The sequence below is a fragment of the Chionomys nivalis genome, chromosome 2 (genome assembly GCF_950005125.1).
Source record: "Chionomys nivalis chromosome 2, mChiNiv1.1, whole genome shotgun sequence".
Classification (NCBI taxonomy): Eukaryota; Metazoa; Chordata; class Mammalia; order Rodentia; family Cricetidae; genus Chionomys; species Chionomys nivalis.
In genome coordinates this window covers 17,123,573-17,666,170 of record NC_080087.1, presented here as the reverse complement: position 1 = coordinate 17,666,170, position 542,598 = coordinate 17,123,573, and the positions used below count along the sequence as shown (strand labels likewise).

At 42.7% G+C, this 542,598-nt stretch overlaps 3 protein-coding genes and 1 pseudogene across 28 annotated transcripts in view; 2 read left to right on the top strand and 2 right to left on the bottom strand.

Moving 5' to 3' along the window:
- The first annotated feature begins 35,008 nt into the window (after positions 1-35,008).
- On the top strand, positions 35,009-108,450 carry Ccdc170 (coiled-coil domain containing 170). Its single transcript, XM_057754114.1, has 11 exons — positions 35,009-35,086; positions 52,425-52,553; positions 53,883-54,139; positions 57,362-57,506; positions 60,381-60,566; positions 72,815-73,132; positions 82,843-83,043; positions 91,398-91,571; positions 94,556-94,798; positions 104,679-104,915; positions 106,969-108,450. The coding sequence occupies exons 1-11, from the start codon at positions 35,009-35,011 to the stop codon at positions 107,167-107,169; spliced, it is 2,169 nt and encodes a 722-aa protein (XP_057610097.1). The 3' UTR covers positions 107,170-108,450.
- A 13,249-nt stretch (positions 108,451-121,699) lies between these two features.
- Positions 121,700-123,042, bottom strand: LOC130863774 (pecanex-like protein 4; annotated as a pseudogene).
- A 46,151-nt stretch (positions 123,043-169,193) lies between these two features.
- Positions 169,194-522,443, top strand: Esr1 (estrogen receptor 1). Of its 2 annotated transcripts, none has more exons than XM_057762857.1 (9): positions 169,194-169,310; positions 269,315-269,852; positions 300,712-300,902; positions 329,575-329,691; positions 382,371-382,706; positions 454,018-454,156; positions 483,591-483,724; positions 514,823-515,006; positions 518,061-522,443. In XM_057762857.1, exons 2-9 carry the CDS (start codon positions 269,386-269,388, stop codon positions 518,293-518,295), a joined length of 1,803 nt encoding a protein of 600 aa, XP_057618840.1. In that variant the 5' UTR covers positions 169,194-169,310; positions 269,315-269,385; the 3' UTR covers positions 518,296-522,443. The 2 variants fall into 2 exon arrangements, with proteins under 2 accessions (XP_057618840.1, XP_057618839.1); XM_057762856.1 differs by lacking the exon at positions 169,194-169,310 and adding an exon at positions 267,238-267,382.
- A 17,813-nt stretch (positions 522,444-540,256) lies between these two features.
- Syne1 (spectrin repeat containing nuclear envelope protein 1) overlaps positions 540,257-542,598 on the bottom strand; it is a 471,855-nt gene continuing 469,513 nt past the window's right edge. For 23 of the 25 annotated variants that reach the window (XM_057763198.1, XM_057763205.1, XM_057763207.1 and 20 more), the window contains one exon: positions 540,257-541,193. In XM_057763198.1, the coding sequence (XP_057619181.1) occupies positions 540,953-541,193 (241 nt within the window). In that variant the 3' untranslated portion in view covers positions 540,257-540,952. The remainder of the gene's footprint in view (positions 541,194-542,598) is intronic. The other 2 variants (XM_057763214.1, XM_057763215.1) reach the window with 1 other exon arrangement.

Below are 542,598 nucleotides of genomic sequence, written 5' to 3'. Positions count from 1 at the left end.
GCGTCCATTACTTTTGCTCTGTGGTTTATGAAGAACACACATTGTAATGTTTGAGAAAGTGGTTCAGCCCCACCCCCTGCAAGGGAGAGCCAGAGAAGAAAGGGCCGTCCTAGAGAGTAAGTTCAAGATGGAGTTCTTATGAATGCGTAGTAGGAAACGGTACCTTCCTGTTGGTTGGTTTTTCATTGAGACAGGTTCATTCTGTGTAGCCTAGGGTGCCCTTGAACTCTCTGTGATCCTCCTGCCTCAGCCTCCCAAGTAGTGGTGAGATTACAGACATGAACTAATGATCCCCCCTTCCAGTTTTTTTAGTACTTACTATATTGCCAAAGTTGGCCTAGAACTCCTTTTGTTTGTTTGGGCTAGTGTCTCTCTGTAGCCCTGGCTGTCCTAAACACTGAGCCAGGCTGGCCTTGCTCAGCCATCTACCTGCCTCTGTCTCCTGGCTGGAATTAAAGGCACGCGCCTCCATAAATGGCTAGTCTAGAACTCTTACCTCTAGTGCAGGTCAGTCTCAAACTTATCGTCTGGCCTCAGCCTTCCAAGTGCTAAGATTGCAGGTATGTTTGATACGCCCGCTTACCAGTTGATTTTTAAAACAGCTTTATTGACATAATTAGAAACGATTTAGTTGAAGTGCACAGTATTTTAGTACACATAAGCTTGCGCAGTCACCTTTACAACGGACCAGAACATTTGTCACCCCTAAAGTCGATCCAGCACCGTGGAGAACACTAAATTCTGTGTATTTGTTTACATACACTGGGCATTTAATATAAATAGAATAATAAGATGTGCGGCCCTTTGTGATTGCCTTCTTTTAAAGGATCTTTAGCAGTCGCATTTCCTGAGTACTCCCCTTGTGACAGCCAAGCACTACTCCAGTGTGCAGGTACACCACATTTGACCTGCCATCAGCGTTCTTTCTCTGTTTTCTCCTTTGTTTATTTCAATATGTTTGTTTTCAGAGAGGGTCTCACATTGCCCAAGCTGGCATTGAACTTGCTATGCAGCCTAGGATGCAAACTAGTGATCTCTGAGCCTCCACCTTCTAAGTGCTGGGATTATGGTGATGGGCTGGCCCAGAGTTTCCATTTGCTCACTCAGGATGCTGTTGCTATGGCTACTGATGGACGGATACTGGAGTTTCCTGTTTTCTAGGTAGATATTGAGGAGTGATAGTGGGTCGGTCATGTAGTGGCTTGAACTTTCTCAAATGTCACCACTTCATAGTTCCTTCAGCAGTGCATCAGGCTCCAGTGGCCCACACCCTTGTTAGCATCCAGCACGGTTGATGGTTTTGATTATATCCATGGTGCTGGGCATTGAGCGAATGATGAGCTTACTGACCATTTCTATATTTCTTTGGGTCATAAGTTTGAGGTGAGCTGGGACTATAGATACTAGAGTTCCAGACCAGCTGAGGTTACACAGTGAGGTCCCGTCTCAACAACAAAAAATTGGAACAGGAAATTATCTTACCAAATAAAAGATTGGTAAATATTTTCCTGCCATTCTTTAGGTTTTTACTTGTTTTAAATTTTTTTTTTTAAACAGTGTTAATATGACTCAGGTTGGCTTGGCACTGGCCATGTAACTCAGGTTATGATCTGTAGGTAGAGTTTTTCTTTGGGACTGCAGGCTCCCAGATAACCACATAGAGACTTAACTATTAATTATAAATGCTCAGCCAATAGCTTAGGCTTATTATTAACTAGCTCTTACAGCTTAGATTAACCTTTATTTCTTACCTATGCATTACCGTGTGGTGAAACTTTTTTCAGGTCAGCGTGTTCTGCTTCCTCTGTGTCTGACAGCTGGCCACTCTACTCCCCTTCTTCCCCATGCTCTTCTTGTCCACAAGTCCCACCTAATCTCTGCCTGCTCAGCTATTGGCCATTCGGCCCTGTATTAGACCAATGAGAGCAACAAACAGTCACAGTATACAAAAAGACTAAGCCAGAGCAGGCCCTCTTCTGCTTTCATAGGATGTGGAAGGAGTCTGTTAATGGCTCCAACCATGATAATTTTGAGTCTGTCTTATTTTGCTCAGTGTGATGATCTTCACACCCATTTTCCATTTTTCCCTCTGTGGTTGACTAAAACTCCATTGTATGTTAGCCATGTTTTCCTTATCCATTCCCCTGTTGTGGGTAAGTGTAAGTTGGCTATTCTGAATGTTGAACATTTCCCCCACATATTTTTAGCCCTCAACTCTTTTTTGTCTTCTTTGAGACAGAGTCTTACCATGTAGCTCTGATTGTCCTAGAACAGCCTGTAGATCAGGCTGGCCTCAAATTCTCCTGCCTCTGTCTTCTTAGTTCCAAGACTAAAGGTGTGCATAACCATGCTCAGCAGCCCTAATAGCATCCTACTGGCCATTAATTCAGCACCCAAATTTTGAAAGAGACACATTTAAATCATGATACCATTTCCTATTAATTGTGTGGCCCAAATCATAATCTCAAGAAATACTGTGAAGTAAGATGTTCTTTCTGGTTTGTTTGGGCTACATTAATCTCAAGAGCAAATTATATTAGAGAAACTATAAACACAGAAACACATACTAGCATTCTGGTATCCACTTATGGGCATTAGAATATTGCATCAATGCTGATATTTTTTTCTTCCTTAGTAACCTATAGTCGAAGAACCTCTGTGGTTCTGCAACCCCAGCCCATGCTAAGCAGTCCCATCAGAGACCAATCTATTCTCTTTTCCTTCTGCTTTTGCTTTTTGAGGCATCCCATTTCCCTGCTCAGTTTCTTGAGTATTTCTTCACTCCATCTCTAGACTGTCCACAAAATAAACAAAGGAACCAGTTCATCCTGAAGATACTTCTCACAGGTGGATTGCAGGAGTTGCCCACCTCCTGGGACAGCCAAGGCCTGCATCTTTGGTGACTTCAGTTCTGCTGGAATTTAATACAAAATTTAGGCACAAGGGGGAGATCTGTTAGCGCAGTGGAGTGGCTGGATTGTGCACAGAAATTTCAGCGAGAAAGGCTAGCAAAACTGGCTGCAAGCATTCTTACGTTTTCAACTTTAAAATGACTACAGTGGAGCTAGCCATCTGCCATGGTGATCAGGGCAAACATAGTATAGAGGTGCATGTCCTCATCCATTTTGGGGATTTAATTCCTGCATAGATTTCTTGCAACAACATATTATAATGATTTGTCATTAGACAGACTGGAAACTAAAATTCAGGAAGATGAAAAATATCAGAAAACAGTCACATTGTAGAAAAATCTTTCTATGAAAAAGAAATAGCTTCTCATTCTTACAGCCTTTGCTTGAATGTTACACATAGTAAATTAAAGGAAAAGAATGCCATAAACGTCCCCTAATGTATTAATTGTAGATGTAGCAAGTGATTTTTTTTAAATTGAGTGGACTTGTTGGCATACAAAGAATTCTAAGATAGCCCAGAATGGAGTATAACAAAGCTTTATTTATTTGGGGATAAATTCACAGAAAGAGTAGCGATTCACAGTCCTCTGTGTGCACTGGAACTGAATCCAGCAGTCAAGAGGCCTGCACACACTTTTCATCTTCATTTATAGTACAAGAGACCATGCCCACAGTGGGCTGATATCTTAAAGGCTGTTGGCTGAAGGAATTTCCACAGTCCCGCCCCTTTTGTCTAAGAGAGTTCTAAGCCTAATACAAAACTATATACAATAAGAACAAATACCAAGTGTATTGTCCAGGGAAAAGAAGAGGCAAAAACATGTAAAAATTAGAATTATAACCAGTATGAACAGTATCAAACAGATAACATATGCTAAATGTTTCAATAGTTATCCTATCCTAAGGAGTCTAAGTCTTATATTAAAAATGACTTGGCTAAATCATGAGAGGAAAGTAACTATGACTATCTAGTCAACCCTATCAAAGACCTGAGAAGGGAATAATATTACTTGAGTAAACAGGAAGTGCAATCAAGCAACTTCCAAAAGGTGCAAGAAATGACAAAGATAACTGGCTACCTGGGCAATCACCCAAAATCTCATTTGCAATGTTGGGGCAATCAACTTTGGCTGAGGTCTAGAGTAACTGATAGACCATTTTCAGAGGCAGGAAATTTGAAAAACCATCTGACCCTGTCTTGACAAGGGTTGCAGTCTTTTTGTTGTATCCTGCTGTCCAGTCTGGACACTGTGCATTTTGTCAGTGGTCGAGGCAGAGGCAGTTCTTTGCCCAAAGGTCAGTTTTGTCAAGAAAACAAATTCCAAGTGGAGTGTCTTCAGTGCCCAACATTCTCTCCAGAATAGATCAGTGCTGCCAGGAGCAATTGCAATTGTGTCTACATCAACAGAATCCTAAGTTATTTAAATACCATATTGTACAGTTCTTTGAAGTGTTTGAAGATTACCTATCTATGTGGAATACAATCTCTCTGCATCTAAAGAACCTGAGTAGTCTAACTAAGGCTTCATATTAAGAAATTAAACAATCTTTAAATAACTGTGCAGCAAATGAGGACAATGACCTCAAATATAAACAATATATAAGAACCTTGGTCAGAGGTAGAAATGTATAGTGCAATATGATAAATATATACAAAATATCTTAAGCAGAGGTAGAAACATATAGCATGCAATATGACAAAAATAACTTGGCATAGGTGCACAAATAATATAAACAGAAATAGGAGCATATTCAGTATAACAAATATAATTTGAATTTGTATCAATATATAAGAATCTATACTAATGTAAATTGTCTATAAACAATAGCTCATAAATAATCTCACTACTACTATTATTATTAGTGTGCTAAAGCTCACACTAATCTGCCTGTTATCCCATCCCATCCATTCCCCTTTATTTGTTTTTTTAAGAGAGATCCCTGAGTCGACTTTATTTCTACTCCCCACCCTATACCAGTTATAACCAACCCCTAATAGCTGTTCCTAACCCCGAGGACAAACATTGTTGGAAGAGAGGACATCGTTTTCTAGAATTACTTCTAGTTGTCATGGGGGCAATGCTATTTCTATGGGATCCTCTAAAAACTAAAATAATGGTTAAGTTTCAGGATTACTGTCTGGTATAATTGCAGATAGTCTCTGAGAAGTTGGTAGGGTTTTTCTGTTTACCATTTTGTAATTTGAGACTGCTCACCTATTTCCCATCTGCACAGACCTGAATAATCTTAAAGAAACTATATTAATTACAACATTGTTTGGCCAATGACTCAGGCATATTTCTTGCTAGCTCTTACATCTTAAATTAGCTCATTTCTATTAATCTGTATATTACCATGAGTCTGTGATTTACTGGAAAGATTCAGGGTGTCTTTCTCCTTAGGCAGCTACATGGCATCTCTCTGACTCTGCCTACTCTCTCTATATCTCTGTTTGGATTTCCCACCTGGTTTTACTCTCCTAAGCCATTGGCACAAACAGCTTCTTTATTGACCAATGGTAATAAAACATATTCACAGCATACAGAGGGAAATCCTACATCACCTATTTTAAGGAATAACTTTCTGGACTATCTTCATGTATAAAGACACAAATTGAGCTAGACAGTGGTGGCGCATGCCTTTAATCCCAGCGCTTAGGAGGCAGAGTCAGGTGGATCCTGAGTCTGAGGCCAGCCTGGTCTCCATAGGAAGTTTCAGGACAGCCAGGGCCACACAGAGAAATCCTGTCTTGAAAAACCACACACACACACACACACACACACACACACACACACACACACACACGACACATCTGAGTGGTGGTGGCGCACACCTTTAATCCCAGTACTCAGGAGGCAGAGGCAGGTGGATCTATGTGAGCTCGAGGCCAGCATGGTCTACAGAGCTTGTTCCAGGACAGGATCCATAGGTGCACAGAGAAACCCTGTCTCAAAAAACAAAGCAAACAAAAGAAGACAGAAACTGGGCTTGGTGCATCTCTAATTCAGGGGCTCTTACACTAGTGTTGAAGAGGGGAACATTCAAGTGCAATGGTTTATAAGCTGCGGGGGGGGGTCTATACTTTTAATATCCTCTAATTAAGCTGTAGTGTTGCAGATCTCAGCACAAGCAGTCACGTGTCACATCAGATGCCAGTTCCTTCAGCCGTCCTTCAGTGCTGATTCTTCACCGTGTCTCAGTCAGGACCGTAGGTCCATACTTAAATTGATTTAAAGCCTTTAAACATTTATTTGGAGAAGTCCAAATTACTGTACAAAAGCAGCTAAAAATCTCATTTTCCCCCTTTTTCTCTTCATACTTCCTTTCTTTCCTTTCATGAAGTTGTTGAAAAGAACAGCTGGGTTTGTTTTGATTTCTATTTCTTTATCTGTTTGGTGCTAGTGCTAGACTCCAGGGTCTTTTTGCTCACACAAAGCACACACTGTGCCATTGAGTCACATCCCTAGCCCTTCCCACCTCACACATTGAGGGGACAGATTATAGCGTGTTTTTCTTTTTATCTTGAATCTCAATAGAGATGCTTTCCTTAATGTTCTTAAATGAATCTTTAAAATAAATGTTTGCTTTTTTTTTTTTTTTTTTGAGATTGGATTTCTCTCTGTAGTTCCAACTGTCCTGGAACTCTCTCTGTAGACCAGACTGGCCTCAAACATAGAGATTCACCTGTCTCTGTCTCTCAAGTGCTGGTGTTAAAGGTATGTACCACCACTACTCAGCAAATGAAAGATTCTTATGTATGCATATAGACTAAGCCATTAGTTTTTGTTTATTTGTTTGTTTGTTTGAGATAGGGTCATCCTATGTAACCCTTTGTGGCTTGTAACTGTCTATGTAGCTCAGGATGTCCTTAAGATTATAGTAATCCTCCTGTCTCTGTCTCCCAAGTACTGAGATTACAAGTGTGTATGCCACTAACCCTGGCATAAAGTTTTTTGTTGTTTTTTCATAAAAAACAAGAAAGCCAGGCATGGTGGTCCATTTCTGTGACCTCATCATGTGGGAGACTGAAGCACTAGAATGACCATGAGTTCAAGATCAGCCTGGACAATACAGCAAGATCTTGTCTCGAAAAGAAAACCAAAGTTGAAGCGGAATCCCAAGTAGGGGTGTGTCCCTACAAGTAAGCATCCGGGAAGGGCAGTCAGGACCATCAGTAGTTGGAAGCTGGTCTGTTGGTAGTTGGAACATGGTGAGTTCCAAGCCAGCCTGGGCTCTATGAGACACTGTCTCACAAATGATATAAGTCAGTAAAAAAATAAAAGAACATGAAAAAGGCAAGCAAAGTATGGAAAAACCCCAAATGGAATGGTTTTCCTATTTAGAACCTAGAACCAAAATTCACAAAAGAGTATTTCATTCATTTTTTTGGCTTTCCTGATTGGAGGCACATAAAATACATCAAACACATAAAATGTGTGGATACCATGAATGAAGCTCTGCATTGCAGGCAGAGTATTAAACACCTTACTCATAACGTGGCACAATATGCTAATACAGATACCTACAGACACTGCAGGCAAATATACTTATTATAGATGGCTCTCACAGACATCAAATGGCAAGAGTGTTTGTTGTTGCTTTGAAGCCCCGTCTTACACTGTAGCTCAGGGTGGCCTAGGACTCATTGTATAGCATAGGCTGATCTCAAACTTGTAACAGTCCTCCTGCGTCAGCCTCTAGGGGGCTGGGATGATGACCATGAGTCATCCCGCCCAACTGAACACAGGATTTTAAGTTACAGGCACAAGGTTATCTATTTAGTCAGTGAATCAAAATTTAAACTCCAGTCTGCTGGAATTCAAAACTCTGTTTATAAAAAAAAAAAAAAACTCTGTTTATATTTTTCTAAGTTACTTCATTTTAGCATAATTTATAGCCATGTGATTATTTTCTTTCTTTTTTTATTTTTTTATTTTTTTTTTAAATATTTATTTATTTATTTTTATTATGTATACAATATTCTTTCTATGTGTATGCCTGAAGGCCAGAAGAGGGCACCAGACCTCATTACAGATGGTTGTGAGCCACCATGTGGTTGCTGGGAATTGAACTCAGGACCTTTGGAAGAGCAGGCAATGCTCTTAACCGCTGAGCCATCTCTCCAGCCCTTATTTTTTTTTATTAATATTTCCACCTGCTCCCCGTTTCCCATTTCCCTCCCCTCCTCCCAAATATTACCCCCTCCCCCCACTCCCCTCCCCCTATCCCCACTCCTCTTCTCCACCCCCCACACCATTCCCCCTCCCTTTCGATACTGAAGAACAGTCCAAATTCTCTGCCCTGCGGGAAGACGAAGGTCTTCTATCTACGTCCAGGAAGGTGAGCGTCTAAACAGGCTAAGCTCCCACAAAGCCAGTTCATGTATTAGGATCCAAACCTAGTGCCATTGTCCTTGGCTTCTCATCAGCCTTCATTGTCCGCCATGCTCAGAGAGTCCAGTTTCAACCCATGCTTATTCAGTCCCAGACAAGCTGGCCTTGGTGGGCTCCCAATAAATCAGATCCACTGTCACAGTGGGTGGGTGCATCCCTCGTGGTCCTGATTTCCTTGCTCATGTTCTCCCTCCTTCTGCTCCTCATTTGGACCTTAAGAGCTCAGACCGTTGCTCCAAATTGAGTCTCTGTCTCTACCTCGATCCATCGCCAGATGAAGGTTCTAAGGTGATATGTAAGACATTCATCAGTATAGGATAGGGTCATTTCAGGTTCCCTCTCCTCAGTTGCCCAAGGTACCAGCTGGGGACATCTCCCTGGACACCTGCGAACCCCTCTAGAGTCAAGTTTTTTGAGACAGGGTTTTTCTGTGGTTTTGGAGCCTGTCCTGGAACTAGCTCTTGTAGACCAGGCTGGTCTCGAACTCACAGAGATCCGCCTGCCTCTGCCTCCCGAGTGCTGGGATTAAAGGCATGCGCCACCACCGCCCGGCCCATGTGATTATTTTCAATGAGTAAATACACTAACAGCAGCAACAGGAGGCAGGGTTCTGAACATAAGCTGCACTATGAATTTCAAATACATCACAGGGGGCTGGAGAGATGGCTCAGCAGTCAAGAGCACCAGCTGCTCTTCCAGAGGACCCAGGTTTAATTCCCAGCACCCACATGGCAGCTCACAACTATCAGAGACTCCAGTTCCAAGGGATCTGATACCTTCACACCAATGCATATAAAATAAAGTTAAATAAAAAAAAGTTCAAATACATTTCAGCCTCCCAAGTTCCGCAATGAAGATCCATGGTGGACAGATGGAGGCTTTTTTTTGGTAATGTTGCAGTTAGCATCACTTGGCACATTCAAATTCCTGGATTTTTACAATGAGCTGAAGACCACATGAGATGCAACCCTACTGTAAGATCTTCAGTGTAGAGAGCCCCAACATGAACAACTCCCACGATGAGAAGACTTGGCTCATAGTGCAGGCCACAAGCAGCTGGAAGCTAGTGGGGCAGAAAAAGGAAATTATCTGGGGGGACAGATGGAAGCATTTGACAAAGATGAACTGGCACACTCTTCTAACCAAAGGGATGCTAATAAAACTCGTTTTGCTTTCTTGGTGAGACCCAAATTTTGCTCGTAAAACGATCCCAGTTCTCGCTTGGTCTTTGACAACATTCCCGACAAATTAGTTAAAATTAAATGAGGTCCATTTTTATGTTCGTCTCTGAAGGAGACTTCCATGTTTCCATTTCCTTTGATTCTTTTGACTTGAGCTGCTGAAGCCCTAGTAACCGTGGAAAATGCACCTGGCCATTATCAAAATGGGTACTGACTCGGGGTTGAGAACTTGGGCAAAAATGCCAGTCCTATCCCAATATTAATTAACATTGCCCTTTCAGATAGCGTATCCGGCTTCAGTGCTCAGTTATTTTTATACTTAAGGTCTTTTGTCCATAAGCACTAAAGTCACTTTTAGCTCTGGCAATAATTTTAGTGTCCAGATGTTTGTGTGTGTATGTGGTTGGGATGGTTTTCCTTTGCTTGGGTCTTTCTTTTTGTCATGCAGCAAACAGGCCAATCCTGGTAACTTTTTCTGCTTGAAAGTTGGTACTTAATAAAAGAAATTCCACACCCTCTTCCCCACTTAGTGTCATTTTTCTTCATGGAAAACACCTGTGAGATATATGGTGATTGGTGATGTCGACATGTTAGAAATTGTGGACGTGTCTGTGGGCGATTATCTTGATTAAGCTAATTAAGGTGGGAAGGGGCCTCTCTACCACTCTAGAGGCTGTGGCACCAGGAGAATGGAGCCAAAACACGAGACAATGTATAGTTTGAGACTTTAGAAGAGTCATGTGAGCAAAGTGTGCAATCACAAGGACACGTGGCAGACAAGCTACACGTGACAGAGGTGTTCGTGTACAAATAGCCAGCTGTAATGAATAATCTGACGTAAACTCACTCCTATCTGAGATACCTGGGAGGGGCCCGAAAGCACAGTGTGATTCGCTGCTCCACACTCCTCGCGCCTTGAGTCCTCTGCCATGATGAACCGTAAGAGACCGGTGAGCTATCAGAACCCCTCGGCTCAAGCTGCTCTCCTCAGAGAAAGTTCACTGAGACACAGCCATCCTGAGCAGGTGAGAGGGACCTGGGGTACTGCACAATGTGGTTTTTAGAAGCTTAGCAATTTGGCAGATTTAAAATGGTCCTGTAAGGTAAATCATGAGTGGGGTGTGGTGTGCACAGCTTTAGTCCAGCAAATGGGAGGATCTTGGTTAAGTTCAAGGCAAGCTCAGTCAACAGATTGAGTTCCCAGACTGCCAGGATGACACAGTGAAAACCCTGTCTGAAGTAAACAAACAAATTAAGAAAGGATAAACCATGAGGGAATGATTAGAAAGAGATTTCTCTTTCCGTTCTCAGAAGGTTTCCATGTATGATATCACGTTGCTTTTCCTCTATTTTACAAACACACTCAGAATAAAAGCTTGCTTTTAACATCACATTTTAAATTAACATACTATAAATTTAGGGTTAGAGTACAGTTCTGTGAATTTCAAATACAGACATGCAAATAGCACTGAAATTAAGGCGCAAAACAATTCCACTCCTTTAGGCCTGCTGTGCACTAACTTACAATGCCCAGCTCCTACCTTCCCTCTTATTCTTGGGTCTCAGATTTATCCTTGGAAGTGTTCTCCTGTAGCTGTTTGTTTGTTTTGTTTTTTGAGACAGATCTCATTATGTAGTCCCGGCTGGCCTAGAACTCTATGTAGACCAGGGTGGCTTTGAACTCACAGGCTGTTCTCCTGCTTCCGTCTCCCAAGCCCTGGAATTACAGCACCATGACATCATGCCCAGTATGACTTTGTTCTTCTTCTTCTCCTTCTTCTCTCTCTCTCTCTCTCTCTCTCTCTCTCTCTCTCTCTCTCTCTCTCTCTCTCTCGGAAGGCCTGCCACTCAGCTCCCAAATAAATACACAGAGACTTATTCTTTCTTACGAATGTCCAGACTTAGCTTGGCTTGTTTCTAGCCAACTTTTCTAACTTAAATTATCCTTTTTCTCTTTAACTACATTTTGCATCTGGGATTTTTATCTTTCTCTATTCTATATATTTTTCTTTCCTTCTCACTCCATGACTGACTGTGTGGCTGGGTGACAGGCCCCTGGTGTTCTCTTCTCTTTCTTTTCTTGCTCCTTCCTGTTCTGGAGCCTAGATTTCTGCTCTTCTTTGTTCTCTCTCATGCATAGCTACCGACTGTTCGGCTCTTTATTAGGCCAATCAGGTGTTTTAGACAGGCAAAGTAACACAGCTTTGCAGAGTTAAACAAATTCAACATAAAAGAATGTAACACATCTTTGCATCATTAAATAAATGTTCCACAGTGTAAAGAAATGTAACACATCTTCAACTAATATTCCACAATAGGTCACATAGATGGGACCCAACAGTACAGGCCTTTGAATGGCTTCTTTCGCTTAGCATAAAATCTTTGGGAATGACCCATGGGTATCATGATTGACAAGGCTCAGGGAAGGGCAATGAAGCTGTGGTAAGGAACTGTGGGCTCTCTTATAGGGCTGGGATGTTTCTGAGACAGAAGGAATCAGGTGCTGTAAGTTCGCTAGGAAATCCATCCATTTATCCTTTTATGTTGTTGTTTATGGAGCAACAAACAGGTGCCAGCTAAGCATGGGTGTAGTGGGTGAAAAGCAGAGTGATGGACCCCTCACCCCATCCTCTGAGCTAGAGCTGTCGCTCATTAGAAAGGTGTCTGCCCAGAATTTGCAAGGCCCTGAGTTCAGTGTCTAGCACTGGGGAAAATAAATTGTCTTCAAGGCTTTTTTTTTTATTTTTTAAAAATTTTATTATGTACATTAGTGTTTTGCCCTGGGTTTCAGGTCCCCTGGAATTGGAGTTACAGATAGTTGTGAACTGCCGTGTGGGTGCTGGGAACTGAACCCAGGTCCTCTGGAAGAGCAGTCAGTGTTTTCAACCACTGAGCCATCTCTCCAATCTCTCTTCAAGGATCTTGAAAGGAAGAAAACATGCAAATCTCCCAGGCTTAAATGCCAAGAAAGTTGTGCACTGGGCAGTCAGGCAGACAGAAAGGGGCTTTCTTAGAAAGAGTGGTTGGGGGGTAACCAAGTAGGTCAAATTGGACCACAGATAAGAAAAAAATATACAAGTAAGCCACATAGCCATGAGGGATCAGATCAGGCTTGGGGAACTGGCCACCATGTTTCAGGTGGTTACACTGTGGCAGTGGGAGTCAATGCTGGTGCACCTGTGGGGATGCAGTCAGGCCATGGGAGGTCTTGGTTACTACTGAAAGGTCTTTAGATCTTCCTCACAGCGTAAGAGTATCCATTGGAGAGATCTGTAGGGAAAAAGTGAGTAGGTAAGGTCTGTGTCTGATGAAGGCCTTTCCGGCTGCCTGGCCGGAGAACAGCTCATTAGAGGATGTAAATAAGATGGGTTGGAAGTGTGGGGGAAACCTAGGCAAAGGCAATAATGTAACATTGGTGTGTTGTAAGGAGGCCGCTAGTTAGTTCCAGGACTGCTTAGCCCTGAAATAATCACACAGAAACTGCATTATTTAAATCACTGCTTGGCCCATTAGCTCTAGCTTCTTATTGGCTAACTCTTTTTTTTCTTTTCTTTATTTATTTATTAAAGATTTCTGTCTCCTCACCGCCACCGCCTCCCATTTCCCTCCCCCTCCCCCAGTCAACTCCCCCTCCCTCAGCAGCCCGAAGAGCAGTCAGGGTTCCCTGCCCTGTGGGAAGTCCAACCCATTTCTATTAATCTGTGTATTGCCATGTGGCAGTGGCTTACCAGGTAAAGTTCTGGCATCTGTCTTCAGTGGGGCTACATGGCTTCTCTCTGACTCTGCCTCCTTTCTCCCAGCATTCTGTTTAGTTTTCCCCACCTAGCTAAGTTCTCCCCTATCAACAGGCCAAACAGTTTCTTTATTCACTAATGGTATTCATAGCATACAGAGGGAAATCCCACATCAGGTGTGAACGAGGCAATGGTAGGGAAAAATACAGCAAAAATACACACACACGTGTGCAGATGCACACACACACACACACACACACACACACAATGTTTCTGAGGGACCAGAAGCCGAGTTGAAGCCACATCCTTAAGTCCCTCTCCAGAAGGCAGCACCAGCATAACCTGTTTTGTATGTTTGATTTCCTGTAAAACTTCATCAGGATAAAGTGTTGCCAAGGGAGAGCCAAACACTTTCTGTGTGATGAATGAAGTCTTAGTCTCCCCCACAGGCAGAATCTACTCTGACCTCACAGCAAACGGAGAGAGGGCAATGTGGTTAGTATGTAGACTTGTCATTTATGAGTATAACTTCACTTAGAATTTTAGCTGTACTCATTGTTCAAATGTTTTGTTTTTACTTTTAGAAATGAAAGTGAATTCACAGCAATCTCCTTTCATAAGTACATAGCATCCCCCCCCAAAAATTGAACATTATTTCATTTAAAGTATTCCCTTTTATCCCTGGAGCACTCCCTCCAAGATCCCCCAGTATTACAGGCACCGAAAGCCCATTAAGATGTTGCCTCCCAGCCAAAAGGATGGAATCTACCTCTAGGTGGAGATCTGCCATTGTCTACTCCTTTAAGACTTAATCCAAGCCGGGCGTCTTTAATCCCAGCACTCGGGAGGCAGAGGTAGGCGGGTCTCTGTGAGTTCGAGACCAGCCTGGTCTACAAGAGCTAGTTCTAGGACAGGCTCCAAAATCACAGAGAAACCCTGTCTCGAAAAACCAAAAAAAAAAAAAAAAAAAAAAAAAAAAAAAAAAAAAAAAAAAAAGACTTAATCCAGGTGGGCAGGTCAATCTCCTAGCCCAAGAGACCACTCCTAGGAAGCTGAGTTCATCTAACACTATGCTAAAGAGATGGAGGAATATTTATCCCTTTAATGAGATAGTGTACTTTTCTCTCCCAGAATTCCTGGCTCCTATGTGGTCTCTTATGAAACCACAGCCGTTCAGCCTCCCAGTCAGCCCGTTTTTTCTGAATGAGTCAGGAAAGCATATGGATTTTCCTTTTCTTCTTTCTCTTATCTAAGCATGCTTTATTTAACAGTTGTGGCTTCCTCATGCTTTCTCTAAAGCTCATCCCCTTTTGCTATGTGGCTTACTCCACTGTTGAATATGCCAGCTCAACTCAACTGCATGAATTTCTCTCTACTGCTTCTCCCTCTTCCTCTTTGGGTGGGGTGGGGTTGCTAAGATTTATAGCTTGCTTGCCCTGAGCTTTGCTTTTAAATTGTAATAAAATTTTCTTTAAGTTTTTTTCTAATTTTTTTTCAGGTGAGTCTAAGGGTCCTCAAAGGGGACCTCAAATCCCCTGGTAATGTGAAGCACCCCAATGGGTCTAAAAATTTTCTGGGAATGGGGTGTTTGAAATTCATTCTAAATGCACTACAGCAATACTTACTTGTGATAATATTTAGCTTATAAAGTAGGTACAGTATGAGATTAGTAATAATGTGTGATAATAAAACTAACACCCCTGTTAATTCCTCCCTTAAGAGAATTAAGGCAAATGCCATTTCTTTCAGACTGGCTTGACAAGGGCATCTGCAATGCCAGAAAGTGCAGCTGCAGATAGTGGGGACAAATATACAGAAATACTTTTTTTTTTTTTTTTTTTTTTTTTTTTTTACAAGACAGGGCTTCTCTATATAGCTCCAGGTGATCTCCAACTCACAGGGATCCGCCTGCCTCTGCCTCCCTAATGTTGGAACTAAAGGTGTGCACCACAACCACTGCCCAGCTCAGAAGTACTCTTTTTTTTAAGGATGATTTTTTTAAAAAAATTATTTTATGTATGTAAGTTTCCTGCAAGTATCAGTGTACCATGTGTGTGCAGTACCTGCAGAGGCCAGAAGAGGGCATCAGATACCCCGGAACTAGAGTTATAGAAAGTTGTGAGCTGTCATGTGGGTACTGGAAACTGAGTCCAGGTCCACTGAAGAGCAGCCAGTGCTCTTAACCACTGAGCCATTCCTTCAACCTTAGTATATCTCTTTTCTTTCTTTTTCTTTTCCTCCTTTCTCCCTCCCTTTCTTCTTTCCTTTTCCCCCTCTTTTTCAAGGTACCCTTCCTTCCTTCCTTCCTTCCTTCCTTCCTTCCTTCCTTCCTTCCTTCCTTCCTTCCTTCCTTCCTCCGTCCCTCCCTCCGTTCCTGCCTCCCTCCCTCCTTTCCTTTCCTTTCCTTCTTTCTTTGGTGTGTGTGTGTGTATGTTTGTGTGTGTGCATGCAGGCAGGCATGCAGAGGTCAGAGGACAATCTGTGGGTGTCATGTCTCTCCTTTCACCGTGTGAGTTCCAATGAGTGAACTCAGATTCAGCGGCATACACCTTTACCTGCTTAGCCATCTCATGTCCTCCCCCCCCACCCCGTTTTCTTTGTCTTAAATGACAGGACACCTTATCGTTAAGACTGTGCTAGCTTCTATAACAGCCACAACTCAGCAGCTTGATAGAATAGGAATTATTCTTACGAAGTCCACTTGTCTGGGATACGTGTGGATGCATCTAGCTCTGGGGAGTCAAGAGGGAGACTCTGGGGTCCTAGGGAAATCATGGTCTATGAAAACGAGGGAAAAGAGAGGCCGCAAGCACAGGGGAGTCTTTTCCTGGGCTGAACTCGGAAGTCATATATTTCACTTTTGCATTTCACTTTTGCCTACGTCCCAGAGGTCAGATTTCAGGGTCACACCTAACTATGTTTTTTTTTTTTTTGATTTTCGAGACAGGGTTTCTCTGTAGCTTTTGGTGCCTGTCCTGGAACTAGCTCTTGTAGACCAGGCTGTCCTCGAACTCACAGAGATCCGCCTGCCTCTGCCTCCCAAGTGCTGGGATTAAAGGCGTGCGCCACCACCGCCCGGCCTAACTATGTTTTGTGACCAGTGAAACAGTTGGCGACCCTTTGACTGTGGTAGAAAAATAGAAATATAAATTGATGCTTTTGCCTTGGGGCGAGCTAAAGCTGTTTTTTGTGTTTTGTGACTGAGAGTGAATACTTAGGTGCATAGGGGCTGATTCAGAGATCTGTGTGTTCATGGGAGGTCCAAACGCCTGTCTTGAGGCTCCAGAATATCAGCGAGGGGAGCACTTCTCTCTGTCTTTGACAGGCTGAGTAATATCCACTTTCCTGGGAAGTCATTTTCTAGCCTGTCATCAAACTATTACTGGTAACATAAAAATCAAAATGGCTCCAGAATGGGCAAAAAGAGCAAAACTCTCTTTCGAGTCAGTGGTTTAACCAACAGGACAAAATCGCCACACAGAGATTATGTTGGGAAATGAATTCGCCAGAGGCAACAATTTTCCAGACTCCGAAAATACCTCGGAAAGTTTGAGAAATACCAGCTTGGCCAGTTTGCCTCTTGACCTGGACATTCCAATGCGCTTGCAAAATTTATAACCACCCTGATTTGTGCTGAGCTTGTCTCCATCCACCTTCTGTCTCTCAAAGAATTCTAAACATCGCCTCCCATTTCTCCGAGTTCCCTTCCCTGTGAGAGAAGCAAGGTCTGGCTCGAGCTGAGCTCTCCAGCTGCAAATCCCTTCTGCATGCCCCATCCCCAAAAATCTGTCTTCGATTTTTTTTTAAAGAAAACTTCCTTGAGTGTACCCCTTACTCCACATCCTCTCCAGCAAGGGGTACACTCATCCATTGCTGGTGGGAATGCAAACTTGTGCAACCACTATGGAAAGCAGTGTGGCGGTTTCTCAGGAAATTTGGGATCAACCTACCCCTGGACCCAGCAATGCCACTCTTGGGAATATACCCAAGAAATGCCCTATCATACTACAAAAGTATATGCTCAACTGTGTTCATAGCAGCATTGTTTGTAATAGCCAGAACCTGGAAACAACCTAGATGCCCTTCAATGGAAGAATGGATGAAGAAAGTATGGAATATATACATATTAGAGTACTACTCAGCAGTAAAAAACAATGACTTCTTGAATTTTGCATGCAAATGGACAGAAATAGAAAACACTATCCTGAGTGAGGTGAGCCAGACCCACTCAGAGGAACATGGGATGTACTCACTCATAATGCGTTTCTAGCCATAAATAAAGGACATTGAGCCTATATTTCGTGACCCTAGAGAAGCTAAATAAGAAGGTGAACCCAAAGAAAAACATATAGTTATCCTCCTGGATATTAACCTTCATCAGACAATGAAAGGAGACAGAGACAGAGACCCACATTGGAGCACCGTACTGAAATCCCAAGGCCCAAATGAGGAGCAGAAGGAGAGAGAGCACGAGCAAGTAACTCAGGACCGCGAGGGGTGCACCCACACACTGAGACAATGGGGATGTTCTATCGGGAACTCACCAAGGCCAGCTGGCCTGGGTCTGAAAAAGCATGGGATAAAACCGGACTCGCTGAACATAGCGGACAATGAGGGCTGCTGAGAAGTCAAGAACAATGGCACTGGGCTTTGATCCTACTGCACGTACTGGCTTTGTGGGAGCCTAGGCTGTTTGGATGCTCACCTTACTAGACCTGGAAGGAGGTGGGAGGTCCTTGGACTTCCCACAAGGCAGGGAACCATGACTGCTCTTCGGGCTGCTGAGGGAGGGGGAGTTGATTGGGGGAGGGGGAGGGAAATGGGAGGAGGAGGCAGAAATCTTTAATAAATAAATAAATAAATGGAAAAAAGAGAAAACTTCCTTGATTGTATTTTTCCATCACTTTATTACTTTGAATTATGCTTTATTATTTATCAGGTTTACAATAAACGTATTGAGATTTTGGAATCTCACTGTTTCTCATCGATCTGAACCCAGAGGGTAGCCCTAAATCCTTCCCACTGCCTGATCAATACGCATATTGAGCAGACTGATTTATCAAATGAAAGAGAAGAAGCTGGTGTTCTGAACTGATTGCTTTGTCTGGGATGAAGCTTCTAGAGCTTTGTGAAGAAACTCGGGGAAGGCTCAAGGGTTTGCCTATTTTTAAAATGATTATATGATTGCCAAGATACTTCCTGTATCTTGCTTCCTTCATCTTCCTTGCTTCCTTTTCTTTCTCGTTTAAAGAGTTTTATTGGTCAAGTAGGCTCATGACTGGTAATGCAAATTTATAAATAGATTTAATTGAGATCAACCTATGAATCAGTAGAAGAGAACCTTTGGTGGTAATGTAAAGTCAGCCCAGGCAGCTGGACCGGAATCAGTGCGAGTGGGGAAGCTCTCCCTCTTGATTTTAAGAAACAAGAACTACCTTTTGTTTGAAAGTTGGCACAGTTTTAAAAGCCATCCGGAACATGTCTAAAACGGGATCAGGAATATCCCACCCCCCTCTCCACCCTGCTCAGAGACACGAGACTTTCCAAAATGATAAGGGCATTTGAAAGATTCAGAGATAGCTGGGGCTTCGGCTTGATTTTAGCTGAAGGGTTGATTAGTTGTCATGCTTTGAGGAACTTTCTCTTTGCCCTGGGAGAGCTTTGTGGAGTCAGGAAGGGTCCTGGCGAAGAGGGCGGCCCAGCGAGTAGAGATGCTTTGCTGCTCAGGTGTGGTGATGGATTTGATCCTGGGGACTCACATAAAGGTGAACGGAGAGAACTGGCTTCAGAGAGTTGTTCTCTGATCCCACGCATGCACACCACACCCCACAATGACAATATTATTAATAACAATCCAATGTTAATGGTTTTTCATTGCTGTCTCAGCACACTGTTCTTAGACAGATTACCTCCAGAAACTTCTTACAAATGGACCAGGATCCTAGGGAAGACAAGTTCATGGGTACAGTGTGACATACACTTAGCCAGCCACCCACAACACACATGTGAACAAACCAGGGCTCCCATGGATGGGGCTCCATGCCACTGTAATAATAACAACAACAATAATAGTTGTTGTAGGAGGGCCGCTTGGTAGTTATGACCGCTCGGCAGCTCAGACCCGAAATAACAACACAGAAACTGTATTATTTAAATCACTGCTTGGCCGATCACCTAAGCATATTGCTAGCTAGCTCTTATATCTAGAATTAACCCATTTCCAGTATTTTATATTTTACCATGACATTTGTGGCCTACCACCATGGTTATTACAAATCTGTCTCTGGCAGCGTCTCCATGGCTTCTCCCTGACTCTGCCCTTCTTTCTCCCAGCATTCAGTTTAGTTTTCCCCGTCTAGTTCTGCTCTACCGTATCAGGCCAAGCCAGTTTCTTTATTAACCAATGGTATTCACAGCGTACAGAGGGGAATCTCACATCAAATAATGATAATAAATGTTGACAGGCTTGATCTAGAGCAGGCCTGCTGCAGATAACAGCTGCTGTGTGTTTGTGGGTGCTATGGCCATGTCGTGCCCAGATGGCAACATTTGTGGGTGCTCCTCTCATTCTCCGGCTCTTATTGCGTTCTTTCTGCCCCCTCTTCCAGATGTCCCCCTGGATGGAATGGAGCAAATGCTTAGGGCCGAGCACTCAACAGTCAACTGCCCGGCCCTGAATTAACTGCTGCCCACTGTAAAAGCTTCCCTGACCTAAGGTCGAGGGCAGCACTAAGCTACGGTGTGGGTGCAGGCACAGCCGAGCATCGTTGAGAGTGAAGTTCTTAGATCCCTCCAGCTCTAGCAGGTTCTGCTTGGTGCTGTGTTGAGTGGAGGCTTGATCTTTCAAAACTAAATGCCTACTTATTATTTTAGGTGATAAACAAAGCTACCAAAGGGATGAGGCATTAGTGATTGAGGTCTATAGCTTTCCCGTCTCCTGTTCTCATTGCGGAACTACTTATCCCATGTTGACCATACTCTTTAAGTATGATGAGAGAGTTAGTTGGATTAATGTTTTCCTTTGGCCCAGGAAATACTAGGGTTTTATAAGGCATTTTGCATCTCTCTGCTATAGTTTAAGAATAGGAGGCCTAAAAAAATCAGAAATGCCTCCTACTGTTAAGGTCCTGAATTGTTTTGAGGCATGGCCTCATGTAGCCCAGGCTAGCCTTAGATTTCCTATGTAGCCATGGGTGGCCTTGATCTTCCTGAGTCTGCCTCCCAAATGCTGGTGTCACATGCGTGCGTCTCCATGACCAGCCTGATGTCTGATCTTAAAAGTGAGGTGTTTTCAACTCCTTTCTAAAATTTCTTGTTTTCCCAAAGCAAAGCAGATGTTATAAAAATTTATTCTTGTACATTTAGTTAGAATAATTTAAGCTTGTGGTCTTTCAAAGTTGTTAGTCTGGCAGAATAAAAACATTTACTCTGTTTTTCTGGTCCTTATTGGCAGAATTCTCTATTCTGTTTTAGGGCAATAATGCTAACATCTAATACTTATTAACTTTGTCCCAAATTCTGCATGGTAGATACCTTGCACATGTTAAACAATATCATCTTTGTATCAACCTCACAGAATAGGTGTCCTTAGTACCTCTATATCACATATAACAAGATAGGCTCAAGGAGATTAAAGAATTTGCCCATGATAATAAGATTGGAAATAGCAATATCAGAATTTGAACCCAGACAGCCTGACTCAAGGATATGCCCACCCTGGTGATCTTAGGACCTCCAGGCCTAGGGATAAGTCCAAAGACTTTCCATACTTTTTAAATGATAAAATATCCTTTACTTTATGGGCATTTTTCCTATATGTGAAAAGATCTTGATCTCATTAATAATCTGATTTCAGTGAAGGACTGGTTGCCAACTTAGTTAAAGCCAAGACAATGCTTTATTCTACATCATTTTCTTTGAGCCATCTATTATTTTTAGCCGTCAAGAGAAAGATCTAGGCTCTTGTCTGAGAAAAAATTCTGCCAACTCCATAGGCCGGTTTTGGTTTCTGAGTGACATATCTATTGAGGACTTTTGCTCCTGGCTGTCCTCCTCTACCACCATCCTTGGTGACATCAGCATCCCACTGGGTGACCTGTCTAACATCTGGGCCATTTCGTTCTCTGATTACCTGCTTTGGGAGCAATGATTTTGTCCCCCATTTTTAACTGAGTTACCCGTTTCCATGGTTACAGCCTAGCCCAGGAGCTGCACCCTCTCTGGCTTCAAACATCTCACTCTACGCAACACCCACTGTCTTCCCAATTATTTACTAGAATAGCCCACTGCTGCGGGGTGCTGACCTCCTCCCATCCTTCATTCATCGATGCTATGCCCTCGTTATTACTCTTTAACTATCGCATGCCTTCATTTCTTTTCCACCTCCACTTCCTTTATGATCCCCTCATATTCTATATCCGTTATTATGACGACTCCCTTGCATGTACAGAACTTCTCTGTTCTCCTCTCGATCTTACTGGCCTGCTGTAACCTTGACTTTGGTTGCAGGCAAATGTGTTCCATTTTCCCACAAAATTGGAATGGAGGAGAAAAATAATATAATACAATAGAGATCACTGGTTTCATTTTAAAACCTTGGCCATAAACCTTAGGTGTTCCCTCAATGCACCTAGGAAATCCTGCTATTTCTTTCTACAGTGTTTTCCAAATGCTAGCCTTTCCTCTGTCACCTAGAGGCTCTTCCTGACGGCTGAAAATAATAGATGCATCGATGAAAATGGTGTAGAATAAAGCATTCTCTTGGCTTTAACTAAGTTGGCAACCAGTCCTTCACTGAAATCAGATTATTAATGAGATCAAGATCTTTTCACATATAGGAAAAATGCCCATAAAGTAAAAGATATCTGTTCATTTAAAAAATATGGAAACTCCTTGAATTTATCCCTAGCCTTTGAAGTTCTCAGATCGCCAGGGTGGACATCCTTGAGTCAGGCTGTCAGGAGATAGCCATTTAGGCTACATCTTCACTATTGCTAGGAGTATCAGCTGGGGGCATCCTTGGATATTCGTGGAAGATTCCCTTGTGCCAGATTTTTACCTGACCCCCAGATGCTGCTCACCTTTTCAGAGCTCTCCTTCTTTGTACTCTGCCCCTCCCCCGTGACCTAATTGTTCATGTTACCATCCTCACCTGCCCTCAGTCCACTCACGAAATCTCTTCTATTTCTCCTTCCCAGGGAGATCTGGGTGCCCCCCCCCACAAACCCACTTTGTTACCCAGTCTCTCTGGGTCTGTGGATTGTAGCATAGTTATCCTTTATTTTACAGCTAATATTGACTTATGAGTGAGTGCATACCATGTTTATTTTTCTCTGTATGGGTTATGTCACTCGAATGAGTTTTTTTCTAGTTTTATCCATTTGTCTTCAAATTTCCTGATAACCTTGTTTTTAACAGCTAAGTAATATTCCATTGTAAATGTACCACGTTTTCTTTATCCATCCCTTAGTTAAGGGACATCTAGTTTTTTTTCCAGGTCTCCCTAGCCAGTGCTGTGGTTGCAGATGTGTGCTGCTGTGCCCAGCTTTTTTACATTGGTGTTAGGGAACTGAACTCGGGTCCCCAACCTTACACAGCATACACACTCTACCCATGCAGCAATGTCCAGTCCCTGACCTTTGAATGTTATCCCACTGAATAGAGTATCCCAATACACGACCTTGGATAGATACAAATGTAGGCGTAGGAACTTGGTTGGGGAAACATTTAAATCAAACATACTTTAATAAATAGCTGCTATGAATATACTTGAGCAAGTGTCCTTGTGGTAGGATTGAGCATCCTTTGGGTAGATGCCCAAAAGTGGTATAGCTGGGTCTTGTGGTAGATTGATTCCCAGTTTTCTGAGAAAGTGCCACACTGATTTTCAAAGCGGCTGTACAAGTTTGGACTCCATCGGCAATGGAGGAGTGTTCCTCTTGCTCCACATCCTTTCTAGCATGTGTTTTTGGTCATAGTCATTCTGACTAGTGTAAGACAGACTCTCAGGATCATTTTGATTTGCATTTCCCTGATTGTTAAGGATATTGAACAACTCCTTCAGTATTTCTTGGTTATTTGAGATTCATCTATTCAGAATTCTCTGTTTAGGTATGTATCCTTTTTTTTTTTTTTTTTTTAAATTTGGACTATTTGGTTTGTTGATGGTTAGTTTCTTGGGTTCTTTATATATTTTGGAACTCAGCCCTCTATCAGATGTGGGCTTGGTAAAGATCTTTTCCCATTCTGTAGGCTGCCACTTTGTCCTATTGATGGTGTCCTTTGCACAGGCCCTGATCTTAACCATAACAGTGAGACCTTCCCAAAGGCTATACCTTTTTATAATTTATTTTTGTGTGTATGTGTGTGTGTGTGTGTATTTAGAGGGCATGCATTTGCCTGTGTGTGCATGTGTAGAGGTCAGAGGTAGATGCTGCGTGTCTTTCTTTTTTTTTTTAAATATTTATTTATTTATTTGTTTGTTTATTTATTTATTTATTTATTATGTATACAATTTCTGTCTGTGTGTATGCCTGAAGGCCAGAAGAGGGCACCCGACCTCATTAAAGATGGTTGTGAGCCACCATGTGGTTGCTGGGAATTGAACTCAGGACCTTTGGAAGAGCAGGCAATGCTCTTAACCTCTGAGCCATCTCTCCAGCCCCGCTGCGTGTCTTTCTATATTACATTCTAACTAATTTTTTGAGATAGGGCCTCTTATTGAAACTGTAGCTCACATAGTTTGGCTAGGTTGCTGTAACATGCTTTCTATATATATAAAATCCCAGCATTCGGGAGGCAGAGGCAGGTGGATCTCTGTGAGTTCAAGGCCAGCCTGGTCTACAAGAGTTAGTTCCAGGACAGGCCTCAAAACTACAGAGAAACCCTCTTTCAAAAAACCAAAAATAAATAAATAAATAAAATAAATAAATAAAAAAAAATCTTATCTCAGATAGCATTTACTTAACATGGGTGTGGGTACTCCAGGATTATTAGGGTACTTCAAGATGGGGTTAAACACTACTGGATTTCTGCTTTAAGCAGAATGTGCCCAAGACTTCCCATTCTATACCACAAAATGCTAGTTTTTCTTTTCCTCTCCACACCTCAGGCTCAGTTTGCCCCTGTGGCGGTTTGAATAGGAATGGCCCCACAGACTTGTACTTGAATGCTTGGCCCACGGGGAGTGCACTATTAGGAGGTGTGGTCTTGTTGGAGGAAGTGTGTCTCTGTGGAGGTCACAAGCTCACTAAGCCAGTGTGGCATACAGTCTCTTCCCGCTGCTTGTGGATCAAGATGCAGAACTCTCAGCTACCTCTCAAGCCCTATGTCTGCCTGCATGCTGCCATGTTTCCCTCCACAATGATACTGGACCAAATCTCTGGAACTGTAAACCAGCCCCAATTCAATGTTTTCATTTATAAGATTTGCCGTGGTCATGGTGTCTCCTCATAGCAATAGAAACCCAAGACAGTCACTTGTAACATAAAGGGCAAGGCCTGCTTGTTTGGGTTTCTATCTGACCTGGTACCCCACTTTCTCACCCTTTACCCCACAACTGTTTAGCCCCAAAGAAAATCACACATAGGTCTCCATAAATTATGAGCTGATTGGCCCATTAGCTCTAGCCTCTCACTGGCTAACTCTCACATCTTGATTAACCCATTTTTTTGATCTATGTTAGCCATGTGGCTCAGTACCTTTTTTCAGTGGGGCAGATCACATCCTGCTGCTTCGGTGGTATGGGCAAGAGTGGGAGGAATCAACTTCCTCCTTCCCAGAATTCTCCTGTTCTCATTACATCATTTCTACTTCCTGTCTGGTTTTCCCGCCTATATTTCCTACCTGGCCAATCAGTGTTTATTTATAACACGATTGACAGAATACAAACAATTCTCCCGTACCAGTCACTAACTGAGCTTCTTCTTGTCTTCCTTCCTTTGCTTTGTCCTCTTGCTGTCTGACTGGCTCCCACTATGATCTCTTGAGCCCAGTGAGGTCAGAAATAGGTGGTCACACACATGGGTCTCCGGTCTCCTCATCATTCTGCTACCCTCTATTGAATCTTCACCTCTCATGTTCCCTGTGGCAGTCTTCTCCCGGGGCCTCCTGGCCACGCCCCTCTTTCTACATCCAGCTCACTGCTGTCCTTCTGCCTTCTTGAAGTTTAGTGTTCATATTTGCTCTTCCCCGGCTTGCTACCTTTAGAACCCCAGGTCCACACTGTCCAAATTCAGCTTGAACCTTAATTAGGAGCATCTCTCTTTTATAAACACAGTCATGTGATGTGCACAAGTGTGTGCAGCTGGCAGCTCATGCCTCTGTTGTCACTGTAAAGAAGACGTAAGTGTCCACGGGGGAATTTTGGACCCCAGTGAATTACTTACCCATGGTCTGCTCCTACCCTCAGTGTTTTGGAAGAAGACAGGATGGGAGCAGACCTTACTTATTTTATTTCTTTCTTTTGCTAAAGCTACCATCTTAATGGTATGCTCCAAAGCCCAGTCCAAAGTGCTATCACGCCAGAGGCCCAGTACTCTCCAGTGCAGCCCCTCTGTAACCCAGGCCTCTGAACCCACCTGCCCAACTGCCTAGACATCGCTAGATTCCAGCATCAGATGTAGGTACCAAGAGTCACTGGGTTCATGTTTTAACACGGAAGAAAGAGCACAGGCAATACTTTCCTGTGTCCATTACTGTAAGAGTACTTATGCCTTGACAAGGGGACAAATCTTTTCATAGTGAGCCTTGAGAACTGTGAAAACTGAGCTCTCTTGTTTTCATGAAAAAAAAAAAAAAAACCCTGAGGTCAACCAGAGTGACCAGAAATAGACTTTAACAATGAAATTCTGTAATAGCATATGGAGAGGGGCTTTTCCCAGGCTGGTTTTCCCAGATACCTCACGTTTTCATCTGCTTTGCAGTTCCTTGGACAGTGCCAGTTCATAGAAAGGTAAATAAATCCACAGCAGTTCCATTGCCATGTAAAAACTCACTGGAAGATGTGTTTCCTATGAATTCTACTATAAATAGGAGATTCCAAAAGCATAGTTTCCACTGAGGAAATTTAAAAATTAATGTGTCTTCAAGTGAGAGTACTGACATGAGCTTAGATAGGATATATGGCTATATTACTATAATGCTTATATTGAATATTAGATATAGATATATTGATATATGGCTATATTTCTGTAACACTAAGAAATATGGCTATATTACTGTAACGCTACAAGCCACTGTCAAGCACGGCATGGTACCCTATACATGTGTCAATTAAGACAGTGCAGGTTGTTTTCACAGTACTATTTACAGTATTTAAATTATAAAATCAACCTATGTATCCAACAACAGAGGACTGGATAAGGTGTGTGTACACACACACACACACACACACAGTAGTCATTCAGTCACAAAGGAAAATGCTGGAAAATGGCTGCAACTAAAGATAATCCCATCAAGAGAACTAAGCCAGCCTCAGGAGGACAAATTTTCTCCCATTTGTGGTTCCAAGATTTTGTGTGCATGTATGTATATGTAAATTATGTATATTCAAGGCAGAGAAGTAGAAAGAAAACTCTCAGTGGGGCAGAGGGGACTCACGAGGTCACAGAAAGGCAGTGGGTATAATGGGAGAGGAACTATGCCCAGCCTACAATATATCCTTGTACAAAACCTCAGAAAGATAACAATAATAACCACTGCCAAGGCCAAGAAACCCCGAGAGACAGCAATGGATACATCTAGAATGACTGGATGAAATCTAAGAAAAGCTGCTTCAGTCCCAATTTCATGTGTGTTTCCAACAGTACACGTGTCCCCAGGGCTTTCAAAGCATGTGGCCCTGGGGTTCGCTTTCAGTCTCTCTAACTAAGGCAAGATCCCCCACCAAACTTAGCTTTCGGGTCTGGGATATCTTCAGTCTTCCATTTGGCAGCTGCGTGTCCTTGGCTTTTCTTTCATTGCCCTGTGACTGTTTGCTTATTTGGAAAACGGATTATTCTAATATCCACTCTCAAATCTCGGGGGAACACTTGGAGCTGTTGGTGAAAGGCCACCTGCAACTCTGTTGCAAGAAGCCACGAGGTTACCGGCACAGTGTTGCTACATCTGTGTTTCGAGGCGGGGTTGTTGAGAAGGTGGAACAAAGAGCGGTTACTCACCAGGACAGACCACTTTACAGAACCAGGGACAGAGTGAACGCGCCACTCTTTAAAAAACAAAGCAAAGCAAAAAACCAGCTAAGAAGGTTGGTTGGACATGCGGCTCAGTTGTTTGAATGCTTGCCGAACACCCATGAGGCCCTGGGTTCAGTCTCCAGCACTGCCTAAGAACCTGGAATTAATTGCGCGGTGGTAATGTGTCCCCCTTCTCCCCCTTTGTCTCTGTCCCTGTCTTTAGTAGGTAGGAGGATGGATCCCTAAGGGATAATTGCCTTGTGGTCTGCAGGTCTGGAGCAGGCTTTGGCCTCCGGCTAGTGCAGGCAACAGGCGCCGCCTCCTATTCTGTTTACTTGTTGCTCCAGGAGACGCACCAGTGTCCCTGACTCCGCGCTCAGAACAACACTCCCGGCTTCTTGGGTCTCAGCAGCATCTCGAGGGGCCAGCCAAGATGAGCCAGAGCGGCACCTCGGGCTCCCGGAGCTTGGAGCGCCCCCGCGACGATGCCTCACTGCCCGAGGTAGAGTCCCCGCAGCTGTTTCATGGGAGGGGCTCGGGAGTCTCCTGTTTGCATGGTGTCCTGGGTGAGATTGGAGCAGCTCAATTCCCACTGGGGCAGTGGTCAGGAATAGCAAGTCTTGAAGTGGTGCCACGCGGCCTCCTTGACCACAGAAACTGGCCGAGTTCCACCCAGTGGCTTTTCCCAGCAGTTCTTCCCCAACCCTATCCCCAGGGAACAAAGGGTTTGCTTCACAGAACTGCTTTTTCAATTTGGAGCAGCGTCTTCTACCCTGAAGGTAGTGGGATTACCACTGGGCCCCTCAAGGCCTCCAGCCTGTAGGCTGCTAACAGGTCCCCAATGTTTCCTTGGAGCTATTTATTCATTCTGTTACTCCTAGGATTCTTGGCATTGGGGACTTACAGGTGTAACACTTGTATACAGGAATGGGAAAGCTCTGGACGAGCCTGGGGTCCTCCTCGAGGAGTGTGCGTGCGTGTGTGCGTGTGTGTGCGTGTGTGTGTGTGTGTGTGTGCGTGCGTGCGTGTGTGTGTGTGTGCGTGCACTGCTTTCAGAGTAAATCTCTAACCCAGGAAGTGTCCTCGAGGATTCCAACCATGTACACTCTCTGGGCAAAATTAGGTTAAGAACATGGGTTGGATTCTCCAGCATGCAATCACAGCTCAGATATTTACCACACTTGACCATCACCCCAATTTTAGGCTTCTCCAATTCTTCACATATTTCGGGGGACCAATATCACGGTTTGCAAGTACACCTAACTCTTCTTCTGACAATTTCATATTTGGTACTGTATTTTATCTTTGTGGTGTCTGTTCTCTGTGAATTAAGATGGTTGAATCATATATAAAAAGTGATACTTTTGTTATTAATATATTTTTAGTAAGTCCATTCAATGTAAATTACAGACCCTACCTCCAAATATAGTCTTGTAAAGATAAAGGAACTCGCCAAAGTTCAATGGTCAAGTTCAGAATATTTAGAATGTATGTTATTTGCTAAATTGGAAATTATCCCAAATATAAAATACTTTACTCCCCCTACACGCAGATTGTGTTTAGTATCTTTAAATTTGAACTAGCTCCTCAGCTTTCTGTAACTGTGGCTTCCCTGAGCTGATTATTGATAGACTACTAGGAGATATTGTCTGTTGGTGCATAACTTTAGGAGCTGTGTAATATGAGCATGGCAGGCATTGTTGATGTTCCCAATAATGGGGAATATATCTGCCAGATGCTTCCATTGTAAAATTCCCTCTGTGATAAGTAAACAGTTATAAGGGTTGGGAAGATGGCTCAGTGGTCTAGACCATGTGTTCACCTTATGTTGACATTCTGGCTCACAACTATCTGTTACTCTAGTTCCAGGGGCCCCACCACACTCTTCTGGCCCCCACGGGTACCAGGAATACATATGGTGCTCATACACATATACTTGGCAATACATTCATACACATAAAAACATTTGTTTGATAACCATCATAATTGTATGATTATTTTTTTAGGATAAGCCCCTACCTATGTAAAGGAGAATTTCTACTACACCTGAGGTTTGAGTTGGTTTGGAAGAAATAGACTTTATTGAGAAGGGTGGAAGCAGAAAAGCCAGTATGTATTCCATTAGAAGCTGAGTTTATAAAATATTTCACCTGAGATAATCTTAGGTAGATAATGAAGGGGTTTCAAGTTATATAGTAGGGTTGCTCAGGTGATAAAGAATGCAACAGAGACTTGACTGTCTCCTGAAAGCTTTTGTCATTTCCTGCTGTGCTGCACTGAAGCATGGATTAGAATGCAAAGCATGGGTAGGAGGCCCCTCTCTGATAGTGTAAGTGTCTAAGGGATGAGTCACCCTTGGAATAAAAGGCTTGGAATAAAAGCGGGCTTCAAACAATCCGAATTATTCTACGTCTCCAGACTATTTTGGTTAAAAATTCTTTCGGATTTTAGAACTTGAATGTTCTCACCAGAAATATGATGCATTTGTTACCTTTTATTTTTGCTGTGATAAAATCTCATGGCCAGAAATGACTTATGGAAGAAGGAGTTGATTTGGACTTGCAGCTCCGGCGGGAGAATCCATATCATGCGGGAAGCATGGCAGCAGGTGGCTGGAGCCAGGAGCTGAGAGATCGCATCAGAAAGCAGAGAGAGCAAGCTGGAAGTGTGGCTGTGCTGTAAATTTTCAAAGCCCGCCCCAGTGACATGCTTCTTCCAGAAAGGCTCCACCTCCCAAAGGTTGCATAGTCTCCCAAACAGTGCCATCAACAGGGACAGAGTGTCCAAATATGGAAGTCTATAGCATGGCGGTGGGAGGTGGGAGGGCAGTTCTCATCCAAACCACCATCACCACGCATGGATCATAATAGCACGTAGTGTCTTCTGAGGATTTCATAGTTAGTGTATGAAGGGCACTTCACAGACTGTCTGCTATGATACTAATTAAAGTCAGCCACTGGTGTCGTCCCCCGTCCCCCCCCCCCCCCCCCCCGCTAAAACTGTCACTGATATTTCAACCCGTACCTCTTGAAAAAGAAATGAGTTCTTTTTTTTTTTTTTTTTTTTTTAGTTGCAGGAATTCTCTGTGTATTTGCTACTGTTCAGACACCAGGAGTCTGGTGGGACTGACTATTGGGGATCCTAGAGCCTGGGCAGGTCCTTCATGGGACTCTATCCCTGATGCTGCAGGACGTTGCAGATTCCCAGAGAGTCCTCTAGGGGGCAGCATGCTTTCTGGTGGGGCAGCCATTTCCACAGTGCTAGAGTCTTGGAGCTTTGTGTGTGTGTGTGTCTATGGCTAAAGTTAGCTAGTGGACTTGGTGGGGACAGAAAGAAATATGTTGTGACCCTTATTTGTTTTTTGTTGGAGGTGAAGACACCTATTTTTTTTATTTTATTTTTTTAAATTTCTTTATTAAAGATTTCTGCCGTCTCCCCGCCACCGCCTCCCATTTCCCTCCCCCTCCCCCATTAAGTCCCCCTCCCTCATCATCCCTAAGAGTAATCCGGGTTCCCTGCCCTGTGGGAAGTCCAAGGACCACCCACCTCCATCCAGGTCTAGTAAGGTGAGCATCCAAACTGCCTAGGCTCCCACAAAGCCAGTACGTGCAGTAGGATCAAAAACCCATTGCCATTGTTCTTGACTTCTCAGTAGTCCTCATTGTCCATTATGTTCAGCAAGTCCGGTTTTATCCCATGCTTTTTCAGACCCAGGCCAGCTGGCCTTGGTGAGTTCCTGATAGAACATCTCCGTTGTCTCAGTGTGTGGGTGCACCCCTCGCGGTCCTAAGAAATGAGTGCTTGCTTTTTCTGGAGAGTTAGTGTTCATGGTCAGGAGGCAGATTAGAGGCTAAAATTTTCTCAGTTGAATTTCCCAAAATTAAATCACTCACCAGAAGAGCTTCAGGAAGCTAGAAAACATGAGAGCGGTGGGCAGTGTTAGAACCTGACTGGGCTTCTCAGGCAGGGAGGAGGGTGCCATGCTCTGGAGAATTTGTAAACAGCATGGTAGAACCGTGAGAGGCCATGAGACCCAGTGCACTTGCAACAATAGCCTTGTGTGAAAATGTTACCCAAGGATGGGGCATGTCAACAACCATCAAAAGCTAGAAATTGGGGATTTAGTGAAAAGCGTTTTGATTTCTTGTCGGAGCCAGTAATGTAGCATTCAGACTATTTTGCAACACTGATGTTTTTAAGAGGCTCTGAATAAAAGCTATGATGCCAACATGAACTGCTTTTGGGAAACGGAACAAGTCTCTTTCCTCTGTGTATAGCAGGGGCTGAAGACATGGCTCAACCTACGCTGGTTGTTGATACAGAGGATCCTGGCACATAACGAACCAAACAACCGAATATGTTAAGGCCAAAAGACATCACTTGAGTCGATGATAAAGATTGATATATTAAGATGATAAACAATTTCATTCATCAGGAAATTGTAACGGTTCTAAATGCGTATGCAGGAAGTCATATAGCCCCCATATTCAAGAAGAAAACCTGGTAGGTCTGTTAGGATGAACAGACAAACCCATATGAGATAGCACATGTCCTTTCTTTTGAAATTGAACATTTATTGTGTGTGTGTATGTGTGTGTGTTTGTGAGTGTGTATGTGTATGAGTGTATGTGTGAGTGAGAGTGTGTTATGTGTGTGAGTGTGTGCATGCATGTATGTGAGTGTGTTTGTGTGAGTGCGCGCACGTGTGTGTGTGTGTGTGTGTGTGTGTGTGTGGAAGCCAGAGGGTTACTTGTTAGAAAGAACCAGCTCTCTCTTCATCATGGGTGTACATGGGTGTCTGAGGGATTGGAATCAGGTCCTTAGGCTCCCCGAGGCATCTTACTGGCTCTTGAACACTTTCAACACACACTTTTAATTTAGTAGGAGAGGTATTCAGAGGCTAACGTGCAGATTTAGTTAAGTTATCGTGCGAATAAACGTGTAAAGTAGTGGGGGACTGGGAGAGGAATCGGAGAGGAGGGAAAAGGAGAAGGGTTTGATGGAAATACTTTATGCACATATATAAAGTTCTCAACAAACAAACAAAAACAAAGCCCCAAAGGATAGTTTGAGTCTCTTCACTCATGTGAGTTGCTGTCAATCTTGACAGTGTGCTCCTTTCTAAACTGTGTTATTTCTTCACTTTAAATAAAGTTTTGTTGCTACTTTGCAATCCCTACAAGATAAAGTTACCAAGATGTTTTTCCCCCTTGCCCAAAGTGGTGTGTGTGTGTGTGTGTGTGTGTGTGTGAGAGAGAGAGAGAGAGAGAGAGAGAGAGAGAGAGAGAGAGATTCCTTAGACTGTGAAATAATTAGACCTAAGCCTAGAAGTACTTGGTAGGGACTGAATGAGATGAGGATTATGGATGGAGGAAAACTATCCAATCCTTTGAGAACATGAGATAGCCCAGCTTTAAAGGAATTTTACAAAGTCCTGGCCTGTGCCCTTTCGAGGTGTTAAGGCCCCAAGGGAAGACGGCGGTGTGGGCGCTGCCCTGGTCAGAAAAGGTTATTATGGCGGTGTGGGCGCTGCCCTGGTCAGGAAAGGTTATTGCTGTAAAGACTGGGGAAACCAGAGCAAGGTCTGCAGAGCAGTGACTGTACCAGCCTGCGCAGGCTCTTAGTTCTCATAAACCTGCAGGAGCTCTTCACAGGGAGGCTGGGGCGGAAGTCTTTGATCAGAAAGTCTTTGTTCAGGTTTTACCGCCTTCCCATAATGCTAAGTCATTTCAGAATAAAATGCCTAAGAGATAAAGGAATAAATGATGACGCGTTGGTTCATTTACACATTTGACTTTGAGATTTTTATTATAACTTAGTTCATCTTCCCTTGGCAGTTATTCTCCAACCATCTGGCTTCAGTATGTAGTGCGAGATAATACCTTCAAAGAATGGTATGATGTTTTAAACACCAAAGAGAGAATCGTATACACACACACACACACACACACACACACACATACACACACATATAGTACTTTAAAGTACATTATTACTTAGTTTCAGTAAATAGAATGTGGAGGCATTTTGAACAGTAGTGAATGCTTCTTGGTTTGTCCTTGAATTAAGTTGACGAATTTATAAGGACTTACTTTTTTCCATGTTCAAGGACAGCTTAAGTTTTAAAAAACTGTACAAGGGAGCAGCCCTGGCCACACAAGGAATTGGTTGTGCTGGGTTCTTTTGCTCAAGGTTTCATTCTTTCTTTGTTTTGATTCTAGTTTATTTATTTTGGTCTTTGAGGCTGGTGTGTTGGCAGCTTTGCTGACAGAGGAGGGGAGTTCAAGGCTTTGCTGACAGGGGAGGGGAGTTCGCAGGCTTTGCCGAAGTGGAGCAGGCTCTGCTCTCTCTCAGATACTGTTATGCCAGCCTCGCTGGTGGCTACAGTTTCGGTATCGAGATATATATGGCTTGAAAACTAAAAGTTGCTTATAAAATTATTAAATGGGCTAAGTAAATATCCAAATAAATATCTCTTTAGGGCATTACAGAGGGTATTAGTTCATAAAACAAATACCCACTTTACATTTCTGAGTAACCCCAATGATTTCCTTTTCATTGAATTTTCCTTTATGTTTTTCTTCTCAAACTGTCCCCATGGACAGTCATTTTCAGAAACGTGGGATTTTGGCAGAGGAAGGTGAACATATTGTGACTTTAGCATCAGTGACAAAGGCAAGAGCTTTAAGACCCGAGGACAATTGGGATATTTTTATAAATCTCTCGGATTTGGGGTCAAAGATGCAGACAGTAGAGTTTCTGATAGGAAGTCTTGATGTTGAAACCCAAATGTTTGGATTAGCAGAAATGAGAACTTAGGAAGTGGGAAGCACCAGGGTTTTACTAGTGAGTTGTTGGAACAGTCAGTCACAGGGCCAGTCTACACAGTGAAGGCCGGGAGTCCCTTTCTGCTGCAACTGTAGGGCCTGTTGTAAGTCCCAGTCTCATAAAAATCAAATATGAGTAAGAGAAGGGTTAGTAAATGCTAAGCAATGAAGCACAGCATTTCAGAGAGTGATAAAGGCTTTGAGGAGAAGGTCAGATAGCGTCAAAAGCTGGAGATGCACAGGGTGGAGGGCTAGACCCTCTTGGCTAGGTAAGGAGGGGTGGCTCCAAGGAGACCATGGCAATGGGGCTGAGTCCTGGGTAACCTGGAAGGAGTGTGCTGAGAAACAGCAGGACTGTTGATGGGAAAAAAATAGATATATTTATTCAAGGGTGGTTTGAGCCAGACATTCTGAATTTCCAGCCAGAAATCCAAGAATTTGGGAGGTTGAGGCAGGAGGATTACTATGATTGGAGGCCGGCTTAGTTTTCTTGGCGAGACTCCGTCTTTAAAAAACAGCAACAACCACAAAACACATACACACACAAATCCTGCAAATAAAAACAAACAACAGATTGTTTTCAGAAGTTTCTTCTGGCATAGGAAGGTCAACATATTGAAGGTAACCGAAAGTAACCTCAGTGTCAATGCCAATGGTTAACAACAACGAAAGCAAGAGTGGCTGTTAACTGGTGTTTCTCAGCTTGTGGATGTGCGATGTCTCTCCGTGACTGACAGGTCCATGAGGTGTTATGTTTTTCTCAGTGTAGCACTTGAGTGAGTAGTCCATGGCAGTTTACCCCATTACTGATGATAAGACAGACAAAGACAGTCTGCGTCCACAGCAGTTTACCCCATTACTGATGGTAAGACAGACAAAGACAGTCTGCGTCCACGGCATTTTACCCCATTACTGATGATAAGACAGACAAAGACAGTCTGTGAAACAGCTACTTGGCAACCATATGTGATGCATTCACGGTTGCTCTGAGGGAACATTACTGGGAAATTGGTGAATAATTCTGCAGCCTTGTTAAATGTCTTGAATTTGTCAATTACACGAAGAGGAATGTTCTTGTTTTAGGGAGATATGTCGAAGGACTTGGGGGTAATGGACCAACGTGTGTGCAAATTGTTCAAAAGTGATTCAGCAATCAGAAAACAATTCACACAGGAAGAGTAAATCAAACACAACCAAATGTTCTCATAATTGTTGACCGAGTCTAAAATATTCTTGAGTCCGTTGGGTTATTCTTGCAAGTTTTCTTCATAATGAAGTAAAAAAAAGCAAAACCAAAACCAGAAAATTACAACAAAACCTCACAATACATGCCAGTCAGCAAATGAAGTTACAGAGGAGAAAGTACTGTTTCTGGCAATGGAGTTTATAGTTTAGTGAAGTAATGAATAATTAGTAACAAGTGACGTATACCCAAGGGCCATGGCAAGCATGGCGAGTGCCAATGCACCAATTCGTGTAAGGATCCGGGGAATAATCACGGTGAAGCAAACTCAATGATGTGGGGCTTTCATAGACTAGAGTGTGGGGTGCGGGTAACGAGAAGCCTGAGATAGCTGAGTTCTGTCTTTGTCATGTGAGAACACGGGGTAGGGGGTCTTAAGAGCTATGCAAAGAGTTCTCACTGAGAAAACCTTGGTGTCAGGCTTCCCAGCTTTCTGAACTGTGAACAAGAAATGTTTGTCCAGGCTCTGGTGTTCTGTTATAATAAGACTGAGCTGACTGACAGACGGCCTTTGCTGAAGTTAGAATCTTCACTCATGGACTTGGGTCTTATACCCAGCAGATCCGGTTCAGGGCAGAAAGGCCTTCGGTGACATTATGGACAGTATCTTTAACTGAGGAATTGTTTCTCATAGGAGGGCTTTTTGTAGCCTTTGACCATGAAACATGAAATCGGGTCTTGGAGAAGTCGGTTTCTTAGAGGAATGGATTCTTGGGGCTCTCCCTTGCAGAACTGCATGCAAGGGCTGCTCTGACCCTTTTTGTGCACCTGAGTTCTCTTAGGTGTCCAGGAGATGATGGGTAAGTCCATGGCAAGGGCTGACAAAGAGAATGGATGAGTACAGTGAGCAGACACTTTAGGGATGATGTCACTTAGGAGGGGAGAATGAAACTTTCACTCACAACTCCATTCATTATCAGGAGACATTATCGGAGTGGAAATATGCATCCTTCCCTGAACAAGGAAACCCACCGCTTGGTTTCCTCTGTCTCCATGATGGTGATGGCGAGATTATCATGAATATGTTGGCGTGGGGCTGAGGATTAGGGGACCCTCTTCATGACTCAGTGACTCCAACTCTTTTCTCTTGGCCCTAATGGGCATCAGTGTTGTTTGAGTTCTTTTTTTTTTTTTTTTTTTTTTGGTTTTGGTTTTTCGAGACAGGGTTTCTCTGTGGCTTTGGAGCCTGTCCTGAAACTAGCTCTGTAGACCAGGCTGGTCTCGAACTCACAGAGATCCGCCTGCCTCTGCCTCCCGAGTGCTGGGATTAAAGGCGTGCGCCACCACGCCCGGCCCTTGTTTGAGTTCTTGGCTCTGCCTGGGCTTCCAAGGATTCAGCCAGCAACCTGGTCCACACATCCATTCTGTGGCCCTTGGAGTCTTTTCTTCCTCATTCCTTTAGGTTCTTTCTTTCTTTCTTTCTTTCTTTCTTTCTTTCTTTCTTTCTTTCTTTCTTTCTTTCTTTCTTTCTGTCTGTCTGTCTGTCTGCCTGCCTGCCTTTCTTTCTTTCTTTCTTTCTTTCTTTCTTTCTTTCTTTCTTTCTTTCTTTCTTTCTTTTTTTGGTGGGGGAGGAAAATAGAAAGCCACAGGAGAGTTTCCACCTAGCTGGTTGTCAACAGGGCTTTCTCCTGTCTCTATGCACTGAAGTGGGAGTGTCCCCAATATGTGGTCATTATCAGTCCCACCAGAGGCACCTAATGCCTCCTATGGAGAGAGATCCAGTTTAAATGCAAATACCCCACTAGGTCCTGGAGTCACTTAATTTTCCTGTGACTTCTTTAAGTCCAGTTTGAGAAATGATCTCATGAATATTGACTGAATTTTCCTTAGCTTTCTAGAAGTGTATATTTTAACAAAATATACACTAAGTTGACCAGATTAAAAATGTACATTTCTGAACGTGCAGAAGAAAAGAATTCATCTTTAAACAGTACCTGGAAAGAGATTTATGAATTAAAGTTAGATGAATTCCTTGTCCTCAACATTACATGTAAGATGCAAGCTGTTATTACAATAGACTATCACACAGCAATAGGGGTTAGGTCAAAATTCAATTTATGGGGAGATTATTTTTAACTTTTGACCAGACTGACACAGGATAGTAATATAACAATTAAGAATATGGGCTTTGGAGTCAAGCAATCTTTGTTTGCACTTGGAAGGGTCATTCATTCATTCATCCCACACCCATTTGCTGATGGCTAGTAACTGGAAAAACGGCAGTGAGCAAAACCAACATTCTCTTGCCTTAGTCTCTCAGGGGAAATGGATGTTGTATAAATAGTCCATTCCGATAAATGATAGCCACCTTGGTCACGACATAGAGGATAAAAGTTGGTACCACGTGAGGGATGACATGAGAACTTAATTTACACAGAAGGGTCAGAGGAAGCTGATTTCATGGCTGACAGGCCATGGTGGCTGGAGCAGAATGGGCGTGGAGGAGTTGGGATTGAGGGAGGGAAGGAGTGGACTCCTTGTCCTCTTAGGAGCAGAATGGACGTGGAGGAGTTGGGATTGAGGGAGGAAGGAGTGGACTCCTTGTCCTCTTAGGAGCAGAATGGACGTGGAGGAGTTGGGATTGAGGGAGGAAGGAGTGGACTCCTTGTCCTCTTAGGAGCAGAATGGACGTGGAGGAGTTGGGATTGAGGGAGGGAAGGAGTGGACTCCTTGTCCTCTTAGGAGCAGAATGGACGTGGAGGAGTTGGGATTGAGGGAGGAAGGAGTGGACTCCTCGTCCTCTTAGGAGCAGAATGGACGTGGAGGAGTTGGGATTGAGGGAGGAAGGAGTGGACTCCTTGTCCTCTTAGGGCCCTGCTTCCTTTGCACACAATGTGGCTAGCACCATCAGCATCACAAGGTCACTCCGGGATTAAATAATGCTGCATTGATTTATGCTTAGTACTGGCTTGGCTTCAGTATTTAACTCTTGGTAGCTATACAGACTAACCGTACTTCCTCTGAGAATTCAGGAGATAGTGTAGACAAAAGTAGTGTGGGTCAGGATTGGATCCTCTGAAGGGAATCTGCGTACAGAAGCATACAGCAGATGACTTAGAGAAGACTCAAGAAGAAAACATATTTTAAAAATACTATCTTAATTTATATTTTTGTGTATTTTGGTGATATACCAGATATGTACAGTAGTTTGCTTTATATAAACATAGTACTGGCAAGATACAAACGAAATTACTCGTAGAACCCAGGGTAAAGTCATGGGTTTAAGATGAGCAGTGGGGTTGGAGACAGGCTCTGCAGTGTACTCCCTCTGGGCCCTTGGGCAAGACCAAGCTGCTCAAGTCTTGTGACTTTACTGTAAGGGCTGGATGTGGCCAAGTTCATATAGTGATGGTTTGTGTTTATATGTTCCCAGTCCTTGAGAAAGGATCACTGAGTGTTGTTTCTTCAAGGGACAAAGACTTGAATACAGACATCTTTTCAACATGTGTGTGTACGATGCTTGTGTGCATGTGCGTGTGTAGATGTGCTGACGTCACAGAATCTGTGTAGAGGTCAGAGGACAGTCTTGGGTGTTGCCATTCCCTTTACACTTTGAGACAAAGTCAGCCTCTCTGTTGTTTTATAGTTGTGTGAGCCAAGCTAGCTGGCTGTGGGGTTCCTTTCCCTGCCTCCCATTTTCCTGCAGGAATGCAGGAACTACAGACACTTGCCCCTGGACTCAGCTTTGTGTGGGTTCTGCAGGGTTGAACTCAGTTCCATGTGTTAGCGTAGCTGCAATTTTACCCACTGAGATCTTCCCCTAGCCCTGAAAAATGATATTTTGGAAGGGCTGCAGAAATTATAAAAAGCTGCTGATTGAATAGTGACCCTGCATTAGGGACACCACGAGAACACACCCCACAGAATCAACTGCCTGGGACTCATGGGGGCCCATAGACATCAGAGAGCCCGTAGGGGTCTGACCTAGGTCCTCTGCATGTGTGTTATGGCTGAGTAGTTTGGTGTTCTTTTGGGATTCCTAACCCTGGAAGCAGGAGCTCTCTCTGACTCTCTTGCCTCCTTGTGGAACTCTCTTCCCTCTACTGGGTTGCCTCGTCCCGCCTTGATGTGATGGTATGTGCTTGGTCTTATTATAGCTTTGTTATGCTTGCCGTGTTTGGTTGATGTCCCTGAGAGGCCAGCTCTTTTTTTGAGGGGAGACAGAGGAGGGGTGGATGGGGAGAGGGGTAGAGGTAAGATGGAGTGGAGAGACTTGCGGGAGGGGAGGGAAGGAAAACTTCAGTCCGGATGTACTTTATGAGAGAATTAAAAAAAAATATGTAGTGACCCTTCATATGATGAATCTCAGTTTATTGGTGAAGTGTAAGTCAGTGTCGCTTTTATGTGAGACAGGCACTCAAATCCTTAAAATGTTTATTAGTTTTAACACAGCCATGTTGGAAGAGGCGGACTGGTAGAGGTTGCTGTCTCCTTGTGGTGTGGCAGCTTATCACAGTAAGCTCTGCGAAATGGAGCTCCCTCCCTCCAGCAGAGCTTCCTGCTCTCTCTCTGCCTTTATTTGGAGAATGCACCTGGGCCTGGAGGACTGACCTTATCTGAAAGCTGTCTCTAAACCAGACACCTGACTCATCTTTAGCTTGACCCTCGGCACAGATCCCTGCTGAGAAGACCTGTGCTAGGGACTCCATAGAACCCTACTGCCACATACTGAACCTTGTGATAAGAGCGTGCTACTCAATACAAATCAGGGTCTGTCACTGGTTCCCCAATATATTTCTACACTCTACAATAAAATTGAGGACTATCTCAATTTGTGCTCACAGGCTGCCAAAGCTGTCTGTCACCATCTGCCTCTTTCCCTTCTCAACCTGGTGGCCAAGGGCCCAGAGGGAAAGGGGACCCCCACAGCCATTTCTTTTTTTTTTTTTTTTTTTTTTTTTTTTTTTTTTGGTTTTTCGAGACAGGGTTTCTCTGTGGTTTTGGAGCCTGTCCTGGAACTAGCTCTTGTAGACCAGGCTGGTCTCGAACTCACAGAGATCCGCCTGCCTCTGCCTCCCGAGTGCTGGGATTAAAGGCGTGCGCCACCACCGCCCGGCTAGCCATTTCTTTTTCAGTAATCATTCCTAAGAATAAATTAAAATACATCTTTATGATGGAGTATTATGTAGGTGGTTAGAACTGCTAGGATTGTGGGGACCCTTGGAGATGGGCTAAATGCATTTTCCAGTAGAAGATGGGCATAAACATTTTGTGGGTCCTGGAGGAGAATTTTATGGCACAGACAGATGCATTTTTGGCGTCTGTTTGACAAGGGTGGACTTGAACTTGTGATGATTTATCCTGAATATCATCTTGATTGGACTCTGAGACGCCTCTGTATCACTAAAGCACAGTTGGCAGGTCTTTCACGGAGGACCAACTAAGGGGGAGAAAACCCGTCTTGAATGACTGCGGCACCATCCTAGAGGTGTGGGGCGGGCTTTATAGAGTAAACATGAACAGAGAGAAAGCTTGCTAGCGTAGGCATTCTTTATTGTTCCACTTCCTAGCTGCCATGCCGTGAGTTGCTCTTCTCCACCACCCCCCTCCACAGTGGACTAAGGCTGGGCTAGACATTGCGTGCTAGAGCGGAAATGAGGGAAGTGTGGATTCTGGTCAAATGAGATGTGCTGTGTATAGCTTGGGGAGATTATTCCTTACCTCGTTTACCTGGGAGGGTTTTGTAGGATGTTCGTGTTAATGTCCACCTTGCCAGGATCTAGAATCACCTAGGGAACAGGTCCCCAGGAATACCTGTGGGAGTTATCTAGTTAGGTTGGCCTCTGGACAAGCCTGTGGGGGATTATTGTGATTAACTGATGTGAGAAGAATCATTTTAATTGTAGGTAGGATCATTCCCTGGCCAGGAGATCGTAGAAAATATGAAATGGGAAATGTAAGTTGAGCAAGTATGTAAGCATGCATTCATCCCGTCTTCTTCCTATGGATGCAGTGTGAACAGCAGCTTCAAGTTCCCGCTGCCTTACCCCCATCCCTACCCATGACTGTACTTGGAACAGTGAGTTAAAATAAACCTTCTTCTTCATCATCTTCTTCCTCTTCCTCCTCTTCTTCTTTTTCTTCTTCATTTATTTATACTTTATGTGCACAAGTGTTTGCCCGTATGCATGTATGCGCACCACATGCATACCTGGGGTCTCCAGAGGAAAGTGTCAGATTCCCTGTAGCTGGAGTAACAGATGGTCAAGGGCTGACATGAGGGTGATTAGAGCCCAACCAGGGACCTCTGCAAGAATAGCAACAACCTGACTGCTGAATATCACTCTGTCCTGCCCTTCTTTTTAAAAGTTGCTTTTGTCAGGGAATTTTATCATTATAGCAACAAGGAAAGAAAAAAGACACCAAGGAAGTGATCAGGGCTTCCCAGCAAGATCAGCACAAAGGGAGATGGAAGGAAGGGAGTACAGGAATTCTTCCTACTGTGTCAATCTTTGCTTATTTCTGGATAAGGTTTTGGCAGAGCCACTCCAGTCCTGGTGTTGAACTGCTTCAACTCAGGTGTCTGAGAATTGATACTAATCCATGCAGGCTTCCATACTTGCCTAACAGAACACACCTTGCTATCTGTCATTGGGTCTCTACTGCTGGGAACAGATGCCATGGTGACAGCAACTCTTATAAAGGAAAATGTTTAATTGGGACTGGCTTACAGTTTTAGAGGTTTTAGTTCATTATCATCATGATAGGAAACATGGTGGCATGCAGGCAGGCAGGTGTGGTGCTGGAGAAGGAGCTGAGAGTCAACAGCTTAATCAGCAGGCAACCGGAAGAGGACTGGAAGTAGCTTGAGCACAGGAGACTTCAAAACCCACCCCATAGTGACACACTTCCTCCAGCAAGGTCACATCCACTCCAACAAAGTCACACCTCCTAATAGTGCCACTTCCTATGAGGGTATGGGAGCCAATTGCATTCAAACAACCACATTATCTAAATAGGAACCTGGGTCAGGTGGTGAAGTGCACACACCAAATGACTTGAATCTTGGAAACTAGGGGCTGGGGCTATATCTTGGGTGATAGCATACCTCCCTCACAACTGGCCTGAACTCACTGTGTAGACCAGGCTGTCCTCAAACTCACAGAGACCCACCTAGCTTTGTCTTCTGAGTGCTGGGATTAATATGCCCAGTTTACTCAGTTTTCTTATACCACTCTGAACCACGCCCCCCAGTGGGCTGGGCCTTCTTCCATCTATTAACAGTGAAGACAGTTCCTCACAGACATGGCCGTAGGCTACCTGTTCTGGGCATGCCCTCTTTGCAGATGATTCTACATTAGTGGACAATGAAAACTAAGGAGACTAGCCTCTGCTGCCTTCTTTGACTCCACAGCTGCCTTTACTCTTCTCCCTGGAGTCTGTAGGGAGAATAGGAGAAGTGAGGTAGTTTTAGTTTAAGGTAGGCCCACCTTTCAGAAGCACATGGTTCCTTCCTAAACTGAAGTCTATCACCTTGGTCCCAAAGAGCGTGGTCAGGACACTTGTTACTCTCATGCTACGTGAGGACAGCTGCTACGTATAGCAGTAGAAAGGGTTTGAGATCCACTTTGAATTGGACTTATTCTGGAATAAACTATAAAAATATCATTTTAAACAATTTATTGTGAATCTTGTTTCTTTGCAGAAATCATTTAAATTTTTGTTACTTGTGTTGTGATTTTCCTTCTATTACTTTCTGTAGGGCTGGATTTGTGGCTACGTATTGTTTAAATTTGTTCTTATCCTGGAATGTCTTGTTTTCTCCATTGATAGTGAACGATAGCTTGGCTGGGTATAGTAGTTTGGGTTTGCATCCATGGTCTCTTAGTTTCTGCAGTACATCTATCCAGGACCTTCTGGCTTTCATGGTTTCCATAGAGAAGTCAGGTGTAAGTCTGATCGGTTTACCTTTAAAAGTAACTTGCCCTTTTTCCTTTGCAGCTCTTAATATTCTTTCTTTAATCTGTATATTTTGTGTTTTGATTATAATATGGTGAGGGGATGTTTTTCTTTGATCCAGTCTGTTTGGTGTTCTGTATGCTTCTTGAATATTCAAAGGAATATCTTTCTTTATGTTGGGAAAGTTTTCTTCTATAATTTTGTTAAAAATATTTTCTGGACCTTTGAGTTGTGATTCTTCTCCTTCTTGTATCCCTATTATTCTTGGGTTTGGTCTTTTTATTGTGTCCCATATTTCCTGAATGTAGACCAGGCTGGTCTCGAACTCACAGAGATCCGCCTGCCTCTGCCTCCAGAGTGCTGGGATTAAAGGCGTGAGCCACCACCGCTGGCCAGTTTGTGTCTGTAACCTCACTGCTGGGGAAGCAGGGACAGAAACTCTGGAGGACACTGCCTAGCCAGCCAGCCAGATCAGGGAGCTTCTGGTTCAGTGAAAGACCCTGTCTCAAAATGCATGGTGGCGAATGATTATGAAAGACACATGACATAGACCCTTGGTCTCCACAAGCACCTACACATATATGTAAATACATACACACACACGCATGCATGCATATAAACATGTGTACCTGTATATACAAAAGCAAGCATGCACATGCATACACATACATACACACAGGAGGAACAAGACCTAAAGCCCTAAACAAGCAGAGATCATGAAGCATGTAACTTCTGCAGTCTCTAAACTCCTCAGCAGGCTTTCAGTTATCTCTTAAGATTTTCAGTATGGAAGTCCATCACTATAAAAATAGTTAAATCTGTATACAAAGTGTACGTGTTTATGGGCATCTTGCAGTTTATGGGCATCTTTGGCAGACAAGAGACAGAAGTTAATTGCTTTCCTTTAGGGACTGTGGACATTGCCAAAGTTGCTACTGCTCCCTTTGAGAATCATTTCTACTCTCTTTTTTTTTAAAATATTTATTTATTTACTTATTATGTATACAATATTTTGTCTGTGTGTATGCCTGCAGGCCGGAAGAGGGCACCAGATCCCATTACAGATGGTTGTGAGCCACCATGTGGTTGCTGGGAATTGAACTCAGGACCTTTGGAAGAGCAGGCAATGCTCTTAACCTCTGAGCCATCTCTCCAGCCCCTCATTTCTACTCTTGAGCCTCTTCAGCAGTAATGAATACACAGATTTTTTTTTCCTGGTGGGTGTCTTTCAGACCACTCAGAGTACTTTGCATGCACATTTGTACCTAGAGAAGTTATTATTTTGTTTAGCATGTACTCTTAAAACTAAACAGTGGATTTGGGCAGATGGTTCAGCTGTTAGGGTACTGTCTACCCTTCCAGAGATCCTGAGTTGGATTGCCAGCACCACCGTGGTAGCTCATAACCTTTGCAACCTCAGTTCCAGGGGAGCCAGCATTCCCCTCTGACCTCCAGGGGCCACATGTGGTGCAGAGACATGCATTCAGGCAAAACACCCATCCATAAAGTAAAAACAAATACACCTTAAAGACATGAATGGTGTGATACTACTAGCTTTGTTCTCTAAGTCGCTTTATTTACAGAACTATGCTTGTGAGATCTCCTTATGGTCATCACATAGATTTAGTTTGGTTCTTTTTTTCCCCCCTTTTAAAAATTTTGTGTTAGGCTGAGGCATCATGGTCTCTTCCCAGGCAGTTTGGTGTGTTCACTGGTGTCCTCCATTCAGCTAGCCTTTGGGCAGTCATGTTGGTGAGACTCTAAGGAGGAGCTTCTGGTTGCTAGGAGACATAATCTCACAGCACAGTCCTTGCTCTTCAGGTTCTTAATGCTCTTTCTGCCCCGTCTTCTGCATGTTCCCTGAGCTTTAGGTACAGGACTGAATTGTAGATGTAGCCTTTGGGACTGGGCTCTACAGCTCTGCATTTTGTTTTTTTTTTTTTTTGTTTGTTTGTTTTTTTTGGTTTTTTGAGACAGGGTTTCTCTGTGGTTTTGGAGCCTGTCCTGGAACTAGCTCTTGTAGACCAGGCTGGTCTCGAACTCACAGAGATCCGCCTGCCTCTGCCTCCCGAGTGCTGGGATTAAAGGCGTGCGCCACCACCGCCCGGCAACAGCTCTGCATTTTGATTGGTTGTGGCTTTCTGTAGTGGTCTCCATCTGTTGCAAGGAGAAGCTTCCTTGATGAGATAAAGACATTGTGGGTCTAAGGATAAATGTTTATAGATTGTTGTCAGGGTTAGTTTGGTTCTTTTAACTGCTTTCTAAGTTCTCATCTTATGGATAGACAAAAGCTTGCTATTTCCTGTTGTAATAAGTATTATGAACCATAAGCCTCACATAGAACTGGACAGACTATGGGGCAGAGTATACGCCAAAGTGACTACCACCTTTTATACACCAATTCACAAAGTATACATTGAACGTATATGGCACATGAAAGCAACCATTGTTATAAATTGTGTTTTTTCTTCTCTCTCTTCCTTGTTCCCCTCTTCCTCCTTCCTTCCCCCCTCCATCTTCGTACTATTGGGTTGTTTTTTTTTTTTTTTAAACCTGTCAATATAATTTTCTTTTGGATCCCTACTTTCCTCAGTTTTTAAATTTTTTTTTTGTTTCTTTTTTCAAGACAGGGTTTCTCTGTGGCTTTGGAACATGTCCTGGAACTAGCTCTTGTAGACCAGGCTGGTCTCGAACTCACAGAGATCCACCTGCCTCTGCCTCCCGAATGCTGGGATTAAAGGTGTGCGCCTCCACCGCCCGGCTACTTTGCTCAGTTTTAAGTAGTGACTTAGGGACAGCCCTAGTAGTAGGGCCATTGTAAAGAGCTCTAGAATAGCGTATTCTTTGCAATGGCTATATTGAATTAGGATATATATATTATATAATATATATTCAATAATGGAAGAGTGTGGTAATTCAGTTGAACATTATGGATGCCGGAGCAGAGGGAGAATGGCTTTGAGACCCACCCATGAGAACAGAATGAACTTAAGAGCTTTTGTGTGTCCCATACTGGCAGTGGTTTTCTTCCTTCTCTTTCTTTTCCTCCCCCTCCTCCTCCTCCCCCTCCTCCTCCTCCCCCTCCTCCTCCTCCCCCTCCTCCTCCTCATCCCCCTCTTCCTCCTCCCACTCTTCCTCCTCCCCCTCCTCCTCCTCCTCCCCCTCTTCCTCCTCCCCCTCCTCCTCCTCCCCCTCTTCCTCCTCCTCCCCCTCCTCCTCCTCCTCCCCCTCTTCCTCCTCCCCCTCCTCCTCCTCCGCTTCCTCCTCCTCCTCCTTTTTATTTTTGTCCATGGGATAATAAGACAGCTAGGCACTGTAGTAGCAAGACTGGCTTGAGACACTGTCCCCAGGTCAGATAACTGGGCACATTGTTTATTAAATTATGAGTGAGCTTCTCTTTGCTTTCTGGCCCTGAACTTCGAAACTCTCCTTTATTCTGAAAAGACTACAAGCCACTGAAAGGCAATTTCATTCATTATTATAATAGTATCAGTAGCAGAATCCAATCATATGTAGTTGGCTCTCTAAAATTAATATAAAATTGCTTCATGGGCTAGCTGGGTACCTAATGGCTTCAATTGTCCACGTGGGAGGACAGATGGATGAGGCCTTAATTTTGCCAGTGTGGATAGAGTGAAAAAAAATGAAGTGAAGATTGTTTAATACTTACAGTTAAAGTTGAGGGATTTAAAAAAAGCTACAGGAGGACTTGATTTAAAAAAAAAAAAAAACCCTCCTGGAATATCAACTTCCACCTGTGTTCCAGTCTGTGCTACCACAGTCTCCTCTTGGGCATTGTGGTCTTCATAGATAAACAGCAGGCATAGTCTATTTTAGCTATGCTTGTCCCTTTTTAAAAAACCTCAATAGGGGATGGAGGATGAGGTGAAAACAAGGTCCTCTAAATCAATGTGATCGAAGTTCATTTGAACTCCCAAAGACAGAAGCAGCATGCACCGGGCATACACAGGTCTGCACCAGGTCCTTTGGGTAGATATTATGACTTCCGGTTTAGTGATGTTTTTTATGGGATTCCTGAGTGTGTGAACTAGTGGGTCTTCGATTCTTGTGCCGTCTTTTGCACTCCTTTCCTTCTGTTTGTCTTGTGCAATGCCAATGTGTTAGTTTTTTTTATCTTATTATGTTTAATTTTGCTATATTTTATTACTATCCTTTAGAAGCCGGTTTGTTTTCCAGGAGGAGACAGAGAGGGAATGGATCCAGGCAGGAGGGGAGTTGCAGAGGAGTGGGAGGAGTAGAGAGAGGGAAGAGAACTGTAATCAGGTTATAGCATGTGAGAAAAATAGATTTTCAATCAAAAGGAAAAAACTTACACAGAGGACGTGAATTCTGCTGAGGAAAGTAATGTACAGTCCTTGCGAAGGACCTGGAAAATATGGGAAAACGAAAGAACCACCGTATTTCTTGCCAGCATTTTAAAACTTATATTTAGTTATACAAATGATATAAAACTAAGCCGTTGCACTGTTACTCCATGTTCAACACTGGTTCCCCTGCTGGAGGTCATTATTGCCATCAGGCATGTGTGTTTTGCTGCTCCGCTCACCTTGATTTGTTCAGGTGTACCTATAGGAGACACACATGGTGGTATTTTTTCCTTTTTCTTTTGGTTTATGAACACCACATCAGATTGTAGCTCTATACGTTGTTGGCTTTGTTCAGTGATGTCTCTTGGAAACAATATAATGCTCTGATGTAGATCTGTCTCCTATTTGCTGTGTTGTGAGGTTCTGCAGCTCAGGAGACCTTTGTTTGATAACTGTCACGTGAACAGGAGTCACGTGAACAGGAGTTCACATTGCTCTAATAGCCTCTTCCCTTTTGCTGTTATTAGAAATCACAGAATAGTAATAATTATCTTTATGCATGTCTCTGCATACATGCATAAATGGTTTTCAAGGGGAAGTAGCTGGAAAGTTGAGATGTGGGTGTTTGTTTGCTTTGGTAGTGCAAGAGATTGACACAAGGCTTTGCACAAGTTTGGTAAGCTCACCACATGGAGCGCTTCTTACCCAGAGCCCTGCTTTAACCAGAATACATCCTTGTCCAGCCATGAACATCTGAAGGTGTTAATCCTTTTGATACAGACCTGCTTTAGGCCAGGAGCTGCTAAGATGAAGGGCTATTTCTGAACTGTTCCATAGGGCTCTTCATATTATATCCTGTGGGCACATTGCATTTTTACTGGGAGACATAAGACTATGAAATAATTGCATCACTACCTAAGTGATGTGTGCTTTGTTGTTGAAAGAGATCATAGCCATTGGGGAACTTATTTTCCTAATAAAACTTTTATTAAATGGTGGGCTGTGTACACTAAGGTTGAAACCTCTCCTGAGGACAGTTCAGGCTCTCATGGCCTCATGTGGGAAGTGCAGCCGTGGTGGCGAGGGTCAGTGGGCCCTTCTGAATCCCGAATGAGGATGGTAGGAGTGACCCTGGCACTAAGAGCTTCCACTCAACCTCTTCTGCTCTCTCCCCAGGAGGACTTAGCCACCTTGACTGTGTTGCGACTCCAAACACTGGCTGTCACTAAGGGTCCTGGAGGCTTTCTTTGACATCTTGTGGATTGCCACACCCAGGCCATGGCAATGTTTGTTGTTCGTTCAGGGCTGCTTAGTGACTTGTATGTGTGTGTGTGTCTGTGTGCGTGTGCTCGTGAATGTGTCAAGCGTGGGCGGTTGGCCACTGTGTAGTCTCTGGCAGTCATTAGTGGTTTTACTCACATGTCCTCTGAGGCACGAGGGTATTCCATGCAATTTTCCTTTCCATGACCTCTTCCATGCTCCTTCAAAAATGAGTGGTTTCCTTACATGTCTTCCACGAAGACCACAGGACCTGGAGAATTCAGAGGTGGGTATAGACATATGTCTGTTTTAGTCATTTTTTCTCATGGCTGTGGTAAGCAATGGAAGGAAGGAAGAGTTTACTCTGGCTTAGAGGTTGAGGGTGCAGTACATCATGACCAGGATGGCAGAGTGGCAAGTGTGTGGGGCACCTGTCACTCTGCACTCTCAGTCAGGAAGCCTAGAGTGATGCTTGCTCATTTTTATTAAGTTTATGACCCCCAGCTCATGGGATGGTACCGTTTACCACCCCACGTCAGCTCTCATCTAGGTTCTGCTACAGCCCGTGCTCTCTGCAGTCATTCCATGGTCATGGTGTCCTGTGGCAGTCCATGCTCCCTACAGTCATTCCATGGTCATGGTGTCCTGTGGCAATCCGTGCTCCCTACAGTCATTCCATGGTCATGGTGTCCTGTGGCAATCCGTGCTCCCTACAGTCATTCCATGGTCATCGTGTCCTGTGGCAGTCCGTGCTGCCTACAGTCATTCCATAGCCATCGTGTCCTATGGCAGTCCTTGCTGCCTACAGTCATTCCATGGTCATGGTGTCCTGTGGCAGTCCGTGCTCCCTACAGTCATTTCATGGTCATCGTGTCCTGTGTAGAAAGCAGATCAAGTGATCTTCAGCTAAGCTTGTCAACCAACCCAGTCTAAACACTCCCTCACACACATCCCCTGGGTTTATTTTTCTGGTTATTTTTTTAAATATTTTTTTAAATATTTACTTATTTATTATGTATACAATGTTCTGTCTGTGTGTATGCCTGCAGGCCAGAAGAGGGCACCAGACCTCATTACAGATGGTTGTGAGCCACCATGGGTTGCTGGGAATTGAACTCGGGACCTTTGGAAGAGCAGGCAATGCTCTTAACTGCTGAGCCATCTCTCCAGCCCTTTTTCTGGTTATTTTTACCTCCTGTGAAAGGGCCGGAGAGATGGCTCAGTGGTTAAGGGCATACACTACTCTTCTAGAGGACCCCAGTTCAGTTCCTAATTCCTGCATCAGGGGGGCGCACCACTATCTACTCTATATAGCTCTAGCTCCAGGGGATCTTATATCCTCTTCTGCACACACACACACACACACACACATACACACACACACACCACATCACACAACACACACACACCACCCTGTTGAGGTAGCATCATTAACCACAGCAACATTCAAACTAAGGAACCATATATGTATACGTAGACACGAAGAGCAGAAAGGACTGGAGGTGGCAGATTGGGACCTGCCCTGCTGAATCTGCTGCTCAGCTGTGTTTACTTGGTTCACGTTTTTCTTTTTTAAACATTAAAGTCCCTTGTCAAGCTGCAAAAACTGGGAAAGCTTTCCTTTAAAAAGTCAAATACATGGCTTGTCTTGCGAAATTGGAATGAGGGGCTGGAGAGATGGCTCAGTTGTTGTACTTCCAGAGGACCTGGGTTTGATTACCACAAGGCAGCTCACAACCACCTATAGCTCCAGCACCCTCTCTGGCCTCTTCAGGAATTAGACACACACGTGGGGCACAGGTATGCATGCAGGCAAAACAACCAGAAACATAAAATAAAGTGAAATCTAAAACAAATAAGCAAAAACAAAAAGCAAGATTTGGCCAGGCAGGGACCCTTAGTTTTGCATCAGCAGCTGTCAGTGAAGCCAAGAACTGTTGCCTTCGGGAAGGACCCCGACTTCTGAAGTCTCCACCATCCCACCCTTCACCTCATGCATTCATTTAAGTCACTTTCGTGACCTGAGGGAGGTGGTGATATTGAGAAAAATGGCAAAACAAACCATGAGCAAGACGGCAACCTTTTACGTGTGAGCTGTGTGATCCCTTGGCAAAGACATGAGATCAGAAAGCAGCCGATCGATCCCCTTCATATTTAGAGACCAGTGAAGGTTGCTCCACAGGCTATAGCAGCTAGAAAGAGCCTCTTTTAAGAACTCGTTGCTGCCTCTTTTTTTTGTTTGGGGCCGATGTGAGCTATTGTTTAAGTAGAAGGTAACTTAAAAATATTATTTTATTTTTTTGTGCATGTGTGTGAATGATTTGTGTGTTCATTCACGGCCAGGGTCTCTTAGCATGGTTCTCCTGTGGAGGTCAGAGGAAAGCCTCGGATGCTGGTCCTCACCTTCCACCTGGTTTGAGACAGGATCTCTTTGTAGTTCAGTGCTGTGTACTCCAGGCGGGGGCTGGCCTGTGAGCTACAGGGATTCCTCTGTCTCTGCCCTGCCTCTCCCTGGAGAATTGCTGGCACAGATAGATTCCTGGCTTTTATATGGGTCCTAGGGATTTGAACTCAAGTCCTCACATTTGCATGGCAAGTGATTTATCCACCGAGCTATCTTCCTATGAGCCATCTTCCTAGCTAGGAAAATACTTTAAACTAGCAAACACCAATTTTTTCTTTCTTGCTTGGTCTTCTTCTTCTTCTTCTTCTTCTTCTTCTTCTTCTTCTTCTTCTTCTTCTTCTTCTTCTTCTTCATCTTCATCTTCATTTTCTTCTTCATTCTTTTCCTTCTTCCTTCTCCTCTTCTTCTTGTTCTGTTGTTTTGTTTTGTGCTTTATGAGATAGGGTCTCATGTAGCCAATGCTGGCCTTGAAGTTGCTAAGTGGTCAATGTTAATCTTAAAGTCCTGATCCTATTGCTTCCAACCCCCAAGTGCTACCATGCCTGTTTTGTTTTTTTTTAACCGTCCCCTCTTTTTGCCTTCCTTCCTTCTTTCCTTCCTTCCCTCCCTCCCTCCCTTCCTCTCTCCCTCCCTCTTTTCTTTCTTTCATTGAAGCTCCATCCAACCCAAAGCATCAGTCATCTACTCCTGAGCAGCCACATTATTTTTCTCATATAATAAGATCTATTTTTCTTGTAAGATATAGGGTTTTTCTATGTTGTACGGGTTGGCCTCTTCACACTCTCAATCCTCCAGTCTCAGCTTCTTGAGTGCTACGGTTATAGGTGTTGGCCATGGCATCCAAATGCCTCATGTCTCTACCATGGTCTCAGGAGTGTGTGAATCATTATGTCTTGGGCTGCCTCTTTCTTTTCAACTTTAAGAACTAGCCACAGCACATTCTTGGTAGCATTTTCTATGCATTTGAAATACAAAGAAAATTTCCCTCTGAGATGTCTTTGTGCAACCTCAGAGGACAGACTGTCTAACACTTCTTTTAATGCTTTGTCTTTTGGGGAACCTGTACCAGGAAACTGCCAGTCAACCCACGGAATTTCCAGTCATCCGGGAACAGCTGAACCACTACCGGACTATGGCTGAAAACATTCAAAGCGAACTTGCAGCGACTTTGGTCAAATTTGAATGTGCTCAGTCTGAGGTGAGACATTGCACACATCTCATCGCCCAGAAGGGCATCCTTTTAGCCTTTCACACACTGAAACAGGTGGCTGAGGATTAGAAACAGGATAGTGAGCAAGGGATTCTGCCTATTGACAAAGTTTAGACTTACTTTCTCATGTGCTTAGCACCTCCGACTCCATGCTGGCTTTTAGATTTCGGTGAAGTCTGTATAACCTGGGGACACCCGAGGACGATGGGTTAAAGTTGCATGGGCCTTGGGGGACTTGAAGTCGGCTTCAGAATGTCTTCCCTTAACATGGATTGCTTGTACTTCAAAGCTCATAGAAGGAATTCTGAATTCTCTTCATGTGAGAGCTCTGATCGTCTGGGCAAATTCCAAGAATGGCTAGTGTAGCAGAGTTTCAAAGCCTCTCTGGACTCATTCTGCTCCGGGAGCAGTGGTGGTGGGGGGGTCCAGCCTGTGACGACGTAACTAACAGGGTCACTGAGGGTGCCAGGGACCAGAGGAGAGATGAACTTGTACCATGTGTGTGAAGCTGCTTGCACGCACACTCCCAGTTCCAAAGAACCACATGTGTGTGAAGATGGTCCCACACAAGAGACCAGACATTCTCCGTCAGTAGGATGCAAACACCTTCCAGCATTTTGATGCTTCAGAACCCACAGAGGTCCAAAAGTTCCCTTTGTGTAATTTCTCTTTGTTGCTATACTTCCCCCAGGAATCTGAATATTATTATTATTATTATTATTATTATTATTATTATTATTTTACCACCTACAATTGTGGTCTAGAAGGCAAACAGGAGAAGTGCAGTGGTATCCCGGACATCTGAATTTACTTGAGAAAATAGTTGGGGCCGTGAAATCACAGGGTGACTTAGAGGTTCCCCGAGTCATTGTAAATCAGCACTGCATGCAGCAACGCTGACAGAGAAAATGGGATCCCACTCTGAAATATTTTATTGCTTTCTGTAATATCGACCACAAATGTTTCCTGAGTAGCATGAAATTGGCTCAAGACATTGCTCAGTTTTTTTTTTGGTCTGTGTGCTGGGTATTCAAAGTCTCTCACACTCCACACCATTACTCTTCTATGAGGCTATCATACCAGCCTTCAACTGATTTTTGAAAAAGAGAAGACCATCACTATTAGTCAGGAATTTATTCAGTCGTGATCTCCAATTTGGTTACACAGATCCAAATTCAAGAAAGAGAAAATGAAATTGGACTGGTCATGAATAAAAGATGAAAATTTCAATTACCATTTTGGCTCCTTTGGTAGGCAGTTCACTGGCACATTGTTAAACCCCTTTGCCCTCTTCCCCCACTTTCTCTTTACGTTTAGCTTCGAGAGCTCCGCTCCAAGATGCTTTCCAAAGAAGTTTGCTGTCAAGAGCTGAAGGCTGAAATGGAGAACTACAAAGAAAACAGTGCCAGAAAATCGTCTCTCCTCGTCTCTCTGAGAGGCAGGGTGCAGGAGCTCCAAGAGGAATCGGCAGCACTCTCCACTTCTAGACTCAGAACCGAGATGTCCGCACACACCACGATGAAGGAGAACCAGGAACTCATGAAGACAGTCCTAGAACTGGATGAAAAGCTACAGTAAGAAAGTTAGAAATGACTCCCCGCTTGTTCGCGGCCAGACTGGCTTTAGATCTCAGCCTAGGTCTTGAGTGGACTTTGAATGTTATGCATTGTTTTTCCTTGAAACTCAAATTGAAAAAAAAAAAATCAGACCTCAAATATCTTTGTAGTCTTGGAAACTTTGCTAGAGTTCATATGTCGTCAAGTATTTCAGCAAACACAGCTTGTCTTATGCGTGTTTGAACCCGTTTAATAAGAACTGCAAACGCTTATCATATGAATAGCTGCAAGAGTTTCTTTAAACAGAGCTTAACTCTAGAGTGACAGGGAGCCCACAGGAGTGTATTTAGTGGATAGCTAAAAAGTGCAAGGAAGCCTGACTGCTCTAGACAGTCTTCATTCGATTTGATTGGCATTTTATGCAAGGAACTCACAAAACTCAGGTGTTTCACTCTTGGTTCAGCCAAGAGGTCACTATTAAAATGAAATTGAGAACTGCTTGCTCCTAAAATATATTTTAAAATTCTATGTATAATTTTATTTTTTTAAAGACAAGAGTCTTTCCGTGTAATCCTGGCTATTCTAGAATGGTAGACCAGGCTAGCCTCAAACTCAGAGATCTGCCTACCTTTACTTCCCAAGTGTTGGGATTATGTTCTTATGTTTTGGGGACTTGGTGTTCTATGTAGTCTTGAACTTAAGATTGTTCTGCCTCTGTCCCCTGAACGCTAGGGTTACACTCATGGCATACCATGATCAGTTTTAAACATCATTATTAATAAAGTAGCTGATACTATTTTCATGTATTCCATCTTAAAAAAATGAACCAGTGCCTCTAGCCCCTGTCCTCTTCCACCTATAACAAGACTTCTTTTTTGTTTGTTTGCTTGATTTTAAGACAGGGTCTCCCTGAATAGCCTGGGTGTTGAGTTCATTCCTTTTCCTCCTGAGAGCTTAGATTACAGGAGTTCTTTAAGGATTTTTTGTGAACCCAGGATTTAGTACATAGGTATATTCATTAATTATCTACTAGAAAAATGAATAAAATAAATGTCATACTTATTGTAAAACCACCCTTTCAATACAAAAAAAATCTCAAGAAGAAATTAAAATTACTTAAAACCTGTTTTTATAGAAAATTTTACTAACATTTTGAATAGACTTTCAGATGATTTTGCCCCAATTGCACTATGTAATATAGTACTTTTACTGACTAATAACATTATTGATGTTTTAAGAAGTCATTTAGTTTATCACCTTAATGGCCTTTTATATTCCATTTCTAAAGTAGCTTAATTGGGAGCTGAAGAGATGGCTCAGCAATGAAGAACACCTCCAGCTCTTTCAGGGGAGCAGGTTTGGCGGCTCACAACCATCTGCTCCAGTAATAGAAGATCCAGCGCCTTCTTCAGGCCTGGCTACCAGGCAGGCACACATGTTGTACACATACATACAAGTAGGCAAACACTCACGCACATAAAATAAATAAACAAGTCTTAAAAAGATTAGCTTACTCAAAACCGGTTCCCTGGCTCTTTCCTATAAATACTTAGTTTCAGTAAAAAGTTTACTACTAAACAATCTGAACGGTGGATGACATTTTAACTGTATTTTATAAATAATGGCTGCCTGAAAATCTGAGAGGAAAACAGTCCCACTGGTCAGCCTTACAGACCAGATATGGTAACATACACTTTTAATCTCTGTAGCCATAAGGACACACACCTTTATTCCCAGTAGCCACAATGAGACACACTTTTAATCTTGGTAGCCATAATGTTACACATCTTTAATCCCAGTGGCCACACTACTTGCTATAGAAACTGGGCAGTGTATGCCTTTAAAGATGGTGGTGTACATCTTTAATCCCAGCCCTAGAGAGGAATGTAAGATGGGGGAAGACAGCTCTCAGATGCAGTCTCCTTCTGAGATTCCAGGAGGCAGGATCGCTATTTCGACTGAGGTCAAGGTAAGAGCCAGAGGCAGGCTGTTTTGCTTTCCGGATCTTCAGGTTGAACTCCAATTTCTGACCCTGAGTTTTTACTAATTGTGCTTCCGAACAGGACATCTGCAGACACTCACATTTTTACAGTTATGTGTTTATTTCCTTAGGGTAGCTTCTTGGAACTTTGCTGGATCAGTTGGGAAGCAAATAGCTATGAACATAGTTTCGGAGCCTTTGCAGCAGAGCTGTGATGTTGAAATCTTGTGGGTAACGTGTGGGGTCACGTAGGCAGATCTATCAGCGCCACGGCAGGCACTGTGCTTTTCATGCACGCAGAAACTATAGATAGATCAACACTAGTCATTTATTAATGCACTTTCCTAAATGGAAATATGATATGCTTTTGAGTATATGCAATTACATGCTTTGTTAATCTTTGAATAGAGTCAAAATTTTTGCGGTAAACACTTAACGTGGGAAAAAGAAAGCAATAATCATGATTATTGTCTAGAATACTGAAAAATGATATCAAATTACTGAGATGATTCTAATTTGCCTTAAGATTATGTCTGTTTCTTGGTGATCTTTCTCTCTCTCTGAGCATTTAAAGCATTGGGAGCACATTGCTATTTCAACAAACCTTTCGGACACCAAGTATCTGACATTTCCTTGGCCTGTCAATTTCCATATGTTGCTAATATGCTAAAGATTCTCTCTGTGTGGCTGTTAATATTGCTTTTTTGTTGGTGCTTGAATATTTTTTTCCACAGGTGGAGTATCTCCTGCTTCAGATACATGTATGTATGTATGTGTACATGTCTATCAGCTATACTTGAAGATGAACATTATAGATCACCCCATAATGTCTAAAAAGAAAATGAAACGCGGTCTTTTAGCATCCATACAGTGCCATTCTCCCTTGGAGGCCCTAGCAGAGGCCTCAGGTTTGCGGTTTGTGGATTGTGACCACACACGTGGCAGAGAGTCCATGTGTGACTACTGCTTGCCTTCTTGTCGGCAGATGAGTTGCAAACAGGAGGCAAAGACTCTTCCCCTCCTCTTACGAGGTCCAGACACCGAGACAATCGTTATCTCTGCAGACTGTAGATGTGCTGAAGTTGTTTCGGTATTTCTCATTTCTTGGCAGCACTTAGCTTCCCGTCAGTTGCACTGGGACACTTTGACAGATTGAAAGTGGTGGTTATTCCCCATGGAGAGCTTTAGTTCTGAGTTGGTTTGATGAATGTTATCTGCTATAATGTTAAATCTTGATTTATTTGTTATTTTCCTGATAGAAAGTGTTTAAAGGAAAATGAGGAGTCTAAGAAACAAGGCTCAGAGACTCTCCAGAGACATAAGGAATTTCGGAGTGAACTTTGTGACTGCTTGAGTCTAGACAAGAAACATGACGAAGTATCCGATGAAGATTTAATCTTAAAGGTATTTGCATGCAGGTTAAAGGTGTTATACACACAGGGTCATGTAAGTGGAGTTTCCTGTGCCTTAGTCACTCTCAAACAGTCACTTGGAGGCTTAATATTACAAATATTTAATACTTAATTACAAATGCTGGCCAATAGCTCAGGCTTATTACTAACTCTTACATTTTAAGTTAACACATATTCCTTATTTATACTCTGCCACATGGTGCAAGAGCAGTCCACACACTTAACCACTGAGCAATCTCTCTAGCCCTGTATGATATTTTCAATAGAAATTTTTTTTAGGATCTGTAGGCCTCACTAAACCCCAAGTGAGGAGGTCCTATGCTTTAAAACAGAGTACCTCAGTTGGAGCTGTTGGACAGGAAATCTTGTATCTACTAAGTATTTCTATGAGAAGAAGAAGAAGAGCCATACTATCAAAGCCATTCTTTTACTTTCCCATGCTTGTATAAACACATGGTAAAAATAAGGAGCAATTAAAAATAAGATTTTAGATTTAATTATGTGTATGTTTGTATACAGTCAAATTTGTCTATCTGGGAGGAAACCTCAGGTCAAAAAAAGGAACTACTTCAGACATCAAGAGGTGAATAGGGAGAGTGAGGGCTGCATTCCAGGCACTAGAAAGGGTTTGGTCAGCAAGAGACATAACGACAACAATATTACAAGTATATGAGACACTTGTCTTGAGCTGTGTTCTTTACAACTCCAAAACCTGGACAATGAAACACTCCTCAGAACAACGGCTGAATGTGTTTGAGATGGCATGTCTCAGGAGACTTCTAGGTGTCACATGAAGAGACAGTCTGCGCAACAATGACATTAAGAAACATCTCCACCTATAGAAGGAAGTAAACTACAGGATATGACAACGGTGCCGAAGATACTTTAGCCATGTTGAGAATGAATGATGGCAGATGCCTGAAGATAGCACTGCTTGGGGGAGTGCACAGGATAAGGCGGAGAGGAAGACCCCCCAAACTCTGGAAGCATAAAGGAAGACTGTAGAACCTTGGGTATGACAATAATACAAGCAATTAGGACTACCCAGGATAGGGACAACTGGAGAACCACTATAAACGGGCTGCTCATGCATGCTTAAGTATTGCCAGGGCATAAGTGATATTGATGATGATGATGAATTGTGTATGCACCTGTGTGTGGTGTGTGCACATGCCCACGGAGACCAGAAGAAGGCGTCAGATGCCCTGCAGCTGGAGTTGTAGGTTCTTGTGTGATGTGGGAGTGTCATATATCAATTTGTTGATTTCATTGGTTAATTAATAAAGAAACTGCTTGGCCTGATAGGTTAGAACATAGGTGGGTGGAGTAAACAGAACAGAATGCTGGGAAGAGAGGAAGTTAGGCAGATGCCATGCCTCTCCTCTCCAGGACAGACGTGATGAAGCTCCAGCCCAAGATGGACGTAGGCTAGAATCTTCCTGGTAAGACACTACCTCGTGGTGCTACACATATTATTAGAAATGGGTTAGTCAAGATGTGAGAGTTAGCCAGTAAGAGGCTAGAGCTAATGGGCCAAGCAGTGTTTAAATGAATACAATTTGTGTGTTGTTATTTAGGGGCATAAGCTAGCCAGGTGGCTTGGAGCCGGGCGGCAGAACGCAGCCCACAGCTCCTTCAACAGTTGTGAACTGCTTGATTTGGGTTCTTGGAACTGAGCTTGGGTCCTCTGGAAGACTGGTATATATGTTTAGCTACTAATCCATTTCTTCAGCATCTCCCATATTTAGACAGGGTCTCACTATGTCACTCTGGTTGGCCTGGATTTCTCTGTGGAAGCAAGACAGCCTTGAACTCAAAGAGAAGATCTACCCTCCTCTGCCTCCTGTGTTCTGGGATTTAAGATGTGTGTCATGGTGCCTAGCCAGGAAGCATTCTTAATAACTTCTTTAATATTCGCACACTCATTTCACCATTGTTTAATGAACCAATATTACATGCTGGACACTGTTCTCCGGATGCGCCAGTGAACAGCACAAGACTAATTCTAAACTCTTGAGGAAACACCCAGCTTTCATTGTTATGGGGTTGCCAGAGGTGTGGGAAGCTGGCTTAGACAGACAGGGGCGCTACCCCAGAGGCAGGGACATAGCCGGATGCTGGGAAGTGAGCCACGGGAATGTGAGGAAGTGTTTAAGAGCAAGGAATAGAATCGAATTGTGAAATGGTACCCGGCCCAGGGGCTGAGAGGTGTGCCCCTTCCATAGGTGGGCAAACAGGAATGCTGACCATGCCATCTGGGGGTTCAAGTCCTCTCACAGGCATTGTCGTAGCCCTACAGAGTGGGCTTCTCTATCACCTAGCAAGGCTTACAAATGCTTTCAGTGTACAGTTTTCAATATACAGGCTGGAAAGCAAAAACCCCATGAACGCCAACCCCCATGGCAACCATTTTTAGCATGCTCCATGGGATGCTTAGGATTACTTAGAGTAATATTTCTAAACACAACTGTTCTGTTTTCTCTGCAATGCGCCCTCCCATGCCAGCACCTTGCACACTGTAGGTGCAAATGGATGTGGGCTGAGGACAGCTTTCTGGGCCAGTGACCTTTGCCATCCTTTTAGGCTGTCCTTTCCCCCTGCATACCTCAGTCGGTACTCCCCTCCTGCCATCCTTGCCTGTGTCCGTCTTTGAATGATTTTGACTTGACCACCAGGTTTGTGAATAGTGGCGTTTGGAGACTGCCTTTGAAACTGTGACTGTTTGTACCTGTTGTTTTTATTGTTTTGTTTTTATTGTTTATTGTTTGTAACCACATTAGGTTATAGATTGTGAGCTCCTTGGAGAAGGCGGCTGGGATGGTCTGTCGTTTCCTTGTTAGCAGAGCTGTAATTTCTTTCTCTTCAGCTTAGAGAGCTGAGCAAGGAGAACACATTCCTGAAAGGACAAATCATGACTCTTGAAGAGACTATAAATGTCCATGAGATGGAGGCAAAAGCTAACAGAGAGACGATCATGAGGCTGGCGGCAGAAGTCAGCAGGGAGCAGAAAAGAGCTGCCTCCTGGGCCGTGGAGAAAGACAAGCTGAATCAGGTACAGGGAGCTGGAGGTGCCTCTGTGCTGTGCTCACAGAGCAGAAATGGGGGAGCAGATGTCCCCGAGGGCCCTGAAATTATGGACTACTCTTTCAAAGGGCTGCTCTCAGCAGGAGGGGTGGGGGTGGTGTGGGGTAAGTGATCCAAGTAGGACTTTTGATATTTGGTAGATACTTTTTATACATACTAGTTATGTATTTCTACTTGCAAAAAAGAAATACAACATGCTTAAGGAATTTGTAGGCAGGATGGCTTACTTTGATTAGATAATAATGATGATTTTCATATTCAAGTCTTATATTTTGAACAAGTAGGTAATAATTTTAAAAGATGAAAAATTTTAATTGTACAAAAGATATTAAATGACAGTACCTCCTTCTCCCTCTTCTTAGGCACCCAGTTCTCCAGGGTGCCTTTTTTTATTTAATTGTGTATGTGACTGCATTTGTACAGGTGGAGGTCAGAGGTTGATGATGGGGTTAGCAAGAGTTCACCAACTGGCCAAATTGGGTGGCCAGAAGGCTCCCAGAGCCCTGTCTTTACCTTTGTTCTCTGTTTCCCTCCTCCTTCTTCTCCCTCTTTCTCTCTCACCCCCTCCTCCCCCCTCCACACTTGACTCTTTGCACAGATGTTGGGGATCCAAATGTAAATTCTCTTGTTTATGCAGAAACAATCTGAGCAATCCTTGCCTTTTTAAAAAAAAAAAACATATTAAAAATATATCCTACTGGAACTATTCATATTCATATATACATGAATATGCCTTCTATGAATCATATAGGTATGTTTACTTTTAAATAAAAGGACCATACTCTACACACTGGTCTCAGCAAGGCCATTATGAAGAAGTGCATCAGTTGTGTTTCTGTTGCTGTGATAGAATGCTCTAACAAAGGCAGTTTGGGGGAGAAAGGCTTCATTTTGACTTACTGGTCCAGAGGCGATACGACCACAATGGTAGAGAAAGCTTGGCAGCAGGAGGGAGGGGGTGCCTGATGGTCAGGAAGAAGACTAATCATAGTTCATCCACACACAGGAAGCAGAAAGAGAAGAAACAGGAAGTAGGGTCAGCTATAAAACCTCAAATCCCACCTCTAGTGACTTCTCCAGGAGGGCTCTACCTCCTTCAGGTTCCAGAATCTCCTGATAAACAGCACCACCAACTGGGGACCAAGTGTTCAAACACATGAACCTATGAGGGGCATTTCTCATTTAAACCACAATAATCCCACGTAATTTTTCATGTGTCATCTGTCATATAGAACAAAATCCTAGAAGACTTGATGGATCCAAGTATATGGATGCAGTAATTCTGAGAGATACCAACCAAAGTGAATGGCTTTTAATTCTCTCTCTGTCTCTCTCTCTCTGTCTCTCTCTGTCTCTCTCTCTGTCTCTGTCTCTCTGTCTCTGTCTCTGTCTCTCTCTCTCTCTCTCTCTCTCTCTCTCTCCACAATGAATAGCCTGATCTTTTCCAACTAGCCAGAGCTTGTTTGAGCATGAGAGTAAACACCATATGTTTGAGACTGTATAACCTTTTAAATATGTTTAAAGTTGTATGATGAAGACACTCACTATTGGATTAATAATAAACATTCACTTTCAAAAACTAAAGTGAGCCAGTGCCGTCAGCTAGGGAAAGTGCTGTGGCTCTTGTCACAGACTGGGACTTTCTGATTAGATAGTGATTAGTGTCCCAGAGAGGCTCCATGAGGAAGGAAGGCTCGGTGGTCTCCAGGCTGAGAATGATGTGGACTTGGTGAGTGAAGGAGGCATCTTCCACCTTCCTTATCTGCAACGACGTCAGTGGGTCTGACAGGGGCCCACACTAACGATGGTGATTGCTTATTATTTCCAGTTTTCTTCATGAGCAAATCCTCTTACTGCTGGCTTTCATCCACCAGTACTTCAGCACTGGGGCAAAGCAAAGACTGTCATTGTCATCAGCTTTTTGTTTTGAACAGTTTGTGCTGCTAGAGGAAACTGCCCCAGGCTTGGCTGGGGGTCCAGTGCAGTGAGAACATGTGAGTCTAGATGGGCAAGGCCTTGGGTTGGATTTCCAGGGCCACAAAAATAGACAAAAATGAAACAAACAAACAAACAAATCCACAGAGGGTATGGCTTAAACAACAGTAAGTTGGAAATGCAAGGTCAGGTGCTGGCATGGCTGAGTTCTGCTGAGGTCTTCTATGTTTATAAATGGAGGATTTTCTTTCTGTGCCTCATATGGCAGAGAAAGAAGGAAGAGGAGGAGGAAGGGGATGGGGCAAGGTGGAGGGAAGAAAAGAGGGAAAGAAATAAGGCGACAAGGAGTAGGGAGGGAGAAAGATGTATAGATAGATAGATGGGTGGGTAGATAGATGATAGATAAATAGATGGGTAGATAGATAGGTAGGTAGATAGATGGGTAGATAGATAGATAGATAGATAGATAGATAGATGATAGATAGATAGATGATAGATAGATAGATAGATAGATAGGTAGATAAGATATCAGTCTAGCATTTGCCATGTGGCTCCAGGTTGGCCTCAATTGCATAGCTATCCTCATGCCTTAGCTTTCTAAAGGCTGGGATTACAGGCATATGCCACTATACCTGGCTCCCATCTCTTTAGTGGGATGATACATTTTTTCCCCTTCTGCAGTTACCTGAGATATCTGTGGAATAACAGTTATGACATCATTCCCTGATTTTTTTTGTTTATAGTACTGGGAATTGTACTGAGAGCCTCATGTATGTTAGACAACTGGTCTACCATGAAGCTGTATTCCTATCTTTATTTGTCAGGATGCTAACACCCATCAAATCTTGTCTTGATTAAATGTCCCCTAAGAGGTGGCAAAGTGATAATTTATACATTTACAAGTCTTTCCATATCAGCTACTAGCTCTCTCTTTCTTTCCCTCCCTGTCCCCTTCCCTCCCTCTCTCCCTCTCTCTCTTGCTCTCTTGTTTTCTTAAGTGATCCATAACTCAGAACAAAGCTATGAATGCATGAATGTTCAGCTGCTATAATTTTATAAAAATCTTTTTTTTTCATTTTTATACATTAATTTTTATTGTTTTGTTGTCTCACAGTCATTTTTTTCTTAATATTCCAAATTCTATGAATTTGTGTATCTGAAGCTCCTTCGAGATGGCCTTTGTGCTCCTGTACCATGTTTAATATGTCCTTACTTTCAGGGCAAAGGCAATATCCTAGGCTTATTTGAAATTTTCAGGTTGCCAGTCTAAACCTCTCAATTCCCTAGAGAACTGAAGTTCTCCTTGTCAAGGAACAGTGCTTAGAGACTACTGTGGGACAGTGGTCTTGAACCCTGTAAAGATTTGTCACTTGTATTGGTTTAATAAAATCCTGATTGGCCAGTAGCCAGGCAGGAAGTATAGGCGGGCAACCAGAATAGGAGAATTCTGAGAAGAGGAAAGGCTCAGTCTGCAGTTGTCACCCAGACATAGAGGAAGCAAGATAAGAATGCCTCACTGATAAAAGGTACCAAGCCATGTGGCTAACACAGACAAGAATTATGGGTTAATGTTAGACATAAGAATTAATCAATAAGAAGCCTGACCTAATAGGCCAACCAGTTTATAATTAATGTAGGCCTCTGTGTGTTTCTTTGGAACTTAGTGGCTGTGGGACCAGGTGGGACAGAAACCTCTGTCAACAAGAGACCATACTTTATCCTACAATGGAGCAGATGTGTGCTCACTTCCTATACATTTACCATATCACAGTGGCAGTGCTGATTGCTCATTGAGATTGTGTGATTTGTCCAAGTACAGTGCTCTGCCTCTATCAGTCATGCCCTTTGCATGACAGCCACAGCATCACCCTGTGCGTAAGTGTGTTGACAGGGATGTGTTGACAGGGATCATTTAGTAGCAGAAGAACAATAATAAGCAGCCAGGCCATCCAATTTTCTTAGTGTTAGCTTTTAAAAAGAGTCTCTGGACATTAGCAGGAAATGAGTGAGGAAGCGTGTCATAATACTACCTGAAACAGGAAACCAGAACCCGACTCTTACATAAGTGTCTTTTCTTGGGATTGACTCTGGAAACTTGTGCACTTTGGCTCCGGGTTCTCGCCAACCTCATAAAAATGGCCAAATAAAAATATGGGCAATAAAAACATGAGGTCTTTAATAAAGTGCTCATTCATAGAACTATTACTCTGATGATTTACTATCAAGAAATACTGTCCAGTGCCTTTCCTGACACATTAACGACCTCAGAAAGTCTCCAGACTGCTTTCCAGAGCTCTGGTTTTGAGGTAGGAAACATTTTCATTAGGCAAGTCCAGATGTATGGGAGAGGCTGAAGTAGCCACACAGCTGGTGTGTCGTGTCTACAAAATTTGGCTTTGTTGCATTGCTTAAAGACTGTATTAAAAGCCAAGTGTGATGGTGCACACTTTTAATCTCAGCATTTAGGAGGCAGAGGCAGGAGGATCTGTGAGTTAGCGACCAGAATGATCTGCATAGTAAGATCCTCTTTCTAAGGGGAAAAAAATCCAAGTGATTTGTCATGTGTGGTAAAGATATTATTTGGAAATCTTTAGCAGTTATTTTGTGTGTTTTGGTACTAGGAACGGAAGTGAAGATACTATGCCTGTTAAGCACATGTACCCCTCAGCTGTACCACAGATGTTGCAGTGTGTTTTGAAATCTGTCAAAGCTTGCTACTTTTATGCGTATTATCTTAAAAGAATCCAACTTTGTTAAAAGTAGTCACTTTATCCACACACGTCATACACACTTTTCTTAGAACCTAGAAGTTAAATAAATGCCCTGCACTACAAATAGCCTCTTTCATATTTTCTTGAGTAGAATGAGGAAACTAGGGACTGGTACTGTTTTGGAACCCAGACATGCCTAGGTTTGAAATGATGACCCTTCTGTATTATCTTTCTCATTATGCTACATTGAATAGTGTGGAGAACAGAGCCTGACATGGTGGGCAGAGGAGTTAAGAAGCAGTTATTAGTAGCTGTAGTCATTGTCTGCGTCTCAGGATTTGGTTCTCCTATTAGACAAGCCTCAGGGGACACCTAGGAGGGATCCCCTATTAGACAAGCCTCAGGGGACACCTGGGATTGTATAGCATATGGCAATTTTATGAGAGACTGTGTTGATTAGGTTAATTGAGATTGGAAAACCCACCCTAGAAATGGGTGGCACCATTCCCTAGGCTTGGGTCCTGGGCTAGAGAAGGAGCGAGCTAGCTGAGCACATTGAGTTTGCTATGGGAACAGCTCTGTGCTTCCACTGTGTTGATTTCCCCAAAATGGTGAACCACACCCTTAAACCGTCAGGGAAAAAATAAACCTCTGCTCTCTTGAGTTGCTTTTGTCAGGTTTGTTTATTTTCTAGACAGCGGTCTTTATGTAGCTCTGGCTGTCCTTTAACTCACTCTGTAGACTAGGTTGGCCTTGAGCTCACAGAGATCCACCTGCCTCTGCCTCCCGAGTGCTGGGTTTAAAAGTGTGTGCCACCGCTACCCCGCTATTGCTGGTTCTGGCTCCAGAATCACTTTCCTATGAAGTCCCTCCCAGGCATGCAACTTTTCCTTTGAACCTCTCATTTCTTTTAAAAATTATCTGTGAAATGGGGAGAATTACTTATGGCTGTGTCTTATATGTATTTTTAGTATTAGGTTATAGTTAATATTCCCTTGATATCTGTGGGGCTCCAATCCAGGATGCCCCATGGATTGCAAAAACCTGTGGATGTTCGAGTTATTCCATAAAACACTATAGTTTAGTGTGCATATTGTCTCATGGATTTTAGATGATCTCTAAATTACTTCTAATACTTAATATAAGCAAAATGGCACATGAACTATAATTTGGCAAAATTTGTGCGGGAAAGGTTTGCACTTCATTTCCTTCCTGTTTATTTTCGGCTGTTGTTGGCCGGCTCCTGTGTGTGGAGGCCACAGCTACAGAGAGCACACGGTAAGATTCATGCAGTACTCAGGGTGACTCCAGAACATGATTTATTTTTACTTTTCTCTCCTCATGACTAGAGATTTATCTAGAGATTAAAATAAATATGAGAGCGTTTTTAGAGAAGAGGCAGGCGGAAGAGTTCCCGGAATCAAGAAATGATCAGACACAGATCACTGAGGAAACTAAAGCTGTCTGATACCACACGCCACATTGGAAGAAACTTTCAAGTAATTCCTATCTAGACCCCAGCTGTCATAGGAAATATGAATTATTGTTAGTTACTTATTTTGAGATAAGGTCTGACTATGTAGCTAGTTGGGGGCTGTGTAGACCAGCCTAGGCTTAAACTCACAGAGATCAACTTACCTCTGCCTCCCCGGCACTGGGGTTAAAGGCGAGTGCCATGCCTGGCATATTTTATTCTTCTAATTCATTACCTATTTTTTGATAGTTCTGGGCCTTGACCCCAGGGTCTTGTATATTCTAGGCAAGAGCTTTAAAGACTTTAACATTTAATCTTTAACATTTCCCATACGACCTGGTGTCTGGCTCTTCCTCAAGCTTCCTCAGAACTGGAAAGTCTCTGATGTTCCTGCAGTTCCAGGTGGGGCAGCTTCCCAGCAAAAGAGGTTGAGATCAGACAGAGTTTCTCCAATTTATGCCCTAATCCTGGTAGTGTCTTATTTCACAGAGTAAACTGAAATAGCACTTCTTCCTCCTTTCCTTTCCTTTCCTTTCCTTTCCTTTCCTTTCCTTTCCTTTCCTTTCCTTTCCTTTCCTTTCCTTTCCTTTCCTTTCCTTTCCTCTCCTCTCCTCTCCTCTCCTCTCCTCTCCTCTCCTCTCCTCTCCTCTCCTCTCCTCTCCTCTCCTCTCCTCTCCTCTCCTCTCCTCTCCTCCCCTCCCCTCCCCTCGCCTCCCCTCCCCTCCCCTCCCCTCCCCTCCCCTCTCCTCTTCTCTCCTCTCCTCCTCTCTCCTCTCCTCCTCTCTCCTCCCCTCTCCTCTCCTCCCCTCCCCTCCCCTTTCCTCCCCTCTCCTCTCCTCTCCTCTCCTCCCCTCCCCTCCCCTCTCCTCGTCTCCCCTCTCCTCGTCTCCCCTCTTCTCTCCTTTTCCTATATCCTCCTCCCCCTATTTCGCTCCCTGACTCTCCCCCCCCCCCGCCTCTTCCTCTTCTCTCCTCCCCTCCCTTTCCCCTTCCCCCTTCCTTCCTCTCCTTTCCCCTATCCTTCCTTTCCTTTTTTGCTTCTTCACAGCTCTCAGATTGAACCTATGGCTCATTCATACAAGGCACATGACCCTCAGACATACTTTCTTTACTTAGAAAAAAAAAATTCTTGGAGACCAGATCTTGTTAAATTGCCCAGACTGGATATGAATGCATTCCATAGCCCAGGCAAGCCTTGACCCTTCTCAGCCTCCCAAGTAGCTAGGATTTCCTGCCTGTGCTATCAGGCCTAGTTGAAATCCCTTTTATTTATGGCCACATGGTAAATGTTTTGAAGCCATGTCTAGGTCTCTTCCTTTGGCTAAGCAGCCCAAGGGTTTTCCCAATGTTCTTCACTCGGACCCTCTTAGTGTTTTCTAAGAGGCTAAGGAGTTCTTCTCTCCAGATGAGGAATTAGCATGAAAACAGACAGGAATGTAACACCTGCTGAGGAGGTCAAAGTTACAGGTGTTTCTGGGGCTCCAAAGTAGAATCAACAACCTAGCCAAGGAATGAAGTATGGAACAGCAGAGGATTGTTGATTGTACTCCCTGCCGTGAAACAGGAAGAATTCAATCCTCTTACTTTTCCTATCCTCCTCTTTTTACTTCTTAGCTTTTATTATGTGATTGTATTGACATGGTCACGGTTTACATTAGCTTTTGTTATATGAGTGTATTGACATTGTCACGGTTTGCATTCTGACTTTTTATTAAAATTTATCAGATGGCTTATCTTTAGGGTCATTCTAAAAATTTAAAATCAGAATAGCATTCAAAGATTACATGATACAATGTTTTTTATTATTTATTTTTTTATTTTTTTATTGTGGTTCTAATCTTAGCCATGTTAGAACCCCTGTTTTCCTGCTGAAAAGGGCCAGCAGGAACTGTCCGTGGTCCTCCAGGCTCAGGCTGACCAGCCCAGGGCAGTTTTTGCAGCTCTATAGTGCAGCCCAGGAACACAGTGGCTTCTGGGGCAGAGAAATTAAGTCTCAGCCAGTGCTGAGCTTGCTAATAATTTGCTAATACTAATAATTTGCCAAGACTTCCAAACTTCAGCTACCGTTGCCCTTTTCAGTATACACAAAGCCATTGGGGCAGCTCGGATTTGGGAAAGGTCGACTCACCTGCAGGAAAACGTGGTTCTGTAGCTTCTGCCTCACTGAGCATCTGTTAGAGTAAACAAAACAATCCTCCTAAACTATACTTATATACTTCGGAGGGGTTGATGGCATGTGGCGACATGCTCTTCTATGGAGGATCAAGTTAAAGTTAAAGGTTAGCCTGGTCTACATTGTAAGTTCTAGACCAGCTGGAGCTACAAAGAAAGATTCTGTCTCAACGAGGCAAAAAACAAGAAAAACAAAGACACAAGAGTAAGCCCTTCTTACAAAGATTTGTTGAAACCAGGATTGCCAGTGTACACCCTCGTGCCTGGCTTCCTAGAGATTTTAAGGTGATTTCTTCACGTTCAAGATATTTAATTTTAATTTTATTAAAATAAAAGAAGTAACACTCTCAAAAAAAATCTATAGTTAGTGCTGTGTCAGCAGACAGTTCTCTGCATTGTTCTGTAAGGTATACTGTCACTCGGTGATACATAACTGTAATCTAATTGAATAATTTTGAATATTTGTCATTTCCATACTTAATAATTTAGCGTATACTTATATTTTTTTGGGAACAGAATTGTAGTTTTAAAAGATGTTTGCATATTTCATTTTGTTATGTATTATTATATGAAAAATTTATACCCAAGTTGTCCCTGTTTACACAAGTGTGCCTGTGTGGCGGGAATTGCAGGATTTATTTATTTATTTATTTATTTTTATTTATCTATTTATTATGTATACAATGGTCTGCCTGCATGTATACCTACAGACAGAAGTTGGCACCAGATCTTATTACCGGTGGTTGTGAGCCACATATGGTTGCTGGGAATTAAACTCAGGACCTCTGGAAGAGCAATCAATGCTCTTAACCACTGAGCCATCTCTCCAGCCCCCAGGATTTATTTGTTAATCTTAACTGTGGTTGGCAGAATTAAACAACTGACTTTTTAAATTTATATAATTAGTTTAGAATTGGGAGGATTAAGGTTCAGCCAGAAGTTCCCACCTCAACAAGCACTAGTTATTGCAAAAAATAATTTGATCTCATGCATTATAGAAATCCATATTGTAGCTAGCAAGTTCATGATAGGAATCAGTTGTGCCTGTATGTCATGCATGAATGTGTATGTGTGTACCAGTTCTTTTCTTTTGAACCACCAACCAGGTCCCAAATCATGATATGGAGACTTATTAGTTATGAATGCTTGGCCTTAGTTTATGCTTGTTTCTTGCTAGCTTTCTTTCTTTAACTTAAATGAACCTGTTTCTCTTTATCTACCTTTAGTCTCGGACTCTTTACTTTTTCTTTCTTTAGGTCCTACTCTGAACTGCTGGCTGGCAGCTGCCTGCAGCTCCTTCTCTTTCTCCCTCAATCTTTTTCATCCTTCCTTTCTAGATTCCTCTTCTTATTTATATTCTCTGCCCACCACCCCATTCAGCTTTTTAATTAGGCCAATCAGGTGCCTTAGGCAGGCAAGGTGAACCAGCAACACATGTTTTCATCATTAACAAAGGCAGCAGAAGCAAATGTAACCCATCTTTATACAGTTAAAGTAATATTCCATAGAATGAACTAATATAATCCATCTTTATACAGTTAAAGTAATATTCTATAGTATAAACTAAGGTAACACATCTTTATACAGTTAAAGTAATATTCTATAGTATAAACTAAGGTAACACATCTTTGCCTAGTTAAAATAATATTCCACAACATATGTTTGTGTGTGTATATGTCTTGCATGAATTTGTATGTGTTTGTGTGTGTGTATGTCTTACATGAATATATATGTATTTGTGTGTGCATGTATATCATGCATGATTGTGTATGTGTTTGTGTGCCTGTGGAGGCTGGTGATTGATGGAGACTCTCTCCCTCTTCTGCTCAGTACCTTATTTTGGAGTCGGGACTTCTCTGTGAACCTGCAGCTCACTGATGAGGTCACACTGGTTGCCCTGCCAATTCTGGCGATCTATATATTTTTCCCCATCCAGCAGACTTCTTTGCTTATTCATGTGGGGTCTGGCAACTCAGACTCAAGGTTCTTATGCTTTTGAGACTGGCACTCTACCCGCTGAGCCCTCTCTACACAAGCTATTGAAAGACTTTTTTTCCCCTTCAGATAAATTTCTGCCTTTCATTGAACACTTTCTGTTATTTGCATATGATTTTGTTAAATGCAATGGTGAAGTCATTATTATTCATTTGCTGACTTTAGCCTACTGAGCTTAAAGATTTTATTATTATTATATTATTTATTATTCTTGTTATTGTTATTACTGTTTTGATATTTTTTGAAATAGGATCCCTGCATGTAGTCCCATCCTGGAACTTGCTAATGTAGGTCAGGCTGGCCTTGAACTTACAGAGATCCACATGCTTCTGCTTCCCAAATGCTGGCATTAAAAGCATATAGTACCACACCCAGTAAGATCTGTTAATTATTACAAAATGTTTTAAGCGTTGCCTTCTGCCTAGGGCCAGCCCTTACTTGCAGATGCATTCTCAGTGGAGGTCACTAGTGAGCTTTCTGGGAAAGAAGCTGTTTTTTTCTTCTCCCATGTCAGTGTGGTCTGGCAGCTGCCACCAGGTCATGCCTAGCCATGGTCATGTCACCTCATGCCTCATGCTTCAGGGCATCCTTGAGGTAGCCATGCAACCAGCCTCCAGTCCGGCGACCTGCTCCTGGGGACTGGGAAGGTAATTGATTTGCAGTCCCGAGGACACCTATTTCCAGTAGAACAGAGTGGCTGAATCCCAGAGTGATTAATTAGAGTGCCGGGGAGCGGCTGTCCCCAAGGTCTGCTGCTGGCTCCCGCTCTTTTATTTCATAGGGAAACAGCATAGAGTGCACGGGGACGAATATTTACAGAAAAAATTACAACCAAATTACTCTTGTGATTTTAATTAAACATTATGACGGGTGCTTGGATTTACAAAGAGGCAATGCTTGGTTTTAGGGCAGTGGTTCTCAACCTTACTGATGCTGGAACCCTGTAGTATAGTTTCTCCTGTTGTGGTGACCCCCAACCATAAAATTATTTTGTTGCTACTTCATAACTGTAATTTTGCTACTGTTGTGAATTGTAGCGTAAATATCTGATATGTAGAATATCGGATAAGCAACCACTAAAGGCGTCAGGTGACCCACAGATTGAGAACCACTGTTTTAGGGTATGACTAAGTTGGTAGTAGATAGTAGGTTAGAGACATTTTTAAAAGCTGAAGTATTTTAATTAAGTTTGGTGCTCTTTTGGTGTTAGATGAGATTTGATTAATCTACTTCAAATTGTAAGTTCACCATACTCTAGCGTTTGAGGTCAGAAGAGGGTGTCAGAGCCCCTGGAACTGGAGTTCTAGATGGTTCTGAGACACTGCGTGGGTGTTGGGAATCAAACTGGGGACCCCTGTGTTGTAATAAGAGCCGCAGGACTGCATCCCGCCACCCGGCTAGCTTTACCCGAAATAATTACACGGAAACTGTATTCTTTTGAACACTTCCTGGCCCATTAGTTCTAACCTCTTATTGGCTAGCTCTTACATATTGATCTAACCCATTTCTAATATTCTGTGTAGCCCCACGAGCTGGCTTACCAGGAAAGATCTTAACCTGCGTCTGTCTGGAGTGGGAGAATCATGGCGACTGCCTGACTCGGCTTCTTTCTCCCAGCATTCTGTTCTGTCTCCTCCGCCTATCTAAATTCTACCCTATCAGAGGCCAAGCAGTTTCTTTATTAATTAACCAGTGAAAGCAACAGATCGAAAGATGGCCCTCCTCCATCACCTCTGAAAGGGCAGCTAGTGCTTTTAACCATGGGGTGATCTCTGCAGCCCAAACAACTTATTTAATAACTTCATGAAGACATGGAGAGACCTTGGAACTCGAACTGCAATAGTCCTTGGAGCCACAGGCACGGAGGTAAATGTAGACCTCATGAAATGCAGATGTACCCTTTACTGTTTGCATTCTGTAATCTTTCAGGACTTGCTCAGCGCCTTGGATGCCAAAACAGCCCTAGAGAGGGAAGCTAAGCTCTTCCAAGAAAGGCTGCTTGCTGCGCAGCGAGCCTGGGAGGCGTCAAAGCAAGAGCTGAACCAGCTGAGGAAAAACTGCCAGCAGCTGGACCTGAGTTTGAAGGCCAGCAGGGATGCAGCCGCAGGCTCGCAAAGCCAGATCTCCTCCTTCAGGGAGAAACTCGCAAAGGTCCTTGGCAGCGGATTGGATATGGCTGGGTCCGCAGAGGACGCCATATTGGAGAGGATTCGAGAGCTGCACATCCAGGAAGAGAGCAAGAAAAGGGTGAGTAGGCCATGGCCCCTTACAACTTCCTCAGCAGTCATTCAGCACACAGCAGCCATGTCTTGGAATTAGTTAATTTACAATGGGGCATGTTTGTGCCACGTTTAGATGTTCATGGGATGACCCGAGTCGCTGATGGAGTTGGAGCTGGCCATGCGGAACTCTGTTTCTCCTGCATTTAGTCATGGGGCTTGAGCTCTGGCAAGACCCTGAGATCATGGTTTCTGATATTTTCAATGACTTCTTCTGTTTCTTTTTTTCTTCCTTCTCCATTCCCTGCCTCCATGTGCCTCTGTGTGTTGTGTATGTGTCTGTCTGTGTGTGGTCTGTATGTACCTAGTTGCATGTGTCTGTGTGTGGTGTTTGTGTATCTGTTTGCATGTGTCTCTGTGTTGGCCGAGACTGCTCGTTCGTTTCCCTGACTGCTCAGACCCAAATTATATTATATTAATTATATTAATTATAACACTGTTTGGCCGAGATTCAGCTATGTTTCTAGCCAACTCTTATATTTTGAATTAACCTATTTCTATTAATCTATGTATCAGTACAAAGCTGTGGCTTCTTGGTAAGGATCCAGCATCTGTCTCCTTCGGCAACTACATGGCATCTCCCTGACTCCACCTATTCTCTCTATATCTCTGTTCAGATTTCCTGCCTGGCTTTACTCTGCTAACAAAGCTGAAACAGCTTTATTCATTAACTAATGATAATAAAACATATTCATACCACACAGAAGGGGATCCCACATCACCTCTCTTTTTCTGTCGAAATAAAAGGATTTTTTTAAACTTTAATATAGTAAAATTACGTATAACAACAGGTTCAAGCAAGAATTACAGCTCTATTTAGTCTATTTGTATCTGGCAAAACTAAAGAAAATATACTATCATTTATTTTATCTTTGTGAGTCTAAAGTTTCATATCTAATTTATCTTTTATTATAACTAAGGAAAACTATAGCTATCTGCCTTTAACTCTTCAAAGACCCCAGAAGGATATACTATTACCTAAGTAAACAGGAAGTGCATTGTAAGCAACTTCTAAAACTCTAGAAATGACAGAGACATCTTGTTGCCTGGGCTGTCATCCAAAGTTCTTCTGTACCGTTGGGGCATCCATCTTTATTCTACAGGCCCATAGTATCGAGCAGACTTTTCCATGAAGCAGGAAATCTGAAGATCTGTTCTGCCTTGTAATGGAAAAGTTCATCAGTTGCTTTCTTCTGTGTCCTGCAGAATGTCTGGCAGATTCTTTCATGAAGCAGGAACCCTGAAAGACTGTCCTCACATTTAAGCAAGTTCAGCAGTCATTTTTCTGTGGGTCCTGTATGTCCAGTTCATACAGCATACAGCAATTTGGGCAAGAGCAGTTTCTTGCCCAAATGGCTAGCAAACTCCTTAAGGAGCCTCATTGATGCCCATTATCCTCTTGAAGTAATCAGCGCTGCCAAAATCAGACATATCTCATTATTGAGATAAGCCTAAGTTCTTAAAAACCCTTCAAATGCCATAATCTATAGGTCTTTGGAGTGCTGAAGATTGTCTATCTAGCTGAAATATATCTCTGTACATCTAGAAAACCTAAATACCATTACTATAAGTTTGGTTATTGTAGATGATATCTATTAACCTGTATTTCTTAATTATATATTACATTTTAATGAGCTGTATAAACATAATACCTTAAACAAGGTAGAAATATACATATACACAGTGTAGCAAATTGGCTTAAATTTGTATAAATAGTTCAAAGCCCATACCAATGCAAGGCATTCATTTCTTACCATCTTCCTCCTCCCCTTCTTAGAAAGTTTAGGAATTTGTACATAGTTTTCTCCAAACTGCTTCCTGCTGTTTGTTGGGTGAAGTATTTTTACGGGCTCATGAGGACCTTTTAGGGGGTCTTGTTCTATCAAACCACATCAGTCTGGAAGGAAACCATAGGTTCTCATCTTCTGTGAAAACAAAAACAGAACCTCTTTTTCAAAGCAACATATCCTTAGACCCAAATCTTAAAGTCAAGATGCTTTTATGTTGGTTTAGCTTAGCCACCCTAGAAAGTCCTGTCCCTGCCTTTCAAGGCTAGAATTACAGGAGAGCCACCAGACCCACAGCCCTTGACCTTTACTCTTGGTTCTTGAGTCCCACATTTGGCCCTCTTGCTTACACAGTGAGCACTTCACCCATGGGGTTATCTCCCCAGGCCCAGTGGATTGTTTGTTTGTTTGTTTATTTATTTATTTATTTATTTATTTATTTATTTATTTATTTATTTATTTATTTTTCAGTACTGAAGATGGAACCCAGACTCTCACACTTGGAAGGCAGCTCTGTCAGTGGCCTGCCATGCTGACTTTTTAGATTCTACTTTCTCATCTTATTAGCAACTAGTACAAAGTTCACAGTCCCTGTTCAAAAGTGTAAAACTCTTTGGGTTCACCAAGTCTTGTCGGTTTTGGGGAGTGAGTGGTGTTTTTGAGGTACAGTTTCATTATATAACTCAGTTGGCTTCCAACCCACAGGAAACCCCCCACTTCCTTTATAAGGCCTCCTGAGGGCAAGAATTGCAGGCCTGTTCCACCGCACTCGCCAGTGTGTTTTCAAATTTAGGGTATTCATGGGCTTGTAAACTAAATATATAACAAAGCCATTTATCAACCATGCACAGTTTTCCACAACTGGTCTAGACTGTACCCCATTGCCAGCCATACTCACTGTGCTCCAGTGGAGCCTGTGAGCCACTCCAGAGGGGGTGAATGGAGATTAAATAGCCTGAGTCATTGAGGGTTTGCTGTCCCGCAGGGTCAGGTCACGCCAAGACTTGCTAGGAAATAAATTACCAGGATTTGCCTCCTAAGATTATTGTTTACTAGTGGCAGTCAATGGAACAGTTGTTATAGGTTCATTAACATGTTGTTAATGAACAAAAATCAAAACAACAAATGTTAACTGTTACTGCTGCGTCTCCTCCCCTTCATCCTTGCTTCTGTCTTCTTGATTTTTAATTTTTTAAAAATTTTTGAGTGAATGTGGTATATAAATATGTGTGTGTGTGTGTGTGTGTGTGTTTGCGTGTTTATTTGTAGAGGCTAGAAGTCGACCTTGGGTCAATATTGCTCCTCAGGTACCACTCTTTTTTTTTTTCTCTTGAAACAGAGTTTTTCACTGGCCTGAAAACCACTAGTAGGTTCTGTTGCCTGACCAGGAGCCTTGGAGATCTGCTTGTCTCCACCTTACCAGGCCCTGCTTTTGTTATGTAGGTTCTGCTGACTGAATTCAGGTCCTGGTCCTTTCAATGCAAGTGATTTACCAGCTGAACCCTCTTGCCAGCCCCACAATGACTTTTTTTTTTATAAAGTTAGTTTAGAAATGCACTTGTAAATATAAAAATAAATAAATAATCATCAACCTAAAATCCGTGCTTGCTCTACAAGTAATTCTCATGGCCTTCTTAGCCCAGTGCACAGCGTTTTTATAGTTGGACTGCACCCTGTAGCATATACATATCGCTGAGGGTAAGAGCACCTTTTCCTGTGACTCAGTTTATACATTGGAAGTCAACTGAGACAGATCATTTCCAAAGCTGGGAGGAGCTTCAGGAAGATGTCTTGAGTGGTAATGCATTGGTGGCTAATGTTCTCCCCACACATTTTCCTTCCTATTTTAATTCCGGCGTGTAAAGCATGGCATAAAGTTGCCAGCATGATGTGTATGTTTATTTTCTGAAGCAAAGTGGTGTAAATTGGTTAAGCTGGGCTATGCTTCCCCCACTCCCCATACAAATGAGAATGATTCAGCCTTTTTAGTGTCTTTCTCGACCTCCCCTACCCTGTAATTTTTCTCAATAGCTGAGCTTCCCATTTCAAAGCCCCAAATCAAGCATGTGGCTGGTCTCTTGTGTGACTCATCTTCAAGTAAACTCGGGAGAAAATGGATTTTGCACATTGTCTTGGAAATGTTTTCGAAGAATGGACGCTTTACAAATCGCCAACTCTGTTTGTGGAGGGCTGCTTCTCTGCCAGCTGCCATGGCCACAGGCAGCCAGCTGTGGAGTCCCCCACATGAAGGCCCTGCAGGCTTGGCCCGGCACACTGCCCACTTCGCGTGCATTCTTACATTGCTTTTCTTGTTTACTCCGTGGCTATTCATTCTCCCTCTTCTAGAATTGAATTCTCAGTGGAACTGAGGTCACCGCCCCCACTTCTTCACTAAGTCATTTCTGCTTCTCCCTTGAATGTGGGCTTCTGGTAAATTTAATTTTCTCTTTAAAAAGCTATACCATATCTTAGAGCAGGGATTCTTAACGGTGGAACTGTTGATATTTAGACTGCATAGTCTTTTTTTTTTTTGAGGGTCTTATGAAGCCAGACTATTCTTGAACTCATGATCTTTTTGTCTCTGCCTCTTGGGTGTGCACCCTCACACCTAGCTCTGTATAGGATAATGTATATGCATTTGTATATATATATGTGTGTATGTATGTGCTGTGTATTTGTGTTTGTATATATAGGTGTATGTGTATATATATGCATGTATATATGTGTGAGTGTATATCTGTGTTTATGTATGTATATGTGTGTGTATGTGGCAGGTGGTGGTAGTGTCCTGTGTGTTGTAGGGTGTTAGCAGTGTCCTAGCCTCTGCCTGTTAGATCCCAGGGCAACCCTCAGTCCCAATTTGAGACAACCATTGGGTCTCCAGACAGAATCAAATGTTTCCCTGACAAGGACAAAGTCATTCCTGTTTGAAACCTTCTGCCTCAGAGGAGGAAGGTCCTACTGCTGAGTCCCCAGGAATCCAAAAGAACCTTCTGAATGTTATTTAGTCTAGAATTTCAGAAAATATAATAGATGCTCAAACATGCAACATTTTTGGATTTTACATTTTGTGGCAAAGTTGTCCACCGTTTGAGGTATTTCCTAACTTACTCATCTGGATGAGAATTGATTATGTGTAGAGATGATGCGACCTGATCAAGTTCTTCCCATTTCCTGAATCACATACAGAGTCACAAAGCTCATCCACCTTGGAGTAGATATTCCTTCTGTAGGCTTTGCTTACTGCCTCAACTGAAAGTCTCATGGTCTGGAGGCTCCGCGGGTGCTGTGGACATAGCTTGGTGCCCCCGAAGACCCGAGGGAAGTTCCACAGCTCTAGTCCTCCAAATCTCACAGCCCCCGATCACTTTCCTGCCACTCACTGGAGCAGACATTTCCCAAGATGCACTGGCAGACTTCCACTGCCCTGCCACTGTCAGAAATGACTCTTTAAGGTCATGTCTGGGTGTGATAGAGTCTGAACAGCCAGAGGTGTAGAGCCTCCATCCTCCCTTGTTGTCATTGGTCCCTAGCTCTGCACTAACAAAGCGCCCCTAACTGAGTGGCATCAGCACAGCTTCCTAGCTCACAGTTCTGGTAGTTAGAATTCTGCCGTCAAGGTGTAGTTAGGGCTGGTTCCTGTGTTCATACAGCTCACCTGGCTTCTGATGGTGGAAGGCCCTCCCTGGCTGGTGCATGGGTTTGTCCCACATTTTCTGCAGTATCTGCCTTTTATACATGTCTGATTTTGCATCCAAGTTTCTTTTATAAACTTTTATAAAGACACTAGATAAACTAACCAGATTTTATCCCAACAACCCAATGGTAACACTATCTGCAAAGAGCTTATTTCTAAATAAGCCCCATTCTGAGGGCCTTAGTAACATCAACTTACCTTTTCTGCGGATACCAAGTTAGCCCACAACAGAAGTCAGCCTGGACAAAGAGGGGAGGGCGCAGTGTTAGACAGTGGGCATTGTTAGCCCTGTGCATGGATGGGGACGGACGTGGAGGAAGGAGAATGTGGCTGATGTTAAGCCTTGGTGTTAAGCTGCCTGATAACTTACTTTATATACTTCCAAAATGAAAGATATTATTTGAATAAGAGAAAAAAGTTGTTTATGTCCCAGACGTTAGGTGCCCCAAGAGGCTTTTTCTGGTCACAGAGCTCTGGTGTTGTTTGGTAGAGACTCAGAGCAAAAGGCCTCGCTGGGGAGATCAACAAATCTCCTCGGGAGGTTTGCTAGCTCTAAGCACATTATGGCTTTACTTCTCAAGTCTCTCTTGTTTCTTTTTGGAGGGTAGCCTGCTGAAGTACCTCTTTAATTAACCAAGTTTAGGCATGTGCTTTTTTGTGGTGCTCATATCCCATAGCCCCTGCATCCTCAGCAGAGAAGCCTTCAGTACATTCAGACAACCCTAAGGAAGAATGGAAGGAAGAAAAGTCCGTTGGTTCTCTAGACTTCTTGGTGTAAAAAGCGGCAGGCTTACAGTTTGGGTGGGAACACCCAGAGACTGGTATATGGTGTTCTCAAGAATGGAGTCAGATGGTGCTGTTAGTTTATGTGAGTAAGTTTATGTAAATTTAGTTCTGAAAACATCAACAACACAACAACAACAACAACAACACCTGTGTTCCCTGGCAGCTAGCGGAGCTTCTGAGGCTCAGCTTTGTGATGGGGGCAGATTGGGAAGAACCACAGCTCTTTGTGATGGGGGTAGACTGGGAAGGACCACAGCTCTTTATGATGGGGGTAGACTGGGAAGAACCACAGCTCTTTGCTACACTCTGAACCCCAGACTCTTATGTAACACTGGTCCATTGTGTACAGTTCAGCCATCCACTTGTTAGTAGTCTGCAAAGTGACGTGCGTTGGACTTTCGAGGCTCTTTGGAGCATCCTTGGGTCTACACAGGTGGTGTGCAGGCAGGGTTCTCTTGTCTTGACTCAAATACTTTTGACCCTCACTTGTCTCCTAGATTTTTAGTTTACAAAAGACTATAGCTAAAAAAAATAGTTTGGGTAATATAACGTATGACGTTTCTTTTATTGTTTTGAGACAGGATCTCATGTAGCTCAGGTTGGCCTTGGACTTGCTTTGTAGCCAAGGATGACCAATTTCAACCTCCCCCCCGACCCAGTGCTAGGATTATAGGCAAGGCCACCACATCTGGCCAGCAGAGGGAAATTTCTGAAGGTTTAAAAACTCTTTAAGGAAAGAAAATCAGGTTGGTTGAACTCATACACTGGAGGGGGAATAATGATGGCACACAGTGACAGCCGCTTGGTACTGAACTCCTAGCACGTCTACTGACGATAGTTCTTAGAGCTGACGAGATGAACTGAGGCTTCTCAGAATCTTCTGCTCTGTAGTAATATGAAATATTTCCCTGGTGGGGGGAGATAATCCCTCAAATATGGTTCTGAGCGTTTTACCATCCGATACTGATGTGTGAAATACCCTCTGAAGAGTAGGATGAATTGTATCGTAGGCATGGTACTCTGAGGGCCATACAAGCATAGAAGACATTTTAGTTTGTCCGTCTAGCCTCCTCCAGATGTCTCTCACCAGTCCACTCTGGGACATGGAGTTGACTAGCATCTGTCGTCCATTGAGCTGGATCCACTACCTGTTTGCTGTCTGGTATCAGCAAATCAAAGACAGCTTCAGCCATCAGAGGAAACAAGCTGGGCTGGGAGTGGGGACATGGAGGCATGTCTCATGTAGACCAGGCTGGCCCGGAACTCCTGACAATCTTGCTTCCAAGTGCTGAGAACTTTTATGTTTTTAATGGTGAATTGTTTCAGAGATTGAACCCAACCTCATAAAGGCTAGGTGCATACTGCTGAGCTCCTTGATGACTTCTTTTCAAAAAAACTTTTTAAAGTTATTTTATTATTTAAATGTATGAGTGTTTTGCTGCATGTATGTATATGTACCTTGGCGGTCAGAAGAGGTCATTGTATACCCTGGGAATGCAGTTACAGGCAATAGTGAGCCACCATATTGGTTCTGGGAATTGAACCCTGGTCCTCTACAAGAGCAGCAAGTGCTCTTAATGACTGAGCCATCGATCAAGTTCCTCATGATGAATTCTTAATGCAGATTTTGAAATGCTACTAATTTTGAATTACAGAAAATGACAGAAAATGATGCTTGAACTCTTCCTAGGTAAAAACAAGGACAGAAAGTTGTGTACATGGCACAACCTGGACTATATTCTAAGAATACAAAACAAATACATTATTTAAAATAAATAAATAGTTGAATAAATAATTGTTGGAGGATCATGGGAGATTTTTTCCAATTTATATTTTAATGACTATTTTACAGTATACATATAGTTATATATTGTATTGTATTATATTACTTAGGGATGGATGGAAACTCAAGTAAATGTGGACTTTCTTTTCTAATTTATGCTTATTGGTTCTTCACTGAGGGTAAGCCAGATCAAATCTTAGGTATAATAGAGTTTCAAAAACAACGATGGCAGCTTCAGTGTCCCGCATTGAACATGTTTATATAAACGACTAAGAAAAAAGCAAAGCCTGAGTTCTCTTCTTGATTTAAACTCTAAAATTGCTAAGACAATGGAGGTGACCAGTACTGTGGACCAGCACTGGAGTTCTGTGTAAACATCTATTACTCTTTGCCATTCCGCCTCCCCAAACAAAACATATTAATCACCAGCTTTTTAACCCAATTTTATTGAGCTCAGTATTTTCCAAAAAACTGAATTCAGTAAAGTCAAGGTGGGTGGTCTGGAAGTGTACTTTGAGTCTGAGATTAAACTTTTGCTCTTTGTTTTTGGGGACAGGATGATCAAGACAAAGACAAGGCCATGATGGGGACACCCACTGAAACAGCTTACCTGAGTTAATGGGAGCTCACCAACCCCAGCCAGACAGGGAAGGAAATAGCATAGGTCCAAACTAGTCCCTCTGAATGTGGGTGACATTGTATGGCTGGGGCAGACTGAGGGGCCCCTGGCAGTGTCACAAGGATTTATTCCTACTGCTTGTACTGACATTTTTGAAACCTCTTCTCTTTGGAGGGATACCTTGCTCAGCCCAGATATAGTAGGGACGGCCTTGATCCTTCCACAAAGCAATGTGCCTTCCCCTCTCTGAGGAGTGGATGGGGATAGAGTGGGGGAGTAGGTGAAGGGAATGGGAGAAGTGGAGGGAATGAGAACTGGGATTGGTATGTAAAAATTTCAATTATTAATTTATAAAAAGGGCAAAGGTGAGGGATTCCTGGGAAGGATGCAAATGCTGGGAGAATTTTTGGTGTCACCAGATTAAAAAGAATTTGACCTTTCAGATGCTAAAATGATAATATTCGTATATAATTGCACCACTGAAGTCTAGGGCATATATAACCATTTTCAGTCAAAGGCTAAATAAAGGAAAAAGTCTGTCTGCATTGGAATTCTCAGTGCACCTTCAGGCTGCATCTCATGACAAATTCACTGCACAATCTTTAATCAATTAAATATGGTGAGAATCTCTCTGGGGAAATGGCATCTTTGTGGCTCTTGAATTTACTTTTTATCTGAATCTTTTCCCTTCCCTCTTAGCTTCGAAATATCTAAATTAATAACAAAATTTTGAGGTGAGCAAGAATTATCTGCAAATATGTGTTGACTAAACTTGTTGAAGGAATTATAGGGAAATGAACAACCTCCACCATTATCGGTTTTATAAATGCAAGTTCATTTCAAACAGAGGAAAGCAGCTACAAATGACCTACTTTAAATTGAACTTTTACAAGGAATCTGCAAGTGGGTGTCACAGAGTGCTTATGCTTCTCTGGCGGAGTGGAGGATCTGAACACTTTGTTGCATCCAAACAAGGCTTAGCCTTCTTCTCTGTCTTTGTTTCCAGGTGGTCTCCCAGCTTGAAGCCCAGATATCAGAGCTTGGTGCACAGTTGGGAAACGAAGCTGAGCTTCACCGGAAAGCCCTACAGAGGGCCCAGGAGGCAGAAAGCAAGGTGGAGGCGCTTCAGGGTCAGCTGAGTCACCTGGAGGGAGAGCTGCTTTCTGGAGACGTCTTGAGAGACAGCTTGAATCTTGAGAAACAAAAAGTAATAATGGGGACGGCACATCTGTGGTGCGGGTGTCTGCTGTGGGCTAACCCTGTACCTGAGAACATTCTGAACACTGCAGTGTTTAGACTGATTATGTCTTGAGTTACAAGCAAATTTCCAAGGAATAATAAGCCTCTTCCTATTGTTTAGGGTTCCCTTGATAGTCAGTCCTGTTAAAGTCAGTACGAATGTATGGTATGACCACCCTTTATGAGGTTGGGAGGTTTGGGGTAGCTGAAGTATGGGTGATTTATAGTTTCTTTCTTTCTTTTTTTTTTTTTTTGGTTTTTCGAGACAGGGTTTCTCTGTAGGGAGCCTGTCCTGGAACTAGCTCTTGTAGACCAGGCTGGCCTCGAACTCACAACGATCCGCCTGTCTCTGCCTCCCGAGTGCTGGGATTAAAGGCGTGCGCCACCACCGCCCGGCCCTATAGTTTCTATTATTAAAGGCTTAGCACTTAATAGAGGAGGCGGGCCTTAAGATGCCCTGCTGTACCCTAGACTATATACATTATAGTTGTCAAAGTGTATTAATAAAGTACTGTAGACATTTCTGGGAAGTGAGTTGATTTTTACAAGAGAGGAGATAGTTCAAATGATCTTTGAAGGATAAGTAGGGTGATCGTGGGGGAAGGGGCTGGTGCTGTAGACAGCAACAGTTTAAACAAAGGCATGAAGTCTTGTAAATGCTACGCTCAGAGAAAGCAGAGTGAGTGACTGTATTTGGTAGAATGCGGCATTCTTAGTGGGGCCACGACAAAGAAGGGAATGGGAAATGAAGATCTTTTAGACCTAAAGTTCCTTTTCCTCTGTAGAATATAAAGCATCATTAATGGCCGTGAAGCTCAGACCTACATGTGTTCTTGTCAGTGGTAGACCGCATGTATGAGAGTGGTCCTGTATGACCATGGCTGGGCCGTTTTGTAGAGGTATGTAGTGGGAGCTGCAGGCTGTGTTCCTGCCGCCCCAGCTCCTGGTAGCCTGGCTAGCTCATGCCCCAAAATAACGACACACAAACTGTATTCTTTTAAACACTGCTTGGCCCATTAGCTCTAGCCCTTACTGGCTAATTCTCATATCCCGATCAACCCATCTCTAATAATCTGTGTAGCACCAGTCTTACCGGGAAAGATTCAGCATGTCTGACCTGGCGGCTTGCTTCATTGTGTCTGCCCGGGAGAGGGGAGCATGGCGTCTGAGCTCACTTCCTCTTCCTCCCAGCATTCTGTTCTGTTTACTCCACCCACCTATGTTCTAACCTATGAGGGCCAAGCAGTTTCTTTATTTTTTTAACCAATGACCTTCCTCCATCATTTCCCCTTTTTCTGTTTAAACAAAAAAAAAAAAAAGGGAAGGCTTTAACTTCAACACAGCAAAATTACATATAACAGTTATCAAGTAAAAATTACAATATTTACATCTATTTTATCTTTATCATAACTAAGGAAAACTATAACCATAACTAACTATTCTTTAACTACATCAAAGACTCCAGAAAGATACAATATTACCTAAGCAAACAAGAAATAAGCAATTTTCAAACTCTAGAAATGACAGAGACATCTCGCTGTCTGGACAGTCACCCAAAGTTCCTCTGTACCGTTGGGGCATCCATCTTCGGCCTACAGGCCCATGGTATCCAGCAGACATTTCCATGAAGCAGGAAATTTCAAAGTCAGTTCAGTCACTATCTGCTGTTTCCTGCAGAATGTCTCGCAGACTCTTTCATGAATCAGGAACCCCGAAAGATCATCTCACCTTTAGGCAAGTTCAGTAGTCCTCTCTCTGCGGGTTTTCTGTGTCCAGTTTATGCAATAGTCCAGGCAAGAGCAGTTTCTTGCCCAAATGGCTATCAAACTCCATAACGATCCTCTTCGATGCCCATCTTCCTCTTTAAGTAGATTGGTGCTGCCAGGAGCAGACATGTCTCATTGTCATGAAAAACCCTAAGTTATTAAAACATTAATGCCATATTCTGTAGTCTTTGAAAGATATGAAAAATGTCTATCTAAAATATATCTATGTGCATCTAGAAAATCTAACTAACATGACTACAAACTTGACTATTATGATTATCTATTAACAACCTATATACATTACATTTTTAAATGAACTTCACAATCACAATACCCTAATCAATATCAGAAATATATATACATATAACAAAATTGACCTTAAATTTAAATCACTAAAGCAAAATCCATATCAATGCAAATTATTCATCCCTATATCATACGCTAAAGCAAAATCCATATCAATGCAAACTATTCATATCTATATCATATCCCCCTTTAAATGTAAAAGAACATTTATAAACAATATTTGGGAATATGGACGTAGTTATTTCTCTCCAAACTGCTTCCTGCTGAATGGGGGTGCTGTTAATCAGATATTTCAGGGAATAACCTATGTGCTTGGTTCATCTCAGTCGTCAATTGAGTGAAGTAAGTTTTTGAAGGTGCTCACAGCAACCTTTCAGGAGGGCGTGGTCTATCATACCATATTGGGATAAAAGCAATCCACAGGGTCTCATCCTCTGTGAAAACAAAAGAAGAAACTCTTTCCCAAAGTATCATATCCTTAGATCCTAATTCTGAAGTCAAGGTATTTTCAAAATATCTATGTTGGATTAGTTCAGCAGCATTTATAAACAAATATCTTTTAGCAGCTGTTGCTCCTTCCTCAGCATTCAAACAATTCAAAGAGAGCATAATAGCATACAGTATCAAAATTCTCTGTGTATTTTCCATCTTTGTGCACTTTATTTTAACCTCTATTTTGTTTATTTTTACTTTATTTTTTTGCTTTTTGAGACATGTTCTCTGTATCTTTGACCTGGAATAACTCTGTAGACCAGACTGTCCTTGAACTGTGAGAGATCCGTCTGTCTCTGCCTCCCAGGCATTGGGATTAAAGGCGTGTGCTACCACACCTTGAAGTCACAGAGATCAATCTCCCTCTGCCTCCAAAGTGTTGGGATTAAAGATGTGTACCACCACACCCAACTACTCTCTTTCTTCCTTTTTTTTTGTTTTTTACTTTAAGAACTTTAACTTTTAGCCTGCATATATTTTTAACACACTGTAAATCATTTAAACGTTTTCTTTGACTTTGAATCTTTCTTATACTGTATATGTCTCTTTTTTGACCACATGAACCTTTAAATTATTGAGCAATATGGGTAGGATTAAAGCTGTGGCTTTGGCGGCTGGATCCAGCCCATTCCTTAGCTTTCCAGCCTCATGGAGGAGATACTGGCTGTAGCCATTTTTATTGCCACAACTCTGTGGTGTTTCAAGGTCCTTGCCAGCAAACAAGCTACAACACTCAAATGCTCTCTCTGTAGCTGACCTCCTGCCTCAAAGAGTCAGAGTTTGCCCTGGCAGGATGGCCCATAAACCTGGCATTTTAAAACAGCATAACTTTTTTTCTGCTATGGCTGAAAAACGAAAAGCATGCCTTCAGCTTTTCACCAACACCGTTTTAAGTGTTTCATGGCAGGACCTCTTAAAAGAGCTGCAAGGTTTGCGCTAAAGCTGAGTCAGGAAGCCTCTCTTAGATGAGAGCGCTTGCTTGCCTCTAGCAAGCAGAGCAGACCCAAGAAATTGCTGCTAACAAGAAAACAAGCTTTACTCTCTTCTTTCCCAAGCTTTCTCAGGCCTTCTGTGGATTCAGTTGTCCACATGTTGGGGGCCATTCTGTAGTGGGAGCTGCGGGCTGTGTTCCTGCCACCCCAGCTCCTGGTAGCCTGGCTAGCTCATGCCCCAAAATAACGACACACAAACTGTATTCTTTTAAACACTGCTTGGCCCATTAGCTCTAGCCCTTACTGGCTACTTCTCATATCCCGATCAACCCATCTCTAATAATCTATGTAGCACCAGTCTTACCAGGAAAGATTCAGCATGTCTGACCTGGCGGCTTGCTTCATTGCATCTGCCCCGGAGAGGAGAGGAAATGGCATCTGAGCTCACTTCCTCTTCCTCCCAGCATTCTGTTCTGTTTACTCCACCCACCTATGTTCTAACCTATGAGGGCCAAGCAGTTTCTTTATTTTTTTAACCAATGACCTTCCTCCATCAGAGGTAGAGCTGTGCTTACCATGCACAAAACCCTGGGTCGCATACTCAACCCAGCTCAGAAGTTCAAAATGATAAACTCATCGGTGGTGATGTGCCTGTCCGTGATGTCCCCACGCTGATCTGATGCTGCAGGACCTGGATCCCCCATTAAGCAACAGGCGCCTGGTGGAGCTGTGATCTCACAATGGAACCACTCAGAAAGGAGGGAACCAGTAGGGTAGCGGGAGACAAGCAGGGCCATGAGAGAATAGTCCACCCCAGGGACCTGGGCATGGGGAGGACAGCGTGACTTGGAGGTAGTTTTACAGAATGGTGAGGAAGTGAGCTCTCTTGCCTCGTGCCGAGTGTGGCTGGAAGGGAAGGGGTGCAGAGTCGTGAAAAGCAGGGTCGAAGAAAGGCTTTGTGGGTAATAGTGTGGAGGTGAGACCTCATGAGCTACAAGGGTCCATGAGACAGAGGGCAGGAACAGAAAAGGAGGCACGTAGGATCAAGACTAAAGGGACAGAATTTGTCATGAGAGACAGTCTTTGGCTGAGAAAAGTCTATTCTGGAAACTCGCTCTTTATCATTTTTCAGAACTTAAAAGAAACTGAGGATATGCGATGGCTACATTAGGGGTCAGATACGCAGAGATGCCTGTGAGGTGTCTGTGGAAGCCAGCACACACGAGATGGGTGGATTAGAGACTGGTCCACCTGCTGCTCTGATGGAGATGGATGTGGGTTGTGTCAGGAACTAGGAGGCAAGAATGACAGTTTCTTATTTCCATACATGGCGACATGATCCTCCTCCTTCTTTTCTTTTTCCTCTTCCTCTTCTTCATCTCCTTTCCCTTCTCATTCCTCCTCTTCTTCTGGCAAGGATTGGGTCTCACTCTAAACCTCTTTCCAAACAAGTGTTATCGTTAGTCTTCATTAAAATTCTGCCAAAATAGTTCTCAGTTATGAAAGCAGATTGCACAAGCTAATTATGTCCACAGTGAGTTTTCCACAGATGGAAGTAGTAGTAAAATGGTCACGTAAAACTGAAAGTTGCGGAGAGGTTAAGTGCTAGATATAATCTAGATAGTACAATATAGAGTGGAATGCCTGGTCTCTAACTCACACTAACCTGTGATTTGAAGGAATAAAATACACAAAATCCCTTTTTTCCCCTATAAAGCTGAAGATTTTTAAGCCAGTTGGGCATGCCTGTATTACTAGGGTGCTGAGGCACAGGACCATGAGATTGAGATAGCCTGGGCTACATAGTAAGTTCAAAGCCAGCCTGGGGTACACGGTGATAGCATACCTCAAAAACAAAAAACAGAAAAAAACAAAAACAAAAACAAAATATAGGAAAAAGGAATAAAACAACTTGCCATCAACCACAATCTTAAAAAAAGAAAGATTTATTTTAGTTTTTAATTATGTGTATCTGTGTGGATCTGAGTGTAGGTTTGTGCACATGAGTGTAGGTGCCCAAGGAGGCCAGAAGAGGGCACTGGATTCCCTGGAGCTGGAGTTAGAAGCAATGGTTACTTGAAGGGTACTGGGAAACAGACTTGGATGCCCTGCAAGGACCGTGCATGCTATCAACTGCTGAGCCGTTCCCCCAGCTCCTTAACTGTAATTATACAGGACAGCTAAAGGCCTTGAGAGAGGCGCTTCCTCTGCTGGGCCTTGGTTGGGCCCCATCTGAATCCATTCTTGCCTGTTGTAGAGCCTGGCATGCAGACTAATTGGGCCACACAATTTTTTAAATTTTCTAAAAATTTAGATATTAAGCCTCTTTGAATGTGTAATTGGTAAAGATCTTTTCCCTTTCTGTAGCCTGCCAATTCGTTCAAATGCCCTTGTCCTTTGTCATAGAGAAACTTTTGAGTTTCATGGGATCCCATTTATTAATTGTTCTTAGTGCCTGTGCTGTTGGTGTTTTGCCCAGAAAGTCTTTTCCTGTGCTAAGGAGTTCATTACAGTTCCTCACTTTCTTTTCTCTCAGATTCAGTGCTTCTGGCGATATGTTGCGGTCTTTTATCTATTTGAAGTTGAGTTTTATGCAGGGTGATAAGTATCGACCTGCATTCTTCTACATGCAACTATCAGTTTGACCAGAATCAGTTGGTATAGATGCTGTCTTTTATCCAGTGTGTATTTCTGGAGTCTTTGTCAAAAATTAGGTGTTCATAGGTATGTGATCTTATTTCTGGGCCTTCAATTCAATTCCATTGATCAACATATCTATTTTTATGTCAATACCATGTAGTTTTTATGCCTACAGCTCGGTAGTACTACTTGAGATCAGGGATGATGACGACTTCAACAGTTCTTTTGTCATTCAGGATTGTTTTTAGTTATTTTGGTTTCTTTGTGTGTCCGTATTGAAAACCATCCTTTCAATTTCTGCGAGGAATCGTGTTAGAATTCCGATGGGGATTGCATTGCATCTGTAGATTGCTTTTGGTAGGATGGCCATTTTCATATATTAATCCTACCAATCTATGCGGGTAAGTCTGCTTCCTCCACTTACAATACAAGCAATAGCAGCTAGTTCAAGCACATAGCAGAGATGAAAGAAAATCCCAAAGGGGAAGCACCAGAGCGGGAGGAACTGGCGGCATGAGGACTCGGATATGAAGCTGTCCGTGGGGTCAAAGCGTGGTGAATGATGCTACAGTGATAGTTACTGTAGATTATAACGACGATAATTAAATTGTATTTATCTGTATGCTACTTAACAAAATGGGAAAATAGACGCTTGCAGATAATTCCATCCTGATGAGTAAAATATAGATAGTTCAGACCGTAAGCTGATCCACTTGGACGGCTGGAAATTATACTCTTTTCAGGATTTAATTGCCTGCAAATGCCAGATGCTGAGAAGTTACCGCCACGAGAAGGCCTTATCGGAGACAGAAGCCCAGTCCCGCAGTTAGCACAGAGCAAGTTCCCTGATGGATTGATCCACTCACCTAGCACACACACAGCATTCTGTCCGAATACACCCAGAGAAACAACAACAGCCAAATGAAGGAAGTCTGCATTGTGCAAGTTTAGTTGGCTAAACTATGAACCGTGTGGGCTGGAGAGATTCTAGGGTTAAAAGCTCTTGCTGCTCTTGTACAGGCCCCAGGCAGCAGCCACCCACGTGGTGACTCACAGATGAATGTCTGTAGTTCCAGTCTAGTGGATCTGATGCACTCTTTTAGCCACCCATGGCATTGCCTGCGTGTGGTGCACGTGTGCATACATGAGCGCAGAAAAACATAAAAATAAGTTAAATATTTAAAAGAATGCAAACTATGCCATCTTTCATACCAGTTATGCTTTAGAGCGTTGGTCACCTAATCGTGTTATATTAAACACTTTAAAGAGCATTTTCTAAAGCCCCCTCCCCATATGTGTGCATGCGTGCGTGTGTATGTGTGTGAATACGTGTATGAGTATGTAAGTGTGTGGGTATGAGTGTGTGTATGAGTATGTATGAGTGTGTAAGCGTGTATATGAGTGTGTATATGAGTGTGTGTATGAGTGTATCAGTTTGTGTGTATGACTCTGTGTGTGTGTGTGTGTATGTGTGTGAGTAGGCCAAAGGTTGAAAACACACGTCTTCCTCAGTTGCACTTCACCTTATTTTGTGAGCTACAGTCTCTCGCTGAACCTGAAACCTACTAATTTGGCTACACTGACTGGCCAGTGAACCCCCAAGGCCTCCTCTTGTCTCTGTCTACTTCATACCAGTTTTACAGGCATATTCAGGGCCTGAATTTTTAAAAAAATATATGTTTTGCAGTTCTGTCGCCATGGTTGGACTGCAAGCCCTTTACCAACTGAGGCATCTTTCCAGTCCCATTAAAGCTTTTTAACTAACCCCCCCGCCACACATACACTATTGTTCAACTTTAGGATATATGTGGAGAACTTTGGTTTTGGGGTGGTCACTGAGTGCTGGGACAACTTGGGAGGGCCAACGTTGCAGGGGCTTTTTGTCAAGACAAACAGTAAGAAACCAGGGTGGAATTAGGAACGCAGCCCATTTGTTGTGTGGCAGGACTTAGAAGTGTGTTTGATATTAAGCTGACATCAAGGTTCCTAGCCAGGACAGTGCAGAGAGTTTGCACAGGAAGCTGACAGGGAATTGGTAAGGTGGTTCAAACATTCATTTCCAAATCTTGGGGTCAGAATTTTGGCTCTGGGATGACACTAAAGAGACACCCACGGTGAGAGAAAGGACTCAGTGAGCCCGCACCCTAACCCACACTTCCCACTTTCATTCTTGTTTCTGGGTCTAGTATCTGAAGTTTCTGGATCAGCTTTCAGAGAAAATGAAATTGGGCCAGATAGTGGCTGACCTTGGCTTTGACATGCGTCTGGATGTGGTTTTAGCTCGTGCAGAGCAGCTAGTCTGCCTCGAAAGTAATGCTGTCATTGAAAACAGGACCATCGCTCACAACTTACGGAGAAAGGTAGGCAACATTGCGCTTCATAGTACCGAGAAAAGAAACTTCTGGAAAACCTAAGTGTTAAAGTGATTTTATTACACTGTGATCAGCAGTGTATTTAAAAAGCATATTATTAAAAAGTATGTATTTAGAAGTCGAGTTTTAATTCGAAGTTTTGAAAACCTGATTCATAGATCTATCACCCGGCTCTCGTGAGCCTTGGAATTGCCCGTCTTCATGGTGGTCTTTATATCCATGGCTCAAAACAGCAACTAGAACTGTTTGTCTGTGTGCCATGCTGAAGGTTGGAGGAGGGGAGAAGAGGGAAGCCAAAATGGCTTATAAAGAAGATTCTGGAAGATGCTAGCTGAACAACCTGGCTGCAAGAGAGACTTGCAGACAGAGCCGCCAAATCTCCTAGTTTCCTCTGAGCAAGGAGGGAAGCTGGGGGCAGTGAGCAGTTCTGCCCATGCCAGCTCTATTGAGCTAGACAGTAAGCGAGAAGGGCTCGCTTTTCTCCAATTGAAGACAGAGTTGGGAATGGTTTACAGCAAATGAGAGAATGCATGAGTGAAAGGGATAAAGCATAATTACCAGTTGTATAATTATCAGCACCAGAGAAAGAAGAAAGGACACACAGATGTGTCCTTATAATACCTTTCAGGATAAATGTTTCGTGTAGCGGCTATACAGTGAGTTACATCTGGATCCTTGGATTCTGCCAGACTGTGAAATCTTGGAATAATCACATACCTCTCTGTTTCTTCATATTAAGACAGGAATGGCATATACCTCATAGGAATGTTAATTTTAATAAGAGAAATTTTGAATTCCTGTCTCATAGAATAAATTTGGTTCTCAGTCCCTGCCCCAGTTCACCCTAGTTCTGGAGAAATCACATATATATATAACCTGATAACCATCAGGGATGTCAAATGTACCAAAATTCTTTCTTCACTTCTCAGAGAATTGATTTCCTCTCTTAATGCCCAATGCTATTTGTAGTGGGAGCTGTGGGCTGTGTTCCTGCCGCCCCAGCTCCTGGTTGCTTGGCTAGCTTATGCCCTGAAATAACAACACACAAACTGTATTCTTTTACACTGCTTGGCCCATTAGCTCTAGCCCTTACTGGCTACTTCTCATATCCCGATCAACCCATCTCTAATAATCTGTGTAGCACCAGTCTTACCGGGAAAGATTCAGCATGTCTGACCTGGCGGCTGGCTGCATCACGTCTGCTCTGGAGCACAGTGGCATGGCGTCTGGCTCTGTGAGGAGCTGCCCTGCATCTGAGCTCACTTCCTCTTCCTCCCAGCATTCTATTCTGTTTACTCCACCCACCTAAAGGCTGGCCAATCAAATGGGCCAAGGCAGTTTCTTTATTAGCCAATGACCTTCTTCCATCAGCTATTCCTTCTTAAGAATTATACCATCATTGAAATGACTAGTGTATTGAATTGATTAGTGGACTTTGGCATCAGGGTGCAATTTGACCCGATGAAGCTCAAGAAAGGGAGTTGGGGGCAGCCCAGATGATTCACTGGGTGGAAATGCTTGCTGCCAAACAATCTGAGTTTGATCCCTCAGATAGGAAGAGAGGATGGATTCCCACATGCTTCTCTACAGCCTCCTCACCCTGCACACAAGATGTGGCATGCCTGTGCTCTCCTACCATATACACACAATAAAGAAAAGTGTGTTAGAAAAATTGGATAGGCCCAACGCCGTTAGAATGTAGTCAATGCTTATTGGATTCCGTGGGAATGAAATAGGAGTGATGATGATGATGATGATGATGATAAAATAATAGTGACAGAGAGCTTGAGGCTGGGAAAGGTGGGTGGTGGGTCATGGGGGGAGCAGGACAGACGTTGAGTGAGGTGGTTGGACTGAGGTTTCCATAAGATCAAAATGCATTGTATACATATATGAAATTTTCAAAGAATAAATAAAGCCATTATTCAAAATCTTAAAAGGGATTAGATTGGAGAAATATCGGGCAGGATTGTTAAGGGGTGACCCAGGTGTGGACACAGCTGTCACTGATAAGAAATGCAAAGTAGTTTAAGTTCTTCCACCTCTTAACACTTAGGGGATAATGAGGGCTCACATGACAGTCTTTAACTGGGGGTGGGGGGTGAAGAGGGGGGTGGAGGGGTGGGGGTGGGCGCATAGGTATTCAACAGTTCTTGATTCCTCCTCCTGGGGTTTGTGACCAGTGACAGAACTGCCTGGATTTACTGTCTGCCCAGTGAAGTGGCAGGCAGAGCCCAGGAGACTCTCTCCGCTGGTGGTCATTTTCTACAACCCACTAATTCCCTTCATCAGTCTGATTGCCAACAGGCAGCGGTGTTCAAGAGCTGCCTCCTGGCCTGGGTGGAGGAGCTCACAGCCTAACACAAAGAGTTCAAAGAAGCGAAATCTTCATGAAGTCTGTTTCTGAGATTTGGAAGTTTGTAAACAATTTCCTTAAAAGTCTCCTGGGCACATCTTCTGTAAGAATGTATCAACCCTCCTTGTAGGAGCTACTCAGCCTGGTGCTGAGGGGCTCAGATCATCTAGGGAAGTTTTCAGTATGATGCCGGACCTCTTGTTCCACTAAACACTGGTGCAGCAATCGTGGCCACTGAGCCTTGGAGAGGATTTTGTCTGTCTTATTACATCCTACTTATTCTGCCCTTGATAAGCCTATTTTATTAGTCTTAGAAGTAATTTTACATTTTTATTATGAGGCACAGAATATTGGACGAAGCAGCTGTGGAGAGCTGACTTTTGTCACATTTTCTGGGGCTCCTTTGTCCCGTACTTTGTAGCTACAGAATTAATTCTTGGAAAAAATATGAATAAAAAAATTCAATCAGGGAAAGGAACCCGGTGACCTTTTTTTGATGCTTTGCAAATGAGTCTCATTGACATGCAGATAAAAATCGACATTATCTGAGTAATTCATTTATATTTACTGAGTGTTCAATTATTTTGTCAAAAAAAATCCGTTTGTATCAAACCAGCTAAAGACTCAGAAAGAAAGACTGGAGAGCAAAGAAGTGCATATGAACCTCCTTCGGCAGAAAATTGCCCAGCTGCAGCAGGAGAAGCAGGCACGCACAGCCTTGGCCGAGGAGAGGGATGAGGCCCAGCTCTCCCTCAGGAAGCTGGAAAAGAAGGTGGAGAGGCTGCAGAGGGAGCTGAGCGCGTGTCAGGAATGCAACACCCAGCTCAAAGCCAAATTGGCCGACACCAGTGAACTCAAGGCAAGTGCGTGGCTCCTTTTTCTGTCCCTTTCTGTCAATGCACCTCGAAGTATACGCTAAGGAATGGCATCCTTGAATCAGGCATGGCGGTGCGTGGTTGCAATACCAGCACCTGAAAGGTAGAAGCAGGTAGACCAGAACTCCAAAGTCTCTCTTGGTTATATAGAGAATTGAAGGCCAGCTTGGGTTATGGAAGACCTCAAATAAAAGAGAGCAAAAAGGTGGGGCTGGTGAGATGTGTTCAGTGTTCAGCCTCCTCCTGTTAGTAGTCTGATAAACGTATGTATGAGATTCCTGGGGAAATTCCCATTTCTTTGGGGTCTGCTATGTCAATAGTCAGAAAGACTGAGAAACAAGTGTCTAAGTAGAGTGCCTGCCTTTCCAGTAGGCCAGCTACAGAAGTCTTGGTGAGATAAGAGTTTGTTTTTGAGGAGATGAGGAAATAGAGGCTCTCTTTACTGAGGGCCAGAGTATTGTCTTAGGGTTGCTATTGCTGTGATGAGACCCCATGACCAAAAGCAAGCTGGGGAGGGAAGGGTTTATTTGGCTTACATTTCCATCACAGCCCATCATTAAAGGAAGTCAGGGCAGAAACCTGGAGGCAGGAGCTGATGCAGAGGCCATGGAGATGCGCTGCTTACTGACTTGCTCCACATGGTTTGCTCAGTCTGTTTCCTTATGGCACCCAAGACCACCAGCCCAGGGATGGTCCCATCCACAGTGAGCTGGGCCCTTCTCCACCAATCACTAATTAAGAAAATCTCCCACAGGCTTGCCTACAGTCAGATTATGAAAGTATTTTCTAAATTGAGGTTTTATCCTTTCTGATGACTTTAGCTTGTCTCAAGTTGACATAAAACTAGCTGGTACAAAAATGTGGAAAAGGCTCACAGACAGGGGCGATGGACAGGTACTGTTGCAGGTCATATCTGACAAAGTTCAGTTCTGGAATTTTGCTTAGCAATTTCCCTCTTGTCCAGAGGAAGTTTATTTTATTTATTTATTTGGCTTCTACGTACGACTTCATTTTATTAGAAGACATCTACCCATATTAGCTAGAACAATCTGTCTTGAAATATTTTGAGTCTCAATTTTAATTGTAGCATATTGCTGGGCAGTGGTGGCGTACACCTTTAATCCCAGCGCTCGGGAAGCAGAGGCATGAGTATCTCTGTGAGTTCAAGGCCAGCCTGGTCTAGAGAGAGAGTTCTAGGACAGCCAGGACTGTTATACAGAGGAAACCCTGTCTTGAAAAAAGAAAAAAAATTATGGCATCTCAGAGGCTGAGGCAGGAGGATTGTGCATTTGAGGACATCATTGACTGTATAGTGGGAGTCTGTGTAGGCAAAGCAAAGTGAAACAGAAACAAAATAATCTACCTATTTTTAATCTCACTTTCAAACATCGACCAGGAAATATCTAGAACACTATCTTACCAAATATCTGGACGTTGTGGCCCCATCAAATTATATTAACCATTGTAATTCCTTTTGATGGGTGACTAGTAATCCATTGCATGGATGTGCCACCTTCTGTTCGTCCCTTTAGCGTTTACTGGACACCCACGATCATTCCACTTTGGGGCTGTTACAAATGAAGCTGCTCTGCACACTGTGCTCCAGTTCTCATGTACAGCCCCATATCCATTGCACACTGAAGCCGAAGACCTTGACTCCAGGTTATCTGAATATCTCCTTGAAAGATCCATGCATTAGGTTTTTTTGAGCTCTAGACCAAGAAAAAGCAAACCCTTTCCAGACCAACTGTTAAATTTTAAACCACTGAAAATTATCTTGGCATGAAAACCTAAGAATTATGGAAATAATTTTGAAAGAGAACGATTTTGGCGTAGATCTCCCTTCTTGTGTTAAATTTAGAATAATTTTATGATATCGCTTACTTAAGACTACATAAATTGGTCAATTGCATTACATTTTTATCACTATGAAACCAAAGGATAAAGACGCAAACTAAGAAATTAATGATATTATTTCAGTGTAACTGGTGCTGCTATTCAACTAAAAATCACCATTAATAAGAATGTGCGGTGCCGCCTGCAACTTTTGAGTGTGCCCTGACTTTGGGTTCTCCCTGCATGAGGGAGTGTGTTCTACCACGTGCTTCATTTACTAGGGCGAACCCCCTATATGCATGGTGATATAGTTTGACTTTAAGTTTGCATGAATGTATATATGACTTATGTATGTATTTGTATTATTCTTTTCTTATTAACCTGGGGTTATTAAAATAGTGTTACAATTTGGCACAAATATCACTTCATAAGCAGATGCAGGCACTGAAATCTTGTGGAAAACTTTTAGAGGCTGTAGAAGAGGTTTTGTGTAACCTCTCTATAGCCAGATGCTTCGCACCCTGCCTTCCATGTTTGGACCTCAGGAAATTCCTCAGCACTGTGTGTGTGTGTGTGTGTGCGTGTGTGTGTATGTGTGCGTGTGTGTGCACATGTGTGTGTGTGTAAGGGAGCGGGCATGCCCCATTCAGAAGGCCCTCTCAGTGGCCCTCAGAAGCCTGGCTTGTTCTGATTTCACCTGGAGCATTCTAGCCAATGTCTTCATTCTCTTTCATCCCCAGTCCCAGGGAGTTGCTGGGGCTCTGGCTTCATGCCAGTCGCTAGCCAGGAGGACGGCATGAAGCCCGTCTGCTGGCTATTCTCTGGGAAGGATATAACAGCTCTATGTCTCCATTGGCCGGAACTTAGTCTCCTGACCTTGGTTAAATGAGGTCATTCTGAGGAGTAGGTCTTAATTCTGGTCAGAGAGAAAGAACAGACCAAACTGTCTGGTGGAGAGCCTTAGTTGTGGCCTCTAGCATGTGACCAAACCCTTGTAAGAGCCGTGACTCAAAATCAGCTCCCAAACCCAGGGGCGAGCCATTGGTTTCTGCTTTGTGGTCTCCCAGAAAGCATCAGAGCAGACTACAACCACCAGCCATAGGAAAAATTTTCTTCTCTTTCTGACTTTCTCCATATATCCCTCATACGGAAGCTACTACCCATGGTTCTTCCCCATGGACATGGTTCCCACCTTGCCAGTGTAGCCCTTACTACACTGTTTCCTCTTCCTGGAGACAGCTGTTTGACAGTGCCTCCCCCATCTCCTGAATTGCTTTTCTCACTGTGCACAGTAAACAAGGCCTGTTGAAGGCAGACTGTTTGCTTTTTGAATTGAGGGTAACTTTGCTGCCAGCTCCCCAAGTGTGGGCTGCTAGGGAGGAGGAGGAGGGAGGAGAGATGGCACAGCTGGATCTCTCCCTCCCTCACAGAGCTGTGTCTCTGTGGACACAGCATCTGTTTTGGCCACCAGGACACCTTAGAACAGCAGCTCTCAACCTGTGGGTCATGACCCCCAAGGGGTCAAATGCTAAGACGATAGGAAAACACAGATATTTCCACTCTGATTTTTAACAGTAGTAAAATTACAGTTAGAATTAGCAATGAAAGTAACTTCATGGTTGGGGGGATCAGCACAACACAAGGGACTGTATTAAGGGGCCACAGCATTAGGGAGGTTGAGAACATCACATCCCCAGTTCATGGAGGGACTCATGCTCTCTGCTTGATGCCTGCCAGAGGTTTGCAGTGTCTTTACAACTGCACTAGGGACTTAGAGCCTAGGGTCAGCCAACACCTAGGAGTTCTGATTTATTCACCTTTCCTGCCCGGGCCTCTGACACTTACGTAGAAGAGAGAATCACCCACCAGATTACACAGTTCTTTCCTGGGAAGCAGACAGCACACGGTGTTTACCACGAGTGGCACCCTGGGAACCTTTCCCTTCCTAGCTGGACTCCTGATGATACATCAATCTTTTTTTATGACCGGTTCTGTTCTGCTGGAGGAAAATTAGAGGCCAGTTGCTTGCTGAGCTCTGGGCTGCTCTGAGAAGATCCCTCAGGGGGATTAAGAAACCAACTTAGTCCCACCCCACTCCCAGGAATCTGTTGATTTGATTTTAGAGTCTCCGTCATTCTTGCTGGCTCCCAGTTCTGTCCTGGTGACCTGACTTGATGCTCCCTTCCTTAGAACCCCAGCAGTCGTCAGTGTAAGGAGAGGTGGTGTCCCCAGTGAATGTGTGTGGCTGACAAGGACACAGCCGTCTCAAAGACCCTAATGCCTCAGCCTGTGGGAGTGGTAAGGCCTTCCCTGGTGGGGCTCAGAGAGACGGGAAAGTCTCTCTGTGGTCAGTGCGAATGCTGACAGGGTGCGGAAAATGTCCACTGTAGCTTTTTCCTTTGGAGGTTCTCCTTAGAGACTGCTCCTCCTGAGATTGGGAACCAGGCCTCCCTGTTCAGTGGTACATGAGAACTCGGCTCCTTGTTTACCTGTGTGTAATAACCCACCTCTGGGTTCAGTTGGATGCAGTAACCTCACTTCTCTGCAACTTTAGGTAACATGCTGAGTGTCTGAATGCTGTGGCTTCTCCATTGGAGAATTTCTTTTTTCTTTTTCTTTTTTTTTTTTAAATTGAAAAAAAATTTTTTTTTTGCCTCCTCCCCGCCTCCCATTTCTCTCGCCCTCCTCCCGCCCCTCTCCCCCTCCCCCCACTCCTCTTCTCCTCCCTCTCCAGTCCCAAGAGTAGTCAGGGTTCCCTGCCCTGTGGAAAGTCCAAGGTCCTCCCCCCTCCATCCAGGTCTAGGAAGGTGAACATCCAAACTGTCTAGGCTCCCACAAAGGAGAGTTTTAACCTAGATGCACACTCTTGTGTCTGTCATTTCTTCACTCCCTGGCTTTCCCATTAGGGGTTCTGGGACCTGAGCTAGGCAAGGACATGGGTGCTCTGGGCTGTGCAAAGCCTCTGATTGTTCAGAGTCCTCTCCTCTTTCTTCTCATTAGGACTGCCTACAGTCACTTCTGGTTTCTACACTGTGACCTGTCACCTTTGGTAGGCATTTCACCATGTTTCCTCAGTATGGACAGAAAGCTGAATGTATCCATTCCAGTAATGCAAGGCTTCATACTCAAAATCCCAACCCCAGCGGCTTTGTGGTTGAGCATAGCTTTTCTCTGCAGTAGTGATGTGGCGTGAATGTTAAGAATCTCTGTTTAAATGGGTAATGCTTTCTTTCTTTCTTTCTTTCTTTCTTTCTTTCTTTCTTTCTTCCTTTCTTTCGTTTGTTTTGTTTTTCAAGGTAGGGTTTTTCTGTGTAGCCTTGGCTGTTCTGGACTCTGTAGACCAGGCTGGTTTCAAACTCACAGAGATCTGCCTGCCTTTGCCTCCTGAGTTGCTGGGATTAAAGGCATGCACCACAACCTGGTAATTTGGTAGGTTTTAATCCATGTAATTTACTCAACTGGAAAATTGTTTGATAGTCTATACAATATATTATTTGAAGTAGTATTTTTAGGTCCTTTGATGGAGGAAGGTCATTGGCTAATAAAGAAACTGCTTTGGCCCATTTGATAGGCCAGCCTTTAGGTGGGTGGAGTAAACAGAACAGAATGCTGGGAGGAAGAGGAAGTGAGCTCAGACGCCATGCTCCCCTCTCCCGGGAAGATGCAGAGCAGCTCCTCTCAGAGGCAGACGCAATGCAGCCAGCCACCAGGTCAGACATGCTGAATCTTTCCCGGTAAGACTGGTGCTACACAGATTATTAGAGATGGGTTGATCGGGATATGAGAATTAGCCAGTAAGGGCTAGAGCTAATGGGCCAAGCAGTGTTTAAAAGAATACAGTTTGTGTGTTGTTATTTCGGGGCATAAGCTAGCCAGGCTACCAGGAGCTGGGGCGGCTGGAACACAGCCTGTAGCTCCCACTACAGTCCTTTATAAATAAACATATATTTGTTTTATTTTTGGTGGGATCTTTGATCAATATAATTCCTTTCAGTCTTTTGGCGTTGAAATTGATTTGGGATGTGTGAGTGTGTGTGTGCATGTATGTGTGCATGTGTGTGTATCTGGTGACATGAGAGGTTGGGCCTAGAGCCTCATGCATGTTAACCAAGTACTCTAGCCCTGAGATATATTCAAAGTTCTTTTAAATCCTTTTTGTCTTGGGACAGGGTCTTGCTAAATTATCTACGCTGGCCTTAAACTCAATCCATAGGCCAGACAGGCCTCAAAATTGGCAATTCTCCTGCCTCAGTTTCTCAAATGAATGGCATTACAGATCTATATCTCTAGGACCAGTGAAAAAATTCAAATCTATAGAACAAGGATAGTATAATGGATATTCTTTTCCTGTTCATATAATTTGGTAACATTTGTTTAATTGCTATATTTTGCAAAAGAGAATGAAAGAAATTTAATTTCTGAATCATGGGAAGGAACATTGCATACATCTTGACATACCACCCCTTAATACTTCCCCAAGTTTCTTTTAAGAACAAAGACTTTCTCACTACAGTGGACTCAGCATACTCAGGAATTACCGTTGAGACACAATTTGGACACACTGGATTGGGCAGAAAATCACTTTCCCAACGACAACGTGGGATCCCTGAGTGATCACCAAAGTCAAGTCCTGTGACCTGTGCATTCCCCATCTTGAGTATATGCTCTGCCATTCTACTCACCCATTTCTCTACACTGCCCCCCACCCCCAAGTGGCTGGCATTTTATTTCCTGTCTATTCCAAGAGCCACAGAAGGTGTTCTTTTGCAAGTTCACAGCTGCTGTCAGAGTCCCGCGAGAGTTCGTATCACCCACAGAGCCACTGCAGTGGCTAGGAAGTCAAGCATGTCTGCCATTAATGCAGCTACAAGCCAGGCGGTTTTTAAACAACAGAAATATAGCTTTCAGATTTCTAGAGGCTGGGAGGCCCAAGGGCAATGTTTATCTTGTTTCCTGGTTCATATAAGACTCCTCTTAGCTATGTCCTCATATGGTGTAAGGGGCAGAAAGCTTCACTTGTTTTCCAGGGCCTACAGTGCCTGGTTTCTGTTTGTTATAAAGATCATCTCAGTCACTGTTCTGCTGTCTCAAGAGGCACCACAACCAAGGCAACGCTTATAAAAGGAAGCATTTAATGGGGGGCTGGCTTATAGTTTCAGAGATTTAGTCCATTATCATCATGGTGGGGAGCGTGGTGCCATGCAGACAGACAGGTGTTAGAACTGTTTCTGAGACCTCTGCATCCTGATCTGGAGGCAGAGAGAGAGAGAGAGAGAGAGAGAGAGACAGACAGACAGACAGACAGACAGACAGACAGACAGATAGATATTATGATCGAACCTGGGGGGTTTGGCTTGGGCTTTTGAAACCTCAAAGCCTACCCTCAGTGACACATTTTCTTCAGTAAAGCCACACCTCCTAATCCTTCCAATTCTATCAAAGAGTTCTACTTCCTGGTGACTAAGCATTCAGATACATGAGCCTATGGGGGCCGTCCTTATTCAGACTACCACAGGTGTCTATTTCCCCTGAAATGTACCTTATCACTTCTCAAAGTTCCCATTCCTTCATAATATGTGCTTTGGGGTTAGTTAGGAATTTTAGACGGCACAGGCATTCAAACCACAGCTAAAGCAATCTGGCGTAGTAGGAAGCTGTGACAGTGGCTTTTAGTTTGTGAGTTTGTCAGCAGGCATTTGGTGTGGACTTCCTTAATCTAGACTAATAGCATAGGGGACGTTTGTCTTGCTAGACACTCACGTTGTCACATTTCCTCCAAATCATGTCTTGCAATAGTTTCTAACCCTCTTCTTGTTTTCTAATGAGATCCTGTGAAACATAGATCAGATTACCCCATACCCGCCATCAGCCACTTAGTGAGAGTGGAGAGGCACGGAGGGCCAGCAGCAGGTGAAGATGCTAGCTTCCACATTTACTATTGTCCTTCTCTTTTCTTTCTGACCTGTGGCTCAGTTCAGTCTTTCTCTATGAGTCACCTCTTCACCCATGTGTCAGGGTTCTTGTCCCTGTGACCAGATGCCTAAAGCAATCAATGTGACGATGGGGAGACGTATTTCGGCTCACAGTTTAGAGGTTTAGCTCATAGCTTCTTAGTTCTGTGCATGTCTGTAGAGCGTCGAGCTGCTGGGAGCTCCCAGAGGAGCCTGCAAAGGAGGGACTTCTCTACCTGGGGTGGATACTGAGGGGACTGTGAAAAGGGAACTGGGGGAGAAGTCGGACGATGAAAAGCATGTGACCAATTTCCTGTATCACTTAAAGCCTTCTGGAACCTTCCAGAGGAGGGCCACCGTCTCAGAATATGCATTTCTGTGTTTTCTAAAAGTATGTTTACAGACAATGTTTAACTTCAGAATATGTTTAGCATACACAAAGAAACTCTGCACCCCTAAATCGTAGCTCCCGTTCTCCTTTCCCGCTACTCTCAGACCTTCTCTGCCTTCGTTCTTCCTCTGGCTCTTCCTGATGGAGAGAATTGTGTGGTTCTTGGCACTGGCTTCATTCTCCTGTCACAATGCTTTTGGGGTTCATCCGTGCTATAGCATGTTGTGGTACTCCATTCTTGTTTGCTGCTCTGTGACACATCTCAATGTGTGCCTCTGCTACCCTTTTCCTGTCCATCAGTTGACGGACATTTGGGTGGTCCCCACTTTTGGTGCTTATGAATAATACCTCTGTGAGCTTGTATACAACTTTTTGAGTGGGCATATGGTTTTACTTCTGTCTGGCTTATAACTAGGGGTGAAATTGGTGGATCATATTGTTGGCATTTTCAAAACTACCTTCCCTATTACTTATACCATCTTATATTCCATTTAGTAGTATATGAGTGTTCTAACTCCCCTAGTTCCCTGCTAACTTTTGTAATTGTCGTCTTAATTTTAGCCAAGTTACTGGACATTGTCTTGTAGCTTGTTTGTACTTATTTATTTGGATTCTTTTTTTTTTTTTTTTTTTTTTTGAGGTAAGCTCTTATGTAGTCTAGACTGATCTAGACTCACTGTGTGGGCAAGGCTGGCCCTGAACACCTGATCTTACTGCCTCCACTTCTCAAGCGCCGGAATTGAAAGTGTATACCACTGTCTTAGTTTCCTGTCTGTCACAGTGATGAAATACTCCAACTAAAAGCAGCTTAGAGCACGAAGGGTTAATTTTATCTTATAGTTCCAGGTTGCAATTCATCTTTGCAAGAGCCCCACTTCTCTGTTCAATCTGTGATAACAATGCGGAGCTTCGGAGATGATGAGGTTTTTCCAGAAGACAGCACAGACCACCTGATCCCAGCTTTTCCTCATGTCTGTCTGTCCATCTGTCTTTTCTTCATTCCCTCACTGCCCCTGTTGGGTCTGTCCTTGGACCTGTGCTTGACCCAGGGCTTGGCTTCTTTGAATTCCTTTGTAAGGAGCCACAGTGGCTCACAAACTCACAGTGCAAGCAACTCCCATTTCAGGAGCCTCAGTCAGGGCGTTAAGGCCCTGGGGCGAGTCTTGAGTAGGGGACTATCACTGCCCTTTGTCTGCACAGGATTCGGTGACATCCTTTGCCTCATGTTCATTGGTGGTGTCTAGAGACTCTGCTGAATAACTGCAGATGGAAATTTCCCTCACAGCCTTGAGGGAGGCTTGCTGACAGACTCCCTCATGACACCATTAGAAGAGCAGGCATTTGGCCACTGCGAGGCACAGGGACTCACTGGTTAGCATAGAAAGTCTGCTTGCTCACAGGTTTTATTTTAGCGATCTCACTCCAGAACCATGCTGTCTGCAATTTTATTGGGTTGATTTCCCAAATAAGGGTACTCTGCTTTATTGTTTAGTAAGCTGCAGGGACTGAGGTCACACTTGTCCACTTTATGCTGTTCTGCAAGGTCTCTGTAGCTGCTTGGGATGAAGTCCGTTCGTTATTCATAAAAAAAAGTTAAGCGAGTTTCATTGACTTCTGAGTTATCTTTGTATCCAGATCTCCTAAAGAAGAACAAGGGAAATGATGCCGATTCTCTTGACTCCTTAGATTAAAGTTTTGGAACAGACCAAAGCCATCGAAGACTTAATTAAATCCCGAGACGATCTGGAGAAGCTGAAGGAGAAAGCAGAGAAAAATCTCATGTCGGTCAAGTCTGAGCTGGATGCTACAGAGGAGGAAGCGAAAGAGCACAGAGAAAGGGCCAGGGCCATGATAGAGGTGGCCGTCATTGAACTGAAGACCCTGAAGAAGTCTCTGGGAGAAACTGAGAGGAGAGAACAGCAGGTAGATAAAAACCAGCTGGTGGGATCCTCTCCAGGCCATGACAGGATACTTTAAAGCGGCAGGAGAAGTCACACACTTAGCAATGTGGACGGCTTTGGGAATGGGTGTGCCACCTACCCAGGGCCATGCTCAGCTCCCATGTGACAATCTAATTTCAGTATATATGCTGCCAGGAAGAGCATATTCATACATTTCTCCCAACACAATTTGTAAAGATTTCTATATCATTTCAACAGATCCACCCACTCGGCAGCATCTGTTTTGGCATGCCCATAATCATTATGAGCTTCTTGGCCTAAAAGGCAATTCCTACTTGCATGACATAGACCATAAGAGAGAAAAAAGGAACAAATGTGCTTATCAAAGCAACAGAAAGCCAGTGCAAGGCCAGCTTCTGGTGACTGGGAGATGTTTTAAATTGCGTTTGATAATTGCCTCTGGAGATTCCTCAGCTCACATGGGTTAATAATGCTAAGCAGGGCTAGGAAGTCAGAGAGAAGCGTTATCTTCCACAGAGAGCACTTGTAGGAAACGGTCTCCAGTCTCAGACAGTGGCACCCAGACTTCGTGGTTGACCAAGCACAGATGTAGGCCATAAAAAAGTCCACATCAGCTGGTTGGCTACGAGGAGGAGCATTTTATCTCCCGAGCACATCAGGTCAGACATAAAGAACTCTGTCCCGGGCAGTCTGACCCTTCTGCCTTTGACGAGCATGTCACTTTCTGAAGCTGAAAAGGGCAGAGAATGGACTCTGTTCCTAGGGTTTTTTTTTTCTTCCTTTCTCCCTGCTCTGCTTTGGCCCCTGTGTCAGGCAGAGCTGGGAAGAGCCTGACTACACGAGCAAGTGTTCTCAGGAAGGAAACATCTCAGGAATTGTGAGTTTTGGCCACATTCAAAAGGGTGGGAAAGCTGGAGAGAAACTTTTGCATTGGAGAGGCAAGGCTGGTGCCTTGTTCTATTTAGGTGCCTCAACAAAGCATGGGAAGCGAGCAGCTCATACGCAGGGCAGTTATTTCTCTTAGGTCTAACTAAGGCTGGAGAGTCACGGTCAGGGCACCGGCAGAGTGGGTACCAGGTTGATAAATGGTGTCTTCATGAACCCTCAAATGGGAAACAGTCTCTGGGGCTTCCTGGATAAGGGCACCAATTCTCTCTTGGAAACTCCACCACGGTGATCTTATCTAAGTTTAATTAACTCACAAGGCCCCACTTTCCGGAGCCATCCCACTGAGATTATGCTTCAATATACACTTAGTGGGTGGGGTGTGAAAATAAACAAAGCCTTCGTCTCCCACGCTGGACCATCCTCAGGAAGGAAGTTGGGGATAAATGTTCGGATGGTGTTCTGATGACACTCCATCAGCAGGTTGGATCCCGTCCTTTCTGAAATGGAAGCTATTTAGTGAGGGCTTGTCTCGATGATACCCCTCTTTTGCCTGTGTTGGTGTAGGGCCACAGAAACCACCCTAGAAGGATGTGAAGAGAGGTGATGCCCACTCTAACCGTTGCCTGTGGACCCTAGTAATCTGAGATCAGCCAGTGTTAGAACCACACATCGAGGAAGCAGTCTTTGCGAGGTAGTTTAAGAAGGACTGAGAAGCCCCGCTGCATACATCAGCTCATTCCTTCTCTTTGAATTTCCAAAGTTCATTGCCCAGTTAACATCCCAATGCAGAAATGTTTATCACCCACCAACAGGCTCACGCCAACATAGGTATAGCGCTGTGTATGTGGTTATCGGTTTACTCATCCCGGATGTCAGAGCAGACTCAGGGATTGTTGTTTCCAGGGGTTCTTGACTCAGCAGCAGATACACACATGACCATTTGACTCACAGGGGCTTATGAACTTGCTGAAGTCTGGGGAGCCCGCAGGGATTTTTAGAAGCCATTTAGCAGGCAAGCCTGCTTATTCCTCGTTTAGGTCAGAGGGTAATTGTCCTAGCTCATGCAAACCTGGGTTTTCCTCTTTTGCTGCTGTTGTTGCATTTGGCCTGGCAACGGGGATGTGTTTTCCCTTCCCAGCTAATGTCTCTCTGCTTGATGTTTGCAGCTGGTGGACTTCAGGGAGGAGGTTTCCCAGATGCTGGGCTTAAACTTGACCTCTCTCGCACTCCCCGACTATGAGATCATCAAATGTCTGGAGAGACTGGTCCATTCACACCGCCATCACTTTGTTCCCTGTGCCTGCCACACAGACCCGACGGCCGAGCATGACTGCTGCTCGCAGTGCCACTTAGCCCTTCGACACTGATCCCCTGCCTCAGAGACGGGGCGCACGTCTCAAGTTGTGGAATGGAAAGCTTCCTCATATTTTTTGAAATTTGGCCAGTGTATGACAATTATATACTTTGATGACATAGTGAGAATATATCAATATATCATGGGCTGAAAATGGTCTCCAAAGGTGCCGTACCCAGGGCCAGGGAGATGGCTCAGCAGGTGAAGGCAGTTGCTACCAAGCCTGACAACCTGAGTTCAATCCCTGGAACCCACATGGTTGAAGGAGACAGTTGCCTTCTGCAAGTTGTGCTCTGCCCCATACGCATGCTCTGTTATACAAGTGCACACACATATGCACACATGTACACACACATGCACACACACTCACACACAAAAAAACCAAAAGTTAAAAAGTCCCAGTCTTGGATTAATATTCAGCACTAAAACCACCTATTACTTCATTAGCTAGTTCATCGAGACCCACGGGAATACCCGAGATTCTTGCCTCGACTGGGACATACCAGCAGAGTGTAGAAGGGTCGACCTTCTGGCCTAGAACATCACTGATGGCTTTGCCTCTTAAGGTAACCATGTGCAGAAGTCTTCTGAGAAATAGCCTTTCAAATTATTTTATTTTTATGTCTGTGTTCGTGTGTGTGTGTGTGTGTGTGTGTGTGTGCAGCTGCCAGCAGAGACCATAAGGGGGAGTCAACTAGAATGAAACCCTATCTCAAACCAAGCTAACAAGCAGCCAGCTGGCTGAGTATCCAACTATCCAGTCCTCCTGCAACTCCAAACAAAACAAATGTCCATATTAGGTTGGCTTTAGCTCAAGCAGTCACCTCCTCATGCCAGACTTTTATCTGCCTAAAGTGATAAATGTGTTATTTTCTTTTGATTGGTCACTAGTTACATGTCGGGGGTCATAGATCACACTAGAAATAACCCATATTGATTACAACTGTACTTTATCATGTGAAATTGCATTTCATTTATCCAAATGTTACGGCGCAAGTGTGTAAATAACAAATTCTTGATACATGTATTAATAATTCAATGTATTTGAACATACACCCTAGGGACGTTCAGTGGAAGGGATACGTGGGATAAGCATAAATAAATTCTGGCCCTGCAGATAGTTCATGGACGCAGTAACTGTTTTTTGGACAAGCTGAATATATGTTAGTTAAGGCATTTCCTTTGTGTTAAAATGCCCATTGTTTGCTTGCCTTCCCTGGGTGCCTTCATTCCAGAGTTGGCTTCCCATTTTCATGATGTTTTGTTTCTCTATAATGTCCATGTATATTTTATATTGTCCAATAAAACACATTAGATTAATGTGATTTTTAGATAAGCTCTTAAAATATTTAATACTAATTCGTCTAACAAGTGCACTCCTGGGGAAGTGCTATTGAGGTTGTTGTTCTGGTCGCTGAGACATCTAAATGTTTTCAGAAAATATCTCACAAAAAAACCTGTTAGCTTGGATCCATCTAAATTTCCAGTCTACTCTTCTAGAAGAACAGTGGCCAGTCATCTCGATCAGGTGGCGATGGGCTGGGGGGCTGTTGAGGAAATCCGTGATGCTGATGCTATGAACACAGCATGCGGAAGAAGCTTCTAAGTTTTATTGGGGTAATATTTTATGGTGACTAACCTTTAACTCAGAAGGCTTCTTCCAGTTTGTATAGTAGGGTTTAACCTTATAATGGGGCAACAATGTCCATACTCAATTCCAGAGACTAGCAAATAGAAAGCCCAGTGTTAGAAATGGGTTACCTCTTCAGAAGATACTGGCCATTGGGGTCTGATGGACCCCAAAATATTACAGGCTATCACCAATACTTTTGGTTACTCTCCAGAACTTAATGGTAAGATCCTATTGATGAAGACACCGCATACTTGAGTCATAGTATACAGAGACATCAAGCTGGTACTCAGCTTGATCCTTCATCCCTACTGACTAGCTCTCATAGTACTGGAAGATGCCACAAACACTAATCTGTAATCTTATTCAACTGTGAACCCTGTGAGCCACAATAATGGTCAGTCTGGCAAGACACGGCCACTGGTGCGATAGTGACAAGAAAGTCATGGAAGCAACCAAGCACTTTCTGATTGGATTTCCTCTTGGCAAAATTTATTTATTAAAAAAAAATCACTGTATTACCCCTTTTTTGGTCTAAAATAAAAAGGTTATAAGTAATTTAAGAAAAACTTATCAATTTAATAACTATATACAATATATACAGGCAATAAGTACGTGAACAACGTCCAATCCATTTGCATATGACAAATTCAGAGAAAATACTTGCCTCTGTGCAAGATGAAAACTGTATGTGGTACTGATATCAGGGACTATGGGCTGAGTCCTAGGGGAGGAGCTGTTACTATTGCCTGGTAAATGAACATGATTTATTATTATAGATTAGTGTGTCTCTCAACTGTTAACCGGAAGGCTTCTTTTTGCAGTAGATGGTGATTAAGAGAGAGACCCCGAACTGGTTCAATGCAGAGAGCAAGAGACTGTGGATTGATTGCTTAGGCCTTAATGGTGCATCAGTACCACACCCCCTTTGCCCAAGGCTCAGGGATCATTGATAGATCATAGATTCTCAGAGCTAGAATCAGTGGACATAACAGGGCAGTTACACATACCAGTTCACAGAAGTTGAGACAGCATGCATAAAATCCTACACAAGCCCAAACTAGACAGAAGCCCCACAGAGAAAGGGGAGCGGAGCCGTGATGTCTGACCCCTTGCTAAGGAGCTATTGACAATTGATATCCATTGAAAGAGAAGAATCCCCTTTCTTGGAGTTCAGTCCCCAGTAGGTTGACCATACTCAGTGGAAGGCCAGATATTCATGACTATATATTCATGCGACCCGCACTAGTCAGAACATTAAAATCTGTACCCACCTTCCCTTAGCCCAGCCCTTCACTCATATCTCGATTGGCCATTCTTTACACCTGAGATTCCCTGCTTCTCCACTTCCTCCTTCTCGCCTTGTCAATCTTCACTCCGGCTGGAGCCAGCCTACATCTTGGGTTCATTTCATCAGTCATTGTCTCTCTCACCGTTGACTTCTTCTTCCCTTGTTCTTCCGTCCTCCACTTTGAGTTAATCCCAGCTACCAGTGTTTCCGCTGATTTATCTGCCCCACTGAATGAGGCTGGAGAAAATCACATAAAATCGCAGCTAAGTGGCATCCCAAATCCACAGACAGCCCTCAATCTCTGCAGAGCCCTCGGTGCCAACTGGTCACCCTACACTGTTTTCCCAGTGGGATGTCACTGCCATTTTCTGAAATAACTATTGAAAATATTCGCTTTCTCACCGCCTTTATCCCATCTCTCCCTTCTTCATTCTCGGGGGTAATATCCTCTGATTTCACTCAGAAAATGGAAGCCATTACAGGAACCACCCTGGCTACCACATCCTAGTAACACTTTCTGTGTGTACACGGACACACATCTTCTTCCCTCTTTAGCTTAATTCCACTGCCTACCAGGGCACTCACATCCTTAGACACCCATCCCACAAGCTGGTTGATTCTCTTTCAAATGATTCCATCCTCACCTCCGTTCATAGCTTATTCCCATCATATTTAAGCATATTCAGCTCTCTCCCCTCTTAAAACACATTGCCCCTTTCCCTTGGAGCCCTTTCTCCCTTCTCCTGTATATTTGAGCCCCTTGAAGGTGTCATCTATGCTTTACCTTTTCTGGCTTCAACTCATCTCATCCCTCATGACCCTGCCACCTGACACTGGCTCCACCCACCCAGCACCCGCATCCCGGCTGGCAAATCTTTGTTGCTTCTAAACTGCTTAGCTCACTTGAACTTTGTAAAACATTTTCTACCATTTGCCTTCTCCTCCTCCTTCAGCTTCCATGCTGGGATCGTTGGTCCATTTTTGCCCACCTCTGTGTGCCTGAGCCAGGTCACTTGAAGGTTATAAGAACCAAAACCAGGATGAGACATTCAGGTAAGGCAGAGTGGATATGAGTGCCAGTGGGAAGCTGGACCTCGTGTCAGAGATTTGTGGAGAATATTCAGATGCTCTGAAAACCTAGCGGCAGTAGTCTGCCCTAAGATTAGAGGGCTCCTTGAAGGGCCCCGATTCTTCCTTGTCTCAAATCAGTCCCAAAGTTCCAGGTTTTCTTTGATCCTGTCATGATGGTTCAACTCCTCCAGTTCTGGTCCTGCCGCTTCAGCCAGTATCCACCATTGTCTCTCCGTTTCTGCCATCACCTCAGGCTCCCGTAACCTTAGGCTTCCGCTCTCATGGCCTACCCTCTTGTTTTTATGTTTTCTAGTGCATTCTGGATATACCGTGCCTTGCTGCTTCTGTTCCCACATTCAATGGGTCTTTCTTTCCTTCTCTGTGTCTCTTCTCGAGACCCAGGTTGGATAGTCTGTCAGCCATGACAAACCTGTAGATAGACTGTCCTTAGACAAGGTACCTTTTTCTGGTCCAGTCCGCAATGGTGAGAGAGTAGAGGCTTATGCCTATCTCTTGGTTGGGAATGTTCCCCAAAAGTATGTTCTCTGCCTTCCTTTTTTACACTCTGATGCATTAGCCTCTTGATGTTATATAAATGGTTTCTTTGTGCCTTGTCTCCATCTGCAAAAGGGATATTTTATCTACTTCTTATTAGGTTGAACTGTGCCCTGCCAAAAGATGCTAAAGTACTAACCACAAAATGTCTGTATATGTGGCATTATTTGGAGATAGGTATTTATAGATAAATACATGTCAATGCCATTTGTGTGAGCCCCGATTAAAGATAAAAAGACAGATGCCTTTCTAGGAAAACATGGGCATAAATGATACGGGGAGAGTGTCACACGAAGATGGAGTTAGACATGAGAGTGTTGGCTCTGCAGGTAAATGAAGCCTGGCTGTCCGTGAGCTAGGCAAGTGTTTGCACGTTGAGCTACAGCTCTGGCCCTGATGGTCTCTATCTGCCCAGAACTGCTGGGTCCCGACAACCTGTGACTAAGTTCAAAGACTTGCATCTTGCCTCTCTCCTTCACAGACCCTTCACAAGGCTAGCTGTCATCTAGTGACTGGGTGATGTAGGGACACATAGACTTGGCATTTGTTCCTGAGACAGGATGCTCTGGAAGGTCCTCTCAGCTTTATACCCTTCCTTCCTCAGAAGATTGAGTGATTGTTTGCTTTCATTGCCAGCTCGACACAACCAAAATTCCTCTGTGCGACAGTCACAGTTGAGGAATCCCCTAGGCATGATCAGGGTCTTTGGTTGAGGATTGTTTGGACTGCCAACTGATGTGGGAAAAATCCAGCGCACTGTGGGTGGCATCCTTCCCTAGGAAGGGTGTCCTGAACTATATGAGAGCAGCAAGTAAGCAAGTGAGCAAAGCCTACAGGCATTAATATTTTTCTCTGCTCTTGACTGTGGATACAATGTCAACGGCTTTAAAAACCATCCTCTGTGACTTCCCCACTGCAAGAGACTGTATCCAGAACTGTAAGATAAATAAACCCTCTCTTCCCTAAGTTGTTTGTTGCCGATACATTTTGTCATAGCATCGAAACGGAACTAGATGCTAATGGCTCTGCTGCAATCATACCTTCACACCGCAGTATCACCATGCCCTAGCCAGCCTTCCCTTCCCACCTTCTCACAAGTTCCGTTTCTCTGTATGCCACTGGCCAACCCTCTGCCTCATAGTCTTTTCAGGAAATGACACTCAAGATAGGAGTCACACCCTCTGTGAAGCTAGGCCTGAGTCACTAAACCATCTTGGTATCTTATCATGTGGTATTATTAACCATCCAACCAGAAAGTCAGTGGTCCATCATCACATGCTCTGTGATTTGGATCTACCCTTCCCAGAGTCTTGTTGCTAATTCCAGATACCACCCACTGCATCTGCAGGTGTCCGAGTCAGGAAGTGCCTGCTGAATACCCTCCCTCTAGGGGACCACAGATCTAGTGGACACACGCTATAATTCCTGCTAATGGCGCCACAGAAAACCAAATATGCATAGCGTATGTCCAGCATCAGTAAGTAGCTGTGGTAGCAGAGGTGTGACCACTGCCAACACCCAGTTCTCACACTTAAGCATATGACGGGCTAAACTGAAGCGGCATCTGGAGGGTTCTGAGAGAAGATTCCAGGAAATACAGTATTCTACTTGTCAATGTCAAAGGTACAGGAAGGCATCCTAGAAGATTGCTTCTCCAACGTTTCAACATACTCTCTTGTGAAATTCATTTTATCACTCATCCACATGATCACATCCATATCTGCCTGAAATAAAAGATGGACAGGAAGCTGTGATGATCCCACTGTGCAGTGCTGTGCTGCCCTGTGAGATTTTATTCCACTAAGAAATAGCTGTTTTGACTCTCTGTTTCATGACCTCTAATTGCATGGGAGCTGGCGGGTTTGAAAAACACTTTATGGTAAGAGAAAAACGGATGCTGGTTGCCAATCACAACATCCCCAGTCCCGTGCTATTCCTTCCTCCATTCATGAATTAACAAAGAGGATTCAAGGTCATTTGCAGAGGGATTCAGCATTGCAATATAGTTCGCAGTGCCCCGAGGGGCAGGACGGTGGCTCACTCTCAGATCAGCATCTTCTCATTGGTAAGCAAGAACACCATGGTGGCTTTGTGTTGTAAGAACTCTACTGGGATGGCTTGGCAGGAGAACAGAAGAAAAGGCCAGCTGCCGCTTATGGCTTTTAGTAGAGAGTGGACCAAGCCCACATAGTGGTCTTGATACCAAGTGCATTGTGGGCTACCTGCTGGATGCCTAAAATAAAATAAAAAATGTTTGGCTTTCATCAAGTTTCCGACTTTACATGTAGATATAAACCTAACAATTAATCCCTAGAGTGTGCTGGTGTCTATTGAATGGGAAGTGTCTGGCTGGCTTCCTGCCCAATGTTAGGAGGTAATTGTTAATTTTACTGTTAAGGTTTACAAAGATTCAATCCTCTAATGTAGAGCTTTTGGGTCAAAGCTCATATATTTGCTAATGCTCAAGCCTTTCAACAAGAATGGTTCTCTAATATGCTGTGGCTTTGAAGGTGGTTTGTTTTAAAAAAGAGAAGCCAACCAAAGAGAAGGGCAAACAAACACTCAGCGCATGCCTATTCTATGCCAAGCGGCATCTCCAGGCACACTAACTCATATAAATGTTCACCAAGAGTTTTGGAGGTAAGGTTATGAGTGTCATTTTTACAAAGGAGGTAAAAGGGTAAAGTGATTAGCAGGGACTCACCCAAGTCTTTAAAGCAGGGAGTGATAAAATGTGGATTTATACCAGTCCTAGCTGGGTCACATCGAACACTTTGTGAATATAAGTGGGAAAAAAAAGCCAGACATGAAAATCTCAAAACAGACTTGATTAGCAAGACTACATAATTTTTATGTTCTGGGGAAAATATGTTCTAATGGATACTCAAGCTACTCATTTTGTTCTTTCTAGAACCTTGACATCTTAAGTGCGGTGGAGAATTGGAAAGATAATTTGCAGGCATTATTTTAGCCTTTCATTTTTCAGGCTTCTCCCCTGCTTGTGACAATGTTTAAAGCAACTAGAGGAATTTGCATGCGCTGCGAACTGAATGTCAGTACCTCCTGAAAATGCATATGACGGAGTCCTAAGCTCTACCGTGATGATACTTGCCAGTGGAGTCTTTGGGTAGTCATTTCTCTAGATGAGGGCATGAGGGTAGAGCTCCCCCCTCATGATGGGATTAGTGTCATGGGAAGAAGGAAGGAAGGAAGAAGAATCATCATCACCACCATATCATCATCACCATCACCACCACCATCATCACCATCATCATCACCATCACCACCACCATCATCACCACCATCATCACCATCAGTAGTAGCTGGGCCTTGCTCTCTGCCTACCATGTGAAGGCATAATGAGGTGACATAGGATGAAGGGCAGGAGAGAGCTCTCACCAGAACCACACCACAGAGATATCCTTCTAGACTTGTGGCCTCCACCATAGTGAGAAGTAAACCGGCGTTCTTTAAGCTCTATTGCACTTAGTCATGGCTGTCTGAGTTGACGAAGGTATCAACACAAGACCTTCAGGCATTCACTCTGTAATGGGGCACAATGGCCTGTCACACACACGGTATTCCAGTTCTGTACAGCTGTTGCAATGTGAAGAATCCTATGCCTGTACAATATGTGAAAAATTCTACAAAGAATTTATGCTTCTCTTAATTCAATATTTATTCTTACATTTTTCTTCTTTGATAAAAATACACAACAACGCTAATCAAAATAAAAGCACGAGCCAGTGGGGTTTCTCACCCATGTAATTTGTTCTTATTACCCTCGGCACAGGGGTTGCCCTCAGAGCAACAACAATACGATCTATAATTTATGACTTTGGAAGACTTTGCTTCATACTTTTGAGAATCAAAATTTTGTTTTAACTTAGGTCAAGTTTATTTAGAAATAATTCTTGGATTTTTTTGTAAGTTCATATTTAGCCTATACAGCCCTGCTGAAGTCCTCAGAAGGTGGCAAAGACAACCTTTGGGGTTGATAAAATCGTGTATGCTCCTCTCTCAGAGGATGGGATAAATCGCAGGGAAAAAGCCAAGACTCCAGACAAGTTCTGAAACCCACTCACTTATAATCTTAAGAATCAGAGTTATTGTTTATTTATATACCAGGGTCTACGTTGAGCACTTTGTAAACTTTATCAAAATTAATCTTCTCCTAGGCTGCTGGGTAGTCAGTAGGCATTCTGATCAGCTTTAACGTCAAAGGAGGTATCTAAGATGGGAGAAATGACGGGTGCCAGATCCCACACTGGGTGATTTTACTCTGAAGGCATTCACTTTTGTGCGTTGCACCTTGTTTGGGGAAGATCCTCACTTCTAGGTGTGTGTGTGTGTATGGTGTGTGTGTGTGTATGTAAGTGTGTGTATGTGTGTGTATGGTGTGTGTGTGTGTGAGAGTGTGTGTATGATGTATATGTGTATGGTGTGTGTGAGAGTGTGTGTATGATGTATATGTGTATGGTGTGTGTGTGTGAGTGTGTGTTGGTATGTGTGTATGGTGTGTGTGTGTGTGTGAGAGAGAGAGAGTGAGTATGTGTATGGTGTTTGTGTGAGAGTGAGTGTATGGTGTGTGTGTGTGTGTGAGTGTATGTGTGTGTGTGTATGATGTGTGTATGGTATGTGTGTGTATGGTGTGTGTGTGAGAGAGTGTGTGTGTGTATGAGTGTGTGTGTGAGTGTGTGTGCATGCATGTCTGCACGGTTAGTGCTGGAATCTTCCCTATATGAGAATGTATACTGAGTCTGTGCAGAGATCTCGTCAGCGTCACAAAGGAGAAGAAGGCTCTCTTTCGGGCAGGGAGTCTTGCTCTTTCTGGAGCCCTGTACTGGGTACGAGGCCTCTTGACTTGATCTGGGTGGTAAATACTTCCTTTGAAAGCCACACCTCACCATAGTAGTGAGATGTTCGATTTGCTATCACTCTGACAGAATCCTGGAGAAAACCAGCGTAAAGGAGAAAACTTTTATGTGGTTCATGGTTTTAGAGGTTCTGGCCCATGGTCAGTTGGATCCATATTTTCCAGGATATAGCACAAGGGCTTGGAGAGAGAAAATTCTTCACACCGTGGTGAGCAGGAGCCAGAGTAACAGATAGGAAATGGTCAGGACAAGAAGCCTTTCGAAGGCATGCCCCAGGGATCCACTTTCCCTAATCAGACCTGGCCCATTCCACAGTCTCACAGCCTCCTAGTTTCTCCCAGTTTTGACTCCATTTAGTGGGTTCACCCACTGACGAAGGCAGAGGTCACAGGATTCAAACACTTCCCCAAAGCTTCCTCTGAAAACTGCTTTTACTGGGGATCAAGGCTTCAGAACACAAGACTTTTGGGAAGGCGATTGCTTCACAGAAGGGAAGGTGTGGAGATACAGTAGAAAACAGCCGTTCACATTACATTCACAGTCGGGAAGGAGGGAGCGATGGATCCTGGTATTCAACTCATTTTCTCTTATATTCAGCCTGGGAACATTGCCCATGGATGGTGCCACCCACATTCAGGATGGGTTTTCTCTCTTCTGTTAAGTCTTTCTGGAAACATCCTTATAGACACCCTTACAAATGTGTTTCCATGGTGATCCTGAATCCAGTCTAAGTGACAATTGAGATTGTGACAGTTGGTGTGGGTATCAAGTGAAATATCAGATATGTTTAGTACCTGGCATATTGTTATTGTCAGAGATTTTTAGGTATTATTTTTAGGACATCCAGATGCACAATCATCATGGTTTGTATTTAATGACCTTACTTCTAGACTAAGTCACTGTGCACCGACTTTTCCACTCTTTGGGTTGGACTATTAGGTAGATACTTGTTGTATGGTTTTTTCTTGGGGAGATATGAATGAAATTCTACTCACCTTACACAGGGCACTGATGACAGACCAAAGCAATCAGTCCACCCAAGTCTAGCTTAGTGAACCTTAAGGGTTTGTTAAGTGTTATGAGTATTTACAAGATTTATGTATTAAAGGAATGTGGGTGAAGGGCCGCTTGCCGGATCATGGGGGGCTCAAAGGCAGCTGAAGCATGGAAAAGTCCATCCCAGCATGGGTGATACCTCACAAAAGCTGCATCTCATAGAGCTTTTTGTATCTTTTACTGGAGCTTGTGAGAGTCTTTTCCTTAGCAGATTTAAACCTTGGAGTCTGTAAATTTTAGGAACTCCCTGAACTTGTGTCTGTAAATTTTAGGAACTTCCTGAGCTTGTGTCTGTAAATTTCAGGAACTTCCTGAGCTTGTGTCTGTAAATTTTAGGAACTTCCTGAGCTTGTGTCTGTAAATTTTAGGAACTTCCTGAGCTTGTGTCTGTAAATTTTAGGAATTTCCTGAGCTTGTGTCTGTAAATTTTAAGAACTTCCTGAATGTGTGTCTGTAAATTTTAGGAATTTCCTGAGCTTGTGTCTGTAAATTTTAGGAACTTCCTGAGCTTCTGTCTGTAAATTTTAGGAACTTCTTAAGGCTTCTGAGGTTTGTTCTTTATTTCCTGAGTCTTACTGAGCTTACACCCAGAAGGGAGTGTTTCAATTGGGGGAAATATCATGGCTCACAAGGACTTTGTGGTATTGATGCCCAGGGTAGTCCTACACCACCCTACGCTAACTTTTAGTCACTTGACTGGCTTTAGGCCATGGGACACTGGCAAGTTTGCTGTGAGCAGACTTGATTGTCATTGTGTATTGGATTTCACCCTCTTTGAACCTAGATGTCATACAAGGAAAACAAAACAAGCTAGTCTTTTTCTTTTTGAAAAAATCTTGTACCCTAAGATCATTTGCACAGTGAGGCACAGCCTTGCTAATATTATAGTTGAACTCAATCATGAGTCCATTTTTCCAGTCAAATGCAACCACAAGGGCATTCTGGTTATGACCAGAGCTGCTAAATTAACCCACAGACTTATGAGAATAAGTTGCTATGGTTTCAAGTCCCTGACTTTGGAGAGTGGTTTTCTATGTAGCAATTGATGACTGAAACACACTCTGTAATGACATAATATGGTGGGACCTCACCTTGCAGCACAACTGTGCTAATCAGAGTGAGCAAGCAGCTCTGTCCTCTCTGAAAATGGGCAGTTGGAGGTTGGGGGCTTGGAGAAGTAATTTTAGAGAGCCTACAATTGCACTTCTTTTGGCCCAGAAATCTATCAGAAGGCACCTGGGTGATTTCCTGAAGAGAAAGCCAGCACTGTGAATGTTGACTTGTGGAAAAAATAAAAGAAAAGATGACACCAAACAAACACACAAATACAGGAACACCAACTACCTCCCCAATAACCAATAGTTGCTATTTGACAGCAAACTAGTGTTCATAATAGAAAAACAGGACAATTTATACTTTTAGAAACCAGTGTTTTATTTGGAAAATGTCAGTTGTGAATTGTACCCTGATGGTGTTTTTCTAAAATGTGTGGTTGGGAAGGCAAGTTGAGGAGAGCTTTGGGTTATTTTAAGAGAACTTGAGCAGCTGACTAAGCATTCTGGGATACAATGTGTCTGAAGGGATTTAGGCATTCTGCTTTGTGGCTCCGAAGATCTGAAGTGCGACCTGTGACATACTCTTATTGGATGGATAACTTCGGTACATGTGCTGATACCACTGTATCCTCTGACTCAGTTTCCCTTTTCTGAATGGCTTTTCGTTTACTGTGTTTGGACGAAGGTATGGCATTGGAAAGTATCATAATTCTTCATGGGGAAAACACATTTGATTGATGCTGAGAGGACAGGAATACAAAAGGAAATACAATTCAAAGAAATAAGTTTTAATAAATCTACTTTTTAAGAATAGTTCTAGAATTACTAAAAAATGTCAAGTGAGCCATACAGAGATTCTCACATACTTAGGTATATCTACTTCTGCTGATCCTGTGACCGTATATCTCACAGAAGTAATGAGAGAAAAGAACTTGATTTGGTCACAGTTCTGGTCATAATAGACTGATTTGAAAAAGAATAAACAGAAACGTATTAGCTATCAGGATCAAGTTTGGAGAAAGACTGTTAAAACATTGGTTCTTTTAAAAACTCACAATTTTATGTAAAGGAGAGACTGTAAGGAAGTTTCTTTCTGAGTTCAAAATATGCTTGTGGGGAGCCTGGAGTGATGGTTGGGTGGGCACATTGCTTGTGCAAGAATGAGGGCCTGAATTCTGGTCTCCTTTACCAGTGTAAAAGCTGGGCATGGCTATTTCATGCCTGTAACCCCAGCCCTTGAGGAGAGGGCAGAGATAAGAGAATCCCTGGGGTTTGCTGGCTGCAGTGGTGATGAAGCCTGGAGCTCTAGATACAGTGAAAGACCATGTCTCAAAAAAGGAGACATGAAGCCTCACTTGGCTTCTACATGTGTACTCATACATTCACACACATGTGTCAGCATTTGAATACACATAAACTGCCATGCCACACAATGCAAAAATTATATCTGTAAAATTTACCATAAAATACATACATTCTAATTGATTAATCAAGGTAATCTGAGTAGAGGCAATCTTCAGGCAAGGGGACTTGTTAGTACGTATCTGCTGTTTGCCCTTTCTTAGGTGCACTGAGGTTATTTGTGTTAGTCTCCCCTGGTGGCCTGGGGGCTTCTGAGATAATGTCTTCTTGACATGTTCATCTTCGAAGCACAAAGGACGAGACATGGCAGACCCTTAGTAAAGTGGTTCTTTACAAGTCAATAATGAGCTTGTCTCTTGCTCCCTGCAGGAGATTGAAATCTGCTGGGTTCTAGAATTCCCCACAGATTAAACAAAAAGCAAAACCAAATAAAAACCACATTTGTGGACTCTTCAGTCCACAGGAAACATCGTATCATTTTTATATAAACCTTCATCCCTCCTACCTACATACCTTACATGTTAAGTCATCTCTAGCGTACCTGGAAGACCAACACCATGCAAATAGTCACTAAATTGTATCATTTAGGAGAAATACTAAGAAGAAACAGTGTATAATGTTACAGATGTGGTTTGGTTTTGGTAAGATCAAACCTAGAGCTCTGCACATTGTGAGCAAGTGCTAGATCACAGAAATGAAGCCTTTGCTCTTTGCAGATAGGGCATCACTATAAAGCTCAGGCAAACTTTTTTAAATTAATTTTTATTGCAATAAATTTTGATCATGTTTTCTCCTCCCCCAACTCCTCCCAGATCCTTTCCTCCTCCCTACCCACCCAACTTTATGTTCCTTCTCTCTGTTTCCAAAACAAAAAGAAAACAAAAGACAGAAATCAAAATTAACAAAACCCAACAAGACAAAAAAAAAATACTAAAACAACAACAACAGAAACACCTCCCTACCCCCACCCCCTCAAACCCCCAAACATGTGTTTTTTGTTGGTCAACTGTTCTTGGCATGGTGCCTGTACTGGTTGAGTGTGGTTGAAATACCTGGTGACATTCTATTAAGTAAAACTTATTTTCTCTTTCTCAGCAGGAAACTGCAAATGGCTTTTTGCTTAGGGTAGGACTTTGTGTCCACTTGCCCTTCTCAGCAAATGACACAATCATTTGAGCAAAGTCGCAGCCTACAGAGTGGGAAACTCTTATAAGAGTTCATTCTACCCCATTCGGGATGGGCAGGGTCAATGTAACAATGAGAACACATGCTGTGGAGGATTCAGGGAAAGAGGAATATTCTGCTAGATGGAGTGTAAATTGATGCAGCCACTATGGAAACCAGTGTGACCTTGTGCTCTTTGTATGACCCAGGCTGGCCTTGAACCTGTGTTCCTCTTGCTGCCATCTCTAAAGTGCTAACACTACAGGTTTGCCAAACCTCAAAATGCAATTGTTTGAGTATTTCCTTTTAAAAAGTAAAACACAGACTAAAAGATTATTTATTTTTAAAAAGTGCTTTTTATTATGTTTAGATTCTTCAGTAAGACTTAATTACTTCTTTATAACATGAATATTTATAGAGTTCATTCCTAAAAGATTAATCATCAACGTAACTTAAATGCCTCAATAGTTTGGTCTTAATTTCTAATACACTGATTCACCATTTGCTAACACCAAGCAGAGCTCTCTTTCCAGGTACACGTCAAAACAAAGTGAGTTATTAAGTATTTGGTAAGTTTTTGCCAGCGTGCAAGATCCATAGAAACAAAGGAAAACAACAGGAAGTATTTTCATGAGAGGGGTGATTTCATAAGCATCCTGAGTTTGGGAAATTGCAGTCCCTCTGATGGTGTTTACAATTAATGACTACAAATAGTGAATCAGTGCCCCCAGGCAGCCATACAGCATGGTTATTCTGTTTGGGAGCAGACCATGTTCTAAGACCACATAACAATCCAGCAAGAACAGAATGAAACACACACACACACACACACATTATATTTGGCCAGTAATCATAAATTTGATGGTCTCAGCACCAGCACAACTTGTAAATTCGTACTCATCTTCCTCTATTAAATATCACTGATTATCATCCTTTTGTACCACCACTGATTGGCTCTTGGCATACGCACCTGTGAACCAGGTGACAGACTGTTGGTGTCCAGCCCTGGCAAAATACCACTTGCCAGGGTAGGGGTGTAGGGATTAGAAATATAAGTAAAGAGGACGAAGACACAAAAACAATACAACAGAAAACCATAGAATACCACTAGGAGGGAGTTTTAGTCAATAGTCAAATTGCCTGTGTTTAGTTTTCCATGCGCTTTTATACCCCAACACAAAACGGGGAGGAAGGCAACAAAAGACTTCTTTGACATGATACAAAGGACAACTCAGTTAATTGCTTCAACACTTTGAGACATCAAGTCATTAGCATTCTGTTGTTTAGGCAGTGAACCTACCCTAGACCAAATATCCTGAAGGCAGCCATTCCCCCAGGTAACTTCATATTACAAAAGAAGGAGCAGATGTACACTTGCGTAACCTGACCATCTGTCAGGATGGAATGTATCTACTTGTATGAACCATCTTAATGTCAAAAGAACCAAGTAACTATGTCCTGAGACAGGATGTGTGACTACACTGGTTGTCAACAACTTTGAGCAACTTCCAAACTCTCTGACCATCAGACAAGGTAGAAATAGGCCCACATTTTTGGGCCTCCACAACAGACTCAGTGAACACCATTGGTCTGCATGAAAGAAATGCTGCCAAGTTATATCTCAGGATACCTAGGTGGTACAAAAGTGTTCCATGTAAGGCCCATGGCATCAGGAAAAGGACAATTTGATTAAAATATGTGTAAGGAGAGCTTCAATAGCAAAATTTGAGTTGAGGGTCTCCAAGAATAGTGAAAAGCACTCCAGCAGGAAGTCCTGTTTGTAACCATTAAGTACAAGGACATAGGGACTACTCATACATCCCATACAGGAGTGTCCCAAACTCCCATCTTTTTCAGTCAGCAGAGTCTGGAGTCAGCAGAGGCGAGAGGCAATATGAGTGCATCACGGGACCATATTTCTCTCAGTGAATTCCACTGGGTACTCCATCTGATGCTGGCTGCACCATTACCCAGGCGTCTTCAGACCCACTCCAGTCCCCATGACTAACATCAACTGCCTGAGTGTTTTCTATCTGTGGTTATTTGAATTCGTGGTTGCCAAAATCTACTGATACAGCGGGCTAAATGCATATGATGCCTTCTAATTTAAAAATATTCTAAAGTTTCCATGTTTTGGAATTGCTAGGGAGGGGAATCCTGAAATATCATTGGTAAACATCTGTGGCTCTAACATCTTGGGGATGTATCAGATAGCAGTTAGAAGTTGGCTTTGAAATCTGTGTGGTCTCATTTTGAGGTCTAAATTAGACCAAAAGTAATGCCTGTCTCATGGGGTACTCATGAGGATGAAAAAAGAACACAGGCACATAGTGCCTTGGAGGAGGAGTTCACCCATTGTTTGTCTCTATAATCTCAACAAACTCAATATGATTCACAAACAATAGAAATGTGTTTGCAGGAGCCAATGCCAGCTTTCCCTGGAGGAGACGAACTTACACCTTGAATCCGGACTCCCAGCTAGAAATTGTCTGACTGTATGTATGGTCTATGTGAATGTAAGTTTTTCTTGTGGGGCAGGCATATCTGACCATGCTCATGATAAACACAGCTCATGGTAAGCACAGGACCAAGACTAGGGGCTGGCTTTAGTTCCAGGAGGTCATCTGTGCAAGGGATCCTCTTGTCCTCACAGATCCTAACTAAGCAAGAGGCCCTAGGAACCTTAGTCACCAGCTCCTGCCATTATTATCACCCATGGTCCTTTTATTTTCTGTCTATAGTCATAGAGTTACCAACAGTAAGAACACATTGTTGCTTTTGTTTTTGTTAAATACTGGCCACAGTTTGCTTCACAATCTGATGTGGAAGAGTCTGCTGAAGAGACAAGATGTTGATCGTGTGGGTTATTGGTGCTTTAGGAAGATGCCTAAACACGGATTGCTGAGAATTGCTATGCAGTCCACAGTATAAAAACCTCACTGGAATACTCTAGAGGCAGATGGACACATACACAAGTTACATCGGTGCCTGTAAAAGAGTATCTAGAAACTCAGTAAGACTCCTTAACTAAAAAGCTGGCATAAGGCCTGGGGGAGAAGACTCTTGCTCAGTATTCACAGTAGTCGGAAACTGGAGCCGACTTCGATGTCCTTCAACAGTCTTAACAAAAGGGAAGCCATGGCAGTTTCAGGAAAATGGATGCACCGGGAAATCATGTTAAGTGAAATAAGTCAGACAGAAAGAAAAGTATCACATGTTTTCTCCTATATGTGGAACTTAGCTTAGATTATCTATGGGTATGTTTGTGCATCTAAAGGGAGAGCACAAGAGGGAGGAGGTAGAAATCTTATGGGGAATGGGAAAAGAGAAGGCGATGGATAATGTGGTAAGAAAGCGGAAGATGGGGGAGAGATATCTCAGAGGGAGCAGCAAGCAGGTGAGGGCAGTCTGAGAGAGAAAGAATCACACAGTTATAATGATAGGAAACGAAACACACTACACTGCTTGCTAACCTAAGATATCAATAAAAAATAAGCCCCTCGTTCCAGGCATGATTTCCACAGAATGTTGGACCTGAGTGTGAGTCTCCAGGGTAGACACAGGGGCCTTGTTCTGAGTGGACATGCAGTTCCCACCTCCTCCCCACCAGCCCACTGCCTCTGTAAACACACCGTGGAAACACAGGGAGTTTTCCTATCTGATGCTCAGCCCGGGTCCCAGTGAGTCATAAACTAGGGTGAGATGCTAGTACCATGGGGTGACCATCAAGAACAGCAGCAGTGGAGTGGAGCCAGCCCTAGTCTACAAGACGAGCTGTGTGGAGCTGGAGAAGTGATCTATTCCTTTGGAGGGGTTCAGAGGATCGTGAGTAGATCCCAGACACTGGACAGATGCAATTTGATTTTGCTTTGATTCGATTGTGAAGGTGCCCTGGTTTTCCTCTTGAAGTAAGGTAGTATTTTACTGGAGTCCACAGTTGAGAGACTTTGAATTTTAAAAGACCTCAGATTTTTAAAAGAGATTGGCCTTTTTAAAGGGACTAAAATTTTAGTGTGTTTGAATTTGTAAAGACTGTGGGAGTTTTATTTATGTTTTTAATGTGAGACTTTGGGGATGAATAAGAAAGGAAGGGCTGTGGCTTAGTAGTGATGTATTGACAAGGGGTCCATTGTCCTGGCTGGTTTTGTGTGTCAACTCGACACAAGGTAGAGTCATCAGAGAGGAAGGAGCCTCATTGAGGAAAGACCTCCTTGAGATCCAGCTGTAAGGTGTTTTCTCAATTAGTGATCAATAGGGGAGGACCCAGTCCATGGTACATGGTGCTATTCCTGGGATGGTGGCCCCGGGTTCTATAAGAAGTTGGGCTGAGTAAGCCTTCAGAAGCAAGTCAGTAAGCAGACCCCATCAAAGGCCTCTGCATCAGCTCCTGCCTTTAGAATCCTGCCCTGTTTGAGTTGCTGTACTGACTTCCTTCAGTTATGAACAGCCATGTCCCAGTGTAAGCCAAATAAACCCTCTCTGCCCCAACTTCCTGTTTGATCATGGTGTTTTGTCATAGCAACAGAAACCCTGACTAAGACAATACTCCCTATCTACTTCCTGTGTCCGCTGTGAGGACAAACTGAAGGAAATACAACATGGAACATGAAAGACTTCTTAGAGGTCTTGAGAGAGACCAGAGCAGTTCTAAACTCTTCTCACATCTGCAGAAGACCGCTTGTGTTTTAGACATGATGTTCCTCTCCCCGACACCAATAGGTTTATAGATTCGATGTAATGCAATACAAGTTTGGTTGATAAATTCAATGTAATACAGTCCATGTTATACTATGGATTTCATGATCCCTAGCAGACCAATTCTTAATTATTTTTTTTATGAGAATAGAAGAAACTAAGTGTGCATAACATTTCTAAATAAGAAGAAAAAAAAATAGAGAGGCCCATCTCTGTTACATATTACAATTTGTTCGGAACCTGTCTTCAGATACACACACAAACAACCTGACTGATATAATGGGTTTGAGAACTCATAGACATGAAAACAGTTTCTCTCTTAACAGAGGTATGTGCTAAAGTGTCAGAGCAACAAGAGATTACTCCAGAAATGTAAGCGAATTAAAGTGATTAGCTTTATGGAGAAACACAAAATTGAAAATTGGGTTTCTATTTCTATCACAATCAAAATTCAACTTCCTACCTTAGCACTTCTCAGGTTGGAGAGATGGCTCACCCGCTCAAGACGCTTGCTACAAAAGTCTGGAGAGCTGAGTTCATTCCCTGGAACTCACATAGTGGATAAAGAGAGCCAGCTCCCACAAGTTGTCCTCCAACCTTCATATGTGTTCCATGACACTTACACACATCATCACCCCCATAGTGCACATGCCCATGTACACACACACACACACACACACACACACACACACACACACACACACACTAATGTCCATCCAGACTTTCTGTATGGGGAAAGACAAAATTGAAAATCAGACTTGGAGGCTGGAGAGGTGGCTCAGAGGTTAAGAGCATTGCCTGCTCTTCCAAAGGTCCTGAGTTCAATTCCCAGCAACCACATGGTGGCTCACAACCATCTATAATGGGGTCTGGTGCCCTCTGCTGGCCTGCAGGCACATATGCATACAGAATATTGTATACATAATAAATAAATAAATAAATAAATAAATAAAAAATATCAGACTTATCTATTTCCCTCCCTCCCAGCCTCCCTTCCTCCCTCCCACCTTCCATCCCTCCCTACCTGCTTTCCTCCCTCTTTTCCTCCCTTCTTTCCTCCCTCCCTCCACCCCTCCCATTCATACAGAAATGAATGAGTTTGAGAGCCCATAAAAGGACTGGTCGACACATTGAAGTCTTACATACAAGAGGTGCCACAGCAGCTGCTATATGCCAACATTTTCCTGTGCAGAATCTGCCTGGAAAAATCATTTTCATTTAATGTTATGTCTTATTTTCTACTACTTTGTTTTCATTAAAATTTCTTAAAATTAAGTTTTTATTATGTGCAGATTAGACTTGATTGTTTCAATACAGCTCAATTTTTTCAAATCTATTCCTTCAAAGCGATGTTTGAATTGTTTTCCCCCACTGAACTGAAACAACAATCTTTTTCATGTTGCTGGCTATTAAATGTTTGGGCTTCTCTAAAACTTGTGATTTGCCTTGATGAACTGTATCCATCTGAGTTTTACAGTAGTAGTTAATGTAACTAACAATGGGGCTCTCCTTACTTCTCTTTAGATACAGACTGTTTTATATGATTGCTCTTTTAAAAGGTCTCTAAATTGAGACCTATGTTTGGGATTATGATTGCATTTGTCCTATTAAGTTTCTGAATCTATAACATTCTGTATTCTCATAGATGTCTCGGTGTTTGCTCCCTGTTCTTGCTGTGTAGATATCTAGATTGTTCATATGCTTTAGTTTCCGTGAGGGGCTAGGTTTTGATTGTATTATTCTGAAGTGTATAGAAGATAGAAAAGCACATTTTTATTTGTAATTTCTTAAAACTATTGAAGATTTATTTATTTTATGAATGTTTTGCCTGCATGTATGTATGTGTACCTTGTACATACCTAGTACCTTCAGAGTTCAGAAGTGGTAGGGCATCAGATCCTCTAAACTGGAGTTAAGGATGATTGTGAGCTACCACGTGGGTGTTGGGAACCAAACCCAGGTCCTCTCTAAGAACAACAATTGCTCTTAGCTGCTGAGAAAGCTCTTCAGCCCTTATGAATGATTTCTGGGCTGTTTTAAGATTTGAGACGCAGCCTAATCTGTGGTTGGGGACCTTATTGGAACTTCTACTTCTCAAACAAAACAAAAACAAACACAAAACAAAAAAATAAAAGCCTGGTGGTGGTTGCGGCACATGCCTTTAAACCTTGCACTCAGGAGGCAGAGGCAGAGGCAGGCAGATCTCTGGGTTCAAGGCAGGCTTTAAGAGCTTCGTTACCTGCCACTTCTCAGCACCTGAGGAACACCTTTCTAAATACAGCTTTGGTTTACGTTAGTCCTGTAAATGCCTATGTGTCTTTCTCTGTGTATGCTACACAAATCCAGGCGTCCACGGAGGCCAGAACATTGTAGGCCCTGGAGATGGAGTTACTAAGACTCAGTTGACCTGGGTGCTGGGAACTTAACTGGTTCTCTAAAAGAGGGACACTTTCTCTTAATCACTAAGCCATCTCTCTAGCGCCTAAATCCTGACTTGTTTTCCAGGTCTCGGCTCAGCTGAGAAGTTTAGTAGTCCCAACTACACATTTTCACTAGTGGCTGTTGGCGGCTCTTGCCCATGGCTGTATTTGAGAGAAATTATCAATGGCTTTTGAGAGAGAAGTTCTGTGCTTCCTTTGAGTAAATAAAATATATTTGAAAGCAGAAATGACTCTCTCTTCCAAAAATGTTTTCAGTCCTTAAGGAAACTGAAAGTTTTATTTTCCTCGGCAATATATGGTTAGTGGATTTTCTTCTACAATCCTCTAAAGTCCTAAGTGGTCAGATAAATGTATGCATAGCTCTATTTTTCCTATAACCTGCTTGATTAGGAACTATATTCTCTAATTAATAATAAAAGAAAGTAAGTTTTAATTTTCTACTTTATTAAATCTACCTTAGACAATCTATTATTGCAGTTGCTATAAATGAATTAGATGAGGTTAAAATCATATGTGGTAGAACTCATGTCTTACTCATGGATGCCCAGCCATGTATGTGCTGTGTTCATAGACAGAAACGGTTAACGTTTCCACGTGCTTGATGCTTGGTCAGTGGGTTTTCAGAGATCCTTTCAGATAAAGAGAAATTTTAGTTTCTAGAAAACAGAATTTAATAATATTCCCAGACTAGATCTTATACACAGGGAAGATATTTTTGTTTCTATTTCTCTTAATTATCTTTGTATCTTCAGGTAATGTTCTCTTATATCTTTTCCCCCAAAACTCAGATTTTAGATTTATAACTGTGAATACATTTGTTGTGTGATACCTTGAAACCGTTCTGAAAATCCACAGTCAATTCTAGGTGAGTGTTAAAAGTTAAGATTCACAGCACACCCGAGAAAGGGAAATTAGTTAAACTGGGCAGCTTCAAAAAGGATTAACTTTTAAACATAGAAATTTAGCTATTATAAATTATAATATATCAAATTTCAATCTGCAGTGAATGTAAATATCTTGGGTGACAACTGTGTTGCATCCTCCTGTAAGCAAGGCTGGTCCGGCTGGGGAAATTCCTCCTAAACTTTCTGGTTGGATGATGGCGCTGCTCCACCGTCAGTGTCAGGCTCCGATTGCTGAGCCATCTCTCCAGCCCCTACTCTATCCAGCGTCAATGTGCAGAAAGGAAGATGTGGCAGATAATTCATGGCAGCAGGTGGAGCCTCTTACATCTTGGTGGACCAAGCAAGTGTAATCCTGTGCTAACATGGTGTACTTGAGTTTAACACAGTATGATGTTTTCCTTTCTTAACTAAATATTTTGCGTTGTAACATGGAGGGCTGGCTTGCTTGTTGTTGGGGTTTTTGTCCCACCCAGTACCCCACAACTGTTTAGCCCCAAAGAAGATCACACATAGGGCCCATTAGCTCTAGCCTCTCACTGGCTCACACATCTTGATAAACCCATTTTTCTGATCTATGTTAGCCATGCGGCTCAGTACCTTTTTCAGTGGGGCAGATCACATCCTGCTGCTTCCATGGTCTGGGCAAGAGTGGGAGGAATCAACTTCCTCCTTCCCAGAATTCTCCTGTTCTCCTTGCATCATTTCTACTTCCTGTTTGGTTTTCCCACCTATACTTTCTGCCTGGTCAATCAGCATTTATTTAAAACATAATTGACAGAATACAGACAATTCTCCTGCACCATTGCATAATTATCTAAATCACTGACCAACTTTAAAACTATTTCTTTGTGCCTGTGCATGTAGGCATGGTGCATGCGTGTAGGACAAACGACAACTTTGGGGAGTCAGTTCTTCCTTCCACCACGTGGACCTGGGGGGGTAGAACTCAGGGCCTCAGGCTCGGTGGCAAGGGTGTTGACCAGAGAGTCACCTTGTGGGTCTGCTCAGCAATGTTTTGTGTGAAAATTCTTCTACCCTTAGTTTAAGGCTTATGCAATTTCCCCTCCAAATCTGCCACAGAAGCGAAGGAACTGGCAAACATTCACCTACGAGGAATGTAAGTGTTATAGACACGCTAATACACGCCTGGCTTCAGAAGTTGTTCACTTAGTTTAAAGATGAATCAGGTACAATTTCTGATTTAAATAAAAGGTTAAATAAAGAGAGTTTATTTTTCACATTAAAACTTACTATCTTTCATCTGGGAGGTTCTTGGCCAAGAGTTTGTGATGACTAAAGAAAAATTCACTCTTTTATCTTAAGCTTTTGGTTTTAAAGATATTTTCCCATTTTAGAGAAATACAAACATGCTCCAAAAGACACTGGAATTTTTTCACGATTCCCCCATATATATTTATATGCTACATCTTCCTCCCAATTAGATTTTTTTGTACAATTAAAAAATTTAGTGTGTGTGTGTGTGTGTGTGTAGATCAGAGGACACTGTCCAGATACTGTTTTTTTCCTTCTACTGTGTTGGCCCCAGGGATCGAACTCATGTCTTCAGGTTTGGTGGCAGTCACCTTTACCCATTGCGTCCTCTCACTGCTCTCTTCCCACTAGTTAGAGTTTAATCATGTAAGAAAGATAAGCATTTCTCCACAGCATCTGAACACAAGTGAAGCCTACGCTGCAGAGTCTCCAGGGAAGAATGTGCTCAGAGCATATCCGTTGGTGGTCCTGATCCCAGTGTGATGGGGAAGGCTAAGCTAGCTAGCTTCTGCCAACTAAGTTGGCTTAAGTTTGGTTATGTTTTTAGTGTCTCTGACTATTTCCTCTCAAGTAGAAGAAATGGCTCACAGAAATACTCCAGGATTCTGAAATCCGTTTTACTTCCTATGTTTCTGAGAGCTAAGCTTAAGGTGTATTTGATAGATTATTATTCATACATAACATATTCAGGAACTGTTGTTTACAAATTTTGCTCAAATGATGTGGTGGTTTGAAAAAAAAAAAAACGGCCCTCAAAAGGAGTGGCACTATTAGGAAGTGTGGCTTTGTTGGAGTAGATGTGGTCTTGTTGGAGAAAATGTGTCCCTGTGGGAGTGGACTTTGTGGTCTCATATATGTTCAAGCCACGCCTAGTATCTTTGACTACTTCCTGTTGCTTGCATATCAAAATGTAGGACTCTTAACTCTTCTCCCACAGCACATCTGCCATATGCTGCCATGTCCCGCCATGATGATAATGGACTGAACCTCTGAAACTTTAAGCCACCCCAGTTAAATGTTTTCCTTTATGAGAGTTACCAGGGTCATGGTGTCTCTTCACAGCAATAGAAACCCTAACTAAGAAAAATTGATATCCACTAATACTCAGTCTCTGATAAAACATTGATAGCTAATATGTACCAAACACTATTCTGAGGACTGTTCATGCCATTGAGACAACAAAGCTTGGTTTCTCCATCTCTGTAATTCACTATAAGATATATATTAATAATCACTAAATGCTTTTAACATTATTACTTAAAATAAAAGTGCGTGCCGTGCGTTAAGCACCTACTGTGTGCAAGGCCCCATTCTAAGTGCGTTTAGTTATGATCTCGTTTTCCTTCTAGTACAGTTCTAAAGGGAGCGTTTTCTTGCTTTGTAGATGAGTGAACAGGCTTAAAGGACATATGCGTCTCCCCAGGATGGCAGAGCTGGCAGGTTGGCTGTATTAGTCACTACCTCATTGCATGGCACAGTGCCTGGCAGAATCAGTTTACAGGTGGAAGGAGTTGTTCTGGCTCATGGTTTCAGAGGCCACACTGCTGCATAGCGAGGAAGGCACAGTGGAGCTCATGATGGCAGGAATCCATGGTAGAAGCACCTCATACCTTCAAAAGTCTGTTCCCTAGGTCAGTCACTGTAACCACTGTCTCACCATTTTCATAGCCACAGCCTGTGAGGGACATTACACATTCAAACTACAATAGTAGTCAAGCCCGCACCTAAATCTAGGTTTTATCTTATATCTTTTTGTATTAGGTTTGTAACACAGGGCCCCCTCCAATACTAAGAAAGTTCCCTACAACATGACTATATCCTCAGTCCTTCTTTTTTTTTAACCTTTTATTAAGGTTAATAATAACATATAGCTCTTGCTATGTTCCCCAGGCTGACCTCAAACTCACTAAGTGTATCTTAGGGTATTCCTCCCTCAGATTCTTAAGTAACTGGGATTACAGTCTAGTGGCAGAAGACCTGACTTAAAATCATGTTTTAAATGTGAAATCATATGTGTGCATAAAAAGAAAGCAAAGGTTTCTTTATAGGTGGTTGGTTCAGGGTATGGTAGATATGTTGGAAGAGTTTTCTGTCCTGCCCGGTCACACAGCCATTCAGTCCCAAAGAAACACTCAGAGGTCTACATTAATCATAAACTGGTTGACCTCTTAGCTCAGACTTCTAATTAATACTTACATCCCATATTAACACATAATTCTTGTCTGTGTCAGCCATGTGGCTTGATACCTTTTATCAGTGAGGCATTCTCATCTTACTTCCTCTGTGTCTGGGTGACACCTGCAGACTGAGCCTTTCCTTTTCTCAGAATTCTTGCTTTGGTTGCCCTGCCTATACTTCCTGCCTGGCTACTGGCCAATCAGCATTTTATTAAATCAACACAACTGACAAATCTTTACAGGATACAAGACCATTGTCCCATAGCAGTAGATAGAAGTACATGGGAGCTGGCCCCAGCTATGGTAAGAGAACATTGAATGTGTGTGTGTGTGTGTGTGTTTGTGTGTGTGTGTGTGTGTAATTAATCCAGTGTTGGGATTTTCCTCCTGAGAATCTACTAGCATTGCTGGCATCCCTTTTTGGGTCTAAAGTTTCCCCTAATAAGTTCTTCTCCTAGGAAAGCCATTCCTTACTGGGTTCTCCAGTCTTTCAAGGGTCCCACTTTTCCTATTGAGTTTCTCCTGGTTCACATATGCACTGGTATTCATGTTTGTCTCTAAAACACCATGAGCAGGGCCCTAAAGGAAGCTATGTTCCCAGCTGAGGTAACATCTGGGGGCTTGCTTTTGATGGAAACAATTAACAGGGCAAAGATTTTTTTCTGCCTGTGTTCCAACCTCTTCAAGGGAACAATATGAAAACATCTTTGGCCAAAGTTCAGCCTGTATTTTAAAGCCAAATCTAGAAATGAGTATTTAAAGACAAGAGCCAATATTTTAGTAACTGGCACAAATGTGACCAGAAGAATAAGCCTGTATATTTGTTTCACAAAGATTAAAAAAACACATTTTCATAATAATCATCATTTATTATTGTATTTTTAATGTGCTAGAGTGTTAATGTTATGTATAATATTTCATTCAATTTTTACAATCATTTTATAAGGTAGATATTATTAACTATGTGGTGGCTAATCTTGAGTGTCATCTTGACAACATCTGGAATTAACTAAAATCCAAGCTGCTGAGCACTCCAGTGAGGATTTTTTTTTTAACTTTAATTCCTAAGACAGGGTTTCTCTGTGTAGTACTGCTTGTCTTGGAACTCACTAGTGGATCAGGTTAGCTTTGAACTCAAAAGATCTGCCTGACTCTGCCTCCTGAATGCTGGGATTAAAGGCATGCATCACCACCACCGCTGTGACGAATTTTTCTAATCACTTATTTTGAATAAGAAAACGCAGCCCGGTGCAGGAAGGAAGGCCCAGCCTACTGTGGGCAGCACTATTCCCTGGACAGGCAGTCCTTCGCAATATAAGAACACCAGCTAAGCAAAGTCTGTGAGTAAGCTGGCAAGCAGCGTTCCTGCTCCTGACTGTGACCTACGAGTGTAAGATGAAATGAATGCCTTTCCACCCTGAAATTACTTTGGTAAGAGTGTGTTATTGCAGCAACAGAAAGGGAACTAGGATACTATTTTCAAGAATGCATCTAGACCTCAAGAAGAAAAGTCCCATGAACTTCCTTCCTGGGATTTGCAGCTGAGCACTGTTGGAATTTACAGCCCTCACCCTTGCCCCCACCCTCCGCATTTTTTTTTTAACATTTTTTTTCTTTATTTGAAATTAGATTTTGTCTTCTCACATAAAATATATCCTGATTATGGTTTCTCTCTACTCCTCCCAGTTCCTCCCTACCTCCTCTCCCATCTGGATCTACCCCTTTCTGTCTCTCATTAGAAAACAAACAGGCTTCTAAGGGATAATAATACAATAAAATAAGATACAATAAAATAAGATAAAACAAACATCAGAATAGGGCAAAACAAACAAACAACAGAAGGAAAAAACCCAAGCAAAGGCACAAGAGGCATATAGACACAGTGACACATTTGTTTGCACAATCAGGAATCCTATAAAAACATAAAACTGAAAGCCATAATACACACACACACGACCTGTAGGGTAAAAAAAAGAGAAAAAAATAAAAAATAAGTAAAAATATGGGAACATAGCATTAAAACAATTTAATGCTATGACATGACATTATGGCATGACATTACGAGACAAGGAACCCCAAAGATGCCACTGAGTCCAAAGATGCCATGCTTTCCATTGGCCATCTGCTTGCAGCCCTTTTTGGCTTGTGGATGAGTGAGTACATGTGGAAAGTGGGAACTGTACAACAGAATATCCAGATGTGAGGTAACCGGAAGGGAAAATCCAGCCTTCAAGGAAATTATCTTGGTGAGGGCCATTTTCAGTAAGAAGAATATTTTTTCTTAATTATCATCATGTTTCCCTAAGGGCTTAGCCGTGTCCCATGGGTATAGCTCTTATTTTAGTGCCTAAGATTATAGAATGCCACAAAACGTATTTTTCAAGCATAAGCAGCTGTTTGTAATGTTATGGGCAGGGATGAGCACCAAGTGCTGAGCCATGTTGGTCAGTGGCTCTGGAGGAGGGGTAAGGATCTTCCCTGCCATCTATGTACTGTCTTTCTGCAATCTGCTTCTTAACTCTTGTACAGAAGGAGATGGAAGGGGCCAAAGTGGCTAGGGTGACGCAAGGTCATGACCCCTCAGTTACCCGTGAAGGGTTATCTCAATACTTCAGGACATGCTCACAGAAGTCAGGCTCAGCATTCCTTTCACCCCCTTTTCTGTGAAAATAAAGTTCTGGGGCAGGTGTGTTAGCTATGGTCTCATCACTCTGACAAAGTACCTAACAAAAGCAACACAATGAAAAGAAGGATTTGGCTTATGGTTTGGGGATACAGTTCCTCACAGGATAGAAGGCATAATGATGGGGCCTGTTCATGTCGCATGTGATGTCAGGAAGCAGAACTGACCATGGTGTGCACTGCTCAGCTGGCTTTCTCTTTGTTATTTAGTTGGGGACATCAGTCCCTGGAATGGTTCTGCCATGGTCAGGGTGGGTCTTTTCCTCATCAGTTAAACGTCTCTAGAAATATTAGTCTTTCTGGAGAAGTTTGTCTCCTAAGTTATCCTACATCTTGTCAAATGGACAACACACTCACCCTCAGTTCTGGAAATAATCATGACAGTTATCAAGAACGATCATGTCATTTCATTTCATCTTCATACCAACATTTAGAGCCACCACATTTTAAAGGGGGAGGGCAGAGATTAAAGTCTTGTCTGCTGGGACCAGGATTTATCCCTAATGCTTGAACTGGCATCTAGGAGCACCTTCTCTTTGGAAGGATACAACTTGCTCAACCTAGATATAGCGGGGAGGGCCTTAGTCTCACTTTGAAGTGATGTGTCAGACTTTGTTGACTCCTCAGAGGAAGCCTTACCCTTTCTGAGGAGTGGATGGGGTGGAGTTATGGGGAAAGGATAGGATGAGAGGAGGGGAGGGAGTGGGAATAGCGTTAGCTATATAAAATGAGAAAATATTACATTAAAAAATTCTTAGTAAAAAAGAAAAAAAAACTGAACCAAAAAACCAAGAGTCTTGTCTGAAGGGATGAGCCAGGAAGTAGAAGAATAAGCCTTCAGTTGCAGTTTTGCCTGGGTGTTAAGACAAACTTGAGCTCTGTGTTCTTTGGATGGTATTTCAGCTGCCAAACTCCCTCAGCCCCTGCCTTCAGATCTGTGTGCATTGAGAGGGGGTAACTAGGAAAGAATACAGGTAAAGGAGCACAGCAGTCTTGCAGGGCAGAGTTCACTGATGTGCTGGAGATGCTGAACCCCTTTCTAAGGGGGTGGACAGTGAGCCCTGGATGCCAAAGATGGAGAGAAACGTTCATAGGCATAGTGCTTCACAGGTTCTGCTAAAATAAGTCACAGAGGATAGTTTCAAAGGTCTATAGCATGTATTTAGAAAATGAGGAATTTTGTTTATAAGAAAAAAAATGTGGAAAGTTCCCAAGCTTCTCTAAAAAGCTCCTGTTAAATTTTTGTGTGGCTAATAAATTAAGTCGTTATTTATTCTGTGTAATGGAATGCATGCCTGGGTAGTGACTCAAGAGACTCAGTTGGAGAAAAGGCCAGGCCCCAGGTTCAGAGTAACAGGGAATGGCATCTTCTGAAGTCACAGGGTCCCTGTTTTCTCACCTACTAACCAGGGAGCTTGGTCTGGTTCATCCCTCAGTCTGTGTTCTCATCAGCATCTTTCCGCTGCTAAAGCCTTGGTTTCCCTTCTGGTTATCATTCAGTTCCAAGTGGTATCAAAAGCAGAGGATTTTATCCAATGCCTGTTATAGAAGGTGTCTGAGGTTGTGTTGAGAGGAGGTGGTTTAGAAATGAATAATTAGTGGAATGAGAATCTAGTGTTAGCTGAGCATTTTTTTTAAAAAAAAAAAACAAGTGTATTTACTGTTATGGTTTAAGTAAAACACTGTGGATTGCTGAATGGTGGCAGTGGGCAGTAGGCATGAGACCATGGTGGGCCATGAAGCCAGCTGGGCCCAGGCAGGGATCCCCCAAATGGCCCACAGGCCATGAGGGCCAGTGAGTCCTAGGCAGGGAGCTACGTGGTGGGTGAGAGACCTAGTCAGATAGGCATGCCATGAAGAGTGAGGTTGGATATTTATTTAGTGGGTTATGGAGGGGAAAGGGAGAAGAACAGAGAGGTGGTGGTGGGGAGAAGAGTAGCCATGGCAGCAGCTACCTCTTTGGGAGAGAGACAGAAAAGGAAAGAGAGACTGCAAGCAGAAGGAAGATCTGCCTGCCTTTGTGGTGGACAGGGAGGGGCAGGGGGGATGGAGTGGGCAGGGCTTGTCTCTTAAAGGAACAGGACAAACCATTACATTCCCATCTCTTCTTTATAATAAAAAGGCAGGAGGTTAGGCACTACAGGTTAAAGGAATTGGGATGCGGATTCTAAAGACTGCTTCTTGCTTATTTGTGGGTGTTATCTTGAGGGGGGAGCCTGAGAAAGCTGGGTGCTGGTCACATCCTGGTGTAACTGGTCTCTTTGCTCCTGTCTGGTGTTTGTGGTATGGAAATGTCTGATGTCTCTTATACCTATTTAAGGTATTGGCAGAACAGAGGACAAAGTTAAGTTTAGGAGGAAAAAATTTTTAGGACCAGGGAATTGAGAGGTGTGTATCTGGCCTGTTTAAGGTGGATCCTTCAATTCTGCTCCCTGGAACTCACAAGAATTCTTTGGGTTTGTGAAAACATAAATTTTAAACAGTAGCATATTTATATCAGAATAACAGTGGCAGATATTTTTGCACAATGAAAAGTATTTTTAAGGCTATGGAAGGCAGTGTGAGAGAGAATTTTGATAGCATACACTTGTCCTCACATCTTTATAACTTGCAGGTACATGCCTTAATAACTTGTATTTGTATTTTGCTGAAATTTGTTAAACAACAAAACTTCCCAGTTATCAAACTGCATCAGAGATCTTTGAGAAGGATAAAATTTTACTTGAGTTATTGATTAAAAAAACAAGAAAGAACTTACTTGGTTGGCACCTAGAGCTACTCCTCAGGGTCCTCCATGGTCACTGAAGGTGATATTTGCCTTTTTCTGTTTAGTGCAGGGTCTGCCAGACTCCAGAAGATCCTGTGGGCTAAGAACTCTGTAGGAAGACAAGCCTACCTTGACCTGAGCAGCTAGGCTGTTGATTCCAGCGATTCTGTTCACTGTCTGGAGATCTTCAGTTTAGATGAAAGGCAGTTTTGCCCAGCGCTTGGCAGTTGAAATAAATTGCAGATGGATGATGTTTTGTGCCCATTTGTCTTTTGTCTTCTTTGGAGGAAATAGAGTGCTATTGCTAGGAGCCAACCTGTCTCTTTTTGTTATGAAAAGTTTTTAATAATTAAATATTTAAATGCCATATTTTCCAAATCTCTGATCAGTTGAAGGCTATTTATTAGGTATAACTACAGTATAGAATCTGCGTGGAGAGCTGGGTTTGAGGTTGACTGTACTGACTTTCAACTTAACAGGTAAGATTTACACTCAGAAAAAGACAGACAGAAGAAAAAAATGCTTGCAATACAAGGTTAACGGCAGAACAAACAACAGTAGAGAACAGCTTAATATATTTTAAATCAGGGTTGGATTAATATACCACATTTTTGTAAGAGACTTAAAAGTACATACCAATTTAAAACATGAAAATTATTGCTTTGTAGTCTAGAATGAGATACAATGAATGATTATAACGTTTAACAGTAAACATAGGTGCATTTAAGTTACATGTATGCATACATACACACATACACAGTGAACAGAAATTGGGCAAAGTGGATGCTCTTGGTGGGCCCTACCAAAGGCATGCCACTGCACAAAACACACAGGTAACAGAGTCAACACCAGGGAACCAGGCAGAGAATACCTCAGTAAAGATGGCAGGACTTGGTCACCTGACCTCAGTTAAGATGGCAGTAAGGTCACCTGACCTCAGTCAAAATAGCAATGGTCACATGTTGCCGAGCCGCCATGCCACAAACCGCAGTGGGGAGCAAAGGCTGGAATTAAAAACAGCTGCCTCATGAATCTGACCAATTTTGTCAGCAGCGGTAGCGGTGGCAGGAACAGTTTGAGGAAAAGTGGAGCTGGTGGGCACTGGTGGAGCATGGTTTGCGGGTTTATACCATAGCTGAAAACGTGAAAACCTGCAAAAAACACCACAGGTCCTACAGAAGAGCATCCTCTGTCTACAGGTGGGGTGTGAACTGGCGGCGAACACCACAGGGACTGTAGAAGAGAGTCCTCTCTCTACAGGCAGGGGGTCAAAGCCTGAAGGGCTCTGGTCCAGGTGACTCGGAAGCCAGAGAGGCTGCTTCGAGCTGTCTCTCACGGTGGGGACCACTTATGAGTGGTCCAAAAGAAAACAAAACAAAAAAAAAAAAAAAAAAAAGAAAGAAAAAGAAAGAAATAAAAATCCGAGGGACCCTGGGCCCCCAAACTGAATGCACCACATGGTGTGTGCAGTGCTAGTGCGGGAGGACCAACCCCGGGTTGTCAGGTCGTGTTTTTAGCTGTGGAAAGCAGTGAAAGGCTCAACCGTAGCTGTGAAGGCTGTGGTTGGGAGCTGGAAGGGGGAAAACTCACCACTAAAGCTGCTGGTGTGCATTGAGGTCGGCGTTCAGGCAGATAGAACATGTGGTTGTTGTGGAAAAAAATACCTGCTTCCGGATCCCAACCCCAGGAGAAGGTCAAGGGCAAGAGAGCCTCCCGAGTCTCAGGCACCAATTTTATTGTCTCTCACCACCATGTGGCTCCCTGCCCGTCCTTCATGGCTTATGGGCCACTTGGGGAGCAGTGCTGTACTCAGGGGCTCCCTGCCTGGGACTGGCTGCCTTTGTGGCCTGTTGTGGTCTCGGGTCCACTGCACCCCTCAAGGAACCGTAGCACTTTACCTTAACCATAACACTGACCTCATCACCTTTATTCCAAAATCCTCCTGCAGACACCAGCATTTTTTCAATGTATTTAGTAAGAACTCAACTTGTATTGATTAAATTCCATTTTCTTAAAACATTTGGTATCTTTTTTTCAACATTCTGAAGTATCTACCATCTGTCTGTCTATCTACCTACCTTTCTGTCTGTCTTCTCTCTCTCTCTCTCTCTCTCTCTCTCTCTCTCTCTCTCTGTATGTGTGTGTGTGCCTGCATGGAAGTATGCACACACGCACGTGTGTATGTGTGTGTGTGTGTGCCTGACTGTGAACAGGTGGAGGTCAGCAGAGGGTGTCCGGTTCCTGAAAGCTGGAGTTAAGGTGTATGTTATGTGGATGCTTGTTATGTGGATGCTGGAATCTGAATTCCAAAATTTATGATCGTACAACAAGGCTCTTAAGAGCTGAGTCATTTCTCCAGCCCCTGGTTTCAACTTTTCAAAATGTTATTAAGACTTATTTTTTGTTTGTGGTTCTGACCACAACTGGGCGATGGCTTTGTGCTTGGCCTGAGGTCCAGGGTGGTACAGTTATTCCTGCCAACAGATAGGGAGCACCTCATTCCTTTTGACCTTCACTGCCCGTAATAACTGAAGCATCTGTGCAGTTTATTTGGATCATTAAGTAGCCCTTGACATGGGGATGACGTCTGTCCTCTTGCTCTGTTCTGTTCATATCCTGCTGGAGTTCTTGCTGCATTCTTGGAACTATGCTTGGCTAGTCGTGACCGCAGAAGCACGACTTCATATCCAGAAAGATGGCAATGTTGCTGTTTACCCATAGATCAATCAGGGACCAACATAGAACTCAAGTTCTTAAAGCAGCGCTTAAAGCTGAGCTTAGAACAAACACCCTGAAACAGGACTATGGGCGACAGACAGCGAGTGGACTGAATTTGAAGGGAAACTACCATTACATAATTTTTATTTACGCTCTGTTTGATATAGGCTTCTTTTTGTGGTGAGTGCTTTTGTGTCCTTTCACCTGAGACCCCATTTTTGAAGGATACCATTCTATGTGAGTTATTGGATGCTCTTCAGCAGCTGCCCCTCCCCCATTACACCTTTTATTGTTGTGCTGGTTACATCACATGCTTGCTGAGTGAGTCAAGTTAGCATGATTGGAACCAAAACAAGCAAAACCAATGGCAACGTGCGAGAGAGTGATGTAGAAGTCAGGAAATAGAGATCCTATGGAGATCGCCCTATTTGGATTGTGGGACAAGCTGGAAATTCACGTTTCCACCACAGAAGTGAGCATAGGTGAAGGTGGTCCTGCTGTAAGAGCTAGAAAGCAGAACATCACCACGGCATGTTTTGAATATGAAATGTGCACGCGAGGCATCACCATGTCATGCTTTGGATGGGAAATGTTCTCCACTGGCACACGTGTTTGAGCTCTTAGTCCTCAGTTGTGGAGGCCTACACGTGTGAGCCCATTTCCACCTTATCTCAAGGTCAGAGAGTTTTAGCTCATTCAAAGTTGTTGACCAGAAGGGTAGCTACACATTCTGACCTAGGATGTGGCTACTTGGTTCTTTTGACATTAAGATGGCCCATACAGGTAGATTCTCTCCACTATGACCGACGTTCAGAAAATTGTAGCATACTTCTGCTTCTTTTCCAATAGGAGGTTTGACCTTGGGAATGGCTACCTTTAGGGTACTTGGTTTAGGGTGGGTTCACTGCCTAAACAACAGTATGCTTTTTTATGAATTAATTGCTTCACAGCTCAAAGCATTGAAGCATGAAACTGTTCTAGCTGTCCTTTGTATCATGTTAAAGCACCTTTTGTCCTCTTCCTCCTGTTGTACTGGGGTATAAAAGTGTATGGAAAATTAAATACAGTGGGATTTCAGGATTCACTGGAACTCCCTCCTGGTACTATCCCAATGTTTTCTGTGTTATTATTTTCACTCACGTCCTCGAACCCTTTACCAGCTCCTCTAATCCCCATGCCCCTATCCTGGTAAGTGGTATTTTTGTTGAAGCTGGTTTCTGACATTTAGCTGGTGGGAAGACAATGGAACTCTGAAGATGTGGCTGTGTTGGTGTAAGTAGGTCACTGGAGGCTGGCCTGCAGATTTTATAGGATGACTCTGCCTCTTGCTTCAACTCTGTTTCCTGCTTCCTAGTAAGGAAGCTGCCTGTTGCCATGCCTTCCTTCCTAATGTGATGGACTGTATTCCTTCAAAGTGTGAGCCAAAGCAAGCTCTCCTCCCTTGGGTTACATCAGCCTGTTATTTCATCACAGCAACAAGAACACACAAAACAAAAACAAACAACCTCCCAACGCACCACACTTTTCAAGTAACTTAAATTCCAGCCCTTAAGTAGCTCTGATACTGACATAATTCCTAAATTATTATCTCTAATAATGTCCTCAGTAGCTTATAGAAAAATGGCCATGGGAGACATAACTCTTAAAATTATACCAGTTCTGATAAGGATGAAACCTCAGATAACATGAAGACAAGTTTGCATTTGGGAGAGAGACTTCCCAGCACAGATCTCTCTCTGATGGAATGACCTGCCAAAGGCTTGGTTCGGCAGCCCATCTGATAAAGGTCACTGGACACCCGACAAGCTGATACATTCAGCACCTGCCTGACCAAAAACATTTCCTCTTTTCCTCAACCCAAAGGGCATCCTCCTCTCAGAGTTTAAACACCAATAAACTAAATCACCACAATCACTGTTTTATCTCCTCCCTGTCCCACTAGACAGCAATCTGCGTGGTTATGAACGTGGAAAGAGGCTATGTGGCTGCTGTTTGCTGCTCTTGATACTTAAAAAAAAAAACAAAAAAACAAAAACCCAAACTCTCTCACTTCTAAACTGGTAAGGCCGCGGGAGAGAAGGGACCCAAAGAGTCTTTGAAATGGACTTTGAAGAAAAGAGGGAGAATACATAATCCTTTCATCAGTGTGACAAGTTAGGGTTTTTCAGTAATAAGTATTTTCCAAATTACTGCCTGTGACTATTAAGGGGGTAGGAAAAGTGCCAGGCACACTTCCAGAGACTTGTATATCTCAAAATATATTATTATTATTACTACTATTATTATTATTATTATTATTGTTATTATTATTGGACTGAAATAGCACGTGTGGCACTCAAACCAAATTTTGTGAGCATCTCAAGTTCTGCTTGCATGCATGCGTGGTGTTGGTTTAGAAGTGATAGGATTTATGTTCTTGGTTACAGTCGTCTCTGGCTCATGCCCTTTCATGCTACAGGCTGCTCTAATTTTCCTGGCCTGGAGCCTCCTCCACTAAACAAGAAAAGAAGATGGCAAGGAACAGAGAAAGAGCAGGGTCAGAGGGAACTGGACCCGGACCTGATCTTCATCCAGTCGTCTGATTTTTTAAGTGGTTTGTTGTTTTGGACGTGTCTGTCACGACCTGTAAATCATGGCTAATTTCATCATTAAACAGGCCTCGGAGATTTCGTTTTAAAGAGATACTACAGAATTCTGCTCTCCCAAGTCAGAAGCATAGAAGTCCGGCAGTGGGGGTAGCCAGGCCTGAGTCAGAGAAGAACTCTGGATGCTGGGTTGAGCAGGTTTGGATGGTTTTGGTTAGACACCCTTCGCTCTTGACTACCCTCCCTCTCCACCCACCCTCTTTCCTGAAACTTTTGAAGGTTAGTGGGAGTAAATGTTGATAGCTGATAATCGGTGTAGAATTTAGCAGATTTTTGAACTAGAGCTCCCACCCCACTCCCCAGTCTTTTTTGCTGATGGGGGGTGGGGATAGGAACCTGCCCGCTCTGCCAAGGAGTTTTGCTGCCTACTCTCCAATCACAAGTTCCTTCCCTTTGCCACGCCAAGACTTAAAAAGAGGCTTCAAGTACTTATAAAAAAGTGGTTTCTAAATCATCTCAAGGCCACTAACACATAATGTTTGGTCACACTTTTTTGAAGTGCAATGGCATATTAAGAATTGATTTCACTTTTTCCCCTGTATTCTCTTTTAGGGATATAAGACATTATCTCAAATTATTACCTCAGAGACAGACATGAGAATTTTGTGCTATTCTATTTCATAAATCACTTTAAGTATTATATTTCATTTCATTTTACCTCAATCTCTTGGATAGTTATTTTCTTCATATTTCCTTGTATCATTTAAAAATTACTTTTATCTTGGCCAGGGTCTAAAGAATTGCATTAAAAGACTAAGGAATTATTGGGGAAAAAAACCCATTAGTACAATGAGCATGACCAAAAGAAATTGGCTAATTTCACCCATCTTCTTTTGGGCTCTTAAAAGAAAATGGTTGAAATGTATCTGCTATAAGCTACTGGCATTCTGAAACGGATGTAAGGTTGGTGCACACACACAAAAAAGAGAAGCCTCATTGAAAAAAATTCAAATCTTTGATTTGGAAATAACTTTTAAAATCTCAGCAAGTTCCACGTTGAGAGAGGCTAACAGATACTGGCTGGCCTTCTTTTCCACCACGAGAAGCAAGGAAACGAGGTGGGTGCAGAGGGAGAGAAATGCCCTGTTCAGTCTCTCTCACGCTCCTGGCTTTTTAAAGTCTTAAGAGTGTTTTATGTTAAGAATTCCAGCTATTTCTGTGGGGAAACCTGCATGTTCCCGATTTATGGTGTAAGAGATACCAAGGAAGTCAGCTTTTGGCTACTCCAGCAGCCTCCTCTGACCTTAAGGGACCAGAGCAGTCCTCTCGTAGATGTAGCCCCTGTAGCCCCTGAGCCCCTGTTTTTTATTAAACTGGAACACTTCCACTGAGAGACAGACTTCACCCGGCTGCTGACTCCTACCTACCGTGTTTGGGCTTTCTCTTCCTCCAGGAGTCACATGGCCGGCCAAGTTGTTTGCAAACTGAATGAGCGCATGCGTGGACTGACGCAGTAGCCCCTGAAGCTCTTAGCGTCACCACCTTCATCACTGTACCTCAACCCAGAAGAGTTAAAGGACATAAAGGTTCTCACTTGCTCACGTGGGTAGATGGAGGCTCTCAGGGAAGTTGGGTGGGAGGAACCAGAAGGTGAGGGGAAAAGGAGCAAGGGGTCAGAGAAGGAAGGGAAGTGAGATACGACAGAGGAGGTGAAACGCTATTGCGAGTCAAGGAGAACCAGAAAGTACAGTAGCAAAGAGAGCTGGTGTCCTCAGCCTCCCTCACCTTTTATGAGCTGTGGCATGGGTACAAAAAGTGAGACTGACTGATTCATAGACTTGCTTCTTGTCCTAAGACATGCTAGCTAGTCAGGACCTTCCTCCTATATGTTTTGTTGACTCATCTGCCCTGATACCTTATGCATAACATCTGTTACTGCCACAAGGGGGTTCTATATGTTTCTGTAGAAAGCAATTCTTTTTGATTTATTTATTTTATTTTATGTGTGTGAATGTTTTTCTGTATGTATGTATTTATATATGTATGTATGTATGTATGTATGTATGTATGTATGTATATGTACTATGAGCAGGCTTGGAAGCGGAGTTATGAGTTATAGTTGCCTGTGAACCACCGTGTGAGTGCTGGGACTTGAACCTGGGTCCTCTGCAAGAACAACATGTACTCTAAGTGCCAAGCTGTTTCTCCATTTCCCAGTAAGCAATTCCTTACACAGCATCACAGTGGCATCACAATTCCATCAACATTGCTTCTTAGCTTCCTTTCCACCAGCAAGTTCAGTTTTGTGAAGGACTGTAGTGTTTTTTTTTTTTTCATTATGACCTCAGCACTTCATATAGCGACTGTTGCCCTAATAAATAACTATTCACTGGAGACATATAGTTGGGGAAATTTCTCGTTCTCTGAGCTGTGGGGTCCTCAGCTATGCTGTGAGGGAGCACTCTAGTTGGTAACTAAGACATCGTCTTACACTGTCATCTAAGGCTGCAAATATCGGGCTTCCTGTCCAGTACTGGGAACAGTTCAACTGAAGACAAGAATGCTACCCCAAGGACACTGAAGATCTCGTGAGTCAACTGTGATCACCTGGGCTACTGTTCATAGAGGACCTTGAATGTGGTCTGGGAGAATGTAAAGGTACCATTCCTACTGTAGGACCCAGCCACGACAAGCTCAATAGAGGCTTGCCTCCCAATAGTTTACCCTAAGACAATACCTGGTTCCAAGAAAGACCACAAACTGAGACCTCTCGGGCACTGCCCAAGAACAGACCATCCAAACGAAATTCCTAACATTCCGAACATTATAGACCCGATCACCTGCTAGGATACACCCGTCACTTTTCACCAGGACACACCAAGACAAATGTCAGCCAATCAGGGGTCCTGAACCTTAGAAACCCCTCACTCCTACCTTTGCTATGATAAAAACCCAACCCCAACTTAGCTCAGGGCTCTCTGATCATGCCAATACATTGGACACACAGAGTCCAAACCTGCAAACTTGTATAAGAATAAGGCTCTTTGATTCCGCATACAGAACACTCAGTCTCCTAATTGGTTTTGGGGGACTCTGTGATCTGGGCATAACAAATACTGAGCAGGGAGACAAAGACAGCCACTCCTCTTAATTCAGGAAGACTTGTCCACAGATCTACTCCAGTAAGCCAAGGCAAGTTCATCTAGGAGTGACTTCAAAAGTAAGCCCATTTCTCAAGAGTGATCTAAGGGAGTGTGTAGGCAGAGACTGCTTGTTCATTCCCTGGCTGCCCAGACCCAAAATATAATCAGACAGAAACTGTAAATTAATTACAACACTGCTTGGCCTACTAGCTCAGGCTTCTTATTAACTAACTCTTACATCTCAAACTAACCGATTACTGTTAATCTGTGTATCAGCATGAGGCTATGGCTTACTGGTAAGTATCCAGCATCTGCCTCCTTTGGCAGCTACATGGTATCTCCTTGATTCTGCCTTCTTTTCTCCTCTATCTTTGCTTGGAATTCCCTCTTTGCTCTATTCTGCCCTGTCATAGGCCCAAACAGCTTCTTTATTCATTAACCAAAAAAAGCAATACATACACAGAAGGACTTCCCACACTATTTCCCCTTTTCTATCCAAATAAAAAGGAAAGTTTTAACTTTAGCATAGTGAAATTACATATACAAAACAGTTATCAAGCAAGAATTATAGTTACAATATTTAGTCCATTTACATTTGACAAATTAAGGAAAATACTCTATCATCTATCCTATCTTTGTGAGTCTAAAGTTTTATATCTAATTTATCTTTTATAACAACTAAGGGAAACTATAACTATCAGTTCTTTAACTCCAATCAAAGGCCCCAGAAGAATATAATATTACCTAAGTTAACAGGAAGTGCATTATAAGCAACTTCTAAAACTCTAGAATTGACAGAGACCTCTTGCTGCCTGGACAGTCACCCAAAGGTCTTCTGTAATGTTGTAATGTTGGGGCATCCATTTTCATCCTATAGGTCCATAGTATCTGGCAGATTTTTTTCATGAAACAGGAAATTTGAATGACAGTTCCACCTATATTGGCAGTTTGTCAGTCACTTTCAGGACTGTCTCACCTTTAGGCAAGTTCAGCAGTCATTTCTCTGTGGGTCCTGCATATCCAGTTCATCAAGCAGTCCAGGCAAGAACAGTTTCTGCCCAAATGGCTAAACAACTCCATTAGGAGCCTCTTCAATGTCCATCTTTCTCTTGAAGTAGATTGGTGCTACCAGGAGCAAATGTGTCTCATTGTCATGAAAAGTCCTAACTTCTTAAAACATTTTAAATGCTATATTCTGTTAGTCTTTGAAAGGCTTGAAGAATACCTATCCATCTGAAATATATCTCTGTACATCTAGAAAACCTAACTAATGTGACTAAAGCTTGATTATTATAGATGACTATCTATTAACCTGTATTTCTTAATTATACATTACATTTTTAAATGAGCTGCCAGTAAGGAATTTATAGCTTTTTATCCTCTGTGGAAACAAAAGCAAAACCTCTTGAAGTCAAGATACCTTTATGTTGCTTTAGCTTAGCATTCCATACAATGAAATGTGTCTCTGTACTTAGATCATTACAGTCAAAAAATTAAAGAAAACACAATAATATACATAATCAGACTCTCTCTGCATATTTTCCATCTTTATGTGGTTTATTATTTTTTACTCTATTACTTTTTAATATTTATTTTTTAGCTTTACTCCTTTAATCTACGACTGTCTCTTTAAAGACTTTGTTTTATTTTTTAAAACTATCTTTTTTTTATAACTGTCTATACTCTTTTTCTTCTCTCTCCCAAGCCTATATACATTTTTAAATACACTGTGACCCATTCAGAGGTTTATTTTTGTCTAAATCTGTCTTTATTGTATATCTGTCATCATTTTCTGACCAGGAGCACTTTTAAAATGGTAAGCAGTGGTCACAGCAGCTCTGGATGCTAGCTCTGCCTCTCTCAGCCTTTCAATATGGCAGAAGTATGTTTACTGCCAGCTCTGGGGCCTCCAGGAGAGAGCTGTGCTCACCACCTCAACTCTGGTAAGCAGTTGACCCATGCTGCCACCAAGTACTAGCAACACTTCCCACAAACCCTATTCAAGTGCTCAGTCTCCCCAAAGAGCCAGAGCTATTCCTGCAACTAGCACAAACCAGGGAGCCTTCTTAAAGGAGCCACGCAGTTTTTGTTGCTACCTCTGAGTCAGGAAGCCTTCTCTCTCTCTCTGTCTCTCTGTCTCTGTCTCTCTCTCTCTCTTCCTCTCTCTCTTCCTCTCTCGCCTTTAGCAAACAGAACCCACGCAGGACAATGCTGCTACCAAGAAGCCATGCTTAACTCTGTTTGTATGTGTGTGTGTGCGTGTCTAGAATTCCTTTCTAAGCTCTCTCAGGTTTTATGTGGATATAGTTGGCCTATGTTGGTGCTAGTTTTGCCTTTGTCTGTATGCATATATTCTCCTATCTGTAGTTTTGTACAGCAGATAAATGTTATCAAATAAGTTCTTGAGCAAAAAGCTAAGGGGATCAATAGATAAATCCCTCTGGAGGGATGATGAGGTTTGACTGTGGAAGAAAGATATATTCATAATGAAAAGGTGGCAGAGACAATAGAATATGGGATGAGATGGGTGATTTCTGCTGACCACAGCTATCTTAAATTACCTTATCTTAATAACTGTACAATATGTATGTGTGCATAGGTGTGCATGTGTATCTCCAAATCTTGCGTTATCCACTGTAAATGTAGTCAATTCTTCTCTACCAACAGTACAAGAGAATGCAAGGGTGGAACTAAGGTGTAGAATGGATCTCAGGAACGGTACAGTAGAGGAAGCAGCATGGTGAAAGGGCTGGGGCTTTCTGCAGGGGCGGAAAGAGATTTTAGAACTGGGAATTCTCAGAACAGTCATGGAAACTGAAGCTGACACTCTCACTTCTGGTGCTTCCTGCTCTGTCTTCTCTGGATGTGGCTTCCTAGGGCTAGCTGAAGATCAGGAGTGGCCACCATTGTCTGAGTACTCCCTCCCTCCTCTGTTGAGCCTTGAGTGTTTGCAATCACTTCCTGCTCACTCTACTTACCCAGCAACCCCCAAGGGGGCTGTTCTTAGTCTCCTAGCTGGGAAATGAGGCATGGGGTGGTTGAATTACAGTCGGTAGAAATATTAGAAAACAATCCAAGGGCTGACTCTGTGGAATATTGTTTCAAGCCTTGGATCCACGGTTAGGGCTGTGGGTAATGTGCTAGAATGTATCCTAAGATGTTTTCTAAGTGTCTGGGGACTTCCAAAGGATCCTGGTCTCCCTCCTTCTCCCCCATCATCTCGCCCTAAGCCCCCTTATTACCACCAGAGGACATGTGAAGTAGAAAGTAAAATATCTATGTCATGATTCTGAAATAATTAGGTTAATATGTGGTGTCTTAACGATATAAAATGAGGGCTGGAGAGATGGCTCAGTGGTTAAGAGCACTAACTACTCTTCCAGAAGTCCGGAGTTCAATTCCCAGCAACCACATGGTGGCTCACAACAATCTGTAATGAGATCTGGCGCCCTCTTCTGGCCATCAGCCATACATGCAGGCAGAACACTATGCATAATTAACGATGTAAAAGTCTATTTTGGGATTTAAAAAAAAATTCTTAGTATACTACCACTGTTTTCCACTTATTAAAACAAACCAAGATGTTACCTGACATAGTCCGTTACTTTGTAGTATGATTTTTGCCATTCAGCACTAAGAAGAATTTGGGACCCATAAACTAAGCCAGGTTATAGTGAAAGAAAATTAGCAAAATTCAAATCGCCTTCAGTTATCTAGGCACTAAATTTTAAGGATGCTCTGTCAGATTACCACCGGGAGATTCTTATGTGGACCAGGTGGGGGCAGCAGAGAGCCAACTGAGGTTTACGGAATGGAAGGCCGGCTTCTGTCCTTGGAGCCCCAGGTGCCTGGGGAGAAGCGATAACTTAGGAAGCCAGAGCCAAGGTTTCAGTTCTAACTGAGAAAGGAGTGAAGAAAGAGAAACACTATGGAGATCTGAATGCATCAGGAGCAGGGCTTGAAGGAGTACACAGATGTATGGCACACAAAGAGCATGGTGCTAAAAGCGGAGGCGGAAAAAGAGAGAAGAGATACTAGCCAGCGTGCTTCACTAATGTTCCTTTTGGACCTCCCCTACATGGTGGGTCAGGGCTCGGCTCAGTCCTGCTGGTCTTCCAAGGGCAGTGGCTGCAAATGAACCGAGAGCAGAGAAAGCTCATCTTTCTTTCGCTGCGGCACTTGCTCCCAAATTACAGACACAGACAGAGAACTCTTGGACCACTTGGCCATGATTAGCATCAGGGCCTGGTGGTGTAGTCCATCTTCTGGAAGATTTTTTTTTCCCTCAAGCATTAAAGACAGACAGTTCTGAGCTCCGGTTTTCTTGCTCGTCTACCGTCTTCAACACGGTGCGCTCCCTGTGTGGTCTCGTCGTAATTATTTTCAAACCGTGCTAATTAGCCGAGCCAACAGGCAGGCAGCCTTCTCTCCCCTGCCTTGGCACCCTCACACATTGAATTTAGCACCCCTTATGGGAAGGCATTCTGGAGAGCCCCCGTTTGTCCCCCTCCCCAACTTTCCATCTCCACACACGAAAATCTGCCTGGCTAGGGAGACTGCGGTCAGATAAAGCTCATCTTCAAATCCTAGCAGATGGCGCTTTACCTCAAGATGCACGGACACCCCCAAATCCGAGGAGAGGAAAGAGGCTTTTGGACAGTTCCCTGGAGCTAATTGAAACTGTTTTTGAATTGTGTAGACAGGCTGGAGAGTTGTCTCTCCAGGTAGAAAGAGACAATACAGGAAAGAATTTTGCAAAAGAAGAATAGTTCGGGTTAGGCTTCAGGGCATCCAACTATAAACACTGATTGTATGGGGAAAAAAAAAAAACTAGAGGGAGAGGTTTGGTTTCCAGGATACCAGGAGGCCAACTGGTCTCTAGTCTTCCCTGAATCCAAAACCGTTTAACTACTACTTCCTTAACAGAGTGATTAGCCTCTTCCTGCCTTGATTTCCCTTTCTGGAAAGTGGGAATTAAAGCTCTTTCTACTAAGGTCTCAAGACTGTTTCCTACGAAAGAATGACAGATAATGAACACACATGAATGGGTCTCTGGTTGGAGAGGGTTAGCGGAGTCAATGCCAGCAGGAAGTGCGTGTTACCAGCAGGGGCCATGTTGTTCGGGCAGCACAGGGTGTGCGGCGCTTCTGTAGAGACAGCCACTAGTCAGGTTGACTGTTTCACTTTGCTCAGCTGTGTTGTTTGTAAACCTTCGGAGTGATTACACAGTGTTTGTTCTCTATTGTTTGAAGTACCCTTTAAAAGCTCAATATAGAACTCTGGTCCCCGCTGGTTCTGTTCTTTTTGACTTGGCAAAGGTTCATTGCTTTTTTATTTTTCTTTTGGCCTGTACCTCTTAGTGGCTTGAAATGAACGTGGCTTTCTTTTTTGTTTATTTACCTCTTCATCCAATAATAGACTCGTGCTGTGAACCTGGTATAATTTCTGCAACACAATTTTCAGAGGGAGGAGGAGGGTTTGGGATGAATAAGGAATGTTGTATCATCCCAGCTTTATTTTCTCGAGTGCCTGATTCTTAGGAGTTAGTTGTTTTTAAAAGTCACACATTCTCATGAGTGGTAGCACTGAATAGGTTAAAAAAAAACATCATGAAAAATAAACAAGAACAAATGTAATCAATGAGGTGGGAGGAAAGTGTGTGGAAATGGTCATAGCAGGAGTCAGTAATGTCAAGGTCTGGCCTGCTTATGTATTAATGGGGAATAGGTTTTTTTTTTTGTTTTGTTTTGTTTTGTTTTGTTTTTAGGAATGGTAAGAAAAGATGAGTCCAGGGTTGGAGAGATGGGCTCAGTGGTTAGGAGCACTGGCTGCTCTTCCAGAGGCCTTGAGTTTGATTCCCGGCACATACATGGAGCCTCACAGTTATCTGTAACTTCAGTTCCAGGAGATCAACACCCCTTCTGGTTGCCTTGGATATCATGCATTAATGTGGTACACAGGCATCCATGTAGGCAGAACACTCGTACACATAAAATAAGTAGTAATACAAAGTTAAAATGCTAGGCTTCTTGAGCCTCCTTATTCTTCAGGGAAAGGTGAGTGTGCTATCTGCCCATTCCGCAGCCCCACAACGCAGGGCAATCAGCCCCACAGCCCCACTGCCGTACAATCAGACGCGATAGGGAGTCAAGTCAAAGCAGGAACTCGGTTTATTACTGTGAGTGTCAGCTTATATATGTTAAGTGACATCGCGTGATGTGTTGGTACCTCCAGCCAATGAGAGACTGCCAAGCCCTCCCTCTGGCTGGAGGAGCATCTACCTAGATTTTCCTGTCTCATCTGCATTGGGTAGCTTCGAGACTCCTTCAAACACAAGCCAGGCTTTTCTCTGTCCTACAAGTCTTGAGGTATAGGCCCTGAGATCATTTTGGCCCAACATCTCCCCACTTTGTTTTATATCCCAGTCGCCAAGTCAGAATAGCTCACCAGGGAGAGAGTACGGGTCAGGGCCACCCCTATGCGGAGTTTTGGCCTGGATACCTTCAAATTGAGATTTCATCTGTGGGGTGAGATATATTGAGCCTATCATAAAATACTTGAAGGGCCATGAGTTGTACCTGTTGTATCTGTTTTTGGAATGCTTGTTTCAGTCTTTGGAGAACGCATGGGCCAAAAAGACAGATCAATAAACAAATAGCCATCGGCCCAATTAGGGAAGAGATGAGTGTGGTAAGCCATGGGGACCAAGTAAACCAGGTCTCATAGAGGGTTCTTAACTGGTCTAGGGTTCTTGTACCTATCCCAGAATGGTCCGCATAGAAGCAACATTCTTCCCCAAGTGCCCTGCAAATTCCTCCCTGTTCATAAACAGCAAGTCCAAGTCTCTCCTATTTTGTAAGGTTACCCTTGCTAAGGAATCCAAAGACTCTTGTAAATAACATAGCGCAGCCCCTGTCTTTTCTAATTACGTCCAGCCCAGTCTGCTCACATCTCCAGGAAGAACAATGGTAATCAGGAGTGTCCCCCACCCATCCACCCACCCGGCCTGCAGTTTCTAATAGCACAGGCAGTCCGATTGCTTCCTGGGCATACGTAAAAGGGTGTCTGCAGGAGGGCATGTCTCCTAAGGACATGAGAACACCAGGCTCATTAGAGTAAGATGCCTGGGATAGGGTGCACCCCCAGAGACTCCGCATTCAGGTCTCCCTTCAATCCCTGGAATCCAGTCTCCCATGTCCCAGCTCCCACATGCCAAATCACAGAGGTCAAGCATCAGGTCAGGCCACCACATTCAGGGTGTTGTCATCTGAGGAGTCTGGTTAGGATCCCTCCAGTGCAAGCACTGGACAAAATCCATGTCACCTACTGTGGTTGGTGGGGGCCTGGACCTTGATCCCCATGAGCAGATTTAACATGATTACCACTGGGAGGGTCATCTGAAATGGATAAACAGGCAACACTCTCCTCAAGGGTTAATCTCCCTTGGACAGTGCTTATTCTTCTTTTCTTGTGTTTGAATTTAAGGGTTGTTCACCATAATCTCTTTCTCTCTTTATTGGTCATCTTGGTCTTCCCCATTGTCCTGAGGGGAGGGGAGAAATTTTAAGTTATGAGCTGGTAACCATATAGGCATTTCCCCTCTGTTTGGGAAGACACATCCATATCCTCGGCTTTGCGTCAACAGGGATCTGGGCCCCTCCATTGATTAGTGAGAGGATCCTGCCATCTAACCTTTAGGCAGGGCCTCGTTGGTAGGGATCTACAATGTTTCTGGAATCTAGTTTGTTCATCTGATTTTTGAAAATTTAAAATATTGATGGTTAATAACACCTTTTGCAGTTGTAGATGGGGGTAGATGGCACCCCTTTTTTGTTTTATAGGTATAGGGTAAGTGTTGGCAGTAGGTTCATCACATAAGAGCTGTCTGAATAGAAGTTGCAGGGTTCTGGGACCACTTGTAGGGCAGTATATATGGCCATCATTTCCTTATATTGAGCAGATCCTCCACAAGGGAGAATTTTGGTAATCTTTATCTTGGTTCCCTCTGTAGGGAAAACTACAAAGGCAGCTCATTCGTCCTGCCGTCTGTGCAAACAGTGAGTGCTTGGGGCAGGGACCTAGAGGAAAAAAACTAAGGGGACTCTCCAGTGTAGTTCTTGATACCTTCACTAAGTGGGACTCCCTAAAGTGGGTGTCCAGGGTCCTCAGAAATCCCTCCAGGGTGAGGCTCAATCATGAACAATGTCTGGCTGCCCTTTCTAAATCCTTAATTTTGAATGGAATTATTAATGTAGAGGGATCTTTTCCATGATGTTGGAGGGACGTGTCCCTGATTTTTAGGATCATGTCAACTATTTGATTGACTAGAGAGCACACTCTGGGAGTGCCCCCAGGATGCTGTGTACCCATTCTAGTGGTTGTGACAGCTGAACAATGACAGCCAGCATAGCATAGTCTTTTTCCCTAATTATATCCAGCCTTGGCCGGGCGATGGTGGCGCACACCTTTAATCCCAGCACTCGGGAGGCAGAGGCAGGCGGACCTCTGTGAGTTCGAGACCAGCCTGGTCTACAGAGCTAGTTCCAGGACAGGCTCCAAAGCCACAGAGAAACCCTGTCTCGAAAAACAAAAACAACAACAACAACAAAAAACCCAAAACAAAACAAAACAAAAAAATCCAGCCTTGGATTGGAGTGTTAGGATTATATCTCGACAAAGACATTTGATGGAGCTCATTGATGAATTCAGTGAGTGCCTGATGGACTTCAGGGGACAAGAGAGATATAAGGTTGCTTCCCTTTTAGGAGATCATATAACGCATCTAGTCTCCCAGTCTCTACAGGCAACCAGGGCCTTACCCAGTTCATTTCTCCTAGTATCTTTTGTAACCCCGATAAAGTGAGAGGCTCAGGCAAGATTAATTGGGGGTCATTTACTTTGGCCTGAGTGAGTGTTTGCCCTGGGACCAGTGATCCCACTTTCCAATGCCAGTTACTAGGCTTCCTGAGCCTCCTTATTTCCCAGGGAAAGGTGAGTGTGTATCTGCCCATTCTGCAGACCCACAATGCAGAACAATCAGCCCCACAGCCCCACAATGCAGGACAATCAGACGTGATAGGGAGTCAAGTCAAAGCAGGAACTTGGTTTATTGCTGTGAGCATCAACTTATATAGGTTAAGTGACAACATGTGATGTGGGGGTACCTCCAGCCAATGAGAGACAGCCAAGCCCTCCCTCTGACTGGAGGGACATCTACCTAGATTTTCCTGTCTCATCCGCATTGGGTAGCTTCGAGACTCCCTTAAACTCGAGCCAAGCTTTTCTCTGTCCTATAAGCCTCGGGGTATAGGTCCTGAGATAATTTTGGTCCAACATTAAAAAAAGAGGAGTTCAATCAAATTGCATTTGTCTCCCTGTGCATGTTAGAATCACATGGAGATTAAAACAAATATTGATACCCATGTCTCTCCTTACAGACCAGAACAACTCAGGGCATGGATTAGGTAGACACATCTGTAAATCTCCTTCAGGCTACAGAAAGGCTCGAGAACTACTAGAAACAGGTATTTTTTACGGATCTGCAACCACTCATGAGGACAGCTTCAGGGCACACCTGTGAGTGATTTTTGTCTATTAGGTCAGCCTATGAGCATGTGTGTGAGGGATCACACCCTGATTAGAATAATTGAGGTGAGAAGAGCCACCCTAAGGGAGAGTGGTAGCCTTCCCTGAGCCTGCATCCTGGAAGGGATAAAGAAGAGGAAGCTTCCTGAGCCTGAGTACTCATCATCTTTTCCTCATGGCCTCAGAAGCAATGTCACCCACTGTACCGTGACATCCTGCTGCATGAGGACTTCCCCTTAGTGATGACTTCCCCTCTGTGAGGACTTCTCTACCACGATGACTTTCCCTCCATGATGACTTCCCCTCTGTGAGGACTTCTCTACCACGATGACTTTCCCTCCATGAAGACTTTCCTTTCATGTTTACTTTCATTCCATGCAGACTTCTATAGTAAGAGGCTGCTTGTTTGTTCTTGGCTGCCCAGACCCAAATCAATCACAGAAACTATATTTAAATCACTGCTTGGCCAATCACTCAAGCGTATTGCTTGCTAGCTCTTACATCTAGAATGAACCCATTTCCATTATTTTATGTTTTACCATGAGGCTCATGGCCTACTGTCAAGGTTCCAGCTGGTAGCTTTTATCTTTCTCCTCTGGCAGCTCCATGGTGTCTCCCTGACTCTGCCTTCTTTCTCCCAGCATTCAGTTTAGTTTTCCCTGCCTAGCTCTGTTCTGCCCTGCTATAGGCCCAGAGCAGCTTCTTTATTAACCAACGGTAATCACAACATACAGAGGGGAATCCTACATCATACTTCTCCTCTTGATGACTTCCCATCATGAGGATTTCCCTTCCATGAGGATGTCCAACCTGAGCCTAAGTATATTATTTCTTCATTAAATTGTTTTTGTAAAGGTATTTTATTATAACAACAGAAGATTAACTAAGACTACGTCCTTATAAGTAATTGGGCAGACTTCCATCAGTGGATTTTATCTAACTCTTTATAGGTCTCCTCTTTTGGCTTTGCTTTTGTGCTACCCGACTATACCTGTCTTTAAAATCAAAGCTTTTAGGGGTTAGAGAGGTGGCTTAGTAGTTAAGAGCACTGGCTACTCATGCAGAGGTTCTAGGTTTGGTTTCCAGCACCACACAACAGCTCACAACTGCCTGTTACTCCCTTTTATGGCCTCTACCAGCACCAAGCATACATGTGATGCACAAGAATACATATATATATATACAGATAAAACACACATAAAATACAAATACAAATAACATATTTCTTCAGTTGAATTTCTTTATCATTCAAGATAGTATGAAAATGCCCAGGAATGCTGAAAAAAGAAAAATAAGAGGGTCTATGATTGCTTTTACTAAAATTCTAGTAGAAGTTTTTCAATGGTTCTAGTCACTTGTGAACAGGTACTTTTTCTGGAAGACACATTTGTATTTCATCTAACAGGCTTAGCCTTTAGCCTCCAAGTGAGTTGTCCTTCTCCATGTGATCCACACGGTCACAAGTCCAAAATACGCATCCTAAGTGTGACCCACTTTTTTCTTTTTGACAAGGTCCTTATTAAACTTGTGTGTTAGCATTCAGGCATTACACTGGCCAGCCCTTATGGTTTTCAATTGCAGTCACTAAGGGCACTCCTCAGGCTTCTACACTGGCCAGACCTAAGGGTCCTGACAGAATATGTCGTCAAGTTGCTGCTGCTACACAGAGCCCTCTTTGTGGGCATGTGCAATACCTCCTTATAAAAAAAAAAAAGCAGCCTCTTCCCGTGTCTTTCTGTCTCTCTTTTTTGCCTGTCCCATCCCAGAGGCCTCTTCTGTCACCCTCTCCCTTCCATTCCCTCCTCCTCCAATAAACCTCCCACATGAGCTCTGTTGTATAACTTTCTTACTCGCCCTGCGTGGCCAAACAACATTGTGAACCTCCTGTACCCACCTACCTATTCAGTGTATACTACCAGTGTGTGTGCAACCACAACCAGCCGACGAGGCCCTTATGGAGAAAATTCAGGTTGGCTTGGGAAGAAGTGGATGGACCGAGAGACCGCCTAATGCAATTTGTATCTGCTCGCCTGATACTTTGGTCATGAATTCGGAATACAGCTGTTAGCACTTGAGAGAATGGGACTCTGGAAAAACAAATGTCTTGTGGGTAGAAGAGGTGGTGGAGGCACAGAGATCAAACCTGGGCAAGGGCAGATGGTGGGGCAAGCACCACAGCCTGAAGCCAGCGAGGGTCGGGGGAGTCAGGGCCAAACAAGTAGAAGAGATGTGGAGGTCCTGTGTCACCAAGCAGGAGTTGCTGTCCCTGGAGTTTGATGTACCATCTGCATACTTATGGGATCCCAAAGTTTTATTTAATTCCTATCCTTTCTGTTGCTCTTTAATTAACAACATATCTCCATTTGGTTTTCTAGTTGGTTTCTCAAATTTGGCATGTCTAAAATTAAATTCTGGAAACTTCTTTTCCTCTTAACCAGTATATTTTGGGGAGTTTCCTATCTCTGTTGGTGCTTTGTACATTCAGGATTTCTGGAGGTCAGAACACAAAACACTGGAGTCATTCTGACCCCTCTTCTTTTGATCAGGTATCCAATCTGTGCACAATCATGTTGTCTCTGCCTTTCAAGTGTGCCCAGCATCTAAGAAGTGTCCACCCTCTACCACCCCCAACTCGTACCTAAACACTTTTGCTTCGCATCTGGTGCTGTGGGCAAATGTTAGGGTCCTTCTTGAGTTCATGTGTCAAAAACCCAACATTTAGGATGATGATATCAGGTGGTGTTCAGACTTGGGGCCTTTGGGAGGAGATTGACAAGATGGATTCTTCATAAGAAGATACTTGAGCACTTGTTTCTGACCCATGCTCCCCTATATGTGAGAATCTAGACAGAAGATGAAGGCCCCTGTCATATACCAAATTTGCTGACATCTTGATCTGGGACTTCCAGCCTCTAGAACTATGGGAAATACCTTTGTTTGAAGTCACAATAGTATTTCTGATCCAGCTGCCTGAGTGCCCTGAGATACCCTAGTTCTTACAATATTCTCACTTGCTCTCACCTTTCCCATTGTCCCACTCACCCAGTCTACCCTAACCAATGATCGTGTGCTTTCAAACATAGGGTGGATCACCTCTGCTCACAAGCTTCCATTGGTTTGCATTGATTCAGGACAAAATTCACTCATTCTGCTTAGGATGACCTGTGAGTCCTCCCCTGACCTGATGGGCCTGCTCCCCCTCTTCCGCTGCCATAGTCTTCCCTTTGCCAAGGACAGGCCAGTCACATCAGCCTTCTCTCTGTCCCAGCTGGAACTCTGTTGTCTCCACCTTTGCTCCTACTCGGTGTCATTATATCCAGAACGATCCTCTTCCCAAATGGCTACTTGCTCTTCACTCTCAATACCGTCTGCTCCAGTCACCCCACCACATTATTTTCTCCTGCCATCCTCCCTGCTCCATTCCTTGCATCTTTTGCTCTCGTTACCATCAGCACTTTGCCATGACTATTTATTTTATTTATTTGTTGGCGGAGGGGCCAATGTTGGTTTCCGGCCACCTGACTAGTTTAGACCTGAAATAATCACACAGAAACTGTATTCATTAAATCATTACTTGGCCCATCAGCTCTAGCTTTTTATTGGTTCTTACATCTTAATTTAACCCATTTCTAGTAATCTGTGCATCACCATGAGGTCATGGCCTACCAGCAAAGTTTCAACAAATCTATCTCTGGTGGCTCCATGGAATCTCTCTGACTCTGCCTTCCTCCTCCCATGCTCTAGGCCAAGCCAGTTCTTTATTCATTAACAAATAAAAGCAACACATAGACAGAAGGACCTCCCATACCATTTCCCTTTTTTTGTTTAAACAAAAAGAAAGGCTTTAACTTTAACATAGTAAAATTACATATAACAAAATCATATCAAGCAAGAATTACAGTTACAATATTTATATCTACTTTATCTTTTATCATAACTAATGAAAACTACAACTATAACTAACCATTCTTCAACTCCATCAAAGACTCTAGAAGGATATAATATTACCTAAGTAAACATGAAGTACATTGTACGCAACTTCCAAAACTCTAGAAATGACAGAGACATCTCACTGCCTGGACAGTCACACAAAGTTCTTTTGTACCATTGGGGCATTCATCTTCAGCCCACAGACTCATAGCATTTAGCAGCCTTTTCAACAAAGCAGGAAATTTCAAAGACAGTTCCACCTATACTAGCAGTTTGTCTGTCATTTTCTTCTGTGTCCTGCAGAATGTCTAGCAGACATAAACTCCTGAGCATGACTGGATGGAGGTGGCTTCAAAACAGCTAAGAGGATCCTGGGCAGAACCCCTTTACTTTTGATGGGAAGGCCTGACTGGGTTGCTGAAGATTTTCTGACTTCTTGGGTGTAAGGCCATTGCCAGGGCTCTAACTGTTGACCTTGTCAGCTAGAAGCTTTGAGAAACACCCATGACTGTGGAAACTGGAGACTGTTCCTGGACTATTTCACAATACTTTTCTCCAGGAAAAAGAAAAAAAAGATCATATTCTCCTGGCCTCCAGTGTTACATAATCTAACCTTTCCCCTGCTGGCTCAAGTGTATGTCAATTCTGTCCTTTTTCTTTTCCCTGAGAAAAGAGTTCACACACCCTGAGTGCCAGGCTGCTTTCTCCACTCCTGTGCTTGAGGACTGGCCACGCTGATCATTGGGTGGTGCCCACAGCTGGTCATCTCTTCCTTTCTGCTTCTTTCTTAGCGTATGGACTCCACTGGGACACCTATTAATCATCTCAATGCATAGAAAGCTGGGTTCCAGCTGTAGTTATTGCAGCAGCTTTGGAGGACCTGTTCACCACAGTCGCTGGTGCCATTTGAAGCCTGAGATCTGCTGCCTAAGTGATGCCTCCTGAGGATAGAGCCTTGCAGAAGTCACCAGAAAGGACGGAGTCTGGAGTCACAAATAGAGAGGTACACCCATCACACACTAGTCCTTCATAGGGAAACCATCTGGAGACTTCAGGCCTCTGTCCTACTATGTGCTTTGGACATCCCGTTGACTGTTCTCACTCTCAGGTAACTCTCTCTAGAGCCCGTTTGTGTCTTCTTCCTTCTACTTCCTTGGTGTTTCTAGGTAAGAAAAGTAGACAACGCCATTGATTCATCAAGTAGGGGCTGGAGTCATTCCATGCTGAGGCTTCCTCCCACGTACCTGTTCCTCAGACATGATGTTTCGTGGTGCAACGGAGAGGGTCAAATTGGGTCTGCATGCGGTGCTTGTTCTGCACCTCAGGGTTTATCATTGCACCATTTGCCAATTCCAAATAGACCTAAAGTTTTGAAAATGAGGACTCTCTTTGGATTGCTACAAGTGAAAATTTTCAAAAGCGAATTCATGATTTCAGTCATGGAATCTCTTCATAGCAACAGGAAGAAAGTCTGCAAGAAAGTCTTAGAAGAAAGATGAGAATTCTAAGACCTCATTGAATTGGCCAAAGGCAACAGTTGGGAAAAGTAAAATATAAGCAGTTTTTGCAAATTGTGAATAAACAACATACATGATAAAATCTTGAATGACAGGCTCATTCATTTCATTCTTAATTTTGTGTAGCTTCAGTGAAGAGCTGAGGAAGGCTCCAGACTCTTCCTTTAGAAAAAAATATGTATTTATGTACCCCAAATCTAGGTATAACTTTAGGAGTTCCAGGCGCCCTGGAACTACTCATGTGGGTATTTGTCTTGGAGGGCAGAGAGAGCAAACCAGTAGAGTCCAGAGCGGCTCTATGAAACAGAGGTAGCATTATGTAGTAATAAGACAAAGTGTGCTTGAGAGGAAAAGGATGTTAGACCCATTCATGCACAAAGTTAGAACCTTATTATCATACATTTTATGACTATCTTCCACTTAAGAGTATTGAGTAATCTAAATTCTTGTTCTCTATTTTCTAATTTTACTTACTATTATGAAGCAGCTGTCATGTTCTAGGTCTGGTGTAACTATAATTTTTGTGTGTTTATATGTTGGATCCGTTTCTGTGAATGTATGTGTGCCATGTGAACACTCTCCGTCTTATTTTTGTGATAGGGTCTGTCTGAATTACTTTCCTATTGCTATGAAGAGACACTGTGGCCAAGGCAACTTAAAAAAAAGAAAGCATTTAATTGGGCCTTGCTTACAGTCTCAGAAGGTGAGTCCATAGCCATTGTGTGGGAGAGCATGGCAGCAGGCAGGCAGGCAGGCATAGTGCTGCAGCAGTAGCCGAGAGCTTCCATCAGATCCACAGACACGAGGCCGAGAGCTAAGACTAGCCTGGCACAGGTTTTGCAATCTCAAAGAGACCACACCAATTTCAAGGCCATACTTTCTGATCCTTCCCGAAAAGTTCCACCAACTAGGAACCCAGCATTCAAATATGTGATCTTATGGGGACCATCATCCAGACCACCACAGGGTCTCTGGCTGAACCTGGAGATCAGTGGTGCATCTCGGCTGGCCAGTGGACTGCAGTGGTCCACCTGTGACTGCTTCCTCCTTCCCTGTACCGGGATTACAAGTGCTTGCTGGCATGCTTGACTTTTTCCATGAGTGCTAAGGATGTGAACCTGGGTCCTCAGGCTGTGCAGTGAGCACTTTGTCAGTGAGGCCCCCTCCTCAGCTCCTCTCTAGCTAATGTTGTTCTCTCAGGAGTCACCAGAGCTGGTGGGTCAAGGGTGTCTATGCTGATGCCAATTAAAGTACCAACATGGACAGGACTATCCTGCTGCTAAGCAAGTGGGGGCAGGGTGGGCCTCCCACAGAGTGAACACCAGTGCCTTTCTTGATCCTTATTCTAAGCAGTAGCAAGGTTTCCCTTTACTCTCTATGGTAGATAGATAATTTTCTTCTGGAAAACAGCTTCCATTTCCCCTGGCATTTGGGCAACTGAGCTTAGTTCTACTTAAAAATTCTGTGCTGCATTTAAAATTATTTCTTTATGACCATTGCTCCTTGATAATTTCTTTTTCTCACCAGTAGTAGACCAAGTAGTTGATGAAAGCAAATTGTTGGAAGATCCACCCTTCTCTTTTTCTTCTTCTTTTAAATAAACAATTTTAATATTTGAAATTTTTATAATTATTTTAGTCATATTTACTCCTCCCAGATCTACTCCCCATCTCCTAATTCCCTAATTTTATGTCCTTTAAAAATGTAGTAACTCATTGACTGCATATACTTCTAGATATGGGGCCATCCAATGGAGTATGGTCTACCTACTAGGAGTCATATTCTTAGAGAAATCTGACCCTCTTCCCCTAGAAACCCTTAACTGTCCCATAGCTTCCCAGTGAGAGGTGGAAGTCACACAATCCACTTCCCACTCCACGCTAGAACATTGGCTGGCTTGGTCTTGTGTAGGCAACCCCAGACCATGAGTTCAAGTACATAGTGGTCCTGTTATGCTCACAAGACATTTTTAGTTTTGGTCTCCCTTGACCTTTGGCTCTTATAATCTTTTCTGCCTTCCTCTTCTGTGATGGTCCCTAAGCTCAGGAAAGACAGTGAGATAGAGATGCTCCATTTGTGGAAGAGCACTCCAAAGACGCCAGTTCTCAGCGCGATGACCTGCTGTGTGTTTCTGGGTTAGCTGTCAGGCACTGCACAGAGAGATTTCTCTGATGAAGATAAAGAGATGCACTGCCGGGCGGTGGTGGCGCACGCCTTTAATCCCAGCACTTGGGAGGCAGAGGCAGGCGGATCTCTGTGAGTTCGAGACCAGCCTGGTCTACAGAGCTAGTTCCAGGACAGGCTCCAAAACCACAGAGAAACCCTGTCTCGAAAAACCAAAAAAAAAAAAAAAAAAAAAAAAAAGAGATGCACTAATCCACAGGTAGAGAGATGCTAATTTAGAGGGCACTGTCGACACTGTGTTTACTATCTAAAATACTATTAGGAGGTTCAGGTCTGGGGCCTGTGAGCTTCCGAGCCATGGATTCTTGGCCAGATTTATAGCACCAGGCATGTGTTTCTGTCACCCTTCTCGGACTTGTAGCTGTGAAGGGCAGACTTCCACAGAGAAGTCTGTAACGCCTGTGTTTGTGTCTGGAGACTGGAAAGGGTGGGGCTTAGAGGGGAGGATTTGGGGAGGTCAGGGGAGGTCTAAGAGCTATTTAAGAAAACCTTTAATTTCATTTATTCATTTAATATATGCATATGTTTGCATGTGTGGACGTCAGAGGACAACCTGTTGGAGTTTGTTCTCTCCTTCCACCGTGGGACCTGGGGATTGAATTCAGGTCATCGGTCTTGGTAGCAAACACCTTTATCTACCGAGCCATCTCACTGATCCCCTAGAACTATTTTTGTGTAAGTGTATACTGTTTTTATTGCAAATCATCATAGATGTGATTTTATAAGTATGAAAGCCCAATTATTCTAAGAGAAAACTTTGCATAGTAATTTCCTGATATGCATCTTGATACATATTTTTTTCTGTGTTAAAAATCTATTGATGGTGTAAGGTTGACCTGAATTTGATATTTTCCAAAGTATTTTCTTTGTGTTTGTTTTTTGAAGATAGCCTCCCCCCACTTCCACGTTTCTTTCTCTTGAAAAATAATGTCTTCCCAGTTAGAAGTTCCCGTTAGCGTGTCAATGTTGGTAAAAGGGCAGTAAGAAGCCTCCTTGGGTGTTGGCCATGCCATAGCTCTATTGCCAGCTCCTACCTGTCCCTACACATTGAAAGCCCAGTTACTGGGTCTTGTGTCACCTCTGAGCAGCATCTGAGATTCCAGAAGAAGACACTGTTAACCTCCTGACGATGAGAGAGACCTATGTGGGTGTGGCCAACACAGTGATGCGGCTGTGGGTCCAGAGCCCATGGCCACTCATCTCCACTGGCTGGTTTTTCTCTGTCCTCGGATAACTTCATCCATTAGGAATCTTCCTTCATCTTCTACTCTACCCCGAGGTGCCCTTGCTGAGGCTCAGTTCCCTGTTGAAGCCTGAAAAGACATAGCCCTGTGAGCTCTGTGAAGTTGGCTGTGATATTAGTTAGTTTTCTTGTTGCTGTGACTGGATATATAAGGGAACAATTTAAGGTAGAAAGAGTTCTGTTGACTTTTGGTTTGAATGGATCTAGTCCACCAGGAGGAGAAAGGCATGGTGAGGTTCATGACCACAGTACCAGGAGGCTAGAATTCCTCACACACTGGAGTTAAAGAAACAACTCAGAGTTGGGACTCAGCTATATTGCATAGGCCTCTCTCCCAGCTTCCTACTTCCTACAACTACTCCCTACCTTTAAAAGGTCGATACCCCCTCCCCTTTGAGCAGCATCACTGGCTGAGGACCACACATGAGCTTGGGGGTGGCTAGGGGATGCTGCACTTTCAAGTCACAGCATGCAGGATCAGCTCTGGTCTCTCAGGTCCACTGGTTTTCCCAGATACCTAGTAATAGTCCAATTAGCAATAAGAGGTGGGGCTGGGAAGTCATCAGCATTTCACTTGGTTGTCCAGGCAACAGGAGCCACAGGCAGGACAATTTCTTTAGCGAACTGGCAGGGTGAGTGGTCAGGTACTCCTTGCTATCTCCAGGTAGGAGATCTCAATTTGAGCTTCTCTTCAGGAGGAGAACCAGACATTCAGGGCTACTCTTCCACTGTGGTAGAATTGAGAGAGTTTTTGAGCATTTCTTAGTGGAAGCATCTTTGCTACTAAGGACAAATGGAGAATTGGGGCAATTACCTATATCTTTGAGTCCCAAACTCTGCTATCCTCTGGAGTGTTGGACAAAAAGCACATACTCCAAATAACCTGATTTTTAAAGTTTAGCCCGAATCATCTGTATCATAGCAAGATCTTACTTGAATGACCCAGACAGACTATACCAATTTTCCGCATTCTTTTGCTGTGGAAACTGAGCTGTTAGTGACCACTTTTGAAATAGGGGAATGGGTCAAACACACAGACACACACACACACACACTCTCTCTCTCTCACTCACACACACACACACACATACAGAACAAAACAAAAAAAAAATCGAGGTTGTAACCTAGAAAAATTTCTAGAATTTCATTGTTTGGTATTTCTTAATAAAGTGTGTGCCAGGAGGTGGGGATGTGGATGTTGTCCCCACCTCTCTCTATTAATAGGATGTAGTAGGTGACACGCTTCCAACGAGAGGGTAGGTTTTATTGTTCATGTGGAAGAATGCACGTGTGGAAATCAGGAAGATGTGCCACTTCTCTCTGATTGGTACTGAAGAGATTTAATTTGTCCTGTGTTTGTTTCAATTATGTTGCATTCTGCTTCTGCGGTTAAATTGTTCTTTTCTTATTTGTTGTTCATTATCAAGTCAGTCTAATAGTGTTGAATACAGCATAATTAGACTTTTTTTTCCCCTCGAAGGAGAGGTTTTTTTTTTTCCTCATGGAAGACACAGAATATTTTAAGACAATGTTTTAGTCTTGGCAGATATTTTTATCCGTAGTGAACTCATGAGGAAGCTAAGCCACTCACTAACAACTCCTTTGTCACCGGATGGAGCTGATCTTGCTTATTCTTGAGACCTCACCGTCTTCCCATGACACATCTATGTTTGTGGCATGTGTGTGATTCTGTGGGTTGGCTTCAGGGGTTGCCGCAGAGGGCTATGGCATGGAGGCTTGATGTGGACCCTGAATCTGAACACATTCTAGCTGGAATGAGCACAACATCTCGGCATCCATGGTCTCCTTGTCAGTCAGTAGCTCCTGCCTCTGTGCGTGTTGAAAGTGCTGAGAGCACCTTAGATAGCTGCTTTACATGAGATGACATTTGCTGTGATTTTCATTCCTTTCCTCTCAAGAAAGCATAGTCTATAAGCCAAGGGCCGTTATCACTGTCTAAGGACAAACAGCCTCTCATACATTTTATATACATTTTTTATATTACAAATTTGTATTCTTAGAGAAAAAAACTTAGAGGACTGAGGAGATGGCTCAGTGGATAAAGGACCTGGGTTCGAGTCTCCAGCACCCATATAAAGATACATGGCTGCATGCGCCTGTAACCCAGATGGCGCTCTCTCTCTCCCTCCCCTACCTCTTGTGTGTGTGTGTGTGTGTGTGTGTGTGTGTACGTGGATTCCCGGAGCTCACTGGCCAGCTAGCACAGTCAGCTTCTGGTTCAGTGAGGGGCCTGTCTCAAGGAAGTGAGGTGGAGAACCACGGCAGAAGACACATGTCTTGCTTTGGCCTCTGCATGCGTGGTCACAGGCACATGCCCACATATTTCCGTGTACCTGTATACTCATACCCCCCCCCCCCCGAAAGGAAATGGTCTACACTTGGTCTGAATCCAGTGAGTGTTCTATTTTGAGAATTCCTGCCCTGGGTAATTTTCTTCTCTGTATTGATGTGTGCAACTGAGTCTAACAGGTAGCTAAATGCTGTTTGAATGCACGATTCGTCCCTCCCGGCAAATCAAAAAATGGAGGAATTCAATTCATTTGAGGGAGAAAAAGCATTTGGCTTTTTTTAAAACGCTTGAACTATTCAAAACGTTTTATTGAATCACTTTTCCTTTCACCAGAAATCATAATAAAAACAATAAAGCTAAGGTTGCCCCTGCCATGCTTAGGTTATGTGATTATTCCTTGTATAAATGAAGCTTATTAAGCTTGATGTTCATTAACTTGAAACCAAACATTCTATATAACAACTAAAAGACGTCCTATTCCATGTGATCTGGGGGAGTTAAATTCAGACACATTTGTGCATTTGGGTTATGTTAGGGCTAAACTCACTACGAATGAAAAGCTGAAGACAATTAAGACAATTTATTCTAAACATGTTTAAATCATTACTTAGGAGACATTTGACTTCATTTCTCCTCAAAGCCGATTCTGAGATTCTTCTCTTACCCAGCATGCACCAGTGTGCACGCACAGGAAGGCTTGAGGCAATGGCCATAGAGGTCCTTTCTGGTCTTTCGCCTGCCGCCATTCTTATTTCTGGAAAATCATCCTTTCTCAGACTTACAGCGTGGAAAAATTTTAATACAGTAAAGCAACACAGCCCGTCGTTCAAAGCATATGTTACATAAAATATAGTAGATTTTATTATCTGTTAAAAAAAACGAAAACGTTTTTAAAAAGGGGATCTGAATGCAGTGATAATGTGTTTGCTTAGCTCATCAAAGTTTTCGGCTCTTCCCCTAGCACTGGGAAGAAAAAATAAATTTAAAATATTTTTAATCTCATATTTTTACTTCAACCTGCTTGTCTTTGAGCTTAAAAGAAAGAAAGGCAAACAAACAAAATCACGAGTGTTTAAAAGCCAACCATATTGACTTACACTAGTTGTTTTAGTACTTAGAAGGCTGAGGCAGGAGGATTACTAAGAGTTTAAGGCCAGTCTGGACTACAAAGTGAGAGCTTGTCCCAATAAAACAAAACAAAACAAACAGGATTAAAGCCCTAAAGCAAACAAAATATAGCCAAGCCCCATAAACTAGTAAATCACCACAGGAAATGCCGAGCAGTTTCCAGAAGGCTCACATACCTGAAGGGCTTTGGAGTCCTGAGCAGGTCTCCAAAATCAGGAAGCTAATTTATCAGTGACAGGACTTGCTGAGCAGCTCCTTGCATCAAGGAGTGAAAGAGAGAAGGTTTGGGAAGCGCTCACCAAAGAAACACCCTCATGCCAACTTCTTAGCTAATTTTGGGTGAGGAAAATTTATGCGTTCAGAGGACACTTTCTTATTTTATTTTTCCAAGTCAAAATGCCCGTCTAGACTCTGAGCTTTATTGCAAGTAAAGAGAAAACGGGCTGGATCACCTTAAAAAAAAAGTCTCAGCTAGTTGACCAGAGGCTTGTCCCTCTGCAAACATCTCTCTGTAGGCAAACGCTGAGAAAGCTGGAATCGGGCCTGGCAGGACAGAGGAAGGCCACCCCCTCCCCTATTATCCGGAGCAGAGTTTCCAATCACAGTCAAGCGGTGGTGCTAATTCCTTGCTTCTGAGACTTCATTTCCTAATTTCATGGTCATAACAGCCTCGGGAACGGCTTCTACCAAAACTGAAAACACAAGGCTCCATGCTCAGCAGCTCTGTGACGCCAGGAGAGGCCAATGTCCCCTCCTCTGCCATTCCCTAGCACAAGAAGGCAGTCTCGGGGGGACATTCTTCTCAAGCAGGTACTTCTATCTCTTCTCCATTTCTTTACAGTTTTTCCCCTTTCTTTCTTTTGGCTTTACTGTGCTATTACGTGCAAGCAGGCTGGAGTCTCAAGAGCTCGCCTCCCCTGTGAAAATTTGTCCGTTTTCTTTCTTTCATTGCTCCAGGGATATTTTACAAAGTTTCTGGCAAACATTACCATGATGTTAGCGTGTTAAACCTGACCTTGGTGCCATGGAAATACACTCTGGGAGCCCCGTTCAGCTGAGTCAGAGGGCGACGTGGTTATCTTTTCTTAGTACAGCTCTGACAGGCTGCCTGCCTTCCCCAGATCACGTTTATTTATTGGTCCCAGGTCTGGCTATTGGAGATTCTGTGTGGTGGGGACATGCGCGAGCTTAAAAAGTTCCTGCTTAGACTGGCGTTGTACTTGCCTCAACGCGACCTTGTTGCTTACTCTTTGGTGCCGAGACTTACGAGAGCTTGATCTCAGTAAGCGCCCGGAATAAGCTGTCGTTTGTTTTTCCGAAGGTAGTTGGTATTTCTGCAAAGCGATGCAATCTAGTAATTCATCTTGTCTTGAAGCTGCCCGGTGACTGTGGGAGAGTTCTGAGCCCCATAGCTCAGACCTGAAACTAGCCATGGGTGACTGGTTTTCTTTCTTCCTTTCTTTTGAGGCAGGGTGATGTGGCTGTTAAGGATGGTGCCACACAGTGTGTGCCACTCGCTAACGACGGGGTAGTGACAAAAGGCAGAGAAGGATACTTTCGTTTTGGCCACAGGGAAGCCGCCCGTTTCCTGTAGTGGAAAGTCTCGAGCTTGAAGAAGGAGTTGCCAGTGTTTGTTCTCTCTGACTTGCCTACAAAAGCCTAGATGGTTAGCTGGCCCAGGTCTGGAAAAGCATGGGATAAAACCGGACTTGCTGAACATAATGGACAATGAGGACTACTGAGAACTCAAGAACAATGGCAATGGGTTTTTGATCCTACTGCACGTACTGGCTTTGTGGGAGCCTAGGCAGTTTGGATGCTCACCTTACTAGACCTGGATGGAGTTGGGTGGTCCTTGGACTTCCCACAGGGCAGGGAACCCTGATTGCTCTTTGGGCTGATGAGGGAGGGAGACTTGATCGGGGGAGGGGGAGGGAAATGGGAGGCGGTGGCGGGGAAGAGGCAGAAATCTTTAAGAAATAAAAATAAATAAAAAAACAAAAAACAAAAACTTTTTTACTTAATATAAGGGTTGGGTTTTATTAAGATGTTTGATTGTGGCATGAAGTACCACTCACGGGTGCCAAATGTTTTAAAATTAGCTTCTCGGGCCAAATCTAGGAGATTTATAGAGCACCTCCACCCACAAGGCTGCTGGGAAATGTATTGAGTTTTAAATTTGAAACAATAATGTATGCTGAGGGTGGAAAGTGAAAGTGTTTGAATTTATTTTTTAAAAAGTCAATAGGGCGGGGACCTCTGTGATCTGAGGTTCAGCCCCTATTTCTTTTCTTTAAAATTCTTTTCTCTTCCCCCCAACCTAATAAAAAGACAAACGTTTTGCTCTTGTCTTGCTAATACTCCAAGAAGGCCCCACTCTTGGCCTTGCGTAGATATAAGACTGTAGCAATTGGGTCCAATCTTGTAGTGATTGGTAGATTTTTGTCACAGAAGTTAGAAATAAAACTGACGCAGGTGTCAGAGACAGGCCAGGCAGGAAGAAAGGGAAAATAGTGCCAGTGATTATCAGGGTTTGTGAGTGCATGGGCTGTGTTGCTTTGACACTTGCGGGTAGTTGTTCAGTTTTGTTGCTCATGACAGCAAAGGAAGAGAATAAAGCCCTAAAGAATAAATTTGCTGCAACAGCAAAGTCAGACAGCTACCTTTTCTTTCAATGATCATGGGCTTTCGTTCAGTTTAGGGCTCAGAACCACCTGCCATCCAGTTACCCATCCGCCTTCCTCCAAATGTAACCCCCCCGCCCCTCCCCAATCCCTATAGACATTACACCGGGTACCTGCTGAGTCCACTTGCTCAGAGTGATTGCTTGACCTGAGGCCATGGTTGAGTTTCAGTTTGCTCCATGGGTACAGGGGAGGCTGTAAGGGAAAACAGGCAAGAGAGTGACCAGCTTGGATAAGACCATCATGTCTTTGGTAAAACGCATAGGAGATGTAGTCCTTCCCATCTACCTCTGCCTGGGCTCACTGGCTGGTTACTGAGACAGAGATACCACCTAAGAGACTCCCTATGAGTCCCTGTGAGACACAGAGACTAACCGTGTGTGTGTGTGTGTGTGTGTGTGTGTGTGTGTGTGTGGTATGATGTGTGCGGGGTGGGGGTGGGGCTTCTGTGGTCCATAGTACACATGTGGCGGTCAGAGGACATCTTTGTGGAGTCACCTCTCTCCTTCTATCTTTCCATGGGTTCTGGGAATTGAACTCGGGTTGCCAGGCTTGCACAGGGAATACTTCACTCAACCGTACCCGCCCCTCCCCCATGCTCTTTGTAAAGGAAAGCCTCTACAGGTAGCTTTTGCTAAAGATGGTGATGATGACGGTGATTTTGCCTCTTAAAGCGACATCCTAGTAATCTTTTTTTTTTCTAGATCATCTCCTGAGACCACAGCAGTGAAACTGCATGGTCCCAAGAACTGCACGACTTTCTAGGAGTCTACTATTTTTGTTTTCCTCTGAAAGTCCGTGACTTTTAGAGATCCAAGGAGCTTGAGCTCTCCACCCATCCCTAGATATATTCTGCTACCAAGCGTATTCCGCTGTCTAGGTTTTCCACCTCAGTTAACCTTTTGGTGAGGATTCACAGGTCCAGGGAAAGTGACCAAGTCCCTGCTTTAACTCCTCCTACTTCCTAGCTGTGCCATCCAGGGCTAAGTTCCTCACCCTTGGCCTCCAATCTCTGCCAGGGAGGAGCAGTACCAGGTGTCGCTACCAGGTGTCACTCCATGGGCTCAGTGAGCTTGAAGCACACATGGAACTACTTGCAGCCTTCACGTTTTAGGAACTCAATATAATGCTTGTAATAGTATCAGAATTCAGAGATCAGAGACAGCAAGGTTATGAGTTCAAGGTCAGCCTAGGTTACCCAGTAGTAAGTCACTGTGCTACTCAACTATCCCCACCCAAAGGAAAGAAAGAAACTCCATACGGAGAAGCCTTTTCATTCTAAGTGTGCTGCTCAGTAAACGTCGTTTGAATCAGTGGATAGAACCTACGGGCGGCTTCCTAGATGTGAGACACTGATGTCCATCCAATTGCAACACTGAATTTGTTCTAAAAACATAAAAGGGAGTCATTCCTGCCAACTGAGCATTGATCCCTGCTTTGTGATCCGTGTGGAAAGAGAAGATGGAATGCCCCCAAGGCCCAGCTCTTCATATCACTATCGCCCCTTCTTTATATCTCTAAGTAGGGTCACCCCTTTGTGAGGAATAAAATCTTGCTGAGACGAGCCTTTCTGAAACTATGCGATGCATGCTCATTTTTGCCTTGACATTGCAAGGTCAGGTGGAAGGGTGGGATGCGTAGCTCAGAAGAGCAACTGCTTCTTTAGCACACATGAGATTCTGGGTTACTTCCTGGCGTCATTACTCCCAAAGAGAAGGGCAAATGCTCCTACTCTATGCACACACGGTTTGGATGCTAAATTTCTAATTCAGGATGAGGACCTAAGAAAGGCTCTCCAGTACTGGTCCATATGTTTAGTCTTTACGAGCTTGTATTAGTGACCATATTACAGAATTACTTTAATTCTCGAAGGTTAGGGAGCTCTCTTGTTTTGCTTCACATCGTTGATCCCTCAGTGCTGGAATGTGCAATGCTTTTCCTTGTTGTCACATTTAACTCTCACACCAACCCAGCCCCCCAGCAATAATATGACTCCCATTATACAAAGGAGGAAATTAAGGCTTCGTACAAATAAATGATAGGTCCCACACAGTTTCCAAGGTGGCAGCCTAGTCTTAGGAGACAAAAGTTCATCTAGTTTTCAAGTCCATGCTATCATCAGTATTTGATAGAGCATATTTGTTTCTGAAGCATTTTGCTGTTATGAACCTTGTCCTGGAGCAGCAAACTGAGCTCCTATCTCAGGAGATAGTATACCACCCCAAGGCCCAGTCTGTCTGCAGTGACGACACCCGACTTACAGAAGTTTCATGGCTCCTGATGCAAATTCAAGGTGATAACAAGTATGCACATTCACCTTCATCAATGCAGACTGCTACGTGACATGCACAAATAATTGCTTAGCTGTATTGTGAAATCTTGCGAGGAAAGAGAGCGAGGTTCGAGGTTCAGTGTGGTGCTAGGGAGTGCGGTGTGAGGTGGTCTCCCCGGTGCCTGGGAAGAGCTCAGGGTGTGCAGCCGGAAGTGTGAATGGAGGGAAGCCTTGGACGTGCAATAAAGCTCCCCTGTGAGGTGGAGTGGCAATGAGGTATTGGAAGAAGTCAATCGTCTTCTTCCTGAGGTTCCAGTGTGACTTGGGGGATGTTCTCTGGTGGGAGATGACAGGGGGCTAGGTGAAGCCCTGGCTCATTGGCTATACCCTGTCACTCCATTTTCTCAACTACAGCCTCTAGGGGTGTGATCTGGCTCTAGACTCTCACTTAACGTCAGCACTTCTCAGTTCTTTGAGGGGGGGTTCTCCTTGCTGAGAACAGACATTAATGGGGCACAGTCTTCACCTGCCCTCCTTTGCTGCCTTAAAGACAATCACACGACCTTTTGGTCACTGTTCATCGAAAGCACATGAGGCAAATGGAGAGGAGATAGCAGTGCTCAGACCTCAAACTGTGTAAGGTTAGTCAGCTTGCTAAGTGGCTGGTGGCCCTGGTTGCTGCCCTTCTCTGGAGTGTTGACATGCCACGTTTTTGTTGTTGTTGTTAAGATTTCTTATTCCTTAGTTCTTGTCAAACCATTTGCTTGTTTGGGGGCTATCATTGGAATTCTCTAAATGGACCGATTAGGGTTAGGGTTAGGGGTGACCCCCTTCTCCATGTGCTTCAGAAGAGCCACCCTGGTCCTTCTGCACATGGGACGTACGTGTTGAGACCCTTCCTCCCTCTGTGCTCACCAAAAGAGTCTCATTGGGGTATTTTCTTTGAGAAATGTGATAAATATTCTTAAGAACTTGACAAGGAACTTTAAGACCCTCTGTAGGATGATATTCATCTTTTGAACTCCGATTTTTATTTACTACAATCAATAATTCATTAGGATTTGGTTTATTAAAACATCACAAAGAGAGGGAACCTAGTAAAGCTGGTCATATCATGTATACAAGAATCTAATTTTGCATCTTTTTGTGTAAAGTTATGTCACATCTGTAAATTCTTCCCCAATAAGTGATTTTTGGAAATCCCATTTGCATGGGATCTTTTAGTGGAAAAAGTTGTAGTTCAATTTGACTTGCTTATTAAATTCTTAATTTTGCCTGGGAATGAGCAATAACCATAAAGCCCTCCTGTGGCTCATTAAACTCTGTGCTAAAGAATCTGCTGCAGACCCGACGGGGAGGGCCCCAGGCGCCAACATGGGGCTTCTGCTCAGGGCTGCATTGCTGTACCCTGGGAAGGACCTGGTACCCATCCGTGTTGGGATGCAGTTGCTGTGTTTGATTGAATGCAATGCATTTTTTGTTCTCTCGAAGATTTTTAAAAATCAGATGTGAAAGTTTAGGCACATACCATGATGCATGATTGTTCCAGACTGACTATGACATGTGCTTAATTAATTGAGTAGGAAGTGAGATATCTTTGATAGGGATAAGCTCCGTGGTATGGAAGCACCCAGAAGAGAAGTTAATTCTTATTGGCACAGAGGAGTTTGGGACAGGAAGTGACACTTGGCCCTCACCCAGAAAAAAGGGCAATGGTGCCCTGGGAAGATGTCAGGGGGTGGAAGACTCTAATCCAAGGTATGGAACAATCACTTAGGGGAATAAGGAGTTGGTCTTAGAGGAAGATAGGTAAAAAGTATGCAAGGGGGAGTTAGCAAGAATTTAGGACTGTGGAGTTAAATGCCATTTTAAGGACCTCGGATTTCATAATGTAGGCATTAAAGATTTTTGTGCGAGGTTGTAATGAAATGATGCCTTCACTTTGGAAGTCCTGTGCAGATTGAAGTTTTTAGTTGAAGAGTGAGCACATCAATTTGAAGGTGATTGGAACAGCTCAAGAGAGGTGAACTATTAATTTAAAGTGGACGACTTCAATTGGGCAATTTAACAGATCTTTTAAGGACTCAATTTTCAAATTACAATTGTTGATGGAGGTAAAAAAAAGCTTTCAAAATGGTTAATAGAGAAGTGGGATGGGTATCAAAAGACGTCACTACAAAGTGGTCCTGCTGATGCAAGCCTTCATCCGCAGCTACTCAGAAGACTGAGGCAGGAGGATCACTCGTGGAAGATCTCAGTGGGTCATAGAATGAGTTCAACACCATCTGTGAAATTCGATAATACCATTCTCAAAATGATAAGTTAGGAAAGGATGGGGAGGGTAGGTCCGTAGTAGAGGGCTTGCGTAGAACATGCAAGGTCCTGTGTTCAGTTTCCAGTAACAGATAGCCAGACACACATGCACACTGAGTACTCTGTTATCTTCATAATGGCAAGATGAATCTAACCACAGAGCTTTTATAAGACCGTGTTCAGGGATCACTAGGGACTAAATAGCACAGTTCATATGTGGGATAGTTTTATGGCAAAATAATCTCATTTTGGATAGGCTACAGATTCATAGCCTAATAGCTCCTTTTTGTATAAGATGGAGGCTGCTGCAATTATTATAATTTATTCATACTTGTCAAACATATATTCTACATTGAGTACTTGAGCAGCTCTCTGACGTTGGAGGCCTAATTCCCTAGAAAATGATGGAAGGCACGGTGTAAGGGATGATTCCCATGTGGGTACCAAATTACGCTTCTGTCTTCAGCAACTTCCATTTGGAACAGCAAGTTAAGCCATTAGCATATGCACAGTTAAGCCCATAGGTGCCTGTCTGGGAGCGAAATATGGCAGATGCTATCGGAGGCTCTGTTTGGAAAAGGAGCCTGTTAAACCTCTTGTCACTGTTGACAATTTCAGACTGCTGGAGTTTGGAGCCAAGGGCAGTGATTGGGGGGCCAAAGAAGAGGAGTGGAAGGAGACTGTCTTTTTCCCCTTCCTCTTCTTTGCTGTCTTTTAAAGGAGGGGGGTATTGTAAAGGTTAGGGCGGTGGTTATGTAAGAAAACAAGGCAAGGGTTTATTAGGGACAGGAGTCAGCAGGAAACACTAAGCACATTCAGTACCAGTTAGAATGAACCTTGAGGGTTGCTGAGACGTGCTGGGAGTGTCCGTGGTAGCTGATGCCTGACTCTCCTGCTTTGAGCAGGGACGGACATACAGGGAAGCGGTGACACGGTGTCACTCTTCGGGACCAACACTGCTCATGTTGCTTTGGTGTCCTGCCCTCCAGCCCACTGAACTTCACAAATCAAAGGAAGAGCTGCTTCAAATCTAGTTAGCAATAATAACAAGAAAAGATTCATAGAAAAACGTTTTCTAGGAAAGGAAAAAAAAACCAGAAACCAAAAGTCAGCTTACTGTAGCACTCATGTTGCATAAGCAGGATTCAAGTGCTGGGTTATTAATCACCCAGAACAGTTCACAAATTATTGTGTCCAGATGAGACAGGCCCTGGGTCTCCTGTCTCACCATCTGGACCCTGTCCATCTCACTCCTCCCTCAGCACTTGGAGTAGAAGGGACATTTAAATGTGCCAATTTTCTCCTTGTGGGAAGCCTTGTCGTATGTTGAGCAAGGAGAAGGATTTGCATTATTACACAGAAGAAGGCTGGGGGCTCTCCAAGGCCTTAATTTGTTGGTAGGAAATCCTAGCATCTACCACCACTTCTATTTGGAACTTGAGTACCGCGGGCAGGTTTGTAGATATATAAAAGTATGGTTATTAGGCTGCACTTGACTTCTTCATCCAGTTCCTCAGCTCAAAATTTATTGTCTGCTTTTTTTTCCCTTTTTATTTATCAAACCTATCCTCAGAGGAGAGGTATTTTCTGTAGCCACAAGAAAACATCTGTGAGCTCAAACCTTAGAGGCAAAGAGCCAGTGAGAACATTTGGCGTGTGAAGCTCAGGTTACAGGAGAAGAGAATTAATCAAGGAAACTCTTAAAACTACGAAGAAGGCAAATCAAAAATGTCTCTTATCGCTGGCAGGCTGAAGTCCTGAGTTCATAGTAATTAAGAGATGTCAGAATCCACAATGAATCAAGTAGGAGTGTCGTATTCTGGTAACTTTGGAAGCTGGTGTCAGTCCTGACTTCTGGGATTTATGGTAGATTATATAATGGAATCCCGAGTTCTGAGACATCAAAGGAAAATCCTGGCTCTTTCGCCACTCACTCTCTTAGGTCAAGCCTATCCAGCAGCGAGCCAAGTGGAGGGTTGAGTAGTTATCTGAAGTAGGCGGTAGAGACAGCCAAACCAGATAATGCATAACCAGAAAGTCACTGTGGAGGGGAAGCGTGGAGTGAAATAGGATAAAGAGCAAGGGTATTCCAGGAAACTTGGTCAATGTCCACAGTCCAGCTCCTCTGGGCGACAGCCAGTGCCTTCACGTAGTTGTTCAGAACCAGTCTAAAACACCAGGGCAGCATTTAAAAGTTTATTACTAAGGTGGTTGCACGCTTGTGTCTAATCCGAAGTATCGCTGGTGAATGCATCTCACTCTCTCAGACGCTGGGTGGAAGTGGTGGAGGAAGCCCGCGCCATCTGATTTAACATGGCGGAAAGGTTTCTTGCAGAAAGTTGAGTATCATCTTGGATTAGCCTTTCTCCCATTCACAGTGCATGTGCTTTTCCCATGGAAAACACTGCTGCTTTCTAGCACTTGGGGTTCATTATGTTTCATGCAACACCACAGGAGCAACACAACACCCGTAAAATCTAGTGACCCTACAACAGCAAGACTTGAACAAGCAGATATGGATGAAGACGAAGAAAATGACTGAAAAATAACTTCAGGAGAAGGTTGGAGGCCCTCAAAGAGGAAATGCGAAATCCCCTCCAAAAAATTGAGGTAAAGGTAAACAAAAAATTGGAAGACATCAACAAATCCCTTAAAGAAACCAAGAAAAAGCAATCAAACACATGAAAGAAACTATTCAAGACTTGAAAACTGAAATAGAGACAATAAAGAAAACACAAGCCGAGAAAATGATAGAAACAGAAATCATGAGAAAATGATCAGGAACCACAAAGGCAAGCATAAACAGCAGAATACATGAAATGGAAGAGAGAATCTAAGTGCTCAAGATACAACAGAGGAAATAGACTCATTGGTCAAAGAAAACATTAAATCTAACAAAAGCTTAACACAAAATATCCAGGAAATATGGGACACCATGAAAAGACAAAACCTAAGAATAATAGGGATAGAAGAAGGAGTTCATCATGTTTATATGTCTGCATCATTTTAATTTCAATAGAACACAAGAAAGAAGTGTACAAGCCCACAGAACAAGGCTTCGATTACGTTAGTACACACACACACACACACACACACACACACACACACACACACATGGTAGAATCAGTGTGGTGTTTGCTTCATCTGTTTGATACAGAAACCACAAACTACCTAATTTGAGCAGGTGTTTCTCATCCTGAAATACAGTCATTGATCCACCGTTGTTCTGTGTAATTCTGTCAGTGTGGACCGGCTGCTTCCGAAGACTCATTCACTAGTAGACGGTCTATTTAGTCTCTTAATTTGGAGAAAAGTTTATGAATAAGGTCCACTGTTTCTTGTGATTAGGAAATAAAGATATCCTAACCTTTGAGATGGACCAAATATTAGGGAGGTGAACAAGTTTTCCCACTCTTCTGTATCTTGTACATTTTACCCATAACCCAACACTTTAAAAACGTGAACTTGGCACCATTCTTTTTTTTTTTTTTTTTTTCAGACGCTCAGGATCATAATTGAAATGGTCCATGGATGTGGTCATAATATATTGTATGAATGTATGAAACTGTCAAGAAATAAAAAGACGGAAATGTTTTGAAATTGGAAGTGGCTTCATAACCTTGTGGTCACGATGTACTAACATCCACAGAATTGTTAAATGAGCAAATTGTATGCCAAGTGAATTACTAACCAATAAGGATTTCATTTAAAAATGGCCAGGGAAATATTTCTGAAGTACTCCTAAAGAGTCTGTTGAAATCTCTTGTAATAAAGTAACAATGCAAGAACAACTTTATAACCAAGATAAGAAAGCTGTGAGGGTGGTGAGCTAAACTGTATCCTGGGTGGTATCGCAGTACCCACCCTTAGCTCTGCGCAGTGAACACACTTCTACCCTATTGTCATGTCTGTGTGGCAAACGGATAGTGCACAGCTGGAGAGGTGCGTTCTGGACCCAATGTTTGCTTTCAAATACTCTGGGCAATGGGTTTTGGTTCTAATGGTAAAAATAGAAGTCATCCCAGGGGTCTGAGTTCAGACAGTCAGTCCTGGCCTGTGCAAGGATGAATCAATGTTACTAACTATGTCAGCGGCCAAGAACGCATGTCCTACTTAGTTTTTGTCTTTACGTGTGTTTGTGTGTGCTTGTATGTTCACATGTGTGTGGACTCACTGTGTATGCAGGGATATAAATCTGGTTTTTACACTTGTGTGTCAAATATTTTCTCCACTGAGCCCTCTCCTCCAGCCCACTGCTTTGTGTGCATTCATGTTGTGTATGTGTGTGTGTGTGCACATGTTCCTGCATACTCATTCATGTGCAAGTATTCAGGTGCAAGTGCACGTGTGCACATGCATGTGGGCACCTGTGGACAAAGTCAGCTGTTGTTCCTCAGGGGATGTTGGTTTTTTGAGTCAGGATCTCTCATTGAGCTGGAACGTACCTAAGGGATCCACTGTCTCGATCTCTCCAGTTCTGTGATTACCAACATGTGCCACCATGCCTGGCTTATTTTACATGGGTTCTGGGGCATAGAACTCAGGACCCAATACTTAAAAGTCAAGTATTTTACTGGCTGGATGATCAGTTTAGCCCTTTTCTTAATTTTGTGCGTGCATGTAGTCAAGGAGTTGGATGTGAGTTGATATTTGGAACTTTGAGACACATTTGTTTTTAATCAGCTTGTTTCATTGAAATGGGGGTCCCAAACCGGCATTCACAAAGGGAACCCTTTGAAATTACCCGAATCTCTTCTGCCTTCCTGTTAACAGACACAAGGAAGAGGACGCCCGGAGAGGCACAAGCATAAGCATCTTTTAATATAATTTGTGCCTTAGCATTCGGTCTCAGCTTGGCTCTCCCAGAAAGGATGCAAATAGTGATCTCAGTGGAACTGCCAGGAGATAGGTGTGGACGTGCTAGTTTTCTTCCTTGATACATACAGCCTAATCCAGACATGAGTTTGGGGAATGAGTTGTCAATGCTTACTGCCTAGATAGCATTCCGCAGTGATTTGAGTTGAAGAACCACTGACTCTGTGTGGCTGAGCCTTCTTCCCTTTCCTTCTCTTTTGTCTTCTCTCCCCCTCCTCCTTCCTTCCCCTTTTCTTCACTCCTGATCTCCTCTCTGCCTTTTCCTTTCCCTCTTCTTCTCCCCTCCCATCTCCTCCTTTCTTCCCCCTCCCCCTCTCCTTTACTCTGTTACCTTCCCCCTCTGTCTAGCCTCTCTTCTTCCCTCCCCTCCTTTCCTTTTCTCTCCCCTCTCTCCCCACTTCCCTTTTCTTCCTTCCCCTCTACACTTCCTTTCTAAACAGGCATGGAACCCAGGGTCTGGCACCCTCAGGGAGGTTGCTCTACCACTACTGAGCTACAAGCTATGTCCCTCTCCAGCCCTGACTTTACCTGCTATCAGGGAGAGTCACCATGAGGACTGCTTGCCCCAAATACAGATGTTTTGAAACCTTTTAAATTGTATTTTTTTTTCTCTCTCAAAGCTTTACAATAGCTGCCAGCCAGTGAAAACCTTTCTTTCTTTGAAGTCCCTGCCCTCTTCCATTGCTAATTGAGCAACCCTGGTAAGAAGGGCGGGTGTGTGAATTTTTTAACCCTAAAGTGGAGGACAGACTTTTACTCCCAGTTGCTACCTCACCACAGCCTCTCAATAACTGAGAACCTGCTGCACTGGACTTAATTCTTAATTTTAATTAATTCTTTATTTAATTTTTATCGAGTGAGAGCTTGATACAAGAATGTATGCTGTGTAGGTTGACCAGCAGCCATTCCGCGTGTATTGTGGATACCAGTCACAGCATTTTTCACTTAAAAATTAAGACCGAAAATGTCTTAGGAATTTCCAAATCCATCTCTCCCTTCCTCACAGAGCAGTTTTGAAGCGGCTCACAAACCTCTTGGAAGGCCATGCCTCTATTACAACAAAAGTCCACATTGTCACCACCGGCAGCTGTGTTTATTTGCAGTTTCTGAATCCAGTAGCAGGCATGCAACATGAAACAGTAAAAGCCCCTCTGGTTTGCAAATATCATGTTAACCTTCACAGCGCTCAAACGCTCGGGAAATCTGAGTCAACGGAATAGTATGTAGGTTTATTTTTATATAACCTGCCTGAACTGTGAGGGAGGCGTGGGGCGTGGACCTAGGCTTGCCTGCCAATCTGAGCTACCAGTGAACTAAAGCTGGTCTCACTGAGGGCCGGACTGGCCGGCTTTGCTCAGCACGCAAACTTCCTACTTGTGGAACCGGGAAGCTCGGGATGTGGAGGTGGGGAGGCTCTTCAGGAAAGCTTCTGTTGAGACCGCATCTGCCCAGCTGTGTAGGAAATGAAAGGTTCTAGCAAAGCCTTTGCTTAGTGACTAATCAGAATGTTAAATAATTTTCTGCCGAGTCTGGGCTTAGTCACTGTCCTCAGAAGCGCTGTGGGACTGGTCAGGCAAGTCTTCAGAAGGTATAGATGATCAACTGTCCTCGGGCACCTGAAACCCTCTGAGCCTCTGGCTGCAAAGACATGACTGGCTCCAGGCTGTTTAGGAGTGCCCCCCTCCCGCCCTCAGCAACTCTGGTTTATTAACTTAAGCGGTTACAGTTCTAATCCCTCCATTAGAAGTCTGGGCAGCAGTGAATCTGCCCTCATGAGAATCTTAGTAGAGCTGTGGGGAGGATGGCTGCTTCTTATTTCCAGGAAGACAGTGCCTGTAGCTATTTGCCAGCTCAGGGCGGGCAGCTAGTTTGATTCTTCTTTTGGATAGCGAGCAGAGAGACGATGAAGAGAAAGGAAAGGGGGAGGGTTTGACAAATAAATACGTCCTTTATCTTGATGCGGATGTGTCCGGTAGGATATGCATCGACGCATGCCAACCTGGGGATACGGCGCCACAGTTTTCAGTATACGTTACTTCTCTCTCTCCTTCTCTCTCTGTATGCGTGTGTATGAGATGCACATGTCTGTATGGATATGTATGTGTATGTTAGTACCCATGCTCATGTGTGCATTTGCATGTGGAGGCCAGAGGTCAAGGTCAGACAGCTTCCTTTATTTTTCTCCACCTTAGGTTTGACATGGAGTCTCTCACTGAATATGGACACTACTGACTTGGCTAGGATGGCGGCCACTGAGCGCCAGGGCTCAGCTCACCCCTGCCTCTTGGTGCTGGAATTCCAGACACGTACCTGTGCTCACAACCTTTGTGGGTGCTGGAGATTGGGATTCGTTGTCCTCAGGCTTGGATGACGAGCACCTTACCCGTGGGGCCATTTCCCAGCCCTGTACTTGCGTGTGTCTGTGCACATGACAGTCTCTGACTTGTCTCCTGTTCTTCTTCTACTCCTGAGGTCCTGGATTAAAACTTGATTAATTCCAGAACGTGGTGCTATTGCTAGGATTTTGGTAGAAGCCTGGAAAACAACAACAAACCCAAAACAACAACAACAACAACAACAACAAAACCCCCCAAAAAGCAACCACGACCACCACCACCACCACAACAACAATTAACCAAACACCAAGGCTCAAGATACTATTGAGCTCATTTGGCTGAGTAACTGTGCCATTTTGGTTTTATGTTTGCTGGGGCTAAAAAATAACTCAGAGCTTCTTTCTCTAGTTCCCAAGTTTTTTTTAAAACTCAGTTAATATTAAATGTTCCTCTAAACTCGTAACTCTAAAGGGCCGAAAAAATAGCACTAAGACTATGTCAATAAATTAATGCCGAGCCGACACGTGGGACGGCCTCCTTTCCCTTCTTTAAAGCAGTTTTTCCTACAGATAGAAGACAGCTCTTTCAAGTCCACTTTCTTTGCAGCCTGTTTTGAACCTTACTAGATTAATGGAGTTGTCAAGTCACTAGCGTCATCCTCAGCCTTTCATCCTGGGAGGAATATCTGAGGAAAGGGTTCTGAAGAAGGGGGGCTTCCTTCATCTCTCTCATGGCTTCAGACATGTCTTCATCCCCTGTCTCTGGAGGCCAGTGGCGAGGCAGAGCAGAGAGTCAGGGCATAGAGGGCGGAACCCAGCAGAAACACTCGTCTGGTCTGCGGCATGAAGGGAGCAGAGGAAGAGGTACAGGGAGACAACGGGGGACAAAGTTTATCCTTCCCAGGCATGCATCCGGTTTCCTCCAAATGGGCTCTACCACCTGATTCTGCCCCCTCCCAACAATGCCATCAAATTGTGCAGCTGGCAATGAATTGGTCCATTAAGGAAGGCGGAGCCACTTCTAACTAGTACCACAGCTGGGGACCAAGCCTTTACCCCATGAGCTCCGGAGGGGTACTTCATATCCAAGCCATAATAGTATTCATCCATCACAGGATTTTCTAGTGCATTGTCTTTTACAAAGAGCAGCTCGTATGGTCATGCACAGTTCTAAGATCAATGGCAGGGTACCCCTGATTGCTAGTGTAGTAAACCAGGCTTCAGACGGATCGTGTCATTTCCTGCAGATGCCTCCTCGGGAAGTCCATGACAAGATGAACTTGGGAAGATCCCTTGGGATCTTGGCCATTGCAAATTGGGGTTTGGGTTATGAGTGCAGGCAAAAATTTTAGTTGACTGAGAGATAAGAACACTGTGAAAAAGAAGGACCTTGTCCCTGGAAGAACTTATCATCAGTCTGGAAGGAGGAGCTCAGGCTTCACTGCGAATTAGCATTCTTTTCTCTCTGGTGTGGGACAGAATTCTGTGATGGCCTGTCTCCTGTTTAGGGCGTGTCCACTTAGTCTCTGAGTCTGAGTCTTTCTTCCTGAGGCTTTATCCCCCTTATCATCACAATCACAAGTACAGTTTCCTGTCTGCAGGAGATACCTAATAGAGTTGACATACACTCTTCTGTCTCCTATCTATCTATCTATCTATCTATCTATCTATCTATCTATCTATCTATCTATCTATCATCATCTATCTATCTTCAATCATATATCTATTGTCTACCAGTTTTGCTTAGCAAAAAGACCATTACCCAGTGTCTTCATTCATTAAACTCAATCCCATGTTGGCTTCTCTCCTGTTGGTGAAGTTGTGTCATGGGATTTCATCTCAAACCTGAGAGGCAAAGGGACCCTTTGGCCAGCAAACTCTGGTCACACAGCTCGGTTTTGCTTTCCTACTGAGTTCTGACATGGACTACTGGAACATGTTATTTGGGGACTTCTGGAAACATGAATTAAAGCTGGCGATGACTCAGATGCACAAAGGCTACAGAGGGAAGGAGAATCCACAAAATTGAAAAAAAATCACACACGAGCAGTCGAGAACCGACTGCAGTGTAACAATGTGTGTTCCTTTCCGCTAATAAGCCAGTCACCATTATGTCTCTTCATTCTCTGTTTGGGACAAATTACTTAGTGAGTTTATTTCTGTTCTCACTGGTACCTGTTTGCCGTGGTTTTCCCCAGGCTCTTATCTCGTCTCTGAGTGAATTGAATCCCAAAGAATGTATTCTAGTGTCGCTCCTGGTAGCCCTGCCTTTATGTGGGATGGCAAGAGTAAGGAGGCTTCTTTTGTTAATTTGTTACTAACAGGAAGTCAAAGAGCACTTTGGTGATGGTCGATTGAGCCTCTAAGATTGACTTTGGTTTATGTAATTTATTCTCGCCCAGGCAACAGCACGGCACAGTTAAGTAGACTGCTTTTCTACTCACATTGTTGACTTGACATGTAGTCATAAATAAGACCAGAATGTTCTGTCTAGTCTGGAGCTCTATGTGTACAAATGGAGATCTTAGTCATCTGTCACTTTGGGTGCCATGGTGCCGGAGAAGGACTCTATTCTGTTAAGAACATGCGTGGATCTATCTAAGTCTCTTGTCTTCTTACCACAGCCTTCCACCATTGTCTTTTATTTAAACTACATTGTGGTCCTGTCCATCAAAGTGTAAGTGGTATTTTGCTCCTAGCTGACAGTTGCAAGTCTCTACAGAAGTGTTCTGATATACCCCATCCATGCATACAGAACACACGTCTTCAAATCACTTCAGCAACAGGAGAGATGGTCTACTGTGCTTAAAGAAATGGGCCCATGATTCTGATGGTCATTCTTTAATTTCACTGGTCAGTGGGAAGATGCGGCAAGAACCCCCTCACCCCCCACCCTTTGTTTTTTGAATCAACCAAGAAGCAAGCTCTTTCTGAGGGAAAAGCAGGAGAGGATGTAATCCAGGGAGCTGCTGTTTACCTTGCTGGCATCTTGTCCTTCCAGGTAGATTTGCAGGGATAAGAGCCAGAGTTTACAGGTTGTCCTTCTGTGCCCAACAGGAGGCAGGGTCCCTTCCACAGGCGTGTTTACCTTCCCATACTGCTGCTTTGTCTGTGCTGTGAGAGCCCTTCCCATCCAGGAGGAGCCACAGAGGGAGATGATGGAGCTTCCAGTAGGGAGCCCTCACCCACACTGTAGGAATCTGTGTCACTGGACAACCGAGAAACGATGAGAAAAACCGTCGCGGGTTTAGACCACAGTAAGACTGTGTGAAGCCTCTCTGAGAGCTGCCCTGAGGTTCAGCTTCCAAATGTGATGCTTTGTGTTGTGCTAGGCTGGAGTCATGGCAGCCTGGGGAGCGCTAGACTTTCACCGGTCTGCAGAGCCTTGTGAGGCACAGTACAAACGATCCAGAGACGCTGTGATTCTCTCGGGCTGAGGAGCACCGGAAGAAGGCAGTGCCTCTGAACAGTTTTCATTTCCCCAGGAAATCATTGCCTTGCTCAGACTTCTTTTTAGAAATGATCATTGCAGGGCTGGAGAGATGGCTCAGAGGTTAAGAGCACTGACTGTTCTTCCAGAGGTCCTGAGTTCAATTCCCAGCAACCACATGGTGGCTCACAGCCATCTACAATGAGATCTGGCGCCCTCTTCTGGCATGCAAGCATACATGGGAGGAATGTTGTATACATAATAAATAAATCTTTAAAAAAAAAAAAAAAAAAAGAAATGATCATTGCACTTTTCCTACCGTAGGATGCTGGCTCCACGGAGCCACTTTAGCGAAGAGAATAGAACTTATCTACGTTCTCTTCAGCCACGAATAATCACTGACACTTTCATATATTTTATTTTAGTTCTCTCTTCATAATATGTATATAGGTATATATTTGCATATGAATACTGAATGTAGTAACAACGTTTTTATGTTTAGACAACATGTTAATAAGCTTATGAAAATCCAAGATATAACATGATTTCAATTTTTACATATGGTAGAAAAAACATATAGATACCCAATACATATCTGTAAAATGTATAAATGTAGACACAGGGCCATATTTTGCACATTAAAATTATATTGTATTTTGTAAATTTACCTAACATTAGAATTTGTTTAGTTGTTTATGTATTTTGATAAGTTTAACTGTCTACATCTCTGTTTTTTTCTTAAAAATAATCCCTAAAAACAAAAATATAATATCAAAAGAAAAACTCTTTTCCCACTTTCTTTTAAAAAGAAAATTATTATGTGGCAGAAACTCACTAAAAAAAATTCAAGTGGGGTTTGAGAGATGACTCAGAGGTCCAGACTATATGCTGCTCTTCCGGGGTCCTGTTTCGCTTCCCAGCATCCACCAGGATTTGCTCGCAGCTGCCTATAACCTTAGCGCCAAAGGATCTGACGCCATCTTCTGGCCTCCAGAGGCACTGCACTCACGTGTACAAACCCACACACATACAAATAATTAAAACCTTTTTTTTTTGAGACAGGGTTTGCTCTGCGTAGTCCTGGCTGTCCTGGCACTTGTTCTGTAAACAAGGCTGGCCTCAAACTCACAGAGATCTTCCTTTCTCTGCCTCCCGAGTGCTGGGATAAAAGGCATAAAAATATCCAAGCAAAAATTGTCCGTAATTCCACTTAGAAATAAAATCTCTACTTTATTTAACTGAGTCACTTGTGTGTAAAGTTAGCCAATTACAGTATTATAGTGTGCAGAATTTCATTTTCGACATTTTGTTTGTTCCTGTATTGTGCATGTTTTCTGTTAGGCTGCAGTCCTATTTGTATTTTCTTACCCTTCTATTTTAAATCTATATTTTGGCAATTGCATACATGTATACAATGTATCTTGACCACCCTGCTCTCAAGTTTCCTTGGAGCCCCCCAGCAGGTGACCATTCCACCTTCATGTCCTCTTCTTCCTTTTTAGTGCAACCCATGGAATTTAGTTAGTGCTGCCCACATGAGCATGGGTGTTGAGCTATCCTCTGGAGTGTGGGCACTCTACAGTGGTGGCACCCCTCAATAAAATGATTCCCCCTTCTCCGGCTGGCACCACTGGCCTACAGCCCCTCAGCTAAGGGTGGAGTCTCCTGACCCTCCCACTCATGCTGGATGCTAACTGGCTTGATCTGTACAGGTCTTGTGCAGGTAGCCACAGCTGTCGTGAAGTGATAAGTGCAGTAGCTAGGTCATGTCCAGAAGACAGCATTCACATCAGTCCCCATGCTTCATCTTTCGCACACCCCAGTTCCCTGAGCCCATCCTGTGAGGGCTCAGCACTCGTGGTCACTTATTCTCAGCACTTTGGCCAGTGATGGGTCCCTGCGTAGGCTGCTGCCCACTGCAGAAGAGACTTCTTTGACTAAGGCTGAAAGCATCGTTGCTCTATGGGCATAAAGACAAATGTTTAGAAGGCAGTTTGCTTGGTCCCATGGTTTCCCCTTCTCTTTAAAAACCAGGCTGCCACAGCAAATAACCGCAAACACTTATTCTTGGCTATTGGGGGTTTGGGTTTCACGACGAATTCTCAGATGTAGTACTGATGGTTCAAAGTATGTGTGTATTTTTAAAATTTAATGGCTTTTTCCATTTTATTTTCTAAAAATGTTATAGTGAATCCACTAGGAATGGCTGAGAGAATCATTTTCTTTATATGTCCACTAGCATTTTCCTCAGCCAAAGCAAACAAACAAAATACAAAGCCCAGAATGCTTCTCTTCCTACTTTCTAACTTTTCAATACTGTGATGGGTGTTATTAATCCACTTTCATATTTTTTTATTAATGGAGCTGACTATCTTTGTTGTTCTTCTGGACTTTATGACTGTCAATTATTTATATGTGTCCTTGACCCTTTCTTTCCAGTATAGTTGCCTTATTTTTTCCTAATTTATGGATGTAATTTGCATATATATACATATGCATATTAAAAGCTATCAGACAAACTTGTATTTATCAACTGAAGCATTCTGTCTGTCTTAAATTGTATTTGAGTTTCATTTATGAAATTTATTTTTAAACATTTTATTCATGTGTATGTGTTTATGTCATCTGCCTCCTTTCCTTCATAATGTCTTAAAATACGTATAAACTCTGAGGAGAAAAGAGCTAATTAATATACATGCATTGTCTCACAAAGTTTTTGTGATGAGAACACAAAATTGTATTTCGCAGTACTAACTGTGAATGCAGTATAGTGTTATTGGTTTTTTTTTTTTTGCTTGGTATGTAAGGATACAAGATAACAAACTAGGCAATGCCTTGTAGTAATCACATGCTGTATTTTATTTAAGATTTCTTTTAATTATGCGGTGTATGTGGGGGGGGGGAGAAAGAGAGAGAGTGCGTGAGAGAGTCTGTGTGTCTATGTCTGTTTGGATATGTACACAAGAGTACAGTTTTCCATGGAGACCAGAAGGGGGCATCAGGTTCCCTGAATCTAGAACTACAGGCAGTTGTGAGCTGCCCAACATGGAAACTGGGATCTGGACTCAGATCCTCTGGAAGTGCAGTCTATGCTTTTAACTGCTGATCCATCTCCCTAGCCCAAAAGTTGTGTTATTAACTTCAGTCATTATTCTGTGACCTGGGTCTCCTGAGCTTGCTTTCCCTAAATGAAGGTCTGTGTCCTTTACCAGCGTTCTCTATACCTCCTCACCCTCTCACTTCTTCACCTGATGACGAGACTGTTTATTATAATTTTCATGTTTGGAAATGGACCCACAGCTTCGTGGATGCCAGGGAAATGCTGTAATGCTAAGTGATAACCCCAGTGCAAATGCTCTTTTATGAAATGCAATCTGTCTTTGTACCTGTGGATTCTGTGTTCTTGTCCCACTTTGAGAAGTCTTCCCATCCTGTTACTATAAAAATTTTCCTAAAGTTTCTAGTTTATCTCTTACTATTCTTACCATTTTATTTTTACATAAATAAAAAATACATAAAGATGGATTTTTTTAAATTTAAAAGTGGAAGGTTTAACTGTCTTTTCTTCTATATGGATGGATGATATAAACATTACACATGGAACAAGCCATCTTCACTCCAAAGAATTAACTCATGTGGGTATTTGTTCTCAGTACTTTTCTCTAACGATGCATCTATTTTTCTCTTGTCAGGCTTAGGAGATACTGCTTTTGTTATGAGGAATTTTAATGACTATTTTGTTTTGTTTTTTATTTTGCACATGGGAATTGAAATTGAACCCAGGACCTCACGAATGCCTTGTGAGCACACTACCACTGAGCTAAGCCACCTACCTATCCAGCCCATACCTGTCAAATCTGATACCAACATTTGTAATAATTATCAATGCTTTTGGTTCAGACTATTTGGTTTATGACTGTAATAAACATAAATATATGTCCCAACCATCAGTGATTTGGTGGCTTTCTGTTGTCTTCTTATCTATTAAAGACTTAGTTTATTTTTATGTTGTTTAGATTTTGTGTTAGGCTATTCTATACAATCATTGTACAAATTATATTTAAATAATTTAATCATATATTATTTATTATATAATATATTATAAACTTAATATATTAAATAATTTAATGATTTAAATTAATTTAAATAACTATACAGATATCTTTTACGCTGTTTACTTTTAGAGTAAGAATATGTCAGTAAGAGGGTTCACACTGGGAGGGAATGCATTAAGCTACCTACATGCGCTGACATTGGTGATGTCATTTAAATAAGTTATTTTCACTTCTTTTCTGTCTTGATGCTTCTAGCCTTTCCAGGTTGATTATATATTCATTTTGTAGTGGTAAGAAGTCACTAATCTTTGCCTTTCTAAACTGGTGGGAACAATCAGGTCTTAGAAAATCACATACATAGTAGCGAGGATGGTCAGTGTTGTTATCAGCTTGACAGAATCTAGAATCACCTGCAGACTGCCTCTGGGTACACCAAGGGGTTATCTTTATTGTGTTAACGGAGATGAGAAGTTCTGCCTCCTATGGATGGTTCTGTTCTCTGGTGGGGACCCTGGACTGAAAACACAGGAAGAAAAGGAACTGGGTTCCATATGGTCATCTGATGGCTATGCAGTCACTGCTCTGCTTCGACTGTGAATGTCATGTGATCAGCTCGCCCAAGCTCCTGTTGCCTTTGCCTCCCCACCATGATGAACTGCACCCTTGAACTCTTAGCCAGGTTAAACCACCTCCCTTAAGTTACTTTAGTGTTTTTTTTTTTGTTCCAGCAACAGGAAATCGCTAAGAGATCGTATTACAAGATAGTTCACTGTCATCTCACTGGGTCAGTGACTCTCAAGGAAGGCAGGAGCTGAGAGTAGGAAGGGGACCATGTTGTTGGGTGTCCTAGCTAGGGCTAGCATTGCTGTGATGAAACACCACGACCAAACCGTTTCCAGGGGAGGAAAGGGTTTAAACTGGCTTCCGTTTCCACATCACTGTTCATCACTGAAGGGAGTTAGCACAGGAGCTCAACCAAGGCAGGAACCAGGAGGCAGGAGCTGATGCAGAGGCCACAGTGGAGTGCTGCTTACTGGTTTGCTTCCCCTGGCTAGCTCAGCCTGCCTTCTTAAAGAACCCAGAGCCACCATCCCAGGGATGACCCCACCCACAATGGACTGGTCCTTCCCCTACCAATCACTAGTTGAGAAAAAGCCCTATAAGCTTGCCAGTAGCCTGATGTGATGGAGGCATTTTGTTAATTGAGGCTTCCTCCTCTCAGATGACTTTAGCTTGTGTCCAGTTGTCATAAAACTACCCAGCACATTGAGTGTATACACATCATGACAGCATTTCCTTCAGATCCTCCTAGCCGTCACTAAGTTGGCATCCCATAGCATGCAGTGAACACTCGAATAAATGAATGAATTGAGGGATAAGTGTCATAAAACGTTATAACACAATGTTGTAAATTGTGTATTTGGAAAACAAACTCAAGGTCTGGTTTTCTTTTTTCTTTCCTTTTCCTTTTTCCTTTTCCCTTTTCTTTCCTTTCCTTTCCTTTCCTTTCCTTTCCTTTCCTTTCCTTTCCTTTCCGTTCCTTTCCTTTCCTTTCCGTTCCTCTTCCTCCTCCTCTTCTTCTGCAACAAGAAAGGGGAAAATAAAATTTGATGGAAGTGTCTTATATGTTGTTGGGATTATACAAGAAATATATTCCTTCTCTTCTGTGATGGAGTAATGGTAAACGATTCTGAGGCAGCCAGTTTTCTCCAGCAAATTCTACCTGGAGGCAGAGCATGAGATTTGCTTATGGATGCAGACAGTGAGAGATAGTGTTCTCCATTACAACCAAGGGTTGTAATAGCGATCGTGTGTTACAACCAAGAGCCGCAGCGTATTTATTGTCTTAGTTGTTGAGTAGCTAGCTCTGAAACTAAAGAGCCTCCTGAGTACTGCGAATTAGTTGACAGTGGATTCTTTTTGGAAGCAGGACTGAAGCCTTGGGCTTTTCATTCTGAAAGTATGGATGGAAATTCCTGCCTTTTTTACTTACCCATAACACATTGTATTAGTGAGAAAAATTATGCAAGGGCTGGGGGAAACATTGCAACTGTCTCTGCCAATGGGCTGAAAGGAGAGACGATGAGGTGGTTTTACTATGCAGCTGACTGAGGCACAGGTTATGGTGCCCCAGCGAGTCCTGCTTGCTTGCTGACAGTTCGTAATGTATGTTTAAATCACGTGGTTTTATTGGGCCTGACAAATATATTTCAGTTGGTTTCATTTTCAGCAGCGGAGAAAGGAGGGGATGGGGAAGGCCCAGGTGGAAGGTCCAAACTTTCTTCTCCCTCTGTCAGACACGTGTTCTTCATGAGTGTTCCTCTTTTCTAACTTATCTTAGTTTACTCGCCTCTCTTATGGCAGCCTGCCTTTTCTTTGCAAGTTTTAGGATCAGAGAAACGGCCGGAATCAGCAATGAGTGGGGAGAGACGAGAGGAGTCCCCTTGCTGATCCCTCATTTCCACTCTCTCACTTCTGTTCATCTAGGTCCGCTTCCCCTCCAGTCTTATACAGGAGCCAATCGATAGTCTTATTTATTTGTACAAAAAAATTATGGGAGCTCTTGTTGCATCAAGGACATATGTTGCTAGCTGAGCTCCTTCAGTGAACGGTGCAGACGCAGGTCTTAATAGTAGAGGCAGGAAGAGGACCAACCATGCCCTTAACAGGCAAATGGGGATAGCTGAAGCTGGTCGAGAGGGTCAAAGTAGACCTGTGTTAGGCAGGTTGTCCATCCATGTGGTGTGGAGGGAGCAGATGATAAGATGGTCGAGGTAAGCCTCCCAGAGAAGGGAGACATGAAGGAGGGAGTGAGGCAGGAGACATTTCTAGGCAAAAGAAGAAACAGCGCTAAATCCTAAAGCAGGGACCTTTGGGTGGGATGGGAGAATCATGGGAGGGTAGGGTGCTTGGGGGCTAGTCTGGGATAAAGATTGTAGAGGGTAAGAAGTAGGGAAATGTATGAATAGCTTTTAAAAAAAAGACTAATTAAAGAGTAATATTTTGAATAAATCTAAATGACAGCTTTCTTAATTTTTTTTTATATCTTCTATGTAGTCAGTTTCATGCGAAAGTTTGATTGGCCAGTAGATAGCCACAGGATCTCTAGGAATATTTTCTTCCCAAATCTCTCTCCTTTCATTCACCAGCAGAGAAGAATTACCAAGGAGCCCTAGAAGTTTTCTTCAAATTTCTCCCAGTGTTACTGAGATAGAAAGGGGTTTAAGACACCACTATGGTTATATATTTCTCTTTAATGTTGAAAGGGACAGAAGTGTTCGGCTCAGGACAGACGGCTGTTTGGGAATGAGAGTCTACGAGTTACACGATTAGACAGCACTCAGAGAGAATGCAAGGTCAAAACTCAGTGGCCAATGATAACAGAGGAAAGGGCAGATGGTTCTGAAACATTAGGATTTGGGCAATCTGCTGGTATTTGTGTATTCACTGACTTTTAGGCCGGGCCATGGGCACTGGGTAGGTGCTGTTGCTAATATCCTTCTTCTTACTGTGTGTCTTCATCCCCACATATTCCTGGCAATATTCTGAGCAGTTTAACTCCCTCAGAGCATGTATACCTGCTCATGCAGACTTCGTTTTTTCAAGGAAAGTGAAATGAGGTTCAGAAAGACTAAATCTGAAGTTCAGGATGGAGTACGGGCCTGGTGAATGCCCCTAGGAGTCCCCCGCTTTGCGTGTGCACTTGGTTCTTCCCTGATTAAGTTTAATTGCGTGTTGAGAGATTTATCTCTGGAAACAGTATATATATATAGCTCCGAAAATGCTTGCAGATCTTCACTGTTACGCCCGCCACTTTTCAGGTTTTAACTGAAAGCATCTAGCTTGGTTTCCCCTCTACCCATCTCTTCCTTGGATGTCAGCCCACAGCCTGAGCATGCTTTCCCTGATGTGGGTTTTCTGTTTCCCTGAAGACCCCTCCCTTTCCATTTCCATCCAGCTGCACAGGGGCCTCTGTACTTCAAAGGCTTGATTTCCTTTCTCTTCTCCTCTCCCCACCTCCTCCTCACAGCTGCCAGGACTTTCGACTTGCCCGCCTCATTCTTTTTTATCTCAAACCCTGGTAACAGTGTCTTCAAGTTTCCTTCTGAATCCATTTTAAAAATTATTTTATCAACGGGACTAAGAGGCCACAAAAGGGAACCCCAGTTCCCCATAACCCACATACCTTCCTGATCACGGGTGAGCTGGACTTGACCTTATCAGTTGCAACCTTGTCAGGTGCTCCCCATCCCCTGAAGAGCCCTGTGACCTTATCTGTGATCTTTACTTACAAAGATCAGGCTCCACCCCTCCCATCCCAGGTGTGACTGTTGTAAAGGCAACAATGTGTGATTTTGTTTGATTATTCTATTTCTACTGTGACTTTTTCTTTGAGAGGCCCAAGCTCTCAGATGTATCTTGTTCTTCCCGCCTGAGTATCTCTCCCTATTGTAGGCTTGGTGCTCACATTTATAGAATATATCTTTATTAAACCCAACTTTGCCCCATTTTTTAAAAGTGTTTTTAGAAAGTAGCATTTTCCAAATGAGCTCCACCAGAGCTCCAATACTTGTTCTTGGAGCGGAAGTCTTTAGACTTTGCTTCTTTGCCCTCGAAAGGCAAGACTTTTTTTTGGGCTTAAGTGAAGGTTTCAGATGGCTCTTGGCTATGTCCCCTACCACAGCGATTAACTTTATGTTTGTGAATCTTCCTAGTTTGTTGTTTTGATGTTCTCATGTAGTAATTTTTAGTTTGGTTGTAAAAAAAAGAGATAACTCTAGACTGCAATTAAATTTTGGGCTTAAAAAAAAGTTAAAAAAAACAAAAAGCAAAACAAAACAAAACAAAAAAAAAACCAAAACAAAAACAACAACAAAAAAAATCCTACTAGTACCAGATTTTAAAACCTGAAATAACAGCACTCGGGAGGCAGAGGCAGGCGGATCTCTGTGAGTTCGAGACCAGCCTGATCTACAGAGCTAGTTCCAGGACAGGCTCCAAAAGCCACAGAGAAACCCTGTCTCGAAAAACCAAAAAAAAAAAAAAAAAAAAAAAAAACAAAACTTGAAATAAAATTGAAAGTCATTGTTGTTTTCCCTAGAACTCTAGCAATTGAATTTTGGTCACTTTTTAAAAATTGAAGTGGCAAATATATGATTTTAAAAAGTGTTGGACATCTCCATGGGAACTGGAAATTCTATAACACATTTTGTGGAATAGTTCCTTTCCCAATTAAGTAGCTATCATTCTGTACCTCAATATCCTATTTTTACTTGTATTTAACTTTAATTATTGTAAGAGTCATAAAATTATTTCCCATTCATAAAAAAGTGTTGGAAACATCATGTCTCTCCTTAAAATATTTACAATGCTGATTAGGATATGGAGGCCTCTGGGAGGCTTATAAGAAGGCAACCCAAGTAACTTACTTGTTCCAACTTTCCACAAATGTTTTTATCATGCAAACTCTAAAAAACTTAGTCTAAGAGTTTTTAAATATTCTCTGGGAGCTATGGGAAGGTGCAGTGTGAAGAGGCACCAGTGGGTAAACGGGAAAACAACATTCTCGAGCATGACATCATTTTGAAAGATAAAATTTTGAAATTTTTTGTCACTTTAAAAAGTATTTAATTGAACCATTTGTCAAGGGTCATACTTTGTGTTGGGTGCTGGCAATAGGAAGATAACATCTAACCACACGCACGCACACATACACACATACCCTACTTAAATGGGCTCACATTAAAATGAGAGGTACTAACAATCAGTTTATCAGAATGAAATAAGCACCACATTTATGGCATCAATTATGTGCTCTGAAACAAAGTAACAAGAATTTCCCTGTGCTCCGGTAGACGTTTGAGGCAGATCTTCAAAGGGAGACAGATGTTTATAGGGAGGACCTGGGAAGTGTGCTGGAGGTGACCCATAAAGGAGGAGGCAACAAGAAATGTGTGCAGGTATCAGGACGGCACTTGGCACATTTGGGTACCCAACAGTGGTTCCCGAAGGCTGGAGTTCAGTGTTTCATGGAGAGATTGAGAGCACTGAAGCAGACCACTCAGGGCCTTGCCAGGGTCGGCGGGCTACCAAGACTCCAAATAATACAAGTCAGACGTGTTTTGAATGGGCACTTGGGCGTGGTGCAGAACTTGGTGGATCATGGGTGGTGCAAGATTGCCTAGGAGATAGAAGGGGACCATACGTGGTACATCCGCTTGTGTTTAATGTTGTGAGCAAAAGGTTGAAACAAATGAGGAGGAGAGAACTGCTTGGTCTTTGGAAATTTGGAGAGCAGAATGGTAACAGCGATGTTAAGGGCTTTCTCCATTTGCTTATCTCCTATGAGTGGAGTGTTGGGCCCTAGGGCAGGGTGCCTGGCTTGGGGGATTAAGACCCGTGTGAGCTGCTGGAGAGGTTCAAGTCCTCCTTTGCTAGCACTCAGTATAGCTGCCTCTGCTGTGTACAGCCACGGGCTTTTGGTATAACCATCTAAAGCAGTGCTTCTTAACCTTCCTGACGCTCCAGCTCTTTAACACAGTTGCTCATGTTGTGGTAACTCCTAACCCTAACCCTAACACCCCCCCCCCCCCCGCCACAGTAAAATTTTTCATTGCTACTTCATAACTATAATTTTGCTACTGTTATGAATCAAAATGTCGATATCTGATCTGTAGGATATCTTCTTATATGTGACCCTGTGAAAGGGGGGTCATTCAACCCCCAAAGAAGTAGTTACCCACAGGTTGAGACCTACTGAACTAAAGCAACCATTCCTTTTCAAAAGCCATTCATCCATTTAACGAGTATTTATTAAGACTTTAGTAAATACTTAATTTGCTTAATAATTAAGTAAATGCGTGTGGTTCACAAGGAGTCTAGTATACATGCCAAGGAGGTCTTGTTTGTTGTTCTCTGTCTTGGGAGTGAGTTTTTAGACATGTGAATTCGTCAAGTGTGCTTGCCTTTCTTTTTTCTTTCTTTCTTTTTTTTTTTTTTTTTTTTTTTTTTTTTTTTTGGTTTTTCGAGACAGGGTTTCTCTGTGGCTTTGGAGCCTGTCCTGGAACTAGCTCTTGTAGACCAGGCTGGTCTCGAACTCACAGAGATCCGCCTGCCTCTGCCTCCCGAGTGCTGGGATTAAAGGCGTGCGCCACCACCGCCCGGCCTGTGCTTGCCTTTCTAACAGCTGAGCTGTCCCTTTCCCAAGCAATCCCCAGTTTAGGCAGAGTGGTAAGCACCTCCCAGAAAACAGATGTGGTCAATGAATGCATCATGTCAGATGTGGAGAGCCCACCCTGCCCAGCCTCCCTTGCCTCAGGACTTGGCAGTGAGGCTTGTACCAGTCCCTCAGACAGAGGAGCATTTCTTAGGACAACAATTGCTACAAAAGAAGGACACCGAAACCAACACTGAAGGAAGGTTCCTACCTCCTCATCCCGGAGACGTACACAGACCAATGTGATTGGGCAACCATGGGTCATCATGGAATGCTGGCCATATGAAGGACAGACGCTCTCCAATCCCCATTGCTCAGGTCTATTGGAGACTCTATAGAGTTATGAAGGATGAAACCCATCTTGTGTCTTTCTCCAGCTCCTCTTTGCCCAAAGGAATAGTTGCATGTATTCTTGGCCAAGAGAATTCCACCCTGAAGACAGGTCTGTGAAAGGCAGAGAAGTCTTATTGTTTGCCAATGGATTTTAGCATGGTCTCATCTTGTTCTGGATCCCTGCTCTGACTCAGCTTTTGATAGAAGCTCATGGTTATTGAAGGTGAATACCTGTCACAAATCTGTGGCTCTGTTTCCATGATTTATCTTCTAGGAGCCTCAGAAAGCCTACAAAATAAACTACTACTTGGTCACCTGAAGAGCTAAGTTTCTAAAGCCCATATGGTCAACAAACAGAAAGTAGGGAGCACCCTTGCTGCCAACCTGTGTATTTTGTGTCGTATTTCAGATTTGGGGTATTCAAAAACTTTTATTTTGCGTATGATCCCATACTTTTCTATGATAGACTTTAAAAATTCTCCCCCCTTTTCTCTTGTCTCTGATTAAGGAATTTCAGACTTTTCTGTGACATCCATTAAATCCATCTCCCTCTCCCAGAGTCTACTCTTAGCCAGTTTTGTTGATTGGAGCTTAGCTTTTGTGTTTGCTAAGCCATGGTTGGAGTGTTCTGTGATTGTGTAGGGGTTGTAAGTTAATTAATTGTGCCCCACTAGTACTATAAAACTCCAAGAACATAAAACTTACTTAAAAGAGTCTTGAGTCTCTTAATTTGGTTTGGTTTGTTTGTTTAAAGCTAAATTCTTTGATTTGGGACTAGAGCGTTTGTGGGTAAGCTCTCTGGCTCTTGGGAATTGTTAAAGCTATCAAGATTGTTGCTTGTCATGCTTTTCTAATTAATAAGGAAAAAGCCATATAAATCTCTAAGATCTTAGTCTATACTTACACTTGGCTTGGGAGCATGCAAATCCTTATTCAGTGACCACATGGCTCCCAAGCAAATCCTGTTTGTAAGTGAAACTGATTTTTTTATTTGCTACAAACAAGTAATTCCACAGAGCTGAAAGAAAGATCTATATTCTGAATTTTGTCCCCTCAGAGAGAATCTTCTCACAGAAGAGATGGTCGTGAGAAGTGAGATAGCAAGTATTTAGTACAGATGCTATGGAAATTGAAAAATGTCGAGATTAATTACAGGCCAAACATTATTACAGAATTCAAGGCAAGGAAGTGAATTTGAACTGAGTCATGTGAGGAAGGCGTTATGAAAACAAATGACAGCACCACAACAAGCCAAACAACACCCCCAAACCTGCAAATAAATAAAACCACAGCCCAGGCTCTTGTTGGATGAGCTGATTCGGGCAGAAATAAAAGAAAGGAAGTCATAAAATCAAAGGTGAAACTGGAAGTGTTTCTATGAGACTGACTCGCAGCCAACTCCCTGATTCTTTAGCTCTTATGATCTTTCCATCCCCTCTTCTGCAATGTTCTCTGGGCCTTAGGTGCAGGACTTGTTTGTTGATGTATCCATTGGGATTGGGTTCCAGAGCTACATTTTGGTTGGTTATTGTTTTCTATAATGGTCTCCAACTGTTGCAAGAGGAGTTTCCTTAATGAGAGGTGTGGACTGCAGTTACCAGTGTGTATATGGACAAATATTTATATATTTTATGTATATGAGTGCTCTCTCTGTCTGTATGCCTGCATGACAGAAGGTGGCATTGGATCCCTTTATAGATGATCATGAGCCACCCTATGGTTCCTGGGAATTCAACTCAGGACCTCTAGAAAAGGAGCCAGTGCTCTTAACTGCTGAACCATTTCTCCAGCCCCACCAAATATTTAGAATGTAGTTAGAAATATTATTTGTGATGGCTATTCTTGGTTGACATCTGCATCTGGAATTAGCTAAAACATAGGCATCTGGGTACATCTCTGAGAGATTTTTTTTCTTTTTTTCTTTCTCCCCCCAACATAATATTTTATTGATTATTTGAGAATGTCACATAGTGTACCTCATCACAGTCACTTCCCAGTCCTCTCAGGTCCACCCCACCCTTGTGGCCTCCCTAATAAAAAAGAAGAAAGAAAGAAAAACCAGCACAAGTCCAATTGTGTTTCCCATATACTCACTGAAGCCTGTCACACTCCCAGATGCCATTCCCTTAGAAAAAAGGGAGTCCTTGCACTTCTTGTGTTGGGGAAACCCAATGCAATAGCAACAGCCTGTAATATTTTGGGAGTCTCTTGGTCAGCCTTGACCAACAACTCAAAAGAGAGCTTCATAGGCCTGATGTTGGAAGTTTTATTAAGTCATTTTCGGCTCTTATAGGGAGTATGTCAGCCCAGATAAAAAAGCTTAATTTAAACCATGTATGTATATTTATACACAGAATTACATGTAAGGTTTCTTTTTGGTAGATAGCTAATACTATGATACCTTATTAATTTTTCAGACATCCTTTATTGCTCTCTATTCCCCTACACTAAACAATGACCCCTCTTTACTTTCTTGGTTTTCCTAGTTACTTCAGGCTATATATTTATATCTGAATATTTGGAGCAAGGAACCTCCAATGAAAGAGAATATATGACCTTTGTCTTTCTATATTTGGGTTATCTCACTCAATATAAATTTTTTCTAGTTCTATTCATTTACCTTCAAAGTTCATGATTTCATTTTTCTCTACAGCATTTTTTGAACAGCATTTCATAGCACATATGTGCCTTATTTTATCCATCCTAAATGATGGACACTTAGGTTATTTTCATTTCCTGGCTCTTGTTGTCTTTATTCTTTCTTGTCAAATGGCTTTAGGTTTGCCTTGTTCCTGTTTTTCTAAGAACTTGAGATGCATCATTAAGTTATTTATTTGCGAACACTGCTTGTTTTAATCTATTATAATTGTGTGTATCAGTGCCTCACTTCTGACGCTCATGAGAACTGTGGGTTTGTGAAGTGGGTCAGGGCACCAGTCCACTTTTTGCCAGGCTGTCTGAATTACTTCATAGATGAGGTTTCTTTCTGTGTTCCCTTCCCCACCACGAGCAGCCAAGGATCTAGCTCTGCTCTGCCTGCTCCTTTCCCTATGTTGCCTTCTTCTTTGTCTACACTTTGCAGCTGTCCCCCTGGCCCTTTTGTGATTTCAGGTGCACTTCCATGGAACGGAGTCTCTCCTTTGTTACCTGGTTCTACTTACTGGTGCCAGATAGAAGGAGCTACTGATCTGTCATCTTAGGCTGCAAGCAACTGCTTACAGAATTAAAAAATATTTTTTTGTTTGTTTGTATTAAAATAGGGTCTCGACCCCCCAGGGCATGAAAGCAGGAGCATTGACCCCACCCCTTGCTCATCACTGCAGTGTGGGGGAGACTAGCCAGGGCAATGCTGGAAAGCTCACCCTGGTGCTGATGGCAGGGGAGAGCTGGTGGACTGACTAATCCTGCAGCTACCCAGTCCCACCCCAATATCTGCCCCATCTATAGTCTGCTATAGCACGTGAAGGGGCCGGTCCTGCAGACCCAAGGCTGCAGGATCTCCCTGACATGGTACAACATCAGGAGGATATCCAAGAGGATCCCAGGGAGGGCCCAGCATTAACAGTGTAGCAGAAACCAGAGGCTCCAGACCAGACCAATGGCTCTCTGCACTGAACACTTGCAAGTACAGATGTATGGACAAAAGGGTTTACACTGTGACCCATTGTGTCACACTGCAGCTTCCATGATAAGAACTGATTTTCCCGTTTTTCCCTTTTTTCTTTTTTCTCTCAATTTTATTTTATTTTATTTTTTTGGGGGGTGGGAGGTTGCAAGGGCCAGTGGTGGTTACAAAGCAATGTAAAAATGAATGGGATAGAGATGCATGATGTGAAAAACACAAAAATGACTACAAAGAAACTTAAATAAAAAGAGGGTCTCAGCGTGTAATCTTCACTGGCCTGGAATTTACCATGTACTCTAGGCTGGCCTTGAACTCACAGAGCTCTGGCTGTCTTAGCCTCTCAACTGCTGGGTAATGTGCTGTCACATCTGTCTTGTTTTGAGACAGGGTCTCATGTAGCCCGAGCAGACCCCAAACTCACTATGTAGCCAGGGTTGGTCTTGAATGAGAGTTTCCTTCCTCTACCTTCCAAATCCTGAGATGACAGACATGTGCCGTCATACCCAACTCTATAGACTTCTGTAGTTACTTTCTATCAGATTGTGGGAGTTCACCCCAACTAGTTAGTTAAAATTTGTTTTAAATAATGAATTGGCATAAAATCAATTACTTAGCATATTATTATTTATGTTAACATGAATGTATCATTTTAATGTATCCATTGAGATGATCCTATGAATGTTATCCCTTAGAAAGTATGATGAATTACAACAATTGATTTGCAAATACATTTTTCATCTCCAACCTTAATCGAATCTGCTTGTGATGTATTAGTTTTTGTCAAGGAAAAGTTAACAAACCAGACTCAGGGAAGCAGGCCACGATAGCAGCCGTGGCAGGGGAAGGAAGTGATCTGTGTTGTACTTCACCATGTTCTGGGCATACTGTCTTATTTAAATCTCTCAGTGAGCCTTTGAAGTAAGTCCTAGGAGCCTGTTTGCATACGGGTAACTGAGGCTCAAAGAAGTTAAGTAATTTACCCAAGATTCTAGAATTCTTCATGGTGACGTTGGAAATGGTAAAGCCTGTTTCTAGTTAGAGAGAATGCAGAGAGCTAGGGGTTATTCTTCTTGTAACAGCGTTCCTTTGATTTAGCTGGAGCCCCTACTTGGAATTTTGCCTGGGGTCTGATAACTCGTTTCTTCTTGGTTCCTATTGTTAGGTTCTGCCTCTGCTTTGGGTATTGTTCCTAGGCTTCTGTTCTATTAGGCAAACCACTTTGAATATCTGGGGCCCTAGGGATCAGGTTCATGCTTGGCTGTTGTCTTCCTTCTAGGCCCAAACACGCGTGCAACCCTCTTGGTTTCCATCTTTGGACCCAGGTCTCTCCCTACCCTTACACCCGGATGCTGGCCATTGTCCTGTTCTTCTTCTACATCCTGCCTGGTTTCTCATCCTTTGCCTTGAATCCCGCTTGCCTGTTACTCTTGATAAGCTTCCCCCCCTCCCACCTCTGCTGTGTCCTTCTTTGATCCCATGCTCTCTGAACATCTGGTTTGCTCCAGCACCAGCCAGCCCATGGCCAATGCCATCTCCTGCCCTCACTTGCCTCATATGACTTCACCACCATCCTCTCCTCTTCAGGTCTAATGATGGCTTTAGTGTGGGAAACGCCAGCAGATCAGGCTGTGTGTTAGTGGCTGATTTTTTTCCGGTGTGCAGTTGCGTGTAGTCCCATAGATAACGAGGAAGCAACGCCTCCTGCTAAATGTCTTGACATCACTATGAGGAACTAAGCAGCCTGGGCTTCTTTCTATGATATGCTGATGTTGCCAGATTCAAGCACAGCCCTGGAGATGTTCCTAGTGGTCTCCCTGGAGAAATTTCCACCCTCATTTCTCCTCTTATCTGCGAGGCCACTTTCACACAAGTTTTAGTCGGTCATTAAATTAAATAGGTACAATTTTCTCTGTCTAGCCAAACTACAGTTAGCAGGGTCTCTGCAAAATATTCATCAAATGAAGATATTTCACTTGTCTCTTTTCTCCGAAATTGCCGTTGTCACCCAAGGGTGAAAGGCACACTTATTCTTTGTAGCCTTACTGTTTTGCTCCAGAGAACTCAATTAGCACACACAAATGTGGGTATAGATAAGATTCCCTCTGCTTTGTCTTGTTATTAAATTTAGGAAGGATTGGGCTTGGCTGACTGGGCAGCCAGAGCAGCGTGGTAATGGGACAGCTGTTTAGAGGCCTCATGGTGGCAAAGAGGGTAGAGGTGGTGCCACAGCCTGCTGCTTCGTGCTAGGCCAATGCCCAGCTTGAATACCATCCCTCTAAATCCTCAGACAGATTATACTAACCTAGTGCTGAGCCACGGCTTACCCATGATAAGCGACGGATCAGATTTTAGCTCAGTCGCATGGAATAACAGCCATGTGACCAGGGTGAGATTTGAGTTGCACAGTCTTTGGCTGCTAACCGCCTTCAGAATCCTCACGTTCCTCTCATGGGGGAAGCAAAATAAGACCTTTGCATTTCCACGCGCACACAGGAAGCAAGTACAAGCAGGAGGTTAATCTACACTCACTCGTACCTTGAGAGAGTGGGTCAGATTCCACAGCAGGCCAACACACCATTATCCTCTCAGTCCCAAAGAAAAATCACTAGCCTTCGTGACATGGGTGCTCTGTAAAGTGGCAGACATGAACAAGTCTGGGTGTGTGGATCACGTCTTCAGTCAGGAAGTGCTAGAATTACCCTTGTTAGCCTGCTCCCCATGTCACCTTCATAAACACCCTGTTTACTCTGAAAGTCTTCCTATAATTTTTTTTTTTCTGAGAAACAAGCCCTGCAAAGGTAGCTTTCTTCAAGTAACAGTTGGTGACTTTTTATAATAGAGTTTTAGAAAGCCGTGCTTCTTTCTTTTTCTAGGATAACGGTTTGATTTCAATTATACAATTACCACTATAAATAGTTAGCTTGAGTTCACAGGGTGCACATCTCATCAGGCAGTTAATTTACATTGCAACTAAACGTATGAGTCACTCAACTGAAATGAGAAAGTAAGTGGCAGCTTGTTGTCACAGACTGCCTGGGATCCACTTTGCCAGAAAAATGGAAAGTGATTTGGCAACCTCGCCTGTGTAATTCCAAAGAACTATAGACTTAGCTTTATTTGCTAATTAGAGTTATTCTGTGTATGAGAAAGGAACACTATGTCTGTGATTAAAAACAGAAAGGACTTTTTGCTTTTAGGATTTGTGCCTTGGTAAACAGGGTTCCCTTGGTGTGTGTGTGTGTGTACATGTGTTTGTACAAATGTATCTATTTCATGATTTTTAATGCTTAGTGTTTCTATGATAATTCATTTTAGTAGAGTTTTTCAGTTCACCTATAGTATTTTAAGAAACAGATTGGGCCTGGAGAGCTAGGCCAGTGGTAAAGAGAACATAGTGCTCTTGGAAAGGACCTGAATTCAATTCTCAGCACCCATGTTAAGCAGAGTTACCACCTGTAACTTTGGAAGCCTCTGGCCTTCATGAACACCTGAAAGCATGTGTGTGTACACACACATATGCACATACACACACACACACAGTGAAATAGAAATAAATCATAAAAACGGAAAACCTTTGGGTACAGCGTTTTAGTCAAGAATGAACTGTGCCAGCATAAGAGCTTTTAGTTCCTCCCAGAGACTCCTGGGAGGTACTTTGGAGCAGAAGTTCTTTTGCAGGCTGTTTGGTGGATGCAGCTGGTATCAGGACCCATGAAGGGTAGGACAAACCATGGTACTGAACTGATGGAAGGGTTATCTTCTGAACATGAGGTGAGCTAAAGGTTTTGGCTTTGAGAGTCTAACTTACCCAGACACTTCTCCTAGGGTCACCTGGACACACACCTTGTCCCAGCCCCCTCCCACCACTGCTGCTGTGTTTTCGCTTCTGTCAGCTTGAAATTCTGGACCCGTGGAAATCCCTGATAGCATTGAAAGCTGAGATCAGTTATTCCACACTAGCTGTGCACGGCCAACTCCTGGTATCCTTCCATATATTCCTCATTTTAGTCAACCCGTTTATAACACATTTCAGTGTTGAGCAAGCTGAGGTACTGAGGGCTAGCTTGTCTAACTGCACACAGTGTGAGTTAGGGAAGCCAGGAGTTGACTTTAGCCAGTGCCATGCCTCTTTCCTGTACTCAACTGGTTGTTACTTTTACGATGGACAGACATGTGCAGTCTCTGTCACTTGGGACTACATATGTGTGGGGCTTGTAACTGTTAATTTCCATCATCATCATCATCATCATCATCATCATCATCATCATCATCATCATTCTCTACATGGTAGACACATTTCAAATCTAAATCAATAGATCTAATTCTCCCAACGTTCTTATTAGATTAATATTGTTCCCATGTTATTTACTTGTAAAGATCTTGCACATAAGAAAGTGATGGAATGGGACCTTGAGTCTTCTCATTTTGGTTCCTGAATCCCTCACCTTTAGTACCATAAACTACCCTGTAACATGAAGTCCTGCTTGTTGGGGTTTCTTTCCTGCCCAGTTCCCATAGCCATTTAGCCCCAAAGAATCCCACAGAGGCCCATTAGCTCTGGCTTCTTATTAGCTCTTATCACTTATATTAACCCATTATTTTTATCTATGTTAGCCACATGGCTTGGTACCTTTCTCAGTGGGGTAGGTCACATCTTGCCCGAACTCTATAGCATCACAAGGTCCCTGCCAGCGAGCAAGCCACAACAGCATGCTCACAAACCACATTCAAATGCACCATAGTAGGACCGCCTGCTTGAAAGAGTCAGAATTTGCCCTGGTAGGACCGCCCAGAAAGCCGGCATTTTAAAATGGCATAGCTTTTTTTCTGCTATGACTGAAAACTGAAAAGCATGTGGTCAGCTTTTTATCAACACTATTTAAGTGTTTCTTGGCAAGATCTCTTAAAAGAGCTGCAAGGCTTTACAGCTAAAACTGAGTCAGGAAGCCTCTCTTAGATGAGAGTGCTTGCCTCTAGCAAGCAGAGCAGACCTGAGAAACTGCTGCTACCAAGAAGCCATGCTTTACTCTATTCTTTTCTGTCTAGAATTACTTCCCAAGCTCTCTCAGGTTTTATGTGGATGCAGTTGTCCACGTGGGCGCTATTCCGTAACATGAGGTCCTGCTTGTTGGGGATTCTTTCCAGCCCAGTTCCCACAGCCATTTAGCTCCAAAGAAAATCACACAGACGTCTACATTAGATATAAACTGATTGGCCCTTTAGCTCAGGCTTCTTATTAGCTCTTATCACTTATATTAATCCATTATTCTTATCTATGTTAGCCACATGGCTTGGTACCTTTCTCAGTGGGGTAGGTCACATCTTGCTTCTTCCATGATCTATGTCGGACTGGGGAAAAAACTTCTTTCTTTCCAGAATACTCCTGTTCTTATTGCCTCGCCTCTACTTCCTATCTGGTAGTCCTGCCTATACTTCTTGCCTGGCTATTGGCCAATCAGCATTTATTTAAAACATCATTGACAGAATGCAGAATTGTCCCCCACCACTACCCACTTGCCAGACCCTGGGGGTGCGCACTTTAATTCCAGTGCTCGGGAAGAAAAAGAAAGTGGATCTCTGTGAGTCTGAGGTCAGACTGGTTACAGAGTGAGCTCCAAGACAGCCAAGGCTACACAGAGACAGCCTGTTTCAAGAACCAAAAGCAATAAAAAGCCCCAAATAACAGCAACACAAACAAAACCAAAGCAAAAACGATAACAATAGAAAAACTCCACCAAAACTCAAAACCAAACCCCAACATTTACACACTCAATTTACTAATGGAGAAATGAGCTGAGAACCAGGCTCAGTAGTAAAACAGTTTCCTAGCCGGGGCAAAGCTTTGCATCCTACCCTTAGCACTAAAAAAAAAAAAAAAAAAAAAAAAAACAGATGAAGGATGATATGATATATTTTGTATGTTTCAAGTATTATAAGATTCCTTCTTCCACTTACTAGCCTCTCTGGGTGCTCAGATCAGGTTCACATCTCTCTCAAGAGAAGGTCTGTGATCCTCTGTCCCCCATCAGACACTTTTCTTGCTTACTTAGTTATTTTCTTTTTTTTTTTTTTTGGTTTTTTGAGACAGGGTTTCTCTGTGGTTTTGGAGCCTGTCCTGGAACTAGCTCTTGTAGACCAGGCTGGTCTCGAACTCACAGAGATCCGCCTGCCTCTGCCTCCCGAGTGCTGGGATTAAAGGCGTGCGCCACCACAGCCTGGCCTTAGTTATTTTCTTCATGACTTCCATTGACTATGTATTCATTTGGGGTAATAGGACTGTATTCTACCCTTTTTAAAACAATGAGACAATTCAGCCAATTTCTAGCTTTGTGTGAAGCTCTTAAATCAGATTCGTTTGCTTGTAATAATATCTCAACTCATGTCAGGACAGAAGTAGGAGTGTTGATTCTTTCTGCCCCATACTGGGTATTAAACCTAGGGCATCATGTATATTGGGCAAGTGTTCTATACCAAGAAATACCACCACCATCAGCCATGAGAGTATTAATTTGCCATAATATTGAGAGGCTAGTTCCAAATGTAGGGTTGCTTTAAGGAGGATAAAATGGTGTCTCAACAATGAAACTTCTCCCTGGGTGTCTTTGGACAGCCACTGGCTTGTGAGAAAATGAGAAGGCTTTCTTAATATGAATGAGGTACAGAGAAATAAATGGACATAACTCAGTCTCCAGTTGTATCATCTTTGCCATGTGCCAAGGCCAGCTGGCAGCTTCGAGCTGAGGGTCAGAGCGAAACATTTTCTTGAACTGTCTTTGGAGATCCTGCCCCCAGGTCACCTCGGCTGTTCTACCAAGATTAATTTATATTAGTTTTCAAAGGACCTGGCTGTCTCCTACTTGACAAGACTCCACTGAGAGATGGCTTGCAGCTACTCTGGGTGGGGAACCACCTCTTTGTCCCTGGCTTGCATGGAGAGAAGACCACTGCCACCCAATGGAAAGGTTAAAGTTCACTGGCTGCATTTTTGGCAGCTTGCTTCTTGCTACATATAGGCAAAGACAAACTCCAAACAATTAAAAAACAAACATATCAAATGAAAGACCATCTAGGACCTAATGGGTTATTAGATGATGATTTAACAAAAAAATTAAAAATAAAATATTTCATAGACAACTGTGAACAGACAGAGTAAATTCTTTTTGGCTATGTCTTCATTAGAACAAGATTCTGTCCTCACAGCATCGTTATTTGGGGATGGGGGATGGCTAATAAGAGCAATAGAAAACCAACAGGTTATTTTTTCACACTTCTGGACCAGGTTTCTCAGCATAATGCATTGTTGTGGCCCTCTGGGTCTGCGATTCTCTCTTGCCAAGCCTGTCTCATCAGTTGCCTGTTGTCCTGCAGATTTTTGAGACATCGGAATCCTAGCAACAGATCTCTCATTTAAGTGGGATGGCCTGATCACCAGTCTCCCACAGCTTGGTAAAACTTTTGTTCTTGTCAACCACAGAATATTTCTGGAGAATTTTTTTTGTAGTGCCTGTTTTTCCTTCAATTTAGTAGAAAAATGTACCTTGATTTCTGAATCTGAAATCAGATGTTCAAACAGAATTTCTTCTCCTTGGAAGGTAAGATTGAAAGTCTCTTCTCTTTGTGTGTGTGTGGGGGTCCTGTGACTGGTTATTCCAGGCTTTTGTTTGTTTTGTTGATTTATATTAAGCTGTCAATAAGAGAAGATTAAATTACTTGTAGTGAATAAGAATTCACTAATTATGCATATTTTTTCATAAATGATTTTTGTAAATGCATAATATGTTTACATCATTTTTCCTTCTTGCTAGCCTGTCTTGTGACTTTTTCTTCCTCTCAAATACATGGCCCCTTTATTAAAAAATTGTTATTTTTGCATATACTCATGTATGTGTGCATTAAATAAATAAATATATAAACACAACTTGCTGAGTTTGTTTAGTGTTACTTGTATGTATAGTTTTAGGGTTGATCACTTTGTATAAGATAACCGACTAGGGGCTCAATCCCTGGGGAAGAATGACTCTCCAGCCATTCACTGCCTGGCATTCTGCCTTAAGGACTTCCCTTGTTGTCTTTCCTCAGGTCTTCTTTAGGCAGCCGTACTATTGAGAATTCATGGTACAGCTTTCCTGTTGTCTGTAGACTGCACAACCTCACAGCAGCTGTACTGCTCCTCTGCTTGCACGGCCTTTCCACCCCCACCTCTGCATGATGATGATGTTTCCTGAACTTGTGGTGTATGGGTTGTTGTAGATATATCAGTTGGGGGTAGGCACCCCATTTTCTGCACTTTGACCAGGTTTGACTTTCTTTAATGGTTTGTCCTGCATTTTTTTCATTCATTGCCTCATAAATCTTATATATTTGCTTCTTTTATTCATAAAGGAAGATAGAGTTTTGTGTGTGTGTGTGTGTGTGTGTGTGTGTGTACACATGCATGCGGGTCCCCTCTAAGTCCATAAGAGAACATTGGATCTGCTGGCGCTGGAGCTATAAGTGTTTGTAAGTCATGCTGTGTGAATACTGGGAACCAAACTCAGTTCCTTTGCAAGAGCATCAAGGACTTGTAACCACTGATCCATTTCTCCAGCCCGACTTTTTTCCCCTTCGTAACAGGCAGTAAAATAAAAACTGAGACTGCATAATAGACAGAAGACTATAACTTTTAAGATAATTTCCCCCCAATTCTAAAAGCAACAACAACAACAACAGCAGTTCTATGTTCCAGGACCAGTTCTAAGGGCTCTCTCTGTGAACTAACTCCAATGTTCTGGGGTAGTAACAGTTCTTGTCCCTTTCTTACAGTAGGAAGGAGGCCCAGTGATGGAGCTGGGGAGAGACCGTGACATGCATAGCACTGTGTCAAGAAGCAGCATGGGCAGTCGGTTCCTGTAGCCTGGCTTCTGGTTCCTTTCCCCTCAGTTTGCACTCCATCAGCTTAATAACATAAAAAGGAGAGGGGGAAGTAACTTTTCCATGTTTCTACCATCCAAAGATGTTTGTGAAGGGGCAACATTTGAGACTTCACTAAACGCGCTTTCCAAGATTTCACGTGTGTGCAAACACAAAACGACTAGTTGTTTCTCTGCACTGCTTGGTAGCATCCTCTCCCTCCCACCGTGACGCTTTCTAGGATCACAGCTCCCTTCATCCTTCATCTTCATCGGCTCAATGTTCCGCTGCATGGAAGTACATAATTCCCAAGATCAAATTCTGGTTAAAAATAAATGCACGCGGTATTGGCAAATCTGCAGGAAATGACTGCATATTATTTTTAGGTGTGCATTTGGTTATCTCCTTACAGGAGATTCTGAGAATCCTGTCAGGGTGATGGAGGTTAGGCAAAGGAGAGGCTCATTTTTCATCTCTTTCCTGATCTCCTCAACTGCCCTCCAGAAAGACTGTCTCAAATTTCACTACCAACAGCAGTTAAGAAGGTGCCCATTTTCTGGGATACCGATACTTTGGGGTTATTATTATTCTCCCCACTCTATTTATTAAACAAAAACCAGAGAAAAATGTCAATATGCAATTTCTTGCTTTACAAGTTCAAAATTTAGTTATTCCTTGAATAGATATATACATTTAAGTTAAAATTTGAAAGGACTGAATACTACACCCGTCAGTACCCTTTTCAGGGACAGCCACTTTGAACGTATTCTTGAGTAACTTCCATAACTGGGTAATGTAGACACAAAGACATGTGTGTGTGTGCATGCACATGAAAAAATATGTGTGCAGTTTTTTATTTTTTGAAATTTTCATATGTGTAAGGAATGTATCTTGGTTATATCTACCCCCCAGTCCCTCCCTCCAGCTTCCCTTGGACCTCTTCCACACATCTCCCTCCTAGTTTTTTTCTTTTTTCAAACAACTCACTATGTGTAACTAGTGATACCTAGATGCACATGGGTGTGGGGTCCTCTCTTGGGACATGGGCAACACCAAAGAAAAACGACTCTCCTATCCTCAGCCATCAAATGTCAACAGTTCCTCAGCTAGAGGTGGGCCATCAGGAGCCCTTCCCCATTCATGCCGGAATGTTTAGCTAGCTTGATCCCTTACAGGTAACCACAGCAACTGTGAGTTTATGTGTGTGAGAGCATGGTGTGCCCAGAGCTTACGTGTGCGAGAGCATGGCATGTTCAGTGTTTACGTGTGTGAGAACAAGGCGTGTCTATAGCACTCCTCCCGTCCTCTAGCTCCCGCATCTGCCCACATCCTTTTCTGCAGTGTTCCCTGGGCCTGGGATGTGTGTGTGTAATAGAAATGTCCCGTCTATGACTGAGCACTCATGGCTGTTTATTCTCGGCACTTTAATAAGCTATTTTTATTAGATCCTTGATAATTTTATGTACTGCGTTTGGATGATATTCACCCAAACTCCTCCCACATCTTCCCTCACCTCTCTATCCCCCTTTTGTATCCTTTCTTTCTATCTCTTTTTTTAAAAAATTAACCTTTTGACCTCTCTCTGTGCTGTCTGTATAAATCGTTGTGTGGGGTCATTCACTGCAGGGTGGTCAACTACCAGACGCTACACAGTTAGAGAAAATTGACATTTATCTCATCAAAAGTCATCCACTGTCCATAAGGCTATAGTTTGGGATGGGGGCTCCTGAGACCATCTGCCTTCCATGCTAGAATGTTGACTGACTTCATCTTATACAGGTCTTGTGAAAGCCACCCCAATTTCTATGAGTGCATGCATGCAAATGTCTGGTCATGCTCAGAAGACACTGTTTTACTCCAGCCTTCCCTGACCTCTGACTCTTCCAATCTTTACCTGCCTTCCTCTGCAATGGCTCCTGTAGAGTTGGTTCCTGTGGAGCTCTCCTCCGGGAGAAAGTGTGATGCAGACACCTGGTCTGTGGTTGGGTCTTTTCATACACAAACTGAAACAAACCGTGTGTGTCGTTTTGCTCTTGCAGTCTCCATTTAGCCCTAAATCCTGGCAATTGCTCTATGCTTGTATACAAAGAATTATCTTATTAGTTTAAATATTGACTTAAAATTCTATTACAAAGGAATGGCTGCAGATATTAAGATGTTTATTGGTTATGGGCATTTTGTTCTTTATAACTACCTACTGGTATTCTTTGATTTTTTTTTGCATTGTGGTTTTAGTTATTTTATTACTCATGTGATGTGCCAGTCTTTGTCATAAAAATATTACAATGCTCAGGGCATGTTGTGGAAGGGAGGGTGGATAGACGGTCAGAACTGGAGGATGGGAAGGCCCGCTATGCATTGCTCTTTTGGGTCTGTCCATTGTAGCTGTGAAGGTACAATGACTTCCTAAAAAACAAATAAAAATAAACAAACAGACGACATGAAAGTAGGCAGGGAACTCACTGGGAAGAAGGGGCCAGCACGAGGGGACGAGAGCAGGGAGTAGGGGTCCAATAGACATGATGTATAGCATACACCTAGGAGACTTGCTAAAACTCAAAGATGATAGAATGCTCTCTAATATTGGAAATAGAGGTGACATTAAGAGAGACAATAATGCGGGGCCCTAGCTTATAGAGCTATGAGGACCAAATGAGCTGAGGGAGGTGGGTGCGTGGTGGTGATTTTCCCATGTAAGCCCCAAACAATTGTACCAGTCTTGACGTGGCATCTTGTGGAGGTGTTGAGGTCAATCAGATATGGCTTATTATTATTATGCTTGGGATAAAGGCATGAAGTTCTGCTGTGCGTTTGATCAGCCCAGACAGCCTCCTTCCCAGGGGTCTTTTACTAGTAGTCAGAATGTTTTGTTTCTCTTCTGTGTAGATCTCCCTCTCTCTCTCCTTCCTTCCCCACTTTCCCTCTTCCACCTCTCCTTCTTTCCTTCTTCCCCTCCCTCCCCCCTTCCCTTCATTAACACAAAGAGATCCTCAGTCTATTCGTGGGTGTGTTTTGCCAGCCAGTGTGAGACTGCCTGCCACGTCGTCGTTGCTGTAACCTCTTCAAAGTGCACCGTATGCTGTAAGCCGAGAATTTGTTTTCCCCTAAACCACTCTCAAATGACAAGGGTGCCCTTGCAGGCTGTGACATCAAACACTAGAAATCCCCATTTCCAAAATATAGCCACACCATAGATCAAGGCAAATGGTTGAATTTCATCTTTTTGCTTCACCCTTCCCAGGCCGGGCTCCTTTTGCCTATCATCTGTTATGCGTGTGCCGTACCCAGTTTTCTCTTCGAGTTTCTCATTTTTCCATTGTTTATGTAGTATTTATCAAGAACCTGCCATGTGAGATACCAGCGCTGGGTGTTTGGATGCTGTCTTTTCTTTAATTGGAGACTCAACTGATCACTTTAGATTCTTGCAACAATGTTACTAGAGCTCTCATATGCGCAGAACACAAGTGTTCTCTGAGGTTCTTTTCATTTCCTTCCTCTGCTGAACTGACTTGTGTATTTGAGCAGTGTCCTGGGTTGTTGGTCCCTGAAGAAATCCCTTAACTAACAAGATGCTTCGTACCTCCCAGAGGTTCTCAGCGCACTCTCTCCTACTCCCTGGGAATATTCTTTCACATTGTTTTGAAGCTTCATTAGTGATTTGGAAAAATTTATTTATTCATTTTCATTTCTTTTTAAAGTTGCATGTGCATACATTTATGTGTGACCACATGTGTGTGGGTGCCCACAGTGGTCAGAGTTTGTCAGATACCCTAGATCTGGAGTCAAAGGAGATGGATGCTGGAGTCATAGCATGGATGCTGGCGACTAAGTTCAGGTCCTCTACAAGAACAGAACGTGCTCTCCACTGGCCCCTCTCCCCAGCTCTGCTTCAGCTGTTAAAATTTTGTATGTATGAATGTGTGGTGTGTGCGCATGCTCAGGTGTAAGAATGTGCTGTGTTTGTGTGTCTCTCTCTGTGTGTGTGCACGCTCAGGTGTATGAATGTGTGGTGTGTGTGTTCGCATGCGTGCGTGTGCACATGTTTGTATGGAGACCAGAAACTGATGTTGGTCACACTCCCTCCTACATTCTCCACTTTATTTTTGACACTTTATTTCTCTTTGAGCCAGCGTTTCACTGCTTGGCCAGACTGGCTAGCCAGTGAGCTTGGGGAATCTGGCTGTCTCTCCCTGTCCCTCTGCTCTGGTTACAGAGGCACAGGACCACAGTGTTTGCGTGAGTGCTAGCAATCTGACCTCGGGACTTCAAGTGTGTGTGAGATGTTTTCTGAAGGAAGCATCTTCTTGGCCTCTCCTTGGTTGTTTCTGGTAACTCTATTTCCTATCACTTTTAAACCAAGCAGATGATGAGGACTTGTTTCTGACCTGCAGTTGTCTGTGCATGCACGTTTGCGCAATCACCATGCCCAACTTTCTGCTTAATTCACAGAAAATATAACATTTCTACTTAGATAGATTTTTAGCATTGGCCCTCATCTCCTTGAACTCCAGAATTTTAATGAAAGCAACGTCAAGGCTGTTGCCCTCTCCAAAGACCACCCACGCTTCAGAGGCGGCCTCCCATGGTCCAGCTCTCTGTGGCCACCTGTGACATCCCTGTGGCAGCTGTCAGCATAGATAGGACTGCAGCTGGTGGCCTGTCAACCTCCCAGCAGGCAGGATCCTCTAGAGGGAGGGCCCCACTTGGCTTCTGACCTGTGTCTCAGGCTTGGCATTTTCCCAGTGATTCACACAAGGTCCCTTCCCGCCCTCTGCCTCACACCATCCTCGAATGCTAATTCTCACCACCTCTCTGCCTGTCTGGTCCTTCTCCTGCTTTTTTTGTCCTTTCTTTCTTTCCTCCTCCTTTTCCTTTACAGGGCGTAATAGACACTGCTTGTCCTAAAGACTTTTCCTTTTTTAAAATAGAGCTTACCAAGTCCCCTCTGGACTCCTCTGCTTTTCTCTGGGCATAGCATTTGCCATTTTGTTTAATGTCTCTCTCACTGCCGTCTGGCATAGTAGTAGAGTATTATTATTGATTTGTAGCATGGGAAATAATAGTGTGTTTATTAATATGACTTCAAGAGTGGTTTAATTTCTATCAAATTGTCTAATAGTTAAGGATTATTGAATTTTTTTTTTTTTTGAAACAGGGTTTCTCCGTAGCTTTGGAGCCTGTCCTGGAACCAGGTCTTGTAGACTAGGCTGGCCTCAAACTCACAGAGATTCTCCTGCCTCTGCCTTCTGAGTGCTGGGATTAAAGATGTGTGCCACCACAGCATGATTGAATTATTGATATTCCCTCTTTTTTAATATTTATTTATTATGTATACAATATTCTGTGTACATGTATGCCTGCAGGCCAGAAGAGGGCAACAGACCTCCTAACAGATGGTTGTGGGCCACCATGTGGTTGCTGGGAATTGAACTCAGGACCTTTGGAAGAGCAGGCAATGCTCTTAACCACTGAGCAATCTCTCCAGCCCCGATATTCCCTCTTTTAAGTACTATTTTCTAGGTTTACTGAGGTATAATTAGTAAATAAAATTGTGAATATTTGAAGCGATAGTTTACTATTTTTAAAAATTAAGTTAAAAATAAAAATAAATCCTATCTACCTTTAATGTATGTATTAAGATGCTAAAGGATGCATATAGATAGTAAATCCATTGCCATAATGAAGTTATTTCATATTAATCATCTCATAGAGCCTATTTTGTGTGTCATTAATGTTATCTACTCATATGCAATTCAATACAATGCAATTTAAAGTCAAATGACTAAAATGTTAACACTATCTGAGAAAGCTTTTAAAACTATTGATTTCTATTTTATGTATTATGGGCATGTAGCCTCATGTATGCCTGTGCATCACATGTGTGCAGTAAGACTGGAGGCCAGAAGAGGGCACTAGATTCCTTGGAACTAGAGTTACAGACAGTTGTGAGCTGCCATGTGGATGCTGGGAATGGAACTTGGGTCCTCTGCAAAAGCAGCTGGTACTCTGAATTGTTGAGCCATCTCTCCAGTCCCAACAGTGCAATTTTATTACCCATAGTCCTCCTCTGTATTCTAGGTGCCAAGACGTCTTCATCCTCCATGTTTGCTACTCAATATTCTTTGATGACATGCCTCTCCACTTCCCTGATCTTCTCCTGCCTCGAACATCACTCTATTCTCTCTCCCTCCCTCTCTCTTTAACTAAACTTTGTATTTTACACATAATTGCAATAATCCATACTTTCCTTCTTGAGCCTGGATTATCTCATTCAGCACAAGGGACTTCAGGTTTGCCAGGCCATTTTGTCTCTGCAGTCTTCCGTGGCTGGGCACTCAGGTTACCTTCATCATTAGACTTTTGTGTGCATGGGATGAAGCCTCTCCTTAACACAATGGTTCCTTTCTGTAGAAACCCAGAAGAAAGACAGAGGAGGAATATGGTAGATATATTGTTATCGAGTAGTTCCATGTAATGAAAGCTTCCCTCAAAGTTGACATGAGACTGGCTTTGAATTCCTGACCCCTCCTACCTCCATCCTCCAAGTGCAGAGACTATAGGCACGTGCCACTATGTCTTCTTTTCATTTAAGACCATTTAGTGTGTATGTGTGTGTTTTTGTGAGCATGTAATGTGTGTGTGTGTATAGGTCAGACATTGACACCAGGTACTTTTTTTTTTTTTTGTAGATCTCCACCTTACTTATTTATTATTTGTTTGTTTGTTGTTTGTTTTGAGGCAAGGTCCCATACTGTATGTGGAGTCCACACCAATTCAGCTTGGCTAGCTGCCAGTGAGCTCCCCCTCTTCTGTCTCCCCCTCCCTGGGCCTGGGATAGCAGGTGTAGGCTACTTCATCTGGCTTTTTGTTTGGATGCTGCTGATCCAAACTCAGTCCTCATGGTTGTACCACAAGCACTTTATAGGCTGAGCCATCTCCATCTCCTTGACCTCTGGCTTTCATTTATAATGATTTGAGTGACTCCTGTGCTGGTTTCCTTGTGGGCTGAGTCAGTCATCATACCTACAAGGAGCATAGAGGATTCCCAGATCTTGACATCTCCAGCTTGTTATGTTCATGTCTTATACCCTTCCCTTCCCTTCCCTTCCCTTCCCTTCCCTTCCCTTCCCTTCCCTTCCCTTCCCTTCCCTTCCCTTCCCTTCCCTTCCCTTCCCTTCCCTTCCCTTCCCTTCCCTTCCCTTCCCTTCCCTTCCCTTCCCTTCCCTTCCCTTCCCTTCCCTTCCCTCCCTCCCTCCCTCCCTCCCTCCCTCCCTCCCTCCCTCCCTCCCTCCCTTTTTCCTCCCTCCCTTCTTCCCTTTCTTGATCTCCTGGAACTTGCTTTGTAAACTAGGCTTTGAACTCACAGACATCCACCTGCCTCTGCCTCCTGAGTGCTGGGATTAAAGGCGTGCTCCACCACCTCCGGTTTGTACCTTCCGTTTCTTAACTGTGTGGTCTTCAAAAAAGTTGCTTAACCTCTCTCTACCTCAGCTTCCCCTTTGTAACATGGGTCTGACAATTATGAGGCCTACGCAGCATCTAGTGTGTACATCGAATTCAGTATATTAAAATCGTGATCAGGATAGCTAGACCCATGTCGGGTAAATGTATGTTTCGTTTACTGATGGTAGTTTCTTCTAGAACAGAGCACTGCTTATAGAGGTGTTCAATAGTATTGTGTCAACGAATGAAGGAAGAAATGAATGATCTAGATGTGCCAGATACAAAGAAATATGTGATTTCTCTGCTAGACCTCATCAACTGGAAACAGAAGACAAGGATAATACACTAATTAAATTGTTCTTAACGTGTGGGGGAGATGGTTCATCAGAAAATGCTCACCACGCCAGCATGAGGGCCTGATCATGGAGCTCCAGCATCATGTGAAAATCTAGGCGTGCGGTTGGTGCAAGTCTGTAGGCCCAGTGTGGGGAAATGGAGACGGGTGAACCCTTAGAGTGTTCAGTACAGCTAGCCTTGACAAACTGGGGCACTTCAGGTTCAGCGGGAGATCTTGTGGTGGTTTGAATGAGAAATGTCCCTCAGTTCATAGGCACATGTGTTTGAACACCGAGTCCCTTGTTGGTGGTAGTGTTTGGGGAGGTTATGGAACCTTTAGTATATGGAGAAAACATAACTGGATGTGGTCTTTGAGAGTTCATAGCCCAGCCCCCGCTTCCAGTCATCTCTCTGTTTCCCACTTGAGGATGGAGATGTGATCTCTCTGCTTCCTGCTCTGGTCCCATGATGCCACACTCTCCCTAGAGGGTGGACTCCAACCCTCAGAAACTGTAAGCCAGAATAAAAACTTTCATCTAGAGGTTGCTTTTGCCATGACATTTTATCACAACAACTAGATTTTTTTTTTTTTTTTTGGTTTTTCAAGACCGGGTTTCTCTGTGGTTTTGGAGCCTGTCCTGGAACTAGCTCTGTAGACCAGGCTGGTCTCGAACTCACAGAGATCCGCCTGCCTCTGCCTCCCAAGTGCTGGGATTAAAGGCGTGCGCCACCACCGCCTGGCATCACAACAACTAGAAACAACTAATACAGATCCCGTTTCAAAAAGTATTCGGTGGGAAGCAGTAGAGGAAGGCACCCAGCTTTCACCTCTGACCTCTGCACACACTGCACATAGGAACGTGTATACATGCGTCTCACACACAAATTTTAAAAAGTGGAAGGGAGGGTTAGAGGATAATGGACGAGAGCGGCTGAGCCTCTAAGCCAAATGTGTGTAAGCTCGCGTGTAGCTGGTCCACGTGAGTTTATTTCTTTCCCCTTAGGTTTTCCAGATAGGCTGGTAGCTCTTCCCTAAATCCACTAAATAATCAAGGAGTTTTCGGCTAATGGCTTCCATTTTCCAGTTTAGGGGTGTTCACTGTTGCTGCTCCCTTTCTATCGCAATACTTTGCTTTTTTTCAGAGGTCCTCCTTGTGGTAACCCAGACAAATTCCTGCGTGAATCCTACCAGCCTCTACGTTACTCTTAACTGCCAAAAATTTGCAGACCTAAAAGGCATCAATCCCTCTTGTGTTACCAACTGGTTTTATATAGCCCCAGAGAAATGTTGCTCAATTCAAGGGACAATGTATCAGATCAGTTACCAGGGGACGATAGGCCTTGGGGGGTATATCTCAGTGCTTGTCCTGGCTTCGGACACCACACACACATGCACACGCATGTGCACACCCACCCACATGCATACACGCATGCACACTCACATGCATTCACACATACACACACCTTCTCTTATGTTTTGTCATTTAAAAATAAAAGAAATTTTTAAATCAAACAAATACTGGGTTAATTTAGATGTTCATTTTATTTCTAAATTTGTGTTTTGCTTATAATTTTAGGCATAGCTAATCAAGGGAATAATTACAACATCCCTGTAACAATAATTAATTTTTTTCCCATATGGGGTTTCAGTAATTTTCTTTAAAGGGTTGTTTTTATTTTGTATTCGTATCAGTTCATGTATTTTAGTGCAAATCCCTGTGTATCCAAACACAAGGTGCAGATGCCCATGAGGGCTGGCTCAATGCTATTGTGATGAAGACTTTATCTGATGTGGTAAAGAAAACAGACGCGTGTATCCATAGACAGGTCGTTCCTACTGAGTCTATCCATAAGCCTGCAGCAGGCAGCTCACTCTTACTAAGCCTGGTTATAAGTCTTCAGTGAAGAAAGGTATACACTAGGGTGACCATATGAACTTCACTTAACTTAGACTAAAAAATATCATACGGGGGATATGGGTCAGTTATTAAAAACACATTCTGCTCTTCCAGAGGAATCAAGTTTGGTTCCCAGCACCAATGTTGGGCGGCTCACAACCCATGCAACACTAGCTTCAGGGATCTGACAACCTCTGAATCACATGCATATCACACACACACACACACACACACACCTTAAAAGTACTATGAGAGAGAACAATATGTTGTAATTCTCACTTTAAAACCTGGGACTTAGGTAAGGGAGGGGAGAGCAGGCTTAAGACCACGGATTATCATTGTACAAGTTTCTCATTGTCTCAGAGGTCTCATCGACAAGACAGAGCTAATACTGTGTTGCTGTGTAGTCAGGGTTAGTCAGTTAGAGGAGCAGTGCTGAGAGAGAATGAATACGTATTACGGAAAGGGATTTACTAGGTTGGCTACGGAGGAGGTGCTGGCTAGTCTGCCGGTATCTGTGTGCACGCCAGAGGCTGGGGACCCATTACCTACCCAGTTCACCAACTGGGTGCCTCAACAGAACCAAATTTGGTGCGGGAGGCCTGGAGGTCTCCTGAAGAGAGGCTGGTCTTCAGTTGTGTTGGGAGACTGAAGGAGCTGGGTACAAAAGTTAGCAAGGCACGGTGGCAGCGGCATTGTACTCAACAACAAGGAGCAAAGTAGAGCAGGCACAACGGCTCCCACCCCAGCTTCTTAGAGCTGAGGCACTGTAGGTGCCTTACGCTCTGGGGAGGGCTCCTCTGCTCGGTTATTCCTTCCTAGCAACGTCCTTACAGACCCACCCAGAGGCATGTCAACTGATTCCGGATCCGATCAGGTTGGCAATCAATACTAAATGTAAAAGAATGTGCATAATCTGCCGTGGTAATGTCAGATATTGAGAAAGGGCTAAAGAGAGACTTTGTCGTTGATTTTCTAGTACAAACCGTGACTTCTTAGGCTAGTGACACCAGTTTTGTACTCCTCTGGTTATTTACGTGGTCGTCTCTTCTTCCCTGAATGGCTTTGATGTGGGAGCAAATCAAAGGTGTTTTCCTTTCAGTCACTCAGTGGCGGATGGATGGAAAGAGTGAGAGGCAGTTGTTCTGTACCCCGAAGGTTGTCAGACGGGGTGTGCACAGGGAAGGCCAGCAGAGTCAGTGTGCATGCACAGATAGCTTCTGGGTGGCAGCCAGGGTTTTCAGTGAATGAATCACTGCCTAGGCAAATGGGTTGTGGGAAGCAAACCCAGAACACTTTTTTTTTTTTTTTTTAAACTACAGGATTGTCTCAGAGAGATAAGTGCTTGGATCACCATTTTATTCGTGATGGTAGATGGTTAAAATTAACCACTGTTATTTTTTCTTCTCACCTACGGTCTCCTTTGATCTTCCTGCCCCTGTCTACCTCTCTGTTTTCTGAAGATGAGTGTGAGGAGTGTGTGTAGCCGTGGTGGGATAGTACTTTCAAATACCATTGTTCAGTTTTGTTGAGAGACTTCACTTAAGTTGAAATTCATCCATGGATATGTAAAATGTACAGAGCTGTGCAGCCATTACTAGACTCTAATCTAGAACATTCTCAACACCCCCGCCCCCACGGAGCCCTGGTTTGAGCTTTTCTGTGAAATGGAGTAATATAATACATGGTCTTTTAATCCAGTTTATTTTACTTACCATGATATTTTTCAAGGCCCTTTCCACTGTACCCTTTATCAACATTTTTTATTAAGTAAGATCTGATGTATAAACGTCCATCTTATTTTTTCTTTTTTATTAGTTTGCCGAGAAATTCATACAATGTGTTCTGATCATATTCCTCTCTCCTCCCCCACCTTCCCCTAAATCTGCATGCCCTTCTATACCTACACAACTTTGTATTCTCTCTCTCTCTCCCATCCAATCCAATTTGTGCTGCCATGCACTCTTAGATGTGCAGCCCTAGTCTGGATGGTCATTGCTGTACAGGGCCACACTCTTAAACCTGATTCTCTCTCTCCTAGCAGCTATCAGTTGGGAACAGCTCCTCAGCTAGGGGTGGGACTCTGTGCCCAGGTCCCTGATCCCCTGCTGGGACTTTGTTTGGCTGCAGTCTATGGAGGTCTTGTGCATGCTCAACCACTCACTATGCGTTCACACGTGTGACGGCACTGACGTGTCTGGAAACCTGCTGCTTCCTCGTAGTCTTCCATCGCCTCTCTCTCTTCCAGTCTTGATCCCCTCCCACCGCAGTGATCTCTGAGCCAGGGGAGGGCAAGGTGTAATAGAGATGTCCATTTAGGTTTGAACTCTCTCTAGTCTCTTTTTCTTTGCGCCTTGACCAGTCTGTGTTAATTGTTACCTTCTGCAAATCGAAGCCTCTCTAATGAGGGTTGAAAGAGGCACTAAGCCATGCGTATAACGATAAATCATTAGAAGCTGGTTTACTACTATGACCACTTAGCAGAACAACAATAGTAGAGCCCTGGGGATTGGACTCGGGTGGCCTGGCTTGGCTGCAACCATCTTTACCCACTGAGCCATTTTGTCAGCCCCTTTCTAGGGGTTTTTAAAAGGACTCTTGTAGTTTTCTTTTTGAGCCACCAGAAAGCCATCGTGGAGTTAAACCATTTCTTAGCTTTTCAGTGACAATTTTAAATGGCTGGTTATCATTTTTCCAGGCCCTTCCAAAGTGGTCTGCCTTCAAGGTGAGAAACATCACGGATTTTCCTGAAGTTGAGGCCTCTTCTAATGCTGACCCTAAAATAAGACCTTTTCAGGCAGATTTTGTTTGCTCTAAACATGTAATTTCCGAAGAGACAAGATTTGAGAAGTCTGCGCCAATCAGGTTGCCTTTGTTCTGTAAACCAATCCTAATTTTGAGGCCATGATTAAAAGAAGAGAAAGAAAGAAAAGAAAGAAAACAAAAACAATACACTTTCTCAACGGGAAAACAAAGGCCAGGCAGGGTTGAGGGTGTTCACACTGCCTCTGTAAACGTTTATTCTAAGAGGTGAATGTTGACTTGAGGAGAAACCTGGACAACTAAGCCAAGTAAAGAAAAAAAAAAAAAACCACCAAAGCAAAACCACTGCAAACAAAACCCAAGCAACTGCTTCCATGTGAACTGCAGTGTAAACATCGCCCTGAGACCTGGTGCTTAACTGGCCTCATCCCTAATACCCATGCCCACAGACCTGCATTTGGACACAGGTTGGGTATTTAAGAAGACACGTTCATCAACTGGGCATCAGTAAGAGCAGCCTCAGGTTTTGGCTGAACTCTGCTTTTCCATATGACTCTAGACAAACGTGCCTAAAATAAGTGATGTAGGTTTCTTTAGGGGAAGGCTAGCTATAAGGGGCTGCTGTGGGCCCTACGATCTGTCATAGCCATGAGATGGCAAGTATATTCTCATTTGCATAATGTTTAAACTGAGCTGGTCCCTAATTCTGGGGAAGGGAAAGGACCCATGGAGAGTAAACAGGATCATTTTAGAGATAGTACTTTCGGAGTTTTTCCTCCTCGCTTGTTATCAGTAACTTATTTCTAATAGTTTGCCATCATACAACACATCCAGGACAGACAGCCAAGATCCTAGGGGTCTTGGGAAATGAATGAGACCAACGAAGTTTCTGGAAAAGATTTTTCAGCTTTTGAGTGTTTCATGAAATCATCGCTGGGGAGAATCATTCTAATGTAGGTTTTAAGTGCCAGCATATTTGAATGAAGCTATAAATTTAGGAATACCAAACCGAGCCGGGCAGTGATGGCGCACGCCTTTAGTTCCAGCCCTTGGGAGGCAGAGGCAGGCGAATTTCTGTGAGTTTGAGGCCAGCCTGGTCTCTAAGAGCTAGTTCCAGGATAGGCCCCAATGCTACAAAGAAACCCAGTTTTGGGGGAAAAAAAAGGAATACCAAGCAAAATGACCCAAACAGAAAGAGTTCCTCTGTAAGCCAGGGAACTTAAATGATAAAAATATAATCCAGTTTATATTAAACCAGCAGCATTCTCAGAACAAACAGTCTACACAAATGCAACTGCTTATCTCAGTCCACAATACTGTAGTGCGCTAGCCAGGTGGCGCGCTGGCAAGAAAGACACCGAGAATGTAGTAGTGACATTTTGTCTTCACGACTACATGATTCAGGGCTTCAGGCAGCATTACTGTAAAGGACTGCTCCTATACCCAGGTCATTCAGACTTAAATTGCTCACCATGCATTGCAGAGGTCCACATTCTCTCTAAGATATCTGTATATTGAAGTGATGGACTGGAATTCCAGTATTGGTTGGCAAATTTTAGAGATGAGGCTCTAGCAGAAGACAGCCAATAGCACCCCACTCCCCATGCTGGTGTAGCAGCCACATAGCAACAGGGGCTTTTAGCGGCTACCGAATTTGCTAAAAGCAGTCGCTCCAATTAGCAGTAAGAGCCATGCACCTGGCGTTACTCGGAATTCTGCCTCTCTTAAGGACGATTTTTAATGTAATCTATTTGTACTTTAAATAACAAAAAAACTTACTCAGTCTTTGGAGGGGGTATATCAAAAAAAACCTAGCAAAGGTGCATGGAGCCTTTCAGAATTGATTACTGATATAGAATGTGGGGTGTGTGTGCTTGCTGAACGATTCTTTCCAACAGCAGAATTTGGAAATGTTGTTTTCTCATGGTTCACTTCCTGATTTTGACTATGATCATATTGATACTGTAGTTGTCTCCGTAGAAATTCTAGCACTGCCCCAGGCTCCCGACGTGAGTAGGCTTTGCCGCCAGACTTGTCACCAGGGAGAATAAAAATGATAGCTCTGAGCTGCAAACATGTAGCAAAAGCGGTTTCTCTTCAACTCCTGTTGCAAGATGCCAAATCAATACAACGGCAAGAGCTGTACCATACTGTCAAAATGCTGCAGTTGGCCTGGCGAGACAGCTCAGCAGGTGCAGGCACTTGCCACACAAGCTGCAAGACTGGAGTTCGATGCCCAGAAACAGAGAAGGTGGAAGGAGAGAAGAGAATTGCCTGCACCAAGTCGTCCTCCATCTCCACGTGTGCACAGTGCCCATGCACACCCCTCCCATACACATTAAAACATGCTATTGTCAATGTCTAACATTTAAAAAACATTTTTTTCCTTTAAACATTTGGTACCCCCCTTCTATATGTTTTTTCCTATCACAAAATGCTCTTGGGTGTTTTGGATAGTATGATGGCTTTCTTGTAGTTTCCTTTCTTTTAAAAAACATTTATTTATGTGTATGTGTGTGTGAGAGAGTGTATGTATGTGCACCACGCTCATGCAGGAGTCCATAGAGGTCAAAAAAGGACACTGGAGCCCCTGGAACTGGAGTTACAAGTGCTTGTGCATCTCCACGTGGGTGCAGGGAACAGAACCCAGGTTTCCGTAAAGAGCAGAACCATTCTTAGCCCCGGTGCCATCTTTCCATCCCCTTCTGTTCTCCGTTCTGAGGACTTAAAAACAAAACCAAACCACAACAGCATCTGCTGAGTCAATTATTTTCCAGGACTTCTAGGTTTTAGGAAGACTGATAGAGTGTATCTCTTCCCTTTACTCTTGGTTTTTGAAAGCCTAAAGCACCTAAAGTAATCAATCAACTCTACTGTCAAACCTTCAGGAAGCTCTGTTGGCTACTCACATCCTGGGATTCACCCTCAATCTTTAATGGGCTTAGTCCGCTGCTATCATAGTCACTGCACGGTTTCTGCTTCTGCTGACATTCCTTTCTTCTCGGATTATGACCTCCCACGGAAAGGATCTGGACCACATTGGTTTGTACTGCTAACCATCGAGAAGCAGACAATTCTTACAAAGAAAACAGTTTGGAAAAATTATTCAAGTTGCAAGTTCTCCAAATTTGTTCTCTAACTGATTTCTAAAGGGTCGGCTCCCACCAGTTTGGGTGCACAGATATTGCCAACAATGCTTGTTGACTGAAAATGGATTTCTCTAGGTGAGATGAAAGTTTGGCAAGACTTTGTTGCCATGGGATTTCTAGATTGTGCCATTCCTGGCTTATGTGTGAAATTATGGAAATCCATGGTTAAGTTTTCAAACTGCAGCTTCTCTCTCTCCCCTCTTTTACCAGTTTTTGCATCTGCCCATCTTCCCTATTTCCATCCTGTTCTCAGAATTCCTTATGCTGCCTCCATGCCGTGGATCTGCTCTGTGGAATGAGTGAAATGTTCTAACTTAGACCAAATTGTTTAGGACGGTGCAGAACAGAGATGCGGGGAGTCAAAGTTGGGGAATTGGAAGCCTTCATGTAGTCATTGAATGTCTTTAGGGACTGGCAAGCAATCTGAGAACCAAATTTAGCATCAGGAAAGTCTGTGGAAACAAATGTGTGCCTTAGTTATGATCTGGTAAAGGAATTTAAGTTCATTATTAATAAAGAAAAATAAAGCCACCTGTAACTTCCAGAGTCTAGAAAAAATGAAATATTGCTGTACCTCATACATGTAACTTCCCACTGTTAGCTAAGAGGTTTGCTATCAAGTCAGTCACTGAAGAGGATGTAAATATGCTAGTCTGTCTATCATCATTTGTGATTCTTTTCTTTGCTAAGAGTTCAAAGATAATGCTACTTCTATCCAGCTTTTGGCCTGTGGAGTAAGATTTATGAGACAAAAAATAATTAAAGATGATAATGCTTCCCCTAATAACTTCTGATTGTGTAGCCCAAACTTGTTTGATTTCTTTCATGAAAGCTAGTTGCCATGTAGACACTTGGTCTCTATTGATATTACTTGTGACAGATGCCAAGTCTGGTGCCAATCCGCAATCCTTATCTTATTTCATTTAATTAGCCACCGTAGGTCACTCTAGTCATCTGGAGACCATTCTTCTTGGTTGCACCTTCTCAGTCTCCAAACCCAGAGTCCCCAGAGTCTCTTAGGAGGGACTCCCTGAGGCCCCGCCTCTTCCTGTCTCCTTGTATCCTTCACACCTGGTGTCAGGCTGTGAGCAACCACTACAGCTCGCTTTCCTTTTGAATTCTATAACCTGTCATCCATCCAGCTGCCCTCTTGACACCCTTGCCTGTCTTTCTAAAGCTTTCTTATGTATTATGTGTCTAAGGCAAGTTCCTAGTCTCTCTTGGAAGGCCCTCATCACACAATGGGTCTCACTTTGATTTGTAGAAGGTCCTTTCTCCCAGGGATCAGCCAAACGTGGTCAGCCCCCTTACTCCGCGCTGCTCACCCAGGTGGCAGAGCTTCTTTTGGTGTTGTAAGAAGGCATCTAGAATGTAGCCCACTGCTGGCATCCCCCTGTCTCATTCCAGCTTTCACATTTTTGCTGCCCAGAACATTATGCCACCTTGGAACCGCCTCCTTTTTTATTTCCTTCCTGCCAGGAAGCAGTCAGTTCTGTCACGGAAAAATGGAAGTCAGGTGATATCAGGACTATTTAGGATCTCTCAGTTACCTCTGAGTTCACTCAAGGCAAACTGCCGCCACCCTCACACCTTGGGCTACTTCATTCCTTTTTTTCTCCACCTTTCTTCATTTCTCCCTGTCCTTCTTTCTTTCTCACTCCACCCTCCCTCTGTCTCCCTTCTTTTTCCCTCCCTCCCTCCACCCCTTCCTCCCTCCCTCCCTCTCTCCCTCCTCCCTCCCTTCCTTCTTTCCCTCCCTCCCTTCTTCCCTTTCTCCCTTCCTCCTTCTCTCTCTCCCCCCTTCCCTCCCTCCCTCCCTCCTTCCCTCCCTCCTTCCTTCCCTCCCTCCCTCCTTCCTTTTCCCCCCTTCTTTCCATCAGTGTCTTGCTCCATAGCTCAGGCTAGCCTCAAACTCATGACCCTCCTGCCTTGGCCTCCCACACACAGAAGTTACAGTTTGTGCTAATGCATCTGGCTTCCCTTGGACTTCTTACAGATTTGTGCTCTCTCTGTTTTAGGGTCCCGGTCTCTTTGGCTGCCGGTTGGATGTGATGGATGCTCTTCTGATCCAGAACTTGCCCATTTGCTGCCTCTTCAAACTCACCCCTCTTCCTTTTTCTCCATGAGCTAATGATTCCAGTTTCACCTTGATTATGTTACCTGAAGTAGCAACTTTTTTCTGCATCCCCCTACTCTTATATGTTACTCATTTATTTATTCATTTATATCTTCATCACCTTCTAACCTACAGTATTTTTTTTAACTTATCCAATGCCCTAAAGCAGAATGGAATGTCTATAAGGGCAGAATTCTGTTTTGTCCAACTCTTTGTTACTAATATTTAGGACTTAAGCTGGCATGTAGTTAGGCATTCAATCTATGTTTCTCTTTTTTGAACAAGTTGAGAGCAATATGTGATATTTCTTAGCATAAACTAAGTGACATAGTAGATTATTATTTGATTCAAGGAGCCGGAAGAGATGTTTGTGGGGAGGTCAAGGCTTGCAGAAGCCTTCCCTAGCATCCAGGTTGAACTCAGTTCATCTAACCACTTCAGTGGGCTCCGCCATCCCCTTCTCATTCCTCCTTGTCTGGTTGAATGCATCTTTTACTATTACTAAGGCTATTTTACAGTTCTGTTAAAAACCATTTAAAATTACAAAACAAGACGGTATTGCGTTAACTCTGACCTTACAAGACCCTGGGTTTTATAACTGTTTAGAGAAAATGTGGAAAGGTTGAGTGTGTTTGCTGGCCCCAGTCGTTCTATTACTCATCCCTATAAAGAGGTTTTAGAGCACATACTAAAAAGATTCCATCTCTCTTGTCTCGTACTTTTCTTCTCATCTTCCTTCCTCCGGTTTCAAAGGGTCCGAAGCGAGACCCCCGCGGGTCTGGAGGTAGAGCGCTAGAGCAGGCTGGGCTGGAGTTGGCCTCAGTCCGCAGGTGCTGACCTGGAGTCACTGCTCTGATGGCCGCTCTGTGGAGGGGCCAGTGCACGCTTATGGTGAGCGAACCCTCCGTGGCTGCTGCCTCTTGTGGCCCTTTGCTTGTTTGTACTTCCACATATGTGTTTCCACATATCCAGCTAGGGGTAGCGCTGCAGCCGAGATGCCTCAGGGTGTGGAATGGGAAAACTGGGGTGGCAGGTAGCTTTCCAGAAAACATCCTAGGCCAGGGATGACATCACCCATTTCCCATAGTACCGCAGTGGGATGACCTTGAGGAGCCGAGGTTATTTCGAGGGCCCCATGCAGGTCAGGATTTGCATTCAGCTGCATCCCCAAACCAGGGAGTCTGTAAGTTTGGCATCAATCACCTACTGGGGACCTCACAATGGTCGAATTCTGTGATCTTCAGAATCCCCCAGAGCGTCGCGTGTTTTTAGCATCCAAACTGTCCGCCATTTTGCATCCTGACTGGTTAGTGTTCGTTAGAGACAAATGCATGTGAGAAATTTAGTGGAGATTTGTGTGCAATTTTGTTAGTCATAGGCTGGCTTGTTTTGTTTTCCTAAACAGAGCAGGCAAATATGCTAAAATGCCAACCGCTTTATTACTACCTGTGTCTCACAGGCTCCCTCTCTATCAGGGCTACTTAAAATATGCCTGTCGCCTCTGTTCCTTTTCATGCATTTACTTAATCGGCTTCAACTGGTGTGTTCTTTCTAATTCGTTCCGTCGTGATTCAGGAGAAGCAACGGTAATGACACATTTAGAATCAGAAAACTGTAGCGCGTTTGAGCTACAGAGGACATTGGAGAACACCTCACCCAATCAAGCCCCCCCCCCCCCAAGAGGAGAGTGGGGTGAAGAGGGGCAGTGACTCACCCAAGCTTCCACGCTGACTTTCTGGCAGGGTTAAACATCCGAAGCTGCGTCTTCTAATCTCCTGTGAGTGTTCTTGTCGCCAGAACGAGTTAAAATGAAAATGACCATAAACCCGGGAGCAGCAGTCGCCGCCATAACGGCAATAATGATAAACTCATCTGAGTAGATTCCGTGGTCTAGAAAACCAAACACAAAGTATTCCTGGGATTTCCACTGCGTGAGACAGAACGAGCTTGCTAAGGGGTTACCACTGTGTTTACAATGTTTGTTGCCGTGTATGCAGATGTGTACAGGTGGGATCCACGCACGTGGCGTAGTCCTTATGGGGTGGTCATTTCTCTAGGGTTGGCTCTCTCCTTCCACACGGGTTCTTGGGCTAGCATGCAGGTGGAAACCGTCGCCCACTCACAAAAGGAAAGCGGGAGTATTTGGGTTTGCTTTGTTTGGCTGTTAGTGTTGCTGGTGCCTTTGCAGTGTTCACAGCCTGAGTATCTTCACACCTGACGGGTGTTAGCTTGCGGTTACTGACTGACGGCGTGGTAGGGCTCTCCACGGCATTAGAGAGCTTACAACCAGAGCAGTGTTCCCCAACGCTGCAAAATGCAGAGATGTGCAGTCATGGCAGCCTCTTCTTGGTTTTTGCACCAGAAGAGGGTTGCTACCTAGAAGAAAAGCAAGCCGAGGGTGTTAGCGACAGTACAGTCCCTTGTAAGACACGGACCTCCATTCATTCATGAATTCAGCCAACATGCAGTGACAAGTCCCAAGAGATAGCCAGACTTCAAGGTGGAAGGCTTGGGAGCCAGATAGAAGATTCAAATTCACTGTGCTAAGTACAATTTGTCTTTACCTCAGGGAGTAAGTGTGGTCTCGGAGAGACACCTATGCCTGGAATATTTCTGCAGTTTGGGTAAGGGAGGAAAGGGCAGCCATGGGCGTGGAAGGATGGAGGCTGAGAGCAGCAGGTGACACACAGGCTTTGTGGCGGCTGAAAGTGCCAGCACGCGGGTCCACCCTCGTTCTTTACTTTCTGCATTGGCAAGGAAGGAACCCAAGGTCCTGCTCTGTGTTAAGGGCCAATCTGGCCAGGAAGGGCTTCCGACAGTTTTGCTGTGTGTAGGGCTGAGGAGGTTCCTGGAAGGCAAGACTTTCAATTCTCATACCAGGACCGTCTTGGGCAAACAGAGCAGGACGGTTGGACAGCCTATCTTTATGTGGGCATCTGCCAACTAAATCGAGGGCCTGTCTGCTTTGTTTTGTTTTATTTTCCTGTTGGGTAACAGATAAACTTGTTAACAATGGGATATGAAAAAGAAGGAGGGGGAGACAAGGTGCTTGTAGACTGGAAAAAGACATATTTGGTAACAGATGTGTCTATACTGTGGAAGAGGAGGACTTCAAACACTAAGGACCAGGGAGGGACCAGGGAGCGAGCATACACTGGGCCCTTGAGTATGAAAACCAGTGAGAGATGGCATCTATCTATCTGTCTGTCTGTCTGTCTGTCTATCTGTCTAATCTCCTCTGTCTATCTATCCATCCTTCCATCCACCTATCATCTATTTCCATTCTTCCTTCTTCCCTTCTTCCATCCTCCTTTCTTTCCTTCCTTCTTTCTCTTCTTCCCTCCTTTCCTCCCTCCCCTTCCTTCCTTCCTTCCTTCCTTCCTTCCTTCCTTCCTTCCTTCCTTCCTCTTATCTAACCATCCCACCCATCATCCATCCATCTGTTTATCTATCTATTGACCTACCTTCATGACTGATATATCTGTAGATCTATAGAGGGGGTCAATCTGGAGCCGTAATGTTGGAAATTTATGGGAGAAGTGGAACAGGAAATAACTTTAATCAAATTTCTATAAAAAACTGTCATTCCTGTCAGCAGTCCATTAACTCTGATGAAGATGATCATGTGATTGACTTCATTAAAATTAGATTTCCTACCATTTAAAGATATTCATTAGCCATAGTGATAATCATTGAAGGTGGAACTGGGTTATTTCCTCTAGAATTTGTGTTATATTAACCTATTCAAATCCCCCTGCTTGCTACATGCTTTAAAAATGAATCTTGTTTCTAGGGCATAGTGGCACAAATGTGCAATCTCAGCACTTGCGGGTGGAATCAGGAGGGTAAAGTTCAAGGTCAGCTTCAGCTACACAGTGCATTTGAAGCCAGCTGGGGCAATGCGAAATTCTGTCTTAAAACAAAACAAGCTTGTCTTCCAGGGCGGAGTGGCAAATGCCTACACTCTTGGCACTCAGAGGTTAGGGGGAGGCAGATCATGAGCTTCAAGTTATATTGTGTTATGTAATGAGGCTTCGCCCCCCCCAAATAAAAAAAGATAAAGGCAAGATTGATTTTGAGAGCAAAAAGGACATTTGTAAACACAGTGCTTCAGGTGGCTATGTTAGAATGACAAACCTTACCTATCTCTTTTCTCTGACTTCAAATCAATTAGAATAGCATGTAATAGAAACATGCCAGTCACCTGGCAACTACATTTTAAAAAGTGCATGTATGCATGTGTGTGTGTGTGTGTGTCAGAGAGAGAATAATAAAATCAAACTTAATAATGTATTTAAATCAACAAGATACACTTAAACATCACAATTTTAACACAAAATCACTATAGAGAATTATTGAAATATATTGCTTTTCCTTTTTTGCTTTGTACTGTCTGTAACTCTGTGTTCTTTTCAATTACAAAGCATTCCCAACTCAAATACAAAATATTTATTAGGGATATTTTACCTGAACACAGTTTTTTTTAAGTTCATATATTTGAAAAAAGTAGGTTGATAAATAAGAATCAGTAGAAGCATTTTTCAGTTTTTAATGATTGACTTGCATGGCGGCTTGAAACCTCAAATCAACTTGATTAACAAAACCCAAAGGATTATGAATAGTAACTTATAATGGCTTATTCAAGTGCTCACTCACAAGAAAACTAGTTCTCCAAGTATTATAAGTCGTGTAATTGGTGTTTAGTAGAAATAAGCACACAGCATGTGTCTCTTCATATATATGGATATACATATATATGGATATGTATATACGTGTCTGTTACACCTCTGAATATATGTATATATGAGTATGTGTTATTAATATCTCAAATGTTTGCTATAAGCCCCATGGCAATTAGCAACTACAAAATTGGATAAAATCTTACCGATTCTGTTAGATTGATAGCCTCCTTATTTTACCTTGAGGATCAAGCAGGACATAATAGCAATATATTTTGTGATAATACCGCTCTGACCATACCATCAGAGCTTGAAAGGGCTAGTCCTTTAATTATGGACCAGCAATTCCAAGCTAAATTTTATAACAGTCTTTGCCCAGAAAGGGTCAATATACTACTTTGATCACTTTCAAATAAAAAAATGCTATAGCGGATTGAAAAGTGGTAGAACCAAACTAAACGCTTAGGCCTAAGAATGACAAAGACTTGAGCGGCTCACCCACATTCCAAACACTTGCTAGCCACAGGTGGTTGGCTTATGCGGAATAGGATGGCAAGGACAGAGATCACATTAGGTTTAGGAACTTGAAAGGGGTCCCAATTAGTCAGTCTCTCCTGTGGCTTGCCACTTCCTCTCCCTTCCCCCGCCCCACCTTTTCTGTGGATAGTAGTTCTGTGTCCTCCCTGTAGATGGCAGCACTTTCTTCTCGAAGTTAGGAGGCCTTCTTAGCACTTAAGTTCCTACAGTTTTCATAGAAAGAATGATTCTCTAGAAAATTCTTTGGAAGCACAGGTCAGAATATTTCCAGTTCCACTGTGATTCTGCCATTGGGTTGGGAAAGAATCCGTTTGCCTTCTCCCTGGAGAACAGCTCACAGCTCAGTGTGGCGCAAGGCTGAGGAGATTTCAGGGGTCCAACTTAAAACCCTTAGCATTCCTGTGATCACCCAGAACCACCCCTCACGCAGCAACCAGAGTGGACACTCCCATGCTGTGACAATAACTCTGTTTTCACTTTGCACTGAACTTTGTAATCAGGTTTTTAAGGACTCCCACAGAACCTGACATTACATATATATGCTATCCACATCTGGTACTAAGAGGACCTAATATAGTATAACTAAGGTTAATATTTTAAAAATTCATTTACATTTAGAAGTACCCTTTCTCTGTCCTTCACATTACATCGGTGATAAGGTAAGAGAACATTATGTAAGGAATGAAGCATCGAGGAAAGAGATGGAGGTTTCAGTTGGTCTCCCAAGGATTGGCATACATCTGTGCCCAGCACTTGAATCCTGTGTGGAACCCAACAAACTGTGGACTGATGTCTTGATCCGTTTTGACTGACAGCTTAAAATTACAGGCTCTATTTTTCTGTAATTTTTACTCATTCTCTTTCCCCAGTACAGCCTCAATGCTCTATTTAAATTTTAATCATAATTTTTCTTAGTTCAGCTTCACGCCAACATTGTGCTGTACGTGGTATAATGCATTTAAAGTGTTATGCTTTTGACTCAAGAAAAAATCACTGTTTTTTTTATTGCATTCTTTAATTCTTTTAAACTTGAACCTATGAGATGGATGATTAATGGCTTGGAGTAGAGAGAGAAGATGGGAGAGAAGGGGAGCTGACTTTACCCAAGCTTGCACGTGTCAGTAGATCAATTAAGTCATTTGTCATACACTTGCTTAGTATTAACCTTTATAAACCACGGGGCATTTTTTAAGATGAAGGAACTGGATTAAGAGAGAATCGATCTTCGCCATCTTGTAAATGATGGACTCAGTAGAGAAAAATTGACTGGCGTGTTTTTCTGCCTTTGGTTTCCAATGGAGACTCCTTCCAAGGACTCATTGCATATAAAGACACTGGAGAACAGAAAATATGTTGTCAAATTTCCATAATCTCTTGCACTTCGTTCTATTCAGACAGTTTCCCCATCTGCTTTCTTAGCATTTGCATTCCTCTCCAAAATGCAACCATCGCTTGAAATTTATTACAACTTCTCTTCCGGCCCTCTCTGCTCTCTTCTTAATAATCCAAACCACCATCCCATGTACGCAGTTTTCAAATTTACAACTTTATCCTCTCCATTCATCTGGGTAGGGCAACTGGCCTACAAAGAATTCTAGAGCAGTCATCTTAAGACCGAGTTTATTCTTCCATCGTACAAATTCTAGTGCAATTACTCCCCACCTGCTTTTCTGAGTGACTCTGCTGGGTGACTCAGGGAACCGCACCCTTCATCTGGACCTATTTTATGTTCTGAGCCATGTTGGCAGTCACAGGAAGCCTGGGAACATCCTCCCAGAAGGATGCTTCTAACACAGTGAAGAAGACAAGGCTATAATAACATAACTCAAATTTAATGTCAGTTTCAGATTAGTGGTAAGCAACCATATTTCCAGGAAGCATCATCAAGTATGTGTGATTTGAAAGACACCAACAGAAAAAAAGCATCTGGTGACACTATAATGGTTATTGTCTATGTCTGCCCACGAAAGATAGGCCAAATTCCAGCTAAAAGTTAGTGATAATAAAGACAGATTTTACTTATAATCTTCGTTAGACTTCCTGAATTGTACAAGGATGAAAGTCTGATGATGATACTGTAAGTCCTTCTTAGAGGCTCCTTCTAATTCGAGGGCACCCAACCAGATGACAAGCAAAGTCCTTGTGGGATAATAGGAGACATTCAAGGTGTGCCCCTTACAATCAGAGTTCTGTGAACTAACTAAGTATATCATTGCCCCTAGATTTGAGAGCAGTGGGCACTCTGTTTCAGCTATGTACCCAGGAAAAGGCAAAGCCACTGGGAGCATGAAGGAAGAATCATCTGTAGATGCTGAAGTTAGGAAAGGCAAACAGATTGAAAGCGGGTATCATCAAAAATCTCAGAAACAGGAAGAGGAAATCTAACGGAGACCCACCTCACCCAAGTCCAGGAGGAGTGGACGAATAGAACCCACTTCCCATTCCTATCACGGTGCTCACAGGACAAATGACACCACTTCTGTGATGTCTCTCCCGAGTGTGTAACTTAAAAGAGACTTTAGAAAAATCTCAAATTTTACATGTTACAGAAAAAGATAACATATTTGAAAATTGTCAAGATTATGAACAATTCTAGGTCAAGGGAAAAAGAGAGACATGTTGACCAAATGTGGGCCCGATCCTAGACTGGATGTTGAATCAGAAAGCAGGTCTTTATAAGGCAGCTGACAGAATTCGGATATTGTCTATATATCTGAAAATAGTAGTGTATCTAGGTGAATTCCTTGGCTTAGAAAGGGCACTGTGCTTAGGTAAGAGAAAATGACCTTGTTTTTGGAAATATGTGCTGAAATGTACAGTTTGCTTCTAGATACCCCAGAGGAAAGACAGACAATATGAAGAGAAAGTAGGTCCAGGTAAAATGCATAGGGGACATTTTGTTCAGTTTCTGTTTCCTTTAAATACGGAATTAAAGAATAAGTAAGCATGGCTTTAAAAAAAAAAAAGCAGGTTGATGGAAACTTTCATGCGTTTATGGTGTCTCTTTCTCAAAGACTGCCAGTAACTATCGGAGCCATTGTTGGTGTTGTAATTAGCACCAGGAGAACTCTAGGAGTTCCTGGCTCATATGCAAGGGCAAGTGCTTCATGCTTTGGTCTGTTTTTGTGGTAATGGCCAATCTGGACTGTAGTGCATGGACAGTGCCCGGTAGTTTGCAAAGAGCCTGTACAGTTTGGAGTGTTATCGTCACAGCCTCTTCTGTGTTTGGATAGATTTGAGTGGCAGAACCATCAGTGACTTTGCCAAGACCTCATTGGGAACTCTGCACCGGGAAGTCTGCTCTTCCGGGGCATTTCTTTAAGCATCACTTCTGGAGCCATAACTGAAACTTTCATGAAACACAAAGGCCTAGAGAGGATTTCTAATCTGAAGCTCTAGAATCAAACATGCCTGAAAATCTGGAACTCTTTGGGCATCAACATAAGTGTCCTGGTTGGGAAATCCCGCACCCGACTGCTCTGGGATTCAGTCAAACACAGGCACACAAAGAACATTGCATAAAATTGCCTTCAGGCTATGTGTGTAATGCATGTATGAAATATAACTGAATTTCATGTTTAGATATGGGTCTTATTCTCATGGCATCCTGTTATGCAGCATATGAAAGTATTGTAAATCTGAAAAAAATCCCAAATCATTCAGGAAAGAGTCAAATTAGGCTAAACGAGTAAACAACAGTCTTTGATAATCTGAGGAATAGTCAGTCACCTTTATTTATTTATTTTAAGAGGAACAATTAGCTCTTAGAGTCTGTTTCTTCTGTTAGAATTGCTAAGTTCAAGGCGAGTTAGCAGTGTACGCTTGTTGTTCTAGCATTTCAGATGACTGAGGCAGGACGATCACAAATTTGGGGTTCAGCCTGGGGCACACAGTGAGAACCTAGCTCAGAAAAAAATGTTGGTTTAGTATTAACTTTAATGCAGATATTTATTATTCCTAGTCTCAACTCTGAATCACATGCCCCCTCCCCCAGCAACATTAGTAAGATGGCAAATGGGGAGATTAAAGTTGAGTAAATATTTTTATAACTTTTAAATTATAATTTGATGTATATTTAGAAAGTGTTGCTAGTAGTCTCGTATCTATTTTAATTAATGGTTGTCTTGGATGTTAAATTTATTGAAACAGGCTCCAAAACCACAGAGAAACCCTGTCTCGAAAAACCAAAAAAAAAAAATTTATTGAAACAGTAATTTTCCCTAGAAATAAAGCACCATAGACAAGCAGAAGAAAAACTCCCTAAACAAAGGATCTCAATACATTAGAAAAGGCTCCAAAGAAGACCTAGTTGAGGTTTTACCTGATATAAATAAAAGAATTTGAGTTCTAAACAGGAATGGAATTTATTATGTTTTAAATACAACACATACTTTATTGTGTTTAAAGTACAGCATATAATTTATTATGTTTTAAAACTATTACATCTTAATTTATTGATCTAGTATGTGCACATACATGGTATGGTACTCATATGGGGGTCAGAAGGCAACTTGCAAGGGTTGGTTCTCTCATTCTTCTCTGTTGGTTTGGGGGAATCAAAGTCGGGTCTTGAGGTCGGCAGGTGCCTTTACTCACCGTAGTGTCCGCACTGCATTGTGTTTCTTGACCTCTGATTATTTTATATATGTACTCATCATTAATTCAGTGCGATATCACACAATGTATACATAAAACATAATAGCTGACTACTAAGTTTAAAAAACTATTAAATAAACACTTATTAAATTCATCCATTATTTAAGATAGAACCTGACATTTTCTTCATTTTTAAAAATAAAACATAGGTAAGGTGCTCACTTCCTCTGTGAAGATTTCTACATGTGTGTTCCTTTTAGTGACTGTGCCACCAGGAGTAAATTCTCAATTAAGATTCCTGTATCAGGCTGGGCGGTGGTGGCGCATGCCTTTAATCTGAGCACTCAGGAGGCAGAGGCAGGCAGATCTCTATGAGTTTGAGGCCAGCCTGGTCTACAAGAGTTAGTTCTAGGACAGGCTCCAGAGCTACAGAGAAATCCTGTCTCGAAAAAACAAAAACAAACATACAAACAAACAAAAAATCCTGTATCTAAGAATACGCATATCATCTGTAGGTGATGGGTAGTAGATAGATGCCTATCTATGTATCATTGCTATGTCTTGTTTCCATGACATCCTCCCTGGGTTGTGGCACCATCCACACCATTTTAAACATTGGCATTCTAGATGTACGGAGGAGCTTCTCATTTTCGCCAAGCCTAGATATGGAAGACAGCAGCGGGCGCTGGTGTTTTAAAGCTGCAGTGCCATAACACAGCCCTGGTCCTCAGGGAACTGACGATGCTGCTGGGTTTACAGAGCCTTCTCTGTACCAGCCCAGCTGAGGTACATTTGCCACTAAGAAAACCGAATAAATTCATATTCTTTTCCTCTGCAAACCCTTAACATTTACAGCAAGAATCCTCTCAGGATACATAAGCTTAAGGTAAAGTTTCTCTGCAAATTGGAAATTCTTCCTCTTGGTAACACTAAGGATTGGTTAGTATTCTCAACCTTCTTCCAAGCGCCTAGCTCGCCCCTTTCTCAACAGCCTACTGTTTGTAAGAAAATTATTGCTTAGAATGGATTTCAGCACACACACACAAAAGCGCTAAACTGTTTTTGGCAATTAGACATTCAGTTCACAAAGCAGAACTTCCAGATGTGGGGTGGGGTGGGCTAGAATCTCTGGTTGATGGACTCATTGATTAAATGTTATCAAAGATCTGGGTTCCTTTCAAACTTTCTACTCCGCTGTTTTCCATGTATCTATTGTACCCTAGGTGGGGTCACCACACTGTCATAGAACATCACCACCAGCCTCTAGAGACATGCTTTAGGTTCACATTTTAACGAGAGGTCATGATTAAATTGCTAAGATCCTGGGATACTAGTAGTCCCATTCATCTGACGAACTCAGCTGATGTGATGTGCCTACCCCTGACCAACTAACGACCTCCATGCATCAGCGTGTCCCTCCGAGTACCATTCAGTCCTGGTGGTGCCACATTTGGGGTTGCTATCAAATATCCCTCCCTATAGAGATGTCCAAGTAGGGCTGTATTTCCCTGAGCACATTCCTGTCAGTGAGTGTGCTTCCAAGAAAACAAGACCTGGAGTCCTTTGAACAGGGACCAAAGACTGTGGTGAGATGTAAGGGCATTTTTCTTAGAGAGACTTCGAAATAAGATTTCTGGGGTGGGGATTTGAGGGGAGAACTCGGGTTTGTCGTCTAAGTAGAATAGAGCCCGGTGGAGGTTTGGTAGGTGACATAAGGCAGGCTTTGCTTCTGTAATGACCTCAGATGGCTTTTGGTGGCATCTAGTGGATCTGAGTACTCTTAAATTTTCACTTATAAATAAGATGACAGCATACAATACTTGTCACGCTTCTCACAGCTGAGCTGAGAATGTTAATGAAATTAAAATTGAAAAAGTATTTCCTTGGGAAAAATTTCACTACAAGTATTTACTAAATTAGGGCAAAACACTCTGGAAGTTTTTATTATGCATAATTAAAAATATGGTTATCACGAATTAAGTCATGCATCATTTCAACTTTTTGTTTTGACAGCAATCTGGTTATTGCACATAACTGACATTTAACTGTAACTAATATTTGATTTAATATAGCGATCACTAAATATAAAACTGACAAAAAGCAAGTATTAAATGATGAAGAAGAGAGGATCAACTCAGGTCCCAAGGCTCACGTGAGAAGTTGTTTAGCTATAGCGTTGTCTCACCAGCTTCCATTGTTAAGATTCTTAAGCAAAATAACCTTTGACACAATTCATTTTTATGTAAGTGGTCATGTTTAATTTTGTTATCATAACTCCAGTGGAGTCTGGTGTTTTTCAAAGATTCTGTCATCATCGATGATGGGCAGATGAAGATGACAGGGGGCCATCGGTCTCCATTCCAAATTGCACTTGGAGGTGGTGAGTTTGAAGGGAAAAAAGATGTAAAGTCTGCAGTGGAAAGAAAGGAAGTTTGAAGAAGAGAAAAAAAGAAAGAGAGGGAAGAGAGAAGCAAACTCAGCAGAAGTATGAGAAAAACCCTCAGCGAGTAAGCTTCCCCATATATGTATGAATTCACCAGAGCTGCCCGCAGAAGCAAGGAAAATCACCGGGAAATAGTGTACAACTTATTTGCTTAAAATTCTCGGTTAATGCACTTTTTGGAGCATTTTGCAGATAACGACCCTCACTCTGCACTTTATTATGAAGCAGAGCCGTTTTCCTTTGTCCCACCTTCCATCCCGGGATATACTTTGTATTGCTCAAGAGCTATAGAATTGTATCCATGCCTATTGTTGCCCTCCTGATGGGAATTCGCGCAATTGAAAGCGTTTATCCTCTCTTAGTAGAAAAACTGGGCACTTGGACATAATGAAAGCCCCACCGTTGTCCAAGGCACAGAAAATGTCCTGCCGTCAGCTTTGTTCCAAAGTTTCCACGTTCCCCAGGACAACCTGTTGAAAATGGAGCCCAGCACTCAGACACTCAGGAATGTGTTCCAGCAGGCTTGGTGTCCAGACTTACAGAGTTATACTTCGCTACTTTTAATGGGTGGTAACCCATTAAAACAAACAAACAAAAAGTATTGTATTTTTTTTACAAAGCAACACAGGATAGAAACAAGGCTTCAGCGTCTCATGGGGGTTGCTAAAGAAGTTTACTGTACAGGTGTCAAATAGAGTCCCCTCTTTAAATAATCAGAGGTGATTGTCACATTTAAATATATGGAGGTGATTGTCACATTTAAATATGTGGAGGTGATTGTCACATTTAAATATATGTATTGACATATTCACTGGAGAATGGTGATTATCCATGGGGAGTTAGGTTAATAAAAAATTCAAATGAGGTTTTCCCTTCAACATTATACTTCATACCCTTTTGTATTGTCTAAAGTTTTAAAGTGAACAAGTGTTATTTTGTAATTAAAAAAAAATTCGGCTGACAAATAACTCCAGGGAGTAAGAAATTACTTGGAGTGGAAAATGTTTAAATAATTAATTTGTCGATATGCCGCCTGGCTATTATTTTCTTTTGCTAAACCCAAACTCCCTTGCCTTTCTCAGGAGGTTGCTTTGCAGAGGAAACGTAAATGTTTCTAATGAAATGAACAACTCAACCTTCCCGCCTCCCGCCTCAATGCTGCAGTTTGTTTTGTTAGCAGCAAATGTTGCAGACCAGTCTTAATGGCAAATCAAGGAATGTGGGTGTTTAACAGGCAATTACAATGGAAACTGTGCCTTTATAACCTCTGATTTACCAAATTGGAGCAGGAAGGGAGGCTTGGGACAACAGGAACGAGGTGCCAGAAGGGGTCTCAGTTGTACTGGGCACTGTGACATGGCACCCCAGACGCCACAGAGTAGTTCTTCCAGCAGATGCCCTGACTAGAATCTCTCCAGTTTTTCTGAATACACCACAAAACACTGAAGAGAACGTTTTTGCCAATAACCTTTGTGATAACTGTTGCTGCGTTATACAAAGGGTGGATTTCGTTTGTTTGGTCATGGTTATGTGCCCCAAAGTAGGGGGGGGGTAATATACTCAGATACTCTTTTGATCTCATTTTTTTAAAAATATAAATGACAGATTCTTCAGCCATTTATCAAAATCATTATAAAAACCAAAACCATTATTTAGGTTAGGCGGATTTCAAATAGAGGACATTTTTAGGAGGAACTTGAGAAGGAAATGTGGTACAGAAAGACGGAAGAGACAGCCGCGATGGTTGTCCTATGAGGTAATCAAGAAATGGTTTCTGTTGCATGCTGAATCCGGTTTAGCAAATTGATGATCAAACTGGAAACTCTTATCAGTGTTGCACCTTAATCACATGGTTGTAAATGTTAAACGACTATTCACCAGGGAGAAAAGCCCTGGGCGCTGTCAATAGACACATTTGAGAGTTTTCATTTCAGGCTGAGTCTTTTTTCACTGGCTTGTAGAACACTCATCTAAATCAGGCCATTCTTCAATTTTATTTTATTTTTTCCTGAGTTCCTTGGGAATTCCACATAAGGTTTTGATAATACTCCACCTCTCTCCGCCAGCTCTTCCCCGACCCACCGTGCCTTTCCTTCAGGGTCTTACACTCTTTCCATTAGGATGGAACTGTGTCCTTCTCTAGGCAGGTTAAAGTGCTGAATGTCTCAGTATCTCAGGAGGTAACCTGAGTGGAGATGGGGGCTCGCTGGGGCTTCCCTCCTCTCTGAAGATTGGTAGGCAGCTACAATTGACTGTGGGAGGGAGAGGATCTCTCTTCAGTCTCCCTTGGTGTGGCCACAGGCAAGTTGTTCACGGGCCCGCAAATGACTTCCCCATTCGAGCTCACACACGCAAGCCTAACTGAACCCAATGGCACCAGAAAAAAAAAAGGAAAATAAAACAACCCTTGAAAGTAGAAATGGATCTAGTTGGGAAAAGGGCAGGGATTATGGGACTAGAAGGGAGACAAGAGGAGGTAAGAGGAAAGGGTTAATGTGACAAAGCACTAAAGTGTTTGAAAATGTCACAATGTAACTAATCATTATGTATAAAAGGTGTGTGCTAATAAAAATAGCAGATGGGTGAAAAGAGGAAATCTTTACAGGCGTAATGGGGATAAAGTGAGGGACTAAACGCTGGCCTAAGTCAATGTGGAAGGAAACTCGGGGCACAGGCATGCACAGGAAGCAAGCCATGGGAAGATGAAGGCGGGGCCAGAGTGATGCTTCCACAAGCCAAGGTATACCAAAGATTGCCAGCAAAGTATCAGGATCCACAGGAAGGCTTGTGGCAGACTTTTCCTCAGAGCCACAGAAAGAACCAGCCCTACTTATACCTTGCCTGGGGACATCAGCTTCCGGCACGGTGAGAAAATGAGAAAATACGTTTGTATATTTGTGTATTTGCTACTTTGTTGCAGCAACCATAGGAAGCTAATACCTGCTCTCACCCATTCTAATGTTCTAGAGCAAACCTTACACATTCTCTCCTAGAAACAGAAAGTCTACCGATGAAGACTATTTTTGCACAACCGTGAGCCTGAAGGCAGCTTCGTGGAGGCAACTGGAAAGGCCTTTACCCTTGACCCAGTTGAAAGAAGGGCCACAGATGGAGGTGGAGAGTCTTCTTGGCAGGCGGACCAATGAATGACTCAGGGAAACTGGGGTTGTTTTGTCACTCCATGTATCTCTGTGCAAGAAGGGACTGAAGCATCTTTTTTTCTTCTACTTATTTATGGAGGCAGAGAGTACTGGCTGCTGGTGAGCCATGGGCAGAACCTTCAGACCGAACCCGATTATCTTTAAAAAGTCACTTCCTGTGTCCTCTACTGGCAGATGATGAGGCTATGGAAGTTCTAGTTGGAGAAGTGATGTTTAGAGCAATTTTGGCACATCCCTGGTCAAGAGGACTTTGGGGGGGGGGTTGTTTTTAACAAGATGGTGAGTGGTTGAGACATAATTCTTTGTGTGAAGTAGACAGAATAAGTACCTCTAGAATTGGGAAAAATTGGTTATCAGGGACAGCGTATGGGCCTTTGAAGTCTCCAGGAACAGCCTGCTCAGTTTGACTCAGGCTTCCGTGGACTGGGAGTCGACATCACTCTCGGGTGTGATTTACTCACAGCCGGTAGTTGAAAATATCTCTCATTTTCCTGTGGATTTACTGCCAAATGCATGCTTTGAAATGGTGCCATTTGGGGACATTTGGTGTCTCATAGTACACAATGGGGTTGGTGGTAGGTGAGGGATAAGTGCTTGTTTTGTGATAACGAATAACTGACCTTTTGTTTGAAGTCACGTTGTTTGAACGTTCTTGTCCCCAGCCAAGGTATTATATGCCAAGAACTAGTAAGGGTTTCTGGATCACTGGAGAGTCATTTGTCCCGGGTGGGTAGTTGGCCTGTGTGAGGTCTTCCTGCATTACCCAAAAGTGAAGGAAATCAGGAGGGATTCTTCGTTTTCATCCAACTACTGCGGGTTCTGTGGTGGAGCTCTTTGTCTGCGCTAGCTTGCATCTGTTGAAGTCTTTGATGAGCACACTCTTAGACGCGTGAGTCACACGGTCTATTTTTAGGAAAAGCATCCTCTACCCAGTGGAACATTTACAGGTAAAGCTGAAGGAATCAGATCTTGCTAGATCTTTACTGATATATTAATAGAAATGGCTGATTAAATGTGGGACCAGGTAGAGTCATCATGGACAACTGTCTAGGCAGCCAATTCTGTCAGTCGCTGCTGTGCTTTGAATCTTAAATGTCCCTCACCATATTATGCTTTAAATGTTCTCTTTTCCTCAGTTGCTGGTGCTGTTTGGGGATGCTGAAGAAACTTTAGGAGGCAGAGCCTTAAGTGGGTCATTAGAAGTACCTTTGAAGGTTCTAGTCTGGCTATGGTCCTGGTCTTGCTTTCTGTTTCCTGGTCCACCTTATCATGAGCAGACTCCACGATTAGCAGGGACTACTCTCTACCATGCATTGAACTCCCCTCAGAATGGGAGCCAAGACAGCTGCCTCTCCTGCGCTGTCTCTGTGAGGCACTGTCACGGGTCACAACCGTAACTAACAGAGAAGGTAAGGATTCAGTTTCAGAAAAGGTAAAGGAAGGGGACAAGACAAAAGATGGATGCTAAAGGAAGGGTTTACCTCAGGGAAGAGATGTGCCTCAAGAAGCAGGCAAGGACATTGACATGCATTGCAAGAGTTATTGATGGTTCACCTATTACTTTGACATAGCCTACGTTGTTTCTGCTTTCTAATGGCAGCAATAACATACATTCCATAGAGGAGAAACTTTCCTTCCAATTTTGTGTGTTGATCTTTTCCTGTGCTACGGATGCATGGCTCTCAACACTGAGTCAAGGCAGGAACAGAGTCCCTCCCAGAAGCCATCATTCCATAGTGCAGCATGCGGCTAAATTGGTGCGCTGAAGAGGTCAGGTATGTGCAAGGCGTTTTCCAGTGAGGATGTGTTCTTTTCTCCTTTCTGCGATGGACAGCTTCCTCCAAGCGAAAGGGAAGAAATATTTATTTTGGCTCATGGTGCCAGTTAAGGGTCACTTTGACCCGTGTGTCTGGGTAGAACATTATGGCAGTGGGAGCCTGTGGCAGAGGGTTGTACTTAGAAGGGAAGTGGGAGGGGCTAGAGAAAAGCCGTCCCCTCTGGCCAACCTTGAGTGACACACTTCTATTGGGCCCCACTTTCTAAGATTTTCTGAATCCTTTCCAAACAGCGCCACCAACTGGGGAATAAAGCATTCAAAATGTGAACCCGTGGAGGACATTTTAAATTCCTATTGGACCAGATCTCGTGGTGGGTTTTTCAAGATGGACTATGTGGTTAGTTGAGGAGTGTTGATAGTTTTAGCTTGTTAGAGTTAAAAGTTACTGCCTAGAACAGTGGCCAGAGAATAAAATGAGGGGTTAGGATGGTTCTAGAGGCCAGATTATGGCAGGACTCAGATGACCTCCAGATAGGACAGGCCCAGAGAAGTCACCCCAGAGGTCTGGTCTGGCCAGAAGATGTTCTGGAATTGTATGGTTTGGAGAGGCAGTGGTGTGGTCAGAAAGTCAGTTAAATATGAGTGGGTCTGAGAACACTTTAAATTCCAGAAGGGAGACACGGTGGCTTGGCAATTCTGATTGCCAGTGGGAAGGGTCAGGGCTTGGGAGACTTCAGGGAACAGAGGAAAGCAGCTCAAGGCAAGAAGGGACCCAACAGCAGGAGCCAGAAGCCTTTGTGCAGAACACCATGGAGGGGCCGATAATAACGTGGAAAATAGTATTGGGGTGAAAGAGACTGCCCAAGTAATCAGAAGACGGAGGACTGAGGAAGTGTGAGGGAAACAGGCCCCAGACGTCAGTCCAATGTGGAAAGGATTTCAGGCGGCAGCGATGGCTTCTGACGTGGGTTATGTAGAGAGATACTGGCGCAGCAGCTGCGCTTTCCTCTCTGTGACCAGACCAGGGCTGGCAGAGTTGTTTGGCCACCAAAGGGGATCATTGCATTGCAGAGGTAGTGGTGAATTTTCGTGAATGTCGATGTGGAGATAAAATGTGGTGTTGGGAAGACCGGCTTGGTCGGAGAAGAGATTGTCATACAGGAAAAAAGAATTTGTGTTGATGGGATGGGTTAGTTGGTGGGTTTTTAGGTTTTATGCGGCATCTGTAAAATCCAAAATTTTATTTGGGTATACACGGTTTCTGAGAAAGATTAATCTGGACTTGCGCGGAGGCTAGCTCCGAGTGGGAGAAATCCAGAGCTGTGCCTGGCCAGCTCTGAGGATTTGCTGGATATTTTTTTTTCCTTCTTTACAAGTTCCAAATGTGAGCATTGGTTAGGATGATAGCTACAGAAATTGGAAAGAGGAAGTGAACTGAGAATTTTCCTGGACACGTACATTGAATGCTGATGTTCAGAAGAGGAAGGAGTTGTGGCTAGAAAGATTCTGATGTGGGAGGGAGAGAACCAGGAAACCTAGAGTAGTGTGGCTGTCGGAGGGGTGGGGGGATGGGAAATCACAGTGGAGAAGGCTCAGTAGAATTAATTCAGAGGATGGAGGTGACTGGGGATACGGTGTATACAGTAGATTGAGCATGGAAAACTTGGAAGTCAGAAGCACTGGATCCCTCGGAGCTGGAGTTACAGGTGGTTGTGTGTCAGCTGATGTGGGTGCTGGGAACTATAGCTAGGTCCTCTGCAACAGCAGTTCAAGCCTTTGACAGCTGAGCCATCTCACTGGCCCCAACCTCCTGGTCCTGACTGGCAGCATTTTAGGATTACTCGCATGAATTTAAAAAAATACCTGTGGCTGACTCTCCCTAGGTTCTGATTTTGTTGATATGGGATGGAGCCTAAGCTGGGATATCATTTAAAACCTCTGGTCATGATCCTAAGACATAGACAGAGTTGGAGACGATCCAATTTTCAAATGTTCTACTGGAAGAATTCAGACGAGGCTTATGTTTAATGTTGTTGGTTTGTTTGAAGCTCTGTCCATTGAACACATCCCAAAAGAATATTTGGAATCAACACTGTGACATACACCTGCTGCCCCTTTATAGCCAAAAAAAGCATCTTTAGTATTTATCTAAATAATTTGAATGTTGTAGGAATTTCCAGCTAGAAGTTGTTTTATTTTTTTTTAAATCTATTTTTCTAATAAAATGTGGTGGAGTCATTAAATAGAAGTGTGGTTTTTAGAAGCTTGGAGTTTTGGTTCTTTTAAGTAGAACACAGATGCTGATAAAACCAAACTTTAATTTTTCTTTTAAGGCCATATGACGTGGAAATCAAGGCACCCTGGGATTATGCCTCTCTGTTAGAAATGCAATCATTTAAACACAGGTGTGAACGTGTGGGTGGACAGTTAAGTTCTGATCACAGGAGGCTAATGCTCTCAGAGAACCAGTAAGGTTAAGTGCAAATTTAAGTCAATATGAAGTTCATTTCAAATACCCCTTTGCCTGTTGCTAAAATATGCTATATTTATTATGGTTCTAGAAATTTCGGACTTGGGTTGGTTTGGGTAAATTTACTACACCACCGACTGACTCCACTACTCCAGCAATGCTGCCTTTATACACCACCAGTGGTAGCTACCCTGCATGCCATCCTGTGCAACCACATCCATTGTGACTCATGGTGACGCCTGCTTGGTTTCCCATCAGATCTCCTCTCCAGACCAAAACACTGTTGCATGGAGACGGTGGCTACTGGAAGAAGGCTTTTTCATGCCATACCAGAAAGAAGCCAAAGGGTCCCTAGCTGCCCCGTAGTGTCTACTTTTCCTTGCAGATGCACGTGTTCTGTGGGCTGGAGATGGTCAGGCAGGCTGTTATGTGCCATTGGCCTGTGCCAGGCATGAAGGGTAGAGGAGTGGACTTCCTGGGGGCTGTACAAGCCTTATATCCCTGGGGTAGGTGAAACTGTCCAGTTTCAGAGTTTGATAGTAATGTTAGAATCTCTGCTTATTTGGAGAATAATTTCACGCTTCACTTCTCATAGACGATAGATCTGCATGTTTGGATAGACTCTTTTGGAACAGTTTTAGAGTTCCAGAAAACGTAGGCAGAATTTAGATTCTGTGTGTAGTCGACACTTCTTTCTCTTTTAGTAACACTCTACAGTAGGATGGCTTGTCACATTCAACAAGTGGTGACATACTGCTAGTGACTAAAGACCATCGTTCTAATGCCCTTAATTGCAACCTAAGACCTTTTGATATTCCAGGTCTCAGCCAGAAAGCTGCACGTACAAAGTTCTCTGGGCTGAGGCATTCTTTCACACTTTCTTTATTTCAGGAGGCCATGACTGTTTTAATGAGTACCAGGGAGGCGGTTCACAATCTGTGCCCCTGTTGGGACTCGTCTGATGGTTTTCTCCATAGAGTGGGTCTACAGGATGCTTTTAGAGGAAGACTACAGTGATCAAACATACTCTTCTTGTCAGGCCATGTCAGGTGCGCACACCATCAGTGTGACTTAGGACTGGGATGCTGATCTTTTTTTTTTTTTTTTTTTTGGTTTTTCGAGACAGGGTTTCTCTGTAGCTTTGGTGCCTGTCCTGGAACTAGCTCTTGTAGACCAGGCTGGCTTCAAACTCCCAGAGATCTGCCTCCCTCTGCCTCCCGAGTGCTGGGATTAAAGGTGTGCGCTACCACCGCCCGACCTGGGATGCTGATCTTGACTGCAGGCTGGGGAGTGCTTGTCAGGTATGTCTGCTATTAAAGCCTCTCTCTTGCTGCCCTTCCACACTGTCTCCTTGGAAGGGAGTCATTGTGTACAGTCCTGATTAAAAGAGAGACTTGCTGCTTTACTCCTCCACGAGAATAGAGCATCTGTGAGAATCAGTCATTCATGATTCTGCCTGAGAGATTTGTCTTTTTATCCAATCATCTATATCAGTATAAATTCACAGACATTTTATACTGTGCAATATAATACAATGCAATATAATACAATACTACCTCATTACTCAAATTGTTCTGGCTTTGGAACACACACACACATATACACATGTACATACATGCATACACTGCATATAGTCCTGAAGAAGGAAGTCAACAGATGAAAATATGTATTGTCTTCCTCAGTGGGTGTCATTTATGTCATTTACTCATTGAATAAACTTCTGTCAATGATAACTTAAGAACTGGTGTTGTGTATTAATGTGTTAAGAACAGAAAGAAATGAAAGAAGAAGGAAAGGCAACCCTGAGGGACGCATCTTCCCAGCTGGCTCAGGCAGCATGGGACTCAGCGTTATAGACTCACCTTCTTATCCTCACCTTCCCGCCCCCCTCTGTGGCGGCCATCTCTCCTGTGGCAATGATAAGCCTCTCTCCTTTGGCTTCCCGAATCTCCCTCCTTGCGTTTGGACTGCCGCCATTCATTCATTTTAATCCACATAGAACGCTCTTACCGCAGAACAACTTTTACATCTCTGAGCACCTTATTTTGAAATATCGGATACTTGCTCCCAACTCTGCATTTTTGTCTATATGTTTTTAATGCCTGTTCTTTGATGCCGTTTTCGGAAATGGAAAGTTTAAATGTGGGGGGCAGGGCAGATGGGAAAGCCGGCAATGTAGACCGAGAAACTTCCATCTGAACTGACATGTTCCAGAGACCCTGAAGGCACTGGCCATAAACACCAGCCACATTAGAGGATACCTTCACACTAACACCATCCTAACCAAGTGGAGACCTAAAACCGACTACCATAGCAACCAAGATAAACATAATGTTCTGAGCAGGACCCAGGGATAGGACAGAGAGAAGGGCTTGGGGGTGAAGGGTCCTGTGGGGCACAGACAGACCACAGGCAGAGCGACGGAAACAGTGGGTGCTTGAGTGGAGTCCTAACATGCTCAGAATGAAGAGAAGGGATCAGCTATAGCAAGGCTTGACAGCTGCCAGATCATCTTGCTGCATTTGCTTCACGGAACTAAATGAAGAATATCTGGTTATGGATATAGTTTTTTTCTTATACAGCTGATTCTGGGAAGGCCTCTGTGGTGGTTTCAGTAGGATTGGCCTCCATAGGCTTAGTCCCCAGCAAGTGGCACGGTCTGAAAGAATTAGAAGGATTGGGAGGTGTGGCCTTGCTGGAGGAAGCGTGTCCCTGAGAGTAAACTTTGAGGTTTCAAAAGTCCACGGGCCTAGAATCTCTCTCTGCTTGTGGGTCAGGATATAGGACTCATCTACTGCTCTAGTGCCAGGCTTGCCAACATGCTCGCTGTCATGATGATGATGGACCGACCCTCTGAAACTGTAAGTGAGCCCTAATTAAATGCTTTTTCAAATATGAGTTGCCATGGTCGTGCTGTCTCTTCTTAGCAACGGAACTGAGACTGAAGCAGGACGCTAGCTCTTAGGGCTGTCGCCTCCCTCCCAAGGCTCTGGGGCTGAGGTCTGTGGGAAAGGCGCACTCTCAAGGGGAAAGCATCAATAAGGTGATGTCGTGTGGGAGGTGAGGCACAGCTAGAGCCCACACTGGACACAGATCCCAACTGTTTTGGTGAGATAAGACCACAATTCCGGCTTGTCACTCAGGGGAAGCCCCGAACATACTAGAGCCTCGGTTTCCCCATTGGTTCAAAGAGATGGACATGAATAAGTAATTCTAAAAGTATATTTTGATGATGCACTTGAGTAAAGAGGTTTCTTAGGAGGCATGATTTAAGATATGAATATCAAATAAGCAATATGCATTGCATATGCAGAGGCGGCTCACGTCTCAGTTTGGGTCCTGTTCACAGTCTATAGTTGGGAGCATGTCGAACTCTTAAAAGCCTTGCCCTCTGTATGTGTGGGATAGGATCTGTTCAGCCGCCCCGGCCCGATTCCTCTAGGGCTGAGTACTCACAATGCTCTCACTTTCTATGATTCCAACATGAAAGTTGCAGCTTTGCAGACGTGGCGTCCCCTACCCTGCGACATCATGAAGTTGCTATTCTGGCTCCAACTCAGGCTCAGGTGAGCTGCAGGCAGGGAGTGGGGGGTGCTTTCCCCAAAAGCGGGAGACCCAGGGGTCTGGGCCTCTCTTCATTGAATGCATACTTGCCTCATCCGGTTCCGCTGCACTTGATTTAGAGAGTAGCGTGGCAAAGAACATGAACTTCTTCTCCCCATTTAGTGCTTTTAAACATCAACAGACAACCACTGCTGCACACAAATGATGAAGGAGACATTTGACTTTACACACAGGGAAAATAAATGAACCTCTGCGGTATTATTTGTTGACTAATTTTAAAAGTCTGTAGTTTCATGTTTGAAGGATTTTTTTTTTTTACCACATTATTTTTTCTGCTAGGTATCAGGTCTGCCATTGAAAGGCAGTAGCAATACGCTGACTTTCCTCACTTGTTCTAAACCAGCGGTTCTCAACCTTCCTAAGGCTGTGACCCTTCAATACAGTTCCGCATGTCACGGTGAACCCCAATCATCAAATCATTTTTGTTGCTCCTTCATAACTGTAATTTTGCTACTGCTCTAAATCATAAATTTGCATTTATAAATCATAAATTTGATTTGTAGGCTATCTGATATGGACCCCTAATGGTTGAGAACACAGGTTGAGAACCTCTGCTCTGAACTACCAGGCATGAGATCCATTAGTTCTCTTTGTTAGAGGGGAAGGTGAGAAAGAGGCCTGGCTCCTCAAGGGCACCTATCAAGGGTGGGATATGTTAGGTATAAATGTGGACAATTTCCTTCTGTGAAATCAGTGTAAAGCAACCCCAAGAATTTCTGGTCACTTCCAAGCGCTAAAGGCCCTCTAGTCACTAATAAATGCAACCAGTCCAATGTAAATGTCAAAGTGTGGGTTTCACTTAAGGTCCCAACACTTCACCTTCTCAGGACTGAGCTTAGACAAGCTTGCTCACTGCCTCCAGTGTGGTTAGGAGGAGTTAGTCTCCTTTTTCTCTTCCCTCACACTTATTTATCTTTGTGCATCTCCCAGCCCATACTTTGGATCTCTGCAGGGTTGGCACACGTGGGCCAGGAGCAGAGGTGGATCCTGGGCAACACTGATGTGAGTGGGTGCCAGGCGTTTTGGACCTTTCGCAGGCGCCCGGAGCTGTCCCCTTTTCAAGGGCTCCTTCAGGGACTTTCTGGATACGCTTTCTTGGACCCCAGCCCTGGCACCTGTGGATCCCTCAGTGAATGTAAGGCCACACCCTCTGGAGCACAGACTTGGGGAGTCACCTCTTCTAACTACCAGAGTTCCTTTCGTTCGATCTGTTGTCTTTTTCGAGCAGTCTTCTTCGCGTGGGCCCAAACTGCAGCTTGGAAAAAACCCAACTTTGCAAGGGAGGAAGACTTTATTCTTACTTATGACATAGGGATAGCCCATCACAACGAAGAAGGAGGCGTGGCGACGGAAGGAGTGTGTGCCAGTCAGGAAACCGATAGCTAGAGCTGAGCTGGGTTCGCTGTCCTCTGAGCTTACTCCTACAATCCATGACTGCCGGCTAGTCCTCATGATGTCCCAGAGATTCCACAACCTTCCCGAATAACACCGCCAGCTGGGAACCAGATGTTCACACACGTGAACCCGTGGGCGACATTTTACATCTAAACCACAACAGCTCCTGGCAGCTATAGGCTCATATGTTCATCCAAGTTCAAGATTCCCCGTAGTCCTAACAGTGCCAACACTGTTCAAAAGTCCAGAGAGTCTTTGGAGACTCAAGGCAGTCTGCTAGTTGTGAGCCTGTAGGGCTGAGGCATCTGCTACTACCCCTCTCCCTGCTTCCCCCCACCCAGGAGTCTCATGGCTGGAGCTGCTTGGTCCTTGCTTCTTTTAATTGAATGACTCTTCCATTTCTCCACACTTGTCAGTTGTCTTAACATCCACATTGCGATTTCTGATTCTCATCCAATCTTCAGAATAGAGCTGATTTTCCCCCCTTAGGGTGACTCTCTCTATCCACGTGTCACAGAGGGGCAGATTCTGAGTAATCGTCTTATCTCTGATGTCCATCGGGCACTCTCCTCTTAGATGGAGCCTCATACTCCTTGGCACATGGTTTGTGAAGCTCTATCCATGGCCTCCATGAACTCTGAGATCTCTCCAGTCTCCAATCCCGGTGTGATCTCTTCTCTCTTGCCTTCAGAAGAGAGGGGCCAGAATTCCTTTGTCCTTAACTTAGTGAGTCAGATACTTGACGTCCCTCTGGGAATTCTTCATGTGGGAGTTGAATCAGCCTCTTTCCCTGGGCTTTAGTGAGGCAGGTTTGGTTCACTTCTTCCATCTAAAGTACAAGAGATTTGTTAAAAGCAAGTTCTTAAAAAAAATCCTCTAATTTCCCAGTTTCTGATGCTTTTATAATGGCCTTGATGTACAAGAGACAGTAGCATCCCCATAACTATTTTTTTAAATCATCTTACAGTTTCATTAAACTTCACTTTGAATATGCTGTCTAATGTTTAGAGATTTAAACAGTCATAGGAATAAGCAGCCCATTATTATACCTTGCATATAAGTATGCATTTGATCTAATACACGTGGTTCAGCTTTTGTTGTCTATTAACAATCAAATATCTTAACCTTGTTAATTGAAAGACTAAAATGATAGTATTTTTAGTACTCAAATATTCTGCTTTGCACAGGTCTGAATGGGTCCCTGGGCTTGGTCTCCACCTTCAAGGAGTTTTGTGATTGCATTTGATGAAATCAAAGCTCTAAAACTTTCTGAACACAAGAAAAGATTGTATAGAAAGTTGAAAGTTGGATATCATATTTTCCCCAGAGCAACAAGCCTAAGTAGTGACGTAGACACAGTGAAGGACCTCAATGGGTTAGTGGCTGAGCAATGTTAACCTGCTTAGGTATGGAAACAGAGAACCTAAAAGCCAGTCACCCTGCTCCTGGGTTTAAGGTTTCAAGGGGGACCCTAGGCTTGTTCTATTGATCCATGTCCTGACTTTGTGAGCAGTGTGGTGAGTCTGTTTGTTGGGCCACATTGTAATGGAATTTCTTGTCACCAAGATGCAACTATCAATGCTATGGCTGATCTTAGACTCAGAACTCTCAGAGGGAACTCAGGGCAACCACCAGAAAGCCAATGTTGCTCATGAGTGCATGAATTCTGTGCTGGAGACATGTGACTGTGACATCTAGAGCTTAGGTCTTGTCATCTTGCCTTGTAGTCCTAATAAGTCCATACCAGTATATATTTCAGTCAGCAGCAAACACCTGACAAAGGCTTGGTGACCCCAAGCAACAGGTACAAAATTTGCAAACACTGTATGACTGAACAGCTGATTTGATTGCTGTCTTCTCTCACTCACTTGTTTCTTCCATAGCTGCTGACTACTGAATATGTGCTAGTTAATATGGTACTGGCTGCAAGGCACCTCAAAATCTAGTGAGGAATTCAACAGGAAGCTTACACAGTTCAAAGAGAAAAGGCCTGTGCATAGCAGGCTGCCAAACTATTTTCTTATAGAAAATTTAAATTTATCTGGGTGGTTTTAGAACCATGTGATTGCAATACGAAAAAAATATTTAAAAACTTTAGAGAACTATTATATTATTATTAATAATGTCTTCTTCATTGAGTCCTAACAATTTGGGATAGAGTATATGTAATTGTTAAGAATATTCATCCTATGAACCTTCCTTTATGTCTGATATGGATAAAATTTCATAAATATAAAACAAGTGGGTTTTGTCTTAATATGAAAACAACTAATGGGTTCTTCTGAAAGGATACAAATTAGGCACAAATATATAGTTTCTTCTTTTTATTAAGTGTAGGTGGAGATCATTGTTCTTATTGGCTCCAGTGAATTTCTATAGTTTTCAGATCTAGTTGTTCATTGAGTATATGAAAGACTAAAGGGTATGCTTAGGAAAAAAAATGGATGCAGTGTGGTTTTCCTTCACTGATAATTCTGTACATAAAAGAACTCTAAGTGTTATGAGATACTTTTGTCATTCATGTTCCAAGAGCTAAGGCTAGTACAGACAGGCTAATACTGACTGGCTACTTCACAATGCTTCCTGTTTTCCTTGGTGTCAGCCACAGTCCTTTTCTCAACATGCCAGTGCTGATTTTACCCATGATCTATCACTCAGTTTCAAAGGTTTAAAAGCTCATGAAGGGTGTTTACTCCTGTTGTAAAATATCCCTGAGGGAACCATGGACACGGGTTTTCAATGGATCTGTAAGCATTGTTTAACAGTAAGAACGGATGCCGTCTATTTCTGCAGCTACACGGGAGTAGTGAGGAGTCACTGCTTTCCAAGTTTACGGAGCTGACTTCAAATGCCATTCTGCGTGGTGGTCTTTAAGCCCACGGAGAAGTAGTCCTGGCTTGTACTGACTCGGAAGGACATCTTGTAAAGCAAACAGTCCTTCTGGAAGTGTCACAAGCAAGTTTTGAACAATAGATCCTAGTGCATCTAAAACTTAAAAGATATTTTAATGAGTTCTTAGGAATTTAACACGATGTGTTTTGATCATGGTCACCCTTCAGCTACTCCCATATCTGCCCATATCTGCTCTTTCTGCCCTGCTGCCTTGCCCACCCAACTTTGAAGTTTCTTCTTCTTCTACCTCCCCCATCATGTCCTGAGGCTGACCTACCAAGGATTACATAATTATAAAACTCCGACTGTCCTATAAAATGCCAATAACTCTTCAGTTAGTGATGAGATTTTGTCTCCACCTCCCCTGTCAACTACATTCTAGGAATTTGTCTAGGGCTTCTTCAGGACTTGTGCATGCTCATAGTTGCTATGAGTTTGTTTGGGCAAATGCCCTATTGTGTCTGCAAAACACTGCTTCTTGATGTTTCCCATTTCCTCAGGCACTTAGAACCACTGTCTGCTAAGATCCCTGGCCCTTGGAGGGAGTGTTGGGATGTGTAAGTCCCATTTAGGGCCGAGGACTCCACAGTCTCTCATTCTCTGAAAATTGACCATTTAAAGGTCTCTGTGTTAATTGTCATCTATTTACTGCAAGAAGCTTCTCTGATGACAGCTGACAGATGCACTGATGTTTGGGTATAGCAGTAAGTCATCAGAAGTCATTTTAATATTATGTCCATTTAACAGAACAATAGTATTTGGTTCTCATCTAGGGCCTATGACATGTCTAGCCACAAGTTCTTGGTTTTAACAGTGACAGGAATGGGGTCCATCTACTCTAGAAAATGAACTCTAGAAAACATGTTTTGTGGTCAAACATATTTAAAAGAAAGAATGAAAGAAAGGAAGGAAGGAAGGAAGGAAGGAAGGAAGGAAGAAAAAGACCTCAAAATGAGATTGTCTTAGTCATACTGCAGTAGTTAGTAGGGAAAAAGAAATTACCCTATAATGGTCACAAAGAAGTTGCTATCATCTGGTTGCCTTGGCCAATTTTCTTTCTCCTCACCTCCAAATTGGGGTAAAAGGAAAACCTGCCAGCGAGGTCTATAAGGCAATCAAGTAGAAGACTGAGGAGGTTTAGAGCAAGCTCCCCTTTGTAGACAGAAATTTCTGTCCTGCCCTGTCCCACAGCTGTTCAGTCCCAAGGAAACACAGAGAAGCTTAAGTTAACTATAAATTGTTTGGCCTTTTACCTCAGGCTTATTATCAACTAACTCTTACAACCTACACAAAGAGCAGTCGACTGGACAGTCCTGAAGCAGTTCAACATGGTTGCCATCTCCTCCTCCCCCTCCTCTTTTTTTTTTAAATACTTTTTATTTATTCATTTGTCGATCAAGTACAATATTATTTTGTTCTTATACATTTCAACTACTACCTTCCTCTTCCTCTTGATACACTACAACAGGTCACAGCCTTAAAAGTTGTTGGAACTTGTGTGTGTGTTTGTGTATATGATCTCCTTTTTCTGTCTTGTTTTTGAAATATACTATTTTTCTTTCTTGATCCAATCTGTCAGTAAGACTTTCCCCTAAGCTTTCTTGTTTGATTTTCTCAATTCTTTATTTCCAGTTACATTTCAGTTTGGCTTTTTTTTTTTTTCAGAGATTCTCTCTCTTCATATCTTGAGTTGTTTTTTGTTATCCCCACTCAACTGTTTGTGTTTTGGGAGTCTTCAAGCATCTCTCCTTACCCTCCTTAATCATATTTGTAGGAACCACTTCAAAGTCCTTGCCTTGTGTGCATCAGCTAAGTTTCCTTTGTCAGGGGTTATTACAGTGGTGGTACCCACTGAGTCCAGATAGTGCTGCCTGCTGGAATTTTGACAAAGCTTGTTGGCCTGGCCTTGTGACGGTGACCGTGGTTGTAGTGAGCTCCTGAGAGCAATGGCCATGCTGTGTGCAGAAAACAGTACTTCATAATATTTGTCCCCAGACTGTGGTTCTTGCAATCTTTCTGGATTACTAAGCCTTGTGAGGAGGAAGGGGTTAACACAGTTTATTCTCATGATATTTTATGTCTTGAGAGAGAAAAGTTGTCGAATATGTATTTCATAGAAATGCTTCCTCTAAGACTTATGCTTTCTGCTGTGCACTTCTGCAGTTCCATAAGTTAGAGAACTCATTTAATAAGTGTTCTCTCTATAAGAGTAAAATTCCTGCCAGGCAGAGGTGGCACACACCTTTAATGCCAGCACTTTGGAGGCAGAGGCAGGTGGATCTCTGAGTTTTAGGTTAGTCAGGTCTACAGAGTGAGTTCCAGCACTATACTAGGGCGTCAGAGAGAAACCCTGTCTCAAAAAACAAAATTAAACCAAAGGGTTAAAAAAAGGCAGAAAAAGCCGGGCGGTGGTGGCACACGCCTTTAATCCCAGCACTCGGGAGGCAGAGGCAGGCGGATCTCTGTGAGTTCGAGGCCAGCCTGGTCTACAAGAGCTAGTTCCAGGACAGGAACCAAAAGCTACGGAGAAACCCTGTCCTGAAAAATCCAAAAAAAAAAAAAAAAAAGAAAAGACTAAAACAATCAAAAGTAAAAATCCTGCATGAGAAGTCATACAACTTGGGTGTTGCATCTATACTGGAACCAAGGGCTGTAGAGGCTGCGTGTAAAAGTACCATTGACTGGACCTGGGAAATGGTGAAGTCAAGGAGAGGCATTGAGGACTCCAATGGCACAGACCGCTCCGACTCATCAGACACCTTCTGACCTATCAGATACCTTCTTCTGCTGCATGATTTGATTGGAATCTGGGGCTGACAGGACGTCCCATCGTGATGAGTAGGGTGAGCGTGGCCTGCCTAGAAAGAGCATAAGGAACAGATGGGCTGGACCGCAGTGTAAAAGAAGATGGCCCCTGGTAGGAAGAGGAAACTGGAAAGGATAGAGTGGAGAAAGCAGTGTGGGGGTGCTGGAATTTATAGTTTGTACGATGAAGCCATTTGCTAACATTTGTAAGAATGTTTGTGGAGATATTATATTGCTTTCCCTCTGAATTTGTGGCCCAAAAGCTACTGGTAAGTGTTAGTAAAGGAATCTCTTCATGCTGTGGTCTCCTGGGAGTCTGCCACAGAGTCCTCCTGAGCCTCTGTGTTTGCCTTAGTCCCAAGCAGCTTTCTAATTCCTTTAAGGGGATAATGGCTTTCGGGAAGGCGAGCACCCCGTGATCTGTAAGCAGCTGCCTTCATCACTCTTGGAGCAACTCAGACAGGAGCCTGAGACTGAGAGTCTCTCAAATTCGATTCCCCTGGAAATGGGAAAGTAGCACATCAAGTCAAGTAATTAGCTTTGTTGTTTTTGTTGGTTTTTTTTTTTTTTTTTTTTTTTGGTTAAAGGTGTTACATTTGCAAGTTTGTACAATTTGGCAGCTGTGGAAAGGATTTAAATGTGTTTGGTAGCAAGAAAGTTCAATTCAAATTATATGAAGATTGGAAAAAAAATGAGACCTAAATGAAGCGTCTTCCGAGGAGCGACGGATGGAAGGTGGATCGCTCACTTCTTCATGTTCTATTAAGGGAAGTCATGTCCCTGAACACAAGTCGCTCTGGTGTTTGTTGAAAACACGGTGTTCTCAGACCCGTTCCTCATCTCTTCGCCAGTGATTTGGGGACATGGGGAAGTAGTTTTCCAGTGTTTTTCAAAGAGATGGCGATCGTTAAGGCCATGAGTAGCACATATAGCCACCAAGATGATGCCTTGATTAACTTTGTGTTGATCATGGGCCGTACTGAAAGGTGGGTGTGGCCCATCCACAGAGCCTGGGGGATTGGCTAGGGAGAAAGACACAGCCCGAGCTTGGTGCTTCAGGGGATATTATGCCCAGTGCTTTGCCTATGCCTTCCTTGGCCTCAGTCCTTTATGTGTCCAGGAGTCGGGACATGATGATCAGAGGTGCCATCAGCTGTGATGATCCTTTCTATGACAGAAGCATGGATTGTTCTAGAATATGCAAGTCTGATTCCAAAGTGTCCTTCAAGCTCTGGAGTTGGGTTTGAGCTGCAGTGATCGCTCCTTCCGAGTTAGCGATTAAAAATGCCAGTTAGCAAGGCACATAGGTTTGAGCCAGCTTTCTGTATTTATCCTTCCAAAGGATTTGTTGGGGGTCAACTATACATCATGCAACTCTGCAATGAGACTTTGAAAAACCCACAAGAGCCTGGTCTGCATTTGTAAGGCAGAGAAGAATAAATAGGAAATGCAGTAGAGTCACCAGGGCTAGGGCGGGAGTGGCAGTGAGTGCTGCGGCTTGAATGGCCATCTCCTGAACTAGTGTCCGAATTTATCAGTCACGGCAACTGCCTTAAACAGTGCGGAACTTCAAGAGAAGACCAAGGTCATCCATTCTTGTGGAAACCAGTTCCAGAAGAAGAGCAGCCTAGCTTGGTTCTCCCCTGCCTCACACGCAAGCCTTTTCATCAGAGTCCTGCCTAGGTGCAGCCTTTCCATCAGGGAGTTCTAGCCCCCAGAATCACAACCAAATTAATTATTATTGCTTATTCATTACATGGTCTGTGATAGTCTCCCAAAGTGGTAGAGACAATGACCAGGGAGATACGGGCATTTGTAAAAGCACCCAAGAGGAAATCAAGGCAGACTTCTTGGTGGCAGTGATGTCTCAAGGGAGACTACCTGATGGATGGACAGTAAAGTGATTTACTGCAAAGATTCTATTTAGAACAACCTGACGATGGGAATGCTCAATCCAGGGCAAGTATTTGCACACCATGGAATTTATCATCTGCCTGAGGAAATAAGAGGCCCATGGGAGAGGGAAAACATCAGGGGGTGACTTTTGATAATCAAGTTCTTCTGCCTATGAGACAGACTGCTCTTTCTCCAGGTCAGGGGTAGAGGTGGTGACCTTGAGGAGAGGACAGTGACCTGGGAATTATACTGAGTGTGAGGATGGAGGGCAGACTCCAAAGATATTGAGGAGCTGGAAATGAAAGTTTGTTCTAGATCCAACACAAAACTGAGGAAGAGAACCAGGGTAGAGAGTGCCGAGTCCTCTGGGCTTGTCCAGTGACAGGTATGAAGTGCTGTCCACAAAGATAGGAAAAAGAGGAAGAACGGGTCTTGGGAAAAGATAAATTGGTTATGAAGAAGTTGAACATTAAATGGTGAGTATACAGCAGGTGCTTAAAAAGTATCTGTAGATTGACTAAACCTGTGGGTAAAAGTTTGCAATCTGGGAAGGGGGCTTTCGGATGGAGATCTTGGGGAGAGAGTTTCTACTCTGAGGTCTTCAAAGTACAGATAAAAGTTAACTTTTGGGAGCTGCTGTTGAGGTTCAAGAGAAAGAGAGTGGAGAGGGGTGGAGGGCACAGGAACTGAATGCTGAGCAATACCAGCCTCTCAAGACAGGTAGACCAAGAAGCGGTCTCAGGAGGGCTTCTGTGCAGAGGGGCATAAAGAGGTAAATTTAAGGGAAGGCTAGGAAGACGGTATAGTCAACAAGGGGTTTGCCGTGCAAATTAGCAGGTTTGATTCCCTAATACCCATGTAAAGATTAGGTCAGCGATATGCCTTTAATCCTGTTTCTGGGAATGCAGAGACAGAGGCATCCCTGGGCCAGCTAGTCTGGTCTAATTGGAATTTCTGGGCTCAGGGAGAGATCCTGCCTCAGAAACTAAGGTGGAGAGTGATGGAGGACGATATTCAATGTCTACCTCTGGCTTCGGCTTCCATTTACCTCACTCGAGCTAGTGCACGCATACACAATAACATGTACATATGCACAACAGAAAAAGAGAAAGGAGCAGGAAAAGAAAACCACTCAAAGAGGTGATAGGAAAAAACCTTAAACTTCTGGTAGCCTGGAGGGCAGAAACTTTTGCTTAGTTTGTTTTTGGATACAAATACTGACTGAATCGTGTCTCCTCCAAACTCATAGTTTGAATCCTTATCCACTTCATGGCTCTCCCTCCACACAGGAACCTGAGGAGGCAGTTAGGGATGAAGGAGTGAAGTCGTGTGTCTCATCAAACCTCAGCGAGAAGGAGTGCCACCTCCTGCTCCTTCTTCCCCTCTTGTCCTCACTCTGTGATGAGCCAGCCGCACCGAGAAGCCAAGCTACCTGTGGGTTAGGAAGAGGGCCCCGCTCTCAGATTTCAGTTTTCCTAACTAGAAGAAAGGAAATGCCTGCTGTTTGAGTTCCTTGTCTGTGATGTTTTATGATGATGGCAGTCTGAGCTGACTAAGATAGTACCGGACAGCTCAGAGTTGCTTGGTAAATAGAGTAATCAATATTGTTTTCAGTGAGTTGAATGAATGAGTCATCCCTTGGAGTGGTTACAGACACGCTACCCCTCAGTATAGCGTGATGGTACCTCGGGGCGGGGGGAGAGAAGAGGGGAACTTGCTAGATAGGATGAGGGTCCTGGGTGCTCAGGGAGAATGGGAGGCAGCCTTGGCTGTGACTAAATACAAGGGAAGGCTTAGACAAAGGTTCAAAACTCAAATGCTCTGCTCGGCTTTTCTTCTTCCCCTTTGATGGGCTTGGCTCTGAAATTGGAGACAGTTCTTGGCCAATTATTTGGTGTGTATGTGTGTGTGTGTGTGTAAGTCTCCTAACTGTAGATAAGTCTATCTGAATTTAAGTATATTTAGCCATTGGCTATTGCACCACACAAAGGAATAGCACTTTAAACTGACAATGTGATTCCTCCAGTAAACAATAGATGGAGGAAGGAGAAGGACACTGTGACAGTAACTGGGATAATTGCAGTTCACGAGTTACTCATAGCATTTGCCATGAAGGCCCTTTCTGAATTACATTCTACCGCATGCGATATAGGTAAATAGTATAAAACTTTGTAAGGTATTTGGAAAAATTAAAATTTCCAAGGAAATGTAAGATGAAAGAGACTGAAATCTCTTAAGCTGAGCATTACCTCCCAATCACTCATTGATCTATAATAAAGAGTAGCCGTTATGCTTGGCAGCGAAGCATTGGAATTATCTTCGAGCCACCATCAGGAAGACAGAGTAGATCTGAGGTCTTGGCTTATGAGAGGACTTTGGTTGAGCTACTGGCGTACAAATATACTTTCTTTGTATTGGCAATAGAGTGGAGTAATAAGGCTTCGCATCGCCTTCTGGTTCCTGTGCATCCTTGCAGGTTCCAAGCTTAAGACTGCAGCACCTTCAAAGTCTACTGTAGCACGAGTAATAAAAACAAAGTCAGATATTGGGGTTCAACCCGAAGAGCAGAGAGGCAAAACAATTAAGCCACTAGAGAAGTCTTAACCTCTATCAAGGCTGGGCGACCACAGACTAAGCAGACTCAGGCTTTCTCTCCTCTCATTTTATATTCCCATTAGTGCTGAGATTAAAGGCGTGTGACTCCCTAGGACTGGGTTAAAGGTGGGAGCCACTACCACCTGGATTTGTTTCTGCGTTGATCTTGTGTAGCCCAGGGTGGCCTTGAACTCATGGAGATCCACCTGTCTCTGCCTCCTGAGTGCTGGGGTTAGAAGTGTGTGTCACCGTTGCCTGCTCTCTGGTGGCTTTAGCTTTGCCTCTGGTCTTCAGACAGGATTTATTTATCAAAATACAAATAATATGCCACTACAGTCTACTATTCTGAAAAGGCCTTTGGATGAGAAAATCTTAGTAAAATTCAGGGGCTTCCAGGGGGTCCCACCACAGGCAGCAGACTTTGACTGAGGAAATAACAACTTTACATCCTGTTGCTAGGGCAAGCGGATGCTGAAAGCCTAGTACCTGGATGGGTGCACTGTTATTTGGAAATGGGTTTTATGTGTCCCAACTTGTAAGTGATCACCTGGGTCAGGTAAAAAAAAAAAAAATCATCTATGGCAACAAAGCAGCCTGTAGGTGGGGGATTGATTAGAATAGGTGTGAAGGAATTCTCTGAGTTGATTGGAATAGTCAAATGTCATGGTTGTTAATGATCAAATCTATCCATATTTGTCAGCCTGCATACTTAACATGTGCCCATTATATTTTATATGGAGTTGGCTTCCAAAACAAAACTCTAAGTTCAAAATCTGGGAGTCAATTAAAACAGAAGCAATGCCCAAACTATCTTTAAGAAGGGAACTCATTATACTTCTGCTTAGAGGAAAACTATATCAAATCAGGACTCAAAAAACATGTTCTTAGCTGGCATGTTCACTCGCTTCTGTGATTCCACTGCTCTGGAGACTGAGTCAGGATCATCATGACTGTAGAGCCATCCTGGGCTACACAGTGAGTTCTGGGATAGCCTGGGCTGCAGGCTGAGACTTTGTCTTAAGAAGAAGAGATAGAAAATAAAAGCCAAAAGGGAAGGAAAGGACGAACACAACACATACACACACTCACACTCACACTCACACACACACACACACACACCCCATTTATAATCAGGGTAATGTTCAATCTGAACAGAGATAAACTTTCCATCTCAGTGCAGGGACCACGCTAGTCATACAAGCTATGATGCGACTATGTCCTCATTCTACTTCTTTCATGTTTTTGTAGAGGGACGCAGTTTTTGTAAATGTAAGGAGTCTTCTATGTGGCTGGAGAGGAAGCAATGTCTGGTCCTTGTCCTGCCTGGTTAAGAACTAAAATGAAACGCTCTCTGGAGAATCATGCGGCCAAGCATTGCCAGTTATGCGTCGAGATTGGATGAGTTTTGAAGTTAGATTTTATGGCTTCAGTTGCTGTGGCGGTAGGAAGATAGCATCCCAGGAAAATAAAAAGCAGTTGGCAAAGAACTGGATGGCCATGATCACGTGGGAAGTCAGTTTTCAGCGATGGTCATTTGGACAGATGGGATATCATTTTGTCATTTGAAGTATCAAGAAAGGAAATTAGCCCATATTTGGTGACCTAACAATGACCAGACAGGATGCTACGGATTCAAGTTCTCAGAGGCGGACCTTGCGTTTGAGTTTCTCCTCAGCAGGATGAGGTGATAAAAATGACTTCAGTTCAGGGAGGAAGATGATAAATGGCTGAGAACAGCAGTCACTCCAAGGAGGGAGGGCTCGGAGGATGACCGTGAGGATATGGTGCTGCTTAGGCCAAACCCCAAGAAGGCACATGTGTTTTCTACCAAGTCAGGGAAGTGGATAGTCTAAGAAAAAAGAAGACAGGCTTTGTGGATCTTTGGAACAAGGGGTTTCATTTGCCTGAAGCCCAGGCTACCTGTTGGAGGTGATAAACTAGAAAGGGCAGGTCTGGGAGAGAGGAAGGCCAAGCTCTTGGGGAAGTTGGGGTTTGGGATGACGATGGAGCTTGGACAAGGTAGAACCTGCAGCAATGCAAAGTCAGGAATAGAAACAGGTGGTGGGACGAGGGAAGAGGTCGCGGAGGAAAGAAACAGGAGGAGCGGTGCCTGGAAGGCTCCTTGGATGGGTGCGGTGAGAGGCAGCTGAAAGAGGCCGGGGAAGCAGTGGGAAGGGAGAGGCTCAGGTTTTGCTTCTTGGCTGACTATAGAAGGCAAAAGAGTGTCAGGCCCTAGAGGAAGTAGCAATGTCTTAATGTGGGGGACTGGAGGGACCCTCAGCGGTGTTGGGTCGGAAGCCGCCGAAGGGAGCGCTGTGTTGACGCAGAGAGAATGAAGATGGGTGCCTACATTAGCCACCTCTGAACAGGAGACCCCTGGCAACGGGATCCGCAGACTGCACTGCACAGCAGCGCGAAACAAACCCGTGTTCTCCTCTTCACCTGGGCATGCCAAGAGGCCGCAGCAGTCGAGTGCGCTCAGTGTGGGAGTCAAGAGAGAAGAGAGAGACGAGAATCCGGGAGGAAATTGGTGGTTAGAGCACCACAAGACAACCAGCACGGTGCGCCATGCTTTCCCACAATTCCTGGTCCCGGGAGCCTGAATGCTATGCCAAAACTGTCTTTCTTGGGCTATCTCAGGCTAACTGGAATTATAGCCTTCTCCACAGCCAAAGTCCCTGAGATGATAGCTGCCTTCTTATCCTACCTTTTCCTCGCAGGCCTCCACCCCACGTTTCTCTTTTCCATTCCAACTTTCCTTGGCTCTCTTGTCTTCTACTCTTTCTCCCTCCTTTCTTGCACACTCTTGTTTTGGACTGGCTTGGTAAATGGGTGGCACCAGGAGTCAACAGTATCTCCAACAAAGGGTTAACAACCATTCTTGGCGACGCTTACTTGCTTGTTTCTCTCTGCAGTGACCAAACTCGAACCTGGGCCTTCCCGTGTGCTAGGCGAATGCATGTTATGCACACCTCTCCTCTCAATATTTATTTATATTAGGTATTTATGGCCATTGCAGATTGTTGAGGGGGCTGTGTTCTGATATTATAACCTTTAGTCTTGCCAAAAACAAAAAAAAAACAATGTGTAGTTATCTTTAGTCTTTTTTCTATCGCTTTCTTTGTACTGGCTCAGGTGCCACTCATAAATCTCCTGGTAACCGCCTAGGGTCCTAGGGCCGGAGACTGGCCACTCCTGGCATTGTGGTTAGAGTCACCTAATACCTAAGGTGGTGACTAACGTCTGGCAACAAAAGCTTCACTAAAATTCCTGTGTCCTGGGAGCCAGGGTGAGGGCTTAGGCAGGGTACCTCATTCCTCTGTGTTGTGCTGTGGGGGAGAGATGAGCTGAGAACCAGGTGTATCCAGATACAAGCACTGCTGGAAGAGACCTCTGTCTACAACTAATGCCTGAATGACTGGGAACTTGAGATCAGTTTAAAGCCAAGCTTCTTTATACTCCAGGCTCTCAGATTAAAATATCTTTTGGGGGTATGTGTTTATGGACAGCAGTCAGTGGGCTCTGGGTGGAGAGGTTCGTGAGTTTGGTTAATGAGGTGGGGGAGTATTGCATTTCAGTTGGAAATGTATCCCTGGAATGCCAGAATATTTATTGCAAAGTCTGACCTCCTTATGCCACTGGCAGCATGGCCATTGAGCATCTCACTCAGAGGTGAAGTGGGGCTAGAACATTTGATCCAAACGTATTCCAGAAGGCTTTTCTTGTTAAAGAGGCTTTTCTTGTTAAATCACATTATTTAGGGAGACCCTCCTCCCCTGGCAGAGTTTGTAAACTCGAGCTCCCCACACTTTGACGGCCATTCGAGTTTAGCTGTGAACCTGTGATTTACTGTCAGCCCTGTTCTGTCTGTAGCAGAAAGCACGGGACACTTCTGGCTCCACAGGTAGGGAGCAAAGGGAGCTGGAGTTTCTTCTAGGAACGCAACCGCTGCTGCTGCCTCTAGCTATGCTTCTGCTGTCCCTCGGCAGACAGCAAGTCTCCCCGACTCCCGATTCCCACTGCCATTCATCCAGCGTCGCGCAGAAGCCCAGCTGCTGTGTCTGCCGGGAGGGGCTGCCAAGTGCCCTGCCTACTGGCGGCTTCCCGAGAGTCCCTGCCACTCCACATACAAACACATCCTCACAGGCTCTGGCTTGATCACACAGCAAGCCACTCGATCACTGGAGCACATTCCTTCCTTGCTTGCTTCTTAACTGGCTCGGCCCTCACCTCTACAAACCCATGGAGCATTTCTGGAAAGACGCTCTTGAACCAGCAGGGTAGGATCGGTTTTTGATTTCTCTCTCTGTAGCTTGAGCATTTTGAGAAAGCAACTTACCTTTCTGCCTACTGTCTGTATCCTAGCCGGAGAGGAGGCTGTGCTATTTTTCTATCAGGGGGATCTGCGCGGCTCCCTTTTTTCCCCCTTTCTGGACTTGTAGGATTCTTTGTACCGTTTATATATAGTTTGGCAGGCTCAGATTTTTAAAAAGCCCCATGAAGTGCTTGCTTTTGCATGTGTTTTAAAAAGGCATTTGAAAATTGAAAGTGTGGCTTACGGAAACTAAATCTTCTGTAAAAAGATTGCTGGTCATGAAGAGAAATATCAGTGATTCACCTAATGTGCTTTTAACCCTTTCTTTGCTGTCACCTATACTTATGAATGCCAAACTTAACTTTGTCTTTGGATTTAAGTCAGCTTAGCTGTATATCATCCAAAATGATCTGTTTTTCTAAGAATTAGATAAGCAATTACTTGTAGAAAATATTTTTAAAGTGTTACTATTAGCAACAGCAACCTTGACATTTGCCCGTCAAAGAGTATCAGGTACTCCTTGGGAGTATATGGGATAGCAATTAAAGTCAAATGCTAATGGGTGTTTTGGGGATATCAGGTTGGGGCAAAGGCAGTTTATTTTTTTAAAAAGTATAAACATATATTTTGTTACAGTAACAGGTGTGTATGTATGAGCAGTCAGAATTTAATTCAATACTGGATTATAAACTTCTTCTTACCTCTTTGTTATTCAGGTATTTGATTTCATGTGCCCCTACCTCAAGTGAGCCCAGAGGGTCCATTTGTAGAATTCAAGAGCTGGAAGGCAGGGGAGACTTTCAAAAGTTTCTGGTTAGCCGGACAGGGTTATCTAAATGCCAGAGCTATGGTTAAGGGTCCCAGGTGATATTTTATAGGAAAACGTCTCATGCTACGTTCAGTTTTCTCAAGTTTTGGTTGCATAACCTGTGGAAGGCAGGGACACCCGTGTGCGCCTAACTGAAGGTTTTTCTGAATCATAGCCGCATAAGAATTTCAAAAGGAAGCAAATTTGGTACTGGGGTCCAACAAAAACAGAAAAGCCAAGCTGGGCGAATCTGTGATGGCTATGCTGGAAGGGATCCCTTGGTGAGCTGTTTTATTTATTTATTTATTTATTTTTATTTATTTATTTTTTGTGCAGATGTGTAAGCTGAAGGCTGGTCGTTTCCTCTTGACTCCAAGTACAGGTCTTCCTATACATGCTCCATCTCCGCTCTCCTGGCCCTAGATGCCTCCTGTGTCCGCCAATGCTAAATATAGCTAGTTGTCTGTGGCTGGCTGCATATGCAATCACACACCCCATCCTATTTGCCATATCTCAGTTACAGATACGGTTACCGTCCTCCCAGGGTTATTCTATGCATACACTACGTAATTACAGCCAGCAAGAAGACCGAATCAAACAGAAAGAGAGACAAACAGAGACAGATTGGAGACTGGCACCCAGCACATAGGCACATCAGGAAAAAGCGGCCTGTGGCTTAGTCTGCATTTGTTGCAAACCTAGTCTTCCTGGGGTTGGGGGTGGGGACACGGCTGCCGGAGAGCCCTCTGCTCCCTCACACCCCCTGCAGCGAATCCCAGCAGCGAAGAGCAGGAAAGTTAAGTTCAGGGAAGCGGTTCTTAGGGCGCGCTCGCGCTGTGATGTTTCCAGCAGTGCCTGAAAGCAGCAGCCCCCGGTAGGCGGCTTCCAGCAGGTTTGCGGTGTCTAAGATCAGGGAAGACCAGTATGTAAAGTTGGAGAACCCGGGAGTGGCGGGGTGCGCTCGCTAGAGTTGGGTCACCTGGGCTCTGCAGGATCGCTCTGCTCCCGGGCAGGGCCAGGGCCAGTGCCCACGCTAAGGGTACCTGCGCTGCATCGCCTCTAACTGCGGGTTCTGATTTTTTTTTCCAGGTGGCCCGTCCGCTGCTGAGCCTTCTGCGTGCGCGGGGAGCCTGTCTGTGCCTGGCCCGCTGCAACTGACCATGACCATGACCCTCCACACCAAAGCCTCGGGAATGGCCTTGCTGCATCAGATCCAAGGAAACGAGCTGGAGCCCCTCAACCGCCCGCAGCTCAAGATGCCCCTGGAAAGGGCCCTGGGCGAGGTGTATGTGGACGGCAGCAAGCCCGCAGTGTTCAACTACCCCGAGGGCGCCGCCTACGAGTTTAACGCTGCCGCCGCCGCCGCCGCTGTCTCGGCGCCGATCTATGGCCAGTCGGGCATCGCCTATGGCCCCGGGTCCGAGGCTGCCGCCTTCGGTGCCAACAGCCTGGGGGCTTTTCCCCAGCTCAACAGCGTGTCGCCAAGTCCGCTGATGCTACTGCACCCGCCACCGCCGCAGTTGTCGCCCTTCCTGCACCCGCACGGCCAGCAGGTGCCCTACTACCTGGAGAATGAGCCTAGCGCCTACGCCGCCGTGCGCGACCCTGGCCCTCCCGCCTTCTACAGGTACCCGCGCCACGTCGGGTTGGCCCTTGTGCCAGGGCTGGCCCGGGGAGGGAGCGCGAGAGGGGGAAACCTCACGGGCCACAGATCGCCCCCTCCCACTCCTCGGGGAAGTCGGGAAGGATTCTCTACGGAGCCCGCCTTTTCTCTAGGGGCAGCTTTAAAACGATAACAGTAACAACAGCAACAACAGTATTCTCTGCCCGCAGTTTTTGTAGGAGAGGCAGATTCAAAAGGACCGTGTTTCCTAACTACACAACCACTGGAAAAACAGTCCAAAGAAGTTATTTCTGGGAGTATACCCCAAAGCGAATAAACCCCAGGTGGCCAAGGGGCTTGTGCAAGGGCCTTCTTTATTATTTAAAGATGAAGGTGTTTGTGGTTAATGGAGCTCAGGGGTAATTTATATGTCATTATTTAAAAAAAAATGTTTCAGTGTGTCGGGTTCAATGCTCTTTTATTTGGAGTATTGGATTGAAAATATGCAAGGTATACGGGAGACGATGAGGTTTTTAGGCAGAGGTGCCTACGGATCTTTTCTCCTGTCTTCCCCAGTCCAGGGTTCTAGATTCAGTTCCGGTTGCTCAGAAGAGCTGGTATGGGAGTTGAATGGGTCTCAGCAAGTTTTGATTTCTGGCTGAGTTCGAGTTAGAGCAGACTGCTGGCGTATGACTTCTGACAGCTGGGAATTCATAGGTGTCCCGTGTATTTAGAATCTACCACACAGAGGCAACAGCGCAGTAATACCCTGCAGTTAAGTTTCACGTCTGGTCCAGCAGGCAGAGAACGCTCTGGAGCGGCATGCAGGTTAGCTCCGTCCTGCCCCGCAGGCAGGCACTGTGCAAGAAGCCAGGGCAGTCCAGGACACAGGGGAATCCAGGGCACAGACTCTCGGTGACCTAAGTGACTACTGTTTTGTGTCTTCAATTTTAGCTTCTCCTAAGAGATTATTATTATTGTTGTTGTTATTGTTATTCTTACTTTTGATGTCCCTTTTCTCTCATTTCTGCTTTGCCCCGTGGGCCTGCAGAAGGAGTAGGTGGGTGGCTCTGGTAAACACCCACCTGTAGAGTTGACTAGGGGTCAATAATCCATGGGACAGGTATACATCTTCTGATGTCCACATGCTGCTGAATCTAAGCTAGCCCTCTGTAGCTCCCGGCATTTGGCTCCTGCCTGTGTCCAGACCTTCTGCATTACAAGCCTTGGACCATTTTTTTTCTCAGTGTTCTGTGTCCAGATGTATTTACAGCAGAAGAAACAGGACCAAGGTGCAGATTGGCCCCAGAGGCTATTGAAGGGTGATTTCTCGGTATAGCCAAGCTCACCTCTAGCTCACACAGGGAACCAAAGCATCAGATACTGAAGTGGATCCAGGCCCAGATTTCACATTCAGGATGAACAGTGACCAAAACTTTGTTTTTTTTTTTAAATTGTTGGGTTCAAATTAATCTAACTTGTTTTAATTCAGGGTTAAGATGGAAGAGGAAAATGATTTCTTCTCTTGACTTATTTTCTTCTAAGCCTGAAGAACAAAATCTAGCGATTAAGACTAATTCATCCTTTTTGAATTCCTTGATGTGGAGGAGAGAGTTGGGAAGATGTGAGTCCTGTAACCTTGTGATGGAGTTCCCAAAGTATTTTCTCTTCCATTTAATTTTCAGTTCTTTTATTGCAAATTAATGCCACTGAATTTCAATGGGGACTAATGAGCGGCTCCTTGGCGGGTTATTTACTGCCTTGCTGATAATTACAAAGTGAGCATGGGAAAATAAAGAGGGATCACACTTTATTCAACACCGTCACTCTCACCACAGAATACCCCATCTTAAACTTTTACTCCAAGTAATATTCAGATACTTAAAAAAATACAAAACAACAAGGGATTCTTATAAAAAGTAAAGCAAAGAAAATGTTGCACACAGGTGGAATTCTGGGTGGAAATTTAGTTTTTGATTTTCTTATTTGGCTCATTTTCTATAACTCCTTTGCTTGAATTCTGTCTCTTATTAGGGAAAAAGGAAAGTGTCTATGCAAGTGTTTCAAATGGGCGTTTATGATAGATTTTTTCTTTTTGAGATTTTCTTTTTTGAATAACTCTGGATTAATAATAAAAAAAAAAGACCAAAGCCACAGAGAAACCCTGTCTCGAAAAACCAAAAAAAAAAAAAAAAAAAAAAAGAAAGAAAGAAAGAAAACAGTTGAACAGGCTCTTTTCAAAAATCTTCACTCTTCCTAAGTAGTTCTCAATCGTTTGGGGGCTGAAAGCTGAGCTTTGACAAACTGCTTCTCGTGGTCCAGTAGGCGATGAAGTCAGTTTACCAGGTCCGGGTTCTGACAGCGGAACGAAGCCTAAAAGAATAGTGTTTTAGCGCGCATGAGAACACAGTTTGGGCCGGTTCTGACTTTCTTTGCCTATGGGTGCCAGACTCGTGAAAAGTGTATTTCTTACTGTGGGTTGAGGTTAAAGAAGTTTGGAAGATACAGATCTAAAATGGACCCAGGAGAAAATAAACCACTTACGCAAGTGGCTATAGTTTTATTTATACAAACCCCAAAGCTAATTGGTCCATCCGCACTTTATTTCTCCCGTACAAGTTGCCTTGGTGTCTGCGGCCCAGCCAGGCTAGGATTGACTATTTCTAATGTGGAATAGGGATACTTTGTGAGCTCCCCACCTGCATGTCCCAGTGGTCATAGGGATGTTCAGGGAATTTGGATGAAGTTTGAATCACTCAGCATCTACCTGTTGCGGCTACCTTCTCAATTAGCCACAGCATGCAGCCATGTTTAGATTTGAGGAGAAGGAGTAGGTAACATTGCTTGGGGCTTGTAATAAAGCAGGAAATGCTGTCACCCGCCAAGATAACTTGTTACTGTGACACGATACATTCATAATAAACAAGTTGTGGTTTTATGGGTAGTATCTTACTGAAAATTTCATGGAAGTCATTTTATCCAGAATTCTTTTTTAGCTTTTAGCCAGCTTTGAGGATTTCAAAGAAAGTTAAAGGTGAAACAGTTATTGTGACCGTAATTAAAAAAGAATTTAACATGGGTGTTTATTGATGCCCGAATATTATAATTTTAGTTTAGTTAGTCAGTATTTCTAAGGGCAGCACACTGGCCACCTTTCTAACAAAATGAAGCCAAACTTAACAAATGGATGGGCGAACCTTCCACATCAACCCAACCCCCGATCTTTTCGAGACGGTGTCTGTATAGTTTGGAGAACTGGTTTGTGTGTGGTGATCACTGAACTACTTCTCAGCTTTGAGACATTCCAGGGAGAGAGTTGAGGGACTGAGGTTCAAGTTTCTGATAATTCCTCCCATGCACTCGAATTATCTGGCCACTCTTTTTCTTTCAGCTATGATATGTTTTAATCATTTAGGTTGTCATCGACTATCGGACACATCAAACTGATCTAAGAATAGCACCACACACTCTGGAAGCAGTGTATGCTTGGATCTAAATGGTATCACATCTCCGAACCCCTTTTCTTTTTCTCTAGCTCCGTGCGGCTTGGGCCCACCTAGGAGAGAGCTCCTAGGGGTAACTGCCACTCATTCCCAACTTCTGTCTATATTAACTTGGATCCCATTCTACAGTTTTTGTTACTTACGCTTTATGAATATATATATGTGTGTGTGTGCTCGAAATTCATAATTTGAGAAACTTCAGGTTGAGCATTTTTGATTTCTTATGCTTTAAAAACCTAGATGGCCGGGGCAGTGGGCAGCAGGGAGGACTACAAAGGATGCCCTCCAGGATGATGAGAACATGGCGCTTTTCCTTCTGAGACGGAACATGTGAAGGCAGTGTGGTGGCTCCACAAGCATGCGGCCTTTGCTGTTGCCTTACCCCACTGACTGTAGTGTGTTTGTGTGCGCTATAGTCAGGGACAGATCCGGAGTGGCCAGAGGTTTTGATAGAAACAGAGAGTGACGGCAACATGAAATCTTCTTTTCCTGCAAGCCAAATCTAGATGGAATCTTTATTACTATGTGACATTCATTTGCTCGTCATAAAGAAACATGTGTGTTATAGATGCTTTTCTAGAATATCCGCAGTCCACGAGGTCTATGAAAATTTCGTATCAGGAAATTCATAGATATGAATGATGTTTTTAGCAACTCCATGCGATACGCAGGTGAACCCTCTTCTGTCTTCCCTGTGACGTCAGCATTATTTTAGGGTAATTTGGGAAGGTCCAGGTTGAGGGAGCAGTGTACGGAGCGTCCCCCACCTTCTGTCTCAGGAAACTGTAAACGGGAAGAAAGGAGTAAATTAACTTTTCATTTCAATGTTGAGTTTCGGTTCCTTATTCAGGAAAGGAAAATGTGGAATGGCTATACTTGTTTTGAATCAAAATGCATACTCCCAGAGAGATTCTAGATAAATCCAAAAAGTAGAGCCGTTTGCACACACACACCGAACAGAGTGGAAACATATGGACTTTCACCGGGAGAAGGCGTCAGTTCATCAAAGTTACGAAGGAGTTTTATTTTACGGGTTCGGCTCTTGCAGTGAGCTGGTGGATAATTTTGTTTTGTAAAGAGTTCCCTCTTCATCCTGCCATCTTACTCCTTAGTGCTAAAGTGGTCTGGAAGTTAAGGGGACACCTTTATGATACACTTTGTCTTAGGATTGGGGAAAAAAAGGCATACTTGACATGTTCTGTGCTTGGAGAATATTATTAGGAATTCCAGGAATACATTTGTCTTACTTAATCAATAGTGTTCAAAAATAATGTTTACTTATCTATATTTTATTAAAATGTGATGGTTAGAAACATAACTGTTTAGGGTCCTGCTAACAGAATTTTATGTAGTTTATTGAAGTAGTGATTTCAAGTAACTTGGTCTAAACACTAAGGTTGTGGTTACCATTTATAATTGATAGGGCGGTGTAGTGGTGACCTAGGATGGCAGTGTGGAAGACGGTGGCAATGACGGTGATGGTGATGGAGGACGATGATGATTGTAACTGCACGGGGCTCCGTCTGGATCAGAAGTGTTTTCTGTGTAGCACGGGGATGTTTATACACACTGAACTCTTCTAATACATTTGATTTAATTATTTAGCTATAATATAGAAAAATTCCAATGATATTACCAATCAAATTAATACTGCAGTCCTACTAAGTGCTGTAAACTGCTATGTAGAAATGCCAAACTCCCTCAAGCCATAAACAAATGTAGGGTTCCCCATCCTTTGAATTTTTAAGAGGGACAAATGTTGTTATGTGTTCGTTCCCCCAACTTTTTCCTACTGGGCTCAGTCATCTTTAACAAGGTGGCAGACTTGGGTTTTTTTTCCCTGTAATTTTCTTGTTTTTGGAGTTCCTGGGCCTTGTACATAGAAACACCGTAAAGGTTCGCTTTATGTTAACGACGTTTGTCAAGGAGCATTCAGAAATAGGCGCATTAAAGTGAGCCCTTCAAATTTGGAGCCTTGCTGTGGACCCGGAGAGTGGAGAGGGCCCTCAGCCGTGATTTCATCCAGCTTGGAAGTCGCGTAGCTGTCTGCCCCTTCGCTTTCTCTCAGCTCCATTCTAGTCCCGTGTTCTGCGGCCTCAGCTCCTTCCTGGACTTCCAAACGCCAGCACATGTAGGGGTCCCGGGAGTGGACTGGAGGTGTTCCGCACTAGCCAGCAAGCAGCTTTGCTGTTGTTGTTTGAAACTTACAGGTTTTTTATGTGTTCTAAGACCGCAAAAACAAAATTATTACCTCTTAGTTTCTCATAACTAATAGCCTCAGTTATTAGGTTAGAAACTGCTATCTGCACACCAACCCCTTTTCTTCGTCATCTTTTTTTTTAATTTTCAATTCATTCTCATATTTTCTTGTTTCCTTTATCTTCAAATAAGCGAAGGCGTCACACTCCCCTTAAACTCTCCCTCGCTTTTCGTGCCAGCATCAAGCTTTCCTTTCTTCTTTATGCATCTGTTTATGCTCGGATCTCTCCTCAACCTTTCCTGGCTTATTTCTCTCTAGACCTAATTCATCTATTATTTTAACGACATTGGAACAGGTCCGGAGACTTCCTCTTTACCATAGGAAAGCCGATAGTTGGAGGATGTGCGTTCGTAACTCAGAAGGTCATGGACTAAGTGGAGAATTCCAAAAAGGATCTCCCATCCCAGCTTTATGGATGGAAACTTGAAGGAAAACAAAGAAGCCATTTCCACTTAGCTAAGTGGCTTCGGTAGTTTATTTCTTCCTCCACTTGGCTCCCCTGTTCCAAACTGAGAAGAGCGTGGAGGCCATAGAGGCCATACTTTACAATAAAATACACTTTTGCGTTCCCAGGAAGACATATGACAGTACTGCTTCTAACAGCCAGGAAATCTTACTGACTGGCATTTCAAATTCAGCTTTTTCTTTTTTGGTGTGTGTCGGGGGGGGGGGGACGCAATGTATATGGCATACAGATAGCTAAAAGTGCCGTTTGGGCCATTGTTCTTTGGAGTTCTAGAACCATGTGCATCTGTGCAAGGCATTTATGCTAGTTTTCTACATCCACGAAAACACTCATTTAAAAAGCAGTTTGAGCCTAACAACGATTCACTTTCCTTATATCAGGAAAGCATTTAAACGGTGCTTTGAGGAGACACTGTCAAACTTCCGCTATTCTCCGTTGTCAGAAATATAATTGATTTTAAAGATATTTTGTGGAGACAGATTTTTGTTTTGGGGTAGACTTTAGAGTATTTCTGCCAGGATATTTCCAGCAATTTGGAGTGGGAGGATGCAGTTCCCAATTTGAGTACAAGACCCAAGTTAGTTACAGAAGGTATTTTTCAGAAGGTGTTTTCCTTTAGGCATTTTAGTTATAGGGAAAGGATTGTGGGGCCTTGGGAAGTCTCTTTGGTTTCTATACGCAGGATATTTGAGCACTGACGGGTCCAAACAGACACTGGGTCTGATTTACGTCCATTCCCCTCAATCTGCTGTGATGCTGTGGCTGTGAGTTGAGAGGCTGATGGTTTGGGGAAAGGATGGTGGCAGTTGGGAAGCCTCAACTGCAGCAGCTTCCTGGGTAAGGCAACGCAGGAAGGGCTGGCTGTTTTGATGCCTTCAGAAGTATGTGGAAAGTCTGTGGATCTCTCCTTCCCTAAAGAATGAATACACAAAAAAGGGTCCAGAGGGCACACGGTTAGCCCTCACGTACTATAGATTCAGTCCTTAAAAACTTGCTCATTGGAATTGATCTGAAGCCCCCCAGTCCACAGAGAGGAGGATACTTTCTTAGACTTTTCCTGCCGTGTGTGGCATGACAAAAACTCAAAGTCGTCTACTCTGTATCTTCTTTTCTAAGGCTGAACCCGACAGACTTTCGTATTGCTTCATACTGTAAGTGTGTCCTTTGGGGGGTCTATTAGTGGCAGAGTGTTGGCATTTTTATCTCTTTTGTTTGTGTTTTTACTGTGTGTGATGCCCCCAGGCACAGTGCTGAAGCGCTTTCTAGTGTTTCTCAGTCCAAAAGGCAGCCAGAGATAAGCTGTGTTTAGATGTAACTTGTAATGCGGTTGACTGAGTTCGATGTTAATGAATCAACAGTTTATATTGGTAAGCTGTGACCAGAATCTTCCAGAAACCCACCCTGTTTTCTTCTCAGAGAGCAAGGGTTTAGTACCCATTAACTCTGCATTCACGGTGACTTCACAGAACGTATCTACTGAGAATAATTAAGGGTATAATGAAAACATGTGCTTGGGAGCCAGGCCGCTTGTGTCTGCCTTCCGCCTTGACTCTTGTCTAGTTGGGATCTTTGGCAAGTCACTTAATTGTGTGCCAAGATATAGTCATGTGGAAGATGCCAATCAGAATAGGAACTACATATTTGGGATGTTGTGAAGACTGAGTTCATAGATACCTAGTGCTCGAGATGTGAGCTTGCAACGTGCCGGTGGTTTTGCGCCAGAATTTTAATTTATTTCTCCCCACTTCCTCTCCCACTCTTTCCCCCCCTCTTCACCCCCTTTAGCTGTGACAGGCTCTCACTCTATAGCCAAGGCTGTCCTTGAGTTCACAGACCTCCTGAACCCTGGAACCACCAACTCCAGCAATATTTATTCCTTCTTTAAAAGGAGGTTGAGTGATATCCGTCAGCAAAGAAGAGAGGGGCTCTCTGTGAGCCCACAGTGTTTATCGCTTCCTTCTCTTTAATTTGCCTACAAGGAACCAGCTTTAATGCCCCATTGTGATGAGAAGTTGAAGTTTTCTAACCAGAAGGAAGCAGGAAGCTAATATTTCTTGAAATGCCTGGGATATGCCAGGTACTATGTTGGCAGAGAACAAAGCAAGCAACAGCCTCCAAATAAGTGAGAACCATTCAGTCGATAAGGAGGAGGGCAAGGGCTTAGATCTGGTGGGGTGAAGCAATCCTAGAAAGGGAAGGGTGAGATGAGGGTGAGCCACTTGTGGGGGAAGTTGTCACATGCTAGGCAGGGAGGACGTTCTTCTATGACTTGGGGCCAAGGGACATGTCTAAGCATCTACAGGGGTAGCTTGATACTGCTGGTGGCCTCGGAGAATGGAGGACCACATGTAGAAATTACTCAAGCCTGAGTCTTCTCTCAGAGGTTCTGATCATTGCTCTGAGGTGAAAGCTAAGATAGACAGTTAAAAACAACAACAACAACAACAACAATGTACAGCTCCGTAGGGCTTTTCTAATCAGTAGTCCATTGTCTTGCAGTTTCCTTGACTGTCTGCACTACCCAACCCCACCCTTCAGACCACTTCACATGCCACAGGCTCTCTAGTGCAGTCCTGGAGATGGAGATGTGGAGGTGGTGGGAACGTTCCTGGTGGCCTCCATGGTTTTGTTATGCTTGAAACTGTGAACCAAACTGATCCAACTGATTCCCTGGGGAGCCTGTCCACCAGTGTGGATGCCTGAGGCAGGGCAGAGAGGGTGCTGAGGACAAACATAACTGCCGCAGCCCTTTCACTTCCTCCTCTTTCCAAAACGGAAACAGAGGGGAGGCAATTTTGGTTGATGTAGACACAGAGAAGAAGAACAGAAGGGTGTGGGCTTTTGCCACAGGATAGGAAGATGAAATTAGGAAATAACCTAAAATCATGGGTATAAACCCACACATCCGATTCTCTTGAATGATCCTGATTTTGCTCGGTGATTAGATAGTTTAATGTGATGGAAGCCCTTCCATCACCCCACTCTCCCAGCCGCCCAGGTAGAGTTCTCTTCCATTTAGGCCTGTCAGAGAGTTACCAGGATGTTTGTGGTGGATATTACCTCCAGAACCTGCAATTAAACTCACATCGATGTCTATAAAAATCGAGCTGTGCATCTGGAAAGTTCCTGAAAGTGGTTTTTATTTCAAATATAAAGATCACTCCATGATAATGAACTCACAGATAAGATTATCACACAGCTAGCTTACGGTAGCTTCTCCAACAGCCACATCCCCGCTCGCAAACTCTGTCCGTTGCAGTGAGCTTCTGTATGGATAGAATGGTCATTCCAAAGCCAGGCAGCTTCAATTATGGCTGCCCACACTCACCATCAACTCCATTTGTATGTACTTGTCCACAACAAAGAAAAAAAAAAACCTGGCTAAGTAGAAACTGGAAGAACAATGAGCTTTCTCTGGTTATCATTTCTGACGCATAGGAATCATGATTTATAAAATCAAACTAGCTCCCCCACTCAATCTATGGAATTCAACCTTAATTCGAAGAAGTCTGTGTTTGCCATTAGGAAGTAATTTTATCCAGGGACCCAGGGACTTGTGAAAACTTCAATTTCTTGAGATGTTTATATTGACTGACTATGATGGGCATAAAGGTAGTGCCAGTCAGTTTGTGGTATGCCTTTAAACACAGACATGGCAGTTCTTCCCATATGCCTCTTGGCATCACTGTCTGCTTTTTTGTTTATGGCTGGTCCTTCTTTATTGTGGTTGGAGATACCGGTCTTTCCACTTCAGAATTTATTTACTAATCTTTAGCTTGTTTTGAGAACACCTAACTCTAGGTTTGCTTATCTGATTGATCTTCCCCAGCTTAAGTACCCCAGTGCTTTCTCAATGGTCACATTCTAAGTGGGGTGACATTCATACCCTTGTCATTTCATTGCAGCCAGTCTCCTATGATTGCTCAAGACGCTCTCGTCCAGAGCTGAGCACTCCTCGCCTCTTCTTTGTTAGGATCCTAGTACTGGGAAGTCAAAGCTCCGCTCAAATGCTGCCTCTGTCTACTGTGCTTTACAGTATCTGTGGTTAACAATATTTTACCTCTTTGTTACCTTTATTGTGGTATCTATGGATTTTCTTTCATTTGACTCTAAAGAAATTGGTCTCTTCTATTTGTATCGTCAATTACAGCAATTTCATAGATATTGTTAATTAACTCATAGATGTATTCACTCAACAAACTCCATTGCATTTTGATCAAGTCCTGGATCCTATGGCAGGTACAGAGATCTGACACATTGTTCTCAAGGGGTTTATAGCCAGGGAGGCAAATAAAAGTCTGCAAAGAAATGACAGTGGACTAAGAATCCCACTAGAGGCGCTGTGGAGAGCATTAACAAAGAGTCAGTTTACAGCCCTTGCTCACTGAGGCAGAGGTCACAGAAGGGTTGACTGAGCAAGGGATGCTCACCTGGGGGTCTTGAAGAATGAGGATGCAGCCAGGAGCTGGGCAAGGCTGTGAGCAGACCTGAGCTTGACTTGCTCAGGCAGCGCATCCTTGCAATCCCATCCCACGGTACTGCAAATACGCAGCCAAATTGTTTCATTGGAAAAAAAAAAGTGAACGTAAATTGTTAAGACTCAAAGAGATGAATAATAACCCACCAGCTTGTGTGCTTGGGGGTCTCAAGCATAGCGTACCAACCCCTTGTTGATTAATTTACAGAGATGATCTTGTTTAATTTTTATGCCAGCCCTAATAACCAGTACAATTATTGTTCTCCTTTATGGATGAAGGAACTAAATTTCAAAGAGGGTCACAGGGCCAGAACTAGAGAACCAGGGATGCAAAGTCTAAAAGATGAAGCTGAAACCTTAAACAGCCAGAATTCTTTGTGGGAAAACTGACGGGGTGCCTTCTGCCAGCGATCAAGTCTCTGGCCTATTGGTCTCTTAGATTATTGGCAATGTCTTTATTTTTTGATTGTGACAATGCTTTCATCTTTGACTGTGCCCTCAGGCTGCTGCTTTCAATTTTATGGAAAGTGGTTATTTTTATGATTCTTACTAAAAAGTGTGTTTAAACAATTTTCCATTAAGTAGGGGATGTTTTCTCTTCTGCTGTCAGAATGAGCTATTAAATGCTATCCTAACAGTGCTTGCTGATAGCAACCTTATTAATTTCTTTGCATGTGAACTCAATCTGAGAATCTGAAATTGGGTTGGAGTTACGGTGTTCTTTTGGTCCAGTCCTCTGTCCACGTTTATAAGATCATAAAGCCATAGTGTTTTTAATCTAGAGGAGAGGCTAGCCAATGCTCTGCTTTAGCCTTTTTGCTTTTGTGGAGATGAGACCTCAGCTTCTCAGCATTTTAACCTGAAGAGAGACCTTAGACATGATTTCTTTCTACTCTTTCATTTTCTGGATGAAGAAAATGGAGTCCCGAGAGGCAAAGTGACTTTCCCCAGGTTCTCAAGCCAGGAGAGCACAGTCAGGCTGTGTTGAAGATCGACTCCTGTCCTTTCCATCACACTTAACAGACAGAAGCACAGTCAGTCCCATCCACCCGTGGACACTGACTGCATCTGGGCTAATTGTTGTAGTTCAGGCATTTGCAATGGAAGCTCAACAAAAATAAAGTGGAATGAAGGAATGGTTGATTCTGGTTGCTAAGAAATTAACATGATGGCTGAAGCAAGTGTACTGGCTGCACCTGCCCAGACTGTCCGCTGTTTAATTGGTCCATGGTCCATGCGAGCAATACTAACCTCTGTTTGGAGTTCAGCTTTAGCTCCATGGTGGAGACGTGTCTCCTATACTTATGTTTAGATTGTTTTCTCTCAGCCCTAATTATTATATTGTTTACTTTTGATTGAAGATTACCTTCCTTGTTTTCTCTCTTTTTTTTTTTTCTGTTTCCAAAGCTTAAAGGTTAGGAATCACCTTGACAGATTTCTCTAGAGCCTCAGATTGACTCTCTTCAGATTTCAAGAGCGGTTGGATGCTGTTTTAACTCTTTTCTTACCGATGCAAGGAGCTCACATGAGGTCATTTTAGAAATGACGGAATTGAAGAACGCAGGTTGTCATTGCTGAAATTCTGTGTCTTCTCAGAGACTAATTTATAAGCTTAGTGCCGACTTTGTCCTGCTTCCTATGAACATTTTCCCTCTGTAGTTGAATGTTGTCCCAGGAAATGAACTGTAAATTTAATAAGCACAACAATGGATGGAGCCACATGCAAGGTGTGTAATTAGTATTCCCAATAGATGGTCAACACATTTATTCTGGCTGGTGGTTTTATAAATACAAAACAAAATGATAGCTTGCTCTGTGGGAATTTATATTTACCCAGATAGGGTTTAGAATTAAGGAGGTGAACAACAGTTTTTTTCACTTTACCAGTTTTTTAAGGAGTTAAGGAATTATTAGAACTGTCAGTTAAAGTATTTGAAAAGGCAGCAGCCACCATTTTACACTTCACAGCATCGTGAAGTGAGCAAGTGCGAATTGAATATGCTTTTATTGGCACTGTATGTCTCCGTGTGTAAACACGAGCCTGTTCGAGGGAGAAGAAGTTCCATGGGCTTCTTTACATTGGTTTTCATGTTTCCTTTTCCTTTTGTGAACAATTGTAGGTCAATAAGTATTTTCTTCTGTTTTGAAAAACTTCTGCCACTATCTTTGCAGTAGTGTGACTTTCACTGGGGAAGCACCTCTATTCTTGTGATATTTTGAGAGGTCCTTGTCCAGCACTCTAAGGGTTCCCTGGACTGTCAGGTCAATGACAACTTATAAGTCAATCTTTCTCTATGGAAGGTGATCATTTAATCTTGGAGTCAAAGTCTCTCCCTCCTCCCCATCTTTCCTCTCCCCTCTCCTCTCCCTTCCTTCTGAGAATGTTGCACTCACATAATCCCAGGTAGCTTTGACCTTACTCTATAGTCAATCATGACCTTGACTTTCTGAATCTCACGCCTTGACCTTCCCAGTGTTGCGAACGCAGGCAGTTGCCACCACACTTATGTCGTGCAGTGCTGATGATTAAACCTCACGTATGCTAGGCAAGCCCTCTACCAGTTGAGCTCCCGCTCCAGATGCTAGACCACAGCTTTCTGACAGACTCTAGCAAACACTAACATTGGCAGATAGAGGGGAGCTGAGAAAGCTTACTGAAATCCAAATGCCTCATGGAACTTCCCTAACAACAGATGAAGAATCTTCTTTTTGGTAACTATGGTGGTCTCAATGAAGAGTGTCTCCCATAGACACGGGTACTTGAGCCCTAGGTTTGCAGTTGGTGGCTCTCTTTGGGGAGGTGGTTCAGCCTCATTAGCAGAAGTTTGTCAATGTGGGTGGACAGGTTTTGAGAGTACACAGACATTCTCTCTCTCGACCTTGTGCCGTGAAGATGTGTGCTCTCAGTTTTCCGCTCCTACCGTTCCCGATACTTTCTGTCACGCCTCCGTGTCACCATGGACTCTTAAACCTCTGAAATGATAGGTGAAAATAAAATCTTTCTTCCATACGCTGCTTTTGATCATGGTGGGTTTTTTTTTTTTTTTTCCACAACAACAGTAGGGTAATTAATACAGTGACTTGCGCTGGGCGGATCATGAAATGAAGCCCTCTACCGCCCAGATCACCACAGGAAACAGGTAAATGTTAATTTAATGGGACAAACTACTGGTCAAGGTGTACGCTCTCGTCGCTCAAGGGGAGTTGGTCTCTTAAGGAGAAAATAATGAGTAAGCCTGTGATCATCAGTGTTTTCTACTGTTGAGAGCTCAAGGATGTAATTGCGGCGGGTCCCACCCACCTTCATTGCCTTCCTTAAACGTGTCATATTTAGAGCTTCCAGATCAAATGCAAGTTGCAATTTCAGATAAGTGACGAATAACTTTTAAATTATGTCTCATGCCACAATTTGTTAAAAAAAAATTTGACCATTGCCTTGCATTTTATTTATTATCTTATTGGGATAATCTGACAACCTTTCTTGAGTCGCCTGTTCATTGTGTTTGGGCTCTGAAGTGGCAGGGACATCTTCTCTGTTAGACAGAACTTTCTAGTTATTATACAGATATCACTCGTCCTCTCCTACCTGAGTCTGTGGAGGCACATTGATAAAGAATTTCCCACTCGTGTTTTTTTGAAATTGTTATTGACCAGGAGAGTGACTGTAGGTCTAGATCCAGCACGGACTTTGCCATTATTTAGATAATGATAAGTCTTGATAAATATGTATTTTGATAGTTATAAAGATAAAAAGTATAAGGAAAATATTACAGTGTATGTGGTGGGAGATAGCAAAGGACAGCGATTGGTAAAGAGGCCTTGCTTGTAATTGTGAATGTTTCTGAGCACTATAGAAATAATGTTTCTTTCTGCAGTCACAGGGTGATTCTCTTAATTTTGTGGCATTATAGAACTTCAGAAATAGGGGCTCAGAAAGCAAGTCTCAGAAAATTTCCCTAAAATAAGAAAGGTTTGGGAAGGATCACACATTCCTCTCAACGAGGCGTGGACGAGCCCTGCACTGCCAGCCTCCACCTGTCTGCTCAGTTTGTCACACTTTGAGTTGGTTGGCTTCTGGCAGGAAAACTTGAGCTTCACCATGGCTTGAGAGGTGGCTTGCTATTTGAGGGGCTGCACGTGTGCATACAGGCGCAGAAGCACAGGGCAGCTCCTATGAATAGTGGGATTTGTATCAAGGACACAGTCTAAGATAGCGATCATTGGAGTACAGACCCCATTAACTGTCGTTGTGTGGTTTTCTAGGGTTGCTTCTCTGAAATCCTCTTGATGAAAACATAGAGAAAAGGAACTGGAGAGTTCCTGAGCCCTCTGAGATATCTCCTTTTACCCTGCTCTGATGCAAGGATACTAAAGGGTTCCCAGAAACACATTCCAAGATGTTTCTGGGAAATGAAGTTGGCACAAGGCTGGAAGTATGCCATCCATGGTTTCCAGGTGCTTAGAATACGTGTGGCCTTAGCTCTCAGAAACCCAGCCCAGTGACTAACAGATGAATAATTGGCCCCCAGTGCGAGCTGCATTCAAAGAAAACACCAGGGATGGGGAAGAGCGTGAAATCCAAGATTTCTGGTTGAGTTTGTTTCTTGACTCGGTAACATTTTTTAACTTGGAGAACTAACTAATAGGACAACCAGAGAATTCCTGACCCAGTATAATGTTTGCTTTGAATATTATGTAGAAGAGAAATAAGGACATATAATGTTAATGTTGATTTTCCTCTGAGCAAGGTCAGACAGAATAGATGAAGTGGAGGCTGGGGGTCTATGCTCTTGCACCAGGAGACTTCCTGCTGCTTCCAGTACCACTTTGTGGACAAACCCATCGGAGGATGCTATCTAGGAATGAGAAGGTTTTCAGATTCAGAAATCTGCTAAGCTGGGAGCTGGGACAATCTGTGCTGGGGGTCAGCAACATGGTTGTTCCTCATGTTGTCAACCAGCTTTACCTGCTACCTAACTTGTTCCTCAGGCTCCAAAAACCCTTGTTTTACTAAATTTATTGATTCCCTGGGTATTATATGGTGCCTTTGTTCTTATTTACTGGAAAGTAATTAAAGTAACTGTTAATAAACAGGTTTACATGGAGCAGCAGAGCCTGTCTGACAAGCCCCCACTTCATCCAGTTGATATGGTCACGTCTCCAGCTTGCTTCAATGGGTGGCTGACTCAGTTTGTTCATTCTTGCTTTCAGCATAGATCGACAGATTTACTGTATGCTAGGCATGGTTCTAGGTCCTGTAAAAGAGACACAGAAGAAAGCTAGAAGAAAGGATGACCCGAAGAAACGAAGAAAAAAAGAAGGTTTTTGTAGGCTTGAAATAGTCTTAGCTTCCTGAACTCTACCACCAATGACTGAGGAGGGCATTGGAAGGAAAGATGAGCTGAGAGTTCAAACCCACAGTAGCCTAACCCAGGGACCACAGCACTGATGTGTGCACAGGATGCTGGAGAAGAGGACAGATCAAGTATGATGCCAAACACACAGAGATTCTTTCACAGAGAACCTCTATCTCACCATGGCAAGGCTAAATCTTACCATAATCCCAGACCAGCCTCAGTGACACCTGTGGGTAGGTGCAAAGGGCTCTCTCAGCTGTGGATGCTGGGACTAAACTTTCCCGGTTACTCCTTGATTTTCCTACTGTCTCTACTAAGAGTCAAGCTCAGAGGGGAAATCAGGTTTCGCTGCTGGTACAATAACAAAAGCAATCCCGCTTAGTTCTCAGAAGACACAGTGAGGCGCTTTGGTGTAACCAGGAAATGTCTGTGGATGGTGTCATCTGGAGGCACAGAAACACACACTGCATGCTATACAGATGTCGTAGCAAGCGAAGGTTGGGCTGATGTGCATGAGACACCTTGTGAAGGGCAGGAATGCTCCAACCCATTTGAGGCTTGGACTTGCAACGACTATCTCTTTAACTTAGGATGCCATTCAATGTTACTTTCTAGAACATCTCAGCCTTCTTCCAGGTTCATGTCCCCGGGGCTCCATTTGTCCTCCTCCTGTGTACTTAGCAGTCTGGCAACCAATGAACTGCCATTTCTCATAGGGCATGCCTTGGCTCTTCCCACCAGGACGTGTGAGCCCAGAGCACTCCTCAGCCGTTCAGACTCCTGGCATCGTTCAGACCCATGGCGACAGTGTCCTACAGATTCATCTAATAGCCACCCTCACTGCATGACAATACACAGTTCCTCGGGCTTTGGATCTACTGGACAGTGGGGTCCTGTGTTGGGGGCAGCCAGTTCTTCGAATTTATTTCAATGGTATTCCATTCAATTAGATTACGCATACCTAGCTCTGTGATCCTTCAAATGATAACAGTTATCTTGAGAGGTTAGATAGTAAATCTGCCCCGACAAGTGCCCCATGGCCTTCTCGAATTCCCCACAGGCAAGGGAAGACGATAGAGAACCCAGAGTTTGGAGTTCTTGTGGGCCACTCCCATTTAGCAGGACTGTCTAAGTAATTCCCTATTAGTCTTTAGAACAAGTCACTAAGCACTTGACTTGGATTTTCTTCCTGCCTTCCTCATGTCATCCTTCCTGCTGCTTTTATTTTCCTTTCCTCTTGCCTCCTATTAGGAAAGCAACCAGCGTGAGAGTCAGTCCTGTTAGCAGTTGGTAACGAGGGGATGGTTCTTCTTGACAGTTACCTGTGTTGGCATAGGCGGTGCCATCATTATCAGAGGAGTAATGAGAAGACTTCACTGTGACACTTCCCTCCCCTCCAAACCTCTCTTTTGCACTTTGGTACTCTTAGGAAAGAATTCTGAGAAATGGGTTGTACCCTCATGGGACTCGTTGAATGAATTCTAGCTGGCCGCAGCTGTTCCTGCTGGTCTGAGCCATGGGAGAGAGAGTCTCAGTTACACACGCGTGGTGCCAGAAGGCATTTAGGGAGCACAGTTGTAATCTCTCATTTTAAAGAGAAAACCAGGGTTAGGGAGGTCTGCTTATGCTGTTCAGCGGTTACTGGGTGGATTTCTGTCTAGAGCGTGACGGTTCTGACTTGGTCTACAGGCTTGTCATCGCAGCACATGGCCCTCCTTGCTCCATCCTGAAGTTTGTCACTGCTGTGGCCGTGCCTTCTCCAGCATCATCAGCTTCCCAAATAATTTTTTTGTAAGCAAAAATTCCCACTTGCAATTCTGGACGTGTTTGTGTGACCTTTTATATGATGACACATTGATTCTCTCTCCACGATGGGATCATAAATGAAATGATTTATAGCTCATCCTCAAAAGCAGGCAGGGGGCCAGTGCTTAAAAGGGGCTGTTTTGGGTCCTTGGTGCTGTGTGTTTAAGTACGATGCTCGAGGATTCTGCCTGTGTGCTCCCCAAGGCAGAGGATAAGCTCTGTCTCCTTTGTATCCTCTGACCTTCAAGCACCCTCTCCTTTTCGTTCACTCTTCATTTCTGTCCATTTCTGGCTGATCAGAAATAGCTGTTCACTCAGCACTGGGCAAAGGTGAGTGACTTTCTCAGTAATCAGCCCGTGCGTGAATTTATTCTTCTGACATATGTCTTGTTACCTGTGAAAATTAGACTGGAAATCAGACTTTTTCCTCTTTGAGAAAGAAGGTGTGGAGTCGAATTGCAGCTCTCCCTCCCTCTCCCTTTCCCTCTTTTGTGTCCTCTGCATACCCTGCTTTTTGCCTCTTTGGGCTTCTGGACCTCCCCATTCATTAGCGCTTGTAACAGATTGGTGTGAGCGAGAAAGGACAGGTGATGAGACTCAAATTGGGTCATTTGGTTACACATTAGTAAGTGACAAAAGATAAAAAAGATATTGAGCAAATGGGATTCTTTTTCAGGGACTTGAGACCAGGCTACTCTTGTTTCCCATTAGTGTAGAAAATGAACACTTGCTTGTATTTTGGGGTGAAGACATTTTTCTTAAGTGAGTGGGAAAACCTCTTGACATTTCATAAAAAGCCTTGCTTTTGAGTGGAGAATGCTAATGTTCTTTGTGCATAAAGAACTTTAGAACTCTTACCTGCGAGCATTAGTGATACACCCATTTTCTATTTGCTTGTGAGTTAAAATAGGTATTTTCCAAACTGGGTGTAGTGGGTATTCTAACACTTAGGAGGCTGAGACAGGAGGATTGGCATGAATTTAAGGCCAGCCTCAGCTACATACTATGTACCAGGTCATCCAGAGTTACACTGAAAACCTTTGTCTCAAAAAATATGAAATAAAACAAAAAAGAGCTGAAATCACATTTTTAGGAAAAAACTGAAACATTTGTCAATCCATCTTAGCTCACTAACTCCATTTTCATGGAACTCAATAGAGTTTTCAACCTTTGCTCTGGAAATTAACATTTTCCTCTCAAGACGTATTATTGGCCTTGTAGCAAGTAATTACAGGCAATTACTGTGGGGATTTATGAGTCTATGGATGAGTTCCAAGGCGATGACCTTGTTCGCAGATGTGAGATCTTTGTCTTTGGCTTGCAAGGCCTTTGGGTGGAGCTCCCAAGAACGGAGATCTGTGGAGGAGCCTGGGCCTCTGGATTCAGATTGCATTGGTCCTTAGTTCCCGAGTTCACTGACTGTATGACTGACTTGTAGCCTCATCTCTGTCTGTGTTCCCTTGCTTCAGAAGCAATTGTGGTTAGATTAATATTGTCATCCCAGTGGTTCTAGGAGGAGTATGAACTAAAGTCGTGATTGCCACAACCATTTATATAGAATGAAAATCTGCTTGCCTACAGGGCCAATTCATTTTATCCTGTTAGACAGAGACAATTGGGTTTACTAGGAGTCTAAGGAGGGGACTGGACTGAAGGATGGCTTCCATCACCAGGAAGTTTCCTCTCTTGAAGACACTTTTGTCTGCCCCTTTTAGGGAAGAGTTTCTGTTGTGTTTGTAGCTAAAAGATAATAATTTAAAAATAAGTTAAACTCGTCTCACTTAGAGGATTTTATTGCTGTGAAGAGACACCATGACCACAGCAACTCTTACAAATAAACATTTAATTAGGTGGCTGGCTTACAGCTTCAGAGATTCAGTCCATTATCATCACGGTGGGGAACATGACAGCATGCAGGCAGATGTGGTGCTGGCTGCATCTTGATATCCAGGCCACAGGAAGTTGACTGAGACACTGGGCGGTATCCTGAGCATAGGAATCCTCAAAACCTGTCCCCACAGTGACACACTTCCTCCAACAAGGCCATACCCATTCCAACAAAACCACACCTCCACCACCTATGAGATCATGGGGCTCAATTACATTCAAACTACCACATTAATTAAATAAATAATGAGTCAAAAGATAGCTAAATATTCACTGCCTAGTCAAACAGTGTAAAGAGCTAGAATCACTTCTAAAGGGGTTAAAAGGACCTATTTGTCATGCAGAAAATAATTTATAACTTGCTTATTTCAAAACACAACTATCATTGCTTCAGATGATGTTTCCCAGACTAGACTCAGGACCCATTGAACTTGAATTTATCTAAAAATGAAGGTAGAGATTTTTTTTTCCAGACTACTAGTTTAGATAGAATCCATTCTTACTGACTTTCTTAAATAATATTTATTTACTTTCAAGGAAACCAAAGAGAACTAGGCTTGATGACATCTTCTCATAATCCCAGCTTTCAGGAGGACTGTCACATGTTCAAGGCCAGCCTGGAACTACAATGTGAAGCCACGAATCAAAAAATATGTCAAAATATAAATACGCAATTGCACATAGATTAGATACACACCCAAAATACATTCTCATTTTTGTCAGAAATCACCTTTGGTTTCTGACCATCTACATGAATATTTAAGTGAAAGGGGAACACAAGAGACCACATGCAGTTTGATTCACATGTTTGTAACTAGCAAATATCAATACTTGGCTTTTCATTTCTTTGATATGGTCATCTGTTACAACAATAGCCTTAACCATGTCACTAGTAAATTGTTTTAATCTTTATGACTTGCTATATTAAGTGAGTTTTTCTTGGTTAATTTCCAGTGCAAAGAAATGCAGGTACATGTCCTTTTTTCATTTCTGTTGCTAGGGTGGTTTGAAGGAGAATGGTTTCCATGGCTTCATAGATTTGAAGACTTCATTGCCAGAGAGTGGCACTATTTGAAGGAATTAGGAGGTGTGGTCTTGCTGGAGAAAGTGTGTCACTGTGGATGGGCTTTGAGGTTTCAAAAAACCCACTCCAACTGGACAATGGTGGCCCATGCCTTTAATCCCAGCACTTGGGAGGCAGAGGCAGGCAGATCTCTGTGAGTTCAAGGCCAGCCTGATCAGCAGAGTTATTTCTAGGACAGTCTCCAAGTTTCCAAGCCCAGAGTCTCTCTGCAGTTGTAGACCTCTCAGCTATCATGACTACCGTGTGCTACCATGCTCTCCACCATGAAGATAATCAACTAAACCTCAATTGGATGCTTTCCTTTATGAGAGTCGCCTTGATTATGGTGTCCTTTCACAGCAATAGAGCATACAATAGTCGCTGTGACAAACCCTGACAGAAAGCACCATAGATGAGGAAAGAATTTATTTAGCTTGTAATTTCAAGTTACGGTCTATTAGTTCAAGGAAGTCAAGGCAGGACCTCGAGCAGCTGGCCACATCACATCCACAGTTAAGAGCAAAAAGAGAATAAACTTGCCCTTGCTTGCCTGCACTCACTCAGCTAACTTTCTCCTTTCTTACACGGTTTAGGACCCTCTACCTAGAGAATGGTGCCACCCATAGTGGACTGTGTCTTCTATATCAATTAGCAATCGAGACAATTCTTCATAGATACACTCACAGGCTAACTGTTCTTCATAATTCCCCATTAAGACTTTCTCTTAGAGAGGAGGTGCCTAGCTTCACTGCAGCTTGATGTCCCATGGTTGACTGATATACATGGAAGGCCTGCACCTTTATCAAGGGAAGTGAGAGGAAGTAGTTGGGGGGGGGGCGGTAGGAGGAGAAGAGGAAGGGGAAACTGTGATCAGGCTGGGGAAAGTTAATTAATTGATTAATTGATAAAAATCCTTTCTCCTTGGTTATGTCAAGTTGGTAGTTAAAACTAATCGGCATAAGGTGTTGTAAATTGGTGGGTGATAAACTATATAGAGAATACAGCACCTATATCCTTGGCAAGCTTGTATCCATTTGCAAAACAATACGCACAAAATGGAACTCTTATTCATTCCACAACCATCTGTTAAATGCCTCCTACATATCAATATCATACAGATATCAGGAGCAACAAGGACTATAGTGATGTCTTTTTCCTGGAGATTGATAGTGAATACACAGTTATACAAAGATTGTGCAGATTCCAGAGTGGTTATATATCAGCTATTATATCCAAACAGGATAATTGCATTGAGAAATCAGTGACTGCGCCTATAAAAACCTTAGTTTTCACTCAGGAACATTTGTCCTTTGGTCAAGATAGAAGGAACTGTGAACAAAGACCAAAATATTCTCACTAGGTATAGGAAAGGTGATAATGCAAAATTAGCCACCACACAAGGGCTGGAGAGGCACATGACCAACAGATTAATTAATGGTGAATCACTTCCATTTGTTTTATGGGACACTTAATTTTAGTGTAAAGTCTTTAGGGCAGGATGTCCATGGGCTTGAGGAGGAATATGTACAGTCAAGATTATAAGACAATTCTTTACCTGTAAAGAACACTTTCCTGGGTACCACTATCCCAAGAGATTAAGAAGCCCTTGGGTAGCTGAGGAGGGCACAGCTCATCATACTGTGCTGGACATTTGTGTGATATAGGAGTGCAGTGGGCATGGAATTGGAAAGGTGTGAAACAAGACTCACTGTGACTCCACATTCATTCAGGTTACAAAATCTGTGTGTCAAACACCAAGGATGAGCTGTGGATCTGTAGCAAGTAAGGTGACTACAGGATCAGCCATACTAAAGTCAATGGCTATGGGAGGAAATACATAGGAAGGACACCCACAAGTATGGGCTCCTTGAATTCATGACTTATTTACACATATGTCTGTTCAACACTTGCCTCTTCCCCAAGTAGCAGGAAACATGAAGTGCACATTTCAAGGGGAAAAACAACGACAAAATAAACAGGCTTAGATAAGGTTGGTTGTGGAGAGGTTAATTTCTGTCAAGAAACAAATTAGTAAAAGGGTAGAAAGTAGGAGGAAGCCTGGTGTGGAGGGGCTGAGAAAGTAGGTGTGGGAAGGGAATGGGCGCTGACCTATAAGGGAGGAAAACGTCCCGTTGGAGGGTGTGGGCATGTGAAAATGTGAAGTGGTGGCCCAGTTAAATCAGCCTGGTGGCACCTGAGGCTGGGCGAACAAAGGAATGTGTGCTGTAAGAGACGGTCCGGGGACAGATTCAATTAATACTTATGCACCTTGAGAAGACCTTGTCTTCTGGACTGGTGGGAACCCACTAAATGTCTGAATAAGGAAGGGTAAGTCCTGCCATCTAGAGGGTGACTTAAGGTCTGTGGAAAGGGGACGGGTGGATCATGAGCTCCTTGGACGGAAACAAGCTTGAACCCAGAAGGGCCTGTACCTCATTGCTTCTCAGAAGTGTGGTGCTCCGGGTAAAGGAATCAGCAGGTTTCCGTGCCTTAGCAGACCCTAGGACCACATGGAAGGTAGAAGGAGGAGCTGTCTTTCTGAAAAAGACTTGGGGTGAATTTATAGGCATTACACTCGAGATTTCTTTGAGTTATTCAAAGCATACTGCAGAGTGGACAAAATTGTTGAAATAAGAGCGGCGGGGCTGCGTCTCTAGCACCCGGCCGCCCGCATGGCTAGCTTATGCCCCGAAATAATTACACGGAAACTGTATTCTTTTAAACACTGCTTGGCCCATTAGCTCCAGCCTCTTACTGGCTAGCTCTCATATCTAGATTAACCCATTTCTAATATTCTGTGTAGCACCACGATCTGGTGGCTTACCAGGGAGATCTTAACCTGCGTCTGTGTCTGGTGGGCGAATCATGGCGACTCCTGACTCGGCTTCTTTCTCCCAGCATTCTGTTCTGTCTACTCCGCCTACCTAATTTTCTGTCCTATTAAAGGGGCCAAGGCAGTTTCTTTATTACTTAACCAATGAAACAACAAATAGAAAGATGACCCACCTCCATCACAAACAATTCTCCCCTGGATCTGAAGCCTAGCAGAGGGTGTGTGAGGGCAAGGGGGATGACCACACACATCTGAGTTCTTATAAAGATCAAATGTTGGCTGGGAATAGAAAAGTACGGAGTGAAGAGCCCTGAGTACTGCCATGATGAAGCCTGGCTGAGGAAGAACAAGTCACCAAGGGTGCAGAGATGTGGTGGTTGAAGCTGGTGTTTAAGGAGGCGAAGTGATGCCGTGAGGACATTCAGTAATGGAAGCATTCAGTTGAAGAGACGGTATGATCTGGAGTGCTCAGGACAGGTCTTCTGGATGATGTGAAACTGTAACTGGTTTCCTGGGGGTATGAAAGCATGAGATGGAGGATGAGCTGTTCCTCAGAGGTGGATGCGATACCGTCTTGTTTAAGAACAACAGACAGTAGTGCTGGGTAGATCAGGGAAATCGAGAACTTGAGCTGATTTTTTTTCTAATGATTTTTTTTTAAACTTGCCTTTTCCTGGTTGTAGCTCCCATAAGAACACAGAAAGAGACTTGAGAGTTTTGTTTATGCGCATTTTCCAGACGCTTTTAGAATGTTAGTTGTTCTAAAACTGATCTGTGGCTTCTTTAAAAGTAGCAATTCATGCATATATGCTATACTAAATTAATGAAAGATGAATGTAGTGTTTTGCGACAATTCATTGTGACGTAGTTGGCAGGGTGAATTCGAGGAACAATGGTATACAAATAATTATGAATTATAATTCAAACTTTATTATTGATCTCTCAGTCATGAATGACAGAAAACAAGGAATAGAAAGGAAAGGCTGGAGTATATTGGAGATCAAATTGACTAAATATGATAGGTTAGACACAAGAGAGATATCTAGTAGGCATTTTTTCAGGGCCTACTGTATGTCACTTAAAATTGCAATAAAATAAGACATGATTTGTTTCATATTGGAGCTTACTATTTATGAAGGAAATGTATCCTTATCAGTTGCCACTCACCTGTACCACTGGAAACCATGAGGGGTGCTGTGAGGAGAAAGAGGAGGGATTTTGAGTACATATAATGCCGGGGAATGGCTTTGGTGGGGAAATATGAAGTTAGTTTAGCAACATTGAATTAAACTATATTCTGAAGAGCGGACATTTGTTTCCAAACATTTCTTCTAGACTCTAAGGCTTTCAACATTAACCAAATGCTAGTCTAGCAGAATAATAATGATTTTGGATAGCTGGTGCCATTATTTGTGGTTGGAAGAATAGCAGTGTTTGATTGCACTGAGCTTCAAACTTTTGATTAGTGACAATCTTTTCAAGTGAGATTCTTTTATTATGTGCCACTTTTCTCGATTCAAGAGAGCCTATTCTCTGGACTATGTGTAAATACTTCTAAATTTTTCTTTTAATTATGTGGATTGTATCATATTGTCAGTGGCATAACCTCTTGAAAGTACTGAGAAATCAATCAATATAATGAAAGTGCAGCCAGATCAAGGCAGGTGGCTTTCTGATTTCCGTAGGTGAATGATGCCGCCTCTTCTTCCTCCTCCTTCTAGTCCCCGTCTTCAACATTTCTCTTGCTTCTGCCCACTTTATTTGCCAGTATTCTGTTCTTTAATCACGTGTGTCCCTTATAATTGCAGTGCTTTCAAGATTGCTTGATTATTCAGTGAGGAAGGCTATCATAAGAAAAAAACTGTTTTTTAAAAATTGTGTTAAATAGTTGATTTATCTCTTAATTACAAAAAACCAAGGCCCATAGACTTGGATAGAGTTTGCAAAGTTTCCATCCAGGAAGGCAGAATCTAAAGATCTCTTGAATATGAAAATGGTAAGAACAATTAATTTTGATTTTGTGAAAATAAAGGAAACCAAGGTGGGGGCAGGACCTCTGAGACTGAGGGAGGAAAAGAAAGAAGATTGATGTCTGCATAGTGGACACTTCTTACTGAGGAGGCATGAGGCTGATGATGGGAGATCTGGGTGACAGGTGCAGTGGACTAAGGCTGGGTCATCACTAGAAGAAAGGGATGGGGCTAGGACCTGTCACAAGAGTTCTCTGTTCAACTGGGTCTACCCTAGGTGCCCAGATAATTTCAGGTTGATGCCAACTTTTTAGTCTGATTTTGACCCAAGATGTGGACTCCTCTCAGTGGTCCACCATATGATCTGGTCTGAACTCAGACATGGACTCCTCCTGGTGACCTGCTATTGTGAACAGATCTGAGCTCATGTGTGGACTCATCCTGGTGATCCACCCTCTTAGTGTTTCTGTGTCTGTGATGAAACGCCATATATATTCACACCCACACACACATATAAAATAAATGAATAAGGGTTAAACCAAGTATATAAAATATATACAATAGAATATTATTCAGTGTGAAAAGGGAAAGAAATTCTAGCCCACCCAGTGGTGCACACCTGTAATCCATAGGTTGAGAATGTAGGATAGAGAGTGTGAGGCCAGCTTGGGCTACATCGTGAGTTCACGGTCATTCTGGGCTACAGAGCAAGAGCCTATCTCCAAAACAAACAAACAAACAAATAAATAAACAAACAACAACAACAACCAATTAAAGAAAAAAGAGAAATGAAGACTTTAGCACATGCAACCACATGGATGGATATGAAGGATATTATTTTACATACCTATGCTAGACCCCAAATACTCAGATACTTTACCATTCCATTAGATGCAGCTGCTAGAGCCGTGGAATCCACTGAATCAGAAGGTAGAAGAACGGCTGAGAGTAGCCCAGGGAAGCGTTATTGTTTAATGTATATGGTTTAGTGTTAGGAGATAAAAAATTCTCAAGATAGATTGTACATCAACATGGATATACTTAACGCCACTTGACACTTGAAATGCTTAGCACTATAACTTCTGTTATGTGCATTTTCCTGTAGTCAGAAATAAATAAATGCAGGGCAGATGTTCTTTCAACTGTGTGGGTGTTGGAAGCAGAACCTCTTCCCAAACCCCTCACCCTCCATGGTTTTTTTTCTAACAAGGACTTGTGGTTTGTTGACTTTGTTGAGAGAGAGAGAGAGAGAGAGAAAGAGAGAGAGAGAGAGAGAGAGAGAGAGAGAGAGAGAGAGAGAGAGAGAGACTAGGTTTAAAAAGCAAACATGGGTTATCACCCCAAAGGCTTGTCTCTAGATAAAAATAACAAGGCTCTGTGCAGTATAGGTGATGTGGACAACAGTGATGTTTGACTCACAGGCTCAAAGCAACCTCTTGAGGTCCCAGCTGTGGTTTTTTGTCTATTGCCTGTTGCACGGATTGGAATTCCTTCTGTGTTCCTTCCTGCTGGATGTTGGTGGAGGTTGGTGGTTGAACCTATGTTCTTCCCTGCCCCATGCAGCCTCAGGTTGGGTGGATTCTCAGCTCTTGGATCCCCTGCCTTTGTCAATTCACCCTCTTCTTTTATGGGTGAATGCGTGGTACCAGGATGAGGAGAGTGCTATTGTCCTTAAGTCTCATCCCGAGTTTTATAAGGAAGTTTCTCCCTCTTCCTTGGTGCCAGTGAGACGGGCCCCTGTAGCTTTATATATATTGTCTCACTGGCTACCCTGGGTTTCAACCAGGAGGGTTGAAAACACTGTCCCAGAACTGTGGTGTGTCTGCCTGCAGGAGGGTGCGAGCCTAGCTCTGTAGTAGGATGGACCTTGCTGGACTAGGTCTTGAGAGTGCCACCCAGACATGACATTTTGTTTACCTCCTGAGGCTCATGAGTCCCTTTCCCTCCAGAAGGAAATGCTTCAGTTTAGAGGGCACATTGCCATTAGGAGGAATATGCCACACAGTGTGAACGCATCTCTGTTTCTTACACTGAACCACTTTGATAAAACCCAAAGCCGGGTTGTGATGACCTTGACCCTTCACATCCCTGCTGCTGGTGCAAGAAGCGCTGTGATGACCTTGACCCTCCATGTACCCGCTGTTAGTGTTAAAAGGGAAACCTACCACTTTTGTTGGTCCTGTGCCACTGTCCGTGGTGATAACTGTGCTGCTGTGTCCGTGACCAACTCTCCTGGTGTGGTGACGGTGATCGGGTGACATGTGATAGCCGCAGGTCTGGATTCTCAGCCCTCTTTGAGCTTCACTCTTTTCTCACTGCCGTCAAACTTCCTGTGTTAACCTCTGGCTTCCAAGATCCAGGTGCTGAGAGCTTGCCGTGGACAGGAAACCTTACCGATAATGCATGCAGCCCAGCATCCTGTTCTGTATACCGTTTCTATAATGCACAGAGGAAGAGACTCAACCTGGAGACATCACTTTTTATGGGAAGACAATTCAATGGGGGAATGAGCTGCTCAGGCATGCTTTGTTTTTCTTTACATTCAACCCAGACTTACGGGCAATAACAATAGGAGGAACCTGGGGCTACCATAGTTTACAGTATTACCACAGTTAGTTTTCTTTAGCTATGGACTGATGCTACAGCATTGTTCTTGTGAGCAGGTCTCTCAGCTTCAGATGGTGCCATGTAAAGTCTTCATTTGTGTGTTTAACTTTTGATTCAGTTTGATTTTCTATGAGAGTTTTGTACATCATATTGCAGTTAGTTAAATTATTGTCTCTCCATATATTTTGTGACTTTGTGACATATTTACTTTTTTTCTCAATTTCTTCTATGTTCCTAAGCTCCAGGTTTTTTTTTTTCAGTTACTTTTAAACAAACCTATACATCCTGAACACTCATTGCTCAGGGGTCAACTCTATTTTGCTATCTGTATAGGTGGTTGGGAGGATATTGATCTATTTTGCTATCTATATAGGTAGTTTGGAGGATATTGATTTATTTTGCTATCTATATAGGCTATTGTGAAGATATTGATCTACTTTGCTACCTATATAGCTGGTTGGGAGGATATTGATCTCTTTCCAATCCATTCATTTAGTCAGTCAACAAACTTGTATTGAGTGTCTACTGTGTGATGGGCATTGAACTAGAGGCCAACAATTAATAAAGTATGGGGAACTAAATTTGGACCAGGAGAGATGGTTTATCAATTAAAATCACAGACTGATCTTGCAGAGGACTGGAGTAGGATTCCCAGTACTCATACTGGGCAGCTCACCAAGGCCTGTAACTCAAGTTCCAGGGGGATCTCATGCTCCTGACCTCCATGGACACTTCCATGCTTCCCTTCATTTACATGTATGTATGTGTGTGCACACACACAAACACACCCAATTAATAATAACGATAAATATATTTTAAAAAGACACAGTTTGTCCAGTTTATAATTGTTCATCAGCTACTCCCATAACCCAAGGCATTGAGTTTATCACCTTAAATATTTATAGCTGCTTCTTTCTGGCTTGAATCATGCAGAAGACATTGGCAAACAAACAGCACAAAGATTGGAGATTGATAGGGGAGTTCAACAACGCAAGGATAAAATGGAAAGGACGGGTAACAGAATATGAACGAGAACTGGACGCTTCGAGTCAGTGTTCTCTAAGGATCAGTAAAAAGTAAAGAAATCCTATTTGAGGCTCCAAACCTCAGAGCTAAGTTATTTAGAGTGGAAAAAGTTGCCCAACTCAGCTGTACTCAAACCAAAGAGACGATGTTTTGTGAGCTTTATGGCCTATGTAGTTTATGAACCATTAAAATATTGTATACAATATTAATGAGGAAGAAGGGCAGGGGAGGGTTATGAAATCGGAATTAAAAGGAAGGCCAGGGCTATGAGGGGAGGACCAATGAGCGTCCATGAGGCTTTGCTGTTTGGGACATGGTAGGGATATGAAGCACGAAGCAGAAGCTTCCTCAACCAAAATGTTCTGGGAGCTTTCTCCACATTAGTCGGCTCTGCACATCCAATTCTCTTGTAGCATCTTTATTTGACTAAACATGTCTTAAATGCCTTGGGTCAAAATCGCGTCAGCTGTTTCCAGGGTCAGATGAGAAATGCAAACTTACTCTTCTTGATTTCATGTGTTTGTTCTCGGCTAAGGACTGTACCCTTCAGTTTGTATGAGCTCTTTGCTAGTCTCTTTCATTCCGAAGACCCTTTTGGGAGTCTTAGATTTGCTAACTATACTTTTGTTTTCTCTATCCCAGTCTTCATATAAGATCACACACACACACACAATACACACACACACACACACATACACACACACATACACACACACACACCAAAACAAAACAAACAACATCCTTCACCCTCACCTCCTCACTCCATCTGCCCTTCCACCATGGGTTTAAGGTAGAGCTACCCTCTTCTTGAAGGTCCTTTCTCAAGCCAAATTCACATTGGCCTTGGATTTCTCTGTCCTATTTGACAGAATTGAAAACAAATTCATTTTTGTAAAGTGTTCTTAAATCTTTTTTCTCCCCCATTTTCTTGGTTCCTCCAGAGCCCAGCTTTCTTATTGTGCGTTTTCAACTTCATTCTTGGGATTTTCTCATTCCACGAAGGCCTTAAAGGTTGGGGTAACCATCTGTGTTCCTCAGCTCTTCCTACTCCACGTGTCTGAATATGGAAACCTTGATCTTCAAATTGTAGCATCAGGCTGTAAAAATGGTGACCCAGTGTTACCCGAAAACAGACAAAGGCAACAGAAGAATTTGAATCGTTATTGTTTCCCATGTGTCATCTCTACAGGTGGTGATTTCACCCGAGTTCCAAATCCTCCAGATGCTGTAGGCTTTGTCTCCCTTTCCTAAAGACCCTTTGTCGGCCTAGAATTGGAATGAGATTGGTCTCTCTTGGTTCTGAATCAATTGTGAATCTCTGAGAAAATGAAGTTTTCTAGAAACCTGCTAATTCTACTTTGTTGCTTTATGGATAATCTGTTCTGGGGTTTGCAATCCATTTCTTAAGCAAGTTTCTGAAAAATAATTTTTCTTTCAAATACTTTTTACTACAGGAGTCAGCAAGAGACAATGAAAGATCAGTGTATATTATGAATCATTATTTCAAAATGTCAGAATTAAGTGGGCCCGCTACAACCCCCCAGGTCTCTTACTCTTTAGAGGAAAATATAAGGCATACTTCTCAAATGCTAATGGATTCACTGTGTCTTCTCCCATCTTACCCCCAGGTCCAATTCTGATAATCGACGCCAGAATGGCCGAGAGAGACTGTCCAATAATGGCGAGAAAGGAGGCATGGCCATGGAGTCTACCAAGGAGACTCGCTACTGTGCCGTCTGCAATGACTATGCCTCTGGCTACCATTACGGAGTCTGGTCCTGTGAAGGCTGCAAGGCTTTCTTCAAGAGAAGTATTCAAGGTAATAGTGTGTTGTGTAAAAATTACTCTATTCATAGCCCTAAAAGCAGAAGAGAACAAGAAAGAAAGACAAGGTCTTTGTTCAAAGCCATTTGTACAAAACATGACTATCTAGTAAGTTCCTCTGTTATCCTTGGTAGAAACCTGGAGGAGAGAGAGACTCCCAGGAGAAATGGGTGTGCCAGCAAAGCTGCAGCTGAGAATTTCTGCTTCCTCTTGGCAAGATGCAGATAGCTTTGAGAAATTCCACTCGAAGAATTAGTAGCTGGATCTCTGGTGCACAGAGAACTATCTCTGGCTTGATTCAGGGATGGCAGATGTACATTCTTATTTTGTTGGAAACTAAGCTTCTACAATGTTGTGTGGTCTTATTGTCTGCATGTAATCATCCTTGGCCTTGTCCAGGTACATATTCTGTTCTGATATTTGCTCCAGACCGATTCTGATTCAAATTGTTCTTTTTCCGTCTTACGTCTTTCTTGACTCAAAGGATGACATGACCTTTTAGCTAGCATGAGCAGACTCAATGTCTGGTGACTTATAAGAGGGACATGCCATTAGTACCATGTAGTTACTAAGAACCAGCTGTACCATTTCATACTCTTGTCTACCTCAATCCTTTTTTGTATGTAGCTCACCAAGTGCAGCTTTTCCGACATGCCATCAGCTATATGCTGCTATTATTTCAGAAATGCCAGTACTGTTACATCATACAGAATACCAATGGAAAATGTCAGTCATTTTGACTACTGAGGATATATGTGCCGAAGCCCTCTTGACAGGGACAGAGGCTCCGGGCTTACTGTATTCCTGTTTTGTTTTAGCTGTGGGGTGGTGGGTTTTTTTTTTTTTTTTCTCTTCTGACTCTGTTACCCTTAGAGCTTAGTGAACCAAGGTAGAGAAATACAAAGGCTACTTCTGTGATTTCTTCTACGGAAATGCAGACTTAAGGAACTCATTGAGAGCCAGAACCTGCTAGATTAATAGACGCTGACCCAAGAAGAGCGTCTCAGGAACTTTCTTCTGTGGCTCTTCACTGCTCTGATATGGGGCAATGACCGGGGGATGGTACACACATTTATCTTTCCTCCACAGCTGGAAGAACATTTTAAAAAGCTGTTCATATCTTAATAGAGTAGCCTGTGAGGTCAAGGTGGTCCATTTTAAAAGCATTTTCCTTGACACTTATTGCTTTCAACATCTTTTAGAATTCTGCAGTGAGACTTGGACTCTTTTGTCTGTGTTCCTACAAAAATTAATGATATTCTCTATAGCAACTCTTTGTATATATCTCTGTGTTTGAACCTATCACATATAGACCATTCATTTTAATAGCTGATACCATTTTAATTTAGAAAAATAAGTCTAAATCTGGATTTAGGTTAGTATAAACATTATAGGCCTTTTGACAGACATCTGAATTTGTGGTTTTACTTTTTATTTTATTTCATAGAATTCAAATTCTCATTATTTTCACCAATAATATTATTATACATAAAAACTCAATGAAGAAAATTTAGGTGTTTAAAAACAAGTTTTGAATACCAGGAAAATTGCTCAGTAGTGAAACATCTGTCAGAAAAGTGAAGGTTGAAGTTTGGGTCCTGAGAACTTATGTAAAAAGCCAGGCACCTATAATTCCAGCCTGAGGGAGGCAGAGATGGGGGTACCTGGGCAAACTGGATAGATAAACCAATTAGAATTGGCAAACTCTGGCTTTGATGGAAGGCCTTGCCTCAAGAAACAAATAAAGTGGAACTTGATTGGTGAAGACACTTGACATCAACTGTAGATCTTCGCACATATACCCCCATGAACACACACACACACATGAAAAAGATACGATTAGTGGATATGCTCAGCTATGCAGCTGAATAAATCATTTAGTGAAACTGAAGTTTTCATCAGCAAACATCATTTAGGGCAGTAGTCACAAAGATTTTTATTTTAAAGGTCAAGATAGCAATCACTTTGGCTTTTGCAGGCCATACTGCTTTAGGGAGAAAAGCGGGAATCAGCAAGAGTAGCTTTGTGGGACAATGTGCAAATAAGTGGAGGTGACTATGCGCCCAAGTAACATAAATATGGGTAATTGACCAGATCTGGCCTGGGGGCTAGAGTATTGTCATCCACGATTTAATTTTCATTTACACTTTTGTAATTCAAGTGTTGTTATGTATGAAAGGAGGCCCTTAGGAAGGAAGATTGTAAACCTAAAGTTTTGATTATTCCTATTTTATAGGAACTTAGTCTGTATTTGTCTGGACGTTCTAGGGAGAAGTTAAAAGATGTGTAAGACACATTTAACAATCTCCAAAGAGTTAGAATTCCTTTGGGAAACTAGAGACAGCTTACTTTCATCGTACAGAGAGTGGGTGTGTGTGGACAGTGCTGCCTGGACATCAATGGCGAAAACGAATGCATGCATTGAGAGAAACGATTGCTGGCTGCACATTTGAAGTTGCTGAGCTTGAAAGAAACACTAGGAATGTTGTTTTCATAATATATGTATTCCATTAGGAGCGTGCTAAATAAAATACCACCAAGCTTAGTGTTGACTTTAAGCATTAAGGCATAAGGGAAGAAAACAATATAAACAAAGAAACATATACTTACACAAACATGGAAGAAAATATAAACATTTTATTAGCACAGCATTATCTCAAGTTCAGATATATGATAAGAATTTCACTTACTTTTGAGAGTCAAAATATATATCTCTTTTCTCCATTTACTATAACAGACTAAACAGGATTTCAGTAAAATTGTATCACATGAAGGAGCATTTTTTTAAATACTGGTTTTGAAGACTACTTATGCACTACAGTGTGGTCATATAAAAGATTTCCAGAGCAGAATAATTATTGAGTCCAAAACTCTGAAAGAAGCTTAGAAACAAGTCCAAGCTTTCGACATAGCATGGGACCTAATAATGATTAAAGTCACTGTATTTGTTAAGGTCGTGTAGTTATTGGATTCTCGTTCTACACAAAGCACAGTGTGTAGAGCTGGAGATATGAAGACAGGAAAAGATCTGGTCCCTACTCACACTGAGCTTATAAAATAGATCAGAAATGAATAAAAAACCCTAGTAATTAAATTACAGTGTGACAAATGCCGAGGTAGTGGTGGATACTGACTCTCATAGGAATCTAAACTTCACTCAGTCCCAAAGAATGATAAAACTCTCTGAGAGTCTTATTGATTCAAATTAAGCCTGAAGAAAAGCGTCAAGAGGGCAAAGCAGAGGGAGACAAGAGTAAGTGTTTGTTTACTCATCTGGGTGAGCCTATGACTGAGATCCAGAAAAACTACAGACTAGCATTCTGCGAATAACAATTAGCAATGCTGGTTTGCTGTCATTGTAAATAATGATGTTCCCGGAGCCTGTGCATTTAATCTGAGACTGTCAAGGAGCAGCGCTTGGTTTCTTTGCTATCTTGGTAGTGTTTCCTTATGTTTCATCTGTTCCCAGCTCTGTGAAAGAAGAGGCCAGGCAAAAGCAGAAGGTTTCCAGTCCTCTTTGCTTGTCTGAGTCTTAATAATGGGGAACTAAAAGTTCCCTGAACTCCTGTGGTTGTTTGTACATCACAGTGACCCTCAGACACATTAAAGGGTCATGAAGGGTCTGACTCATGGGTGGACGACCTGAAGATGCTAGGCTCTGCTTCTTTTTCTTGTCACTCAAGGAGAAAGCTGGGAAGCTGTGTACATCAGATTGTTCTTTCTCTCCAAGTGTTTTGGTTGAAGAGGCAGTGTTGGACTTGAAAGTATACACATTTTCTTCCCCTGTTAGTGCACAGACTTGATTACTTAAGGAACTGAGTAATGGCCTCAGTTGGATGTATTTTTTTTAAAGAAGCAAAATAAAGGATACCATTTAAGTCAGGGAGATGAAGCTGGATATTTTGTAAACTTATTGATCCTTGAAGACTTAGAATTGTTTCTTTACCCAGAGACTGTAGACTGAGCTACCCAATCAGGTTATAGCTTCAGCCATCAGGTTTTACCCAAGGTTTAATTGCAAAGAGAAAACATTCTATCAACCCATCACTCCTCTTCCATTGTAATTCCAGAACAACAGGGTACAGTGGACATGCCTATATACCATTGATCTTTGCAATCACCACACTCTGATGGTTGGTGGAGAAGTTGCTCAATATCAAATCAGACACACACGATGAAGGCATGTGTAAGTGCACAAGTAGCTGGGACAACGGGGAAATGGTTTCACTATGATGTCTGATTAATGTTTAACGTACTGGGGGCTTTAAATCCAGGAAGAGAGATACCCGAGCTTTAGAAAGCTTGAATGTGAAACCATCCAGCACCCTGGATAGCTCCTGCAACAGCTGTGGTGGAGAAACAGCTCTACTTTTCTTAAGATCTTCAAGTTTGGGGTTGGAGAGATGGTTCAGTGGTTAAGAGTTTTGAACCCTGGTTGAACTCCCAGCATCCCCACAGCAGTTCACAACTGTCTATAACTTCAGTTCCAGAAAATATGGCACCGTCACACAGACTTACATGCAGCCAAAACACCAATGCACATCAAATAAAAATAAATCATTTAAGAACCTCAGGCTCACGCAGGAGGCTCTGTGTGCTTCTATAGATCTGTTTCTTCAGTCTTGGGGGCTCACCTCTGTCTACTCAAGAGGGACCATGTTCACATTCTTTATCTCTCTCTGAGTGGTTGTGGTCATCCGTGTTAGAGCTGGGAGTGGAGAGGCATCTAGGTGGCCATAGTCATCTGGGTTAGGGTTAGGAGTGAAAAGACCTATTTCTTTGCAGGATTATTTTATTTCTGACATATTTTAGAGATTTGTCCGAAATCCTGCCAATGTAGAGGGAATAGTAAATCTTTGTTCTTTGCCTTCCACACATGACCTTTTACACTCTGTCTCCCATGTAACAGCAAGAGAGATCTATTACATTGTTAGTTAAATCATGTGATTTTGAGCTTAAAACTCCCAGTGTCCTTAGATGAAAACTTAAACCTTTATCGAGTGTGAAGAGGTGACACAGTGATCAAGCATGCTTACTGCTCTTCCAGAGGACCCAATTTGGCTCCCAGAACCCACACCAGACAGCTCACAACTACCTGCAACTCCACCGTCTGGGAATCTAACACCTACTTCTGACCTCTGTAGACATCTGCGTTCATGTTACACACACACACACAACTGTAAAAATTACTGTCAGTCAGCTGCTTTGGACTTTTTTTCTCTCTTTTCTCAATATGACGAACTAGTCCATCTTCAGGACCTGAGTGGATGTAGTTTCCTTACTCTTTTTGTTTAGATTACCCAGGCATTTTCTTGACCAGCTCCCCCCTTTACATATATGGTGTACACGTGTGTGTGTGTGTGTGTGTGTGTGTGTGTGTGTGTGTAGGTTCCAGGCAGACATCAGGCTCCTCCTCAATCACTCCTCACATTGTGTTTGGAGGGAGGGTTTTCCTGAACCTGGATTTCTCTGTTTTGCCTAGTCTGGCTAATTAGTTTCTTCTGTGAATTCTCTCTTTCTGCCTTCCATGTGCTGAGATTCAGAATGACTACTTCACTTGTGTTAGCTTGGCAAGGGAAGTGTTAATGAAAGTGGCCCATTTGATGTGTTTGGAAAGACACCAAAGATTTCTTTTAGGCAATAAAATTTTGTAGCGAGGACTGGAGAAGTAGTTCAGTGGTTAAGAGCACTTTATGTCCTTGTAGAGGACCCAGGTTCAGTTCCCAGCACCACATGATGGCTCACAGCTGTCTATCATTCTTGGACGAGGAGATATTAATCCCTCTTCTGGCCTTTGCAGGCACTATGAACAAATATGGTGAACATACATACACACAGGCAAACCATTCATTCACATAAAATAAAAATAAACAAATCCTGAAAAATACTTTGGAACCAAATTCTAGATGTGTGAAATAGCACAAATCAAGAAATTGAGTAAGCCAGCTTGGAAGAACTTAGGACTTAGCCTATTGTCTTTGACCCATTTTCCATTTTTAGGTCTGTAAGTGGGCCCTATGCAGTACCAGTCTCTGCTTCTGTCTCTCCTTCCTTCTTCTTCCAAGTTTCCCAGGATTTAATTCCTATCTGATATGGGCTGAATTATGCCCCTAAGAAAGAGATGCTGATATCCTACCCTTCATTAACCAGAAGGTGACACATCTGGAAAATAAGGTTTTGGCAAGCACAACCTATAAATTGAAGTCATTCTGGAGTGTAGGAGCTTTTCGCTTAATTTGCCTTATATCCTTGTAAGAAGAGGGGGATTTGGAGACAGCCAAGTATGACAGTGAAGAGAGAAATTTAAAGGTGCACACTTGTGGTACCTTGTTATGGCAGGATAAATTAATTCTATATTTAAATCCTAGTGTTTCATGATTAGCTAAATATCTCCTCTCTGACTGCTGTCTCATTCTGACCATTCACTCCTGGGTGATTCCTCATGCCACCAGCTCCTCAATGCTCCCAGCTATGAGCAATAAAAGTTCTGGAACATGGGCTGGAGAAATGATTAAGTTCATGTCTAGCCCTTCATCATTGCCTCAGACTTCAAAGTATGGAGTTCTAGCCGGTGTTGTACTTTGCAACCCGTATCTCCAATGTTTCCCCGCAGAACTCTTGCATAGCTCTATCCAGTCTATTGTTTAAACACATACCCACCCAGTTCCCATTATTCAAACTTGGCTCCTTCACTGGAGATAATCACAGCACGTCAGTCTCTTTCTCTCCCACACCATTTGTTTGGTCTGTTTTTTCTTTTCTACGAACCATTCTGCACACTGCCTGTCTATTAATACTCTCTAAGAAAATCATTAATCTTGTCAATCCTTTGTACAAAATCCCTTAATGAGTTTCATGGCCCACACAGTATAATCCTTAGACAGCAGTTTGAGGACTTTTACATATGCACATCTTCTTCTAGTTTTTCTTTCGAGGTGTTCTGAAGTCTCTACTTGACCTTGTATGTGGCTGATACAGCACAAGCTAGATTATTGATCTCTTTATTGATCCGAATTCCTATCCAGTCTTAACCTGTCAAAATCCTTAAACTTGTTAAACACGATGGTCATAAAAAAGCATCTCACACAGAGGTGCAGTTGTTCTTTGTCCCTTGGGACCGTCCCATAAAACACTGTTTCGACGGATTGCATTCATTTTCATGCATGTGTTCTTTCCATTCTGACTGTGAGCTCCTCAGAGGATGGGACCAAATTAAGATACTGTATTGCAGGGGTCACCTCATGAACAGATGAAAGCACAGATGGAAGGTTAAGATCCACTTGTGTTGCTCTGGGTAACACAAAGCAGTCAGTTTTACCTGTAAGGTATCGATACGACACAACAGCCTCCGATAACATTTAAACTGGCAGATGCATGCACAAGAGATGAGAGGAGGGGAGAGCAGAAGAGAAAGGGAGCATCCAGATGAGCAGGCTAACACTTAACTCACTTAGGCGCTCAAAGATATGTGGTGTTTATAAAACGGGAAAAGGAAATAGAATGGAAAGAATAGATATTATGTTAAAACAACAAAAGATATATTATACTAAAATGAGCAAGCATGAATTTTATAATGGTGAAAAGAATAAGTAGTGTTCAAAGGGAAATGAATGAACAGGGGACATTAAGAGTCAGAACAATTATCTAAGAGGTAAAGGAGGTTTAATTCTAGACATGCTGAATCAGGGTAGATGCTTGCTTGATATACAGAGAGGATCATTCTTCCACCATGGAGTAGAACTGACACTCTGCTCTAGTCCAGGGCTGGGGATTGCAGTCACTTCCTCGATTGATTTTAAAGGAACTTGGTGGAAAGAGTGGCTTTCATTGTGAAGATAGCATGTTTTTTTTTCGAACGATGGAAAAGTAACTGTCAACTGGCTTTCTCATCACTCAGAAAACACCAGAACGATGAACTTAGATAGAGGAGGGTTTGTTTTGACTTACAATTTCAGAGATTGAAGTATGGGGTCCTCGATATCCATTGGTTTTGGGACTGTAGAAACAGCATGTCGTGTTGGGAGTGCACGTGGTGGAAGAGGACCATTCAATTCACAGCTGGAACAGAGAGAAAAAGAACAGGCTCATGTCCTAGATCCCCCTCAAAGACACACCCCAAGTGACTGGAAGATTTCCTGCTAGCCTCTACTTCTCGAGTGCCCCAACACATCTCAATGGTGCCATAGGCTTGAGGCTAACCCTCTTTTTTTTTTTTTTTTTTTTTTTTTTTTTTTTTGGTTTTTTCGAGACAGGGTTTCTCTGTAGTTTTTGGAGCCTGTCCTGGAACTAGCTCTGTAGACCAGGCTGGTCTCGAACTCACAGAGATCCGAGGCTAACCCTCTTATATGTGTGCCTTTGGGGAGACACTTAACCAAATCATAGCTGAAACTCCGAAATCTTCCTTGTGATCCTCAGAAAAACATATTAAAAGAGGTTTCTGGATCTTACTAAAAGCTTGGCGTGGGGGAAACACTTCATTACTAAAAGTATGTTCACGAGAACCTGCTGGACAACAGGACCAAGTGATTCACTGTAGGATTTTACAGTTAGAAAAATGCAGGTGTAAACATATTGAAGTGTACAAACAGTGAAGTGCAGGCGCCAGTATGATCATTTTGAGGATGCTAAAGAAAGGTCGAAGATTTGGTGGCTTGGGGAGGTAGGTTATATTGCGGGAGTTCATTGGCCCAGGATGTGTGGCCCAGAGCTTGTCTAGTCCTTTGACTTGCCAGACTTCTGTCTGAACCGTTCATCTTGTGGCAGCATGCATACTGTGCCGTAGAGGCACAAGACTATTTAGGCCAAAGGCAGAGGGTGTGAATCTGTGCCCAGGGGAGCTGTTACATCACGTTGAAGTGAATACCTTCACGATGAACCTTCCTCAAAGATAGGTATTATGCTCAGGCCCTGACAAAGTTGCTCGATGTTTGGCTCTTGATTCCCATTAGAGGAAAACAGAGATAAGGCATGAAACTTAAGGCCTGAGACCCTTGTTCTGTATAAGAATTCTTGTGACTGATTTTATTAGCATTATGTTGTCAATAGCATTTTATACAGTCAGGCTATCGTTCAAATTGCTGATCCTCCTGCCTTTACCTCCCAAGCGCGTGCCATCACAGCTGGCTACATTATCGACTGGAGATGTGTTTATCTCTTTATTGTGACAGTGCACCATCGGACGTGTGCTATACGCGTGCCCCATTCATGGCTCTAGAGAAAGAATGGAGAAAGATTTTCTACCAGTGAGAGATGACATTGATTCTTCATTTCCATTTTTTCTTTCTTCCTTTTGGCCAGTTTCGTCTTGGAGATAATTAAGATAAAATGCCTCTGACAAATGAAATCAGTATAGAGTCCCGTTTCTTGGCAGCTTTTGTGGACATAGCTAAGGTTTTCAGAAGCCTTTAAAAAACCATGGCAACAAATGCCTCCGAAGGGTAATCAAAGGCTCCAAATGGTTTTAATCGCTGGTGTTTTTCATGCTACAACTTGGAACACTCTTCTTCACTTTTTTGTTCACCTGATTGAAATTAAATTTCCAATTTCCCTACTAAGTGGTTCTCTTCTGGTCATGGCATTGGTATTTCCATTAAAGTAGTAGTTTGTGCCCATGTATAGTGGCTAAGCTCATCAACAATCCATTAGAAAGGCCCATTTATGAGTGGCAATAATTTTCCACAAAAATTATAGACAGGCTTTAATGGGCACATATTCAAAGGGCATTAACTGGCCCTCAAAATTATTACCCACATTGTCCTTACAAGCCTTCCAGTGATGGCCTCTAGCTTTAACCCTCCCTAAACTCCCCTTTCTTTGTAGAAAACTACTGTTGACACCTTTAGACCCTTTCAAAATGAAAGGCCTGTTGTCTGACACCCACTCATTCAGCGGAAAGTGTATTCTGAAAAACAGGGCAGACCGCTTCTGGGCCATATCCTATGCTATTGCAGTACCAAACCTGCAGACTAAACTGATATGTACTTGCCTCAGATTTTTCTTTTGAGGGAAAAATATCATACAAAAGAAAGGTGTATTTCGTAATCTGTGGTCCACTCTGTAGAACTTGTTTTCTTCTCCCATATTAATCCTGGAATGTGCATGAGTTAGTGAGCAGCTCCTACTCAGTCAAAGGCAGAAGATGCTCATTGTTGGAGGAAAGGCAAACACAGCGAGAAGAAAGAACCACAGTTTCCCCTGCATACCCACCTTCCCCTAGAGAAAATAGACAGGTTTTGTTTTCCAGTTGCTAAGAAATAAAGAAACAGGAAATACAATTTAATTATTAAATTACAACCTCTCCTTGCAAAAGGCACTTACTTTTTCTATTCTATTTGTTTTGAGGAGTAAATGGATTTTAAATTTTATCCACATGAGCATTATCCTTACCTGATGTACTCAGCAGTTTCAGATCATGGAAGTGGAGGTAAAGAGTGAACAAGATGGAATAAAATCAATTATTCAAGAATGTGTTGATGAATGGCTGGGTTACATTCAAAAATATGATCTGTGTGGTTGAACTGTAAATGCAGTCATCTAAAATGTGGCTAGACCTCTTTATATATGTCACTAAGTGATGTACAAAATATTCTCCTTATATGCCATAGAAAATAAATAGTTTGTAAGGTGATCGAAATTCATAGTTATTTGCTCCTTTGACACCTTGGAGTCAGCAATAAGGTAACACATTTGGAAATGATTCTGCTTTGCTATTCTATCTCCCAATGCGATGTGGCGCAGTGAAAACCTGTAGAGATGGTTTTATTCTGATTTACAGCACACACAGCACTGCGCTCTCTGAGTGGCTGCAGACCAGCCTTGCCCCCACTGTCTCTGCTCCAATTCTCCTTTCTACTTCCTTCTCCCTTCTTAACATACATACCTGTGAACACCTCCCTGCTTGTGGTCCTCACATCCTCTTTCCCAGAAAAGACAAACTTGTTGAGCTAAAGAATTTGTGTTTTGGGGGCTGGAGAGATGGCTCAGTGGTTATGAGCATTGCCCTGCTCTTCCAAAGGTCATGAGTTCAATTCCCGGCAACCACATGGTGGCTCACAACCATCTGTAACGAGGTCTGCTGCCCTCTTCTGGTCTGCAGACATACACACAGACAGAATATTGTATACATAATAAATAAATAATTATTTTTTAAAAAAGAATTTGTGTTTTTCTGTTGTTTTCAGGCAGCAGATATTTATTAAATCGCATTTCATAAAAGCACCACTAGAATCCAAAAAGTTGCAGTATCCACAACCTAATGAAGAATTCAGCTGGTTATACATGAAAGTACACAAGACTTAAACTTAGCGCTAGAAAAGATGTCCCAAGGCCTTGGAAATGGAGAAGGGGTTCTTAGGGAAGAAAGGTTAGGAGTTCAGAGTTGGGAATGAGAACACTGTTCTATGATAGATAGTCAATGCTTTGGAAGAGATAGTGTCTCTACTGGTAATTGTCAAAGCATGTCAAAAACACCTATTTCATTGTAAATTTCCTGGAACTTGTTAGTCATTGTTTTCTCAACCCTGCATGGTCTGTGTAGGACAGAATTAGATAGCATTTTAGAACAATGCCTCCTTCCAAACTATGCTGCGCATAATTGAACACAATCCAGCCATGCCTTTTTCTGTTGTCATCAGCAAGAAGTCTCTGATTTGTCCAGAGGCTGATGGATATTTTCTTTCCAAGATGTGTGTGCAATGTACCTTTTCAACATTTGAAGTTTAACATAGGAATGACATTAATAAAATATTAAGATAAAAATATGTACTGTGGTGATGCTAAAAATCAAAGTGTCATATTTTATTATAATCTAGAAAAACAGGTGGTCCTCAGTAAAGATTTATTTAGGTGATTATAGCTTAGAGTCTGATTTTTATGTTTATGATAGTTTTGATTGTTTCATTAGTTTTAATTCTGTATTTATGAAGGGTGTTTAAGGATTTATTTCCTTTATTATTATTTATTTATTTTTTTGAGACAGGGTTTCTCTGTAGCTTTGGAGTCTGTCCTGAAACTAACTCTTCTAGATCAGGCTGGCCTCAAACTCACAGAGATCTGGCCATACTACCTGACTTGTTTTATTATCTTTAAATTATATATATGTGTGTGTGTGTGTATGTGTGTGTGTGGTGCGTGCATGTGCACACATGTGAGTGCAGATGCCCACAGAGGTTACAAAATGACACCGGAGCTCCTGGAGCTGGAGTGATTCTGAGTCACCCGATGTGAGTTCTGGGACTTGAACTTGGAATCTTTGCATGAGCAGTACATGCTCTTTAGCACGGAGCCATCTCTCTTTCCCCAATGGTGCTTTGAACATTTAACAGAGTCTTTATTCCAAGAGTTGATGTTAGGCTTCTGTGCAACATGAACCATTGGGAGATGGTAAATTTAGACACCCCATTTAATGTATAAAATCATGGCAGTAATAACTGGTTTCAAAGAAGGTAGAAAATTTGATAAATTCGCATCAACTCTATCACAGTGTTTGAAAGATTTCTGTTCTTTCTCTGTATGTTCTTTCAAACACCTTTCCCTCAATGCTGGTCCTTCTAATCAAATGCTGTACACACCGGAGACAGGAGAAATATCCGAGTCTAGATCTGCCAATGGGCTCCTTTGAGTGTGTCCTCTGTTGATTGTGTACTCGCTGACCATAAATCCCTGAGAGAAACCGGGAGAGTGAGATGTATATTAGGACAATTCGGGAGACAAGGTGCCCTAATCCTTTTTACTAGTTTCAGCCTCATATCTCCTTATTGATCAAGTAAGGACATCATAGTCACATGCTTTGATTTGGACTCCATTTTTCTGAGAAATAGAAGTACTGTCAAGCGTTCAACATGACAGCTATTGCTTATAAAATGCTTTAGAGGTGGCTGTTTTTTTCTTAACAGCATGTAAGAGAAAGGATTTGTATCAAATATTTTTATAAACACACCTCCATTTATGTGTATGTGTGCGTATGAGTATACATATTGATATATATGTAAGTATATGTATTTATATATGTATATTTTCTTTCTATCTAACATCTATCATCTATCTTTTCATCTATCTATCTATCTATCTATCTATCTATCTATCTATCTATCTATCTATCTATCATTTGCTGTTATCATTATCTATGCATGAACATAAATATTATCTATCATCTATCTATCATCTGCTATTATCATTATATATGAGCATAAGTATTATCTATCTATCAATCAGCTATATGTCATTTATATAGGTACCTATCCTGTATCCTCCCTCGCACCTCCTACCTATTTATCTAAATTTTTGGAATTGTGTTCTTTGACATATATCTAGCAACTATCCGTGAATTACAGGATCATGGATTTTTGGCTTTTGATTTTTATTCATCTGTATTGTTATCTTCTCAGTAAGCACCTTTTCTTTGTATAATAAAGCATCATGAACAGGTGTGCTGCAGTTCATCAGGGGATTTAACCGCAGCATGTTGAGGGCTCTTCGCTCACTCCCATCTCACACTTCTTTATTCTTACATTAAAAGTATCTTTATTTTGTTTGCAAGGTGCCAAGTTTGCACTAAGGTGTAACTTTCATTTCATTGGTTGAGAGGCTATGTGAACTGTGTTGAGTAGACATTGGGTAGTTGGTCCCAGGAAGCTATTATTGCTCTGGGTTATTGAGAAATCATAGCAGAGGAGGTCTTTATGTTAATAAATCCATCAGAAATCTCAGTGGTTAAAGCGGAAGTACTGGCTGGCCAGGCGAATCAGTTTAGCTAATCACCTCAATTGTGACATTGACTTTAACTCTGCACCCCAATGGGAAAGAAGAGCTCGCTTCCTGGGAGGAAGCTAAGTTGTTATCAGTATGACTTTGGTCACATACCTGCTTGCTCTGAGGCCTGCACATATCAGAAAGAGTGTTGCGTGCATGGACTAGATATATGTGCTCTTTGGCCCAGAGGTAATACATGATCCCAACCTCCATTGCTTACCCTTCACTGTGACTCCACATAGCAATGTCTCTGCACTAGATGGTTTTATGTCAACTTGACACAAGCTAGAGTCATCAGAGAGGAAGGAGCCTCAGTTGAGGAAATGCCTCTGTGAGATCAGCTGCAAGGCATTTTCAATTAGTGATCAATGGGAGAGGACTCAGTCCTTGGTGGCCGATGTCATCCCTGGGCTGGTGACCCTGGGTTCTGTAACAAAGCAGATTGAAAAAGTCAGGGGAAGCAAGCCAGTAAGCAGTATCCCTCCATGACCTCCGTATCAGCTCCTGCTAGGTTCTATTTACTTGAGTTCCCATTCTGACTTCCTCCAATGATGGACTAAGATCTAGAAGTGTAAGCCAAATAACCCCTTTCCACCCGGACTTGCTTTTTGGTCATGGCGTTTCATCACAGCAATAGAAACCCTAACTAAGACAGTCACCAAAGTAACTTATGAATGAATTCTGGTAACTCATTCTACTCTTACTTGTTTGGGAATAATATGACTTTTGTTGTAAAAGCAGTTGGAAAATGGCATGAAACTTACCTTGAAGTATTTGAAAAACTAGAAAGAAAAGAACTATGTTTATTGACTTTAATGAATAAGCCAGTGTAATGTCAAACTTTTGCATCCTCCTCCTTCTCTTCCTTTTCCTCCTCCTCTTCCTCTTCTTCCTCATTGTCCTCTTCCCCTTTTGTCTCCATCTCTACTGAAAGTAAATCTAAGTAAATTCAAGGTGTTCTTGGGTCAGAAAGTTTCCTGTTAGCTTGACTTCTGGGGTCACATTTAAAGCTGTAGAGAATCTGAGAGCATCACTGATGACCCCTGGTTATTCTAAGGTACCTTCAGTGGTATGCCTGGAGACATGAAGGGTGCCTTTTTAAATGTTAATATGTCTTTAAAATGGGCTACCTTTTTCTTTCCTAAGAGCAGAAAGGAAGTATTCTGTTGCATTAACACAAGTTTTGGGAGCATCTTTGTAATTTTCTTTTTAGAGATACTAAATTTTCCTACACAATTCCCACGATGCTAGGCCTCTTTCACTTAAGTTAATTGTAGTTTCCAAGGCCATGCAAGCTATGTTAAATGCCGTTCATTTTCAGACCCCTTTCAAAGGAAATCGTTAAAAATAATCGCAGTAGCAACTGTTCTAGTGAGTTCTTTTGCTCTTGCGCTTCGCCTCTCGTGAAATATGTGGGGGGGAAAAAAAACTGAGATAAACAAGGTGAGTGGAAGAGAAGACCAAATGGGTCAGGAGGTCAGAATGGGGTCAGAGGTGTGAAGGTGCCAGGTGGTGGGGCCAGACTCTCATCTTGCAGAAATAAACTCGGCCTCCCTGAAGGAGGGACACAGTGGCTAAGAGACAGAAGTAACCGCAGATTTCCAGTGGACGTGGGATTAACAACATGCAGGAGACGTTTCTGGGGTATGGAGTCAGGAAACTAGTACTAATTTCCAACAATGAGACATTTGAGGATAGCTCAGCGGGTATGGGTTTGCTGCAAACCTGACAATTGAAGGTTGACGGTGGAAGGAAAGAACCAACTCCTGCAAATTGTCCTCTGACCTCCACACATCTGCACACTCACATGCACACAATAGTTAAATACATATTCAAAAGTTAATTGATTTGTTTGAAGAGTGAGCTTTGGGGCAGAAAGGGAGCGGAATCGGAATCATGTTCTGGTTTTCTCACGGCACCTCTCCATCCTTTCTGTCAGAGTTTGGGAATTCGTCTGGGAAATAATAAATGGGTGTCTTGATTCCAAAGGCTTCCTTTTGCCGGCAGGGAGTCAGCTTTGTATTTTTAAGTAGAAGACCCAGACACACTTGGTCTGGTGCTGTCTTATCTGTGACTTTGCCTGGGAGTGTACCTGAGTCAGAGAGCGCTGATTGACAGATCGTGCTATGATGCTATCTTTGTTCTCAGTAGAGTGTTTGAAGTGAAAGGGGTCGGAATTAAAGACTGGATCGCTTGCTTAGATGTAACATGTCAGCTTGATTTGTTTCTCCAGAACTTGGTGGAGGTCTGTTTCTTCCTTCAAAATTGTCTTTGTTTCAGTTACCAATTAAATCTAGTGAACAGCTTTAAAAAAGGCCATGGGTCAGGTAAGAGAAGCGTTTTTGCCAGGTGGTGGTGGTGTATGCCTTTAGTCCTAGCGCTCAGAGGCAGGCAGATCTCTGAGTTTGAGGCCAGCCTGGTCTACAGAGTGAGTTCCAGGACAGCCAGGGCTACATGGAGAAACCCTGTCTCAGAAAAAAAAAAAAAAAAAAAAAGGAGAGAGAGAAGTGTTCTTCTAAAAAACTTTATAATGAGTCATGGGTGTTAACGTCCTTTCTCCGCTTTTTTTAATTTTTGTGACTTATGATGTACAAAATAGTACACACAGTCTTTGCTCTGAGTATATTTTTACATTTTAATTGACATATTTTGTCACAATTTATAAAATACAGTTAATAAAATTATAGGATGGGATTACATATAAAAATTATCATAGAAATATAGTTACCTTTATTATTAGAAAATAATTTCATGAATTAGTTAGGGGTTCTAGTTTCAAACCTCACCTGAGACTTGCTTTGGTTGTTGGCAGTGGGGAAGGAATGGATGTCTCTGGGAGACTCTGAGTGTCCTGGCTATTCTCAGACAGGCCCGGGACAGAGCAAGATTCACTCTCCAGGCCGTTAGGGCCTTGGGGCTGGGCGGAATCCCATCCTTGCTTCTGTTTCTGCCAGTGTGGCCACGTCACGTCTCCCCCTTGTCAGTCTTCATTGCCATAAGCTGGGAATCCGGGCTGGCCACAGTTGTCGAGTGTCATAGACTATGACATTTTTCCAGCCAGTCAATACCAGCGAAGAACTCTGGCCTTTCTCTGGACAGGGTCACATTCCTGGACCAATTGCTACTCGTAGGAGGTTGAGTCACACATGCAGGGTCACTTCTGTGGGAGAATGGTGAATCAGTTGCTGTTCCCTGAGCACCTCAAGTTTGTGAACTTCCATTTCCTCAGATGTAAATGTCAAAAAGGTCCTATCCTTTCTGCTCAGAGCTCCTTCCAGTCTGCACAGCATTCTGAAGAACCATCACCATCTCTACTCCCACTTGGCTCAGTCAAGTACTTGCTTTGAAACAACCAAAAGCTGTCACCATTTTGTCTGGCTCTCTGTCTTCTTCCTGGCTCTTTTACAAATTGAATTATTTTGAAAATAAAATGATACGTTTCCAGAATATATTCTGATATTTTGATATACCTAAGTGTAATGAAATGGTTACTGCATTCAAGAATCTCCCACATCAGTTTTCTGCGCATGGCAAGAGCACCCAAAATGCACTCTCAGCGTTTCCAGGGCTCAGCCCTGTATGTGGCCAACTACCCGCTGTGTGAGCTACAGGATCACTGCCCTGTAGAAAGGTCATGCAGTACTTCCCAGTCAATCTCCCCACTGATATGTCTTCCTCCTTGCCATTGAAATTGCATTTGGAATTAGAATATTATTGACGCTTTAAAAAAGGAGAGCCTGTCATTGTGATACTCTGAGTAAACCTTGAAGCCATTGTCCTGAGTGACAGAACAATGCCCTTCGTTTCTTACAAATGGCACCTGAAAACCAGCTGCTGAAGCTCAAAGACATGTTTTTGAAAATCTTAATTACATTTATTTATTCACTTACTTATATGTGTATGAATAAGTGTGCATGGGCACACATGACCTGGCCTGCCTACAGATGTCAAAGAACAACTTGTGTGATTTAGCGATATACTGGGGATCGAACACAGATCTTTAGCTATGGAGCAAGCTTCGCTGTGCCGTGCTGCCAGCCATAGATGAGAACATTTAAGAACTTGGATGTCCACCTCTGCCCTGTGGCTTTTGTCTGAAGATTATCGGGTTTAATCAGAGATGAGAGACGTGCTTTTGAGACTGTTCAGATGTCAAGGACATGGTTTCTTGCTGATACGGAATTCTTAGAAAACATCACAAGTGCATTTTCTTTTTTGCAAGCGTTTGTTAGCTTTTCCCTCTTAAAATACCCTTTAATAACAATGAAAGCATCTAACTTACATAGTAGAGAATTAGGAGCCAGTGATTTTAAAATGTAAATTTCTTTGATGATCATATTGTTGAAATATACTTTATCTTGTGGCAGGGAGGGTTCTTTCGGCTTGCCATGTTTTCCCTAAGAAAACTGTGACTGCAACTTTCTCTTTCCATAGAGTGGGTTCTGATTCTATTGTGAACTTAGCATTTTTAGTGAATTATAAAAATGAAGGAAATCCAAACCCCAATAACTTTTATAATGGCGTCTTCAGAATAGAGTTTGGAGTTGCATGGATCATTAATCAGGGGAAGGGCGGAGACTGCCAAGGAGTAATCGCAGCACATTTACCATGTCTTCAGATGTATTCTGCTAAATACTCTTTCACACCTCTTCACTGGCTCATGTGTCAGCAATGAGGGAACTTTAGGGAACAGGGATTAGGCAGAGGAGGCTTTTTTCTGCCTTGCTGCCGGGTTCAGTTGTTTTGGGGTTCTTTCGGCCACAGATGGCTATTGTCTTTTCACTTCTTTTTAAGATTAAAAAAAAACTTTCAATGTAATTGCACCCTCCCATATACCCCTTCTTCCTCCAATTATTTTCATGTCTCCTTTAACACCTTCCATGTCTCAAATTGGTGACTTTTTTCTTTGCTTTTCTCTCTCTCTCTCTCTCTCTCTCTCTCTCTCTCTCTCTCTCTCTCTCTCTCTGTCTCTCTCTCACACACACAATGGAATAAGTATATAAATACAACCTGCTGATCCATTTAAAATAACTTATGATTTCAGGGTTGACCGTTTGGTATTGGATGACTGACTGACTAGGTCCTCATCGTTGGGAAGGCTAATTTACCCTCTCTCAGCAGTCTTTAGTTGTCTGTAGGGTTTTTTTTTTTTTTTTTTGGCTATGGCTGGGACCCTATGATGTTTTTTCTCTTTCTCATTAGCATGTCTCCTGCTATTTTTTCAGGTCTCATTTAGACAGCCATATCAGCAAGGCATCATGAGTGTAGCTCTCCTGTTATTTCTGGGAGACACGGTCTTACAGCAGGCCTCCTGGTTTTCTGGATCTTACAATCGTTTGGCCTTATCTTCCTTGAGGTTTCATGAGTCCCAGGTACAGGAGTTGTACTGAGATGTATTAGTTAAAGTTTGGTGCTCAGTGATCAGTTGATACATGCGTTTTCACCAGTTACGAATTTCTGTAACACTCTCCACTTTCTGCCAAGAGAGGGTTCCTTAGTGAGGGATGAGAGCAACACTCACCTGGGAATGCGAGGGTAAGGTTTAGACTGTTTTAGGAATTGTGCTGCTCTAATAAAGTGTTATCTATGATCTCACTAGCCCTGGAGAGTTGAGAAATGACGTTGCTCTCCCAGTGGTGGGATGAAGGTCATCTGAGATGATGTTCTCAGGAAGAAGTGTGACTTCATTGTCTCGGGTGATCTGGATGTCTAGGAAGGTGTGTTTCAATGAGCTTCTGCTTTTGCTGAATGATCATCAGGTGTTTACTTTGCTCTTTGCCAGGCTATATGGCAACTGTAACCTACGTATAGAAATTGTCCCCAGCCATGAGGACTAGGAAGTAGGACTAATCATGCTACCTAGGATGACATTTGCCATGCAAATCACTACACGCTTCTTTGTGCATCCTGTATCTGTTCAGTGGCCATAAGATGAACAAAAACTTTGTATTCATTGACTACATCTGTTAGTTATTCTTCTTTACTCTTGAAATTATATGTGGAATTGAAATATTATTTATTAAAAAGGTCTTTTCATTTGCAAGAATGTGGGGATATCTTAAGGCCATTGTGCTAAGTGTCAGAGAAAGAAAAATGTCCACCATGGGAACTAGCATTGACTGATTCCCATTAGTTAGGAGAAATTGTTGGGGTTGATAAACTCGATTAGCTAATATTTCTTCTCTCTCTTCTTTCTTTCTTTCTGTCTTTTTTTGGGGGGGCGTGGCAGAGATTCTTTGTGTAGTCCTGGCTGTCCTGGAACTCTGTATACTCGGCTAGTCTTGAACTCACAGAGATCTCCCTATCTTTTCCTCCTGAGTGCTAGAATTAAAGGCATGCACCACCACCATGCCTCAATTAGCTGATACTTCTAAGAACGATCGGCTAGCCATTTGTTTCCTTATTGTTGAAAAGAACTGAGTCAAATTACAAAAAACAACAATGTCTGACCTCAGGGTACAGATGTGCCGGCAAAGCCCCTGTTTGTGGAATCTTAAATGCCTCACTTTTCCGTCCTTACTTTGCATCAGATTGTCTAGGCAAAGTTTTGCCTATAAAAGAACTTGGGAGAAACTCCCAAAGACCAGTGAAATTCTTAGTTAGCATTTCCTGACTCAGGAGTCCATTAAAAAATGTGATCCAGCAGTTTGAAGGACCTCTCTGTCTCCATATTCTGCACCACATTTGATCTCAGTCAGCCATATTTACCATTTCCCCTAAAGCATTAAAATGACACCAAGCTGGGACATGAGCTTGAACTTGGCTCTGAGGGACCAGGACACTCGGCAGAACCCTGCTCAAGGTCCTTTCATATTTATCCCGTCTGTCAAAATGCAAGAACATTTTCTGTTCCTTGCCTCTCAAGATGGGAACACTTTGAAATTCTTTCTACCACTTCTGGACATCAACGTTTAGTCTTTAAAGGAGCTGAAGTGGTAAGAAAGCTTGGAGAACTTTCTGGAAGCATGCAGTATGAAGTAGAAGGGCCAGGATGTTAGAGTATTAGAGGAATGCTGCTTGCCTTTGAATTGGTCGCCCCAATCATTACACTGTTCTTTTTGTTTGATCCTTCCCTATCACCCCATCTTTTTTTCTTTTTCCCCCACAGCCTCCCACACGTTCTGGAATCAAGCGTCTTGGGGCAAGACAACATGTCCTCGGGGTGATCAGAGCCCTATGCTGGACATCACGGGGGGGGGGGCGATTTCAGGGGGTCCTAGTATGGCCTGCATAACAGCACTAACGTGTGTGTGGAGCTAGGGGAAGCATTGCTGAATGAGACTCATTGTCTCTGGGGTACGGTGGTGAGGTGCTGGTCACGGATCCCATCATGCTTTCCCACAGCTGTTGGCTTGACTCCGTGCCAGGTGACTGGAACAACTGTGGCTGTGCAGGTGGACGGCAGAGACTGGACACAATGGCATCCTGTCAACATTTGCAGTAGACCGGGGTCTTGTGAGGACAGAGAGAAGGCCTTCTGACTTCACTTTCATGTAGAAAAGGAAACTTTCCAGGGCTGTTGTCTTTCCTAGAATTCCTTCTTTAAAAACATCTGTTGGGAATACAGTTGGATATTAGTAATACTTTCTGGTTTAGATAAAAAATAAAAGCCAAATACCATTTTGAGGTGGGTGTTGTCTCTAATAAGATTAATTGGATAAGACTAGTGTGAAAATAGAATTTGGGATACATGATTAAGATACTCGGTGCCTTTTTGTTTTGTTTTGTTTTGATTTTTGCTCATGCCACTGCATACAGATGTGGTTGTGAAATAGTTCACATCAGGGCCCACTGAATGTCCTCACTGGACTTTTAGGAATGTGTTCACTGAGACAGCCAAATTTGATTTCATTTGGTTTGGCTCATTGCACTGGCTGTGAATCAGAGAGTAGTCATTTTAATATCGAAGTGGGATTTATTTACAAACATCCTGCTACAATTATTCTTTCAGACGTCATAAAGTTTTTTTGTTTAATTTCCTCAAAAAATTTGCTTTCTAGTTTTTCCTTTTATCCATAGTTTGTGCTAGACTAGACTATGTTAAAGAGGTTTTCTAGAACAACAACAACAAAAAAAAAATACAAGCCCTGATCCACAGATAAATGTAATATCTTTCATGTCGTTTATCTTTCGTGTTTGGTGAGAGAGAACCATGTATGAGGAATCAGTCTGGAGATGAGTGTATTGCTAATTTTGAAATGTTCTTAAATGCTATAGTGATTTATTAAACTGTCCCATTATTATTGTAAGCAACAATTTAATATTTAAGTGTTCTGAGTCAGTATTGTGTTCCTTCTACTTAGCCAACAATGGCAGTATTCTACAAAAAAACCCAAAGACTCATGGATTAGACAGACCTGAATTTTCATGATGGTTCTACCATCTCTGGGCCAAGCGACTATGTGCAAGTTAGCTCCCTGGAGTCTCAGCTTCAGACTGTGTAGCTAGAGTAACCAGACTCGTTGTTTGCGATCCTGAGATGAGGCAAAGCGCTGAACTCACCAAGCACAGTGGCTAGTTTATGAAAAGCACATGGCCCACGGTACTAGTCAGTCCTTGGCCACTGAGCCTGCCACATGTGAGCAAGTCAGGACCAATACAGTCTTCCAACTTTGATTCCTCTTTCTTCTTTCTTGCACAGATGCTTTTGACAACTCCAAGTTCATTTTCTCAACCCCATCGCTAGGTATACACAACAAAAGTTTACCACTTGAACCATTCAAACTATGCAGTTCGGTCCATTTATGTTGTATGAGCAAAACTTTCTCCTTTCTTAAATTGAAACTGTGCCTTTTGAATAATAACTGCCTCACTTTCTGATGAATCTTGATGGCCACTAGGCTGTGAGCACTGCGTATCTTTTAGGTACATCATGTACCCAGAGTTCTTTTTAGCTTTTCGTGTCTGGCTTGTCTTTCTTAGCGTTATGATTTCCCCATTCACACATGTTGTAGTATATTAGATTTTCGTTCTTTTAAAAGGCTAAATGGTAATTCTGTCATATTTACATGCCACCTTTTGTATGTTTATTTAAGTCAGTAGACCTTGAATTGTCTCTGCTTTTTGGCTATTATGAGTAATGTTGCTTTATGTGTGGACACACCCATATATGTTTGAATTCCTGCTTTCAATCACAGACATGTATGAATGTTTGATGTTGGGGACGGAGCCTAGAAAAACTGTTTCTAGCTTCATCTCTGCTGTGTGATAAAATGGTGACCCAAAGCAACTCATGGAAGGAAAGGATTTATTTTGTCTAACAGGTTCCATTAGTGAGAGAAGTCAGGGCAGGAACTCAGGCGGTGATATGAAGTAGAAACCGTGGAGGAATGCTGTTTGCTGACTTGCTGAGTGGCCTGTGGTTAGCTAGCTTTCTCAGGACTTTTAGCACAGGGAATGATGCTTCCCACAGTGGGCGGGGCTCTCTTGCCTCAATTAACAATCTAGACAGTCCCTGATAGAGTTATCCAAGGGCCAATCTGATCTAGACAATCCCCCAACCTCTAACACCTCCACTTATTTAATATTTTCCTGAAAGAGGAATTGCCAGGTATTTCACCTGCAATTTCATTTTGATTTGACTTTAGTATTTCTCTTACAACTATGGACTGGGCAGCTGGCTGCTGTCTTTCTGAACTCTCTTTTAACATATTTAGAATTGTTCTACACCCCCTCTTCCTACCCACCCTCTTGAATCAGATCCTCCTGGTTAACAGTAAGGACAGCTTTCAGGACATCCTGGAGAAAAGCAGGAGCCTTTCACTTCTTCTTCTTCCAGCCCCACGTATTTAGAAAGCTGATGAAATCTTCTCATCTTCTTTTGCCTCAGGTACCTTAGTACTAACGGATGGTTACTACCTATTTTGATATGAATTTTTCTTGGGCATAATTGTGAATACTCTTAATTATTCATTTTTAAATGTCAGTCATTCCTACATTCCCACTTTCACTCAGAAGCCTTCTGAATTCTCCCTACCGGATTCAATCCCTTGACCGTCTTCCATTTCTTCTGTTGGTGGCCCCAAGAACCTGGTGTTCGGTTTTACCTGGCTTCTCTCAGTGCATTCTTTTCCTTTGGTACTAGTGATTGATGTACATGACTCTACAAAGATGAAACTCCACTTAATTGGCAAGGGTCAGCTCGGGATTTTCCCATCTTCTTCTGGGTGTAAGTCAGGTAATATGCCTGGTCATCTGTAAGTCATATCCAGAGATCTGACCTGTGCCCATTACCCTCTAATGTAAGACTTTTTAAATCCCAATGTTTAATATCAGTTTTTTTTACATACCTTGCATATTTTTAAATTAAAGTGCATGAGATCAGCTTGGCTATGTCAGTGCCCTGTTTCACTTCCTTATGTACAGGTATCCTGGGTTTCATAACACCCATTGATAACACCCATTGGTCAGATAGCTGTTGAGAAGCCTACCAAGATTGCCAGCAGGAACATAGATCATGTTCTTGAATGAAGAGGTTGTCAGACAAGTTTAGCCTTCTGTTAATGAAGGTTGCAGGGATAGATGAGTTCAGTCTCTCATGTGAGGGAGACTTTGATTCAAAACCCATCTTGCTTTCATCGCTCTCCTTCTCTGTCCCTCACCAACTCACCCATCCTGTTTCCTCATGTTCTTATCCCCCTTTCCCTCCTCTCTTCTCCCTACCCACCCTCAGCCTACCCAGGAGATCTTATCTATTTCGCCTTCCTAGGATGATCCACGCATGTCCCTTTTAGGGTCTTTCTTGTTACCTAACTTCTCTGGGACTGTGGGTTGTAGTCTGGTTATCTTTTGCTTTACATCCAATATCCTCTTATGAGTGAATACGTACTGTGTTTGTCTTTCTGGGTCTGGTTACCTCATTCAGGATGACTTTTTTTTCTAGTTTCATACATGGAACTAAGTATATTTTTAAAATAAAAGAAAAAACATTGTGAATAATGGAGTAAAAGAGAAATGAGGAAGACACCCCAAGTCTATCCCTGTCTTCCATGTACTCCCCCCACACCTTCCCTCCCTTTCTCTCTCAAACACTTTGTGTTTATTTGACATCCCGAGTCTACCTACCCCTATCTTCCACATATACATACACCCCCAAGATACCCCAAGTCTCTCCCTATCTTCCACATATACATACACCCCCAAGATACCCCAAGCCTCTCCCTATCTTCCACACCCACACACCTTTCCTTTCTTTCTCTGTCACACACATACTTGTGTTTATTTTAAATAACTGACTCTGCCTTTAAAAATAATTAGAACAGTTGATTTGATATCTCTAGGTGTCTCTGTGTGTGAAACTGTGTGATATGGGGGCGTAGTGGGAGGGTCAGTGAAGAAGGTGACCTCTGGTGAGTCTGTGTGTGTGGTTTCATGGTTGGTAATTGAGAAGAGAGAGCCTGCAGACACACGAAGATGGCCACTGTCTTAGTTACTGTTCTGGTGCCGTGACAACATACCCATCAGAACTAGCTTAACAGAGGAACGATTATTTTGTCTCACAGGTTCAAATAATCTTCATTCATTTTTGCAGGGCAGGCATGATGGCAGAAAGCCTTGATCTGAGGTGGTGGGAGTCTAAGGCAGGGTCTGTCAACTGGTGTCTAAATGTGTGTGTGTGTGTGTGTGTGAGAGAGAGAGAGAGAGAGAGAGAGAGAGAGAGAGAGAGAGAGAGAGAGAGAGAGAAGAGAGAGAGAGAGGGAGAGAGGAGAGAGAGAGAGGCAAGGCAGGTTTGGGTGTAGATTTCAAAGATCCACCTCATGGTAACTTGCTTTTCCCAGCCAGGCCCTAACTTCTAAACAGCAGACAAACCAGAGACTACACATTCAAAATGCTAGCTGGTGGGGAACATTCGAAATTCAAACCACAGCAGTTGTTCAACTGGTAATGCCAGTTCCAAAGAATCTATGAGTCAATTCTGGATGGAGGGATGGATTCTGGGTGCACTGACTAAAGCCCCCAAAAGGAGATATGGTCTGAGGTTGCTGCCAAAATGTCCTGAGGAGAAGGGAGACAAAGGAAGAGTCCAGGGTATTAGATTTCTCTCAAGCTACTGTTTGTTTTAATTAGGTCCTTGTTTATCTTTCTTTGGAGTGTCTGGATATGGAACGTTGTTTATTTTCATAACTAACAAATGTAGGCTTTCAGAGCGATAATAATAAAAAGAAAACAGCTGTCATGAGAGAATAAGTGAAAGAAGGAAGAGTCAAGAGAAAGGAATCCTAGAGAAGCTGAAGGAACAGCCCTCCTGTCGCAAAGCCCCGTGTTTCTTGGGGACCAGGTTTGCCTTGCATGTAAATCTCATCTGCATCCTCTCCCTACACTTCCCACTGCCCGAGCTCTATATTTCTCTGAAGGATTTTTCTTTAATTTTTTTTGTGTGATGATGAAGGGACCCAAGTTTTTGTATGTGCTAGGCAAGTGCTGGACCACGGAGGGGCATCCCCAAGGCCTCACTTTTTATTCTTGGTGAGAAAGAAAACAGTGTTTAGTTTTGCAACCCTTCACCTGTTTTACAATCCTTCCAGTCCTGTTATAGGGTCACGCTTCTCGTCTCTGCAGTTAAATGACTGTAGCTTTCACTCATATAATTGAGCTGCTTCTCAAAAACTGATTCTAGTTCAGTATAATTTTCTCATAAATCTTTTTTTTTTTTTACAAGATTAAAGAGGGTTTCTAAAGGAGTTGGGGAAATACTTGCTTTGACATCAGGCAGTTACGGAGTTACATCATGTATCTGGGGGAGACAGCCTTGTGGCTTTTTAATCTAATATTAGTTGAAAACTTAAAAATCGTCATCTCTAGTGTTCGCCTAGGGAAGGTAAGCTTGGCTGAAGATAGCAAACATGTACTGCTTATTAGACTCTTTTGCTAGTCAGCTTATTGATTGGACATTAGCTTATTTTGAGCACTGTCACAGAAGTCCTGCATTGTGACCATAATACTGGACCTCTGCTCTCACTCTTGTTAAGGGATGGAGTCAATTGCACAGATCCGGTGTGCTTTATGTATTAGACATGTTCGTTCGAGAATTTCACCTGGTTTCAGGGAGATAGACATCTATCGTGGATAGTCAAACCAAACAGAGAGGCAGCCAGTTGGTTTCTGACTCACTTTACTCCTCCCCTCTTCTTCTGGCTTGTAAAATACCTGACTATCATAGTGAAAGTGAGTCAACACGGTATTTGGTTTAAGTAGCTATTAAATATTTCTTCTGTGGCATAATAATGTGTATTTAATTTTTTTGAACAATAATATATTGTTGTATTCTTTGTAAACATTAGAGGAGGTAAAACACTAAAAATTGCCTTAGGGCATCAGAATGATGAACCATTTATTTATAGTCTGTTGACTCTTTTTCCAGATCAACTTTGTTCCCCATTCTATGCCTTCCTCAATTTCTCCCTGTTAATAAAGACAATGTGCTCAGGCACAGTGGTACATGCCTAGAATCCAGGCAGATCTTTGTGAGTACAAGGCCAGGCTGGACTATATAGTGGTACTCACTCTCTATTATTTTTAAATCACTGTGTCTGCATTTTTTGAGGCAGTATGAAGTCTTTTGCCAGAGTTGCAAATGTATAGCCCTGCTTACTGTCTTCACTGGTCTCTCATACGCAATAGAAGAATGAAGATGTTAGTTGGTCTGAGGCCTATTTACACAATAGCTTTCATAAACTATATCTGAATAAGGAGTCTTATATTTCTTTTCAAATCCCCATACTGTTCTAGTTGGGTCTGGTTCTCATGTTGCCAAAGAGGCAAAAGAGCCTGTGTTCAAATATTTCAGTAGCTTGCACTTTGCCCTTAGTGAACAGGGGACTAGAGGCCTGTTTGATGTCTCTAAATTAGTATGTGCACTATATTTTGCTTTGAGAATGTAACACATGTCATTCCCTTAGTCCTTAGTCTAAATTCAAGACTTTCCCCTACATAATGTTTGGCATTGTGTGCGGAATTCCCACGGGAGCAGCTAGTGAGAGGTAGCTTAGTGTAAAACCAATGGCTTGTGTTGAGCCACTCAAGAGAGGGAAGGAAAGGTAACCCCAGAGTGAACATTTCTGAGGAGTCCAACTGGGTAAAAAGGGCATTGATATAACATGGAAGTTAACATGAAGGGATGGGCTTGCATATGCCCAGGCCAATGAGAAGCATCTGATGGAGAGAACCAATAGTCAAAAAGGAAAGAAAGGGAATTCTTAATTGGATGACTTGATCCATCTGAGCACTGTCATTATCCCTTGACTTACACTGACTCATTTCTAAAGTCTTAGAATAAGGCCTCAACAATTATGTAATTATTATATATGCATGTCATTATCTTTTCTAGCTTAGACGGGAGGGAATGGCCAGCATCTTACTCAGCATTACCTAGGTAGCACTTAACCGATGAACTCTGACCCAGCCTACTACTCTGAGTTGAATTTAGATATTCTGCAATTCATTTGAATATCTAATGAGTTAAAGATTCCTCGTTTTCTCTTGAATTTCTGAAAAGTTTGACTTATGACTGTTCTTCTAATATTATTTAGTAAGTGGCCTGAGAGATCCCACTGAAACCCAGACCAAAACCAACCCCAAACCAAAACAAAGCTTATATAGAGAGACCTTGGCCTTGTGAATATATGTTGTTTATGACATTTTCCTGCAACACAAACAAAACCCACATCATATTGTCCGACACAGGTCATGTGGAGGGGAGAAGGTTTGCCCAGACGACTCCTAAAGCAATCGTCTTGAGGCATAGATTAAGGATAACAGAGCTTTTGTTTGCACATAGGACAGAGAAGAAGGAAAGTTGGGTAGCAGCTCACCAAGGCCAAGCCATGGCTATGAAACACACCTTCCAGAAGTTTCCATGTAGATTCTAACCTGCTAGGTTTCCTGAAATGATACTCATTTGGTCTTCCTGCTTTCACTAGGACATAATGACTACATGTGTCCAGCTACAAACCAGTGCACCATTGACAAGAACAGGAGGAAGAGCTGCCAGGCCTGCCGACTGCGCAAGTGTTACGAAGTGGGCATGATGAAAGGCGGTAAGTGCATGTGCCTGAGGTGCTGATGCAGGGGGCTGGCTGCTGTAACCTCAGAGTTGGCTCTTTCCCATTTAGCACCTTTTCTCTCTTTTTCTTCGGTTTGGAAAAAAGGTTTTCAGGATGCATAGTATTTGTTTTTAATTGGAAGAAACCAGAACCAAGAATTCTACCATACCTAACCTTGTGTTTTATATTTTCAAGGTAAACATTGTGTTGGAAATCAAAGGTGTGTGGGAGGTACTAGGTGAAGGAGGGCTCCTCCGTGACTCACTCTGGGAAGGTGTTGATGTTTCTGTTGATATAGCTAATGCCAGAAAATGTTATTAGGAGATGAACTTTCCTCAATGGAGAGTCCCCTACGGAAGAGAGAGCGAGAGCCAGACAGCTGCTGAGTCTACTTCTATTGTTTTATGTCACTTAGGAAATCTACATTTCAATCAAAAGGCATTCGAGGAGCTGAGTCAGCAGCCTTCACAGCCTCTGTGTCTGGCCTGATGCTGGGGTGGTTCCCGCAGTGTGACATTGGTTTATCTTGTGGCTGCTGGTGTGTGGGTGCATGCCTACATCCCCTCCTTGCTCCTCACGTGTTCAGTCTCCCAGCTTTCTTGCGTGGGACTCTGAAATCCAGTCTTCTTTGGGAGATTATTAGATAATCCAACATGTGGTTATCTGAGAGATTCCTTTGAGTTCTTGAGTCGGGATCAGATGGATCATCGATTCTGATGGATCATCGATTCTAATCTTGGGTTGCCTTCTCTGTAGTGACAGGGACCAGACAGGTATTACAAGATGGAAGTAGAGTCCCAGATGCACTCAGATGTCTCCACACTGACACAGGGAAAAAGAAGCCATGCGGGTTATCCTGGGGAAAGGCTTCTAGGAGCAGATGAGATAACAGAACAGGGCAGGTACAAATGGACAAGTCAGAAGACACCTTCATTCAGATGTTGGTTTTCAGGTACCATCCACTCATCTGACAGGGTCTCTCACTGACCTGGAACTGCTCAAGCAGGCTACACTAACTGACCCCTAAACCCAGATCTCTGCCTATCTCCATTTCACCATTGCTGGGCATATCATTAATACTTACTTCATCTCACTGACTGGTGCATGCTTTTAATCCCAGCACCCAGGAGGCAGAGACAGGTAGATCTCTGTGAGTTCTAGGCCAGCCTGGTCTACAGAGTGAGCTCCAGGACAGCCAGGGCTGTTACACAGAAAACCCTGTATCAGAAAACCAAAAAAGTACTTTGTCTCATTGCTGTGATAAAAATACCTAGCCAAAAGCAACTTAAGGGAGAAATGGTCCAATTTTTGCCTCACTGCTTGAGGCTAGAGTCTGCCATGGCTTGGAAGTCATGGCATCATTCGCTTGAGGTGGCTGGTCACAACGCAGCCACAGACAGGAGACAGAAAATGATGAATGTCCCAATCAGCTCATTTATTTTTCTTTTTATGACATCTAGGATCTTAGCCCATGGTATAGGGTTACCCCACAGTTATGGTGAGTCTCTCCATCTCCTTTAACCCAGGGAGAAACTGCCTTACAGACACACACGAAGATTTGTCTCCTTGGTCAGTCTAAACCTGTCAGACGGGATTACATGCACCCATTCCCATACCCAGCTTTTCTCATGTGTGTCCCGTAGATCAAACTCCTGTCTTAAGGCTTATCAGAGAAGCTCTTTGCCAACTGAGCTATCTCCCCAATGCAGAGGAAAGTCAGGTTTTAACTGATTAATACCAGGGCAAAGAGGGAAGAGGGGGAAACCCAGGAGTGGCAGTCAAGGTGAAGGCATGCTTCACTGCCACAGCTTTCTATGGAGGACATCTTTGTTCCCTGGTCAGGATGAGACTTGGAAGGCGACATTTAGAACTGTCTCCTAGCAAAGAGTTGAAATGTTGAATTTGTGATTTGTGTGAGATATGACTACATGTCTTAAATGCCTGAAAAAGCAGCTGGAATTCAGAGGTAATTAATTCTAAGAACTGAACAGTCACATTCAGAAGATGACACCTTGAATCACAAATGGATTCAATATTTAGGAATTCATCTTTCTTTGTACCATTAGAAAATTAGTCAGGCTTAATTAAACTCACCAAAAGCTTCCTACGGTAGCTTGATAAGTGACAGGAACGTAACAGGGAGTAACGGCAGAGTTCAAGTTTCTCCTGCATGAACTGCAGGCAGCTTGAGCCAGGGATTCCTTCTCTCTGAAAAGTGAAAGAATCACCTCGAATATGTCCAGAGCATTTTGAACAATGTGATGGCACTCATACCTTGACGCCCTTCCTAAAAACAATTCTTTTTTAAAAATCCTAATCGTTATGCAGAGAGAGCCATTTTGGCTGCATAAATCTAAACAATGTTCCCTCGTTTTCTGTCTAACAGAAATTCCTGTTGACAAAGACGTAGTGGGATGCTTCTGTTTTTGAATAGAAATGCAGATTTGCCTGTGTTGGGATGGTCTGTGCTGTAATGGAGACTGCTGGTTTGTTTCCTGGCCACCCAGACCCGAATAATCACACAGAAACTATATTAATTGCAACACTGTTTGGCCAGTGACTCTAGTGTATTTCTAGCTAGCTCTTATGTCATAAATGAATCCATTTCTATTAATCTGTGTATCATCATGAGGCTGTGGCTTATTGGGTAAGGTTCTGGGCATATTTCTCCTTCGGCAGCTACATGGTGTTGCCTTGACTCAGCCTACTCTCTCTATATATATCTTTGTTCTGATTTCCCACCCAACTTTACTCTGCTAAGCCATTGGCCAAAACAGCCTTATTCATCAACCAGTAACTGCAACACATAGACAGGACAGCCCACATCACTACATCAGCACATACTTGGTTTTTCCTTTTTTAAGATTTATTTATTTAGCCAGGGGGTGTTGGCACACGCCTTTAATCCCAGCACTCGGGAGGCAGAGGCAGGCAGATCTCTGTGAGTTCGAGACCAGCCTGGTCTACAAGAGCTAGTTCCAGGACAGGCTCCAAAACCACAGAGAAACCCTGTCTCGAAAAACCAAAAAAAAAGAAAAAGAAAAAAAAAGATTTATTTATTTATTATGTATACAGCATTCTGCCTCCATGTATGCCTGTGTGTCTGAAGAGGACCCCAGATCTCATTATAGATGGCTATGAGCCACCCTGTGGTTTCTGGGACTTGAACTCAAAACCTCTAGAAGAGCAGCCATTGTTCTTAACCTCTGAGCCATCTCTCCAGTTCCATTAGCACATATTTATACACATGCATTTGTGACTAAAAAATTGTATGTCTGTATTAGTGTTCTAGGGATACTGTAACAAAATGCTACACATTGGATATTTTAAATGACAAAAATTAGCCTTCTCACATTACTGGAAGCTGAAAGTCTGAGGCTCACATGCTAGAGAATTTGGTTTCTGGTATAGGTTTCTCTTCCAGGCTTGAGGTATCTTCGTATAACATTTCCTCTGGGTATATGTTCATCTTTCCATTTTTTAGAAGGATACCAGTTCTATTGAGTTAGAGGTTTATCCCTCTAATTTCATTTAATCTTTTTAAAAACAATTTTTTATTGTTATTTTATTTTATGTGTGTGGGTACTTTGCTTGAATGTATGTCTGTGCACCGCTTGCTTGACTGATACTCTTGAAACTCAGAAAAAGACATCTAATCACCTGGAATTGGGGTTACAGATAGTTGTGAGCCTCCATGTCATAGAACCTGGGTCCTCTGAAAGGGTAGTCAGTACTCTTAACCTCTGAGTTATTATCTCTCTAATATTGACTTCATTTAATCTTAATTATCTCCATAAAGGAGCTGTTCCAAATATCACTTTGGGTGCTGGAATTTTGATACAAGAGTTTTCCTTCTGGGGGTAAAATTCCCTACTTCCAGCATGCTGCAAGAGAACACCACATATCAGATGGCTTACTGAGAAATGAGCCTCGTCCTGTACTGGAGGCTGGAAGCCTATAGTCTATGTAGCAGCTCTGGTTTCTCCTGGTGCTTCTCTCCTTGGCTTGTAGCATGCCACTCCCCCCGTCCTCACATGACCTTCCCTCTGCCCACACTCTCTTCCTCTTGTTGTAAGGACACCAGTTATTCCGGATTAGGGACATAACTTTATGAGCTTGTTTAACCACTCTTCAAATGCCCTGCTTTTCATGACAGATACATTCTGTGGTTCTGGGGGTTGGGGCTTCAAAATACAAATTCTGCAGGCATACGATTCAATATTTAGCAGTGTCTTTTTAGGGTTCCCAGTCAACTACTCAGGGTCTGTCTATACACACTGAGAATGTGTCTTCCTGACTATTTCTATTTATATATTTAGGCTTTGAGGTGTGTTTTATCATAAAAAACACAGCCTGTGAGAACATCTCTTGTTAATCACCCTCATAAAGTATCTTTTGTAAAGCAATATGATTTATTGCACAGGATACCACACATGACTTCATGACACCATATGTATCAACCACTCTTAGGGTAAAGACTTAATTTACAATTGGAAGTACCATTATAGCTAACTACAAAATTTGTAGTTGTAAGAACACCTATGATTGAATAAACCTTTGCAACATTATCCAACAGGTTCATAATCATCCAGTTTCTTAACCAGGCTAGATACCAACTGGGATATTGAATACATACATAGCAAGAAAGTGATTGGAGTTTAGAATAGGACTTGATTCTCTTATCAAAGACCTATTCTACAGATCTAAGAGTGCATGTCCATGGCATCCCACCGTGATTAGATTTGTTCTCATAACTGTGGTTCCAGGAGATGCAACATTTAAAATGTGCAGTTCAAATGCCTTTTCACCTGAGTGCATGTCTAGATCTCTCTGCCTTGGTTTTCTTCCTTTTTTTTTTTGTCACTTAAAGTCTGTGGTTTAGGAACATCTACTAACATCTATTGTTTAGGAAGGTCTTCCCTGTTGCCTCAGGCTGGGTTAGATTCCAGTATCCTCGCTTGCACAGAATAGCTCTTCTGGGTGAGCCACTCACTATTAGAACTTCCCAGTGACTATATTGCTATATATTTAACAAATTCCAGGCTGGCTCTTTGGAGTTCTTTCTTTGCCCTCTTTATCCCTAAAACAAGCCTCAGAGAAGAGGTTTAAGAATTTTTTAATGAATAGACTCAGTCTCTTTAAATAATTATGTGTAGGACTTCTTACAAGGCATTGTGGGTAAAGAGACAATGAATACGGCCCTAGCCCCTCGCAGTCCTGTTCTCACAATGCAAAGAGAACATCTGCATGTAATAAAATCCAGAAGGCACGTCGAGGCTCGATTGTGTTGGAGGATGGATGTTTAAATTAAAAAATATCAGGATGGGAGTCAGAGCATCTGATAGTTGCTCCTGGATTTTATCCAACCCGGCAGATTACGCAGGCCATTTGATTTCCAAGTATCTACTATTTCTTGTGTGTTTGACAATCTTGGTTAATGAAAAGGGGAAGGCTTCAGATGTGAAGCCCTGATTTAAATACTGGCTCCTCTCAGAGTCGGTAGGCAGCTCTGCTGGGGTCATGTTTAGGAGACACGCTGTCCTCAGCTGCAAGATGAGCTAAACAATTTCTACTCCACCGGTTTGTCTTGAGGACCACAAATCACAACATATAAAAATATTTTACAGATCCAAAGTTCTACACAAGGAGAGTGATCACATCGTCTCCTAAGAACTTTATCATCGACTTGCTCCTTTAAATTATTTTTTCCCCTGGAGGCAAATATTAACAGGTATACGTGTCTACTGGGTTAGCGTTTCTAATTCATTTGGAGGGTCAAAACTGGCATAGATGTATATGCCTTAAAAAGGCCTTTTGATGTGTATAGCTGCATAATAAATGAGCTTTGTGGTTTATCCTTTAATTTTGCCAAAGATTTACAGAGACTTGTCGCAATAGACCCAAAGGCATGTTGATGCCAGCATCCTCATTTTGCGGATGAGGAAATTGCCTCATGTTAACAGACAAGCAGAGTTTACTCACGAAGTATACCGGTTAGGTTTCCTGGTATTTTGCACTGAGATTTGAGATAGTAGAAGCAGTGAGCTAATCTGTAAATATTTTGATAACAGCGTTCTCACCCAAAATTCAAGAGTGTTCTAAAGTGATATATTGTTTAAGAGTTACTCTGTTTTATTCATGCGGTGAGAGCATGAGCTCTTATTAGAGTTGCCAAGCAATTGCTCTACAATGTTTATTATAATGTTTTCACGTCTGTAGTATTCTGGGTAAGAAGAGATTAAATCTGATCAAAACCCCCCACTATGTTAAAGAGGCAAGAAAAGTGTTTTTAAAAACGCTTAATTTTTATTTATGGAATACATAATCATTATGACCTAAGTCTGCTCTTTTTTTTTCTTTTAAAACATGTTTCTTATTGTCGGGCTTTTCATATATACAGTGAAATATGATCATATTCTGCTCCCCTCCAAGCTCCTTATCCCCAGTGTGGCCTTCTCAAGTTCATGCCTTTTTTTGTTTGTTTGTTTGTTTGTTTTTGAAAACCCACTCAGCAAAGTTAATTTTGTCCATTGAAACTTATCAGTGGTCACATCCCTAAAGAAAAAGAAAAAAGTGATTCTCCCTCTTCAGTTATCAAATGCCAGGAGCTTCTCAGTGAAGCTTGGGGCTTGGAGATCATCTTCCCCATCTTGGCCGGCTTGACCACGTGTAGGTGCAAGTAGCATGAGCTCAGGGAGTTGAGTTCATGATTACAATAGCCTTGACTGGAAGAGAGCATTCCCCAGCACTCCTCCCATCTATCTGTCTCTTATGTTCTTTCTACCTTCTTTTTTGTTTATGAATTATTTGTTTGATTGATCAGTGTGTCTGTTTGTATGCAATTACCATGCTTTTGTGATCATAGTTTACCCTTGATGTATAATTTGAAATCATTGTGTTGCTCTAGCTTTGTTCTGTTTGTTCAAGATTGCTTTGGATATTTAGGACTTTTGGTTTGTACCTGACTTTTAGGATTATTGTGTTCTTTTGAACAACGTTCTTGACATTTTGATACAAATTACATTAAATCTGTAAATCGCTTCAGCTACTCTGGACATTTTTAACAATATGGAATTTTTTTAATCCATGAACATTGGCTATCTTTCAATTTGCCAGCGTCTTCCTCAGTTTGTTTAATTGATACTTAGTTTTCAGTACATGACTCTTTCATTTCTTGGATAAACACATTATCTTTTATAGCTATCCTACCTAGATGGAGTTGTTTTCTTGGATACCCCATTGTTATTGCCTAGAAACAGGACTGCATCTTTTTAGACAGGATCTCACTATGTAGATGAGGTTGTCCTGAAATTCATCAGCAGCTCAATTTAGTGGATTCTTGATCTTATTTCCTCAGTCTCCCAAGTGCTGTGTTCACCAATACATGTCACTGCACCCAACTTACAATTGAATTTTTGGACTGTTGTATGATAATTTTGCATTCTAAGACCACACTCAAGTTGCTTCTTCTTTCTAACATTTTTGTTATAATATTTAGTGTTTTCTGTCTATAAAACAATGCAAAGTATAAATATGGGTAGTATTACTTCTTGTGCTTTTGTTTATTCATTATTTTACTTAGTTGCTCTGGTTAGGATTTCCAGCACTATGGTGAATAAAAGCAACAAGAATTGGTATCTTTGCTTTGCTCCCAGTCTTATATAAGGAATATTCAACTTTCCACTACTGAGTATATTTGTTATGGGTATATTGATGTGTTCTGAGATACATTCCTTCACTATTAAATCTTTTGAGAGTTTTGTTTTTAACCAGAAAAGGAAACTAAACTTGGTTAAGGGCAGTTTTTGTATCTAGTGAAATGATTTTGTGTTATTTTCCCCGTCACTGTAGTGTGTCACATTTATAAGTTTTTAGGAGTTTGAGGATTAGTGTCTGTTCTTTAATTATTTGAAGAGTTGGTAGTGAGCACCTTCAGTCCTAAGCTTACATTTGATGGGGACCTTTCCCTACCCAGTCACTCTGCTAACTCATCACTGACTCATCTTTCATGATTCAGTCTTGATGATTACATGTGCCCAGGAATTTGTCAATTTCTTCTCTTTAGTCAGGTTTATTGGTATGTTCTTATCAACCGTCTCCTTTGTACTGCTAGGTATTCTTTATAATTTTCCATCTTCTATATAAAAATTTTATTTTGGGGGGTCTCCTGTCCTTCTTTATCTAGCTAGTATTGTCTATCTTAAAAACCAACTCTTAATTCTATTGATATTTTTGACTTTTTGTTCTTCTCTACTTCATTACTTTTGTTCTAGTCTTTATTGTCTCACTGTTTCTACTAATCTGGGGCTTCATTATTTATTATTTAGCTTTCTAAAGTGTAATGTTAGGCTGTTTCAGAACTAACTAACTTTCCTCTTCTTTCCACCTTTCTCTCCCACTCTCTCTCTCTCTGTCCCTTCCATCCATCCTTCTTTCTTTCTCTTTTGTTTTTAGTTTTGATACAGACATTTATTTGTTTTTAATTTTATTTATTTATTTTTAAAATAATCTTTTCTCATCTTACATACCAATCCCAGGTCCCACTCTCTCCCTTTTTCCTGCTCTCCCCACCTTCCCCCACCCCAACCACTCCTCAGAGAGGGTAAGGCTTTCCATGGGGAATCAACTAAGTCAGGCACATCATTTTGAGGCAGGACCAAGGTCCACCCCCTATATCTAGGGTGAGCATGATATCCCTCCAAAGGTAATGTGCCTCAAAGTCAGTTCAAGCATTAGGGACAAATCCTGGTCCCACTCCCAGTGTCCCCACAGACTGCCTAAGCCACATGTGCCACCCACATTCAGAGCATCTAGTTTGATCTATGCAGGTGCCCCTACTGTAAGTCCAGAGTCGGTGAGCTCCCCTTACCTAGGTCAGCTGTTTTAGTGGGTATCCCCATCATGGCCTTACCCCTTTGCTCATATTATCACTCCTCCCTCTCTTTGACTGAACTCTGGAAGCTTGGCCAAGTGCTTAGCAATACAGACCTTTATTACTGCTATAAATATATCTCAGAATTGCTTTTTCTTTGTACCCCATAACTTTTGGCATAATGTATTTCCTCTTTTTTGGTCTAATGACTCCCTCCCTTTTTAAAATTCTGACTCATTAAATATTTAGGAGTGTTTAATTTTCATGTTTTTGTTAATTTTCCAAAATCCCTACTGTTGTTGATTATTATCTTTATGCTACTGAGGTTGGAAAGATAATAGGTATGACTTCACTTTTGCTAAATTTGTTGCAACGTGTTCTGTGGCCTAGCAAGTCCCTCCTGTGTCGCTGCTGTTGAAAAGACATTACATATTTGTCTCGCTGGTATGCTTTTGCGAGGATGCGGCTCAAGCTTGAGCTTGCTTTGTTGATTTTCTGTCTGATATCTGTTTCCATTGTTCAAAGTTGAATGTTAAAGTTTCTTTTGTACTATAGCTGTATTTTTTTTTTCATGCTGATGGATGGTTGTTATGTATTTGAGTTCTTGGTTTTTGGTTGTATATTTATTTACAAATATTACATTATCTTGATGAATTGAACATTTGGTCATAATAAATAACTTTCTTTTCCGTTTTTGACTTCAAGTTCCATCTTATTTGAGGCAACTGCCCTTACTTTCTTGTGGCTTGAGTTTTCATACAAGGTCTAGCCCTACTTTGCCAGTCTATCTCTGTGTCTTCTAGGTGCAGTGAATCTCTTGCAGGTAGCATATAGTTGCGTATTTGGTTTCTGTTGTTAATTGTGCTATTACTGAGAAAATTACTATTCCAAGGTCGTTTCATCTGAGAATTTTATTCATTTGCATTCTGAGAAGTAGAACTTACCAATGTTATTTTGCTGATTGTTACTTTTGCTTCTCTTGCTGTCTCTTTTTGTGATTAGATGATATTTCTCTAAAATAATATGCTGTAAATCTTTGCTTTTTTTGTCTTCTGATACCCATCATAGGACTTTTGCTTTGTGATTACCATAAAGCATATGAAAAATTCTTGTAACTCTAATCAGCTTTTCTAAACACTGATGAAATTTTTTCCACTTATTTGATTTTCTTGTTTAGAGATTATTTTGATTTTAAAGAAGGAAAAAAGGCTCTCATTTAACTTTTAAGAATTTCCAGATATTGTTTTTTTCCCTAATTTTCTTTTTACTTATGTTAATGCATGTGTTCCTGTGTATATGTATGAGACATGTGTTGTGTGGGTGACCAGAGGGCATTTGGTTCTTGGAAGCTGGAGTGATTGACAGTTGTGAACTATCTGATGTAGGACCAAACTTGAGTCCTCTGGAAGAGCAGTAAGTGCTTTTAACTCCTGAGATATCTTTCTAGTTCCATGAGCAAACAGCTGTATCTTACTGTCTACATTAAAAGATATGTCTTCAGTGAGTCAAGGCAAGTATGATTCTCTGGAAAGTTCTCTCTTGTCCTTGTTTGTATCTTCCCTTTGTAAAATTAAGTGATGTCTTGTAGAATATATTTACTTTTTCTGTGAGTGGACTCTAATAAATGTCCACATCTGGGAACAGTAATACAAATGAATTGCTACTTGTGAACTCTATAAACCGAAGATCCCAGGAAGTTCCTTACTCTTCCTCTCTGTTTGAACGGCTGACCTTAGGATAATGAACTGGTTTTGGAGTGGGAAAGAACTTAAGGACAATCTAGTTCACTTCATTGTTCGTCGGTCCATTGTTCTCCTCCAGGTCACACAGCTAGTTAGCAGCTCAGCAAGAAGCCAGGTTGACCCATTTGTGGATCAATGATTGTTTCTTCATTGTACTGAATGGCTTAGCTGACCTGATCACGACACAGGTCATCATCAAAGATAGATACACGCATAATAAGATATCAATAGTCACAAACTGAAATCGTGCCTTATAAACAATTACTGTGGACACAGGATACCACTTCTGCAACAAAAGAATTGGTTACTGAATTTGGCTTAGTTGAACAGCAGCAGTACTGTGTAGGTATATAGAAATTATGGTAGGCATTTAAAAAGTATTTAATAGTAATATGATTAAAAAGGAACTTTTACTCCTTGGGGCCAAAGGTCATCTTTTTGAATAGGGGTCCTGACTAATGGTCGGCATGTACCCAGCTCTTCACTTATTGCCTACAACCCTTTGGAATACTACTTCATTATGAATTTGATGTGGTTTGTCTGTCCCCAAGGCTCATGTGTTGGTGGATGGGCTTTCTGTGTGGAAACCAGAAGTGGAGCCTAGTAGGGAATGATGAAGTCCTAGAGAAAACTGCCCTCCGAAGGAATTAAACATGGTTTTTGGGGGCCTACAGTTATTATTTTTTCCTAAAAAGAGAAAAAAATATCCCTCCCTGCTCTCTGGTTCCTGACTTGCATTATGGTTCCTCTTGTACATACTTATGACAGGTTGTTCTCCTTCAGGAGGCCATGGCCAGAGGCTAGCCAATAGGAATGTGTCTCTGTCTTAAGACTTACAGCTTCCAAAGCTGTGGAATAAATACACCTATTTTTATGATCCCAAGACTTAAGTATTTTCTTATTACAATGAAAAATAAAACTAATGCCTAGTATTTTCTTGTTAAAAAATGAAGGGTACCCAGCTCTTCACTTAGAAGTCTCTAAAGTATCTCTCAAATCTTAAATTTTATTTTTTTTGTCAGGCAATGGTGGCATACACCTTTAATCCTAACATCCAGGAGTCAGAGGCAGGCAGATCTCTGAGTCCAAGGCTATTCTGGTCTATAGAGCAAGTTCCAGGACAGCTAAGGCTACACAAAAAAACTCTGCCTAGAGAAAAATCAAAATAAAATTTTTAAATATTTTTATGATTTAAGTTAATATAGAAGCAATACAAATATGATGATGTGAAGATAAAGGATATCTATCTATCAATCATCTATCTATCTCTATATAAATCTAAGAACACATTCAGTAATAATCATGCTTATATTTCCAGCTAAACTTAGCATAGCTGGCAACTGGAAATACTTGCTGAAATGGATGCTGTTATTCTCTTGATCACTGTCCATGGGGTGTGGACATTTTCTGAGTGGAGATTGACATGCAGATGATTCTGGTGCTATCCTCACTCCAGTCAGAATACTGTGATCAGATGACCATGAAATTGCCACAAATTATTTACTCACACTGAAAGTAAAAATTCAAGGGGAAAGTTTGTTTGGCAAGACTTTGAGAAGATAACTAAGTTATTTTCTACAAGACATGCAGTAGATTGCAACTAAATCTGAGCCTCCAGATCCAGTGGAACTTTCTAGTTTCTGCCTTCTGGAAAGAGGAAGAAGTGTCAAATATAGAGATTCGCAGAGAGTCCCAAATAACTACCATACACACCAGTTTAAACACCTAAGGACCAGTTTTTTAGAAACCACAGAAAACATGAGATAAGACATGCGGAGGGGATGATCAATGAAGTCTGTGGTGGTGGAACCTGGATGCTACCAACCATTGGTTTGGCTTATACTGAATGAGTGAGAAGAATACAGAATTGCACATAGTTTGTTTTATACATTTAAAAACACGATTCCTCAGACTAATAATTATTCCATTTATTTCACATTTAAATGTTGACAGTTTTCCTTAGATTATTTTGGTATAGGGCAGGGATTGAACCCACGGTTTCACATACGTGAAACAAGGGCTCAGCCAGGGAGCTACATCTCAGCGTTTATTAGGGAAATTTGCTGTGTCTAGTCTAGCTTTCCATTCTAAAGCCATTCACTGATGACCCCAGTGAGCATCCGGGTGTGAAAGTGTTGCAGAAACAAGGGAATTGGAAATGTGGTCAAACGGCGAACTTTGGACAATCAAATGGTGGAAATAGACCTTGTAAAAAGATGACCTTTGTTTCAACTGACCTAGGATCAGAATTTTCTGGTGTCCCAATTCACTTCCTGGTATTGATTATGCTCCCAGTGACCAAGTGAGCTGCCCCTGGCTGGCCTTTATTCTTTGTAGTTTCATCGTCTCCCTATTATTCTTGGTGACAGATTGCTCTTGTCAGTGTAAATTCTAGCCTCCTGGGCTTGTTTCTTTTTCTTTGTAGACTCCAGTCTTGTAGAAAATATATCTGTACAGAAATACCAATGCCCTGTAAAGGCACACAGAGGGTCAGCAGGAGCTGTGTTTTGATAATTACAGATAAATATGTGGATATCAAGCACTAATATTTGTGCAAGGTATTGAACTTTATCTTAAACATGGATTGACATTTGAACATCTTTGAACATGACACTTAATGTCTTCAGATCTCACTTTCATTATTTGTCAAATACAAACAATAATATGATAATGGTGGCTGGTTCAGTGAGGTTGTGTAACGGAACGTATAGCTCATGGTAAGCTATAAATTGCTTACAGTAATGTGAAATACTCTTAAATTTTATATTTTGTATTGAATCTAATCTTCAGATAAAATGTAATTCCTGAATAGTATAATCCTAATTAAGTAAATATTATTAAACAATTAATCTGTACTCTGAGTTGGGAAATCGATGAGATAAAAGTAGGCAGATTTTCCTTAAGTATCTATAGTTTAGTTCCTCCACCCTTGGCCTTCACTGTTTTCTACTTTCTGAATCACACCTAATTTTTCACATTCTCTCTCCCACTTTCCTAATAGAGCCTTTGCTGTAGTGCACAGATCTGATTATCAGCTACAGAATATGTTTTCCTGTTTCATACAGAGCCTCAACCTGATGGTAGTTACTGTGCTTTAGCTATTAGGAACACACTTACTTGTTTCCTGATTCCCATCCCTGAACTGGTGTAGGATCCCTAGAAATTACACCCCTCTCCTTCTGAGTCACTGGAGTACTTTTATCATGTGCTTGATCTGTGGGTGGTGTACACTGTCGGATCCCATGTGCTAACACAAATACTGAGCTTCTTGTCCTGCCATTTGAACACTGCAGGATGCATGGCTGTGTGAGCATCCCATGAGAGCAGCTCCCGCCCGTGTTCAGGTGCTAGGCTCCTCCCCTAGCTTGACCTCACTTGCCTGCTGTCCTCTACTGCACCCCCATCCCTAATCTGCGGCATGCATTCATACGACTAATCGTTTTCTTTCATTACTCCAACTTAATTGTGGGGAGACTTTGCTCTCAGCTAGTGGGAGGTGTGCCATCCTCTCTGCTCTGACCTGCCTTGACTGTGGAGAGCCGAGCATCTCTTCAACCGGCTCTGGGTTCTTCGTGCTCTCCCACGAGCTGCCTGCTTGGTTTCACCCTCCAAATAACTTCATTGATTAAGCGGCACCTTGAATGGGATACAAACATCACTTTCTATACACCACACCATGAGGCCAAGCTAACAGCTTGGTGTTAGAAAGTATGTTTATTTATAAGAGAATATTTATATATCCTATAAATACAAATAGATTTTTATTTCCAGAGGCAACTCATTACTGTATTCATAACATTGTAACAATGGTGTTTGTTGGTGGTGGTGAATGTCACCGATAAAGAAAAAGCGTGGGGGAGGGCTGATTTACCGTAAATCTGTAGCTAAAGAATAGAGGATCTTTTGTTGATAACAGATATATGGCCAAAGGTGGCTTCCTCTCTCCCCTCCCCCCTTTGTCCCTTCCCATTCCCTCTTCTCTTTTCTCCTCTTCCCTGCTCACCCTTCTTCCACTCCCTTTCCCACACTTCCCCTGCAATCCCAGCACTGTGTTTACACAGGATAAATTCTAAGGTTTGCTGGCTAGCCATTGTAGCTGAATTCCTGAACTTCAGCTTTGGCGAGAGACTCTATGTTTTAAAAATAAGGTAAAGAGCCGGGCGGTGGTGGCGCACGCCTTTAATCCCAGCACTTGGGAGGCAGAGGCAGGCGGATCTTTGTGAGTTCGAGACCAGCCTGGTCTACAAGAGCTAGTTCCAGAAACCCTGTCTCGAAAAACCAAAAAAAAAAAAAAAAAAAAAAATAAGGTAAAGAGTGATTGAGGAAGATAGCGGATGTTAACCTCTGGCCCCTACATGCCTATGTGCACACATGCCTTACAACACCCCTCCCCATACATATACACACAGAGAAACATGTACACACATACACACACAGAGAGAGAGACACACACACACACACAGAGACAGAGAGAAAGGGGATGCCAAATACAGTACCTATCACAGCAAATAAAATAAACTACATTAATTAAAAGAAACCCAGACTTTTGGCACTAAAAAGCGCAATTCCCCAAATCAAGTCAAATTGAGACTCACATATCATCAAGTTATTTGAATGTCATTCAAACTAACAGCTAAGATGAATAATTTTCTTGTCAGCTGGCACTCTTGGTAGAGACGGGTTGGAGAAATTCTGGATGTAACAGTTTCCTGTTGAGTTCCTGTTTTTATTTTGCCCTCACTTATGCTTCTTTATGCTTATCATTTGGTCTCGGGCTGGGGGCAGGGGATCCTGGAACTTGCAGTTTTCACTACATGAGGAGCCTGAATAGTTTTTGATAGGATAACGGTTTTACACTTCAGTGTTTAGTTTTTCCTTCCTGCTAGCAGCTCGAATATGCCATCTCCACTCTCTTGTCCCCACCTCTCTCTGTCGTTCTTTCTCCACATATGACATCTTTTGTTTTTCTGTTCTTTTTCATTTTGAGTCAGGGTCTAATTATGTGACTCGGGCTGACCTCAAACTGGTGAACCTCTTGCCTCAGCCTCCTGGCTTCTGGGCATCACCACACCCACTTCTAAGTATGGTGCTAATACATTAACTGAAAGACTGAAAAATGTGTTAAGCATTTTCTTCTACAAGAATTGGTTTTGTAATAATTTGTTCTTTTTAGTCCAAGACTACTGTTCAACAGCCCTACTCAAATTAAATGTTAAATCAAATGCCCGTAGGATTGATTTATATTTCACTTGGATGCTCTGTTTGCTTCCAAAGGGAGTCTGGTTTGGGGCTTTTTAATAGAGGTAATGGGTCCAAAATGCCCGAGTCTGTCTGCATTGTGTTCCGTGGTTGAACCCACCGGGAAGATGTCTGCAGTGAGACTAGGTGGCTTCCTTGTCTCCAGTGTAAGTAAAAGGATCAGAAGGCTGGGGCGACGGCTCAGCTGGTAATGAGCTTGTTTCCTAAGCATGAGGACCCAGGTTTGATCCTCAGAACCTCTAAACTAAGTTCGGCGCGAAGGCACAAGTCTGAACTATACAAGACAGGAGGTGGAGACAGACGATCCCGGGAGCTATTGGTCAGCAGCCTGGCCTGCTTGGTGAAGACCAGTGATAGACTGTATCTCAAGAGCGAGGAAAGCCCCTGAGGAACAAACAGAGCCTTTACTTGTCCTCTGATGTCCCTTCCCCTCCCCTGACACATGGTGAGTGGGAAGAGAATTTTCTGAAATGGGAAAATAATTTAAAAAACAAAAAAACAACAACAATAACAAAGGCCAACAAAAAAGCAACACAATCCCCAATAACATAAGCCTTTGAGTTATTAAGAATACCAAAAATTTAAATAAAATAAACTACCCAAGGGCATTTAAAGTATTCATGCAAAACAAGGCAGAGCCGTCTGAAGGAAACCCAGTTACTGCCCAGGGATGGAGGTCACTGGAAGGGGTCTGGATGAAGAGCCATTCCTTTAAGAGCAGTGGTCAAGTGTCTGTGTCCTTACAATACTAGAATAAAAATGACAGCAGAGGTGGCGTTCTGATGGAGGAAGGTCATTGGTTAAATAATAAAGAAACTGCCTAGGCCCATTTATAGACCAGCCCTTAGGTGGGTGGAGTAAACAGACAGGATGCTGGGAGAAAGAAGCCGAGTCGGGGGTCGCCATGATTCTCTCTCTCCAGACAGACGCAGGTTAAGATCCTCCCTGGTAAGCCAGCTCGTGGTACTACACAGAATATTAGAAATGGGTTAGATCAATATGTAAGAGCTAGCCAATAAGAGGCCGGAACTAATGGGCCAGGCAGTGATTAAAAGAATACAGATTTCCGTGTAATTATTTCGGGGCATAAACTAGCCATGTGGGCGGCTGGGTGCCGGGGACGCAGCCCTACCACTTTTATTACAACAGAGTGGCGGTATGCTAGAAAAATAAATGTCTGTCATAGACTTTAGTTGATTTGAGACTACATAAAGAGGTGGTGGGAATTCAACCAGGCCTGTTTCACCTGACAGTCAGGGAAATAGAGTCAAGTTCTAGGTGGCAGGCTCATAGAAGGAGATATAACAATCCCAAGAGTAATGCAAAGAGCCCTTCCAGGACTCAGGACAGGAGCTGGGGCCTTGTGCTCAAGACAGACTAGTAAAATCTAGTTTCGCATTAAATTAAAGAGAGGAAGCTTTGTGTTAAAAGTATGGTGTGAATCTTTTCTAAGTGTTTCCTTCTGATGTTTGGGTCAGAGATGGATTTCAGGAGCAATAAGAAATCTGCAAAAGTAGTTCTGAGAGCTGGGGCAGATACCTGAGGCAAGGCCTTTCCTTTCAGAACAGAGTACGGTCTCAGGGTGAAAAAGCTAACTCGGTCTTCAACTTTTTGGGAAAACCTGAATCAGCTCTCACTGGTTTTGTGTACACATGTACACGTGCGTGTGCGTACACACACACACACACACACACCTCTCACACACAGAGAGACAAAGAGTCACACACACAGTGTCTCACACACACATAGAGTTTCATAGATCCTTTCCTGCCCCCATACCATAAACTTATTCATCTATATTCTGTATCATCAGTATTGAAGCTTGGTGATTTTTGATTTCATTGCTTGCTTCACCTAAAAGAGAATCTTGCATGTTGTGTGTCCATATGGACATCCAGACAGTCCAAGAGTTCAGGAACTAGCTCACCATTTCCCACTGACATGTGCAGTCACCTTCATCATGATAGGAGCAACACCGGCTCGAAGCTTTCTTTGCAGATTTTGTTGCTAACTTTACCAAGCCCATGGTTTGGCATGAGGCTGTAAATGCTTTGACGAAAGCCCTGCACAAGGGCTTTGTCCATCTTCAGGTTTGCTTTGTCTACTTATGGCTACATTTGCTTTCAAATGAATTTTAAATTAACCACTAATGAAACTGCATAAAATTTATAAATGAAGTTGACGAGGATTGACATCTTTCTCATATTTTGTCTTCCCACCCACTAACATTTTGCAACTCCTTTTATGTTAGGTCTTTAAAAAATCAATTTCAATAAAGAAATTCATATTTCTCCAAGAGGTCTTGCAGATTTAGGAACAATTACAGCTATCTCATTTTGTGATGTTTAAAAAAGACAGCTTTTAAAAATTACATTATCTAATTATTTCAGATGTTTCATGTACTTTTAGAAATTTTGTAAATATAGACTACATGGCCCTATTCATTTAACATTTTTCTGTTCAGTTGGGTATAAGTCAAAGATTATAAGAGGGCTACATAAATATCCTAAAATAGAAATTTTGTAGTTTATTTTTTGGACAATTGAATATTTACCAAGTTTCTAATTTTTATAACATTGAACATGACTGAGCAGCCTTAACTTGATTAAATCTTTGTATACATTGTATTTAATTCTTGGATTTAGTTCTCCAACTTACTTTCTCAATTGAAAGGTATACATATTTTCATCTTTATCTATCATATCTCTCTCTCTAACTATCTATCAACTATCTATCTATTAACTATCCATCTATTATCTATCTGTCTGTCTGTCTGTCTGTCTATCCATCCATCCATTCTATCTAATTGTCAAAATTAAGTCAATGGTGGTTGATTCAAGAATCATGGAACATTAAAACACTCTGAGAACATTACGTTATGTTGTACAGAAATGTATTGATTGACGTGGACTGTGTCCCAAGTGAAGTTGACAGCACCTGAGCATACAAGTTACAGGCTTATCTGAGCAAACGAGGTAGAGAATTATCCTGCAAGAACACACAGCACAATGTGGGCAGCAGGTCACCTGGCTAAAGTGTTTTTTCAGGATCGTTTTCTTTTTTTCGTTTCTGTATTTCATGTTTTTAACAATGGGTGTGGATTATCTAGGAATAAAAATGTAACACATGGATATCCATATATACATTCTGTGTGCCATTTCTCCTATTTAAGCCTGAGAATTCTTTAGTTTAACATAAACATAAAGAACTGTAAAATGCAGTCAGCAGAACCCAAGTGGGCTAATGAATGGAGAAGTGGTTAATAAGTACTTGAAAAAAATGCTTAACAACCATTGTCACTAAGGAACTACAAATGAGAAAGTGCTTTGAGATCTGTTCCACCCCAGACAGTGTGACTATCAGTGAGATATGACAGCAATGAGGGCACATGCTGATGAGGATGTAGAGCAAGAGCACCCCTTGTGTGCTGTGTGGGTATGGAAATCACTATGCAGAATCCTCAGCTAAAGCTAGAACTAATGTATGTCCCAGCGGTGCCACTCCTGGATACGTCTTTGAAGGGCTGTACATCCACAGACTCGTGTTTACACACTGGTGCTTATTGTTGGATTTCTGATAACACTCATCTTATGGAGCCAGGCTAGATGCCCATCAATAAGTGGGTAAAGAAAACCTGGTACCCACTCACACAATGGAGTTTTATGCAGCCATAAGGGAAAGGGAAACTATGGTATTTGCAGGCAAATGGATACATACAGCTAAAAGCCATTAGTTAAATGAAAGAAGCCACACTTAGAAAGACAATGCCATGCGTTCTCTTATCTACAAAGCCCAGATTAAAAGTACGTATGAGTGTTTACATGAAACCAGATATATGTATTTATGTGTGTGCTTATATGCAGGTGTGGAGATGGGCCTAAGGGGGGCAGAAATAAAGAGGACAATTGAGTCCATGTCACATGGAGGCAGAATAGGGCACTAACAGGGAAAGAAGGAACCAGCTGGAGGGCCAGAGAAACAAGTGAGAACATGGGAAATGCATATATGAAAACACCTGGTGAAGAGTTTCCTTTGCATGCTAATGTAACAATCAATAAAAAGGAACTTGCCTTCATAGTACTTATTTTTCTTTCTAAATATTTATACCATTGTTTGAGAAAGATTGACCAGATACTTTACCAATAAGAATAATGTATGTTTTCATTACTGGGTATAGCTGGTACATTTTAGAACTGTTAATTATTTACCTATGTACTTTATTATCTACTTCATACACATACACACACACACGAGAGAGGGAGAGAGAGAGAGAGACAGACAGACAGACAGACAGACAGACAGACAGACAGGAGTGTTTGAGACAGAGTCTTACTCTGTAGCTAAAGCTATTCTTATTGCATAGCAACTTGATGGCCAGCTTGAATTTATGGCGCTCCTTCAGCCCTGGCCTCCTGAATTACAAGCATGAAACACTGTACTTGGCTCCCTTAACTGTAGCTTAGGCTCTCACAAATATCACTGAATGCACTCATTGAAGACGATCCTCATTCCTATGGAAGGAGAAGTAAGAGGCTCATTGCTAGGGCTATGTTTGTTGGATACATCTGGACTTGGAGGAGAGCAGCCCCGCTGTGAATGATCGTGTCCCCATGAAGCCACTAGGTCCATGCCCTTTCCTTTCCGCTTCAACGTGAAGCATAGGTGACTGACGTCAATCACTCCAGTTTCTGCATACAGCTGTGTAGGTAAAGACCAGCTTTCCTCATCTCTATAGCAATCCTTGCTGTTTCTTTTGAGGGTAAATTAGACATTAAATGAGGAACAAAGAGGTTCCACAAACAATGAAACCATTCTAAACAATTGAGGTAAAAATCATTCTGAACATATAACACATGCCCTATCTTCATGTTTGATGGCATTTTTCTGAGGCAGTGACTGACAAAGAGTTCGGTGTTTTCTGTTTAAAGAATGTATTTCCAGCAAGGTGTTCCATGGACATCATCAGGGCTTTTGTCTGAGGTGATTCTACCTCGGGAGCATATTCTGATTGGACACCCCATCTCCACGCTAAGGACAGGTTGTACTGGAAAACAAAACAAAACAAAACAAAAAACCCTCAGAGTTGAAATATTTTTATCTGGACAACTTCTGTAAACAACATAAGTTTTCCTGTCTTCAGAGAGTAAAACGGAAAAAGAGGCAAATTCTGTGACATCAAGCTTCCATTGAAATGTAGAGATGGTTAGCTTGGCTGCTGAGAGCTTGGGACCAATGGTGCCAAAGTTTCAAGTTCTGTCCCATTTCAGAGCAGTGAATTGAAATGAAGAAATCCACTGTACTGGCAGACTCCTGGGGACATTTACCACCTATGCTCAGCTAGGCAGGGGGCAGAGTTTTAAGTAAATCAAGTCCGGCATATTGAGGTTCCAACTTGAGGCTAGCTGGTTGTAAGGCCAAGAGGGAGAGTCTTGAGGAGGTACCTTGGGGCAGAGAATGGAGAGCAATGAGGAAACCTGAGCTGGCTTCAGGAAGTAGGCAACCAGTGGCTGTGCCAAAGAAGAGAGGGTTTCAGATGGCAGTGACAAAATAAATCTGTCTGCAAATGGGGAGCCCTCCACCATCTGCAAGGGATCTAGGAATGGAGGCTGGAAGAAGTGTTAACTAAATTCCATAGAACATTCCCCCAGTTGTTACTTGGATCAGGGCTGAGATGCACATCAGAAAATCTCTGGCAGTGATATGACTTGACTAATGTGGTCAACTGAGCCAGCAGGGAGGCATGCTGGTGACAGTGGGGGTATCCGGTAAAGTGCACATCTCTTTGCCTAGGCCTTGGGGTAAGGATGCAGAATTTATGCTGTGTCTGTGGACATCATTCACTCATAGCCCTTACCAGATATATAAACTGGGAATGGTGATATTATCAGGGCCAGGGAAGGACTAGATCATAAGTGGGTGTCACCAACAAAGCCAGCAACATGAATATGGACTAACAATAGCATAGCCTCTTCCTGACTTTATCATAACCACGGCCACACCTGTGCACTTGGACAGAGAACATGTTCATGACAGCATCATTGCTCCAGAAATATATGTGAACCATCTAATGCAACGGTACCCAAAAGAACTTTCTGTGATGGTGGACGTGTTCTGGTCTGTGGCTATTTCAGTTGCCCCTAGATGTAAGCAGCTAAGGAGCTAGAGTGGCCAAGGCACTGACATTGGGATTCAACTTGAATTCTATCTAGCTTTGATTAGCGCCGTGTGGCTGGAGGCGATGGGATTGGACAGTGGAGAGCCACAGGCTGTTGTGATAGCTGGCCAAACGTTCGTGGAGGATAACGTAAATTAGTAATTCTAAACAAGCTAGAAGAAAAAAGCTGAAGTGTATCTTCCCCATTGTTCCTGGAGGCGTACTCACCCCTCTAAAGCAGCACCCAACTTTAAATTTGTAAAATGCAAACCTATCTAGTAATCACAATGTAACCCTCAGAGACAAAACAGACTAATTTTTGAGACCTCCATTATGCCAGCGCAAGTCTGTCAACGAGTGATTAATTTACATTGAAGTCTTTATTAAGAAGTAGATAACAAACAGGCTAATTTGTAAACATTCATTTGAGTTATACAGCTGCTATTCTCAAAACAGATTGAAAACAGGCAATTGGCAACGTAGTGTGTGGGAAGAAAATAAAAGAATGTCTTTTTTTAAAAAGTTACATTAATAAAATTCTACTACTGCACGAATATGTCAGTATATATATAATTCAGAAGTGCAAAAATCCCTTGGGTGTACTGCTATGTAAATATTTTTTCCTAGTAGTGATGTAAAATCAAAAGGTTTGGCACTCTGGTCAGCAGTGTGTTTACAGAGCAGGCTGCCCATAGGGCTGATGTGACATTTGCCATAGCCGCTATAGCAGCGGGGAAATGGTCCCTTGTGACCTTTCTGTGTAGCGTTTGCCACTATATTGGCTTGTTTATTTGTTGTGAGCCTTAACTGGTCTGTGTTCAGTGACAGTCTCTATTTCTTCCCATGTCTGTCCTCCGTTGTTTTCTGTATCTTTGCCGCTCCCTCTGAGGTTCTTGCAGGGGCGACCCTGGGTTTCGAGACCAAGGGGGCTCACCGCACCCTTCTCCTGCTGACCTCTGGGAGGGTTCCTTCTCTCTCCACTGCCCTCAACTGGGCTGCAAAGTGGACACAACTGTGCCGCGTGTCCCTCCCCCCCCCCCCCCTCCGCTTACGCAGACTCATTGATTGTTGTGATTCAGATGCAGTGACATGACCTCAGGGCCCTCCCTGAGCCAGCATGTCACATTCTGTCACTTCTGGGGGCGGTTCAGTTGCTAGGATCGTTCTCTCCTTGTTACCCAGGTGCCTGTGATGTACACCCAGGCTTAGCCTTGAGCGCTGCCCGTGCGTCATGGGGTATCATTTGCCTGTTGCCCTTTATTCTAACCCACAGCCCAGTAGGTAGTCTGCTGGTCATACGCGCCCACTCAATCAAAGCAAATAAAATTGAATACAACTTTACATCCAGCTTCGGTGTAGTAGCCACTCCCAAGTGGTCAGTAGCCACACATGGTTACTGGCTATCACATTAGACATCTCAGCCACAGAACCCTTCTGCCATTGAGAGTTCTGAGGAGAGTGATGGTCCCTGGGAAACAAGACTGGAGATGTAAAGGAGGGAAGAGTCTGGTGTCACCCAGGCTCCTGGGCATTGGTGGGGGTTGTTGGCACATGCTGTCTTTTACATTTGGAGCCCAGCTTACAGATTTCTTCATTTTCAACTTTGAGTGCAGTCATTGTTGGAGAGTCGAAACTACAGGACTGCCTGATGCTGTTTTTTTTTTTTTTTTTGTTAGCTGCTTTTTTTTAATTTTTATTCTTTTTAAATTAAAATTTCCACCTGCTCCCCGTTTCCCATTTCCCTCTCCCTCCTCCCAAATATTGCCCCCTCCCCCCACTCCTCTTCCCCTATCCCCACTCCTCTTCTCCTCCCTCTCGATACTGAAGAGCAGTCCAAATTCCCTGCCCTGCGGGAAGGCCAAGGTCCTCCCACTTCTTTCTAGGTCCAGGAAGGTGAGTGTCCAAACAGGCTAAGCTCCCACAAAGCCAGTTCATTTATTAGGATCGAAACCTAGTGCCATTGTCCTTGGCTTCTCATCAGCCTTCATTGTCCGCCATGTTCAGAGAGTCCAGTTTCAACCCATGCTTATTCAGTCCCAGTCCAGCTGGCCTTGGTGGGCTCCCAATAAATCAGTTCCACTGTCACAGTGGGTGGGTGCACGCCTCGTGGTCCTGACTTCCTTGCTCATGTTCTCCCTCCTTCTGCTCCTCATTTGGACCTTAAGAGCTCAGACCGTTGCTCCAAATTGAGTCTCTGTCTCTACCTCGATCCATCGCCAGATGAAGGTTCTAAGGTGATATGTAAGACATTCATCAGTATAGGATAGGGCCATTTCAGGTTCCCTCTTCTCAGTTGCCTAAGGTACCAGCTGGGGACATCTCCCTGGACACCTGCGAGCCCCTCTAGAGTCAAGTCTCTTGCCAACCCTAAGATGGCTCCCTTAGTTAGGATATATACTTCACTGCTCCCGTATCCACCCTTCCTATATCCCAACCATCCCAATCCCCCAAGCTCCCCCCATCCTCCCCTTCTCACGTTTCTCATCCCATTTCCCCTTAGCCCCACGCCACCTCACCCGCAAGTTCCCAGTTTTTGCCCGGCAATCTTGTCTACTTCCCCTATCCAGGCGGATGGCTATACGATTTTCTTTGGGTTCACTTTCTTATTTAGCTTCTCTAGGATCACAAATTATATGCTCAATGTCCTTTATTTATGGCTAGAAACCAATTATGAGCGAGTACATCCCATGTTCCTCTTTTTGATGCTGTTTTAAATGTTAATTCAGTTTGCTAACTTTCATTGAACAGGTCTCTGGTTTCAGTGCAACTAACACCATCTGAGTCCCTAAATTAGTGTGTGTGCGCTCGCGCTGTGCACCATTAAAAAAACAATTTAATCCTAAAGGTCACTTCCTCTGACATCTGTATTGCTTTACAGGGGAGGTGCACAGCTGGTGGAAATAACTCCAAGGTCTCTAATCCTCCCAAAGGAAAACATGGTATGATTAACTTCCCCCAGTGACATTTGCGAGACCCCTTGCTCTAGCACATCAGGGTAGATAGGATCACGGGGCACCCCTGGAGAACCTGAGGATATCAGGAACCTGAGGCATGGTAGAAACCCAGTTTAAAGCCTTCCGCATTTATTTAGAAGGTAAAAGGAGTCCTTTTAGTAGCTGAGAATTTACTGATTTGGGGAAAGAGCTACCTGGATCCTTATCCTCTGATGCCTGAACTTACACTGTGGTGGGGATTTTACCTACAGCTTGTGTTGCATCTCAGATGCTGTCCTGCTCCCTAAGTTTTTCACTCCGTGCTATCGAACAGATTGGTCCCACCGATGGACCTAATTATGCTCATTTGTCTTTGACAAGAACTATTAAAGATGATCACAAGTGACTGTGTAATTATAATTATAATCTCATAAATGCGTATGTGTTATTTTTAACAAGTTCACTCTGCTAAGCCTCAACCCCACTTTGAAGAGTGGTATTCACGCTATGAGGAAGAATTATTAAAATGATAGTTTTAGTGTTGTCTCTAGCAGATAAAGCCAGCTATTGTAACCAATAACTGTAAATATTAGCTTGATAGGTATAGAAAATAATACAAAATGTTTATTCTGCTAGGATACTCATGGATAATGTGTATATAATAACTTGAGGAAGTTTATTCCATTAGAATACCTAGAAAGATTAATATGAATAACTAAGTCCCCCAGATCTCTGAGTTATCTCCTCTCCCACCTTTGGCTTCCAATCTTCAATTTTAATTTTGTTCTTCCAAAGAAGGCTAAATCTTCCCCAATGTGACATTTCAGATTTTTTTTTTGAAAATATAATATTGTGAAGAAGAATAAGATATATTAGATCTTTTTTTAAAGATCTAATTTTATTGGGCTAGAAATTATAAGCACTACCAAATTACTAGAAAATTCCTTTAACAACCAGCTCTGTCATTCAAAAGTGCTACCCCTGAAGGCTTGTGATAATCTTGTAATCCCAAAGCATCATCTTTAGAATTTTTTTATTATTCTTGTTTCCATTCAGAGCATTTTTGTGGAACTTAAAAATCTCCCCTCTGCTGTCTGTGGTCTTAATGTGCTTTCCTTTAGAAAAATAAAACCTTTAGTTTCAAGGGCCCCGTGTCCTCTTCCCATACTTTAAAATCATGGGAAAAATAACTGTCATTTCTTTATCCTGGTGCCAAATTCCCTCATCATTTTCTGCCGCCAATTTTCTCCTTTTTCTTCTGTCTAGTCTTAGGAACTTTTTACTTGGCTCCATTCTCTGCAATTCAGGGCTCACAATTTCTTTGAGCTTCTTAGATTATCCTTTGTCCTTGTGTCTACTTTTTCATTTAAAAAAAAAAGAGACTTTTCCTTTTATTCTTTGAAAAAAAGTCATCATCAAAATATAGCCATATTTAAAATCCATCTACATATTGATTAAACCAAACTTTCCATCCTACTTAATTGCATCGAATTAAGAAGCTTCTGAATAACTTAAAATCATCACATATTGCAAAGAACTTTTCTAGCATCTTCAGGTAGCTGTGTGACAGGCAATAAAGCTGCAGTGTAATGAATACAATACCAGGAAGTAATTAGAGAATCTGCATATCTCATGTGCTGGGACTACAAGCCCACAAGGCAAATTGCTATGGCATTAGAGATTTAACAAACCAGGCTGACATTTTAAGAGTAGGAGCAGGGAAGTGAAACCAACGCTGGGGTTAGCTTTTGCAGTTCCAATTTTTGATTCAATACCCAATTATGTATGTTTTGGTATAAATTATTGTTACCTCCCCACCCTTCCTTCCTTCCTTCCTTCCTTCCTTCCTTCCTTCCTTCCTTCCTTCCTTCCTTCCTTCCTTCCTTCCTTCCTTCCTTCCTTCCTTCCTTCTTGCCTTTCTTTCAGCTATATTTGGTCCTTTATCTCATTTATTTCCATCCATAACACATTCCTCAATAACTCTGAAGTTTTCAAATAGCAGAATTCTCTGAATGTTGATTTTAATAGAATTGTGAAAAGCACAGATTTCTAAAAACCTTTTTTGAAATCCAGATATACTTATACCATTTCCTCCCATTCTCTTTGTCCTTCCAACTCCTCCCATGTATGCCCTGTGAAGTCTCCTCAACATGGCTGGCTGAACAAGACCTGAACAAGGACAACCCCCAAGAGACACCTAGTCTTCCATTTCTAAGATGGTACTCCTGGATGTTTCCCTGGGGTCATGTATAAAACCCCTCCATAGCATACAGCATGATAAACACCCTATAATAGTAATTCTTGAATTTGTGTTACATGGAGGTCTGCTCATTTGTAACCTGTTCAAGAATGGACCACTCACATCAGTCATCGCTGATAAATGTACCGCTTGAAGACTGCACTAACTTTAGCTGCCTACTCAGACTTTAGCACCAGCATCTGTAGAGTCTAGTGTGGTCTTTCTATCTCACCAAAACTCAGAGCTTCTTCCTGGGTTAAAAAATATCTCCAATGTTACTATATAGCGGGTCTGTCATCTGATTTGAGAGATTTTTTTTTCTGTTTTTGATGATTTCTTTTACTTTTTTTCACATTTTTGTATGTATGCATGCACGCTTGCATGCGTGTGTGTGTGTGTGTGTGTGTGTGTGTTTACACGTGCCCAACTGCATGTGTGCACATAAGCACTGCCATGGCATGCATATGGAGGCCAGAGTTCCTTCTCTCCTTCCACCACATTGGTTGTGGCGCTTGAACTCAGATCATTAGAGCTTTACTCACTGTGACAACAAACTGGCTGCTGCAAGATTTCTTGTACTTTTGAAGTTGAACCTTTAGGCTATTTTCTGGCATCAGGATCACAAGTGCCTTTTGTAGAAGGAGCAGCGGGCTGCCGCTGCATTCCTGCTGCCCAGTTCCCAGCCGCCTGGCTAGGTTATGCCCTGAAATAACAACACACAAATTGTATTCTTTTAAACACTGCCTGGCCCATTATGTCTAGCCTCTTACTGGCTAGCTCTTACATATTTGTTTAACCTATATCTAGTAATCTGTGTATCACCACGGGGTCGAAGCTTACCAAGAAAGATTCAGCGTGTCTGACCTGGTGTATGGCTCCATGGCGTCTTCCTGTCTCTGATTTCTTCCTCCCACAATTCTATTCTGTCTTCCCCGCCTACCTATGTTCTGACCTATCAGGCCAAGCAGTTTTCTTCATTAATTAACCAATGAATGCAACAGATAGATAGAAGACCCTCCTACATCAGCCTTTTCTGGAAGGGTAGAAATGGGGTCTTAGACATTGAGGTGTTCTTGTTTCTACACCTAAAAGGTCAAAGAGGAACTATAATGGCTGTTTCTCCTTGATGAAAGCCTACCAAGGTGTGTAAGGTGTGTTCAGAGTATGGGACAAAACTGTAATAAAATGTGCTTCGTATGTTAGAACTGTATCCAAAACACAGAAGCCTGGAAAAGGTGTCCATGCGCCCTTCTCAGCACCAAGAGATTAGATAAAGGGGGTCAAGTCTGAGGACATGCTTCACTGAGACAGGATTACGGTGCCCTGTGTAAGGGAAATAAGCCCCCAGAGGAAGCTGTTTCAGCACCAGGAATGTTAGGAATCTGCTTATTAAATTTTTCACCTGCAGATACTTTTGGAGCATGGACTAATTAGCTATAATTTTGTGAGCAATGAACAAAGTCTAGGGTAGTTTTGAAGTCACAGCAATAATTGAACCTTGCTCCTCTACCTCCCCATGTAGGGTTACAATCTTCATTCTGATTCTTAATTTTTTTTTTTATCTTAACTACCAGTTTGTACTAAACATGGTAAGATGCATGGCTTTTAGAAATGTGTGTAGGTGCAGTAAACACAGAACTGGGGAACCTCTTAGTTATCTTCATAAGGTGTTAGGACGTCAAGGAATCAAATGATGAAATGTGTCTTTCTCTGATATGCTTTTCTTTTGATTGCACTGTAAACCATCTCTATGACTTTCCTAAACCTTTCACTGCGTCTTGAATAGATTTTTTTTTAAAGCTGAGAATGCATTTTACCTAGTTTATTTACCTATTTGTATTACATTTTCTTTGTTTTTCCTTCTTAACTACCTTCCTTCCTTCCTTCCTTCCTTTCTTTTTTTTTGGTAGGTGCATGTGTGCCATGGTGTGTGTGTGTGTGTACATGTGTGTGTAGGTTTAGCAGGGTTGGTTTTCTCTTTCCACCTTGTGGTTCTTGGGTATTGAAACTGAACACAAGCTGTTGGGTTTGGTGGCAGGCACCTCTATCTGTTGAGCCATTTCTCTGGCCCATCTTGTTTAAATTTAAGACTTTTCTGGCTAATTTGCATTTTTTCTGCACTCCCAACTGTTATGAATATTAACTTTTGCATTTTGTTCAAAGTTCATTCTCTCCCCTGCCCCATCCTCCATTCTTCATCCCCCATCCCCATCTCCCATCCTCCATCCCCCCAACCTCTATCCTCCATCCCCCACCCACCCTCCATCCTCCACTCCCATCCTCCAACCCTCACCCTCTGTCTTCTATATCCCATCCTTCATCCCTCATCCCCATCATCTTCTATCCTCCACTCTCTACCCTCCATCCTGTGTCTCTCTTCTCTGTGTTCTGTATGATGGTGGCCCTTATGTCTGCTTGTTAAGGATCTTACTATCAAAGAATAATTATTTGGCAGCAGTGTGTATTTATTATTTGTGATTTGATAAACAAGCTCCTTTAAGATCTTTTTAATATCACTTCTGCACTAGCAATTGTCAGCAAAGGATTTTTGTTATTTGGTGAGCAAGCACAGACGTGAGTGTACTGCCTCCATCAAGATACACTAGCTCTTCTGAGAAGTGTGTGAGAACCTATAAGAATGAATTACGGGCTTCAAATCAGATTGCGTAGGATATTTGATATTCAGGAATAAATTGCAGGATGCTACATCGGCTATTTTGTTTGGATTGGATGAGGATTGTTCAGGCTGGAGTAGAGTCAGAGAAAAGGAATATGGGGATTCTATGGAGGAGGCTTGTCTTAGGACAGGGCCCCTGTTCTCATTGGAGTCTAGTCTTTGAATGGTACAGGCTGGGTTAATTCAGAGATGTGTGGATCATTGCTTAGGAAGACACACGTTAGCTATTGAGTATACAGAGAAATGTTCCCTATTATTGACACTTTTAAATGAGAGTCTTTGCTTGAGCCAGAAGGTTATTCCTTTGGAAATGAGCATGTTGAAAAAGCCTTGCTTCTGTGATGTCAGTGTTAAAAGGGAAATGTTTGCTTTTGATGACACCACCCTTAAAATTACAGCAGAACTTCCTAGTCTCTTTGACTCCGTAGTTGTTACTGTGTCCGCATCCTCCAGTGCTGCTTGTATTTGTTAGATCAATATTTTAGAAGCTCTTCTTGTTATCACTGATGATTCCAGTGAATATGACGATGAACTATATCTGCCACTTAACTACTGTTCATCGAGAGGCTTACGTGCTTTGGTACTGTAGAGCATGCAAGTATGTTTGAAGTCCAGGAGTTCCTAAGTGAGAATTTACTCAGCAGAAGATGCATTGATAAGCCTCAGGAGCTAGACATGCACCAACTTCATCCACGAAACCATCAGCTGCACTGAACTGGGATCCAGGATGGGACTGCTGTGTGGGAATGGCCCACAGACAGGGACTTTTTGACTGTGGGAATGTAATTGTGTGTCGTGGACTCAGAGGAGGCTGGGAACATTCATCCATGACCAAATTGAAGACAACAGGGACTTTTTGTGTATCTGACGCTTCCCTCAGCAGCATGAGGCAAATGAGACACATGGGACATTGGGGGAGACCAACTGTTTCATTTCCAAGTTACAGAAGGAGAAATGGCACGTCTGAGTCGCCGGACTGTTAGGGAACAGGAGAAGAGAGAGAGAGAGAGAGAACTTCACAGGCCGAACCTGGGTGTCTTATTTATTTATTTATTTTTGGCTGCAGAATGCCTGCCAGTGGGAGGCTCGTTGCTGAGATAGTACAGGGAATTGAAGCCAGGCAAGAAGGTCATGGATTGCTTTTCTCCTCACTCCATAAATTTGGTTATTAATAAATCAGATCCTCGTAGAAGAGCGTGTCACGGCTGCCTCTGGAAACAAGGTTTTACTAGCAGAATTTTCATTAAAATAGGATACACAGGGGTTTTAAGAGCGGACACTGTGCTTTCGAGTGGAGATGGAAGTCACAGAAAGCTAGCGCATCTGTTAGTATTTACTGCTCAGTGTTCATCATCGGGATAATGTAACCTAATGTAGTACACATACCAAGGTATAGAAACCTATAATGAATTTAGCCTGTCCGTGTTCTCTGCCTGGACCTCTGGGAAAATGCAGAAGCATTTCAGTGTTGCATGAGGACTCCATCTTTGGTAGCTTCAGCTTCCACAACGGACACGGGAGTGATCGGTCAGGGCAGGGATGATGTAATGCTTTCTTTAGATTCCATTTGGAGTAAGCATTATCAAATGAATTCATACATTTTCAGTGTGAGCTGGTTAAAAGAGAGAGGTGTATGCTCCCCGTGTGCTGGCTTGGTAGAAGATTTAAGTTTTAAAGTTGTATCTGTGTATACATATGGTTGTTTCTGATTGCAATAGCAAAGACATGGTTACTGCAGAGAAAAGTCTCCATGGGATCATGCAGTGTGCGTGTCAAGTGTTTTCAGTTAGGCCCTTGGCTGTCTCCAGGGCAGAACAGGGCTCTTGTGAATTTGTGAAGCATGCCCAGTGGTGGGGCAGGCATGGCCAGGCGGTGTACTAATTACTTTTCTCTAGCCACACAGCGGCAGCTGTTCCTGTCTCTCACTGGCAAGTTCTTATTGCCATAGCAAGCAGAAAGCTAGCTAGCTAGCAGAGGGCTTTTAATAAGAAAAACTCAGTCTGGGCTGGGGGATGTGAAAACCCACTACTCTGATTTTCCTCTTGCAAATAGGAGACTCCAAGCAAACCTGAGGGAATCTTAGGGTTAGAGGACAGGGAGGAATTAATCTCCCTCACTCCCAGGAGGAACCATTTCCCATAGAGCCCCACGCAAACTCAAGCACCGTTGGTTCACCGTGGCTAATCACTCCAGAAGTCCCTGTGTTCAGACAACTAGCCAGTGCATTTGAATTTGGGCCGTGGCAGATGACACTGTGGGACATTGTGGTCATGCATAAACGTGCTGCTTACTGAGAAGTTGCGAGACAGACTTCTGGGCTGGGTAAGGACAGAGTTAATTGATAAAGGGCTCTTGGAGAAGATGAGGTTAATTCATGGTTGGGACAGTAGCCCAGTGAGAGAGTTGGTGATTGGTTAATTTGAAAGAAAATTGAATTTTTGAATCAATCCAATCATGGACTAATGAACCAATCTTGTTCATTCATATACACAACCTCTCCCTCACTATTAACGGACTTATGGTAAACTAGAAAATGAGAACAAAATTTGGTGATGGGGAAGGGGAGGAAAACAAGATCACAAACTTAGATCCCAGACTATTCAGGCTGTACCACTCTACCAAGGAGTCAGCTCAGAAAGACTATCTGAAATTCCTACCTTGACTTCATAAAGTGAGGACATCGGACAAACTTGTGTGGTAGTTGCTTTTCAGTTTCTGAGATAAAACACCATGACTAAGACAAGTTAGAGAAGGAAGGGTGTGTTTGGGCTTAGGGTTGCAAAGGCATTAAATCCCATCATGGTGGGGAGGCACAGCATCATGCAGGGATGGAAGCTGGAGCAGGAAGCTGAATGTTCACATCTTCAAATGCAAGCAAGAAGCAGAGAGAGAACAAACTGGAAATGGTGCAAGGTTTTAAGGCAGTGGTTCTCAACCTGTGGGTCATGATCCCTTTGGGATATCATATCAGATATCCTGCATATCAGATATTTACATTACTATTCAAGAAAGGAAAAGATTACAGTTATGAAGTACCAACAAAATAATTTTAAGGTTGGGGGTCAGCAGAGCATGAGGAACTGTATTAAAGGGTCACAGCATCAGGAAGATTGAGAACACTGCTTTGAGCTCTCAAAGTCCCCCTCCCCACACAATGATGTCACTTCCTCCAGCAGGGCTGCACCTCTTAAACTTCCTCAAACAGTACCACGAGCTGGGGACCAAGGGTTCAAATACCAGAGCCTATAAGGACATTTCTCTTAAACCACTGCAGTCTGCTTTGAGAAGTGCTAAAGAAAATTATCAATAACTGACAATGCCTCTGATACATTTAATATATGAGGGCTATTATTATGCTTTTTTAAATTATGGTTGTCAGTTATGCCCAGTGCTGTGTAAGTATTGAACTGATAGCTACACCTGGTATCTGGAACGGAACTCTCTGTGGTCATTGGTTGCGATTATTTTACTTTTTAACTGGAGCAGTTTTTTTTTTAATTTAAAATTGTGTGACGGAAGAAAAATGGAAACTACACTTTTAGAACACAGTAATGGTTCTCACTCCTTTTCCTTTCCCCCTGGGGGAAAATTAGTGCAAATGGGCTAGAATTGGGGGTATTATGTAATCTATCATCCGGGAATGAATATGATTGCAGCAGTGTTTGTCATGGTCTAGAACTTTCTGAGAGTATTAGCTCTGGAAATTGTTATAATCACAGTCTGATGGCTAACGAGGCCTGGGACAGAACTGGGTTAGATTTTATAAGCAAGCTGACGGGGTGATATCTCTTCCCCCATCGAACACGACTCAAGCTCCATAATCACAAACATTAACCTGTAGGGGGATGTTTTAATTTTAATTTCCACAAGCAGGAGAGGCACTGTGTGCTATTGGTTGACTGATTAGTCCTGAGAGTCTGAGAAGATGTCCTGGAGGGAAATGCATTTGTCTGGACTCAAGCAGATGAGGAGGAGATAGGCAGGCAGAACAAGAGCATGCAATGGAGAAAGAATAACTAGGAATATTCACACAAACACATACAAACATGCATATACACACACACGAATGTACACATGCACATGCATACACATGTAAGCCCCCTCCACACACATACATGCAGTCATAGACACACATACCTTGTGCATATACATATTACATACATATACACATAAGCACATCTCCACACACATATATGCCACTATAGACATACACACACATGCACGTATGTATGCACACATGCACGCACACTTTAGGAAACAGACAAGCTGCATGGTTTGAGCTTGTGTGCACAATTACTGACTCTGAGTCTGAATACTGGAGTGTAATGCTTTTTAGTAACAGAGATAGAATCTAATAGTTTTGACTTCTAGGCGTTTGGTGGCTTTATTTTTCATCAAGACCAGCATATTAGTCTTCTACTTCTATACTGCAATCATTATTATGAAACTACATTTTGATTCAGCTGTCAGGTAAGATGACCTAGCTGCCCTTCAAATGGTGAAAATATCAGAAAGTCGTCATTCTTAGCATGAAGAGGCAGCAAAAAGTCAACTTTAATATTATGCAAGTGATCCAGCCCTCGACTAATTTCAGAAGCTTGTTTTGGATTAGTTAGGGATTTACAGAAAATTTTCAAAGATGGTATGATGATTAATTCAATTCATAATTGCCATAAGAAATACCGAGGGCCTTGTTGAAGCACACCTTTTAGTGTGCCTAGGAAGGCATCTCGGGAGATGTCTAGCTGAGGGGAGACCCACCCTCAGGGTCATCCCCCTCACATGCTGGGGTCTCAGACCTAGTCAGGAGAGGAAAGGAGAGGCAGGTGAGCATGGACTCTCTCCTTTATCTGCTTCCTGGTTGGCACTGTGCATCAAGACAGCCCTTTGCTGGGCCTTGCTTTCCAATGGCTTGTCTCTGAATTGTTAATCAGCTCTTCTCCAGGGCTCTGACAATGGCTCAGTTAGTCAAGTGTCTGCTGCCCAAGCAGGAAGACTTGAGTTTGGATCTCCAGCACCCATGTAAAAGCTGAGGGTGGTGAGGTATCTCTGTAACCACGGCACTGGGGTGTGGGCGCAGAAACAGATGGGTTGACCAGGAAGTCTATCAATTGATTAACTCTGGGTTCAATGAGACAAGGTGGCCTCTACCACATACATGCACAGACACATGGACACAGACACAGACACTACACACACACACGTATGCACACACATACATAAACACACACAGAGGTACATACACATCACATGTATGCATTCACACGTACACAATATACAATAAACAAGCATTTCCTCCTTTAGTTTACTTTTTGTCAGGCATTTAGTCAATGAAAAGAATTATAACCAGTATAGAAGCTGAGGGAATTCTTATGCCCTGCAGACATCCCTCCACAATTAACATATCACACTGCACAGTATATTCCTCACAATTGATGAACAAACCCAGTAATATTTTGTTAAAGTCATCCTTCATATTGTCGCATTTCTGTTTATGTCATCAGATGTGATACAGTTGACACCTCCCAAATCAGCCCTCATTATCAAACATTGACACCTCATTAAATATTCCTTAACCGTGTCCATGTTTGATAACGAGGGTAGATTTGGCAGGTGTGGGCCATGTATTTCCTAGAATGTCTCACCATGTGGATTTGTGTGATGTTTCTCATGTGGCTGGAGTGAGGTCAGTAGGTTTGGGAGGAACTAACATGGTTCTTATTACACTGCATGAAGAGTGTAGTGCTAACATGGCCTGGCTCTGTGGATGCTTCCTTCACCATCTGGCTGTTGATTTCTTCTTCCTTTATTGGTCTTTGAAAGAGGCTAATGTGGAAGTTCACTCTCCAAAGACGGGAAGTTATGTTCCATTTACACAGAAATGGATTAAATAATAAACTACTTAGAAGGATGTACTACATCTATTAACTAATTTATATAGTCATTTATATAAATAATTATTTTCTCTCATCTACAAAATCTCCTGTGTTTCCTTTGCCTGTCAGATCCTGTAGACTCTTGGCAAGCCCTGTTTTTTTCTAGATCATTCTGGTAGTATCTGTTCTGGGATAGCCTATCTTTACTGCAGCACATTAATATTTCAGTTTGGCTACTTGTGCTTGGCAATATGCACCACTTTTGGTCTCATCTTTTCATGATTTGATAACTCATTGTTAAGCAAAATAAAAAATAGTGTTCTTTCATATGTACCTTTAAAAGAATACACAGTTGCGAAGGACATCTTAGTTGTTTCCAGTCTCTGGCAATTAAGAATATAATTGCCATAATATCTCCCCACAGACTTTTGTACTGGCATGTTTTCAATGCAGTGAGAAGATTCAGAGAGCTATCTGTTAGATCACGTGGTCAGATGGTGCTTCGACTCGTAAGAAACTGCTATGTGGTCTCTCAAAGTAGCTCCACAGCTTTGTATTCCCATTAGCAAGAAACGATAATTTCAACAGTTCTACAGTCTTGGCAGTATTTAGTTGCTTCAGTATTTTAGATTTTTGTTATCCTGGTACCTATCATGAGACTTAATGGCTTCTGTTTTTATTAAAAATGTAATGAAGAATTTGCATTTGTTATTTCTTAAATGTGCTGTAGAAATCATCTTAAAACCATGTGGTTCTGGAAGTTTTTTCTTTGGAAAGGTATTAATTATTGATGTTATATTATGCCTTCATTATCTTTTTATTGTCCATGGGATCACTAATGGTAACTCTTTTTATATTTATGACTGATAATTTATGACTTTCCTCTTTCTTAATTATCTTCAATAGAAGTTTATCACCTTATTTTCATGAAGACATAGTTTATATTTAACTGATTTCTGTTACTCTTGTTTTCAATTTTAATGATATTTTTATTAATTCATTGAGAATTTTATACACTATATTTTGATCATATTCACTCCCATGTCTCCCACGTCCACCCTCTCTACCCTCACCTACCAACCCACCCAATCTTGAGTTCTCTCCCTATTCCCAATCCAGTGGGCCAACTACTCATGGGAATAGGACCTGCCCTGGAGTGGGGTTGATCTACTAGGGGTCACAGCATTACAGAGAGCTGACTCTCCCTCTCACAGCAGCTACCCAAGGCCAATAGCTCCTCTGCTAGTGCTGGGTTCTCATGTCTCATGTCTGCTCTCTCTCTCTCTCATTTTTTTTTTTTTTTTTTTTTTTTTTTTTAGTTTTTCAAGACAGGGTTTCTCTGTAGCTTTGGAGCCTGTCCTAACACTGGCTCTTGTAGACCAGGCTGGTCTCGAACTCACAGAGATCTGCCTGCCTCTGCCTCCCGAGTGCTGGGATTAAAGGCGTGAGCCACCACCACCCAGCTTCATGTCTGCTCTCTTACTCCTTGTTTGGGACTTTGGTTTGAGGTTGTGCAGGTGTTTTGGGTGGCATCACAATCACTGTGAGCTCCTAAGTGCGACTCTCTAGTTGTGTCCAGAAAACACTGTTCCCTTGATTTCATTCCCCGTCCCCACTCCCCAGCCTTCTACAAAGCTTTCCAGTCCCTAGTCCATGTAAATCACTGAGCCTCGCGGGAAGTGCTGTACCATGGAAGTCCCATTTAGGGATGAGCACTTCACAGTCCAGCTAAGGGTCTCTGCGCAGTCTGCTTCTAGTGCCAGAAGAAGCTTCTCCAGTGAGGGCTGAGAGATGCACAGATCTGTGCATGCAGCAATAAGTCACTAGGAGTCATTTTAACACTGTATCCGCACAGCAGAATAAAAGTTTTACACTCCTTCCCGTCTCGGGGGCTATGGCCTGTTTGGTCACAGGCTCTGGGCCCTGTTAACATCTCAGGAAGTAGGCCTAATTGTCATTTTTTCTTCTGCTTCCTTTGGGGTGCCCAGCCCTTTAAAGCGTCTTTTCCTGAGGTTTCAAGTCTTAGGTTACAGATATGATATTTTCCCTCTTATTTTATATAGACATTTTATTGTTATAAATTTTCTTTTAAGAACTTTATCCTTCACCTTAATGCATTTTAAGTTTTATTTTCACTTGATTTAAAATATTTAAAATTTCCTCGAGACTTCATCTTCAAGCCACATCCCCTCTAGATGTGTATTGTTTAAACTCCAAATACGTAAAAGTTTTCCAAGTGTCTTTTACCTACCAGTTTTTGACTTATTCTCATTTTGGTGTGAAAAGTGTGCTTCCTATGGTTTCTGCTTTTTGTTGTTGTTGTTGTTTGTTTTAATGTGGTTTATGCTCAAAATCAGGCTCATTTTGTATTTTATGAAAGCTTGAGAAAAATGTGTATTTTTCTGTTGTTTAAAAGTAGCAATTAGATCTAGTTAACTGACAGACTGTTCAACTGTATCAGCATTGATTTTCTGCTTGTTTGAACTGCAAATTATGGATAGGGGAAAAAAGTCTCTTAACAAAACCATGGCTTCAACTTTTTCCCTTCAGTTCTAAAGCACTATTTCTAGATGCATACATGATTGCTCTTGTATATCATTTGGGGGATTGATGTTTATCTTAGTATGTAATTATCCACTCTTAACTCTTCACCATGTCCACCTTCTGTAATCTGTTTGGCCAGAAATCATATAGTGGCTACAGCTTTCTTTTAGTCATAGGATTTCTTTCTACAACCTTTTCCTTTTAACATATCAGATTCTTGATAGTCAAGGGGAGTTCTGTACAAACCTGTAGCTCCAACTTGACAGTTTCTGTCTTTAATTAAAGTCTTCAGACCATTAACACTTAAAGGGCTTACTGATGAATAATTTTGGCCTCAACCAGATGCATTTTTGTTCTTCCCTGGTTTCATTTGAGCACTTTATATCATTCTGTTTCCTCTCTACTCCTAGAGGATCAATCATATAACATGTTTTTGCAGTGTCTCTGCTGAAATATATATTGTACATTTTTAGCTAATTGGGGGCTACATGCTAAAGTGGCATAATTCCATTTTACAAGTAGCATAGGTGCGTTATAGCACCCGTGTCTTCCTTCCTGTCTGGGGATGCTGCTGTCAGTCATTTCATTCTCTGGACATTGCAGTCACCCAGAACTTTACTCTTGTTTTAAGCACAGTTATTTCTTCGGGTCTTTTCAGAAATTTTAAACATCCAGTTTACGGTGGCTCTGTCTGACCTCTTCAGTGTTTACGAAGGTGCAGATCTGTGACCTCTAAACACACTTTCATCTGACCCCAAGGACAATCTTTTTGACATTTCCCATAGGTCAAGTTTCCTGGTAACAAAGTCCCTCAGTTTTTTCTTGATTGACTTTTTAATTTTATTTATTGCTTTTCTTTCATATTCAAAAGATAATTTCTGTAGACCTGGAATTCTAGACTTCTTTGAATATTTTATGTGTTTCATTGTGGACTGCCCTGATGTTTTCTTCCCCCATTCTTTATCAGCAGGTGATCCCCTATCCCTCTGGCTTTTTAAATGACTTCCTTTGTCGTTCCACACCTTGGAGCTGCTGGAACTGATGGCCTGGTGTCCTTAAGGAAATCATGGGAGGTGTGGCTGGGAGAGCTGAGGTTGACAGGCCCTCTCTAGCCCATCTACGATAGTTGGGGAAAAATAGCCCATCTTAATATATTTCATGTCCCAACACCTAAGATCTATTAATATGCAAAGCACATAGATGATAGTATTAGTGAAAAAAATGAGGAAATATACTTTTAAATGTTTCCAGACCAGATTTGACATAATTTAGAAGCACTGATAAGAAACGCTATGACTGGTAATTGCGGCGACTGTATGATCATGATTGCCTCTATACTGGGTCGTCAGAAGCACTGACCTCCAGGAGTTCCAGACCCATTTGTAAACAGAGCACAGAACACAAACCACTCATTTTACTGATTAACAGTGTCTATACATTTGCACAAATTGCACCCATCAGTGTTTACTGTTATAGGTGCCATATGGTATTTAAGTGTGGGCCTGAAGCCTTTGTAATTAGGTTCAAACCTCAGTTCTCCATCTCTGCTTCGATTCTGCTTTTAGTAGTGAGAATTGAACATGAGGCCTTGTGTATGGTAGGCCTGTGCTCTACCACTGAGCTACACCCCCAGTCCTGTCTCAGTTTCCTTGGCTGTGGAAGGAGATGCTGTAGCACTAAGCTTACATTGTGTCTTTGAAAATTAAACTATGTTGTTTGGGTCAAGAGCTTAGATGAGTGCCTGGCATGCATCCAATTCTCAACAAATGTGAGCCGGGCGGTGGTAGTGCTCATCTTTAATACTAGCGATTGGGAGGCAGAGGCAGGCAGATCTCTGTGAGTTCAAGGCCAGCCTAGTCTGCAAGAGTGAGTTCCAGGATAGGCTCCAAAGCTACAGAGAAACCCAGTCTCGAAAAACCAAAAATACAAAACCCAAAAACCAAAATGTCAGCTGTTATTATAATGATTATTGCTAGTAATTATTTAAAGCAATGTAAACCGACTCTCCAAAGTGATGGTGTTAAGTTTGATTTGATGGGCGGACTGAAGGAGCAGACTTTGGAAATGGGTGGGACAAGAGATACATGGCCCTTGGCTGGGCAGTCTGGAGTGGGGAAACAGGCTGTCTAGAGCCTAGGCCATCCACTTTCACCCTAGACTCCGAAGCCACAGAGAGCAGTGGTTATCTATTTTGTACTGAAAGACAAATTTTGATTCCTACCAGCTCATATTATTTAGTAAAATCTCCCTATGTAGGAAGAAACTTGAGAAGCTAGGAAGCCAGGAATTAACAAATGCCTAATATTATACCAAGTACTGACAATTTTTATTTCAATAATGTTTGAAGAATGCCTGGGAACAACAGTTGAATTTGAAGTCCTAGACAAAATGATGAAAACTCCCATCAGTCCCTGATCTCTCTTAATTACCATCACTTAAGATGCTTTGTGATTTTGAATGACAAAAATCCTGAAGACGCTCATGTGTGGAGCTATTGAAACCCTACCAAGGCTCAATCATGCCTATTTGTGTTTTATCTCGTCGTGTAACGTCAACAGGAACATTTTTCCCACCTTGTAATGGGAGCCTACTACTCTCTAGGGATAAACCATTCCACCGAATAGACAGGTACCTTGGCACTGCGATACCCAACGAGCCTGCAAAGGGCTGCGTGCCTTTAGAGGTGCTGCTTTCTCTGTTGCAGCCACTGGTGTGCGTTATAGTTCCGAGTTCCACCTTAAAGGTCTAGGCAGAAACAGTGGACTGAGAAGAGCCCTCAAAGGCAGGTTAGACAAGGATGGAGCATCTTGATGCTTGCAGATGTGGAAGGGAAGGAAGCTGTGTGAAGTGCCTGCATCTTGCAAGCAATGAACCCCTGTGTTAAGAGGACGAGTGACCAAGCCTCTGGACTCTATGCTCTTGACCTCACCACATGGGAGGAGAGTCAGGTCGGAAGTGTGATGTGGTGAGCTGAACTCATTAAAGATATACCTTACCTTCTCCCCTCCAAGATCTTCGAAGAGAGCGTGGAGTTAATTTATTAATTTTCTTTGCTATTCTTTACTGAAGAAAGATGGGGAGTCCTAGTAAGATCCATGCTGGTAAAATCCAGAAAGAGAGAGAGAATCTTAATAGAGAAGATAAAAGAACAATTTAAAAAAAAAATCTAAAATTGAAATAATTCTTGGGAACATCTGCATGGGCTTGGAATAGAAGGATAGTGCTAAATTGCCCTCCAGTTAGAAGTATTGGAAACTAATAGAAACTGAAAAATTATATGGCATAACTTGCTTTAAATGTCAGGTATCTAGCAGTACATGATGATAGCCTAGAAATTCCTGTTTAGAAGAACTTTGTCCCCTAATCCTGATATAGTATCCATGCATGGTCCTAGGCACCGTCATGCTATCTCTGCCATAATGAATTACATTCCCTAAAGTTGCCACCCAGGATAAATCCTTTGTCCCTAAAGTTGCTTCTGTCAGGTATTTGGTCACAGAAACATGAAAAGTAACTAAGGCAGAACTCCTGCCAGAGGCCAGTATGATCACAGAGTGACTTAGAGAGGAAACTGTACAGTGGCTGCCCTGTGGAGATTAACCAATCACCAGTTAACTGGATTGCAGTGGAAAGTGAAGATGAGGAAGGTGACAGATGAGCAGGGAGGGACAGAGATAAAGAAGGTGACAGATTAAGGCTGCAGTGACAAGGGAGGCATAGAGATATAAGCAGGATCGCCTGCCAGCTGCCATTCTGTTGCTAGAACAAAATACCCAAGACAACTTATAAAGAGAGGAAGAGGTTCTTCTGGCTCTTGGGGTTAGCCCGTTGTTTATTTGGCTCTACAACTCTTGGGTGCTAATAAAATGGTATGTAGTGGAGGGAGCTCATAGTCAAAGTGTTGGTTCGTTTCATGGCATCTTAGAAATGAGGGCAGTGGCAGGAAGGCGCCAGGGTCCCAATTGTTCCTTCTAGGTAGTGTCCCCAATGACCGAACTTTCTCTCTTGAAAACTTATATCAGAAAGCTTTCTTGCAATAGTGCCATAGATTGGTACCCATCCTTGTAAACCCATGATCCTTTAGGAGACTGTGATTGGCCATAGCAGATAGCAGCACTGAGTAGAAATGAAGGAATTTAAGCAACAGATATGTGGGGGAAATGCTTGGTCAGCTGAGGTGATTCTCTTCACATGAAGGAATGTTTCGTTTTAAATGATCCAGGTACATGAACTGGCTTTGTGGGAGCTTAGCCTGTTTGGACGCTCACCTTTCTGGACGTAGATAGAAGGACCTTGGTCTTCCCGCCAGGTAGTTTTAAATGCACAGGTCCTGGGTGCTGTAGGAATTCCTACAGTTGGTAGCCTTTAAGTTACCCGCCCACTGGGGCGTGGCCTCTTATACTATCTCTGCTGATGTAAAGCCTGCATCTGGCCTCTTTTCTGGCTGCGGGATTCAGTTGCTGTTCTCCATTTTAGCAGAGGATATTGATTTGTGAATCTACCCCAAATAAATAACCTTCTATTATTCTCAATTTGGAGCTAGTGTGGGATTTCTTTTAAGCATCCCTCTTCATCTTGGCACCCGAGAGGCTGTGATAAATTCAATAACCCGTGACTACAAAATGTAAACAGCATGATAAGGTGAATCATGACCCTGTGTAAGCAAATATGAGGCTATGTGAAAAATTTATAATAGTGAGGTCTCCCAGGTGGTGGTGAGGGCTCCCTGGTGGCAGTGAGTGCTCTCTGGTGACAGTGAAGGCTCCCAGTGGTCGTGAGTGCTCCCTGGTGGCAGCAAGGGCTCCCAGGTGGTGGTGAGGGCTCCCTGGTGGCAGCGAGGTCTCCCAGGTGGTGGTGAGGGCTCCCTGGTGGCAGCGAGGTCTCCCAGGTGGTGGTGAGGGCTCCCTGGTGGCAGTGAGTGCTCCCTGGTGGCGGTGAGGACTCCCTGGTGGTAGCGAGAGCCCCCTGATGGTGGTGAGGACTCCTACTCAGCTTCATGGCCACGCTGAATCAGAAACTGCAGTGCTATTCTGCGTGTGTAACGTTTTCTGCTCTTATGGAAGGAAACATCATGGTTTTATTACTAAAAACACACCCCCTTTACATTTCCTACTATCATTTCCCATCTGCAAGTGTCAGACTCATATCTTTGGAGTATGTTGTGTTAGACAAGCAGCCACATCCATATGGTTACTATGTGAGTTTCATTCCACCTTTATATGATAAAATTGTGGACAGAAAAGAATTATCATAAAATACAATTCCTTGAGAATTATGATAATTTATGTCTGATTTGTACACCTATTTTATAGACCTATCAACCTAAGGTTCATAAAAATTTTAAATAGGTGTGAATGGGGAAAGTTCAGCAGGTCCTGATACAGGGATTTTATAGTATATATTATGATACACGTGGTCTGGAGTTGAGCAGGCTTGGGTTTAATCTTGAGCTGCTCTTAAAGAGACCACAGGGAGGCCGGGCGATGGTGGCGCACGCCTTTAATCCCAGCACTCGGGAGGCAGAGGCAGCCGAATCTCTGTGAGTTCGAGACCAGCCTGGTCTACAGAGCTAGTTCCAGGACAGGCTCCAAAGCCACAGAGAAACCCTGTCTCGAAAAACCAAAAAAAAAAAAAAAAAAAAAAGAGACCACAGGGATGGTAGCCCAAGCTTCATCTTCTACTGTTCAGTGGGGGTGAGACCAACCAGGCCTTAACTCACACAGTCCATCGTGAGTATGTCTGAGTTAGGACTTGGGCAAGGAGACTCTTCTGTGGTGGCTTTAATAGGTTGTTATCTTTTTTTTTTTAATTTTTAAGCAATCAGCACACCTGTTTCTTTCCAGCATACTGAACTTAAAAAGCTTTTAGCATATTTCTTTCTTTTTAATACCTCACAGGTAATGTGAAGTTACTGGAAAACAAAGGGAATTAATTATGCAAATGTTTGAAATAATAATAATTGAAATAGCTGCAGGGAATTGGGGAAAATTACTGATATTCACTTCTTTTTCTTTTTTAGAAACATAGGTTACTAAGAGGGAAAAAGGGATCATTCCAATGAAAGAAAATTTGAAAGACGGCATTAGAAGCTGATAATTCAGAAAATTCCGTCATTAATGGATATTCAGACAGTATATTAACTTTGGCTAAGATTCAATGGCAAAATCAAAGAATTTAAAGGCTGACAAGATGAATGGTTGAACTCTAGGTGGGCACAGCGATGTGTGCCTCTGAGCCCCAGCATCTGTGAGGTGAACACAGGGAGACATGAGTTCAAGGCCAGCTACACGACAAGTGTAAGATCAACTTGGGATGTATACCAGGGCCCCACATAGACCAACCAACCAACCAACCAAGGGCTGGGCATGTAGCCCAGCGGTTGAATGCTTGTCTGAATTGCATACAGGCTCTGGGTTTTATCCCCCATACACACATTGCAAAGCAAAACAAAACCCCTCAGCTAACCAGAAATCATTTCTCAGTGTGTTACAGGCATTTGACTCATTAGGATCAATTCTTCATTTTAGGGCCAGGGCATAACCATCTAAGCAGCTGGTATGACCTGTGCCTCCTTCTCCTCAGGAACCAGCAGCCTCTGGCTTCCGTCTAGCCACCTCTTGACTCCCAGGCGGTTTTTGAAGTACTACTCTTCAGGACTGGGATATTCTAGGGTCTCTGGTCATGTTCTCTCTGCCTTTCAGTCTCTTTCTGGTCGCCTGGTTAATTGGCTTAGCAAATAACCTTCAATTAATGTCCCCAGGATGGACTGATGTCACTCAAATCTACACTGAGAGCCACTAAAGGTCTTACTTGTGGCTTTTTCATGCCCTCGTAGCAATGTGATATAGATATTCCCAGTTCAGACTGGCTATATCTCAGGGGTACAGGTCAGATGAAACAACATTTGGCTTTCAACCCTTTATTTAAATGCGTGACTCTACCACGAAAATCATCAATATGTGTTAGCTGACTTTTGAAAGGATAACTTCGCTTTGATGCAAGCGTGATCTCAGTGACACAACTTGAGAGCCAATCAGTAGGGAGCAGGTACTCTGATGCCCAGTGACAGCTTTGAGATTACCTTGCTGAACAGACAGCTCCATTGTCGCAAAAATGGCATCTTCATTGCTAAATGACAGTACAGCTTGTCATGTTTGCACTGCACCACACGCTACAGTGCCATTCAGTACAAATAAAGGTTTTGACTGCCGTGCCTTTCCTGTTTAATATTGTCACAATCTATTTTCTTAAAAATTAGTTTTCTTCTTCTTTATGAATTAGTTGTTTAGTCTTTTGACTTTTTTCTTCAGATAGTTAAAAAAGAAAAAAATCAAGAAGAGGTAGGTGTATGTTGGTGCTCTACAAATAATTCTGGAAACTGTCCGGAAGAAATGTGATTAGATTTTTGGATTTTAATTATTCCAATCACTCTTTTACTACTACCTCTCAGATACATGGCCTCTTTCTCTTTGATTGTTATTGTTTTACACACACACACACACACACACCAATAACATGTATATGTAACCTGTTCAGTCCACGTAATGGTATTTGTGTATACATGATATCAGAGAATCCCGTTTTGGTTTTGGATAGTCAATGAGAGGCTCACTCTTGGGTCTCATTTCTTTTCTCAGTAGCCACTGATTTCCTGGCCTTCTTTGTCTAGGGCTCACAGAGATTTCCCCCTTCAACGTGAGCATATTTAATCAGGGTCATCATTGTTTGGCAGCCACGTCACTGAGGCTTTCCTAGGGCAGGAGACACAATGTCACAGCAGACTTTTTTGGTGAGGGGTGAGGATTATAGCTCTCTGCGGCTGTAAGGTTAAGTACACCTCATCCTGTATAATTAAGAGTGAGCTGTGTGTGCCATAGAGACCCAGCCTGTGGATGTTGGGGCTGACCTTTAGTGTTCACTTCATGTGGGTGAAATAGAAACAAAGGTTGGGCTCCCTTCATGTTTATCTAATTCTAGTCAGAGTTTAATTGAAGTTTTATAAAATATTGATGTAATACTACCGCTACTAATGTGTTCACTTACAGCTTACTGGAAGAGCATTTTCCCCAATGGGCTGCACTCTGGGGTCCTGCTGCATACAGTTGGCCAAACAATGTGTATCATTTTCTATTTTGATTTGCTTGCAGGGATGCTGGCATTTGTAGAGCATCATGTCTTTGGAATAAATTCGAATATTTGCAGGTGTTTACAAACTCCTCCTTTCTCTGTTTGGCTGCTTGGTAGTTTTATAAATATTCAACTCTAATCTGGCCAGCTGTGTCTTAGAGCTCTACATCTCAAACTTGGGGCCCTTTTTTGACTAGTGTTCACTACCCTGAGTCATCACACTGTAAGAACCAAGTAGGCATAGCAGCCCAATGTATTACTTTAAAGACTACTCCAATGAAACCATCTGACCAATTGCTTGTAAGGTCTCTCAAAAAAGGAAATTTCCTCACTTGACATATGCACACACAAAATCTCCAGTCAGCCTACTGCCCAGCTGTTGGAGGAGGCCTCTTGTTGGTTCCTGACTGCTCAGTCCCAAAGTAATCTCACAGATACTGTACTAATTAAATCACTGATTGGCTCATTAGCTCTAACTTCCTATTGGCTAACTCTTATATATTAATTTAGCGCATTTCTATTAATCTGTATATCACCACGAGGTGGTGACCTACCAGCAAAATTTCAGCACTTCTATCTCTGGCGGCGGCTCCATCGGGTCTCTCTTGACTTTGCCCTTTTTTCTTCTAGCATTCAGCCTAGCTTTCCCTGCCTACCTAAGTTCTGCCTTGTTATAGGTTCAAGGCAGTTTCTTTATTCATTCATGGTAGTCACAGCACACAGAGGGGACTCCCACATCACCCAGCTGCATTTGCTATCAGCATGATGCCGGGAAGAGAGAAGCTTAGCTGGAAATTTGTCTCCCTCAGATGGCCTGTGTGCATATCTGTGTAGTATCTTCTTGAAAAAAAAAAAAAAGATAGATATGGGAGGGCCAAGCTCATTCTGTGTGGTTCCATCCTGAGGCAGGTAGGACCTGGACTGTATAAGAAAGATAGCTGTACAACCTGAGAGCAAGCCAATAAGCAGTATCCCTGCATGGTATATGCTTCATTACTGCCTTGAGCTCCTGCCTTGAATTCCTTCCCTGAGGAAGCTACACTACAAGGAAGTGAATGATGACGGATGTAAACTGTAAGCCAGACAAATGCTTTCCTCTCCAATTTCCTTTTGGTCATGGTACTTATCTCAGCAACGGGTCTAGAACATGTATTCTTGGAAGCCTCCAGTGGTGGAGCTTGAGTTTTTGAAGTGGCTTCCACTACATGGGTTGACTTGCTGCTGCAGAATGCTTAGTTCTGCTATGATTTCTGCATACAGATTTTGTTTTAGCATGGGTCTGTTAGGTCACCATTTAAAGCAGCACAGGACCTGAATCTGAGGGCAGTGTGTTTGCTTCCTCCATAGGCTCTAGGCTGGCTCCTCACGCTCTTCACTCGTCCATCGTGTTACCTGATCCACGGCTCCTCAATGTTCTAACTACTCCAGTTGGAACTGGCTTATTTTTCTTAAATATGCCACATTCCGCAATGAGCCTGATGTTTCACAGGTGCTCTGATGAGCAAAGTCGAGTGGAACAACCATCTCCCTTAACCGAGATGTCGACATGTTTGACTGGGAGATTATTGACGTGTGTGATGCACAATGGCCAATCACAGGATGCTGCCTTTGTTTGCTTGACTTATAGGTCCCTGTACTTGTTAGCTTTGTGCCCGTGATAATGAATACATTTCAAAACTGGTTTCTCTGAAAAATAGAAGAATGTCAACTTCCTTTCAGAGGTGGCATGTGAATACAGAGTAATCACCGAGGAACTCCAGGGTGCAATCCGTTAGCGTGTGGTGGCAAAAGAGAACCAGCACAGGCAAGGCCTGAGCGGCATTTTCAAAGATTTACCTCACAAGATTATAGTGAGGACTAATCACCTTAAACTATCCTCACGATAGTGCACATAAATTACTCGATATGTACAGCACATGCTCAATGCATATTAATGATCAAAACAACAGGACTCAGGTTTGAGTCCCAGTACCTACATGGTGGGGCTCACAACCATGTAAGTTCACTCCCAGGGAATCTGACTTTGTCTTCTGGCCTCCCTGGGCACCAGGCACACAGCAGGCAAAATACTTGTATGCACACCAAATAATAATTCAAAACAACAAAGTATCAACCTTTATTATTATCATTGCTTATTCCAGGACTTGCATGAAATAAATAATAATTAAAACCAATGAAAAATCAACCTTTTTGATTATCATTGCTTGTAGCACAAATTCTCATTGGTCTTAATAATAAAAACCCAGAGTCAGATCTAGGGGTTGGTGCTGAAAGATGAAAAAAGCAGAGTAGCCAGCCACTAGTTCTTACCTCTACTGAATCCTCAGACCAACGGGGCCATCCTGTCCCTACGAATCCTCAGACTGAATGCAATGAGCTCCTGTCTCCTCCTGCTTTATATTCCTCTCTCCGCCCAGCCATATCCCTTCCTGTATCTTATCTCCCTAATGCTGGGATTAAAGGTGTGAGCTACCACTGCTGGGCTGTTTCTCTTTTAGACTGGATCAATTTTGTGTAGCCCAGGGTGGCCTTGAACTCACAGAGATCCTTCTGCCTTTTCCTCCTGAGTGCTGGGGTTAAAGGTGTGCGCCACCACTGCCTGGCCTGTGTGACTAATTAGTGGCTCACTCCACATTCTGATCTTCAGGCAAGCTTAACTTATTAAAGCACAAACAAAATATCATCACAACTGCTTATTTCAGGACTTGCAAGAAATGCACATTTTTGAGCAAGAAGGATTGGTGGTTTCTATACATTATATGCTAATATACCTAATTTAGACCTTAAACAGTAAAGCTATATCTTTAAAATATATTCCAGCTATACATTTTTTCTACTTTCTTGACAAATTAGAACAAGAAGAATGAAGTTCTCATATTAATTCTTTCTGTCCTAACTGGCAAAACAGTTGATATATGGTGTTTATTTTTCATGTGTCCAATGTTAAAAATATTTAAATTAGCCAAGCATGGTGGTGCACATCTTTAATGCCAGCACCCAGGAGGCAGATTCAGATAGATTTCTGTTGTTCAAAATCATCCAGGTTTACATAGTGAGTTCCAGAACAGCCAGGGCTATATGGGGAGATCCTGTCTCAAGACAACAACAACAAAAATTGTATTAAAATTTTAGTAAAATAATAATTCCTTTTATGTAAGTTTAAACCTTAATAGCTAGCTCAATATCTAATTTTGGAGAAGTAAGTTTTAAGAAATACAGACGCTTGGGTTCCTCTTTGGCCTTTGAAATGGTTATTTTTGCCGATAACCTTTGGTCAGAACAGAATGGCCTTTTTCTGGGTAAGACTCTGAGTCAAAGACATGAAGAGTACACAGCAGAAAAATTGGACCACCTGCTCCCCTAGGGTCTCTCATTTAGTTAGTGAGAGTCACAGGTGGGTAAACCTTTGGGAGAAGATGATTGGAAACTATTCAAATATTTCATATTTAGAAAGAGAAATGCATTTGTGAAAAACCCAACGCTAAGAACACTGACAAACATGGATCAGTTCCTAATTCAACGGCAGCAGCCATGGGAATTTGACTGAGCTACCGTGGGAACTGGGGACCATACTGTGCTTCTGAAGTAGATTGGCATCTGTGACATTCCCCAGTTAGAAGTCTATTTAGGTGACGAAGTTAGTCAGTAAATTGTGTGTGTGTGTGTGTGTGTATATGAGAGAGAGAGAGAGAGAGAGAGAGTATGTGTGTGTGTGTGTGTGTGTGAGAGAGAGAGAGAGAGAGAGGGACAGACAGACAGAGACAGAGAGTGTATGTGTGAGTGTGTGTGTATGTGTGTGTGTGCACGCGCACAGGTGTGCGTGTGTGCATGTGCGTGTGTGTCTGTGAGAGAGAGTGAGTGTATGTGTATGTGTGTGTGTGAGAGCAGGTGTGTGTGTGGGTGTGTGTGTATGTGTGCGTGTGTGATGGTAGAGGACAGATATATGTGTGAATGCTTTGCCTGCATGTGCACATGTGTTTCTGGTGTTTGTAGAAGCCAGAAGAGCATTCCATAACCTCTAGAATTAGAGTTAGGGTTGGTTGTGAGCTGCCATATGGGTGCAGGGAACCAAACGTAGGTCCTCTTCAAGAGCAGCCAGTGCTCTTAACAGCTGAGCCATCTTTCTAGCTCCTAGTAAATGTGTTTTTATTATTAATAAAAATAATTTCAAGCTGGACAGTGGTGGCATGTACCTTTAATCCCTATACTCGGGAAGCAGAGGCAGACAGATCTCAGAGAGTTCAAGGCCAGCCTGGTGTACAGAGCCAGTTTTAGGACTTCTAGGGCTGTTACACAGAGAAACCCTTTCTCAAAAAATATAATTTCAAAGGCTTCCAAACTTAGCTGAAGGACTGTGGAGATCTCAAGTAAATTGCTTGCCATGCAAACACTAGGAGTTGAGTTGGGATCCCAAGCACTGTGGAAAAGCCAGGTGCTGGTAGCACACCTGTAATCACAGCAGTGGGAGGTGGGGACAGGAGGGTCCCTGGGTTAGCATCCCTGAGTTAGCACAGGGAGGTGGGGACAGGAGGTCCCTGGGTTAGCATCCCTGAGTTAGCACTGGGAGGTGATTACAGGAGGGTCCCTGGGTTAGCATCCCTGAGTTAGCACTGGAAGGAAGAGACAGGAGGGTCCCTGGGTTAGCACTGAAAGGTGGGGATAGGAGGGTCCCCGGGTTAGCACTGGGAGCTGGAGACAGGAGGGACCCTGGTTAGCATCCCTGAGTTAGCACTGGGAGGAAGAGACAGGAGGGTCCCTGGGTTAGCACTGAAAGGTGGGGATAGGAGGGTCCCCGGGTTAGCACTGGGAGCTGGAGACAGGAGGGACCCTGGTTAGCATCCCTGAGTTAGCACTGGGAGGTGGGAACAGGAGGGTCCCTGGGTTAGCACTGAAAGGTGGGGATAGGAGGGTCCCTGGGTTAGCACTGGGAGCTGGAGACAGGAGGGACCCTGGTTAGCATCCCTGAGTTAGCACTGGGAGGAAGAGACAGGAGGGTCCCTGGGTTTGCTTGCAGCCAGGTTATATGAATCCGTAAGCTCTAGGTCCTGTGAGAAGCTCTGACTTGAAATATAAGGTGGAGAGTGACTAGGCACTCTTGGCATTGGCCTCAGGCCTCCATATGCACAGTCATACACTCGCCCATACACACACGTGTGCACACTCAGCGCAGAAACACACTCACACACAGAGTTGTCTGATGATTAAAATACATGACAAGAACCATGCACAATTAGGCATCTAGTTTTCTCACAGTCTGATTATCTCTGTGCTATTATGCGCTCTGTGTTATTTCTCTGGACTAATTAATTTTTTCTTTAAAGCATTTTGGTAAGACACGGTTGGCCCTCTCTATCCGTTCTCTTCAATGTTTCTTGTCTTTTGTCTGTTTGGTAGTTTGCATTCTAACTGCAGTTGGGGAAGGGGTGGCCTCTCATGGATTTGATTTGCCTGATTATTAGTGATGCTGAACACTTTTATATACTTGTTGGCCATATGTCTTCACTTGAGAAGTGTCTTCTTTGGCTGACTGGTCATTTCTAATTGCATGGTTGTTGCTCTGCTATTTGAACTTATTTTTCTGTGCCAATGATTGTTAAATCAATGTTCCTCTTGGGATTCGGTTGTCGTGGTGCTCCACTCCTTCATTACTAAAGGTACTGTCAATTTGCTGTTAACAGATGCAGCATTTGCTATTAAGCCATATTTCATGAGTAACTAGTTATAATTCTGCTATTTTTATAACATTTCTTATACATACATACACACATGTACACATATATACATACACACAAATAAACACACATGCACACACATGTCCATAATACACACACAGATGCATATGCATACACATGCATAGACACACGTGCATGGATACATATACATATGACATACACATATACACAAACATACACACACATGCACACACACACAGACACACACAAGTACTGGTATGTTAGAGATGACTACTATTAACCAATGAAATCCCATCATACATTTTCAGGAGTTTGCACAGCTCTTGATATCAGAGAAGTGACTTGTTACATGGACATTCTTTACCCCCGAATAGCAGCAAATGCCACAAACAAGTGCTGTTATCATTTTCATTTGGGCTGAGAGTTACTAAACACTTACGACCTCAGCATTTATTTTAATAAAATAAAGAGCTTTTGTCTATGAATATAGTGTTTGTACTGAAGTTCACAGGAGAAAAAGGTAATGGAACTTGTGCTTTGTCCTTCTGCATTTTCAGGGATACGGAAAGACCGGCGAGGAGGGCGGATGCTGAAACACAAGCGCCAGAGAGATGACTTGGAAGGCAGTAATGGCATGGGGTCTTCAGGAGACATGCGGGCTGCCAACCTCTGGCCAAGCCCTCTTGTGATTAAGCACACAAAGAAGAACAGCCCTGCCTTGTCCTTGACAGCTGACCAGATGGTCAGCGCCTTGCTGGATGCCGAACCGCCCTTGATCTATTCTGAGTACGATCCTTCGAGACCTTTCAGCGAAGCCTCGATGATGGGCTTACTGACCAACCTGGCCGACAGGGAGCTGGTTCATATGATCAACTGGGCAAAGAGAGTGCCAGGTAAGGATGCAGACCTCAACTTCTGCTTTAAGAGTGAGTAACTGTTCAAGAATTGGCTGTGATACTGTGGGAGAAAAGGAAGCAGTCACGTGCTGTGTGATTAGTGCCAATGCTACATTGAGATTTTTCAACTGTCCATATTAACCCACTATGTTTCTCTTGAAACTTAGGAAATAGCCTTTAAAAATAAACACCCAGAACAATAAAACCTTTGACATAGTGCTTTTGGTCAGTTTTTTTTCCCTCAAAATACCTGGATGGATACTACATACCACATGTGTACATGTGTCTGTCGTGCAGACATCACATAGTAAAAGCACCTAGAGCTCATTGATCAATGGAATTTTTTTGATTCCTAAGACATCACTCAATATTCCTCTATTAAGAAGCAATTTTCCATAAATAATCTCTTCTTCAAATACTGTGCACTAAAGGGCTAATAATAAGTTTATTTGTGAACTGCCAATTATTTATTCAGTTTGCTTTATGCCTTGGATGTTCAGGGGAAGGGAAATACAATAGGAAAATAAATGCAAGCGATGTTCTGAGGAGCTTCTAGAAAGATCCAGAGGCTGAAGTGACACTCCACTCCTCCTATTGGTCTCTCAAGTGCTATCTCTATAGCTCTCGACTGTTCTCATTTATGGAGAAAGACTCTAGTTATGATAAAAACAAGACTCTCCTGTGCTCCAGCTAATGGATTTCGTATACAGAGACCTGTGCTGAGACAATAAGAGGTGGAATTTCTTGTATGGCTTGGAGATCAAATCAAGTGAGATTTAAATAAAGCTTTTTCTTCTTCTTGGGCTGCAATAGGTGAAGTTATCTTCCATGACACGTGGGATGTTTTTTCCTTTTTATAAAACAAAAATACATGGGGGGTTTTGTGCCTTCAGTTCCCAAGTTAATGACATAGCTGAGTTAAAGTAAATCTTAACGTATATGTGCACAAATCCACATAGAAACATGTTCTTTAAGTAGGGAGCCAGCAGTTGTAATGAGCCAAACTTACTACATGACATCTATCTAGGTGGTTTAGGAAGGAGAGATCAGAGTTTGTGAAACAATAAAGATTGATAGAAAAAAACTAAGTATTGAGGATCATTCTGATGAGCAAGCAAAAGTTCCTGGCCATCTAAGGAACTGAAAGTTTTTATCGGATGCCTAGATAGTTTATCATTGTTTTTGCGAGATAGGCACAAGTTCTCAGGGATTGGAATTATATGTGGGGCTATGTGTTTTTCCTTGAACTTTATGCCTGTTTTCTTCTTGTTTTTACGCTTTGAGAGAAAAGAAAAACAAAATGCACAAAAAAATTTACTGGTCATACCCTTGAAAGTCAATTCTTGGTTGTTGTTAAGGTTTTATTAATCTATAAACATCCCCCCCACCCCCCGATCCCGCCATGAGATTCTGGCAATACTAGTTCCAGAGCCATTGAGCAGGGCAGAAAACAGGCATATAGTATTCAGTTTTGACTGTAGAGACCCACCTCAGCATCTTATAAGTGGTATTTTGTTGGTGCTGGTGTTTTAAGCCAGGATCTTGCTGTGTAGCCAAGGCAGATTCTGAACTTACTTTCCCACTTCAGCCTCAATGTGTTCAAATGTATTACCCGTTCATGAAAGATTTGTGAAAGTAACCTCAATTTAGGATTCAAATGGAGGCAAAGGTCAAGCTTAGGAAGATGCTGTGGTCATGCATAGTTAGCTGCTCCGTTGTTAAATTCAGAACTAAACAAAGTATCTAGCACGGCTGCTCTCCGATTTCCCTATGCTAATTCAAAGGTCCAAACATCTCTGGTGTCAAACTACATCTTGGTGACTAGCCCTTTATAAAAAAGGATTATAAAAGCAAAATACAGTTATTTATAGTCATGTGCTATGTAACAATGTTTTGCTTAGCAACAGGCCTCATCAATGATGGTGGGTCTGTATGTTGTATGGATTAGAGACGGAATAAATAGGTTGTTGAAGTTGGTGAAAAGGAACAGATCTACCCAGGGATCCATTTCTCTGATGTGTGACTGACACAAGACTGTGTGTGTTGCTTTATCTGTATACCACCGGAATATAGCTGTTGTAAGTCAGCTTGTCTGGAGAAACAGAATGACAATGGCCAGTGATTTTAAAAGGGTGGGAAAGAAGGGAGCAGATCAAGAAGAACTCCGAAGACGACTGTGAACATTTGTAGAGCAAGCTGTATTTCACAAATGTTTTACATACCCAAATACCACCTGCCATTTAGAAAGATCATCCACACGAAAGAGCTGGTATATGCAATGTCACATTTATGAGGTGACAATTTGAGAATAATAATGGTAATTTTCAAAAGGGAATGAGAAAAATCATTAGGGAGAACAATAGCAGGGAAGCCATTGTGTGGAATCAGTGATGTGATATAAATTTGAAAGAGAACAGAGAGAGGTATAGGGAGGCTTTGGGTGGAGGAAAGGGGGAGTATGATGTAACTGTATTATACTCTCACAGAATGAAAGAGAAACAATTAAAAAATATACACAAAAGGAGGTGAAGAAAATCATGTCAGTAAAGAAGTCAGAAGTGAATGACTACTCGTGTAGCAGTGAGAATAGACTTCATTTTAAATGGTGGATTTTTAATAAATATAATCAATACTTTGGGTTATTTACCTTTTCTTACAATACAGGATTGTTAGGATTCTCAAGCATTGGTGACTAAAATTGAATTTTCCTTTGTCTTACATCTGGGACCATTTTCTGACTTGAAATGTGGGAATTAAGAGGTGAGGATGTGTAAAATGAAGTAGAAGCATGGCCCTCAGTTGTAATCCCAAAGGATTTGTGTTAAACCCTAGGAAAAGAAGACTCTAAGGGATAAATGTTTCACTTTGACACGTCTTAAGAGCAGCTGTGGGAAGAATGATCACACCACTTGTCCAGTTCTGCACAAAAACTTTTTAAAAACAATTTTAGTTTTGAAGTTGAAATATGATTATATTATCCCCCCACCTCCAGCCTTTCTCATTATCCTACTTTTCTCTCTTTCAAATCCAGAGCAATTTTTCTTAATTCTCCTAAATCTGTCATCTATCTATCTATCTATCTATCTATCTATCTATCTATCTATCTATCTATCTTCTATCTATCTATCTATCATCTATCTATCTATCTATCTATCTATCTATCTATCTATCTATCTATCATCTATCTATCTATCATCTATCTATTATCTATCTATCTGTCTGTCTTTCTATCATCTATCCATCTATCTAGCCCCTTTATCCATTATTCATGCAGAGAATACTGATTTGTAAGTTTTATCCATTAACAAATACCTGTATATTTCTTAGTTCTGAACTAGTATGGGATTCCTTTTATTAAGAACGTTCATTTAATACCTAATAACTTTTTTTGTGGTCTTACTAGGTAAAAGATATAATGAAGTAAGTATAACTGGAGATGGAGGTGGGTAAGGACAAGAGGACAGGGAAAGAGCTCAACACTTCTCTCTTAGAATCAGGCATGAGCAGTACTTTCCATTCTAGGAGGTTCCAGTACTTTCCAGGGACTTAGCAGACCATGTCATTATCTGCTTCCCAGTTAGAATCAGAGCAGCAGACCTTGGCCTCAGGCTGGTATGGCATTCTACCATACTAAGAAATGGCACGGTGCTTAAACGGAATGTGGCATGGAAGAATAGGTAACATCCTGGAGAGATGACAGGTGCCATTATCAAGGGCAAGGCTCATTTAGAATTTGGAGCTGTTCTGTTAGGAAGTCCCTAGGGCTAGGTTAGTATCTCTTTACCTCTCCTCACAGCACTCTGTATCCCTGATCAACCCCATGCCCAGCTCCCTACTCCTCCTGTGAAACCTGCAGGTAAAACTCAAGGAAATCAGCTACTTGCCTGATCTATCTTTCATGAACAGCTCTAACACTGACATTGATATTTCAGGACCAGGTATACGGAACCTCTGAAAATTCCTTTCTCACGCTGAGAGTTTTGAGAATCTTCCCCTATGAATTCTTTACCACATATTCCAGTGGCAAGGAGAATCTGCATGTCTGTGCGTCACAGCTGATGGCTCTGGCTGTCTTCCGGCCACGTTCCCGGGGCTGTCAGCGACAGTCTTGCCACTTCTGAAGGGGATGGACACTACTAGTCATTTAAGTGCTTAGACAGATGTTATTCTTAGAGTGTGTGGAATCATATTCTCTCAAAAATGCGTGTTGAAGGCCTAGTCCCTCCTATCTCAGACTGTGATCTTACTTACAAGCAGAGTCTTACAGAAGAAGTTGAGATCCGGTGCGTTCACAGACATGCTCTATTATAGAAGACAGTGGGTGTCTTTGTAAAAAGACTCATTGGGTACTGACTTAAACGTGTGTGTGTGTGTGTGTGTGTGTGTGTGTGTAGCACAGTTAATAAAAAACCCATAGACAGATACTGGGGTTCAACCTTATGATCAGAAAAGCAAAGCAGCAAAGCCACTAGAGAGACCTTACCTCTTTAAAATCTTCAGACTGAAAGAATCTGAGTTCCTGTCTCATCCTGCCTTGTATTCCTCTCTAGTGCTGGGATTAAAGGTGTGTGCCACCACTGCCTGGACTCTATGGCTGACTAGTATGGCTGTTTTTCAGTTTTTCATTCTGTTCTTTAGACAAGCTTTATTTATTAAAATATAAATAATATACCACTATATTTTCCCCTTTTTGTCTAAAATAAAAAGAAGGCTAAAACTAATATAAGAAAAGATGTATACAATAAGTACAATAACTATATACAATATATACAGGCCATAAATGCATCAACAATATCTAGTCCATTTGCATTTGACAAATTCAGAGAAAATACTTCATTATCTAGGTGAGTCCAAAATCTTGTACCTAATCTACTTTCTATCATAACTTGTTTTTGTGTGTGTGTATGTGTGTGTGTGTGTAGAACATACCAAGAGGCACAGGGAGAAGAAAGTAAGGCAGCCATCACACTCAACTTCCTTCCTGATTGAACATGTGAACTGGACAGCTGACAAGCGTTCTCTCTAAGCCAAGGATCACCAGAGTTCACAACAGATACTGGGAGCTAGAATAGGCAAGGGTGAACTCTAGCCTAAAAGCCTTGCCAACATGTAGGTCTTGAACCATCATGTTCTAGTTCATTCCAGTCTCATGATAAAACACTCCACCAAAAGCAGCCTGCGGGAGAAAAGGATTTACCAAGCTTACACTCTCAGGGTAGGCCATCGTTGAGGGAAGTCAGTGCAGAGATAACAGAGGAATACTGCTTGCTGGCTTGACCTCTGGTTCATCCTTAGCTAGATTTCATTTAATACAGTCAGCCTGCCTAGGGAATAGTCCTCTCACCACAGTGGGCTAGGCCCTCCTGCATCCATTAACAGTCAAGACAACCACCCACAGACACGTCCACACACCAACCTGACCTTGACATTTTCTTCTTAGATGATGCTAGGCTGTGTCACACTGATGAAGCTAACCAGGAAACCTTGCCTCTGGAACTAAGACAACACACTTTTGTTTAAAAAGCCATAGTTTTTGATATTTTATATGGTGGCCTAGAAAATTAACAGAAAGTATACTAGCCATGTTTTTGTTTGGTTTTGGTTTGTTCTGTTATTTTTGTTGTTGCGGCTGCCAGGCCTTGAACCTGGGGCTTTATACAAGTTGGAAAAGTGATCTACTGAGGAGTGCTTTCCTCCACCTTGCTTTGTATTTGTAAGTCAATAAAATAAAATAAAACAATACATAGAAGAAGCTATTGGCATAAAGAAGATAGATGTTGGATGTGATACTACACACCTCCACAATTCCAGCACCTAGGAAGTTGAAGCAGAAGGATGGCCAGCCTACGATACACGCTAAGTGCAAGTCCAGCCTGTGATAAGGAAAATACAGAATAAAATCCTGTCTCCAAAGAACAATGAAAGGTGGGTAGGACCGTCATGGGGACATACGTGTGTAGTCTCCATGCACAAGAGACTGACCCAGGAGGACTGCTGTGACATCAAGAGCAGTCTGGGCTATGTAGTAGAAGCTTGTCTTCTGACAAAAGTAGAAAGGAAATGTTGGCTCCTCTTGCATAGGCATGGCTGATGATTTACTTCGGTGTAAATTCGCCGCCCCTACATTTCCCTTGGTTTACTTAACTCCTGGCTTCGAAGCCGATTCAGAGCAGGGCAATTCCATGGCTCTCCCTGGAAGCATGTCAAAGATTTTAACCAACAGGAGAATGACCTTTCCTGCTGTTTCATAGACTCTCCTTGCGTTCATAATGTGCACCATTGGAACTTGTCCCGGGGCTGGTATGAGGTGTGACTCCCACATTATTTTTATGTAGGTATTCTGCTGCCTCCACTTCATTAACTAAAGAGCCTTCTGCAGAAATAATTCTAAGAGGTTTTCATAATTGACCTTTTGTGTTGAAGGGCTTTGTTAGTTCTTCCTTTCCTGTGCTTTAAAGGCTTTGAAAATAAAGCAAAAACATTTGGCCCTCGGTCTACAGATGTGGTTAAGAGAATAACCACACACACACACACACACATTAGTTAATTTATTTTAACTGAATGCCTTCCATGACTTTTCTTTTGGGTACAGAGATAATTAATAACTTTCAGTTCATTTGGGAAGTAAAAGAAAAATTCTTACAGCTTGAGACATTCATGTAAGACCAGAACTGGCAATCGGAGGGCAGGTTGTTTGGCTGACTCAGCATTAATGAGGCATACCATCTGTTCACCAGGAGAGAACAAAGGGTGCACCAAGTAGCCCCTCTTAACTTCTTCCATCTATTGCGGGTGCACCCTAAGTATGCTTCCTGCCCACTGGGCAGGCAGTCTCTCCATGCCTTCCACCTTAACTTCAAGTCTGTGAGGCTTAGGTTCTCTCTCAAGTCCTAAATAACAACGTGTTCAGCTTCTGCGTTCATTTGTCCACAGATAGCAGTTCACACTTTCAACAACATATCAGAAAACCAACATATCAGAAAACAACCTATCAGATACCTGTTCCTCCTATCTGCCCTTCTCATGTTCTCTCTTCTTGCCAGGGCGTCTACTCCTCATGCTCATTCAACTTAGTCACTGCCTCTTCAGCGTGCACCACTGAAACACTGAATATATGTTTTCTTCTTTCTATTGCCACTAGCTTTGTCTAAAAATCTCAGTTTCCTATGACAAAGAGCCATAACACCTGTGAGCTTGTCCTTTTTGTTCTCACTCTTCTTTCAATTCATTCTATTCACTGATGCTAAAATTTGTGGGGATCACTGTTCTAGGTGCTGTGTTTGGCTGGAAGGGCAGCTCAGTGGTGGGAGCACTTGCTTACAGTATGCCTTGCCCTGTGTTCATCCCCAATGTTATAAAGGCTTGCACTCCCTGTATTACTTTGCTGTGGCTCCCATAACAAGTGCCATAAGCAAGTCAGCTTACAACAGAAATGCATGCCTTCCCAGTTTAGAAACTGGTGGTCTGACATCACAGGGTCCACAGGACCGTGCTGTCTTCCAAGGCTCCATGTTCTACTTCTGTGCCTCTGGTGGCTACTGGCAAGAATTTCCAGTGTTAACTGCCATGGTCACATCATGAGGAGTTCCTCCCTCCCAGATGTCTAAATTCCTGTGATCATCGTCATCTCTTGCAAAGACACCCACTCTTCTAATTAGCTTTGGCTGCCAACTTGACCCAGCCTAGGTTTTTCTGAGATGAATGTCTGAGCTGCAGAAGTACTCCAGTGAGACTGGCCTAAGGTCATGCCTGTGGCGGGAGGTACCTTAATCATTCATTGATAGAGGAGAGCCTAGCTCACTGTGGCTAGTACCATCCCCTGGACAGGTAGGTGGTCCTAGGCTATTAGAAAGCCAAGTGCAGGCCTCTGAATGAGCCAGCAAGCAGAACATAGAACACTAAGCATGTAGGATTAAATCTCAGTCCGATTCAGTGTAGTTTATTTTTAATTTTAGCATACTTGCAAAGACCTTCCTTCCTCATCAGGTCCTGGTGGAAATTGCTATTAGGTGGACAAACAGTCGATAAAACCTGGCATTAGGACCTTTATTATCTAGCACACTTTTAAAATGCATTAGCTGAGAAATAGTACTATCCTCCCCAAAGCTTAAAATGTAGACCCAATTGATACCCTGGGATTCCTAACCCGAGGCCGACTTACTGTAGACTAACCTTGGATATGTCTTTATGTGATCTCTGCACTGTCTGCTGAACTCAACGTCCCCTGGCCCATGACCTGCCTGCCATCTTTTCTCTGTATCCTATATACATTTCATTTTGCCTTTGTTGAACATCTGCTTCCGACAGTCTCTGCTCAAATTCCTTGACCATTTTTGTCCCAATGGAGAATCACAGCTCCTAGTTCTTCTTAGAAACTTCTCATTTTATGACCAAGGAGAACTTGGATTGAGTTTGCCTCTTGGAGAAGCACTAGCTTGTCAGATGTACATTGTACAACTGTGTCAACTGTGACCTGAAGCCCAGGGGTTGTTTTCTCCTGCTTTCTTAGTTCCTTCATTGTTCTCTCATGCTAGATTTGTTTGCTGTTGATAGATCATTCATTAAATAAATATTACAGACCGCCATTGTTTAAGGTCCTATCAGATGAAGACTCAAAATCAAGATGGAGTCATTCTCCATGAAAGACAAAGCAAAACCAAGTTGTTACTTGGGATTCTGAGAAATGAGGAGAGAGAGAAGTGATGTACAAACAGGATCCTTTCCCTTGCTGTGCTACCGAAGCCTCTCTACTGCAGTGCTTACACCCCAAGCTGAAATGTAGCTTACTTAATAGAATAACTACCTACTGTACACAGAGCCCTGGGTTCTTTCCCCAGCACAGTACCCCTCTAAACACAGCCTTGGGGTGGCGAAGACAGGAGGATCAGCCCCTCTGGGTCATCCGGAACTTAGAATTTGAGGCTAGCCTGGGTTATACCAAACCCTCTAGTAAAATGCTGGCTGTGGGTACTTGGGTCCTTCCATTCTTAGAAAAAGTAAAACTGGAACCATCTGATGTTAACCATTTGGGTATTTATATTTATTTATTTTTTCTGTCTCCTTGACAAACTTTGAAGCGAGCAAACCATTTCTTATTCCTTGTCTTCTTCAGTCAGTGTCTATCCATACAGCCAACCTCCTCTTCTTGGTCCTTTGTAATACATTCCATTCCATCAGAGAAAACATTGACCTGCTTCTAGAAGAGCAAAATACAGTCCCTTAAGACCTCTACGCTAGCTGCTGTCATTTTGTATTTTGACGATTCTGTAGTGGAAATTCTTGTTTGAAATGAACGGGGCTGTATTTCAGCCATCTGAATTGAATTCATTTAAGTCACCAACTTTCTTTTAAAAACTGTGTATGTAGGGGCTAGTGAGATGTCTCAGCAGGCGAAAGTGGCTCGCTGCCAGGCCTGATGGATTGAGTTTGGTCTCCAGAACTCACAGGGCGGAAGGGAAGCAGTGGCTCCTGCAGGTTGTCCTCTGAGCGCCACATGTGCACTACGGTATGCCAATGCACACACGAGTGCACATGCAAATGCACACATACACAAAATCAATAAATAAAAATATAATAAGGCTAAATGATTGTGCAAACATTTTAATACTCAAAAAGTCAAATTATAATATTTAAGTAAAACTGACAGATACCCATAAAATCATCATTTTCTTGACAAAACAAATGTTTTCATTTTTGGACTGAAATATTTCTATGGTGAATGGATGTTTTTAACAAGATGACCATTTATAGACATTTGAGTTCTTAGAGGGCTTGAAACTGTCTGATTTCCCTAGGCAGAGTAGCTCTCTGGGGTGACTGGTCTGTGTTTTGGGGTTTTATCTTTTGTTGTCTACATCCCTGGAATTGATTTACTCCCTGATTTACTCTGTTAGGTCCCGGTAGGCCAACCTGTGTGCCTCCAGTGTCACCATGGCTGACTGAGTCTGGCTTGAATTTCTCTAATGTGCTAGGAATTTATGCCTCAGCGATGACAGATGTTAGAAAGGTTTTGTATTTTATTTTTTAAGGATTAACCAATGGGGAAATGCAGAGAGAATATCAGTATTGGCCCTCATGAGATCTAAGTTGCAGCAATATAAAAAGCAGTGAGTTCACTAGAAGACGTCTCAGAGTTAAATTAAAATAACTTATTATTTTCCAATTCCACCTATGTAACCCATAACACTACAAAGAAAGCTTGCCAAAGAGACTTGAAGTATATTCACCATCACTACCGTGTTATTGCATTATTTCATAGGAGCTAAGTGTTTGCCATGTAATCTTTATAGTAGGGTATGATATAAGCACGACTATTTACTTTGGGCACAATTATTACTATTCTCTGCTCACCCATGGCTAGCTTAAAACACTCAGGTTGAGCATTTATTTTTCTTACTAAACATAATTGCAGAGCCTCAAGGAGGTGGCCAAACACTGAAATTGATTGACAAGCTTTAAACTTAGATACCACAAAACTTAGTGTTCCTTTATTTCTCACAGAAGGTGGTGTAAGTCATTCAAGGTGAGTCCCAGCAGAAGGTCAGAGTTGGTAGGAAAACAAGGGCTCACTCCCACCCTTGGGGCCACTCTGAGGGGGAAAAGTTAGAGAGTGCTGTGGTTAACTCTTTTTGTCTGGCTTAAGGTGTTTGAACATTGACAGCAGGTGATAGGGCCTGGGGTTGTTGCTATTTCACCTCACTTGGGTCACAAGCTGCTTGGTGTGTTGAGTTTCATTTCTTCAGAAGGGCTACTGACCCAGTTAACTCTTGCCCACTTTCCCAGTCCTAGGGAATCTTTGAGCTTTGCTTCTGTGGACAACCAAACTCTTCCACCCAGTGTATTCAACTTTGACGTACTCTGTTTGGTCTCGTTAGTTTGCTTTTTGGTACTTGGTGGTGAACTTGGGACCGTGCATACATGAAACACACATCCCTCCACTGACCTATGCCCCCTAGACCCAGTTCTGTTTTGAACGAATACTTCTTCGTGGTATGGGGGAGGTGTAAATGAGGGTTAACATGTGTAGTAGCATACATGCACATGGAAGCCAGAGGTCAACCCTGAGATTGTTGGCCAAGAACCATTCCACCTTAAGTTTTTAAGATCTCTCCCTGGTCTGGAGCATGCTAATGGTAGGATGTCTGACAAAGGAGCTCCTATCTCTGATTCCCTAATGCCTGACCACCCAGTGTTGGAATTACAAGCAGGTACCACCAGGTCTGACTTTTTCTGTAAGGGCTAGGGATTGAACTCACAGCCCACAGCTTGACAGCAAGTACTTTACCCGGTGGGCTGTCTCCCACACTGAACAGTTATTTCTTGTAGGAATATTCGCCCTGCTGAGCAGACTGCTTGATTTGTTAAAACCTAAGTGCTGTTTAATAATTCTCAAGGCAAACTGCCTGTGATTTAATTAAAAAAGATATCAAACGACCTTGTTATTTTAGTCGAGCAGTTATCACTGAGCTGTACCCAGCAGAGCCCAGCATAGGAGCGAGGGGAAGAGAAGGGTGGCTGCTGAAGAAAGGCGAAATTTCGCAAAATGGTGGCAGCACCTTTCTCTGGAGGGAACCAAAGCTTCTTCTTGTGGCGGTGCATGCATTCATTAGGGGCTTATTTTATAAATGTGAAATCTATTAAACACGAGCAGTTCTCTTCCTGGAAGGTGGACCAGGTGTCTGTTCTTGAAGAAGCTAGGGCCCTTCATGTGGAAGGAGCTCCACAGGACCTTAAGGCGAAGCTGTATCTACCTATTGTCTCCTACCCCACATCATCGGCTGAGCAACATTTTCTTGCAAAACATTTGGACTCATGCCTTAGGGGGAAAAGCAAAGTTTTTGATGAAAGAAAACATTTTTGTGAAATTTAGTGTTGTTTTTGTCTATTTCTGTTTGCCACATCTTTTGTCTTACCTGGTCAGGACGTTTGCCTACGTTTTCTCAGGACATTTGAAAGTAGGAGATAAATGGTTTAAATTTAGAAAACTCGCTCAAGGCCTTGGGCTGTGGGAAGATACTTTCTGAAGGATGGATTCAGGTTCTGTCTACCAGTGTTTCTTCTCTCTCATCTGTAAGAGATGTTTCCACCCACACACAAATGGAATGGAGTCATTTTTTTTATTTTTCCCTTTATTTCTATCCATACTTCTGGGATATAAACTAAAAAAAAAATCAGCTTTTCCTGAGCAGATATTGAATTGCCCTCAAAGGATTCCCAGAACTGGCGGGAGGCTTCCCTGAACTAGCTACAAAGGCTTCATCTGAAGAGACTTGCAAGCATAGAGATGTATAAGGGAGTATGTCAGATACTCTAATACATGCCTATCAGACTTATGGCTCTGTCCTCACACTGCCGGAAGAAGCCTCTGCAGAGTCTGTAATTGCTTTGCCCCACACGTGGTGTCAAGACTTGGAGGCACATGTAGCTTGGGTGTGATGGTTACGATGGATAAACAGTCATTATCGGTCCAGTTTATTTGGGGGATTTGCAATATACTGAACTTAAGAACGTGTCATGGAAGACAATTTTAACAATTGGGTGCATTCAGAAGGCACATATTGGCAACTGAGGGGCAACGGTGTGAATGGCCTTAAATGCCACTAAACTGCTTGCTTTCCAGTGACTAAAATAATAAGGCCTATGTTAGACATTCTTTAATATAATAGAAAAGAATATTCAATGCATAAAGCGCCTTATATGAAAAACAGCAGATATTGCAAGGTGTGTTAGCTTTCTGTCCACTCACCAAATTCCTGAAATAACCAACTTATAAAGACGAGTTTTTATTGACCCCCAGAAACCTTCATCTATAATCACTTGACCCTGAGGCGTTGAGTATGTCAGTTGCACATGATGAGGTAGGGGTGATTCAGTGGGACAGAATTGCTCATCTCCTGGACTAGAAGTAGAAAACAGAAAGGGAGAGAGAGAGAGAGGGAGAGAGAGAGAGAGAGAGGTGGCACATTCCTTCAAGCCCATATGCCCAACAGCCTAGAGACCTCCCACTAAGCCACCTTACAGTAGTACCAATCCAGGATCAAGCCTTTAGCACACAGGCCTCTTAGAGACTACACACACATTCATCTATGGATGTATATGTGTATGTGGGGATGTGTCTTCATGTGTATTGTGCATATGTGGAGGCCAGAGGTCAACACCTGATGTCTTATTTTATTGATATTATTTGAGACAGGGTCTCTAACTGAACCTGGAGCTTACTGATTTGCTGGATTGAATGGTCATTGAGCCCAGGGATCCCCCTTTTCAGTCTCGCCAGCACTGAGATTATTGGCCAGTGCTCCCCTTCCATGGGTGCTGGAGCTTGAACTCAGGTCCTTACACGTGGACATTAAGCATTTTACCATCTAAGGTATCTGTCCAGCTCTGGAGACAATTTAGATCCAAACTAGAGCACAAGGAAAAATAAGCAGACAAACATTTCTCAAAAGTGATGTCTCTTACCACGCCCTTCACGTTTGTTTGGGTGTTTCTTGGAAGGTGTTGCTGAGCCAGTAAAATGGGTGGATCACATTTCATTAAGGTTTCACCCTGGGCTCCTCTGGAGTTTCCTGCATGTTAGGAGTCCATGTTTGGAGCTCCATCACTTCCAGGAACCAATAGGCAGCTTCTGTGCACTAGGTATGTTCTGTGTAAACGGGTGTGCTGGAAACAAAACGGGGGACCTCCCTGCCTCTGAGGAGCTTTCACCCCAGCACCCTAGCCATGGTTCGGGAGTGTGAATGCGGTTACGGGCAGCTGTGTTGTTTGTGGAGAAGTGGAGTTGTCCAAATAGGAGCAGCTGCTGCTCAGCTCCTGCTGTGCACACGGAGCTAGCTTGTGCTCCTCGTATGCATGATGCTGCTGAGTACACATGGGTTGATAATAAGAGGCAAGTCAACATTACAGTTGCTATTTGAGTTCTAGACCAGTTTTCCTATGTGAAACCCTTAGCGTAAACCAAAACTCGTGATTGCACGTCTCTGTTTTGGGGTGTGTGTGTGTGTGTTGGTTTGTTTTTTTGTCTTTTTGACTCAGGGTCTCTTCTCTCCTAGGCTAGCCCAAGCTCACTCTGTAGCCAATACTGGCCTTGAACTTGAGATCCTCCTGCCTCCATTCCAGAGCTGAAATCATGGGTGTGTTGCATTGTGCCGGATGCGATTGCGCACTTTCAAAGACTTGTCCTATTTCCTCATTATCTCAGAAATCTCAAACCTTTCCCATCCTGAACTGTTAGTTTTGATGGGACTGTATACTGCAGCTAATTAAGAACACAGACTTTGTCTTAGAGAACTGGGCTCCACAGCACATAGCCAATAATAGTAGTTATTCCTGTTGCTGGTTTTGTGGTTTTGCTATTGTTTTGAATATAATTTTTTTTGCTTTTTCACATTTATTTATTTATCTATTTATTTATTTATTTATTTACTTTGTGTATATTTGGGGGAATTCCATGGCACGTCTGTAGAGGTCAGAAGACAGCTTGAGGGAATTAGTATCTCCTTTCACCATGGAGGTTCCAGGGACTGAACTCAAATCATCAGGCTTGGTAGCAAGTGTCTTTGCACTCAGAGCCATCTTGTTAGGCCATGTTTGCCTTTTTGGAGATAGTGTCTTGCTATGTTGCCTAGGCCTGCCTTGAACTTAGATTCTCCCTCAGCATTGTGACCACAGGAATTATAGGTGTGTGCACTACACCCAGCTTGAATTCAATTTTACGGAGTATTAAGAAACTGTACACTAAAATCATAAGATAATCCAAAATTTTGTAAAATTGGAGGAGTAACCAGTTTTTAAAACGCACTAAAACTTCAGTTTAGCGCGTGTATTTCTTTCTATTTGTATTATGTGTTGTGCTGCCATGACTTTATTTTTTTGCTTTTCAAATAATTGTCTCACTACTGGGCAAAATTAATTGAAGTTTGTTTTCCTTTTGTTCTGTTTTGACAACATATTGCAAAAGTGAAAGAGCAAATACTTGCCGAAGTCTCTCAGCCACTGTCAGATTTCTAAGTAAACATTAACTAGATTTGTGTCACATTTGAGTTCTTGAGCATATCTGACTTAAGCTGAATGTATTCGTGCATACAACATGTTTTACTTAAGCTGAATGCATTCGTGCAATTAAATGTTCAAATGAGGCAGCGAAGAATACATAGGCAAGGAACAGTATCTATTGAGGAATAAATCCTATCATGAGTACAAATGACTGGGGATCAAAACCGAACACATGTAACAGCAAGCCCCAGATAATAGAAGGTCAAGCATAGCATAGAACATGTGTTAGTTCACAGGAATGAATCTGAACTCACAGAGCAGTGGTTGATATCTATTTACTACTGTAAACTTCAAGATATAGTTTGATAACAGGCTATCATATTTACTGAATAGCTGAAAGGGAATTTAATGTATATGTATGTAAAATTCAGTTTAAACGAATGTTACGGTTCCTAGATCATCATTTTTAAAAAGAATCAAAACTGAAAGTTCAGGGCTGGGCAGGTAGCTCAGTCTGTTAGGCGCTTGCTATATAAACATGAGGACCCGAGTTCAAACTCTGCATAAAAAATATGGGTCCGGCAGTGCAGCCTTGTAATTCCAGCTCTGGGAAGGTGGAGCCACGGGATCTGGGGATCAAAGGCCAGTCAGCCTGACTTACTTGGTGAGAGAGACCTTGTCTCAAGAGAAACAAGGTCAGTGGCTCCCGAAGATGACACTTGAGGTCGTCCTCTGCCTGCCACACACATGCACCAGTGTGCACATGTGTCTGCACACACATAAACATGTACACAAGCACACATCCACACCCATAGAAGCCATACTAAAGCCATATTGGGGACATGGTCTAACGTTTATAGTTTATTAGCCTCACAACACACTCGACATTTCCTGCTAACACTCTGGCCATTGTGTGGATAAAGAGACAGGAATGTATAGCTTCCCTATTATAGGCTAAGCACTGAGAAAGCACAGGGCAGGTGGGGTCCCATGTCTGTGATTGCAAAGTCATCATAGGATGCTGTTCCATCTTGTTATTCAAAAAATATCTTATGGTGTTGTAATTGAACTTCACAAGTGTGGAGTGTCATCTTTTGAGGCTTGTGTATACACATTTGATTGTACTGTGTGTGTATTTCTTAAAAAAACCCCACATATTATGACTCAAGACGTACACATTCACATAGAAATCTGAGGAAAGTTATATCAATTGAGATGTTCTCTGCTAAGGGAAGGTGTTCAGTAAACAAGTGATGAACGGATATTTTGCACAATTGTCTTCAGAAGGTATCTCTGCCCCAAGCCCCACAATGCAGCATCTGTGCTAAAAGTGCGTATTTTTAATATCCTGACATGTTAGCATTATTTCTGCTTTTTCCCTTTTGGGGGGACTTTCAAAGATGATGAATTGGAAGTGAGTTTTATTGTTTCCATTGTAATAAGCAAATTTTCTGAGAGAGAGAGAGAGAAAGAGAGAGAGAGAGAGAATGGGAGGGAGGGAGAGGGAGAGTATGCTAGCTTGTGGTTATAGAGAGACATTGAATGCATCTGCAGGGTGGGAGGGTGTTACCATTCCAAGGACAAGGTGCCGAGGAGATGACAGAAGACAGTGAGGAACGCTTGCACCATTGAGCCGAATGTGCAACTGAAATACTCTCCAATGTATGAACTGGCCGTCTAGGAACCAAAATGCTCAGCAGGAAATGCCTTCTCTGCAAGCACTGCCTTCCCAGCTTTGGAGCTTGGCTTGTTTCTTCCATCTTTGACTAGTCCATTAATCAAGATTAGCGAGATGCTTAGTCACCTTAGCTAAACATAAGCTCCTGATTGTTAGGAACCACTGGAGCGATGCACACTCTTTTAAAAACCCGTGAACAAGTGCAAATAATCTATTTTAGCATGAATTTTTCTTTGAGTGTTTCTTATATTAAACAATTGTAGCTTCCCCTTGTTTTTCTTCTCCCACAATTCTCTCGGGCTCTCTATTCTGCTGTCACAGAAATGCCCCCGTGGTAGTCTAAATCATGTGGTTGGCTCCTTCCTAGCTACTAACTTTGGGAGAAGTTGCAGATCCAAGTCCTTAAAGGGTTCAAAGCTGGATTCAAGGGTCTTCCTGAAGCAATGATGGCCAATTGGAGATCCAGAGTTCTAGAAGTTTCATACATAATGTTGGTATGCTTCAAATTCCTTTTCCCCTTAATTATTAGCCCTCCCTTCACATCAGGAGAAACATGGAACAGATTTTGGTAGGAGGAACTAAATACTAAGGAAGATTTCCTCAAGTAGGTTAAACATTAAAGATGGCAAATAATGACAGTGTCTAAGATTTCTCAACTCCAGGATCAGCCTTTGCCTGCCTGTAATCATTTCTTGATTCCCCAAACTAACTTTGACCCCTTTTGAGATGAACTTGTCGCGGAGAGGTGACATATCATGGAAGATGTCTGCTGCCCTATATGAATATCAAACATGGAATAATATGCCTTTTAGGTGTGCGGATTATATGTTTACATGCCTATAAAGTCATGGAAACTTAGTAAAAGTTCTACAATGGAATTATTAATGTTATGTTTCTAAGAACAGTACTTAAAACATAATAGCGGATTTGAAATATTTACTGAATGTTGAATCATTAATAAAATAAAAGCTAAACCTATGCTTTACTAATCCCAGTATTTGGAGATTACTTGAAAATCTTTTAGCCTTAGTGAGCCTTGGTAATGTTGGATATGGTGTATTCAGATTGCTTTGCCTATTCAGCTACTTTTGGTCATGTTCTCAGCTGAATAATTGAGATACACCCAGCCCCACCTTTAGGATACTTGTAGTCTATAAGGGAGGCAGGAAAAGGGCACATGTTATGGTCTAGTTAATTCTGGAAGATGGCAGAAATGTGGACAAAGAGAAACAAGCACTGGATAGCAGAGCATGAAGATGGGACAGGAAGCATAAGGGGGGGGGTCAAAGGAGAGCATGCTTCGTTGAGAGTTCATGCGAACAGCACTCAAAGGGGGAAAAAGATTTCTGTCATTGTGGCTGGAACAGTATTCCAGACAGAGAACCCAGAAAGTGGGAAAACACATTTTGAGAGGGAAGGGGTGAGAAGCCACATGAGTTCCCATGACAGCTGGTATTTTCGCTTTTATTGTGAGGGACTTGGGAACCCATGACTGTTTGGGTTGAAGGGTAGAACCTAAGTGGACCAAGATCAAAGGCAGCCAGGACAGGGGAGAGCCTTCTACAGCAACCCAAGTGAGAAGCGGGCAATGGTGGCCATTCTGAGGAGGCTGGCAGTAGAGTTGGCTGGAGGGATGGCCATATCCTGGCTGCATCACAGGACAGAGTTAACAGGCTTTTCCTGGTGGACTGGGTGTGGTGTCTGGGAAGGAGAAAAGGGCCACAGATGATTTTCTGAGGCTGGACATTTATAAGGTGTAATTGTCAACAGTAAAGGTAGGGAAGTCTACAGGCAGAACAGGCCTTTGAGCAGGAAAAGCAGCCCAGTGTTTGGCACATGATGAGACTATTTGGGTGGAGGTGTCTGGACTTTGAAAGTGGACTTTGATGTAAAGCTTTGAGGTTTTTTCTTTTGTTGTTGTCGTTGTTGTTCAGAGGAGACAGGTGATAAATAAGATCAACAACAGAGTGAATATAGAGGGAAAAAGTGGACCTAAAGACTGAAGTGTGGAATACAGGAGCATTAAGTCAGAGAGGAGGGGAGGGTCTGGAAAAGGAGACATGCAGAGCCCATCTCCCTGTAGACTCTTCAAAGACAGGTGAGGTACAGGGAGCAGAAGTGACGGGGTGAGTTCAAGGATGATGGGGATTGGTAGTTGTCTATCAGGAGTGGCCATCTAGGGGAGTGGGATGGAGGCATCTTTGGGCTTAGTTCTTGAGGAAGTGGAGGGAAAAGGGTTGGAAAAAGCAAGTTTAATAAAGTCTTTCAGAGGAGAAAGAAGGAAGAGCTATCATGACACCAGGAAGACCAAAGGTAGATTCTCATGTTCTAGATGAGAAAAGTCATTGTGGGTAGAGAGCCTATGGGTGGACACTGTACTTCCGGGAAGATTCTCTTCAGATTGTCCCAGATGTTGGGAACAAGGTTATTAACATAGAATGTGTGTGTGTGGGGGGGGGGGGAAGGTATGAGAGGCTAGCATGGTGACCTTGGCTTCCAAGGGACAGGGGAAATGAATGGATTAAAGCAGGATATGGTGACTCTGGAGACCTTCTAGTACCATTTGATGGTTGAGTCCGGAAGGTGACAGTGTGTCTTCTTCAGTCAGCATGTCTACTTGAATGTCTGGTGAAGTTGAAGTAAGCCCCGTCAGAAGTTCTGGAAAATGAGAGGGATGAAGTAAGAGATGGACCAGGGAGTCAAGACTGGATTCAAATGATGTGTCTGGAAAATGACGAGGGTGAGAAGGGAGAGAATGGCTGTTGAGTGGCCAAGAGGCAGTGTTTTGCCTAGAGTATAAAACTCTCTAGTCTTTTCTTAATTAGAAAAGTGTACTCTCTGTTTGACAGAAATAAAGACAAGACTGGAATGACGCCACTGTTTACATTGCAGACTGGTTTTAGCTTTTTCCCGACTCCCTTTCTGCTGTGTTGGGCTCCCAAAAGATAATACACCTCAGAGCATGTTTCTCCAGAGAGCAAGACTCCAGTTATTCATATCATTTACCCAGTTTGACCAGTTGTTTGCTTTCCTAATACTTAAGTATGTAAATTCCCCATATATGGAATAATATTTAATATATAATAAGCATGCTATCAATATCTTCCTAGATTTGGGGTTTGCATATATTCCCCTATACTCCTAGGCTGTTTCCTATCTCTGTTATTCCATTTGCAATGCAGAAACCCTTTAATTTGATGCAATACTTTTTTGTTGTTGTTGTTCTTTCTTAATGCTTTCATGTTTTGTCCCAGAAATTCTCGCCTGTAGCAATACTTTTGCATCTCCTTTTGATAGGTTTTCAAAATCGGGTGTTCTGTCTCTGTCTTTACTCCACTTTTCATCAACTTTTGTATATGTTGTGAGACAGGAGTCTTACTGAGTTCTCAACATGTGAATATCTAGCTTTCCAAGCAACATTGATTGAAGACAAGGACCTTGATATTGTGTGGCCTTGGTACTTTTAATCTAACTAATTGAGTAAAGATGTGTGAGTTTATTTTGAGCTTCTTCCTCTCTTCCATTGGTTAATGTGTTAGATTTTATGACAGTTCCATGATGTTTTGATAGTAAACACTTGATAATGCATTTTAAAGTAGGGGAGTGTGGTACACAGATCTTTGTTCCTTTTGATCAAGATGGTTTTTGCGAATCAAGGTATTTTGTGGCTCCCAAGAAATTTAAGGAATGTTTCATTTATATGAAAAATGCCCCTGAAATGTTGCATCAAACTCTGTGATAATTGAAGAAATGTGAACAGTAACAATTTTTCAGTTAATGGACATGGGGTGCTTTCTCACTTGATCCTGTTTTCGTCTTTATTTTTACCTTAAATTTATCCCTAAGGTGGGTTTTTCTCCTGTGTGTGTTTTGTCCTTCGTTTGTTTGCTTGGCTGACTGTTATAAATGGTATTGTTTTCTTAATTCATTTTTAGATAGTTTATTATTAGTATGTAGAAATAGTAATGATTTATGTGTGTTTACTTTGTACCCTGCAACATTACTGTATTTTTAAAATAAGTTTTAATCTCTTCTTGATAGCAACTTTAGCAGTTTTTACATTGAAGGTTATAATATCACAAATAGAAATAATTTCCCTTTCTGCTTCTGCAGTCCTGTGGTATACACAGGCTTTGCTATAATATACATATATCCTTAAACAATGTTGAACAAAAAGCAGAAAAGCAGAATTGTATTTCTTGACTTCAAACTATATTATAAAATTATTATAATCAAAAGGGCATGGCAGTGTTGCAAAACAGATCTACATTTTACCATCAAAAGAGAATAGTGGGAAAGTTTTATGATTCTATACATTCATACATATCTATATACATATATACATACATGCATACACTATTTTTAGTAGCCACAAGGAATAAAACCCAGGGCTTGGATGTGCCTCTACCTCCGAGCTATCCGTTGACCTCTATTTACTGATTTTGATTAGAGTTTTTAACTTATTATTAACTAATATATTTATGACTATATTTTATCAGTTCAAGAATCTGTTAGTGAATATTCATAAAAATAAAAGTTATTTTCCCTTCTTTCCAAAGTCCTTTCCCTCCCCCTTTTTAATATCACTACTACTTGGACAAGATTTGTAGCTACTGTTCTAAAGTTATAAAGTGCATTTCCAAATGCTAAAAAATTTTTATTTTATAATGAGCAGCCACAACCTTTTGGGGTAAGTAGTGACGGTCATTACACAATGAACCCCCAAAAAGAATTTTTGATCCATTTTTATTAAAATGGGAATATTTACTTAAGTGGTTTCTCAGAATGGATATGCATGCAGGTGATAGAAGGTTTAAACTCTTCAGTTTTCAAAAATAAAATGGCCTTTGCATGTACTAATAATTATTTGACTAGCTGTACAGTTCCAGGTTAAATTCCATCCCCCTCAGGACTTTGAAGATACTGACCACTGTGTCCAAGAGTCCACTGCAGCAGCTGAGATATTAAGATATTCCTGTGCCACCCTGAGTCATTTCTTTGCTGACTGTTCTAGGCAGCTGTGTCTTATCCACTGAGCAAGGAAACTCCTCCATGGTGGATCCACATCCTTGTTGTTGCTTTGTTTAACCTTCCAAAGTCTTTAACAGGCTTTTTTTTAACATCTAGGGACTTTCTCAGTTAGATTTCATTGTCTTCGTTCAGCTCTAGGTTATCTTGCTCCGTTCTTCTTCTTCTGTCCTCGTCTCTTTTGCTGGCACGTCCTTATTAAGAACTTTACTTTTCTTTGAGACTTTGTCTCAGTCTGTCACCCAGGTTGACTTCAAACTTATAAATCTCCTGCATCAGCTCCTCAGATACTTAGGGTCACTGGCATGACACTACTATAACTGACTTTAGCTGCTTTTCCTTCTTTCCCCTTTTTATTCTGTATTGCAGTGTGTATGGGTATGTGCTCGCATGTATGGGAATATGTGTGTTTGGGGCTCACATGCATGAGCATACATGTGGAAGCCTGAGTCTGACATGAGGTATCTTTCTCAGTTGATTCTACATCTGGCTTACCACAGGGGTCCTCTTTCTCTGCCTCCTGCTGGCAGGGGTTACAGATGGGCTGCTACACCCGCCTGGCCTTTACAGGACTCCTAGGAATCCTGGCTTCTGTCTTCAGGCTGGAACAGCAGAGGCTTCGTCCACTGGGCCATCTCCCAGTCCCTCACTGGCTTTCTGAAGACACTGGAGTTCCACAACTATCTCCTATGTCTTGGATGTTACCTCCTATTTTGCTTTTCTTTTAACACTATATTTAAGGACTCTCTTAAACATTCAATGACAGATACTGGATCTTCAGTTCTGTCAATTTTATTATTCATTCTGCCTGCATATTTTCAATTTGGCAATGGCATTTTCGGTTTTTAAAAACCTGCCGTTTGCACGGATTTTTTTCCTCAAGTCCTGACTTTGCTACCTAGAGCTCCCATATCTCTTCTCTCTTAGACTCTGGCCCAGCTGTGAAGAGCGATGGTAACAAAGCTGGGATGTAAGGGTGCTGGCAAGGGGCAGAGGAAGGGCTACTGATGCGGCAAGGGGGGGGTAGCTGATGGGGGGCATAGTAACGGGACCCACGGAAGACCTGCAGACTTTAAGGAAACGTGTGCACCATCACGTTTAGTGTTGAGTGTTCGAACATGAGCGAGTGAGGGGATATTTTGGTTTGTGTGCCCATCAGTAGCACCCCCCCCAGTGACAATCTGGCTTTGCTTTTCTGCCTTGAGTGTGTGAGGAACGGAGTCCAAAAATGGGGAGGAATTCAACCCATGGCATGCCTTTCTCCTCACAGTTTTCTCCCATGCTTCACATGGGAGAATAAATCTTAAGTACTTCTCTGTCTCCTTTCATGTGTTCTGCAGTGATCGCCCATCTGTGGACTTTCCCGCTTTCTTCCCTGTCCAGTGGTTCATGGTTGGCCTGTTTGCATTGTTCATATTTACTAGCAAGCCAAGGTTGGCACGGGCAGCTGATTAGAGCTCTTGCTGTGGTTGTGTGATCCTGTTCCCATGCCGTGCTTCTCCTCTCGCTGGGTGAGTTGACTGGTTCCGGGTCAGTAGATGGAGCATTTCCTCTTACAAGCAAGTCTCTGGCCTGATGGTGGGGGCCAAAAGGCAGGCTCCCTCCGCTTGGTCCTGGAAGAGCTGTCTGCTCAATTTACTTGTTTATCTTCTTTGTGTGCGTGTGCATGTGTTTGTGTGTGTGCGTGCGCGCATGCACATATGTATATAAGACAGAGGAAAATGTTGTGTGCCTTCCCCAGTTGCTCTTCACTTTACTTATTAATCATTTAACTAACTAATTAATTAATTAATTTTTGATACAGTTTCTCTCCGTCAACCTGTAGTGTACTGACAGACTAGATTAGCCAGGGAGCTGCAAGGATCGATTGAACCCCCCACTTAGCACTGGGTGCCCACTCCTGTGCCAGGCTTTTTACAAAGTGCTCGAGATCTGAGTTCAGGTCCTCACGCTCAGCTTTCATTACATTTCTTTTTTCTGCACTCTAAGGATGAAGTTTCTGTGTCTCTGGCATCGAAACTTCCGGGCAAGAAGTTCCTTGCGCAATCACCCAGAGTTTTGGCCCACAGAACACTGACTGTGTAAGAAGGCTGGATTTACTGAGGGATCCAGTCACGATGTGGTGTACTACACTGAGTAGTCCTGGGGATCACCCCGGGTGCTTCACGCTTATAGATGTCTGCCTTCTAGGAAGGACCTGGTACCTTTCCATGGAGGCTGTGCTTTCCTTTGTTCTGATTCTGGAGGCTGTCCCATCTGCCTCTTGCCCAGAGAGACAGAGGAAGCACAAGTCTTTCTGCTTCCTTCAGCAAACCCCACCTCTGATTTACTTTAAATACGATTTTCCACTTATAGAGATTTGTTAATGGAGGTTTGATATAGGCCACAGCAAAAGCCCAATGAACCCCAACAATCAAGAATGGTCTTAGTGCTGTATTATGGAAGGGAAGAACAGACCAAATTGAAATTCCTTCTGGGCAATGGGTGGTGGCTGTGATTTTGCCGTCAGTAGTGTCTGTCCCTGTTAGTCTCTAAGCATGGTCGGCCATGCCAACCACAGAAGTTGTCGATTCAGCAGAAAATGTGTTTTCCTCCCACCCAGCAGACACATCCCACAGTCAGCAGCAGAGAGAAGCAGCAGCGCCTGACTTGTTCTATTGGATCCCATTGTGATCCATCCACACTTCTGGGGTTCTAGGATGCTGGGACTCAGTGAGCGCTCATTGCACACGTCACACCTGGGGGTTCTTCCCACCGAGCCCCTCTGTGTTGCTGGCCTGACACCCTGCTGCTTGACTTTCCTCTTGCTGCATACTCGACATCCTCCGCCATGCTAAATTAAGTTTTCCGTCATCTTCCCAGTGTGTCCCCTCTTTCCTAGTGACATTTTCTAATCTCTGCTGGCTTCACCCCCCTCTGCCTCCAGAGGGGTCCTTCCAGTTCCTGTCTCTGATGGTGATGACACCGGGCAGTCTTCCTAGGCAGCCTCTCTGTCTCATTTCTCCTGGCCTGGTGCTCAGCACAGTGCTCCGTGTTCAGGCAGTGAGGTCAAAGGTCACCAGCACTACACAGTCCATTGAAAGGAAGGTGGGTTTGGTGGTAGCACCAGGAGTTGACCGGAAATTGGTCTCTTTCTCCCTCTGGAAAGCAGATCCGGTTTATTTAAAGAAATGTTACATCAGGAGGTTGTTTCATGGCTCCTTGCAAAGGAATTGCTCACACTTTCTTGTTGGTAGCAGCACGGAGACATTCTGGACAGCTGTCTATGAAACTGATCCTTAGTGCTTTGGTCTAGACACAGTCCTGTGTGTCTTGTCCCTTGATCTTTGTTCTTTGCTTCCACCCCTCACTCTGAGGTCCAGTCCAACAGGAAATGTTCTGTCCGGTCCATCTGCTAGGTATGTATCTACGCTATTTCCTTCGGTGCCCTTCCACATACCACTCTTTCCCCACAGAGTCCCTGCTTTTGTTTTCCAGACCCTGCAAGGCCAGCTATAGATGCCACTTTGTCTATGACAGTCCTGACTCCTGTCTCACTGCAAATATCTGGACCCCTCTTTGGTTCCTGCCCGTATCACAGTGTATCTCACCTTGAGCAGACTTTACCATGAAATGGACATTCCTTTCTCTAGACTCTGAAAACACATCATCAATTTTTGAACCCCATGTCATGCTAGTGCGGCACCTGGTATACTATGGACAATTGACACTTATTGATAAGATCTCTATTAATAGTTTTACCATTTGTTTGTCTTTGCTCGTGAAAGGTCTAGTAGGAGGTAGCATGTTGGGAACCAGTTGTGGTCCATGATCTCCGCCAATGAGTAGATGTTAACAGAAGTCCCGTGATCATCTCTTTAACCCTCACTGCTGTGTGATCTAGGTCCCTGACTGTACTTTAGGAGGAGGAAGCAGGGTGGAAGGGCTTCACTGAGTGGCTGACTGAGATGGCAGCAGAGCCATCGTGTTCTATCTGCGTTCAGAAAAGCGTTCTGTATGAACCACTGCGGAACTGTAAACAAGCCAGGCCACGCAGCTGGGTTTCCAGTTTACCCTCATTTTCCTAGACAAATCACAGGGTCAGCAGAGGGGACCGAATGGAACGGGCTGGGAAGTGCGAAGTGGGTGGCAGTGGACCTGGGATGTAAAGAAAGAAAGCTGCCAGCTGTTTTTATTGGGGGGGGCATCAGGGAATTCCTAAAGGTACCCCGGACTGTGTCTAGGATCCACAGTTATCACAGTAGCTGCTGCTGCTTCTTCTTAGGTCTGTGGAGAAGGCGGCACCAGCTCTCTCAGTCACACGCCTTAAGCTGACTGTCAGCCCTTTCTGCACGCTACTTAAAAGCAAGCACTGAGGACCAGTGAGATGGCTCAGAGATTAGAAGCACTTGCTGCACCAGCCAGGCAACCTAAGCCCCATATCCTGGACCCACATAAGGGTGGAAGGAGAGATCTCACTTTACTATGGTGTCCTTTGACCCTTCCCATGCACACCATAGCGTATGCCCATCCCACACAGTGTGCACACCTGCAAGAAAATGATAAATTGAAAATTTTTCAAAGCAAGCACTGAGAAAGCTATGGTTTCCCTTTTCATAACCTGCGGTGGCTTCTGGGAGTAAAACCCAGCTTCCTAAGAGGACGAATGAGGGCATCTTGTTGCTAATCAGTGACATTTTACATCCTGCAAGCAGTTTGAAATACGCCCTGCCAAACAGCTCTGTGGCCATCTCCAGTCTCAGACGCGTCCTGGACACTCTCTACTTAGGAATTGCCTTCACTCATGGTAGATGCATGGCAGCTTGTTGATGTGAAGCAGGAGTCATCGGAGTTTCTGTAAAGGACCAGACGCGAGTGTAGAGTCTTTATCACATCCGTTCTGTCACCGTGGCACCTAACTGGCCACATGTAACATGTAAACAAATGGCCATGGCCGTACCCCAGTAAAGCTTTATTTGAAACTGAGGGGTCAGCCTGGGCTGTAATTTTCCAAAACCTGGTGTAAAGCAAAGACAAAATGTGCTCTGTCCATTAACATCCCCAGCCAGGCTTCATGCGAGTTTTTTCTGATTTTCTAAAACTGACTGAGCAGGAAATGGCTAAATTGACGACAGAGTGATCTAATTTAATCATTGAGATAATGGTGGCTTACCCGGCATGTTTGCCGTGTGCTGGGCATTTTGCTAAGCACTTTCCATGATTTATATGATTTGTAAAGCAAGCGCTCTTATTATTTCCACTTACTGCTCATGGTACTGAGTCACCGATAGCTTAAATAGACTGCCATGCTCATATGTCACCAATATATTGAAATGGACGTCTGATTTTGGGTTCCTTGGGTGTCTGTGCAGACTGAAAAGATGTTATTAAGCTAAGAGAATGGAGCATGAGGCTTACACTCAGAAATCTAGAGTCCTATCTCAATCCTACCCCCGAACAAAGCACATTAACTCTGAAGCTCAGCCCTCCTACCTATGAGAAACAATTAGCCGTGGTGTCTGCCCTTCGCTCCCGAGAGATTGGTATCAGGGTATAAGCCTGCGTGCGTGTGATCTCTGAACTGTGAGCACTCTGTGTGTGTTATTAATGTGTGTTCGCATCCATATTAGTCTTTTTCTTACTTGAAATGAAAACCTGTAAGTGAGAGTCTTTAAACTAGAGAAGCTTCATCTTTTCACTGTTTTGTCCCTTAGATGACTCCCATCCCTGCTTCCACAGCGCTCGGCTTCCCTAGGCTTCAATCTGTTGTCTCTAGCTTCAAGACCTTTCCTCACTACCTCACTCTGATGGAAAGGCGAAGCAAGCAGACACGAATATACTCACGTGCACGCGCGTATGCGCGAGCGCTCACACACACATACACAAACTTGCACACACGCACATGCTCAGGAGGGAGAGACTGCTCTGGAAAGCAAGAATGGAACTTTTTCTGGAGGACATCACGGATGCTTAAAGAGTTGTAGACACGAAGTAGGTGGCAGGGAGGCTGAGGTGCACAGAATACATGGTTAGGTTTTACAGAACCCATTGGTGATCCCTGCATAACTAAGTCTTGTTAGAGGCTGATTTGACAGGCACAGTTTTGGGACAACCCTCTCCCAGTTTCCTTCCATCCCCTCAACATGGCATCTGCCTAAATTCTGGTAGCTTAATCGAGATTAGATATTGCACATCTCCCCGTCTTGGTAGACAGATGAAGCAGAAGGTTGGAGACAACCTTGAAGATGTCTTTTCCACCTAGGCAAAGCCCTGTGGATTCTGTGTCCAGGAACCTCATTCATCATCTCTATGTCACCTATTAAATATTTTTTAAGTCTGTGTAGCCACAATATATGTTTGTTTATGCAATGCGTGTGGATACAGGCTTACGTATGTTACAGCGTCCATGTGGAACTCAGATGACAAGTCTGGGTTCTTCTGCTCCATTTGAGGTAAGATCTGTCATGTTCTCTACTGCGTCCTCCATGCTAGCTCTCATGTGAACTTCCGGGGACCCTCCTCTTTCAGCTTCTCCTTTCCTCACATGAGCACTGAGGTTACAGACTTGCACTACTGTGCCATGTCCAACTTTATATGGGTTCTGGAGGTTTGAACTTAGGTCCTTAACCTTGCGTGAAAAGCATTTTATTCACCGGGCCATTTTTTCATTCTACCCAAGGGTTGGAATCCCATCTGAGGGATTGCCTCATGCAGTCGTGACATTGGCACGTCTGATATCTGCATGCCAGGCTGATAGGTTAAAACAGGCAGGCTATGTGTTATCGTCTCGAGGCAGAGTTCTTTCTTAGAAGAAACCCCAGTCTTTGTCCTGAAAGTCTTCACCAGATGGGGCAAGTCCCACCTACCCAATGACGGGAACTCAGTCTTATTTAATGTCTTTTTAGAATGTGAATTGCCTCTAGAAACATTTGCACAGATACATCAAGACTAGAGTTGACTAAGAACTGGACACTGTAGTCCTGCCAAGTTGGTGCATAAAATTAGCCATCACATATGGTAGCTTCTTATACTTTGTCTGTAACCCTAAGCTAGAGAGAAATTCAGGACATTTTGATTTGGCAGTGTGGAAAGTCTGCCCTATACTGCGCCTTGCAACTCACTCCCTGGGGAGTGTTCCCCTACTCTGACTTCAGCATGTAACATTGCTTGGTTATTCCCCAGTGGTAAAATGTTTTTTTTTTTTTTATCATTTACTTTTGCTCTAAGTTTTCACACAAACATATATACAAGTATAAATATATAACAAAAATTAAATCTACCCTTCAACATAATGGAAAAAATTTTGAATTGAGGCTTCTTGAAGTCTAAAAGTGTTTATTATCAATTTCCTTTGTTGGTATTACAAACGCCAAGTGGTGTGGAAAGCCCATTGAAAACAGCGGCTAAGTACCGGATAACATGTTGAAAACTATCTCGCACAATGTCTCACTAAGCTGGCAAAAGAGTATCCCATTGTAAAGAACAAAAGAACGTGAAAGCAGGAACTCTGGGACCAGGAGAGCCTCCTGATACTTGTCAGACCTGATAGCCTCCAGATTCCATTCCGCACACAGAGCAGAATAGTTTCACATGTCTGCAGCCCATCCCCCTGAGCTGGGGAGCCTAAGAACGAATGGGAAATAAGCTCTCTGCAGGAAGGAACAGCAACTAAACTTGCTGGAGGCAACTTTGGCAGAGAATAGAGGAAAAGAAGGTATGTTTGGTAGCTGGGGTCAGCAAGCTAACCTAGTGTGTGCTTGCTTCAAGGATGGCAGTTATCAGTGCAATCTGTTAACACCACAGCCCGTGTTCTTTAATGTGGACCTGGGAGAAGCTAAGAACAGGACCCTAGGGAGGAAGGGAGAGAGTTAATGCTAAGAAATGGAATTTTGCATTGATTCTCAAGAATTTCCCAGTAAAAACACTTCCGAGAACACGTGTCATAGTGAACAATCATAGAACAAACGTGCAATGTCCTGCACAAACACCCAGGAGCGAGATGGAAGTAACGTTAAGGGTTTGTAGAGTCAGACTCAGGGACATCAGCCAGGGGAGTTTGGCATGGAAGATGACAGGTGCATATGAAACAGGTCTAAGGAACAAAAGAGAGACTTGAAGATATCAGCAAGGAGGAAAAAGATGCAAATCTGGATGAACAGGCCAGAAGACAGAATAAAAACAGTCTTGGGAAATAAGAGAGTGTAATAATGATAGTGAAAACATTACAGGTGGGCTAAGAGTGGACTGGATAGAACACAATGATTGTTCAACTAAAGACTATGTCCGTAGACATGATCCAGAAGGAAGCTTGAGGGCTGACCGCATAACACCTGTGAGGTTCAGTTTAGGCGCAGTGTGGGGAAGAGTGTAGTTCATTTTAACCAGGGCTACATAAGACACAGAGCAGAGAAGAGAAATGCACAATGTTCAGAGAACACAATGGCCAGGTATCTCCTAGGTGATGGAGGAAGGTCATTTGTCAATAAACAAACTGCCTTGGTCCATTTGATAGGCCATTCCTTAGGTGGGTGGAGTAGACAGAATAGAATGCTGGGAGGAAGAGGAAGTGAGCTCAGATGCAGGGCAGCTCCTCTGAGAGACAGACGCCATGCTCTCCTCTCCAGGGCAGACGCGATGAAGCTCTGACCCAGGATGGACGTAGGCTAGAATCTTCCCGGCAAGCACACCTTGGGGTGCTACACACATGAACAGAAATGGGCCAAGCAGTGTTTAAATGGATAGAATTTGTGTGTTGTTATTTTGGGGGCATAAGCTAGCCATGCGACCGGGAGCTGGGGTGGCATGAACACAGCCAACAGCTCCCCACTACACCTAGGAACATCGAAAGACACCAGGCATTGGGTTTAGAAGCTTGTGACATGCAAGCAGAAATGGGAAAAGGAAATCCACAATCAAGATCCATATTAAGGTATGAGAACATCAGAAATGAAAAGCAAAATACAGATGGAAAGAGGCATATCCTCTTCAAGGGCAGAAGAACCTAAACGAGAAGTAGATAATACCAATGTGGCGAGAGGGTGGAACTTTCAAGTTCAAGTACATCATCAGTCAATCTGTCAAACTAGAGCGATGTGAGAATGTCACCAGACAGAAAGGCGAGAGAGAGAGAGAGAGAGAGAGAGAGAGAGAGAGAGAGAGAAACACAGAGAGAGAAACAGAGAGAGAGAGAAACAGAGAGAAGAAGAAGAAGAAGAAGAAGAAGAAGAAGAAGAGAGAGAGAGAGAGAGAGAGAGAGAGAGAGAGAGAGAGGAACAAAGAGAGAGAGGAACAGAGAGAGAGAGAGGAGAGAGAGAGAGGAAAGCTTGGCGTGTGTATTTTAAACCTGAGAAATCCGATTCTAGCAAGAATGTCTGGTCTATGGGCGATCCTGAGATGAGGAGGAGATGATCAAATGAGAACAAGTGTGAGCTCACGAGACAGTGGTTTAGTTTAGTTCCCACAACAGAACTAAAATACAGCACGATGATGATTTATAAATTCAAAGCTGGATAAGGAGGCAAAGTAACATGTGAATCTCACATCCTTGGCATCCCGTCTGAGTGCTTGAATGTTATCTTTTTATTATCAGAAGGACTAATTTGTGCTTAGCTAGAAATCTCATCTGTTCTTTCCAAGTAGTGGAACATAAATCTTGATAGACTTGCTTTCTAAATATTAGGTCTTATAAATTAGAAATTAAAATTTAATGAGATTTGACTGCTGTGGTCACATCAGAATAATCTTTGACATTGATTGTTCAATAAGAAGTATTTTGATTTTCTATAGGAACTAAAATATTTTTCTTTTTAATGATTTTCATTTAAAAAATGGGGATGATTTTTACTTCAGATTCAAGACTATTTCATTGTTTTGATTTTCAACAATATACATTGATTTTAAAATTCTTTAAAAATTTCTCTAATTGTGTAGGAGCCAGAGGGGTCAAGGACACCCCAGGACAATCAAATAACCTGGGGTCATAGAGGCTTGCAGAGACTGAACCAACAACCAGGGAGCCTGCATCAAAGTGACCTAAGCACTCTACATGCATGTTACAGTTGTGTATTTTGGTCCTTTTATGGGACTGCTAACAGTAGGAATAGGGTCAGTCTCTGACTCTTTTACTGGCTTCTGGGGTCCCACTTCTCATACTGGGTCACCTTGTTCAGTCTTAATACATGGGGGGAGGGGGCGCTTAATCTTACTGCAGCTTGATATGCCATGTTTTATTGATACTGATAGGAAATCTGATCTTTCCTGGATGGAGATGGAATAGTAGGAAATTGGGGGATGGGGAAAGGATGAAGGAGAGAGACTGGAAAGGGATGATGGGAAGGGAGGCTGCAGACAGAATGTAAAATAAATAGATGAATAATATATATATATATATATACATATTTTAAAAAACTTTAAATAGTAAAATTCTCTAATTTTAGTTTGAAACTAGTCTCAGCAATATTTATGATAATTTATCCTTTTAACTTTTCTTACATGAGTGGTATTTATTTAAAAATGTTGCTGTTTATTTAATAGTTTAGTGTGTTGCCAAAATTCAGCAGTAAACTTGGATGACTTTAAATTTATTTATTTATTTATTAACTTCTCATTTTAATTGTTTGGCTGGAATGTGCTATACACTTTTTCCCCTCCCCTTCCACATCCCCCCCACCCCCCATGCTCCCATTTCACTCAGCTGTTCTTGTTTTTTTTCCCCTTCCTAGACGGATCCATGCATGTCTCTCTTAGGGTCCTCTTTGTTACCTAGTTTCTCTGGGGCTGTGGCCGGTAGCCTGGTTGTCCTTTGCTTTATGTTTATATTCTACTTATGAATGAGTACATATTACATATTATATTGGTCTTTCTGGGTCTGAGTTACCTCACTCAGAATGACTTTTTCTAGTCCCATCCATTTGCCTGTAAATTTCAAAATGTCACTGTTTTTTATCGCTATGTAGTACTCCATTATGTAAGTGTACCAAATTTTCCTTACCCATCTTTTGGTTGAGGGGCATCTAGATTGCTTCCAGGTTCTTGATATTATGAACAATGCTGCTGTGAACATATTGAGCACATGTCCTTGTGGTATGAGTGTGCATCCTTTGGGTAGACGCCCAAGAGTGGTATTGCTGGGTCTTGAGGTAGATTGATTCCCAGTTTTCTGAGAAACCTCCGTACTGATTTCCATAGCAGCTGTACAAGATTACAGGCCCACCAGCAATAGAGGAGTGTTCTCCTTACTCCACATCCTCTCCAGCATAAGCTATCATCACAGTTTTCTATCTTGGCCATTCTGACAGGTGTCAGTTAGTGCTCTACTCCATTTTTTATTGGATTATTTGGTCTTTTGATGTCTAGCTTCTTGAGGGTTTTTTTTTTTTTTGAGGCTCTACCCCTAGATGAAGAGCTACAGACAACCAATGGCTGCAGAGGGGGCGGGGGGAGAATCAATTTTCTTCAGGGATGAGCCCCATAATAGGTTATACAATCCCAACTTGTACATGTGTGTGATTTTAGGGCATATTGCTTGGCATTGTGTAACCTATCATGGGGCAGCACAAAATGAATGCCACAGATCATATATATGTAATAATAATAATTATAAAAGAAGATGGCATGAATATGAGAGGGAAGGAGGGCTGAAGAAGGAGTAGAAATGATATAAGCATAGTACTCATATATGAAATTACCCCCTCAAATTAAAAATAATAGCTTAAAAAAGGAGATTCTTGTTAGATCCATTTGAGTAGTAACATCTGCTCCTTCATTTGTCTGTGTAGTTTCTGTCTGGAAAACCTTTCTGTTGATGAGAGTAGGGTATTAAAGTTTCCCACTATTAATGTGTGGGGTTTGAAGTGTGATCTAAGCTTTCATAGTATTTCTTTAACAAATGTGGGTGCCCTTGTATTTTGAGCATAGATGTGCAGAATTGAGACTTCATCTTGATGGAGTTTTCCTTTGATGAATATGAAATGTCCAAAGGTTCAGTGCTGAACTGGCCATCACCTGAAATCAGATTGGTAACTATCCCACTTGTCATCAGAGAGCCTTCTTCCAGCAACTGATGGAAACAGATGCAGAGATCCACAGCCAAGCCCTGGGACTAAGCTTGGGAAATCCTGTTGAAGAGAGGGAGGAAGGATTGTATGAGTCAAGGGCTTGAGGTCATCATGAAGAAACTCACAGAAACAACTGACCTGGGCTCGTAGGAGCTCACAGACTCTAGACCAACAGCTAGGGAACCTTCATGGGACCTAACTAGGCCCTCTACATATGTGTGACAGTTGTGTAGCTTGATCTGACTCCTAATGGTGGGGGCAGGCCTGTCCCTAACGTTTTGGCTAGCTTCCAGGAACCGATTCCTCATACTGGGTTACCTTGCCCAGCCTAATACAAGAGGTTGGCCCTAAGGCAACCTGATATTTGTTGACACCCATGAGAGGCCTTTTCCTTTCCAAACAGAAATAGAGGAGGAGTGGATGGGGAAGGGGTGGAGGGAGGGAATGGGAAGAGAGGAGGGAGGGGAAACTGAAGTTGGGATGTATAATAAATGAATAAATTTAATCAATAAAAAAAGAGAAAAAAACAGCACAGGCCAAACAGACAAAAACTGGGCTCCTGACTGATAGAGGGGATGGAACATTTGTTCCACTTTTGCCTGTTCATTCACTTTGGAAGTAAACAGATTTGATGACTTGCATATAACATTATTGTCTGGTTATTTGAACAAAGTTTTATATGACATGTTATTATTCCATGTTTGCCGAGTGGAAAGGCTTTAGAGAAACAATGCAGTTTTAGCTGTCACATTTTAGAAGACAGATTTAGGAAGAAAAGGACCCTTTAGAATGTTGGCAAATGATGGGATTTCTTGGAACCAATTGCTCGCTAATTTTACTAGACAAGATAGTACGTTCAGAGAGTCAGCTGCATTCCAGTTTGCATCTCCCCCGAACATCCTCCCTTTTGCGTTCTCAGAGTGTGACACCCCTACACACTGGTTAAAGAAGTTGCTAGACCGTCCAAAGAATTCAGTGCTGTTAATTTCCTAGTCTCTTCTGTCTTTGATGTGTCACTATAGGGCTCTGATTAATTTTTGGTAGCTGGCATCAGTTCAAGGACCATTCCCTGACTTTGATGTGGGGGAGGAACAATAAATGAAAAAATATTTTTTTTTCTGAAGGGATTAAAATATATAATGTTTTAAATAGCTTTGAGTCGTCTTTTTTCTTATTAGGTGACCTAAAAATGGATAACCAATTGGAAGGGCTAAGAGTGACTGAGACTCTCTGAATAGGCCCCAGGGACAGAATTAGAATGGCAGTCACTATACACTGTGTGTCTGGGTTATCTCGCCCAAGAGCTCAACTAGCTGAGCCTTGCGAATCAGACTCATCTGAAGTTTTCAAATGGCTGCAGGTGTCTTAGGGAGACATTCATTTTATTTTCTAATGACTAGGACAAATGGCCAGATTGTGAGCTCCAAAGTTCTGCTTCATTCCTCCTGTCTTGGACGGCGTGTTCTGAGTTTCTATTTTCAGATGGACAGCAGCTCGCTCTCTCTGCTCATTCTATACCTCCATGTAAAGGCTTGGGAGCCTCTCATCTCGGCTTGTCCCCTTATAAATATGTGTTCTCTCCCTCCCCATTGCCATTCCTGTAACAGTGAACAGTGACTTGTCTCTAGCAGAGTGTAAGTGAGGGAGCCACGAGGCATTCAGGGATCAGGAGGAGTTCCTTGTTCATTCTCTCACTTGCGTTTTAATAAACTGCACCATGGTACCCCGCCAGCACTTGACCTTTTTTTTTTTGCCACACTTAATTAAATTTGGTCTTAGGATAAGTGACAATGAAAGTCAATAAGAGAAACACCTTCAACCCAAGAGAAATATAACCTAGGGAGTTTGATTTTCTTTCTTTGGATGGAGCCAAGTTGCTCCTTGAAAGAAAAAAATCATATTTAAATGTAAAACATTTTTACTGACAAGTCACATTCAATAAAATGGACTTGAGAGATACATGAACAATATCTATTAAACCATTATGAAATATACGTAAATATGATACCTATTTGAAACGGTTACATCTGTGAGCACGTTGAACTATAAAAATTTAGACATATGAAGTGCCTAATATCATGTATTTTGTTGGGATATTAAACCTTATTCAGCATGGTTTGCTGCTCGGTCTGTCCTCTTGGACCCTCCTCTGTCTACCTTATGTCACTCTGTACTTTTCATGTGCATCATGAGCACCTTTCTTTCCTTTTCTTTTCTTAAATTGTTTTTATTGAGCTATATATTTTCTCCACTTCTCTCTCTTTCTCTCCCCTTCCCTTCTCCCCTCCCAAAGTCCCCATGCTCCCAATTTACTCAGGAGATCTTGTCTTTTTCTACTTCCCGTATAGATTAGATCCATGTATATCTTTCTTGGGGCCCTCACTGTTGCCTGAGTTCTCTGGGACTATGAATTGCAGGCTGGTTTTTCTTTGTCTTATGTCTAAAAGTCACCTATGAGTGAATACATATGATATTTTTCTATCTGGGTCTGGGTTGCCTCACTCAATATGATGTTTTCTAGATCCATCCATTTGCCCACAAATTTCAAGATGCCTTTATTTTTCCCCGCTTTGTAGTACTCCATTGTGCAAATGTACCACATTTTCTTTATCCATTCTTCAGTCGAGGCTGAGCTGCTTTCTTAAAAACAGAGCAGTTTCTTAGGTCAGTGGTAAATGCCAAGCTAAGGAGTTGTGTGGTGGCCCTAGGCCAGCTGTGGCCCATGCTCATTATCTTCTTCTTCACACTTGACATTGAGATTATACAAATTCCTTTATAGGATACAAGCATACTTTTAGAGCCTATTTTAGTCATTCACTCTGAGTTTCCTTCACTGAATAAGATGTGTGATGGCTGCTATTATGGGTAAAGATGTCAGGATTATAATGATGAAGGGTGAGCGTGCCGGTGTGGCTGTCAGTCAAATGGGCAGGATTGTGCACAGACAATGGAGTCGAAAAGGGGAAAGGAAGTGAGACTCATAAATCTGAGAGACTGGTCCAAATCCCCCTATTACTGTACCCCTGAGCTTACTGCATGCCTTGGCTTTGGGGCCCCTCGCTTTTCTGACTGGTAAGGTAGGCTTCACACGTAATGCGCTCACTTTAGTGAGGAGTATTTGAAAACTACTACACACAGTGGCCAGAGCAGTGCTTGTCTGCTGGAGCCATACTAATTTTAGTCTCAAGGAGTAGCCATGTGAAAAGGGTAAAAATCAGCCAGTATAGTTGAAAGCAACAACGCCTGTTCAGTGCATAAAGTGCTGGTATTAAACATGTAATCAGTATAATGGATTATTTTGCAACCATTTCCCAGATTTTGCTTTGTGATATTTTCAGAATTCTACTATAGCCTCTGAATTTTGGTACTAAATTTTCACTAGAGTATGTTATGTTTATTTTGAATATTATTTGGTTGGTACCAGGGTTTCTATGAAACATAATCTCTGAGATCAAGAAGCTTGAAGTCTAAATTTCCTTCATTGGTCAGTGATTCAGAGAGGTGGAGATGGACATGACATGCCAGAATTCTGTCTGGTCCTGTGCCTCTTGGTTCTGTTATTCAGTTTGAATTTTCCTCAAGAGCAAACACTGTTTTTGAGGCACAAGAAAATTATGTTGCCAATTTGTTTTCAGTGTAAAACAACTACCTAAAACAGTTCACCATGGGCCGCTTAGAAAGGTCAACCGACAAACTGCTGAATGTGCAAGCGTGAGGACCTGAGTTCGGATCCCCAGAATCTACATAAAAGCCGGCTACAGTGAGCGGCACGCATATTTGACGCAGAACTGACAGGTCCTGGGGCTGGGGACAAGCAGATCCCAGGATGCTGCTGGAGGGAATGTCTAGCCTTTTGGTGAGCTCCAGTTTCAGGGAGAGACTTTGTGAAAAAGTGGAGAGTGTTAGACCTCTTGCCTCTGCACACATGCACACAGCATGGGCACCCAAATACACATATACACACAATTAGCATTTACTAGCTTTACGTATTAATGACAGGCGAGTTGCCATTTAATAAAAGAATACAGTGTGCATGAATCAAATCTAGACTTCTTCAATCTGCTGTCCTCCACCCCTTCCCAGCTCCACTAGTCCCCACCAACATTCTAGTTTCAGGTCACGGGTTTCTTTTTAATTTCCACAAATGAGAGAGAAAATTTTGTGGTAAGCAATCGAAGAAGACTCCTGATGTCAGTCTTGTGTCTACACACACACACACACACACACACACACACCAAATGTACACATGAGGAAAAAATGTAAAACAGTCCTTAGAATCTCACTTACTTTACAATTCTGAGTCTTTGGGAGAACCCCGGATTTAAAGATTTCCGTTAGGTCAATTCTGTGGACTTTATCTATTGCTTTGCTATAATTAATCCTCCCCAAAGATTACACAAATAAACCTGCCAGAAAATTTAAGTCAAACAACCAGAATCTCACAGGTAAGAATGAACTGGAACACCTAGAGAGACTGGAGAGAGTGTCTAGGATGTTCCATACAGGGTTCACCTCCTTGCTTTAAACTTCTCAGTGAGGATCTCTTCTGTCACCTGTGATGGTGGTTGCGGTCCTCATCCCCTCCTCAGCTTTCTAGTGAGAGGAATTGTCTCCTAGAATCTAGCCTGCATGTGCTTTTTCACGGGCATCTTTATTAAGGCTGCTTCCCATTTATCAGAAAATTTCCTTTGTCTTTAGAGAAATACAGGTTAAGGTAAAATCAGAGACTTTTCATAGAAAGCCGGGCTAGCCATTCAAACCCAAGTATGAAGAAATAACATCTCTAAGCAGGATTCAATTTGAGAGCCAAAATACTAGAAATAACAAACTTGGTAATCAGTTTTGGCACTTGAAGCTGGGCTGAAATCAACAGCTATGGCACCCGTGCGTGAATGCAGAACTTTTTACACAAAGGGATTTTAACCTCTGTCATTAAATACTTGCACCGTCTCAGTAGACAGCCCAGCCCCGTGCCCAGTGGCCCCCGCGGGGCCGTGTAATCTGTACACTGGGGAGCTATTATTTGTGAGTATTATTCTGCTGTTCTGTTCCTTTGTCTCAGAGATGGAGATGCCCATTTTCTTAATAAGAGGCTTCTTTGCACACAGTCCTGTGCTGTCTTGCATGGCCCCTCTTTCCACGAAAGAGTCTCTCAGAGAAAAATCTCAGACGATTTGAACAAAGCGGTTGATTTTTCCTTCTCTTCTGAATGTCATCTAACTTGAGTTTGCCATGTGTGGATACCTTGGCACAAGGTATTTTAGCGGGAACAGGCCATGAAACCCGATTTAAGGTCTCGTCCCTTGTATGATTTTGCATGGGTAGTTTAATTATGTTCGTCTTTAGCGTCTTTATCACTACAATGCTGGTAACTCCCACCTCATGAGGGCTATGATGTGAAGTTGTGTACTGTGTATGCATACATATTACCACATAAAGTACTAAGTAAATGAAACACACCACACCCCATGTCAGCTCGTGTGCTTCTCCTCATGGTTGGCGAGGTTGCCTCTTGTTCTCTGTGTTGGTCAGATGGCTGTGCTGTAGGTCTTGCGCTTGAGAATTTATCTTTGAGTGGGAACCTCCCCTCCAGAGAAGGGTAGTGGATCTTCTGAGGGGTTACAAGGACAGGGGTGGCCTTCAGATTAGGTTGACTATGGCAATAGGAACTATATCCGGGGCATCCACTTGCCCACAGGCGTTAGATGCAAGCAGTTACTTTTCTTGGTCAAGTTCTTCGTTGTTTACGTTTCCAGACTGCTGCCTCAGGACGAGGTGAGTGAGTGCTCCTGCCATTGCTAACGCGCACTGGGGGTCCTTTCTTGCTTTAGAACAGGCCCAGGACTGAGGTAAAATACATGATGCATGACACCCTAATCTTGGGCCAAATATCTAAGATGCAAGACTGTGTATTCAAGACAGTTTTTAATGCCGTCTTTTGAAAATCAAATTACTGCAAAAGTCTATGATGATGATACTTTAAATCAAGACGTCGTTCTCTCTCTTGTATATGTTGTAACATAATATCACGTAAGGTGGACTATCTCTGCATGGTCTTCCTGCCTCATGTAGCCATTTATATTGGTCTCAATTTCTCCTTCTCATGCCCAAGGATACCTCAGGCACATTGCTAGAAGAAACATTAATCTATTTTGGTAAGATTATAAAAACGAACAACAAAAGTGTGCCTTATTGCAAATTTGGATTATAAAATATGGTTAAATAGGAAAATGTGCAGCACTTTGTGGACCAAATGCTTACTTAAAACTATTTTTGAAAATTGTGAAGTTTTGTGGGGGGAGTTGGATATTTAATGAAAAAGTGGGGTGTCCCTTTCCGACATACTCTTTTCAGTGTCTTTGCCAGTGGAAATCTCCTTAGGACAGTACTCATGGAAGCCACACCACGATTTTGGATATTTACTTGTATCTAGATACTAAGCATATTAATTTTCTAGAATGTCCTGACATTTTTGCTATGAAAGATTAAAAAAATAAGTTTTCCTCATTTTTTTCCTTTACCTTTTCACTTCTTAATATTTTTCTATGCTCAGGCAGGGAGCATGGATATTTGGAAGGGGTATCTACTCATCTGACAGAGTTTAATTTAGGACAATGTACCCATACCTTTGCCCTGACTTTCTTACCTATGAGCAAGGAGCCCTAATCAGGGAGTCTTGCCCTGGAGGCACCCTGGTGTCTCTTAATAGAATTTGTTTTATCTTACTTCAGTAGATCCCATGGGCTCTACTCTGAACAGGGCCTTTTACACTCCAGGCACTAGCTGGGCTCCATTTGTCGCATCCCCTCTATCCTTCTTTCAGTTTGTCCCATCTGAAGTCCTTTCTTGAATTTGTTATATACTTGTGATGGAATTGATGATAGCACTTTTAAGAATCTGTCATTTTATATGTTGTTATTATTTTAATAAGCTTTTTGGTGGGAGTGTTAATTATTAAAAGCAGACTGTCTTTTAAGTATTTGTTGCTTTGCTATTAGGGATTTTCATCAAGATTTATCTGTCTGTCTGTCTATCTTATCTGTCTGTCTATATCAATCTGAATTAAAATGAAATGTATGCCCTGGCAATGCTGAAGCATGCATGGGCAGCCCGTATTTGGCGCTTCTGCTGAACTTGTCCATATTGGGTTTCGTGGTCTAAGTTGATGAGGATGACTGACCAGATCAGTCCTCAAGAGAGCGCCAGGTCTCATTACAGATGGTTGTGAGCCACCATATGGTTGCTGGGAATTTAACTCAGGACCTTTGGGAGCAGGCAGTGCTCTTAACCACTGAACCATCTCTCTGGCCCAATCTATCTATCAAACCATCTATCATCCTTTCCGACCTCACATCAATCTGCCTATAATTTATTTATATCATTCATCTATAGCTCATTTGTCCATCTATCATCTACCATTTTTTTTCAAATAGAGAAAAAATGCAAGCAGTTACATCTTTTGCTCATTGTTTGAGATCAATGGAGTTAAAAGCTTATGGTAGTTGTAAGAATGCATTTCCAATTCCATGAGTTATCAGAAATGCACTAATTTATTTGTTTATTTTTGGAACAGTCGAGTCAGGTGCATTGATTAGGACTTTCACCAACACATTGTGGAAGATTGCAGCGTGAGTGCTAAAGGTATTTCCTAATGTGTGGCCGTTTGCTGAGTGCTACCTCTGTGAAGAATTGAGTCTCCACCCCTCCTTGCTGGATGCTTAGCTTCAGATAAGAACCGTGAAGTGAGGATGGAATATAGTATATGTACTTTTATTAAGCTGAAGAGGTACTTAGTGGAAATATGAATGTTTTTGATTACTACTTTATCTGGCTCTTGCCCGATTAAAGCCCAGGAATATAAAGTTTAAGATCCAGTAACTAAACTGGGCATCAAAAGTATAAAATTATATTCCCTGTCTGAGTTGTAAATGCTGTCTAGTTGATAAAATAATTTAAATACATGCCCTTAACCAAAACCAATGTTATTTAGTTTATGTTTAATAAACCTATTTATGATTATAGCATATTCATTTTTCATTACTATTGTTTTCTTATTCCTTTCTCTAGAATGAACTTCAAAAAATACTCTAGTAGTGCTTGTTTTATAGAGGAATAGTTCCCTCCAAACCTCAAAAGTGATCAACTTAAAAACTGTTGTACTTAAAAATACTGCTGGCTTAAATTGCTGTTCACAGAAGCAAGAAACACCCAATAATAAACACAAAACTGACTTTGTCAAAAGTAGTTTTTTGAAATTGAGATAGTCTTTCAGACATAGGTAAATTAAGTGATTGGCCAGGGCTGATACTTATTCCATTATTCACTATTTACATTTAGTTGATTTCGATCATGTCTTTAAGCAAAGCTCTCTATGAGATACCTCTGTCGGTCTTGTCCTTTCGATGCTGTGTAACACGGACATGCAAAAACTGTGTTGTCTCTGTTAGACTTATTTTCCACTATGTTGTGCATGTGTTTGGAGAGGGTGGGGTGATGAACATGTATTCTGGGACCAGCCCTCTGCTGTGATACCGCACTCTCCTCTGAACAATTGCAATCTTTTCAATCATGTGGAGGATCAGTACCCAGGCATTTCAGCTTGGTCATAGTTCTTACAACACATACTGGATTGACAAAACTACACATTTCTACTTTTTGTTTCTGTTTGATTTTTTTAAAAGAGTTATTCCAGGGACTTTCCAGCTTTAGATTTGGAGGCAAAATTTTCTATAGAGGACACCAAGTACCAGTATCTTCACATATTGGGGAACTGTTTTTAAATCACACCAGTTCAGGATTTTATGTTGCATGCACTAAGTCCTCATATTTGCCTCTTTTACTTCCCAGCTGCATGCTTCTCCACATTCAGAAATATATTCTTTACCAAGTAGCTTCCTGCACGTCCATACAACTACGCTGCTTGGGTTCTTGAGACGCTAACGTGGTGTTAGCTGAATGGATGATTGGCAAAGTTAGAAAATGTGAATAGCAATAAATCATATTGTTTATGTGTTCAGAATAAATCGTATTGTGAGTAACAAATTATTCATACTGTTGCTAAATATAAACGTACTGAAGTTTGATACTTTGCAGATCTTCTGAGAGGCACAGAAGGTCATGATTAGCTGTTACCAGGGCAGTGTTTAACCTTTTAAATGAAATCTCTTTGGGGAACTGAATGGGGGCACACGTATATATGTGTAGACATTGTACACAGGGAGAAAGAAAATAGAAAAACATCTATGAATTATTTTTAATTAAAAAAATGATGGTTGCCCTATAAAAGTTTCCAAATTTAAATGATTAAGTATAATAAAACTTTATTTATTGCCCACCAAATAATTCATTTCTGGATCTTTTGACGAATTGTGGCTCATTTCTAACATGGTGACTCAGGAAAATAGCCTACCTCCTTCTGTGGTGACACTGTCTTGTGTAGCCTTGGAGTTCTTTGTGTCTTGCTTGAGGATGAATCATTCTTGGTAACCTTGGCCTTGAGCAACACCTGTTTCTGCTCTTGTTCAATAGAAAAGAGCTTGGGTCATGATGGCCCATAGGTGCAAAAATGGAAGAGGCTCAGAAGTGTAGTACCCAAATAAGACACCTCTCCCTGGCGGCAAATGTAACAATAAGCTACAAGAGGGCCACATGCAGGTCCATGTAGTTCCCAGTATTAGAGATTGAACACCATAGAGTCAGATCAGCAAGAGGTCATCCAGCTGCCTCATACCATAGCAAATGAAGTCATAACAGGGAAGGGTGTGTGTGTCTCTCTGTGTATGTGTGTGCATGCGTGTGTGCGTACGTGTGCGTGTGTGTGTGTGTGTGTGTGTGTGTGTAAGCAATCACATGATGGAAGAGCCTTGAACCTTCTTTTGAGAAGGATGCTATAATCCTTTAAAGAACTCTCACCTGGCCACCGTTCTTCAAGGCCAGCTGATCTCTCAATATCTTCTCACCAGGGACTCAGTTTTCAGGACCTTCTGTTGGATAGCCAACCATGCAAACAGAATAGAGACTATAAGCAGACATATGAAGTGGTACTGTATACTACGCATGAACAACCAAGAAGAATTGAGTTTGCTGTTCAAATCCACATAAGATTTCTCCACTAGAAACCCAAATATTCTTAGTTCTATTTCACACTGCTTTTAGGGTACTGTTTTGCATAATATGATCTCATAAGAGAACAATGTTTTTTTTTTTTGTTTTTTTTTTTGTTTTTTTTTTTATTTTCGAGACAGGGTTTCTCCGAAGCTTTTGGCTCCTGTCCTGGAACTAGCTCTTGTAAACCAGGCTGGCCTCGAACTCACAGAGATCCACCTGCCTCTGCCTCCCGAGTGCTGGGATTAAAGACGTGCGCCACCACCGGCCTGCTGAGAACATTGTTTTAAATGTTTTAAACATTGTTTAAATGCTGGTAGCATTCTTAGCCATCACATTGGTGGAGGATAGGCCTTTGTTAGTTAATAAATACATTCCAAAGATTTTTTTTTTCCTTTTTCTTTCCCAGGTCCTAATATAACCACATCATTTCTCCTTTCCCTTTCCTCTGTCTAAACCCTCCCATATACCCCCTTGTTCTCTTTAAATTCATTTTTATTGTTACTACATGCAAATATTGAGATTACCCCATCTAGAGGTAAACCATATTCCTGCTGTTTTCACCAATGTATTTTTAAAATGTCTTGATTTACAATTTCATTAGTCTATTACCATAAAAACTCCATGAAACTGCTTCCACATTGGAACGCTGTCTTTGCGGAAAACTGAAACTATGTTCCTGGGACATGGTCATTCATTTATTGGCTTCAGAATAGACTACCTCTTATTTCCTTCGGAAAATGAAAAATTAAATGTGTGGCCAGTGAAATGGCTCAAAAGATAAAGGCAGTCCTGATGACCTAGGCTCAGTCTCCAGGATGCACGTGGTAAAAGGGGAGAATTGACCCCCCTCAAGTTGTTCTCTGGCCTTTATACACCCAGCAAGCACATTCCACACCCCTTACCCACTAAATAAGTGTAATTCAAGGTTAATGCTGATTGGAAAGCCCATTTCTCATTAATTCTATACTGACAGAAATTAATTTCAGGGATCCTGGTACTTATATTTATTTTTGATGACAGATAAGATGCCAACTGAAGTATGACTCTTGAACCACAATTTATTGTCCCTGAACTTCATTATCTATATCTGAATTATTTCTCAAGGGGAGGTGTTCCTTCAGCAGAATTTTGTTTTATGTTTCATTTTTCTTTAGAATTCTAGTTTGAAAATATTTATTGAGGAGGATTTCCTAATTTCACCTGCTTACTGCTACAAGAGAGAGAACAATTTAAGACCTCTGCCCTCGAGGGGCTTGAGCGACACAGAGTGGCAGGAAGTATGTCACAGAACAGTTTATCATTAGGAACCGGAAGACAGTGCTCGAACGTTAAGAGTCTAGAGAAAGGGAAAGGAAGGTGGGTTGTATTAGAGGAGGGCTTCAAAGAAAACAATCATCTCTGACCTGGCTGTGGGAAGATGAGTCAGCCTCATCAGAGGACCTGAGGACCAGGAGTCAATCGGAAACATCTCACGAGAGGAAATGGTATCGCGAACAAAAACTCAATCCCATTCCACTTCCTGTCTGTAGTGTTTTGTTGTTGTTACTGTGCGAAGTGATGGATTTCTTTGTGGCATTACATACTTTATTCTTACTAATCCTCTTCTGACCTCTGCAGCCACTGCCCCTCCAATACCCCCACCTCTCTCTCTCCCCATTTCGTCGGCATTTAATCCTTGTATTGCCCAGCAGAAACTAGGGCTTCCTGCCTCTCCAGGCCAGTCTATGGATGAGCGTGTCCTTGGCTCCGTCTCCTCTAATTCCACCACGACTTCTCTGGACATTATGCAGACTCCTAGCCGCCTTCTCTTTACCTCTCTAGTAGAAACAGGTCACCTTCTCCAGGAATTGTCCCCAACCCTAGGCTGAATGTCTCCCAATTCCTCAAACTGCTTGTTTTCTGATATGGTTGTCTTTCACACCAGCTAGCCTGGAGGACTGATGAAGGTGGACGTTCTACCTTTTAAATTCTTCTTATGCTCTACGATATGTTTTTATTGTGAACAAAATGTACAGGGCACACAATTTTCCATTTTAGCCATTTTTAGAGGTAAAGTTTCACATCTTGAGGATAATCATGTTGCATAAACACTGACATCATCCATCTGAAGAACTTTTGTATCCTCTCAGATTGAAACTCTAAGTCCATTAGACAGTAGCGCACTCCATCCCTGGTGACCTCTAATCTCCCTTCCGTATCCACGAATCAAGGTAATGCATGTAAATGGAATTGTAGATTGTATGTCCTTTTGTTGCTGGTTTATTTCACTCGGCATAAGGTTTTTAAGGCTCATTCTGGCAGCTGTGCAACCCCCAGGGCTTGCGTCACGTACTCTTCATTTGGTTTTCATTTCAACTTTTATTTTTACTTACATGTGTGAGTGTTTCCCTACACAAATGTATATGCACCACATGCATGTCTGGTGCCCGTGGAGGCCAAAAGAACATGCCAGATACCTTGTAATTCGAATCAGAGGTGACTTTTAGCTGCCATGTGAGCAGGACCCAAACATGGGTCATCTGAGACCAGCAAGTGCTCTAACCACTGAGAAGTCTCTCCAGCTCCAGCTTCTGTGGCTTTCTCACACATTTATCTTTCATAGTACCTGTCACATAGGAAGTAACATGAAATAAGTATGAAAGACAGGAAAGAAACATATTTCCGTGTCAAAGGAACACTCAGATGTTCTTGGGAACAGAGACGCCATAGCTTAGAGTTTGGAAGAAACCCGAAAGAGATGAGGGAGGCTAGGTGTGTCGGACCAGGGTGGGAAGGGTTTGCATTTTTTGAAGTGTTTGGATTCTTCTGTGAAAAGTGGTGCCTTCAGTTTTCCTGGGGCCTCTTATTCTGGTTACAAGAATGAGAGTTTTTTGTACCTCATGCATGAATTTTTGTCTTAGCTACTCCATTGAGAGAGCAGAGAGGATAACTAGAAAGGGGCTTAGAATGCAAGGACACAGACATGCACTAGATGTCATTTAGTACTAACAGTGCCTGGGAGGAAGCATGCTGCTTCGTGGGGCTCCACATACCTAATCCGCAAATGTCTGTGGTTTTTACTTGAGATACAAAGTGTTATGGGAGGAGTTTCTCCCCATTCACAAGTTGTAAAGATGAGGTGATAAAGACCAAAAATAATCTTTTTGTGCCATACATTGAAATTGCACTTGATGGTATGAATAAGACAGCTTGTGCTTAGTTGGTGTTTTTATTTGATAGATAACCTCATTCTGTATTCTAAAAATATTTATCTTTATATGGAATTTTATTTATTTATTTAATTATTAAAGATTTCTGCCTCCTCCCCGCCATTTCCCTCCCCCTCCCCCAGTCAAGTCCCCCTCCCTCATCAGCCTGGAGAGCAGTCAGGGTTCCCTGCCCTGTGGGATCACGAATTATAGGCTCAATGTCCTTTATTTATGGCTAGAAACCAATTATGAAGGAGTACATCCCATGTTCCTCTTTTTGGGTCTGGCTTACCTCACTCAGGATGGTGTTTTCTATTTCCGTCCATTTGCATGCAAAATTCAAGAAGTCATTGTTTTTTACTGCTGAGTAGTACTCTAATATGTATACATTCCATACTTTCTTCATCCATTCTTCCATTGAAGGGCATCTAGGTTGTTTCTTTATATGGAAATTTATGTCATATATAACCCTTATATAACTGTGTGTCTTATATACCTTACAGACATCCTTTTATATACATATTACATAAATGTACATTGCACAGTTGTCCTGAGTGACTACCAAACTGAGAAAAAGAGGTTTCTCCCTGGCTCCATGAAGTTAATAAAGTGACAGTCAGTTGCCAAAAGGCTGCTAGAATGTCATCCAGAGATATACCCATCACCCACACACTGTAGCCACAAGGGAGGGACAATGTGTTGGTCTAATACCACTTCTCCTATTGGGGGCATATCAGGCTGAAAGTAAAGGAACCCCCTTCCTTCCTTCTCCCAAGTCACAGCTTTCTGATAGAAGTCAAGTTATAAAGACCATGAGCCAAGTCAAGGATTGGAGAAGAATGAGGGTGCTGGATTATGCCTAAACCTGTACTAACTCCATCTTGCTCACTGCCCCCAGTAATCTCATCCCTACATTATCTCACATAGTAGGAGGGCCTGCTTGTTTTGTTCCTGGCTGCTTGGCAGCTCAAACCCGAAATAACCACACAGAAACTTTATTAATTAAATCACTGCTTTGGCCCATTAGCTCTACCTTCTTATTGGCTAACTTTTACATATTAATTTAACCCATTTCTATTAATCTGTGTATTCCCACGTGGCTGTGGCTTACCAGCTAAAGTTCTGTCTGGCTCCAGCGGGGCTACATGGCTTCTCTCTCCCTCTGTCCTTCTTTCTCCCAGCATTCAGCTTAGTTTTCCCTCCTAGCTCTGCTATAGGCCCAAAGCAGTTCCTTTATTTATCAATGGTATTCAAGCATACAGAGGGAAATCCCACATCATTCTCAAATGCACAACACTTAACAATTTATGATGGGCTTGATTTTTTAGTAGCTTGATTGAAATTTTCAACAGTGTGGTAGAAAGATGAGTAGCTTGCACAAGGCTGAGCAGGCCCTATTGGAGAAGCTAGGATATGCACTGATGTCATCTAAGGCCACATGGCCACTTCATCTGGGAGTTGGCTCTTCTTTCATGGCAAAGCAATACTGGGGATTCTGCTCAGGATTTCGTTCACTTCTTTAAAGTGAATGAAATGATGCAATGATGAGTTGATAAAAGTGATGATACGATAAAAGATGCTCTAGAACATGATGTCATATACTATTGCTCTAGATGAAGTAACTTGCCTATCATCTTCCCTTCAAATGATTGTCACTTTTCCAATAGGGAGACAGAGATATAAATATATTGTTCATGTCACCAGCAACTGCCTAACAAGTGGCAAAGTAAGAATTTCAGTTTGAGTCCAGGTGTTCCTTGTGGTGGAGTCCACACCACCCATCTCTCTTCCCTCAGACGTCCGTCACCTATGCCCAAGTATGCCAAGCTCTCTGACTCTGAAACTCCTTCTAGCCCAAAGACTGGATTTTATTCTAAGACTGGGTCCTCCCATCTAACCCATCTATGCTCTTCATGACTGTGTTGCCAGTGTTGGCCTTGAACTTGCAATCTTCCTGCTTCAGCTTTCCAATACTGTTATGACAGGTGTGTGCCATTATGTCCAACCAGAAGCTTAGCTTGTCCAGTGTCACAAAGAACAAAAGTTGTTGATCCCACCACTTCATGGTGAGAACCCTAGCACTTAAAATATAATCTCTGCTTTAATCGTTACACACACACCACACATACACATTTACACTCATACATACACACACCACACATACACATTTACACTCATACATACACACACCACACATACACATTTACACTCATACATACACACACCACACATACACATTTACACTCATACATACACACAGACACACACACATACACATGCATACACACAGATACACACATACAGATACGCACATTGACACACATACGCACATACATAAACACACATACATGCACACATTCTTAAATGTCTAGATACTACCTGTTCAGTCAATGTTACTTATATATGTGTAATTTCAAGACTGGTAACTTGATATTGGGAGACAGAGAAAGAGGCCCAGGGCCATGAATTTGAGAGTCAGCAAGAAGAAAGAGGTATAGGGAAGTGAGCGAATGGTATATTTTCACTTCAGAAATAAAATAGTAAAAATTTTTAAATGAAAAATATAACTCTATTAAATTTACTGTAGATTTTTCAAGTGTATTCTTTGATCTTTCTTGTATAATCCTAGGCATGAATACACTTGATGAAAACCTGTTAAGTTAAATGTCAAAATGTTTCCTGAAATAAACCCAGAGCCAAGGAAGAAAGGCCTGCCAATGTCCTGACATGTCTGGCATACTGTAATTCAGGACCAGTTGGTGACAAGCCCTCTTCTACTTGCTACTCTATGCATAACAAGAGGTAGCATGCAGAACCTGCCACCCAAAGTGAATCCAGGGAGCCAAGGCAAAGTAAGCAAAGAACCTATATAGTGTAAAACATTGCATTCTGTCAACACAGAATACCCTACCAAGGCAGACAGACACAAAACAAACCCACATTCTGCGCTCTCTCTCTCTGTGTATGTGTGTGTGTGTATGTGTATTTGTGGTATGTTCATGTATTAGTACACAGATCAATGGAAGCCCAAGGACTACTTTGGCAGTCATTCCTTAGAAACGGATTTGTTTTCCTGCCTCTTGAATTATTTTTTCTTTTATTTTTGTGATTATAACAGAATTCAATCATCTTCTCCCTTTTTTCCTCCAATCTCTTGCCTTGTTTTTTGATACAAAGTTTCTTGCTAGCCTGAACTCACTCATCAGTTACCCTGTTTCATCTTAAAATTATTTTTGCCCCCTGAAAAGGGATAATTGTTGAAGCAGAGAAAGAATAAGCAAAGAAAAAATTACATAAGTTGGCTCTTTTTTTTTTGGCATAGTGTATTTTAATTTGAAAAATGGCCATTGGAAGGTTCCAGCTCTCTAATTTCCAAGACAGGTTTCTTATCTTGATTTAAAAATCGATCTTTATAAATAATATCTGAATAATGTAACTTCTTTAAGGCAGGGAGATTTCTGTGCCTTTTATGTGTCCCCTACATGCCTTGAGCATTTTCCACACTGAAATGTGGAATGGATTTTAGAGGAGACAGCGGGGTGGGGGACTGGATGGAGCAGACACCCGAGTTGCATTGAGCTCAAAGGATTCTCTGTTAAAAAACAGACCTATGAAGATTAGTGGCAATCTAAAACTAAATCCTGGGTCCATTAGAATTCCAGAGCTAGGAGAGCAAGTGGTTTCTGTCATACTAGCTTGCCTAGCTGATCTCCACTCTTCCTTCTTCTTTTCACCCAGCCCTTCAGCCCATCATCCATCGTCAGGAAGTCTATAATATACATTAGGGAAACCTTTCACATGGATGTGAAAGTCATCTTGAGTTAAGATGATGATGTGAGATTCATATTCTATATTTGACAATGGCATTTTAATTCTTTGTAGATAGTCTAAGTACATTATATGCTTCATTTCTCTCTTTCTATTTACGACTGTTCTGGTCAAATCTTCAATTTTGAATTATCATTTTTGTTATTAATATTTTATCTTTTAGGCCAAGTAGCAAAGATTTCAGAGTAAGATGAGGAGCATGGAGACACAAATGCTTCTATTTCAAAGCCATCCACCACCTTGCATTGTGGTGCAGTTGCCGCCACTGCCAAGGTGACACTCGGTGATGGTCATACTCCGATTATGTCACATTTTATTGCTTCTTTTACTTATTGTGACACCTCGGCAGGGAAGGTGCTCTTTTTAAATTAAGTTCTTTACCCAGGGGAAGAAACAAGCCTGGGGAAGTTGAATGTATTTCTCAAAGACATTTCCACTATGAAATAGTCCAGGGTACGTGTTCTTGATGCCATGATCTCAGGCACTCAGCTCTCTCTTCACTGCATAGAATCTGTTTCTCTCACTGATGATCACAACTGTCTCTACATTGCACAGAATCTGTCAATCTCACCAAAGTTTCCTTTGACATTGTCTATCAAGACCATCAATGCCTTTAATACACCACATGTTTTTTCATCCCTATGGTACAAGGGACATCCTCCTTACTTGCCTATGAAGGATAGGGACTTCATGGTTGCCTGATGGGATTACTATGGTAGCTACCACAGAGTCACATTCAAAGTTCCCAACAAGGCCTGAAGGTCCTCGGCAGCTGGCCTGGAAACTCCCTAGGTTAAGTATATCCCTTTCCAAGTGTATACCTCTGCTACTCGGTCCCCAGGATGATTCTGTGGTGTCTGCCTCTCTTTATCCAAAATGCACCATTCTCTCCCTGCTGTCTTCATTCGTACCTTTCTGTACCTGTGGTCGGATCCTTTCCCATTTGGCTCCAGCCCTCCTGTTCTCTCAAACAAGCACAGCTTCTGGCTATGCTCAGTGCCAGATGAGGTACTAAGTCTCATCATGCCATTTGATAAACGATGAGACCCTGTCATGTGCCTCTGTGCATCACTCACATTTGAGTCATCAAGAGCAATAAGCATGTGCAAAATATATAAAACTTTAAAATCCATCTCAGCATAGGAAGTACACTAAAGCCACAGTGCTTGGAATATCATGGGATTTCGACGCATATTGATGGGGGTGGAGAAAGACTTTTGCCGTCTTGGTTTGATTAAGTAAACTCGGAAGTGCCACAGCTGGAGTGAAAAGAATTGTGTTGTTCTGGGTCATTTCAAATGAACAAAGGTCCTCTCATCACTAACGAGGGACAAAGACACTGCAGTGGGCAAAGGGTTTCCAGATCATCTGGAGATGTTTCTCCCTTGTCACAGGCAACAAGAGGGGGCACTAAGAACCTTTTCTCTCCCTGTTTAACTAGCCCTCCCAGGTCCGCCAAACCAAACCAAAAGCAGTACAAAATAAACTCACTGAGAATAGCAATTAATTACTATGTTTTTAATTGGCCTATCCTACCTTACTGATTTCCAGGATCTTTGTGCAAATCTTTGTGGAAGTGGTGTGCTTCTGGCTTCTGAGTTTCCCCACAGTGCAATTGCTTTGAGTCTGTCCGATTAACATCTGGTTTGCTAATCAACTGCTAAATAAATGAAGATTCTGTGGTAGAACCGTCCAGAAATAAAAACGTGAGACGTGAGTAAATGGCCCAGCACAACCTTTGTACTCAAGTTAAAGAATACCTATGTGACAACTTCAGGGAAATTGAGATGAGTTTTAGATTGACAAAAGATTCAAATAATCAAAACCATTTCCTTGGTATTGTAAAGTGCGGCAGAGACAATGTCTGGAAGACTGTTACAGCTGTAGGAGCTTCAGGTGGACAAGTGAGAGCCATTATGTCTGCTAATTCTAATGCAGCAGGAGAAAAACTCGCCCCGAGAAATAAACGCCGAGGAGCTACAATTGCCGGAAGCTAATAGACTGGAGAACCAAGGGGATTCTTCAACAAACTCTTGTTCCACTTTCCGCCTCTCTCCTGACAGCAGCTGCTTTTAGCAGGGCAAAAGGTATCTGAAATTTCCCGAGTTCAAAATTTAAATCACGGCCACTTTGCTCGCACCCACTGGAAGCTGCAGCAGAGAAAAACACGAACGTGAAAGGCAAGGCGGTGAAAGGGAGCACTTGTAGGATCCCACCAGCCTGAGGACTCAGCAAGGAGGGACACGCAAGGGAAGAAAATTAACCCTCGGGGTGCCCCCCCCCCCCCCCCGTCTCTCAGAAATGATGAGAGAAATCCTAATGACCTTGTTTTTTTGTTGACATTTTGCCCCTTTGCCATGCTTGTTTTAAGTTGGAGAAATTTTACATTTAAATTAATTTTGCTGACGTTTTTTAGATAGGGTCTGTAGCAACCCAGACTGGTCTCACACTTGTTATGTGTGTCAGAAAGACCTTAAACTTCTGATTGTGCTACCTCTACCAAGAATGCCGAGATCACGGGCACGCACCGTTCTATCAGCACATGTGGTGCTGGGAATGAAACAAAGGGTTTGGGGCATGTTAGGCAAAAACTTTACCTACAGTCACAGCACTAATTTAAATATAGTTTAAACTATTACGGAGAAAAAAATTATACATAATAACGGACTACAGCATATACATTAGTTGCTTTTCTGTTGCTCCAATAAAACACCATGAACAAGGGGACGTAGGGCTCCAGAATGTCTTAGTTAGGGTTTCTACTGCTGTGATAAAACACCCTGATCTAAGAGCAAGTTGGAGAGGAAAGGGTTTATTACATTTCAGCATTGCTGTTCATCACCAAAAGAAGCCATGACAGGAATGCAAAACCCGGAAGGAACCTGGAGGCAGGAGCTGATACAGAGGCCATGGAGGTGAGCTGCTTACTGGCTTGCTTCCCATGGCTTGCTCAACCTACCTTCTTATAGAACCCAGAACCAGCAGCCCAGGGATAGCACCGCCAATCATGGGCTGATCCCTCCCCCATTGATCACTAATTGAGAAAATGCCTTACAGCTGGATCTCAAGGAGGCATTTCCTCAGCCGAGGCTCCTTCCTCTCATGACAGTTTTGTGTCAAACTGACACACAAAACCAGCCGGTACATGGGAGGATGAGAGTCCATCATAGCGGAGAGGCCTGACAGCCAGAGCAGGAAGCTGAAAGCTCAAACCCTCAGCCCCAAGCATCATGAAATATTAATCGGAGCATTAATAGCAAACCGGAGTGGTGTGAGGCCTTTGATCTCAAAGCCCACCCCCAGTGATGTAATGCCATCAGCACGGCTCCTCAAACAGTGCCACAGATTGGGACCTAAGACTCTGGGGGATACTCTCATTCAAACTGCCAGTTCCTGGGGGTGAGCTGTGTGGTTTAGGCCTACTTCGTCTCTTCCTGCCTCCTGACTGTAGATAAGGATGTATGTTCTCAGCTGCTTCTTCAGGGCCGTGTCTCCATGCCTGTCTCCGCGTTTTTAACCATGATGCTCATGGACTAATCCTCTGAAACTGTATCCACGCCTCAGTTACATGCTTTCCTCTGTAAGCTGCCTTGGTCATGGCTTCTCACAGCAATAGGTCAGTGAGCAAGATAGAGGGATTGGATTTATCATTCCATGCTGCTTCTGGAATAAGAACTTCGTCTGTATGACCACACTGTTTGCTACTAGAACCCATAGATATTCTGGGAGAGATGTCTGAATAGACAGTCACATAGTGACATCATCTGTTTCTGTCTCCCTCTTGACAGTCACTCAGGGTCAAGGCTCACTGGAGATCCTTTTCTCTTGGTTTCTTCATTCCCTCTTGGTTCAGGCAGTAGAGAAAACTTCAATTATTAGACAAAGTTTCATGGGAGATTTGCAAGGACAGAAGCAAGCACTTTCAAGGTTTGGCCTACCATACTAATGACTTACATTTTAGTGCTAACAATTTTTATTAAGATAATGATGAAATCTTAAAAATTGCATTTCATAAGCCAAAGATATAACTGAAATTTCTTGTGTAACTTCTTATTAGTAGGTTTTATTGTCTCCTAAATGTGAAGAAAATATGTTTCTGAGATTCTCCAAGTCTCTTCTAATTTTTTAAGTGAGAAAATTCTTCAATTTAATAATTGCCACAAGTTGGACACGCCTCTAATCCCAGTACTCAAAGGCAGAGCAGGTGAATCACTCTGAGTTCCAGGCCATGTGGCCTACACAGCGAGAGACCCTGACTCAAAAAACAAAGCAAAACAAAACTTGGCATTTACCTTTCATATTCAAATCTTATTTGAATTTTTAAACATTTTTTTTGGGTAAAGACATTAATAATTTCAATTTCTCTGAATCCCTTACTAAAGGAGTCACTGGATGAGCAGCAAAGGTCACTTCTTGAGGCTATTGAATAGTAGACATGTTAGTGCATCTGGTTGCTTCTCTTTCTGGTCTCCTGGCCTTCTGTATTTTCCAGTGTTTGTAATCTGCTTTGTGACCTGCAGTGATCTTATGGGGGACATTTCAGAAACAGCAGAGGATAGAGACAGGTGTCCCCCATTTGTGATGTGGTTTGGATGAGATTTTCATTTTGTCTGTGGTGCTTTACACCCAAAATAGGATACGTGATGACAAATATCTTATTCTGCTGGACGGACATAAGAAACGTTCATTGCAACCTGACTTAACTGCCTGGGTGCCAATCACTTCTGTCTTTACCCTACCAGGGGTCCTTAATTTGAAACCCATGAATTCTTAAGAAGGATTTGGTTCCAATATAGTACTATTTATTGGTTCAAAATACTTAGGACTGGGGAGATGGCTCAGCAGGTAAAGTGATTGCTATACAAACACGAAGACCTGACTTTGTTCCCTGTACCCATGTTGGAAAAGAGACTAGTTATGGTATCATATAGCCATAAGCCCAGTACTGAAAAGACGGAGGCAGGATGATCCCAAGTCTTGCTCCCTAGCCAGTCTAGCTGAATTGGCGAATTTCTGACTCATTGAGAGACCCTGTTTCTAAAAAATAAGGTGGAAAATGATTGAGAAAGACAAATGATATTGACTTCTCTCCCCCACACTCATGTACACATACAGGTACATGTAGACACACACAAACAGACAGGGACATATACAGAGGGGAAAGGAGAGAGAGAGAGACAGAGGCACACATAGGAAGGCATAGAGAGGGAGAGAACAAGAAAGAAGGAGAGATGGAGCAATTTGGAGAGATGGTGAGACTTAGAGAGACAGAGACATACTCATAGGACAGAGAGAGATAAAGGCAGAAGAGACACACAGAAGGGAAGAGATGGAGAGAGAGAGACAGAGAGACACACACAGAGGGAAAGAGGTAGGGGAGAAGGAGGAGGAGAGGGAAAGATTTAGGAACTCTCTCATAAGGTATTCCAATGGAAACTTTTAGGTGTTTGGCAGATGCTCATGTGGTCAGAAGAAGCGTACACCTTTGTAACGCTTAATGCACGTTACTGTTAAGAAGGAACAGCGATGATAGTCCCATACGCTTCTCTGCCACCCATTTCTCCCAGGCAGTAGGACAGTTCCCTTGCAGACACCATTGTGATTCTTATTTTTCGGAGGAAGATGCTGAGTTCCAAAGAAATTTATCATTTTATTTCAAAAAGAACCATCAATTATGAGAGTATTTCAAAAAGAACCATCAATTATGAGAGCAGAAGCGCCGCCATTGCGGGAAAGGAAGGTCAGGGCACGGTAGTGCAGATTACTCTGAGGAAGGCACCATGGTACATGTGTTAAACTATTATATTTAAGCCATAAATCTTGTCTGCCAACTAAAAAAATACAAAACTTAATAACCAGAGAGTATATAGCAGTTCCAGAGACTGACTACTTCCCCAAAGATCACATGACTAACCAGTGACAAAGCAAGGGACCCAATATTGCCTATTGTCTCTGCCACTGACTTGGCATCTTTATGATATCTTACTTGACGTTGGAAATGCCAAAGTTCCTTCTGAGATGTGTCGAATTTTGAGAAGGTAGCCAACAGACATTTTTGTTCATTATATAAATTTGAAACAAAATTAGGATTTCCTGGAAAACAACGACGCTGCCTTTCTTCAGCGTTGTCTGAGAAAGCTGGTACCTAATTAATGTTATCCTGGAGTAAACTAGTGCTCTTCTAGGTCAGTTTCTGGTCTTGTCGTGATGCAGAATAAAAGTGCCCCTCAACAATAGCCTCTTCATGTCCCTTTATGCAAGAACATGACCCTGGCCCCCTTCCTTGTCACGTTTTTAGGAATCTTGCCTTTTTACTCGGTGTTTATCATTGCAACTTTGTAGGTATTTTGTCTTCCCTTTTTTTTGTTTTCAAATCCTCTTTGCTGATCCCAATTCAAGCCATCCCACATATATGTCCTGAATCCCTCAGGAGAAGGGGCCGTGTTGCCTCAAGACCTGGATGCACTTTAAACCAGGCTGGCGCCAACCAGTTGATAGCATGTTGCCAAGGCAACTCTAGGAAACTGAACAACGAAATGGTCTTAGGACCTTTCAGTCTCTATGAGCGAGTATGTCTGTGGTCCTGGGTTAATCTTCAGGAGGTCAGCACTATGGTGGGGTCTCATCTGTTCCAAGGTGGGGGCGGTGTCAAGATAGAAAGAAATGCAAATGTTCTTGCTTCCCAGATAATCAGCACTCATAGACTCTTTGGGTCTGGCCTAGTCCCCACTGTATTTTCAGAGTCATTGTTTAATGGTCCAGTTTATGAAAAAATGCAACAGGAGATAAAAGAAAGAAATCTCCTTATGGCCTCTTTCTGAATGGTGAGATTATGTTTAGTAATCAATGACTTGGGTGTTGGGGGAACAGATGGGAATCATTCTTTTTTTGTTCATTTTTGGAGTGGAAATTTATGTAGGATGATTGGAAAGTGGGAAGCTGAGATAACTAACAGGGGTGGAACCATCTTTTCTCAACAAACCCCCAGACCACCGTAGGTTTGTAGGACCCCATACTTATCTGCAAACTTCTTCTTGATGCGCAGACTATGGCTTATCATGCAATTTCATACTTAGCTTTTCAGAGACAGCTGCGCTTTGCCTTAGAAAATTTCCCATTATGACCCAAGTTTCTGTAAAATTAGGGGAGAATCCGCCTCTGTTAAAAAAATTTCTAATGAATTCTAGATCTAATTGTCCTCAGCTCATGATCAATGGCAGGTATTCTAGCTTTTAATTCTGGTGTGTGCATTTAAGGGGGGGGTGCTCACTGAAGTCATGAGTTTGGATCAGTTTTAGTTCTGGTGAGGGACTTGAGCTAAGCAGGAGCAGGGGCCAGTCAGCATTGCTCATGATTTGAGAGGCTCTCTCTAAAATGGAGAATGCCTCTTTCCCTCTTGCGGTCTTTGTGTGGTTGACATTTGGATTGTTTGCCCAGCTCGCACTGTCTGGAGAACTCGGGCTGTTGGCGATGTCTCTGAAATGCTCCGGAGGTCTGCTCAGGGCGGATGGGAAATGTATGTTCCCAGGCACAAGTGCTTTGTTGTCTTTGCAAACGTAACCAGTCTGCTCTCTTTGTGCCATAACTCCGGCTCCCTCCGCAGTGGCTGGCCTTCCTGTCCATTTGACAAGCACTTAAAAGGGCAGTCTTAGGTACTTTACTTTATAGTTTATTAATATTTTTGTCCTTTACCTTGCAATCTACTTTCAGAAACTGGAAAATAATTTCTTTTACTCCCCCACACCCCATTTCTCATTTAAGCTGAAATTGATTTCTTTCTGAGCTCAAGAGGGGGGAGAATTAAGTTGTAGTTAATACAATTGCTCTTGCTGAATAAAAATAAAAAACTAGTTTATCTTCGAGCTGTGGTACATCAGAGCAGAAAGCTTCTTTGTCCCTCCCAGGAGGACTGTGACATGAGATATACAGAATCTTCTAGTGTCTCCATAGAATAATTGCAACCAATTCAAGCACTAATAGAATTGTTTATTTGGGGATGGGGGTGTTGGTTTTCGGTGTGTTTGGAAAATTGGGAAGCTAGGAGACGCTCATAAATTCATCAGCTTCTCCAGAACTCTCCTCAAATGCTTATTGTCATGACAACCCATCTCTTCATAAACCAAGGCTCTGCTTGTAATACAGATGGGGTTGGTGACAGGTTAGTCTTGCCATCTGTTTTGTTTTCTCAGAGGGACATTATTTTTGATCCCCAAGTCTGATCCTCAGATATAAAAGTCTTGACACATCTTTCTTTGGGGAGGGAGGCACAAATATAATGGTCATTCTTTTCTCTGGTTAAAGTGTTTCTTCCCTTGTTCTTTATCATATAACTTATGGTTATAGGGATTTCAAAATGGTAATATTCTCTCTCTCTCTCTCTCTCTCTCTCTCTCTCTCTCATGCATGTGTGTATGTGGGTGTGAAAGCATTTTCGAATGACTTATTCCTGTATGTACTTGTTAAAATGTGATGTTAAACAATTTTCAAGGTAATAATATAGTCACGGCGAGATGTGTAAAAAGTAGGAATGAGTCCACCATTTTTATAGGAGGCGGGTGAACTTGTAACTGCTCTTGGATGCTGTTGATGACATTCACGGTGGTAGGGCAGCATGCAGTCTACAGTGACCTCTGAGGGACTTTTTTTTAGCAAATGAGAGAGAGCACCATTAGGAAAGGAAAATTTTCCTCTAATGGAATTTGGAGAGAATTAGCCACATAAAGGAAAATGCATGTGAAGGATGTGGCCCAGGATCTCTCTCTACTGTTTTGTCAAACATGCAATGACATTATATATCACACCATGATAGGATCTGGGTTTGCAAATTTTAGAGGATCATTACTAGCATTCCTCAAGTTTAGTTTTGCTGGCAGCAGATTTAAAATCTAGTCGGCCTTTGAAGAACAAAAGATGTACCCTGAAATTTATGTCATTAAACTGAACTGGTAAGTAACAGCGAAGGGAAATGATCCATGAAATCCCTCTTCTATTTAAAATAAAAGTAATTTACCTCTTTGCATTACAATTAGTTTACATATGCTACAGTTTGTAATTGGAAACATTAAAATCTTGGAGCTTATTTGCATTATATCTCCATTTTTCCATTCCAAACAGAAATTTTACAATTGCTATTCTAAACTAGAGGCGATTTATTTCTATATGCCATGTTTATGACCTATTTCTTGATGTGTAAACATGATCAGATATTGGCAGAGTGAATAAGATATAATCCCAGTATGTTACACATGAGAGAGAGAGGAGAGAGAGAGAGAGAGAGAGAGAGAGAGAGAGAGAGAGAGAGAAGAAGGAGAGAGGGAGGGAGGGAGGGAGAGAGGGAGGGAAGGAAAGAAAGTGAGAGGGAAGAAGAGAGAGAATACAGATGATTAAAAAGCAAACATGGGATGATTTCAAAAGCTGAAGAGGCTGTTGGAGAACTTTTGAAGTGTGGTTCAAATGCGCCTCAGAGGTTACGTCTAATAATTTCTCAAAGAACATTACAAGGAGTGTGATGCTGGAATCGAATTTCGGATTGGTGTCCCAAGATCAGCAGTACCTCAACCAATTTGAGCCCATTTTTATTTAGTTTTAATAGCCTATGATAGTACGTCTAAGTACTTGTCATCAGAGTATCTACCTTTGGCATTTAATTTGTATCTTATATAGCATTTACAAGCAAGGTCCAGAGAGGGTGTCTAGAATTTTCTCTTTCTATTTTAGATCAAATTAGGAATAAGTGGAATTACCACAAACAGCGCCATATATGTTTATTGTAGATGTACCATAAACCCATACTCTCTGAATATGTGTGGGTGCAAATGACTCAGAGTAAATGATACAGTCTTCTGCCTCATTCTGAAGGAACTGGTAATGATGTCACAAAAGCCTTCAGTATATGACATAAAAGAATACATGATATCATTTTTTTTGACTACAGAGCCAAGATTTGGAAGTTTAGGGAGCTAAGCAAAAGGCTCATTGGGCAAAGGCTTGCTGAACAAGCATGGAGACTGAGTTAAGAGATGCAGCATTCCGTAAGCCCCGGGCATGATGACACACACTGTTGTTGTTGCTGCTGCTGCTGCTGATTGTGTGTGTGCATAATGGATATATACAGGTGCCCACATGCTGCAGTGCATGATGGCAATCAGAGGACAACTTTGTGGGTTCGGTGAGGTGGCTCATCAGGTACAGGTGCTTCCCACACAAACCTGAGTTTGCGCTTTAGGAACCCACCTGAAGTTTAGAGAAAACTGACCTGAATTCCTGCTTTTACTCAAATTAATTGAGTGTTCTTTATGCTAAATGTGGTATAGTTTCTGTTGGTAGGTATCAAAGCCAGGGCCTTATGTAGGCTAGGCAAACCCTCTACCGTGAAGCCACATCCCCAGTCCTGTGATACGGTTGTAGAATACCAACTTTGGGATGCTCACTTCCTTCTCTGGCATTGGGTTGGCTTGGCATTTGCCTGCAGAGCATCACTTGATCTCTCGAGGTGACCAGTCCCTGGGGCAAGTCTTTCTGTCCATCCCAAGGCAAGTGAAGGGTACCAAACAGTGCCGAAGAGTGTGAGGCTTCATAGAAACCATCCCCTGCTGGCAGCGGGATTGCTGAAGACAACTGCCTTCTGGGGACATCGACAATGGAATGCTCTAGGCTCAGTTAAACCCAGAATATGCTCCCTTTTCTCATTTTCTCCCACATATGTATTTTAGGCAAAATTTAATCCATGTGCCTTTGTTTCCTTTGCTTTAAAATCCTGAGAAATGTTTTGTAAGGGCTGTTTGATGTCCAGGAAGTCTTTTATCCTTTTTATTGGGTTATTTTTACATGTACGCATAAATAAAAATAAAGGGAAACATGAAGTAGAGACAATATAAATGCTCAACTGAAGTTAGAGATTCTATATCTAATATATTTTGAAGCATTTCTCTTAGTGTTTGCAGGCTGACGGATGGGGTAGTGGAGGAAGAAGTTGCTCTGGTATCCTGGGACATCTGTTAATCCCCTACTTTGTAGCAACCTAACTGATAGGTCAGTCCTCTGCATTCTACAGAAGGAAAAGGCTTTCAACATCTTAACCTTGAGTGTGTCTACATTTTACAGATAGGGGATGCTTTCGGAGATCTCAAAAAAAAAACAAAAACAAAAACAAAAACAAAACAAAAAAAAACAGAATAGGGAGCCAGGTCTCCTTGACTTTTCAGTTCCTAGTCTTTTCAAAATTTCTGTCCATTTCTTTCTGCTGGGGGTGGGTGGGTGGTACCTGGGAGTGTTGTGTCTAGATAGTCTGGAAGTCATATGTTGGGGAGAGACTTACATAGTCATTATGCCCAAGGGCGAGGAATGACAGCATTGTAGGGGCAAGGCAGAGCACACAGCAGTGGCATTGTGGTCCACAAAATTTTACATAAGTGGTTATTTATTTTATTGTTTATTTGAAGGTTGCATGTTTTACTTATTCTTCTAAATGGTGGTAGGTATTTGATAAGAGTTTTGTATGACCTTTACTTAAATGATAAAATTAATTTCTTCTTGTTAATTCATTTTTCAAGATTTATTTCATACTTTTGGTTATGTGTACATGTGTCTGTCTGGATGTGGATATGCGCATGTGAATGGGATGTCTACAGATTTCCACAAAGGACATTGGTCTCCTGAATCTGGAGTTATAGGGCGCTGCTCAGTGTGGATGCTGGGAACTGAACTCTGGTCCTCTGCAAGAGCAGCACACACTGTTGACCATTGCCTAATCTCTGCAGTTCCTAAACTCATTTCTTAAAGATTTTTCAATACTTACACTATTTCTTAGACATTTTAAAGTGCTATGGAATGAAATGTACCACTCCAATTGGGCTCCCATGGTATTATATATAAGAGAACATTCCAGACTATTTTTGAAGTGAAGGAGGGTATATTCAATTACACCGTGGACTGTGGTATGGCATTAACTCACAGTTTTCTGGATTCAAGATATGAAATGCAGACTGTGAAGACTACTTGTCACATGATCTCAGGTTCTTCTGCTGGGCTCTGTTTGATATCACTCTCTCGAAAAGTCCAGTCCCACCCCACGGGTTGCTATCCCTGTACCTTCTTACCCTTTTCATCGAGTTCTTCTCATCAGAGGGAAACGACATGAATTATTCATTTCTTCTTCCATCCAGAAGTATTGGGAGACAGGAAGTGCAGCAGGTAGTTTCTTAGTTGACATTTGAGAGGACATCATGGTCACATCGCTGAGGACATGATTAATTCACTTGAAGGTCAGGAAGCTAGTAGATTTGCCGAGAGATTCAACCACCTGGCTTCTGGCTTGGTAGACAGCTCCTCTCTGAGAAAACGCTACCCTTTCGTTTATACCCGGTTTGTGTTGTATCTCTGCAGATTGCACCTCGTATGTGCTAGTGAGCTTTTCTCTGCACTGCAACAGGATGCCTGACACAAACTACTCACAGAAGTAGAGATTTATTTAAGTTCTCAGCTGAGGGACCATTAGTCCATTGCGGCAGGAAAGGCTTGGTGGCTGGAGAGAAAAGACCAGCTTAACATTTGACAGTGGCACCTCACTGCACACATGTTATATCTTGGTTGGTCGGGAAACAAAGAACTAGAGATGGAAGCAGAAGTGAGCATCACACTCAAAGTCTTCTCCAGAAGCCTACTTCTGCTAGGGAGGTTCCATGTCCCAAAGCCTCCATCACAAAACGTCACAGAACAGTGCCATCATCTGGGGACCAGGTGTTACAATACATAATCCTGTGGGGGTCAGTTTATATCCAAGTGGTAAATGTTTTTAAAGATTTGTTTTTTATGTGTATGCTTGCGGTGTCTGCACCTGCTTCTGTGTGTATGTGCACACATGTGGCACATGCATGTGGATGCCTGAGGAGGTCAGAAGAGGGTGCTGGAGTTGGGATTGCATGCATGCAGTTAGGAGATGCTTACTGTGGGTGTTGAGTATCTAGTTATGGTCCCCCGCATGAGCAGCAAGTGCTTTTAATCATGGAGTCATCTCTCCATCCCCTCAACTGATAGCTTTTAGATAACGTTGAGACTGGGTCACACTGGCTGATGTAGGCCACTCAGAGCAGGCTATGGGGGTTACAGATTTGCCCCAATTCCAGTGGGAGCCCTCTGCTTCCTGATCTATCATGGTGTGAGAAGAGACCCAGCTACACATTCCTGCTGCCACACTCTACTGTTCTGTCTACATCATGATAGATTATAACTTCAGAAAGCATAAGCCAACATAAACCTCTCTTCACTCATGGCCTGGAAAAGAGAAAAGTGAACACTGCCTATCTCCTAGTGGGTTTGTTTTCTTTGTCCCCATAGTCTGTAGGACATGAAATTAAGAAATATGATCCCTTAGTTTCCCTCATGTCTCTCCTGAAGAGCTGCTCCAATTTATCATTTATTCAAAGACAATGTAGAACCTTACATGTAGATTATGTAACTTAAGGTTATTTGTACATTTTGATATCTTTTCTAAGAACCTGGCCATAGCCAGTAAGGGAGGACAAGGCCTGAAGGATTTCTTTTTGTGCCAAGGCAAATTAAGCAATGTATGGCAGTGCACAGTGGAGTGGAAGGCTCCAGATCTTGTGAAACTCAAGGAAAGGGGTTCTACATGCTGTGACTATTTTAATGCATGAGTGTGTGTGCTCTTTCCTGTGCTTGTATGTGTGTATATGGACCTGTGGAGTCTGGTGGACAACCTCGGATGGCATCCTCAGCAGCACCATCTGCAAGTTTCTTTGAGACAGTGTATCATTGGCTTGGAACTCACAAGTTAAGCTAGACTAGCTGGCCAGTGAGTCTCAGGGGTTCCCCTGTATTTGTCTCCTCGGCACTGGGGGTACAGGTGCATGCCATCACACCTGGCATATTTATGAAGGTTTTAGAGATTGAACGCTGTTCCTTATGCTCGCAAGGCAAACGCTTACTGACTGAAGCATCCCTCCATCTCTCTGCACATTTCTTTCACAGTCAAAAGGGGAGGGTGCCTTGGAGGGGAAACAGCTACTGTTTGGTGGAGGACAGGAGCAGGTGTCTTTACTTGGTGTTTGTTAGTCAGGTTTCTGCCAGTATGACGAAACACCTAAAAAAATATACTTCTTATGAAGAAAGTCTTATTTTCGCTCATGGTTTCATGGTTTCCATGCTTAGCTGGCTCTGTTGCTTTGGATCTTTCTGGGGGCAATGGTCTGTACCCTGTCAATTGTATTTTAATAAAATGCTAATTGGCCAGTAGCCAGGCAGGAAGTATAGGTGGAGAAACCAGGCAGGAAGTATATGCAGGGCAATGAGAACAGGGAAATTCTGGGAAGAGGAAATATTCAGTCTGCAGTTGCCACCCAGACATAGAGGACACAGATGAAAATGCCTTGCTGATGAAAAGCACCAAGCCACACGGCTAACACAGACAAGAATTATGGGTTAAGATGTAAGAATTAATTAATAAGAAGCCTGAGCTAATAGACTAACCAGTTTATAATTAATGTAGACCTCTGTGTATTTCTTTGGAACTGAACGACTGTAGGACCTGGTGGGACAGAAACCTCTGTCAACAGGATGTGAGTTGAGACAGGTTATCAGGGTATTGGGAGATTGTAGTAAGGAATGTGTTCACCTTATGGTGGCCAGAAAGAAAGGAGGGAGAAATGGAAGGCTGGGCCTGGGGATAGAATTTAGCACCAAAGGTAGACTCCAAGGATCTATATCCTTCACATGGGTTCTTGCTCTTGCATTTCTACCCATTCCCAATAGTTCATTAGTGTACAAACCCACCAACATTCAATCTATTCATGCAGTCAGAGTTCACGATTCAAATACTTCCCCAAAGTCTATTTCTGGCAACTAAGGCTTTGGCTCGTGGTCTTTAAAAGACACTTTAGGTCTAAACAATAATAATTGGTCTAGAAAGAATGATCTGATTTTATATATGGATGACATCTTTCTAGGGAAAAGGCCTTTGTCAAAACGATTAGCTATAACTTTGCTTGTTTGGGAGTAGGGATAGATGTCTTGAGGCACCCTGTTTGTTTCCAGTATATCACATCTTTGGTGACTTTATTACTAGGTCTCTGAATATCGAGCCATGTTTCCTAGGCTCGGGAAAGGCCAGTTTTGTATTTACCTTTGTTTTTATTTTATAAAATAAAAATTATGACTATTCTTTTAGCCTTATCTCAATGAACAATGCTTACTACTTTTATTTGAATGTGTGTATATGTGTATATGGTATATGTACATATGTGTATGTGTGTTCACATGTGAATGGGCACATTTTTATGCAGGGGAGCATGAATACATGTTCATATGTATGTGTCAGAGGTTAACATAGGATGCTATCTTGATAGTGATCTCTCTCTCTTTTTCTCTCTCTCTCTCACTCTTTCTCCCTATGTGTGTGTGTCTATGTGTATCTGCTATGTGTGTGTGTGTGTGTCTATGTGTGTCTGTTTGTATTGTATATAGGGTATATTGGGTCTCTCACATGAACTTGGAGATTGTCAATTCACAATTCAGCTAGCCTAGCTACTAATTTGCCCATGAGATCCCTGCCCCATGCTCACATGTGCCAAAATTATTGGCAGGCTGTCACACCCACCTTACATTTATGTGGTCCCTGGAGGTCAGAGCTCTGATATCCATGCTTTCAGGGTAAGTGCTTTAACCACTGAGCAGTCGCCCCAGCCCCACAGTTACTAATGCTGTGGATTCTCAGGAAAAGAGGATTAATTAACCCCCACTGTGTTACCTGTGTGAACATCTGTCTTGGCTGCCTTCAGTCATACCCCACAGTGCTGTTAAACTCATCCTCCTATTGATGATGCTCTGAAGCCTTCAGAAGAGAGCAGTTTACTTTTAAATGGTTCTTTGCAAATCTACTTGACACAAATGAGGCTAGGAATTGAAATGTGATGTCTATAAATCATTGGCCATATATATATATATATATATATATATATATATATATATATAATCTTTGGCTATGAGCTAAAAATACTTCTGGCTATTTGTCTCACATTAGAAATGTATTTAGGTCCTGTGTAGCTAAAATAATATTGAGATCAGTATGTTGGAAGGAAGGAGAGGCTCCATGGAATAACTTCCCTTGACCATACTCACCTTCATTGAGGAGGTGAATTGACAGTCTCTTTGGCAAGATCCTCCCACCCCTGCCTGAGGAACTTACAGAGAGCATTTTGCAACAGATATAATAATCCTTGTCTGAAGGCTATGTGCACAGCTGGAAACCATAATTAAATAGAATTAAAGATGTTTACATTTCACAGAAAAACCCAGCAATCCTGCTGGCCTCTGACTCAAAGTATTACTGACAGACATATTCCTAATCACCCTACTTAAATGGTACATATGGTTATGGGGAATTTCTTTGACTCCCCCTAAAGTCACTGTAACTGCCAAGCCTAAGCAGTAATACCATTTTAAAGTCAGAACTGAAGAATACGATCCTGTTTAAAGGCATTTGGTTTTCCAAAGTTGTTTGGCTGCGTGACTCACTGCAGTTCTGAACATGTGTGGGGGCAACTTCAGCCCCAACCTGGGTGACATTTTGAATAATCCATTCTACGTTTAATCATGACTGACAGTAACACTTATTGACCATTTTTTGTACACATACCAAAAAGTAAATATCCCACAAAATAACAATCAAATGAAAGAAAGATAAAAGGAAAAAAGAAAAGAAAAGAAGGAAGAAGGAAGGAAAGAGAAAGAAAACCTTGCTTGAATGTTAATAATTCTGAGGGTAAATTTCATTTACACACAAGCCCCTGTTAGTTTTATAAAACTTAATCCAAATAATTCAAGTGATGGTCTCAGGAATTAAAATTTCTCTGAGGGCTGTCACCTCACGATGCTACCTGGACTTGTTTTGTAGGACAAGGGAACAAGAAAGAGAAGCAGGTAATATAACATGCTCTTGTTTCTCCCCAGCAAGGCTGGTCCACATTGACAAGTACTCTCTAGACAGCTTCACCTGTCAGAGACCCCCACTGCCTTTCCTCCAGGCAGACCTCAAACCCAATCCTGCAACCCAGTCACTAAGACTTTTCTTAAGATCAGATCCCATGTCCTTATTTTGGTAGCCTCCAGCCCTGAGTCACATGAATGGAATCTGCTCTTGCGAACAGAAAGACGCCTACCCTGATAAAGACTATGCTGTTAAGGACTGTGGAATGGCTCAGTGTGATACGGAAAGGTGTAATGAATTAGGGATATTTAAAACTATGTGACAAAAATTACATGGTTTATCTCTCTAGCGATACACAATCTAGCAGGACTTAGACTTGCAGGCATAATTAACCTGAATGTACTATACCAAGAGGATCTGATGGTAAATTTGGAAAGATACTTTATAGTAGGGAAATGCAGATAAAAACAGTGTCAGTGTGACGCCTCTGTGTGTCCACTGGCTTCTTTAAAATGAAAATGACCAGGCTAGTGGGGTAGCTCTCGGATACATGCTTACTACCAAGCTTGTCAACTTGAGTCAGATCCCCAGAACCCACAGGTAGAAGAAAAGAACAGACAAACTGTCCTTTGACTTCCATATGTGTGCTGTGGTACTCACATGCATGCATCAGCATGTGTGTGTATGCATGTAAAGACAAATAAATGCGGAAAATAATTATCAATCTAAAAAGGCAAAGTGAGCAGTGGCAAAGAGAGCAGCTTGGGCTTAAGAGACCACTGATGTGTATAAAGTGTCACACCCTTTAACAAACCATTGCCAGCTCCTGTGACCACGGTGCTCTTAGATATTTGTTCAAGGGTAGCAAGAGCACCCACCCATCCAAAGACTTGTTCAAAACCTTCTTGTGACAAATTTCATAGTAATAGCCAAAAGGTGGAAACAATGCAAATGCCCAGTGTAAGTATATCTGTGTGCATATATGGGGTATATCTATCTGATGGAATAGCACTCGACACCCACAGAAGAACGGCCATTCTTATAACAATGTGGCACAGAGGAGTCTTAATTAAGAAGCCGTAAAGGGAATGAGACTATTAAGAGTGGGCTCCGCTTGCCAGTATCAGGAATAGAAAGGAGAGGAAGACATTACACCGGAAAGGGAGTAGGAGGCTACTAGGAACTGACTCTGCACCAATAACAGAAGTAGAAAGGAGAGGAAGTTGTTACATGGCTGCTTAATGTTGATGTTTGAGAATGAGATGATAGTAGTGAGGGAGCATGACCTGAGGTCTGTGTGTGGCTGAAGTCTTTATGTGAATTGTCACCATGTAGGTCAGGATTGTGTGAAATGTGGCACTTCATGACATGCATATGAAGTCACAAGCTAGTGGTTTAGTGTTGAGATTTGCCCAACTCCCAAGATGCTCAAGAAAATTATCTTTCAGGTGTGTCATAGACCAATAGTTCACTTCTTAGTTAATACCTTAGTGTTTTCATTGCTGTGAACACCACGGCCAGAAGCATCTTTGGAAGAAACACTTTATTTGATTTTGTAGTACTGGGTGACAGTCCATCACTGAAGGATGTCAGGGCAGGACCTCAAGCAGAACTGGGAGGTAGGAAGTGAAGCAGGAGATATGAAGGACTGACTGTAGCTTACTGTTGTTCCTCATGGCTTGCTCAACCTGATTTCTTAGAGCATCCAGGACCACCAGCCCAGGGATGGCACCACTCACAGTGAGCTGGGTCTGCTCACATCAATCATCATCAAGAAAATGGTGCACAGACTTGCCTGCAGGATAATCTGGTTGGGGGGTGTTTTCTCAATTAAAATCCCCTCTTCCAAGATGTGTATAAGATTGTGTCAAGCTGACAAAACCACATCAGCACAGTTAATAAGAATAGATTCCAACAGAAGACAGCAACATTAATGGAAAACAAAGACAACATCAACGACAAAGGCTTTCCACAGGCATCCTCCTGGGTCAGTGAGAACGAGCCCTTGAAGACGAGGAGGGGAAAGGAAAAAGAGTGGGAAGGGAGGGCCCCTTGTAAAGAGAAGGACACTGAGTTAAGAAGTGGCAAACTCCCTGAATACTGCTTACTTAATCCTGTCACTCCGTGGTTGGACTTGGTCACCTGACCCAAACTTCTGCAGCAAAGCTCAGAAAATGTCGTATCACTGGTGGACAAAAGCATCAACACCGAAGACGTCTTTTTTAAGTTTTTGTGGCACTCCTGACAGTGGGAGTGGGGTGTCTTTGCCTCTTTACCTTCTCTTGGGACCCTTCTCCTTCTACTTGGTCACCTCATCCAGCCTTGACATGAGATCTCGTGCCTGGTGTTACTACATTTTGTTATACCATGTTCGGTTGATATCCCTGGGAGGCCTGCTCTTTTCTGGAGGGAGACAGAGGGAACATGGATCTGAGGGAGGTGGGGAGGTCCCTGGGGGACTGGGAGAAGTGGAGGGAGAAGGAGCAGTGGTCAGAATGGATTGTATGAGAGAAGAATGAAAAAAACGGCACCTAAACTCTGGGAGTGTCAGTGAGCTAGGAGCCTCAGTTCCTAGCTGTTGAAGTTGTTGTGAGTAAAGGTGAAAAGAGCCTGCTTCAGTAAGGTTTTAGCGTTGGCTCTACCCACAGTGAGGGAATAAACACTCGCCTCTCCTCTCCATTGTGCCCTTCCCACCTGTTTCTTCTGAATCTGTCTCATCTCCTTCCTCCTCCTCTTCATGATGCTTAGGCATCTGCTGTCATCAGCAGTTAGGAAACACTTTAATCTCCCAATCAACCACTGGAAAACAAGTGCATACATCAGTGGGTTCTCCAAGGAGTAATTGCAGCTTTACCTTTCATCGTCTGATTCATTCCCTGAGTGATTTATTTGTGTGTGTTATTTCGCTATTCCTTGTTTTACATTTTATGAAACAAAGGATTATGGTTCAGTAATACAATGAAGAAATAACCACCGATGACTGTGCTCCTATCTGTGTCCCAATTGCCCTTTAGTTAAATCATTTAAGCTTATAGCACTTAAGTTTTAACTAAATAGAAATGAATCATAATAGCTATGTCAAGTTATTCGATATGCCTAAGTAGAATTTATTCACTAAGTACAAATTTTATAGACAGCTGGGCAGGTTATATAAGTTTTTGTATTGTTGCAAATCTGGCTTTCAAACATTAGAAAAAACCCTTAAAATCAAGTGGGAAGTCATTAACAGAGCTAGATTTTTACAAAATACTTGCTTTGCCTATGAAGTAAAGCTTGATTTGTCTCATCTCCATCTTCCTCGTGATATGCAGGCATCTACCCCATCTTTTATAGTTCAAAAAGCTTAAGCTCCTTTTCAGCCACTAGAAAGAAGGGCACACATTGCAGGTTTCCCTTTATTCTATTTACCATGAAACAGCCAGCTAGTTCAAATCCCAAGTCACATTCATATTGCCAGTGACAAATCTAATTCCTCTGGGCACTAAGCGGGGCTTTCCTTGTGTTACAGGCTTTGGGGACTTAAATCTCCATGATCAGGTCCACCTCCTCGAGTGTGCGTGGCTGGAGATTCTGATGATTGGCCTCATCTGGCGCTCCATGGAACACCCAGGCAAGCTCCTGTTTGCTCCGAACTTGCTCCTGGACAGGTGAGTGTCCCGGCTGTGGTCTGGAGAAACAGATCTCTTACAACCTTTAGTTCCTTTTCGAAGCTGTGCGATTCCACACTCCAAGGAACTTCAAAGAGTCGTATAGTTATGTTTACTTTACGAATATATTGCTCTCAAGGATGCGCAGTGGGCATGTTCATGGAAAGCTAGGCTAACTGTCTGGTTGATTCTGAATGGCTCTAGCATCTCCACCACAACACGTAACTACAAATTGGAAGTCTCCAACTCTACCTCTGTCTTCTGGTTACATTAAGAAAAAACAAATTACACAGTATTTTGGTGCCTTGACTCCCAAACCACAATGGCCTTTCCATTTCTTTCTCTAATTTTTCCATCATTAAAATGAGGAAATTTGGCCTGAGAGTTCTGAAGGCCACTTGCAGTTCTAGGAATTAATTTTAGTTTTCAGCTACCTTGTTAGGCATGTTAGAATGGGTTGCCTTGGTCTGTGGACCCAGATGCTTTTCTCTTTTGATCATTTCTTCAAGTAATATATTCTGATGTTATTTAAAGCAGCTAACACCACTGGAGTCCCTGCCTGGCACCAGCTGCTGTGCCAAGTGATTTATTTCCCGGTTACCTTATGTAATCATCAAAGCACCCGAAGAGGCAGGAACCTTCCCATCCCCATTTTACCAGGGAAACAGTGGGGTCTCTACCCCTGTGAAGACTCTCGGAATGGAGTTAAAACAATCCTTAAGTGAGAGAGAACTGTGCAAGTTGTCGATTTCACTTTTTCATAGATTAATTTAATTTTTAGGAAAGTTGATGATGCTTCCCTAGAAGGAGATTCTGCTGCCCATAGAATGTTTTCCCCAAACATGGAGAGAGGCCACTCGTCTTGATCCCTAGAACTACATCTATAACATGTCCTGTTAGACCGTAGAGGGCATCATTGTTTTTTTTTTTTTTTTTTTCTTATTTATTTATTTTTATTCTTTTTTAATTAAAATTTCCACCTGCTCCCCATTTCCCTCCCCTCCTCCCAAATATTGCCCTCCCCCCACTTCCCTCACCCTATCCCCACTCCTCTTCTCCTCCCCCCACTCCATTCCCCCTCCCTCTCGATACTGAAGAGCAGTCCAAATTCCCTGCCCTGCGGGAAGACCAAGGTCCTTCTATCTACGTCCAGAAAGGTGAGCGTCCAAACAGGCTAAGCTCCCACAAAGCCAGTTCATGTATTAGGATCGAAACCTAGTGCCATTGTCCTTGGCTTCTCATCAGTCTTCATTGACCGCCATGCTCAGAGAGTCCGGAATCAGGAGAGTCACTGCCCACTTTTACCTTCTCTGCCCTCCCTGTCTCTCCTTTTTCTTAATTTCTTTTCCTTTCTCTTGTCTTGTCCGCTCTCTCTCTCTCTCTCTCTCTCTCTCTCTCTCTCCTCAGTGTTTAGGCTTCCAGATGTTCATAGCTAACATAGCCTAACATAGATGTTAGGCTTCCAGATGTTCATTCATCTGCTTGATGAATGCCTTCCTTATCCTTACCTCTCTTCTTAGGCTCTCCATGCACTTGCTGAGAATCGTCATAAGACACTACATTTTGAAAGTGAAAGACCTCTCACTTTGCCTCGTGCCCCAAAACTCAGTGCCCATGAGTGATGATGCTTCCTGTGGTTTTCTCCCTCACTTATTTCTTTCCTTCCCACGTTTCCTGCTGTGGTTAATTCCACTGGAATCTTGACGCCTCTCGACTAAGGCTCTGTTGACTCTCAAGTTTAGGTTTCTTGTGTGTGTGAGAATCAGGAACGTCTTTAATAAGCTTTGTGAACACAGATATTGTGAGCCTAGTCAGATGATATAAATGAAGAAGATGATGACGAATGGGAGTCTGAAAGAGAGTGCAGGTGATTCAGTGACCTTGTCCAACCTCAAGGTATCTGGCAGATGACATTGGCCTGCAACTAGGGAACAAAATGTCAAATTCAGGTTTTAAAAAACTGACTTTGGTACTTTGATTTGTCTATGTGATGGACTCTCACCATGTCCCATAAGCTGTTAGTGAACTCATGATCCTCCTGCCTCAGCCTTACAAGGGTTGGGGATGATAAGTGTGCCCAGATTCACAGATTTCTCCTACTGCTCTGCAAAAGTTTTCTTTTTAGAAATGGATGAGCATTGGGGACCATGGGAGAGGGTTGAAGGGGAGGGGAGAGGCAGGGAGGGGAGCAGAGAAAATTTTAGAGCTCAGTAAAATCAATTAAAAATAAACATATGCACCTGTTAAGGCTCATCTCAGATACCAGTTTTCCATAGAACTTTCCTTAAAATTTACTTCCTCAGTCAGAAAGCAGGCTTTCTTTTGCCTGGGTTTTCAGTGATCACTTTCTACTTCCTCTAGAGTCTCATCCTGCCAGAAGACTGTGTACCATTTTATCCACCAGCTCATAAACTTTTTGTGGTCCAGAACCAGATCTTGCCCACCTATCACTCAAAGTCTTCTGTTATATCAACAAATCTTTGTCAATGGCCGTGGCCGTGGCCATACCCATCGCTCGTGCCCACAGCTGTCACTGTCATCAAACTCACTCACTTGTCATTAATTCCTGCTCACCAGTTACTGGTTTATTCCTTTGTAGACTCTGCAGAAATTCGCATCCATCTGCTGTGGAAGAGTCTTAAATTTTTTTAAGTTTATAGTTCCATTTAGATTGTGATTATATTACCTCTCCAGCAGCTTCTAAATTCCAAAGGGGATAAGCAATGAATCTTGTGTTTCCCAGAATCTACCCAGTATTTGAGATCTCAGCACAGTCGCAAACACTTAGAAAGTGGGGTCTGCGAGTACATTCCTGTAATTGTAGCTCTGTGGAGGCTGAGGCAGGAGAATATACAGTTTGAGGCCAGCCTGTTCTATACAGTATGTTACTGTCTCTAGACAAACAACCGAAAAAGCTCTCCCTCGGGTGCACTTGTGAACATCGTTAGAAAAAGGCAAACTCATTTTCTATCCTAGACAGGTATTAGTAATGATTAAAGTGCTTAAGCAAAGATGTATATTTAAATATGTAATAAAAGGTAAAATGTAATCTAGAACATATATATATATATATATATATATCCTCTAATCTATGACTTACTGTCCGATCTCATTCAATTTCTGCATGATTTCATTGCCTTCAGAGAGTTTGCAGACGATGGCTTTTGGTGACTGATAGATGCACCATAGGGAAGAGTTTTGTGAGTAGCAACCCCTTAGAAACTGTATACCCTGGAAGATGCTCTGAGGGTTGGCCAACAATGTGATTATAAATTTCCATCCACAGGCTTCCAACCTCTATGAGAGAGATGGCTCTCTGGTTAGGATCAGTTACCTTGTCTTTCCAACATAGCATACTATCCATAATAAGCATTTAGTAACAAAATATAGATCCCTCGAAGTTTCAAAGCACAGTAGTTGGTTGAGAGCTGTGATATAAGAATTGAGCATTAGCATCTTCATTGTGGTTGTGTGTTCGGCTCTGGGATGCTACCTCTGACAGGTGAGTCACCTCCAAAGCACATCTTCAACTGAAATGGAGAAAGGAGATAGCCTCAAGTCCTATATATCCCTGTAACCTATGGGTTACCATGACTGCCAACAAGAGATGGAGTGTTAACTACTCTTGGTTGCATACATGTTTCAGGTTTTCCTTGCTAATCCAAGCATCTGTGTCTAACATGATCATCAGGAGAAGAAAATGTGCCTACCCTCTCTCCTTCAGTCACCGAAGTGTTTGTACTGGCAAGCAGGAGTTGTTGTTTTTGAGACTAAAACCCAGTGTGCTGTTATGCCACGTTCATAAGCAGAGAGCATGATTCCTATTTCAAGGAGAATCACCGTCTTATTTTCTCCCTGATGACAGCCCACGAGATCTTGATTCTGCTGCGTTATAGTTTCCCTAGTAGTCAGGCACCAGCTTGTCAGCCGATTTTGTCCTTACCAGGCTCTATCTGCCCACCATGTCTGGTCCTTTCCCAGATCCTGCATACATGGGGTCCACATAATTTGTACTGACAAGTCTTCTTGTGAAAACCAGGAAAAGAAGGTTATTATTTCCATAGGTCATGTGTGTGTGTGTGTGTGTGTGTGTGTGTGTGTTTTATAAGAGGAAAGTTAAAGATAATAGGAATGCCTGTAGAAGTAATCAGGAAGTGGAGAGAACTCATTTTCCATTCTAGCACCTAATCCATTGGTGTGTTTTGGCACTAGAAAAAACGAACTATGCCTTCTGAGTCTACTAGGAATGAGTCTCTTCATTTAGTCCCACGCGTGTACTCATGCTAGAAAAATACAGGGCGAACACGGTAGCAGACTTGTTCTTCCTTCATGCATTACACTTGGAGGGGGTCTCTCAACTTTTGCAGGAGCCCAGCTTGCTGTCTCTGGAAGGCAGCTTCAACGTGAGAGGATACGATGCTAATTGCCTGTTCCAAAGACTTTCCATTTTCCAAGGGGCTGTTTTTCTGGAGCCGTCCCTACTCACAAATTCTGAGAAATATTTGTGGATTTCTCCGGAAGCCAAAGCTCTCTCTCTTGATTCCCATTCACTCTCGGAGGGGAAAAAAGATGATTCATACATCTGAAAAGCAGGGACTAATTCGACGAGCAGAATTCTACCAAGCCTCTGGCCAGAGAATTGTTGATCTAGCTCTTTCCATTGCTCCCACATCAGGAGGCTCTGCCTGAGGAAACAGTATTGAACAACAAAGTTCTTTTGCTGTGGGCATGGAGCAGAAATAAGTTCCCTTCCCTTAAGAGAAAAACAGGTTGCTCCACTAGATAGAACAGTCTGCCTTTTCTAAGAAAGAGCAGACTCTTTTCTGATAATAAATTCATTTCATATGAAAAAAACCCTCATTTACTAGAAACAAAAGCTTTCTCATTTTAGATTTTAAAACATATTTCATATTTTCAAATGAAAAATGTGCAAAAAATCCTTTTGCAATGCTTCCAGCAATGGTTTTATTGACTTCTTGCTCCCTTTCCATGTAAACCTTCATTAAATTCTTCATAGATTTTTTAATGGAAATAATTAAAAATATATTGTTCCAAAATAAGTTAATGAATTTAGAATGGGATCTTTCCACATGTGTTTCTGTTGCCAGCTCAGAATTGCGCCCTGAGAAGTGAGTGCTATTGGCCATGAGACACTTCACAAGACACTGGGGAGCAGGAGAGCAGGTTTTGTGGGATGGGTGCAGACAATGGGGCACCTATCAGCAAATCCAGCCTTGAGTTGTGGGGGGAGATAGCTCCAGTAGCTTTGCTCTGGGCTCTCAATCTCTCTCTGGAAGTATTGTCAAAGGCCCTGTATCCTCAGCTTTGCCTGACACTGCCTCATTTGCCCCAAGTTGACCATTACACAACATTCACACATATTAATGGCTGAGTAATCATCATCTGTTAACTTAGTGATAAGTTTAGAAAACCGATTCTCTCATAAGTTTTTTTTCCTTCCATTTTATGGAACTGAATGGGAAAGGGAAGAGAAAGCAGGTAACACTTCCTGAACATCTTTAATGGGCGTGGTCTGCCCTGGCTTATCTTTAACGCTGTGTTTTATTGAGTGCCTAAGAATACAGGTACAAAAGCATGTTTCTAGTTTATGTTCTCACCCTGGAGCTGTTGATTACTTGTGTTTGTGTGATTTTAATCACATAAAGGGTGCATTAATTAATTATGATCCAAAGTCTTTTGTTTTATGCCTGGACAAACCATGGAGCTACGAAGTGTGAAACTGGCACCAAAAGAAGAGAGAAATGAGGGCTGTGGAGAAGGCTTCATCAATAAAAGGCTTATCATGTGGCCATGAGGACTTGAGTTCCATCCCTAGCACCCACGGAAAAACTGGGTGTGAGGAGAGTGAAATGGAGACAGGAGACAAACTCAATGTTTAGCTAGCCTAGCCAAGCCTGTGAGCTCTAGGTTCAGACAGAGACTTTGTCTTAAAAATATACGGTAGGGAGCAATTGAGGGAAAGACTCATCATTGACCTTTGACCACCCCCATGCTTGCATCTGTACACACACATGCACACATGCATGGGCACACATGAGCATACACACACACACATCATAGTAGGCACACATGTACATATCATAGTAGATTCACACACACACACACACATTGATCCAAGTTTAGAATCACTAAAAAGATAAATCTCTGGGCATGCCTGTAAGGGGTTTTCTCAGGTTCATTGAGGTAAGAAGACTCACCCTAAATGTGACTGGGACCATTCCCTATGCTGGGATCCTAGACTGGATAAAAAAGAGGAAGCCCTATGAATACTCGCACCTACATTTTGTGTCTGCTTTATGTCAGTGCTGTTACCTCTTATGGAAATGTCATCAAATTATCTATTGGACTAAAGACAGCTAAACTATATACATTTAGGAGATCCTAGAATGATGTAGTAATGTAGGACTACATATTAATAAACATTTGAAATATATATATATATATATTGTTATATATATATATATGTTATATATATATATATGTTATATATATATATATATAACAATAGTTCAGAAAATTTCTACTTGATTATCAATCATGAAGGTGCAAGCAAAGACTCCACTGGAAACAGTTAAAAAAAGAAGCAAAAAGATTTAGAACAAGATTTCTTCTTAAAAACAAAAGCAATCAAGCAACGCTGTGTTATAGACGTGTTAAGCCGCAGGTGTTTAAGTCCTTAAGGGAATTAAGCCCTTAAGCAGTAAGGATCCACTCAATATATATAATTGTTCCCGGGAGAGGCAGAATCCCAACCAAAGATTTAATCCTGTGTAGGAAGTTAATTTGGCTTTCCTTGAGTTTTTATGCTCTGCTTTGTTTTTCGTTGCCATGTATTTTGAACAAGTAAACATCTGCTAAGTTGAAATAACATTTTCCCAGACTAATTTTAACATATGCTAATATTGTTCAAATCAGAACTACTGACACAAGGATGATCAAGTAACTTCACCATCATATGATTTATTACAGCGATTTTTCCATGTTGACATAGTAAGGAACACTTTTACCCCCTTGTATAATACTAGGGATTGGCCCTGAACCCTCAGCATGCTATGCACACTCTCTGCCAGCAAGGCATCCCCTGGTCATTTTTTTTCAGTGAGTGCTATCCAAGCATACCTGTAAGGGAAGGTGGCTAATTTAAAGTCTACAATAATTAGAACTCAATTTAACTCAGCTCAATAGGTATTTATTGAGCATAAAGGCATAGTGTGATGGTTAGTATTGACTTTGAACTTGACAGCACCTATAATCTCTAAAGAGACCAGTCTCTAGGCATGCCTGTGAGAGATGGATTATTTGGATTATGTTCATTGAGATGTACATAAATGTGTACTAAATATGAATGACGCCATTGCCCAGGATGGGGTGATGGACTAGGTTAAAGGAGAGCCAGCACAATATGAGCATTCCACCTTGCCGCTTCCTAACTTAGGAGGCAACATGAACCCTGCCTCTGACTTCTGCTATCAGACTCCCCCAAACTCTGAGCCCAAATTAACCCTAAGTTGCTTTTGGCATTTTGTTGCATCAGACAGATGGGCAACTAATAGACACAGTCGCAGGAGTTTGCACAATACTGGAAGGTACGGAGGTGACAGAGTTGGGCACAGGCATTTACTATCCAGTGTAAGCAGACATTGCTCGTTTATTTTCTGGCCACACCCAAACCTAAGTAATCACACAGAAACTATATTAATTAAAACACTGCTTAGCCAGTAGCTTAGTCATATTCCTAGCTAGCTCTTACATCTTTCATTAGCCCATTTCTATTCATCTGTATATCACCAAGAAGCTGCAGCCTACCAGTAAGGTTCCGGCATCTGTTTCCTTTGGCAGCTACATGGCGTTTCTCTGACTCCACCTACTCTCTATATATCTCTGTTCAGATTTCCCACCTGGCTTTGCTCTGCTAAGCCACTGGCCAAAACATCTTTATTTGTCAACCAATAAAAGCAACACATATACAGAAGGGCATCCCACATCAATCTAGTGTGCAAATGAATGGTTCAAAATTCCCAAATCTCAGAGTGCTCATGCTAAGCTGATCTTCTTTTTATCACGTGGCCGTGGAGTCTGAGTGACAAGCAGCCCTTTCTTCAACGGCTCAATGTACTGATTCCTCCCTGATATTTTCAGGCATTGCATATGACTATGCTCATTATACGTGCATCCTGCCTAGAAGTATACTCTAATATATATGCACACACACACACACACATGAACACATATGTGCATATATATATACATACAACTCTTAAGGCAAGATCACTCAATGTTCACTCTTTTGAGGTTGATGGGAAGAAAGCAGAGGGTGTTGCTGAGTTTACTGAGGTAGGAAAGTGTAGTTTCCATAGCTTTGAAATACCAAATAGAGCAGAGTATTAATGTTATTCCACTGCTTTTCTGATAGCCGCTTTCAGTTTTATGAGTAGATAGGAATACGGCTGGGGGTAAATAGTCTATTCCCGTTTGTTGGGGAAGGCTGAAATTCTTTATTCTTAATGTCATGGTCTTCTTAGGTGTCGGTCTTGACCTTGCTGTTCCTGACTTCTCTCTGTGGACACCCATGACACAATGGAAAAGGGTCAGGTGCTTGCAATGATGCTTCTAGTGAGTTGTAATAAGTCAGTCAGTATTCTGCTTTGCTGTTTTCATTCTCTCAGAAAGAAAGATATTAAAATCAATCTCTCAGTGTCTTCTTGGATTTTGCTCCACAAGAATGAACCAGTTTGTCACATACTTTTTATTCCAGCACTCGGGAGGCAGAGGTAGGAGGATCTCTTAGTTCCAGGTCAGCCTGGTTTACAGAGTTCCAGGACAGCCAAGGCTATACAGAGACACTGTGTCTTCAAACAAACAAACAAACAAACAAAAACAAAAGAACTCAAACCAAACCAAACAAAAAAGAATGAGCCAGTTTCTCAACTCACATGCACCTTCACCACTATTGTAGCATCTAAGACCTGTCCATTGGTGAGATAATAAAGGAACTGCGGTAAGGGAAGATTGCTAACTGCATTGTCAGTGTGCCCAGCTTTCTAGATACTACGTCAGAATAGCTAAGATCAAAACCACAAACAACATCTTATTGTAACTGGAATTTCTTTGGGCCACCAGCTCCTGAATAATGACATGGAGACTTCTTTGTAATTATGAATACTAACACTTGGGTTGGCTTTTAGGACACTCTTCTTTATACTGGATCACCTTGCCCAGCCTTAATACAAGGGGAGGTGCTTAGTCTTACTGCAACTTGATACATCATGCTTTGTTGACACCCACGCAAGGCCTACCCCTTTGTGAACAGAAACAGAGAAGTGGATTGAAGGGGGCAGAGGGGAGAAAGGGAGGAGAGGAAGGAGGGGAACTACATCAGGTTGTAAAATAAATAAATTAAATAAATAAAAAATTAAAAGAAGTCAGTGTCATATAGCTTTATTTGTCGAGGTTCCCCACATCTTAAACAAGCCTGTACCATCCCTCTAGTATTGCCCATTGAGATTCTTTCAGAATTCAACAGGTGATTCTTTGTTTCTTTTGCCATGTGACCTTTCAACTTTCAAATTAACTTATTCAACTCTCACCAGAATGTGAGATTACAGCAAATAGAAATTGTTTAGGGAGTGTTGATATCTTTACAGTTTGAGTCTCGCTATCAAAAGCAAACTGTTTCTTCTTATTGTTCAATCTATTTTTGTGTATGCCTTTTAGAAGTGTTTTAAAGCATCCTTGACTATGTTTTGCACATAATGATTATTGCTAGGTGTTTTCATGAATGCATAAAGTTATGTGTGGAAGTATAATATTTCTGACCTATTATATTTTATGTGTATAATGTATGAGTATCAGAAATGGTAACTCAATTCTGTGTCTTAGCTGGATTTTTTTCTATATTGACCAGTAATTGACTTTTGTGTGTTCTCACTACAGACACAACTGGATTAAATTTTCCTGAATGCAAAGAAAGTTTTCGTTAACTCCTCCAGGCTACATAGCCTACAGTCATACAATAGTAAGCAGATTCTTCTGCTTCTTTCTTCCTATCCTTAAGCATCTAAATGTTTGTAAAATGAGACTGGAGAGAAGGCTCAGAAATTAAGAGCACCTGTTGCTCTTCCAGAGGACCTGGGTTCAATTCCCAGTGCCCACATGATAGCTCACAACCATTCGCAACTTCAGTTCCCGGGATCCAAAGGTTTTTTTCTAACTTCTGTAGGTACCAGGCAGTCAGGGACATGGTGCAAAGACATACATTGGGCAAAATGGTCATATATATAAAATAAAAGAAGTAAATCTAAAAATGATTAAAGTATTCATAGCTTTGTTGGATGTCATTTTGAGTAGCTTATAAAAATATAGCAAGAAGGGCCTGGATGGTAGCTCATTCTATAAAGTGTTTGCAGCCCAAGAAAAAAAATTATTAGGATGAGGTTATTGTTATGCTATACCAAAATTCACAGGAAAGTTTCATGTGAAGTTTTTGTGTATTCTTTATCAAATCTTTGCTACCAATGTTACACATACATTGCAGAAATACTTCGTAATTTTTTCTTTTTGGGGGATGCTGGACAGTATGAAAAGAATTAATATTTGATCTTTTATTTTAAAATATTGAATTTATTTCTTTGCTATTATTTTATTTTCATTATAAAACTTATAAGTAGTCAATTATTTCTTTAAGAGGTGTTTATCTCCTATTATGAACAGTAGTGGTTTCTGCTCACTCAGAATAAGAAACTATATCATGGCTTCATTGTTCTGTTTTTATAGATTGTTAGTCAAAAAGAGAGAAAGCCTATGAGATTATCTTCCATTTTCCAGCAACTGCGCCCCATAAATTCCAAAATTCCATTTTAAAAAGTCATGAATGATTAGACATTCCATATAATCTGTTCAAAACATTCTTAGATAAGGACTTACTTATTTTTTCTGATATTTGCCCTTATAAAAATATTTAGACAGTATCCTAATTCATCATCGTGTCAGAATCAAATCTATTTCTGCCAACTTAAAAATATCCAAATTATCTATTGTTAGCAGTTGCAAAAATCTATAGTATATTTGGGAATGAATTTATTAGGGACAGTGTAAGAAAATGTAAATCTTTCTTGGAGGACAGTCATGAAGTTTTGAAAAGAATGTCATGTCTACGATGAGGAATAGTCATTACTGAAAATATGTTAATTCATCCTAAATTGACCTGTGAATGCGTTCACTTACAATCCTAATCCTATGTTCATTTTAAAGTTCACATGGGAAGGTCAAGGACCACTAGATGTACCCAAAAGGTCTGGCAGTGTGTTAAGGATATAGAAAAGTAACAAAGCTTTTTGATGTTGTTGTTGTTATTTACAAAGCAAACCATCATTCGACAGTGCGGGTTGATGTAGAAATACACAAAGTGACCAATGAAGTAGAGGAAAGAACACCGGAGCTGGGCTGCATCACAGGGAATGCCGAGATGCTCAGGGGAAAGAAGAAGCACCACACCCTCTCTCCACAGAAAAAAGAAATCCATCCCCCCAATATGAAAATGTAAGATTAGATGAAGCACGTCAAAGCCCAAGCTAAAATTGTATAGAAAAAATATTATCTCAAGGTTGAGAATTATGCTGTACACAATGTACAGAAGGTTTTAACCACCAAGAAATACCAATAGAGTGAATCTCTTTTGTAATTTCCCTGAAGAAAATGAAAAAGAGTAGCAGGCTGCTGCGGAAAGTAGTGTTTATTTTTATTATTCTGTCTAAAACTTTTATTACCAAAATTCTTTTGTGCGAATCAAATATCACAGGGAAATGTAGGAAGGGAGAGCAACCTCCAGGCTTCCGAAGGACATCCCCTTTCCATCGGTCCACCGTCATGCCAGGAACCTGCATTACCCCTGCCTTCTCTGAACTACAAAATGGAAATAGTTGTGGAGGGCCCTCACAGATGCATTTGGAGAGCGTATGCCCAGGAAAATGGAATTGAAATGTTTTAGTAAGAGTTGAGGGCCCAATCCTTGAAGCAGATGTCTGTAGAGTTTTCTATAGCATGTAATTACAACACAATACAACTCAAAAGCATTTCAATAAAGTGTGGGCGGAAGAGAAGGACACGGCTTCAAGGGCTTCATTAGCTTTCTGCAGACTGGAGCTCTCCGCATTGGGAGGAGCCCTGTTTGCCTAGCTTCAGAATCCATTTTAACCCCCCATTGGAGTCTGGGTGGTCAGAGAGCAACCGGGGTCCTCAGGAAGGCTAGGAACTGGGGAAGAAACGACAAAGGTTTTTTAGGGTTTACCCAAACCGTGTTCGTGGTCTCCAGGGTCATTTATTTTAGTGTCAATCACTGAGGAAATGGTGGGATTCTTGGCTTTTGTTTCTCAAAGAAGTTTCTGGTAAATTAGAGAGATGGCATTGACTCACTTCCATTGTCCTAGGTGATGATAAGTTCTCTGTGTGTCCTGTGTCCTGAAGCTGAGGCTTTGGAAATAATCCCTAAAGGGCAGTGGGGACAGGGGTACCTGTCACAGTAATAACGAAGAGTAAACACAGAGGAGACATCTGTACAAGCCTGCATTTCTTTCTTGAAGGTTCCATTGCATACAACTGCGACAAGATCCCACTGTGGGGGCAGAAGGAGCCTGTTTGACTATTGAAGCCATATGGGTGATGGGGAGCCTCACCCTTGATAACATTAATGGATTTCTCTCATTTTTCCCCCACATTTTACTAAGCATACTTAAGCTCTTTCTCCTACACTGTATGGTTTTAAAAACATCTTAGTAACAAACTGTTGAAATGATCCCCCAAATTATAGACTTCTCTTACAATGAATGGTGGTGAGGGCAGAGATTCACAATGGGCCAGAAAGTAACTATGTAAGAGTCAGAAGGCAAGGTGAAGAGCTGTGATGTGTCATCCCGATAGTCAATACAACAAACTTTACTCCAATCATTAGCTTACACTCAATGTAGCACCAGGGCTAAGAGCTGCTAAGAGCAGCCCTAGCAACAACCAGTCAAGGAAGGGAGGGGTTCAGGGGCCTATCTTTTACCTCTGAGCTACTGGCCACTGATAGATTCTGGGAGGGGAAGCACTATCGCTAGGTGTGTAGCCACCACTGTGCCGTTAGTTGTGTGCCCACTACTGACATCAGGAGGTTCCAGCGTGTAGCTTCAAAGCCACAGTCACACAAATGTTGTTGGTTTCTTTCGGTGTGTCATAAAATAAAACAAGTAGACATGAGTGTGTGAGAGAGATTTGTGGAGGAAAGAGCGTAGACAGGGTGATAGAGATGGGACAATTAAGGGTGATCGCCATGTGTAGTAAATAATAATTATAGAATAGAATCATATAAATTTATATAAATAGAATTTATATAAAAAATTATAAAACTATTTAAAATTAAACTTAAAAGTAGTTAAGAATTACTTAGAATATCCAGAATACTTCTGGAAAAGGTAAGTTTAAACTTGTGATAGTTTGACAGTATTCACTGTGATTGTGTCTTAAACTGTATTTCCTACTTTGCCAAGTCTTTTATAAGTCCATTATTTTACATTAATAATATTGATATTTTTCTAGGTGTTAGGTATATAGGAAAATTAAGGCACACTCTTCTCTGCAGACAACATATTCTATGCTGGATATGGTATAAACACTGAAGAAATGGCATATTCATATATATATATATAGTATGTGTGCATGTTTGTAGCATACATATATAATGTATATATGTTCATGCCTATATACAAACACATGTGGAAGTCAAAGGTTGATGTCAGTGTATTTTGTTTTCTCTCTCCACTTTATATAGTGGAGTAGCCTCTCTTATTTGAACCCTCTACTTTCTGAGTCAACCACTCTAGTCTGTTCCAACTGTCCCCAGTCTCTGCCTCTGAGTGCTGGGGCTACAGGTGCACTACCCCCTCTGCCTGGCACCTGTGTGGGTGACAGAGAGCCCAGCTCTGTCCTCTCATCTTCATGAAAAGCCTCTTACCATCACTGCAGCTCCAGGAGTTCATATGTTTAAAGGAACCTAGGTGACCAGCAGCCAAGAGGTAGAGATGGCAAGTGTTGTCTCTGGTGCATACTTTACTCCACCTTAACAATGGAAGTGGCCATGAGGAGTGACAAGAGAATCAGGCAGGGTATTACCAGAAAGATGCTGCAAAAGTTTTAGAATTTAATGATCAATTAGGAGGCAAGTCCCCAGGGCTCAGACCTCAGAAGGCACATGGACTTGGCCATAGAACAGTCAATAAGCCTTCAGGAAAGATAACCATAGCAGTCCTTAAAGCCTGACTGTAAGCAGCTTGAAAATGAGCGAGCTCATGGCTCTTCACATTGCTCTTTGGGTGTACTGGGAATCAAAGAGTCTAGAGTAGCTTGCTTGGGAAAGCTGAGTGTAGGATGGGATGCCACCAAGACCAGGAACAGTGTGAGTCCAGCCTGTACCATGAATGGCAATGGAAGATGAGAGCCCCCAAAATGAATCACCTTGCAAAGCTGCCCCCAACTCAGTGAGACTTTGAGCAGCCACATAACTTTCCTGTTCCTCTATTTCCTTTTCTGGGACAACACTTTTCTCATGGAGTTTGTAAGGATTTGGTAGTTGTTTCGTGCCTAGGTTGTTAACTAATATCTCATTTTAACTCAGTAAATGTTCATGTCCTTGTTATTTTATTACTGCTGCTAGGTTGGTTGTGATGTTTTGTTGAGGTTTGATTAGTGCCAGAATGAGAAAACAAAGAAGAGTGTTTTAAGAAGTTTGATCCCCAGAGTGGGACTTAGTGATTAAAGAAATCAAAGAGTAAAAACATTTACCTTCTCAAAGGCCCTCATGAGTCTATGGTATTTTGGTTCTCTGTTTCAGGGGTCATTTTGAAGACACTGATTTTCTTGTTTGTTCTTGCAGATCTACCAGATCCTTTTAGGACAGGAATAAGATCAAGGCCAGCACTTTTGACATTGTATTTTGTGGGAATTTTAGAGAAGTGACTGAGGGTTTGCCTTGGAGAAAAGAAAAGGGATTGGGTGTCTGAGGCATTTTCCCCAGCTCATTCAACATGGAGGCCCTTTGCTTCTATTTCATGGTTGGAGTCCTGCATATTACTTAAGAAGACCTCACCTCTAAAGATGGGTTGAAAGTCATTCATTCATCTGAGCCTCCTTAGCTTAAGAAGCAGAAAAGAATTCCAGAATTATTCCAGGCGGTACAATCTTCTATTGAATTACTGTGCTCTTTGCCAGTTACACAAAGGAATCTATTATTGCCTGACACAAGACCACTGCACCCTTGGATATTAGCATCATCAAAAGAAATATTAAAAAAGAAATACACTTCTAAATTAACAACTTTGTACAAAAAGAATCTCTAAAAAACAAATTACCATTGACATTGGCAGATGACTCCCCACTTCTCCCACTTCTCTGGAAACTGCTTGCTCAATTTTCTTCAAGTTGGTGTGTTTGCTTTGTGACTATAGTTTCATTAGGCTAACACTTAGATTAAGAAACTTGAGATGAGTAGGGTGGTGGTGGCACACACTTTTAATTCCAGCACTTGGGAGGCAGAGGCAGGCAGATTGCTGTGAGTTCGAAGCCAGCCTGGTCTACAGTGTGAGTTCTAGGACAACCAGGGCTGTTACAAAGAGAAACTTTATCTTGTAAAACTAAAAACAAAGGCAACAAAACATATCAGGCATTGTTTGGCCTTCCTTGTTGATCTTCCTATTGACATCCAAAGCCACAAACTTCCGTCAAAATGAAAAGCTCTTATTTCTCCCAATGAAAAACACATATATCCTAGTGACCTTACGATATATTACTCTGCCCTTAGTTTGTGTGTCTTCTTTAAGGACAAGCTTGTTCGAGACCTCTTACTGACTCGCCTACTTCATTCTCAGTAATTAGAGATGATCTTGTTCATAAAGTCTCATGTCTTCTCTCTGCCTGTCACACTTGACTGTAAGGTCCAGGCTCACAGAAAGGCAGCATCTGACAAAACAGCATGATGCGTACGATTTAGGAGAAGCGTGCGACTCACTAGTACGTCAGCGGGTGAGGCCTTTGCCTATGGAATGGTCAGGTTATAATAATGTGGACTTTAGTTTCGCCTTTGCCCTCTGAGTTACTTGAAGGTAAAATCAGTGTAGAACAGAAAAACCTGACCTGGTAGTTGATGAATGAAGGGGGTGAATAAAGTAAAATTGTTCCTTGTGTTTCTAAGACCTATCAGAGAGTTTGGCATATATAATAGACATGTTCAACAATTGCTTTAATGAGCAAATGAAGTGATTAATTTTATTTTCCTTTGCAAAACAATGGTTGGTTTATCAAAACCAGAAATTCTTCTCGTGTGAATAATACCACATTCATTCATTCATTCATTCATTCATTCACCTTTGGAACATCTGAATTGGCTCAGCTGAGGATACTGGAGAGACATACACCCCCTTTGTAGAATCCTGAAACACCCCAGCAAAGGTGCCTGACTAAGACAGTCTTCCTCGTGGTCCATACTCGTGGGCATTGTCAAAGATTGACCAAATCTCCTTTCATCTGGATATTTGATTTCCCACAAGCCTTAGAGGATTTTTCTCCCAGGGATTTGTTTTAGCTTGCCAAGTGTTTAAACTGAACAAGCAAACTCAAGTGGGTCATTTTCTGTAGAAGAGCAGAATCCCGTCTCCCTTTGGCAAACCATTCAAACACAGAAGTATGTTTTACACATTCTCACAGACACATCTATAATAACCAACCCCGAAGTTGCCACTTTATCACCCAAGAGTGTAAGAAAATAATGCATGTGGAGGCTTTTTTATTTCTATTAGACAACATCTCTCTGCTTAAGAACACTTTTGACTATCAGCCCCCTGGTGTATTATGAGTAAACAGCAAAGACTTCCATGAAACCTGTGCTGCTGGTGTCAGGTGGATTAATGAAGATAATTGGGCATTTTATGACTGTCTGATGCTCATACACTTCCTTCAGGAGGTCAATATAACATTGCCTGTGTAATTCCACGACAACCACTTACGTTAACATGAAGAGGGCGCACACTCGTGGGCAAGTCACAGAGGTATCAATATGGGTCCTCTGTGACTGGGGTCTAGTGAAGGCACACACTTACTCCAGCAAGGCTGAAGTCCACACTTGCAGGAGGTGGTGAGTAACAGGGGGAAGAAGGTGAGGATGCCTTAGCCTGGCATCAGGATGTGATTGCTGGCCAGGGGTGGTAAGATCATCATTCTGGAAGGCACTCGAAGGTGGAAATAAAATGTTGTAGGGCAGCTAGGATGGCTGACATCTTTAGTAATAGTCTTTATGCTCCCATAAGGCAGGTGTTAGAAGGTGAATTCTCTTTCTCCCTCAAATGGAAAGGATCCAGCAATATTCCCTGACGACAATATTATTTTTCATTTTCAATGACTATGGACTTCATTATATTAAATAAATCATTTGCACATTTTTTCATCTTTTCATTTCTTTGTAGACCTACTCACTGTACTCCTTTGTTGATTGACCTTCCTTGATTATAGCTTCTCTCAGCTTTAAATGTCAGACAAACAAATAAACAAAGAGAAGCAAAGCTAACCACAGAAATAAACTAAGAGGAAACAAATGCAAGAAGCCCTCTCCCATGGCCCTGTTTCCCAGCTCCTTCCATGTGATCTGCTGCCGCTGGAGGGGCCTTTTGAGAGTGAGCATTGCTGCCCGGCTGCTGGATCACTCCAAGCATTACCGAGCCATCCTCGGTGAGCAGGGCCTGACTCTCTGTCTCATAGCAACTCCTATCAAGGTAATGGACCAAGAATCATTTCCACTCGAAACACAATCCTTCTAAATGAATCATGAGACGTGGTTATCTCCATTTTCCCATAATAACCCCAGGAAGATGATCCTCTGGCTATACTCTCAAAATTGCCTCCTGTTTGTATTTATTTTACTCCATTTTCCCTTTAATTTTCTATATAAATGTGCCCTGTATAAGAGGGCTGATGGTTTTTTGGTAGCTATTGTTATATTTGTAACTCGTTTTCCTTGGCATACACCTGATGGCACCCTTGTTAAAGGGCACTCGTGTATGACCATCTAGTTTCCCCAAGGCTGCTAGGCTTCCACGTGGGCAGACTGAAGGTTAAATGCCAGGGAGATACACTTCCCTTTTAGAGAGATCACCAATCCCATCCATTTTTACATCTTTCACGCCATTGCCTTTGTTCTGTGTCGTATTTAGAATAAAAGCTTCAAAGTCAGGGGACCTTCAGAGAGTCAGGAACAAATGATCCTGGGTCATTTTCCATTTCTTTGTCAGTTTAGATTCAGCTGTCTAATACTAGGTCTTGTTATAGTGATGGAGACTTTCATCTCGATGCTTTAAGGGTCCGTCTTTTCAATATTCTGATCTCTCCCCTGCTTTTGAAAGTATTGCCTTGGGAGGCCAATCACCCTCCTCCATATGTTGAGACAGAATGCCCCTCTGCAGAACTGGAAGCTTAGCTGCCTCTTCTTCTCCCACCCCTCACCCCTACTGAGCCTACTTGGTCTTTGAGAACACTGCCTCTTATTCTTTTGTTTTCTTATTTATTATTTGAAAATTTTGTCCTTGCATATGACACATCTTGAACATTTCCCATTATTTTATGTCCTACAATTCTATTGTTTCTTTTTTACCAGTTCATCCCAAGTACTGTTATCAATCACTGCAAAATTGCCTTCTAGAATCTCTGCCTTCAGTCTCATTGCATGCTCCAACACCTGTTTTCTGCCTTGGGCCATATTTATTGTCCACTTTTCTTCTCTCCCATCCCCAAGGACTTCACTTCCGTCCCACAGACTTATGCTTATCCCCCTTGGTTTCTCTGAAATGTCAACACTCCTGACCATTTCTTCTGACCTTGGATGTCCTTCCTCCCTGGCTCTTTCCCACCTCCTGGCCTGTGACTCCTGTGTGCTCTCAGCTGGGGCATCTTTCTCCTACATGCATTGCTCTGAGATGATGTCTTTCCTTCCCTCTGTCTACTTCCTCTCTTCTGGAAATGTCCAAGCTGATCTACAGACACATTGTTCCTCTGAGCTCCAGCTCCACCATTTCTCAAGGTCCCTTTGGATATTGCAAGATCTATTTGGAAGTCTAAGTCTTACATCCTTTTGGCTTTTTTCTGCAGAGATAAAAATGTCATTGGGTCCCAAGAGGTTTTCTATTTCTGAGTTGGAAATAAGTCAGGACAGGGAAGAACCAGACCCTCCTAACCTTTTAGTTACTTGAGTACAGTAACTATTTCTTAAATCAGATCCTTGTTCAACATAAGCATCTTCTTCGGCAGGTAACATTCTCATTGAGACACCTAGAATCTTCTTGTTTCCCTATCTGCCTTCTATGGGGTTTCAAGTGTTGCAGACTCAGGTACTAAGTGGAGGAAACTCAAGCCAATTTATTAACTAATATGCATCATAAAGGCATTCTTAACTTCTTCTTATTTTTCATTGGCCAGAATCTGGTGGCACTCCCATCCTCACTCCCAAGGAGATGGAGAAATGTCATCTATAAGGAAATCCGGGAGGGCAAGGAAAAGCATCGGGCAATCCATAGCTTGTGTCACAGTTCTCTTGTGACTAGCAAATATCAACCCCATCCCCAAACAGAGCACACTGGTGACACAACTGGGGTGATGCTCGGTCACGCCCAGATACGCCGTTCGTCTCAAGGGTGTCTTCGCAGTGGTTTTTCCTCTCAGGTGTGCTAGCCTCACCTACAAGCTCACCCAGTGACCCATGAAGGAGCAAGGGCAAAACTGCTGTCTCAAAAATGTTTATCCAGAGAAAGTGGAAGAAAGGCAGGCTCCATGTCCGCCTTCCACAGACGCTGTGGAGTCTGAGAGGTAGACTTGGGGTGACTTCTACGCTGAGCAGCTGCAAAACTCTTCAGTCCTGGGGAAATTTTGTTCCCTGGGGAAATGTCTCGATTTTCTTTCAGCCCGATAAGTGGCCTGGAGTTCAGACTTGCCATTTGTTTGACAGGAAGGGCTATCACAGAATGCAGATGGCTTCTCGTTAGTTCCATATTTTGAAACTTAAAAGCGCTGAAAGTCTTTTTTTAGACATTATTTTTAGAGTGCTAATATTGTTTTATTATTGTTCGTTTTTAATTAACATGTATAAGATTTGTCTATGCCTCTGGTGCACAATATAAAGTTTTAGAATATGTGTACACAGTAGAGTGGCTAAACGAAGCTACCTAATATAAGCATTGTCATATGCAATTATCACATATAATAGTGAGAACACTTGAAACCTACTCTCGGGTACTGTTCCTTTGTACATATACTGCTGTTCAATGTGACCCTCATGTTTTTTGTATTTAACTGAACCTTAAGTTCTTTGACTAAGTACCCTCTTCCCAGCCTTGGGCAACCACCATTCTACTCTCTGCTTTTAAGAGCGAGCCAACTTTGGAATCCACATGCATGTGAAATCTGGTGGCATGTATTTTCTGTGCCCGGATTAAGACTTAAGCTAATGTTCTTCAAGTTTATCTACGTTGTTGAAACTGAGGGGGCTGTCTCCATTTTTATGGCTGAGTGGTATTCTGTCATGAATATGTATTTTATATATACCACATTGTTTAATCATTTCTCAGTTAATGAAAACTTCAGCTGCTTCCACGGCCGCCGCGAGTAATGTTTAAAAGAACAAGAGAATGCAGGTGAATAAGCATCTATCTAGACATGCCCACGGGGTGAGGCAATTTGGTCACACAGTAACTCTCTTTTCCTCTTGATTTGGAATCTCCAGATTGTTCTCCATAGATGCTATGCCAATATTCACTCCTACCAACAGCGTGTAATGGTTGTTTTTTTCCCCTCACCTACAAGTCTGATTGTGTGTGTGTGTGTGTGTGTGTGTTCAGAAGAGAAAGTCAAAGGACACTACTGTTCACCTAATATTGACACAGACCTAGAATTTGTCAAGCAGACTAGGCTGGGATATTGTTACAGCCACCTCTCCAGCTCTGAGATTTCAAGTATGCTACCACCGCATGCCTTTTCAAACAAGTTCTGGGGTTTAAACTCGCATCCTCAGAGTTACAAGGTTAACACTTTCCTAACTAAGCTGTCTCTACAGCCTCAAGTCTGATATTTCCTTTCACTTCTTAGTCATCCCGTTTCCCTCACTCAGTTTGTTGTTGGCCACCTTAAGAATGGTGACACAGTGTGGATGGGAGGCTTCTTTTATGTGATCCTTTGCCATAGGACCAAGGGACAGTTGTCTCTCACTTTGGAACTCTGAAGAATGCCCAAATCTATAGATGATTGCATTCCTTTTATACAGTGGTGTGATGTTTGCATGACTTCTTTCTAGCCTCACACATCCTTCCCATCTTCAGGGTGTGTCTAGTATTGTCTGCTGCAGATGCTGTGCCCATGGTTACTGTGCTGTATTGTCTAGGGAATAACGATCAGGAGGAAACCTCATGTTCAACACACAAGTTTTCATTACAGACCACTAGTACAGTAGAGGGTTGGTCGGTTTTGCAGGGTAGAAGCCATGGCATGGAGGGATGGTTGCACTTGGTAAGCTGAACAGTCCTACTAGGCTTTCATATGTAAGGCCCCTTTCAAATTCATCTCTTTGTACTTGCTTTAAGACAGAAGTGGTTAACATTGGCCTGCTTGTGAGTCCGTTCATCTTTGGTCACCCTTCATTTCCTCCATCCAGTTTTTGATTGAAGATTGTTTCAACTCTACCTGCACCCACCCTTCTCTTGTACTTCCTTCCTATTGGCATAAAGCCACTGCCTGCCGCCATTCTGACCACTTCTCCAGGAAGGCAGCCTTCCTTCCACGTTACTTCAGAGCAATTAGTTTGCAGTATAATGGTAGGACCTTCCCTAGTTGTGTGTCTGCTTCCTGGTCACGTGACCGTAAAGAAAGCAACATCGTGTATGGCTCCTATCCTTCTTCAAGTGCCAATAGATTTCTTTCTTACTCTGCCTTGACTTAGACATTTCTAATTGGACTTAGAGTCCAATACAGATGACTCTGCCTCTGTGTTCAGTCAGGAATGAATAGCATCATTGGTTCAGAGGCACGTAAGTTGGTAAACACTGTCACCAACATTCAAACCCAGGAACTGAATTACAAATCACTTTTGTTTGAAAGTTTGCCTTTCAAAATTTTATAACATTCCAATTTCAATACTTTCTTCCATATTATACATATGCAAATCGCTCAAATGTATGAATATCAATGTAATTGGCATATTTCAGATCACAGGCTTCATGACAGATCACATGTTGTAATAATAGCGGCGGGGCTGCTTCCCACCGCCACCCAGCTAGCTTTACCCGAAATAATTACACGGAAACTGTATTCTTTTAATCACTGCCTGGCCCATTAGTTCCAGCCTCTTATTGGCTAGCTCTTACATATTGATCTAACCCATTTTTAATATTCTGTGTAGTACCACGAGCTGGCTTACCAGGAAAGATCTTAACCTGCGTCTGTCTGGAGTGGGAGAATTATGGCGACTCCTTACTCGGCTTCTTTCTCCCAGCATTCTGTCTGTTTGCTCCACCCACCTAAGGGCTGGCCTATAAATGGGCCAAGGCAGTTTCTTTATTAAATAAAAGTAACTCCTCCATCAATCACATAGCATTAGAAATGCCTGACTTTAAATACAGTTGATCTTGCCTCTGTTGATTTTGAATGGCTTCTTAGTTTGTAACTTCATTTTCTAACTGTGTTTTACATTTTATTTTCAAGACAACTAAATTAAATGTTTTATGTTGATCTCCTAGGCCTTCTCAGATTCCATTTGTCGTTTTCCTTTGACACAAAGAGAGCTTTCCATTCTGCAGGATGAGATTTTCTTAAGATGTACAAGTGCAGCCTGGGTCGCTAGAACTCTTTATTTTTCACAGGGATGAAAAACAGGCTTTCAATTTTATAGCAGAGAAACTTCCAGAACATGCTATGAGCAAATTCTCTCTCAAGCCCCGCTTCTTCCCACATGACTTAAGAGCAAATAGACCACATTTGAAGTGAGTAAGTGGCAGAACAAGGCTCCCCACAAGGGGATTCCAAGGTGCACCGAAAGGCACACTGATATGATGCCTGACAGAGCTGGTCCTTGCAGGATGTCACGTCTCACAGTGGGGGACATAGGCTGGTCTGCCTGCTAAACTGCTCCTCTGATCTGTGACTGACACTGTGCTTCCTTTAAAAAATACAACTTGTTTTTTCCCCATACCCCATTATTTCTCAGCCTCGAGAGCATTTCATGGGTTTAGACTAATCTTGTCTTACAGTATCGTAACCTCTAGATTCTTCGTTATCATCCATTTCTGATACTCCGACTGCATCTGTTCACTTGCAAACTCAATTAGAAGGCTTGGTCTGATATTCTCTTTGACGTTAGTGTAGGACATTCTGGCATGACTTTGAAAAAAGCTCTGACCGCAATGTGCAAGGACATCAGCCAACAGGGCTGACAAGAGCCTGCCTGTGCCTTCGGCATCCACACAGATTTGTGCTGGCACACCGGTTGATACACAACTTATTAACCGGATCCCCAAGCACGAACACTCATCCATTGGTACCACATCATCATCCAGCCATCAGGACTCAGCCAGCGTTCTGTGATGTGCTGAACATATCAGTGAGACCGTGGGGATGCATAATTCTTATTTAGTTCACAAGAGGTAGATGGCTCTAGTGTTTACAGAGTTGCTCCCGTTGAAAAGGGAAGTGAGTTAGTTCTTACGCAGTTGCCAGTATAAGCTTCTTCTTGCCTCTCATAGCATGGTGTAGACAATTTTAGTTTCATGCCATTGAATATTCCCCAAGGAGCCCCTCAAAGTTCAGACTCGGACTCCTTAACATGAAGCATGCCTATTTGTGCCGCAGGTAGGACACTGCGATTTTGTCTCTGGGGCTAGTGGTCATTATGTGTTCCCTCAACATGCCCTAAACACACACACGCACACGAGAACTGAGTTGAGAATCTGAGAAATGCACCATCGCTGCTCTCTCACAGGTACTGGGGAACAAGCATTATGCATCTCCAGGTAATAATTACCGGTTAGGAATAACAGGATGGTCGGGCAGAAGGGGCAGGAGGAGTTAGGAAAAGCTCCTCAGGGGAAAATGTGGGAGACTGTTGAGAAGGGAGGGCTACTAAGCCTCTCCTTTCTCAGTTTCTGAGCTGAACTTTTGCTCACAGCGGGTGTGTTCAGGCTGCCTCCCACACCCAGGCTCCGTCCCCTGCCGCTGTGCAGTCTGTTAAGTGAACAGAGACCGTATACTGAGAAAGGAACATTTCTCTATTTTGGCTGTGAGTTGTTATTTTTAAAGCTTCATCCTCCAAACATTTCCCCCATCCTTGTTTATTCTCCTCACTAGACAGAAGATGTACGACTTTTTAAAAAAGGAACTGTGTACCAAAAAAAAAAAAAAAAAAAAACCCACCTGTGGTCTGCACTCTCCAGCCACGGCCAAGGGATCCTTTGATGTGATCACCAATCGCACCCCAGGGTCCAACAGTGTAGCTTCCAAAAGTTCCTCTTCCCTTCTCCTAAACCCCCAACCATCCAGATTTCCCATCTACATCTAAGTGCAGGTGGTACTTCTGATATTTGGGCTCAGTGGCCAAGCACTCTCTTAAAGACACATTCCTTTATTCATCAGGATTTCTCTGCCAGATACTTAAATGCTGTCCCTTGTGCATGGACACTCCATTGCATGTGATAACTCAGTGAAGTTCATCTGAGAATACTAAACCAGTTGCTTGACTATCGACCCAGATTGCATTTGGGGGATTTGCTTTTCTATGTAGAGGCTCTTATACTTCCTAAAGGAATATATCCATCACTTGGTATTTGCCTTCCTCCTTGCCATCTTGTTTCCATTCTTGACATGTTACTGATACTCTTGCCTTCCTTGTCCCACTCTGATGTCTAGACCAACAACTGGTACAAAATACCAGTTAAACCTTGTGGAATGTGTTAACATAGAACAAGAAAGGAAGATAAAAGAAATTGTGCTGTTGGTATTCTGTCCTCTGGTTGGTAGAGCTGTATGGTTTGATTTACCAGTTTGGGTCTAAATTTTTTTATCAGAAAAATGAGAAAAAGCAACATGTTAACCTGCTAGATGTGCATGACTGTATCAAAATCCCTTGCAGATTACAAGTCAGCATTATAAAGTGCCAATAAGTTCCATAAGTGACAGTAATAAAAATTGCTTACTACCTGGAAGAAAAATACTAAGTTCAATCCTATCTTACCTGTTGAACCAAAATAATACCCAAAGGCTGGTTGTGCCATGATCAAATGAAAATCTCATGAAGTCTACTTCTTAAATGGATGCCTCTATGGTATTTAGCTTTAGCTCAATATAGTTGTCAGAAAAATGAAAGTATCTCAGATGATCAAAGATTGATACCAAAATAGTGCAGAACTTCAACTAAGGAAGCATAAGAGAATTGTCGTATGCTATCAAAACGGGGACTGACTCATTTTGTTTTAAAACTATCAATGAAAAGTTTGACCTGCAAGAAGTATTTTGTAGAAGAAAATACCAAGAACAAAATCGAAGGAAATATATGACAAACTGTGAAAGATAGCTCTAACACAAGACTAATGGCTACAATATAGAAAGAGTTCTTAATAATCAATATGAACATGACTGACAACCCCGAGGGGAAATGTAGGCAAAGGATAAGAACAGGAAGGTGAGAGAAAATGTCACATTAATATACTCCACAGGGCTGCCAATGTAGCTTCATTGTAAAATAATAAATCATGTTCTTTACATGTGGGAAGCCTACATCTAGACAGGGTGAAAAGAAAAAAACCTTTTTGTATCTATTTTGTATCTATAGATAATAAGCTTTTTGAATGTTATATTTAAGTAGCTCAACAAAATCAATAAGCATATCCTTTTACCTGGGAATTCCATTTCTAGAAGTTTGTTTTGGAGCTCTCTGTACACGATGTCAGAGACAGACATGAAGATTATTTCTTAATGAGTTGTTGCATCAGCATGATGCCTGAAAGCAAACTACATGCCAGTGAAGAAGGAGGTGGCCCGGAAGATGTTCATCGTGTCCTGCCAGCAATGTTTTGGTCAGCAGTGGGCCACAGGCACAGCGTGGTCCCCCAAGACTGTATCACTCAGAGCCATCACGGCTATCTTACTTAGACAACACTGTCTGATTACAGATGATGCGTTACTCAGAAGGTGTTCCCATCAAATGACACCTGACTGCATGGCACTGTATTCAGTGTTAAGCTACTCCTCTGTTGAGAAGAGTGGGGAACTCTGAGACAAAAACAAAACCTAATGCTCCCGAGTGTGTTTGTGATTATGTTTGAATTGGTTGTGCAAATGTTTGCTCATGCACAGATTATTTTTAGCTTTTTCCAGTATTTTCAGTTCTTTAAATACATCATACCTCAAAATGAATTAATTTCTTTTATACACAGTATCTCATTTAATTTCTTAACCAACCCTATAGATAACTTACAGGTGCATGTGATAGCCCCTTGAAATTGATCATTTACTAGTCGCTAACACTAATTCTTTTATTTTTTGATTGATTTTATTGAGCGATACATTTTTCTCTGCCCCCCTCCCTTTCTGTCCCCTCCCTTCCAACTCTCTCTCATGGTCCCCATGCTCCCAATTTACTCAGGAGATCTTGTCTTTTTCTAATTCCCATGTAGATAAGATCCATGTATGTCTTTCTTAGGGTCCTCTTTGTTGACTAGGTTCTCTGGGATTGTGATTTGTAGGCTTTGCTTTATGTTTAAAAACCACTTATGAGTGAGTACATATGATAATTGTCTTTTTGTGTCTGGGTTACCTCACTTAAAATGATGTTTCTAGCTCTATCCATTTGCCTGCAGATTTCAAGATGTCGTTATTTTTTTCTGCTGTGTAGTACTCCATTGTGTAAATGTACCACATTTTCCTTATCCATTCTTAAGTTGAGGGGCATTTACATTGTTCCAGGTTCTGGCTATGACAAACAGTGCTGCTATGAACATATTTGAACACATGTCCTTGTGTCATGATTGAGCATCCTTTAAATATATACCCAAAAGTGATATTGCTGGGTCTTGAGGAAGGTTGTTTCCTAATTTTCTGAGAAATTGCCACACTGACATCCAAAGGGGCTGTACCAGCTTGCACTCCTACCAGCAATTCAGAAGTGTTTCCTTTACTCCACAACCTCTCCAGCTTAAGTTGTCATCAGTATTTTTTATCTTGGCCATTCTTACAGGTAAAGATGGAAACTCAGAGTTGTTTTGATTTGCATTTCTCTGATGACTAAGGATTGAACATTTCCTTCACAGTCTTTCAGCCATTTTAGATTCCTCTGTTAAGAGTTCCCTGTTTAAGTCTGTACTCCATTTTTTATTGAATTATTTGTTCTTTTGATGACAAATTTCTTGAGTTCTTTGTATATTTTGGAGATCAGACCTCTGTCCAATATGGGGTTAGTGAAGATCTTTTCCCATTCTGTGGGGTGCTGTTTTGTCTTGTTGACCGTGTCCTTTGCTTTACAGAAGCTTTTCAGTTTCAGGAGGTCCCATTAATTAATTGTTTCTCTCAGTGTCTGTGCTACTGGGGTTATATTTAGGAAGTGGTCTCCTGTGCCAATGTGTTCAAGTGTACTTCCCACTTTCTCTTCTATGAGGTTTAGTGTACTTTCTCCTCTGTGAGGTTAAGTGTGGCTGGCTTTATGTTGAGGTCTTTGATCCATTTGGACTTGAGTTTTGTGAATCGTGATAGATATGGATCTATTTTCATTCTTCTACATGTTGATATCCAGTTATGCCAGCACCATTTGTTAAATATGCTTTCTTTTTTCCATTTGATATTTTTTGTTTCTTTGTCAAAAATCAGGTGTTGGTTGGTGTGTGGATTAATATCTGGGCCTTCGTTTCGGTTTCATTGGTCCTTCTGACTGTTTTTATGCTAATACTAGGCTGTTTTCAGTACTGTAGCTCTGTAGTAAAATTTGAAGTCAAGCATTGCCCCCAGAAATTCTTTTATTGTACAGGATTGTTTTGGCTATCCTGGGTTTTTTGCTTTTCCATATGAAGTTGAGTACCATTCTTTTGAAGTCTGTGATAAATTTTGCTGTGATTCTGATGGACATTGCATTGAATCTGTAGACTGCTTTTGGTAAGATTGCCATTTTTACTATGTTAATTCTGCCTACCCAAGGGCATGGGAGATCTTTCTACTTTCTGGTGCCTTCTTCGATTTCTTTTTCCAATGATTTAAAGTTCTTTTCATACAAGTCTTCCACTTGTTTGGTTAGAGTTACTTCGAGATATTTTATGCTATTTGTGGCTATTGTGAAGGGTGATATTTCTCTGATTTCTTTTTCAGCCCATTTGTCATCTGTATAAAGGAGGGATACTGATTTTTTTTAGTTAATCTTGTATCCTGCTACATTACTGAAGGTGTTTATGAGTTGTAGAAGTTGCTTGGTAGAATTTTTTTGGGTCGCTTATGTAAACTATCATACATCAGCAAATAGAGTTTGACTTCTTTTCCAATTTGTATCCTCTTGATCTCCTTTTGGTGTCTTATTATTGCTCTAGCTAGGACCTCAAGAACTGTATTGAATAGAAATGGAGAGAGTGGACAACCTTGTCTTGTTCCTGATTTCAGTGGGATCGCTGGCTAACACTAATTCTTGAAGCCAAGTCTATGGTACAAGATAAAAGCCTGCCTTACCCTGAGTGACATAGATTACATGGAGTTGACCAAAAGTGCCCAACTCTTACAAATTTATTCCCTCTGCCCTCCTCAAGTCCATGGTAAGGCATGTCTCTCTTCCAATCATGCAGTCTCTTTTCCTGAATTAATCCTGCATCTCTTAGGGCAAAGTTGAATGTCACTGACTAAACCAGCCTTCATGTGCTGTTCCATGTAGCGTCAGTGACACAGTCCATAGCTGCTTTGGCTTTCCTGGTCCCAAACAGCATCCCAAGATGGATGGAGGACACTGCATATGGCTGAAAACCCATAATCATCTTAGGATGCAGGATCTTTCTTCGTCCCTATAATATATGCAATGTCTAAAATGTAGTAGCAGCTCCATCATCACACCCAGATCATAAGTATCTTTGATTACCCATAAGCCAAGAGAACTCCACATTTAACACAGCAGATTTGGCCACTGGAATCAGAACTCTTGTAATAATTTTAAGGTTTTATTGATGAAGAACATTTTTCTATCTTGCCTTCTCAAATTTAAATGGATGCTCACACTCGGTGAGAGAAAGTGGGTTGCCGATGTTCACTACAATTTGGAGGCTGGGAGAGTTTTATGGATGTGAACCTTACATCTTGTGGAAGGTTTTCTGTGCCTTAATGCTTTTTAACCTTTTTTTTGTAGGAATCAAGGTAAATGTGTGGAGGGCATGGTGGAGATCTTTGACATGCTGATGGCTGCGTCAACTCGGTTCCGCATGATGAACCTGCAAGGAGAGGAGTTTGTGTGCCTCAAATCTATCATTTTGCTTAATTCTGGTGAGTCGCTAACCTGAAAGAATTTGATGGTGGGTTTCTGGGAGAAATGTTTACTTGTAATTTTCTTTTTAACTAGAGCCAATTTACTCAATATAAAGTATAATGCTAGACATTGAAAGAAATGACATGTATTTGAAATAACCTGTCATCATTCTAATTAGAGACACAGAACCATGTTGATCAAATACGGTATGCGAAAAATGTTTGTGTGTCTGTAGATAGTTTTACATGCTAACATGGAGCCAGACCAAGGAGCGATCCTTTCAAGTTATGATGCAGGTCCTGGAAGCACAGCTCAACTGTGGAGGATGTGCTTAGCAGGCTCAAGGCCCTGGGTTCAGTACCTAGCACCAATAGGAAAAAATGATGTCCTCAAGATATAAAGAAAGAGTTATTGGAATCAGAACATGTTTCTGGTTAAAGCTGATTAAAGGTACACTTGGCTTAAAGTTTTAGAAAAATAAAATAGAAGCCGGGCGGTGGTGGCGCACGCCTTTAATCCCAGCACTCGGGAGGCAGAGGCAGGCAGATCTCTGGGAGTTCGAGACCAGCCTGGTCTACAAGAGCTAGTTCCAGGACAGGTTCCAAAAACCACAGAGAAACCCTGTCTCGAAAAACAAAAACAAAAACAAAAACAACAACAAAAAAAGAAAAAGAAAAAAAAAAGAAAAAGAAAATAGATAGAACAGTCCTCAACTGGAGGACCACGGAGGGCTACAGACAAGGCTTCTGAAAGGGCCCTTCATTCAGAGGGAGTGGTTCGCAGTCCTGGGCTCTCATCCCTACACGGGCCTCAGCTGAGGAAGCCAAGCTAGGAGCCGCTGCACTTGTATTTGTCTGCTCTGTTTCTTTCCTCCTCTTTTCCTTCCTTCCGTCCCCCCTTCCCTCCCCTCCCCCTTCTTTTCTCTTTTCTTTCTTTCTTCTTTTCTCTGAGGTTGGCTGTTAGACATGGGTGTCACCGCAGGTCACTCAGATAGAAACTGTGGCTCAGCCTGAATTGACACTCTTACCCTTTCAGCGGCTGCGCATGCCATGTAGACGCCCTTTTCCAGGGCCGTCTGTTCCGCAGCTCCATTTGTTGTATCTCAGTGTCATCCTCTCATAGAAATCACATCTGTTCTCAAGCCTCTGACTTCGTTTAGTTCCACACACCATGCCTGGTCTCAGATTTCTCAAGTAGAGCCAACAAATTATCGTACCCAGAGTGAATCAGTTCTCCATCCCCAAGGTCTGTCTCCTCCTCATTACCCCAAACCCTCCCCAACTCCCCCTGACAATTTTCTACTTGGGTTCCCCACCAGCGCTAGGCACCCATATTCCTTAATAGTTATCACGACAATCATCTTCACTTATCAACCGAGAAATGGAAATTGGGACTATTACTCTAGGCGAGGACTGAATTGGGGAGCGAAATTCCATGGAAAACATAATACAGCGCGATGGCCACTCGGGAAGTGATTACGCTGCATTCAAGTTCCTAGTCCCACTCACAAGCATTGTGCTTTCTCATTTGAGCCGTTTGTCCTGCGCGTTGAAGGGTCCAGATCCCACAATGGCTCTTTATTGGATGACTGTTCTGGGAGGAAAGCCACTCGCCTGCACGGCGCCAGGTCCCGATCCGGCTCCTTCTTCAGTGGAGGGCTGGCACATGCGGACAGCCCGCATGTGGGCAATCTGTTAACTTCTGGGACAGCATGCCTGACAAGTGTTGGGAACTTCTTTTCTGTTTGTTTGTACTCCTACTCTAATCGGGAAAGAATACCCCAGAGACAGGAAGTTAAGTTGTAGAATAAACCCAGTGGATACCTGTGGTCCTAAAAAAACTGTTTCCCACACACGTGCGTGCCTTTTCCTATGGTTCTGTTGTTTCTGCTCTTACGGTGGTGCTGATGCATGTTTCATATTATTGCAAAAATTAAAGATGAAACACTAGATTTGTGGGCTCTGAATTTTTATAACCCAATGGAATAAAATGTTAAGGTCTCACCAGACATCCTTTATAAGACTGACCCGGAGCCTCATCCTGTATTTCCTACTCCAGAATTGGGGGGTCCCAGCTCAATCTTTGTGATTGGTCAAGCCTGCACCCCCTGACGTTTTTCCTACCCTCCATCTCAGAAGTTCTGTATTCATGCTTGCTCTTAAAGGGGCGGGACACTGTTTGGGAAAGAAAAGGCTGTGTCTACTGCAGAGTTGACGGTTATCGTTTCGCGAGATGATGGGTAGCAGCTTGCCTTTGCCATCAAGGTCAGTATTGCCGGCTCAGGAGAGCTGTAACAAGGCAGACGCAGACGCCCAGCCCAGACAGGCAAAGCCGCTCTTCTCACCACAAAGTGAGCTGTGTCCTAGAAAGACGGGCCTGTGCCTTGCACAGTTCCTCGTGTCTGCTATTGTTCCTGGAAAAGCGGAGCCAAAGACGACGAGACTCTGAGACACAATGGGCCAGTACTAGGAAGCCTTTTCAGAGTGGAAAAAAAAGAAGTCTGCCACAGAAGGTTACCGCCATCAATTACCGCCCCAGCACCCTCCCTCCACCCCACACTCCACACACGATTACAACTCTAGGAGTTCCAGATGTTTCTAAAACCTTAACCAACTCACGACTTTGAACTGGGACAACTCTTGACTTCTCATGAGATTGTGACTCCAGGAACCTCTGACAGAGGCCACACAGGCTGTGACTCAGGGAACCTGGGTAGAAGACAGCTGCCTGTCTCTGGCTACCCTCGGGGGGTCGGGAGGGAGGAAGCTCATGTCTTGTGCCGATTCTCTTTACCCAGTTCTGAGAGTTCATTCACAGTGGCCCTAGTTTGGAGGCAGAATCGGAAAAGTGAAGGACTGTTTTGAGGGCCTGTTCAGAATGTCTTTCTAGAAGCCTCAAGAGGGCCTCCAAGGCCAGAATTCCCACAGAAGACCTCCTCACCGCTGTTTAGGAGGAGACAAATCCTGTGTTAGTTGGAATGATTTACTTGCTTGCAAAAGCTCGGGATCATCCATAGGACAATCATTGATCCTGCATCAAAGGAGAGATGTGGCTAATGCAGACGGGCCTTAGCGAAAAGTCAGTGCCAGCTTCAAGGCTTTCTGAGAACTAACTGGAAAGAGTCCAGGAGGAGGGCAAGTAGGAAGAGGGCAGACAGACTCAGGGCAGGAGCCTGCAGAGGAGTGGAAGTGAGAGGAAGGGCAGGCATGCTAACCACGGGAGGAGGCTGAGAAGCCCTGCCGCACCTGGCTGCACACCTCCTTCTGTCCAGTGTGACATCAGCTCCCTTTCATGATCATTCAGACAATCCCACTGCCTTCAGATCCAGCTCCATAGTGAGTCCGCCTTCTCTGGACTGTTTGGCTTCTAGGTAATGCCTGATCTAGCCTTTTGATAGCTGCCCAATTTTATTTCTTTCCTAAAAGCTCTCATCCATTTCTTTAGTAATTCTGTATTTACAACAGTGTTGCCGAGGTCTTCATGTCAAACACGCCCAAATGAATGTTCTGATTTTGTGTGGTTTTTGTCTCTTTAAGCAGAATCATTCTCTTTCTTTATATGTGTATTTCCCAATTTCTCTAAGAATGGTTTGTTGTTCCTTTTGTGTTTCTCATGGTCATGGGGCCACATATTGTCAACAGACATTGGCTCACGTAACCCCTTAATAGATGCCTATTTGCTGAACATTGCAGGGGCCCGGCCTGGAGAATTGTCATCTTTCTAGGCTCTTCCTCTCACTCGGAAGTACATGCCTTCCCTGGATTACTGAGGACAGGGGGACAATAACATAGACATGGAGGATACAGTTAGCAGAGCGCAGAAGGCCGTGTGCCATGAAAACTCTCATTGTAAGGGTGAGAACCTGGCTTCAGCTGAATGGATCTCCGACTTTTATAATGAAACATTTCAGTTTGAAATCCCCCAAGTAGGTTCCCTAGAAAGTGGAGAGCTGGGAGGCTAATAGTAGCAGGAACTGTAGCAGCTACCTAGAGACTTCGTAAACTGTGCTGCTTAACTGATGCAGGATGACCTTGATCTTGTGGGTTTGACCTTGTATTGATAGACCACAGACACAAAACTGCAGGATCCCTGCATGGAACTTACTCATGTGTCTTCTTAGCCTCACGCCCCTTCTAAAAACTCCCGGGCAGGTTGCTAACCAGTCAGTGAGTGCTTTACCAGTTTTGGAAAAGTCATGTATGTGCAGTCAAGCCTTCAATTTAACTTATCAATTATGTCTATCATAATGACTTTTTGGAGCCACGTCTTACCCGCACACGTGTACACACACACCCTGTAGTTCTGTATATTGTATTCTAGAGGACCTGTCTCACTGTCATCTCATCTCAGTCTCTGACAGCTTATCCCGCTGATCCCAGATAGCTCCTCCAGTTCCTGCTTCCAGCTCTCTCTCCTGACTGTCTTACTCCAGACCGTCTTTCTTCTCCTGACCCACAGGCCAGTTCCAGCTACCCAGAAGCCTCAGTCCATCACCACCAGCAGGCTTTCTGGTTGCTCCTGGAGTATCTCCTGCTGTTGAAACTTGACACCCTTTATTACCTATTCTCCCCAAAGTCAACTTCCACTGACACTTGTCTTTCAATGGAAGAAATCCTAAAAAGGAATAAGAACTAATAAAACCAACAGATCACTGAAAGTCTAAGGGAGAAAAGAGTTCGAGAAACCAAATGGCAAAAGCCGCTAAAATGTGTAGCTTTGGTGTTCATTTAGGGATGCAAAGCAAACTTAAAGAAGAGCATGCATGTCACACATGCATTTTAAAAGCATGGCAGCTGTCTTCTGTTGCCTGGCTCTGCTGTGCTAATATGCATGCCCTGTTTTCATGGTGCCTGATGGAAAGCACATGAGGAGAAGCTCATGCAATCCTGTTGGCCTTTGCTGCCCTCATGAGCAGCCACATTCTTGTTAGAGAAACATTTAATTCATGATGAGTTATAATAAAGTTTCCATCACAGAGAGCCCCGCCCCCGTCACCCCATTCTGAATTATTTGTACTCTGTGTTATTAGATTAGACAAGCACTCGGAAGCATTTAGATTTTCAAGTTTAGAAATAAAACAATGATTTAGAGAGGCTCTATGTTTAGATAAAAGAACATTTAAAAAAACCATATTGACTTTAAAACATCAAGGATTCATTAACTCTCCGCAGTCAAAAGTTCCTGACAAGAACAGGCCTGGGAAATAGCACATGGGCACATAGCCAGGATGCCAATGCTGTCACATCAGAAAAGATTCTATTATCTCTTGACTTTTGTGTGATGCCAAGCATGCTCACCACAGAGTCTGCTTACTGTCATTATTTTGAGATGAATGGCACTTCATGGTTACCAAGTGGTTCACTGTCGGTCCCTCTGACTGAATTCTGCAGGCAGCCAAGTCCCTCTCAACTTTTGAAGCCTTTCTATTGTGACAGTTTCTGATTCAACCTTAGAGTTCTTGGGTGATATGGTTTCCCACAAGTGTACTGTGACCTGGCCTCTGTCTTTGGAATGGTCTCAATTCAGGAAATGGACTCTGCTGATTACTTGAAGAGTGGAGACCCCTGATAAGTTCTTTGCCTAACTCTAATGGGTCCACTAGTTCCTAGTGAGCCCAAGGCCTCACAACTGTCATGTCTGCTGAAAGAATGTCTGTAAGGGATGTGGCCCTGCTCCTTGCCTGTAAACACAGGAGAATGCTAGTGCATGTTTTCAACAGCCTCAATTTACAAGTACCTTCCCTTGTGTCTTTATAAAGGAAATGGCTTTGTTCTTCTCAACAGAAGAAATAACAGTAGTCATTATTATAAAGTAAATCACTGACGGAACGTTGGAGGCCACAGAATCCCTGCCATTTTCAGTGAAGGGTCCATTCATGCATTGAACATACTTTTGCAAGTAGACTATGTACAAGACTGGGATTGGTAGATCAGATACTGTATACTATCGCAGAGATCTCTGGGAGCTTCTGAGACATGGGAGAGCCAACTGTATGGCTTACTTTTCTCACTGTTGTGATAGATACTTGGCAGAAGGAAGTTGGGATTTATTTTGCTTCACAGTTTAAGGGCATAGTTCGTTGTAACAGGAAGACGTAACACCAGTAGCATGAGGAAGCGGGTCACATCGCTGCCACAGTCAGAAAGCATTGATGAATGGATATAGTGCTCAGCTCGCTGCCCCTTTAAATTCACTTCCAGACCTCAGCCTGTGAGATGGCACTACTCAGACTCATGGAAGCTCTTCTGTCTACATCGAAACATTTTTTTGAAAACATCTTTATAGATACACCTAGAGATATACTTCCATGATTATTCCAAATCGAATCAAGTTGACAATCAAGAATAATGGTCACATTGGTCTAAGTGCCCGCATCCTACAGAGAAAAACACAGGGTTTGCATATGACATGTTAAAATTTAATCCCATTAGGAGATAATAAGAAGAGGTGTGTTAACTTGACTATGGTGTGCACACTTCATATCTCTTGTTATGTGATGCTTTGCACTACTTTGGGTTCTGCCAACATGAAGATCTCCATTATCTATAATCCCCAACCCTTGGAGGACCAGAGCTCTGAACCTTTTGGGTTGTAGTTTACCCAGACCATGGTACACTGATAGCAACAAAATCATGGACTGACAGACTGGCAGATATTTGGTACCATCAAGTATGCCTGTTAACAAGTAGTTACTGAAAGTATGAGAGCAGCTTTGGGACAGGGCCAGGAGCAGAGCAAGGGAGAACTTGGAAAAACAGGTGGAGAGGGTCTTAGCTACTGTAAGGGGAGCACTATGGGCTGTCTTAGGAAGAATTCCAACTATAAGGCTAGACAATGGGAGGATGATGTAAGAGAAAAGGTTAACCTCATTGTTATACCCTTAAAAGAACTTCACTACATAATGCCCAAGCCCTAAGGCTGTAATGAAGGCCAAAGTTAAAAAATGATTGGCTAGAGATTAGTTGGTGGAGATTTCTCAATATCAAAACTATCATTGTATTTCTATTTAAAAAATTTATTTTACTTTTATTTTTGATTGCATGTGTGTGTGCATGGGTGGGCTCATGTGTGTGTGTATGCGTATGTGCATGTGAGTATAGTGCCCATGGAGGCCTGAAGGGAGTGTCATATCTCAGGGATCCGGAGTTATAGGCAGTTACAAACTGCCTAACATGGGTGCTGGGGACCAATCTCAGGTCCTTTGCAAGAGTGGCACTTGCTCTTAACTTGCTCTAAGCCATATCTCCAGCCCCTGTCCACATGTGTGTATAGTCACCTAAACCTGTTTCTGCACTTAATGTCACTGCATTTTGCATTGAGAACTAGAAACAAAATCAAGTAAAGTAGAAATAAGTGAAAACTTCTTAGCCTGGCTAGGGAAAGAGCGAAGGGAAGAAGATGATTAATATGCACACAGCTACCATCCATGACAGAGCTGTGTGGGGGTTAGATGGGACTGTGCTAGCCCATCAAGGGATGCAAAGAGGTGCTGAGAGAGGCTCAGAAATCCAACCACAAGAGCACATTCATTTTAGAGGCTTAGCCCCTGGGCAGTGGCCATGGCTTGGTTGCCTGCATGACTTGGAGATTGTATACCCTGATATCTTTTCTGATAATGCCATCATGACCATGACTGCTATGGTTCATGGTCTAGGCATTGCCTGTGACAGCAACAGCAGATCCTGAAGGCAGATACACTGTGGTGGATTTTCAGGTGTGTTGAGTTATGAAGTCATGGCAGTTTCCACCAAGACTTCAAAGGAAAGCCAGCGAGGCAAGGCGGAAATGTGTTGTAGGTCTCAGCTGCTGTTTGGTGTCCCTGGTTTAGTAACTGATGGTGGGTCTCAGTCCTGTGGCTCCACCAAGAGCCCCTGAGAGGAAGAACTTTAGCAATGTGCAGCAGTCAGGAGAAGCTGCAAGGGTTGTAACATGTCAACCTGAAAGAGTTGTCATGTGGCTTGTGACTCACATGGTTGTGGGGACCTAAGACCTTGGGGCACCACAATAGCACCCAGATGCTGGGCACGAAGCCTTTAGGTCTGATGTCTACTCTGCTGGGTGTGGGCCTTGGTTTGAGCTGTGTGCTCCTTTTTACTTTCTGGTCTCTTTCTTTAGGGACAGCAGTGGCTACCCTGGGTCTTGTGGCTCATTTGTCACTGTACATGGTTCCTACCTCATGGGCCTCATGATTTGATGAAACTGGCAGATGAAGCAGGAAAATGATTCTTTTAAAATATAACCTTGAGATAACAAAACTTTAGATAATTACAAAGCATAAAATTTATAGAAGAATATAAAATTACCCTGAAGGTTACCAGCTATGTTGATGTCTCAAAGCATCACACCGTGAAGTCATGAAAGGGCTAAGAGCAAGGGACTGCAGACCCGAGTTCCAAGTTCCTTCCTCCCAGTTCTTAGTTGTGCCATTTTAGACAAGCTGCTCAACTGCTTTGTGCTCTGTTGTCCTGCTCATGAAGCCGACATTTTCATCTGCTCACATGGTAGGGTTATTGTTAATGCAATTTAGCATTTAGAATAATGACCAACTGAAACTAACTTCTGGTGTTGGGTAAGAGTATCTTTTCCTCTTATATTGTAGGTGAGTATTTTCACAGATAATCTTGTGTCATTTATAGACATGGCTTCCCCTGCAAAATCCTTCCCTAGGTGATTTCAGTGTTGCGTGCATACCCCAAACTACTCCTATGCACGACTCAAGGCTATAGGCCCATTGCCTTGAGTGGCCTCTTGATTGACTTAAGAGATGATGACTATAAGATGTCCCAGGCTGCTACTGGCACAACACAGAGTGTGATTTTAGAGTCAACATTTTTCTTTTGTAAATAGAAGAAGTATCTTCTAAAACAAGAACAAAAACAGCACTCTAATAGGCACTAACTCAGAAACAGATTCCCTTTCCACTGTCTTGAATGAATATGATGTAGTGTACGTAATTGTGTGTGCTGCACTTTTCAGCAGAGGGCTGTGCTCAGGTCTGACCACAGCCACAGCAGCATGAACATGAGAGGAATTCATTGCACTCCAACACTGGAGCAGATGGCAATGGTGTCACTAAGCGATCAGAAATGTTTAGCTCCACGGTAGTTCCATGGAACCAGTGTATACAGTGTGGCCCAGCACTGCAGTGTCATCACGAACTGTGTGTATGTTTACATCTCTCAATCATGGTTATTCGCAAGGATTTTTTCCAAAGCAGGCTTTAAAATTGCATATACTTGTTCGGGATGTATTCAACGCATTTCACTTTTTGAACAATTAAAAGTCATTTTTCTTTTATTGATATTATAAGCGATGCTTATTTTATACTTTTAGTGATCTTCTGCTTAATTTTAATTTTTGGTTTGCACATTTAGTAGAAGTGCATTTGCTGAGAGAAAGAGGTCGTGGCCACTTGTAAAGCCATTGACACAAATTGCCTCCAGCTCGACGGGCGCCATTAGATCGCCCCTCACCAATCACTGAGAAAGGACTCCCATAGCCACATGGCACTGTGCTTTGCGGACCATGAAGCAGGAGAAAGTTGCCAGAATGAGTAGAGAGCTGCTAGCATCCCCCTGCTCAGCCCCTGCTGGTACTCTGAACACCCACAGTCCAGGATTCTGCATATGCTATCACATAAACACCTCCTTTGCAAGCTACCTTTTCTCAGAACTGAACTTGATGTTGCATGCAGATACTGTCTAGTTTTGTCTTGTGCACAGACACCATGGCAGTGAACCACCCTTGTAAGCAATCAGCATGTTTACATGGCAGGCTCTCTCAGGCCTTACATTCTACCACTGTTTTTTTTATAGCTTTTTTTTGTTTTATTATTGTATTTACTGAGCTATACTGATTTTTTAAAAAGCATTATTTATGGATGGAGCTAGAAAACATTTTGAGAGAGGTAACCTAGACACAGAAAGACAATTATCATATGTTCTCACTCATAAGTGGTTTTTAAACATAAAGCAAAGAAAACCAGCCCACAAATTGCAATCCCAGAGAACTTAGACAACAATGAGGACCCTAAGAGAGACTTACATAGATGTAATCTACATGGGAAGTAGAGAAAGACAAGATCTCCTGAGTAAATTGGAAGCATAGGGACTTGGGAGAGGGTTGAAGGGGAGGGGAAAGGCAGAGAGGGGAGCAGAGAAAAATGTAGAGCAATCAATTAGAAAAAGGAAAAGAAAGAAGACATTATTTTCACAGAGCAAGGCAGGTAACTGAAAACCTGCAAGCGCATCATTTTACATTACTCTCTGGAGTTAGAGAACCAGACTTCCAGTGATGCTGCTAACTCTTGGTTCTGGGACTTCCTGGGATGAACATTCCATTTCCTGGTGATCAATGAGCTTGGAAGAAACAGTTTGACACATGACCTTACCTTAAATCCAGCTCACCCTTCTCTGCTAGAGGATTCAAACTGTGCCCTATCTAAAATCAACAAGCCCCTAAGGATCAAGTGGACTCTGCCTCTCTGTTCTCTGCAGACAGAAGTAGCCATGACTCTGAAGGCCCAAGTGTCATGAGGAAACCACTGTTTTCTTTAGAATTAGTGTTGACAACAGTGATGAGTGACACCCAGAATGTCAAAATTCTTTCTATAGTAACAGAGCGCTGGTCCTTCCGCCTAGGATGGCAATGGGAATGACTGAACTAGATGAGCATCTGCGTCCTGTGAAAGCAGAACACATACAATCTTCTATAGAAGCTGTCTCACTGTGTGCTCTTCTGGGGTTCCCCTCTGCATGTGCTCAGGAAACCACGTCCTGTCAGACTTTGAAGCTCGTCTGTCATTAGCTGTGCAGCTCAGATTATGTGTGACATCTCAGAATTCTTTCCAGCTGAGAAACCACTGGATAAATTTCCAATGACAATTGGTTAGCTTCATTTCCTACAGAAACCGCAGCCTTGGAGAGTCTCAGAAACACGAACCATCTTAGAGACGATGGAAATATTATGAGAAAAGTAATGAGTAATATCTCCTTGACAATCTCTGTATTCTTTGAAGGACCCATTCGCCAGGTGTATTTCCCACTCGACATCTCAGGTGTTGACACAGTCTGTGAAACAGTAGGAATGAGAGGCACTTTTTCTGTTTTTCATAGCATTTTTATTCTTTACTGGGTACCCAATGCTGGAACTTGGAAAATACGGAAAAGACAGCAAGAAAAACAGTCTCCGAAGCCATCACGATTTCATCAGAGGAAGTAATCATTGTTAGCATTTAGGGTAAAAGTCTCTAGTTAGACTCACAGAAGCCAGGAGGTGATCACACACACACACACGCACACACACACACACACACACACATTTAATACTATCATGTGAGAGGCAAAGGCAGCCAGATCTCTGTGAGTTCGAGGCCAGCCAGGTCTACATAGTGAGTTTCAGGGCAGACAGAGCTATATAATAGGAAGACTCTGTTCCAAAACCAAAACAAACAAAACAAAACAAAACAAAACAAAAAGAGACTCATAGAAGATGCCCACTCACATCAATTCCTTGTTGCCATGCCATCCACTGGTCTGTTCTCAAGAGCAGAATTGCTCCTAATATTTTTCACAATTAAAATTACTGTGATCTCAAATGTCCAAGGAGGGAAGTCTGTCAGCAACTCTTTCTAGTTTCTTGCAAGCCTTAGAGCTAAGAAATTCTGTGTGGCATTTGAGTCCTGAGCCAGAGCTGAGGCTTCTAGTTCAGACTGGGTCAATTACTTACCAGCAGGGTGAGTGACTCAGTCAAAGGTAGAACATTTGCCATTATGGAAACACTCTGCCCTGCAGCCCTTGTGTTTGTAGGCTGCCTCCCGTGCTTCAACTCTCACAGTCTTTGTTTCCCAGCAAGTAAAATGTGCTTTGCAAATATTTCTTCTTGAGTTTTTGCCTGTACTGGGACGGGGGAAATGGTTCTGTTGGTAAAGAACAATTCGTAAACACCTTCAGTAATGTAGCAGGATACAAGATTAACTCAAGAAAATCAGTAGCCCTCCTGTATACACAGATGATAAATGGGCTGAGAGAGAAATCAGAGAAGCATCACCCTTCACAATAGTCACAAATAGCATAAAATATCTCGAAGTAACTCTAACCAAACAAGTGGAAGACTTGTATGACAAGGACTTTAAATCTTTAAAGAAAGAAATTGAAGAAGACACCGGAAAGTAGAAAGATCTCCCATGCTCTTGGAGAGGTAGAATTAACATAGTAAAAATGGCAATCTTACCAAAAACAATCTACAGATTCAATGCAATGCTCATCAAAATCACAAAAAAATTTATCACAGACCTTGAAAGAATGGTAATCAACTTCATATGGAAAAGCAAAAAATCCAGGATAGCTAAAATAATCCTGTACAATAAAAAAACTTCTGGAGGCATCACGATCCCTGACTTCAAACTCTACTATAGAGCTACAGTACTGAAAATAGCCTGGTATTGGCATAAAAACAGACAGGAAGACCATTGGAACCAAATTGAAGACCCGGATATTGATCCACACACCAACAAACACCTGATTTTTGACAAAGAAGCAAAAATACCAAAATAATAGCCTACAGAATGAGAAAAGAACTTCACCAACCCCCCATCAGACAGAAGTCTGATCTCCAAATTATACGAAGAATTCAAGAAATTTATCATCAAAAGAACAAGTAATCCAATAAAAAATGGAGTACAGACTTAAACAGAGAACTCTCAACAGGGGAATCTAAAATGGCTGAAAGACATTTAAGGAAATGTTCAACATCCTTAGTCATCAGAGAAATGCAAATCAAAACAACTCTGAGATTCTATATTACACCTGTAAGAATGGCCAAGATCAAAAACACTGATGACAACTTATGCTGGAGAGGATGTGGGGAAAAGGGAACACTCCTTCATTGCTGGTGGGAATGCAAGCTGGTACAGCCCCTTTGGATGTCAGTGTGGCGATTTCTCAGAAAATTAGGAAACAACCTTCTTCAAGACCCAACAATATCATTTTTGGGTATATATCCAAAGGATTCTCAACCATGCCACAAGGACATGTGCTCAACTATGTTCATAGCAGCATTGTTTGTCAGAGCCAGAACCTGGAAACAATCTAAATGTTCCTCGACCAAAGAATGGATAAGGAAAATGCAGTATATTTACACAATGGAGTACTACACAGCAGAAAAAATAACAACATCTTGAAATTTGCAAGAAAATGAACTGAGCTAGAAAACATCATTTTGAGAGAAATAACCCAGACCCAGAAAGACAATTATCATATGGTACTCACTCATAAGTGGTTTTTAAACATAAAGCAAAGAAAACCAGCCTACAAATCACAATCCCAGCAAACCTAGACAACAAAGAGGACCCTAAGAAGGACATACATGAATCTAATCTATGTGAGAAGTAGAAAAAGACAAGATCTCCTGAGTAAATTGGGAGCATAGGGACCATGGGAGAGAGTTGAAAGGAAGGGGCGAGGCAGGGAGGGGACTAGAGAAAAATGTGGAGCTAAATAAAAATCAATAAAAATATGCTAAAAAGAGGACTTTAAGACCCTAATATGATGTCCAGTGCCCACATACAAGGTGTATTTGTAGTTCCCACCCTGGGAACGTGGGGGCAAGAGGGTCACTGTGACTTGTGGCCAGGAACTCTAGCTGCAGGTTTAGTGAGAGAACTCGTCTTGGTTTCTTGCCCTAAGGTTGTGAGTGATTGAGAAAGTTCTGAAGTTCACCTCTGGCTTCACATACAAGCATTTCTACACATACATGCACATAAACACACACCTACACACAAACATACATATGCATTCACAAAATTACCTTCCTTGTTTAATAGAATTTACTTTTGTCTTTAATATTTTTATTAATTCGTACAGAATTTTATGCAGCATATTTGATCAAATTCATTCTCACCCCTTTCCCAGTTCCTTTCAGATTAACTCACTCTCTCCTCTTTGTATCCTCTTTTTGCTTTTTCCTTGAGAAACTCTTTCAGCATCTGTCCTTTTCGTCTGGCTCTTATAATCTATCCCCCATTCTTCTGCAATGTTCCCTGAGCCTTAAGTTCAGGGGGACCCTGTGTTGTAAACATATTAACTGGGGGTGAACACCCCCTAGTCAGTTCATTTCTGCATTTTGACCTGTTTTGGTTTTCTATGATGATATCTGTCTACTGTAAAAGAAGCATATTGATAAGGGGTGAGCCCAACACTTATCTGTAAGGACAGGACAAGGTTTTAGAACACAGACATCACAGTGGTGTAGGAAACGTCAATAGTCCTCTAGGTGCCACGGGCTCACCAGCCACAGGGAGCTGCCTAACCTTATAGTGCCAGTCATGAAGTCCCTCCTACTGAGTAAGCTGTAAGTTCAGTTAATGTTGATGGTCCCCAAGATATGAATGTCACTATTGTGCCCTTTGGGAGACCTTGCCATGCTGGTCATTGGCTTTATTGTTGGGTTGGACTATTGATTGCTTTGCTTCATTGGTGACTTGCATTGTTCTTGGTCAATGTAAGGGAAGCTAGCCCTCAGTGGGCATGCTTTCAGATCAGATCCAGACTAATTCCCTCACATCCCATGTCTGAAATATGTGGTGTCTTCAGCAATAGGGCCATTCCTTCTTTTCATGGAAGGTGTCATCACCAAGGGCAACAGCCAATAGCTTCTATTGCTTTGGGTGGGGGTCTCTTGGACTCCCCAGAACAACATCTCACAAGAAGGCTTCATACCTGACACTGGTATCTTTGTTATATAGTCTATAATTTTTTTTGGTTAACGATCTTTGTCATCTTAGTTTAAACTATTATTAAGCTCATATTAAACTAATATGTATGTGTGCTCAGTTGTCATACATATTTAAAACTATATTAATGTTCATATATATGAATAGACATATATGTTACATGCAATTTTAAGTAGCCATGAAATAGCATAATTTCCTATGGACTTCTCAAGCATCCTCAGTGTTACCCATGCGTCCCTGTCCCTCTTACTCAGCATTGCCATCCCACCTCCCTTCCCATGTTAAGTCTCCTCCAAGTTTTTCTCACTTCCTCCTTTATAACAACTGTGAACTGTGCCCTACTTTCATTTTAGGACAGACTGGGTTCATAAACAATCAACTGAGTGGCAGGTAAAGAGAATTCCCACATGCTTCTGCCCACCCCCACCCCACCTTCCCCGCTAGCAGCATCTTGTATCAGTGGTGCATTTTTGACAACAGGCCTTCAGTGATGCGTCATTATCACCCCAAGACTGTAGGGGACATTGGTGTTTTTGTAGTGTACGGTTTTTAGCAAGTGTTTCTATTCTCAGTTTTTACTGCCCTGAAATTCCGCTATCCTGCTCCTCTTCACCACCCTTTGGCCTCCTACTGATCTGTTATGTCACCAGAGTTTTGTCTTGTTCAGGATGTCTTGGTTTTGGAATAACCCAGTGTATCACCTTTTCAGATTGATTTCCCTTGCTTCGGATTAGTTGCATCCTGTTCTTACAATGTCTTCTCATGGCTCAGTAGTTCATGCATTCATTGTTAGCTCTGAATAATATTCCGGTGTCTGGATATTCCACAGTTTGTCCATGCACCAACAAAAGAAAGCTTTTTTGCTTGCAAGTTTTCATAATTGTGGATAAAGCTGCTACAAACGTGTGTGTAAAAACTGGGTATGGGTTTAAATGTCTATTTCCTTTGTGAACACTAAAATGTGTGATTACCGGATCCTTTGGTGGGAGTTTGTTATGTTTTGTTAGAAACTTCTTAGATGCCTCCCAAAGGAGCAGTAGCATGTTCATCCCATCACCTAAGGGTATATGTCTCTGTTGCTCACTTCCTTCTCAGCATTTTCTATTGTCAATATTCCGGAGGTTAACCATACTAAGGGACATGTCTTATTACTGTTTTAATTTTTAATTTCCTAAACTCATCTGATGCTAGACATCTTTTTACATGCCCAGTTGCTATCTGTATTTCTTCTTTGGTGAGATGCATGTTAAGATTTCCCATTTCTTTGTAAATCAGTTGACATTTTATTGTTGAGTTTGAGCAGCTTTCTACTTATTTTGGACAATAGGCCTTTTTTGGATGTGGCTTTGCAAATATTTTTCTCTTTGTGTAGCTTGTCTTTTCTATGTTTGGAGACTGGTAGTTTTTACCCTTCTTTCTGCTGATGTCAAGTTTTCTGGAAGAAGTCTCAGGGTTATCTGAGAATGCGGGACAAGAAACAAGTCAGAGAGCATAGGCACCCCTGCTGTAATTCCTGCTTTAATAAAGGAAGAACGGCTTGACTGAGTTTAAATGCGAGAGTTTCACAGGAGGCTAACATGTCTGTCTGTCTCTCTGCCTTTCTGTCTCTGTCTGTCTGTCTGTCTGTCTATCATGATCTATCTATCAATAAATCTATCATTTATCTATCTAATCTACGTATCTCTAGCTGTTTATTTATCTATAGGTATAGTCATACAGGGTTCTTTTGATTCTTCAGTTAATTCCTAAGCCACTAAACTAGCATTTTTTTAAAATAATTTTCCTCTTTTCCTCAAGAGTTTCATACATGTTTTCAACAAAATATAATCACATCTTTCCTTTTATTCTCTACTCATGTTTCCCTCAACATGGCCACCTCCAAACTTTGTCTCCTCTTTGTTTCCCTTCTCTTCTCCCTCCTTCTTCTCCTCCTCTTCCTCCTCCTTCCTGCTCCTCTTATTCTTGATAACCCACTGAGCCCAGTTAGTGCGGTTCATATGGTTCCATAGTCAAACTAACCGACCTCAAGGCACCTTTTGAAACACAGAATTGTAGAATCCCATGTCTTCATTGTTGAAATATAGTAGAAGCTGTCTTCTCCTTAGGAAAAGATAAAAGAAGCCTGTCAACTCATACGATGTCATTTCAATGGCCTTTCTATCCAGAGGAGCAGTCATTTTAAGACAGAAGTGAGACACCTAAAGATACACGCGACTCACAAGCTCACTTGTCTCTTGAAAATGGGAAAATTGGATACTAGTTATAAATAAAAAGCAAAACAAAATAACAAAAACCAAAAGGGGATGCTCAGCCATTTTAGTTTTCCCTTAGGAGAGAGGGGGAGAGTTTCTCTGAGGATTTTCCCTTTAGGGGATCAGACCCTGAAATCGAGACTAAGAACCTGTGACCTCGTGTCTTAGCTCCTGGTGCTGAGCAGTACAGATACTTGAGCAGGCTGCCCAACTCCCGCTGATGAGGACATCTGCGTAAGCTCACTGTGAGGTCTTACTTCTCCAGTCAGGTCTTCTGAATCAGAGACTAAGTCAACGGAGTGCTTGATGCTGTCTTAGGAGCACGGCTGTTTGCTCGCATCTCTGTCTATGGATTTACAGGGAAGAAGGCACATTTTCCCATTGTTCAGGTCAGTTCTTGATGCTCCAAAGGCTCCAAAATACTTTCTGAATTTCATGCAATAAGAGGTGGCAAATTAATAGTTAGCAAATCCCATATAAACGTAGAGCAGTGTGAAGAATCTTTGAGTCTGTGAGCTAGCTTAGCACACAGAAGCAACTCTTTTCCTAAGACAGGCCACAGGGTTGATTCTCACACTCTTGGCCAACCCAAAGAGAAGACATTCCATTGCATTGCAAGGCTCACAGACTTTTCAAAAAACAGATAACGGTTTACTGTATCTCCTCAACAGAGCCTCCCTGAAGGCAAAGCCCTACAGAGATGACTGCTCACCAACCAGGAGCTGATAAAACCGTACAACCGAGAATTCAGTCATCTGTTCTCCCAAGGGAAACTCGAATGCTGGTGTTTTGCAGTTTGATGATGATCTGTGCATCCTGGTTTCACACTTTCTGTGGCTGTGATAAAATGCTCTCAGACCCAATGCAATTTAGGGGAGGAAAGGTTTTCTCTGGCTTTTTATTTCCAGGACAAAATCCATTATCATAGGAAGTCATGGCAGGAACTCAAGCAGGACCTTCAAGCAGAAGCCATGGAAGAATGTTGCCTGCTGGCTTGCTCAGGCTCGTGCTCAGCTGGTTTCTTATACATCTCGGCACCACCCGGCTAGGGATATTGCTGCCCACAGTGGGCTGGGAGCACTGATGTCAATTAACAATCAAGATAGTTATGTCACAGACATGCCCACGGGCTGATCTGATCTAAGCAATTCCTCAGTCTGAGGTTTCCTCTCAGATGATTCTAGGCTATGGTAAATTGACAAAAGCTAACTGGGACACCTGGATGGGTCCCTTGTATGGATAATCAGCTAGACTGGCTTAGTGAGGACGGAAAGTAGCCTGTGAAAACTGTCACCAGCATACCTACCCAGTAGTATGACCTTATGCTCCTTCTAAAGCACCCATATGGCTTAGATGGTGGGATCTGAACAACGGAGCATGAAGTAGCCAAGGCTGTCATCTCATATCTGGTATTTCAGGACCACCAGGAACTGAATTTCCAACCTGCCTCTTCTTCATCATGTTCCTCCCTAAGAGTCTGACACGGACGGTCATGTGTGTTGTAGCTGCTGCTCTTGCATAGGTAACCAACCCCACACATAACAGCTTAAAAGTGTTTGGTCACGGATTTTTAAAGGACAGTGATAGAATGGTTTGTGTCTTCAGCAAAATGGCTGGGGGCTCAAGTGAAAAGACTCCTCACGCAGGGACCTGGAAATGAACATCACTCTGAGGCATCTTTGTTGTTGTGGATGGACATCACTTTGAGGTGTCTTTGTTGTTGTGCTGTTGGACATCACTTTGAGGTATCTTTTTTGTTGTGGATGAACATCACTTTGAGGCATCTTTGTTGTGCCGTTGAATGATGCTAGCTGTTGTCTAGGATACTGGTCCAAGATATGAACTTGGGTAGTGCTCTCTGTCTTCTCCACACTAGGCCTCATATGAGGTGATAAAGGTTCCTGATACAACTACTACCAAGGCAAAAACTATATGGTCTTTTATGACGTATGCTTAGAAGACATGAGGGCCATTTCCAGCCTATAATTTGGCATTCCATTGGCTATAAGCAAGACATGAGTCCACCCAGTCATGGAAGAGTGGGCTTAGATCCACTATTTCTATAAGAAAAATGCTAAGAACTCACTGCCAAATACAGATATATGGGAGATGATGGTGTGATGTATCTCTGGGAAATAAAATCTGCCTGAATGTGACATAGCTGTGCTTGCTGTGCAGATATGTGCATGTGAGTGTAGGGCCCCCAGAGACAAAGGCATTTAGTCAGTTATAGGTGGAGTTATAGGTGCTTGGGAGTTGCCTGATATAGGCACTAGGAACTGAACTTGGGCCATAGCCAGGCCCAGACTTTATGTCTTCTATGAAGCATGTGTTTGGAGCATCCCCTTTCTCACCCCAAAAAGGTAGTAACAGATTTCTCGAAGAACAGAAAAGTCAGAACCCTGGATCGCTCTCAATATGTTACAGTTCTAACCAATAGAAACAAAACTCCAGTACCAAATATATGCCAATAACCCAGTACCAAATATATGCCAATAACCCAGTACCAAATATATGCCAATAACCCAGTACCAAATATATGCCAATAACCCAGTACCAAATATATGCCAATAACAACATTGTCCTAAAAGACTTAAGCTAAGACGATGTCTGTTATGAAAAATAAAATCGGAGGTTTCATATATAGTCAAGCACATGATTGTGCTTGAATGTAAAAGCCCACGTGTCCTGTTTTGCCTCGAGTTAAGTGAATCACCTTATCAGTGTCTCCATGAGAAGTCATTAAGAGATTCATCCTCTGAGTCAGCCTGAATGTGTTGATGTGCTCCACACGTACCTTCAAGAACATCTAGTACATTTCAATAAAAATTACACCAAATGGACACATATTTCTGAATCAGACCTGTATGGTTTAGTGGTTGCTGATGCCAAGAACACGCTCGCAGGGGTAGAGGCGTCACAAGTGAACAGGACCACCTGTTCCTGTGTTGGCTTCTGGCAGGGACGTGCCTTTTCAGTTATCTCTTCCCTTGTGACTTCACACGGAAGGGATGTTGCCCACGTGTGTCACATGATCTACACTATGCATGTAATGCTATGCATGGGCACAAATACTGCATCCCGGGGATGCTCTTTGCCTTGCAGGTAAATACTGCCCATCTGGAAAAGGATGGGTGTCCCCCATCAGTGGATACATATTTCTCAGAGCAAAGCAATACTCACCCCCTTTTTTTTGCTAAGCACAAAAAATGATAATTAAGTTTCTGAATGGCATAAAGCAATCTCTTTGAAGTCCTCAGTAGCGCTGTGTCTCTGAATCAGAGCAAATAAAACATTCCAATGTCCTGGGTTTGCCCTTTCCACTTCAATTTGTTCTCTGAACACCCTGGCTGCTATGAAGTATGCCAGTATTCAGAATGAATAGTGAACATGATGGGGAATGACTAAATGTTTCTAGAACCCAAATTGTGGCTTCTGTTACAAAGAATAGAAATACTGGCATTTGGGGAGAAAAAGAATTCTAAGTAAAACATTCTTTCTAAGGTCTTAAAGTGTAGAGAATGCCAATGAGAAGGCACAGTGAATACCCTCCAAATGTTATCCCTTTTCGACGTACTTGCTTAACCATAAATAAGTAGAAAATGCTTTTTGAATTATATAAGAATGGGACACTTACTGTAACAGAGAAGCTCCATGCTGTGTAGTGACTCAAACATGCAGATGTGTATAATAACGCTAACTCAATGAATAGGCTCATGTTTGAGATACTGTGAAATGTGTGCATGTGTCTCTCCATCTTTCTGTATTTCCTGGCATGCAACTTGTAAAGCCTTTGAAAATGCTAAAGTGATAGTTCTTTTCTGTGCTAATTGGTTTGCTGAGCAGCCAGTAGCCCATAAGTGACGTCAGGATGTGGTTGTTCCTGGAAAGATCAATGCCTGGTTAGAGTTGAAGGTTTATTTGATTATCAGTGGTCAATTATTTAGTTAGTCATTCTTATAATAGCAAAACACCTTCCCAAATCCCAAATTTAGGCTTAGGGCAGCTAAGAATGAGGAGCTGTGGGGGTGCACTGCACCCCCATGGAGCATGAGAGCACCGCCTTGGTCCAGGCGTCTCTTCATTGGCATCTATTGTCACATTCTTTGTAAGAAACAGAGATCATCATTTTCCTGAGTTATGTGGGCCACTAATCAAACCCAAGCAAGGAGGGAGTTGTGAGAACCCCAACTGTTGCCTAGTTAATCAGAGCATGGGTGAAACAACCTGGAACTGGCAAGTGAACCTGAGGGAGGTGAGAACCTGTTCTGGGGACTGAACCCTTCCCCATGTTGCTATCTCCAGCTGGGGACCTGCTTGATTGCTGGTGAAGAAAAACCTCCCACAACATTTAGAGTCCCAGAAATCGGCTGTACTGGTAGCCATGGTGTGAGAAAGACAGTTGTGTAGTCTTTTGTTAGGAGGTCTCTCGGGGATTTGAGAAGAAATGAAGACTCCGTCACTTAAATGAGTTGTTTCCTAAGACATAGCTCTCATGACTGGGAAGGAGGCAAGGAAAGGTGGCAAGGAAAGGTGGTGCACACCTTGCAGAGGGCATGCACGGAGAAGACACCGATTAGAGTCAGAGTGTAGGACAGTCTTCACACAACAGCGATGCACCCCACGTTATCAGACTCGGCCTTTTGGTGATCCCAAGATGTAAAATCCAAGGCAGTCATATGGTTCATCACTCTGGCTGTGCAGGAGTCTCCACTGACAAGTTTTATTGAAGCGCAGATGTCAGACTCCACCCTTGGCTCGAAATGATCAGACTTTGATGGAGCCCAGGCAAGTGTTGTTTCTTATAAAACTCCACAGGAGATTTCAAGATATTCATGATTTGAAGGTAAATCAGTGTGCTTTCATAACTTCTATAAAGGAGAAATTGTACTAGACTCACTTAAAATAAGGTGCTATAGCTGTGCACTCCAGGGCAGATCGACAATGCTTGGCAAAAGTTTTTGTTTGTTTATTTGGTTGGTTGATTAGGATTTTTTGGAGTGCTTAACTGTGACCATCATGAGGACTATTTGGATATAATGTGGAGCTTTCTACCCAGGAAATACAGGACACAATAAATCAGTACCAGGTTTAGATACCAGAATAAGACACTGAAAGCCAAGCAAAGCCTATTTGCATATTATAAAAGGAGGGAAATAAGTTTGTTTTCAGTGAAAGAAAAACATGATGAAGAAACAGTTTTTCAACCCAACTGAGGCTGCATAGAAGACACCGTGTCGAGGTGACTGGTTTGTATTAGGCTGGAAGGTAGGTGCCAGGAAACAATACGCAGAGGCACCCTAACATCCCACTATAGTACAGGCAATTGGTTTCTCAAACTTCAGCGGGCTTTAGAGAGCAGATCAGCAATGGAGCAGAGATGAAAGATTGGTGAGAGAAAGTTAGACTGCAACACCGTTCTGAAGAGCTGAGGAGGAGAAAGAGCCGATGTAAAATACAAAGACAAGAACCCCTCAATCCTCAGTATTTACTGTTCATGAATTTCTTCCAATCCTACAAAATTATTTAAGGATGTATAGGATTCAAGAACACAATTTTATCTGTGTCTGGTATTTTATAATCATTGACTCCGATTTTCTTTAGAAAAGTCAACATCTCTTTTACACATCTATACAACCAATTCGGTTGTGTCTGTAGTACCTGCTCGATGACTTAAAGAACTTCAAGTAAATGTGCAGCTGGGGAGCTTACATGTTACTCCAAACTGAAAAAGTACATCAAACATTCTTTTTTAAAATTAAATATTTTAAATTTATTCTTGGAAATTTTTACATAGGTATGCAATATATTTTGATCATGTTCAGGCACCATCACCCCTTCATATTCTCCTTTCATTCTTCTCCACACTTTCTTTCCCCCCCTCTTACTTTAATATCCTTTTTAATGACCCACTGAGTTTAACTAGGATTGCTTGCATGGGCATGGGCACGTGGGGCTATTTACTAGAACATGGGTAGCTGAATCATAGCTATACCACTGAAGAAAACTGGCTACCCCTGCCATCACCAGCAGCCACTAATTGCCAGTAGCTCCTTAGCTAGGGTTGGGTCTTCATGAGGCCCTTCCCCATTGAAGAAGTTCTCAATGACTTGGGAAAATGTGTTCTGTCTAAACTTTTCTCCCTGTAAACTCATCTGTGTACTACATCTTTTGGATACAGTCTTGTGAAGGCATTTAAAACAGGTTTAAGTGTGTGTGTGTGTGTGTGTGTGTGTGTGTGTGAGAGAGAGAGAGAGAGAGAGAGAGAGAGAGAGAGAGAGAGAGAGAGTAAAACTAAGGAACAAATTTAAGTTCCTGAACATGCTTGTTAAGTGTTCTGCCTGTGACCCCTAGTTGTCTTTGCAAAATGTTTGACTTCAAATTTGTATTTATAGTATGTTAACTCAACAGGACTTTCCTGAGATGTGCCACTTTGGGGGGGGGATTATTGCCTGGGACTGTCCTGTACTTTGTAGAACATCTAGAATAGCCCTTTTTTTGCTGAGTAACAGCAGCCACCATGTTGCTGTTGAGTAAACTGTCCGTATTAGTTGCCTTTCTGTTGCTGTAACAAAATAGCACAACCAAGGTAACTTATAAAGGGGATGGGGGGAGGACTTGTGGTTCCAGATAGTTAGGATCCATGATGGTGGGGACAGTAGGTGGCAGACACTATGACTGGAGCAGCAGCTGAGAGCTCACATCTCAAACCACAAGCAGGAATCAGGGAGAACACACTTGAAAACACACATGAGTTTTTGCACCCTCAGTGTCTGCCCTCTGTGATGTGCTCCCTCCAGAAAGACCACACCTCCTCAGCCTCCCCAAGAACAGTGCTACCAACTAGGGGACAATTATTCAAATGCCAGAGACTTACGTGGGAACATCTCATTTAGACCACCACACTGATCAGAGATTGATGTCCATCAGGAATAGTCCTCCCCCTAGGCAGAGTTGCAATCACAGAAGTAGAGAGCCAACCAGGATGATGATCTTATGTCTGCCACAAGGCATTTCTGAGAAAAGCCTTTGGCTGCAGAGACACTTCTCTGCTGGAAACCTCAACATTGTCTAGTCTTCCGTGAACACTACTACTTCCTTCTTCTGATCCCAGCTGAGTGACTCACAGCCCTGGTCCAGGTGACTTACACCTCTGAACTTAATCTTTCCCATCTTTTCCCTTTGAATCATCCCTGCTCTTTTTCTTTTCTTTTTTTTTTTTTTATTATAAATCAAGTTGCTATCGATTGAAAAGCCTTCCTCCCAAGGTCAGCTACTGCATTATTTCTTTTGGAGAAAAATAAGTAAGATTGCCTTGCTGGAAGGATTTGCCCTCCAGCAGCTGGTAAGCCCAAGGTCTCAATGGTCTTCTCCTCAGCAGTCAGATGAGCAGAGGTCAGTGTAGGCCAGCAGCCCAGGGATTGCCTAAGCTTCCTCCTGGGTGTATCCAGGATTCGGTGTGCTTCAGTCTTTCTCTAAGTTCTAGAAGATTCCACTGGGAGAAAAGCAGCTAGGAAATAGAGAGAGTATTCCTGTGAGGCCCAATGTTGAAAGAGCGTTGTAGTAGAACAAGGGGAGAGTTGAGAGCATATGAGCCTGAGCAAAAGTTAGATTGTGTCAGCATCTCTAGCCAGCCCTGCTAGAGTAGCCAGCCCTGCTAGTTGGTCCTATAAGCCCAGCTAGTCAGAAGTTTGAATCAGGAGGTTCCCAAGCTTTAGCTTGTCTAGACATCAGAGTAAATTTGAGGCTAGTCTGAGCAGTTGGGTGAAGTCCTGTCTCAAGAAAAGAAAAGGGAGGCTGGGGGTAAATGTAAAAAGAAAAAAAATACAGTTCAGTAGCAGAGTGTTTGCCTAGCATGTGTGATGCCCAAAGTTCAATCCCTAGTCACACACATACTCACCACACACAGACACACACACACTTACAGTATACACATTCACACACAGTCAGACACACATACATACCACACTCTTGCACACAGACACACCACACATAGACACATACACCACACACTCTCACACACAGACACACTCACACATGCTCACACACATTCACCACACACAGACACACTTACACCATACATACTCACACAGTCACACACACATATATACACACCACACTCTCACACACAGACACACTCACACACACACACTCCCCCCTTACATTTGTGGGTGTCCTTGTGGCTTCTCTGTCACTCTTTCTGACTACCGTATTTCTTGCAGAGTCCTCGTCTCTCTCCCAGTGGTCACAACACAACCAGATTATGTTCAGGTCTGCCAACAATGCTTCATGACAGAACCCTGCCCCCCCCATCTCTGGGGTTGGGATAACTGCAAACTGACTAAAGAAAGCCTCGTCTTGTTGAGCCCTCTGAAGGCTCTTCCCATCTGCACACTGACCCCTGGCTTCTGGCAGTAGCAGGGTGCTGTCTCTAGTATGGCAGAAACCACCTGAGACACAGATAAACCAGCAGCCTTTTTGAGCTCATGCTCATTCACAGTGGTTGCCAGAGCACCTGAAGCATTCTGGGAATCCGAGTGGCTTTTGTTTCTCAAACAGCTCCTTAAGGGCAACAATCAGCAAACACGGGATTGTGTTTTTCCAGGAAAGTCCAAAGGAATGATGGCGGCTGCTATCAATTATTGGCATTTAACTAGGGCTGTATTTTTATTTCAAAGGATATTTGCACAGCTCGGAGGCACATGCTGGCATGGATGAGATGATAAGCTGAGCTGGTGCCAAAGCAGGGCTAGAAAAACAGGCTCGCTCAAGAGAAATGGCCTTCATTCTGGGTGTTTGTGTTAAGAAAATTTTCCCTCCACGGTTACTCCTAAAATATTAACTCTTTAAAGGAAAGAAAGCTTGGAATCCCTATCAGATAACATCGTGATGAGCTACCGAAGGTTCTCAACAGGTGCTTGCTGAGGCGAGAATGTGCACTGTGGAGAACCCAATCTTGGCAGCCCAAAAGAAAACTTGGCTTGCTCAGCCGGAGTATCTTGTCTTTGCCCCACCCCCACACTGAAGAAAAATAAAACAAAACCAACCAACTAACTAACTAAAAATGCACCGAACTGCTGGCCCTGGGATTTGCTGAAGTTCAGCACAAGTATGTTTCGCTGCTTAGTGCACAGTGGGGAGAGAAGCAATGTGTGGGTGCTACTTCCCTTAGCAAGAACCCCCAAGTTATTAGATGGTAGGTTTCGAGGTTTTCTTGAACAAGAGAGAGTTACTGTAGGATGAAATTAGCATCCTGGGTCGTACCAGGAAAGGAAGTCTGTGGAAATTTCATCACTCAATTTGAACTAACTCAGCATCTGGGCTGGGCAGGTTCCCAGGGCATCTATCCCGTGGGAAGACTTCTAGGAGATGAGACAGTGGTGTGGGCAATGACACACAGGATAAGCCTCAAAGGCGGAGCCATGGGGAGCTCGGGCCAACCCCAATCCACCAAGGCACACCTCCGTGCCACCTGCAGTTCCAAGCCAACCCCATGACCACTGGACATTTGCTGTAGAGATTTGCTTTGGTATGGATCTTGGTCTATTGATGCAAATTTAAGGTCAATTTTGTTATATGTCTATTTCTGCTCTTGATTAAGGTATTGTGTTTGTGCAGCTCATTTAGAAATGTAATGTATAATTAAGAAATATAGGTTAATAGATAATTATAATAACCAAATTTGTAGTCATGATAGTTATACTTTCTAGATGTATGGAGATGTATTTTATATGGATAGGCATTCTTCAAACCTTTCAAAGACTATAGAATATGGCATTTAAAATGTCTTAAGAATTTAGGACTTTTCATGACAATGAGACACATCTGCTCCTGGCAGCACCAAGAGGAAGATGGGCACCGAAGAGGCTCCTCGTGGAGTTTGTTCGCTATTTGGGCAAGAAACTGATCTTGCCTGGATTTTTTGATGAACTGGACATACATGCAGGACCCACAGAGAAATGACAGCTAAACTTGCCTAAAGGTGAGATAGATGATCCTTTGGAATTTCTGCTGCACGAAAGAGTCTGCCAGACATTCTGCAGGACATAGAAGGAAGAAGGAAGTGAGTGACAAACTGACAATACAGGTGGAATGGTCTTTGAAATTTCCTGCTTCATGGGAAAGTCTGCTGGGCCTGTAGGCTGAAGATGGATGCCCCAACAGTACAAAAGAATTTTGGGTGACTTTCCAGGTAGCTAGATGTCTCTGTCAATTCTAGAGTTTTGGAAGTTGCTTACAATGCACTTCCTTTTAACTTAGGTAATATTATATCCTTCTGGAGTCTTTGATGGAGTTGAAGAGTAGATAGTAATAGTACAGTTTCTGTGTGATTATTTTGGGGCTGAGCAGCTGGGAACCAACAAGCAGCCTCATTACACCAGACACATGTTTCATTTTCTGATGGACACACTTTTTCTTTGTTACCAGTTCCCATAGAACTTAGGCAGGATATAGCCTGGAAATTTCTTTATCTTTATAAAACAAATCTTTAAAATGTACTGTTGGTAAATGACAATGCTTAAGTATAGAATATAGCAATTTTTGGAAATAACATGTATATAAAACTATGTATGTGTATGTGGTTCATGAATACACATTGCAGTAATGCTAAAGGAGAAGAACATGGAAAATAAAATTTTAACACTAGCAATGCCTAGGAAGAAGGAGAGAGCCTGATAAGGAAGCACACAAAATGGGCTATAGGGCCTCTGCTAATGCCTGTTTCTCAGGCAATATATGTATTTTTTTCTTTAAAAATGATGTGTGTGAAGCATACTCTTTTCTGCGTGAGAGAGGTTTCTTAAGAGGTTCAGATGGAGAACAAAGTTCAGGCAGACTCTGAGATGTACACTGGCTTCGTCTCAGGCATTATCCCTTGTGTCTTGTCTCTGGCTTTCCGAAACGTTACACATTATAGTGCATTGGGGAACGAAGAGAGGCCTAATGAAATGCAGAATGTTAACTTCTTATTCTAGGGTTGAGGGGCCACCACAGCTTCAGAATAAAAAAAAAAGTAATTTACAATATTAATTGGGTGGCAACTTGCAAAATGATAAGAATATAATTAAGACCGTTAAAATGGTGGGCAGTGTTCACAGGCCCCCTCGTGTACAAGGCTGAGAGCATTGGCATGAACAGAACAGTAGATGTTCTAGGTAAGGACATGTGGCTCCATTTGTGTGAATAAGTGCAAAAAGGGTTTTCTGGAGATGTTTTCGACTTTGATCTGGATCTGATCTTTAAATTGGAATGTTTATCAACACTCTACAATCACACCTAATTAAATTATACCTTCACTAAATAAAGATCAAATAAGATGAAAATTAAATTAAAAAGAGATGATGAGTGGCAGACTGGGAGAAAACTCTGTAGTAGACACAAGTCTTTGGACTTGGACCCTAACACTGAAAAGAATTAGCAGTGTTACCCCTAAGAGGGTTTGCTCTGCACACACACCAGAGACTTGAGCATTACTTCCTTTGGTGAATCCTTAATGCGATTCTCACCCATGCAGCTCTTTGAGCGCAATAAAGAGCTGCCATCAACAACCCAGGCAAGTTGAACTATATTAGGTAACAGGATGAGTCAAAAAGAGTGGACTCTTCAATCTAACGTGACTGCCCACAGTTACGCTGTTAGTGAAAAGATGTGAACCACACATACCATTTAAACAATTTCCAAAAAGTCCCGATTTTTGTTCCCATTTCTTCCTTTTCAATTCTACAATTGGAACGGTCCATTTTCTTTGTAACATAAAAATTACAGGTTAAGGAAGTGAACTTTCAGACTTTGACGTTTAAAGAACAAGAAGGGGCTAGCATTAAAATGCAGATGGTGAGCAATTCGAGCTACAGGTGAGTGTCCAGCATTCAACAGCCAGAGAACAAGGAGTCCGCTCAAAAGCTGGACATAGTCTGCCAAGATTAAAACACATGGGTGTTTAAGGAGGCAATGGCTCAGAACGATGGAGGCTAGGACTGGTTTTATAATTTATCTCCAGTTTCTTGAGCATCTGCCAGCTTGGGATTCTTTGCAGTATCTGTTGTGGATCAATGCTCCTGCCGGTGCCAGAAGCTGTGTGATTCCCCTGAGAACCACACCAGTCAAGTGTAGGGTCAGTCTTGTTATTTTGTTTGTTTTCAACACAGGCCTTTTTCTACTCTCAGCAATTACAGCTGTTTACTATGAGTTCCCCAGTGTGGGTTTCCTTCATGTTTCAAAGCTCAGGCTGCAAGATTGCTGCCGCTGGTCACATCAGCATTAAAGTCAGGGAGCGCTACCACCCAGGAGCCTTTATCGTGACGGTGCTGATGTGTCTGAGCAGCAGGAGAAGAAATAGTTATGAACTGTTTGGTGGGGTGAACAGAGAGAGAATGAAGCCACTCTGGTGTGTCATCAGAACCCGGGCGACCATCCAGCATCGTCTGCACCCCTATGGGGATGTGTTTAGGCTGGAGGAGTTTACTGCCACGGGAAAGGGAGAGTTGAGTTGAGAGAAAAGTCAAGAGTATGCTGCTCCATCCTGTCTTCCCTTGGTTTTTTAGCCTTCCTCACCTCCCCTTTCCTTCTCTTGCCCTTAGACCCAGGTTTATCTGTTCTGATTCTCATCCCTCTTCCTACTGTAAGTGACAGAAACACAACGCACATGATCTTAAGTGAAGAGAGAATCTGTAGTCTCACCTGTTAGGAGGTAGACTGTGAAAGCACTAAGGGCAAAAAGAATAGACACAGGAGGACCCGTGATTGAAACTGATGGATCTCTTCCTCCTCCCTCTCCTTTCCCTCCTCCTCACCCCTCCCCCTCTCTTTGTCCCCCTGTTTCACCTCCTCTCCCTTCTTTTTCTTCTTATTTCCCTCCTCTCTCTCCTTGCTCTGCTCACCCCTCTCCTCCCTCTTATCCCTTCCTCCTTCTCATTCCCTCCCCCTCTCCTCCACCCCCCTCCTCCACCCATTCCTCTCCCTCCTCCCTCTCCTCCCCGCTCCTTCCTTCTCATTCCATCCCCTCCTTATTCCCCTCCTCTCCCTTCTCCCTCTCCTCATCCCTCTCTCCTCATTTCCTTCCCTTCCTTATTCCCCTCCTTTCCCTCCTCCATCACTTCACCCCTCCTTCCCCTTACCCTTTTCTTCTCCCTTTCCCCCCCTCCTTCCTGTCCTTCTCTTTCTCCTCTTCCCTCTCTTTTCTCTCATCCATCTCTCTCCCGTTTCATCTTTCACCTTCTCTTCTCCCATCTCCCATTTCTCCTGTCTCTACCCATCTCCTTCTTCTCTTTTCACGGTGTCTCCATTCCTGCCTCCCTTTCTCTTTCCTTTCACCTTTTCATCACTTCTTCCTTCTTTCTTTACTTCCCCTCCCCATGTATGTAGCTCTTTCTTCTGCCCATTGTTGCTGGGTTCCTTTGCAGACAGGGCTTTGCAGATCACAGGAGGGCAGTTAAGCACAGTGTACAGGATCCCATTAAGTATCTCCTCTCCCAAAGTTGCACCCCGAGAGGAAGTCTCTGATTGCCTATCTTAGGACTGTGCTGGTCAGAGGAACAGAATATCATGAAGGTCTCTGCCCGGCCTATCTTTGCAGATCCTTCTACCTCAAGAAATTACCTTTTAATCACTTAGCCAATTACTCATAACTCCTTATGAAACTTATAAGGGGTATCCTGTAGTTCCTAGAGGACATCCCGCCTGTCATTACCAGAAGTGGAGTCGGCATACTAGGTGAAGCCTAAGGACCCCAATATACCACTTGAGTTCTCTTAGTAGGTAGAACATCTCTCTGGCCCTCCAAAGAAGCAATGATGGTTTCCCATGGGGTTGTGATAAGCACTGAATGAACAATTCATGTTGATGTGAGCTCTGCCCAAGAAGAGGTACTCAGTGTTCTCCTTATGGTTGCAAGGTTAATGGTCCTTCTTGGAGAATCTTGAGACACAAGAGGCTTTCCTGGCTTCTGGAGGCTAGAAGATGTGCATGCTCACTCAGAATGCCACACTATCTCTTGGTGTCCAATGTGTCCACCGTGTCCTCGTTGTTCTATAAGCTGTCAAAGGAAGCCCTCACTTGGCGCGGCATCCCAGCATGCTTCTGTCTCCATGACCGTGTCCTCTTTGTCTCTCTCTTTCTCTGTGTGTATTCAGGCATGTACACATTTCTGTCCAGCACCTTGAAGTCTCTGGAAGAGAAGGATCACATCCACCGCGTCCTGGATAAGATCACAGACACTTTGATCCACCTGATGGCCAAGGCTGGCCTGACTCTGCAGCAGCAGCATCGTCGTCTGGCCCAGCTCCTGCTCATTCTTTCCCACATCCGGCACATGAGGTGAGGGTCCCACAGAAGGTACAGAAGATGCTGACTGAGAATGTGTGACAGCTGACACGGTACATGCTGCTGACTGAGTAGGCAAAGTACTCTGAGATAAATATCTGACTCAAAAGGCTAAGGGAGGAGAGAAGATGGGCAGAGACCCTGCCTGTGACACACAAGCATCAGACAGGTCCTCTAGAGGAAATGATAGGTGCTGGTGGCTTGAAGCGCATGCAATGCTCCTTGAGTGGTGGGAAAAGGTCAATCGAAGGGTGTCAGTGCGCATGAGCCATCTCTCAAGGCATCAGGCACATCTGTTACAGTTCTGGCATTACCCCCTAGTGACCTACACCAGGGGATGCTGAATGAGAGACTGCTGAGCTAAACAAACAAACAAACAAACAAACACAAAAAAAACTCATGCAGAGCCAATACTGATGCATCCACAGCTGCCACAGCCTTCTTGTCCCTTCCATGGCTCTTCCGCTAATCCAAGCCACATTCAGTCATTTGGGCCCCACATAGTGTGTTTCTTCATCTCCATCTTTTCCATTGCACCCCCTGTGAAGCAGGTAGAGGGCTCACTTTGAAATCAAGCAAGATCATATCATCCCCCTATTTAAATCCTTCCAGGGATTTCCTATTGTTTTCGGATGAGAGTATGTCACCCTTTGTTTTGTTTATGTTATTCCTTGTGATGAAGCCCCTTTTAGCCATATTTCTGGGACTCCTTCATAGTTGAAGCCGTGACATAGGGGCCATTCTACAAGTGATGTGTGCAAGCCCCACTGCTGGCTGCAGGCTGACTGGATCTCAGCTGGGCTCACTTACACCTCCACGGAACACAGGTTCCTGCATCAAGCCCCAGCCCCACAATTGGGTCGGGTGACTCTGCTTTGTGAATACCATTCTTCTTGTACCCCAACTTAGCTAGGACATGTTCTAGTTAGTATCAGTAGACGCACAAGAAAGCCAGCCATTTGATCAAGGACATTGCAATGCTATCATGTCTGAGAATGTCTCATTAGCTAAACAAGTCAAGATGTAAGTCCCAAAGTCTAGATAGTGGTCCACAAGCAGATGTTCATATTCAGAGGAAGCATGCCCAATCCTTCACCAACTTCTGATGGTGTCCTAGAGAGGGTCGCAGAGAATGGTTCAGAAGAACATACCCCTGCCAAAAAACTAGCTGAGAGAGTGAGTTTCCCCTTGAAGAAAACATGATAACTTATTCTTTGAGAGATTAATAGGAACCACATGACCCCAAGAGTGTTTTTAGTTGTTAGGAATCCATGACTTTCCAAATGCATTTTGTGTTTGCTTTGTTGGTATTAGCAAACCTGGTTAGTTAACACCAACTATCTTTGCAATAAGTAGCAGTCATGTCTGGTTTTCCTGGTAGTGTAACACAGGAGGCACGGCAGAGAGCTTTTTAATTGTGAAATGCAAATGAGAGGGGAATATTTTACCGAGAGCTTTGAGCCTCTCTCTACTCCCTCCATGACATTCATACATATACATATGCCATATACAAAATTCTGTTTTCATACAGAATGACTCCCTATACAGACTGACTCCCTGTAGCCAGTCTGAATCACAGAATTCTTGTTTGGTTAGCTTTGCCCTAGCCATGTGTTTGGGTTGTAACATAAATAATTTAATGCCAGATTTCATCAGACTGTAAATGTGATTCATTAGATTGTTGGAGAAAGACAGCAGCAGAGCTGGGGCACTTTACATCAACAGTGCTTTAAATTAAAAGGCAAAAACCAAACAAAATAACACTTAAACATGTAATTGAGGTCGGATTTTAGTTCTTGATGGTTCTCATGTGTTTTGTGGCGCTGCGCAAACCTGGACTGGCTCATTACCACTGCTGATATAAGTATTAATTAGGACATTCTCTAAGTTCTGCCTGTTCGTGAAATACATGATATACCTTACTGTAGTCTAGTTTGCTTTATTCTAGTTCTGGTTGTTGTGAAATGTGTTCTCACTGTAGAGTTTCAAGCTAACCTGGAAAATGCCACATAGCTTAGGATAGCCTTGAATTTGCAATTTTTATCCTATTCCGCTCCTATGCACTGGGATTATGGTGTTTTCCATCACACCCAGGTACACGCTTCTTATAAAAGCGAATTTCAAGCCATGAGAGTGTTACGGTTTCCTACCTCCACTGCCTACCTGCCTGGGAGAAAAAAGAGGCCCAAGAGAAAAAGAGAGAAGCCATTTACCTACATCCTTGTCTTCCTGTCTTTGCCACTGTTTCTGGCTGTGAGCAGCATTTACCGTTTTGGGCTGTGGTAGAAGATGGGGCAATGCAGAAGGAAACGCCTGAGCAATAGGGGCTGTACCATTGCCATGGGGCAAGAGAGGTCTCTTGGACACAAGAGGCCTTTGAAGATTCCATGGAAATGTACCCAGGAAGAGGAAACAGCGTGCTCAGATTCTCTAGGTCCCTGTAGGTCTCAGTTCCACTAAAGAGCAACTCAAAGACCGGTGACAGAGAGTTAGTCAGTTCAGGATGATGGAGAGGGTATTCTCTGTGAGGGAGATGAAGGCAGGCCATTTGGTCCTCAGAGAGCCTGGATAGAAAATTTAATTTTATTCTGAATGTTATAGGAGGCCATTGACAAGTGTAGGCAAAGACCCTGACCCATAGAATGATGTTTCCAAGGTTAGGGTGGGTCTTCCAGCCTCAATTAATGCACTCTAGAAACAACCTCATAGACATCCACAGGTACCTAGATCTTGTCAAGCTGCCATGCAAGATTAACCATCAGAGAGAGGAAACAGCATAGAAAACCCACTAAAAGAAGCCGGAGGAAGAGTATGATGGTGGGGTGCCCTTATAGGATGAGGAAAGGGTAATACATGGGCATGAGTCCCAGCCTGAGTCTCTGGAGCCCCTCAGGTCCTACAGATACCATCCTAAGATGAATCCCTAATAGCCAGAAAGATTGGCTCACAAGTGCCTTTGGAGTTTCTCACTTCATCCTCTGAGGATTTTCCCATCCTGGGGTCCAGCTGTGGTCTAACCTGCTTCTTTCCGTGTCTCCTTTCCTCTAGTAACAAAGGCATGGAGCATCTCTACAACATGAAATGCAAGAACGTTGTACCCCTCTATGACCTGCTGCTGGAGATGTTGGATGCTCACCGCCTACACGCCCCAGCCAGTCGCATGGGGGTCTCCCCAGAAGAGCCCAGCCTGAGCCAGTTGGCCCCCACCAGCTCCACCTCAGCACATTCCTTACAAACCTACTACATCCCCCCCGAAGCAGAGAATTTCCCCAACACGATCTGAGAGCTCCCGGGCTCTCCCCCCAACCCCGCCCCAGGCTCTGAGAATCCCTGCCACATTTTACCCATGTTGTCTATCACTTAAGCAGAATTCTGTCTCCTGCATACACCCTGGCATGCACCCAGTGGCTTTCTAGTGGCAGTGGCCGTTCATTTGCTTGCTCAGTTCTTAGTGGCATGTCTTCTGTTGGGAACAGCTGAAAGGGATCCCCAGGGCTAATTCTCGGTAACAGCTATCTTTTCCCTTTTGCTACATCACCGAGTCTGAAGATTCTTGTAGTCTGAGACCGAATTGAGATAACTGCATCGAAGCTTCTAGTTGAGACCCAAGCCTAGAGAGTAAACATTTCACCTCTGAAAAATGGCTCCATTTCATCTTTGGAATGGCTCCAAGAGTAAGCCTCAGCAAAGACTTTGGAGTGGCTCTTTTAATTGAAGCCTTGGGAAGAGCTATCTCATGGGTTCCTTAATGTACCCTTTTATTCCTATAGTAATGTTTGACTTAATTAAAGGGAAGTCTTGAGCTCCTGTAGGAATGCAAGACACATGCAGGGAAGGGAGATTCACCCAGTGGTTAAGACCCTGCCAACTTAATGCACTACACCTTCTGACTTCTAAAATGTCAACTGCGGAGCACTGTACCCAGGTCACGGGTTCTAGATAATTCTTACTTTCCCACAACAGTAGTCGGTTTTAGATAACATCATGATATGAGGGCTATAGGGTGTTTGGATTTTATTTTATTTTCATTTTATAATAGCCTTCTACCCCTGGGGCTTGCAGTAAAGGTGGCTTGGGTACCTGTTTTGGTGAATCTAGCATTCGTCAGCAGAGGATGCTCTCCTTGTCTCCTCCCTGTGTGAATTGCTCTGAATTGTCCCCGTGCAGAGCAACCAAGGGCAATTAAAATGAACCTACACCCTGGCGATAACTTTTGTTTTACTTAGTTTTATTCTTGAGTGGGAGGGGGGTACAAATAATCAATTACAATGACTGTGACTCAGAAGGAGTCTGAATAAGAAGGAAACTAACAAAGAAACTGGGAGAAAAGCATAGAAAGACCTGGCCATAGGCAGCAGTTTCCCGGGTTCCTGGGGTGTCCTTCACATCCATGCATGAGAGGGCTGCCCGCCCTGGGATCCACGGCTGGTTGCCTCTTCATTTCAGATATGGGCCTGGTTGGAAGAGGCGACAATTGATAGTCCAGTGTTCCTGCAGTTTCTCCAGGAGCTTGGTGGAGGCATGGGAGCAAGGTCTCGGAGCACTCACGACTCCAACTGCTGGGATTGCTCAGACTAGAGTGTCCTTGAGTATTCCGGATTCATCCAAAAGCCAGCTGGTATGGTCTGAGGGAGAAAAATCCCTCCCTCCCCACAGCTCATGTTTTTAAACTTCATAAGCCAGAGAATGAAACCGGAACTGGGCCTGAGAGTCTTTTGACCAGGGGGATAAAAAGACAGCCTTACCCTAGCCACAGCCACCCACAGCTCATGCGGTGTTGGCCTCTCTAGTGAAACTAAGGATTATTTCCTTTTCTTAATCAAAATGAAAGTTTGGTTTCCTTCCCTGACTTCATGATCTATCTTAATTTGAACTCCATTGAGATGTGATGTGTTCGCCAACAACCCAGGTGAATGGCTAGGCTTCTCTTGGTCCTATTTGGAATGGTGGGTTCCATTAATTTCTGGCCTCCCAGTTAAGTAACTACCAAAGAACTGCGAAACTGGGAGGCCTATTTTTTTTCTTCTTCTTCTTTTTTATTTCTCATATTTGTGCATCAAATTTTGGGACAATTTTATCTATCTGCTTTAAGAATATGTTAAAGAACATAATTCTTTTGTTTGTATTTGTTTAAGAAGCACCTTATATAGTATAATATATATTTTTTTGAAATTGAATTGCTTGTTTATCAGACAATTGAATGTAATAGTTCTGTTCTGAGTTTTAATTTGACTGGGTTAAATATCGCAAAAAACAAGGGAAAAGTATTTAGGTTTTGTTTGTAGACTGTTCAAGCTACCATATCATGTATGCAGTTACTAATGCCTAAAGCCTGGTGGTTTTCATTTAAATGAAGATCACATTTCATATCAACTTTTGTATCCACAGTAGACAAAATAGCACTAATCGGTATGCCTATTGTTGGATGTTGAATGATAGACAATCTTATGTAGCAGAGATTATGCCTGATAAGAAAAATTATTCAGGGCAGCTAATTTTGCTTTTACCAAAATATCAGTAGTAATATTTTTGGACAGTAGCTAGTGGGTCAGTGGGTTCTTTTTAATGTTTATACTGAGATTTTCTTTTACAAAAATAAAAACAAAAATATTTAAAAAAAAAACTTCTAGGACTTTAGATGATGTAATACCAGCTAAATCCAAACAATACTCCAGTGGAGGGTCTTGTATTATCCATCTACTATGTTTGTATTCATGTTATGATGATACATTTGAAATGGGCAGAGAACAGCCAGACAGCTGAAGTGTTAGCCCACGACTTTCAGACTATGTTTGGAAATCTCTTTTACCCTTCTCTGAAGTGCCAATTTTGAGCAGCTGAGATTTCAGCTGCTGTCATGTTGGGGCACTGGGGACATGCCAGAGGGTCAGACCTGTCCTTTCCTCCCACAACGTAATGTGGGCAATGTAAACTTGGAAAGCCTCGATCTATGTAGAGCGTTGGGATGAGGTGGGATCATAGATCTAGGAATTTGAAGAACAGAGGAAATGGGGCTAGAGAATGTGCCCCAGGTTTCAGAATTTCACCTCTGCCTGTGCTGTAAGAAGGTAATAACTAGGTCCATTGGCAGCCCTTTCCAAAATGGCGGCTTGAATTCCGAGGAAGGGTGGCGACAGCAGTGAAATCCAAAGAATAATGCAGCAAGAGTCTGCCTGAGTTTCTTCTAGCCATCGCTTAGCTTGCCGATTTGATTCTGGTCATCCAAAGAGAAGACCCTATCAATGTAGGTGACAAAATCCAGTCCCCAAGGAAGTGCCAACTTTGATAGAGTTCCCTGGTACCATTACAGATATGTTTTTCCATGACATATCTTTTGCCTTTGGAAGGACTGAATAAGTAAGTTACTTATTAATAATTTCCTTTTAATCACGTTATGGTGTCCACACTTTGAAGTCTTACACATTGGTCATTGATTCCAGCCATCGGTTTGGGGTTACCCATATATCCCTGCGTGAAGTCAATCACAAATCCTTTCCTATGCCTACTTTGCAAACTGAGATGTACTGAGAATGACCACCAGGACCATAGTAATGTCTGATATTGACAGTCAGATCTGCTTGGGGAGCCTAAGTCTTTTCAAGGCAAATAGAGTCATACAGTAGCTCACGTGGCAACCATGATTCTCTTTGGTGCAAGTCTTAGGAGGTTGATCCAGCATACACTGCGCACTTCCTAGATTAACTCCCTTTCAACTGGAGCAAACAAACTTAACTGTGGTCCCAAATCTCTATCCTTCCCTTGGTGTGATACGCTCTATTTCTAGCTTCATATCTATTCCATGTAGAGTATGGTCTCGTTTAGGGTCCTTTAAACTCATTTTTTAAGTGATTGTTGTCTCAATTATGGCACTTCCATTTTGCACTGTCTTTCAGAGATTTAAGAGAAATTTCTATTTGCTTTTTTCCCCTTTCTTTTGCATCCAAATGTGCCTGAACTTTTAAGATATGTAAATGCTGCCATGTTCCAAACCCATCTTTAGTGTCTTTGTACAGAGCTGTTCACCCTGGAAATAACATGAACTCCCATGAGAAGGTGCCTAAGACATGGACCCCTTTGCATTCACGGAGAGGTCATTGGTCATCGAGACTTGAATTCATAAGTGACATTATGCCAGTTTCTGTTCTTTCACAGCTTACAGACAATGCTCTTTATGCTCTACATATTTTTCAGTGTAGGGCTCTTGTTTTCGGAGGCAAGGCACAGCATCCAGCTGTGTTTGATGGACGGATACACTCTTCTACTGATGCGCACTGCTATTGGTGTGGTCCCGTTTTGTCGTAGCTTTGCTTTGTTTAATGAAACACACTTGTAAGCCTCTTTTGCACCTTGAAACAGTAAAGAATCCAGTGGGATGCTCAAGCACCTGTAAACCATCTTCTCAATGTATTTGATGTTCAAATAAAAAATAAACTAAAGGCAACAGGTTGTGTTCTTGTGTTTTTTTTCTAATGCTTTGTTCTTTGCTAATAGTTCATTGCTGAACACAGAAAAAGAAAAGAGATTCGAGGATATGGAGAGATCACAGTGAATCTAAATGTCAAGACCTTCCCATTTACCCGGCACCAAGTTCAGGGGTAGTGATACTGATATTGGGGTGGCTCAGCCTCACTTCAGAGCTCCATAGCATGCAAGTCTTAGTATCACTGTCAATCAGCATTTTCTTTGCATGGGATGTATGTGAGGATCATGTGAGGTATTCACCAAGAGAGCTTCAGAGAGGTTATTATAGATGGATAAATGAATGGATGAATGTTCTAACATGAAAATAATTGCCTCAAAAATCTCTCAAAAATTCTTGTCAAATCAAGACTTCCTTTCCATCTCAGAGCTAGCAGCAAGATCCCTTTTGTATATCATCTCTATGATTACCTCATAAAAGGCTATTCTGACATGCTAAAAGGCAACACCATGTGTGCACACATTCTGCAGCCGGCTTGCCCAATCAAAATCCTCATCCTGCCAGTCATTATGTGACCTTGGACAGGTAAAGTCTGTGTGCCCCAGTTTCTTGACTGGTTAAAGCGTTAGACCCACTTACTTTGCATTGCTGCTCCAAAATACTGGAAGCCAAGTAACTAACAAAGTAAAGTTTACTTAGCTCACAGTTCTGAAGGTAGAGACTCTAAACTGTGTGGTGGAATCTGGGATAATAACATCATGGCAGATGCTGTCATGGTAGGAGCGAAGGCAGGAAGGGTCACATGGCAAGCCAGCGAACCAGAGAGCCTGAAGAGACCAGTCTTGCTCCCATATAGTAACCTTTCTGCCAAGGAACGAATGGGAATTTCTTGAGAATCCCACTGAGGTCTTATAAGATCACTTACCACTATCTGAGTCAGCAGTATGAGTCTTTGGCTGTCTACAGAGCAGTGCATTCTTCCAGTGGAGTGTGTGAAGGGGATAAGGCCTGGTCAAGGGTTGATTCAGCTCACACACGGACTTAAGATCAATCCCCAAGATCCCTTCTTAAGGTTTAGGGCGTCATTTAAACTCAGTACTGCCTTGTTTAGATTTGTTTTTCTGAAAATACAGAATATATGACTCAGGCAAGACAATGCGTTTGTGTCCTTCACTATGTGGCTTATGTGTGTTAAGGAATTACTTTCAAGTTCATGTCCATGACAGCTCTCAATGTGATTCAAGTGATTACTACAGAATTAATAGAGGTAAGAACATGGGATGGATGCCCATTCAAGATAAAGATAGCTTTTCTAAATCTATCTACAGCTTATCCAGCACACCTGGCAGAAGGGAAGGGAAGGGAAGGGAAGGGAAGGGAAGGGAAGAAGGGAAGGAAGGGAAGGGAAGGGAAGGGAAGGAAGGGAAGGGAGGGAAGGGAAGGGAAGGGAAGGGAAGGGAAGGGAAGGGAAGGGAAGGGAAGGGAAGGGAAGGGGAGAAGGGAAGGGAAGGGGAGAAGGGAAGGGAAAGGGAAAGGGAAGGGAAGGGAAGGGAAAGGGAAAGGGAAAGGGAAAGGGAAGGGAAGGGAAGGGAAGGGAAGGGAAGGGAAGGGAAGGGAAGGGAAGGGAAGGGAAGGGAAGGGAAAGGTGGGGAGAACTCCCTGTTATAGGAGGCCCTTTGCATGGAACAGACAGTGACTAAGTAAAGTGCTGTGGGAAGACATTCTCTCCCCATTGGAAACACAGTCGATTTTTCTTCCTTCCCTGAGAGTAAAATAGCACACACTTCCCTGCACAGAGCTTCCACTCATTGGTTGCTTCCCTCTGCTTCCTTCCCTGTTTCCTGGCCTTCTGAATAGCTTTACCCTGACAATAAAATTCCAGTCATTCTTACTCTGTAGGTGACAAAACTGAGACTTAACACAGTTATGCGGCTTTCCCAGGGTCACAGAGCGAGTGAATGGCAGATGGGGACGACTTCTTGCATTCATGTGTGAGTGATAGGAAGTGTCCCTTTTATGTTCCCTAGGGTCCACTGAGAGAGTGGGAGTGGACTGTGGAGTGTGCATTGAGAAAGGTTTTTATGAGTATAAAGAAAACATCAATGAACGCCAAAGGCAAAAACATAATTCTCCAAAAAAAAAAAAAAAAAAAAAAAAAAAAAAAAAAAAACAGGAAAACAGAAATGTGCTATTGTGGGAAGGAGGCTAAATGCTGTGTGGAGTGATGGCTCCTAGTGACCTGATAGCCTTTGGAGAGGAAATCTTGACAGCAATCATGCTGTCCCTTGTACTTGGTGCCAGTACTTTTGGTTTCTGGGTTTGTCGCCACTGTCTTCCTGTCTGTCCCAGGAAAAACAACAAGTGACCAGATTTTTCTCCAGTTAAATATACCAGGAGGGACTGTTTTTAGCCAGTGTTCCCTATCTTTAAGACTGAGGGCTTAGCCTTCATCCACATCAGTACCAGTTTCAGAATCTGACTGTCCCAGGGCCAGGCTCAGTGGCCCTGTCTAAAACGGTATTCTCCTATCTGCTGGCTCGGGATTCATCCGTGACTGTGACGCTGGGTGGCTGAGTAGCTGGGTAGCACTGACAAGAAAGTCTCGATCATTTTAGTCAGGCGACTACGGAGAAAGTACATGAAGGTAGAGTAGCATTTGGCATTTTCTTAAGGTTGAAAGTGGGGATGATCGCCTCAGTGGTCCAGTCAGGCTAGGAGCCAAGAAAGCATCACCAAATGGCTAACTTGGGGTTTTTGCCAAGTGCCAGCTATCCACACCCTGGGGGACAGATAGGGATCTGGGGACTGTGCAAATACACGGTGTGCTCCTAGGCCTTTCTGCCACACTCCAGCCTGTCACCAGCCGCCTTTTCACTGAGATGTCAACGATTCTGGGCATAGCCAGTGAAAGGTTTGTGAGCTGGTAAACGGTTTTATGGGCTGATGGAATTCTCAAATTAGATTCAGACTCAATGGGGTTGAAAGCTCTAAAAGGCCCCGAGTATTTCCACATTTACAAGCAGAAGGAACATGACTGAACACCTAGGGCCTCAGACCATAGGCTGGAGGGAGGGAGGGTAGGCAAGCGCAAGCTGTTAGCAGCAGGGCTGCAGGAGCTGGTCACCTCTGCAGGGAGTCTTTCCCCTGGGATGCCCAGAGTAGAGCTGCTTTGGAGGCTGTGTCACAGTCTGGAAAACATTTTCTTTAAATGGAAGGGAATGTTGCGGTACCAAAAGAAGATTCTATGTTTTTAATTGTGTGTGTGTGTGTGTGTGTGTAAGCATGCTCACGCGCATGCATGGAGGGGGGTTACAGAGGTGCACAGTGTGTGTGTGGAGCCTTTTCAGTGTGTCCCAGTAATATGCCTATCAAGGCCAGAGGTCTAATTTGGGTGTTGTTCCTCATGATGGCCAACCACCTTATTTTTGAGTCAGTGTTTTTCTCTGGGACCTGGAACTCGCAGGTTATAGTAGGCTTGCTTGCCAGTGAGCCCAGGCATCTGCCTGCCTCTGCCTTTGTACTTGCTGTGACCACAGGTAGCTTTTGAAGTGGGTGCTTGAACTGAACTCGGGCTCACACATTAGTGACTGGTTGTCTCAGCCCCTGAGAAGGAGTTTGCAAATGTTTCCCATGGAAAATGAACTTTAAAAGTGAGCGACTTAGAAATTGTTCTTTCAGATCACACCCCAACAACCTTAAAAAACAATCCACCCTTGAATGCTAAACTACAGTTTCAGAGAATCTGATTCCCTCTTCTGGCCTCCTCCAAGACAAGACATGCATGTGGTACCTCCCCACATATAACACACAGAGAGAGAGAGAGAGAGAGAGAGAGAGAGAGAGAGAGAGAGAGAGAGAGAGAGAGAGAGAGAGAGAGAGAGGAAGGAGACTGTCCCGGTCACCCAGACCCAAATAATAACACAGAAACTATATTAATTACAATACTGTTTGTCCAACAGCTTAGGCATATTTATAACCAACTCTCAGATCTTAAATGAACCCATTTCTATTCATCTGTGTATCACCATGAGACTGTGGCCTACAGATAAGGTTCTGGCTGTTGTTAATAACTAATAGTAATAAAACATATTCACAGCATATAGAGGGGAATCCCACATCAAAAGATGGGGGGGAGGAAGTGGGGGGAGAAGAGAGATAATAGATAACAGTAATAAATACTTTAAAAAAAATCCACAAGAGTGGAAAGATTCGGCATCTCCCAGACTAGTAGTCATCAAAATCAATTTAAAACTAAAGGGAACAATAACACAACTCAAGATTGCCACCTGGTATTTGTCTTGCATGTTCTGGCATACCAGGTACATTAATCATTTACTGCTCAGAACAAACCATTATTATACCATTTTATAGAGGAGGAGACTGAAGAACAGAAAGGCTAAGGAATTTGCTTACATGATTGGGGAGTATCTGGGTTTCAGAGTGTGTGCTTTAGGTAGAGCCTTCTCTAAATCTCAGGTAGGCTTTATCAAAATCGAAACCATTCCTTCCGCAGCCAGTTCCCTCCTCCGATTAGGGTTAGCCAGGGGAGTAACGGAGGGCCCAGGCCCCATCAAAACCTGGCAATTGTGAGGAGAACAGCGACCAGCAGTAGTGTGGGGTCCAACTGAAGGCTAAAGCAGGTTTAGTGCTCAGTGCCTGTGTCTGGAGAGGTAGGTACCAGGAGAAGCCATTGGTAACTCTGGGCCACTTCCAAAATCTCTGCTCCTTCCATTGGTCTAGGTTTTGTGGGCAACATGGTGCCTTTCATGACTTGATTCACCTTCTGTGGAATTTGAGAAGTCCCATGGTTTTGACCAGGTGCCATCTCTTCCAGAGTGCTTCTTCAGGGATTGAGTGAGTCCTTGGTCAGTGAGGGTGAGCTTCCCTATCCCAGATCCATCCTTTCATCCACTCTGTGTGAACGCCTTGAGACTAACCAAGCATTCTGGTGAGCACCCAGAGCTACCGTCACGATTCTGCGCTTTTGGTAGATGGCCTATCACCATTTATTTGGAGTGTATCAAAAAGTTTCTTATAACTTGAAAAACAAAACAAATAGCTCCTAATATGAGAACAGAGATGCTACTTCCGCTCTCTTTTCAACTTGTCATCATTATAACAGCAACTTGGACTAGAAACCAAATTATGCTCCTTGTCAGATTTAAATTATGAAAACATTTAAGTGTGTTTTCCTGTGTGTGAATTCAGTTACAGTGCCAAGCCTTGTACCCCAACTGTGTCTGTTTTGGTTTTCTTGTCTTGTGTAAATAGGCATGCACGCACACACACACACACACATGCACACACACTTTTTCAATAAAATTGGAATCATATGATACAAACTATTTTAGATCTTGTTTGAATATAATAATATGTAGTGGATATCTTTGCTAATCCGTTATGCATATAAATCAATCTAATTAAAAATAGGGCCAATGGACATTGTTCAGAATATAAAGGCACACGATGCCCCAAATGCCTGAGCAGACTCCTGGAAGCCCCCTAAAGGTGGAAGGAGAGAACACACATAGGTGTGTCCTCTGACCTCCACACATGCATACACACATACATTATACACACACATATCACGCACACACATATGATAACACATAAAACCTAAAAAAAATAGTTGCATCCTTGTAGATACTAAATGTGCAGTGTAATTTACCCAAGAAGCCCCCTGCGGAGTGACACCAGATTGCATCTGTGTTTTGTTCTTGGTTGGTTTTGAGACAACTGTCTATTCTTCTGGAAAATGACAAAGTAATTTCAAACAAACACAAATCCCTGCTGTGCAGGGTTTGATTGATTGGAAATGTGACCTGGAATTTTTTTAAAAAAAAATTTAAAGTTCCCTGAAAGATTCTGATATGCAAATTGTGGATATTAAAATTTTGATGATGATCCCGTGATTTGAGGAACACTGATTCAGTGCATGAAAGCTTTGGAGAAACAAGAAAGTTCTCATCCCACAGAGTGAGACTGTGAGGCATCACAAGTTTTGAAGGAATGTATTAAAATGCACATACCTGGTGATTCAGTAATGTCTCTGTGAACAAAGAATTCTTACTGCAGTACTCCTTAGCAAACTCCGGTGAGAAAACAACTGTGGGAAAAGAGAGAATTTGTTTCAGCTATCATAAGGTCTCCCAGGCCCATCCACACTGTGGTAAACACACAGAGAAATGGGCAAAGGAGAAAAGAATGCGGGAGCCGAAAGATGCACTGAAGCAGACATAGAGATAAACACACTTAGAAACGAGTATTCAGCATCAGGAGGAAAACTAAAAGAACAGCATTGCACTGGGGATTTTGGTCAGCTACTCTGTCGCACAAAAAGTAACTATGGGAGATGATAGCAATGCTAATTAGCTTCGCTATAATAACCCCTTATCTATCTATATGTGATTTCCCCAGCACCATGCTGCAAAGCTCAAATACACACAGTAAAAAGAAATGGAATCTTTCAGCGTAGTGAAGATGGGTGCATGTACAAGAACATGCCTGTAGATAGGGGTGGTGCTTTGAATAGGTATGACCCTCAGAGACTTAACGTGTTTGACTGCTTGGCCCATAGGGTGTGGCACTATTTGGAGGTGTGGCCTTGTTGGAGGAAGTGTGTCACTGTGGGGCGGACTTTGCTATCTCACTTAATGTGATACTGAGCCCACTCCCTGTTGCCTTCAGATTAAGATGTGAAACTCTCAGCTACCTCTATAGCACCATGTCTGCCTGCATGCCACCATGTCCCACCATGACAATAATGTACTAAGTCTCTGAACTGTGAGTCCCAATTAAGTGTTTTCCTTTATAAGATCTATTGGGAGCTCACCAAGGCCAGCTGGACTGCTACTGAAAAAAACATGGGATAAAACCGGACTCTCTTAATGTGGTGGACAATGAGAGCTGACGAGAGGCCAAGGAGAATGGCACAGGAACTTTCATCTGGCGATGGATCGAGAGAGAGACAGAGACCCAATTTGGATCAACCGTCTGAGCTCTTAAGGTCCAAATGAGGAGCAGAAGGAGGGAGAACATGAGCAAGGAAATCAGGACCACGAGGGGTGCACCCACCCACTGTGACAGTGGAACTGATCTATTGGGAGCTCTCCAAGACCAGCTGGACTGGGACTGAATAAGCATGGGTTGAAACTGGACTCTCTGAACAAGGCGGACAGTGAAGGCTGATGAGAAGCCAAGGACAATGGCACTAGGTTTCGATCCTAATACATGAACTGGCTTTGTGGGAGCGTAGCCTGTTTGGATGCTCACCTTCCTGGACCTAGATAGAAGTGGGAGGACCTTGGTCTTCATGTAGAGCAGGGAATTTGGACTGCTCTTCAGTATCGAGAGGGAGGGGGAGTGGACTAGGGGGTGGGGATAGGGGGAGGGGAGCGGGGGGAGGGGGCAATATGTGGGAGGAGGGGGAGGGAAATGGGAAACGGGGAGCAGTTGGAAATTTTAAGTAAAAAAGAATAAAAAAAAAAGGAAAAAAAAAAGGAAAAAAAAAAAAAGAATTGCTGTGGTCATGGTGTCTCTTCACAGCAATAGAATCCCTAACTAAGACAATAGGTTGCAATGCAAATTATGGAATAATAAAAATTGCCCTTATTTTAAAAATGTGTAAATAGTAACAAGACATGGAACCAGACTAAATGTCTGTTGGTGATGAATGAATATAGAGCATGTGGTATATATACAACGAAGTTTTATTTAGCTATAAAAATGTAATCCAATTTTTATGTACACATAAATTAAGGTAAAAATAAAGAGACCACAGAAAGGTATACAAAAATTGGATGTTGAACAAAGAAAAGAAAGAAAATTGTTAAATGTCTTTCTTTAGAAAATAAGAGAATCTTCGTAATTAAAATAGTTGATTTTATAAAACACAATTAACCCCAGGACTAGAGAGATGGCTTGACAGTTAAGAGAGATTAAACTCTTTGCAAAGGACTTGGGTTCAGTTCCTAGCTCCCGTAGGGTAGCTCACAACCACCTATCCCTCCTTAGGAGATCAACACTGTTTTCTGGTCTCTGTGAACAGGAGTACACACATAGTGCAAAACCAGACACACAAGCAGGCACACACACATAAACGTAAAAATAAAGCAACTAACTGTTGAGAGCAGTGAGACCCCAGATCCTGAATTTCTTGTAAACAACTTGTTTTCCCCTGATCTGAGTGCCTACAGCTGCTCTGAGCATGAGACCTTCAGGAGTTCCTGATGGCAGGAGAGTGGTTTCTGGTGGGTTTGGCTGGGGCGTGGCTATCTCTATATAATCTGCCCCTGAACACAATAAAGGGGACATTCTTGGGGCTTTTGGAATCAGTGTTGGGAGGTTCGTGTGTCGGTCTGTCTCTGCGTGTGTCGGTCCATCTCTGCGTCTGTATCCTCAACCTCCAGCCCCCTTTCCCGAAGCTTGCCAACTGGGTGCCAGCACACAGAGCGCAGACACGGGGGCGCGGTGTGCAGCAACTAACCTTTAAAATGGACCCAAGCAGAAAGAAATGGCACTTATCCTAAGATGTATTAAATCCTATGTAAAGCTTTAATCATATACTATACCAGTATATTAATGGTTATGATGTACATTTATTTGTATCATTTGTTTATATGTTCGGTTACACTCATAAATTAAACATATAATTATTACAATATGGGTTTCCTATCCACAGCTATGAATAAAATGAAGGTGAAGCTGAGTGTGGTTGCATATGCCTGCCATCCCATCACTTAGGAGGTTAAGGGAGGACAAGTGTTCAAAGCTAGTCCAGAGTATACAGCAGAACCCAACTCAAAAACAACCAAGATAACGCTGAATAGGCAACAATGGATGCTAGGTTATTTCCTTGTTGTTTCAATAAAATAACTGAAGAAGCAACTTAAGGGATTAAGAACTTACTTTGGCTCACACTTCGAGGCTACTCTGTCATGGCAGGAAGAATTTGGTGGCAGGAGCTCAAGGTAGATGCTCACTTTGTTAATTCCACATAAGAGTGACCAGTGATGGTACTCGGCTCACATTCTCCATGTCCCCAATCCGTGGGGTGGTACTGTGTGAATCTGGGCTATATCTTTCCACTTCAGTCTACTCAAGTAAACCCTTCACAGACAAACCCACAAGTTTATTTCCCTGGTAATTTGAATCTTACCAAGTTGATAACCAAGTTTAACTATCACACACAGGTCAACAGCCCAAGACAAGACTCCAGATTAAAAATCCAGCCTCCTGGAAAATTAACTAATGAAGCTGATGTTGAATTGTAGGGGAGGATGGGAACTTGTTCATGCTGCCTGACACCAGGACATGTTAGGAAGAGTCAAAGGGCTCCTGGGTGGGGCTGCCTGGGGCATGTGGTGGCCTGAAAACCCTGCTTAGAATGAGTGTGGTACAGATAGAAGACTGCAGGTGACATTGATTGGAAAAGAGCTGATCAGAGACCATGGGCCCTGCATCCTGGATCATTCCATCAGCCTGAACATCCCATGACAACCCTGTATCATCCCATCAGTCTGAGCATCCCATGGCATCTGTGTCATCCCAGCAGTCTGAACTTCCCATGACATCCCTGTATTATCCCATCAGCTTCAACATCCCACAGGAAGGTTGGGTACCAGTGGTGGAAGGTGAGCTGTGCAGGGTTAGGATGTAAACAGAGGTTTACAACCATTGTTGACATGAAAAGCTCCTTGGCAGTTTCACCTTATGAATCCAGCAATTCCATCGTGTCGTGGGATTTCATTTGTGTTTTAATAAATAAAGCTTGCCTGAAGATCAGAAAAGTAAAACAGCCACACTGGCCAGCTTTACAGACCCATTACATGAGAATTAGCCAATAAGAGGCTAGAGCTAATGGGCCAGGTGGTGTTTATATGAATACAGTTTCCGTGTAATTATTTCGGGTGTAAAGCTAGCCGGGTAGTGGGACGCAGCCCTCAGCTCCTTCTACAAGGCAGCAATAACACACACCTTTAATCCCAGTAGCCACACTATCTTGCCATAGAAACCAGGCAGTAATGGCACATGCCCTTAATCCCAGAACTAGAGAGAATTATAAAATGGGAAAAGACAGCTCTTAGACACAGTCTTATTCTGAGGTTTCCTGGAGGCAAGATTGCCATTTTGGACTGAGGTAGAGGTAACAGGCAGTGGCTGGCTGTTTTTGCTTTTCTGACCTTCAGGTTGAACACCGATTTCTGTCTCTCAGTTTTTATTAATCATGCTTCACTTGGTGCCCAACTTTTGGGGCATGAATTTACAAATAAAGCCTTTTGCCTGAGGCTTTTTAGCCACCAGCACAGGTCAGAACTGGACCCAAACCTAGCCAGCTGGGTTCAAGAGAAAAACTAGCACTCCCAGTTCCCATCCTCCCCAGCTTAGCTTCCATGTAAAGATGGAAAATACACAGAGAATCTGGATACTGTATGTTATTGTGTTATCTCTGAATTGTTTGACTGCTGAGGAAGGAGTTACAGCTGCTAAAGGACCCTTGATTATAAATGCTGGTGGATTATTAACCTATATATTTTGAAAATGCCTTGAATTTAAAATTTAAGTCAAAAGATATGTTACTGTGGAGAAAAGGTTTTTCTTTTGTTTCTACAGAAAATGAGAGCCTGTGGATTCATTCTGGACTAAGAAAAGTCATGTTTGACAGAGTGAGACCCCCCTGAAAAATCTCTGATAGGCGCAAATGGCCCAGATGATCCAACATTTCAGAGCACCTCTGTTGGAGTTTCCTCTGAGTTCTACATCCTGAACAGCCTTAAGACTGCTGGCTGAGAAAATCCAGCCTCAAAGAATATGCCAGTCAGAACTTGAGTATAATCCTAAAATTTCTCTGGGTCCTTATAAGATTGTCAGGGTCATCAATCAGCAGGAAGTAGCCCAGAAAACATGCCCACATTCCCAAAAATTAGATTATGGATGCTTGTCTTTGTTTAGAGCGTTGGTTACAAGTTGTTATCGATAACGGTCAGGAAAAAAGCTAAACAAATGAGATTAGATTCAGAGTTCTTGTTTTGAAAAGAAAAAAAGGGGGAGTGCTATAGGATAATGCTCTTGTACCCTGGGAAGGTTTGTCACTTGTGTTGGTTTAATAAAACACTGATTTACCAGTAGTCAGATAGGAAGTATAGGGGGGTGACCAAACTAGGAGAATTCTGGGACGAGGAAAGGCTCAGTCTGCAGTTGTCACCCAGATGCAGAGGAAGCAAGATAGAAATGCTGCACTGAGAAAAGATACCAAGCCACGTAGCTGATCGTAGATAAGAATTATGGGTTAATTTAAGTTGTAAGAGATAGTTATTAATAAGCCTGAGCTAATAGGCCAAACAGTTTATAATTAATATTAGCCTCTGTATGTTTCTTTGGAACTGAACATTTGTGGGACCTGGCAGATAGAAACCTTCATCTACTCCATCAAGAAAGTACCTTGCCCAATTTGGGCCTGGGGCTGGAGTCCTTCTGCAAGGCTCTAATGACTTCTAGAAAGCATCTGGATTTTGTGGGGGCGCCATATATGGCCTCATATACCAACACCTGCAGCACAGCTGATGAGAGATTTTGATATAATTGTGACCTCAATTTCAGTATTGTTCTCTAGATTATATTAGGTCACAGGTTGAAAGAATTTATGAGACTGACTCCATTTTTTCCCCCACTACCCTCCTGGTTTTGAGAGATTATATCTAAGGTTCCCCTACTTCCTCAGATATGATTAAATGTTCCCCCTTGTTCACTTTGCTTGGCCTATTTTATCAGCCTTGCTTGGCTTCTCAGCCCCTTGTCCCCAGAAGCTGCTCAACAATGACTCTGGATTGTGCTGTTTATGCCCCTGAATGAGGGGTCTCCCCGGGGTCTGTCTGTCTGTCTGCCGACTCCTGATGGATACTGTGCAACGCCGCCACAGAAGAAAGTGAGAAGCTGGGGACTGGAGCCTAAAAGCCGTTCTTTTTTCCAATTTCATTATATCCTGGTGGCAGGAGGTATGACAGCCAGAGTTATCACAACGTATTATTAAATCTAAAATTGCAGTGACCGCTCAGCTCCACACCTCCTCCCATGACCTGAATTGGCCCCTCGCTGCTGCATATGACTAAGCAGAAAACTGTCTCCAGGCTTTGTAAGCCACCCTCCCTGCCTTGTTAAAACTGCACCCCATTCTACCAGACACCAGGAGCTACCACCAATCACGTGACAAGGAAAGCAAACTTGTTCTCAGGAAACAAAGACACATCCAATAGACACACTCTCCCTTCCATGCCCGTATTTGATGGGAATTCTCTGGAGTTCCTTCTGGACTGCTCTTTGCTTTTGTTTCCCATTTCAGGATGAGTGCTGGAAGAGCGCTCAGATTTCTCTACACATCAAGGGCCCCGTGGGGACGGCTCTGAATGGGTAATAACAGGAAGCAATGAAGAACCGATTGGGACTTGAGTCTGCAGAGGCCGGAACCGTCCTCCCCAAAGGGTGGGCACAGGCTGCATGTGGTCTACCCCAGTCCTTGATGGATCTACTTAGAAATGCTGTCTGAGGCTGCTAACTCCAGCACAGTGTCCTCTGGCTCTTCGGTGACAGTGGATAGGTAAGCCTCAACAGCAAAGAACCCAATCAGCAAATTGTCCTCAGCTGTCCTCAGCTACACCCACATTGAGTTCTCCTCCAAGGTTCTGATCATGTGGTCCTGGCCAGTTTTCCCAGATCACCTCACTCCCTTTTATATGGCTTGTCAATAAAATACTCCGTTCATAATTTCTTAACATGTTGACAGGTTACTGGCTGTAAATCAGTCCACTCCGGTCTGCCTTTCTGCAATAATTGCTTGCTTAATTTCCTTTGGAGCTTTGGCAGTTTGGCCCTACTCATTTCTTACACAAGGGGAGTTACTGCTGATCCACCTTCCAGGAAGTCTAATCCTGACCCCACCTGCCCCAGCGCTGTTTTCCCAAAAGTTTTCAGTTCCCCTTGGATTTCTTATTGTCACTTATAGCTCCTGGATTATCGATCCTGTATTCTTCTACTATCTTCTCTTTCTAGATCTCCTCTTTGTCTGCCATTGCCAACAGCTCATAATGGACACATCTTATACCGACACGCCCACAAGCTGGCTCACCCACTTTACACGTGGGAAATTATTCCTGTCCCCAGCACACGGGTGGGATACTGATGGTCCATACAATGGAAATGTGATGTCAGCAACTATCGCTGCCTTTATCCTTATACCCTTAATGTTTTTCAACACAGCCATTTCTTTCATGAGGCCTTTGATTAAACATGTCTGTGTTTCCAGGGTAACAACTGGGCTCAGGGGATGATGCTCCTGTGCCCTTCCCTAAGCACTGAAGATGAGAAGGGTCCTGGGCAGAGGTCTCATCTGTCAGTGGACATGGCAGTGATTAAATGGCCAGGTCACCATCTGAAGAAGAACACAATCTCTGGCCCCAGACTTACACACCAGATTTCTTATTTATACCCACATCCAATGTGGAGTCCAGTTTCTAATGCTTAATGGAAGTTCACATCACAAATTCTACTGGGTGTTTCGTGGGGTTAGTGAAAACCATCTCTCTTCTCTCTGTAGGGTCTGAGGTGTGCTTCTCTTACAGTGTGTACTTACTATGTACAGTGCTCTGGGTTTGATCACTAGCAAAGGGGAAAATGTTTTCATTTTATTCTGACATACTCAGTACTGAATTTTTAAATGACGTGAGGTGTGTGGAAGTGAGTCAACCACGCATTGGAGGAGAAGCCTCTGAGCTGTCTTCATGCCTCCTGCACCTCTCTCCTGCTGCAGAATTGATGGATGAAGGTCATTGGTTAAATAATAAAGAAACTGCCTAGGCCCATTTGATAGGCCAACCCTTAGGTGGGTGGAGTAAACAGAAGAGAATGCTGGGAGAAAGAAGCCGAGTCAGGAGTCGCCATGATTTTCCCATTCCAGACAGAAGCAGGTTAAGATCTTTTCTGGTAAGCCAGCTCGTGGGCTACACAGAATATTAGAAATGGGTTAGATCAATATGTAAGAGCTAGCCAATAAGAGGCTGGAACTAATGGGCCAGGCAGGGTTCAAAAGAATACAGTTTTTGTGTAATTATTTTGGGGCATAAGCCATGCGGGCGGCCGGGTGCCGGGGATACAGCCCTGCCGCCACTCATTTTGGGTGACTGTCCAGGCAGCAAGATGTCTCTGTCATTTCTAGAGTTTTGGATTTCTTGTTTACTTAGGTAATATTATATCCTTCTGGAGTCTTTGATGTAGTTGAAGAATGGTTAGTTATAGTTACAGTTTTCCATTGTTATGATAAAAGATAAAATAGATATAAGTATTGTAACTGTAATTCTTGCTTTATAACTGTTTTGTTATATGTAATTTTACTATGTTAAAGTGAAAGCCTTTTTGTTTAAACAGAAAAAGGGGAAATGATGGATGAAGGTCATTGGTTAAATAATAAAGAAACTGCCTAGGCCCATTTGATAGGTCAACCCTTAGGTGGGTGGAGTAAACAGAAGAGAATGCTGGGAGAAAGAAGCCGAGTCAGGAGTCGCCATGATTTTCCCATTCCAGACAGAAGCAGGTTAAGATCTTTTCTGGTAAGCCAGCTCGTGGGCTACACAGAATATTAGAAATGGGTTAGATCAATATGTAAGAGCTAGCCAATAAGAGGCTGGAACTAATGGGCCAGGCAGGGTTCAAAAGAATACAGTTTTTGTGTAATTATTTTGGGGCATAAGCCATGCGGGCGGCCGGGTGCCGGGGATACAGCCCTGCCGCCACTCATTTTGGGTGACTGTCCAGGCAGCAAGATGTCTCTGTCATTTCTAGAGTTTTGGATTTCTTGTTTACTTAGGTAATATTATATCCTTCTGGAGTCTTTGATGTAGTTGAAGAATGGTTAGTTATAGTTACAGTTTTCCATTGTTATGATAAAAGATAAAATAGATATAAGTATTGTAACTGTAATTCTTGCTTTATAACTGTTTTGTTATATGTAATTTTACTATGTTAAAGTGAAAGCCTTTTTGTTTAAACAGAAAAAGGGGAAATGATGGATGAAGGTCATTGGTTAAATAATAAAGAAACTGCCTAGGCCCATTTGATAGGTCAACCCTTAGGTGGGTGGAGTAAACAGAAGAGAATGCTGGGAGAAAGAAGCCGAGTCAGGAGTCGCCATGATTCTCCCACTCCAGACAGAAGCAGGTTAAGATCTTTCCTGGTAAGCCAGCTCGTGGGCTACACAGAATATTAGAAATGGGTTAGATCAATATGTAAGAGCTAGCCAATAAGAGGCTGGAACTAATGGGCCAGGCAGGGTTCAAAAGAATACAGTTTCCGTGTAATTATTTCGGGGCATAATAAGCCATGCGGGCGGCCGGGTGCCGGGGACGCAGCCCTGCCGCTCTTATTACAACACAGAATGCAGGTCCATAGCCTGAAGGACTGAACTGAGCTAAAGGCCAAGCTGCTGCCTGACACAGGAGTGATAGGATACGAGAGTACAGGAAAGCGAGGGGAATGATTCATCTCAGACCTGTGCCCAGAGGTTCCTTTGGCTCTGATTGCATAGTGCTGGGACGCTGCTGGCAATCTCTCAAAGCAGCCTCTCGTTTCTCTAAAGTAGCATCATTCCTGGGAGTATCATGGGGGAAACTAGGTAGGAACTGACCGACAGCAGAAGGCAATGACCTCATGCTAGCAATGTTACATGGTGCGAGTTCAGTGCAGGGAGGTCAAGGATGGTTGATAAGTGACCAGAGGTGGTTTGGGAGCCATCTAATGAGAGAGGAGGGAAGGAATCGCGAGAACAAAAGGATGGAGATGAGAGATTGCAGCACAGGGCTTGTCAAGAGTAGGAATGACCCAGACAGATGTGTTAACTCAATGCCCACGCCTTGCCCCAGAGACAGATCTTTGAGTTCAAGTGTTTCAGATTACCAAGCCCTGGAACACATCCAAAGTGAGATGGTACCTGAGCTATTTCTCTGCAGAAACTACAGGAGACATCTTTAGGGCCTTGTAAGGGCCCTGGAGTTGTCTAAATAATTTATTTCAAGCAGGATCTATAAACTTGAATGTTACGGGGCTAGCGTAGCACAGGTGACAAAGGAAATGGAGAAGACATGAATGACAGGAACCCATACTTGGGAATTCAGAGAAAAACCAGTGCAAAGCAGTGATCACTGCAACTTAGAGGCATGTTGTTAGGGCACCAGAACCTTTGATTTCCAAGAGAAACTTCAACATTGATTTCTAAATGCTCCTCCTAAAATTAGTCAACGAGAAATTAAAAATGCATCTGCATCAAATCATTCTATGAGGGCTACAGCTGGCAAGGTCATGGGGTAGAATGAAATAAATTTTATTTCTTTTTTTTTTGAGTCAGAGTCTCACTACAAAAGCCTCCACTGCCTTCTCTTAGCTCTGTCTTCACCTGGACAAGAGTGACTACAGACATGTTGGCATCTTATGAACTCAAACATAAACACAAAAGAAAGATTTATCTTACCTGGTAGCTCAGGATCAACAGGTTTAATAGAAAAGAAGGGATCTGGGGGCTGGAGAGATGGCTCAGTGGTTAAGAGCATAGCCTGCTCTTCCAAAGGTCCTGAGTTCAATTCCCAGCAACCACATGGTGTCTCACAACCATCTGCAATAAGGTCTGATGTCCTCTTCTGGCCTTCGGCATACACACAGATAGACTGTTGTATACATAATAAATAATAAATAAATATTTAAAAAAAAAAAAAAGAAAAGAAGGGATCTGAAGAGAGGGCTCAGAAAGACTTGTGGGCAGTGAGCACTCTTGGGATGGGAGAAGGGGCCTCTAACAGGCAGTGGGCACCGTTGGGTTGGGAGAAGGGGCCTCTGATAGGAATCTCATGGGGCTTTTCCAGCTGTTCAATGGGAACAAAGAAGAGAGTGTGAGAGGAAGCCGGATCCACGAGCTCTGAGGACACACTTCTCTCACCACCTTTTTCCTTCAAGGAATCCTTCCTTCTAGCTTCATCATTAAAAAGTCTAGGCAAACAAGAAAAATGTGGGAAGGAGACAAAAGGACAAGATTAGAATTTTCCATCTAGTTTTCATGGTGGGTATGTGAAGTCGATTTTCCATGCACTGAAGTAGCAAGAACCATTTTGGTTTTCTAGTCCCAAAGAATCAACATGTGTTATTCTTCTGAGGCAGGGATTGTGAAAACCCAGATCTCTTCCGTTGATCATGTGATTGGTTGGTGTGGGAGGTCCTTCCTTCTACGTGTTGCGTGTATTGGTTAATGAATAAAGAAACTGCCTTGGCCTGATAGGGCAGAACTTAGGTAGGCGGGGAAGACGGAACTAAATTCTGGGAGGAAGAAAACAGAGTTGGAGGCACACCGTGGAACTGCCAGAGTTTTACCCATTAAACCACTGCCACGTGGCAATACACAGATTAATAGAAATAGGTTAAATTAATATGAGAGTTAGCCAATAAGAAGCTAGAGCTAATGGGCCAAGCAGTGATTTAATTAATATAATTTCTGTGTGGTTATTTTGGGGCTACGCTAGCCGGGCGGCCAGGATGAACAAGCGGCCCTCCTTGCAACAATTGATTTTTTTCCAAATTTGTTTTGTGCAAAATTTTGTCCTATAACTTTCAGTTCTCTCTGTCTCTCTCTCGTTTAAAGCTATACTAAACCATGCTATTTTATGTAATATGTAAATTGTATTGTCATATACAAAGTATGGTTTAACAATAACAGCAAAGAGATAATTTATGCTACATCCTACTGAATAATGAAAATTCAAGGTATGTTTTAAAGGAATAAAAGACACAGACAAAGTACTTTACAGTATCTATAATAAATGCAAAGAAATCAACAAACAAAACTTGGCTTTAGCAAACTGTACATACATAAATATCTTTTTTATACTATAACATTCAATTTTCTTCACATAAAGCTTTTCATAATCTTATTTATTACATCCAGGTTTTCTTTATACCTTTTATTTTTTAAAAAGTGCCTTTCAGATTTACAGCTTGTGCTCTAAAGCAACGATAAAACATCATGCCCCGAAGAAACCAAGGTAGAGAGGAAGCTGCCATAGGTGACCCTAAAAATCGTATATGAGGAGGTTCTAGCGCCTCCAGCAGGTTGGTAGATTGTACGATACTGACATGATGCCCGGGAGGGCGATTTTGAGTTAATGGAGCAGCGCCATAGGAAAGCTGCCCAGATGGCCCATTGGAGCCACTGGCTATGCCAAAGGCCTGGACTTATGGGTCAAGGGAACGCTTTATGTCCTTAACTTGATTTCTTTAGTGTTAAGGCTCAAAGTGTCAAATGACACTGTCCCGATCCCATTTGTTCTCCTCTTGTTTACCATCCATGTCCAAAGGTTTGATTTTTTCATACACAGGGTATGGAGAAGAGCCGAAGCTGCCACGAGAGGCCCTCTGCTAAGATCAAACTCTCTGATAGCCTGGGGTTGCTTTGGGCCCATCCGTCCTCCAGCACTTGTGTGGAGGACGTCCTGCTTCAGAGTGGAGGAGGACCATTGGTGTATCTGAGCATGGGGTGGAATGATCGGGCGAAGTTGTTGGAGAGGGCACAGCTGTAGTCTTCCTCGGACATGGGTACGAGGCAGGCGAGTCCAATAAGGAACAGCAGGAGCAGCTGAAGGGGGAGAGCAGCCCTGAGAACCCGGAACAGGAAGGATCGACCCGCCCGCGCTGGCCTGGGTTCAGAAAGGGAGGAATCGCAGCCACCTTTTGTGGACCTGAGGGAAGAATCGACATAAAAAGCTCAATTCATGGGCACTGGTTCTTGCCTTAGCGCCTTCCTGGGATGTAAAGGACCATGCAATACACCACCCACTTTGGCAGTGAGTAGCCAGCCCTCTGCAGGGTGCCCATGTCATTTGCTGGCCACCAACCTAAGAACTAAGGGCCTTCTGCAGGCTTCCCCACCACCAAGGGCACCATGCTTGGAAAGTGCACTAACTCAAAGCTAAACATCCCATCAGTCAATTACAGGTGACAAAATACATTCAAGTTATACTCCCTTTACTCAATTTGGTGACAACTCTTCCATCCATAATGATAAATTGTGTACGTGAAATAAATTCAGGATAATTAAGATGTGGATTTTGATGCATTTTTTTAAACTAATAAACATTTTTAGGCAAAATTGTCAGAACCCCAGTGTGCCGCAGCTTTACGTAGCATGAGGACAAATGTGCCCCAGCCACATCGCTCCGACCAAGGAAAGCTACTTGATCTCAGGGGAAGCCCTGGCTTCATCTTGCACCGCAGCAGCATCTGGGCCTGTGGAAGCAGTCTCAGAACGGCACAGGATAGCAATGGCGTCTGTCTACAGAACATGGCTGCGGGAGAGCAGATGTTAGCCTGGTCTTGTCACTAGCATGGGTGGCCTTCAGAAACTGACACCATTTTCCCAAAGAGGAAAGATGGCCACCTTGAAGCTCCTTCTAGATCCAAAGCTCCAAGTCTTCCTATTTTGCTTCAAGTGCATTGGAAAAAGCATAGAGGTTTTGTTATTCATGAGAAACAGTGGCTATGAAGTCCTGAATATGGAAGTGGGGTTTGTTCTAAATGGGTGTCACTGTCTCCTTATTGGAGCAGTCACTACTGCTCTTCTGGGTTACGTGTGGAAAAGGCTAAGGAGTTATTGTTTTACAAGAGTTATTTTGTGGACATATATATCAAACAGCACCCTATGAGCACAAATAACAGACATATCAAGAAGATTTATTCCTAAAGCCCTAGTCTAAATTCCCTAGTGAGTTCATATAATTAAACATAAGGACATCAAATGCCCTTGTTGGGAGAAGAAAATATAAAATCTATGTTGGTGAGTCTGCAGGCCCAGATTCTAAGAAACCATCTGGAATTGATTTTCTTGGGTTTAAGATCAACATTTCCAGCCATAAAGGCATTGGTCACGTGCCATTATGTCACTATAAGGAGACTGCATTTCCAGGAAGTTGCATAAAAAACAGGTGGCCACTATGTAGCCATTATATATTAGGCTATACCCGGGTCTCTGACCTTCCTTTCCTCATTTGTGAAGAAGAGGGGTAGCTTAGCATATTAAATAGCAAAGGCATTTTTCCCTTTGATATCTTATGTGATTCTTATTTGCTTCAAAGTGTCCTGAGGAAC

What these genes read in the sequence shown, in the direction of transcription:
- Ccdc170 (XM_057754114.1), top strand. Translation starts at nt 35,009, where the DNA reads ATGGCAGTTTACCCCATTACTGATGATAAGACAGACAAAGACAGTCTG. An exon ending in AGTTTACCCCATTACTGATG is followed by an intron (nt 35,087 to 52,424) that starts GTAAGACAGACA and finishes AACCTGTACCAG; the next exon opens with GAAACTGCCAGTCAACCCAC. An exon ending in AGGAAGAGAGCAAGAAAAGG is followed by an intron (nt 73,133 to 82,842) that starts GTGAGTAGGCCA and finishes CTTTGTTTCCAG; the next exon opens with GTGGTCTCCCAGCTTGAAGC.
- Esr1 (XM_057762857.1), top strand. Translation starts at nt 269,386, where the DNA reads ATGACCATGACCCTCCACACCAAAGCCTCGGGAATGGCCTTGCTGCAT. An exon ending in GGCCCTCCCGCCTTCTACAG is followed by an intron (nt 269,853 to 300,711) that starts GTACCCGCGCCA and finishes TCTTACCCCCAG; the next exon opens with GTCCAATTCTGATAATCGAC. An exon ending in TATCATTTTGCTTAATTCTG is followed by an intron (nt 483,725 to 514,822) that starts GTGAGTCGCTAA and finishes GTGTGTATTCAG; the next exon opens with GCATGTACACATTTCTGTCC.